The sequence below is a fragment of the Leucopleurus acutus genome, assembly GCF_964270905.1.
Source record: "Leucopleurus acutus genome assembly, chromosome: 10".
NCBI lineage: Eukaryota > Metazoa > Chordata > Mammalia > Artiodactyla > Delphinidae > Leucopleurus > Leucopleurus acutus.
In genome coordinates, this window is record NC_139153.1 from 26,570,196 (window position 1) to 27,057,782 (window position 487,587).

The 487,587-nt window shown below is 41.3% G+C and overlaps 6 protein-coding genes and 1 pseudogene across 10 annotated transcripts in view; 2 read left to right on the forward strand and 5 right to left on the reverse strand.

The window, feature by feature from the left end:
- ATXN7 (ataxin 7) overlaps window positions 1-35,217 on the reverse strand; it is a gene marked incomplete at its 3' end in the record, with an annotated part of 129,206 nt that extends 93,989 nt beyond the window's left edge. For 2 of the 3 annotated variants that reach the window (XM_082848887.1, XM_082848885.1), the window contains exons 1-2: window positions 35,035-35,217; window positions 7,686-7,784 (exon numbers count right to left, since the gene is read on the reverse strand). Of the gene's footprint in view, window positions 1-7,685; window positions 7,785-28,906; window positions 28,990-35,034 lie in introns of those variants that run through there. The other variant, XM_082848886.1, reaches the window with a different exon arrangement.
- Window positions 35,218-35,319: 102 nt separating this feature from the next.
- Window positions 35,320-56,906, forward strand: THOC7 (THO complex subunit 7; the record flags this gene model as incomplete). The annotated part of the gene is given in 9 exon segments (XM_082848888.1): window positions 35,320-35,349; window positions 35,355-35,457; window positions 48,945-49,062; window positions 50,031-50,158; window positions 50,452-50,538; window positions 53,819-53,876; window positions 54,630-54,696; window positions 54,783-54,852; window positions 55,782-56,906. Coding segments are annotated over 9 exon segments (729 nt in total). The 3' UTR covers window positions 55,850-56,906.
- Window positions 56,907-57,340: 434 nt separating this feature from the next.
- Window positions 57,341-67,916, reverse strand: LOC309966955 (uncharacterized protein C3orf49; the record flags this gene model as incomplete). Its single annotated transcript, XM_082847414.1, is given in 7 exon segments — window positions 57,341-57,538; window positions 57,978-58,090; window positions 58,172-58,193; window positions 60,531-60,655; window positions 63,782-63,926; window positions 63,928-64,105; window positions 67,792-67,916. Coding segments are annotated over 7 exon segments (906 nt in total).
- Window positions 67,917-85,216: 17,300 nt separating this feature from the next.
- Window positions 85,217-128,693, forward strand: LOC309966956 (cadherin-related family member 3-like; the record flags this gene model as incomplete). The annotated part of the gene is given in 13 exon segments (XM_082847415.1): window positions 85,217-85,454; window positions 87,164-87,223; window positions 87,226-87,251; window positions 99,107-99,201; window positions 101,703-101,810; window positions 102,831-103,027; window positions 104,923-105,100; window positions 106,943-107,105; window positions 112,122-112,242; window positions 112,908-113,123; window positions 115,408-115,456; window positions 115,458-115,553; window positions 128,561-128,693. Coding segments are annotated over 13 exon segments (1,680 nt in total), but the record flags the coding sequence as incomplete, so codon positions are not given.
- A 28,379-nt stretch (window positions 128,694-157,072) lies between these two features.
- Window positions 157,073-174,267, reverse strand: SNTN (sentan, cilia apical structure protein; the record flags this gene model as incomplete). Its single annotated transcript, XM_082847416.1, has 4 exons — window positions 157,073-157,231; window positions 163,198-163,337; window positions 171,688-171,722; window positions 174,158-174,267. 4 exons carry the CDS (start codon window positions 174,265-174,267, stop codon window positions 157,073-157,075), a joined length of 444 nt encoding a protein of 147 aa, XP_082703542.1.
- Window positions 174,268-197,131: 22,864 nt separating this feature from the next.
- Window positions 197,132-485,165, reverse strand: SYNPR (synaptoporin; the record flags this gene model as incomplete). 2 transcript variants are annotated; one of them, XM_082847366.1, is made up of 6 exons in its annotated part: window positions 197,132-197,389; window positions 201,615-201,806; window positions 237,769-237,967; window positions 311,752-311,876; window positions 484,967-485,032; window positions 485,148-485,165. In XM_082847366.1, the coding sequence occupies 6 exons, from the start codon at window positions 485,163-485,165 to the stop codon at window positions 197,132-197,134; spliced, it is 858 nt and encodes a 285-aa protein (XP_082703492.1). The 2 variants fall into 2 exon arrangements, with proteins under 2 accessions (XP_082703492.1, XP_082703493.1); XM_082847367.1 differs by lacking the exons at window positions 484,967-485,032; window positions 485,148-485,165 and adding an exon at window positions 341,447-341,470.
- On the reverse strand, window positions 268,460-269,103 carry LOC309967533 (TM2 domain-containing protein 2-like; annotated as a pseudogene). Its single transcript has one exon. The product of its transcript is annotated as a TM2 domain-containing protein 2-like (transcript).
- Window positions 485,166-487,587: the final 2,422 nt, after the last annotated feature.

The following is a 487,587-nucleotide window of genomic DNA, read 5'->3' on the forward strand; positions in this document are numbered from 1 at the left end:
AACTCATCAGCTCGGTGGCTAGAATTGCTGACAATCAAATGCGAAATTAGGAATAATAAGGAGAGTTGCAAAAGTGGAGACTAAAAGATGAAGGTAATTATCTTTTTAAAGGCTTAACCTGTATGCATAGTCATTCTATAAACTGTGTCATTTGCCCAAAAGTTCAAAGCTTTGAATTTTTGGTTTGTTTTCTTAATCATATGTGTGTAGCTACAAATTCTCCCAAAGAATCATTCACCAGTAATAGCAAACCGCTTGAAAAGAGAGAAAATTTAACAATACACCTATAAAAAGGTATTAACATGTAACTTTAAACTGAATAAAGGCCCAAATGTTTCTAGGAATTTAATACCGGCCTGTAATTTTGAACGATTGACAAATTTCATTTAAAATCTTCATTTAAAGCCTTCAGGTTAAAGAGTTTTTTTAAAAAGAGAGAGAAAGGATTAAGTTATAGGAAAGGAATGGGAAAAATAGCTAAATGGACTAACATTTAGCTATAAAAAGCGGCTGACTGTATAGTCATAGTTCTAGCGCACTGCCTCAGATGCACTAAAATGCAAAGATTAAACACACTGTTAAAAATAATTCCCTATGTCACCTTTGTACCCATCAGCTTTCACTGAAGTGATGGTAAGTATTACCATCTTATGGGCCCAGCAGTTAAGAACAGGTGTTCTACAGCCAATATGCCCAGGCTGAATCCCAGTTCTACCACTTATTTACTGTATAACTCTGGGGAAATTTTGACTTCTCTGTGCCTGTTTCCTCATTTATAAAATGATGTGGGACTTCCCTGGTGGTGCAGTGGTTAAGAATCCGCCTGCCAATGCAGGGGACACGGGTTCGATCCCTTGTCCAGGAAGATCCCACATGCCACGGAGCAACTAAGCCTGTGCGCCACAACTACTGAGCCTGCACTCCAGAGCCCACGAGCCACAACTACAGAGCCCACGCACTGCTAGTACTGAATCCTGCGAGCTCTAGGGCCCGTGCTCCACAACAAGAGAAGCGACCGCAGTGAGAAGCCCGTGCACCGCAATGAAGAGTAGCCCCTGCTCGCCGCAACTAGAGAAAGCCCGTGCAGCAACAAAGACCCAACAAAGTCCAAATAAATAAATATGATGTAAAATAGGAGTATCTACTTTACGAGGAATATTAAAAAAGTTAATAGTGCAAAAGTACCCTACCCTAGAGCTATCATTACTATCACCATACCTATCACATAAGAAGCCCCAATTCTAATCTAGCCATGATATGCTAGCAGATCATTTTTGCAGGGTAAAGCATGGCATTAGTTTGTCAGTCCTTGCTCTAACACTTTCAGGGGCTCAGCACTGACCACTGAACTCAATAAAAACTTTTCTGCTAGCACTCCAGGCCCTCTCCAGGTGGCCCCAGGCTCAGCTCCACCGCATCTACAGTGTTCCCTCTTGCAGGTACCCTACAGTCCAGCCCAAATGACCAATTCATAGCTTTGAATATGCTCCCCCTCCAGATCCCAGCTCTCAAGCCTTTGTTCATACAGGCCACGCCATCTGTAATGCTTCCCCCCCCACTTGGCTGAAATCCTACTGTTCAGTTACGTTCCCCCTCAAGTTTCATTTCCTTAACAAAATCTTTCCTGATCTCACACTAACTTCATAGGAACTCATCCCCACTTCTACATCTAAATCTAAATTGGACTTCCTGGACTAGGGTTAAGAGTATATGCCCTGAAATCAAGGTGGCAATGAGATATATGCTTAGTCTCCCAAAGATTAACAGTTTGCATTCCAACATAAGGGTGTCATTTGGAACATGGAACCCACCTCCTCACAAACCATAAGATGTGCAGTGTCCAGGTCCCCAAGCTGGTCAGCAAAATGCCTTAGGGTTGAACTCTAGGACTAACAGTATAGGTGTGTTAGTACAAGAAGGAAGGAACAACACAGCTTTTTCTTCCCCCTTTCTGCAGCAAAGTTCCAGTCCTAAGTAAAGACACAGATCTAGCAAACACAATCCACCTAACTTTTCCACATTCTTTGTGTACACCCTGATCCAGGAACCCATCTGGGTTTGTACTGCTTCCCCAAAGGCAGACTGTTCCACAAAGGCTTGCAACCCCTTTCCACCTCTAAAACAAAACCTTCCATCTCTTGGTAAAGATAGATGGCATGCAGATTTTACTACATTTCACTAACATGTGAGTGAATGACTATGAATGAATACAGTTCCCTACCTTCAACCCCCAACCTAAACACATATTTTCTCATACAAAGGGCGAGACCTGAACCCAAATGACTCTCCAGATTTCAGGGTCCCTAAACCTTTCTTCCCAGAAACACACAGTTACTTCTCTCCCCAGGCCTCTCTGATTTTAAATGGCACCACCTATGACTCACAGCAAAGTTTTGACGTTTTATTTTAACCTATTCAAACCTCTCTTTTGACATAAAATCTGCAGGACCCAGAGACCATGATCTTCTCCACTTTCTACTGCATCCTCCTCTCCACCAAACTGCTCCAAGTGAAGGAACTGCAGGAGCCAAAACGGTGAATCAAAACAAAACCACTACTGGTAGGAAATCTATCTTTGCTGCTTTCTAGAGCTTCTTGCCTCCACTTCAGAAAACAGGGATCTTCACAAAACATTAGGATTTTTCCAAATGGTTTCTGGGGGAAGTGGCAGCACAGCAGCAAGCACAAGTGGATGATTAGAAGGCTGGAATCCAACTTACCAAGTATTTCTTACAAAACAGGGCCAAATAGATAAACTGGACTTCATCAAAATCATTAAACTTTTGTGCTTCAAAGGACACCCTGAAGGAAGTGAAAAGAACCCAGAGAATGGAGAAAATTTTTGCAAATCCAATATCTGATAAGGGACTTGTATCTAGAATGTATAAAGAGCTCTGACAACAACAACAACAAAAGACGAAGAATCCAATTTTTGCAATGGGCAAAGGATCTCGACAGACATTTCTCCAAAGGAGATAATACAAATGACCAACAAGCACATGAAAAGATGCTCAACATCATTTGTCATTAGAGAAATACAAATCAAAACCACAATGAGATACCACTCCACACCCACTAGGATGGCTAGTAAGGAAATAAAAACAAACAAAAACAGAAAATGACAAGTGTTGGTAAGGATGTGGAGGAGTAGGAATCCTTCTACATTGTTGATGGGAATGTAAAATGGTGCAGCCCCTGTGGAAAACAGTTTGACAGTCTTTTGAAAGGTTAAACAAACAATTACAATATGATCCAGCAATTCCACTTCTAGGTAGTACACTCAAAGAACTGAAAGCAGGGACTCAAAGAGATACTTGTATACCAATGTTCATAATGGCATTGTTCACAAAGCCAAAAGGTGGAAACAACCCAAGTGTCCATCAACTGAAGAATGGCTAAGTAAAATGTGGTATACCCAGCCACACAATAGAGTATTATTCACCCATTCAAAGGAATGAAGTACTGATACATGCTACAATATGGATGAACCTCAAAAACAAGCTAAGTAAAAGAAGCCAGACACAGAGGCCACATATTATATGATTTCATTTATGTGAAATATCCAAAATAGGCAAATTCACAGAAACAAAGCAGAGCAGCGGCTTCCAGGGTTTGGTGAGAGGGGAGGATGGAAAGTGACTGTTTAATGGAAACGATGTTTCCTTTGGGGGTGATAAAAATGGTTTAGACCTAGATAGACGTGTTGTCTGCACAACATTGTCAATACACTAAAAATGATTAAAGTGGTAAATTTGTGGCATTTAAATTATATCTCAATAAAGCTATTTTTTTAAAAGCCAACATTAAAATCTGGAAAATTTCACACAAAATTCCAGATTGACTTCTCTTGAAAAATCTTTATAATCTCACACCAGTGGCCACAAGCTCCCTCGTAACAACCATCAGTTGGAGCTGAAGCTGGTCCTGGAGCCCATTTCTGCTACTGCCTAACCATGGACCATAACAGGACACATTTTGTCTCTGCCTCAGTTAACTTCTCTGTAAAAGGAGGATCAAAACAGTATCTACCTCATCAGGTTGTTACAAGGAGTGAGTGAATTAATATGCTTAGAAGAGCGCCTGGCAAATAGTTAGGGCCCATTAAGTGTTAGCTACTTTTACATTTTATGATACCTCATTTTCTTCGTAATAGAGGTAAATGGCATTTGCTTTTCAATTTTTTTGCTCGTTTTTACAAATGAAAGTCTAGCATATAATGTAGCAATCCAAAAGAAAGAAGTAGAAAGACAGCCAAGATGTAAGTTTTTTTAAAGTGACATGCAAAATACTATGCATAATATGTGCCTGTTTTTGTGAAAATGTAATAATGATGATGACGATGAGTCTATTCACAGACAACAGTCTAGATAGCTTTGGACTTATGGGTACTAGGGAGGGAAGGAATGTAATTATTATGCTTTTTATTAGGGTTTATATAATGTTTAAATTTTTTTCCAGTTTTACTGAAATATAATTGACACATAAGATTGTGAATGTTTACGGTATACAATGTGATGATTTGAGATACTTGAGATAGATATACAGATATGGATATATATATATCTCAAAACAATTACCACGATAAGGTTAGTTGACATATCAATCACCTCACATAGTTATCTAATTTTTTTTAATAACACACACTTATAATCAGGAACTATAATAAGCATATTCTTTAAAAGATGAAGAAACTCTAAATTCATTTTGTTTGCGACTTCCATGAGGTTATCATAAAATTCCACGAGGTGAGCAGCAATAGCACAGATTGATAAAGCCAGAGGCCGCTTGCTTTGCTTGGAATCCCAGAGGCTGCGATTCCCAGAGCACCAACCTCTCTTCAGTTTCCTTCTTACTTAGGGAGTACACACTGCTATGTTTTACAGCTGCTAACAGAAGAGAGTCTAAACTGCTTGCCTGGCAGCCAACAACTTTCACTATCTGACTCAACATCCTTTTTTTCCAGTTTTATCATCCATCACGCCCCCTTACAAAGACTCCACTCCAGCTAAACAAGACATAAAATACACATCCTTCAAATACTTTTCCACATGCCATCCTTTTTTAAAAAAAAATTGAGGTAAAATTCACATAACATAGAATTCACCATTTTAAAGTATACAACTTAGTGACATTTAGTACACTACAATGTGGTGCAATCATCATCACTATTTTGTTCCAGAACATTTCATCACCCCGAAAGGAAACCCTGTACCTGTTAAGCAGTCACTCCCCATCTCCCATCCCTCTCACAGCCCCTAGAAACCACATCTGTTTTCTTTCTCAATAGATTTGCCTATTTTGGATATTTCACAATGTTGAAACCGTACAGTATGTGACCTCTTGCGTCTGGCTTCTTTCAGTTAGCCAGGTTTTCGAGGTTCACCCTTGTTGGAGCATATATCTGTAATTTTTTCTACTTTATGGCTGAATAAAATTTCACTGTGTGGATATGCCAGTTTGTTTATCCATTCATCAGGTGATGGACGTTTGGGTTCCTTCCACCTTTTTGCTACTGTGACTAGTTACATGCCATTATCTTTTCCCTTCCTTCAGCTTCATGTGCTAATCAAAATCAAGCTTTCGTGTGAGTTTCAAGTCAACACTGACCTTCCCCAACTTAGCCTGGCCCAAAGTCCTCACCTTTTTCTGACTTCCTTTATCACTTCTATACCCAAGGTAGCAAACTGTCACCACGTGGCAGAATCCCACCGACTTATTTAGGTGGACTCAAACTTTTCTTAAATTGCTAACTTTGAAAAAAATCAAGAAAAGTCATTAAAGTTACAATTTCAGTTCCCTTAAAATTCTGAAAGGTCTGGGTTATTTCAATAACCATAGTTTAACTGCTTTCACTGCTTTTACCCTTGCCCTCTATATCCTATCTCAATATAGTGGCCAGAGTGGTTTTATTAAAACAGAAGTCAAATCAATGTATTTACTTATTACATTTGCTACATCTATTTCTTCTTATTAAAAGGTAAGTGCCACAATGGCAGGGACTTTGATTTACTAATTAATTCCCAGTGCCTGGAAGAGCACAGCATATAAGTAGGCACTCCATTAATATCTGTTGAATGGATTTTGGGACTAGGATCAGCTGGCATTGAAAAGGTAAAAGCCCTTTGAGATTAGTCATGAATTTAACAGCTTCTCATAGTTCCACCTGGTCCACTTCATTCCTCCACGTGTCTAATCCCTGCAGTCTTGAGAGTTGCGATACTTCTTTACCCCCCTTGTCACTGGCTTCCTGGTATCCTACTATACTTGACTTTTCATCGGAACGGTATTCAAAAAGGGTAAGTCATAATTATAGTCTGTGAAAATCACCTCCTATTCTTCTCTTTTCCTCCTCAAGGATAATCCTTCTGCACGTAGCAGAAGCTCAGTAAACAGTTATGGACTAAAGAGGTCCTTTGGCATATTTCTGTCAAATGTTTCCTCTCTACCTTCACCTCCCACTCCCTCATATCCCACCACTGCCAGTTGCTGACCACCATCTAGGAAAGCCCTGCTTCTTGCTTCTCTGGCACTTTCCAGACATTCCACAGTGAATGCCATCCTTTGTGATGACTTTGATGATCACTGAAAGATACCTCTGCACTGCTGGCCTTTCAGCTTTGGGCTGGAAAATTTTAAGGGCCTATTTTGAAGGTGGAGACTTCAGAGCTGCCCAGTCCTGTTCTTCTAAACACCTTAACAAAACTGCTACATCCTTCTACAAGCTCCTGTTTCTGTTTGGTCACAGTCAAAATGTTATCTTTGCAGATGCATGTTCATGTTGTCCAAAATGTTTCCATCTTTGCTACAGATGCCTAAAACATGACTGAGGCATTGCATTTGTTGCCTAAATTTGTAAGTTGATCAATTTCAGAGGCTGAAACTCCTTTGGTCTTTCCTGTTTGGGTTCTGTTCAGTTTTATCCTTCAATGACTCATCTTAAACTGCATCTTAACTTGGAAGCCCCCCTCATTCCTTTCAAGAGTAGATGGGAGGATGCATCATTTTTTTTTTTTAATAAAAACACCTTCAGAAATTTTTCTTCTTTTTCACATTATATGAAACTTACCACCCTCCTCCCCAAATAGTAAATGAAAATAGTGAGTATGCAGCGAGGAACTCAATCAATGGTGACTGCTATTTTTGTAATGATCTGGGACTGCTCACGAGCAGAGCCAGCAGGCTGGGCAAAGGCACTGGGCACAGAAAGTGCACCTGAAGTTCTCCGGTCGGTTTTACAATTTCCTTACAATCTCCCCTGCCCTCAGCAGCTGGGTCTACATTGCTTGTAGAGAGAAGAAAACAGGAGCTTGGGAAAGTGGAACAGGACAAAAATGCAAGAGCACATCTTTAGACGACTTCACAGGAAAAGGTGAATATGGATTGGTGCGGGGGGTGGGTGGTGCAGGTTCCTATCTCCAAAGTATTCCAAAAATTTTAATGAATTTGGGGGAGGGAAGGTTATTTAGCAGATTTTATTTTGACAAACATCTAAAAATATTGTACTCTAAAATTCACTGTCATTTCATGTTAATAAGCTATTCAATGATCCAATGCTTAAAATTGGAGACCTTACTCAGATACCTTAAATTTAAAAAATTATCATCCTTTGGTAAAACTCAAACTCCATTATAATCAGAGGCACTGCAGCATTTACTCAGCTGTGCTATGTTGAAAGAACCAGTTACCTTTTCTTTGGAGGGCAGGCCAAAAATCCGGATCGATTTACCAGTGGATCTTCATCTGCTGTGATTGTAGAAGCTCCTTCTTCTTAATTTTGTTCAGACCTACAAAAAAAGGGGCAAAGCGATGAAACAATGTATAAAATTAATCAGAAATCTACAATCTCATTAGTTGCCAGGTGTCCCAAAATTATATGTGTTTAAAATGTCGAAGTGTTAAAATTCGAGTCACTTTACCAATTTTATAACAAATGCAATTCAATTTTTTTTACAATGAACTTAATTGGCTATATTTATACAATAAACTAGGAACAAACAACTATTCAATATGTACATAGAGTCAGCCTCCTGGGGCTTAAAATCATTGTGTGTAATTTGCCACTAGTGAGTTTTCACTTAATTTTTTAAATGGCTATTCAGAAAGCCTGCTCCTATGAAACCTGTCAGATTTTAACCCACACATAACACACTGAGTGAGAATATTATTTGGAAAGCTCTCTCTGTCCTTTAACATTCAGCAGTTTATAAAAACAATTCATAATAGTATAAACAGGAAACAAAAACTCAATTAAACCATCTTCCTAAAAAAACACAAAGAAATTACCTGTTGCCTTATCTGCATATTTTTGTACATGTGCACTCATACATATTTCAAGTAGAATGTGGGTACTACTCAAATTAATTTGGGGAAGAGCATTAAGTTATGGAATCAAGGGACTGGAGATTAACAAACCAGAGTTAGAAATTAAGCTGGTTTTCAAGTTTGACATGCAGCAGGAGGGAAAAAAACAGCAAATGTGGGCAATGACACAGCTATGGAACAGATGCTGTCCAAGTAGATAAAGCACAAGGCAGGCTGATTTCATATGAAAAATTCACTGGTAATACACTTCTCTTCCTATAATCCTCACTGGCTATACACCAAGGCTTTGCTCAACTTTTATTTATTATCACGTACTCTAAGACGGCAAATATTTCTATGGTTTGAGGTGCCAATAAAGCATCTTCCAAAGTCAGTGGCTGAAATTCTATGCCATGTTTGAACATTTTTTCATAATTACCTTTATTGGCTTTTAAGTTATTCCTGGATCATATCCTTCCCCTCTCCCTTTTTTAAACAGTTTTATTCATCCACAAAATGTTACTCAGCAGTGTAATCATTCAGTAAAGTAATCATTCCTACAATCTTTATAAGCCAGCTGTTTCTCTTTCTCAGATTTCTAATTGCTTCCCAGTCTCCTATCTTTTAAAAATTTTCTCTGATTTCCATTTCAGTGTTCCTTTTCTGCCTTATTTCCAATAAAAGCCACTATCTTGTTTAACATGTCTGTCCTGAGCCAAAACTCATTTCTTTGCATTCTAAACATTTTACGGCTATGCAAAATCACTCAAAGGAAGCTACAAATTCCCAGGATACAGGCAGCCAATAAAGATGTTACGTTACAGATAACCACCTCTTTGAAGGTGATTCCTTCAAGGTAGGCTGGAGATGCAGATACAACACCGGCATCATGTGTGCTTGACCCTACTTCTCTAAGTCAAGCTGGTTTTCAGTTTTCCATCAGAACACTTCAGCTATATCTCCAAAGTATCCAAGGAAGTCATCAGAGTGCTATGAAATCTCCCCCAAGATAGTGTTTGCCTTAGTAAAAAGAATTCACCGTTTACTAGCCTGAATACTGTAAAAATGCTTTAAGAGAAACCCTGTTCTTAGAGAAAAATGGTAGTGGCAGTTACTAAAAATAAGCATTTAAAAATAGTAACTTTTCTACTTAGAGTAGGGGTCAGAAATCTTTCTTTAGTAGGAAAAAAGCAACTATCACATATTTGTATATATTCTTTCATTTTATCTTCACAATAACACTGTGCTCAAAAGAGCTGTTATTTATGATCTCCATTTTACTAGTGAGGAAACAAACTGAGAGAAGGTCATAATTTGCTCAAGATAACCCAGAAAATAAATGGTTTGAAACTGGAACCAGAATGGAGACCTTTGGTGCTATTTAGTTCCCTTTCCAGTATACCAAACTGCCTAAACAGCAACTTAATTTTGTTTTGCGAAGAGACAGAAATAATTTAAAAGGAAGACTGGAGAACATTTTCTAACAATAGAAACATAAAACGTGATAGCTTTTACTCATTCACCACCTACTATGTAACAAGCATTCAAAAAATACGATTTTTTAAAAGATTTTTTAAATGGCAACCCATTAGAGGTGGGAGAGGAGATGGAAACAAGAAGAAAGAAAAGACCTAATCTGAGTGTTCTCCAAAGTCCTGACAGGCATAAATTTAATTTACTTACTCTTTTTTTAAATTTTTGGTTGGGGGGTGGAAGATGGAGCTTGTAAAAGATGGCTTTCTCCTAGAGTAGCTGCCTAGCCCATGGTGACCCTTTTTGTAAGCACCATATAACCCAATGCCAAGTAATGCTTGTACTATGAAACTCCAAACTCCTCTCTTGTTTTGGTGAAAGCTGGACACATGACCCAAACTGAGACATTCAACTGGTTCTCCTGAGCACTAGAAATTGGGACGAAGAGGGTCTATTCTGGTCTACGCTGCAAGCTCCCCCATGTGCCCTCAGTCTCTAGAAAAAAGCCAGTCAGCAAAGACTGACGAATGAACATGCTGCTCAGAGTACATCAGCCCCAGGAGGCCCTGAAGCCCCACAGGACAGAAAGGGAAACAGTTTCTGCCCAGGGGTTTCTAGGGCTTTCCTGTCCCACGTATAGTCTCCCAGAGGACCCAAGCACATCCTTCTGTAGGGTTTTAAGAATCCCCTGGACCTGAAGGGTAAATGGCCCCCCCTAATCAGAGCTTGAATTTTTAGGAATTGATTTCTGATAACCGCAACAAAAATAATCTTGCTCAAGACAGTAAAACTTCTGTACTAAAAATAAATAAATAAATAAAAGGGCAGATATCAGCAGAATTTGATATAAAAGAAGATCCTGTGGAATGCCCAAGGGTTCAGAAAAATCCTCTCATTAACTTTAAACAGCAAAAAGCCCACACTGTTACATGGGCACTGTTATATCAACTTTAACAAAGAAAATGACTTATTTTCCAGGAGTAACATTTCTACGTCCTTTTAAGACTCTGAGACCCTTGTTGCAATTTATGGCATAATCTGGATCACTTCTTCTTATACAATTGAGTCTATCAAAATTAAGCACTAACCATGATACAGGAAAGAAAATACAGGCTACACTGAGTTGGTCCTGTTTTTAAGCATAGCAGTATACACTTTCTTTTTATTTCCTAAACTTCCTTAAATTCTAGGCAAACCATGGAGCTGCAGTGTGAGAATGCACCTCAGGTGCTTGCAGAGGCTGTGAAAGGGAAGAGAAAGGGCTAGAAGGGTGGGCCCAACAAGGAGGGCAACACAGGTTTTGACTTGATTCTATCTTCTAAGCTGGAGGTGAGGGAAGGCGGACGCCTCTCTCCATCTCTCTAGAGAGGTTTACCCCAGCCGGTTTATTTATTCAATGAAAACGTGTGAAGCACGTGCCCCATGCCAGGTTCTGTGCCTTGCGGGCACCAGAACCAGGAGTGTATTCATTTGAGCTGCCTAACTCCCAGGTTACACATTTTTCTCTCCACTCTTTGACTCTCACTGCAAACAAAGAACATGGGCCTAAAATAGTTCACTTTTTTGTCTGTTTGCTTGGTGATCTTAGGGGGAGAAAAAGGGAATTTGTTGCTAATATTTAAAAGTTAGAAGGATTCACTTAAAATTCCGTATTTCCACTTTCTCTTTGAAGGTCCAAAAATCTGGCCACTGAGGCCAGCTTTCCCACATGGGGATAACTGGCTGATGCTGCGTCGTGGGCTACTCTTGTCAGTGGGCATGTACTTCCCAAAGTACGCAGCTTGGCCACATCACTTATTTTCCTTCCAGGCCTGTCTCCTGTAGGCAGCCAAGCTTGTGACACTGAGCCTTTGTCATTTTCCTAAGTCTCTTCTCCCAAATGAAAAACCACAAACCAAAATTTTTAAAACAGGTTACATTGTCAACTGTAGGCATATTCTCCAAAAATATGATTTGACAGTGTCCCTAGTTTATTCACTCTCTTCCCACCCAAGTTCCACCTTGCTTTCACCCTAACCGGTTTTCTCCCTGGCAAAGCAAATTTAATAATGAAACTCTATACAGTTGGCCCTCCTATCCACAGGTTCCACATTTGTGGATTCAACCATCACTCATCTGGTCGGGCACTATGTTTACAGTCTGCAGTTGGTTGAAACCGTGGATGCGGAACCCATGGATACCATGGGACTGGAGGGTCCACAGTGCAGTATTGGAATAAATCTCCCACAGATACCGTCAAGTTTTTGCACCTACTGCTCTAAGGGTCACTCCACTGAACACAAAAAAGAGTTTGAAAACATAACCTGTAAAGAGAGAGCTGAAGCCAGTTACTAGGAAGGACTCCAGCACCTCTGGCCTAGGTTTCAGGGATACGTTTTAGTACCTGCAGTCAGTCGTGGGCTTTCCTGACCCTCCATAAAACTCCTCACGCGAAGTCTTAACATTTTAAAAGGAGCCTCCAGGGCTTCCCTGGTGGCACAGTGGTTAAGAATCCGCCTGCCCATGCAGGGGACACGGATTGGAGCCCTGGTCCGGGAAGATCCCACATGCTGCGGAGCAACTAAGCCTGTGAGCCACAACTACTGAGCCTGCACTCTAGAGCCCATGAGTCACAAATACTGAGCCCGTGCACCACACCTACTGAAGCACATGCGCCTAGAGCCCGTACTCTGCAACAAGAGAAGCCACCGCAATGAGAAGCCCGCGCACGGCAACAAAGAGTAGCCCCTGCTCACCGCAACTAGAGAAGAACCGCATGCAGCAACGAAGACCCAAAGCAGCCAAAAATAAATAAATAAAATAAAATAAACATTAAAAAAAAAAAAGAAAAGAAAGGAGGCTCCATTTTCTGACAACTTCTACATATCCACACACATTGAGCCCCTCTTCTCTCCAAAGGGTTCAACATAGCCATCCCTCCCTCCCTTTGCTATTTAAGTCTCACGGCTCTCCCATCTCTAACTCTCCCAGATTTCACTGAGATTAACTGGGCTCTCTATCCTTTTAGCTCAGGGGTCAGCAGGCCATTTTTCCATTAGTTGTGACTACAGTATACTCTTTCACCAGTAGCCTTAAGAGAGAACCAAAAATATAATAAAATTCCCAGTAGTTCTCTAATTTGCCTGCACAAAATCCTTGGTCAAGGCAGTGGGTTTACAAGTCGATTTACAGAAGCACACAAAAACAATAACAATAGTAGCAGCTGACATGTACTAAGCACTTACTATGTACCCAGTACTATTAACACATAGTAAACCCTTTACATATATCATCTCACTTAATCGTCCCAGGTCTATGATGTCAGAACTTTTACTCCACTCCTTTAAAAGAGAGAAAACTGAGGCTTGCGAGGAGAGGCCGATTAGGGGCAGACCTGAGGCAGCTGCATACCGGAGCTGAGCTTGTGCCATTCCTTCCGCTGCCGCCCACAGCAATTCCTACCTCTATTCCTCCACACCTGCTCTTCTCACCACCTTGAATTCCTTTCTTCCTACCTTCCAAGAAACTCACCCTTCCTAAGTCGGTTTCTTAGAGGCAGGGTCTGCAACATTTCAACCTTGTACCCCAGGGCTGTTAATAAATGTTTGCTGAACAGAATTAAGTTAAAGGAACCACAGGCTCTGACAGCTACCCATCCACTCAAGTTAACATGGGCCTGGGTGGGATGTTCTTGCCTTGCTAAGAACTTGCAATTAGGCCTGAGCAAAAAGTAGCTGTTCTGACATTTACCCTCACTCTTCCCTGACAAACTCACAGAGAGAGTTCAACACTGAGAAAGTTCTGGGAAGAAGGGAGTAGACGTAAATCACAGCCCAATACTACTGTTGTCCTCTTCATAGAAGAATAAAAAGTCTGTGGAGTTAAATGCGAGGATGCCAGCCTTGGGGGACAGAGAGGGTTTCTCCCCCAATATTCTGCCAGGGGAACACTAATCTCTTATTACTGAACTGGGGTTATGGAATTCTAAAATTCATAGAAATATACTCAGTCAAGTCATTGCTACTCTAAGTAGTCCTTTAGGAAAGATGACAAATAAATGAACAGCTAGCAAGTATTTAGCTCTGGGGCCATACGTATTAACATTATCAGTAATAATAACTCTTACTGAATGTTTACTCTGGGCCAGACCCTGTGCTAAGCACTTTGTATGCCCAGTCTTGTTTAAACTTCACCACATCCCTATGAAGAATATTTATAAGTGAGGAAATGGAGGTCTATAGTAGTTAGATGGCATGCCCAAGGTCATTACCAAATGGCTTACAGTAAAGGCAGTGGCTAGTGGGACAAATGTGTAATTTTTATTAACAATGCTTGCAGGCTTTTTAAGTTCTTCTATCCTTCCCCTTGAAATAATGCCACCTAAAGCCAGGCTGAGTAACCTATTACAAATCTCACTTTCTTCTCTAAAAGATCCAGGAAAAATCCCTCCTCTTCTATTAAGCCTTTCTAATTATTGTTTGTATAGACTGCCAATGCTCACCTATATCCACATTCTCCTCTTCCTGAGCACACAATTAGACTAAATTTCCCAGTATTTGTTCTAGTAAGGTGTAACCATATGACTGAGTCCTAAAACATGAACAGAAATGTTTGGGGCCACTTCTAGGTTTGGCCCAGACAAACCTCCTTGTCTTGATCCTCAATCTCTCATACCCTCTACTGGTCAAATGGAGAAGGCTCCAAGCACCTAGAGGTGATGAGCAAAGTCACAAAATTTCACCCTTGAATGACGGGGTGAAGCAAGAGCCTCCTTGCCAACCCACACTGAGCTGTGACTTGAGTGACACGTAAACATGTATTGTGTTAAGCTACTGAGGTTTTGGGTAGTGACAGCAGTCAACGTACACTAATACAGTATTATTGTTGTTACTATATCATCATAATTTTCATTATCAATGGCACAGCTATAATTGATTGAAAGTGTACTAATAGGAAATACATACCTATTTTATTCATTTCTCATTATGAGGTAGGTATTATCTGCATGTTACAGGTGACAAAAATTAAGGGTAAGAGATCAATAATCATTTCCTCCTCTGAATATTTATAGCATTTACAATCTGATTTACTTAGTAATTAATTATGGATTGCCTTATACACATTGCATTGACAGGTTAAGTAGTTCACTCCCGTAGTTAGTTGCTTTTTCTTGTACCTATAAATTATTTTCCTCATCTGGATAGAAAGCTGCTAAAAGGAGGGGTAGATCTTATATCTTTAAATCCTGTATCACTTCACACATTGTATAAATATACAAGTTAATTAATTGATATATATTCTTTAAATTATCTCTATATAATGTGTGTGTGTGTGTATATACTATATAGATATAGATAGATAGTGTTTTGGGCCACAGGACTCTTAGGTATACCTTACCAAGAAAAATGGCTTATTTGCTATGAAGAGTTACTTAGTATGCTATTTATTTCAGACCCATCACTTAATGAATATCATTAATGCAATTTTTCAATACTATAATTACATGTGTAAATGTACATACTCAGTACAGTGGCTGGCATACATTCAATGATCGATAAATGATTGTTTCCCTTCTCCATACCAATAGCTACTTTAAGTAGGGTCAAATGCTACTTGAAGAAAAAAAAAAGTAAAATGTTGTCAGTAAATAGAGGCTGATTTTAATTACAAAGAATATTTTCCTGTCTGGGAGGAAGACTGTCTAAAACGTCAGGAGCTAGAGTCAAATGGAGATCAAACACCAGTTACAAGAGTATCCCATTTGTAAAAATCTGTGCAGGAACAGGAACTCTGGGCAAGCCGAGGAGCAGGGCTCACTCCTTCACCTTCACCACCAGTGAGCACAGAATGGTGCCTTGGGACCCACCTTCTATTTGCTCAATTACAATTCTGTAGGTCTGGCCACATGGGATTCCCTAGAGCCATGGTATCATTATTTGTAGCCAAACACTAAGGCGCCCTCCTACAGCTCGCAGAGTATTTTTAATATTTTGTTCAAAAACAACACACCGGATTCTGAGGAAGATTTGTTCCTTTGGAGGCTGTTTGTTCCCAGCCTTCATTTACACACAGGACTCCATTTCCAAAGAATCTCATTAACACGATAAAGATACTGGCTTTCTTATGGTGATATTTCACAATAACCACATATAGCAATTCTGTGACACGATCTTTACATTAGCTAATTAATGTAAATATTTCAATTGTTGTTCATTTAAATATCCTGTTCCAAAAAGTCTCTCTTCTTTAAAGAGTTCTTTCAGGATGAAATGGAACACGAATGTGGGTCAGTTACTGTATTTGGTACAATTAAAGTATATATTTGGACTTCTTACTCCTGCTCAGTAATCAATTGTAATATTTACTTTGTTGATGAAATTGGCTTCTCCCGGGGTAATTTTCCCTTTAACTTCTCTGTATCATCCTTAACGGCAGGCAATAAGGTTAATGCTATGATCAGCTATTACGTCGGCACATACGACTTCTGCTGCTGTTCAAATATAGCAACACAGAGTATACAACACCCAAGCTAGAAAAATACAGGTTTGAAAATTCGTGAATCAAACTCTGGATGATAACTTCTTTTAAAAATAAATATTCCTTAAAAATGTTTAACATAAATATTATTTTTAAAATAAAAGTCTTTTAAAAATACTCAGTGAAAAAAGCCAATCTCAAAAGATCACATTTATGTAACATTCCCAAAACGACAAAATTATAGAGTTGGAGAACAGATTAGTGGTTGCCAGGAGTTAGAGACTGTGAGGGTAACAGGAATGACTGTGCCTCGGAAGAAGCAGCACAGGGAAGATTTTTGCAGCGATGGAATAGTTCTGCACCTTGATTACTGTAGTGGTGACATGCATCGACAGATGAGATAAACTAACACAGAACCATACCCATACCTTATATACCAATGTCAATTTTCTGGCTTTGCTACTGTGCTATAGTTAGGTAAGATGTAATCAATGGGAGAAACTAGGTGAAAAGCAACCAGGACCTCTCTGTACTACCTTCACAATTTCCTGTGAATCTTGAATTATTTCAAAGTTAAAGAAACAGCTAAATGTTGGATTATAAATATATTTCACAGAATAATTTATTCATCCTATAAGATTATAAATAATACCCAAGCCTATGCAAATATATTTTATCATCTGATTTTCCATTTTGTATACAAATGAACTACCAATTATCTTGACAGAGGCAAGGAGAGAGTGAAAATGGAGTAGGTTTTAGAATTGGTTTTGCTGTCAGGATACATACTGTTCAGGACAATGTAACATGGACCACTCTGGCAGCCAACATCTGGATGTCTTACAAAGGGCAGGAAGTATACAATATGTAAAAACTAAGAGCATGTATTTAAAGACTTATTTTAAAATCTGCAAGATTCTGCCATTAAAAAAATAGAGAGCCATGAAATAGTATACTTTAAATATAACAACCTATTTGTGATATCAAGATCCCAATGAGCATATGATTATATGCAATTTGCAAAATGCATTAGACTTATGTGATTATCAAATATGAGATTTATTTTCTTATGTACACATGGCAATCATTTCTACAATTCAAACATCTCTCTGGCTAAATTAATATAAATTGCTGCAATGTGCCAATAATAAATGAGACAAAAAGAATTCCAGAAGCTGGGAGATGCAAATTAAAGCCAGTGTAAGTTATTTTCACTAGGGCTTTAGACAGAGATCTTTTTATCACTGACTAAAATGTAACATTCTGGGACTACATCAAAAACATGACTCCCCGATTCCCTGTATCTCACACCTAAGCTGGCTCAACACTGGTTCATCATGACTCGGAATCTAAAGAGAGGCTGGCAGCACTTCATAAGTACCTTCCTTACAGTGATGCAATTTGACCTACATTTCCAGTGCCCATTGAAACTTCGTAGGAGGGGGAAGAGGAGAGTTTTTCATTTCTCCTACCCTCTGATTAACTAGGACAGCAAATGCCACTCAAGGGACTGCTACTGGGCAGAAGCAAAGGGGGAAGAAAGTCATGCCAGTAGGAAATTCCACAAGAGAACATTTAGAAATACTGCATTCTCTGATTCTGCAAACAAACTGTCATGGCTTTACAAGACAACAGCAAGGAAGTTGCCCCACTTTACACCATTATCAGCCTAGAACACCATGGGCTGTTTTATTTACTTCAGGCTCCCAGCATGATGAAAATTAAACTTGAACTATAGATTAATCTTTGCCACAGTCTTTTTTTTTTAAATAAACTTTTAATTTTAGAATGATTTTAAGTTTACAGAGAAGTTGTAAAGATTAAACAGAGTCCCTATACACCCCACCCCATTTCCCCTATGGTTCACCTCTTAGTGTGCCATATTTGTCATAACTAATGAACCAATACTGACATATTACTATTAACTGAAGTCCATACTTTATTCAGATTTCCTTAGTTCTTGCCTAATGTCCTTTTTCCACTCCAGGATCCCATCCATATCACATTACATTTAGTTGTCATGTCTCCCTTCTCCTCCTCTAGAACGTGACAGTTTCTCAGACTTTCCTTTTTTGATAACCTTGACAACAGTTTTGAGGAGTACTGTTGAGAAAGTGTTGAATTGTTTGTCCAATGTTTTTCTCAGGATTAAAATGAGATTCTTGGATTGGGGGAGGAAGACCACAAAGCTCAAGTGCCACCCTTGTTATGTCTTGTCAAGTGTACATTTGTCACGGTTGTTAACTTGATCAACTGGTTGAGGTAGTGTCTGTCAGGTTTCTCCCCTGTAAAGGTTCTCCCTCCTCTTTCCATACTGTACTCTGGGGAAGGAAGTGACTGTGCAAGGCCCACATTTAAGGGATGGGCAGTTATGTTACACTTCCTTTCAGGGGATTATCGACAAAAATCGTTTGGAATTCTTCCACACAGAAAATGTATCTATTCTCTCTAATTTGCTTTACTTATTCAATCATTTATTTGTATCAGTATGGACTCAGGGGTATGTGCTTTACATTATTATTTTGCTATATATATATTACATATTAGTTATATATATTTTATTAGTATTTATTATAGGTACATTATATATTTTATTTATATTTATTTTATATCTTGGGTTATAATTTAAAACTACATTATTTAGTTAAATCATCCCAGCTGTGACCACTGGGCACTCTTTCAGGCTCCTGTGTCCCTTTGACTACCTCATCATTCATTGTGTGTTGTGTATGTGTGTTTTGTTTCATCACTTTCTTGCTTTCTGGCATCAGAATACCCTCCAGGCTCATCTTGCTTATTCCCTGCCCCAGCCATAGAATTAAGTCACGTGCCGTTGTTCCTTTTATTGGAAATGGTATTAGAAACCAAGATCTGGGAATTGGGGCTTATCAAAGTCTTTTAATGTTTGACACTTTTAAATTTCTGTATGAACTACTTGCATAGTAAATCAACACAATTATCCCATTAAGTATCTTCACTTTGTGGTATAACATGCTAAATCATGAAGAGGATGCTTAGTAATCAAACTACCATCTGACTGGCCAAACTTTCAGGTTTGATATGACAATAAATGCCTTATTGCAAAGAAAGTTCCGGGGCGGGGCTGGGCTGCGGGGGGGGGGGGGGGGGGGGCGGGGGCGGTGGAGAAACAGAATGAACTTTTTTTTTTTAAATGCAAGAAGGTCTCCTCTTTTCTCTCCCTCCCCCCCATTACCATTATATGGTACTTCCTTTATGTCAGCTCTTAATTACCTGAGTTAAAGGAAAATAGAAATATCAGTCAGATCTATCTATGAAATACATTGATGATGACCAATGACAGCAGCTACACCTTCCTATTTATGGTCTGAATATTTTAAGGTTACACATAGTTTATCTTAACTGAGACTAAACTAATCAGCCCAACACAAGGACAGAGCTAGGAGCTTCCTGGGCATCAGGGGTTTCCTAATGGGAAACAAACAGATTTCCACAGATAACTGAACAGCACAGAATGGAGTCAAGCACATGCAACACACACAGGAAAATTCTTCACCTCAGACTCCAGCCATTAGTCTGTGTAAACAGACTATGCTAGTAAAATAGTTAGTGACCTCACCCCCCGCCTTTTTTTAAATAGAAAATAGGCTGGAGCCAGCACCTAATACTGATTTTCTGTCATCTTTTTCTCACTCAATCTGATTAAGATTTATATTCAGTAAACATTTCTTGAGCCTCTTCTGTGCACTAGACAGCACACTATGCCTAGTGCTTCCAATTAATCCTATAGATTCAAAAGAAATTAGCTCTGTTCCCATTTTGCCCTCCCAGCAGAGCTGTTGAAGTTGTTGGAAGATAAGTCAGGCCTTGACAATGCTGAAGGCACAAAACGGTTTGGAGAAGCACATGGTTTAGCGTCTACTTCCACAGTTGTCTTATAACATCTTAGAAAAGATTGTAACTTCCTATCTGTAAAATAGATATAATCAAACCTACTTCTCAGGGAGAATGCATGGAAAGCAAAGCTCCAGCCCACACTATGGATTCTGTAAGAATTAGCCTGTGTTCACGCTTTACGTTTCATCATAATCACATCTAGGAAACACTAGGACTGTCCAACTAGGGTGTGCCATTGCCTTTTTTTCATTGCGACTTTTACTATCTTTGTAAACCCTAAAATCATGATCTTTAAAAAAAAAAGTCAATTCCTATGCCCCAGTCAACCTGTCTTTGATAAGTAAACGATGCCCATTCATTCAAGAGGCACGGACCAGAATGGACAGGAAATATTAACAACGATAACAGCTAACAATGCCTGAAAGCTTACTTTGTGCCGCCAGACACTATGTGGATGCAGCACGCCAGGCCTATGAAATAGATATTTTAATTGTCCCTAATTTCCAAATGAGAAACTGAGGCTAGAGAGGTGAAGTAACTTGTGCACAGGTGCCACCCATCTGGGCTAGGCATACTCTTACAGAAAAACCATAAGCAACAATAACAGAATTATATCAAACAACTGAACATAAACATCCGTCCCTTACCTCACACTGGTGCTTCCTTTTCAAACACTGTTGCACTGGGTGCTACAGTGGAATGAAAGAATCAGCTAAAATGTATCCTTTGCTACAGAGATGCAAACTGAGAGGGCTTTGGACACTTCTGCCCCCAAAGGGACTCCAAACTGAGACTTCCTACTTCCAAAATATTTTCAATAAATAAAACCCATTGAGGTCTCCCCTACAGCATTTTACAGAAAGTAGCAACTCCCTGGCTCAGTTTGCAAGGCGCTTTACTCTTTGGCCCCAGTGATTGCCTCAGGGCGTTCACACTACAGGCCACTTCTAGATGCAGCTAGCTTCTTCAGGGCTCAAGTCATTACCTCTCCATCTAAATGGAGTTAATCACACACTGATTCCCTAAAACTGGTTTAAGAGATCTCCAGCTGGCTTCCTCATTCATGATAACATTCCCAACCTGGGCATCCATACTACCCCGTATCAAGGACCTTCTCCCCTCCTGGATTTACCCCCAGGACAATCACAGGCCTGGAGAAGAGCAATCAGTTTTTGGAATTAGATCAGGATTTAAATCCTGTTTTCTACTTAACAAACTATGTGACCTCAAGCAAATCAGTTCACCTCTCCCGATGAGAATTAATGGAGGAGATAAGACCAATAAAGCACAGTGCCTAGCACATACTAAGTGCCATTATCACCATTATCCCCATTCTACAGATAAGAAATTGAGTCTCCAAGTGGTGAAATAACAAAGGTCGCAGAGCTGGTGAGTGGTAGGGGCCAGGGCTTGAAACCAGTTTTTTCCTTCCTTCTACAACTCTTTATTGAGCACCATGCTTGGCACTTAAGGACATAACTGTGAAACAGACAGACAGGTACCTTGCTCTCATGCTGCTTACATTCTGCTAAGGAAGACAGCCATCGAAACTTTACACAAATAAGTGGAAAGGTGCTTGAAGGAGTAAAAGCAGGGTACCTGAATACATATGGGTTTGACAGAAAGTAACAAGATCCCTGGAATTTGTCTGGAAGGTCGGGAAGGCTTCTATGAAGAGGTGGCATTTAAACTGGGACCAGGAGGGTCCAGGAGACAGAAGAGGTGTTCAGAGATGAGGGTGGCAGCAGGCTCTCCAGGCAAGGGAAACTCAAGTGAAGAGACTCTGAGAAAGCATGTCATATTCGAGGAACTAAGAAGCCAGAGCACCTGAGGAGGCTGGACAGGTAGGTGGGGCCAGATCAGAGGACCACGGTAGAACATGGTAAGGATTCTCGATGTCATCCATCACTGAGGCAATGGTAAGGCATCAAATGATTGGCTGCCCTTGATGAAACAGTAGTAAAATGCTTATTCTGACCCCAGCTCCCTGAGGTCAGGGCCATTTGGTATCTTTTTATCGTCTGTACTTCTAGGACACAGCAAGTATACTTTTGATAAATATTTATGAGCCATATGAAAGAATCTTTGGGAAAGACAAACCACTTCTCCCTCTTTCTAAGTCCACAGCTGATGCTTCTATTAAAGTTCCTATTGCTGATTATTATAGATGGGTGTGAACCTCTTTTCACTGTTTGGTCATAAGTTTCTGGAAAGCAGAGTAAATATCTTATTTATTTTTCTATCTCTCAAAGCCAAATACTCAATAGTTATGGACTGAAACATATCCTCTTTTAACAGCTAAAAATCTCTTCTTCTATTTCTAGATTGCCTGAGTAAGAATCTTCACCCTACCTTAGTGAAATAGATCTGAAGGGATAATTGGCAAGGATTAAAAAAAAAAAAAGTTCTGCTTTCCTTTTGCAGCTTAATTTTAACAACAAAAACCCATCTCACCAATGTGTGACTGAAATTACAATTTTTATATTTTAGGATAAATCACTTGTACAGTTCGCATGCATTTTTTCTAATCTTAGTTTAATTTTAACCAACAACAAAATGCCCCAACAGAAGGTCTTTCAGTGATTTTCCAATTCTTCTGAGAATTGTTCAGATTCTCTCTTTGAATATTTAATAACTCTGATAAGGGTAGGGTAACTGTTTAGGCTACTTATATTAAAAGACAGAACTGAGTCATAACCAATAGCTCATATACTTGAGGGTTTATTCTGGGATTTCAGGAGATGAGGATGATAAGATAAAATGATGAAACTGGGATTATGAATATGCTACTAGGGTGTGCTAGTAATTTTCTGTTTGATTCTTTTTCCATCCCCAGACCAATTTTCCACCATTCTGGCCCTGCTCTGTGCCCCAGAGGCTGACCTCTATGGGTAGCATCACTAGGTTCATGCAGTCAGGCTTCCAGGTGGGTTTGGCCAATAGAAGGCACTGGAAGGAGATCAAAGAGGGAGGAAAGAAAGTGGAGGAGGGGAGTATTGCTTCTTTATTCTCTCCCCGGTCTGGGCTGCATTTTCTGGCAGTGGCTGAATCCCTCCAGGGCTATTGCGCCTGTCAGACAGCCCCTCCTCTTTGGCTCTAGCTCTCTCTTTGGACTCCAGGAATGAATGCTATTTCTTCTCTTTGCTCCTTTGGACCTAGCAGTGATAACAGCTTCCCATTGCTGTTAGTTTCTGGGTGACAGGAACCCCATGTCACCCTTAACTCTGCCCACTCTCTGAAAATAACCCCTTCATTAAAGTCCTGAACCATCAGAGTTGGACTCTGTTTCCAGCCAGAACTAAGAATTCAAACCACAGACTTGTAAAACCAGCAGTCTCCCTCCTTTGCATGTGAGCAGTTATCACAAAGGTTATTCATTTTCCAGAGCAATTCCTTCACACCAAGCACTGCATGTAAGCTCTTAGGTTTCTCAGGCAGAAGTGACACCTTTTAAACTGGTCAGTTCAAGAGAACATGAGAGGGCGCTCTTGAAAAGCAGCTGGCAGAATGGAGGGGCTGACACTTAACAATTCTCTAGGCAGGAGTCTGCTACATGTGAAAAATAAAATGTTTACAAAGAGATGCCACCTCCTCCTATTTCTCCCTGGGTTTCCTCTCCCTGAGAGCTTTGGAATCAAAGTCAGCACTGTATTTTCACACTGAATACCCAGAAGTTGTATCACTGCCTGGGGAAGTTGTCCTGTGTGTCACTTCACTTTGCTATTTTCTCAGACCTGAGGATCTGCTTACCACTAGCCAAGGCACACAGAAAGAAAAGCCAACCATCTTGTATTACTAGCCACCTGCCTGTGACCTTTCCTTCTTTCTCTCTTTCACAGGGTACGTCTGCACTAGGCAAAAGATGAACAGGATGAGAAATTCTGCTTCGTTCAGCCTCGCTTGTCTCTTTAACACAGCTGACCAGATTAGCACTTTTCCAATGGCAAGGACTGGCATATGCTTATACCATAATCTGCTCTGAGCTCCTTCAGATTTTTTTTACCAAGGCGACTGGATTTGAGGTTAGATGTTAATTGAAATCACCTGGGAGCCTCTAAACACTCCACCTTGCTTTCACTTGGCACGACTACCCTGGAGGTTACTATATTTCTGAATATTGGGGCATTCTTCTGATCAATCAAGAGCTGATTGAAAGAATCCTTCTAGGAGGTTGATAAGAATCCATGGGGCTTATGTCAACAAGCCACTCCAACAAAGACTCCAAATGTCTCCCTCTGCAACCGGCAGGCATTCAGAGCTGACAGCAAGAGTTGCTAAGATAAAGACAGGCAGATACACTACAGTCTGCAGAAAAGATGCTCTGCTACACTTCAGCGAAAGCTGGCCAAAGAGCGAGATAGCTCTCATGTCCCACCCCAGGGGGGGAGGCCTCTCTCTTCAGCCTGAAGGAAACATTGAGAAGCAGTGGGATTAACAAAACTTGGTTCTCACTGTAGTGTATCCATTTCTAACACTTGTTACCCTTAAGTGTTCATTTCAAAGGATATTTTATTGGCAAACTCTATAAGCAGCTAGGTGGACATACATGAAATGTTAATAGTGGTATCTCTAGGTAGTAGAAGTATGAGTAACTTTTATTTCCTTCTGTGTATTTGTGAAATTCTCCAAATTTTCTACAAACACCTCTGACTTATGCAAATCAGGGAAAAATTATTAAACAAAAACCCTATAAGCATTCTGGAATTTCAGCTTTCTGTAAGAACCAAGTTTATGTAATTCTTGAAACTCAAAATCCAAGTTACATTTCTTAGCTTTTGTGTATTTTAAGATTTTCAATACTACTTTTTATGGACTATGTTTTCAATTTAAGAAACTACTCTAAATGTAAAAAACAAGAATGATGAACTGGGTTTAATGTGTAAATTTTTTCTGGGACACATCACAACCTTAACTGAGATAATTTAGACTCTTCAAGGTCAAAATTCACTATTTTCATACTCTGAAGCACTCCTAATACAGACGAAAAATGGAACTGTTTCTTTTTGTAAGAATACCACTCAATATCATATGCATGATATCATATGCAATGATATGTCTAAGAGACTACAGATAAAACACAGACTGGTGTTTCTTGCACCACAAATGTTAGCCAGTAAAAACTTTCCAGTCTATAGCTGATTAACACTTGACACCAGCTCTCTGGAAAAGAAAGCTAATCGTTGCTGGCAGTCAGCTAAAGCAACAGACACACTCAGAAACCTGCCTACTACGACATCATCACTGCTGTTTACTATGACAACTGATTTTTCAATTCAGTGCCATTTATAGTTCTAAACAGAAAGCTGGAATATGTACTAGCTTTCTAGGAGCTACCTTTCTCGTTATCTATAATAGCTAAACATGTATTATTCACTGTCTTGTGTTGAAATAAATTAACAAGGAATCTTAGAAACCATAAACATCTTTACTAGCTTCAGGAAGCTAGTAAATTTGAACAAGTGACTCCATTTAAACTGTCCTAATGTAATGGCAAATGGTCTCTTTTCCAACTTCGATTTATAGTTATAACTACCAGAACAATAATAATCAACAGGGTGAGGAGTACAGGGAGCAGAGACTAGAGTCTTAAATATCTCCTCTTAAGAGCAGCTAAGAGGAGATATTTAATCTCCTTTTGTGTTCAGTACTTTAAAACTTAAGGATAAAAAAGTGAATAAAATACAAAGCAATGAAAAGTATGCATTTTTCAATACAGAACTGTGTTAGCACTCTTCACGATTAAGTTCAAGGATCCTAAAGGTTCAAAATGTCTGCAAAAATGAGACCATAATACAAATTAGAAATGCAAGAGACCATGAGAAAATTAGATTTTTGACTACTGTTGTTAACAGAACATGTTTAAAAGCTGTAGAAATCAGTGCCTGAAACAAATTAGAGAAAGAGAGATAATTTAAAAACTAGTGTTAAATGCTAAAATGAGGTTCTAAAGCTACAGAAAAGTCTTGTGACATCTCTATGGCCAAACAAGAACCACCATATTGCCATTATGATCATGTTGATGGTTCAGACGACAATGAAACTTTAAAACTGAGGCGGAAAAGGCCTAACATACAACCCTATTGTTAACAGAACACTGTCTGGAGACTTAATTAAACAAAAGCGTCAAGTGCTCCTCTCAAAATCTCTTGTAGTGATGGACCTGAAGAGCAGAAAACAGGGCAGACCATTTAAAAGAAGAGTCCAGGGGTTGGGAGGACAAGTGACTACACCAAAGGTGGTAATTACATCCTGGGGAAGTAAAAAAGGCCAGACTAAAGGGCTCCAAGAGGTACTTCAAAACCAGCTAATCATGGGAAGACGAGGTGGGGTAAATCAGCGGCTTCTCAACTGGTTATCTGTGGGGAAATAAAAAGACGCTGGGACTCCAAAGCAACAGTAAACAAAAGCGGCTGCAAATGACCAAGGAAACCATTAGATACCTCCATTACACACCAATGTGCCCACAGTAAGAGGTTAATCGTAGGTTCACGCATCTCTAATTCAGTGTGGGACCTTGAGTAACCGGATAAGGGGCTTCTGCAATTGGTAAACCACCATTCTAGAACTGCCCTCAGCAAAGACATGGGTAGTCAAAGTACCCAGGGGTTCTCCTGCCAACAGTCATATGCTGCAAGGGTAACTGCTTACCTTTTCTAAACCATATTCTCAGCTAAAAAACAGGGGGAAATATGCTCTTCTCTGACTTCAAAAGATGAGAGTATAAAACAGGAAAATATGTGAAAATGCTCTGAATAAAATCACATTGTATTTGCACATTTTACTGATTGAAGCATGGTTTAACTTATACTCTAAAGGCTATATAAACATAGATTGTCCCTTCAGCTTATAAGCTAGAAGGTCTAAAATGTTTATTTTAAGGTATTAGCAAGAATACAATGAAAGCAGCTAGACATTTCAAGAGACAGAAACAAACGCAGGGCAGTTTGGGACATTTAGTGCAGAGGCCAATAACAGTATTTATCTCACCGTGTCCTGAAGGGATCACTGTGCATTGGGTAAAAATGTTCTTCACAGGGACTCTGTTACCAAAAAATGGTTAAATTACAGTCCATGTGCTTTTCTTCTAAAATATCAGGGAAATGCATACTGTTTTATAAAAGATTACCACATAAGAAATGGATAAATATGTTACTGCACTTACAGTGGTAAGATTAGCTGAAATGGAAATAGGTGGTGTGGAACCACAAGATTGTGTCTCAAACTGGGGTTTAAGAGGCATGTAGGATTGGGAGGGAAAGAAGTGTTGCAAGTATTAAATGTGATAGATAATGCACAAAGTAACGCACACACAGAGGCCCACAAATGTTTAGACCGTGGACGTCTGTGGTTTTACCAGCCCTGCGTCCACTCCCCCCTGCTGAGGAATGATAAATGCCCCAAAAGGTACTTTCTTGGTGAGGCAGGAACCAAGGCACCTGCCAGCACGCAGTCTGAGCCTGAGAGAGACACACTCAGTAGAGAGAGGGGTTAAAAACAATTGGAGAAATTATGAAGTCCGGCACGCCGAGGACACTCTCCACCGAGTCCCGCTACGTGGATCCCTGAAGCTGCTCTGGATCTGATCCATTCTGAGGTCTGGTTCTTCAGCTCTATTGTCAATGCTGAGAGCTACACCACATCCTTCCAGCAACCTCTTCTTTCACTTAAAGTGGCCAGATTTAGTTTCTGTTGCTTACAACCGAAGACCTTTAGCTGATTAGTCATTATTTTGAGTCTAGAAGATGCAATTTTCTCAGAGATTTGGGAGATAAAATGTAATTTGATTGGCAAGTAATTTAGACTTAATTTTATGGTAAAACAAAGGCATGCATCATGGAGTAGAATACAAAATTCATGTCGAATTTTAAGATAATGGATTGTTCTTTCGAGATTGTTAAAGATCTGCTTCCTCCCACTTCTCACTCTCTCTCCCTGCCCCATGCAACTGTCTTTAGCAAGGGGTTTAAGAAGCACTGGTATAGAGATTAACTTTCCTTAACTTTTAGAATTTGATCTCAAGACCTGTGGAAGAACTGCCCTGCCCTAACTGTAAGCAAAAAAATGATCACTGTTTTAAGCCACAAAATTTTGGAGAGGGTTATTATTACTCAGCAATAGATAACTGATAGATGTGCTTCATGAATTATCATAATATGTCTACATTCTTTTATTCCATGCATTTCCTAAAGTTTCCTAGGAAGGAACTCAACACTCCAGTGTTTCCAAATAACTGTCACAGGCAGATGTGGTTACACTTCTCATTCTTTACAGCCAGGTCAATGCTTCTAATTCCACAGAAACAATGAAATGTACCTCAGTCAGAACACAGAGGTTTAGGCAGGAGGTAGAACATACTCCAAAGCCCAGCTAACTTAGGTGAAAATAAAGTGAAAATTTTCTCCAGTTATCATAGTTATACCACAAGGATGCAGGTACAAACAGGGTTGAACTGGAATTGAAGGTAACTGGCTAAGAGAAGAAAAATGAAGCAAAATTGCTTTGTCTAAAAACTTAGTTTATAAACTAGAGAACTCAAAACAGATTCTCCCTTTAACAGTTTCTCTGCCTGGAACCGCCTTCCATATAAACTTGAAAAATGAGAAAAACCCTCTTTTAAAAGCTCACCACATACTATCTAGAGAAAATGCTTGCTTTAGGTTACCATCCATTCAACAACTATTTACGGAGCACCAACTCTATGCCTGTGAGCCCCTGAGCACTCCTTTTTCTTCTTCTTCTTTTTTTTTGATAGTGATACCAGGGTAAAGGGAGCATGACTGGGTGAAACTAGACCACACACCTGTCTTGGTCAAGGTAACTGGTCTGGTTAGAGGGTTTAGGCTGATGAATGCAGCAAACAAGGCTCTGCCCTCATGCAAACCTATATCTAGAAGGGGGGAAATATTAGTAGCTAATATTATCATTATCAGCACTATTATCACTATCATTGCTCTTATTATTATGCCCTCACCCCTCCCACCACTTCTTCCTCCTTGGATACTGCTAAGTATCTGGCACTCTGCTAAGCACTTATCATTTAATCTTCACAACAGCTTAGCATGGTATTATCCACATTTTACAGATGAGGCGACTGAGTTCTAACTGGACAAGAGCAACACAGGAAGTGCTGGAGCTCATGCTTTTAACCACTAGCCTGGACTCCCTCCATACATATGAATTCCTTACAGTTTTATAAGAATTTCAACAGGGGGAAAAGAATCCTTCACAACAAGAAATGAGGCACAGCATACTCTCTTTATCAATGCCTATGCGTCTGTGTTTTCAGTGAGTTTCTTCTAAAAACTGATATTTATTTAGTCCTGTATGGAATTTTTTCTTTCCTGTTGGAAGAGTCTGGAAAATATTCTTGCTTATTAGTAATATAGAAAACATTTTAAAAGGCATTTGAGAAAGCATATTTCACTTCTCATTCAATACAACACAGACCATAAGGGAAATTGGTCATCTCGGGGAATGAGGCCTCATTTAGCCACATATAGGAGATGTTTTCCATTAGTATATTTATTCTTTAATAACTTTATCATTTTTTCCTCATTATAAAAGCAGCATATGCTACCTAAAACAAATAAACAAACAAAAAAAAGCATAAAGAGAAAAGATCATCCACAATATTATTACCTAGAGGTAACAAGCTCCTATTAGTATTTGCTGTACGTCCTTCCAGATACTTGCTTTTAGGTTTCTATACACAGGGCTTTCATCCACCTTAAAAATCACACATTAAACATATTCTCTGTTCTCCTAAACATCATTCCCATGTCAATAAATATCAACTTGCATCATCCTGTTTAAAGATTGCACAGTATTTTATTTCACTGTATGGATAGGCTCTAATTGACTTAATCAACCCTTTATTAATAGGCATTCAGATTACTTTCTGTGTTTTGCTATTACAAAATCCAGGGTAGTGAGGAGTCTGGCACACACATCTATGCACCCTTGACTGACTGGTTCTTTAAGATAAATTCCTAGATGTTGGCTTCGCATTTTATTTCATGACTTTGTTGGATTCATATTGCCCCACGTGTCATCCAGAAAATATGTACCAAATTTACCTTTTACAAAAGAAGGAAATCCTTAAATATTAAGCGTAATAACATACTTTACATTTCTAACATTTAGATTAAATGGCCAAGAACTTTAAAACTGCAATTTATCACTAAGTATCTAAAGTATCAATTCAGGCCTCTGATATTGCATTAGGTTTATATTTGGAGGAGGGAAATTCTAAAACACCCAATTAGTGGGTTTTATTTCCAGCATAATGTGGTTTTGAAAAGTTAAACTCCAAAAAGAACATATTTGCTGCAAAACAAGCAATTAGTAGAGAATTCTAAAAGGCAGGAAGAGAAGTAAAAAATAATCAATTATAGCAACCACTAGGTCACCAAATCTGCATCCTATACAATGGCCAAGAGAAAAGGGTCAAGAGAGAGAAAAGGTGAAAAGAAGAAGAAGCGACTCTCAGAGCTTCAGTGACAGCCGGATGAAATTACACACAGACATATACATCTACATGCTCTGTACACACCAATCCTGGAGCTAATCTCCAGGGGTTAGAACACAAGAGGAATCTTTGTGTGCTTTATTTGAGCAAACATCATGCAGAGGGGGGTGGAGGAGGCTGCATACAGGTAAGAGCGGCTCCTTAGCAGCTTGAGGCCTAGTATCAATTACTTCCCTTCCAGGGCACAGGGAGGGTAACAGGAACTTGAGGCGTAAGACAGCTCCAAAGGCACTGATTCCCTTCAAAACCATCACACAGGACAGGGCTCACTCATCAAGCTCTACAGAAAACTGGGCAAAGTGAGAACATTTTTAGCAATAAATAATTTACTGGTGACTACAATGTGTGTGCTAAGAAGGGAAGGCCACACACCAAAACTAGTAACAACTAACTGTACTGGAGTCTCATGCTAATGGGGACGATGGGGGCATTAGATAAAGTCTGCATACCTAAAGCACTGAATACTTGAGATGGCAAATGGCTGCGGGGAGTGCTGCTTGGTGACTTCATAAACCTATAGGATTTCCGGGTCTTCTCGGCAAGGGGGTCAGCAAACTATGGCCCATGTATGGGTCAAATCCAGCCTCAGCCTGTACACACCATGAGCTGCTGCCTGTACACAACATTTTTAAATGGTTGAAAAAAAAATTTTAATATTTCATGGCATATAAAAATTATATGAAATTCAAGCATCAGTGTCCACAAAGTTTTACTGGAATGCAGCCATGCCAGCTCACTTTTGTCTATGGCTGCTTTCTCCATGCACTGACAGAGGTGGAAGGTGTGACGGGGACCTGGGTGGCCAGCAAAGTTGAAAACATTTACTACCTCATCCTTTACAGAAAGTTTGCTGATCTCTGTTCTAGGCCATCAAAATCAAGTCATTTTTGAATAGTTCACAGCTCTCAACCTTGGTGCATGCTTATTAGTTTGGCTCTGACATACCCAGGATTTAGACATAGCCTGCCAGCCTAACAGAGAATGCAACCCCATTGTTAAGAACAGTAGACAGGTCTAATAGGACCTATAGATGCTGGGGTACCTACCCATGATAACCAGAAAGATGTGAAAGGCTTTTCTGAATTGAAAGCAGGATGATCCCAGAAGGTTTATGTGGGAATGAGTATGATTAAAGGTTTTCTCTTTGAAAGAACGTATGAGCTATCTCCTTCTACAGACGAGGATAAAACCATCCTCAAAAGGGCTACCACCTTTGAGCACTTACTAGGGGCCTATGACTGAGCAAAGCCTTTTGCTTTTCTTATCTCATTTAATGGTCATCTTTTCTAGACTCTGAGAGGCTGGCTGGCTGGCTCAGGAAATGGGAATCAAATCCAGGTTCGAGTCTAAAGCCTGTGTTCCTAACCACTCTCTAACTTGAAAGCAAAGGGCAAGAATGCTCACCAGGAATAAATGAGAGGGAAAGGGAAAGACCACAGGAATACCGGAAGCAAGTTTATTTTTATGGCCATGAGCATTTTATTCATCTCTCTCTTCACTCATAATATCCTCTCTTCCTTCAATGTTCAAAGAAAGGAAAATACAATTCACTTCTTCCAGAATCTTTGCTGGAGAGCAGTAGAGAGTGGAACTGAATGAACCATTCACTCCAAGAACTGGTTGTCAAGCTCAAGCCTCTGCCTATCGACCATCAATGTATTCGGTCTAAATTTTTAAGTATAATTGAGAAACAGCCACAATGCACCTAGGGCCAGCATGTCAAGCCCTTTATGTGTATGCATGGCTTATCAACTGACAGACAACAGTTTGCTGTGGGAACAAAATGGCAGTGCTTTTGCACACTTAAGACCACATGACAAGGTTAAGACAACTTTAAAAGGCAAGTACTGAGCACAAAGATATACTTTTTCTTATTTTTTTTTCTCTTAAGAATTATTCTAACTCCCATTTTATTTAATAAAAACATATATCTCTTATTAGGGGGGCCCAGGACCTCTCCTATAAAACTATAGACCCCTCCCCAGAAAAATACACATACACAAAAAAGATTAGGTCACAACCATAGGGAGTGCAGGAATCTCCTGAAGCCCACTCATGACTCCTTGAGGTCCACAGACCGCCAAAATAATCCTAGCTCTAAAAGCATATTACGAAATGCCTGTTTTACAGGACCAAGGTAAAGACCATAGAGCTAGCTCTCATCTTTTATAGTTTCAGAGGCTAATATTATATAAATACTCAAAGAAACTTCCTTAACTAGACTCTCATACTCTCAGAGAACAAATATAATGACTTGAGTAAATCACCAAACCTAAAGTCATACATGTGCAAAGTCCAAATCAGTTTTTTTAGAGTTTAAAATCTGCTACTTCTTTCTGCTCACAGAGATTTCCCTAGGAAAGGAAGAAATGTTAGTATGGCATAGAGCTTGAGTCTCTTCTACTTTAACATTCATGAACATGTGAATATATAATAAACTGTATAAAAGAAAACCACTTGTAAGATTTATTAAAAGATGTTCTCTCACTATATATGAGATGGAGAAAAGTCAATTAAAAGAGTGCTTAAATGTTCAGATGTTCAGTACAAAAGATCTGTGTCAATGCAATTGCCAGTTATGCGGCTGACAAAGCAGATTTTTTCAAGTTCAGAAAGGCTCAAATTTTGCTGTGTTTCCCACCACTTGAGGTAAGAATGTTCAGAAATGTTTATTTTCAGGTATACCTCAAACTTTAAAGTCTTTTTAATCTGTCTTGGTCTTATTACTTCAGAAAATTCCTGGCACTGCCCAACAAAATACAAAATGAACTTATTAAGTGTTTCGCCAGGACTCCATCTACGAATGACGGATAGCCTGCCTCATGAAAATTTAAGTTACAGGGAGCAGTGATACTTTCCCATCAACAACATTAAAGATTATTTTAAGTCACTAGATACTGTTTCCAAATCAGTATTATGATGATACAGCCAAGTAACAAGTAACTTAAAAAGAACACCCTTTCACCACTTGACTATTACTTTTTTTTTTTTGACTATTATCTTTTAAGCAACAATGATCCCCTCCAAAATGCCACTTGGGATAGACAGTCAACTGACACTTCAACTTACAATATGTAGTACTTAAGATTTAAAGTAATTCATCTTTTGGTTAGAGTGTCTTCTCTGCCTCTAAAGCAAGAAAATGCACAGGATCCCAAACCCATGCACAGGCAGCATTTAGGCCAATATTTTTTCAAAACCAGGAGAGATTTCCCACGGTGGGGGAGGGCAAGTTATACCTCAAAATATTCACTCAAGGTAAAATTTTTTTTTTTTGCCTTTGTGCTAAAAGTCAAAGGTGCTAACTCTTTAGAGAACTGTTGAAGAGCATTACTGAAGTTTAGACTTCATATATACGAATAAAATTCCATGCATACTGATTTCTCACTAGAGGTGATACACCCTTCACTGTCATACATTTGCATATACAGCTCTTCCTCTACAACTAAGAGAAAACCGGGAGAATGAACCCAATTTGCTTAAGGAAACCGAAACAACCAAATCCATACTCGATAAATGCTTCATCCCTAATATGAAGAAGCGAGGTACCTGGGGGGCAGAAATATTGGAAAGTAACTCAACAGAATATCAAACCTGGGTTGAAAACTCAGACCCGCTTCTTGCAGCTCACTGAATCGATCCCACTGGAGATCAAATCAGCCGGACTGCTGCGGCTCTTTTCCTCTCGCCCCTCACCATCGAAATGTTGCCATTTGCGAGAAACCCATCGAAGTTGAATCAAAGTGACTTTTGGGAAAAGACACCAGTATCACCAGCAGTGTGCTCCAGAAATGTGTAACTCTACACACTAAGCATCGTTTCTCATCGAGCACCTCCCTCTCCCTTCACTTGCGACTTCCCCTTAAGATGGGGGCAGTTTTTGAAAATCACAGAGAAAAATAAATAAGAGCACCCCATCCCGGTCATCGACGGGGATTCCAGCGCCCAGGGAGGACGCCCGGCAGCCGGCTCCCAGTAGCTGCGCGAACTCCGCCCGCAGCTCGCTAAATGTCTCGGGCCCCCTTTCCCAGCACCCGCCCGAGCCCCGAGGGGAAGGGGGCGGCCGCCGGGGCCGGAACCGCGCCACCTGGAACCCGGGGCCTTTTTCGCTCGCCGGCCGCGCCCCGCGCAAGTGTCCGCGGGCGAGACCCGCCCAGGCGCGCGTGGGCGCCAAGTTCGCGGGGACCCTCACGCCGCGCCCCCTCTGTGCCCTGGCTCCCCCGACTCCCGTGCTCAGGCGGGCCGGGCGCCCCCTCCGCCCCCCCCAGGAGAGCGAGCCCACCACTAGCAGCGGTAGCGGGAATGGGGCGGCGGGGCCGCGGTGGCCGTCCGCCGGGAGGCGCGGGGGGCTTGGACCCCGCGTGGCCCCCGCCGCCCCGGCGGCGCCCAGGCGAGCTCACCTGGCGTTTGGCGGAGGCCTCCGGGGCGGCCTCTGGGCGTGGGCCGGACGGGGCAGCGGGGGGCGGGGGGGGGGCGGCAGAGGCCGGGGCTGCACCGGGGCCGCCGCCACCGCCCGCCTGGCTTCGCCCCACACGCGCCGGCCGCGGCCGCCCCCGGGGAGTTCGGGGAGCGCGCAGAGCGCAGGTCCCGCGGCGGCGGCGGCGGCGGCGGCGGCGGCGGCGGCGCGGCGCGGCGCGGCTCAGGCGGCGGAGCGGGCGGCCGCGGGCGCCGCCGCCTCCTCCTCCATGGCTGTTTACCCGGCTGCATTGTGGGAGTTTGACCTCCGCCGCCGCCAACCGCCGCCTCAGCTTGCGCCGCCGCCGCCGCCGCCGCCGCCGCCGCCGCCGCCGCCGCCGCGCACGCCATGGGAGCCGTGACTGACGGTGAGGCCCGCTCGCTGCCGCTCCGGCCCAATCCCCGGGGCCGCGCGGCCTCCCCGGCCCCCGCCGCCGCCTCCCCCGAGACCCCCGGCCTCCCCTGCCGCTTTCGGGAGCCCCTTGGCCTCCCCGATCGGGCCCCTCGGAGACCCGGCCTTTCCCGGCCGCTTCCCCCGAGCCTTTGGGCCTCTCCTCGGAGCCCCGCGAACTCCGAGGCCCGCTCTCCCGAGGCCGTGCGGGGCGTGGGGAGGGTACGCTGGGAGGATCGTCGAGGGGCCGGGAGCACACGTGGGGGCCCGGGGAGGCCGGCAGCTATGCGCTGGCGGATGGTACCCGGAAGGGGTCCAGGCTGTTGGAGGATGTGGTGCGGGAGCACTGAGTGGGGGTGATGGGGCCCGAGGAGCGGCGAAGGGGAGGAAGGGGTGGAGGCCTTGCAGCCGGGGGTCCGGAGGACCTTTGGAGAGCTGAAAGGGAGTGGGAACTCCGGGGATGGGCCGAGAGTTTCGGGCCAAGTCGGAAAGAAGGGAGTCCCGGGACAATAGTACCAGGGGTGTCAGCGCACAGAGGGTGACACCTGGAGGAGTCCTCTGGACGGATTGGGAAGGTCCCCCAGACCATGGGGTGGATTGCACTGAGGCCTGAGAACTAGTCCTGGCTTGGGGGTAGCGAGAGAGAGCTGGGGACAGTATCTAAAAAGAGTACATGTGGACGGGGTGTCCGGAGGACAGCCAGGGACTGTGCCTGGGGTATTAAGAGGAGGCAGTATAGGGATGGGGCCACCTAGGGTAGATCAGGACACTAGAAGATTCCTTTGTATGTCTTGGGGAGGGTAGTTTGTCTGCTGGAATGGAGTCGGGGGAGAGGCAGGGGCTGGGTTTCGGGAAAGTTGTGAGGACAGTTTAGGAGGTCCCTCCATGTAAGGAGGGGCCCAGGGGGTGGTCTACAGATTGAGAGCAGAAATAGAGTGACACCTTGGGGAAGGTGGACAAGCATGATGGGCAACTGGAGGGAGAATCTAAGAAGGTATCCAGTTAAGGAGTAAGGAAGTCCTTTGACATTTGGGAAGGGGGACCTAGGGGTGCAGGGTCTATTTGAAGAAAGAGTGGCCAGTAACCTTAGATGCCTATAGAGAGGCCATTTCTGAAGAGTGGGAGGTAGACAGAGTTTCCACCTTGAAGGACCAGGCCACTGGGGGGAAGAGTAATAGGCCCAAATTTGTGATCATGATGAGTAATGAAGTGAAGTCTCTTCAAGGTCCAGTTAAAACTTCGCTTCATTCCAGTTTCATTTATTCAGTAGATATTTATCCCACCTAGGCCTGGCCTTGGGCTTAACAGCCCAGAACCAACAGGCAAGACCTTTTCCTCCTCTGAGGTCACAGTCTGGTGGGAAAAACACATGAGATAATTAGTTTTCACGGTGGCAAACGTTACTACAGAGGAAGTTCAAGGTTCGGAACCATAGAAGCATGTAACAAAGATTGCTTATCCATTCTCAGAGATCAGAAAGCCTCCCTGAAAAAGTTACTCTTAATCCCGTTTTTTGAAGGATAACTAGATGTAGTTGGATTGGTATGCCAGGTGGAGAACTACTTATGCAAAGGCCACAAAGCATTGGAAGAACTCAAAGATAGTAAGTATTGGCTAGAAGTTAGAAAGTTATGAGCCAGAAATTTTTGAGGGGAGTGGGAAACCATTAAAAGTTTTTTTAGCATTGGTGGGATGTTATCAGATTTGCATCAAAAACAACCACCACACTCTACTATGTGATGAGGGGAAGGGAAAGTGAGGAGTTAAGTGGCCTCTCTCCTTTTTAACATCTATATAGTACGTTAGTATGTCAAGCATGTTCTAATTATTATCCCCACTTTACAGATGACACTGGGACACAACGAGGTGAAGTAACTTGCCCCAGGTTGCACAGGTAGTAAGTTATAGAGCCTGAGCTCCACATCAAGCAATCTGGCTCAGAGTTCTTCCTCTTCCCCCTTGTGCATCCTGTCTCTCAGCTACAGCTGCCCTGGTCCTAGTGAGAGATGATAGAGGCTGGGACCAAGAGGGACTGCAGAGAAGTAGACAGGTGGGAGAGAAATTTATGAGGTCAAATGTCAGGAGAGCGAATGGATATGAGGGGAAGGGCCGAGGACTATCCCTGGTTTCTGATTGGAAACTTCTCTATTCATTGAAGTAGACAACGGCAGGGGAGAGAGAGGTTTTGTCAGAAGGGAAATGGAGAGGGAAGATTAGTTCTAGTAAATGCACTGATTGCAGTCAAATACTCCCTACATCCAAAGAGGCCATCAGAATCCTCACTCTGCCACTTAAAAGCAGTCTGACCTTGTGCAGGTTAATTAACCTCTTTGAGCCTTACTTTCATTCCTTGTAAATGGGGATAATAATACAGTCTACCTCATAGGCTGGTTTTGAGAATTAGATGCAGTAAAAGTTGTGAAGTGCTTTGCACTGCATCTGATATAGTAATGTTCAGTAAATACTATTAAATGTAAGAGTTGGTTTACTTGCCTCTCCTCCACTTTCCTTTGATGAGGACTGTGCCTTCTTCCTCACTTTTATCTGTGCAGGTTGCCACTCCCTGCCTTTTCTGCCTGGTGACCGCCCATTTATTCTTCAGGACTCACATCAAATATTCTCTGCTCTTAACCAGTTGATCTTTCAGTAGGTTAACCTATTAACCATATTATCTTATGTATATTTCTGCTCTAGCCCTTAATACTTAATTTACTTATATGGCATATTCCAGAAAATATTTAAAGCAGCTCATTATAATGAGAAAACGTTAAAATAAATGGATGAGGAAACAAGGCCAAAAGAAGATCAAGACTAATAAAAACAAGAGGAAGTTAGAAGTGGGGTGATCCTTGTAATCAGGGGGTCAAATCTGTATGTTAATTAAAGGTGCAAGTGACTTGTTACCCTAGCTGTCCATACCAAGAGGCAGAACCTACGCCATCCTGTGATATAGTGTTCATGAGAGCAGGAAGGCAACATTAGATACCCAGGACAAGCAGTGGGGTTTTTTGTTTGTTTTTTTTTAATTTTTTTTTTTTAATTTAAACACTAAAAAATAAGCTGCTCTTTAGGGTCCTCATAAACAAAAGCCAGTGTCACATCCTTAACCTCTTTTCAGCACTGAGGATCATAAACCTGTTTCTTAGCACATGCCTTACTAGGTCAAAGAAGGCTAAATCACAACTTAGAAAGGCATTCCAAAGCAGATAGACCATGTGGTTTAGGTGAAGAGCTCTGCTGGTCTGCCTTACTTCAGAGCAAGGTTTTGGGGCTTTTTTTGTTTTAAGAATTATCTAGACCATAGAGGAAAGGACAAGCCACAACTTCTTTAGGTAATCTCGGTAAATTTGATTTTCCTCAGCTGAGCTTTTGGTAAGCATCAAGCAGGAGTGCGTGATACATAATGTAAATATCTATTGCATGCCTCCCAAGCACAGTGCTGGTTATAACAGTAGACTGTATAGAGGAAGACCCGACTCTTACTTGGGGGAGGGAAGCAACAGCGTGCAATCAAGTAAGATAATTTCTGAGAAAGAGCATAATTTGGTTCTGAGAATGAACTAGATGGAATAAGAGAGTAATGGGGGAGGGCTGTGGAGAGTTAGGTTAAAATCAGGTGCTCAGGTGTGACCTCTGATAAGCGATGTTTACGCTAAGACCTGAAGGGGTCCACTGCGTGAAGAGCCAAGGAAAGTATTCCAGATAGAAGCAACAACTAGTGCAAAGGCCTGAGGTGCAGACAACCTCTGCGCCGTTTAAGGAAGATGGGGAAGGCCACTGGGGCTGGATCCAGGTGAACCAGGACGGGTGGGATACAAAAGGAGGTCAGAGAAATAAACAGCCTTGCAGGCCATGGAAAGGAGATCAGGTTGTCTTCTGTGGGCACTTGGAAGTGATGGGAGGGTTTCAAGCAGAAGAGTTAGTGGTACAATACATCTTTTGCATCATTCTGGGTTGCTGTGTAGAGAATGGATTCTAGGAAGGCAAGAATGGAAACAGGGAGGCCAACGAGAAGTACTCCAAGGTGGGCTTGGATTAGGATGATGACATGACAGTGGAGAGGACTGAGGAGTGGGTGGCCTCCATATTTCTATCATCCTCCTGAAAAGGTCTTGAAGAAGTTCCAATACCTGTCTCTGGAGACTAGAGGAGGGCTGATGTCCTCTTCCAAGTTTGAGTGCCTGGCAAGGTGCTGTGCCTTTGTGTAGTCCTTACATCTGGGTTTGCGTATCCAATTGGACTAGGAGCCTTTGGAGGAGAACCTCTTTATTTCCTGTACAAGGACACATTGGTTAATTGGAGGAACTGCCCTCCTCAAAGGGAAGGAGAGAGACGCTATCTTGTTACCTATAGATACTGAACTATAAATATTATCACCAATACCGTTGCCTTTAGATGGACAAGTGGAAGTCCTGGGAAGTTAGTGGCTTACTGTCATATAGCTAGTTATTGGCAAAGCCACTCTCCTCTGTTGCCACCCCAGCATTCTGGCTAACTGGAAAACAGTTTAGATGTTGTTTTTGTTAATTTAAACTATGTTCACAGTTTGTATTTTGTATGTGTTAATTTAAAGGGTGTTAAACAGTGTTAGTACTCTGATAGAAAGTGTTTCAGAAGCACTTTTTTCAGTACAGAGAACATTAGGTGTATATCTTGATATGCCAGAGCCACAGATGGGAGATGAGAAGGGGCGTGGGAGCAGCATGTGGCTGTACACTCCATTTCATAGAGCTTGTTGGTTTTGACAGTGTTTTTTTGTTGTTGTTTATTAAATTAGAAAGTGTCATGCATGGATAATATGCTTGTTAAAACTTGAAATAATGGTTTTTAACATGCCCATGAACAATATGACAGAATAATGGAATGGCACTATGGCTTTTCTAATAATGTAATTGTGTATATATTCCTCTGACTCCAGAGGTGACACTACTCATCTGTAAAAGGAAGACAATAATACATACTTTATAGGGTGTTTTCAAGGATGAAGCGTGATTAACATATGTAAAGCACTTCGAAGTTGAGTGACCATTTAATTGATTGTCCAAACGAGGACACTTTTCAGAGTGAAAGGAAACAAACAAGAGTTATGGTCATCAAATAAAGGAGTGTACAAACGCTGTCTGCTGCTGCCGCTATTCCAATCTCAATTGCTGATCGAAAGTTAATTAGACATTTGTGGCCAAGGAGTTTGCTTGGCTTTTTTTTTCACTAGTGCCAATGGATTTGACCACTTTTTGCCCTCGTCTGTGGTCCCAGCACAGGGGTTTCTGAAGCAGTTCAAATATAAAACAATACTTCTTTAGCCAAGATAAAAGGTATCTCAAAGCAAGATTGGAGTTTCAACCTTGACTTTATTAGGGCCATACTCTATAAACATTTAAATAAATCTAGAGAAAAACAAAGGCCTTCAACATTCATTTTTTTGCTTTTCTTTTTTTAATGTTTAATTTAATTTTGGTTTATGTAATTTACTTTGGTATCAGCAATTTATTTAGACTGGGCCTAAGTGTCTCCCGAGAGATCCATATTTACAGGGAAGAATCAAACCATCTTATTTATTCTTTCCACCTGACTTCTTTGTGTCTTAACATTGTTGGCCTTAAAAGTTGTTTTAATGATTTTAAGCTCCTTGAAAGGAGGGGCTAGGTGTTATTTTACCAGGAGGAATCCAACACAATGGAATATATGTAATTCAGCTTAATAACCCATAAGCGATGGTGATCTAGTGATGACTCTTAAGAGGAATCTACACACACGTTGTTTTTACATGGCCTTAGTCTCTCCTCTAGTTAATAGGTCAAGTCAAGCCAGTTTTCTTTTATCTTGTTAACACAGCATAGATTTATTAAAGAACACTGATGAGAATTTTTACTTCAAAAAAAGTGAAGAAAAATACCTCAAAATGACCAATAAGCTCTCTATCCAGATAACAACTGTTGATACTGTGAGGAAGACAAATAATACACGTTAGGAAATTCAAGAAGAAATGCACCAAGCGACAAGTGAAAACCTTCCCCTCTTCACCTTCCACTGCTAATCCCACTTCCCAGAGGTAATTAGTGTAAGGTGTTTTTTTGTGTACCCTTCCAGAATGGTTTTTAAATGCCATAAAAGGCAAAAAACACCTCGGGCGTCAAACTCCTGAGTTTGAGTCCCAGCTTTACTCCTTCAAGTAACTTTCAGTGCCTTCATTGGTAAATAGGGGTAATATCCACTTTATAGGGCTTTTGTGAGGATAACTTAGCATATTATAAGCATTATGTATATGTTAGTTGGTGTGCCGGTATGCATGTATAAAGTTTTACACAAACGTTTATGTGCTCTTTTGAACTATACTTCCATAATCAATGATACATCTTTGAGTTCTTTTGGAGCTTTTTCTACCTTATTTTGTGATATTCTGTTATATATATATTTTAATTAAGCCCCTTGTAAACATTTTTTTTTTATTTTCTGTTTTTTACTCTTACAAATAGTATGACTGGAGATATATGCATAGTTGTCTTTGTACACTTGTGGGAATCATTTCTAGAAGACAGGTCAAGGGTATATGTATTCTTAATTAAAATACATATTGCCTCATTGGTTTCCTAGTAGCTAGCTGTTTTTTCCTGTGTAATCTTATCTCGTTATCCCTTCCTGTGGTTTTCAGTTTGGATCCAGAGTGTTTAGGAACACCAAGAAAAAGCCAGTGGTGTGCTTGTGTGCCTGCAGAATTTCTTGCTAAACTGCCTTCAGAAAGGAAATGCTTATCCTCACTGTTAGATCACAGAATTGCTATTTCTTGAAAGCAGGTGAGATCGGGAGCTGTGCGGTCTAGCAGATCGGCAGGCACGCTTAGCGGTAGCTTAGCCCTAGGAGGAAGTTACATAACAGGCTCTTATCACTGGTTGTCAAGCCTTGACATGTCCCTAAAGTAAGTGTTTTGGAACTTGGCCCACCATTATCTTCCAAATTGTTCTTCTCTTTCCTTTGTTCAGTATTTGCTCCAAGAGGGTATGAAAACTTGTTTTGTAATCAAGGTTTCAATAGCCACTTTGAGGGAATAACAATTAGGGGTTTTGAAAGCCGTGTTAGTCTGGGTTTAGGAGAGATTGTCCTTTCGACACTAAAATGAGAAAATTCCTAAGATGTTTGTGTCATCCATCCAGAGGCTTGGAAATGGAGAGTTGGTTTAGTGACTGTAAAGCAGTCATTTCTTCCAGCCTGTTTATGGAAAATCGGGCATTAAAATCTAACCCTTTAAAAGGACTTCTTGACATACTTCTTCTAGGTAGAAAGTGGCATATAAGACAGGAAAGGGTCTAAAATACATCCCAGTTTTTTGAGTAAATATTTGCTTGTCGCCATGCATGTGTCATAACTGATTTGAAAATGATTTTTGAATGGCAGACATTTTGTAGATATAATTATGGCACACATACAACTGAATCCAGTAGGAAATCTTCCTACGAGCCTAAAATTAGGTGGAAAACCACCACTCTCAGAGCAGATGTTAGGTATTTTGGTTTCAAGGCTTTTCCCACATGGTTTTGATCCTCGTGGTCAGTTAAGAAAGTAATTGGGACAACTGAGGAATGATGTTGATAACATCACTGAAATAGTTTCTAAGCCATCTTCACCATTTTTACAGGTGGGCCAAGGCCCGCCAGGATTAATATTAGCATCCAGATTGCTTACAGAGAGTTTCAGCATGATAACAATTTATGAAGTCAATGTATATAGTAAACAGAACATGTTTAGGTGTGTTCAATCTAGAGCTAATTGAGGAGGTACCATTAAAAATAACAATGCTGGTATCATACACGCTGGGAACTGTCAGCAGCTGGCCATCTTTAAATTTAAAAAGAACAGAGGCTGTTTTCAAACTGGCAACTTACCCTTTGGTTTTACTTTGTTGCTGTTGGAGCTGTGCTCTGTACTTTATGTATGTTATTTCAATCATCCTCATCCCCAGAGAATTTCCTAGGCAGCAACTGCCTATGCAGTTTAAGCTAGAAATATCATGACCTTACAGTACAAAGCTTGAGACAAGCAAATTTGTGAGAAATTATAACTGGACAAAACTTTGTATGCCTAATATATATCTACATGGGTATATAGATGTATCTATAGATGTATCTCCAACATATACTCACTTTTTAACATTAAATTGTGAATTAAATTTAGCATGAAGATAAGAATAACTTTTTTTTCCTTTTTTTCTTTCCTACAATGAACAGGCATCATGCTCCTCTGTACACTTTTATTTCCATAAAGTTTCACAGCAGTCCTATGAAGTGGATAGTTTTATTCCCATTTTTAGAGGTGAAGTTAAAAGTTGGTCACAAACACAAAGTAAACACTGTGGGCTAACCAGAACGTTGGACCCAGGTTTTGACTTCTGGCCCAGGGTCTGGCTGTGAAGAAATGCTCTGTAGACAAAAGAGGGATAGGACTGACGTAGGAGAAAGACCCGTGAATGCCTGGACAGCGAATCCCCCCCCCTCACCAGAACTCATCAGACTGCACTTCTCCTTGTGCTGTGTCGGCCAGTGTTGGCCCTGGCCCCTGCCTTTCGTAATTTGCCTTCCGGGACCTGCGATTCTAATCTCTGCTTTAATTCATGGCATTTTAGCTCCTACTGCCTATGCTTTGGTAGCCTCCTAGGTGCTTCACAGCTGCGTTCCATTTTGTACACTCTGCCCTCAACTTGATCCTCCTAGAAAGTCCAGCCATGAATCTTCAGCAACTCCAACTTGTTGCCTACCAGGAAGGTCCAAGTCTACCAGGATGGCATTTACTAGTGTGGACTCCCATAATCTGACCTCTAACTGCCTTTATGAACTTGGGTCTCGATGATGATACCTGTCTCCACACACATCCAGCCTCCCTATTGTCCTAGAGTACTCACAGCCAGATCCAGCCTTGCATTCCACACCTCTGCCTTAGCTCACAGCTTTCTCCCTGCCTGCTGGGGGTGGGGATGGGGAGTAGGGAAACAACTTTAGCTTGCTTTCTTTGTTTCTAACACTTCTATTGAGGTATAATTGATACACAAAGAACTACGCGTATTGTGTACAATTTGATGCGTTTGGGCATATACAAACACCTATGATACCATCACCACAATTATAGCTTGCTTTCTTTTTCAAACAACAGCTAACAGATTTTGAGTACCTATATGGTTCAAAAATCAAATAATATAAAAAAATATTTCCCCATCTTCCAGCCTGTCCTCCAGCTCCCCAACTGATACTGCCCCAATTCCTTGGTAACCCCTATTATTAGCTTCTTGTATAGCATTCCAGGATATCTATGTGAATATAAACACGTGAATATATATTCTTATTTCCCCCCATTTTTATATGAAAAGAAGCATGCCATAAATATGATTCTTCACCTTACACTTTTAATAAGTTGTATTAAGTGGTCTCTCTCTCTCCCAGTACACAGATGTTTCCTCATTCTTTGTTTTTTATCGCTTCTTAGTATTCCATCATATTCTTATGTCAAAATTTATCTAACCCCCTGTTGATGAACGTGTCATATTGCATATAGGCAAGTATATCTAGGATTTTTGGGTCAAAGAGGCCATATTATTTGAAATTTCGATAGATACTGTTAAAATGCCTTTTGGCTTTTTTGACTGATGGTTTTCAAGTATCAAAAGAGCAGCTCAGGGGCTTCCCTGGTGGCGCAGTGGTTGAGCATCCTACTGCCGATGCAGGGGACACAGGTTCGTGCCCTGGTCTGGGAAGATCCCACATGCCGCGGAGCGGCTGGGCTCGTGAGCCATGGCCGCTGAGCCCGTGCGTCCGGAGCCTGTGCTCCACAACGGGAGAGGCCACAACAATGAGAGGCCCGCGTACCACAAAAAACAAAAAACAAACAAAAAAAAAAAAAAAAAAAAGAGCAGCTCAAAATCCTCTTTCCCTGTTCCCCCCAAGCTAAAGGAAGCTCTCCTCTTAATCTCCTGCTGTGTGTGTCACTCATTTAACAATCCCAGCTTCCTCTGTGTGTGTGTGTGTGTGTGTGTGTGTGTGTGTGTGTGTGTATTCATATGGGTGTTACTTCTCCAACTAGAGTGAAGGAGCTCAGGTCTTTACTTCATGTCCTCAGAACTTAGTCCGGTACCTACGGACACATCTGCTCATTGATCAAATATTTGTGTCTTTTGTACAAGAAGGGAAATCTCTGCTATGGACCTGAAAATAAGATGGTTGCTGCTAGTCCTTGTTAGTGTTTTATTGAGACAAACTCTTTGGAGGGCAGATGGTCCCAGGCAGGCACCACAAATCCAATTTAAAAATCTTTATTGAGCATCAGAAATGTAAAGACACAGTGTGAGAGGCTGGAGAGCAAACAGAATGAACAAGACATAGGGTGGGCCCTGACAAACCTTTTTCCCAAGTTTATTTGGCCTGTACAATGCTTTAAACATTTTTCAAAATTTTCTGTAATTATGGGCTTCCCTGGTGGCGCAGTGGTTGAGAATCCGCCTGCCAATGCAGGGGACGCGGGTTCGTGCCCCGGTCCGGGAAGATCCCACATGCCGCGGAGCGGCTGGGCCCGTGAGCCATGGCCGCTGAGCCTGCGCGTGTGCTCCGCAACGGGAGAGGCCACAACAGTGAGAGGCCCACGTATCGCAACAAAAAAAAAAAAAAAAAAAAATTCTGTAATTAGGATATTACATACATATATAAAAAGTGCTCAGATCTTAAGTATACAGCTGACAAGATCACAAAATGTATTTGAAACATTTTTAGTTAGTCACCGAACTTTACAAATCTCTTGAAGAGCCAGCTCTGGTAATAGCTTACCCCTTTAGGTACTTACTCCTCAATTTCCTTACTCCCTGTTCCCTGAATTCATTTACATTTGAAATCCCTGGTCCTCAATAAAGTAGGGTGCCTGGGTATCTGAGAGGAAGATGGGGTTTCTTGGGGGCTTGGAAGATTAGAGATAAGGAGATCAAAAAGAAACTAAAGAGCCTCAATTGACCACTGGATTGCTCACCCACTGAATGTTTACTTTTAACAAAGTTAAAACATTTGTGATTTTAGAAAATCAATTTCATTTTCTGCATTTTAATCTCTTCAGGGACTGTGTTTTGTCCTTAGTCTCCTCAAATAACATTGTTGGTGGTTAAATACGGAAAGCATTAGTTTATATTTTAAAGTGTAAAATTAAAACACTTGATGAATCTGTAGCTTGAGCCATCTGTCAAAGCCGTGACTCTGAGAACAATACCTAATTCTAAAAATGTTTATCTGATGTCACAGAATAGATTTTAAAACTGGAGCCATCTGCCTTCCAAAGTTTATCTCTGTTGCACCTGCGCTCAGAAATACTTCTGCCTACACACAGGAACTATTGTTTAAAGATTTTTCTGTATTCATCCTGCAGGCTCTCCAGGAATTATTCACACTTTAAAAATTATTTTTTTTAGATTCACGCACATGGTAAGAAAACAAATCCTACAAAGTCATATAAAAATTAAATCCCTTCTCATCCTATATCTGTAATCCCTCTCACCAGAAACAGCCACTGTTACCACCAGTTTCTTGTGGATTCTTCCAAAGATATTCTCTGAATACACAAACATATATGTGATGGGCGCACATATACACACATGGCCTCCTCCTTTTCTACACAAATGGCAGCAAACTGTTTCTCTGCACCTGTTTTGTTTTCATTTTATTTAACATATCTAAGGAGATTTTTTTGATATCAGTATATACATCCACACTATTCTTTTGGCTGCATATTATTACATTTAATGAATGTTTCATAATTTACCCAGTCTCTTACTGGTGAATGTTTAGGTTTGCAATCTTTCTACCACAAGCAGCACTGTTAAGAACGTCCCTTTACATTTATCTTTGTGCATGGGTGCACATGTATCTATAGGATGAATTCCTAGAACTGGAATAATGGGGTCAGAAAGGTATGTGCGTTTTGAATATTGTATTATTGGCCAGCTGCCCTGCAAAGAGTGTACCAGTTTGCATTCCATCAGTGTGCGTAATTGCGATTTCTCAACACCTCTGCCATCACTGATTATCAGGTCTTTGATCTTTGCCAATATGATAGATTAAAGTGATACCTTATTGTGGTTTCAATTTGCGTTTCTCTTGTTATGATCCAGCATTATCTTGTCCAGGAAGAACACTAGGTCAGGGCTGCCAGGCAGACCCTTTGGGGCCCCACCTGTTACTCATCGTTATCATCTGCACTGCTTTTCTATTCCTTTTTCTCTTTTTTCTTTTCCTTGGAACAAAAGTGAGACAGACTTATTAAAAAAAAAAAAGTCCTCATGGGGAAAGAAACATTATAGATATAATAACTAAATTACACTTTTTGGGGGACTTCTCTGGTGGTGCAGTGGTTAAGAATCTGCCTGCCAATGCAGGGGACATGGGTTCAGAGCCCTGGACCGGGAAGATCCCACATGCCACCGAGCACCTAAGCCCGTGCGCAACAACTACTGAGCCTGCGCTCTATAGCCCGTGAGCCACAACTACTGAGCCCGTGTGCCATAAGCACTGAAGCCCGCACGCCTAGAGCCTGTGCTCTGCAGCAAGAGAAGCCACCGCAATGAGAAGCTCGCGCGCCGCAACCAAGAGTAGCCCGCGCTCGCCACAGCTAGAGAAAGCCCTTGGGCAGCAACGAGAAGACCCAACGCAGCCAAAAATGAATAAATAAATTTATTTTTAAAATTACACTTAAAAAAAAAAAACAGGGCTTTCCTGGTGGCGCAGTGGTTGAGAGTCCTTCTGCCGATGCAGGGGACACGGGTTCGTGACCCGGTCCGGGATGATCCCACGTGCCGCGGAGCGGCTGGGCCCATGAGCCATGGCCGCTGAGCCTGCTCGTCCAGAGCCTGTGCTCCGCAACGGGAGAGGCCCCAACACTGAGAGGCCCGCGTACCGCAAAAAAAACAAACAAAAAAAACCTATTCCTTTTTCTCTGACCCATCTCATTCTCTTTTCCTATTCTGCCACTACATCTTTTAAATCTTTTCTCTGTTTTCCTTTTACCATTACCTCACACTAGTCAGAGACATGAATGCTTTAGACTTCCTTCTGTCTGAACAGGATTTTCAAAAAAAAGTTCTCCGAGAATTATTGGTTTATTTCCCTGGTAGTACCCGAAAATTATTTCTACTCAACAATCCGGTAGTAGAATGCCAGTTCTGTGAGGGCAAGGCTTTTTTCTGCTATAATCCTAGCCCCTAAATCAGTGCCTGACACGAACACTTAATAACTTTCCATATATATATATATATATATATATATATATATATATATGATAGTAAAACCTAACAAAATTTAACAATTCTAAATGTACAGTGGCATTAAGTACATTTACATTTCAATAATTTTCTTTTGGATTAATGAATAAGTAATGGTATTGGTTATTTTCCCCGAAAGTTAACAAGAGCCAGACAGTCATTTTAATTCACATTGTTCTTTCCTCCAGACGAAGTCATACGGAAGCGTCTCCTAATTGATGGAGATGGTGCTGGAGATGATCGGAGAATTAATCTGCTAGTGAAAAGTTTCATTAAATGGTGCAACTCTGGATCCCAGGAAGAGGGGTATTTCATTTTGCTGTTGTTTCTATACTAATGTCCGGGTGTGATTTTTTTTTTAGACCATATATACAGTCCTGTTAATATTTCAGATTTTCACTCACCTTAAATGTCCAATGGAGTCAACTCTGTTAATCCAGAGTAGACTTCTCTGGCCTTCTCTTCAGAGGTCTGCTTTATGTTTTATTAAAATGTGCAGAACGGGCTTCCCTGGTGGCGTAGTGGCTGAGAGTCCGCCTGCCGATGCAGGGGACACGGGTTCGTGCCCCAGTCCGGGAAGATCCCACATGCCGCGGAGAGGCTAGGCCCGTGAGCCATGGCTGCTGAGCCTGTGCATCCGGAGCCTGTGCTCCGCAGCGGGAGAGGCCACAACCGTGAGAGGCCCGCGTACTGAAAAAAAAAAAAAAAAAGTGCAGAAGGCATAGTGGTAAGAAATGAAGGTGAAATTCAGACTCATTACTTTGGTCACTTTTAAAAGCAGATGAGTGTTTAGTAAGAAAACATCTAAATGAAATTTTCTTTTTTTAACATACTAATAAAAGTTGCTGCAAGGTTTTATATTTTTGATACTTTTTTAACTTAAATTTTTTTCATCATTTGAACTAGCTTTTCACATAAATAATTGTATAGAGTGAAAAAATTATGAGAACAGAATTGTGAAGATAAAGACCATCTTAAAACATTTTAAAAAGGATTTTAAACAAAATTCAACAAATAGTTGTTTGAATTAAGCTTATATTGCTAAGATCTACAGTCCCGTCTTTGCATTTGTAACTGATACAGTTTATATATTCAACTAAACCACATTTGGAAAAAGAAAACATAAGGGACAGATTTCTAATTTTTTTTTAAATAAAGAAAATTATTCTCTCAGAACTTGGTATAATTTACTTGGCAAATCTATGCCTGCATTATAATACTTCAACTGGAAATCCACAAAAATCTTTTCTCTTTTTCTCTCTTTTTTTTGTTAGATACAGCCAGTACCAACGTATGCTGAGCACACTGTCCCAATGTGAATTTTCAATGGGCAAAACTTTGCTGGTATATGATATGAATCTCAGAGAAATGGAAAATTATGAAAAAATTTACAAAGAAATAGGTAAGGAAGATTAATTGTTTCTATCTGTAATTGTAATTTTTATGGTCTAAGGGAAATAATATCTGCTAACATTTTTCTTTGGTTAGTGGTAAAATAATAACAATAACAACATTAATTGAAAGAATGTTTTCTAAAATGATATGTAATACTTTGAGTTACAGCTATTTTTTAAATGCCAGCATCTATTTTATTAGCAATGAAACTTAATTTAAAAACATATTTTAAAATTGAAAATGGGTGGAGATTATACATGTTGTTATAACTATCTTTAAAAAAAACAACCTTTTATATAGAATGTAGCATTGCTGGAGCACATGAAAAAATTGCTGAGTGCAAAAAGCAAATTCTTCAAGCAAAACGAATACGAAAAAATCGCCAAGGTAAGGGTTTTGTGGGATTTAGTGTGCAAATACTTTCTTACTGACTAGTATTTTCATGCAGTTTTTAACATTGTGAGGGAAAACCTTCAGCTAGAATCAACCTGAATTATAAAAAAGAATTATGAGTCAAACTTAATTCTTTAAAACTATATTATTTTTTAAAATAGCAGAGAAGGAAGGTAATGCTGAAAAAAAATTTTGTTGTTGTTGGACTGTATTGAATAAACAAGTATTTCTTTTATTTGTTTTCTTTTTTTTTTACTGTACTCAGATCCCTTTGCTTAAATAGTGTTACGGTTAATGAGCAAAGGTAATTTATTTAGGGTTTTGTTTGTTGTTATTTTGTTTGTTTAATGGAACTACTTTCAAAAAACAGAAAAGAATTTAAGCCCGTGAATTTTTTTTTATATATAAATTTATTTATGGCTGCATTGGGTCTTTGCTGCTGCGCCTGGGCTTCTCCTTGCGGTGGCTTCTCTTGTTGCGGAGCACGGGCTCTAGGCACACGGGGGTTGTGGTGCACCACGGCATGTGGGATCTTCCCGGACCAGGGCTCGAACCCGTGTCTCCTACATTGGCAGGCGGATTCGTAACCACTGTGCCACTATTAAGCACAATGCAAGCAAACATTAACAAGCTGCCTAAATTTCTAATAAGAGGATAAAGCTAAGCTTTGTTCTGATCTCTTGTTTTTATTTAGCGTCTGTCTTATTTTAGTCTATAACAACTATTTCAAAATAATTTTAATGGCAGGGGCATTGTTCCTCCTATAATGTAAATTGAAAGAAAGATAAAAAATATAATGTGTAGTCACAATTGTGACATATAAATGCAAAACTAGAAGGATATCAGGCTTCCCTCGTGGCGCAGTGGTTGAGAGTCCGCCAGCCGATGCAGGGGACACGGTTTGTGCCCTGGTCCGGGAAGATCCCACATGCCGCGGAGCGGCTAGGCCCGTGGGCCATGGCCTCTGAGCCTGCGCGTCTGGAGCCTATGCTCCGCAACGGGAGAGGCCACAACAGTGAGAGGCCCGCGTACCGCAAAAAAAAAAAAAAACTAGAAGGATATAGAAAATGTTAATGGTTATTTTGGAGTTGTGGGGGTTTTATGACTTAGGGTTCTTTTGTGTTTTTTTTTCTATTTTTTACACTGTAATCCAAAAAATTTTTTATTAAAAATCACACTTATGGACTTCCCTGGTGGCGCAGTGGTTGAGAGTCCGCCTGCCGATGCAGAGGACACGCGTTCGTGCCCGGGTCCGGGAAGATCCCACATGCCGCGGAGCGGCTGGGCCCGTGAGCCATGGCCGCTGAGCCTGCGCGTCCGGAGCCTGTGCCCCGCAAAGGGAGAGGCCACAACAGTGAGAGGCTCGTGTACCGCAAAAAAAAAAAAAAAAAAAAAAAAAAAATCACCAAAACAATTGCCAAAACAATGAATTTTACTTTTTTTTTTTTGCATTTTTTAAGTTTGTTTTTTCTTTAACATCTTTATTGGAGTATAATTGCTTTATAATGGTGTGTTAGTTTCTGCTTTATAACCAAGTGAATCAGCTATACATATACATATATCCCCATATCTCCTCCAACTTGCATCTGCCTCCCGCCCTCCCTATCCCACCCCTCTAGGTGGTCACAAAGCACCGAGCTGATCTCCCTGTGCTATGTGGCTGTTTCCCACTAGCTATATATTTTACATTTGGTAGTGTATATATGTCCATGCCAGTCTCTCACTTCGTCCCAGCTTACCCTTCCCCCTCCCCGTGTCCTTGAATCCATTCTCTACGTCTGCCTCTTTATTCCTGTCCTGACCCTAGGTTTTTCAGAACCTTTTTTTTTTTTAAGATTCCATATATATGTGCTAGCATACGGTATTTGTTTTTCTCTTTCTTACTTCACTCTGTAAGACAGACTCTAGGGCCATCCACCTCACTACACCTCACTACTACTCTAGGGCCATCCACCTCACTACAAATAACTCAATTTTATTTCTTTTTATAGCTGAGTAATATTCCATATGTGCCACATCTTCTTTATCCATTCATCTGTCGATGGACACTTAGGTTGCTTCCATATCCTGGCTACTGTAAATAGAGCTGCAATGAACATTGTGGTACATGACTCTTTTTTTTTTTTTTTGGCTGTGTTGGGTCTTCGTTTCTGTGCGAGGGCTTTCTCTAGTTGCGGCAAGCGGGGGCCACTCTTCATTGCGGTGCGCGGGCCTCTCACTATTGCGGCCTCTCCTGCTGCGGAGCACAGGCTTCCAGACGCGCAGGCTCAGCAGCTGTGGCTCATGGGCCCAGTTGCTCCACGGCACGTGGGATCTTCCCAGACCAGGGCTCGAACCCATGTCCCCTGCATTGGCAGGCAGATTTTCAACCACTGTGCCACCAGGGAAGCCCTGTGGTACATGACTCTTGAATTTTACTTTTTAATGAGCCAATTAAGATATTTAATTCCTAATTCCTTATTTTTATTTATTTATTTTTGCGGTATGCGGGCCATACCCATGTCCCCTGCATCGGCAGACGGACTCTCAACCACTGTGCCACCAGGGAAGCTCCTAATTCCTTATTTTTAAAAGGTGTTTTTTGAATTCAGTCTAAAATGCATGTGGTCAGGTTGCAGTGGCCAATTTAGAGTAGGATATACCAACTTACTTAAGAATTAATGTCAATTTACGGTATTTTTATTGATTAAAGAGGCTTTTAAATAAATGTGCCACATATCATTTCATAGGAAAACTTAACAGGAGATACATGACTTATCTTGGAGTTCTCAGTGGAGCAGAAACAAAGTTCCTGAACTATAAATCATTTCTAAGTTTATGAGATCTTTACCTTTGAAATGAGTGAGAAGTATAATTTTCTGTTGTCTAAGATCTGAAATTAATGGTAGGAGATAGATACATAGATATATACACCTTGCTGATCTTCTATTTGATGGGCAAATAGGGAATAAGATCCTCTTCAGAATCAGTTCACTTGATGATCAATGACTTAAGTTCACTTACGTTTATGCTAGCCTCTTGTATTCTGCCCAGGCATAGGTAAATGGAAAAACAGAGTGGAGGTAAAATCCTTGTTTGGAATACTTCTGAAGTCATGTATCCTTGAAATTATAATTGAATCAAGAGAAACTGACAATACTCTGTCCATCCTTCAGTGTTTCCACTTCTTTATGTACTAAGAGAGTGATTAGGAGAGCTCTGTGGTGTTAGACATTTTGGTTTGATAACAAGGTTCAAAAAACCTTATTTTAGTAAACATTTTTATATCTTTCAGAATATGATGCATTGGCAAAAGTGATCCAGCGTCATCCAGACAGGCATGAGACATTAAAGTAAGTTCAGAGTTTTACTCTGAAAGGAACTAATCTTTATCCATAAATGTTTACATACTAGTCTATGCATTCCATTTTTGTGGGAGTACATCATCAAAAGGAGGAGCCCGATCTTCAATAAAAAGAATTAACTAGATAAACACTTTTTAAACACAGATCTCAAAAACAATTAGTGAAAGAAAAACAGAAGACATATACAATGAATTTTAAATTATTCCTAAGTTTTGGAAATACATACAGAATAATAACCATTTATAAAAGTTAGGGCCCCCCAAGTATTATATACTTATACTGTATGTTATTTAGAGATACAAATATATGTATAAAAAAGGATTAGAATGATATAGTGATTACCTGAATGGGGAGTAGAGGAGGAGAAAAAGGCCTGGTTCAGAGGACTAGGGGTAAAGTTCAAAGGGTATTTCAAGTTAACCTGCAATTTACCAAAAAAAAAAAAAAAAGACTTGAAATAATTATGACAAAATGTTAAAAGTTACCAACTCTTGGGGTTTGATATCCTATTATCAAGTTTTTCTATACTTTAAAAGTTATCTAAAATTTAATTTTAATGAAAATTAGTGCATATTTAGAAGAAATCACCCTTAGTTTTAAAAGTCTCATCATAATGGAGTATTATAACTCCTTATCTTTTATTTTTAAAATAAATACTATTTACTAATTAAAAAGTTAGATATTAATTATGAATTCTCTTCCCCCAATTAGCAAAATATAACACTATTTTATTTTTTTCAGGGAACTAGAGGCTCTGGGAAAAGAATTAGAGCATCTTTCACATATTAAAGAAAGTGTTGAAGATAAGGTACTTGCATGTGATATATGTTAGCCTTTGTGTTCTGTATAGGTTTATAGATCAATGTGTATTAATTTTTTTTCTTATTAACACAGCTAGAATTGAGAAGGAAACAGTTTCACGTTCTTCTTAGTACCATCCACGAACTTCAGCAAACACTGGAAAGTAAGTAACAAGAGTCACAAAATGAATGTCTATGAAGATTTTTAAGTGATCAGAGGCATGTCTTCTAAAATATACATTTTAAAGAGAGTGCACCTTCAGTTTCAGAACAGGAGTGTAGCTGGATGACATTAGAAGGTACTCATGTTGTTCATCTTTCTGATTATATGCAGAAAAGCCTGAATATGTACGATTTGAATACCTGTCTAGTGGTTTGTAAATTAAGAGAAATTTAAGCATGATAGACTTGGAATTGTTCTTGGTTTACTGTAGTATATTGCTATAAAGTAACAATTCAGGACCCAGGCAGGCAATAAGTGAATGAAATAATCAATGCATAAACACATTTGCATTCTCAATGAACTAGGTGCTTTGGGGACCCGGGGACTTGCTCTTTGTATTGACTAAAGCCAAGTTTTATGTAACCTGATCTTCTGATTGTTTGCAAAAAAGCCTAAGACCTAGATTTTTTTTTTTTTAGCTGAAGTCTATCACATAAAATTTGCATTTTTTTTTTTTTTTTGCGGTACGCAGGCCTCTCGCTGCTGTGGCCTCTCCCGCTGCGGAGCACAGGCTCCGGACGCGCAGGCTCAGCGGCCGTGGCTCGCGGGCGCAGCCGCTCCGCGGCATGTGGGATCTTCCCGGACCGGGACACGAACCCGCGTCCCCTGCATGGGCAGGCGGACTCCCAACCACTGCGCCACCAGGGAAGCCCCAAAATTTGCATTTTGATTCAACTAATAACAACAACCAAAACAAGACTTTTAAAACCAAACCCACTTGTGTGGGTCAATTACAGTCATAGGCTGCCATTTTGCCATTTTTGGTTTAAATATATTCGCTAATAAAGGATAAAAGTGTTTTCATGTATTCATTAAACATATAATTTAAGCAAATTTGATTAAAGTTTTATGTTTCTTTCTCAATTGCAGATGATGAAAAGCTCTCAGAGGTAGAAGAAGCTCAAGAAACAAGCATGGAAACTGATCCTAAACCATAGACCAGCTAATCACTCACCATTCCCAAGAATATTGAAGTAGCAACATGATCTTAGTGTGTTCAAAATTGGTTGTGCTCTTGAGACATATAAAGTTTTGGTAGTGAACTACGTTGCTGTTAAATTTCAATTCACAGTTCATTCACATTTCTTCACACAAAGGGAGATGACTTCATTATATATTTGTTTTAATTGAAATGCCTTTTTTTTTTTTTTTTTTTTTTGCGGTACGTGGGCCTCTCACTGTTGTGGCCTCTCCCGTTGCGGAGCACAGGCTCCAGATGCGCAGGCCCAGCGGCCATGGCTCACAGGCCCAGCCGCTCCACGGCATGTGGGATCTTCCTGGACTGGGGCACGAACCCGTGTCCCCTGCATCATCAGGCGGACTCTCAACCACTGCGCCACCAGGAAAGCCCTGAAATGCCTTTCTTATACTTAAAAGATAGGAAGCAACATGCAAAAATGTTCAATGAAATATTTTCAAGCCAGATATGTTAGTGCTCATTGGTATTCTAGGTAGTTTTTAACTGGTAACATTGATTTGCTCACAAAATAAGTGGAAGATAGTGAGAAGGTGGCATTTCTAGGATGTACCTGAGAAAATTAGTTGATTTCTGGAAATCGTTACCACTTTTGAAAATGAAGTCCATAAATAGGCTCTCAGGAGGGCTGTGAACTTGTGAAATTATGTACAAAATGTTTGTGGTGTATGCTTATTGTGGGAGAGGTTCCATGATATTAAGAATCACTGCTATCAGAGGTAATTACAAGATGCAAAGTAAATCAATATGCAAAACTTTCTAGATCTCTGTCCTTAATACTTGAGCAATGTGGTTGTTAAATGTTTTGTTGAAATGTTTTCTCTCTATCGTTTTGTTCTGTAGGAGTCATTTTCAAGAGTCTTGCAAAAAGGATTTCATCTTTTTAAAAAAATTAAGCCAGGTCTGAATCACTTACAATTGTCTTAAGTATTGAATTACATGGCTAATACTTGTTAGGGTCTATCCTTATCCATTTATTTTAGTGCAGAAACATGGCATTTTGCATGAATCATACCTTAATAATGCTACATTTTTGTAATTTTGATACAAACTCGTATCTTTAAAAACGAAAGTTTAAAGTTAGCTCAATAGTAGACACAGTGAAAGTGTCAAAATACTTTTAAGTGCTTCCTCTAATTTCATCTGGCAAATTTCATGGGAGAAATTTCTTTGCAGAATTGCTATGCCCTGATAAATATTTCTATTTTCCATTATTAGTAAGAATTATGAAGCAAAAATTTGCTTATATTGACTCAGAATTAAAAATGAATTTTCCCCAAAGGATCTTTTTTTAAGGACTGCTGGGCAGAATATTTTTACCACCCACCCCACCCCCCTTAACCCCCCCCCCCCCCCACCGCTGCCACCACTGATTAAGAGAAACTTATTCAGGATTATGTACCAAAAGATAAGAACCCCTATGAACATAACTTTTGCGCTGTCAGAAACAAAATCAGAAGCAGCACCAGGTACATGGGAAACACACGTTTTTCACTTTATACTTCCTCATGGTTCTCTTGGATATCCTCTGGAACTGCTTGGAAGACTGAAGGATTTCATCCCCTAGAAACTCACACTGTTGAAGCTCAGCGTGTCTTTGGGCCAATAGCTTCATGGATGTATCTGTCACTGCTTCTATGAGGTCATCCACCTATGACAGCCAGATACAGAGAAATGAAACCATGTGTTAGAAAGCCTTGTCCACACCCAAAGGTGGCCTGTTTTTCCTGAGAGATAAGTTCAGGAATTGTTGGACGTTTACAAGTCCCAAAGTATTAATCTAATTCAAGTTAGCAAACAGAGCTTGAAAACATGCATTTACCACCCAGTGGTAAAGAGGATCTAATTTCTTCTCAAAAGAAGCCCATGTGTGTGCCTTCATTTTAACTGAATTCACTTAATATTTATTAGGCACACAGCACCATCCTCGGTGCCCTCAGCAATCCTGTAGCCACTCTTGAATGCCCCCCACTAACGTTCCTTCATGCTAATCATTAGTTTCATCCCACATCCGCGCTGTCAAGCAGGGCTGTGCATTCAGTTAAGCCTGATGCTTTTGAAACACCAAAGTAAAAGCCTTTGTCCACTACCTGCATTTGAAGCTTTCCTACTGTCAAATCTGATTTTCGGAGGATGTTTTCCGTGCTATGTTTCTTTTTTTTGAATGCTGGAAAGCGTGGTCTCTTTTTTGAGGAATACGGAACTATCATAAAAATGCAAAAATACATCAGATTAAGAAGTGCTAACATGATATCTGTGACGGTGCTTAAATGAACATTCTCACCTTTGGGACATTCTCTTATAAACTGGACATTCGCCACATAACAACGTCGAGTTGGAGGTCGTATTCATATTATTCTCCACCCCCCAGGTATCTCCTTTGTGCCCAGAGCTCGCTTTGAAGAGATCTATAGGGTGCAGAGAAATGAGATTGTCTGGTTCTAAGAGAAAATACAGTGTCAGGAAAAAAGCAGGTCATTTGTAAGGGGAAGAAGAAGAAATTGCTTCTGCAGCCGCTGAGCACAGAGTGTGGGGCTGTTGTAGACCAGTGCCCCAGAAAGCTCATTATCACTGGATCCAGTTGTTAATTTGGTCTCGTTTCTGCAGGTTTCCTTATTTTCATGACAGGCATGTCTCCAAACATAAAAAGAAAGCTCTGGGTTCTTTTCGCTGCATGCCTGATACTCTTCCCCTGGTCCCTGGCTTGCTGGTTACAAGTACCTGTGCTATTGGAAATCATTCCTAGGTCATGGCTCCTGGCTAATATGCCCTTTTTAGTCTTCTTGGGTTCACTCTTCCTTCCCCTTGTGCTTAGTAATTAGCATCAGGACTATTGTGAGGGCTACACAAAGTAGGATGTGGGACCACATCTGGGTCTTGCCCTTTGCCTGAGTTTACAAATGAGTCTGCGGAACCTCCGCTCTGCCCTGCCAGCTCGCCCAGGCTCAAGTGTCACTGGCAGAATCTTCCCCAGTCCGCCCAGAGTACGACCCCTCTTTTTCCTCTCTCGTAAAACCAAGTGTTTGGGGGGCTTTTTTTTTCTATTAAGCACTTGGTAATTACTTAAGTTATTTCTGTGTTTGTTGAATACCACTATTAAAAAGTCAAATGCCTTGAAGGGTCAGGCAGGGTTTGCAAAACAGGCTCACTTGGGGCTGGTGTGAACTGGAGAGAACACGCCCTCCTGCAAAGGGGGCAGGCCTCTGTGCCTGCTGCAGTTGCCCCAGGAATTGTGGGCCCAGTGTTGCCAACTCCTCCTGTTTTCCAAAAGGAAGTTGAAAATCCAGATTTCTGTTTGAATTTTTCTAATTTTGAAATGTGGGCTATTAATTCAAATATACTTTTGAGAACATTCTGAGAGCTAACAGTACCATAGTTTAATGTCCATCTCCTCTATCAAACTATAAGTTCCACACAAACAGGACCATGACCTTGGATCACCTTTATAGCCTCCCCAAACTGCCCAGCACATAATAGGAGTACGGTAAGTGCAAACTTAGCACAAAAGAGGTAAAATTCAAAACTAATATTGGTGCACTCTGGCAGTGACGCTCTAGAGCAGCACTGTTCGACAGAACTGCCCACAAAAATGGAAATGTTCTTATCTCTGCTGTCCAGTACAACAGACACTGGCCATATATGTTTACTGAGCACTTGAAAGGTAGCTACTGCAGCCAAGGGAATGGACTTTAATTTTAATTAATGTAAATAGTCACACGTGGCTATTGGCTACCATATTGGACAGTACAATTAGTACCTAGCATAGTAATTAGGACTAAGCACTCCAGAGCCAGGTCTTCTGCTGTTTGAAGCCTGGCTCTTCCAATTATCTGGGCCAATTACTTAACCTCTTGTTGCCACCCCTAAAATAATATCCTACTTACTGTAGTAACCTATTGCTCTCTACCTTATAGGGCTGTCGTTAAGGATTAACTGAGTTGGTATTTTTAAAGCACTGAGAACAGGGCCTGGAACACAGTCAGCTTTTAGTCAATGCTTATTATATCTAAAGTAATGATAGTATTTCAGGGTTCTATTAAAAAGATAGTCTGGGCAATTTAGGCTAAAGCTTGATAAGTACAGGTAAGTACAAGCTTCGGGTTGGAGAGTCCTGGATCACCTAGTGCTGTACTGTCTGTACTGTACATATGGCTATTTGTATTCTAGTTTCAATTACAATGAAATAAACTTTAAAATTCAGCTCCTCAGTTGCACTGGCCACATTCCAAAGTCTGAAAAGGCCACACGTGCTAATGGCTACTATTTTGGACAAATGTACACTTGCATCCTCGCAGAAATTCTATTGGGTTGATCTAGAGAATTCCTCTCCACGTGTATGCATGATAGGCCAGGTGCTAATATACTAATGAGTCTTGATATCTGAACAGCTGACAAAGTCAATATAAAGCTGTAAACTCCACTGTTGCCCAGATTGTAGCAGAAGCTGGACAGTTTGAGCTCAGAACTAGAGGAATCAGAACTGGAAAGTCTACATTCTGTGCCCTAAATTCTGGGAGTGGAGACACACAAGTAGCAGCTTTAATATGAGGGACTTGCAGTGGCAGAGAACTTGGTTTTTACAACATCCCTAAACACTGACTTACTGATAAGTCTTTAGAGGCGAGTTTGTTTTAGCATTTTACCTTCTGCAGTCCTGAGGGAAGGGATGTCACAGATAACCGCTTGGTGGTTCTCCTGGCTCGGAGGAGTGTATTTCCTTGGGTTATCTCCTCTGTCTCTGCTTCTACAACATCAAGTTGTATAGTTGCTTGGAGGGAAGGGCAAGAAAAAAACAGACAATCTTGAAGGATCACAGTAATAGACACATGCTCCCTATTTGAAAGTCTCCTGAAAAGTCAGCATCACACGCTGTCTCAGTGGCTTTTTTCTTTGGGGTTAAAAATTAAAAATGGATTTGTTTTGCTGAAGCTTACACTTTCTCCTGAACATTTGCCTTTTCTTGTGGTCATGACCTCAGTGGTCGCCGACCCATCTTAACAAGGTGCTTACCTGTCTTTGAGACTTCAGTTTTGACCTCTGTTGCCTTTCCCTGTAACTCTTGTGGAATTCGGAAAAGTAACCCTCTAATGTGTAAGACAATCCCTTGAGTATTTGCTGTTGACAAAAGCCAAGTTTAAATCTACTCTGCAGCAAAGTGGCACAAAGCTCAGTCATTCACATACCATCTTAATAGTTTTTCCCACATTCCAGGAGCCCCGTGAACCCTAGAGCCCTTAATATTTTTCTCTATCAATTCAATTCTTAACACAATAAACGTACTTATAAAGAAAACTTAAAACACTGTCATAAATCAAAAACCAATATCATAAATATAGGCACTGAGACTAGTATGGTAAAACCAAAACCATGTTATTGCCTGGAGGAGGCACTAAACTTGAGGTTACTCTCTTTTTTACTAAAACAGAAAAGGGCAGGAAATGAGGCTTTTTCCTTGCTGTAGTCAAAGGGATCGACAGGGTCATTTGGAAAAAGGGTTTTGCAGCTTGTTCCGTTTCAGCGTCTTCAAGCTGTGCGCAGCACCTAAAATCAACTCAGCTGCTTTAGGTCCATTGATAACCATATCTAGCAGCCGGGGTTCCTCATCTCAGTGACTGGTGGCTCCACCTTCAAAGCAGATGCTCAACCCAGGGACCCTTCCTTCTCCCCTGCCACTGTCCAGCTCACCCCCAAATCTTGCAACTTCTACCTATGAATATTTCTCCCTTGATCTCACCATCCCCACTGCCACGACTCGTCCAAGCTATTACCATCCCTTGCCTGAACGAATGTAAGAGCCTGTGTATTGTTCCTTCTGTATCTCTTCTCGCTCTCCTTCGATCCAGTCTCTACCCTGCAGCCTCAGCTACCTTTAAAAAATGCCAATCAGATTATATAAATCACCAGCTCGAAAATATTTGATGGTTTCTTATCACCCTTAGGAAAAGTTAAAATTTCTTAACATGGCTTACAGACACCCTTACCACCTTATTCACCAGCCTCTCCCTGGCTGGATTACTTTAATTTCTTAATTACGCCCAGTGCTCTCTTGATGTTGGAACCTGAAAGTGTTCTCCCCTCTTCCTGGGAAACTGTTCTCACCACTCTTTCCTTATCTAACTCTAGTTGTCCCTCAGATCTCATCTGAGTTGGTCCTTCCACAGAGAGGCCTTTCCTGAGCCCCCTCCCCTAAATTAGCATCCGTGATGTGTACCCATAGTGCCTTCTGCTGCTACTTTGCATCAGAGGTAATTATCTGCATAATGCTGGAATGTCCCTCTGTGCTGTAACTCCAGGAGGGTAGGGACCATGTGTGTTCTATCTGCTACTCTATCCCTAATAGTGTGGCTGGCATATAATAATTACTTACTAAAGTTTTGTTTAAAAAGTGTAATGAGGGTCAACAGGGATGAGCAACTGTCTTTTGGTCACAGCTGAGGGTCAGAATGTTCGAGTGGAAGCCTAAAGGATGGGCAAGTTTCTTGGGAAGATCTTAGTGCAGAGATTTGTTATTCCAACTAAGATGAAAATAAGCCAATGCACGGGATGAGGGGAAGATTTTGGTCCTCTGTTTTCTGCTGGACTCTCCAACTCCAGCCCCAGCAGTATATAAGCATGTCCTCTTTGCTATTTTTAACAGAAATAGGCAGGTCAATCCATACCAGGTAATTGCTAGATGCTTGGATCCTTCTAATGGTGACTGCTTTTCCCGGAAGAGAGAGTTTGTTTGAAAGGGCAATCAGTCAGCTGGAAGCCATCATTTTTGTTTTTTGGGTTTTTTTTTTTTTTTCTGGAAAAAGTATCCACTAGGCTTGCAGCCTTATAACCATGTGAAATTTGAAGGTATGTTTGAATTTCCTACATATGCATAAGGACTTTATATGTTTCTGGATGCTGTGCTATAAAGGGTATTAGAAACCTACAAAGGATATTCATGGCAGTGAAGCTCTTCTGTATGATATTATAATGAGAGACACATTACATGGTAGGTTTTTCAAACCCATAGAAGTGTGCAGGGCGAAGAGTGAACCCTAATGTAAACTATGGACTCTACTTAATAATAATATATTAATATTGGCTCATCAACTGTAACAAATGTACCATGCTAAGGCAAGATGTTAATAACAGAGGAAACTATGGGGGTAGGGTAAGGAGAGAGAGGTATATGGGAACTAACTTTCTGTATTTTCTGCCCAATTTTCCAGTAAACCTAAAACTGCTCTAAAAAAGAAGGTCTATTAATTTTAAAAAGCTACAGAGGAGAATGCAAATAGTAGTAGTATCATTAGTCATCACTCATTAGGACCCCCCCAAAACAGCATCACCACGTAGCAAAAAAGACAAAGTTAACCGTTCAAATGCTGATTCTTCACAAGGTACATGGGAAGCAGATACAACAAAATAAAACTTCCTTTCTGACTTACCAATCATAGATTTTAAAAATAGAATTCTCAGCACACACTCTTCTGTTAGAAGTAGCCATTTGAAAGTCTGCCTCACTCCTTTCTCCAGAAACAAAACAAAACAAAATCCCACTTTGGTTTGATTTTCTAATATATGTGTATGTGTATATGCATATACACATACATATGCCTATGTGTGCATCTGTATTTAAAATGAAAAGTAGCTTTAGACGGATGAGAACGACTGATTAATTGGACTGGGAGGGACCTCAAAGGTGATCTAATTCAGAGCTTTTCAAAATGCATGTACATATCAGTCACCTGGGGGTCTTTCTAAAATGCAGATTCTGACTCAGTAGACCTGGGTGGGGCCTGAGCTTCTGCATTTCAGACCAGCTCCCAGGAGATGCCATGCTTGGGGTAGCAAGAAAAGCCATCCTAATTTCATTTTTCCTCTTGGACTTGACGCTTAACCATATGTTGCCTTTGATTACCATTCTGTGAGAGCTTTCCCATTCTTGGTTTGGTAAACAACTTGGGCGATGGAAGCTCCTTGACAATTCTAGGAAGAAGGCTCTGCGTATTTGAAAGGAGGGTTTCCTTAGGGTTAGTGGAGCCCTCTCTGCTGACATTTGCTGGCCTTGCTTCTGTACTTGTGTGACAGCATCCTCCCCCCAAAAGTCTTCACTTTCTTGACCAAATCTCTTTTCTGATTTTGCTGGCTTTCATGAAATTCCATGTCACTCTCATTGGATGATTCCTCTTTGGGGACCAACACATTTTGTTTTACTAAGTTGGTAGACACAGCTCTATGCCATCTGAACAAAAGAAAAATAATTTGCATCAAGGAAAGTGAAAAGTTAAAAAAAAGGTATCATTTAAATCATTAAAATCCACTGCAAATGTGAAAAAATTATACAGTTGCAAAAAATAAATTTGAAGACCCAAATCACAGAAGAATAAAGCCAAAGCAACTACTTGGCGTTTTGTTGCCAAACCCTAGAAGTGCATTCCGGACACTATCTCCGGACACTATTTAATCCTCATAGCAGGTAGGTTATATTATTATCTTCATTTTACTAATGAGTAAACTGAGACATAGAGAGATTAACTTAATTGACCAAGCATAGAATGCAGATTTTAATCTTGGTTTGTGGTTGTTAAATTATATTACCTCATATTGGCAAATTGGAGATCTTATTTCAGTAATGGTTTGAGATAGTTTTTGCTGGATTTAGTGCTTCCCAGGCTACAGTGATGAGAGATGAAAGAGTCTGATAGGGTAGTCAATAAAGAATATAGTCTCCAAGGTCCCATAAACACTGCATTTACATAGAATACTCATTTAGAGAGAATAATTCTAAATGCATTATTTCCAAAATTCCAAATAGTCATATAGCATCTTCATCATTTTTGCATATTTTAGTAATTTTTGCATATTTTAGTAATTTTTGCATATTTTAGTAATTTTGCATATTTTAGTAGTTTGCATATTTTAGTAAATAGGTAACACTTCTTAATAGACTTCAATGTGTTAAACACTCATCTAAGTTCTTTCATATGTATTACACAATTTAATCCTCCTACTGTCCTCTCCATTTCACAAATGAGGAAATTAAAAGTTGGAAGGATTAAATAAGATTAAATAACTTATGCCCAGACAATCTGACCCCAAAGTCTGTGTTGTTATCCTCTGTGCTAGGTAAATATCACCCATTCCATGATACCCTGGATTTACCTAATATTCTTCCTCCATTAACTGTTTTTTGTTAGTTTCCTCCAAAGCAACAATATCCATAAAATCCCAGACATTTTAAAAAATTAACCTTTTTATTTCGAGATAATTGTAGTGTCACATGCATTTGTAATAAATAATACAGGGAGATTCTCTGTGTACTCTTTATCCAGTTTCCCCCAATGGCAAACTCCTGCAAAACTAAAATACATTGGCACAACCAGGATATTGACACTGATACTGTCAAGATACCGAACATTTCTATCACCACCAGGATCCTTTGTTTTATAGTCACACCCACTTCCCACTCACCCCTACCTTTTCCTTAAACCCTGGCAATCACTAAGCTGTCCTCCATGTGTATAATCTATGTCCTTTCAAGAAGGTACTATAAATGGAATCATACAGCATATGGTTGACCCTGGAACAACATGGGTCTGAAATGTGCAGTTCTACTTAGATGCAAATTTTTTTCAATCGTAAGTACTACATGATCCAAGGTCAGTTGAGTCTGTGGATGTGGAACCTTAGACACCAAGGAACTGCAGATATGGAGGGCTGACTCTAGGTTATACATGGATTTTTGACTGTGCAGATGGCTGGCATCCCTAACCCCTGCTTTGTTCAAGAGTCAACTGTAAAATCTTTTGGGGTTTCCTTTTTTTATTCAGCATAATTCTCCAGAGATTCATCCAGGTTGTTGTGTTTATCAATATTCTATTCCTCTTTATTGCTGAGTAACATTCCATGATGTGGACGTACCAAACTTTGTCTAACCATTCACTCATTGGAAGACATTTGGGTAGTTTCCAATTTGGGGCCGTTATGAATAAAGCTACTATAAACATGTGTGTACAAGTTTTTGTGTGAGCATAAATCTTCAGTTCTCTGGGTGAAATCCCAGGTTTTATATTATATTATGTTACATTATATTTATAATACATGTAATACATATTTCTAATGAGGATATAAATAAATTCATAACTATTAAAAACATTTTTCATATACTACTTAAACTATGTCAAGTCCCACCAGTAGCAAAATACCAACCTCCAGAAAAACACTATTCTCAATTGAACCTAAATCATTCAGCTTCTCTGTCATTATGCAGGAGAAGTAGTTCAGCCCACTAAATAGTTCAGCCCAAGCACAGGAGTTAAATGGTTTGGTTCAAACCAGCACCATACTTCCTAACTGTGTGATCTTGGTCATGTTATTTAACATCTATAAGCTTCAGTTTTCTCATTTGAAAATAGGTATGTTGTTCTCAAGAATGTACAAATAAAAGAAAACAATTTATGTGCTTGGAACCTGATAATACATTCAATAAATGATAGCTTTTATTACCATGTGGAACAGATCTGTGTGGAAAAAATTTAAAAGGCAAGAAGGGAGTGCAAGCTAAGAGGTCAAAAGAAGGGAGCCCTCATAGGCTAGCAGCCTCCTTTGTGGGACCAAGGATGTAGAGTTATGTTAGTTGTACATATACACACACACACACACTCACAAGGTGGTATTATTCACATTCATTATAGTTGAGCATATAATACAATAACTTTCCAGCAGAGGGCAGTCAAGTGTCCTGAGGAAGGGGTGCCATATTCTAATTTGCCCAAAGGTCATTTACGGGCCAAGACTAATTTCCCATGGACCCTTCTGAGAATCTTTTAATAAAGCCATCTGTTTCTACTACCGTAAATACACATACACATGGAAATACAATTCAGGAGGTTCAGGAACCCCCAAGGCCGTCCATGCAACCCCTCAAATAAAAAGCCCTGCCCTAAGGAGTTTCTGAATCTCTAGAATGCCTCTCCCATTCCCATCCCTCCACCCTTATTCCCAGTCTATTTATAACATAATTAACAAATGTAATTTTGCTCCAGAGCCTAGGATAGAACTGCTGCCATTGCTGTTATGAAAAGAATCCTTTCTTTCCTAAGCTTTTAAGTATCTTGGTTGGTTGTGAATTTATTTGGTTGTATTGCCTCTCTTTTTAACCCCTGTTTCTTACTGAAAGTGGAAATCTCTGCAAAATTTTATTTTGCCTGTGGAAGTTCAGAAGTCTGATCTCTGAGGCTTCAGGTCTCATGAAAACACCTCATTTCTATCTATCTAAGCTACTGCTCATGAACCTGGTAAGAAAGAAGACACCCTGCCCTCAAAATTGGAAAATAATTCATCTCACTGACTTTCCAAATTAAAATGAATTATTTTTGGAGTATTTCATGCTTGTCTTCATGGTTTTGCCATTGGCAAGAAAAATTAGGTATAAGACAGTTTTTAGGTTACATTAAAGAGCGTGCACATGGGTGAAATACAATTAGCATGTATTTCAGCAGCCAAAACTGCTGGAAGAGGGAACAGAAAGAGCATTGCTCATGGACTCATCTTGAAAAATGCACTATTGAATTTTCAAAATAATAGTATTTGCTGTCTAAAATTGTGAGACTGACATATTAACTTACGGTCTGCTTATTTTAGTATAATATGCAACATTAAAACTCAAATTCAGGTAAGAAAGGAAAGGTTTTCCCCATTACAATGAAGACTTTTCTAATCACAAAATGAAGCTTCCGTTGTGGCACTAGGTTCTCTGATCCTGTGTATAAATGCTGTCTCCTCCTCTAATCCATACAGAGCCTTCATTTCTGAATGCAACGCTTAAAAAGAGATGCTACCTTTTCTAATCATCACGGTGAATACTGGTCAATGCAAAATCCAAAGACTCTCACTCAAGAGAGAAGAAAATGAGTCCCAGTTTCCTACCTTTCAATCCCTTTCCTTTTGAATGAGCCATTTCTCTTTTTGGGTTGCTGAAATCTTCGGTACCGGCCAACCCTTCCGTAAGCAACCTTAAAGGGCTCTGGTGTATACAGGTGGGGATGGTCCATTGCTATCAACTGCACCTGTGGTAGCTGTTTTGGATTTCTTTAGCTCTTGAGCTCACAAACTTCAAAACAAAATCATGCAGTGAGTGACTGAGGCGCTTTTAACTTCTGGGCTGTTTGGGGTAAAGTACGTAGGAAAGTTTTGGAATTGCTTCCTTATTCCCTTTAAGGTGTTAGAGACATCATTTGTTGGACCGGCCCTGTTTACCACTTCACAGAGGTCACCAGCGATGCATTTGACAGAGCGGTGGGAAATTCCCTTTTCTGTTGCGAACTTCTGGGCAAGGCAGAGGCAGAACAGGTGACCTGATTGTCTAACCACTGCCATTTGGGTTGGTAATAAAATAATCACACACCAATTGATTATCACAGTCAGGTGTGCATGTTTGAATTCCTAAGAGGGCAGAACCAGAACTAATAGGAATTCCAATGATCCCAGCTTTTGTTAGATTTTTCAAGTAGAGCTGATGAATGCTCTGTCAGGTTTTTATTTGGCCTTCTCACAGCTCACTTCCAAGGGCGATTTTATTATATCTCGTATTTTGTAGTGATCTCTCAACACACGTGGCTGAGAAAGTTGAGTCCACCGCTCCCTTTAACATTTGCTAGTTTATTTCCCGGAGAAGAGCAAATTCTGGCTGGGTTTGAACTTCCCACCACAAGGTGGCAGCAGACACTAGGATTTATTCCCATCCTTCTCTGGTGCTTTGAGTTTTTCAGTCTGAACTTAACTAGAAGCTAAGAAGGAAAACTCTAGAAAAGTGTTGGGAGATACAAGGATTACTCTGTTTGCTGTGTTTGCGCTCATCAGTCATCTGGAGCTGGCTTCTCAGACTTTCGTGTGCACAGAAATTACCTGGGGATCTTATTAAAACGCAGATTTTAATGCAGTAGTTCTGCCTGATAAGATCATTGGGCCAGAGAGCTCAACAAGATAAAAGAGTTACTTGCGAGGATCTGTCTGCTCCAGGCAGATGAATCAGCACGTACCAAAGCCCTGAGGTGGTAGGAGTCTGATGTCTTTGAAAATTTACAAGATAGTCAGGGTGGCTGCAGCAAAGAGATGGATGTATCTGAGGAGCTGGAGAGATAGGCAGGGCCAAACCTGCTGGATCCTACAGAACAATTGAAAGATTTTGGTCTGGCTCTTCAGAATAATGGAAAGTAATTAGAGTTTTTGTTTTGTTTTGTTTTGGCCGTGCAGCGCGGCATGCAGGATCTTAATTCCTCGACCAGGGATCAAACCCATGCCCCCTGCAGGAGCTAGTCAATACGTATTTATTCTGGGCAGTGAGGATCCATTGTTGAGCAAGACAACTGGAATCCCTGTGGAAGCTCCTAGACTTAACCACTGAACTGCCAGGGAAATCCCTATTAGGGTTTTTCAATCATTAAAATTTTAAAAATAGAAAATAAAAAAAAATTTAAATTGTGGTAAAATAGACGTCATATAAAATTTACCATTTTGAAGGGTACAGCTCAGTGGCAGGAAGTATGTTCACACTGTTGTGCAACCATCACCACCACTGTCTCCAGAACTTTTTTTATCTTGCAAAACTGAAACTCTATGCCCACTAAACAGTAACTCCTAATAACATTTCTGTCTCTATGAATTTTTTTTAATTGGAAAAAAAATTACATTTTGGAAGAACTCACCACATAAGGTGATAGAATTCCAAAAATCAAATTACATGAAAATATACATCACAATTTCTTCATACAATTGGTGAGAAAAATCTGCTGTATAGAAGAGAGACAACGAAATAGGAAGGGCTAAGGAGAAGGATATGAGGATAAACAGCGTTTTTATTTTTTAAATTTCTAAAAATAAATAAATTTATTTATTTGTTTGTTTTTGGGTCTTCGTTGCTGTGCACGGGCTTTCTCTAGTTGCGGTGAGAGCTCTGGGGTCAACGTGCTTGTGGGCAGCATACGGTTAATTTCTTCCACCTGGTGGCGGCTTCAGTATCTGCAGAACAGCTCAAAGGACATGGCTCCGAATATTATCTATAGACCCTGGGGAAGAACTAAAGGTCCTTGACTTTGTTTAATGGCCAAAGTATTATTATTTTGTCTTGCTTGACTGTGTTCCTTTCTTTCCCCATTTTCTCACTTCTCAGATTAAATTTATCCTTTGACTAAAGTTTTTCTACAGACAAAAGGCAGGTGGGGTTCTATTCTGGGAAAGCCTCATGGGGTCCCGCTTGGTTACAGGAGCTAGTCAGTACCTATTTGTTCCGGGCAGTGAGGATCCAGCGCTGGACAAAGCAACTGGAATCCCTGTCCAGGACTGACACTCTAGTGGAGGACACAGATACCAAACTTATTAATGAATTGATACAACGTTTCAGACACTGATAAGGAATGCTAGGAAAAAACTAGGAGAACACTGTAGAAAGTGACAGAAAGTGAATGCTTCTGCCAGAGTGATCAAAAAAGCCTCTCCAAGAAGTGACAAGGTAAGTGACAAGGTAAGACATGCTGCATTGAAAAAGGACACAAACTATGGTCAGATCTGTGCTCCAAAGAAAAGTATTCCATAGATGGAAAATTACCAGAGCAAAAGTTCTGAGGTAGGTGGGAACTAGGTCATGTTTGAGGACAGGAAGGAGACCAAGGTAGTGAGAACACAGGTGACAAAGGAAGGCAACGTTAATGTTTGTGTTTTAAAAAAGATTGCTGTGTGCCGCTTGGAAAATGCATTGGAGAGGAAGAAGTATGGTGGCTGAAGAGGTAATCGGTCAAGGATAGAGATGCTGGTGGTTAGGCGTGGAGTGAGATAGACGTTTAGCGAATCTGGAAATATTTAGGAGGTAGCATGCTGAAATGAACTGGGTGTGGGGTGTGGTGAGAAGACAGAGGGAGATACTAGACTGGGAAGTCACCTTGTTCCAGTAGCTCAGGTCTGAGATTGGAGTGGTTTAACTAAATAGTGGGTAGTGGCGCTAGAGAGAAGTGCACTGATTCAAGAGTCCCCCATATGGCTACTTTTCTTTTCCACCGTCCTTCACGGGATATGGCTTGGAGTAAAACCCATACAATCATTCCCTAGACATTTGTAAATGTTCCTTTAAAAAGCCAGAGCAGGGCAGAGCTTGGTCAAAACACAACTCCCTTGTTCTTAACATCATCCTTCTATTGAAAATATCTGAGATCACATAATCCTATTTAGGTAACCATAACAACATGTGACTCCTATTCAGATAGCAATTGATTGAAACCACTGAGTCTGGGATTGCAAACATGAATGCTCATGGGCCGAGACACGGAAATGGGAGAAGCTGCGCGGTGTAACAGGGAGGCGCAGCAACTGTGGTAAACCGTAGGGTGCTGGACCAATCAAACGCTCTTGGAGTTCAAATTGTGAAGGCTCTTCATGCATTTAAAAATGTGGCCCGCATTTAGCCTGTGGGTCACCTATTTGCTGGCCCCAGAGATCTTTTTATGTAAACTCTCCATTCAGTCTTAGGCCAAATTCTGGAGTGATAAACACATAGAACAAGGCAGGACAATGTGTCTTAGTGCAGTCATTTAAAAACTGAATCCTTTTGAAAATGAATGAAGAGTCCTCACTAATTCTGGCCACCCCAGGGTTTGGGAGGCCTTTGTATGTAGGGGAAAATAAATCGGGGACTTTTTCTCTTTGCTCAAGAAAATCTTCTTACTGGAGCTTTTGCCCATTTGAGAGAAGAGGGTGTCACTTTACAGATCACTTAGCAAGAATTGTGCCACGAGGAGGTGTATACTGGGCGCTCAGAGACAGGATGTTTCACCAGAGGACTCCTTACCAAGAGGTGCCACTCCCTAGTGGTCAGTGAAGGTTTGGGCTGAAGCAAGTGGCTTTTCAAGAAATGATGCCTTGTTTTCATTTGCTTTTTGTGTTGGTTGCTGCCCCAGGTTGGTATCTATAACTTTAGACTCATCTCCTATAACTTTTTTTTTTTTATAATTTTAAAAAAGGCATCTATTTATTTATTTATTTTTGGCTGTGTTGGGTCTTCGTTGCTGCGCGCGGGCTTTCTCTAGTTGCGGCGAGTGAGGGCTACTCTTCGTTGCGGTGCGCGGGCTTCTCATTGCGGTGGCTTCTCGTGTTGCAGAGCACGGGCTCTAGGCGCGCAGGTTTCAGTAGTTGTGGCGTTGTTTGATTTTTTTAAAAATGAGTATGTATTACATTAAACTAAAAAAAAAAACCCAAGAATTTAAAAATTAATTATCCAAATTTTGAATGCATAATACCAAGACATTTGTATAAGTGATTTTTTTTCCCTCACTGTTGCATGGGTTGATTCCATAAAAAAAACTCAATTGATGAATTTAGCTATTTGCTTTAGAATCAGTTGCCTCTGGAACAGGATAAAAGCCAAACTGTTATTATTGCCAACAAAAAGTCATGTAAGATATGTTAAAATTCTAAGAATAAATGATGGGTGTCTTAAAACTGAAAAAGTTCTCTAAGATAATTTCCAGCTTCTTAGTTAGCCATGATTAGACTTGATACTTCCAATAAAAATGAATAATAATATTTGGAAAAACAACAATGAACTTCTATAGCTGTGCTGCTCTATATGGTAACCACCATCCACTCATGGTCATTAACCACTTGAATATGGCGAGTCTGAACTGAGATGAAGTTTAAGTGTAAAATACATACTGGATTTTGAAGACTTAAAGTGAATAAAAGAATATAAAATATATTATTAATATTTAAAAATACTGATTATATATTTTAGTGATGATATTTTGAACCCACTGAGTTAAAAAAAATATAGTATTAAAATTAATTTCACCTTAATAAAAAAACTTTTAACAAAGTAGTTACTAGAAAATTTTAAATTACATATTAGACAGGGCTGTTCTGTAGTCCTCGAAATTCTGTAAACGGAATTTTTCTTAAGGTATGGAATACTCTACTTGAATCCACTACTCCTGTCTTATATATGCATCTCTCTTTTTGAAATTGAAATTACAGATGAATTGATCACATCAACTCAGCAGGTGGGACATTTAGTAAAGTCAGGATCTAATGAAGTCTAAGAAAGACTTTATTCATTTGTTCTGTTTTGCTATTTTTGTGTGTTTGGGTGAAGATTTTTATCTTAAATCTGGGGTCACAAACTATAGACTCTCAGATGCATTTGGTGTCCAGCATGTTTTGAATATTAGAAGAGTTTACATAAAAATCTCCATTTTAGGATCCTCACAAAAAATAAGAAGATCTGGCAATTCAGCATACATTCCCATATGAGTTGAGTAGTGACTGCCCTGAAACAAGCTTTCAGTTTCACCACAGTCCCCACTACTCCCTTATGTCCTAGGCCCAGGTGTTGGACATTATATTACAATTTCCACTAAAAGAATTCAACCAGTTGTTTTTCACATCTTCTCTTGTCCTTGGGTACAAATATGTAGGCTCTTCAATCTCCATCATTCTATGAAGTCACATGCCAGGATTTTAAAATAGCTTTCAGTAATTTTTCACAATTTCTTCCTATGATCCAGCTATGGGCCTACCACTATTTTTATACTTTTTATTTCGAGTTACTGATGTAATTTCACAAAATGGAGCATTCATTTTGTAATTATTCTGACTGGAAATGCATAATAAAATGCCAACTCTACTTATTTAAATAACAGTTTGATGGATGCGTTGATATGCTCCTAAAATAATTGTCCTCTTTCCTAGAAATTATTATATATTCAAGGTATTGAGCTGTTTTTCAGAATACATCTTTAGTGGGAAACTTAGTATTCCCAATTTTCTCAGCACATAAAAATATATTGAAGAACCTAAAATCAATTCATTCTTTAATGTGATGGCAAAGAGGCATCGTCAAATGCAGAAATGCACTGTTGACATGGCCCAACCTGTAGAATTGAATAGAAAATCTGAACCAATGAAATGACATGTAATTGTAAATTTTCTAATGCATACAGTGTCACAAAATAATAAGGTCTTGATAAGTAGGTCAGTAGTATCTAACTGAGCTACTTCAGTTAGCAAAAAGGAATCATTTTATTCATTTATTCATTCAACAAATATTTATTAAGGGCCTACTATGGCCAGACACTGTTCTTGGCCCCATCATATCAGAGTCCTAAAGGAAGTGAGTAAACGGGAAATGTGGCTATCCAGGGAAGATGCTTTTGGACAGGGAGTATGGTCAAGGCAAAGGCCCTGAGGCAGGACCTGCTTGATATGTCTAAGGAACAGAAAGGCTTGTGTGGCTTGAGCAGAAGGGAGTGAAGGCAAGCGTAGAGGAATATGAGGCCAGATAATACATGGAGACATCTATCATGTGGGGCTTGGAGGCCAGCATCTGAACTTGGCTTTCACTCTGTGCGAGATGAAAAGCTATTATAGGATTTTGAGAAAAAACATGGTGTTACCTGATTTCAGCTTTAGCACATTGTCACCTCTGCTCCGAGTTGCTCAATCATGTAAAATGTGCGTATCAGTATTTTCTAACATAATCTAAATAGCCCCCGTATTAGTTTTCTTTTGCTGCTGTAACAGATTACCACAAACTTGGTGGTGCCTTAAGACAGCATAGATTTATGACCTCACAGTTCTGCAGTTAGCACTCTGACACAGGTCTCACTGGGCTAACATCAAAGTATTGACATTCATCATACCTCCTTCTGATTCTCTTTTTCTGCCTCCTTCTTCCACTTTTAAGGACCCTTGGGACTATATTGGTCTCATCCAGATAACCCGGGATCATCTCCCCATCTCAAGATCCCTAACTTAATCACTCTGGCAAGGTCCCTTTTGCCATGTAAGGTAACATATTCAGAGGTTCTGGGGAACAGGAAGTGGGCATCTTTGGGTGAGGCCATTATTCTATCGCAGCCCTCAAGCACCATACTTTGCTAAATAACCACAATCCCCCCACCCCAGCATACACATATATCCCTCATGGAGTGCAAATTTCAGCTATGGAGAAAAAAATTCTGAAAAAGACTTCGAAATGCTGTTCCAAAGGAAAAGTGATGAGCAGAAGTTTAAAGTTTTCCATTTACAAATTTCATGCTTCTGAAATTTTCAGATCATTTCTTAAGTGTGACCTAAAGGACACATTTGGAAGCAGAAGATAATTTGTTGATATACGAAAGAGGATGGTGGAGTATCTATGACTGGAGAAAACATTGCCAACATATTTAGAAATAGATTCATGAAATAACTGAGTCAAGAAAGTTTCCTTGGATGGAGACAAAAGAAAAAAAAAAGAAAAAGAGAGAGAGAAGCATTAATTCTCCAGCACTTCAGAGTTAGAGGGCGTCATCAGACAAGGTGCAGGGGCTGGCAGACAGAACTGGGCCTGAGTGCACTGAAGTGGTAAGAGCTGAAGGGAAAAAGGAACATGGCCAAGGTACTGAAACGGCTTCCTTCCTCTTTCTGGAGACATCACACCTGCTATTAGGCTGGGAGTGCCTGGCGTGGGAGAGAAGAAGCAGGTAAAAGGCCCTATTCATCATTGTATGAGAGCATTCATACACATATTCTCTTACTGTGAATGACCACTGCAATGTCTTTTAAGTTTTCTTGTTCATTTCAAAAAAAATAATGATACAACAATACCTGGTCCACCTCCCTAGCACTTGATAATTGCTTGACCAACTAAATTGGAACAGAATTTTAATTTGAGAGTGAAGAGGCAGGAGGACCTGAATTCAGGGCACTGTCTTATTCTTTCCTCTTTCCAAAGAGGTTGTTGAGAGTCTAGCCTTAGTCTACCTTAGCTAAAATCTTCACCGTAAAGAAGAGGCCCAGCTGAAATTCAAGGGCAGCAGACAACAAATAAAAGAGAAGGAAAGAAGGAAAGATAGAAAAACAGAGTTGAAGTGGGCCAGCCCAGTAGGGAGTATAATGGCTTTTGTCTCTGAATGTATTGTGACTTCCAGCACTGAGTAATTTCCTGGCACTGCAGAGCTAGATAGACGTTGTATCGAATAATGTCATTTAGGAAACTATTTTTACTCACATTTCATGCATCCTGTCTAATAAAACTTATAATGAGTTGATGTAAAAAGAAATCCTACGTTTCCCATGAGAGTAAATGGCAAATCTTTGTTAAAATAATGGCCAATAATCTAAATCACTTATCTCTTAAATACAGTGATCTGCTCCTTGGTTTAGTTCAGCCAACGAGGCTTCTAATCAAACAGCAGTTGACTTCCACCTTCAGAGGAGGTGAGTTGCTTGCCCAAGCGGTCACGTGACCAGTAAGAGACAGACCTGGGATGTAAGTCAAGGTCTGCTTGGTTCAAAAGTCCATTTCTGATGTGGTCACTCTCTTTTCTCCCCAGAACTAGTAGTAGTTTGGTGAGGGCCTTCTCAAAAGTTGAAATTCTGAGGACTTTTACCTTTCCCAATTTTTACCCCAAAGGACTTCACTCTGAATCATGAACTCATCTCTATCACTTATTAGCTGTGTAATTTTAGGCCAGTTGGACTTTCTGTGCCTTAGTATTCTTATGTGTGACATGGAAGTGATAATAATACTACCCCTTGCTCCAGAGCTATTGTGAGGATTAAATGAAAAAAAAATTATGTGAAAGCATGTCCTATAAATGGTCATTAATATTATTTATTATTCATTCAACAAATACATATCAGGTACTCTTATTTAGTGTCCAAAATAGACACATTCCTTGCAGTTAAATTTGTGGTTTCCCGGGGAGTCATACAAGTGAAAGGAAATTATAACACAATGTGTCCAATGTCATGATGGCGTGACATGGAAACACTGAGAAGTATCTAATCCAACCTGGGCAGGTCAGGGCAGGCTTTCTGAAGGAAGTGGTATCTAAGAGGGAACAAAAGAATGGGTAGAATTTGGGGAAGCAAAAAGTATTTTAGAAACAATTTATATAATTATCCAGAGATGATCAAGAGAAATGGAAAGCAGGTCAGGATAATTGGAACAAAGAACGTGAAGAGAGTTTCTCAAAGGTGATACAAGACTAGTGTATGCACAGCATCCTCCTGGTCCCCTCCTGTTCTTTTCTTACTGTGGATGGCCACTGCAATAATCTTTATGCTTTGTTGTACATTTTAAAAAACGGTTATATCACATGCTCTTCTGCAAGCAGAACCCAAGAGAAGGGTTCCAGTGCAAGTAGATTTATTTGGAAGGTGATCCCAGAAAGCTCCAGTAGGGGGATAACGAAATGAGAAGTGGAAGGCAGCTAATAAAAAGGCGCGTCATCAAGCATGTAAGCCGTGAGGGCAACCAGAGCTCAGTCCCACTGGGACTCAAGCATCCAATGCAGAAGCACATCTCGAGTTACCAAGGGTGAAGAGGTTGAGCTGTTTAACCACCAGGTCCCTGTTGGCCACCAGTGGAGGGCTACATCCAGGGCCATGAACTCTCTGGCACTCTGGCTCTCCCTGAGCACAGGCCATGCTGCCACCCTGGCAGAGCTGGAAATGCTCTCAGTAAGTAGCCTTCTGCACGTAGAGGTGGGTATAGATGGAATGGGGGCAGGACACTTAGCATCTGTACACATTTATAAACAAGTTTGGAAACCAAAAAAAAAAAAAAGAAAAGGAAAGAAAAAGACCAACCCTGCCTAGGAGATAGTTCTCCAGGGTCCCTTGCATTCCTATACATCTTGTAAGCGAAGGTAACAGCTGCTTTGGGACCCCATTATGTATCAGTTGCTGGAAAAATCCAAGATGCACTTATTTTACAGGTGTCTACTGAGGACATCCTCAGACACAGGGCAAGGCAGCGGGGCTCTCATGGAACATTGTCCTTGCCCTCATGGTGTTTACTGCTTCATAGGGAAATATACTAGTCAAGTAAATACTCACAGAAGTATAACGTTGTAAGTGTAATAGGAGGCATGGAAAAGAGGCCGACGGGTCTGTGAGAGCACTTAAATGGGACATGTGACTTAGTCAGGCTTCCCTGAGGAAGAACTACATGAGAAGCAACCTTCAGAATGAATAGGAATTAAACAGAGAGAGAGAGAGAACTCCAAGTAGCGAGAACAGCAAGTGCCAAGGCCCTGTGGCAAGAAAGAATATAGTGAAGAGAAGGGACTGAGAGGAGGCCCAAATGACAGGGGCTGAAGGGGGAGTAGAAACAGAGGCTAGGAGGGAGGGAGACGCAAGAGGGAGGAGATATGGGAACATACGTATATGTATAACTGATTCACTTTGTTATAAAGCAGAAACTAACATACCATTGTAAAGCAATTATACTCCAATAAAGATGTAAAAATAATAATAATAAATTTTAAAAAATAATAAAATAAAATAAAAGTCCATTCGTGACAAAAAAAAAAGAGAGACTAGACTGTAAAGGAGGTGGCGGTAGCAGTGGGTAGATCCTACAGTGTCTGTGAGCCATGTTAGAAAGTCTTGTTTAGCATCCAGTATAATAAAGCTAATTTACCCCTCTGGAGTAAAGTTCAGGCAGGCTCACTGCTCATTTTACAAGGTTTGGGTTTCCGAAGCTCAAGCTTCCTCAAATATGATGCAAAGTCACTGCACGCATACCATTCACATGGACCCCTCGGCCTCACCCCCCATGGGGCTCAGGAGCAAGGGGAACCATATGAACATGAAGCACATGTTGTTTGCTGTGCTGGGGGGTAATAAAGTCCTAAAGAGAAATGTGTGATTCCCACCAAAGAGCCTTACTTATTATGTAGGGGCATCTGCATTGGCTCCTGGCTTTAAGAGGCTCTGAAACCGAGAGGGTGAACGGATGGCTAAATGACCAGTTGTAGTGAATCAGGAGAGGCAGCAGGAGATAGTGGGTAAGAGTATGGACTGTGGAGCCAAACTGCCTGGGTTCAGATCCTGGTTTTGTACGTATCACTCTGGGCAAAATGAATTAACTTGTCTGTTCTGATTTTTGTCATCTATAAAATATGGATTTGTCATTTATGAAATATGGATGAAAACAACAGGTGCCTCACAGGCACTATTAAATACATAAAGTGCTTTGAATAGTGCTTGGTAGTCAGTCAGGTCTCTATCAGTGTTAGTTATGCTACTATAATGGTGATGTGGGCTAGACAAACGTTGATACAAAGAGCAGTCATAACTCAGGAGAAATCCAAACTGAGAAAGCCTGGGATAACCTTTGTCAAGGAGCTAACATTCCTTCTAGAGGACTCAAGGGAAAGGGCATTACATCAGAGGAAACAGCATTAGCGAAAGCCTAGAAGTATAAAAATACGGCATTTCCTAAAGACCAAGTATTAGTACGGCTCGAAGAGTGTGAGGGAGGAAATGGCCAGAGGTGAGTCATGAAAAGGTAGGTGGAATCACATCCTGAAGGGGTCTGTGCATCTCAAGCCTTACCGCTCAGCAAGCAGTTTCCCTAATACACTGTCTCCTTGGCTTGAATTGTCTTGATCTCCTTTGCCTCCCATAGTTTAAGATTCAACCAGGCTTCCCCTTCTCCAGTTAGCCATCCTTGAAATCCACAGCCAGTGTTAGCTTCTTTTCCTCTGTGCATCAGTTAGCATTTTTTCAGTTGAAAATAACAGGAACCCAACCCAAAATGACTTAAGACAAAAAAGAACTTCTTTAAAATATGAACTCTTTAAGAAAGTAGATCTAATATTACTTTAGGTGCAGCTTGATCCATGATTCAAACAATGTGAAGAGGACTTGGTTTCTCTCTGGTTTTCTCTAGATGGTTCCATTCTCAGGAAGCCTCCCTCCACATGGCTGCAAGATGGCTACCAACAAATCCCAGGGCTACATCTTCCAGGGTCATTTCCCAGCATTCCATTAAAAAGTCCTGAGATTCAATCTGATTGGACTGGTTTGGGTCGCACGTTCACTCTGAACCAACCACTAAGGCCAGTGGAATGAGATGCGATGATTGACTTAAAGTTGGGTTACTGCCTTTCACCTTGGTTGGGAGCACAGCCCCACTAAGACCAGTAGAGGAAGAGGTGGAATTGCAATGCAAATTTGTACTAAAAATGGGACAGTTGAAGCAAGGATGAGATAAGATTAGGTGATAGACAACAAATGTCCACCACAGGTTTTATCACTCCTCTTATTACACGGCATTATCGTTCACTGTGCAGGTATTTATCTCCTCAACTAGATGGTGGGTTTCTTGAGGACAAGTGCCTGGTCTTAATTGATCTTTGTGTGCCCAGTGCCTATCATAGTACCTGACACATAGTAGGTGCTCAGTCAAATTTCAGTGAGTGAATGAAAGCTTTGCTAAGTGGATTAGACTTTCTCCTGTAGAAACTGAAAAAGATCACCGAAAGTTGTAAGTAAATTCAGAATGAATATACACAGTTTTGAGCTTACTAAAGATAGCTTTATGTCTAACAGACTGGCAAAGTCAATAAAGTTTGATAATACCTAGTATTATAAAGATGTGAGGAAATACACACTGTCAGACGGTGTTAAGGGAGATGCTGGTGACCCCCGAGGTTACTGCACAATTAGTTAAGTGGTTGCATCAGTCTCAATTTGTATATGGGGACACAGTGCATCCTCATCTTAATTTTTAAAATTCATTGTTTAGAATATAGTTGTTTACATGCTATTAAAATATCCTAAAAGGAAAATAGATAAAATCCTGTGGGGTAATGCAAAGGCTAGTGGACAGATTGCTGGCCCCAATGCTATCATTAAATAGCTGTAGCACCTTGTGCAAGGTTTGGATCTGCAGTTGTCACATCTGCAAAGTGGGATAATGGTACTGCATTCCTTCATAATTTCATCGGGTTGTTAGGAGGATCAAGTGATATAAAATACTCTGTAAAGCACAGTAAGATGCTTTCAAAAAACAGCAAGCAGTTACTGTGGCCGAGGGGAGTAAGCAACGGGAGTGGTCACATAGGAAGGACTGTAAATCTTATGGGGAATGGCTAGGATTTTAGATGTATTCTCAGTAACGAGGGGCATCATTTAACTACAGCTGCAACAATGCTGTGTAACAAACCACCTCAAAACTCAGTGGCACACAACAGTAAGCATTTGTTTCTGGCTCATGGATCTGTGGGTTGGCCTGTGGTTAGTTGATCTAGCCTGGTTTGTCTCCAGGCTATATGTTGGGTTCAGGCTCTGTTTTTCCTGCCTCTCACCATTCTTTAACACTGAGGACATGCCCAAGCCCAAATGTACATTTCAAGACCTATGTCTGCTCACATCCCATGGGTTAGAGCAAGTCGTATGTCCATGCCATGGTGTGGAGATACAGACACTGCTTCTAATAGAAGGCACTGTAAAATCACATGGCAAAGGACTTGAAGACAGGGAAGGGTAAAGAAGTAGGGACATTAAGTCCACATCCCACATCTAAGAAAACTTTGGGGAATTTTGCAGAAAAGGTATATGACTTGCTTACATTTTAAAAAGACTACTCTAGCTGCTGTAAGAACAGACTAGAGGGAGGCAAAGGATATCCACTAGGTGGCTAATTGAATATCCTTGCCAAACCTTGGTATTGTCAGATGTACATTTGCTTCCAACCTCAGTTAGGTGCAAAATGCTATCTAATGCTTGTCCTTAATTTGATATTTGTTATAAGTCTAAACCTCAAAAGACGCAAAGATTGTTCAGTAGTTTGCTTATTGTTTTGTTTTGTTTTTGGTGAAAAAGTGAATCACAGTTGTTCTAAGCATAGGTTTTGTGGTTCAAGAAACCTAGGTTTGAATCAAAGCCCCTCCAGTTAGTAGCAATGTGACCTTGGGAAAATTACTTTTCTGCACTTTGGTTTTCTTTTCTGTATAAAGAGAGTAATAATAATAATACCACCTCACTCAGGGATTGGTAAGAAGATCCCATGAGATAATGTATGTAAAATGCCATTTAGTGCTTGGCCATAAGAAGCAATTAACACCGTACATGTTACTATAATAAATATATTTATACTTCAATATTCAGTGCTAGTGTAGTTAAATTACAGAGAACAAAGAAAGATTGTCACATTACCATAATTATGTCATACACCAGCTCTAGATAGCTTTAGAAACATTTCAATCATGAAACAGTTTCATAGCATGGAAATAAATCTACAGATAAAGGCACAACTAAATGAGTTAATATGTTTTTACAACATCACTCTATAAAAGGGGATATACTGTTTTATGTGAGGTTTAGCATATCATTATCCTTTGTTGAACTTCCTTCCTTGCAGGATATATGCTTGTTTGGTTTGCAAAAGACTTGGGAGGGGTGACTGGGCAGGCAGTCAAACCAAAAAAAAAAAAAAAAAAAAAAAAAGGAAAAAAAGAAAAGAAAAAAAGAAAGAAAGAAAGAAAAAAAGCCAAAGCCAAACTAGTCTCCTGAAGAAACAATAACAAAGCTTGAAGTGACCTGATTATATAGATACATCAATGAAATGAGACAAGGTACGCTCCAGTTATGTAATCTTCAAATTGCTACCTGTCATTGGGTAATCTTAATGGGGTTGCACAGGCAGTACGGCAAAAGGAATTCAAGTTACCCTTTGGGTGTGCACCTTCTGCTCCTTGGACAGGAGTAATCAACCAGAGGAAGACTTACACCATCTTCCTGTCTTCTTCCATTGTAAAGTGTAACGAATAGCATTTGCATTTTTAAAAATTTAGCAAGTATTTGTTGAAAAGCCTGATACTGTGGAAGGAGCTAGGGAGTAAGAAGGACACAGCTGCTGCCCCCGTGGGCTCCCGAAGCAGAGGGAACCACACCATTAGGGCCGTCCTGAGTTGAGGGCTGTGTTTCTTGGGCAAGAGTCCTTGAGAACAAGACTGGGCCCAATTGCAACTTGAAAATCCTATGTATCTTCAAATCAGGCTAAAGTATTAAATTAACTTATCAGGAAGCATCAGAGTTTGAGAGAAAGAAAACGGGTTGTAGAGTCAGGAAGACTTTTTAAATCTGGCTTTAAATCTTAGCTCTGTCACTTCCTAGCTGTGTTACTTCGGTCATCTAATTTCTGGGCCTCAGTTTCCTCATCGGTAGAATGAGGTCGCTGACAGCATTTGCTCCATGGGATAATTGTGAGAATCTAAGAGATGAAGTGTCCAGCCTGCGATAAGTGTTTGGTAGAGAAGTGCTGTCAAATAGGAATACATTACTGACTTCTCATGGTAGTGGGAGGAGAACACTCAGGGGTAACTGCCAGAGGTGGTGTGGGTCAGTGCAAGAGCCCTGGCATAGACTGGCAGGGGTCAGGTCCAAGTACTGCCTCTTCCAGCAGTGTGACCTTCCTGGCTGTATTATATAGTCCAAACTTCAATTGCCTCTTCTGTGAAATGGGAGTAATAATGTTATCTTCCTTGTGAGTTTGTCTGATGTTTAAATGATGTCAAAAGCTGAGAGCAATGCCTGGCACATAGAAAGTGCTCAATAAATGTTAGCCCTTGTTAGCGCGAGGCTGGCAGGATGGCGTGATGATCCTCTGTACTCAGGGTTGGTGATTCTCTTACTGAGAAGGCAGACACACTGGAAGTGGAACAGCGTGGTTAAGGGCATGGACTTCGGTGCAAAAAGCCTGAATTCACATCTTGCCTCTGTTCTTTGCTTGGTGACCTCTCTAAGCCTCAGTTACTTCATTTGTAAACTGGGCATACTAATAGTACCAATAACATTGGGTCTTGTCTTTTTTTCAGGGTTAAATGAGTCAAATTAAACATTTGCAGTTGGTACATAGTAAGTGCTTAGTACACGTAAGCTATTATTATTGCCTTAGAATCCATCATCATTATGGACAAGGGGTTCATGGTTTGACATAGAACACCCAAAGACAAGTGGCCAAACTTTCGGTGGGTTTTGCTACTCAATAAAATCTTTATTTTCTGTAACTTTACCAGTGAGAAAAGCTTTAGAAACAAGAATTTCCCAACCCACCCATATCAGACCAGACATGGAAAGGACATTAGCAACAGAACATACAAGGCTTTCATGTGAGGGTGAAGAAATCCAAATTAGAGACCTGAAGGGTCATGGCCAAAGTCTTGAAGCCATTTCATAGTGGACGTGGACTTGAACCCAGTTCTCCTGTTGTTCAACCTCAGGGGATCCCTGAAGAGAGCAGTTCAAAAACCAGTGTGAGGGATTTCCCGGGTGGCGCAGTGGTTAAGAATCCTCCTGCCAATGCAGGGAAAACGGGTTCAAGCCTGGTCCGGGAAGATCCCACATGCCGTGAAGCAACTAAGCCCGTGAGCCATAACTATTGAGCCTGTGTGCCACAACTACTGAAGCCCGCGCGCCTAGAGCCCATGCTCCGCAACAAGAGAAGCCACCACAATGAGAAGCCCACGCGCCGCAACGAAGAGTAGCCCCCGCTGGCTGCAGCTAGAGAAAGCCTGCACGCAGCAACGAAGACCCAATGTATCCAAAAATAAATAAATAAATATATTTAAAAAACCCCTGAAAACCAGTGTGAAACAATCATGGAAAACATAGAGTAAGAGATTTGGGGTGACTGAACGGGGAGGAAAAAGACTCTTGTGCTCCCTTTCTATCCAGTTTTGAGGTGCTAGGCAGTTTAGGCTAATGATTAAAAGTAGAAGCATAGGGCTTCCCTGGTGGCGCAGTGGTTGAGAGTCCGCCTGCCGATGCAGGGGACACGGGTTCGTGCCCCGTTCCGGGAGGATCCCACGTGCCGCGGAGCGGCTGGGCCCGTGAGCCATGGCCGCTGAGCCTGAGCGTCCGGAGCCTGTGCTCCGCAACGGGAGAGGCCACAACAGTGAGAGGCCCGCGTACTGCAAAAAAAAAAAAAGAGTAGGAGCATAAGTGTGACGTCAGATGGAGTCCAGAGCTATTGTATTTCTGTCTGCGAAAACTTGGCTGAGTTGCTTAACTTGTACAAGCCTCAATTTCTACATCTGTAAAATGTACCCAATAATAGTACCCATAGCAAGGATAGAATGAGCTATTTGTAAAGTGCTTAGGATAAATTGTGACAAATTAGAGTAGGCGAAGGGATGTGATCAGCTTTGTCATTTGGAAGAATAACGTGGAAAAGTGGGCTGGATGAAGGGGAAACCATTTGATACAACATGCGTGAATTCTCTGTTCATGGAGGTTTTTAAGAAATCAGATCCCCTTGCTTCCATTTTTTATTTATTTTATTTTATTTTTAATATTTATTTATTTGGCTGTGCCGGGTCTTAGCTGCGGCATGGGGGATCTTTAGTTGCAGCATGCAGACATGCGGGATCTAGTTCCCTGACCAGGGATTGAAGCTGGGCTCCCTGCATTGGGAGCACAGAGTCTTAACCACTGGACCACCAGGGAAGTCCCTGCTTCCACTTTTTAAATACAAGGTTTTTATTTCTTTTTTTTAAGTGCTGATTCATAGTGGGAATTATAGATCTAAAATATTCTGTCTACATCTTTAGGAAGCCAGTCATTCATTCCATTATTCTGCATTAAAAAAAAATTTTCGTTATTCACCACTGGAGTACCCAAGCTGGACTTTGAGATGGTGGCTCTCTACTCCCTGATAATTTATGCCAAAGACGATCAAGGGGCAACAGCCTCACAGACCATTTTAATCCAGATTGCAGTTGTGAATGAGACACCCATCTTCATCGGATCCCTTGCTCAAAGAGACCAAGGTGTACAGGGCTCTTCTCTTGAGGAAGGAAGGACACTGTGGACATATGTATGTCGGCATCATGCCCTGTGTCCTCTAATAGTGTCACGGTTATAAGAGTGATAAGGTGAATAATGATAACAAAAATAATGATACACGACTGCCACGTACAGGGTACTATGTAGCAGGCACCAAGCTAAGAGCAACAGATGGATTAGTTTATTTAATGCTGAGAGCACTGGAGGTACGTTCTATTTGCATTCCATTGTATAGATGAGTCACCAGGCTTAGAAAGGTGAAGTAACTTGCTCACTGTTAAGAATTATTCATTTATCTGTTTATTATGTACCAAAATTATTCCTTTATTTGTGTGATGATTTAATGAACGGCATGTCTATGTCATTGAGTTAGATGCTTCATGAAGGCAGGGATCAAGTCCTTTTTTTTTTTGCAGTATGCGGGCCTCTCACCGTTGTGGCCTCTCCCATTGTGGGCCTAGCCGCTCTGCGGCATGTGGGATCCTCCCAGACCGGGGCACGAACCCGTGTCCCTCGCATCGGCAGGCAGACACCCAACCTCCGCGCCACCAGGGAAGCCCAGGGATTAAGTCCTTTTTGTGCTCTCTCTCTCTCTCCCTCTCTCTTTTTCTCTCTCCCCGTCCCTTTGTATTTGATTTTCACCACATATGAATCTCTTTTTCTCACTCTCTTCTCATTTATTCTCAACTCTGCCTTTTGTTAGGTAGTCAAATATTTAACACCTATGTGTGGACGATCCATGTTCTTTATTAAAAGCGTAAGCATTTGAGGCTTAGATGTGGGGATGGTCACTGACTAGGGACAGTTACTCATCATGCCTGAGCCTCAAGTGTCCCCAGTAGTTAAACTGATATATTAGTCCCTTCTTGATGAAAGTCACCTGACAGAGTGTGTTCACAGGCCAACCCTAGTGCCAGGCACACAGGAGGTGCTGAATACGTGTTCGTTTCCTTCTGTTCCCTGTTTCAAGCAGAGGATAAACTCCTCAAGGGCAGATCCAAGGTGAACTCATACTCTTCTGACTTCTGAATCAGTGAGCCTGGTGCCAGGTTGCTGGTGGGCACGCCATGCACCTTTGCTTATGGGATGGCCCAGCCAGTGTGCTGACTAGAGTCCAAGCAGGCTGTGGAGGCCTTTGCTGCACAAATCCTGTCCCCTTGGCAAAACGGTGCAGCAGCCTTCTCCGGGGGTGGATCCTCTCCTCCAGCACTAAGGGGTCTCCCTCTGCCCCAGTGTTCCTGACCCCTGAAGAGTGGTTTGACCAGTAAATATGTAAGTTTATGGTCCCCAATGTTTTAAAAATGGATAGAAAGAGGGCAGACTTAAGGAAAGACATTAATAATCAGACAATAATAGTACCCAATAACGTATTAGCTGTGTAACCTTGAGTTACTTACTCTTTCTAATCCTCAGTAAAATGGAAATAATAGTCACCAATGGTTTTGAGTGCTTAGCAGTTAATAAGCACTCACGAAACGTTCAATATTGTTTTTATTTAAATGTATAGACCTCTTTGCTCTATACCTGATACATGATAGACACTTGATAAACGATGTCTATTATTATGGTGATGATGATTAATGGGAATCACCCTATAAAAACATCTGTACAGAGCAAGCACAAGGCATTGTTTGATCTAAGATCCAGGATTGAATGAGGAGTTTCTGGACATCTATTTTACATTTTCTGGCAGTTACTGAGATTGATGTCCTAGAAGACACTGCCCCTGGCGCAGTCATTTACAGGGCAGCGGCCAAGATCCAGAGGATGCTGTTTTCGAGGTAATTCATGCTTTGGGGCAGAGACTATCAGTGCCTGGTGGTTTTATGAGTGACTGTGTTCACAAGTAGAGTCATGGAGATAACCAGATCAATTATGCCCACACTTCATGTTCCAAACATAACTCTTGCCTCAATTATGAGGACATTTCAGGGGAAAATGAAAGAAGGCTGGGTTGTCGGAGTCATTTCTTCCCTTCTGGTGCGTTTCACTGTGCGCAGACAGGCCCAGCCTGATCCTTAGGTAACTTTTGTCAAAAGATGCCAAGCATTTCATTTCATTCTTGGGGATTTTGGCTACACAGACTGTTGCGAAACAGTACAACTTCCTGGCAGAATTAACTTGTATTTCAAAGCACTAGGTCTGGTCCTCAGGCTTGATAACGCCCCAAGAATGAACTTATTTAGAATAGGTGTCCTCTAGGTACAGATACCACGGGAGGGGGATGAAACTGTGGATTTTGTGCCAAGAGGCTTGGATTTAAGTCCCAACTTTACTGCTCTAAGTCTTTTTTTTTTGTGTGGTACGCGGGCCTCTCACTGATGTGGCCTCTCCCGTTGCGGAGCACAGGCTCCGGACGCGCACGCTCAGCGGCCATGGCTCACGGGCCCAGCCGCTCCGCGGCATGTGGGATCTTCCCGGACCGGGGCACGAACCCGTGTCCCCTGCATCAGCAGGCGGACTCTCAATCACTGCGCCACCAGGGAAGCCCTGCTCTAAGTCTTTTACACGCCTGCTTCTCTGCTTTAGCTGTAAAATTGGGAAAATGATATCTGCTTTGTCTTCTCTCATACTGCTTTCTCTCGTGTTATAATGGACTTAAAAGTAGTTTTTCAATTGTAAAATATCTTGCAAATGACAGGATTTATATTACTGTCTTAATTTTTGATGTCATATGGAATCGTTATGACATTATTAGGCTGTAACATTTTTAGCTAATGGATTGACAGACAAGAATATCACGGCGTTAAATTTTTAATGTTGTACAACTTTTCTAAATTGGTGAAAAATTAGAGAATTGTTCATGCTGATGCTGTACTTTCAACATTTACAATTTACTGGTAATGCTACTGGGTCCTTATCCAAGGCAACTTGTCTTTTACAAAATTTTCTTTAAACAATAGATGGCCACTAATATCTGAGGCATTGTCCGTATGGTTTTATAAGGTATTGAGCACACTCAAGTAATCACACGAATGAACACTGCTGTTGTCAAGTTCCCCCCCCCCACCACACATTTGTCTTATCCTCCTCCCAAGAGCATAATACCACATCCAGGATGGGATTCCTTTACAACATGCAATTAAGCCACCTAATCATGCATATTGCTCCAAACCAACCTATTCAAGATTATAGTGTTGAGTCCAGCACTGAGCAACTCCAGCCACACGGGCACCAGATAACATATTGCAATTGCTTCCCTGGTGTTCTGCATGGCAGGTCACCCACCATGTTGATATTTTAGTGTGGAAAACACATCACAGTCCAATAGGGCTTAGCTGTGACTTTAATATGCAATCACAGTGACTTACCAGCCAGTGAATGCAAGTAATTCATTTCACATGAAAGACTCCCAAATGCTTGGTCGTAGAGATTAAATGCTTTTGGCCCTGACCCTATACTTTTCTCAGAAGAGAATTGGCTGCTGGGCCATATTTGGAAGTCTCATGCAATGTTCCTTGTGAATCTTACAAAACATGGAATGACATTTCAGTGTTGATATAGGCCGTGGAAACTTACAGTTAGATCCACTCCTACACACATCCTTCTAACACAGGAGATCAGACCAGATGTGTTATTCAAGTATTCATGACTGGGCAACAACTTTCATTTGCATTTGACTTCACATCAGTTCAGAGAAAAACTGGTTCTAATCTGGGAAAGAGCTTACCACTCTTTGGAGTCTGGTGTATGATGATAATAATAATGACATTAATAACTGTTAAGTGTTTATCAGGTGATAGGCATATATCTTATATCATTAAATCCCTGTGTTAATCCCTGAAGCAGATACTACTGTCTATTATGATGTTAAGTAACGGATCAATAAGCTAATGTATTATGCCTTTAATTTATAGATGAGCACCATTAGGCTAATAGGATTAAGCAATTGGCCTAAAAAATAGTGTAGTTGAAATTCAAACCCATGTTCCTTTTGCTCTAAAGCCAGTGTGTTTCTTCTCCTACTACCAAAACCATACCAAAGTATATTCCACCAAACACAAGTCCCACCAGATGCTCCAAGAGAAAAATAAAACATCCTATGATCAAATGATTCAGGGAAATGATGTCTACTTATCTCCTCTGAATTCGCAATACCCAGCATATTAAATTCCCTGAGGAGTTCTCTAATAGAGAAATGTTTGTTTAATCTGATTTGTTGTAATTATTAGTCCATAGATAGCACTTTTTTAAATGAAATGTAACACCTGTTAACTTTTCATGTAATGCCTATCGAGCACCCCACAGGGTAGAAAGATTATACTAGATGCTGCTGTAAGATTGATAAAACGAGACATATCTCTGGGGTTGTTATAATGATGAAAGAGGAAATTCTAGATGAAGACCTGGCCCACAATAATTAATGTAACAAGAGTGGATTTTTATATATCTAGACTCACTATGTTCCAGGACTAAGATTTTTCATGCTGTACCACCATTGCTACTGTACATGTTCAAAGATCCCTGAAATTCTGGTTCTTAGAGATAGAAAAAGTAAGACCTCTTATCCTGAACAAGCTGAAAATCAAAGACTTTTCTTGGACCCATCAGGAGGAACCAGCACTCCAAAATGTGGATAGACTGGTGAATCCCAAGAGTCACAGCCAATTTCTGCTTACTTGGAGCAGAAACTGCTAGAGCCATAAGCAGGTATAAAGACTTCTCATGGTAATTCTGATGACTTGCTGGAGGCTGAAGGTAGACTACCATGAGACAAAGTGCTGGGTGCCACAGTCTTAGGCGGACCCCACACTTTCATAGTTTTTACCACCAGGAACTCCATTAATTAGGTTTTCACAGTGAAGATTCAAAAAATATCACCTGTGTCTTGGGGCGAGCGAGAGAGAGAAAAGAATCATTGTGAAATAAACCCAGAGCTTTCTCCTAACAAAGCCTACTCTCTTGGAGAGAAGAATTTTCCTGAACCTTATCTCATCTGGATACACACACATACACACATGCCCTTAGGCAAATCATATTCAAAGTTCAGAAACCCGAAGACAAAGAGAAAATCTTGATAGAAGCCACAGGAAAATGAACACCACACCTGAAGAGGAACAAAGGTAAGAAATACAGCAGACTTCTTGTTAGAAACTATGCAAGCAAAAAGAGAGTGGAGTGAAATATTTTAAATGCTCAAAGGAAAAAAAAAAAGCAACAAGAAGTCTATATCCAGTGAAATTGTCCTTCAAAAGCCAAAGAGGAATAAAGACTTTTTCAGCCAAACACAAACTGAGGAAATTGATTCCAGCATACTTGACCTGCAAGAAATGTCAAAGGAAGTTCATCAGTAAGAAGGAAAATAATGTAGGTAAGAAACTTGGATCTACATAAAGAAAGGAAAAGCATGAGAGAAGGAAGAAATAAAGGTGAAATAATTTTCGATTTTTAGTTCACTAAAAGATAATTTTATTTAATAGTAACAATGTAGTAGAAGATTATAGCATATTGTTAAGTGAAATGAAAGTCAGCAGTATCACAAGCAGCAGGAGAGAGGAATCGGGAATACCCTGGTATAAGCTACCTATACTGTTATTGTTGCAGTTTCTAGAAAGCAATATAGTGTTATGTGAAGCTACGTTTAGGTTAGTTAAAGATGTACATTAGAGGGGATTCCCTGGTGGCGCAGTGGTTGGGAGTCCGCCTGCCAATGCAGGGGACACGGGTTCGTGCCCCAGTCCGGGAGGATCCCACATGCTGCAGAGCGGCTGGGCCAGTGAGCCATGGCCGCTGGGCCTGCGTGTCCGGAGCCTGTGCTCCGCAACGGGACTGCAACGGGAGAGGCCACAACAGTGAGAGGCCCGCGTACCACAAAAAAAAATAAAATAAAATAAATTTAAAAAAATGTACATTAGAAATTGAGGCAATAACAAAAAAATTAAGACGTGAAACTGATATGCTAATAAAGAAGACAAAATGGAATCATATAAAATGTTCAGTTAAAACAAAGAGGGAAACAACAAAGGACAATTGCAATGAATAGAAAACAGTTACAAATGTGGTAGATATGAATTCAACTAATACAAATGGTCCAAATGCATCAATTCAAAGACAGAGATTGTCAGAGTGGATGAAGACAAAAACAAAAACAAAAAAAAGGTCCAACTATATAACGTCTGTAAGAAACATACTTTAAATATAAAAACACCAACAGGCTCAAAGTAAAGGGGTAGAAAAAGAAATATCATGTTAACAGCAATTCCTGGAAAGCTGGAGTAGCTATATTAATTTCAAACAGAAAGTGGGGAGTAGGCAGCTAGGGAATTTCCAGAAAGGGCAAGTCAGCAATATCTGGGGTCCATCTAGGGATGATTAAAAAATGGCTGCAGATAGAAGATCCCCCTTCTTTCCCACCCCATAGTACTGAAATCCCTGGGTGACTTGAAGCTGACCCTACTCCTCCGCACAGAGGTCTTTCCAATGCTTCCCTGGGTCTCCACTGTACCCCAACTCTCCATGTCACACTCCATCCATTTTACCAACCCCTCCCCCCATGTGAGCATCTTAACCTTCCTGGTTCCATGGTGGTGGGAGTAGTGGTGGTAAGGGGGTTGCATGTGGCTTTTTCTATTATCTATTACATAGAGAGGCAGTTTTAGAAACCTATGTACATTGTCTCAATTCAATTTTGCTTTAAGAATCCTACTTCCTGGGGAAGTATAGATGCCTCTGACTGTCATGAACAGGAAGTAGCAGGGAGAGAGCTATCTTGCTCAACATGTATTCTGTCTTTTCCTTTCTTCATGGTGAAATAAACTTATTCCCTCAGAGTTAGTTTTCAGAGTACTATGTTGTGCCTTACTGTGGCTATCAAAACAGTTAATTAGTAGCTTGTAAAAATAAGCCCTGGCTTTGAGGACAAGAAACGGCGGGACAGTGGGAGAGATGAGAGTAGGGTTGAGGGTGAGAAGGATGAAAGTTAGATAAAATGGGACTATTTTCATGAAATAAGATTTAATCACTCTATTTCAAGGTAAAATATCTCATATAAGGTATTCCAAAGTTAGTGACAAATCTTAGAATATAGATCTTGGATATATATCGTCATTTCATTAATAAACTTTTACTTTCTTTTGGGCATTATGTAATAGGATAAGGAAATAATCAGCTAACTAAACCAGCATACTAATAACTTGCTGGAAAGATTTTTTTTTTAATTCCAATAAAGAATAATTTCTGGAAGTTTCACGGTAGCCCTTTAAAGATAAAAGATATACCATTTAGGGGCTTCCCTGGTGGCGCAGTGGTTGAGAGTCCGCCTGCCGATGCAGGGGACACGGGTTCATGCCCTGGTCCGGGAGGATCCCACATGCCGCGGAGCGGCTGGGCCCGGGAGCCATGGCCGCTGAGCCTGTGCGTACGGAGCCGATGCTCCGCAACGGGAGGGGCCACAACAGTGAGAGGCCCACGTACCGCAAAAAAAAAAAAAAAAAGATATACCATTTAATGACAAAAAGAAATCTGTTTCTATGGTTTTATTATTTTTCCCTCTGATATATACAATGAATTATTGCAGCCCACAGATTTTATATGGAAATAAATAATATTTTCTGTTCAGTCAAGTATATTGACTGAAAGCTGACGATGATCAGATTTTTATGGTAAAGTGATATTTGGATCTTCTAAGAGGCATAATTAGTGATGGAATCATCAAAAGACTCAACAGTTATACTGCAGTAGAGCTTATAATTACGGACCTGAGGATTTTAATTATATACTCCTATGGTATAACTCAGCTGTAAAAACAAACATTAAAGGGAGAAAAAGATCAGTCTATTGAGTTAGAAACCAGAATATGTAAATTTTGCTTTATAATTTGGGGTGACAATTCTGGTTTTAATGGCCTGTTTTTAAGTATAATCATTGTAGGGAAAAGGCCCATGTTTCCTTTGGATAGCATCTACACTTTCAATTTTTTAAGTTTCATTTGTGTGTGGGGGGCATTCCTACAACTCAATAGCAAAAAACCCCCTAATGACCCAATTTAAAAATGGGCTGAGGAGTTGAACAGACATTTTTCCAAAGACATACAATGGCCAGAAGTCTATAAAAAATGCTCAATGTCGCTAACCATCAGGAAAATGCAAATCAAAAACACGAGTTATCATCTTATAAGGGTCAGTATGGCTGTTATAAAAGAAAACAACAACAACCAAACAAACAAAAACAAAGACAGCAAGTACTGGCAAGGATGTGGAGAAACTGGAAAGCTTGTACCCTGTTAATGGGGATGCACAATGGTGCAGCCACTATGTAAAACAGTATGGAGGTTCCTCAAAAAATTAAACTACACATGATTTAGCAATCTCACTTCTGGGTATGTATCCAAAAGATTTATTTCTGCGTTGCTCCAATGGCCTGGTCTTCTACCCTAACCTCACCTTAAAATTTCATCTCTTTGTGACACCAAGAGAAAGGGGGGAAAGGGTTAAATCCTACAATATGACATTCTTGTCAAGTTCTGGTATGTGATGAAATACATCGTTTTGGCATATACTAGCTAAATGAATTTGAGAATTGAGATAATTATCTGGGTTATTCAAGCTAAAGAAAAACTTTGCTTAGAATAGTATATAATTGGGGAAAACAGTGATTTTAAGAAAAGCTTTAATTACCTAGAAAAAAAATCTTTAATTCTCCACACGAAAGGCAGATGTCTGGAGAAAACCACAGTCATATTTTTAATAAATATTTTTTTGGAGTATTTACTTTGTAATTACATCACTTGCACCATCCTCCACAAGATGGCATGCAAGTTTGTAACATACTTCAGCCAGTAGTCATGCTCTTGCTAAATGATCTTGTAACAATTACATTGACTCACATCAGACAAGTTAGTTTTTTGCCTTACAATTTGCAAGTATATACATTCAAGCAATGTTTTCAATAGGTAAAGACCATTGCCTTTCAGAGATGCATATCAAAATGTAATTATTTGAAGAATGTGTGAATAGAAATCAGTAATTTAAGTCTATTCATACAAGGCAATTGAAGATTTGGCCATGACTAGCCTATTCAAAGTCCATGTTGTATTGAAGTTTCAAGAAAAGACAAAACAAACAAAAGTGTTCTGCTGTTCATGTTCGAAAAGACATTTTTATGAGACTGAGAAAGGAATTGTAAATAAAATATTTGGGTTTTGGAGGATTTATTTCGTTCTTTTAAATTATGCCTGAAAACATTTCCTGGGACAACTGGGAAGCAGCATGTCGATTTATCTGAATATTACTGTGGTTCTTTACCTTTGCGGCAATAATATAGTCACTTGGGATGCTTTAATAAAACACAGATGCCAGGTTCCCTCCTCAGACTAAATCAGAATCGCTGGAGGTGGGATCCAGGCATCAGTGTTTTTAAAAACTTGCCCAGGCAATCTAGCGCTATCTTAGATATCAAAGTTCTCTGAGAGTACCTACTGTGATTGCCTTCTCATTTGCTTGTGGCAGGCATCACTAATCGAACATGACACTTTTCCAACCGGAGCTCGTGGTCTTTCTCAGTAAAATGCTCTGGGTAGCCCTTACCAATCAATTCAGAGTTGAAATGAATCCTACTTGCTATCAGAATTATCAAAGAATATGGGACAGTGAACTGTTCCGTGGAAGGTGATGGGTTTCTTAATATGGTAACTATCTCTGCTCTCTAGCCTGAGTCAGCCGAACAATTGTTTTCAGCTGCTTGTAACAGAGGACGTTTTAGAGACTGTAGGGGATAATAGCCATACTCTTCCTAGATCTCCTTGGATACCTTTGTATCTTTTCTGTGTGATGCTCCCCGCTTCCTTCCACCAACTTCAATGTGTTTTTGCTTCCTTCAGCAAGAGGAGGACGGTCCTTGGACTTTTCTTGCACTTCCAAGGGCAGGAAGCACCTGGGAATTTCCATCTCTCTGGGGTAGCCCTTAACCACTGAATGAGGGGTGCAAGGGTAGGAAAGCCCCATCTCCTTTTCTTTGAGTGGGGAAAACTCAGGGGCATGAGGTCCCCTCCACAGCTTCCCTGTGGCATCAGGCTGAAACTGCTTCTGTGGGCTTTGGAGGTAGCAATTTGCTTGGCTTCCTCCCCTTCTCTGTCCTGTTTCCCCAACGTCCACTTTAGTCTTCCTGGAGTACTTAATGAATAAATCTCTTGCACAGAAATTTTCACCTGTGGATCAGTTGCTGGGGAATCCCTAAGACAGGGGCTAAAATTTAAGGCCACTGGACTCTAGGAGCATCTATATAAACCATTCTTTAAATCATGCAGAGTTAACCCATCTGGTGGAAACCTGTGAAAGAGTGTGTGTGGTAACTAACTCTGCTTTCTAGTACAAGTTGGCCCAACAATTGTTTTCAGCTGCTGTAACAAAGGAAGTTCTAGAGACAGTATGAGATAATATCCATGCTCTTCCCAGATCCCCTTGGATACCTTTGTACCTTTCAGTGCATGAAAAATGTGGGACCTAAATAGACTATTGATGGGTGAGAAGAGGTAGGATGTGCTGTATCAACAGATCTCAGACGTGACTGCACCGTGAAGATATCCAAAGAGTTTCGAAAAATACTGATGCCCAGATGACCCCCCCCGCCCCCGCCCAGAGATTCTGATTTCATTAATCTGGGATGTGGTCTGAACATTGGCATGTTTAAAGTTCCCCAAGTGAATGTGCTGTACAGCCAAGGTTGACAATCACTCTAAAAGAACCAACTTTAGGGTACCTAGAAGTCACTCTTGTCAGCCTGTTAAAAATTTACATTCCCAGGCTTCCCTGCCCCAGGTATTCTGAATCAAGTAGGTCTGCGTATCTAATAAACACTTATGGAAATTTCGTCCATATATAAAAGTAGAGAGAACAGTGTAACGAATTCCCACTGAATCCCAGCTTTAACGGTTGACTTGCGGATGAAGGTTCTTAATGCGTAGGTGGTCCTTGAGCCACAGGCCGAGAAACATTGCAAGATGGTTTGTAAAGTTAGCTTTTCAGATGCTGTAACTGCTACCAGGTGTATAATAAATACCTGGGCAAGTCCGCTGGGAACATCTGGCTCGGTCCCGGGATGGCAAATCTGTTTCAACTTGCATACCCTCTCCGATGGATAGAGAAGGCTTCTGAGGCAGAGTCTAGGTTCAACCAGCAAAGATACCATGATCAGCACTTCATTAAAGGTCTGTAACTTTAGCTAGCCACTGGGACAATGTGTTAGACATGGTTAATAAGGCTTTGTTCTAGAAAGAATGAGGGCTCTAATATTCCAGTGTAAGTGTAAAGGTAGCAAACTATTCCTATTGTTTATAAAGTGAATGTAACAGAGTGCTCTAATAGGACTGAAATGCAAGGTTATACTAACATAATTAATGTTTAGTCTAGAATCATATCCTTTATAGTTTGAAAATATTTTCTTGAGAATGTATCTCTCTTATAAAAAGGTTTTGTAGGTGATCTGTGATTAGCCAGTATTTGTGCTTTAAAAACATCACAGAATGTCTTGTTATGAAAACATTTAGATCATACTTCTGTACTAATTTCCTTCAAGAAAATATTACCTTGGGACAAACTACTAAGTTCACACAGTATTTCAGCAAACAGTTCAGATTCTAACGTCAGCTAGCCTAGTGGACCAGGGCTCGAACCCGTGTCCTCTGCATTGGCAGATGGATTCTTAACCACTGCGCCACCAGGGAAGCCCCACATTTGTTTTTATTAACACAGAAAAATCCAGAAGAATCCTGTCACTGCTCCTGAAGCACGGAGGCCCTAACTCTCTTTGCTGGGCTTGGCCTGTAGTTTGGGCTCTGACATTTCTAATCCCTGAGCTTCTCTGAGAGCAAATAGTCATGAACAAGCCTTTCAGAGAAGGGAATAAACTGGATTTTGAAGGTAAGTCCATCCAGAAGGACATAAAGCTCCCCTTGCCATACTTCCCCCCCCATGAGATGTTGTCATAATTCTGAACGTGGGATGAGACTGCCATTGTTATTCTTATGGCTGAGATACTTCTGTACCAGTTGATGGGGGTGTTATAGATAAAATGGAGAAAAATGAATCTAAGGTGCCTGGTTCCACAGGGAGTTAATTTCTCATCCCTTGGACTAACTTCCTGTGCTGGGGATCGTTCATTTCGGTGGCTTTCCCAGTGATGGCCCTGGCTGCCTAGCAACCGTCAGCTCCAACCTTCTCCGAACAATGGCAGTTGTTCATAAAAGTGCCATCGATTTTTTTAAAGACCGTTTCATTTTATGAAAAATTAAACCTCATAAAAATACAGCTTCCCGCTATACGTTGTTCCCAAACAACTGTTGACAACCCTGTAATGTAGAAATTGAATTGAGAACTGCCAATTCTTGAGTGGTTACACACATAAATGCGGGTGTCTTTCAAATAATCATGTATTTTTACATATAACCAGTGCTTTTGAGCACTCTCAAGTAATGTAACTACCAGCCATCCTTCGTCCTTCCACCATGAAATGGGCATCATTATTCCTCTGTTTGCCCAAAAGTAAGTATTGATTTCCCTGCAGTTCCTGAATGCTAATTTCTACAACATTGTTCTACAGAAAAAGCAGAACTCAATTCCATCTTATTTTTATGTGTAGAAATGGATGGTATGAATTTAAATTCATCAGAACACTGTGATTCATCAGAAAATCAATAAATTTAAAAGGTCACAAATGTCTCCAAAAGATTTTTAGGCAGCTTTGCAATCCTTCTGGGTTTAGTCTTCTCTATTAAATTATCTCTGGGTCTACACAATTATTAAACCAGTAGTGCTTGGTATAATTAACTACTGATATTAATCCTCCCACGGATTTTTTTTTTTGCCCCAGCTTTTTCTAATCATTTGATTCTTACCTATTCTAGAAACCTTGACCACACCTACCCTCGTTGGCAAAAAACAAAAACAGAACAAAGAAAGCATTTTTCTTGGGGATGCAGTGTGGTGAGCAAAGAGGCATTATGGAAAGCTCAGCTCTCAGACTGGAGGCAAGCCACTTGAATTTTCTAAGCCTCAGAATTCCTATCTGTGAAATGGGGAATACTATCAGTATCTATGGCAGAGTTGTGATCAGTAAAAGACAATGTATTTGCAGCATTTAACAGAAAACTAGAAGATAGTATAAATGAAAGTCAAAGAAAAAAACAACTTAATAAAGGACTGCCTGTACCTACACACATAAAATGAGATGAACAGACATCCCAATATTTCCGTTTTCCCCTTCCACAGCTCTGTCCCCCAAGTCCCCCCACCCCGACAAAAAGTGTACCTTCAGCACCACCAAATGAACACAAAATAATCTCTAAGTTCTCATTAGACAGTCATCATGTTTTTCTAAATCTAACTCCTTTTTAATTTTAGCTTTGGTTGGAGTGTGAAAAATGTTCAGATAACATAGGGAATGTATTGTATTAGGAAAATCTAGTTTTAATATTTAAGGGCAAATGATCTGGCTCGAAGTCAGTTGAATGGAGTACAATTTCATCATCATCATCATCACTGGCAAACATTTAAGGAGGATCTTCTCATGTGGGGTGGGGGGGAGGGAGGGGGGTGGCCCAGAGCGCAAAGAGATTTCAGTCCTGGTTCTTGCAGGTGGGCGTAACCTAGCTATGTCAATGTCTCTGCAATATTTTCCTTTCTCTTTCCTGTCCAATAAACAGTACTTCCTTTCCTCGGAGGGCTCTGGCTTCACAATCGACAGCACTGGAACAATTTCTACATCAGCAGTTTTTGATTTTGAGAGCGAAGCTAGAAGGTAAATACTGCTACTGGCTTTTCATTTACTCAAAATGCCTGCCCTTTGGTTCATATTTCCCTTTTCAAGAGTATTTCACCCCATCTGGCCTTAATGTGCTCCCAAATGAGGATGCTTTTGGCATTGCCTTAGATATGAAATCATCATCTAAACTGTAATTGCACAATTACTGGTTTAGGTATAGATGTGGCTATTCTGGCCCTTCTCTGAATCATCCACTTTCTTCAGCTCTAAGCAACAAGGTGATTTCGGTGATGGCGTTTGTGACCTGCCATAGAAGGCGGTGGGGACTTCCCTCCAGATGGCTGGGACACAGAATCCATTTACGATGTAATCCAGCAGCTTTGAAAAGTTAATGGACTGACAATTTCTCCTTATTTCCTCCATATCTGCCGAAGGGGATTGGTTCATAGTTATTATTTCTACTTTTATAATGTTTTTTATGACCACCCTTTTCAGTCTCATGTTCTGCATCTACGTGCTCTACGGGAAAACAAAATGGACCTTTAAACCATTCCAGTTAGCTTGCTCCTGAATCTCTTAAGGACATTCTTCCTGATTATGAAAATTGAGGATGGGATATATCCTGTTTTAGCATCTTCAGTAAAACAGATTGAGGGTTCAAAAATGGGATGTGACTGAAGTCCGCAGAAGAACACTCCTAAATTTGTATTATCATTATACATTTGGGAGGTAGAAATTGCCAAAATCTTTATCCATTTCCCCTTACGCTCAAAATCCTCTGCCCCCATGTTTATCTGATCACATAAATAGCTCTGGAAATAATGGATAATGTCCGTAACAGTTTTCTTTTTTTCTTTTGTTGGCCTGGCATAATCATGGAAAAATGATTATGTGTATTCAAGATATTTACAAATCTTAAATTTATTAACAAATTGGAGTAAAACTTATTAATGAGAGTTTAAGAAATTAACTTTTTTCCTTGATAAGGGAAAACTAAAGCTTTCCTTTTTTTCAGCATCTTTGAAATCAGAGGAGCTGGCACTGAAAGCCTGAAGCTCTGTTTGAAGAATTTGAATAAATAATTCTTTGGCTAAAATTTTGCAGTGGATTTTCACTAAAACTTTACAGAGAGCACACTACTCCTCAATTTTCCTAACTCCAGAGTTTCCAGGGTCACTGAGAAGACCTATAAATGGGAGGAAAGGAAATTTTGGAATGCCTCATTGGCAAGGGAATCATCAATTCCCTCTCTTTAAAGGAGATCTAGGGGCTGTGAAAGCACTTGTTCAAATCCATATGAAAGAGTTAGCAAGGCTCATGTCTTCCTTATTCCTTTGCAGCCTACTCTTCAGCATCCAGCTAGACCAAATGTACTCCTGCCCACACCTTATTCCTGCTCTTCTTGTGGTTAAGACTTCCCAGAATTATGAAAGAAATGTCTCTATTCTCAAAAGTGGATTGGCTTTATGATTTTTGTCAAGAGTTGTCTTCTAAATAATCATCTTTTTGTAAGAGAGGTTTTAAAATAAGAGGAAAATTGAGAACAGATTTGATTTTTAGGATAAATAGAAGTAAAACATTAATTCTGGTCTCGACTGTCAGTATATTTCAAGTTAAAATAGATTTTTTTTTTTTCTGGAAAGGTGACCAACCATTCTGGTTTGCCTGGGAAGTTTCTCTGATGTGTGTGGGACTTTCAGTGCTAGACTGGATAGTCCCGGGCAAATTGGGACCATTGGTGACTCTAGGACACAGCTTATGGGTGTCAACATTCATCTTTCCATCAGGATATATTCTGTACTTTCATTCTTCAAACCCGTAAATATCTCTGCTGAGATAAAAACCCTTTAATCATCTAACCGGCCTAATATTTCCCCATTGTCATTACGTTACTTTGAAGTGTTTTTAACACCTTCTCCTTTGCATTTGTCAATCAGTTTTCCACATTGAAAAGTCAATGTTTAAAGGTAAGAACCCATACCCATAGCTTTGTTTGCTCTACCACTCTAAGGAATTCCCTTCAATTTTGTATGATTGATGGGGATTAACAGACTTTTCTAAGTTTCTGCCTGTCTTTTCAATGGATTTGACTAATATGGTTCCTAACAAAGTGTTAGCCATTTCCAACTGTTAAAACAACTTGTATGGGCTTCCCTGGTGGCGCAGTGGTTGAGAGTCCGCCTGCTGATGCAGGGGACACGGGTTCGTGCCCCGGTCCGGGAGGATCCCACATGCCGCGGAGAGGCTGGGCCCGTGAGCCATGGCCGCTGAGCCTGCGCGTCTGGAGCCTACGCGTCTGGAGCCTGTGCTCCGCAACGGGAGAGGCCACAGCAGTGAGAGGCCCGCGTACCACAAAAAAACAAACAAACAAACAAAAAAAACACAGAAAAAAAAAAAAACAACTTGTTTGACTGACATTTTAACTAAATGAATCAATTGTTTCCACTGGTCAGTTAAAGTCCAATAGATTCTATTTCTGTGAAAGTCTGTCAGTTATTATAAAATCTTAGCTGTCTTTCCTGTGGCTGCCCTTTCAGTTTCTCACTAGTTATTAAAGTGATTGATCCCGGAGGACTGTTTACTGCTGGGAATCTAAAGATTTTCCTCGTCAATGTCAACAATAAGGACCCCATTCTTACCTGCAGGTAAGGAAATAAAATGTATTCTTCTAATTTGGCCTTGAAAATTGAATATGAAAATGTAGTCTCTGAAATTCATTAGTGAAAATTGAATATGAAAATGTAGTCTCTGAAATTCATTAGTGAAATTTCCATTAGAATGAAATGGTTTCTTTTTTTTTTTTTTTTGCTGAGAAGGAAAATAAGTCAGATGTAAACAATCTCTTAAGATTCCAAAGAAAAGGCTTTCTTAATAACTGAAAGCAAAGTAGTTTTGTTTTTTTGGGGGTTTTTTTGCGGTACGCGGGCCTCTTACTGTTGTGGCCTCTCCCGTTGCGGAGCACAGGCTCCGGACGCGCAGGCTCAGCGGCCATGGCTCACAGGCCCAGCCGCTCCGCAGCATGTGGGATCTTCCCGGACCGGGGCACGAACCCGTGTCCCCTGAATCAGCAGGCGGACTCTCAACCACTGCACCACCAGGGAAGCCCCAAAGTAGTTTTTTAAAGTATAAAATATATTAAAATTGCAACAGAAGTAGGTGTTATTAGTGCAATATGTTCTTAGTATCTGATGGGCTGGATTCTCTTTTACTGCCCTCAAGGAAAATTCTGGTGATAATTATCACCAGGGAGTTTATAACCATATCGAGGGAACAGCATTTTTAAGAAACTGGTTCTTACAATATAGGGCTAAGAGCACAATGGTTAAGCATACAGTCTCTAGAGCCAGATAGGCTAGGGGTCAAATCCTCTCTTAGCCACCTTGGTATTTACTTCTTAGAGTTACTTAATTTCTTAAAATCTCTTTCCACATTTGTAAAATGGTATCAACTTCCTGGGGCGGCTGTGAGGAATAAATGAGAAAACATGAAAAGTGGTTAGCGTTGTGTCTAGACTCTAGGCAAGTGCTCAGCAAATGGGTTAATACCATGGTCCATAGTTTCCACTTTCATCGTTACTACCTCTAGTCCCTACCCCTCCAACACCATAAGAGGTGGAGAACAATACACATCAAACAAATGCCACTCTGTCTTCTCTTTAAAACAAGATTATTCAATATGGAAAATGCTATTTTGAGTGTTACCTCTGTAAACTCAACTCTGCACCATAAAGTCGACATCACACTGGATGAGGAAATTCCAACTGGGGAAACAGTTGGAGTATGCCAGGCAACCGACGAAGCTTACTTCGGAGACTTAACCTTTGAACTAGACCCAAGGAATGCTTACTTTGCAGTTGACAAAGGTAGGTTGAGATTGTTCAAATTCTCTCTCGTTTCCTACTCTTATCATCTATATTACGTCTCCTCTGCAAGACTGAGTTCCTTGAGGGTAGATACCAGATTGTCTTCATTTTCAGAACCCCTACAAGAAGCAAATGGTAGATGCTTAATATGCATCTGGTGCATAACTTTTGGCAAAACCTAGTTTTTTGTCCACTCATGAGCTAACCTGTGCCTCTTCATGGCTGCTACAGAATGAGGACCTTAGCTCTTCCACTCTACTGACCTTCTAGTTCATCTTTTCAGACCTAGATCTACGTTCAAGTTTTTGTGAGAGAGAATCGGTTTGAACTTTCTAGAGTTAGTCATTCACTTCTTGTCCAATCAGCTGTGGGTGAGGCTGGGGTGGGGTGTGGATCAGATTATGTGGAATGTAAGGCTTCTTCCGGGGCCCGAGCAGAGAAGACAGGTGCTCGTCTTTAGCACATCTGTAGGTTTAAGCCATTGTAGCAGGTGCTGTCTGTGTCTTCAGGCCTTAGCATTTTGGTGGCCTGACTTCTAACTGCCAGTAAGTATCTGTGTTTCTTTGCTTGAGCGATGATTTGGGGTCTGACATCTGCCCCGTCCCTTCTCCACAAAGAGCAGGTTAGAAATGTTGGGAAAATACTACCCACCCCCACAAGCTCTCAACCAATCACTGAAGAGAATGGGTGTACGAATACTCCAGCTCCTTGCCCTTGGAGGGACGGTTCTGAGCGCGTGTTTTGTGCTGGCTTCCAGAGTTCCCCAGGGGTATTAAGCTCTAGTTGCTCAGAGCAATAACTTGTCTGATAATGAATGCATTTTTTTTTATCAGCAGGCTTTCCTTTACTATCTCACTTCTCCCGTGCCACAGTGCCCTGGCTCTCCTCCCACATGAACTACTTGCACTCAAATTCTTATCCCAGGTTCTGTTCCAGGGGTGGGGGGAGCATCCCAGTGAAGGCAGCCATCATCCCCTCTAACCTGAATTACTGCATAGATCCCTTAACTGGGCTTCTGCCTTCCCACTTCCCCCCTCCAATACTCTGAGCAGAGCAGCTAAAATGAGTTTGTTTAAAAGCCAGATTGGATCTCTGTAAAATTCTCCTGTAATTTTCTTTGCACTTGGAGTGCAATCCAGACTTCTTACCTCATCCCCAAGACTGTGTTTTCTCTGGCCACTGCCTCTCCCTCCAACCTCATACTGTTCCTTGTCTCCCCTGGTCCATTACATTAGTCGGCAGCCAAATGACTAAGCCGACTGCCTTGAGACCTCTGTCCTTGCATTTTTCAGAACCTCACCCTTAGACATTATTTTTCATCACATCACAGTTTTCATTTCCTTAATAATGTGACTATTTGAATTTCTTTTCTTGTTTACACTTGTTTAGTGCTGGCCTCTCAGCCCAGATTGTTAATTCCATAAAGGCAGGGATTTAATTGTGGCTCATACAGTGCTCAAGACAGTTTCTGACACATAGCTGGCACTCCACAAATGCTTGTTGAAATTGAATGAATGCATGGATCGATTGGGTGGAAGGAAGTCTGATAAGTTATGACCTCATTACTGTGTTTTCATGTATGATGTTCTCTCTGCTGGGAATGATCTCTACTTGCCACTTCCTTATCCTACATATCCTTTAAGGCCTAAAATAAGGACCACCTCTTCTAGAAAGTCTTCCCTGTTCTGCTAAGCTAAAAACCTTTTTTTTGTTTTGCTACTTGCTAATAGAATATGATTAATGAGGGTATTTTGTGTCTACATTTTGAGTCAGATTCTTAATTCTAACGAACAGGGCATAATTCACACTTTATTTTTTCCATCACTATATAATAAAGTAATTTTGAGAGTGGCAGCCTGGGCCAGTTTGCAGCAAGATGTGCTGTTTCGTTACAGAGCGTGGGACCGTGGTTACTGCTTCTTGCCTTGATGTGGAGAGAGCTGGGTTTGCATGTGCTCAGTCCTTCTCCATTAAGGCTTGTGACCATGACCAGTGGTATGCGGCCATTCCAGTGACTGTCTATATCCACGGCATTAATGACAATGCACCTTGCTGTGATCGATATCTGATTAGGTGAGCTGAGATGGGTGGTCAGGGTTAAACATTTTAAGTGAGTGGAAAGCAGAGGCGTTGCTATGTTTATTGGCTCAGCTGGATATGTGGTTGGTGATCGCAGTGACTCTTGTTTAATCTCATATTCTGGTCCTCAGAAATGACCTGTTGAAATCTAGGTTTCCTGGATCTGACAGTAAGTTGTTGATAGCTTAAGTTTTGGAGTCACAGACCTGGCTTGGCATCCTGGTTCTATCACACATGAGCTCTGTGATCTTGGGTAATTTACTGAAACCCTTTGATCTTCAGTTTCTTTCTTTATAAAATGGGATAACAATAATACTTACTCTTTAGGGTGGTTGTGAAGAATAAATGGGATAATTTATAAAAACATTCTCAGCACAGTGCTGAGCATGTGGTGTGAATTTCATAAATGTTATTTATCACAGTTTCACAATCCCTTATTTGGAAACTTTGGCACTGGCTATGTTTCAAGATAAAGATTTTTTTGAATTTTAGAAAGGTAATATGGTGTGTCTATCATATATTTTGCAAGTACCCACTATTCACATCAATGAATAGCACTGCAGTGGTACATAGAAACAGTCACACTAAGTGGGACAAAAAAAGATCTGGCAGGTCAGGTTAGGTCAGGCTTTGATGATCTCAATAAATTATGAGAAAATCCTGAGTTCTGGGCTTTTGGATTTTGGAATCCAGATAAGGGATTATGGGGTTGTATTTCTGTCAGTATGGCTATTTTTATTATTTGAAGCTCAGTCTCCGAACCTACGTTTCTGTCACTTTTCTGTGTCTCCCCTCCCCCCTCCAACCAATCTCTCAACTACACATAGGACAGCTGTCCCACCCCACCTCATGCTCTGTTTCCTAAGCTTTATTCCTGATTATCTAATGAGAACTAAAACCTAGCTTCTGCTAATTACAAGCCATGTGGTTTTGTTTGGGCCCCACTTACTCTGCCTTTGGAATCGAGATGATAACTGCATCTACCTCATAGCATTGGTTTAAGAATCAAATACAATGCTTGGAATCTGTTCTGTATAGGAGTTGGCAGACACTCAGTAAATGATACCTTCCTTTTCCTTTTCTTTCTCCTTCTTCTCCACCCCCACCTTTCCCGGGATTAGAGTTAATTAACCAAACACCTGCTACATGCTGACCCCAGTGCTATAGCCCCTGGAGGTGACAGGAGTATTTGCTATGCTCCTTTGTTGTAAGGAGGTTGTATCTTGTCAGGATGATATGATGAATACATGTAAAAAGACTGTAAAAAATACAAGATGATTTTACATTAAAAGAAGAACACGTGGGACTAGAGTATTCAGGGGAGCTTCCTCAAGGGGTGAGATCTATGTGAGTCTTTGAAGAATGACTAGGATTTAGAGGTTGGAGGCTTAAAAGTGAGCATTTGGGGCAGAGGGATCCCAGTGAAGAAATGGGTGACTATACAGAGATAGAAGTAAGTCCACTACGACCGCTAGGTTAAGATTGTCCCTCTTGAGCACACCATGCAGATGCTGTAGATTGGAACAATCTCTGAGAATTATCTGATTCCAGCCTACGCCTGCTCTATTGAGGTGATGTCCCTGATAGACTTCCAAACAAGTACCCAGCTGGGTGTAGAAAGGAAATACTCCCAGAAAAGGAACAAAGTCAGACCAAATTCATAGCACCCATTGGGAAATGGCTCCCAGATGATGCCTCATAGCTGAACTGTCTGTCCCAGGATAAGTAGGGCTGTCACACATGTGCATTATCCAAACTAGTGGATATTTATGGGAAAAGCATTACCTTTTAAGACTATCCACCTAAAGTGTTTTTCCTCCTTGCAAAATAAAACAGGTACACAGGCAAAGAGATGATTGCAAAAGATACAGTAGTTGCAAAACTCTTGTGTCATGACCTTGATGAACCTCCTGATGTGATCCATTACGCTTCTAGCTTGGGGGCCATTGGTTCTGGGCAACTCTTTGAGCAAGTGCCAACTGCTGGAAATTTCATCCAGGTGAGTACCAGGTGCTGCCTCTCCAGGGAGTTTTCTTCCCCAAGGAGATGGAGTCATTTCATGGCCACCGTGTAGTTAGTGTTGGTAGACTCTGCAAAAGGAGCTGGGACACAGCAGAGGGGAATCTGGCCTTCTCTGCTGTCTTGCTGGAAGGCATTTGGGCAAGTCCTTCATTATTTGTTGCCGGCCATCATTTTCTCCTTCTTGTCACGAGTGCAATATAATTTACTTCCTATTTAGCTGGGGAAATGAATCGGAGGCTAAAAATCACGCTGATTTCCTTAAAGATAAGTCTGCCTACACGTGTGATGATGGCTGATTCTCCTGGCACTGGGAGTGATAGAGCAGCTCCTTCTTTCCCCACCCTCCTGAGATTGTAAACCTTCACCGTTAGCAGAGGATGGACACAGTAAGCTTTTTTTTTTTTTTTTCCCTTCACAAGATGGAATTCTGCTTTGGCAGAATCCTCCTTCTAATTTCCATGGGTCTTTTTTTCAAAGTACCAATCCCTGTTAGGTTGGCTTAATTGTTCCTTAACCAAAACATCACCAGATACTCCCCCTCAGCCAGAAGACATGGCTGAGAAAGCCACTGATGATCTCTCTCTCATTTTTTGGTCCAAACCCTAAATTTTCTGGAAAACTCCACAAGTTACAGGCTGAGCATTTATATATGTTGTGAATTTGGAAGCTTAGGCACTGAGCCAAGAGGTTTCCTGGGTTGATGTTCATTTTGAAATGCGATGGAAAACTGCCATTTGTTTGTTTGTTTTGTTTTGTTTTTTTGCGGTACGCAGGCCTCTCACTGGTGTGGCCTCTCTCGTTGCGGAGCACAGGCTCAGGACGCGCAGGCTCAGCGGCCATGGCTCACGGGCCCAGCCGCTCCGCGGCACGTGGGATCTTCCCGGACCGCGGCACGAACCCGTGTCCCCTGCATCAGCAGGCGGACTCTCAACCACTGTGCCACCAGGGAAGCCCTAGAGCCAGTTTTAATGCAAACTGTGGGACAATGCCAAGTTCCATGGCTCATTCCCTTCATGAAAGAGCAGAGAGTGGTCACCTCTCTCTGCCATGGGGCCTTCTCATAATGCAGCCATTGTATATTTTGTTATTATTTGTAAAATGTATTCTATACATCTTTTATATCAGTAAAATTTTTAATAAACTTATGTATTTATGTGGATATATATTCACATACACACTTACAAACACACACATTCACACACTCTTTTTTTCCCCCCCCCCAGAGAGCTGGTTGTTAAACATTTGCAAGCCTATCACTGGGTGAAACCCACACTCCTTCAAACCAGCTTATTTCCTTGGCAGACAAACACAGTCTTTAGACAGTTGTTTTGAGGCAAGACTAGGAAATAAAAACCCCACGTATTTGGATTTCAGTTCTTTATTTGCCTCACCATGCCGTTCTGGGCAAGTTCTTAACCTCTCTGTAAAATAAATAACTATATCCTAGTTCTAGAACATAACACAGTTGAATCTTACAGTATATGACCAGGCTATTTCAGAAAAATTGCATGTAAATAGAATTATTGTAAACAGGATCCTGGATTTCCCCCCATAGACTTTTGTTATTCTTTCAGAAGTACTCAGAATTGATTTCTGAGTAATGAGGGAGCCCCATTACTGTAATTTCTTTCCTCCCTTTGCACTCTCCCAGTTCTGTGGTGCTCTTCTAGTTCTAGGGGGTTCTAGAGTTAATGGAGCGTTATCTCCTAACTTATAAGTTGTAAATCTGGACCAGAGGGTCTGAGCATTGGCTTTGAGGGTCCCTAAGGGAAACGACCCATAGTCTTCATGAGATTGTCAAAGGGATTCCATGACCCTCCAAAGTTAATGACAATCAATGTAGAATTTAAAAGAGACTTGCATTAAAATAAATAGACTATATTTTAGTGCAGTTTAGGTTTACTGCAAAATTGAGCAGAAGGGAAAGAGATTTCCCACACATGCATGCCTCCTCCATTCTCAGCATCCCCCACCAGAGTGGAACATTTACTACAATTGAGGAACCTGCATTAACACATCCTTATCACCCAAAGTCCAGAGTTTACATGAGAGCTCACTCTTGGTGTTGTACATTCCATGGGTTTGACAAACATATAATGACATGTACCCACCATTACGGTATCATACACAATTGTTTCTCCGCCCCAATGGTCTTCCATGCCCTGCCTATTCACTCTTCCCTTTCCCCTAACCTCTGGAAACCTCTGCTCTTTTTAACATGTCTATAGTTTTACCTTTTAAGACTGACATTTAAAAAAATTAGTGTTTTATGGGAATCAACTGTTTTATGTCGGTTTCTTTTCCAACTATCCAAAGTTGTCCTGAAATGTAGTTTTATATTTTGAAGGCAAAACGTTCTAAATGTGTTGAACACTTCTACGTTTTCTTAAGGAAAATTTAATGCCTTATTGATAGCTGAGGAGAAGGATTTAGAATTTTTAATTACAGCATCACCAATTTGGGAGGGCTGGAAAGATTCAACCTGTTTATTTTACAATGAGAAAATTGGGTCTGGAGAGAGACTTGGGTCACACAGCTAGTGAGTGGCAGAGATGACAGCTAAATGCTATCATTTCTGGTCCAGTTCTCTGTTTAGTATTCCAGGCTGCTTTTTTTGGGATGGATTTGGATGACTGACACCAGAAGTCTGAAAACAAGTGCTGAGAATTCATACAAAGAGATGAGTGAGTCATTCTAATGTGTACTAATCTCCAAATAGCTGGCTACTGACCCGCTGTAGCAGAGAGAAGACGTCTAGGTCTTCATAAGAAAGCGACATGATGTAGCAGAAGTACCGTAACGGTTGGGGTCAAACAGAACTGGAGTCAAAAAGAACTGGATTCCAATTCTATCTCTGCCACTGTCAGTTAAGTGGCCTTAGGCTCTTCCCACAACCTTTGTGTGCCTTCGAGTTCGCATCTGTAGAATGGAGCTTGTAAGAATTATGTCATGGAGTTGTGATGAGGATTAACTGATCATTGTAGGTACTGAAATTACATGATACATACTAACAGTAGCCATGACAGCATTGCCAATAATAATAATAGTAGTAATAACACCAATAACACCAATAATTAAAATAACCACTAACATTCATTGAGTGAATGTTACACTCAACGTTCTACAATGTGCTAGAAACTTTTCCTTGCTTTTTAAAATCATCCCTTGATTTTCCCTACCATAGTAAATAAAATTAGGGAAGGGTTGGTGTTTTGAGGCGATGCCCATCAGAGAAGACAAAATCTTCACAACTGGCAATTTGCTTTAAAGGAGGAAATTGGAAAGTTAATACTACTCGGAAAACAAACTCTCCTCAGAATATCAAACATTTAGCCTATGGACCTTGAGGATATTAAAAATCTATTACCGTGGACGTGTTTTTTCATGCTGTGTTGATTGGAACAGAGGATGTGAGTGTGCCTTGAGGACTACATGAGGTTTTTCATCTTAAAAAAATTATGGGAGTCTATCATCTTTAAAGTAAAAAAAAAAAAAATTTCTGATGGTATGTAATGAATACCTGAATCTCTCATTGACAAAAGGCTTCTGGAGGGAGGGAGGCACAGGCAAAGAAATTCCTTGATCAGAAATGACTGAGGGGGAAACATGAAAATTAAGTCACGCTGGGTTTCAAGTCACAAAGGAAAACATATTTCATTTCCAATGGTTGTTTTGATGAGGAAGTTTGGCAGGCTTACAGTTTCATAATTACTCTATTTTAAACTTAGCTAAAGACGCTCAAGATAGCTTTTAGTTTTATTGAAAGGTTAATTTTACACCTACAGAAAAATAACCTTCCCATTTTACTTTGCCAGGTGTTAAATGTGAAAATGTTACCATCTTTGCTCAGGAATGTATGCTAGAGATGGCAAGTTTACCCTTCATCTATTTTTTCCGGGGTCCTGTATCAGTTATGACACCTTTCTCTTACTAGTGATGCACAACCAATAGGTTGGACTTTTTAGATTCTGGATTTGCCATAACAGAACAGTAAGTCCCTTTTCACAAAGGCGTTTTCTCTGTTCTTAGTATTCTGGGTTGTGTTCATTGCCTGCTTAATGATACATTTTCAGAGACTGATGAATCTTGGTAAAGGAAGAATGCAAACAGAGAAAGAACCCCCGTAGGTTGAAGGGGGTGGGGACAGCACATGAAATGATATCTTCACCCAAACTTTCATTCTTGGTTATCAGACGTCCTAGATCAGGGGTCCCTAACCCCCGGGCCGTGGCCTGTTAGGAACCGGGCCGCACAGCAGGAGGTGAGGGGCTGGTGAGCGAGCGAGGCTTCATTTGCTGCTCCCCATAGCCCCCCATAGCTTGCATTACCGCCTGCACCATCCTCCCCCCCGCCACCGCCTCCCTGCCCCGTTCCCTGGAAAAATTGTCTTCCAACAAAATCGGTCCCTGGTGCCAAAAATGTTGGGAACCGCTGTCCTAGATAATACATGTTGGTGAGCCTAGTCATTGTGTGGTGGAATTCCACTAAATGGAGAAGGTCAGGTATCTTCCCGGGAGTTTATTATCCAGGCAGAAAATGATTGAGGGGTAACTCTGTTGGGTCAGTTATCTATAAGTATGCCATGTAACAAAACCCACAAACAATCAGAGTAACGCAACAGCAAACATTTGTTTAGCCCATGAGTCTGAGAACTGGCTGGACTGTGCTTGCTCGGAATTGGGGGGATTTGCTGGCTTTTTGTGGATCTAGCCTGGCTTCAGTGGGTGCGGCTGGATGATCTGGCTCCTCTCATCCTCCAACAGGCTAGTCTGAGCAGGTCTCAGGGCAGAGGAAGAGGTGCAGGAATGAGGCAAGCCTAGGCACATAAGGACTTTTCATGCCTCTGGGGGCGGCAGGTTTGCTCATGTCCCATTGGTCAAAATAAGCCACGTGGGAGGGCACAATAAGGTTACACAAAGAGCATGAACATGAGAAGGGTAAAGACACTGACCCTATTAATGCAACCTATCTACCACACCTGTGTTTCTTCTAGAAGGTTATTTGGGAGAACTGCACACTGAACTTAGAGCAAGTCATTTTTAAAATGTGGGCTGTAGATTCAGCAAGCACAGATTTGAATCCTGACTCTACCTTTAGTAGCTCCGTGACCTTGGGCAAGTTAGTACCACTGGGCTGTAGTTTCCTTATCTATAAAGTGGGGACAGTGATAGCACATACATCATAAGGCTGTTGAGAAGATTTAATGAGATAATGTGTATAAATAATAGCTAATTCTTAGATAACACTTACTATATACCAGACACTATTCTATGTCTTACGTATTTTAACTCATTTAATCCTCACGGCAACTCTATGTGGTAGATACTGTCATTATTCCTAGTTTGCAGATAAAGAATATGAGGCCCAGAGAGATGATAGAACTTTCTGATGAGTTACAGCTAGTGAGTGGTAGAGCTGAGTTTCAGAACCTAGGCAGTCTGGTTTCAGAATCTGTGCGGTGAGCCATTATCTGATGCTAATCTTAGTATAATGCCTGGGAGAAAACAAATGTGCACTACATGGAAGCCACTTATTATTTTTATAAAGTTAGTGTTAACTCATATCATTTGACCCATGCCATGTGGCTTAAAGTGGACCGTCTATAAATCCACTTTCCATCATGTAGAGCTGTGCTTTTCAGACACACTGCATTGTCTAAAAGGATGCAGGTTGACCCTCTGAGAAACTATGATACTATATGGAAGGCAAAGACATGTTAAGCTTTTTAAAATGGTGTATCTGCATGACAAGAATGAACCTTAATAAACATTACTGGCAGCTTTCTACAAAGTTGGAAGAGTGACAGCCATTGACGAACACAACCCACCAAACTGTGTGACGTACAAGATAACCAACGGTGACATCCAGGTTATACAAAGATTCTGGATTCACCCTCTCTCTAGAATGATTGAGCCCATCACAGAGCCAGACCACGAGACTGTGAAGCAATATAACCTCACTGTGGAGGTGTCATCCTTGTACAGCGACGGCCCTGGTAAGTAGAAAGCCCCAGTTTTTTGGTTTTTTTTAAATTAAAAAAAATTTTTTTTTTTTGCTACACCATGCCCCACGTGGGATCTTAGTTCCCTGACCAGGGATCGAACCTGCGCCTCCTGCAGTGGAAGCACGAAGTCTTAACCACTGGACCACCAGGGAAGTCCCTAGAAAGCTCCAGGTTTTGATGTAATAGAGATGATGTGTTAAGTTCTAACTTATTACAATTGAAATTGTCAAATCATTACAACAATAGTTCTCATGAGATTAAAGAATTATAATAATAGCAAATATACATCTAGCACTTGTGCCGGTTCCTGTTCTAGGTACATTGTATACACTGATGTAGTTAATCTTTACCTTTAGTCTTCAAGGTAGACAACATTATCATCATTTCTACTCTACAGATGAGGAAACTCAGGCACAGAGTTTGGGAAACTTAGGCACAGAGTTTGGGAAACTTATGTGAAGTTATTCAGGGTTTGTAGATCTGGACTCACACCTAGGCTGCCTCTCATTAAGAGGTGATGTTTAGAATGAAGTTAGTTACCGAAGGTGTGTTCTTTGGACATCACAGTAGGAGAAAGTGTGAGGCTCTAAATTATTTTAGCAACAAAGGACTCTTGAAAAACCTCCAGAGTGAATACTACTGTATTGATGACGTGGTATGTGTTTTTAACGACTCTAAGCTTTTGTCATCAGAGAACAGACAGAAGAATATTAAGGTCCTCATTTGGCCTGATGATTCAGTATACATTTCCTCTTCCTGTAAGAGTCCCCAGGCTTGCTGCTTGTGTAGTGATTAGGCTTCCTGAGTGTGTCACTGTGAGGAAAACATCAGGTCCACTCACATCAACCGTCAGAATGACTTTCACAGGGACTGAACTCCAGTCATGTGGACAGGATTAACTGTCAGACTCAGCAATTAGTTTTCAAGTTCCAATGTGCACTGTTGAGTAATGGTATAGAATTTTTTGGCGGAGGGACGGGTCTGTGAGGGAAGTGCATTGTTCACCCTAGCCCAGGGGCCCTGGAAGAAGAATCATCTTTCAATTAATGGATTTTTGAGAGGTGACTCAGCACATTGAAGTGTCACATGACACTTAGAGAAACGTTTTAAAATAAAAATAAGGTTAGCTGTTTGCATTGGGACATTCCATCATTTATCAAATGTTCTGGGGAACCCAGAATATGATGCATAAGGCATTGCTTTATTCATGGAGTCTTTATTCATAGAGTCCAATCGAAGTGAAAGAAGGCATGTCCCCCTACCCTAGGTGGTTAGTGGTTACAGCTCTGTAGCTGGACTTCCTGGGTTCAAATCTAGGTCTGCCACTTACACATGGTGTGGCCTTAGCGAGTTACTTAACGTTTCTGTGCCCCAGTTTCCTTATCTCTAAAGTGTGGCTCATAATATGTATATATCTCACAAGGATGTTGAATGGATTAAATGAATTAATATATAAAAACAGAGTCTAACATATAGTAAATAACAAAGAAGTCAACTACTATTATTGTTATTATTATTTTATTTATTGATTATACCCTAGTCACCTAAGAAACAACAATTGGTTGACTTCCTACTATATCAGACCCTATTTACCCTGTTTATTTGCTCTTGTATTATTCTTATTTCATTATTGTTTCTATGAAGGATTGACTGATTAAACTCAGACACAGTAAAGGGCACACCACTTTAGGGACAATTTAAAAAATAGCTTGGTGTATTCTCTTTTTAAAACTTTTGATTTTACAATAATTATAGGCTTACAAGAAATTGCAAAAAATGGTACAGAGAGGACTGTGTACTCATCACCTAGCTTCCCCCAAAGGCAACATCTTTCATAACCACAGCACCAAAACCTGGACATTGACATTTCTACAATACAGTTAACTAGACTACAGCCTTTGCTCTGACTTGACCAGTTTTTACATGCACTTATTTTTTTTATATTCTCTGTGTTTAGTTCTGTGACATTTAATCACCTATATAGATGTATATAACCACAACCACAGTCAAGAGAAAGAACTGTTCCTTCACCACAAAAGGGCTCTCTCGTGCTAAAGGGGCAATGTTTAATGCATGTGAAATCACATGCTGATTCAAGTTTTGCTTCTAATTTTTCTTTTGGTAACAAAGCAAAACTTGAGAAGATGAACAACTCATCACTAGGCTGGCTATACAGCAAACATTCAGTAAACTCTTTCTGGGACGAAAAAATGCTTTGTAACTTCATTATAACTCACTTTCTCTGTGTTTTGGGTCCTTCTCCCCCTGCTCTCTGGGAACGTGTATGAATATAATAGCAGAACAGATGCAAGAAAGTGGAAAAACCCCCAGGCACCGGGAGGGGTCCTTGGCAAACATATACTTGATCCCAGAGGCCCATCCTTCTGAGGAGTCTGCATCCTTAAAAATTCCTATGCAACGGTAGTGTCTTCCTGGGTCTCTGATTGCTTTTTCAGTGTCTGTCACTATCATCAGGCACTTTACCCTTGGCTACCTAAAATTAAATTGTAGATGTGAGGCCAGCTGCTTTGTGTTTATAGCCTTCTGTAATCTTCCAGTTCAGTGCTGACTGAGGGCAGCAGGTATGGTCAACCTTGAGTCTCTGAATATGTTTTGCTGCAAACTAGCAACTCAGTTGATACATGTTCATTGCCTGACTTTGCCCAGTGGAAGGTATGCTTGTTACGACTGGAGACTTTGTTTTCCTCACTGCTGTAGCCCCAGCATATGCTTGACACCTAGTGGGGACTCCATGAATATTGGGTGAATAAATATCTTTGAATATATGAATTCAGATCTCTTGCCTTTAATTCACATTACTTGTTACTCCTATGACCCATGGAGCAGAAATGGGAATTATCTTTAGAAAAGAACTTTTTTGGTTTTTGGAAGTCATAAAAAAATGCAGGATTTTTCTCAGCATTTTTAAGAAGCACCACTGACCTTCCTTTTTTTTTTTGCGGTACGCGGGCCTCTCACTTTTGTGGCCTCTCCCGTTGCGGAGCACGGGCTCCGGAAGCGCAGGCTCAGCGGCCATGGTTCATGGGCCCAGCCACTCTGCGGCATGTGGGATCCTCCCAGACCGGGGCACGAACCCGCGTCCCCTGCATCGGCAGGTGGACCCTCAACCACTGCGACACGAGGGAAGCCCTGACCTTGCTTTTAATTTTCTTTTTATAGCGCTCTGGAGAATGACCGCCTGAAAACTTTACTTATTAATGACTTGCCAAAGAAAAGTTGGCATCCAGTCTTGAGAGCTATGTACTTAGACAAGTCGTTCTTAAATACCTAGGAGCTCTCTGATAACCATCCTTGGTTGTAAAAGACACAATAGCAGAGACCAGAAGGATTGTTGATGGTAGAGGGTAAACCCACACTTAACCCAAAATAGACTTCAAGCTGGGATAATTTTTTAAAAACAAATTTAACCCAAAATAGAGTTCAAGTTGGGATAATTGTTTTTAAAACAAATCTCATTCAAAGTAAAACTGACCATGAGCAAAGGACTAAAATATATTTGAGTCAGAGGAAAATGGGGACTTGGATGGTCATAAATATGAGCGTTGATATTTATGCCCCTTTGCACGTGTACACACAGATTTCTTTTCAGTCTAGGAACACCTCACTTCCCAACAAGAGAGCACCTGAAAATAAACAGGCTCCTATTTTATGTACGTAGCTCACATGGGTCGGTCCTCAGGAGGTGCTGGTGTGGAGGACATCAGTGGATTTGAAGTTTGGAGCTTGGACAAGTCCTACCGCCTCTCAGAAATTCACTTTTCTTCTTCTGGAAAATGTATCCTGTCATTCCTGCCCCATTTCTATCTCATAGTTGTGTTGTGAGAAACAGCATAAAACGGTTGAGATTCTACACGTGGCAGCACTTTTTGAACTGTAAGCACTATTTAAGAGTAAAGTAAGATTAGTTTCATTAAGTCAAAATTGGCCGCTCACAGAGCAGTGACTTGGAATAGAGACGGTCACTGCCTGTTTCTAAGCCAGTCTATGTTGGAATTGGTTGATAATTAGCTTCTCAACTTCTGTGAAAGGAATATACTGCCTTGTTCCAGAGGGCAGGATAATTCTTCACCAGGGGAGAGACCAAGGATTCTCTGGGAAAATGCTCTTCCCTCTCCAGCAAGGCTCTCACTGGATCAGTTATGCTAAGATGGATGTAGATATGTGAGTCTCCATCTGCCATCACCTGAGCTTTTGAGGAAAAAAAAAAAAAGCAAGCTTTTATAAACTTCCTTTTCAAAGTCTGGATTGGATCAATTAGTACTTAATCTGCCTGTGCCAAATCAAGAAAAATTGGTAAGTGGTACGTTGAGTGTTTACTTTCTTCTGTTGAGCTGTTTTGGGTCTCAGTTTCAGACATGGCCAAGGAAGAAAGTCTGAGCTGGTGACAACAGTAAAGGAGTTGTTTGGGAGGAAGCTAAAGAGGGCTGCTTTCAGGGGCACGGCTCTGGAACCTGACCTCTCTATTGGGTCAGAATCCGTTTGCCTCCAAACTCTAGATGTTCTTCTCTCCTCCAGTTTAATAATGATTATATGAGTTTGCTGAGGCTGCCATAACAAATCGCCAATAAACTGTGGCTTGAAACAATAGAGATTTATTCTCTCACGGTTCTGCAAGCTAAAATTCTACACTTGATCTTAGCCAAAAGGCCGAGAAGTGATGGAAGCTAAAATTCTAAAATTGAAGTGTTGGCAGGGCCACATTCCCTCTGGAGGCTCCAGGGGAACATCCATTCCTTTCCTCTTCCAGCTTCTGGGGCCTGCCGTGGCCTTCCTGGGTTTGTGGCTGCATCCCTCTCCTCTCTGACTTGGCGTTACTTCGCTTTCTCTTCTAGGTGCCTGTCAAATTTCCCTCTACCTCACTCTTATAAAGGACATTGGTTATTGGATACAGGGCCCACCGGATAATCCAGGTTGATCTCCTCATCTCAAGATCCTCAACTTACATCTGGAAAGTCTTTTTCAAATAAGGTCATCTTCAAAGGTTCTGAGGATTAGGACGCGGACAAATCTTTCTGGGGGTTATCACTCAACAAACTATAATAATTTTGGAAGTCTAGGATTTTCCTGGTGGCGCAGTGGTTAAGGATCTCCCTGCCAATGCAGGGGACACGGGTTGGAGCCCTGGTCTGGGAAGATCCCACATGCCGCGCAGCAACTAAGCCCGTGAGCCATGGCCGCTGAGCCTGCGCTCTAGAGCCCGTGAGTCACAACTACTGAGCTTGCGTGTCACAACTATTGAAGCCCACGTGCCTAGAGCCCATGCTCCGCAACAAGAGAAGCCACCACAATGAGAAGCCCGCACACCTCAACGAAGAGTAGGCCCTGCTCACCATGACTAGAGAAAGCCCGCTCGCAGCAATGAAAACCCAATGCAGCCAAAAATAAATGAAATAAATTAAAAAAAAATCTTTAATGAGGTATATAAATGAGGTATATAAATCAATACACTCTTTGAGTGTACAATATGACTATTTTACTTTATTTAAAAAATATTTGAGTACCTACAGTGTGCCGAAATTGTTTTAAGGCCTTTAATCAATAAAAATGCAGATGCCTCTGACCTGGTAGTTTTACTGATTGGAATTTCCCTGTAGATATGCTTACAAAAGATCTACAAAAAGTTTCTTTTTAGATGGTAGCTGATGGTAGCATTGTGTGTAAGAGAAAAACAACTGGAATAATATCAAAGTGTCCATTAATCAGGGATTAGTTGGAAAATCACAGAGTTCATATTCTTATTATGGAATGTACGATGTGGCTATTAAAAAGAATTAGGCATATATTGATATGGAAGATACATTAAGTGATAAAGTTTGGCAAACTACAGAATCCTTATTAATATACATAAATAAAAATCAGCATCTGTATAGATACGTATGTTGGTATATGCATAAACTTTAAGGGGCAGTGAGAAATCACAGGGAACTCTAAATAGTGAATATCTTTTTAGAGAAATTCTGGGGGAGGGAAATGCAGAGGGTGAAGGAAGTATTTTCCTTTTCACAGTTTTATGAACCACTGAATTTTCTAAACTTATACATGTGTTATTTTTATTTTTTAATAATGTAAGTAGAATTTATCTGGTGTTGAGAATTTAGGACATTCATTTCTTTTTTTAATACCTAATTGTGACGTTTTATAAGAGGTCCGACGCTTTTCTTTCAAATCAACTTGAAGCTAGGATCACATCTTTCTACAGCTTGGTATATTTTCTTCCTTGATTTGTATAATTATTGTTGCTCTTCCATCTGCCTTTTTTTCTCCTTGTGACATTGATTATTCTCCTGTTAGGTCTCCAGGGTTTAGCGGCTAAATCTCTATCTTTTCCGCTCGTGATTTCTAACACACTGAATTATTGCTCTGCTGTTTCACAGATTTCTTTCACTTGATGTTCATCACTAATTTGGGTCTCACAGGTGACCACTCATTGTTGAAGTTGTCCATTTTAGTAGAGGTCTGTTCTGAATATTTTATATTTTGTTCCTCAAGGTTCCTGGTTCCCATAGGCTCTTGGGCCCCTTGGGCTTCTTGTCATTTTTGTCTGTCTGCTTTGGGGCTGAGGTCGAGTTGCTATGGACTTTTCTGAGGCAGTGGTGGAGCCACTGCTGTTTCTCCTGGGTGGGCTGATGGTACAGCAGAAGCAGGCATTCAGACCTCTCGTGACAATGGGGCTTCCCTTGGCTTCTCAGTTGCAGGGACAGAGGACCTTCTCCCAGACTCTCTCAGTGCTTCTGCAGGTCTATGGGGGTCAGGGAGACATGACATCTCTATATTGGTTAATGTCCTATTCTCTCTGGTGGGAGAAGGGGGTGTCCAGTGAGTTTGAGCTCCAAAAGTGAGATCTTCCCTTTCAGGTCCATGCAATGAGGCTCTCTCGTGCTGGTCCTGTGGTTCTCTTCTGGTCTGAAGGGGAGAAAATCTTGGCAGACTTTCAATCACTTCCTCCATGCCTTATCTACACACCACCCAGAGCTGCCCCACCCAGTCGAGCCCAGCCTGAAGCAAGAACCCCAGCCAATCTACAGATGCATGAGTCCAGCTCAAGTGAGCAGAAGTGCCCAGCTATGGCCAGCATAGATAACCTAACCTTTAGCTGACCCTCAAGCATGTGAACTACAACAATAAATGACACTTGTTCAAAGCCACTGGTTTGTTACATAGCAACAGCTAACTGATACCAGAAAGGAGGTGGGATGCTGTCTTTTATATTTCTGTTTCAAAGAGTCAACAAGTAAGTGTTGCTAAAAAACAAAAACAAAAAAAACGGAGACCAAAGAAAATATTTAACAGGTGGAAAAAAGAGATCTGATATAACTTGCACTAAGAGAAGTTGTAGAACCTCAGAGTTAAAAATACTGGACTGTATTTTGCTTGAAGATAGGGGGCTGTGTCCTACCCAAAGTTCCATTCCATAGCCCCTGGCCCAAGAGACGGGCCCAACATTTATTAAATAAATAACTTCTGAAATACTCCCAGTCAAATCCTTATCTGAGAGACTAACTGAGAAAAGTTTTCCCTACAGTATTTCCATTCTTGGTCCTGGGTCTGGCTTAACCATCTTCATGACGGGGTACTCACTACCTACCAGACAGCTATTTCCTTTGTGGGATAACAATTATTAGAAATATTTTGTTGAAGCAAACAAGAAATCTAGTTGACAGAGTGAAACCTAAACTCAACAATTCAAAAACATGAGCTCTTCCCTCCTTAAGACACCCCCTTGGATGAAACGGGCATATTTTCACGGGCTGGTAAACAAGCTGCTATGGATTGGAACATCTGCATAATAGTTTCCACTTATCATTGTTACCTTAAATTCTATCCAGCTCCAAAATTACACTCTTCATCTGTAATAAATGATCTACCTTCAGTTGGAAAAAGCAAAACGATCCCTTTTGTATTAAAATTACCTAAGAATGTAATTAACGGCATCTCATTTTGTTAGCTCATCATCTTAACTCTCTGGAAGTCTTTAAATAGGAAAAATTGGCACTTTTATTGTGTTCTTGATGTATTGCAAACATTGCTTACTAGTACACATGGTTACAGGGCCAGTCCAGACTCTCCATTGGATCGAAAACAAATTTGTGTTTATTGTAGTGAAAAATAACGTTAGATTTAAACAGCTCCTATTTAATGTGACGAGGTATCTTAACATTCACCATCCTGCCTGATTGTAGGTAAGGCTCAAGGACAAAGATTATTAGTTGAGTTCTCTCTCTCACTCATCCTTTTAGAATAAGTCAATATGAAAGTCTCTATTCAATTTATATTAAATGATCAATAAAATATCTAATGCACAGTGCTTGAGAAAAGTCCACAATTGTATTTATTATAATAATAATTACTAGCCAGTAGTACTGTGACTGTTCTTAGCTTTGCGAGCTTTCTAGATCATCACACAATATACTGGATCCTCAAACTCTTCCCTAACAGCGCATTCACTCGCTCCTTCCCAGACAAAACTGGGTTGTTTTCATCTAGTCCAAGAACTAACATAACTATGGCAATAAACCTTCTTCTTGGCTGCCTTCGGAGGTCAAAAGCTAGTGGAGGCTTGGTGGAGAGGGTCAGGTAGAATCCCAAAGGCTCTGTCATTATAGTTCTGGGCTCTCCTAGCTCAGGCTGTAGAGACTGAAGAAACCCGTGGGCTGATGGCACAAACAATTAACTGGGTAAAAGCCAAATCCAGCAGGCAAGAAGTGCAAGCCTGATGACGTAGGAGTTAAAATCATCCATTACTTACGGCTTGCTCTCCACTGTTGTGCTCCAGCATCAAGCCCCATGCATGGCACACAGTGGGTACTTAGTAAGTGAATATGGAATAAACGAAGGAAGGTGAGACTGTTTATCAGAAACCAGAGGAATGTTTCCATTTTCAATCTGGGCAAATTGATAGTTAACCACGTGGCAGGCAGGCTGCATTCCCCTTTTGACTGGTATGCTTTTGGGTTTTCTTCCAGATCCAGTCTATTTTGGGCTAACATCATGATATTGCAATTATAGGCCTTACCCATTGCCCCTGTTACTAATGCAGGGTTGCCCAATATCTGGCACAGATGCTGCTGTTCTGCACATGGGCCATGACAGACATTGCTAATGGATTGCAGCACCGCCTTTTTGTTGAGTGTGTACGCACCCTGCGGCAGACACGGAGTTGCGGCATCCAGATGCCCTTTCAAGGAAATATTTGCTGTCCAGCTGCAAGGAGTATGGTCAGCAGACGCTCTAGCTGTTAGCATCTCTGAGGTCAGCTTCAGCTGCAGTGTCCCCTGCCTGGAAGGCTTCCCAGGGCAGCCTTCACCTAGTGACTGAGCCGGGTAGGTGGGTGAGGCGGGGGCGTGGGGTGTGGGGAATGGTGGTCATAAAGGCCCAGCCATTCCAGGGCACTGTTGAACAACTCTAATGGAAAATGCCAGCTCCAGAGCCCTGCTCATCTACAACCTGAAGTTGGCTGATGCTTTGTCAGCCTTGCTTTGTGCTTTGTTTTCTCCCTGTACCCAATACTGCTTCTCTCCCCTTCTCTTTAGGTGTTGATCCTTAATAAACACCTCCTACTCCAGACTCTCAAGGTTTCAGGGTCTGCCTCCGGAGAACCCAACACGGCAGCCCCTGCCACTAGACTGGGGCTGGCATGTGGAATTAAGTCCATTTTCCATGCCTGTCCTTCCTAAGGCCAGTGCTCACTGATAGTGATACAATCAAGATACTCAGAACATTCCAATAATTCCTAAAAATAGACAAGCCCAAATCCTTCTTTGGCCTGCAGGCCACAGAGGATACAGCCAGTTTTGCTGCTTTGACGCATTGCAGCAAAGACTCATGCCTTCCTTCAAACCATGCAAATAATGTCCTTGGTTGTCTAAGAGAGGGTTTCTCAGTTGTGGCACCATTGACATTAGGGGCTGGGTAATTCTTCGTCGTTGGGGGCTTTCCTGTGCATTGTAGGATGTTTAGCAGCATCCCTGGCCTCACCCACTAAATGTCAGCAATACCCACCTCCCACCAGTGGTGGTGACAGCTCAGTGTCTTCAGACATTGTCAAATGGCTCCTAGGGGGCACAATCTACCTGCTTGAGAACCACTGGTCTCAGAGTTCTGTCTGGGGAGGTAGTCTCCAGGTAAGGGACATGAAACCCTGAGCATGTTTCAAAACACTCCTTCTCTGGGCTTCCCTGGTGGCGCAGTGGTTAAAAGTCCGCCTGCCAATGCAGGGTACGTGGATTTGAGCCCTGGTCCAGGAGGCTCCCACATGCCGCGGAGCAACTAAGCCTGTGCACCACAGCTACTGAGCCTGCCCTCTAGAGCCCGTGAGCCACAACTACTGAGCCCGCGTGTCTAGAGTCCGTGCTCTGCAACAAGAGAAGCCACCACAATGAGAAGCCTGTGCACCACAATGAAGAGTAGCCCCCACTCGCCGCAACTAGAGAAAGCCCACGCGCAGCAACGAAGACCCAACACAGCCAAAAATAAATAAATAAATAAATAAATAAACAAACAAAAAACCCCACTCCTTCTCTGTGGGCCTTGATCTCCAACCTGAGCTCTTCTCTCAGCAGAGAGGGGGCAGTGGCTCTTTGAATTAATCATCACCAAATCAGAAGAAAGATGGGAGACTCCCCTGGTTCCTAGCTGACGAGCTTGAATTCCCGACTCGCAGGCTTGCTGATAGCTGTTCCAGATCGCAGAGCCAGCCCACGACCCCCACACCCGGGTCCTCGAAAAGGCCTCTCACCCCCAGGCAGCCCGTAGGTGTGCGCTGGTTTGTCTGCACCCTGAGGGAGGCGACGTTCCTAAGGTCCTGAGAGTTCCTACGCACTGAGAGTTGGCTTTCTGTCTCTAGGCCTAACGTGAGCATGAGAGGGGCAAAGTCGTTCACTTAAAAGCTAAAAACTGGGTTTCATGGGAGCCTTCAAAAATAATTACCACCTAAATATTGTGGGAACATTTGGGATCATAGATGAGTGTATATATGTGTGCATAAACTTATTTACTCTAGATTTTCACTTGTTTCATTCTTACACAAATACATACCCCCTGAAGAAAATTCAAAACGGTAGATCACCCAAGAGTAGAGAAAATAAAAATCATTCATACTTTTACTACCTAACGATAACTATAGTATTTTGAAAAATAATCTTCTGGCGCTCTTTCTTATAACGTAAATAGGTGAAGTGTGAATTTTATAATGAAAATAGGATCATATTGTGATATCATGTAACTCTCTTTGTTCTACTTATATAGGTTGAGCCTGTATTTTCTGCAACTCCACTCTTTGGTGATTACTCTCCCTTCATTTACAATGAACTCTTCTGAGGGAGGGAGATTTGTCTTATGACGACCCTGATTCTGATTTTTGGAGGGGAGAAATAAAGGTTAGGATAAATAAAGGTGAGGTGAGCTATGCTGACCATGTTCTGTGCCATGTCTCACTCACGCCCACAGGTCCTAACCTCCACAACCAGCCTGGGGATGGAGTACTAACTCTGACTCACTTCGCAGCTTTGCCTGGAGAAATTGAAGGCTGAATCCGGAAGGAAACCTCCACTGATCATGTAATAGCTGTACAGAGGACTTCAAAATACCATCTCCAGCAGTCCGTGCCTTGCACGTTAGTTAATGCCGCTTACATAAGACTTATCTGTAGGATTTACAAGGGAATAGAAAGTAAAGTTTTCTCACAAAATGTTTCCTGCCTTTCAAGGTCAAGTTTTAGAGAAAAATGCTTTGGGCTGACCTTGGGGAGCATACATGTACCTAGAGGGGAAGATTGGCCTCAGTGATGCCTACAGTTTCCGGGAGGCACTGAGGCTGTATGGCTTCAGTTGGGGGCTAGCAGTGGTTTGCTATTAATTAATCCTGTGACCTTGGGGCCAATCACTTCCTCCCTCTGGGCTTGCATTTCTTCTTCTGTACAAGTATTCCTTTTTTTTTTTTAAACACCAAATACTTATTTGGCTTTTACTGTGAGCCATGCAGAGTCTGGTGCTGTGGATAGAGCAGTAAAGCTGTTGTGTTCCGTGCCCTCAGGGAGATTACTGCTTCAAGCCGAGCTGTCCAGGGGCTTCCCTGGTGGCGCACTCATTAAGAATCCACCTGCCAATGCAGGGGACAGGGGTTCGAGCCCTGATCTGGAAAGATCCCACATGCCACGGAGCAACTAAGCCCATGCACCATAACTACTGAGCCTGTGCTCTAGAGCCTTCGAGCCACAGCTACTGAAGCCTGCGCGCCTAGAGCCCGTGCTCCGCAACGAGAAGACACCATAATAAGAAGCCCATGCACCGCAACGAAGAGTAGCCCCCGCTCGCCGCAACTAGAGAAAGCCCATGCACTGCAACGAAGACCCAAAGAAGCCAAAAATAAATAAATTAATTAAAAAAAAAAAAAGCTGAGCTGTCCACTGTGATAGCCACGAGACACACGTGGCTATTTAACACTTGATATGTGGCTGGTCCAAATTGGGTTGTGCGCTAGGTATAAAATACACATGTTGGGCTTCCCTGGTGGCGCAGTGGTTGAGAGTCCACCTGCCGACGCAGGGGACACGGGTTCGTGCCCCGGTCCGGGAAGATCCCACATGCCGCGGAGCGGCTGGGCCCGTGAGCCGTGGCCGCTGAGCCTGCGCGTCCGGAGCCTGTGCTCCGCAACAGGAGAGGCCGCAGCAGTGAGAGGCCCGCATACCACACGCACAAAAATAATAATAAAATAAATGTCACGTGAATTACAAGTTATGAATGTCATGCAGCTTAATGAACGCAGGTGTGTGCTTCTTGGCCAGTTTGTTTCCAGTGAACTGTTAGGCTTCTATATAATAGGCTGCTTCCACTAGAAACCTGGGTATTTCCCTCAGCTCCTTACTTTCAGCCACACTCCATATGCACCAGAGTCCAAGAATATCAAGTTGTAACAATGTCACCTCGTGCAAATCACTTGCATCTATCTCTTCTCTCTTCTCCATCACTTACCCTCCCCGGGTGAGGCCCTCGTGATTGCTCACCTGAATCAGTGCAGCGTCTTCTCTCTGACCTTCCAGTCCTGCTCTCCACCAGTCCATCTTCCCTTGCTGCCTGCGGGCAACGCAGACCTGATTTTGTTACCCTTTCCTACAACTCGACAGTCCGTCCCCGGCATTGTACCTGGACAGGTTCTGAATCCCCTAACACAGGGGTCCCCACGCCCTGGGCCTCGGACCGGCTGCACAGCAGGAGGTGAGCGGCCGGCGAGTGAGTGAAGCTTCATCTGCCGCTCTCCATCGCCCCCCATCACTCGTATTACCGCCGGAGCCATTCCGGCCCCGACCCCGGTCTGTGGAAACATCGTCTTCCACGAAACCAGTCCCTGGTGCTGAAAAGGTTGGGGACCGCTGCCCTAACAGGTCCTTGATGATCTGACCCGGATCACTTTCCCCATCTAATGTACCATTTAGCTCGGGAACACATTTCCCACTCCACACCCTTCCTTCCTTCCCGGTCAGGTACTGTATGCGGCTCCATTTCTTGTACTTGGAGCTCCTTCTGCCTCCTTGCCTGTGCTCCCACCGTTTCCTCTAACTTTCTTTGCCAACCTACTCCTATTTTCCTTCCAGACAATGAGTCTGGCTCCTCCAAGAATCAGATGCTAAGATAGAATTAAACACTGAAGAAATTTTTTTTTTAAGGAGAAATACCTGAATGAAAAGAGTTTGGGAGGGAGCTGGAAAAGGCTGGGAAAGCCGTCTGACTGGAAAGCAAGGAGACAAGGAGAGAAGGCTGAATAGAAGCATCTGGACGGCCACTGAGGAGTCCTTGAGCCAAAGTCAGCCCGTGGAGTGTGGCCTTGGTGCTGGGATGGAGTTCAGAGTAGCATCAGCTGCAGCCCTCAGTCAGCTACCCTCCCTGTAGCGGAGGTCTGTCTGCAAGGGTCGTTTGCATGACCACCAGGAAGATCAAGCTTCTGTCACCTCCTTCAGACTGGCTCCTTCTCTCCCACCCCATTTCTTTCTGTTGTTCTCTTAGCCTTAGGCGATCGCCTTTGCTAGAACGCCACTTCCATTGTATTATAATCCCTGGCTTACTTGTCTTCTCTGTTAGATAGTAAGATCTTTGCAAACTAGGGCCTTACCTCCATTATCTTTCAGTTCCTAGCTGTACCACAGGATGTGTGGCACACGTAGGGCCTTATGAAAAAATGCTGCACTCAGAGGGAGGTCCTACTGAACCAGGTTCGTTTATGCCTGACGCTCAGCAAGCCAAAACGCTGAGACGCAGAGGTTTGTAGCAAAGAGAGGTTTTTTGCAAGGCGACCAACTGTGGAGACCACAGAACAAACCTCACCCCCCCCCCCCACCGAAGGCAAGGGGCTAGAGGTGGGGGGAGGGTTGTATTTATAGGATGAGGAACAAAGCAGCAGGGCGGGCTGAGGCGTGGGGAACATGCAGGGCGTGGGGAAAGGTGATTGGAATCAGGTGCAGGAATCTTCCTTCTGCGCAGGTGTAACTAGGCTACAGGGCTCCGCACGGGCAATGGATGGGGCTTAGCACGATCTGAGGGTGGAGCTTTTAGCCCTCTGATGTCAAAAGGTCACGGAGTGGACACAGGTGCATGCCCAGTTGGCGGGTCAGTGCTCCTATTCCGTCTTAACCAGCGCAGCTAGAACTAGACACAGCTGACTCCAAGTTTCTGGAAAACAACTCAGGCAAACATCTTATTGTTTAGGCTCCGTGCAGCTTGGAGGACATGCAAGTCTTAAAATGACCTTGATTAGTCAAGGCAGGTGAAATGGATGAGTAATCATTACCCACAGTTTCAGAGGCAGAAGGTGTGCAGACATCATTACCATTTCACAGATAAGGAAACAGAGGCTTGGTGGGATGTGTGACTAGGCCAGGGTTAGTCTGGGGTGCACTGGGGATTTGAACACAGGTTGCCTGACTTTACCTCGAGGGAAGAACCTAAGGGTGAACTGGAGGCATCACCAGCTTTTCTTCACCAGATCATTCTGCTCTGGGGTCTAGGAAAAGGCCTCCTGATTAAAAATATTCAGCAAGGGAATGTATTGGCTCAAACATGAAACATTGGCTCAAACCCCTAGATAGACTCGGGGTTTATCTAGATATTCTGAACTCCTAATGAAATAAAAGAAAAACCAGTCTCTTCTTTGCTTCTTCCTGTGTATCAGAATCCTGTTCCTTTTTAATTGGAGTCTAGTTGATTTACAGTGTTGCGTTAGTTTCAGGTGTACAGCAAAGTGAATCAGTTCTACATATACATGTTTCCACTCTTTTTTAGATCAGAATCTTGTTCTTCATTCAAAGTTGGAGTGGATGCTCTTGGTACCTGCCCCCCTCCACACTCATCTCTACACACAGAAAGATCCTGACTAGGAGTGTCTGCAGTCTCTGCTTGACGTTTTTTTCCTGGCTGTAGGAGCACGACTGGCCCTGAGCAAGCCAACAGCACCGTCACGCTAATGCTCTCAGGAGCGGTTCTCAATCAGTGCTGGACAGGGAGGCTGTGGGTGAACACTCCAGCTTCCTCACGGCGCAGCTGGGATGACTAAGGCACATGTGACAGTGTCCTGTGGTTCCCCAGCAGCTCTGAGCTCCACTGTCCACAGTGAGATCTGCTTCATAACACACCCCTCACTGGCTGCCTCCCGTTCCCTGTCTCACTTCCCCGACTCCCGCACCCACATTCGTGGGACTACTTCCCGCCTCAACTACTTGCACTCAAATCTCTGTCGCAGGGTCTGTTTCTGGGGCACACAAATCAAGATGAAACTCTAGCTCAAGTCTCACCCTGTTTCATCAACATTTTATCTAAATTACCTTTTGAATCTGAAGGGGAGGTGTGTTGCCAGAGCTGCTCCAGGTCTTGGCTCAAAACCCACCAAACCCCACCTTTAGCAGGAGTTAACATAAATCTTTAAGTTAAAGGGTCCAGAGATAAGAAAGGAAGCTACAAACAAAACACCCAGATGGAACCAGCTGGGACCAAGACGCTCCAACAGTCTCATCTATGCTGATTTTACTATATTAGCATGTTAAATGACACACCTACCGGTGGCCCTGACCAGACATTAAGGATCAAAAGAGGATAAAAAGGGGGTGGCGCCCCACGCCCTAGAGAAAAGCCCCGGCCCTTCTCCAGTAGACTGATGCGTATGTCTCCCCATCGTTAGCCTCACTCCTCCTCCCTTTGTTTTTACTCTTTAAAATTAAATCCCTCTCCCCACGTGGTGAGGAGGTGATCTGTGAACTTAGTTCCCACTTCTCCATTCTTCGGCCACTGAATAAAGCTTGTGCTGTGTCGATCTCAGCTCCGGTTTCATTATTTGCCTCCCTGAACCCAAAGGGAAAAAAGAACCCTCCCCTGCCAAGGCAGACAGCCTCGGCCAGGCTGGGCCCGAACGGGGTCCATTCTTATTTCCATTTACACATAAAGAAGATGAAGCCCTGACACATTAAGTAACTTGCCCGAGATTCCCCCATGCTACGAAAGGGTGGGGCTGGAATTCAATTCCGGTGCCGGCTGCAGACTCTGTGTTCTAACCACTGAGATGTTATCTGGCCGTTGACACTCATCAGACCTGGCCTAAATCATGATGTGACTTTGGACATATTACCCTAAGTGTCCTGGCTTATAAAATGGAGTTATGACATCAACTTCATAGGGTTTCTTTCAAGCCAATGTTTAGAAAATTTTTTAGCATCACTCTTGATATGTAGTAGCAATGCAGTCAATAGACTGTATTCTTATTGTTGCAAAATAAACACAATTAATACAACTTCTCATGAATATTGTAAGTTCCATGGCACTCTGACCCTTTTGTATATGTTATCAGAACCTTGCACCATCATCCAAATATGTTATCTAGAGGTTGGATGATTGCACTTTATGGATGGATCGTCACTGATCACCCCACTTATAATGAAGGGACTCCTGCAGCTGTATTTAATTTTTGGAAAGGAAAGAAGCACCTCACTGACTTGGAAACTTGTTTATAGTCCCCCCTTTTTCTCACTTTTCCTGAGCCAGCACAGTGTGGCCAATTTAGAGGGTCTCCTGAACTGGGATTCATATATAAAAACATTGTTCTGAGAAACCTTGGTGATGCCTCTTAGTGTTCTCCATAAACACCCCTCTTTGCAGTAGACAGTTTCAATGTCCTAGACAATAGGAATTTGTTATCTTTTGGAGGGGGTTGTCCCTAAATCTAGTTGCCGTAATTGTTGATGTAAAGTTGTTCATAATACTCCCTAATTCTGGGTTAGGCTGGGTGGGTCTAAGCTGCAAGTCTGCTGGTCAGTCAGGTAATTCTTCATTATGTGTCTGTCATCATATTAGGACCAGTGGGCCGGCTGGGGCACTTACCTCTCCTGGGTAATGCAGACACACAAGAAAGTAAGCAGAAGTCTGCTATGCCTCTTCACGTCTGGGGTTGGAATTGGCACATTGCCTCTTCCCCCTTCATGCCATTGGGCAAAGCAAGTCATATGGCCAAAGTCAAGGTGTAGGGAAATATACTCAGCTCACAGCGAGGCCACAGAAAAACTGTACATGCAGGGAATCTGGCATTCTTTTTGCTTCATTTATTATGAAGTTCTGGTGTTAACATATTTATGATTATTACGTCTTCCTGACGAATTGAATAAATCAAATTCCTTTGATCATTAGGAAGCATACCTCTTTATCTTTGGTAATATTCTTTATCTTGAAGTCTTTTTCATCGTTTATTAATATGGTTACTCTAGCCTTTTTATGCTATTGTTAGCATGGTATAGATTTTCTCATCTATTTTAACCTATTTGTGTCTTCATATTTAAAGTGCATCTCTTGTAGGCAGCATACAGTTGGATCTTAGGACCAATCAGAGAAAGCCAAATATGCTCCCCTAACAAATCACACAGGACGCCCCGCTCCTAGACAGCCCTTCTCCACCTTCCCCATGCCAACAGCCTCCTATCTGGTCACGCCTGAAGCCTCTCCTTTTTTCTACTGCAAACCTTTTTCATTCCTCTGCCTGTCTTTCAGTCTCTGCCGCATGCAAGTGATGGTGGCCAACTCCCTTGTGTAGCAAGCTCTGAATACACAATCTTTGCCTGCTCTCAGTTGGGTGGTTTTTGGTGATTTCCACAATAGTATTATCCATACTTTTTTCCCTATGGATATTTGTTCATCATGTATATTTTATCATATGGACATGCTATATTGTGTACGTTTGAGAATGTGTCAAGAAGTATCTTCGAAAAGATGATTTTTACATGGCTGCATAATAGTCCATCTTGTCGACCTGTCCTCAGTTAAACATTGCTCTGCTGTTTGGCCCTTTAGCCTCTCTTTACTCATCTGTAAAATGGGAACGCTAATAGCAATCCTATATGATAGCTGTGAGAATGAAATAAAATCTAATCTGTGTAGCTTCTAGCAGAATTTCAGTCACATGATAGACACCCCATAAATGTGAATCTCCCTGTCAGTAAAACAGGAGGCTTCACGGGAAGGCTCCATCCCTCTCACTCTCCCACCCCTCCTTCCCATACTCTGGGTGCCTTTGCAGGACCCCAGTCTTCCCCACTGGGGTCAAAATAATTCCATTGCCTAGGAAAACAGCCTGCGAGTCAGAGATCAGCTTTCTTAGCTTCTCCCATAGCTAGGAGCTACTTAGAGAACTTGGTAATGAGTAAATAAAAACCCCAATAGGCTCTCTTCCTGTTGACATGGCAACCTGACTACCAGCTGTTAGGCAGTGTTGTCAGGCCATGCATTTAGGGGACTTTACCACCCGTACCTGATTAACAATTCTCAGCTGGGGGAGGGGAGTGGCGGATGTATAAAAGCCCTTGTCCTAGGGCCTCCTTTCCCACCTCGCCCCCCACCAAGTTAAAGAAGCCCCCCCCCTTTGAAGCTTAATTTAGGGTGCACTGCTTATTGTCCTCCCCTACACCCAGCAGCTGCTTAACCCAAGACTGCAAATAATATCTGCTTGAAGACCTTTTGTCTTCAAGTTTCCACCTGGCTGGCTTTCAAAGCTTTCCCAGCCCATGATTCAGCCCATCCTTTGCCGGCACATTCTGCAAGTAGAACTACGGGGAGACACAATAGGCAAGAAACAGCCAGTTGTCAAAAACACAAGTGATTGGAAGACAGAAATAACTTCCTTAAGGAGCAAGTTACTGCTCTGGAGTCAGAGACAAGTAGTTTGGATCCCAGTTACCTTGAATGCATGGCACGATGGGGCCGAAGATGTCTGGTGCAACTGATTCACCCTGTCTTTTATCCCTTCAGCTTCAGACAAATGGTCTGATTTCTTTCCTGAAGGGTCAGACAGTTGTCTCAGGGTGGCTTTGTGTGGTAGCACAGGTTGTATATTGCACAAAGCTGCCTGACAAAGGGGGCCCAATAGGGAGATCCAGTGTGTGCAACACTCACCACTCTGGCATGTGGTCCCAGAGTGGGAAAACTTCCTAATTAAATAAAGGCCCTGAACAGCCTCACAGGGGCTCCGGTGAGGCTGTATTACTTTACCAAACCCTATCATGGAGGAAAATGGGTTTGGGGGTGTGGGTGAGGGAGAAGAAGAGAGGTTTTTTGCCTGGACCTCACATTTCCAAAGGGCCTCAAGTTTAGACTTTTCTCATGAAGTCCAACTGAGTGTCTAAATACAGCACAGGGTTGGACCAATAGGATTGAACAAGTAAGATAGCCCACAATTTTTATAATGTGGTTTTGGGATGTTTCCATTTTCCAGTACAAGAGGAGTCTCTAGGTGTGAAAGAGGTTTGAGCCACTCTGGGAGGCCTTGCTTGGCTTCCTAGGCCTAGATGGCCCAACCTGGGTTTCGTCCTGCAACATGGGTAGGGGTGTGGTTAGGTGTTGGTTCACTCACATTGCATTAGAGAGAACTTTCCCCTGTCTACTCTTTCCATTATTTCTTTGAGCCTTGGAACCAACACTACTGTTAAAGACAAGAGGCCCAAAATGGAGTTACTTGTGCTGAGTCCCCACTCACCAAATCAAGACTTAATTCCGTTTCGGCTCTCTCAGAAATGGAATCTTAAACCAGCCAATCAGGAATTGCCCGATCAGCTTCAGTTAGGTCATGTGCCTGATAGACCCCTACCATCCCCTAAGGGAAAATAACCTTGCCATAACCCGTCTACTTTCTGCCTAGTATAACTTCCCTGTTCCCGCTCCCTTCTGCCTGTAAAATCTCTTGCCTTTCTCTCTACTAGATTGGATGCTGCTTGACTTATGAATCACTGAATAAAGTCAACGAGATCCTGAAAATTTACTCAGTTGAATTTTGTTTTTCAACACTATCTACTTCTCTGTGTTTAGGAAAATCTGTTGAATTGATAATTTGGGCTTTTTCCCTAAGCATTTTCCCTTGGTCTCCTTTCACAGGCCTTTTTGCATCCTCTGCCCTGGGATGGGGGACAGTGTGGACACAAAGGCAAGAACAGGAGTTGTGGGCGAAGGCACCTGTCTTCCTGAAGAGCATCCCAACCTCAGAAAGAAAAAGACTTTGTTTTCTGCGCTCTGGAATCGTCACTGCCTGCCATTTAATAGGTTGGGTGATCAACTGTCCTAGTTGGCCCAGAATTTTCCAAGTTGTAGTTCTGAAAATGCCACATCCTGAGAACCTCCTGAGTTCCAGGCAATCTGGGATGGCTGGTCACCCTACAAAGCTTTGCTAAACAAATGAATGAATGAATAAATGCCTTTTGTTTTCCAAAAGTCCACACTCACTGAAGAGATTATGTTAAGTTTCTTTGAGGACAAGAGGCCGGAGCAGGGACTGGCCAGTTACTTGTCGTGTGCCAAAGCTGGCCCCGCTGTTTCTTTTCAGTGTCCTGAACACTAAGAATGGTTTCTCAAAATCCAGTTCTAAAAAGTCAAATGAAGAATAAAGTGTTGTGACATATGAACATTTTGTGAAAATGAAATTTGAGAGTCCATAAGTAAAGGGTCATGGGGCTGAAGGCCCCTTCGTCCATTTATGTCTTGTCTAGAGCTGCTTTAGTGCTACAACAGAGCTGAGTGGCTGTGACCGAGACGGCATGGCCTGTGAAGCCTGAAGTATTTACTATCTGGCCCTTTGCAGAAAATGTTTGCAGAGCCCTGGGATAGGAGAAGCCGTCTGGACTCAAGAAGAGACCAGAGTCGGAGGGTGAGAAACGTCGGGATGCTTACATTGCAGAGTGGCAGTACCTCCCAGGGCAGCCAAACATCCATGGGGTGGCCGGAATGAAGACACCCAGGCTCTCCACTTTCATAGGAGTTGTGTTCCCACAGAAGCTGAGCGCTTTCGAGAGTGGGAGGGACCGCTGCCAGCATGGCCCATGAGGAGGTTGGTGGGGGCCGTGGGGGCCCTATCTCCTGGGTACCACGAAAATCTTCTGGATTCTAAAGTGACTCCCAGAGAGGTAAACGCTCAATGGTGACGGAGATGGAAGTTCTACCCAGCCTGGAGGGGGTCAGGCTTGGAAACTGATTTAAACTGAGTTTGATTAAAACAAAGAAATAGCAGTGTCTTACATCTGAGCATGGGGCTAAGACTGTCACGTTCTAGGGAGGATTCTGCTGTAGGAGTTGAAGTGTTGGAGTCTGTACTGCAGAATCTGAGTGCCTACGTTACCTAAGAAGTGCACCAAGCCAGGAAGGCAGGAAGGATGAGAAGCAGGAGTGAGCCAGGAGAGAGAAGAACACATTCAATGTCCAGAGCCTTTTCTGGCCTCCGTCTCCCAGGACCAGTGCAAACCCAGCACGTAGTTGTTGCTAAAAAAAATGCTTAACGAGTCATTATGTTTTCTGTCTCCCTTCTAGCCCTTCAGAATCTGTCAGACTCTGACATGGATCATTTCTACCTTAGCGTAAATTTAAGTAAATTGCTACCCCTCCTAGATATTTGTGGTTAAGCCTGACCTATGATAGTGGAATAAAAGCCAATTCTCCACCTAAAGGGGTTCAAACATGAGCAAATTAGTTGGGGGAGCAGGTGACCTAGAGACCCTTCCAAGGCTCTTGAAATCAGAATCCCAGGAATTATACAGACAGCTACTGTGTACTCATTAGGTGTCAGGTTCTAATATAAGCACTTTAAATGAATTGTCTGGAGTCCTCACAAAATTACTGCAAGGTAAGTATTCTTACTGGACAGATGAAAATGAACTTCAGAGAGGTCAAGAAACAAGCTCAAAGTCACACAGCTACTGTTTAACATTCTCAGGCTTCTAAGGCCCTAGTGGGAGAAGGGATTTAACTACTTAGAAGGAAATGTTTGACCACCATTTCCCAGAAGAGTAACAGGTTGCCAGGACTAGTTGCCTAGCCTTTTCTTCTATACATTGAATTTCTGAACAGAAGGAGTTACAGAGCCATGACAGACTCAGTGCTGGAGGAAACATATTCAGCTTTTCTCCCAATTGTTTTCCCACTTACTTGCAGCTGATTTGTTCATCAATCATCTTGGAAGAAACACAGATAAACCTCTGCTTCATTAGCTTCATCTGAAGCCTGGGGAAATTTAGCCAGAGAACTGCATTATATTGAATAAATTAGCTTTCTACCTTAGCATTTCCCTGTGTCAGAAAGTACTTGCATTAGATTACTATGTCTGGCCCCCTTACACGAAAGTCTGTCTTACGTGGAGTCCAGTTCGGTGATATTCCCAGCAACGTAATGAGGTGCGAATGAAGGATTAATTCCTACCCCTGTTACTAGACTTATTACAGAACAGACTTCTAGATCCAATGATAAATTATAATGCAATATAACATATTCCCGAATCTCACAACACCTTAAGGACTTGAAGAGATAATTTACCTGGGAGTTATTTACATTTATTGCTTCTTGTTTTCATAATGCCAAATACCTCCTATTTGTTATTTAAGGATTTTTTTTTTAAACTGAATCCTTGCGCCCAAGTTCCCTGTGTTATCAGCTTACGGAAATAAGGAACTTGTTTTCTGCTGGGGGGACAGAGGGTTCTCCCAGTGAGGGTGCATCTCAAAAGGAAGTTTGTAAGGGGTGTACTTTTTTGCTTTCAGAGTATTTCGGCATTCGTGGAATGCTGAAGACCCAGGCTTTTAAAAAAAATTATACGTTTTTTTCTGAGTATAACATGCAAAACAACCAAAGGAAGTCATTGTAGACAATTTGAAAAAAATTAAAATGCATATGATGACACCATGCAGTTATAACAACTATAAACGTAGGATTTGGCATATTTATATGTGCAGTATTTTTTAGGTGCCCAGCACTATGCTAAGTGTTTGCATGGATCAACTTATTTAACCCTTTCAGTCACTTCAAGAGATGAGTAATATTACTACCCACATTTTATAGATGAGAGACGGGGCACAGAGAGGTTAAGTAATTTGCAGGAGGCCACCCAGAGGGAGTAAGAGGTAGATGTGGGATTTAGACCCACCCAGGCAGTCTGAAGCCAGACCTCAGACTCTTCAACAGCATCCAGGGTTATAGCAGTATTTCCATGCAACTGTTCAATACACATTGTATTAATGGTCATATATATATGTTAATGTAGTTACACTGTATATATAGCTTAGTGTTCCTCCTTTTCTTCTACTTAACTTTTTTTTTTTTTTTTTTGCGGTACGCAGGCCTCTCCCGTTACGGAGCACAGGCTCCAGACGTGCAGGCTCAGCGGCCATGGCTCACGGGCCTAGCCGCTCTGCGGCATGTGGGATCTTCCCAGACCGGGGCACGAACCCGTGTCCCCTGCATCGGCAGGCGGACTCTGAACCACTGCGCCACCAGGGAAGCCCTCTTCTACTTAACTTTTGTCATAGCATTTCCTCTTGTCATTAAATTGTTAAACAACGCCCCCCCCCCCCCCCCGCTTATTTTTAAGTTGTGGCAGGGTCAATTGGTTACAATTGTAGAAAATGTATATTTGTACATTTGTAGAAAACAAAATACTGATGTCTCATTTCATGTCATGTTCCAAAATAAATTCCAGAGGGATTAAAGATGTTTCAAAACTCTAAAAAGAAAACTAAGAAAATGTAAGTGAATCAGGCTCACCAGAGCTCAAATCGAAGTCCAGCGGAAGCTCTGTGACCTGGGAAAGTGACTTAGCATCTCTGAGCCTCTGCTTCTTAATCTGTACAAATGGAAATGATATCTAAATTAGAGGGATGTTTTCAAAGGATTAAATAGAGAGCTTAGCACCGTGCCTGGCATATAACATGCTTCCAGTACATGCTAGATATTGTTGTGATATGGAGGGAAAGAAAAAAATTTGTCCAAAATTTCGGGGGATAAACAGCCCCTCCCCTGACCCAAAGATTGACTCCTAATAACCCAGTCTATCTAAATAACCAGACCCCCCGAACCTCCACTCTATCGTGATGAGAGAGGTTTGCTCTAATTGGTAGCTAAGGAGGAATTGCTCTTATTCTTTTCTGTGGCTCAGAGTGAGTTAAGTCAGCTTCAAATTAAGTTCAGAAACGCGAATGTTGTCTTCCTTCCTCTCAGCTTCTTCTCTTTATCATAGAATCACAAATGAGAGGCTTGGAGTATGAGTCTGCATATTTAGAAGAGGCACAAATGTGATTTCCATAACCAGGCTCCAATCTCCAAGGAAAAAAAGCTGGCATAATTGCTAAGCAGAAACGGTGGGTGAATTCTATTTCAAAGCTTCAGGTTCCATTTAGCCCAACCCACTCACCCAAATGAAGCCAGAGTTGTTTGCAATTCAATATCAGGTCGTTGACACTTAAACATTTTTAATTTGTTTGACATCGTGGATGGTAAATCTGTCTGTAAACCCAGCTTTATGCTCTGCGTGTTTAGGTCTGGATGATAAAGTTAGACAGTGGCATTTCATCAGAAAGTGTGAAACAATATGTGGGAGATTAATGAAGCAGTTGGCACTTCCAAGAGATTCTAGAGCAACTATTTCAGCAACTGAAGCACTGTGTCCCAGGGTTAAAAATTACCTTTCAGAAATACACAGTTTGAACAACAGACTGGTCACCAATCTGTTGATATCCTGACCAAGCACTTGAAGAAATAGGAAAGTCACTGTTAAGAACACAGTAATGTGACAACAATCTAAAATTTGTTGAATATTATCAGTGTGACAAGATATATAAGAAACAACCGAAAGCAAATTGGGATGGGTTTTGTTGAAAGCTGTTATTAGTGCAAACATTTATTTGGTTGAGAATACATATATATGGGAAGAAAAAACCGCGGGGGAGTATAAACACACACACCCATATACACACCACACACACATATACATATGCAATATATAAATATATAAATAAGTATAATATATAAAAATATATCCCCCTACCCCCATGTTTTAGTTTTTAGTTTTAAATTGGCATCCTTGGTTAACTAACTCATTTGGGAAGTCGTGTGGGCCATTTAGGAATTTTGTGGTCTTATTTTTCCCTGGCTCAGATTTCTGTACGATCTTCACTCTTACTGAGGTTATTGCTTTCCTATTTGGGAACAATGCAAGTCCTCCCTGTCACCTTTCCCTAAGGAGGTGTATCCCTTAATTATTATGCACTTTGTAGAATTATAAAATGGCACTTGTTGCTTCAGTTACAAACACCAAGTGCAATGGAAGAGTATTAGAAAAACAGTTGGGTGAATACAAAGACGAAAACACTACAAACATCCCCAGAGCAAATATCTAGTTTGCGCATCTGCGGCAGACTCTGTGAGCTGTCTTCCAGCATTCATTCATCCCTTGTACTTCAGTAATAGAACCCCCCCGATTTTTTTTTCACTTCTTTTTAATTTCTATTTTTGCTCTTATGATTACAGGCAGACCTCATTTTATTTCTCTTTGCTTTATTGCACTTTGCAGATACTGCATTTTTAAAAATTTAAGTAAAGTTGACTTACAATGTTGTGTTAGTTTTAGGTGTACAGCAATGTGATTCAGATATATATATATATATTCTTTTTCAGATTCTTTTCCATTATAGGTTATTATAAGGTATTGAATATAGTTCCCTGTGCTATACAGTAGGACCCTGTTGTTTATCTATTTTATATATAGTAGTTTGTATCTGCTAATCCCCAACTCCTAGTTTATCCCTTCCCGCCCCCTTTCCCCTTTGGTAACCATAAGTTTGTTTTCTAGGTCTGTGAGTCTGTTTTGTAAACATGCTCATTTGTATCATTTTTTTTTAGATTCCACATATAAGTGATATCATATGATATTTGTCTTTCTCTGACTTACTTCACTCAGTATGATAATCTCTAAGTCCACCCATTTCGCTGCAAGTGGCATTATTTCATTGCTTTTTATGGCTGAGTAATATTCCATTGTGTATATGTACCACATCTTCTTTATCCATTCAGCAGTTGATGGATATTTAGGTTGCTTCCATGTCTTGGCTCTCATAAATAGTGCTGCAATGAACATTGGGGTGCATAGATATTTTCGAATTAGAGTTTTCTCCAGATATATATATCCAGGAGTGGGATTGCTGGGTCATATGGTAGCTCTGTTTTCAGTTTTTTAAGGAATCTCCATACTGTGTTCCTTAGTGGCTGCACCAATTTACATTCCTACCAACAGTGTAGGAGGAGAACCTGCAGATTTTTAGTTGGGCTCATGGCTTCCTGGAATAAGGATTGCCTTTTTCCATCCTGCTTTTCAATTCAGTGTGGCCGTGTGATAAATCTATCGAAATGGACACTAGGTGTGGCTCATGGGATGTGTTCTTCAAGGCTGGGCACGTCTTCCTCCTTCCTGCTGGCTGGAATTAGTCATTTGAGCTTAAACCATCACGTCCTAATGTGGACCCTGAGAAGAAAACAGCTGGGGCAGATGGCAGATCAACTCCCTGATGACTGGGCAGTGTCATGCTAGCCCTGGACTTCTCAACAGTGTGCTTCTCTAGAAAAAAGAGAAATAAATATCTGTCTTGCTTAAGCCGTCTTTATTTTGGAGTTTCTCTCTCTTGCAGTTGAACTTATTCCTAACTGATATACTCTTCTTCCTGCCCTTCTCCTTTCCCTCCTTTCCCTTTAATTGAACTGGTCCAAGATTTTGGACTAGTTCGGAATTTCTTAATTTCTGCACTATTGACATTTTGGGTTAGGTGATTCTTTGTTGTGTGTCCCGTGCATTGTAGGATGTTTAGAAGCATCCCTGGACTCTACCACTAAATGCCAGTAGCTTCTGCTATCAAAAATGTCTCTGGACGTTGCTGCATGTCCCCTGATGGAGACGGGGTGGAGAATCACCCCCAACTGAGAAACACTGGATTATTTCAAGCAGAGAGTTCTTCTCCTTGAATTTAGGAAAGCTGGTAAAAGCTGAGTGTCTGGTTCCTTGACCTGTACCTCTGAGAAGTTTTGGGAACTCATAAAAGCATGCAGTGAGATGGCTAGAGATTCATTGGGTACCCTAGAGAAGACAGTCTTGCTGTGAACATGTTAAGTCACTGGGCCTCCATTTCTTCCCTTACAATCTGACAGGATTGCTAAAATCTTCAAATCTCTCAGTCAATGAATATGACATTTATTTTGACCACAGCAAATTTCAAGACCATTGCTTTGGATAAGTAATGTACAGAAAATACAAGATTAGGCAAAAGGTGTTACTCTTCCCTGATCCAATCAATTTTTGGATAATTTTCCTTCCTTATCATGAAGTACACTCCTTGAAGGCAGGACTGTGTCTTATTCATGTCTGTAGCACGAGTGCCAGACACTAGGACGTATTCGGTGAATGTTTATGGAATGAATGAATGAATGAATAAAAGAGTGAGTCAGTGAGCTGCCTGTCATTCCTCCTACCACACTGTAGGTCTTTGGTATGTTTCTCAGACTCTTTTAAATGCTTTCAGCTTTTTATTTGGAAATGATTTTAATCTTATAGAAAAAGTTTCAGGAACAGCACAAAGAACTCTTATGCACCCTACACCCCAGATTCACCAGCTATTCACATTTCATTGCAATTGCTTCATTATTTGCTCTATGATTTTTTTCTGAACCATTTGAGAATAAGTTGTATATACCAAGCCCCCTTGTCCATAAATACTTCCACGTATATTTCCTAAAAAGAATATTCTCTTCTAAAAACCCCAGTAAAGTTAAAGTGTTGAGGAATTTGACACTGACAAACTTTTCTTTAACCCATCATCTATTTTCCATTTTTGTCAGTTGACTTATTAATGCCTTTTAAATTAGTTTTCCCTGGTACAGGATCCAGTTTAAGACCAGGTATTACATTTAGTTGTTCTGCAAAATGCCATAAAGATTTTAGGAAAAAACCAATAACACTACCAACCTGGTCACTGCCTAGGTGAAGCTTCCAAATGGTACCATCCTCCCTCTTCTGCTCTCCTTCCCTATTGATTGCACTTTTGAGGACAGGCAGAAATAGCCTTTTTGGCTCACATCAGACCTTTAATCTTGGGAACCTCAGACAGGAGTTTTGCAGGGAGGTTGGGAGTTAACACACTGCAAACGCGAAAACGTGAGGTCTAAAAGTTAAATGAAACGGAGGTGTTTTTCCCTCTCCTCAGAGTTGAACTGGGATGTGGAGCCTTCTTAGTATAGCTGTGCACAGAGACGACCTTCCAGCAGGTGACAGCTTCTCAGCCACTATGAGCTTTGGGTCACTCCCCCTACTGGAATTCGTCAGAACAGAGCACAAAACCTAATCATAGACCCTTATGGTTGAAGTGGTAGGACTTCCAGTACAACTTTGAATAGAAGTGGTAGGAGTGGGCATCCTTGCCTTGCTCTTTTTTAAAAAAAAATTTTTTAAACATCTTTATTGGAGTATAACTGCTTTACATTGCTGTGTGTTAGTTTCTGCTTTATAACAAAGTGAATCAGCTATACATATACATGTATCCCCATATCCCCTCCCTCTTGAGCCTTCCTCCCACCCTCCCTAACCCACCCCTCCAGGTGGTCACAAAACACTGAGCTGATCTCCCTGTGCTATGCTGCTGCTTCCCACTATCTATCTATTTTACATTCGGTAGTGTATATATGTCCATGCCACTCTCTCACTTCGTCCCAGCTTACCCTTCCCCCTCCCCGTGTCAAGTCCATTCTCTACATCTGCGTCTTTATTCCTGTCCTATCCCTAGGTTCTGCAGGACCATTTTTTTTTAGATTCCATATATATGTTTTAGCATAAGGTATTTGTTTTTCTCTTTCTGACTTACTTCACTCTGTATGACAGACTCTAGGTCCATCCACCTCACTACAAATAACTCAATTTCGTTTCTTTTTATGGCTGAGTAATATTCCATTGTATATATGCGCCACATCTTCTTTATTCATTCATCTCTTGATGGACACTTAGGTAGCTTCCATGTCCTGCCTATTGTAAATAGTGCTGCAGTGAACATTGTGGTGCATGACTCTTTGAATTATGGTTTTCTCAGGATATATGCCCAGTAGTGGAATTGCTGGGTCATATTATAATTCTATTTTCAGTTTTTTAAGGAATCCCCATACTGTTCTCTATAGTGGCTGTATCAAGTGACATTCCCACCAACAGTGCAAGAGGGTTCCCTTTTCTCCACACCCTCTCCAGCATTTATTGTTTGTAGATTTTTTGATGATGGCCATTCTGATTGGTGTGAGGTGATACCTCATTGTAGTTTTGATTTGCATTTCTCTGATGATTAGTGATGTTGACATCCTTTCATGTGTTTGTTGGCAATCTGTATATCTTCTTTGGAGAAATGTCTGTTTAGATCTTCTGCCCATTTTTGGATTGGGTTGTTTGTTTTTCTGATATTGGGCTGCATGAGCTGCTTCTATATTTTGGAGATTAATCCTTTGCCAGTTGCTTCCTCCTCGCTGGCTCACCTCACCGAGAGGTAAGGGGGGAGGCTGGCTTCATGGACTGCTGCCCTCCAGCCAGACTGGAGTCGGGGGCTTGCACAAAGTCGTCATGAATCCATCACCGTATCTCTGAGCTCTGGGTCCTTCCGCAGTGCTTTCATTCTCAGGCGGTTCTCTCCAGTTTACATTCCAATGGCTTAGAAACCCTGGCTGAAAGAGAAGTCCTTTTTTCTTTTTTTAAAATTTTAAAATTTTATTTTATTTTAATTAATTTATTTTTGGCTGCATTGGGTCTTCGTTGCTGCGCACGACTTTCTCTAGTTGCAATGAGTGGGGACTACTCTTTGTTGTGGCGCGCCGGCTTCTCATTGCGGTGGTTTCTCTTGTTGCAGAGCAGGGGCTCTAGGCGTGCGGGCTTCAGTAGTTGCAGCATGGGGGCTCAGTAGTTGTGGCACATGGGCTTAGCTACTCCGCGGCATGCGGGATCTTCCTGGACCAGGGCTCGAACCCCTGTCCCCTGCATTGGCAAGTGGATTCTTAACCACTGCGCCACCAGGGAAGTCCAAGAGAAGTCCTTTCGCTAATGAGTAATGACCACATTTTCAGCACTAACTCTCTGAAATGGATGCGTGCCCATCCCTGAACTGATCCTTGTGATTGTGGGCCCACCTAAGGTTCAGGGAAGATGGTAAGCTCTATGGGTGCTGATGGCCCACCCAGTTCATTTTCCAAGAGGAAAGTGAGGTATGGTCATGAGAAGGGGGAATGGACACTAGGTAAGCAAAGACAGCAGATGTGTGCTCCCAAATGGTGGAAAGGTGGCCAGTGAAAGCCTCTAGAATGAAGGGACCCCTGTTTAAAACCACGGAGTGTGTTTTGTTTGAAGAACAACAAACAAAAATCAAGGGGGCAGCACGGACTGGAGGTGGTAGAGGCAAGGAGATGGGAATGATGCAGTAATACATTCAGAGAATTCCAGTTTTCCAAATGCTGTCCCCTATGTTTTCTTCTTTGAGCCTCCCTTGGACCACCTGGGTGGGAGACTCCACTCCAGTTTTCTCACCTGTAAATTGTAGATAGTATGTCTGCTGCAGAAGTGGTACCAGCAGCTCCCACTGTCACTAGGTCCAGGGTGATACATCACCCCTTGTTGGTTTCTCTTACTCTGTGCACACTGCTGTAAATGGTTCCTTTGTTAATGTCTCCTCAACTAGCCTGCTTGGGTGTGTTAGCTGTGCCAGGCAGGGGCCTCGATTGGTACAACAGCGTGTCTGGTTGGGAGTAGTGTGCAGTAGAGCTGGTCCCCCAAACCAGGTGTTTCTCTGGGCAAAGCCCTGCCTCATCTCCTCCCAACATATAGAAAGGGGTTGTCAAATAACAGTTACACGAATCTTGCAGCATGTTGGCCAAAAGTCAGCAGGAGAAAGAAATGAATTGCGGGCTATTTGTCACTAACAGGCAAGCCAATCAAGCCCCTTCATGATCTGTAATGCAAAGTAGGCTTCCACAGGAGACATTTATTTTAGCTTCATCACTCCTTCCTCCTAATGATGTTTACTCTGCAAAATGCTTCTCATTATTTCCTTTTTTATTTTTTCTTCTTGGCAACTGCATCCTCTTGTCGGTGTCCTCTTTTATGCCAAGAGCCTCAGAGATTCCAACCTTTTCAGAACACATATGACTCTATTAATTACTCTCTGAAATGAGACTTCTGAAACTCAGCTGTAGAATGAAAGAAGAACCTAAGAAATATCACAGGAGGATGAATGAATGATTCTATCCAAATAGATACTAGAAAGTCAAGGTGAAGACACTTTTCTAACAGCAACATTCAGAGGCCACTGATTCCATCCATCTTTCCTTCCTTTTGTCCTTCCATCCATTATATATTGATCTGTTGCTAGGGAATTAGACTGGGCTCTAAAGAAACAATAGTGAGCAAGACAGATATGGCCTCTGCCCTCCCGGATCTTATGGTGCAAAGGGGCACTTGGAAAATTAAATAGCCACAGTGTAGTATGATCCGTTTTAAATAGGTACAAGATATTCATTATGTGAGCACATTAACAAGGGCACCTCAGGCAGTCCAGAAGGGAGGGCCAGCACGAGCTTCCTGGGAGAAATAATGTTTAAGCTAAACCTGGAGGTGAGAAGGAATTAGCCAGGTGAGGGAGGAAGCATGTACCAGGCAATAGGAACAGCATGAACAAAGGCTTCAACGTGGGGGTCAGATACAGATGGCTTTCTACATCTCATTACATTTCCAATTGTACCTTGTCCAGCTGGTCTGCCCTTGAATCTGGCTCTGACTACATCACCGTAGTAGGCTCCAGATCCTTCAGCTCTGTTCCAGTTTATCTTCAGTCCATATCCTTCTCACTTTTGTCAGAGCACCTCCCCGCAAGTACATCTGGTCAGACATACTGTGGCCCCAAGTCCCAACTCCTTAGGCTACTGTTCGAGGCTGTTCGCCTTTTGTCTGTAACCATCCTTTGTAGTTTATTTAAATCTCACTATGCTCTCAGCTCACTATTCTCGTCACAGCTTTGAGCCTGCCTTCTGCGCCCTTGGTTGAGCTCTTCCTTTCACCTGCACTGTCCTCATCCTCTTCATATCTGTGTGAGTCAGGCTTCCAGCACATTCCTGCTGGTACCCTCAAATGAGGCAGCTCAGAAGGATTAAAAAAGAGACTGTGTGCTTACATAGATGTTGGCAGGGTTGAGGCAAACCAGCATGAGATGGGACGGTCCCCACAGCTACCCCATGACCACCTCCAGACCAGAAGGGGCAAGAGACGGAACAGTTTCCGGAAACACAAGGAGGGGCTCTATGGAGAAGTCTCACACCCCTCCACCCTCCCAGCACCTCTGAGGTCATTGGCCTAATCCAACAAGAAGCCACAAGGCAAGGTCACCTGTTAACGCCATCCACACAGGTCAGCTGTCCTGGACCCAGGGCAGGGGGGAAACGAGTGCAGAGAAGACCTGGAGAGATAAACAAAGAATAAACAAAAGACCACCCCCCTTCCCAACTGCTTTCACCATTCATCTCAACCTTTTGAAATAACATCCACTAACTGAGACCCAATATGGATGCCAACTCATCCACGATTCCTCCCACCTATGCCCTTCACAGCCCTCCAGCTGGACGCACTTTTCCTCACCTCTGAATGTGCCAAGTGCTTTCTCAGGATCTCTGTCATAGTACTTCTCATTCTGAACCTCACTTCCTCATAACTTACATGCATGGGTCTTAGGTTGGGTTCCCCCAAAGCAGACTCGGACATGAGATTTTTGTGTCAAGGTGATCCATTAGGAAGTGTTCCAGGAGGAACCGGTAGGGAGGCGGGAAGAAGGATGGGAAGGGAACCAAGGTAGGGTATGACTCACCGCTGCAGGGGAGGTTGGTCTGGGGGTCAGTGTACAGCTGGCTTCAGAGTTGACCCCATCAGAGGCAAGGGGCCAATTAGATGGATTTCCACACAAGTCAGTCATTGGCGAAGGACTTCGAGTTCTCTGAGCTCTCAGGCAAAGTGGCTCCAGCAGCCTGTGGTCAGACCTTAACAAAGGGACGGAGGGTCTGGCTGTTGAATATGGTTGCTCACTGGGAGCAGATGTGGACAAAAGTGGTAAAGAAATTGAAAATGATGGGGAGAAGCACTGACAGGTCTTTTATTACACACATCTTCCCTCCCTCCTTGGATACTAACTTCTCTAGGGCGAGCAATGGAGTCTTCTTTGTAACAGCACATATATCTTTATAACATCAAACACCAAGGCTGGCTTCATGGGTGTGACATATGTAATCCCATAGTGCTTAGAAGGAGTCCATGCTTGGTTTAATGCTCTGCTGTCACCACTGAAATTCTTAAAAATTACGGAGAATTCTTAATAATCAATGCACAAATTAGGCATTTAACATGTGTTTATTGAATGAAGGAATGAATGCCTGGCATTCATTAGGTGGTCAGTAAATGCAGGTTAAGTGGGCATATCAGGAAGGACTATTGTCCTAAGTCTTCAACTTCAAAAATAAAGAAGAGGGAGTGGGGTCCTGCCACCTCGCCCCCTCCCCTGCTTCCCCCAGTCTTCACACCTTTCTAGGCCCCTGCTGAAGTGTGGGTAGGACTTGTTTATTTCAAACTGCTATTTATTTTTTTCTCTTCCCATGCCATGGAAAATTCCTGGCATCAGGCAGCCTCAGAGCAACACTATTTTTATTTCCCCAGTGAAATAATTAAATTTAGGCTCAGTTACTTTTCCCTAGTAGAGAGGCTGTGGGCAAAATGGGACGAAGAGGCTGCTGCAGAGGGCTGGTTGCGATGGGTTCCAGAGAGACTAGGCATCATGATCTGAGACACACTTATCATGGAGCCACACGGGAAGGAGGTAGCAAAGGCTTTGTAAAATCACTCAGTCAGACCTTTCTGCTGAGTAGGACAACCACAAACATGTCTTAGAATCTTAGAGCTGGATGGAGCTGTAGGAATGATCTAGACCAGGGGTCAGCAAACTATAGGTCAAGGGCCAAATCTGGCCCTGCTGCCTGATTTTGTAAATAAAGTTTCATTGGACCGTAGCCATGGCCATTCATTTGCGTGTCACCTATGGCTGCTTTCATGATACAGCAGAGTGAAGATGCTGTAACAGAGACCATACGGCCTGCAAGCCCAAACATACTTATTGTCTGGCCCTTTGTAGACAAAATGTATTGACCACTGACCTAGACAAGGAACGCTCACAATGTGTTATGTGGAAACTACTAGTCTTTCAGGATGCTCTATACAAAAGTATGCTGTGGTCAAATATCTTTGGAAAATGCACAAACCTTATCTCTCCTCTTGAAACTTCACAGACCCCATCACCCTACTGCAGCAGCCCCTGTCCATGCTGTGCCCACATGCACTGCACACTCTGCTTACTGTATGCACCTGTGGCTCTTGCCCTAGGTTCTTGTTCTGGTATTTGTTGTCTTTTCCTCCTGACCCAGGGCGCAGGGCAAGCTGGAAGCACTGGACAGTCAATGACCTTGAAAGCAGACATCAGTCAACGATAGACAGTATAAGGGAGAGAATTCCTCAGCTTCCTTGCCTGTTGGTTGGGAAAACTCTGAGGCATGATCTACACTGTCTCCTAGAGCTCACCTGAGGGACCAAGACCCCGCTGTCCACGGGGATCAACCTGCTCATTAACGCACCTTTAGTGACTGTCCTCACTTCCCCTAGTGGGGTTCTTTGAAATCACCTCCCAAACAAACGAATTCTATTCTGATTCTTAGTGTGCTTCTGGTGGAATGCAAACCAAGATACCTACTAATTAAAGGCTCTGAGAAGTCCTGTAGTAAACATATACATATCTTCTTAATTTGGCCCTCAAGGCTTTTTTTTTTTTTTAAATCTGGCTTCTATCCAACTTCCCAGCCTAATTTTCCTCAAATCTCCCCCACTCATCTCAAGCTTTCTTTTTCCTATTTTTCTTCTTTTTATTTCATTTATTTATTGAGCCTATTCCGCTTAAATACATATATACGTTGACAGCAGGAATTTTGTTTATCTTCAATACCTATAATAATACCTGGCACATAATAGATATTCAATAATATATTTTGAAAGAATGAGTAAATGAATGAATATTATAGAATATTCAGCTGAGTTGACATCTAGGTTCTGTGTACAACTATGTGTGGCCAATTTAAGGAAATATTTACTTATAAAAATAAAGTATAATTCCATTTTCATATTTATAATCTTCATAGACTTTTTTAATGTAGTAAACATACAGTGTACATTAAAAAGAATGTAGCTCACAATACTTTTGTTTCCACTATGAATAGGAAAGTCTTCTTTCTTTTTTTAAAAAATTTATTTTTTTATTAGTTTTCTATTTTATACATATTAGTGTATATATGTCACCCATCTCAAGCTTTTTTTCAATTTCTTGAACCCACCATATTCTTAATGATGTTATTCTCTTTCCTCATTGCCTTGCCAACACCTACTCACCTTTAAGGCTTTAAATACAATGTCATGTCATCCTGGAAGTCATCCAAAAAAAAAAAAAACTTAACCAGGACTAGGTGTTCCTGCTGGATATTCCTGGACTTCCCGTATCACGGTGTTTACCAAGCCACGCAATTCCCAGTTTGTGTCTACCTTCCCTCCAAACCATGTAGCTTTATTAGAATAAGGACCATGTCTGTCTTCCTACCCCACTGTATCCCGGAGCCCAGCAGAAGTGCTTCATAAGAATCTGTTGACAGTGTGGATGGACGGTTGAATGCTTCACGTACTCTTTGTGTCGGAGCAGAGGTAGCACACTGGTAGGGTTTGACCAGCTTCTTGGTCAAACTTTAACCTGGTGCCTTTAAGTCCAGCTCTCGACCAGGTCTTTCCTGTGGCCGCCAAGCCCAGGATTAGCAAGTTTAGTAAGAATCCTCCCACTCTTGATATCTAATCAATTTCTTCTTACTAATTTTTCACCTACTCCCTCACTCTGACCATTGCCTCTAAACCCCCGCTTCTCCCTTTTATATTCAGAGTTGAGTTCAATTTCTCTCCCCTATTTGAATAGTTTTGATCAATAGTCTTGATCAAAGGTTAGAGTTGAGCTCAATTCTATATGGAAATCTCCTTTACTGCGGTACCTGGAATAAAATGAGTCAATAAGATGGAGAATTGATAGAAACCTATTTCCTGTCTCCTTCCCCACCATTCATCTACCACCTACCCAAGTCCCAGGCACACAGAACTATAACCTTTCCCTGCAATTACCACACATGTTCCTGCCTTCATATATATGCTGTCCCTCTTCTTCGAAGAAAGAGACTATTTCATCTTCTCTGTCTGATGATCTCCAATTGTGAATCATCTCCCAAAGGACTCTAAGGAATAGCTGGAATTATCATTAGCAAGATTTCCCAAGACATCCACATGTACTTTTTGATTACTTACGATGTACGAAAAACTGTTCTCAGTCTCCCAATTCATCCCACCACCACCCCCTTTCCCCCTTGGTATCCGTAAGTTTGTTCTCTACATCTGTGTCTCTGTTTCTGCTTTGTAAATAAGATTGTCTATACCAATTTTATCAGATTCCACATATATGCGTTAATATACAATATTTGTTTTTCTCTTTCCGACTTCACTCTGCATGACAGTCTCCAGGTTCATCCACGTCATATATACACTATTGATATTATGTATAAAATAGGTAACTAATGAGAACCTACTGTATAGCACAAGGAACTCTACTCAATGTTCTGTGGTGGCCTAGATGGGAAGGAAATCCAAAAAGGAGGGGATATATGTTTATGTATAGCTGATTCACTTTGCTGTACAGCAGAAACTAACATTGTAAAGCAACTATACTCCAATAAGAATTTAAAAAAGAAAAAGAAAAATTGTTCTCAGTATAGGGGTCAGGGGAGGGGTTCTGTCAGTTTGGATTCCACCCTCCCCCGCCCCCCCGCAAAGCAGACCGTGAGACAGGAAATTAGGTGCAGGAAGTTTATAGGAAGGCGAGCCTAGGAAGCAAAAGTAAGGAAACTGGGAAAGTGAATTAAGGAAAGGAGGAAAAATAATAAAAGTATATTAACGGGTAATTTACCACTGGAGGCAACTGGGTCTCAGTCCCCCTGGGGACCTTCTGAGAAGCTGCGAAGGACTTGACTCATAATCAAAGGGTGGGGAGGCTTTGAGGATTTAGTCATTGATTTTCCTCCTCATTGGCTGAGAGTTGCCTCTGGGGGTTTTAACTCTCCACATGCCCATATGTCCCCTGCTGGCTATAGAGCAAGCTCCCAGGGCTCCAGAGAAGAAAGACGTGTGTACCTGAGGTAGGAAGTTGTCAGCGAGCTAGAGATAGTCTCCTGAGGTGACAGGGGGACTCAGAGGTGCTGAGAAGATACGTGCTGGGCATCAGCGTCATCCGCTACATAGTGACATTCAAAATCTATGACTCGTATGACATCAGCCCAGAGCAATGGGCATAGATGCTGATCGTGAATGTGTGCTGTGTACTTGCCAACGAGTACAATCAACCCATCCTCGTAAGGATACAGACACGAGTAAGAGTCTTAGTTCTCAGGCTGAGATGCTCCAGGCACAACTGACATGATTTCTCAGGTCTTCTTTCTCAGGAAGAGTGATGACCTCCTCTTCCTGAGGTTTTGCATCAGCCCCCAAGCAGCTCAGGACAGTTGAAATGAAGATCCGAACTGACATCATAAGCAAGTTGGCTTTGTGTGTGGCCTCAGGGTGCTGACAAAAGCCTCCCATTCCTCTGAGCCCGATCACCTGCCTCGAGCTTAATTTCAAAGCGGTCTCCTGGTCAAGAAACCGCAGTTCATTCCCACATGGTCACCCAGAGATTAGAAGTAATTTCCATTCTTCACCTCTCTTCCCTTTCTGATTTCAGGGAGCGGGTGGGTGGAGGGAATCCAGCGTGGACAGCTCATGAGTCATAAGCCCCGTTGCTCTGCCATTTAATGTCTTCACTATTCCACACATGCCTTGCAGGGGGAATCGAAGCTCTTTCCTTGAAGACCAAAGTGTCAGAGAAATCGAAGTTCTCCTTTTCCCACTTTTAATTTCATCATTGATTTTCATGAAGCCCTTCAGAGGCTCCCAATACCTCCAGCTTTCTTTCCCTCAAAGAGAGAGATTTAGAGAAAGCAGCCAGTTCCCAGCTTTCAGAGGCCACTAGAGATGTGGCTGCCTTGTGACCAGATCAACCCGGTCCTGATCCTGAGGCCTCCGTCTCTCTCCCTGGTGAAGGGGCCAAAGCTTTCCCAGGATTAACCTGTCCCACCGTGGGCTGCAAATCTGCTTGAGGTCAAAGCGTACTCTTAAGGTAAAAAAGGACAAGAAACTATAATGAGAAGCCGATGAGGCCAGTAAAATTTCTTGGAATATAAAGACTAATCATTGCATTTTGAAAAAGCTTCATCTTATAAATAAAAATGTGCCTTTGGACCTGGCTGAGGTTCCATAACAGATAAGACACAGAAGGAGGTGGAAGTGCACTTGAGGCTCTGCCCCCAGATAATCACAGCTGGAGAGCGGGTCTGGGCTCTGAGCTCCACTGTCTTGAGGGATTGTCCACTGTATGGGCTTTATTGGCCCCTAGACAATGGGGATGTTTCACTCTCTGTGTCTTTGATCTTGACAATACACTTTGCACGGCTGATTTGCTGGTTCTGAGCTAAGCTAAAGCGAGAGCAATCTTAAACTGAGTATAAATCTTCATTCTTACCGATTTTTAAAGCTAGCACAGCCTTTGTCATCAGACCCAGTGTGCTCATCTACCATTAAAGCACACCATGTTTTTTTTCAGCAAGACATTAAGCTGTGTCCAAGCAAATAACTTCATGTTCCCGTTTTCCACCTCTTCTGTTTGAGAAGGACTCATTCATTAATTTTTTTTGTTTCACACTCATCAAGCACCCCTTATACTCTAGGTGCTGTTCTAGGTGTTGAGGATACTGTACAAGCCTGGCAGCGCACTTACTTTTAAAGATGTTACTTACAAGCCAGTAAATGGCCACATGAATTGTGTGACTTATGTGGCACCTTCAAAACTTATGTAAAGCATAGTTACATGTTTTTAATCTACAAAGCATTGAGAAATCATCAGCTTTTTTTTTTTTTTAATCTATGTCTTTTTTCTCTGGGACATCTCTTGCTTACGGACGTTTAGCCCTCTGTGTATTGGGCTTATACCACAGACTGCCAAGGTCAAAGATGGGAAAGACAAGTAGAAGAGACAGCTTTTTTTTTTTTTTTTTGCGGTACGCGGGCCTCTCACTGTTGTGGCCTCTCCCGTTGCGGAGCACAGGCTCCGGACGCGCAGGCTCAGCGGCCATCGCTCACGGGCCCAGCTGCTCCGCGGCATGTGGGATCTTCCCGGACCGGGGCACGAACCCGTGTCACCTGCCATCGGCAGGCGGACTCTCAACCACTGCGCCACCAGGGAAGCCCCAGAAACAGCTTTTTAAGTGATTAAAATTTGTCCATATGGTCACTGGCACTTGCTATAATTTTCTTAAAAAAAAAAGTCCTGGTTAATACAAAAGATTATTTCAGAATGGGAAGGGATTTGGGGAACATCCGGTCACAGGGCACCCTTTCACTAAGTGAGGAAGAATCTGAGACCTGGAAGCAGGGGATCAGGCGCAAAGCCGGGAAGAAAAGTCCAGGTTCTGCCCTCCACGTCAGCATCCGCAACGCCCCGCCTAGCAGGTGCATGTCGGGAATCTCTTCCTCTCCCAAGGGCCCTTCTGCCCTTCCTTCCCTTCTTCCATGGCCTCCTTCCTGCCACTTATACTTTCTTCAAGCAAAACCATGGGCTACAGACCACACAGATTTTAAAATCCCATGGCCTTTCCCCAAAGGAAGAATTGCCTTCCTAAATGATATAGAAAGGCAAGGAAAACCAAGTTACACTGTTACTGCTTTTTCCCTTAATGCTTCTTGATTCCCTTTGGGTTCTGGACGCGTGAGATGCTGCTGCTTGCTCTTCCTCTTTCTCTCTTCCTCCTCCTTGTTTTGGAGAACAGCTAATTATAATCAGGTATAAGCTGTAAATCATGGGGATGCTCTCCTTTGGGGAGTTTTGTATCCACACGTGTCCTCACAGAAAGGAGCCAGACTGTGGCACGAGATAGACGTGGGTTGGAACCTGGGTTTTATCTTCCACTTATTGCTCTGTGACCCTGGTAAGTCACGCAACCTCTCTAAATTGCATTCTCTAAATTGAATTCCGCTGAGAACTCTCGTTAGCTTTACCAGTGCCGAAGGTCAGCTGACGTGCAGGACTCCTGTTGGTTTCCTTCCAGCACTTACCCCTTTCTCACAAAGGACTATTTAAAGCACAATTCCTGATCTCATACTTGGACCCATTTTTAGAGGCTAAAATAAAGAAAATTAGGGGTTCCAGGACTGGGTATGTTTCTGTCATGCTCACGAAATTGCAAGGGTGTTCACAGCTCTTGTATAGGAAGATCTTAACTACATTTAATCACAGGAAACCTTCCCAGGGAGGCTCAGGTTTGCTCCTTTTATACAGTGATACAAGAAAGATTTTACCTGGAGTAACAAAGGAGATTATTCCATCAATTCCTATGTTTGCTGAGCCCATGCCTGAGAAGCAAATAACACTGCCCTTCTTATCCAAGTTATGGATTTTGTATTAGAGATTCTTATAATTTTCTGTCAGTCATTTCCTCCCTGGCTCCTCCCTTCCTTCTTTGAGAACCTGTCCATATACTTTGCAGAGTCAGTTCCCACAGGCCCTGCTGAGTGGGCACACGACTTGCATCCCTGAACACAGACAGCTAGATCTGGAATGATCCCTACTTGAATCCAGCCAATCAGGTTCTTGCTCTGGGGGATTGGAACTGGGCTTCTGAGATGCTAGTGAGTGTTGGTTGAGTGTTTAAAGAGAGAAGTGAAGCCAGCAATGGGGACAATGTGTTTGGCTTTTGGGCCTAGAATCAGAAAAAAATAACACAGAAAACCAAAAACCAAAAACCACCAAAAAAAACGACGAGTCAAGAGGTACAGATAAAGAGAGAGGTAGAGATGGAAATGAGGGAGGGGCCACATGCAGACAGAAGCAGAGCCAAGAAACCAATCCATTAAGAGACACTAAGAGCAAAATCTTTCTTTTGCTTTCTATCGCTGTTTCCAGTGTTTCATGGACATTAGTTGCATTCTCTGCCCTTTCATTTTGTTATATGCTGCTGTACTTTGTTGATAAATATGACCTGTGCCTTTTTGCTTCATGTGTGTGTGTGTATGTGTATGTGTGTGTGTGATTCCAGCGTGCTTTGTTCTTTGCGACCAAGGGATACCAGGACAGATTTGCATCCATCACCACCTGTGATGACCAGTAATATTTTCAAGATGGAACCTTTGTTTGAAGAGTAGAGCTCATGGTCCTGGGACCAGAACCAAGAGGTGAGGCTCCTGTGATCTAGGGTCTTAGCACAGTGCTCATCAATTTATCTGTCACTGATGCTCCGAGAGCTTTTGCTGTTTTCATTCTTTGCATCAGGCTAAAATAGATTCTATAATTGATTTCCCCCTCAGAGGAGTGTGGTTTCCCATCTGGGATGGAGAATCATAAATCCTTTGGGAGCCCCAAGGGTTGGAATGGCTCCAGGATTCCTCCTCACACCATTGGCCAGGGTCTCTTTTTTCCTTTTCTGAAAGGTGTGAATCTGACCTTTCGATTGGTCACCAAGGTTGCCATATTCAGCTACTTGTGACTAAAATACAAAGGGCTTGGAGGGAGCACAGCCCACAGATTCTATTTGAGGAATGCCAAATGGTTCTCCAGGACCCAGCTGGTACCACGCTCTCTCTCACACAGTGCCTGAAATGTGCACAGTTATTTTTGTTAAATTATATTATTGCTCATGAAGAAGTCTAATATTAAAACAAAATCAACAATGCCCACAGAGAGGGCAGAGAACTCTGCAACCTGCCAGCTGTGTGACTCTGGGAAAATCAAAATCTCTGTGTTTTGGTTTCCTCATCTGTGAGATGATAATACTAATACCTACCTCAGAGGGTCATGATGGGAGTTAATATTTGTAAAGCCCCTAAAACAGTACCTGGCACATGGGTTGAGTCTTGTTGAACACACATTCCACCTATTAAGATGGTGACAGAGTAAAGTCTGGGGCTTTCCCTGACATGGTACATAAACTCTTGGACTCAGAATGCCTAAGGTTTGGAAAGTAGGGAGGACTAAGGAGTCGGGTCTTGGTGGATTTGGAACACTGCAAGATGAGATAACACTTCTCCAGACCAGGGTCAGAGGTCTCCCTTTGGAAAGGGATCCTTAACGTGTTGGGCTGGGAAGAAAAGAGGAGATGAGGGAGGGAACTCAGGAAGCTACAATGATATTATAATGAGTAAAAGTCTTTGTGCAAGTCTATCTCAAAGATTCAGGCATTGATGGGTGTGTGTGTATAATTTAAACTCAGGAACATAGGTATAGCCATAGGGGCTGTGTGTCTTTAAGACATGCCCACCTTTAGATCATATTCTCAAGGAGTCGTTGGTTAAATCATGGCCAGAAATTACAAAAATATTGGGATTTGGGGGATTTAAGTCATATTTATACTTAGGTAGAATTCACATACAGTAAAATTCACCCTTTTTAGTGTGCAGTTCTAAGAGTTTGACAAACGTGTGCAGTCATGTAACCATCACCGCAGTCAAGCTATAGAACATTCCCATCCCCCCTAAAAGTTCCTTTGTGCCTATTTGTGGACAACTCCGTTTCCCAACTGCAGCCGTGGCAAGCACCGCTCTACCCCGCCCCCCATAGTTTTGCCTTTTGCAGAATGTCAGTAGAGCTCATCTGACTTTGATCCCAGGTCTGGTGATAACAGCTCTTTTAGCATCCTGTAGCCCTTATCACAATTATAATTATACTGCATATGCAATTGATTGATGAATTGTTCATAGCCTATCTCTACTGCTGGACTTCTGCAGGCATGTCTGAAGGCAGAGACTGGCTGGTTAATTACTGTATCCTCAGCAATACCATCAAGTAGAGGTTCAACACACATTGTTTAATGAGTGAATGAATGAGGGACTCAATGATTATAAGGAAAGTGCTCTAAGACACTACTGATACAGCAAAAGCAATGCAATATTCAGTGGTATCAAATCTATCATATTGTAAAGCACCAGAGACTATATTATTTAAACATTTTTGAAGAGTAGGCATAGACTTTTTAGTTACACTGGGTCTGAACATTAGCAATCAGAACCATCCTAGGCTACCCCAGGTGCATGATCAGTACCTTCAATTAATTAAAAATAAAATGAAAAAAATTTCAATAATTTAATACTGTCTTTTGCCATTAATTTGTCTAACTATATATTTAAAGCTGTTTGTTGCATAATTTTTTTTTTTTTTTTTTGCGGTATGCGGGCCTCTCACTGTTGTGGCCTCTCCCGTTGCAGAGCACAGGCTCTGCGCAGGCCCAGCGGCCATGGCTCATGGGCCCAGCCCCTCCGCGGCATGCGGGATCCTCCCAGACCGGGGCACGAACCCATGTCCCCTGCATGGCAGGCGGACTCCCAATCACTGCGCCACCAGGGAAGCCCTATTGCATAATTTTTACACTCCATATATTTTGTAGCAAATCTGACATTACCGTGATGCTTAACAGTAAGATCATGAAATCCTCAAAATCCAGCTTATTTTCTGTATGTTCGTCGAGTTCAGAAAGGAGGTCTCTGCATCTTGGTTTGGTTTCTTGTCCCGTAAGAATAAAGAAGAAAAAGCAAAAAAACCGAATTCATCATGCCACCTCGGTTTTACAGATAATATGCAATAGTAAACATGTTATTAACAACAGGTCAAGTTGCTACCAGTGCTACTAGTTGAGCACTGTATTAAATCTTTTCATGGGTTATCTCACTAAGTGCTCACAGTGACCTTATTGAATATGAACTATTATTTTCCCACCCTACAGAGGCAATGCCAGAGACTCAGTGAGAATGAAGTGATTTGCCCCAAGCTAGGCAGCTGTGAGTGCGGAACCAGGATTCAGCTCATTGGCTACCCGATTCCAGAACCCACACTCAACTGCTACCCTATTTCTCTACAGGTACAGATACTGTTATGGTTTCAGAGTACAATCCCTTTGTTATTGGAGGTATCCACTATGTGCTGCACTGAGCATAAGATTATCCAGAAATATGGAATAAAATATGCTAAAAGAAAATATGTGCTTTGGAAGATTGTTCAGCCCTAAGTTTGATCATGAAACAAACCCAAGTTCATAGTCATCAGCAACAGAGTGAGGGAAAACATGTGAAAACACCTAAATGGAGGGGATTTTCAGTTCCAGCCACAGCTCATGAAATATCTTCCCAAGTGCATCAGAAACGTTAAGGTCATTTGATTCACTGCATTTAGTTTAACCCCAAACACTCATCCATGTGCTGGCTGCAAAAAAAACCATCACAGCAATGACTAAGGCCCTTTAGGAGTGATGATACATTCCTCTTACAGGCTTAGACCTTTCATGTTTCTCTAGGCTGTTCCTCAAGAGGTCACACCTATCAGTGAGGGTGAAAGGACCTGTGTCTGTCTCCCTCCAGGAAGAGCTGGAGATAAGACAGAGAGAGAAGCCCTTTACTAGAGTAAAGCACTCTGTTTGCTCAAAGGTCAGAGATGGCTGGAGGTCTTCCTCCTCTTTTTGCTGCATATTTTAAGACCACGGAGCTGGAGGAGGTCCAGACTTCTTGGGGCCTGACCCACCATCTTGCTTTTTATCTTCTTAGCAGTGCTTTTAGGTGCTCAGTTTTACTATCTCTGACTGGCTATAGAGGGCTAAGTCAGATACCCCAAATTATGTTTAGGTTTATGAGAAAGGTCATATTCCTTTCAGACCCAGGCCTCAGCCAAAAGGTCTGGCTCAGTTTACCAGAGAACCCTGTGTGAGGATTTAGGAGAAAGCCCAGTTAGCGATGGAGACTCTTATGCTGTACCTGCCTGAGGGACTCTCACGGGGCGGAGCTGGGTGGTTGGTCCAAGACAGCATTCTTTTTTAACTAACTAATTAATTAAATTTATTTTTGTTGCACCGGCTCTTAGTTGTGGCAGGAGGGCTTGTTAGTTGTGGCATGCAGACTTAGTTGTAGCACGCATGCGGGATCTAGTTCCCCGATCAGGGATGGAACCCGGGCCCCCTGCATTGGGATCATGGAGTCTTACCCACTGGACCACCAGGGAAGTCCCCCAAGACAGCATTCTGACATGACGCTACATGTCTGCTCAGCGGAGGGAAGTTATCACCACTGAGACTGAGGATGCCAGGGATGAGCAGTCCCCTCAAGTCCCCTGAAATCAGTCTCTGCTCTCATCTGGAGGAGAGGGCGGGATTGCACCGTGGTCTGGCTGAGTCGGCTGCTAGAGATCCCAGAACGGCTGCCTTTCCCGGTTTAGCCTACACTGAGGGACACGAGGCTGAAGGTGTCTTTTCTGGTGACTTCGGTTTTAATTCTTTTCCTCTGACGTTCTCAGAGGGATGGCGAATCACATCAGGATGATCCGTCTACTAGGTCCTCATTTTCATACTTGTTAAAAGCTCACTGAGGTTTTGCCAGCTACACGCAGCATTCTTTTTCTCTCTAGTATCTGTCATTTCTTTCGGCCTCTGATGTAAGCCGGTAATATAGGATTTGTTCTCCCACCCTCTCTGTAAAGACTCCCCAGAACTTTGGATCTCTTGTCTAATTCTGCCTGATGTTTCTGGCTGAAAAAATAGCTTTTCTTAAAAAAATTATTTCAAAAATGATATGTGTTTAATATTGGACATTTAGAAAAAACAGGAGCATGTAAAAATAACCCTTTACCCCATTACCCAAAGATAGCTTACTATTATTAACATTTCTTTCCAGTTATTTTTCTGTGTCTCACACTGTAATACTCTGTCTCTTTCTCTCTCTCTCTCTTTCACACTCACAGACACACACACCCAGGCACACACTCCTTTTTAAAAAAAAATATTTTAATTAATTAATTTTTAAACATCTTTATTGGAGTATAATTGCTTTAAAATGGTGTGTTAGTTTCTGTTGTATAACAAAGTGAATCAGCTATACATATACATATATCCCCATATCTCCTCCCTCTTGCGTCTCCCTCCACCCTCCCTATCTCACCCCTCTAGGTGGTCACAAAGCACCGAGCTGATCTCCCTGTGCTATGTGACTGCTTCCCACTAGCTATTTTACATTTGGTAGTGTATATAAGTCCATGCCACTCTCTCACTTCGTTGCAGCTTACCCTTCCCCCACCCATGTCCTCAAGCCCATTCTCTATGTCTATGTCTTTATTCCTCTCCTGCCCCTATGTTCTTCAGAACCTTTTTTTTTTAAGATTCCATATATATGTGTTAGCATACGGTATTTATTTTTCTCCTTCTGACTTACTTCACTCTGTATGACAGTCTCTAGGTCCATCCACCTCACTACAAATAACTTAATTTCATTTCTTTTTATGGCTGAGTAATATTCCATTGTATATATGTACCACATCTTCTTTATCCATTCATCTGTCGATGGACACTTACGTTGCTTCCATGTCCTGGCTATTGTAAATAGTGCTGCAATGAACATTGTGGTACATGACTCTTTTTGAATTATGGTTTTCTCAGGGTATACGCCCAGTAGAGGGATTGCTGGGTCATATGGTAGTTCTATTTTTAGTTTTTTAAGGAACCACCATACTGTTCTCCATAGTGGCTGCATCAATTTACATTCCCACCAACAGTGCAAGAGGGTTCCCTTTCTCCACACCCTCTCCAGCATTTATTGTTTGTAGATTTTCTTTTTTCTTTTTTTTTTTTTGCGGTACGCGGGCCTCTCACTGTTGTGGCCTCTCCTGTTGCAGAGCTCCTGATGCGCAGGCTCAGCGGTCATGGCTCACAGGCCCAGCGGCTCCGCGGCATGTGGGATCTTCCCGGACCAGGGCACGAACCGCATCGGCAGGCGGACTCTCAACCACTGCGCCACCAGGGAAGCCCTGTTTGTAGATTTTTTGATGATGGCCATTCTGACTGGTGTGAGGTGATACCTCATTGTAGTTTTTTGTTTTTGTTTTTGGGTTTTTTTTCAGTACGCGGGCCTCTCACTGTCGTGGCCTCTCCCATTGCGGAGCACAGGCTCCGGATGCGCAGGCTCACGGGCCCAGCCACTCCGCAGCATGTGGGATCCTCCCGGACTGGGGCATGAACCTGCGTCCCCTACATCAGCAGGCAGACTCTCAACAACTGCGCCACCAGGGAAGCCCCCTCACTGTAGTTTTGATTTGCATTTCTCTGATGATTAGTGATGTTGAGCATCCTTTCATGTGTTTGTTGGCCATCTGTATATCTTCTTTGGAGAAATGTCTATTTAGGTCTTCTGCCCACTTTTGGATTGGGTTGTTTGTTTTTTTGATATTGAGCTGCATGAGCTGCTTATCAATTTTGGAGATTAATCCTTTGTCAGTTGCTACATTTGCAAATATTTTCTCCCATTCTGAGGGTTGTTTTTTGTCTTGTTTATAGTTTCCTTTGCTGTGCAAAAGCTTTTAAGTTTCATTAGGTCCCATTTGTTTATTTTTGTTTTTATTTCCATTTCTCTAGGAGGTGAGTCAAAAAAGATCTTGCTGCACACACTCCTTTTTAACTTTATTACGGAATAATTGACAAATATAATTGTATATATTTAAAGTGTACAGTGTGATGGTTTAATACACATGCGTTGTGGAGTGATTACCAAGATCAAGATAATTAACACATCCATCACCTCACAGAGTTAACTTGTGTGCGTGTGTGCGTGTGTGTGGGGAGAATGCTCAAGATCTACCTCAGTGACCTTCAAGCATGCAGTACCGTATTACTAACTATAGTCACTATGCTGTGCATTAGAGCCTCAGAACTTATTCTTCTTAAAATTGGAAATTTGTACCCTCTGACCTATACCACGCCACTTTCCCCTTCCCCTAGCTCCTGGCAACCACCAATCTATTCACTGTTTCTATGAAACAGGCTATAAAAAAAATCACTTGTGGAATTAAAAAAAAAAAGCCGATTTCACACACACTCTTTTAAAACAATCATAGATTCATGGGAAGTTGTACCCTTGACCCAGCTTCCCCCAGTGGGTGGCACCTTATTTCACTGTGGTATGCTAAAACCATATATATTTATATCTTAAAGGAACTATAATACTTCTCTTTTAAACGTCTCAGAATACACATAGAACCTGAGAGACTGTTTACTTTTAAGTTTTTTCTTGCTCAATCTATCATTAAATGTTGGTGGTTTAGGTTCTGTGTGAGGTCCTCCTTTTTTCTTATGCATTTTCCCTAGGCTACTATTTTCCAAAGTTTGAACATGTACTGCTGGTAGAATGTAACACAGCTTTAGGTGATGCAAGAATAAATATTAAATAAGAATGAACAGTCATCTATATTTTTTTACTACCTTCCACTTTTACCCACTGAATTTACATTTAAAATGGTGATCAAGGCTCCTTATAAAATAATTTCCTTTAAGTAGAGTGTTCTCTTAACAAGTTCTAGGTACATTATAATACAGGCTATAGGCAGATATGGGAAAAATATTGAAGATGGTATTCAGGTGGCTGAGGTTTGAGAAAGATGCCTCTAGATGATTTAGGTCACTTCCTTCTGTTCAGTAACCATTTTCACATTGCCCACTCTCACTGTTATAGATCTCTATTCTGACCTTCCCGCCCACATATCCTGTTGCTGTCCGAGTTTCTCCACTTGACAGTTTCAAGGACATCTTAAACTTGACACGTGCTAACAGATCTCATCACCTGCCCCCACCTCCCTCCCTACCTCAAATCTGCTTATTCTCCAGCCTTCCTCTTCTCTGGAAACGGGACCACCACCCACTTCCTCCCACGGTCAGAACTGAGGTATCATTATTTGTCCCCCTTGCTCTTCAGCCCTCATGGTTATCAGATCCCGCTCATTCCACCTTCCAGATGCCTCCCATATTTGGTGCCTTCGTCCAAACCAACATCTTCTGTTTGGATTCCTTCCCCACGGTTCCTCTTTTCTTCGTTTCACTCCCCATCCCAACCACAGTCTCATCTCCTACTGCAGCTGGTGTAATTTCTTCGACCCGGATTTAGAAACTTCCCTGGCTTCCTCCTGCCCTCACGCTATGCCTCTGTAAGAAGTGGCTTCTCTTCACCCCCCCGGCCTCCTCTTCCACTGCTTCCTACCCCTTCCTCTTCTCACCAATACTTGCCCTCATAGGTCTTTGACATGCTTTATGCCAAATCCTCTGCCGGGCATGCCATCATTCTCATCCTGCATGCACCCCGCCCCCGGTCCCTGCTCAATCTTGATCTCCTTCTTCAGATCTTAGCTATACCTTAATTTCCCAGGAGCTCTTTTTTGACCACCAAGCCCAAGATGATCCCTCTGTTTTATTCTGTCACTGCACGTTCTACTCTTTCACGGTCCTCTGACTATTTCTAATTACTTTTTCAGCACATCTCTCTACTCTGCTGGATTGTTAGCTTGTTCACTGCATTAACCCCAGGGCACAGCTCATTTCCTGGTGTAGGGTAGGTGTCCAATAAACATTTGTGGAATGAAGCAACATAATGGTACCTTCGAGCTGGAGTTGTTGACTCTTTGGGCCAGCCATTATGGCGTGGCCCCCTGTTTCTTGGTACCTATTAGTTCTCTTACCTCTGTGAAATTCCTATATTGGGTTTGCAGTAGATTTTTGGCAGTAGCTTTCCCAAGTTTGCCATCAGGGTCAGAAAAGTTTCTGAAAATCATAGTGGCAGTGGCGATGGCTTTTTCCAGATCTGAACCATTGCGTAGAGCTGTGAAAGAAGAAATGTACAACTGTGTAGCCTAGGTTAGAAATGACCCTTCCCCAGACATGAGGCTCTACCTTCCAGGGGAACTTAGGGAACAGGGATGAAAGGTTTGTGTCAATGTGATCCTGGCCTTGGGCTCTTTGCCACCTATCTGGGAGTGGGACATGGGGGAGTCTGATCCTTGACCTTTAAACCATGGAGAACAAAAGTCCCTCAGTAGCAATTAGAATTAGTAGAATTAGGATGAGATTTATCACCCTCTTCCCCTGTGACCTTGGGAAAACACCTGACCTCTCTAAGCCTTGGTCTTCCGACGTGTAATTTCATTCAGTTATTCAACAAATCTTTATAGAGCATCTACTGTGTGCTTGGCTCAGTCTCTGGCATTAAGGATACCTCATTGAATAAGACAAAGTCCTGCTCTTGTGGAGTTTATATTCTGTGTCAGATAGAGCATCACCACATGCCAGTGTGATAAAGGAGAATGATATCCAGGACAAGTCCTTTGATATCATGATAGACAAGGGATCTCTTTGAATCATGGCCTCAATCACAGTGATCTAGCTGGTTTCTCTGATTTAAATTCCTTGAAAGGATGGTACTAGCTCAGTCCCTTCCAGTGGGTAGCACATAGTGAACTCTGAGAAGTGCACGAAGGACAATGAAGAAAAATCTTATCCTCTCTGTTCTCTCAGTCCCCAATACATCCCCTATTATAGAACTTTTCCTGCTTTACACTTATTGCATGTTTAATCATCTTCCTCTCTAACTAGAATACAAGCTCCATGAGGCCAGAGATCATAGCTTTTTTTATCACTATATTCCCAGTGACCAGCACAAATGCCTGCTATGTAGTAGGCGCCAGTAAATGCTGTTGAATGAATGAATAGGAAGAAGAGAAAACAAAATCCAACAGCTTTCTGCCCAGGTAAAGTGCAACAATCATGGATTCAAAGAAAGATGATCAGTCAGATATTTGTGACTTTTGTATTGAGCACTTACTCTGTTTCTGGTACTTTCTGAGCTGTTCAGCACATAGAAGTGACAGAACCAGATGTGGCCTCTGCCCTCATCTATATTACAATCTAGTGGGGTAATAAATAATAATCAAGAGGATATGTGTGTATACATATATTTGTTTTATACATATTTCACAATTATTTATTTATCCATATACACATATATTATGCATATTTGCAACTTGTATGAGGCAAAGAAGGTAAAGAAACAGAAGAAATAGAAAATTACACAGTAGGTCTCAGAGGAAAAGTACTGAGATAGGTTGTCTTGGAGGCATCTACTGTATAAGTAGATTAATATTTAAGCTAAGACCAATACGGTGGGAAGGACCTGCCATCTAAAGGGTGGGGTGGGTCAGCCTGGGATTAGGGTTGTTTTGAGTGTTCCAGGCTCAAGTAACAGCATATGTGAAGGCTCAGATCAGGAGTCTGGCACATTGGAGGAGCTGAAAGGAGACAGTTGTGGCTGGAGTCTAGAGGCTGAAAGTGTGTTTCATTAGAAAGGTTGGCAGGGGCTAGACCATCCAGGGCTCCTAGGTTCTGGAAAGGAATCAGGATTTTCCATCAGATGTACAGAGAGGGCATTAAAAGATTTTAAGCATTTAGTTTTTTTTTTTTTTTAAATTAAAGTTCAATACACAACATGGTTAATCAACTATACCCCAATATAAAATAAAAATTTTAAAAAAAGTTAGATGGAATGACAAGAGTTAAGAGGAATGGATGAAGGGAAAACAACTGTGGACCTTCTCAGTTTTTACTGTATCTCTGAACAGGACTCCGACTAAACGGTAAAGGGTGTATATAAACATCTGCCAAAGCATTCTAATCAATGTGTTGGCCTCTCTCTCTCTTGCATGAGGAAATGTGTGTCCTCTCCATCCCCCCGTGTCATTTCACCCACAATTAGGCCGAAGCTTGAGGCATTCGGACTTCCTGGTCCCGCAAATGGATAACTCTTTTTTGCCCCCCACTCAAGAGTACCCACTTATTTGCTCCAAGCTAGAGCAAGTCAAGGACATGTGTATAAGCAGCAATCTGGTTGGGATAGGAAGTTGGAGCTGCCATTTATTGTGCATCTATTGTGTGCCAGATACTTTAATGAATTGTATATTTACTTCTCATAACCACCATAGGGATTATTATACCATTTAAATTTTTATGGCATTTTTAACCTTTTTATTTTGATATGATTATAAATTTACAGGAAATTGCCAATGAATATGCAAAAACAATCTCCCGCACCTGTTCCCCCAAGAAACATCTTGCATAATTACAACATCCAAAGCAAGAAACTGACATTGATACAATGCACAGTTTGTTCAGATTTTACCAGTTACATATGCCCTCATCCTGTGTGTGTGTGTGTGTGTGTGTAGTTCTAGGCAATATTACCAAATGTGTACCTTTGTGTAACTATCACCACAATCAATATACAGAACTGTACCACCAACATAAGATTCTCTCATAGTAACCCTTTATAGTAACAGCCAATCTTTCTACCTGCCCCCTCCCCCATCCCTAACCCCTGGCAATCACTAATCTGTTCTCCATCTTCATGTTATGAAACAACACATGTTCTGTGAATGGAATCATACAGAAGTTCTCTGAGAATGGCTTTTTAAACTCAGCATCATTCCTTTGAGGTTTTTTTTTCTGTTTTTATTTTTTTATTGGGGTATAGTTGCTTTACAATGTTGTGATTCCCTTGCGTTTTTTTAAAAAATAAATTTATTTACTTGATTTTTGACTGCGTTGGGTCTCCGTTGCTGCGAGCAGGTTTTCTCTAGTTGCAGCGAGCAGAGCTACCCTTTGTTGCAGTGGGCAGGCTTCTCATTGTTGTGGCTTCTCTTGCTGTGGAACATGGGCTCTAGGCGCACGGGCTTCAGTAGTTCGGCCACACAGGCTCAGTAGTTGGGGCACACAGGCTTTGTTGCTCCACGGCACGTGGGATCTTCCTGGACCAGGGCTCGAACCCATGTCCCCTGCACTGGCAGGCGGATTCTTAACTATTTCGCCACCAGGGAAGCCCCTCCCTTGCATTTTACCCAAGTTGTTGCATGTAGTGATGGTATTTTCCTTTTCATTGAGTAGTATTCCATGATATGTATGTACCACATTCACCACCAAAGGACATTTGAGATGTTTACAGTTTTGACTATTTTAGTCCCCTTCCCACATAAAGTTTAGAATAAGTTTGTCTGTTTTTTTTTTAAAACAACTTGAATGTTGTTATATTTCATTAAACTTAGAGAGCAACTTGGGGAGAACTGATATCTACTATGTTGACTCTTCCAACCCATGAACACTGTATGTCTCTCCATGATTATACCATTGTATAGATGAAGAAAGGACAGGATCTTGCTGAGGACACATTAATACGTGGCAGAGCTTGAATATGAATCCATGTTGAAAACGTAAGCCTTAAGAAGATAGGAATGTTTTGCCTGTCTTCTCTTCTGTGGAAACTTCAGCACTTAGAACAGTGCCTAGGATCTAGGAGGTGCTTCACAAATCTGTTGAATCAATGTCTGCAGAATCTGTGCCCTTAGCTTCTTACTCCTTGATTTCCTCTTTGGTTTCTGATCCTCAGTCCCATCCTGACCTGTGGCTTCTGTCTGCTAGTCCAGTGGCTGGCTCTCCATCTAGACTACTATCCCAGACTCAGAAAGTTCCCTGCTTCTTTGTATTCAATTTTTAGCTCTTTTCTCTATCCTTATCCACCTCTTCCCTTCACTTCTGCCACATCCTGAAACCCACATTTAAAATTGGGATTTTTTGGCTTCCCTGGTGGCACAGTGGTTGGAAGTCCGCCTGCCAGTGCAGGGGACATGAGTTCGAGCCCTGGTCCAGGAAGATCCCACATGCTGTGGAGCAACTGAGCCCATGCACCACAACTACTGAGCCTGCAAGCCACAACTACTGAAGCCCGCACGCCTAGAGTCCATGCTCCGCAACAGGAGAGGCCACTGCAGTGAGAAGCCCGTACACCGCAACGAAGAGTAGCCCCCGCTCACCACAACTAGAGAAAGCCTGCGCGCAGCAACGAAGACCCAACGCAGCCAAAAATAAATAAATTAAATAAATAAATTAAAAAAGTAAAATTGGGATTTTTTTCCTCAATTACCCAAGATTTTCCTGCTCATCAAAAACAAGGAGATGGCATATTTCTTTTAGCTCATGTCTCCCTTCCCTGGAAGGTGGGGTTGAGGTGGTGAGGAGCTGTATGGCGGTAACTTGGCATTTAAGCGGCTAAAGAATAAACTCTGTTTATAAATAGTCTTGCTTTTAAGAAGCAAAGTGCTTAGAAGAAACACCTTAATTCCTTCGGAGGTAAATATCCGTTCTGTAACTTTTACCAGTTGATTTATTTATTCATAACCCAGAATAACTAGACAGGGCTTTAGTATGGGTTGTTTTGCTGGGTCTGAGACTTCTCATGGGGAACAGTAACCTCTTCCTCTCCTGGCTGTGCCCTTCTGGAAAGGAACGGGTGAGCTTCCAAGCTGTGAGTGAGCTTTCAAGTAATGATGGACACCTTTCTTTTTTTTTTTTTTTTTTTTGCGGTACGCGGGCCTCTCACTGTTGTGACCTCTCCCGTTGCGGAGCACAGGCTCTGGATGCGCAGGCTCAGCGGCCATGGCTCACGGGCTCAGCTGCTCCGCGGCACGTGGGATCTTCCCGGACTGGGGCACGAACCCGTGTCCCCTCCATCGGCAGGCGGACTCTCAACCACTGCGCCACCAGGGAAGCCCTAGACACCTTTCTTCCTTACTATGTGCCAGATGCCTTTCAAACATAAGCTTATTTAATGCTTCATAAACCCAGAAGGGTAGGTACTATTTGTGTCTCTATTTTACGTCTTGGAAACTGACACATGGAGAGATTAAGAATCTTAAGGTCACATTGCTCCCGGGTGGCAGAGGAAAGATTCGAAAGTCAGTCTGCCTTCAAAGGCCACGGAAAGATCTGCCACTTTGGAATAACTCCTTCTAAGGGCATCTCCATGGAGGCTGCGGAACCAGACGTTCCCCAGTCCTCTGATGAAGTTCAGGTCTGACGGCTCTCTAAATGGGGACTCCATCTGGACTAGCCCACTTCTCTTCCTTCTCCTCCATTCATTTTAACACAGCATGCATTTTCCCTGACTGTAAAATAACATATGCTCGTGGTAAAAACCGAACTAGAAAAAAATTGAAAATAAAAGATAAAAACGAACTCCGCTTATCCTACCGATACTGATGAGACTCTGTGAGGCGTTGTTTGGTTTCCTCTTTTTATGGTTGGGTTCTTCCCTTAATAAACTCAGTGTGCTGCCTCCTAATTCCTGCCCTGCCTGCCTCAAGGAGCTGTGGGCGAATATGTGAAAGCATATTGTAAAGAGCGAAGCGCCATTAAAAATGCAAAGGATTGATGTTTCTTCTTGGGTCTTTTATTGCCTCTCTTGCCTTTGGAAGGCGGGTGGGGGGTGTGAATCCAGGCACATCACGTCTACATTTCCTGCTAGCTCCTACCTCGCTTTTTATGCTTTAATAATACTAAACTGTCTGCAGCTCCTTACACACTCTGTCCTCCCAGCAAGTACTTATTGCTGGGCCTTGTCCTAGTTCTGGGGACAGAGCAATATTAAAAGAGAGCAACTCCTTGGTTCCTGGAGCTTGCATTGTGATGGACGATTATGGAGCCCACGCTCTGTATGCCAGCCACTTCTTTATGGGGTGTATATGATTCGACTCATTTAATTCTTACATCAGTCCTCCGAGGTGGGTTCAGTATCATCTCCACTTTATAGATGAGGAAACTGAAGCACAGAGAGGTTAAGTAGCTTGCTTAAGGTCACACAGTCTGTTTCCTCACCGTGATGCATGATACCTCTAGATCTCGTTTTGCAGGCAGTGTATCCTGCAGGATTCTTTCCCAAACCCTGGGATAGGGCTACCTGCCCCTCCTTTGTGCTTTTCTACTTCCCTAAACATAAGCTTGTCATAACCTTCAGACTGAAACACTCTTTATCTGTCTCAATTACCTTCTAGATCAGTGCTGTCCAAAAGAAATGTAATACGAGCCCGAATTATAATGAATTTTTTTCTAAGTAGCCACATTAAAAAAGTAAAATGATGCAGATAAAATTATTTTAGAAATATATTATTTAACCCAATTTATCAAAATATCATTTCAGCATGTCATCAACATGAACAAATTACTCAGATATGTTACACTTTTTTCCACTAAGTCTCTTAAATCTGTCATATATTTTAAACTTGCAGCACAATTGGATTCAAACTAGCCACATTTTAAGTGTTCCATATCCACAGGTGGCTAGTGGCTACCATATTGGACAGTGCAGCTCTAGACTGTATGTTCCCTGAGGGCAGTCACTGCATCTTATTTATCATTGCCTTCATTCCCAGGCCCTGGCGTGTTGTAGGCCTTAGCATAGACACGTGCTGAACTGAGCTGACTTGAACTTGAGAACAATCCCTGCCTCTTTCTCCTCACTTGCCCTGGAAAGTGGAACCTAAAATGTGAAACATTTCATCTAGTGAGTTCCTAACACTTTAGTGTAGTAGAAACACAAACCTCAGTACAGCAAAGTGTCAGAATCACCTCATTTTAGAACTTTTCTTAATATTAGTTATTTTTTCAAACAAAGAAATGAAGACCTACAGGAGAAACGTGGTTTTTCCCAGTATGCATCAGTCGTACATGGCAGAACTAAAAATTAGATCTCTTCTGTTTTCTTGCTAGATCGATAGTTTCCCCAATACTCTAGCACTTTTCAAACTTTTCCACGATAAAACTACTTTGGATGCTACAGGCAAATATGTACTCAACACCCATTTCTATCCACCTCCCCCAAGAGATCAAGGGCATAAGCCCAAACAGCCAGAAGTGAAAATGTGGGTTGGTACTGACTTCTATCCCATGATCTAGCCCTGCTTGATTTCAGTGAATAACACTTAAAATTACCATTGAATAAAATACATTCTGGCAAGATGAGCCATATTTATCCTGTGTTTTCTTAAGGCATGGGAATAAATGTGGCCCAGTTGTCTACTGTACGGAGTCTGGTGCCAGGAATGATATGTGTGTGTGTGTGTGTGTGTGTGTGTGTGTGTGTCTGTGTATTGGTGGGCAGTGTGGATGATAGAGAGTTACACTCCCCCCTCAGCCTCTCAGAGGAGGCTGTTATATGAGAAATGTCATGGATATTTATCATGTCATGTACATGATATTTTGTCATTGACATTATCAAAAGTGCCTGAAATTGTGAAACAGAAATCATAGGTCTCTTGTGTTGTGATAGTGTAACAATAATATTCTCACCAAGATGAAGATTTATTTCAATAGAAATATAAAGCATCTCCTCTGGAGACATAGACCAGCCATCTAGGAGGAAAAATAACTGCAATATAATAGAATCCAGCTGTGCTTGTTACTCTATAAAGAAGCCACATGTTTTGGAATAAGATAATGATCCCAGTATATGAGTATATTTTTTCTTATACTGTTATTTCCATGACAGCATTGTTGGCTCTAAAAATATTTTACCTATAAAATGGAATGCTGACGGCAAATGTTTACACCTTGGGAGTTTGCCACACTATGTCTTGATCAATCAACAGAGGCAGTTGGGGACTGATTGCATCCTGAATACCACTGAAGGTTTATGAGTCAGATGCTGACTTGGACACACTGAGGATACTGCCCATGGAGGGCCAACTGGCCATGGTGGGATGAACACTGAATTAGGAGTCAGGGATCCATGCTCCTATTATAGCTGGGCCTTTAAATTTGGGTGAGCTAATTCCTATCACTGGACCTCAATTCCCAAATGTTTAAAAAAGAACATCAGGGACTTCCCTGATGGCGCAGTGGTTAAGAATCCGCCTGCCAATGCAAGGGACATGGGTTCGAGCCCTGGTCTGGGAAGATCCCACATGCCGTGGAGCAACAAAGCCTGTGTGCCACAAGTAGTGAGCCTGCTCTCTACAGCTCGCAAGCCACAACTATTGAAGCCTGCATGCCTAGAGCCCATGCTCCACAACAAAGAGAAGCCACCGCAATGAGAAGCCTGCACACCACAAGGAAGAGTAGCCCCCGCTCGCCACAACTAGAGAAAGCCCGCGCGCAGCAACAAAGACCCAATGCAGCCCAAAATAAATTTATAAAAAAATAAAAACAAGAATAAAAAGAACATCATAAATGCTTGATGATTTATCTACAAGTTCTCTTACATCGTTGGCATTCTTTGGTGTCCTATTATTTTTAACTCTTGGCATGTTCTCATGGTAGAGAAGAAACACATACATCTCTGTCACACCAGGCGTTACCTTTTATTAAAGCCAGTTGTTTGGATATTGAAATGCTGCCAACAAAATGATAGAAACATCATGATTCTGGGAGTTTGGGTATTGATATCAGCATCTAAAGTAGAGCAATATAATGATTTAAAAATTAATTTATTTTCAGTAAATCTGCCCTGAGCATTCTGGTGGAGCTGCCATCTGTCTTTCAAAATCCTTTCTCCCCTTGTCACATGGTAAAGAAGTACAATACTCGGCAATGGCTGGCCCACATATCCTAGCCTTTTGTGCAGCCTTTTGTGACCGTATGACCAAATGCCCTCCAATGGAAAAGGAGCAGAAGAGAAGTGGTTGCCTTCTATGCAGCCTCTTCCCGTGCCCTTTCCTGTTTCCAGCCAATTAACACAGAAATTATCAGGAGTACTTTGCAAGCCACAAGCCCCATCAGCCTGTGTCCCTACATGGTGGCATGGAGTAGGACTGCCACCCACCTGGAACCCTGACTCTGAACTGTCACATGAAAAAGAAAAAAATAACTTCTTGTTCTGTAAAAGACTGAGGATTTGAAGTGTTATTTGTTCCAGCAGCTTAGCCTACCTAAGAATCTACATACTGTGCTAGGGCGTGGGGACGCATCAGTGAATGACTGAGATGTTCCCACACTCTTGGGGCTTAGAGTCTAGCGCAGAAGGCAGATGTTCAACCCGTGATTCAATACAGAGCAATGGCAGAGCGCATGCAGAGGGCCGGGAAGGACTAACCCAGTCTACAGGTCAGGGTAATGGTATTTTATCTCAACCAAATGAATCATTAGGTGAAGAAAGAGGAAGAGTGTTCCAAGCAGAGGGAACAGTGCGTGCTGAGCCCCGGAAGCGGGAGAAAGCATGGCAAGATTGAAGAACCAGAGGAAGAACAGCATGGCTGGAACATGGAGAGGGAAGGAGAGAGTGGTGGAAGAGGAGGCTGCAGTCACGGGTCAGGACCAGAGCACTTGGAGTGAGCCTTAGGATGGACCCAGGTTGTTAGCCTAAGGGTAGTGGGAAGGAAAGGGGTGGCATGATCAGATTTGCATTTGGGGAAGTTATTCCACCTGATATATGGGAAGGAGAGTGGAAAGGGACCAGATGGGAGGCAGGGAGATGGACCTTGCTGCTCCCTTATAAAAAGCAGACAAGGGCTTCCCTGGTGGTGCAGTGGTTGAGAGTCCGCCTGCCGATGCAGGGGACGCGGGTTCGTGTCCCAGTCCGGGAAGATCCCACATGCCGCGGAGCAACTAAGCCTGTGCGCCATGGCCGCTGAGCCTGCGCATCCGGAGCCTGTGCTCCGCAACGGGAGAGGCCACAGCAGTGAGAGGCCGGTGTACAGAAAAAAAAAAAAAAAAAGCAAACAACATTTGCTTGATACTTCAACCCCCAGTGGCTGGAGTGGCTTGGAGAAAGCCAGTAAGAACAGTAGAACTTGGTCATATCTTTGACAGCTCTTTAAAGGGAACTTTTGGATTTGAGATCTGCTTTGGCACTAACTAGTTAAGAGATCGTGACCTTTGGGGACCTCGTTTTTCTTACTTGTAAAGTTAGGAAGCTGGACTCTATGATATCTTGGACTTTTTACGGCCTTCTCCATGAGCTACTCCTAATTTTCAAAAAACTCTGCACCCAGGCTTCCCTGGTGGCGCAGTGGTCGAGAGTCCGCCTGCCGATGAAGGGGACGCGGGTTCGTGCCCCGGTCCGGGAGGGTCCCGCATGCCGCAGAGCGGCTGGGCCCGTGGGCCGTGGCCGCTGGGCCTGCATGTCCGGAGCCTGTGCTCCGCGGCGGGAGGGGCCACAGCGGTGAGAGGCCCTCGTACCGCAAAAAAACAAAACAAACAAACAAAAACACTCTGCACCCTTATCTCTTCATAGGACAATGGATGTGCACTTTATCCTACGTACACTTTACACGACGTACACTTGCAACATGGCTCATGTTATTTTCTTTTGCCACGATCTCCTCCATCAGAGCGTGAGGCCCTTGACAGCAAGAGTTCTGCAGATTCTCCGTAACTCCTACCCCTGGCCCAGCAGAATACCTGGCACCTGTCAAGTGTTCAAAAACTTTTTTGAACTAAAGCAGGTCCCCTAAAGGGAATTACGTAAGGAAGAATATTTTTCATTTATTAGGCATAAATTCACACATTTGCATGATCCGAAACAATTTCCGTCTCATGGATAATTTGAAAGAATATGTCATACCCTTAAAAGCATTACCAATTTTGATTTACAAATGTTTTTCAAGAGGCAATCAAAGACATTTGTGTTAATTGTATCACTTTTTCAGTTTGCAATCAAAGCTGCAAATTTGTTCTCTTTAATTTTCCAACTCAGTTGAAAGCGGGATTGAGGTGGGTAACAGGCACCAAACTGGCACCATTTTGGCTACCAAGTTGTAGCCATGAGCTCTGGAAATAGACCGGCAAGCTTAAATGAAACTCGATAAAGGACAGCCAAGCGCCACTGACCTTCTGGGCACTGTCCTAGGTGCTAAAGTAGATGTTGCGGCTGCAGAAGGGTTGGGCTCCCCTTCCAAGTGGAGTGCTTGGTCCTGGGTACTGTGCATACAGCCACACATACTCTGCTCTCCTGTTGTGTGTTGGCCCTTCCTAAGCGACAGTTACTTGCCCACTGTTACTATTGTCATTCGTTCCATGGCAACTATACAGTGGCCCTTGTAGAAGAGCCTTTCCCTAGTGTTATCTGCAGGCAGACATTAAACTAGTCATGCCATAGTCAACAAATATTTGAGTGTCTGCTGTGGGCCAGACACCGTACAAGGTACTGGGGACGCAACAGTGAGAAAACTCAGCCATGGACTTTGATCCCAGAGAGCTTAGTGGTCAAGACTGATATTAATCACGTAATCACAAAAGAAGTCACCCCTGTGACAATACCGTGCAAGGGGGATGCTATGAGGTTGGTGTCAGTCAGGGAGGTGAGGGAGACATCCCTGGGGAAGTGATGTTTGATGCCGAGTAGGATGGAATGAAGTAGGTGAAAGGGCAAGGGATCCACAGTGTAGGCAGATGGAACAGCCTGTGGTAAACCCAGTGGCAGGAGGGAGTGTGGTGATTGGGAGGGACTGAAAGAAGGCCAGGGTAGCTGGACCAGAGAGGCTGAGGGGGAGGGAGGCTCCAGGTGAGGATGAAGAGGAGGCACGGAGACTAGACGACGCAGGACCTGGGAGGCCACGGTAGGGAATTTTCACTTTATGTCAAGAGAATAGGAAACCATTTGTGAGTTTTAGGCAAGGAGGCTGATAAACTTAGATTTACAGTCTGGAGACGTCACTCAGTCTTCAGTGTGAATAATGGTTTAGAGAAACGAACAGAGTAAATTCAGCAAGACCAGTAGGAAGGCTATTTCTCTTGTGTTTGCTTAGAGCTTGCTCTGTAAAAGCTGGGGGATGTCAGCTCAGTCAAATGAGTCTGGGTCAGGGAAGACATGACCAGCGATTACTTAGATCGCTGGTGAGTTGATGGGTGAGAGGAGATAGATCTCAAGAGAAGCCAGGAATAGTCATTGTTCCGGCTTCCGCTTGGCTCCAGGGACACTGCTGTCATTACTGCATCACTGGTCACTGCTCCAGCATATGGCCACTCCACTTGCTCATTAATGGCCTGCTTCTCTTTATGGTTTTCTTTTCTGTCCTCCCTCTACCTCCCGACTAATTTCCTTAGCATTTTTCATTTAAATACGGGAGGGAGAGAGAGTTTGATTGATCTCACTAATTACTGTTGCCCGTACCGGTCAGAGTTTTAATGCCAGCCCGCCCCATCGGTTGTCAGTTAACCTATGCAATTAGCTCCCTCGGAGCAGGTGATGACACTAAGCCAGCTTCACTGCCCACGTTAAAACCAACAGCTGGTTTCCTCAGCGGAGAGCTCTGAGTAGGTTTCTGAGAATCTGGATTTGTAAGAAACACGCCAGATGATTCTGACATGGACTGTATTGCAGAACTGTTGGCAGTGGTTAAAAAGAGGCTCTGGAGTAGTTTGAATTCTGACTCTGCCATTTACTATCTGTGTTACCTGGGATAAAATCTTTAAAATGGCTAAGTCTACTTTCTCATTTATAAAATAATACTTTCCTCATGGAAATACGTTTCTCATGGAAAGCACAGTGTCTGATACACAGGGAGCAATCAATAATAGACACAGAGAAGATGACAGTAGAGATGACGTGTCATCAGGATCCTGGCAGGACACAGACTCTAACTCGGATGGCATCAGAGACACCCACGAAGGGATCACTCAGCGGTCACGGTTAGGAAAATAAACATGGATGTCGAGGCACCCAGAGACTAGAAGCGATGGAAGACTTATCACTCATGTCCTGAAGGAGCAAGGAGAGGAAATCAGATGATGGAGCCCAGAGAGGGCAGGATTCTTGGAGCAGGGCCACTTGACAGAAGTCGTGGATGAAGGGAGACAGCCACGGCTACAAATGAGGCAAATCAGGGAGGGAGTGGGGAAGAGATACCCCAGGCTCTGATCTCCAGCCTGTGCCTCCCGTTGACCAAACCAATCAGGGAACCAGCAGGAAGGAGGCCTGGGAGGTGGAGGCTGAGAAATCAACCTCTTGGGGCAGAGACTGGAATAGGAGGGTGGGGTAAACAAATGGGCAAGAAGCATGATGATGATGGTGATGATGATGATGATGGTGATGACGATGGTGCTGATGGAAGCAAAATACTGGGAATCAGGTTTATTCATAACCTTCTCCTCAAGACTGAATCAAACTTAGGATCAAAAAGGCGTAGCAGGGCTTCCCTGGTGGCGCAGTGGTTAAGAATCTGCCTGCCAAGGCAGGGGACACGGGTTTGAGCCCTGGTCCGGGAAGATCCCACATGCCGCGGAGCAACTAAGCCCATGCGCCACAACTACTGAGCCCGTGCTCTAGAGCCCGTGAGCCACAACTACTGAACCTGCGTGTCACAACTACTGAAGCCTGCATGCCTAGAGCCCGTGCTCCGCAACAAGAGAAGCCACCGCAATGAGAAGCCCGTGCACCATAATGAAGAGTAGCCCCCGCTCGCCGCAACTAGAGAAAGGCCGCGCAGAGCAATGAAGACCCAATGCAGCCAAAAAAAAAAAAAAAAAAAGGCATAGCAGTATTTACAGACAGTTCAGGTGATAACATATCATTTTCCCCTATACCTGAATTTCACAATATCATGGAACATTTGGACTATTTACACACAGTGTCAAAGCATCTGGAAAAAACATTAAAAAAATGTTTGGGGCTTCCCTGGTGGTGCAGTGGTTGACAGTCCGCCTGCCGATGCAGGGGACATGGGTTCGTGCCCTGGTCCGGGAGGATCCCACATGCCGCGGGGCGGCCTGGGATATATGTTGCAAAAAGAAACCCCAGGGAATCCAGTGCCTTGTGGTTTGAATCCTGGAGTCCCTTAAGTCTGTTTTCTCTCCTCCACCTTTTACACTTGTGTTTGTTTTGCGTATAATGTCCAGGGTTTTTAGCTGTACTTAGTAGGAGGATTAGGGAAAATATGTCTACTCCATCTTCCCAGAAATGGAAGTCCCTGTGTAACTTTAGAAACATTAGCTTATTTAAATACTTGCAGTGTAATAACGAACAAGCTCAGAGAGCTTAAGTAACCTGCCCAAGAGCCTGTTTTCGGACCTGATACCTACAGCTTATATACCCTCACTCACGATGCTTCTTTGCCAGTAACGGTACCCGCCTTTATGGAACTCCGTGCATCCCGGTCAGTGTCCCAGTTGCCTCCACATACTGTGTAGCTGGGTCCTTATTTATTTATTTAGCCTCTATAATAACTTTGGTATCTACATTTTGTTAACCTATTTCTGTATGTCTGTGCTGTTGTGATGCCCTAATGGTCGGCATTGGGATGATCCTGTCTTTATAATGGGACCCTGCTATTAAACCCCTATGGTGACGGCCAGCACACTCCCACAGAAGGGTAGAGATTCAGGCTTTCTGAAAATACAGTTAGTACGTAGCAGAATTTGACCCTCACACGTTACATATTTTACGCGATATCTTTTTCGTCCGTCTGTTTTTAATCAAACAGTTATTTTGGATTTGTTATCCACAAGCCAGCAGGCACTGGGGCCCCAAGCTCGTCAACAATGCAAGGGGCTCCCTTGTCAGACTCTTCTCTTCTCTTTGGTTGGTCATTGTTGGCAAAACCACATGAAAAAAACAAAACAAAAACAAAAACGTGGCTTTGCTATGGGCCGAGCTGGTGAAGTTGCCAGCAGATGGCTTAAAGCATTTAACTACCTGCCCTGATGTAGTGAAAATTGGATTTCTGAATAAGAATGCTCGATGTTTTATTGGTCTGGGCTTTAATTATCTTACCATGTAATGGGAGAAAAAGTGAGAGCCTTTCATTTTCCACTGGTGACTGTCATTTTGCAGACCTTTCTGACGCTTGCTTGAGAGGGAAAACTGCTTCTACTGGTCACTGGAGCAGCCTGCGGCCCCTGCATGAATAAAACATGACGGGTAATTTCTGTGATGCGGCCAACACACATGTATGTAGAATCGATGCTTATTATCCCGTCAATTAACAGAGATAATTAAAAAGATTTTAAGCTTTGTGATTGTCGGGAATCCCCCACTCACGAAGAGGGTCTCTAATTTCTTTGGTTAATCCTTGGGTTCTTAATTTAGGATTTTAATGCCCACAGGGAGAAGGAATCAGACGAAAATGCTCAGCTCCGGAAAATATGCTTAAAGAGGTTTGACGTTCGAAAGACTGAAGGAATTGTTCATCCTGACGATGAAATGCTTACTTGTATTCTCCTGAGATGGTACCTTAGGCGGGGAAAAGACTTGCTTTCAAAGTCATCTGAGAGTGTTTAATGATATACATTCAAACTTTTAATTTATTTTTTGAATAAATATCACATTTTCAGGCTTTAAACCAAACATATAAAAGGCATAGAGTAAAAATTTCCTTGCTATTACTGTGCCTCATTTCTCCAGTTTTTTTCTTTCCCCTTATAACCACCTTCATCTGAATTAGTTAGAAAGTCTGAATTTTTTTTTTTTTTTTCCCCTCAAAAAATCCCGTGCATGGTTCTCATACAGAATCGCGATTGTCTTAACGTCCTTTAGGGGACCAGACACAGAATAAATGAGGACATAAATTCCGAACTATAAAACCAAGGATCCAGGGGAGACATGATAGAGTGATGTTTTCCCCTCTCTCTCCCTTGTGGGCCTTTCAGAGGCTGTGTGCCTGCTGCCTGATTTCTAATAAGCCACTTTCTGTGTTTCCGAGAGCGGGAGAAGTCATGGCACTGCTCAGCTCAATAACTGGGAGTGTTTTGAGCCTTTGCTATTGTCCTGGTGGGGATCTTGGCCGTCCCCTCCCCTGTTTCCTTTACTCATTTTTTTTTTATATTGAAGTATGGTTGATTTACATTGTTGTGTTAATTTCTGCTGTACAGCAAAGCGATTGTTACACAAATATATACATTCTTTTTTTTCATATTCTTTTCCATTATGGTTTATCATGGGATACTGAATATAGTTACCTGTGTTACACAGTAGGACCTTGTTGCTTATCCATTCTATATATGATAGCTTACTTATCCACTCCTGACCTGCCCCAGGGAATTGCAGGGCTCAGCCTTCATTCAGGCCTTTCTTTTTCTCAGTTTATGTCTCCAGCACATGAATTTTCAAACCCAACAGAAGCTTCTTGCTAGGCTGGTGTTAGAGTTTGAGACTAATCTGCACTGAAGAAGTAAAATACAGTATGATATAAATCTCCCCTGGTGCTTCTGTGCTGAAGGGAATGTGGTTTAACCTGGAGAGACTTGCATTCTCAGAATACTCGCAAGATCTATTTTCCTTTAGCACTTTTGTTTTACTCTATTTTGGACCACCTTCTCACCATAGTGTGTATATGGGGTTTAAATAGATGGTGTTGATCAAACTGTCCTTTTAAAACTTGAAACAGCTGGCAATATGTCTTCCTAGTGGTATGTTTGAAATTGGACGGATACAAATAAAGATAAGCAAGTTGTAAACAGAAATGGCCAATGTTGAGCCCAGCAGAGATATTAATACACTGAAGAATCTATTTGGAGGGTTCTAATTTCCCTAACACAGTGTATTTCCTCCTGAGCTCTGACTCTGGGAAGTGGGGCATCAGCAAGTTGCCTTGAACCCCTTAGCGCCTGTCATGGTGATAAATTGTTACACAGCATGTCTGCTTGAGCAAATCCCACTAGCAATTTTAAGTTGTTAAGCCCTTTGTAGGATTCACAGAGCACAGAGTATACCTAAAAATAACACCTAAATAAAAATGAGCTGATACCTCAGTTACCGCCGCCTGACTATCACCGACACCACTTATCAGCAAGAATTCCTATCTATTCGTACACTCTGAGATCACCTCTTTTCAAATATCTAATTTAGAACAAGTGTTACTTTTGGAAGGAACACACTTTGGAATCATTTCTTTATAGCTGCATGAGTTAGAAGAGATTCTTGCTTTATATATATATGTCCATCCATTCATCGATCCATCCATTTACAGAGTCATCCATCATTTGACGTTCATTAACCAACACAGGTTGGGTGCCAATTGTGTACCAGGCACTGTGTCAAGGGCTTAGGGCTATCTAAACGCAATAAAGTTAATTGAGAGTAAAAATTCAGTTCCTTCGTCATATTTTAAGTGATTAATAGCCACATGTGGCTAGAGGCTACCATATTGGACAGTACAGAAGTTGAATGTCTTTATCACTGTAGAAATTGTTATTGGACAGCACTGCACTAGATTTTAAATCCTGTGTCGATGGAGAATGTGTCAACTTTGTTTACTGCTGTATTTTGGGTATCAAGCACATAGTACTTAGCATACGGGTACTCAATAAACATGAATCGATTGATTGTTTAATTGGCCGAGAGGCTGTTTTGTGAGGAGAGTCAGCTCCACTCAGAAAATGAACTGAGGCTGCATAGTTATGTGTAGATAAAAAACATTCAAAACATCTCTCTTATCTGTGTCTTTCTAAAAGCTAATTCTGTACTGTCTGTGCTATTTCAGATGGGAATGATCTGAAACACCTGAACGATTTAATAGCTTTCATGTTTCCTTGGCAGTCCTTTCCCTGAACGGTTTCATGTTCCAGAATTTCCAAACAGTTGTGACCAGGCAAGTCGAGACATGCTCAGGTTTGTATTTTTTCAGCAATGGATGGAGTTGGTCCTTTTCCTAAAGGCCTCTAAGCATCAGAAAAGGCCTAGCTATAAATTCAGTGAATATAAAATGTTTAGTAATCACACACTGTCACTAAAAGAAATAGCTTAAGTGTTTAAGAGCTTCTATTCCAGATCACAGAGATCTGGATTTGAATCGTGGCTTCACCACTTAAAACCAATAGTATAAAAGTCCTAGTTTATTTCCTGACATCACACTATAAGGTGAGTACTACTTAAAGAAGAAGGAAACTGAAGCAGAGAGGGGTTAAATTACTTGCCCAAGGTCACACAACTAATAGTTGTGGTGGAGATGTGGGTGAAACCCAGGTAGTCTGATTCCAAGGTCAGTTTTTTTTTAACTACAGTACTCCCATGTGTCTGATCTTGACTTCTTTGTGCCTCAGTTTCCTCATCTGTAAAATAGGGATAATGCTACCTAGCTCACATGAATTGTTGCAAAGATAAAACTCTTGGACACAGCATCTGCCAGCTACTGTTGGAGTTGTTTTCTCTTAAAGGAAGGTATTCATTAAGAAAAACACTCAGTCTCATCACAAAATAAATATATAAACAACAAGGTTATAACAGTTTTCTTTTACCTATGAGACTGACAAAAACTGAAAATGAGATAACATCCTCATTTGGCTAGAGAGAGGTAAAAAGGGATGCCTGGGAGCTTCTGGGAAGATGGCGGAAGAGTAAGACGCGGAGATCACCTTCCTCCCCACAGATACACCAGAAATACATCTACACGTGGAACAACTCCTACAGAACACCTACTGAATGCTGGCAGAAGACCTCAGACCTCCCAAAAGGCAAGAAACCCCCCACGTACCTGGGTAGGGCAAAAGAAAAATGAAAAAACAGAGACCAAAGGGTAGGGACGGGACCTGCACCAGTGGGAGGGAGCTGTGAAGGAGGAAAAGTTTCCACACACTCAAGCCCCTTCGCGGGCGGAGACTGCGGGTGGCGGAGGGGGGAGCTCCGGAGCCGCGGAGGAGAGCGCAGCAACAGTGGTGCGGAGGGCAAAGCGGAGAGATTCCCGCACAGAGGATCGGGCCGACCAGCACTCACCAGCCCGAGAGGCTTGTCTCCTCACCCGCCGGGGCGGGCGGGGCAGGGAGTTGAGGCTCGGTTTCGGTCCGAGCGGAGCGCCGGGAGAGGACTGGGGTTGGCGTGCACACAGCCTGAAGGGGTTAGTGCGTCACAGCTATCTGGGAGGGAGTCCGGAGAAAAGTCTGGAGCTGCCGAAGAGGCAAGAGACTTTTTCTTACCTCTTTGTTTCCTGGTGCGCGAGGAGAGGGGATTCAGAGCGCTGCTTAAAGGAGCTCCAGAGACGGGCGCGAGCCGCGGCTAAAAGCGTGGACCCCAGAGACGGGCATGAGACGCTAAGGCCGCTGCTGCCGCCACCAAGAAGCCTGTGTGCGAGCACAGGTCACTCTCCCAACCCCCCTTCCAGGGAGCCTGTGCAGCCCGCCACTGCCAGGGTCCCGGGATCCAGGGACAAACTCCCCCGGAAGAACGCACGGCGCGCCTCAGGCTGGTGCAACGTCACGGCGGCAGAGGTCACGCAGGCCTCTGCCGCCGCAGGCCCGCCCCCGCACTCCGTGCCCCTCCCTCCCCCCGGCCTGAGTGAGCCAGAGCCCCCGAATCAGCGGCTCCTTTAACCCTGTCCTGTCTGAGCGAAGAACAGACGCCGTCCTGCGACCTACACGCAGTGGCGGGGCCAAATCCAAAGCTGAGACACGGGAGCTGTGAGAACAAAGAAGAGAAAGGGAAATCGCTCCCAGCAGCCTCAGGAGCAGCGGATTAAAGCTCCACAATCAACTTGATGTACCTGCATCTGTAGAATACCTGAATAGACAACGAATCATCCCAAATTAAGGAGGTGGACTTTGAGAGCAAAATTTATGATTTTTTCCCCTCTTCCTCTTTTTGTAAGTGTGTATGTATATGCCTCTATGTGAGATTTTGTCTGTATAGCTTTGCTTCCACCATTTGTTCTAGGGTTCTATCCGTCCGTTTTTTTTTCGTTTGTCTTGTTTTCTTAATAATTATTTTTTTAATTTTAATAACTTTATTATATTTTATCTTACTTTATTTTATTTTACTTTTCTTCTTTCTTTCTTTCTTTTTTTCCTTCCTTCCCTCCTTCCTTCCTCCCTCCCTCCCTCCCTTCTTCCTTCCTTCCTTCCTTCCTTCCTTCCTTTCTTTCTTTCTTTCTTTCTTCTACTAATTCTTTCTTTCTACTTTTTCTGTGTTTTATTCTGAGCCGTGTGGATGAAAGGCTCCTGGTGCTGCAGTCAGGAGTCAGTGCTGTGCCTCTGATGTGGGAGAGCCAACTTCAGGACACTGGTCCACAAGAGACCTCCCAGCTCCACATAATATCAAATGGCAAAAATCTCCCAGAGATCTCCATCTCAACACCAGCACCCAGCTTCACTCAAAGACCAGCAAGCTACAGTGCTGGACACCCTATGCCAAACAACTAGCAAGACAGGAACACAACCCCACCCATTAGCAGAGAGGCTGCCTAAAATCATAATAAGTCCACAGACACCCCAAAACACACCACCAGATGTGGACCTGCCCACCAGAAAGACAAGATCCAGACTCATCCACCAGAACACAGGCACTAGTCCCCTCCACCGGGAAGCCTACACAACCCACTGAACCAACCTTAGCCACTGGGGACAGACACCAAAAACACCGGGAACTATGAACCTGCAGCCTGCAAAAAGGAGACCCCAAACACAGTAAGATAAGCAAAATGAGAAGACAGAAAAACACACAGCAGTTGAAGGAGCAAGGTAAAAACCCACCAGACCTAACGAATGAAGAGGAAATAGGCAGTCTACCTGAAAAAGAATTCAGAATAATGATAGTAAAGATGATCCAAAATCTTGGAAATACAATGGACAAAATGCAAGAAACATTTAACAAGGACCTAGAAGAATTAAAGGTAAAACAAACAACGATGAACAACACAATAAATGAAACCAAAAATACTCTAGGGCTTCCCTGGTGGCGCAGTGGTTGAGAGTCCGCCTGCCGATGCAGGGGAGACGGGTTTGTGCCCCAGTCTGGGAGGGTCCCACATGCCGCGGAGTGGCTGGACCCATGAGCCATGGCCGCTGGGCCTGCGCGTCCGGAGCCTGTGCTCCGCAATGTGAGAGGCCACGGCAGTAAGAGGCCTGCGTACCGCAAAAAACAAAAAAAACAAAAAAACACAAAACTCTAGATGGGATCAATAGCAGAATAACTGAGACAGAAGAAGGGATAAGTGACCTGGAAGATAAAATAGAGGAAATAACTACTGTAGAGCAGAATAAAGAAAAAAGAATGAAAAGAACTGAGGACAGTCTCAGAGACCTCTGGGACAACATTAAACGCACCAACATTCGAATTATAGGGGTTCCAGAAGAAGAAGAGGAAAAGAAAGGGACTGAGAAAATATTTGAAGAGATTATAGTTGAAAACTTCCCTAATATGGGAAAGGAAATAGTTAACCAAGTCCAGGAAGCACAGAGAGTCCCATACAGGATAAATTCAAGGAGAAATACGCCGAGACACATATTAATCAAACTGTCAAAAATTAAATACAAAGAAAACATATTAAAAGCAGCAAGGGAAAAACAACAAATAACACACAAGGGAATCCCCATAAGGTTAACAGCTGATCTTTCAGCAGAAACTCTGCAAGCCAGAAGGGACTGGCAGGACATATTTAAAGTGATGAAGGAGAAAAACCTGCAACCAAGATTACTCTACCCAGCAAGGATCTCATTCATATTTGATGGAGAAATTAAAATCTTTACAGACAAGCAAAAGCTGAGAGAGTTCAGCACCACCAAACCAGCTTTACAACAACTGCTAAAGGAACTTCTCTAGGCAAGAAACACAAGAGAAGGAAAAGACCTACAACAATGAACCCAAAACAATTAAGAAAATGGGAATAGGAACATACATATCGAAAATTACCTTAAATGTAAATGGAGTAAATGCTCCCACCAAAAGACACAGATTGGCTGAATGGATACAAAAACAAGACCCATATATTTGCTGTCTACAAGAGACCCACTTCAGACCTAGAGACACATACAGACTGAAAGTAAGGGGATGGAAAAAGATATTTCATGCAAATGGAAACCAAAAGAAAGCTGGAGTAGCAATTCTCATATCAGACAAAATAGACTTTAAAATAAAGACTATTAGAAGAGACAAAGAAGAACACTACATAATGATCAAGGGATCGATCCAAGAAGAAGATATAACAATTGTAAATATTTATGCACCCAACATGGGAGCACCTCAATACATAAGGCAAATACTAACAGCCATAAAAGGGGAAATCGACAGTAACACATTCATAGTAGGGGACTTTAACACCCCACTTTCACCAATGGACAGATCATCCAAAATTAAAATAAATAAGGAAACACAGCTTTAAATGATACATTAAACAAGATGGACTTAATTGATATTTATAGGACATTGCATCCAAAAACAACAGAATACACATTTTTCTCAAGTGCTCATGGAACATTCTCCAGGATAGATCATATCTTGGGTCACAAGTCAAGCCTTGGTAAATTTAAGAAAATTGAAATCATATCAAGTATCTTTTCCGACCACAACGCTATGAGACTAGATATCAATTACAGGAAAAGATCTGTAAAAAATACAAACACATGGAGGCTAAACAATACACTACTTAATAACGAAGTGATCACTGAAGAAATCAAAGAGGAAATTAAAAAATACCTAGAAACAAATGACAATGGAGACATGACGACCCAAACTCTATGGGATGCAGCAAAAACAGTTCTAAGAGGGAAGTTTATAGCAATACAATCCTACCTTAAGAAACAGGAAACACCTCAAATAAACAACCTAACCTTGCACCTAAAGCAATTAGAGAAAGAACAACAAAAAAACCCCAGAATTATCAGAAGGAAAGAAATCATAAAAATCAGATAAGAAATAAATGAAAAAGAAATGAAGGAAACGATAGCAAAGATCAATAAAACTAAAAGCTGGTTCTTTGAGAAGATAAACAAAATTGATAAACCATTAGCCAGACTCATCAAGAAAAAGAGGGAGAAGACTCAAATCAATAGAATTAGAAATGAAAAAGGAGAAGTAACAACTGACACTGCAGAAATACAAAAGATCATGAGAGATTACTACAAGCAACTCTATGCCAATAAAATGGACAACCTGGAAGAAATGAACAAATTCTTAGAAAGGCACAACCTGCCAAGACTGAATCAGGAAGAAATAGAAAATATGAACAGACCAATCACAAGCACTGAAATTGAAACTGTGATTAAAAATCTTCCAACAAACAAAAGCCCAGGACCAGATGGCTTCACAAGCGAATTCTATCAAACATTTAGAGAAGAGCTAACACCTATCCTTCTCAAACTCTTCCAAAATATAGCAGAGGGAAGAACACTCCCAAACTCATTCTACGAGGCCACCATCACCTTGATACCAAAACCAGACAAGGATGTCACAAAGAAAAAAAACTACAGGCGAATATCACTGATGAACATAGATGCAAAAATCCTGAACAAAATACTAGCAAACAGAATCCAATAGCACATTAAAAGGATCATACACCATGATCAAGTGGGGTTTATTCCAGGAATGCAAGGATTCTTCAATATATGCCAAACCATCAATGTGATAAACCATATTAACAAACTGAAGGAGAAAAACCATATGATCATCTCAATAGATGCAGAGAAAGCTTTCGACAAAATTCAACACCCATTTATGATAAAAACCCTGCAGAAAGTAGGCATAGAGGGAACTTTCCTCAACATAGTAAAGGCCATATATGACAAACCCACAGCCAACATCGTTCTCAATGGTGAAAAACTGAAAGCATTTCCATTAAGATCAGGAACAAGACAAGGTTGCCCACTCTCACCACTCTTATTCAACATAGTTTTGGAAGTTCTAGCCACAGCAATCAGAGAAGAAAAGGAAGTAAAAGGAATACAAATCGGAAAAGAAGAAGTAAAGCTGTCACTGTTTGCAGAGGACATGATACTATACATAGAGAATCCTAAAAATGCTACCAGAAAACTACTAGAGCTAATCAATGAATTTGGTAAAGTAGCAGGATACAAAATTAATGCACAGAAATCTCTGGCATTCCTATACACTAATGATGAAAGATCTGAAAGAGAAATCATGGAAATACTCCCATTTACCATTGCAACAAAAAGAATAAAATATCTAGGAATAAACCTACCTAAGGAGACAAAAGACCTGTATGCAGAAAACTATAAGACACTGATGAAAGAAATTAAAGAGGATACAAATAGATGGAGAGATATACAATGTTCTTGGATTGGAAGCATCAACATTGTGAAAATGACTCTACTACCCAAAGCAATCTACAGATTCAATGCAATCCCTATCAAACTACCACTGGTATTTTTCACAGAACTAGAACAAAAAATTTCACAATTTGTATGGAAACACAAAAGACCCTGAATAGCCAAAGTAATCTTGAGAACGAAAAACAGAGCTGGAGGAATCAGGCTCCCTGACTTCAGACTATACTGCAAAGCCGTAATCAAGACAGTATGGTACTGGCACAAAAACAGAAAGATAGATCAATGGAACAGGATAGAAAGCCCAGAGATAAACCCATGCACATATGGTCAGCTTATCTTTGATAAAGGAGGCAGGAATGTACAGTGGAGAAAGGACAGCCTCTTCAGTAAATGGTGCTGGGATAACTGGACAGGTACATGTAAAAGTATGAGATTAGATCACTCCCTAACACCATACACAAAAATAAGCTCAAAATGGATTAAAGACCTAAATGTAAGGCCAGACACTGTCAAACTCTTAGAGGAAAACATAGGCAGAACACTCTATGACATAAATCACAGCAAGATCCTTTCTGACCCACCTCCCAGAGAAATGGAAATAAAAACAAAAATAAACAAATGGGACCTAATGAAACTTAAAAGCTTTTGCACAGCAAAGGAAACCATAAACAAGACCAAAAGACAACCCTCAGAATGGGAGAACATATTTGCAAATGAAGCAACTGACAAAGGATTAATCTCCAAAATTTATAAGCAGCTCATGCAGCTCAATAACAACAACAACAAAAAAAAACCCAATGCAAAAATGGGCATAAGACCTAAATAGACATTTCTCCAAACAAGATATACAGACTGCCAACAAACACATGAAAGAATGCTCAACATCATTAATCATTAGAGAAATGCAAATCAAAACTACAATGAGATATCATCTCACACCAGTCAGAATGGCCATCATCAAAAAATCTAGAAACAATAAATGCTGGAGAGGGTGTGGAGAAAAGGGAACCCTCTTGCACTGTTGGTGGGAATGTAAATTGATACAGCCACTGTGGAGAACAGTATGGAGGTTCCTTAAAAAGCTACAAATAGAACTACCATATGACCCAGCAATCCCACTACTGGGCATGTACCCTGAGAAAACCATAATTCAAAAATAGTCATGTACCAAAATGTTCATTGCAGCTCTATTTACAATAGCCCGGAGATGGAAACAACCTAAGTGTCCATCATTGGATGAATGGATAAAGAAGATGTGACATATATACAATGGAATATTACTCAGCCATAAAAAGAAACGAAATTGAGCTATTTGTAATGAGGTGGATAGACCTAGAGTCTGTCATACAGAGTGAAGTAAGTCAGAAAGAGAAACACAAATACCATTTGCTAACACATATATATGGAATTTAAGAAAAATGTCATGAAGAACCTAGGGGTAAGACTGGAATAAAGACAGAGACCTACTAGAGAATGGACTTGAGGGTATGGGGAGGGGGAAGGGTAAGCTGTGACAAAGCGCGAGAGAGGCATGGACATATATACACTACCAAACGTAAGGTAGATAGCTAGTGGGAAGCAGCCGCATAGCACAGGGAGATCAGCTCGGTGCTTTGTGACCGCCTGGAGGGGTGGGATAGGGAGGGTGGGAGGGAGAGAGACGCAAGAGGGAAGAGATATGGGAACATATGTATATGTATAACTGATTCACTTTGTTATAAAGTGGAAACTAACACACCATTGTAAAGCAATTATACTCCAATAAAAATGTTAAAAAAATATTTACCTCTTGTAGTTATCATTATCTGTAAAAAAAAAAAAAAAAAAGGTATGCCTGTACATTGCTGGTGGGAGTATAAATGATGTAACCTCTAGGGAGGTTACATAAATTATAGGGAAGAAATTGGAAATATCTATGAAGATTAAGAATATACATATCTTTTGGCCCAAGAAACCCACTCCCATAAATTTATCTTTTAGATATTGCAAATGTGCTCAAAGATATGTGTTCAAAAATATCAGTTTTTGTGATACTTGATGTAGCAGAAGATTGATCTAATAGTAGAGAATTGATGTGGTAGAGAATAAACCAGGGCTCGGCACACTTTTTCTGTAAAGGGCCAGACAGTAAACGTTTTAGGCTTTGTGGGTCACAAGGTCTCTGTCATAGTGTGAAAGCAGCCATAGACAATGTACAAACGAATGGCCATGGCTGTGTTCCCATAAAACGTGACTTACCAAAACGGGGTTGACTGCATTTGGCTGTGGGCTATCATCTGCTCACTCCTGGTCTGGATAAATCATGGTATGTCCACACAAGGGAATATTATGCAGCCATTAAAAGGAATATAGAGCAACCTCCAAGATATACTATTAAGTGGAAAAATCCTGATTTGGCAAGCATCTACAGAGTAACGACCATGTGCCAGACACTATTCTAAGTGCTTTACATGCATTAACTCATTCATATTCACAGTTACCCTATGAGGTAGGTAGTTACGACTACTATTACCCCTATTTTACAGATGAGAAAACCAAAGCAGGGCACATTAAGAAACTTGGTCAGCTTCCCACAACTAATATGTGTTGGAGTCAGGATTCAAACCACAATTTGAAACCCAAGACCAAGACAGGCTGTCTTCTAGAACAGGACACACCAGGGCAGCATACTGCCTCTCATGTACACAAGAAAGGGGAATTATACCAGCATTTCTTAACCTATTTTTCATAACATCTTCTGTAAGGAACCTTTTAAGATATTTTTTCCTAATGCCCCTCCAAGTGAAAATTTAATATCACAGATATTAGATCTGTTTATGTACTGTATTATCTGCACTTTATACATAAACAGTAAGATATTTCTGCCCTCATGGAAAAAATGTTCACCCCTTTGGGGGCAATACTGCCCCCGTTGAGAATTAATGGATTCTATGTGTACTTACATCTTCATGGACCATCTCTGGAAGGATCCATAAGAAATTGAGAACAGTGGTTGCTTCTGGGGGTGCAGTCTGGGAGGCTCAGAAGGGGAGGACCTCTGATTATATTACTTTCCACACAAAAAAAAAAAATGAGGAGAAAATAAAGGTCTCTGAGTTGCCAAAAGAAGTAACCACGTAGTGAAGGAGGGAGAGGCCCCCCAAGGGAGCGCCTGCTGAGCCCCACCTTTGTCCTGGGCTGGCGGTGCTTCCGGAGCGCTAATGAGACCTCTGAGGTCCTGGGAAGCCCTTGGTTGGAGGAGGGCTGCTACTTCTTACAACTCGGGGGAGGGTTTGTTTGCCCAGCTTCAGTGGTTCAGTTGACAGCCTCTCCTTCCCTTTCCCACACAAGAGGCTTTCAGGATTCTCTGTTCCCCACACAACTCCAAATTGGGAAAAAAGAAATGATTTTTAGTGAGTTTTTTAACCCCTTGTTACAATGTACCTAGCCCTGCCTTCGTCTCTCCTGGACCCCAGAAATCCCCTCATGACAGCAAAGCAACCTCCCCACTTATTCTTTGTTTCCCAACAACTGAAGCCTCTGCTGGATGCAACAGTATATTTGGGGGAAGAAAAGGAGTCGTGGCAAAGAGAACTGCTTAGTACCAGGATAAACATCTTCTTCTAGGTTCTAAGCTTTGCTTTTTGCACTAAACCACACCTCTGATCTGGTGTCAAAACTGTGTGTGTCATGGAGACTCTAATGGCCTGGCTGAACCATTAGGGACCCTTTAGTGCATGTGAGTCAAGTGAGCGAAGAACAGCATTAAAAAACAAACAAAGTACCATGGAGTGGGATGGCATTGAATTTAGTGGAAAACAGAGTGTCTCGTGTGGTAAAGGTAAGATTTGTTTTGTGTAACTTTGAGTTTAGGGCTCTATGTACTGGAACACATTCAAAATGTATTTAATTTTTAAGAGTGCCTGTACCATGGAGAGATGACCCTTGTGCTTTGATGGTCCTTTTGTGATTGCCTGTAGCTTCCATATAAACATCTCACCCCTCCACGAATCCTTTATTCCATCCCTCTTTTTCGTCTCCTCCGTGGCTTATCAATATCTGCAATTTGCTTACTTGCTGCTTATTGGGGGGTGAGTGGTACAGAGGGACAGGAACGATGCCATGGATAGTCCTTAACCTATGGGCTTCAGGTCATTCCTGGCTTGCGATCTAGGGGTGGTGTAGTTTGCAAACAGGGGAATGTGAGTCGGTGAGTCACGAGGGCCAAGAGTTGCGGGCCCCGCTGTGAGCTATCTGTAAACTTCAAAAGAGCATTAAGATTCTTCTTCCTCTCTGGCGAGTCGATCTGTTATATCACCTCTAAGTTTGCATATTCTAATGTATCACATTATAGTTGTTCAACAAATATTTACTGAGTACCTAGTATAGTCTAGGTACTGTTCCAGGTGTTGAGGACACAGGTGTGTCCAGTCTAGTAAATAAAGTCCCAGCCCTTAGTGGAGTTTATATGGGAGCGGGAGAGATCTGAGGCACAAGTAAACGAACGAATACATAATGTAATTTCTGGTCTGTATGTAATCTCTCCCACTGGGCTGTAAGTACGTTGAGGCAAGCATTGTATTTACCCAGCTGTTTCTCCAGCCGTGAGCTGGGCTGAAGGAATGTTTAGTACCTCAAGGATTGCACCTGTAAACAATGCCTTTTAATCTACTCCAGCACCTTAGCAGGGAATGCGATAAACATTGGCTACCTGATGGGAACGCAGGAGTTCCAGGAAGCCTTCTTCTGTTCTCATCTTGGCCTTTTAATGTCCAATGTCCATTATTCATGGAGGCCCAGAGAGGACTGGAGGAGCCAGGGCCGTTCTTGGAAGCACTTGCTGGCAACAGGCTCTGAGGAGCATTTAGCTGAGCCCGAAAACCCAGCAAAGCCTCAGACTCCAAGTCAGGCAGGTTAAGAAATAATTCTTCATTCAGCTGGACCTCTCACACTCTTAATGACTTAATGAACTTAGTGAATTGAGTTTGATTTTATTCACCTTGGCAAATGATTCTGACAAAAGCTATCCTTATATCTATGAGGGACTCAGCATCCCTATGGAAGGTCCAATGAAGCACTTGATGGTCTGGGTTATTGTTGAATGTACCCCAGTTGGACAAAGCACATCTGGCTTAAAATGTAGGAGAACAGTGGGGGGTCGCACTGTTGTGGTTTAACAAGGTTTAGAGCAAGTTGTTTTGGACGCGGAGACCTGGATTTGAATTTGGCGTCTTCCCACTTCCACCTCAGTCATCTTGAGCTAAGAGGTTACTTGATCTTTATGAATCTCAGTTTTCTTATCTGCTCAACTGGTATAAAAATAGTACTTGATCTTGCATTAAATAGGAAAGTGGAGATAAAGCGTGTGGCATTGTTCTCTGTGTAGACTAGATGCTCAGTAGATAGTAGCAATTAAGAATGATTTTTATTAGTGAAGGTACTCACAAGGATTTTGTTGTTATCTAACTTCCCTGACCTCTGGTTTTCTAACCTGATACATGGGAGCACTGCTAGCATCTATCTCATAGCGCTGTTGTGGTTAAATGCAAAATGCTTAGCTCAGTGGCTGGCACACTGTACGTGCTCAATAAATGTTAGCTGTTACTTGGTAGTTGTTATTAAAAATTCTTATCTTTGGACAGCCAGATAAAAATCACGTGGCATATTGAAATTAAAGTCTTATTTATATGCTGGGTAGACTGGGAGTTAATGGGAGAAAAAATCACTTAGGAAAGGGACAAGTTCTAGTATTTTTCCTGGCATTACTTGTCCATTATTTGAGCCTTTCAATCTTGAGTGTGAGCTCCAAGATGCCAGGAGCTGTATTTTGCTCACCTCACTATGATTAGAAGTCTTTGACTTATAAAATCTCAGGCTTACGTAAGTGTGGAGTAGACATTCAATAGACAACTAATATTTGTAGAGTGCTGTACAGTTCATCAACCTTTCCCGCACACCACCAGGTCGGTTCTTGTCATTACCCTATGAAGCAGGATTCTCTGCATTCCCATCTTATATTCTAAGCAATAATAGTAACATTCATCCATCACTGATCACTGTAGTAGGTGATTTTGATGCTCTGTGCTGTTTTCTCTTGGCCAGTCTCTAACTTCTGCCGCAGTTGTGAGGGGTAGTTCCTGCTCACGTTGACAGTGACCTGCACCTTCTGTGGCTCCCGCCTCATCCTTCCTCAAGGCTACTGTCCCTGGGAATGGGGTAAATGGGGAAGGGGAGGGCGGTGATAGCACTCATGTCAGTTCCCCTCCTCCCACAGCCAGCATGCTGCCTAATAGTTGTTAGGACTCAAGGTCACAAGAGCCTGCTCAGTCTATAGGCAAGTGCAACCTGGAAATGTGGGAAAGTTATCAACCCTTTGGACAACTCTCAACCAGTTGAGGGGATGGAGGTTGGGAGATAAATATTCCCACTCTTGTCCCTTGCTTGAAAATTGCTGGAGCCAACTCTGAACACTAGTCAGAGATCCTGACGGAACTGAGCTCCTATTGGTCTTACCAGCAACAACTAACGTGCTCTTTTAACGGATGGATTTTCCTCCTTTCCTGTCTCACTCTCCCCCCTTGTCAGTCCCGCATCATAGAATTACCTAGAACCCGGACTGAGAATGTGCCCACTGTATGCCAGAGGCTGCTATGATGTCTTTACACCGCTTACCTTTTTCATCCTGATACCAACCCTATGAGGCAGAGCTTATCTTCATTGTAGAGACAGGGGATCTGAATGAATGAGTTTAGCATCTTGCAAAGGCATTTACTGACCTGCCCACAGTCCCCAGTGATTGAAGGTGGTCCCTAGGGTGTAAACTCCCCTGCGTTCCAGGGTGCACCTGCCTTCAGGTTGTGGCTCCAGAGAAGTCCCTGGGCTTTGGAGAAGGCACGGAGGAAGACAAAGGACAGGCAAGTAGATGGCAGCACAGGGATTCTAACCCAGGCGGCGGGATCTCAGAGCCCACTCTTTTTATTTGGATGCTTTACCTCCTCCGAGGAAATGAAGGCTCAGGAGGTGAAGTCACATCCTGAAATACAGCTAGTGAGCAGAGAGGCTTCGATGCCAAATGAGGTCTACTGGAAACATAGACCCAAGGTCTCCTACCACATGATTACTCTCCTTTTCAAAAGGCCAGATCTACTGTTTTCTTGGAACCAGAAGGAACAAAACCAGCTTAACGAAATCCCCGTTGGACTACAGCAGCATTTTACTGCAAATCTGCAGTGGACTCTGAAAGCATGTCTCTATCTGGACCAGGGTAGATAGTGCTTTCCATGACAGAGCCCCGATGTATTATGGGACTGTTAAGGTTAGTAAAAAGAACTGCTGATTCTGAGGATTTCTCCACTTTGGAGAATTCATGACAGCATAAGAATCAGAGGCCAGGGCTTCCCTGGTGGCGCAGTGGTTGAGAGTCCGCCTGCCGATCCAGGGAACACGGGTTCGTGCCCCGGTCCGGGAAGATCCCACATGCCGCGGAGCGCCTGGGCCCATGAGCCATGGCCGCTGAGCCTGCGCGTCTGGAGCCTGTGCTCCGCAACGGGAGAGGCCACAACAGTGAGAGGCCCGCGTACCGCAAAAAAAAAAAAAAAAAAAAAAAAATCAGAGGCCACTCTGTGCCCTGGACAGTGCTGAAGAAAGCAGTCCAATCCAGCCGCTATCCCGAGAAATCAGAGGTGGATGTGGGGAGAACTCATGCCTGTTCTCCTTCTCCCACTCCCAGCCCACTGCCTAATGGGCGTTAGGTCAAAGGCCAGGATGTCCTCCACTCTATCCCGCACCCACCAAGATCTTGTCAAAATGCTGATCTCATCACGTCCCTCCTCTGCTTAAATCCTTCAGTGCTTTCCCTTAGCTTGTTTAGGATAAAGACAGAATTCTTGACCGTGGTGCCCAAGCGGGACACCCCCCCCCCCCCCACCGCCGGCTCCAATAAGCAGCGACACCTCTCTCAAAGCCCCCCTCACACATTATGTGCTACATACTCATCCTGTCTCCTGCCATCTGAGAGCTCTGCAAGCTACCTCTCCGCCTGGGATACTCTCCCTTCCACCATGTCCTTGTGAAATTCTGCGCTGTCTTGAGGCAGATTCAAGCTCCTTGACTTTCCCCTAAGCAGCTCGAGTTCCCCTGATAAGCATTCTCATAGAATCCTGTGTCTTTGTTGCACACAGTGTAACTGGGGTATGATTATTTTACTGTCTGTCTCCTCAATAGAATGTAAGCTTCCTGAGGTGGGGTGTGTTTCTGCTTTCGCTATTGTATCCCCAGTGCCTGGCAGAGCAGTGGGTATACAGGAGGTCCTGGAATGACGGAATCAACGAATGAACAGCCCTGGGCTCATAAAGCAAGGTCAGGGTGAGAGACTGGGAAGACTGTGCACTTATCCTTTGTTCTCTCATTGTTCAAGCTCACCAGGTTCTATTGCTGTAATTCTCCATTATCCAGCCAGCACTGTATGCAATAACTTTATTAAGGTCAAAGAGATATCACAATACAGATTTATCCAACAGGATCCAGAAATGGTTTATACATATCATCTAAGACACACAGCCGTTTTGGGCTAAGATATTTCCAACATCACAGATCACACAATGAGTTTATACATCGATAATGACTTTTATCTGGAAATACAGATGCTCAGCTTGCTCTCACTGTTGGGCCCTGGCATTTCAATTGAGTTAAAACAGGCGAAGATTAACATTTTCTTGATAATGAATACATTCTGGGGAATAATTTAATGAGAAATATTTAATATTTAATGACAGAAAGGAAGTCATTTTTAATTTATGGGTAACATTCAAATCAGACTTTGTAAGTTGAGCCGAGACTTGAGAATTTTTAATAATTGGATCTAGGACATATTAGCTTTACAAATAAACAGGATTTAAAAGTTTAGCTAGTAGTGTAGTTTCCACAGACTATCCTTCATAAATTAACATGTTAGCACACTATCTTGACTATGGTGTCTGATACCTACATCTCCATTATTCTAAGGAAACAAAACTCCATCCACACTCATAGTTATTGGGCCCATTGTTCATGGTCCATAGAATAAAAGCCACAAAACACCATAGAAAGTTACAAGAATGTAAATATTTAGCTAACTAAATAGCATAAATATTGGGCAATTTCCATCTACAACACTGAATATCTACTAATCAGGGAAAAACAAAAACCCCAAATCTTAGTTACAATGCATTCAGAATTGGATAAAGCCAGAGAGACAAATTTGCAAGTATACAAAGTAGTGAATATATTTCTTTAAACGTCCATTTAACAAATACGTGGTACAAACTGGAAAATTTTCATAAATACAGTTCAAATGTTCATTTTGTGAGAAAATGCTTATTCATGCACTAAATCATATGAGCACTGATTCATCAAATAAAAAAAAATACAGAGTAATTGTCTGAAAGCAATACTTAGAGACTCACAATTCTACAGGGTCTGCAACTAAAGAATAATAATACATGCACGTTGTGATGCACCAACCAGTATTAGAGAAATCAGTAAAATGCCTTTCGCGTCAAAAATCGTAAGAAAACTCAATGCTGTTTAATTTACTTTATGCATATTACATACCAGAGACTTTAAGACAAAATGCTTCTACTATCTCAACACGCATACAAAACGACCATAAAAGTATCTGTGTATATAACAAGGTACTCTCCAATCAGCCACCTTGATGAATCATGTATCTCCTCATGTCATCTCATCTCTAAGTACCATTCATCACGACCCAGGCCTTGCTGCTTTAATGAGGACTACAGATCTCTTATTTACATTCAACACTCCCTGAATTAATAACTGATTGAAACTCTTAAAAAATTCTCCTGCCACTGACATGGAAGGTGGTGAGGCTGTCTTTGGAAGAATGCCAACACTACCCTGTTAAATCTGATTGGTAAAAGAAGCAGGGCCACCGGGCTGTTGGCCAAACTCATCCGAGGATGGCCCCAAACTCGCCTGCTGGTTGTACCCACTGCTTGATCCATAGCTGTCTTGGTTGTACCCGCCTTGGTTATAGCTACCGGAGTGTCTCTCCACTGGGTCTGAAAGGTATCTCTGGCTCGAGGAATGCCAGCCGGTCTCCTTGAAAACAAACCAGATGTTTCCAGCCCAGAGAATAAAGTTCAAGAATCCAAAGACCTGAAGGAGGATCAAAGCAAGTGAGTTGATAGACTGGACAGAAACCCCAGAAAAATCTCAGTTTCAGAAAAATCCTTCACAACACAAAAGGTCACTTTTCACCTCAATGTGGAGGCCTCTCCCAATTTCACATTTGGAGTCTCTGTTTCATTTAGAATATCTGACTTTTCATGAAGGCTTGCTACAATACATGTTAGGCACTGCATAAAAGGCTGTATGTATATCCATTCATTTAGGCCAAGAAGGTGCTATTATTACACCCATATTAAAGATGTGAAAACTGAGGTTCAGCAAAGATAAGGATCTTATTCAAGGTCACATGGCGTGGTTAGTAGTAGACCTGGGACACGCCCTGTTCATCTAACTCCATAGACAGAGCGCCTACCTAATTGATCACTACCTCCCCAGATGAGGTAATCCTCATGGTGTGTAAGATATCTTCAGGGGACACAGGGTTGAGTATTTTCATTTTAATGATGGTGCATTAATTTATAAGGTTACCTTCACTTTAATGCTAGAGTTACTACTTTTCCATTTATTGAAATGATATAAATAAAATGAGTCAACCTAACAAGTATGGAGTGGGCTTCCCTGGTGGCGCAGTGGTTGAGAGTCCGCCTGCCGATGCAGGGGACGCAGGTTCGTGCCCCGGTCCGGGAAGATCCCACATGCCACGGAGCGGCTGGGCCCATGAGCCATGGCCGCTGGGCCTGCGCGTCCGGAGCCTGTGCTCTGCAACGGCAGAGGCCACAGCAGTGAGAGGCCCGCGTACCGCAAAAAAAAAAAAAAAGTATGGAGTAAGCAATGGTACAGGTGGAATGCAGATAAGCACACGCATGGTAGTGTACACAGAGGTTGTGCTTCTTTGAATAATTGTACTTTCTGTGCCTCTCACAGTCAGAAGTGAATGCCCAAACCACCCTCTGAATAAAGTTAAGGTTGCAGAGAGGTATGGAATGTTTTCTCAAGAACTGAATATGAGACTTTCCTATGGAAATTCCTCTCACTCTCCAGAAGGGTGTCCTTGGTGAGCCAGAGGACCGGGTATCACTTCTCTGGGGCCTGAGTGTTTGACGGAAGCAGAACTGTTTGCTTCTGTAAGAGGCCCAAACAGAACAGTTGTTCCCCAGCCTCTTCCAAGGAGGACTCGTTGACTGGGAATTAAGCAAGGCAGTCAGTTTTAACAGCCCGCTTTTGGAGACAGACAATGATAGTGTGACACAAAGCTGTGATGACATTAAAGTACATTTAATAGCCACTCCAGCACGATGGTGTCCAAACAAAATGGACTTGGGCAGAGGCCATAGCTCTGGAGTAGGCTTCTAGAAGTCCCTTGCAGTGTCAAAATAATTTATCCCTTATTTGTTGGATGGTGGGATGCTTCAGAGTGCCCTGGGGGTGGGAGTGGCAGGCTAGGTAGTCAAGATGAAGGACTTCGGGGGCTTGAAACATGGGCTCCAAACTTCAAAATTTTTGCAGCAAGTGGATCAGGACACACTACCTGAATCTCAGTCTTGGAGCCATCCCCTCTGGCTTTGGAATTCAAGTGGCCTGGGCTCTGCAATTTTTTGCTTTATGATTCTGGACAAGGCAGTTAGCCTCTGAACATCAGCATTTTTTAAATTCTATGAAATGGAGACAATTATTCCTTCCTTGGGGAATAGTTGTGAGGATTAAAGAGGATGTGTGTGAAGCAGCTAGACAGTGCTGGACACGTTAGTAAATGCTTACTGATTGCTAAGCTATGCTATGAATCACTTTCTAAAATATTTCCATGAATTGTATTCAGTTGACTCTTTTGCTGAGGCATAAACTGAAGCAGGGCTTTGCGGCCATATTCTTGAGGTGTCAACAGCCAAAACCGAGCATCTAGGCGGCTAACCAATCGCATTGAAGACTGGGTTATCCAGACATCCCTCCCTCCCTTCCTTCTTCTCTTTCCCCATCCCATCCTTTTGTCTTCCTTTAACCTTAACTGAGATTTATTTAACATAATTTTGTGCCATGTTCTAGGCTCCTTGCTGAGGGAGATACAAAACACAAATAAGGTACTTATAGTATCATAGTTGCATGATCAAAATGAATTAGGTAATCACTGACACAACTCTAATTTACATATAGGACGTTTTAACCATGTGTACAATAACTAGGACACTTTCCATCAAAGGGGAGAGCTTGATTAAATTACACCTCTGTAAGTATAAGTTGATATATGAGTAGAAAAAATGATCTTGGAATCTTTTCAGATATGAAGGGATGGCTCTGCCCAGGACTATAATTTTACCTGTTTTCTATTCCTTGGTCCCTCCCTTTCCCCTGATGCTACTTTGTTTCTAAAAAAGGGATGCTCGAGAAGAGCCTAGAAATTAGGGAAATGCAACTTAAAAGTAAGTACATAAACAAGGCATTGCCATGTGCCTATTTAAGGAGCGGTGATGTCTTTATCGTCATCACAGAGGTATCACAGATCTCTTGCCTGGCACATTTTAGGGGCACATGAGCCATCGAATTTGTTCTTGCCATTTTGTTGCAACTGAAATCAGAGTAGGGATTTTGATTCTAGCCTAGATGTGGGACAACAGAAAGAGAGACTGAAAAAACACAGTACATAACATGAGAAAGAATGGAGAGAAGACATCTAAATTATCTGAGGACATGTACCATCATTGCTTCCGTGAAGCTGGAGGAACAGAAGTAGAAATTATGGATGGTTCGTCCGTTTCTGGTACTTGTGACCCAACCATTATACCCCATATAGGCATTGGTACCAGAAGTGGGATACAAAGAACGGATTTTAGGGATACGAAGACTGTTTTGCTTTAGCCAGTTTAAATGGAGTTTTCTCCCACTAGGAACTGGAGCACACAAACACAGATCCAGAATGATAACAGCACCAGACCTGCCCTTCCACACACGATGTGCTTTGCTTTCCATCCATTCTTCTTTTGATTTTTAAGACATACGTCACATTGTTTCTCATTCAAAATTTGCATCTCCTAGTCTAAACTTATTAGAGACATCAGAAGCAGAATTAAATGGACTGTGCAGGATGTCATAATTTACTAGAAGAACTAACAAACACACTGAACGGTTTTATCTTTCTTCTCTTAAATTCTGAGATCAGGGTTATAATAACTTTTATTAAGCACTGCCTGTAAACAAACTACAGAAGTAGTGGGAAGTATTTTAATGTACACCTCAAACTATTCATCCATAGCTGTGGCCAGAAGTAAATAAAAATTACTGTGAGACCCTAATATATGGTTTATTTCAATGTTTACTATCTTATTACTAAGGCAAGATGCACAGTCAAATCACCAGCAGCTGATTAGCCACACTTTCTCCCTTCTTAAATGCCTTCTCAGATTAAATTCCAGAAAGTTGTAGAAATATAAGTTAACCTTGAAGCAAAGATAATTAATTTTTAAGGGTGGCTAAAGAATGTCGATCCTTTATCAAACACTCTTTTATCAAGCACTGAGCCCTCTATTATTCGGTAACTACTGCTTTTCGCTGCTACTATAGCTTCTGTTTCTCAGATACGGTTTCTTTCTTTGGAGTAACACAAGTTCTTATACTCATAAAATAAGAATCCAATTTAGTGGCCCTGCTATCTGTCAGGTGTTCTGTCTCCCTGTAAGAGCCATACACTTGATGATAATATTTGACTGTTCAACTAATACAGTTCGGCTTTTCCAAAGTTATCAAGCAACTAAATCAGAAGCATGGAGAAGATTAAAAAAATTACCATAACTATTATAGGTATTTTTTATACTTTGCATTTCTATCTGTACCCTACTGGGTCTGCGTATTTTTCTCTAGACAATCAACTGGGTGTATTCTAACTATGTGTGGCTGGAACAGTGTTTTCTTTCCAGGAAACCTCTATGCCATCAAATATTCCTTTCAACTTCCGGCAGACTTCAGACTTAAGGTTTAGATTTTATATCTGCTTCTGGCTTAGAATTCTGACTTGACTGTCATCCAAGCAACAGCTGCCAGTACCTGCTGGGCTCTTATTAAGAACTCTTTAATTGGCAGCATTAAAGTCTATGGGTAGAAAACTGGAAGGCCAAAGGATCGTCTTGCCTGTGGAGTGAACTATCACCTTTTAGACTGGACTCATTTCAGAGGCAAAATTCCCCAGAAGACTCCTGAGATGTTTTTCTGACTCCTGTGACTGGCAAACAAAGATTTGGGAGGTAAAGCATAGAGGGAAACATACCACAGAAGTGTTTAGGCTGGACATCACAGGGCTGTGGACAGCCATGCATTTGTTGGACGGCTGTTTGCAAGCTGACATCAGTAACAATACTTCTTTGGGATCCGTAGCAACCTTGACATCAGACAGCCCTTTTGCCCAAGCTGATGAACCCACCAACCACAAGAAAGAAAAGACTACAGTGACGATGAAGTCCTACAGAGACAAACAGAAAGATAAAACAGGAAGAGAAAAGTGAGTTCTAGAAACAAATTGATTCGTTTATACAACTCTTTGGTTTGCCGTTTGAAAAATTCCAAGACCCCATAGCATTGAAACCATGTTGAGAAACAAATAAAAGAAAGTTTTGTGATACTGTATTTATATTTCTAGAAAATAGACTTATTAAAATCACAATAGTAATAATAACTTTTACTGAGCACTTATTATGTGAAGTATTATTCCAAGTTTACATGTATTAATTCATTTAATCCTAACAACAGCACTATGAAATAGATGCGAATCCTGTCCCCATTTAACAGTTGAGGAAACTGAGGCACAAAGAGGTTAAAAAAGATTCTCAGAGTCATGAGTTAGTAAGTGGGGTGGGGGGGGCAGGATTCTAAGCCTGGCCGTCTGCTTCCAGGACCAGTGAGCTTGACTATTCTATACTGCTTTTCATGTCTGCTTTAAGGAACATTCATGTTTTTATTTAAAACAAGTACCTTAAGTTAAAAACACTGAGGTCCTGCTTAAGTTAAATATGACACAATAGAAATGAATCACTTTCCATAAACAAACTTTATGGCTGAAGTCAGGATCTATGTCCTTGGAGTAAATATGTTATTTTGGGGAGCTAATGCAACCCTTTCCCCCCCAGTACCATTTTATACAGAGGGATGGTATACTGTACTAAGGTATCTCATATGAGTTAAAAGCTCAGTCTATCATCTATAGGCCTGGGGTTGAATCCTGACTTTGCTGCTTACTAGCTGTGTCCTTAGGCACTTTGCTAAACTATTAATACTTGAAGCCTCAATTTAACCCTCTGCCAATTGGGATAATAACAGTACCTGTCTCACTGGATGGTGGTGAAGAGTGAAAATGTGTGTGTTTGCCTCTTTTCCCCAGTGAGAGGTCAGCTCCGTGAGGGCAGGGCCTTTGTCTCTTTTGCTTATTGTTGGGTAATTGGCAGAGGAGGTGCCAGCAACATTTGTTGAGAAAATAAATGAAAGAATAAGTGAATATACAAAATGGTCCCAACTGGGTTCTATAAACTTCTGTATAGGAGCTTACCAGGTGGTAACGGTAGGATTAAAGACGACTTCTGTTTTATATAAACTTGTGTATTTTAAAACATATTTTATAATTAGACCAAATAAAAACAGCATGGCAATGTGATCAAGGCACTGATTGATTATATCAATGGCTTGCCCAGACAGAACTTCAGGTGGCCCTATTTGTCCTTACAGAAGCACCAGGATTTATAATTAGAACACATAATAAATGTCATTAGAATTGAGAGTTTTAGCATCAAAAGTTTCAGAAAGCAGCCTCAAGCCAAGTTTTCTATACCTGAGCAGAGTGTGACGATTTGGCACCTATGTCAAAATTCTAGCTAGAGTATAAATTAGCCTCAACTTTTTTTTTTGGTCTTTTGCTAAGCCTAAGTTTGAAGCTACATTCAGGGAGAGATGTGGGAGCAAAGCTCTGACCCCACTTTCCTCCCATTCTTTAATCTACCAAACCAGGTTCATTTTGCCCCATGCTCAGCAAGCCAAAAGCCCGACAGGCCTAGGACTGCAGCAAAGAAAAGATTTTTTTCCGAGATAGAGCCAAGCGCAGGGATGGGAGAACAAATCTCACACGCACCCCCCAAAAGGCGAGGGGCTGGTGGGTGGTGGGGTATTTATGGGATGAGGAACAAAGCAGCAGGGCGGGCAGAGGCGTGCTGGGCGTGGGGAAAGGTGATTGGAAAAAGGTGCAGGAATCCTCATTCTGCACAGGCGTCACGAGGCTACAGGCCTCTGCACCTGGCGTTTTCGACACTCTGACGCCAAAAGGTCACCTAGAGGACACTGGCGCATGCCCAGTTGAAGGGTTGTTGGTCCCATCCTCTCTTGACCAGCTCATCTGGAACTAGACACAGCTGGCTCCAAGTTCCTTCTGCCTGGAGGACAGGCAAGTGTTAAAACAACCTTGATTAAGGAAGGCAGGTGAAATGGATTTAACCCACGGTTTCCCTCCAATTGGCCAAACCCAATTGGAACCCCATGTGATCCATGCAAGTCACCTCTTGGACATAGAACATGGTGGACAGGGCAGAGCGTCCATCAAAAGCTGTCCCAAACTAGTGGCTGTCTTAGGAAACAGCTGCTGTCACATTAAATGTGCTGTCACATTTAGAGTGCTTCCTATATGCTAGGCACTCTGCTAACCACTTACAGACATCATTAGCCTTACAGCGAGGTACTGAGGTTAGCCCTGCTTTTCTTAGGAGGAAACTGAAACACAGGTCAAATACTTTCCTTATAACTAGTGCCTGGCTTGACAACTGTGCCGTATCATGAGCTCACTCTCACCCTCAGTGTAGCTGGATTCACTTTGCTAAGTCAGCTTTCAGGAATACCAGAATGAAGCTGTGAATCAGGGAACACAGAAATCAAACAGCAAGATAGAAGTTCAGCTCACAGAAGAGCTTTGGATTTTTCGAAGAGAGTATCACTAAGCAGTGGCTGGATGGGATAACTGTCTGGGACCACTCACAGATTTATTTCATTATTTCATTTGGAACACTAATAAAAGTGACACCTGACTTCTAGAGAATGTCTAGTTTTTAACACACTATGGCAGAAGATCATTTGATCTTCACAATAACTGCATGAGGGCGAAGATAATTATACCCATTTTACAGATTCAGGGAAGTTAAATGATGTGTCTGAGTTGTCATAAGTAACAGAGATTTGAATTCAGGACATTGGGCTCCATGTTTAATGAGTGGTTTTCCATTATGCCCAGGTGTTCTGAAATTTGGGCTACCTAATTGTGGAGACACAGACATAGCAGTAAATAACACTGAGGTACAGAGGAAGAAATGCTTTCTCCTTCAGGATTCTCTTGTAATCTGAGTAGTAAAGGAGAAGGTCTCAGCTGGATGTTAATATGTCTCTAACACCTATTTAACAAATATTTAATACCTACCTATCAAAGAAAATTGGCCCCAGGCTCAGAGCCTTCAGGCAAACCATGGTACCTGGCTGGAATACAGTACTCTTTATTTTCTAATGATTCATTTCTATGTTTATCTTCTAATTATGTCAAATAATGCTGGATTTCTGTATCCAGGAGTGGTCCAGGAGTTTCTTAAAGAATAAATTTTACTGAAGTTACCAAATAATTTAAAGAACAACAGTAAATAATTTCTGGCCCACATGACAGAAGCAGGGCAGAGAATGTCTGAGGTTTGGAAAGATCTGCATGGCCACATCCTGGGCTGGGAACACTGAGACTCTAACCCAGTGCTATCTCATAGGCATAGAATGGGAGCCAGAGATGTGAGTCACATATACAATTTTCAGTTTTATAGTAAACACATTAAAAAAAAAGCAAAAAGAGATTGGTGCAATTAATCATATTAATACATCATATGTATTTATATAATACAGTTCAATATATAAAAATATTATCATTTCATACATTATAAAATTATAAATAAGACATTTTGCTTTTTTTGGTATTAAGTCTTTAAAACCTGGTGTAATTTATACCTACAGCACATCTTAATTTGGTATTAGCTACATTTCAAGTGTTCAACAGTCACATGTGCTATGGGACAGCATAACACCAATCCACAATTAACAAGTGGAAGCACTTGTTGAGGGTCCACTGAAAGTGATGCCCTTTGTCTTGTTTTGGGTCACTAATGTCACAATTTTTCTTGGTACTTGAGTCTGAGATGGCCCTGGTAGCCATCTTTCAGCTTAGCTTTTACAAGGCCAGCACGCCTCTTGCATCTGTCCTGGCCTATAGGATTTCTTACGTAGGTTGATAGGATGGCATAATCCATTGCCCCAGTGGTCTGGTGGAGGACTGAAAGCAGATCAATGACCAAAGGGAGGCTTGGGTTTTTGGTACTGGCAGCCAAGGGAAGAGATGGGCCCACAGAAACAGCTCCACTAAGTGGGAGCTACATTTCAGCCTAGATGTAGGGGAAAAGTCTGACTTGACCCCTCTATTCTCAACACATGTGCCAGGATGGGGACTGAGTGAAATGGGATGAAATATGGAGTCCCATTTTACAGATGGGATAAATTACTTAAACCCAGCTTGAAAGATGCAGAGCCAGGATTCGGACCCAGGGAGTTCAGCTCCAGAATCTGTGTTTTTTTTTCTAAAATATTTATTGGAAGACAGTTGATTTACAATGCTGTGTTAGTTTCAGGTGTACAGCAAAGTGAATCAGTTACACATATACATATATCAGAATCTGTGTTCTTAGTCTATTATAAAAGCACTCTGTTGCTTTTAGAGGCCCATGATTTTATTGACTCATAATAAAAATTAAGTTGCAATATTCATACTTATGGCTATCATTTACAGAGCAGTTACTACGTACCAGACACTGTGTATTTCACGTATCACTCATTTAAGTCTCATAATAACACTTTGAAGTGGCTATTGTTGACCCCACTTTACAGATGAGAAAATCAATGTTCAGAAAGATCAAGTCAGTTGCTGGAGGTCTGAGAGTCACTAAGTTGCTGAGCTTTGTTTGCGACCAAGGCTTGCAGGGCTTCAAAGCCTGTGTCTCTCATCAGAAGGTGAACGTCATTATATTCCAAACCAGCTTTGATGGGGGGCGCACCGTGTGTCAGGCCTGAGGTTGATGTGCTTTCCACGTTTAGCCTCAGTTCAGCCTAACCACAACCCTATGGAGTAGTGTTAGTTTTTCTGTTTTACAGATGAAGGAGGAGGGCTTAGAGAAGGTAAGTGATTAGAGGAATTGGGTACCAAACTCAGACCTGACTCCAAATCCCATTGATTCGTTCATTCGTCCATCATTTTACTTGTCCCTTTTCCCAATCATATGTTCAGTATTGATTATTTTCCCACTCTGGGCTGGGTACTGTTCTAAAAATGGAGGAGGGGCTGGCAAACACTGGCCAAAGAACTGTTCCCGGCCCTCAGGTGGTTTCCATTTTTGCCCTTTCTGCACTGTCTGGGTTGTTTTATGTTATTACTGCCAGATACACTATCAGCTAATCAGGATCTTGCAGAAAGAAAGCTGCAGTGGATGGGGTTGTTCTGTTACAGGGGCTGAGTAATAATCAGTCATCTGGTTTCACATGTGAAGAATCTGGCTGACACTGGAGAATCAATGTAGGATTTCATTTCTTTTTCTCTTCAGTTAAATTTGATTATGATCGACACAATGCACTTTTTCAGTCTGTTCCCAGAGAACTTTATCAATTGATTTGTGGTTGTTCAGCTGTGGAACTGAGGCCTCCTGTTTCTTCTTGTTTTCTTTTCTTATGAAAAGAAAAAAAAATTTATGCATCTCTCCCTGTAGCTCAGTGAGAGACAACTGATTTCATAATCTGGGTGCAAGAAGGAGGTGTTCTTGGCTGTTTGGCGATCTTGGAGTAGATGGCAAGGTCTTCAGTAGCTTTCTGCAATGCTGTTGTAAATCACAGGTTAAAAACATTCCTTACAACCTGCTCTGAATTCCAATCGATCCAGCCTAAACCTTTCATTACAAATAGCACAAACATTTCCAAACAAGTCCATAATAATATAAGAAAGTTAATAACTGCTCAAAATAAATGAATAGTAATAATGTTACTAGTAGTAGCTGCTATTGATTCAGTGTTTACTATAAGCCAAGCACTGTTCTAAGAACTTTACATACATTATTCTACTTTCTTCACCAAGAATTTGTGAGGTAGGTCTTATATATAGGTTTTTAGGAAAGAATCACCTAGTAGTTCACTCTACAGTCTTTGGAATCTGGTAGCCCTGGGTTCAAATCTCAACTCTTTCTAAGTAGCTCTGTGACCCTTTAAGCCTCAGTTTTCCAATCTGTAAAAAGGGGCAATAATAATATATTTTCATAGGGTTTTTGCTAAGGATAAATGAGTTAATTCAATAAAATGCTTTGCTCAGTGCTTAACACAGAGTAAGCCCTCAATGAATTCACACACACAAACACATATATAGGCAAATTCTATACATAATAATTAAATATATAACAGTATAGAAAAGTGTATTAGTATTATTCAGTGGGTTTTGATGGTCAAATTAGGTGGTTCATTCATTTATTCAACAAATCTCTAGTAAGAACCAATTAGATGCCAGGTCTTAGGAATACAGTAGTTAATAAAAACAGACATGGCCCCAGTATTCATCCTGTTGGAGGAGAACAACTGACTCACATAACCACAGAAGAATGTGTAATTGCCAATGGTGATAATGGCTTTGCAGGAAAGGGACTTGGTGTTTTTAAAACAAACAAAAAATGCGTGTGGGTCACTGGCCAGTCTAGAGGGATGGGGAAAACTGCACAGATCTGGTTGTATCCAGGATTCTTTTAGGCTTGTCCCTTGGGTGGCTCTCAAAGCAGACTCATGTTGAATAATAAACACACTACCAAATGACTTATCTGGAAGGCCTATGAATTGTCGTGTAGAGGGAGCTTTGGGCTTCTCTTTACTACCTGCTTAATCTATGCCCAAGAAGGATGCATGTTGACACTGGTCAGGACCAAGAGGGAAGTTTGAGTGGGAGGCGGGGAAGCTTGTTTATTGGGAATTTTGGTGGCCCACATGTCTGCTGAGGCTATCAGCTTTCTGCACTTGCTTACCTGTAATTCTCTCCCTCTAAGAAAGCCAAGCAATAAACAGAGTGAGACCCAGGGGTAAAAAGATCTAGGATGGATCTGCTTATGTATCTAAATGTTGGCAGAAGCCTATTCCTGCTTTTCCGGACCCTTGTACTCTACAAGTTTGTAAGCCTAGGAAAACAACCAGGGATGTTACTGTTTCCAGGTGAGTTGCTAGCTTATGTAGAAAATGACACTCTTTCCAAATAGTTGGATACAGGTTTTGACACCTCTACCAGTAAGTACAGAAACAAGTAAGATGCCCAAGTCTTAGACCAGAGGTGAGGCAACTGCTGAAACCAGTTTAGATGTCTTAAAAATAATCGGGAAAAATCATATTTGTAGAGTTAGTCAAGGATCAGTCTGGAGATTTAGAGATGCTTATTGAGCATCTTATCAACCTTTTTTATTTTTATGTATTATTTAGCATTTCTAAAATATATTTGGGCCTGCCATTGAAGCAACTAGATGAAAATACTAAGGTTTAAGCAATTAACCAGCTTTGTCCACTTAACGTGAAACATCTGGGCATAGTAAACATATTTGGAAAACATCACGTCAGGTGGCATACAGATGAAACATCTGGAGGAAATGTAGTATATAGGAGACACGGTGGGAGGCTTGAAGTCAAAAGCAGCCCGATTTGAACTTCATCACTCACATGTACCTTGGACTACAATGTTCTTTCAATGTGTGAGCAGATAGATAGGTCGAGAGATAGATATGACTTGGGAGTCATATGTATGTGATAGCACACACACACTTTTAAAAAAACAGGTGACACACAACTACTTTTTTTCCTCCATACAATGGCAAACAGTAGAGACATGGATAATTAAAATATCAGGCAATCCAAAGTAATTTCTTAAACTGTCTAAAAATTTAAGTTGCCCCACCGCCAACCTATATTTAAGAATGGATACGTTTTATGGGAAATCATTTCAAGTAAGCTACACTGAGAAATTGTGACTCTGAAAATGCTAGCAGACCTTTTAGGGGCCACCTTCTGAAACAAGTCAGCTCCTTTTTGAACCCTGCTCTGTGCTCTCTTGCTATCACCTTCCCTGAAACTGAAAAAAAAAAAAATGCTTCTCTGGAATTACATAATATTAGAGTGGGAAGGAACTGCTGAGGAGATAAATCCAGGCTGTCAAATACTCCTTTGAAAACATAATCCTATTATTAACTTAGTATTCTACACTTACTGAGATATCTCCAGATAGGACATGGAAGAATTGCTATGCACGGCTGGAAATAATACACAGACTTAGAAATTCTCTGGGCTTCAGTGCTGACATCTGTAACATGGAATAGGAGTGCTTACCTTACAGGATTGGTGTGAGGATTAAAATTAAATACAAATGTTAATCATGGAGACTGGAGTATTTTCATTGTTGCATTTATGAAGGTGGTAAAGTTGATGTAACCTTCAATAGACATGGCCTGATTATGTCATGGTCAGTGATATTTGACAATGAATTCAGCTGTAATGACTTGCTTTTCCCCCCCTCCACACTCTGTATTCTGATGTTCTTTCAAAAATAGATTCACTCTGCTGAGGTTAACTTCATATGGCCAAAACTTTGTATTTTCTTAATACAGTCTAAAGCTCGAGTCAGTGGTTCTTTGTGGATAGAGCTTCAAACCTATTTGGCAACGACCAGGAGTGTGCCTGTCTGTGTGCGTGTGCGTGTGTGTGAATATATCATCCGGTTACAATACATGATAGAAAAGAACTGGGATAATTGTGTTAAGACACGAAAGGCCATTTGAAGAAGAAGGTCTGCCTGGGATACGTTGGTCACTGCTACATTCTCAGAAGGCACACAGTATGTGCTATTTAAATTCTGTTCCTATATTGACCTCATTCACTGGAACGTAAGTTCCTTGGGGATGGAACAGTCTTAGCCACCTGTGTCCCTGTGCCTAGCCAAACGTCTGGCGTGACTTCTCATCTATACCCACTGAATGCAAGAAGAAAGGGAAGAGACTTCACATTTGGCAGTCACCCAGAGTGGAAATCATTTGGATTTCAAAAATCTCACGTTTTGTAAATTATTTCAAAGATATAAGAAACTCCTAACACTGGCTGCCTATAAAAAAATTACATGACTGGAAGGAAGGGATGGAAGAAGGGTTTGGGGGGTTTGTTTTTATTATTTTTCTTTATATCTATCCCCCCGTATACCCTTTCAAATAACTGTATTTGAAAACTTTAGTATAATTTTAGAATAGGCATATTTTACTGGATTTGACCTTTGGCAATTGTGAGAAACTCTTCTGTTTAGGGGAATGATTATGATTATATTTCACACTTCCCTCCCACCGACATTTTTTTTTTTGCAAGTGAGCAAGCGGTGTTAGCACAGTTAGGTTCATGAAAAGAGCTGTTATTTTTCAAGCATTGCTTCTGCCTTCCTAGAATTGAAGACCCATTATTCTGTCATATATCAACCCATCTGTCAGCCTGCAACAGATGGTTAAAACGAAGAACTTCTAAAATACCAATGAGGAAATTATCCTGCACTTCACCATCCACAGCTTAAATTCAGCCTGACTTAAGAAAATTCCTTCGCCACTTCCCCGCTCACCATACAAAGTGAAAACGAGGGAAAATACTACATTTGAATTACAAATTAGAAGCCATTTCCCGAGAGGATGGTTATTGGATTCATCGATGCTGGCTTCACTCTGCCAGTTGGGGAGAAGACAGACCCGGGTTCGAGCCTCATTTATGCTGGTTCTCAGCTGTGTAGCCTTTGGTAGTTTATTTGACCTTGTGGGTCCTTATTTCCTCAACTGAAATAGTAGACAGTTAATGGCCTGTCTTAGAGAGTTACTGTGGGAATGAAAAAAGAATGGCTAAACTGTGGGACAATATCTTGCACAACTAGGTACCCAATAAATGATAGGTATTATTATTTTCATCATCAGTTCTTCCTTCTGTTCTTAGCCTATTTCTCATAAGTCTATTCCAGATGGAAGATTCTGTGTCTCTGGCAGGAAAGATTTGAGCAGGTGCCTAAGGACAGAAGGAAGGCAAACATGAAAAAGTGGCAAGGTGTGGATGAATCTGGGTGTGTGTCTGTCTGTAATGTGTGCTGTGTGCATAGTGTAACTCATGGAAACACGGTGTTGTTGTTTGGTGTGTGTTTGAGGTGAATGAACAGGGAGATGCGTGGAATTGAAATGTCATTGCCTTCTGCAGGAATCCGTTTTTTGTAAGCCTGAGGGGACCAGGGACTTCTGCCCAAACACTCCCCCAAAGAGTCATCATATGTTTTCCTGGTTTTCGTTTTCAGTCTGGATGAAATAAATATTTGTGATTTATACCCTGTCGAGGCATAAATATTAACGGAATCATAACTTATGTTTCTTGCTTTATTTAGCTGATTCCACTTATTTTTGTCAGTTCTATCATATTCCCAACATATAACTGTTAGAATGTAACGCTCACAGTTTTTTTGCAGTGGGAGTTTTGGGGAGGATAGCTTCCTTTTCCCCAGTGCTATTCTTTTCTAAGCACCAATGTGTGTGATAAGAGAGAATGGCAGGCCTGAAAGCTCTGAGAAGCAACGTGTGTCCAAGAGCTGTGCTTCTCCACTTTAGGTGCCATGGATCACCTGGGTATCTTGTTGAGATGTGGATTCTGATTCTGGTTTAGTAGGTCTGGAGAAGGTCTGAGAGTTTGTACTTCTAACAAGCTTCCAAGTGATGCCAGGGCTGCTGATCCAGGGACAAACTTTGAGAAGCAGCGTCCTAGCCTATGTGGAAACTTCCTCCCTAAAAGTGACCCAGTCCACACCAGAATCCACTGCTCACCACTCCTGCTCTCAAGGGCTTTCCCGCTATTTGCACACATTGCCACCCTGCCTCACTTTTGTATAGGTAGGTCTCATTTTCCCACTTCAATTTTAAGATAACTTTCTTCTTATTTTCTCTCTTCCAGCATTTATTGAGTAATTTCTATCCACCAGGCACTGTGCTGAGTGTTAACCTCATTTAATTCTCAGTGATAAGGTAGGTACTATTATTACCATCAATTAACAACTGAGAATATAGAGGTACAGTGAGTTGAAATAAATTGCCCAAGGTCACCCACCAAGCAAGTGGTAGGCCCAGGACATATACACAGTTTGACTCCAGAGCCTGGGCCCTCAACCATTATGGCTTTGCTAAGATTATGTCTTATTGAAACTGTGTCAAATATATTTTTATACCTACTGCCACACCTAGTCCAGTATTATTTTTAATAGATATAAGCAGAGAGAGTAAAAATCTGTTATACAAATAAAGAAGAAACATGTATGCTCTTTTTTCCTTTTTTTCCTTTTTGCTTCTCAAACTGATGGCTTAATGAAACCTGTGGAGTTGAGTATCAGGGGGTTAGGACTAACATCATCATACGAAAGTCCAATAATAGGCACTTAGCTAAAAACTGCATATTATTAGAATCTGGTCTCGAGAAGTTATGCTATGTGGACACAATTTGACCTATGGTATATTAAAATCTGCTATAATGAGATCTCATTATATGCCATATTGTGTCCTGTTGATGAGAGGAAGAAATGAGCTGTTAAAAAAGTGAAGGTTCTACATAAGATATTCTTAGTCACAAAGAGGACCCTGATTCCACACAGATTTGCAGAAATTAGTTGAAGATGTAATAATCTCACACCAGTTTGCAGAGCTGTCCCTGCTAAGTGCCGCTCATAATATTCTTTTTTTAAAGAGAAAAAAATCTTTTCCACTATTACAAAAATGAAGCCAAAGAGAAAGTGGGTTTTTATTTTGGAGCACAAAGAAAGCTGCACCCTGTTCTGGAAGTAACTATATAACACCCTGGTTCCAGATTTCAGGAACCACCCTCATTCCATTTACGCACCGTGGCAAACAGTATTGAAACTAGCGGAAAACACCTGGGAAATAAACATTTTGCAAGTACCTTGTTTTGATGATTTGGAGAGAATCTGAAAGCTAAATTATGGTACCTGTTAAAGTAACTGTGTGTAGCGTAAGGTAAAAAGAAATCCACACTTGCAATAATAATAACCTTTTAAAATGTGTTGGAAATATGAGTGAATCATGCACAATTAGAGATGGGGTCTAAGGTTTTTTTGTAATGAGAAAAATCACCAAGAGTGGAAATAATCTTTGATAAACCTTTCAAGTCTCCCACACTGAGGGCTGTCCTAGCTGTTGTGTATGCATAAGGTTGTGGGCTTGTGTTTGGAGGCCATGTATGAAACATACGGAGCTCTGAGCCCTGGAATTGCTTCCATTCAGGGAGATGCTCCCACTGAGATGGACCATGTTGCTGTGTTGATGCTTTTTGGTTGGATGGAAGACCAAGTGCCTACAGGGTGGAAGTGTTTTATGTTTCTATATATCTTTCTTTCTTTTTTTTTCTATATATCTTTCTTATATGTGCGCACATGTTTTGTTAGTTTTTGCCTTTTTTTGTTTTTGAATTGATCATTGAATGATCATATGTCAGATGCACATACAGTGCACTCTGCTATGTTGTGGGCTTGGAATGGCCATCAGGTCTTTTTGTTTGTTTGTTTGGTTTTGTTTTAGTGACAACTCCCTGCCCCTACCTCACCCAAAGGTTTCAAAACAATGGTTCCCCACCTAGGGCTCCCTTGAAGCACTTTGTGAAGCGTCAATTTGGAACTGAGACTGGATGAGTCTTGTTTCTGGTTTAGTATGTAGCTTTTCTGACCATATTCAGGACAGTGGTAGAGACACACCCCTTGGAGGTCACTTCTTTACCATTTTCCCATCTCCTTAGTTTTCATTCTTTAGAGGGTCAGGAGGGCATAGGGATTAATTGCTATAGTTTTAAAGTCAGTGCTGGATTCTTCATGGCTGATTCACCGTGTGACTTTAGCCAAGATCCCTGAACCCTCTCAACCTCAGTTTTCCCATCTGTAAAATGGTGGGACAATACCTACCTCTGAAAACTTTTGTGAGGATTAACTGAGATGTCACACACGAAACACTCATTACAGGATGCCTGACTTTCATTAACTACTCAACAAATGTTGACTGCTAGCATTATTCCTTCCAGGTGAACTAGACACAGGGCAGAATTGTTTTACGAGGAGACATACTTGTCAAGAATGAGTTCCCAGAGCAGATCACTGGTGGCAGAGGTGCAGCCTTTCTGGAAGTGAGACTGTGGATGCTGGATGCCAACCCACTTGACTAGAATGAGAGCCACCCATTGGCTTTCAGGGCCAGAGACTGGCTGAGTGGTAACTAAATCTAACTAGTTTTGACATCACTTTAATGAAAAGACTGACATTGACTTCGGCTTCTTGGATGCTCAGTGGCAGTTGCCCAGCTGAATTCCTCCCTCTGAGGCACCTGTACTGCACTGTGCACCTGGCTTTTGTGGGTATTTCTTTCTACTTATTCTGAGAGCGACACTGCCTTTTAACTCTCCACAGGCCATGCCTGATTTAGGATTTGTATTGCTACGAGCAAAGAATAGTTATTAAAGTATTTTTCTGAGTCACAGTTTCAGTTACCCCAAAGCACTTAATTCCATGAATTTGGGAAAAAAATGCAATCTTTCCCACAGATACTGTTGTGTTTGCTAAACCACCTGCGTTTTATCAGTACACATATTTTCCACAAGCAAGGCAAACTTTCTCACAATGGTGAGTCTGTCCTAAAGAGGTTTTGATTAACTTTGCTCATAAAAAAGTAGTGAAATAGAGAGCTTTCTTTTTCTAGCATTCACCAACGTCTTCGTTTCTAAATACAAAATGGATGCAAAGGCTAATTTCACCTCAGTTATTTGAGAGCACCTACCTCCATTGGGTCATAGAATAGCTATTTATGAATTTAATGAATGGGAAGACCTTGCAAATGAAAATTCCTAATTCGTTTTTCATAATTTTAAATGGAACAGTCCTCTAATCCACACCACCCCTGCCATGCTTGGCATTCAAAACTAAAGAGAAATACCACAGTGTTCTTCCTTAAAATGATAGACAGCAAGTATTCTGTTTGTTTGTTTTTGTAGCTTAATACGAGGAACTAACCTCAAAAAGAATTTGAAATTACTTATTCACTTCAAGTGAGAACTAGAAGAATTATCTAGATAATCCAGGACAATTAAAAAAAACCCAAAAGAAACAAAAAAATCAGTAAACATCATTGATCATTCATTTACTCTTCCACCATGTGTCACGTGGGCTCCTAGACCCTAGAAATATAGGAGCGGACAAAAGCAGACAAAAATCCCTGCCTTGTAGAGTGTACTTTCTTGTGGAGGAGACAAAGAACAAGGTAAATAAGTGAAGTATGTAGTGGTCTGAATAGTGGTGAGTGTTATGGAGAAAAAATAATGCAGGGAAGAAGGAAAGGAAGGGCTGTGATGGGGAGGTGGATGCTGAAATTCTAGCTGGGGTGGCCAGGGAAACCTTATTAAGAAGGGAGGTTTTGAGTAAAGACCTGTAGAAAATAAGGGAACCAGCCACGTGGACATCTGGGTAGAACTTTTCAGGCAGAGAGAAAAGCAGGCACCAAGGGCTCCAAGATGGGAGAGAGCCTGGTGGGTTTATCAATCTAGAAAAATGGAAGCTTGAAGTAATTCATTTTAAATGAACAGTGGTTCTTTACCTTGTTAGGGACAGAGACCCTTTATAAGGATGTGATAACAAATGTACATGTATTGCTCCAGGGAAATTGGATCTGGTGAAGAATGAGGAGGGGAAGTACGAGATTGTGGTCACATTGTCAAAAAGAAGTGACAGGGCTTCCCTGGTGGCGCAGTGGTTGAGAGTCTGCCTGCTGATTCAGGGGACACGGGTTCGTGCCCCGGTCCGGGAGGATCCCGCATGCCACAGAGCGGCTGGGCCCGTGAGCCATGGCCGCTGAGCCTGCGTGTCCGGAGCCTGTGCCCCGCAATGGGAGAGGCCACAACAGTGAGAGGCCCGCGTACAGCAAAGAAAAAAAAAGAAGTGACAGTAGTCTGAATTAGGGAAGTGTCAGTTGGATTCAAGCAAAAGATAATGAGATAGATTTAATGGAGTTTAGTGAGGGATTTGATTTAGAGGTGGAGAGAAGGTGTCATAGTAAGTATCCAGGTTTCTGGCCGGGAAGATGGGAAGTCCATTTACTGGGTACCCAACTGTGAGAATCTATGATTCCAGCATATTTCACAATAGCAAATTCTACCAGCTCAGTATGTTGGCTTGGTAGACCTGCCCTGCTGAACTCAGTAAGTTTTGGGGTATGGGCGGGTCAGGCTCTTGGATGGTCATTTAATCAAGATACAGGTTTGGGATCTGTTTACCCCATTAAAATTACATGAAAAAAAGTACTACCGGGCTTCCCCGGTGGCGCAGTGGTTGAGAGTCCGCCTGCCGATGCAGGGGGTGTGGGTTCATGCCCCGGTCTGGGAGGATCCCACATGCCGCGGAGCAGCTGGGCCTGTGAGCCATGGCCGCTGAGCCTGCGCATCTGGAGCCTGTGCTCCGCAATGGGAGAGGCCACAACATTGAGAGGCCCGTGTGCCGCAAAAAAAAAAAAAGTACTACCATATTTCTAAATGTTCTCTTTGAATAGGGATGATTCAGGAAAACCTCTCATTTATTCATTTTAAAATCTTTTAGATGGGAGGCCTTCTGATGGTCAGTTCTATTACCTTAAGTTCTTAAGAGTTCTCTTTGAGAGCCCTTTTCTTGTTTATCCCTAAAATATGGGAGTCTGTGAGGTCATAACTTCCCTTTTCACTCCCCTCTCTCCACACTCCCATCCACAGTCATGACCTCCTCTGAATTTCAGATCCGCATCCCCTTTCTTTGCTACTAGCCGCATATGGATGTCCTACACTCCTTCAATTTAATTTGTTGGAAAAAGAAGTCCGTCTCTTTCCTGAACCTACTTCTCCATCTGCAGGTATCAGCTGGGGTGAAGGCAAAATCTCCTGTCACACGGGGAAGCCTTCCTAATCTCCTTCCTACCCCTGCCTTCCTGTGGGATAGTGTCGGGTGGTGGCGGCCAGCCCAGGCCCTGGATCAGACAGATGTGGTTTCACTCCTGGCTCAGCCATTCACCAGCCATATTACTGACCCTGGACCTCTCTTGAAATGGGGATTAAAACATTTAGCTCACAGGGTTTCTGTGAGCTTTAAACGAGTCATGCATGGGAAGCCCTTGGTTTCCCGCCTGGTGCTCAAGAAAGAGATGATGTTATGTTTCAGCTCTTATTGCTTCCTCTTCAGACTGCTGCAATTGTCTGCTCTTCAGCCCCCCATCTCTAGTACCAGCATGTTATTTAATTGTTAATATAAACTTTTAAAAAACACAGGTTTGCTAATACCCTTCTCTGGCTGAAAACTTCCAACTGCATAGATAAGTGCATTAGAATTCATCGTGCCTTGGGAGTATTTTTTGGGGGGGCAGGGGAGGAAGAAGGGTCAGAGATCTTTTATAGAATTAAATCTATGCTCCATAATTAGGCTCATCCCACCTCTAATAACCTCAGGTCGTACTAATCCCCCACTTTTAAATACACTCACCGTCACTCACACATACCTACACTCACACATACACACTCCTTTCTGCTCTCTTCTGTCTGGCCCCTCACTCCACTTCTCTCCTCATAGAGGATGCTTCCCACCATATTTACCCATGGAAGCCAACCTATGTTCCCCTCTTTGACCTCTGCTCCTCAAAAAAAACTTCCCAAGTTTTTCCAGTTGAAATAAATCCCTTGTTCGTTCTTTCTTCCTCATTGCTTTTCCCTCATTTGCTTTCCCCTTATTATAGCCCTTGGCAGAGTGAATCAAAGAACTCTAAAGCTAGGACTCTATATTTCAGCTTTCTCAGAACCTAGCACAATGTTTTGCACATAACGATTTCCCAATAACTGTTTGTTGAATTCAATTAGAATGATTTCAGTTTCTGAGAGCTAAATGTAAACATCCAGACAGCATTTAAGCATTGCGTTTCCCCAGCCACCTGCTGCTCCCTGGTTCACAGTTTACCTTACAACTGAGTGTGAGAATCCTATTTGCATAGCCATCTGTCTTACACATTGCCAACAGGCCCGGATTTACCCAGTCTTTGCATCACTACACCTTATGTTTAGTTCTCCCCACCAGTGAGCCTTTTGGGTGAGATTTGCCACCTGACAGTTTAGACCAGAGATCAAAAACCAGTTCATCCAGTTTGACTCTCTAAAAAACGGTATTGATTAGGGGCAGAGTGAATGTGCAAACGGGTCCCGGGTTTCTGAGGCACACCTCTGTCCTGGTCAATATGTTTACCGATGATTGGGAAGAAGACTTAGCTAACATGTTTTCTATGCATGGGATACTGTGGTCTGGCCAGACATACTGTTAAGCAGAATGATAGCACAGTTTTAAGAAAATCAGACAGGTGCTTTTCGAAACCTGGAAAGTCATTCCAACTGAGAATTCCCTTCCTAACTCTGGGTGAGAGATATGGCCAAGAACTTTCCAAAATTAGCACCGATTCCCTTATCTTTATACAAATTACCATCTGGTGTTTGTTTCACGTACTCACAGAAAGCCAACTGGAATAGAGTATATCAACTACCAGTAACATTTTATTCTGAAAGGTCCACCTGATATCAAACTGATGTACAAAGTTGTGAAATCTCTAAATCTATACAAGGGTGATGGCCTCTGTTGATTTTGTGTCAAGGAGAATCTTTTTAATCTAGTGTAGGAAGAGGCAGTGCATTACAGGCTCAGTTGGGGATTTCTCTAATGCAGTAGTGTGTCAGATGGACTACAGAGTAAAGGAAGTCATTTTACCTAAAGTTAAAGATAGTAACTTTATTGTCCCTAATATTTACTCAGATATTATGACACTCTGGATCATAATAAAGTAGGTGTTTATTTTCACAATCACTGTCCTAAAAATTATAAACAATTGGTTCTTATTGAAAAAGAGTTTAGTACAAAAGCAACATAAGAAGTTAACTTGAAGCCTTCTTTCAAAGCCTAGGCTTTGAGAAATCACAAACCAAACTCATCATTTGCCTTTACTCTTTAGCAAGTTTCTACATAAGATCTTCCTGACCCCCCAACAAAGAATGCCTGCGGCTGAAGATAACTTTACCTACCCAGAAAGCAGGAGGCCCAGACCTTCTGTCAGATTTCCATGGGATTGATGATTCAATTTCCTTTGAGTAAACTGACCGCAGAGTCTGTTTGAACATTGTTTCTTCTCTAAAGCTTTTCCCCCGCAATCCTAGCCAAGGTTAACCTTGCCCTTCTGTCTGTAACCACAGTACGGCAGAAACCCCAACTGTAGCTTGGAGCCGTGAAAACCAAATCTGGGAAAGGTTACTTTTTAAATTTTATTTATTTATTTATTTTGCGGTATGCAGTCCTCTCACTGCTGCGGCCTCTCCCGTTGCGGAGCAGAGGCTCCGGACACGCAGGCTCAGCGGCCATGGCTCACGGGCCCAACCGCTCCGCGGCATGTGGGATCTTCCCGGACCGGGGCACGAACCCATGTCCCCTGCATTGGCAGGCGGGCTCCCAACCACTGCGCCACCAGGGAAGCCCAGGTTACTTTAAAAAAAAAAAAATTTATTTTATATTGGAGTATAGTTGATTTACAATGTTGTGTTAGTTTCAGGTGTAGAGCAAAGTGATTCAGTTATACATATACATACATCTTGTTCAGTTTCTTTTCCCATATAGGTTATTACAAACTATTGAGTAGAGTTCCCTGTGCTATACAGTACGTCCTTGTTGATTATCTATTTTATATTTAGTAGTGTGTATCTGCTAATCTCAACCTCCTAAATTATCCCTCCTCCACACCGGGAAAGGTTACTTTTATTTACAATCTCTAACTGGTTCCCATGCAGGGAGGACCCCTTGGTGACTGAGCAAGGCTAATGGGTTTGGGGATGCAAGCTGAGAGAGAGCTGCATGTTGGTGATAAAAAAGGGGAGCAGGGGCATCATGAAAGAAGCACCTTCTGGAAGGCTGGAGAGGCTGGTGGGGGTAAGTTCAAGAAGCGGAAGAGACAGGTGCTGGCCTCAGAGCACCTGCCAGAGGGTTGGCATGAAATGGGGGCCTGGGATGAAGACCCAGCCTCTGACAAAGTTTTACTTATTTATTGACATTAACTTTTTGTTGTGTGACATGCAGTGTAAACTTCTCCAGCAACTCATGCCGTCTTCCATAGTCGAATCCCTCACGAATCCCTCACGAATCCCTCACGTGTGTGGTGGTGGATTCTGTGAAGCATCAGCGCCTGCTTCCTGCTGGGTTCAGTAATGTGTGGGCTGTAGAAGGGTTTCACCTGTCGCCCTGCCTCAGCTATTTGAAAGTGCTCACTTCCATTCTCAAAAGTGTATCTGTTTGGAGGATAACTTACAAGGTCACACAAAATAGCTCTCTTATCTGACCATACTCTGAAGACCAGACACCTTTTATCCCCGAATTGCCTGTTTACTGATCTCCATTTCTGAGATCATGGGCTCTCTCAGGGATAGGATACTGTCTTCATTAATTCATTCAACACTATGTATGGAGTTCTGGGTTACATGTGTCAGGTACTGGGACACAATGAAAGATAAGTGGTTTCTGTACTCAAAAATCTTACAGTATGATGAGGGAGACGGATATATCTGACATATAACCAAACAATTACAAACCAGACAGAGCTCACCACAGGGCTCCTCTACCTCGGCACCACTGACATTTTGGACCAGATAATTCTTTATTGTATTAGGGTGTCCTGTGCACCCTAGGATGTCTACAGCATCCTGGGCCTCTACCACTAGATGCCAGTAGCACGCCCTCCAGTAGTGACAACCAAGAATGTCTCCAAACATTACTGGATTTCATACTCCCTTTAGTCCCCCCACCCCCAGGCCCCGCCATTGAGAACCACTCATTCCATTAAGGTTAGTCCCGAGGCATCCTGGGAGGAGCACCTAACTCAGACTTGAGCACAGTCTTATTAATTCTTCATGTTCAACACCTAGTCAATCCTCAGTAAGTACTTGATAAGCGAATGGAATGCATAATAGCATACTACCCTTCAGGAGTCTTAGAATGAAGTCTAGTAAGTTAGGGGGGTGTTTAAGTATGAGGCCTCAGGCAGAATTTGGCCAATGAATTTCACTCTGAATCATCGGCACCAACATTGTTCCCAGAAACACCCTATGTTGCCCCAGAGGGACTGGATGCCTAAATGTCACAGTGCAGATTTTCTAGCAGTTATTTTTCTGTTAATAAATACTGACTGTCAAGCACATGGGCAAATATCAGCTGCATTAAATGCTAACTAGTCATTATAAAGCCACATAAATATTTTAGATTTCATCAGCCACAGCATGGAAAGAAAAGAACCCAGATTCTAAGAGGGAAAAAAAAAAAAAAAAAGCCCTGACATTCAACTAATGGCTTTACCTACTGATGCAACCCACCTGGTAGCTTGAGACCTAGTGCATCTTGGAAGTAAATGTTCTTTGCAAAATACAGCTAAATCTGTCCCAACTTTGGTTGAGGCATTTGTCCCCAAGTCAGATATTGTTTCAATGTAAATGAGGATAAAAAAAATTCACAGTACAACCCACATATTCCTTTCACACAGCCTCTGCCCTGAACCAGACTGACATGAGGAATGGGACAGCGGGGCTGATTGGCAAGACAAGCTTGATCCACATGTTGGCCTATCCTCATGGATTTGGACGTGCTGAACAATAACGGAGTTTTCCAGAACAAGCTATGTGACTCTGGGCAAGTGACAACTTCTCTGGGTAAGACAGAGGGTGTAGAAAGCAGTGATTTCAAAGCTGCTCACAGCACTCAAGATTATATTTATAGTTTTACATCCTTAAAGATTAATGGAATTGAGGGGTTCACAGCATTAATTTTGACTTTGGGGGTGGGGAAGAAATGTCAAACAAAAGCCAGCCTGTCAATAGTCCTGACATCCCTCCTTAATAATGTAATGTCAAAACTACAATAAGGTATCACCTCACACTGGTCAGAATGGCCATCACCAAAAAGTCTACAAACAATAAATGTGGGAGAGGGCATGGAGAAAAGGGAACCCTCCTACACTGTTGGTGGGAATGTAAATTGGTACAACCACTATGGAGAACAGTATGGATGTTCCTTAAAAAAACTAAACATAGAAGTACCATATGATCCAGCAATCCCACTCCTGGGCATATATCCAGAGAAAACCATACTTTGAAAAATACATGCGCCTCAATGTTCATTGCAGCACTATTTACAACAGCCAAGACATGGAAGCAACCTAAATGTCCATCGACAGAGGCATGGATAAAGAAGATGTGGTACATATTGGCCAACCCTATAATATATATATATATATATATATATATATATATATATATATGTATACACACACACACACACACACACACACATATATACATACATACACACAACGGAGTATTACTCACTCATAAAAAAGAAAGAAATAATGCCATTTGCACTAACATGGATGGACTTAGAGATTATCATACTAAGTGAGGTAAGTTAGACAGAGAAAGACAAATATCATATGATATCACTTATATGTAGAATCTAAAAAAATGATACAAATGAACTTATTTACAAAACAGAAACAGACTCACAGACTTCGAAAACAAATTTATGGTAACCAAAGGGGAAACATGATGGGGGGGAGGGATAAATTAGGAGTTTGGGATTAACATATACACACTACTATATATAAAATAGATAATCCACAAGGACCTATTGTATAGCACAGGGAACTCTACTCAGTATTGTGTAATAACCTATATGGGAAAAGAATCTGGGAACGAATGGATATATGTATATGTATAACTAAATCACTTTGCTGTACATCTGAAACTAACACAATATTGTAAATCAACTCTACTCCAAGATAAAATAAAAATTAAATTTAAAAAAATAGTGTGATGTGACATCTGATGAAACCTCACAGAACAGAGTTCTGAGGTTGGCAGCCACAGAGAATGAATGGGCGTGATGACTTACTTGCTCAGTCTGAGCTAGCTCCCAGCTCTCCCCTAGCTGGTATGGAGTTGACCATTATAGCACCCATGGACCGGAACATGATCCAGCTGGTAGCCCTGGTCTTAAGGTTATTAAATCTCTGGGAATTCTCTGAAACCTCTTCTTTCTCCCAAGATAAATATTCCCAGCGACTGCACGGAGACCCACTGATGTTATTTAGAAGTTGCAATTAATAATATTTCCCCCCTGGAGGAATTAGTTGTCCCCCTGATCGCCAAATCATTTCTTTGCTGACTCCCCAGAGATTCATGTTATTTGTAGCACTGTCAAAGCACACACAAAACTGGGCAGAAGAGCTGCTTCTTTGTTTTAATGTTGCTGCTAAGCTTAAAAAAAAAAAATCTTCTCCCTCCTTTAATTCCTTCAGGAAACATCTCATTCTCAGTATTTATTAAAAATGGGGAAGCAGTCCTAGGAGGCTTTTGGAGGTCTAAGTTCATAAGGTGAATATGCATAAAGGCAGCAGAATATCAAATTTTTATAATTACACCCTTTCATGCACACAGTTCCTGGAGTGAAATTGGCTTTGATTTAGGCTGATTTAATATAGCCTTTCTAATTTAAATCTATCCCTTCACTTCTACTTAGCTGTTCTAGATGGGAAAAATGGGTTCCTATTTCTCACTTTAGCAAACCAATAAGAATTCTGTATGTCTAAACAAGAGTGCTGGGATAGCATTTAATATCTGACCTCTTCCCCTAACTCAAGAGCTACAGGGAAGGAAAGTATTTCTGTTTTGGAGAGATAAACTATTAAATGAGAGGGCAAATGAGGATGGAGAGAGACAGGCTTAGGTGACGGTGCCTCACATAATGCTTTACTCAGAGTCAGCAGGCACTAATCTTTGTTGCAAGAACAATGCCTAAGACAGGAGCAAAGTCTGAATAATCTCAGAGCAATGAGGCAGTTAAGAGCACATACAAAGCATACATAGTTAGAAATGGAATTTTGATGGAAAGGAAGGCCTGTTAGAGTAATTTGGTTCAGTAGGTAGAAAAAAACCGACTGGAAAGACTTTGAGTTGAATTACAATGGAAAAAGCCATCTGTTCTGCTAACCCAGCACCTATGGTAGCATGGAGAACTCTCACATAGATGTATGATTGCCTTAAACAGACAGACAAGTGGATGTAGGGGTCGGAATTCTAGTTAAAGGACCACGTACACACACATTGGAGCTTGGAGTTCATTCTATTAATAAGCGCTTAGTGAATTCCTGCTTTGACCCAGTTAGTGCTGGTTCTTCAGAGATAACAAACTCAGTCCTACCTTCAAGAAGCTCTTTTTCCAGCATAGGAAACTGACACACAAGCAGACAACTGAAAATGTGGCACTGTCCTGGGATCAGAGATGTGGACAGGGTCACCCTGTCCAGCCAGGAAAATTTTTTCTTCCAGGGAATTTCACTTGTTTCAAAGAAATAAGTTGACTTAACTTCCACTCACCCCAGCAATCCATTCATATATATTCTGTCATCAAATTACTTTCTATCAGCAAGAGTATAAAGTCTTGGTGAATTAGCTTTCTTTTATTAGGCATGATAGAAAAGATGTTTCTTTTATTTTACAAGCACTTGGCAAAGAGCTGCATTTTGAAGATAGAATATTACCAGATCTCGACTTCTTTGTGGAGAAAATTCATACCTGAGTCTTTAAGAGAATCGCTCTTATTCAAGAGTAATTCTTTAGTTTTCTGATTACATATTTCCCAAAGAATCTCTCACAAGCACAAAGCAGATAGGCGTCAGTAACCATTGGCTGAAAGGATGCTTCAGGAGTTTATAAATTTGAATTTGCCTCGATGAAGTACAATTATAAATACCTCTTTTAAATGAACAGTATGAATTAAGGCCAAATTTTACATTTCAGAGAGGAACAAAGATGACAGGGATGCTAATGTACTATATTTTGATTCCATTTCCCCCTTACAAAATGCCTAATCAGAACAAAGTACACGACAGAGATACCTTAAGATACCTTGGTTGGGCAGACTCCTTGTACATTGTAGCATGCTTGCTGCAGGCGGAATCTGAGAAGAGCTAGGGCCCAACATTTTGAAACGGCAAGCTCAGTGTCTCCTGAGCTGAGGGACTGTCTTCATAACAATGATGCTTATTTCGATTTCTGGGATTCTGTTGCTTGAGTGCCAATGGATACCTCCAATATCTAGAGACCCAGATCTTGACAGTGCGTATTCTATATTTCTGGCAGTTCTTCCTGTGTCTCTCTTGGAATACACATTGGCTGTGTGCAGCCAGTGCTAACCACAGTTCCTGGCATACAACAGGAACTCTCAACAAATGCGTGCTGAAGGAATGCACACAACAGACCCTATCCTTGATGACCAGCTGGGAAGGTCATTCGTTTCACTTTCATACTGACTTTAGGGAACTATAGCTGTGTTAGAAATAGCCCTTGCCCTTCAGATATTTGATGTTTAGTCATGGAATCTGACAAAACAACATCTAACTCAAGTACAAAGCAGTACTTGTACAAAGAAAGATTTCCACACAGAGGTATGGAAGTTTGAGGAGGGAGAACTCAGATATCTTCTGGAGGAAGGATGTGGACGATGAGGAAATACTGCAGGGAGCAGATAGCGTTTGAGCTGGGTCTTTGAGGATGAGTCAGATTTTGATAGGCTGAGATACGGTAGGAGATGAGAACCTTCCAGGTGGCAAGTGCTCAGTAATTATGCAGAAGTAGGCCTGTAAACAGCATGTTTAGGGAATGGTGAGTCATCCAGTTTGGTGAAAACTTGGGATATAGGGAATGGTAGGACATGGCTTTGAAGAGTAGGTGAAGGGTCATGGCTTAGGAGGGCCTTGAAGGCTGGAGTGAGGAGAGGTGAGCCAGAGATGGACCATGGCATAAACGCAGCTGTGTTTGGACTGATGGCTGGAAGAATGCAAGACAGGAGGTGGGGGACCACTTCATTGAGAGTCTCCACAAATATGACCTAACACGAATCAATTCTCCCCTTTCCAGAGCCCCTCCCCCTGACCGTTCCCTATAAACTTTGCCAATCCTCCAGGCCTGGGGGTTTCATAAAGCTCAGAATGGGGTTTTCAGCAGCCAGATCTTCCAATCAGGGACACGAATCCCATATAGTTTGGTCTTGGTTTTTTCAATCCTGAATCAACAATTTCTAGAACAAGTGAAAAAAAAAAGGGAAGGAAGGCTGTGGGATATAGCTTAATTGGGGGTTTGAAAGAAGCCACCAGATTTATGCAGAAGCTCATGGGAGGCCGATGGCAGCCGGGCAGGGCTGGACACAGATGCCCTGGTCCTGCTGCGCCCCGGCCATCTGAGGGCTTGCCACACACAGAGCTGCAGGCCTGAGAGACACCCCAGCATGAAACTTATAAAGCACTTCCTTATTTTAAAACAGCATCACATGCAACTTCTGTATGTTTGTTTTCTTCTTCTGTTTGTGGCCAGAGGAGGAGTTAATGATCTTGAATTTCACTTACTGAGCCTCAGTGAGAGGGGAGATTGCCAAAGCTAAAGGTATGCAGAGCCCACCTCTGGGGCCAGGTGTACGCTGCCATGCAGGTTAATGCCTGTCTTGAGGATTCTCCCTTGTAATTAAAGCCTGAACTTCTGCATACTTAAACATGGCTTGAATTGAATTTTTGATGTCCCCTTAGTATCCCAAGTTTAAAAGCAAATGTTTCAGTGGAAGCCTCCTTAGAGCAAGTGGTTTTATTTTTTCTCCCTCAGAAGAAAATATTCTCTGTGCAGATCGTTTTTGGAAGAGCTCTTCTCCAACAGTGTAAGACTGAAGGGTCTATGGTAGAATCAAAATCTGGAATCCAAATTTTTCATTCAGATCAGAGGTAATTTGTTAGGGATATATTTTATATGAACTTAAAAAAATAGAAACTTCTATAAAAATCAAGAGAACAATCAATTTCTGAGTTTTTAATCCTAAAGAAATGATTTAAAATATATGTCAAGATTGAAGCACAAGGCTGATCATCACAGCATTGCTGAAGAGAGAGAAAAATTCAAAACCACGCAAAATTCAAAATCCAACAACGAGAGGCTGGTTAAATAGTTCATATTATCTCGTGATAATGGAATATTATGCAGCCATTACAAGTGGAAAGAACTAGAGTTAAATAATAATGAATATTGAAGTACTGCCAGAGTTATTCTATCTTATTCTTTCTTGGTCCTATGAATAAATAAACTGTTTTTAAGCATCTACCATGTGCTTAGCACCTAACCATCATATTAGACATTTGTTATTTAATCCTAGCAAATATCTTTTGACGTATGGGTTCTTATAACGTTTTTTTATAGAGGAGGCAGAAATTATGTATAGGTCAAGATTATTTCATTTGGCAAGTATGAGAAACCCTAAACTAGCAAGCACAAAGGGAAACTCAGTAACTTACAAAAATGGATAGTCTAGAGTGTGTCTGGCTTCAGGTATGGCTAAATCCAGGTGCTCCTTTTTGTTTTTGGTCAAGTCACTCTGTCTCTCTCTACCTTTCTTTCGCTCCATATCTAGGATCTGCTTATCTCTGCTCAGCTTTATTCTTTTCACAGATTCCTTCCACATTGTGGGCAGTGTGACCACTATCAACTAAACTCACATCTTCCTAGCCTCACAATTCCAGAGGAAGAACTTCACTCCATAGATAAATCCCAGAGGAGACTCTGACTGCCTGGCTTGAGTCACCTGACCATTTTATGTTATTGGGTGAGGCACCATGACTGATAGTTCAGCAGGACTATATGAGTCTACGAAGGAAGGTGGCAGGCCAAGAGAAATGTCTACTATTATATTATTTCCCCCTATATTCTTGCTCAAGCCATTCCCCTAGTCAAAAAGCCCTCCCCTCCATCCAGCTGGTCTCTACTCTTTGTCAAGTCTCACAGACTCCATAAACCTTCTTTGACCACTCAAGCCAATAAACGGCACTTGCGGTTTCCCATTGATTCCTACATGATGTCTCTATCACCAGCACTAGTAAAACACACTTCTCTTGTGCTTTTATCATGATGTGTCTTTGTCCTGCCTTATTGACTTGACTGTCAGTTGCAGCACAGTGAGGGTTTGTATATTTCATGCCACTGCAGGCCCCGTATGTCTTGCACATAGGGGATGCTGAATAGGCTGATAGACATTCTTAGATTTCATTTTCATACTTCCAGATAAAAATGGGGTGGCAGCAGAGTACCATGATGAAGAGTGTGTCTCTGAAGCCTCACTCTCTGTGCATCACAGTACAAGTTACTTAACCTCTGTAAATCTGATCCAGCATCTGTAAAATGGGCACAATAATACCCACCTTAAAGATGTTCGGAGAATTAAATGAGGTAACTACTGTCTAATTTAATTTCTGGCTTGTGGAAAGTGCTTGAGAGTAAACGGCAGCTCAAACAGTGGCATTTTAGCCTTCTTTTCCTTAGCCTCAACTGCAATTTTTCTAAGTTCTTTTTCCATTGTAATAATTTCCTTTTTTTTTTTTTTTTTTGGTCTTGTAATTTCTAGGTTGTCAATATCTACATACTTTTCTGCCTACAGGGGTGTGGCTAGTCAGTTCGGTAGTGGGCCCACAAAGCTATAAATAAAAGTCACTGCAATTCAGGCTTAGGTGTTCTTGAGGCAGTATATGAATCAATTAGATCTTTCTTAGACATTTCAGAATAACTTAGAGACAGATTCCAAGTTGCAGGTTTCAGATAACTAGGTGTTTGAGTGAAGGGGAGATCACAGCTTGGCCAAGCTCTCAGGTATTTTCAATTAACCATGTCCCTCATAAGGAATCCAAGCCAGTTTTACCTTGAGTCACATTCTCTTCTGTTCCCTGGGCAAGGTTTGAAGCTCTCCCTTGCATGGCTCTGTGGCTTTGATTAGAGTCCTGCTAATAAGCAATGGAAATGAAGATGCCCAGCTGGGAGAAAGAGCCGCAAAAAATCCAAGCTCTGGACTTCGTGCCAATTATTTGAAAGTTTAATGAACCGTGGGTATTAGCGCAAGACATTACTGAACTGCTGAAAGCCCCAGTGAATCCAAGCTGCATGTGTGAGTGTCTGCTTGTTCTGGAATCAAAGAAATAAACTTAGCAAAGAGTAAGGATATTTTTGCCACCATGGGGGCGGGGTGAGGTGGGCGATACTTCATCACTTTCAAAATATGATAGGAGGAGGGTAAAAGTCTGAATCTAGTTTCTCAGTTGGATGCCCCCAAACAATCACATGTTCCACGTTTCTACCTGTTACACCACTTTGCTCTTCACACTCTGCTATTTTCAGACTTGCCAACTGACAAGGGATTCAAGCTCCTGTTCTCTGGAGCCTAGCTTATTTAATGGAACTGGGTTCTTTCCCCTCTTTCCTAAAGTATGAGATCTGAGTGCCAGGATGGGGGTGGGAGAGCTGAAGGGAGGGGAACTGAGCGATGGGGACAGAGTGACCCCATCTTAGGGCTGACTGCATCTGTCTCTAATGACAACAGCTTATACTGAATTCGGAAGCTCTAAAAAACAACAAAAATCATATATGAGTGTTTGATGTCAACAGTGCAACAAGAAGCCTTCCAAAGCATCTCTCAAGACGAGAGTCAGAGAAGTTAGTATTTATCCACTTTGTTTTTCAGCCAATCAGTCCACTGAAATGTAATAAACTCTAGCTGCATGGACAGCGCAGTATGGACGCCAGACTACGTGATGGAAAATAATGGCTTGCATTCATGAGCACTTGCTCCTGTTCTAATTGCTTTGTGTGCAATAACTCATTTAATCGATCGACGACTTTACGGGTTGGGAACCATCGTTATCTCTATTTCACAGGTGAAGAAACACAAGTACAGAGAGGTTCTATAACCCGTCCAAAGTCACACAGGTGACAGACAGTGGTGCTGAGATTTGGACACAAGCAGTATGGGTACAGAGCCTGAATTCTTAACCACTGTCTTCCCATGACAGATTTAGCCTTCAAGGGTAATAGGAATAAAGCAGGGAACTTGAGGCCAGCAGCTAGGTCTTACTCTGCAGTGTGTCCTTGGTGCCTAGCACAGGGCCTGGGACCCAGCAGGACTTAGACAGCCTTGATCATTACTCTTGAATCCAAGGAAGAGCTTTGTCTTGTAATCAAAAAGGAAACACATTTGGGGCTTTGCCAAATTTCCACTAGGTTCTGGTTTTTCTAATTGAATGATGAGTTCCCTGGAATGAGAGGAAATCTGACAAAAATGGATGGAGTCTGGACAAACACTCTCTGCTAGCCCTCGGAAGGCACTGGCTCCAACACAGGACAGGAAGAGCTCTGGGCCCCTGAAGAATCACACTAATTCCATAAGCAGTTCACTGCTTTTATTAAGGCTACCGGACTACAGCTCATCTCTTTGTTTAACTAGTTAATTGGAGAAATGTGGTACCAAATACGGTGGGGATTAACGCTCCTCTAAACTGTAATTAAGAATCTGCTAATCATACGAAAGCTGGAAAAGAGCTGAGGATGTAAAATCTGATCAAACGTGTAGACGTTGTGCTGTGGGAACATTTAAAGCGGATCAATTTATTTGCCTTCATCTGTGGTGCCGATTCTGGAACGATGTATTTGCTGATGCAAAATATATAGTAGTTTAGATTAACAGTTCATGGTAAGGTTAGGTCCATGCCCTTTTTTTTTTTTAAACATCTTTATTGGAGTATAATTGCTTTACAATGGTGTGCTAGTTGCTGCTGTATAACAAAGTGAATTAGCTATACATATACATATATCCCCATAACCCCTCCCTCTTGCGTCTCCCTCCCACCCTCCCTATCCCACCCCTCTAGGTGGTCACAAAGCACCGAGCTGATCTCCCTGTGCTAAGCGGCTGCTTCCCACTAGCTATCTATTTTACGTTTGGTAGTGTACATATGTCCATGCCACTCTCTCACAGCTTACCCTTCCCCCTCCCCGTGTCCTCAATTCCATTCTCTACATCTGCGTTTTTATTCCTGTCCTGCCACTAGGTTCTTCAGAAACTTTTTTTTTTTTTTAGATTCCATATATATGTGTTAGCATACGGTATTTGTTTTTCTCTTTCTGACTTACTTCACTCTGTATGACAGACTCTAGGTCCATCCACCTCACTACAAAAAACTCAATTTCGTTTCTTTTTAGGTCCATGCCCCCCTTTTGTACTGCCAACACTTCTTGGTTCAAAGAGTGAGGAAGTGGAAACTACAGACACACACACACACGCACGCACACACACACACCCCACAAGCCAGAATGTCAGATTCTGACAGGTGTGCCTACCCCTAACAAGATACACATTTGGGAGGCTTCAAATGATGGTATTCTTTTTTTGCACCAAATACATTATACTTGGGGCAGAATTTCAAAATAATCTCCTCCGTTTAATCTCCTCCGTTTATCCTCTCATCATCCACTACGTGCTGTGGAGTTGTCTTTACTATTAGCCCAGCCCACCTGGGGAGGGAGTGCCTTGGCTTCCGGGTGGAGGTTCACTTCCTCCGCCAGGTAGGTGACCAAAGTCCATCTACATAACCTCTAGCAGGTCATTTGTAGGAGAGTCATAATTACTAAATAATTTTCCTCACCAGGCTGGATGCTTTTAGTTCACCCATATACACACATTGCTTGGCCTGTTGAAGATACAATTTAAGTGAAATACACTTAGACATGAAGTATAACTAACATGAGGAGAGAAGAGAGAAGAAAGAGGGAAGAAAGAGAAGAAAAGAGGGAAAAAGGGTGAAGAAAGGGAGGAGAGAGAAGAGGAGAGGCGAGAGAGGGGCTTCTCAGCAATTTCTGAATAGCTCAGAGACTGCAATTCTGATTTCCATCTCTAATGACAGCCAAGAAAGATGCAGTTGAGAGTAGGAACACGCATTGGATTCTCTGAGCATCCAGCTCTGTGCCTGCCTCCTATTCTCCTCTCCGTGATGGCCTCGGCCCCTATTTGACAATGGGGAGCCTTATTTTGTTAGGGGGTTAAAAATCCACCTTCCAATCACCTCATAGAGCGGGGTTCCAGAAACAGAAAGGTTAACTGGAAGGCTCAACCTAGCAATTGTGATCTTAGAAGGAGTCCTGAGTCGAGCTTGATCGTGTGGGACTTGGCAGCGGGTGGGGGGGCGAGGGAAGAAAGGGCCTGGGCTAAGGGGACTGGAGGAGAGTAGAACTGTGAGGGCTGCAGGCAATGAAAGGAAGGTGCCTGCAATTCCTCTTTAGGGGGCTAAGGTACTACCTAGTAACGGGCAGGAGAAAAATTAACATGAGGATAACGACAGGGCTACAATTAGATACCATTAATCCATCACTGGCTGGCGTGCCTCTCCCTGTGCAAAGCTCTTTGTAGGCATTAACTCTTCCTTTTCTTACAGCAGCCTTGTGACATGTGTATTATTATTAGCTTCATTCTATAGATAAAGTCGTAGGCTTCCAACTGTTAAATAACAGGTCATACAGGGGGATTAAAATCCAGGACCCCAAAGTTTAGCCACTACCCTCAAGACCACTGGCCTAAGAGTCTGAGTCCTTGTTCTGCCATTAACTTCTCTGACCACAGGCAAGGTCCCTAATCTCCCAGGGATTCATTTTCCCATGCCTGGTGCTTGATAAAGAGGAGTCACAGTGAATCTGTAGAATGAGGCTGACTGTAATCGCTCCACGTCTCTCTCAGGATTGTTTTGAGGCTGGATGGGGAATATGAAAATATTAGGAATGCATCGGCATAAAACAAATGTGAGCCATGGTACCACCGCATGACCGCAACGGTTGTAAACACTTCTGGTCCCATAAACTGCCTCTGGTCAACCTGATCTCCTTTACGGGAAAAGGAGAGCTTCAACAACACAGCCCCTTCCTTTCCCACAAAATCTTAAAGTGAATATTGATTCTACTTGACATTTAGAGTAGTTACTTTAAACCAAATCTCTCCTGAGAAGGATTCACCAAAATGTGGGATGGTGTTTATTAGATACTCATTCTGAGAGCACTTTGTCAGCTCTGTAAGATAAGTTATTTTTTTTAAACTACTTTACATTAATATTAAAAAAAAAACACCCTAAAGCCTCACATCGTCACTATTTGACATGAGATCTGAAAATGGTTCAGAACATCCTGTCTCAGAAATCTAGGCAGGAGATTTGGCTTTAAAACTGGACTCTAAGGAACATGACAGAATGATATAACCAGAGGTGACATTTCAATTCCACAATCATGAACCATTCAGGTGGCCAATTCTGCTTTCTGAGAAAGATATTTATTCATCTGTACAAGAAGGCACTCACTGTGGTGACGTACAGTAGCTGGCTGAGTTTTTGGCCTGATTTTCTCACTATTGTGTCATTCAGCATCATTAACAATTATGTTACTTCTAAAGACATGCAGATTCTCATTTTCACTTAAAGGTGGGCAATCTTGTCAAGCATATTCAGTAGAGAAAGATACCTTAAAAAATAGCCATTGATCATAGCCATTGGCTCCAGTCTGCCTGAAATTGCTCACGACTGCTTACAAATACATAGTAATCAGTCCTGGTAATCTCTGATTTATAACAGCCATTGATCTTGGGCACGTTTAAAGCCTGTTTTCTATCACTGACATCCTTTATGTGCAACAGAGATAAACAGCAGAACCCTCTAGTTATCCTAGCATCATAGATTCACGGCAGCCATTCTATAACTCCAAATGGATTCTGAAGGCAAATTTTAAAAAACCCTCTATGACAGTCAAAGAAGCAGAGAAGTCTAGAGGTTCTAGGGTTTGGTTTCTCTAAATCCTGAGCAAGAAAATAACAGGAGCTGTCCAGGTGTATAAACCAATTTGTCCTACCCACCTATGCCCCTCCAAATTTGTAGCACATTGCCTATCAGGATTTTGGACCCTCTTGCATGGTAGTTATGAATTTGGGCCCTGGATTTGGAGAGACCTGGGTTCAAACTCTACCCTCTGACTATTAGTAATGTGACCTGGGAGAGTTAATTGGGTAACTTCGAGCCTCCCTTTCCTCACCTATAAAAGTGTATAACAATACAAGCTACAGTTGTTGTGAGTATTAAATCAACTCTACACAGAGTAAGAAACTCTATCAATACCAGCCGGTATTATTGTTGTTACTATTATCAACACCATCACCATCCTCATCACTTTCCTCCACACTGATCTTATCTGTGCATGATGTATCCTGTCATGTCCTAGAGGATTACAGAGAATCCCGAACTACAGAATAAAGGGGAAAAAAAATCCCTAAACAAACAAAGCAACAATAACAAAAGAATAGTTAGTGACAGGAACAGAGAGAACAAGTAATGATCAGTAGCCATCTTTCTGAATAAATAGGCTTGGCTTTAAAAAAGTACAATTACTGTTAGTTTAGTATTTGAAGGTTTTCTTAGGTATGAACCACATTCTTGAGATCCTGCTCACACTGTGGACTGGCCTTAACCTACTAACTCAGTTAAGGGTGGGTACCATAGCCCACCCCTCCCTCCCCAGTCACGGCCCCACTGTGGTGGGATTAGAACTGGAAAGGCTTGTCATTTGCAGGTGCAATGGCATCATACTGATCCTCTACATTCATTCTGTCTCTGTGACTCTTAGGATTCGGGCTCGCTTTTAAATTAACTTTTATCTGCTAAGTAATGAGCACATCAGTTTTTTAATATCACTGAGGTCTCACCTAGGAGCCTTTCCCTTTTTATTACTAGAATTAACTCCCCGCTCCTCCCCTTCTTCCACGATGTAATAAAACAAAACCTACCCAGTGTAGTAAACAATCCAGGATTTCATTATATCCTGCTTGATGGGGAAGACTATTTATACAGAGATGAAATAGCATGGCCTCACAAGATTACTTCTTATGAGGAGAATGTAGTTTTATATAACAAAATAGAGCTTTTCCCACTTTATAGGCAAACTAACTGAGTCAGTTTCTTCTCTCTGGAAGTCAGAGTATTTCCTCAGACTTTAGAATTCTATGAGAGTGTCTGCATGTATCCAGGAATGCATGCATACATGTCAGTTTTATAGTATACACACACACACACACACACACACACACACACACACACGTATCTCAACCTCTTTGATGTATCTACCTACACGTCATGCGAGGGTTAACCCCAAGGTAGGTGACACTGTTAAAGATCTTTTAAAATCATTAAGACCAGTAGCTCCAATTTGGGAGGGAAAATAAAAAAAAAGACATCTGTCCAAAGGTTCAAGTTCTGCTGATTGACTCTTCTTTTTCCACAATAACCTACTGAAGTGCTATAAAACAGATCTTTCCCCAGTCCCTTCAAACTTAATCATGACGTTTTACAAATAAGGGTTTCTCCCAGCTACCCTTCAAAACATGTTGATTTTAAGTTTCTGGTCTCTATAATATATAGATTAGACTAGAGATCTGTAAAATTTATTTCACTCACGTACTCCCTAAAAGAATTTGTAAAAACTGTGTGCCTATTCGTATAAAGTTGACATATAATTTTGTTTTTATTAAAAGTCTAAACAGTTGCAAGAGTGTAATGTTGGGCATAAGTATTGATATTTAAAAATATATCCCATTGTATCAATTTTTAGATGAATTCAATGGAATTGTTATTTGATACTCTCTATTACCCATTTAAAAATTATTAAACAAATTCCTCATTAACAGTCAGAAACTTTACATGTTCTTTTTGTTCTCCTTGAACTTGTATTTCCATTATACTTCCCCCACCGAATCATAGCCTCATATAACATTTTTTTATACTGGAAAGCATTTTATCGATCACCCTGTTACATTTCTTTGCAACAAAAATATGTATATAAATTAAAATTACTCTTTGATTACCCATGACCCTAATGCTTTAAGTATCAAAAATTTTTCTTTTGAGCTGGGTAATCATTAAAAATGTTATTAATGCACAATTGTCCAAAACAACATAAAGATATTATAAATGTTAATAATTATTAAATTTTAAAAGTAAAATTTTTATTAGAAATGTATGGGACTGTTTTTTCTTCAATTAGCTGATGTACTTTTGAGGGAAAAATATTACTTACTTCTAACATGGGACTTGATTCAGCATAAATTCTATTTCCATTTCTCGTTGTACAGATGTGTTGAGAAGGTTTGCTCACAGAAATGAGTAGATGAGAATGGATGGGGTTTTGTTATAGTGATGCCATTAATTTCTCTGAATTCCTTCTGAGTAATATGTCCCAGACCACAGAGTGATCTGTCATCAAAAGTTACTTTTTAATGATCTATCAGCTGACATAGATTAGGAATTTCTATTTTATTGAAAGGAAAAAATTGGAAACCTCCTTAGATGCAAAAGGATACATTACCCAGCCATTTGAATAACTCACTTTTGTCAATACCAACACCGATATTTCAAATGGTCCTTTTTTTTAGTGCCTCCAAGGCTTCGCAACCTAGCAATATCCCGTGTGTGGGGATGGAAAAGAAGGATGCTTTTAATTTATAAAAGGGGAATAGGTGATTAAGAAAGAAGCATTAACATATTTTCAGAAGCAGGGCATTCTCAGTAAGATAAGTTTTAGGCAAATGTACATGAGAAAGCTGAAAATTTTTAAATGTATTTCGTTAAAGTTATCCACGCTTATGTACCCCTCTGAGAGTTGTGTTCCCCTAGGTGTCTGTGTGTCCCTATTTGGACAGGCTGAGCTAGACTGGTTTCACCCAGGTGAGTCCTTGAATCATTGTGTAAGGAAAAGAAAGTGGGGGCGGGTTGGTGGTGGAAAGAGATAAGATAGAGACAGAGACAGAGACAGAGACATAGACACAGAGAGAGAGAGAGAGAGAGAGAGAGAGAGAAAGGGAGATTCAGAGACAGAGAACTCCATCTTCAAACTAAACCATTCTATGACCAGTCTATCATATACCAAAGGAATAACACATTTCAATAAGTACAAGTCACACTGTCTAAACAACCAGTGAGAAAAAATGGTCGACTAACTCCATAATACTGGAATTATAAATAAATCTGCCGCAAGCCTCACTACTCTTTCCTTGATCTCATGAGATTTCCAAGCATTTATTGCAGAGGAGTTTCTAGCAACTCTTACAATAGGTCTCCAGCGAAGGGGCACAAAAGAATGACAGGCATCATGTTTTCGTTTTAGATCTAAGAGATTTGGATGAAAAAGAATGTGATTGCCTTTCAAATACATGCCCTGAGGGCTCAGGTAACTCCAAAGCCTTTAAGCACTGGAAAAAAGCAATTAGAAAGGACAGAAAAAGTTATTTCATAAAGCAAACCACTTACTATGAGTGGACCCCGGTTGTTTTCTCGATACTTGTTCTGGAAGAAAATGTAAACGACAGTGGCGGCCAAGGAGTAGAGGAAGGCAAAGACAGCCACGGTGACGAAGAACTCTGCCGAAGATGAGGAGTCGCCAATCAGGGCCACCTTCTGCCGTTCCTTCCCCTCACAGGTGGGCACCTCAAACGTCACCTGGTGTAACCTAAAGTACCAGAGATACCAGAGAGGAGAATCGTTAAAATGCTCTGGAGAGAAAACTCGATGCCATAAGTGAGATGTGATTTGAGACCTTCATGGCATGCCTCTGTGACAAATTCATTAGAGAAATTACAGAGACTGTAGCTGGACTCGTGGAAGCAGATACTGCAGTTAAACATCATTCCATTAGGTTTCACAGTAGCTAGTCACTTTAGAGAGCGGGGAGGAGGGAAGGGGAAAGTGATCCTGAAATGATGATGGGTTAGACTATGACATCCTCCCCCTTAAGTTCTCCAGTGGTTTCTCATTATACTTGGACTCACACCCTAAATCCTAAGCGTGACCCACCAGGTTCTGGCTTACGGTCTTTTCACTGACTGTTCCCTTTCCCTCAATCACTCTGTCTCCTGACATTGCCCATGGCTGGTTCCTTCGTGGCATTCAGGTGACAGCTCAAAATGTCATCTCCTGGGAAAGCCTTTTCCTGACTATTAATCTAAAATAGTTCTTTTCCCTTAGACATTTCTATCACATCTCCCTGTTCAATGTCATTCATAGCGCCCATCACCAACCACACTTCCTTGGTAACGTATTTAATTACTTTTTTTTTTTTTTCTTTCTCCACTTGATTTGGGATCTTGACTTTCTTCTTCTCTGTAAATCCTGAATGCCTGGCACTTGTTAGACACTCAGTAAACAGGACTTGGATAAGTGAACAAACATTCTTGATTCTGTAAGATGATTGATACGCCCTAGTTTGAGTGAACTTTGAGAACTTCTATTTTAGAGAATAAGTTCTGTCAGGACAGCATCCAGGCCCAATATATTACTTAATAGAGAAAAACAAGATTTTGGAGGGCAGTACATTCTGCTCAATAAATGACACCTAAGGAAGATGTGTTATATCTAGTACATGGCTCATGCTGTGAACTGGGTGGTGATCTGTAATTCAATGTAGGAGCCAAAATTCTGCTTCTTCAGAAATGACTAAATTATTCCTTGAGTATTAGGGAGGCACTTGGAAATAGACATGAATGAGGCTTAGTGATATCAGTAAAGGAACACCTGGAAAATTATTTACAGAACCAACAATGATGATAAAACCATTGACGAACACGATAAATTCCCAACTTATGCTTAAGAAGTATTTCTCTTACTAAGCAAAACTTGATTCCTTTAAAATATATTTTTTTGTGTACATTCTCTTACAATTCGGATAATGACAAAATGATAAAATAGTAATACTAATAGCAACTAACATACTGGAGCATTTATGTGCTAGATATTTTTTTTTTGTTTGTTTTTGTTTTTTATTTGGTACGCGGGCCTCTCACTGTTGTGGCCTCTCCCGTTGTGGAGCACAGGCTCCAGACACGCAGGCTCAGCGGCCATGGCTCACGGGCCCAGCCGCTCTGCGGCATGTGGGATCTTCCCGGACCGGGGCACGAACCCGTGTCCCCTGCATCGGCAGGTGGACTCTCAACCACTGTGCCACCAGGGAAGCCCTAGATATTGTGTTTTATATGTACTGTTTCATTTAATGCTCACAGCAGCCCTATGATGTAGGCATTTTATTGCCCCTTCCCCCTTTACACATGAAGAAACAGGCTTAGAAAAGATTAATTTGTGCTAAACCACAAAGCTAGTAAATAGGGCCAGGAACTTTTTAACTTCTACGTTAATCTGTTTCTATTAAATAATGAGGATATTAAAACTAGGATGAGTTTTTTAAAAAGTGGAGCCCACGGACAACTAACATCATAACTATGGGTCTTGTTAAAAATGTATATTCCAGGGTCTGCCCCAGACCTACTGAACTGAAATCTCTAGGGGTGTAGCCTACCTGACAACCAAAGAAGAAAACTCCAGTCCCCCTAAGTTCCTTATTTCTCAGAAATCTATTCCTTTTCATTTATTGCTTGACTTGAGAAAACTGTTTACATAGTCAGCTTGATTTTGCTTATTTATACTGAAGATCCTCTTGTTTCTTGTCAACCAGAAAAGTGTACAGCTTCAGTAAAATTCAGGAAAATAGAAGCATTCGTCATGGTTATGCTGTAGAGACCCTTCCTCCCCTTGCCAGAGATACTAACATATTTCTCAATAGCTGAGTCTGTGGGCATGCTGAAAAATGAAATAGATTGAAAAGGTAATCATGCCAATTATTCTGATAGAGGTGATTTTCAAATAATGAACACTTTTTTTCTCACTATCTTGTATACGTCATCCATGCAACATATTTTTTTAAAACATCTTTATTGGAGTATAATTGCTTTACAGTGTTGTGTTAGTTTCTGCTGTATAACAAAGTGAATCAGCTACATGCATACATATATCCCCATATCCCCTCCCTCTTGTGTCTCCCTCCCACCCTCCCTATCCCACTCCTCTAGGTGGTCGCAAAGCACCGAGCTGATCTCCCTGTGCTATGCGGCTGCTCCTCACTAGCTATCTGTTTTATATTTGGTAGTGTGTATATGTCAGTGTTATTCTCTCACTTCGTCCCAGCTTACCCTTCTCCCTCCTTGTGTCCTCAAGTCCGTTCTCTACATCTGTGTCTTTATTCCTGTCCTGCCCCTAGGTTCATCAGAACCATTTTTTTTTTTAGATTCCATATATATATATATGTGTTATCATACAGAGAAAGTTTTTCTCTTTCTGACTTACTTCACTCTGTATGACAGAGGGAACCCTCTTGCACTGTTGGTGGGAATGTAAATTGATACAGCCACTATGGAGAACATTATGGAGGTTCCTTAAAAAACTAAAAGTAAAACTACCATATGACCCAACCATCCCTCTACTGGGCGTATACCCTGAGAAAACCATAATTCAAAAAGAGTCATGTACCACAGTGTTCATTGCAGCACTATTTACAATAGCCAGGACATGGACACAACCTAAATGTCCACTGACAGATGAATGGATAAAGAAGATGTGGCACATTTATACAACGGAATATTACTCAGCCAGAAAAAGAAACACTCAACCTGTATTTTTAACAAGAAGCTCTGTAGTTCACGCAATGTCTAGATTCTGGGGATAACATAGGGAACAAAGATAGATGGGCTGGTCCCTGCTTATGTTGAACTTCAAGTTTAGAGGGAAAAGATAGCTCTTCTGAGAGGAGCCCTAGGCTAGTCTGGGGGTGGGGTGGTCAGGGTAAGATTCCCTGTGGAAGTGATTTTTAAGCTGCAGCTTGAAAAGTGAGTAGAAATTGTCCAGATCAAAAGCTGAGAAAAAAGCACAATGAAATACAACTTCACACCTGCTAGGATGGCTACAATCAAAATGATTATAAAATTGGAATAAGAGTTAGTGAGATTAGATTGGAATAACAAGATAGGATTGGAATAATAAGTTCCAATTAGAAAGCTGAGAACTTTCATACATTGTTGGTGGAGATGTGAACGGTACAGTCACTTTGGAAAAACAGTCTGGCAGTTCTACAGGTGGTTAAACGTAAGAGTTATCACACGGTCTGACAATTCCACTCCTAGATACATATCCAAGAGAAATGATAACATTTGTCTGCACTAAACTTGTACTAGAATGTTCATATCAGCATTATTCATAACAGCCAAAAAGCGGAAACAACCCAAACATCTGTCAGCTGATGAATGGATAAATGAAATGTGGTATAGCCATAGGGTGGAATATTATTTGTCAATACGAAGGAATGAAGTACTGATCCAAGTTACAGCATAGATGATCCTTGAAAACATTATGCTAAGTGAAAGAAGCCCGTCACAAAGGACCACACATTGTATGATTCCATGTATAGGAAATGTTCAGAATAGACAAATTTATGGAGACAAAGAGTAGGTTAGTGTTTGCCTAGGGCTGATGGGGGAGGATTGGGGATGATGGCTTAGTGGTACAGGATTTCTTTTTGGGGTAACGAAAACACTTTAGAATCGATGGTGGTGATGGACACACACTCTGTGAATATATTAAAATCCATCCAATAGTACATTTTAAATGAATGAATTGTATGGTATGTGAATTATATTTCAATAAAGCTGTTAAAAAATAGAGATGAAAGAGCATGTATCAAGATCCTGAAAAGACAAGGAGCACAGCACATGGGATGAAATATGCCTAGGGATCTGGCATATGGCAGGAAAGGGGATGAGTGACGGAGGATGAGATGGAAAAGTAGCCAGAGACTCTCACTGCAGGGTCTTGTGGGTCAGGTTATAGACTTGGGTCTTTATAACTTTAAAAATTTTTCCTAGTGATGACAACTTTTAGGATTTATTCTCTTAACTTCCATATATAACATATAGTATGTTATATTTATTACGATGTACGTTACATCCCTAGTACTTATTTATCTTATAACTGGAAATTTGTACCTTTTGAATGTCTTCATCCAATTCCCCCTCCCCGCAACCTCCACCCCCCAGTACCCACAAATCTGATTTTTTTTTCTGTGAGTTTGATTGTTTTTGAAGTATAATTGACCTACAACACTATGTTAGTTCCTGTTGCACAACACAGTGATTTGATATTTCTATACATTTCAAGATGATCACCACGATAAGTCTAGTTATGATATTACAACACAAAGATATTACATAGTTATTGACTATATTCCCCACACTGTCACTCACTTATTTTGCAACTGGAAGTTTGTACCTCTTAATCTCCCTCAACTATTTCTCTCCTCCCTCCAGTCTCCTCCCTCTGGCAATCACCTATTTGTTCTCTGTATCTATAACTCTGTTTCTGTTTTGTTATGTTTGATCATTTGTTTTGTTTTTTAGATTCCACATGTAAGTGAAATCACACGGTATTTGTCTTTCTCTGTCTGACTTATTCCACGAAGCATAATACCCTTTAGGTTCATCCATGTTGTCGAAAATGGCAAGATTTCATTCTTTTTTATGGCTAATATTCCACTATATATATATATATATATATATATATATATATATATATATATATATATATGTCTTTGTCCTTTCATCTATTAATGGGCACTTAGGTCACTTCCATATCTTGGCTATTGTAAATAATGATGCAGTGAATACAGGGGTGCATATATCCTTTCTACTTAGTGTTTTTGTTTCTTTGGATAAATACCTAGGAGTGGATCTTTATCTGAAGACCAAGATTGGAAAGATTTTCTTATACTAAACGACATGTAAAACAAAAATAGCAGGCAGGACCACATCACCTGTGGCAACTATTTAGAAGCACGCACACTTGCTTTCCAGATGTTAGGATCAGCAACGCTTCCAAACGCCAGTTCCCTCAGCTCACACGTACAGACTGGGTCTGCAATTTTTGTGTACTCTGAGAGCAGCAGGAAGGGGGAGAATAAAATAAGTTTTTTCTGTGCAGTCAGCTGAATATCAACATTTTCCTCGTTGCTAACTTATCACATTGATTTACAGTAAATGTTAATGGTGCTTATGGGCACAAGGCAAAAAAAATAATCACTAACAAATCTGCCATGCTTATTAATACCAGTGATCTATAGCTTGGCATTTAGCTCTCAAGCCACATGGGGTAAAATCAGGAGCAAGAGGGAAAACAGAAGTGAAGCTCTATGCTGGTGTCTGTTCTGTGGAAGGCAATAGGGATCGTTTGTAAAGCAAGAGCACATCAGCTCAAAATGGTCTGAGCATAATAATTCATACCACTGAACATTTTGAATGCTATGGGATGGCATCTATTCCTAAATATATTTTACCAGAAAGGTTCTTTTAGGTAACAGTTACATACATATGCATAAATATATATGCTTTATTTTGGAGGGAGAGATTTTAGAGTCAGCATGTGTTTAGCAGCTATAATAACTTTGGAAGCAAATAACATTCATTTAGAACCTAAACAAGGGAAAAACCGTTCTGTACAGACAGAGCGGGTCGGCTGATGGAATCTGGAAGCTGACGGGGCTACCTCTGATCTTCTGAAGGACTAGTCAGGCAGCAACTGCTGAGCCTCCAGAAGGATGAAATCCAATTTGTTCATTTCAAATGTATAATTCCCTCCTCAGCTGGCCTGACTCAGTCAAGGGGTAATTGAATTTTGTTGGGTTTTACTGCATTGTGTCAATCCACATCCTCCATGTGACAGTAGGTTCTTCTTTTTTCTTTTTAAAATTTTACCGACACTTAAACACAGCCTTTTAAGCATTTCACTCCTGCTTCAATTAAACTAAAGGAACTGCTGGGCACCCATAGTTTTTAGTTCTGTTTGTATGGCTTGAAAGAATATTAAGCAAGTTGGTGTTGCTTTATTAATAAAAATGTTTATGACAACACCACCACCATTTTTCAACCTCCAGGCATTGTGTTAGCTTCTTTACTGGCTCATATCTCAATGCTCATAACAACTATCTTAAGTAGGTACTATCTGTCACCATTATACAGATGAGGAAACTGAGGCTTGAGGTGGGTAGTGAGCTTGCTGTAGGTCACGTGGTAGTGGAGGGCAGAGGTGGGTCTGAATGCAAGCAGATTAGGAGGACCTATACTAGTAACTACGGCACATCCCTGCCTCTATGCTTCTATACACTACCAAACGTAAAATAGATAGCTAGTGGGAAGCAGCTGCATAGCACAGGGAGATCAGCTCGGTGCTTTGTGACTGCCTGGAGGTGTGGGATAGGGAGGGTGGGAGAGAGGGAGATGCAAGAGGGAAGAGATATGGGGACATATGTATATGTATAACCGATTCACTTTGTTATAAAGCAGAAACTGACACACCATTGTAAAGTAATTATACTGCAATAAAGATGTTAAAAAAAAAGTTATAGCATCCTTAGATTTCCAGACAAAGGTCTGTATAAAAATGACTAAGCCAGCTTTCCCATGCCATCTAATCTAATGGTAGACGGATAGTTTACACTGAATAAGATTCTAAACCAACATTCGCTCTGCTTCCACCTCGAAGCACGTGAATTAGGCATCGTACAAGGTACCTAGCAATGATGGAGTTGAATCCCTTTAGGCCAACGAACAGGAAGTCATTAAAAGCTTCCTAGTTTCCAAATTTTGTGCTGGGTTATTCTAACATTTCCTTTAGAAGCAAGTAGAGGGCAAACGAACCTGACTGCTTCACGTACTGAAATTGTGATCATCATAGTGTCCATGGTTCTTTACAGGAGGGGGCTAGAGGCAGCACAAATTCATCTTCAGAGAGCACTGTACCATTAAGGGCATCTGGTAGTAAGACTTTTGAAGTTGTTGACAATATCTTTCACCGGGTGTGGAAAGAAATTGGACTAAAGCTCTTAATAGCACACCTGGGGGTGGTTCAGTGCAAGACAGTAAGGACACATCCCAAGGGTGGTGATCCTACCCAGGAGTTAATGTGGGAAGCATTGGGCTGTTGAGGAGCAAGCTGCTGCCACTGAATTTCTGACGGCCAGGATTCAAGTGGCCAAGGTGGGGACCAGAGGGCAACTGGCCAGTTGTGGTGCTGAGCACGTTTCTCTTCCCCAGATAATTTTCTACAGCCCCTGTTTCAATCCTTTTCGATCCCAGTTGATAAAGACTCTAACCCTCTTGCTCCAGTTCTTTCTCTCTTCCCAGTAGGAAATACTGGCATTTGTCTGGTTTTAGATTGACTTTTCCTTTGCTAGTCATGTGTGTGTGTGTGTGTGTGTGTGTGTGTGTGTGTGTGTGTGTGTGTGTATATAATAAGTGCATTTGCCTGTGCATTTACACACTCACAGACACCCCTACTCACTCAGCCTGTATGATTCACAACAGAAATCACTACAAGATCCTGGAAGTTTACACACACTTTCACACACTACATCTCATTTCCCCCCGCTTCCCAGCAACCTTCTCCATTTGAGAGACGAGGAAGCTGGAGCTCAGACATCTTAAAAGAATCATCAAAGATCACCCAGTCGGCACAGAGAAGGTAAATTCCACTATGCTCAGGTCCTTCATTCATTCAGGAGGAATTTGTTGAGCCCTGCGTGCCAGGCATCAGAGAAGCTAAGATGGGAAGGCAATAGGTTGTGAATGATGCGAGTAGAGATTATGTATAGGACGTTGAAAAGGACAAGTCCCCTCTGACTGTCATTTCCCCTGGTTTTCTTACTGAACCTGAAACATGGCATTTGGTGACACTACTTAGGATAGTGATAGTGAGTCCACCTCTACTACCACTGGGTGCTAATCACCAACTGACAACATTATTGAGCACATACTAGGCCAGGCACCATGCCAAAGGTTTTCACGCATTATCTCACTTAAACCTTCAAACTTGATAAAGTGGGTACTATTTCCCTTCTTTTAGCAGTGAGGAAAGTGAGGAACAGAGTGGTAATACAACTTTTTGAAGCAAGGGCCTTGAAAAGAGTCTATCCAACCCCAAAGTTTTTACTCTTAGCCTCCCACATGAAAAAAATATGCTATTCATTGTTTTTATCACTCACATATTTACTGACTTCCCACACCATGGCTGCCTTTTCTGAGACACTTCTTATAGTTGGCTCTCTCTCTTCATCTCTCCACTTGTTTGTTTCTCAACAGGACAGTGGTCATGGACTGAATGTCTGAATGTCTGGGGTCCATGCTCCCCAGGCTCATGGGCAATTTCAAACTGTTTCTGAAGACTCACATGTTGATTAGAGCAAGGTTTTCCTTTATGCCACCAGCACCTCATAAGGCATATTTATATGCTGTGGTCAAAATCTGGGGAGTGCCTCACTTCACAGAGCCTCAGGTACAGGATCTACTTGGAGTGGACAAGGCAGAAGACGAGGACAAGGTGAGGACTGAGAAGAGTCTTGGGAAATATGCTGGTTGCAGTGAGAGCTGAGAGGAGGCTCCAGCACCTGCCCTCAGGTTGCTAAAGTTGGACACAAGTTTGAAGTCCTCATCTTGCAAAGAAGACTGGAGAGACTTTGTCTGAGATACAGGACTCAATGACCGTAAGGTGATAAGGATCCGTTTACCTGGAATGCCTCTGTTGACAAAAGGGGTCATTACTAGGCTCTAGCCAACGTTAAAGAAACCGCAGAAATAGAAAACAATCCAGTTCACAAATATCCTTCTAGAAGCACCTCAGGGATTTTAATGATGCTGTTTGTTCCCACAAAGGTCAGTGGACCTGGAGGTGGTACCTACACCCCTGTCTGCTAGACCTGAGAGCTGACTTCCAGCTCCCTTATTTTCAGGTAAATGGCATTGTCTAATGCAGTCAGAATCATTTTTCCAGATATTTTTGCCCTAACCTTGGTTGAGTCAAAACCAGCTTCATCTCCAAGACTTGCAACAAAAGCACATCAGGTATTCACTAAAAATATTTTACTAGAAGAAGAAATCAAAACTAAGGGAAAGACAAAATGCTGTATGCATTTCTGTTTTTTTTTTTTTTTTGCGGTACGCGGGCCTCTCACTGTTGTGGCCTCTCCCGTTGTGGAGCACAGGCTCCGGACGCGCAGGCTCAGCGGCCATCGCTCACGGGCCCAGCCGCTCCGCGGCATGTGGGATCTTCCCGGACCGGGGCACGAACCCGCGTCCGCTGCATCGGCAGGCGGACTCTCAACCACTGCGCCACCAGGGAAGCCCCTGCATTTCTGTTCTTAAACACAAGGGCATTTCTCCCTGGTGTGATTATGTATTAAATGTACTAAAGCTTACTGTTTCCATGGGAGGAACTTTCCATTACTTTTTGTGCTCTTCACTTCACTGTTAGGGAAGATAGTTGTTTTCTTAGGGAGAGTAATGATAAATATCAGACAGAGGGAACTGAGCTGGACATTGGAAAATGCAGTCAGGATTACTGCAAACACTACTCTTTTCTACACAATTCACTGTGCTTGTTCATATGAGGACAGGGCTGGAAAGTGACCGGCTCTTCCCTCAGTGTGTGCATGTCATCTCCATGGGCCACAAAGATATTTATCCAATTTACTGAAAGTACGTTATACTAGAAGGATCTTTTCAAATTTCCTCCCTCCTCCCGCAAGTTTGCATTTATATAGATAAACATTTCAAAGTACAAAGGAAGACTCCAAGGTGATAAAAAAGGAATGGATCAGTGGAAGCCAGGGCATGGCCTGGAGCAGGACTGAAAGAAGAAGAACTCTATGAAACCCATGTAATGACTTGCAAAGAGGCACTGCCATTCTCAGTAAGCTGTGATTTATTAATTTTAGTTTCTTCAAATAGAATTTGAGTCATAGGGAACTCAGACTGCCCCTACATTGTCAAATTAAAATAGATAATGAGGTGATTATCTTATATTTCAGGGAAAATCTTTTTTTTTCCCCTCTTGTTGGCCTTCCCTGGACTGTGGTGCTGCACTCAAGTGAGTTATGAAACAAACAAGTCCCAGAGGTTTCTTCTACACTTGAATGTCCAGGCAACTGCCTATCTCTGTCCATTTTATTTTGTTAGTATAGAAATGCTTCACGAATAAACAACTTAAAGGGTGTGACTAAAAGATATTTATGGGGGCTTCCCTGGTGGCGCAGTGGTTGAGAGTCCGCCTGCCAATGCAGGGGACACGGGTTCGTGCCCCGGTCCGGGAGGATCACACATGCCGCGGAGCGGCTGGGCCCGTGAGCCGTGGCCGCTGAGCCTGCGCGTCTGGAGCCTGTGCTCCACAACGGGAGAGGCCACAACAGTGAGGCCCGCGTACCGCAAAAAAAAAAAAAAAAAAAGATATTTATGACATTCAGAACACACACAGGTCGCATGGGAGAGGGCCACAGAAATCTATCTGAGCTGAAGTTTTGTTTAGAATTTAGGTCAAACTGATCTGACTCATTAACAGTCAAAATAGGCTATGTATAAAACGTCAGTCAATACAGAAATGATTAAAGGAGGAAAATGTAAGGTTCCTCATAATTTCATTCAGTATTAACAACTTAAAAAATAGAAATCAAACAGGTTCTTTAATCTGCCGTTTAGTACCTAATAAGATGACCAGTAAATATCTTATTTTTAAGGAAGGTTTAGCTTATTCTTAACAGTCATATAATATACCTACAGGATATATAAATTATATTGTGTAGAATGTTCTGTATTAGCACACGTTGCACAACGGTTTTCTTAATGATCCCCCAGTGGTGGAAATTTTGATTGTTTCTCATTTGTAACCATTAAAACAATGCCTTGAACGTATATTTTTGGATATCTGTATGATTGCTTTCTTTGGATAAATTTCTAGCAGCAGAGCTGCTGGGGAAAGGAGTATATTAGTCCGGGTTCTCCAGGGACTAATAGGATAGATATTTTAAGGGATTTAAGGAATTACTCACATGACTATGGGGGCTGGCAAGTCTGAAATGCACAGGGCAAGCCAGCAGGCTGGCGATCAGGTAAGAGTTGATGCTACCGACGAGAGTCCAAAAGCCTGGACAACTAGAATTTCTGCGTTGCAGTCCGAAGACACAATTCCTCTTTTCACAAGAAACCTCAAGTTTTGCTCAGCAGACCTTCAACTGATTGGATGGGGCCCACTCACATTAGGAGATAATATAATACATTGCATTTATTGTAGTGCTTGCATGCAATGGGCAATTACAGCTACTACTACTAGGTGAACTGCAAACAGTTTCCAATGCTCAAATTTCAAGGTGTTAAGTCTAATTACTAAAGTTGATTTTAAAAATCCAAATGCTTTCAAAAAGCAGAATTCCGAGACCTAGAAATATGACGTGTTCTATTACTATATTGCTCTGTCAAAAAGTCACCCTATCAAAGCAGTTATTTGGTCATTTTCTGCTGCTGCCTGCTGTCATTTCATTCTTCACATAATAATGACCTCATTGAATGTTCAGGATAGGGAAACTAACAACCCTTGCTGGGTAGGAAATTCAATATATCTGCCAGATTATAATAAAATAAGAAGAAATCGTTTATACACATAGAACAAAATGCAATCTCCTTTAAACCACTGAAAAGCTATTGCCCTGTCAAGCGGCTATGGAATTGTAAACTTCCAATTCTTCGGTTGTTAATATTGAATATTACCACAAGTACACAAATGCTTTTTGGAAAAAAAAAAAAAAAGCCTGAGGCACAAGGAAACACTGTTCATCTTAGTTAACTAAACACAGTTTGTTCAATGTATTTATCAGCTCGGCATGGAAAAAGTGCTCTTCGTTGTTAGCAGATATAACGTCACCCATGTTTCCGATGCTTTGCCAGTGTCAGGGGATTAATCATACTTTTTTCAAGTTGCATCTGGAACATGACAGGTAAGAATTCATTTTCTGCACAGCAACCAGAAATCTCTTAGAAACATAAATAGGAGCGTGTCACTCCCCTGCATAAAGCTCTCCTTCAAGCTTCCCCTCCCACTCAGGGCCATATCCAAAGCCCTCATCGTGGCCTACAAGGACCGACATCATCTGGGTCTTGCCCACTTCTTTGCTGTCATCGGGCCCACTTGCCACTTTCTCTTCCTGAACACAACTACCCTCACCCACCGGGGCCTCTGAACTGGCCTCCATGTTGTCCACAGTCAGCTTCATCTCTTCATTCGGGTTTCAGTGCAAATGTCACCACCTCTGAGAGGCCTCCCGTGACCATCCAAAGTGCATGTCCCACCCCTAGTCATTAACTTTCACATTATCCCATTGCATTGCTTAATTTATCTTGTTGTTTGCTCTACTGTCTGTGTGAAATTTCCCTTCTTATTTGTGAAACTGTTTTGCCTGTCTCTCCCGCTAGGCGCTCTAAGTAGCATGAAAGCAGGGATCCTGTTTATTTTTGCTACCTCTCTGTGACTGAGCACCAGGGCAAATCTGGTTCCCAGTAAAGACCCCATACGTATTTGTTAAATTAAGAAGAAAGGAGGGATGCAGGGAAGGGATGCAGGGAAGAAGAAAGAGTAGAAAGAGAAGGGATAGATCTCATTAAATTCCTAAGAAGAGATATTTGTCTGGAAGCTGACCCTGCTTTTACCTTGCAGAAGAGTAGGAAGAGATGTCTCACCTGTTGTGTCAGAGGAAACCAAGACTCAAAGAGGTGCAGGCGCTGGATCAAAGTCATATACAGCAAGAATCACGACGCAAGCTCTCTGCTCCTAGATCGGGGGACCTTCCACTACGGTGAAATTCCTGTGAGGAAGAAACTCTCTGGTGGCCCAGAGAGGCCACACCTGGAGGCTGGAAGAGCCAGAGGACTAGAAGCCCCAAATGGAAGGCAACCTCGGGGGCCTGGGGGCCTGTTGGAGAAGCCCAACAAAGAGCCCGACCATCCAGGCCTTCTCAGGCATTCCCCATCGACCCTGAATGTCTGAGCCACACCTGTGCAGCTGGGTGCTGCCTTTGTCCCAGTCTGTCAGGACCAGGCTGCAGGATCACACACTTCCAGCCTATCCCCCACTCATTCATTTATTCATCCAGCCAAATCCTACATGGAAACACTGTGCCAGAGATTACGGATATCAGAGCAAACAATATGGAGATGGTCTCTGCTCTCAGTCTTTGTTCTAAGAAGAGGCAGACAACTGAACAATCCGTTTCAATAAATGGAGATGAGGGGTTTAAGTCCAGGGGTTTATAGGGGCCCTAAGCTAATCTAGGCAACCAGAGAAGGCTTCCTGGGGGAGGTGATGTTTAAGTGAAGCCTGGAGGGTGAAGAGGGTATAGTGGCTAGAGAGCTGGGGAAGGGTGGGCTCGAAGCCTAGAGGTGAGAAAGTGTGTACTTTGAGGTACTGTTTTCTTTTAGAAAATGGAAACAGGATTGCCATAGTCACTTCTATCATTAATGGTGATAACAGTAACAATAACAGCTAGCAGGTATAGATGCCTGCCTTTGTGCCAGCCACTGCACACTGTGCTTTACATACCATATTTCCTTTACCAGGGACCTGAGAGGTATAATCATTATTATCCCTGTTCTACAGATGAGGAGACTGAGGCCGAGCATAGTCCTAAAAGGAATGAACTGGCTTCCATCCCCACCCGTTCTAGCCTAATACAACTGGTCTGTCCAGAGAGACTCTTCTTGCACAATGGAGCGTTCTTCACCTTGCCTCTCCCAGGCATATGTTATGCTTTCCAGCAGACAGGATGTCTCCTCAGCTATTCCCAGGGGTTCATCTGAGCCAGTTCCCTATTCACCTGTAGTGGGGAGGAGCTGGGTAAAATTGTCAGAATGGTTGATGCACGAGAAACTAGCTTGTTAAAAATTAATTGGCTGTGGGGATGGCGGTGTGATGAATTGGGCGATTGGGATTGACATGTATACACTGATGTGTATAAAATGGATGACTAGTAAGAACCTGCTGTATAAAAAAACAAATAAAATAAAATTCAAAAAAAAATTAATTGGCTGAAAAACCAATCTGCCAAAGAATCAATTAACCTGAAACTGTCAAGGAGACTTTTACCACAGCCGTTTTGCCGCCATGTTTGAGGTTAAAGATGCTCCTCAACTGGAAGGCTGGTAAAGATGTAGGGGTGTGTGTGTGTGTGTGTGCGTGCTGGAGTGTGGTACAGGGCTTGGTCCAGTGCAGCTAATACGTTGGAAATATTTTAGGAGGGAAAAATCTATCTTTCAGCACAATGATTATTTGGGGAATTGGCTCAAGGGAAATGGCTTTCTTGCATATTTGGTTCTGGTGGGAAAGAACAGGGCCCTCAGGGCCACCCCACACCATCCCTGGAAAAGAACTCTTAGGGAATGACTTGGTGCCTTTGAAGCTAACATCAAGAATGAGACTTTGTCCTTCACACTGCCCAGGGGAAGGCATGAGGTGGCTTCCTCCCATCGCCCATCCTAGTCTACATACATGTTTGTGGTCCCAGGCAGTCCTGTTCTATGTCCTGCTTAATCCCATCCTGCTTATCTAAGCCAGCCTCCTGAACTTCTGTCTCCAAATAACTCACCCCAATTTGGAGCAATCTTCCATGAAAGACCATTGTATACAATGTCTAGCAAGGATTCTACCAGAAAGACTTTGAATTTTTCAATGAGGCCAGTGATACCAAGCTATTCATTGAAGGGTCCAAAAAGTCTTCAAAAGGAAAACAGTATTTAGTCATTGGAAAGATTTCAAACAAAACAAAACCAAAAATGCTTCTCCTATGTTTTTTCTTCTTGAGTCATAGAATGTTTAAATGGAAGAGAGCAGAAGCTAAATCCAACTTCTTCCCCTGATAGTTAGAAATCAAGGTCTAAACCATGTGAATATGTGCTGCACATAAGTCTTGCAAGTAATTTCATGTTCAATATTTTTATTTAGCTCCCTGGAAATACTTAATGTTTCTGAAAATTGTAGATCAGAACTCTTCAAACTGTGGTTCAAAGACCCCTGAGGATATCTGAAACCCTTCCAGGGGGTCATGAAATCAAAACTATTTCCACAATAATACTAAGATACTATTTGTCATTTTCAATCTCATTCTCTTGCAGGTATACGGTGGAGTTTTCCAGAAGGAAAACTGTTGTGGGACGTAGCCATTGTTCTGATGGCTAATAAAAACGTGTATTTGCATATTTTTATATTTTATACATTTCTTAGCTTTGATTTCTAATACGGTGATCTTCTAAATATTCATAGACATATTCTACACAAGTGAACAGTTCTTTGTGGTCTTCAATCATTTTTAAGAATGTAGAGGGGTCTTGGGACTTAATGTTTGAGAAGCGCTGCTCTAAATGAAGATTTTTTACTTTCCCCAAATTTTTCATTTTTCTTATGCGCGTTTTTGACATTCAGGTTATATGGGCATGCACGGCCTGATACTGAGTACCTATCATGTGCACGTCATCACACTAAGCAATCGTTTTCATTGTCATCAGCCAACGAGTGTGTAGAGTATGTATTAGCGCCCTGTCCTTGGCAAATACTGAATAAAGGGCTCTTGTATTGGAACTGTAGATGACACTACCTAGACATCCTTTATCCAGCTGACTGTGCATGCCTCACCTAGAGGGCATACACCTTTATCTCAGATTATGAGATGAAGATTTAGATGATAATAAACATAGAATTACATGCAATATTATATGTGCCTTACTCCATAATAAGGACCAGCTCTGTGTACTCTCCAATGAGGATATTTTGCTGAATTCATGCTCCTTATGTTACAGCTCCCTTCCGTCTTCCTCTTCCCCCGTCCTTATCATGCACAGGCTCGTTTCTTTTTCTGCACTTTCCCACTTAAAGTACTACTCAAGTACATTTCCACAATGAAGCCTTTTCTGAGGATTACATGCCTCACTACTTTCCCCATCTTTGCGTTACCCGTGCTTCTGTTTTCTGCACTTAGCCCTTCATGAGTAAAGTGTTGTTTAGACCCCTGGAGTCTGACTACCCACGTTCAAACCTCCACCATTTACTTGCTTTGTCGCCTTAGCAAATTTCTCAATTTCTTTGTCTGCAGAGGATGCTAATCCCCGTATCTACTTCTTAGGGTTGCTGCAAGGATTAAATGACATGATATACATAAAAAGCTTGTTAGCACTGTCCCTGGTACAGAGTAAGTGCTCACTAAATACTATTATTATATCTGATGGAACGAATAGCTGTGTGCCATGTCGCAGACACAGGTGATGCCTTGTACTGTATTTCCTTGGCCTACCTGAGTGCAGGCAGCTGCTGGAGATGTTGATAAAGCTCCCATCTTACGCTCTCTTCTCTGTCTGAGGGCCTCCCTTGGCCCGAGGAAGCCTGTTCTGCTGCAGGGAAGGCCAGTTGGAAGTGTGTGCGGGGTTAACTCTCTTGAATGCAGCCTGTAAACACTTGGGGATAAAGGTCCCAGCCTCCCTGGCCCCTGGTCTTAGGAGTCTTGGGTGTGTTCCACACAGTTTCTCAGAGGATGCCAGCAGGATTGGGTCCCAGTTGCCCGCGGTGGTAACCTGCTCACTAATGCAAATTCTTTTGGCTTTTCTCCCTTCTCTGTCTCACTTGCTTCACTTTTTTGCTTGTGCCTCTTGGGATCACCTCACATAGGAGCTCCCTGTTCCCAAGTCTTTGTCACAAGGTCTGCCTCGTGGGGTACCCGAATTAAGACAGCTCCCAGCAGTTTCAACTGTTAGAGTCATTTCTCAGGGTACATTTACGTAAGGCAGGGATCTCACCCTTTTTCTTTTAATTGAGATGTAATTGACATATAACCTTGTATTATTTTTAGGTATACAACATAATGATTTATGTATATATTGCGAAATTATTACCATAATAAGTTTAGTTAACATCGATGACCACATATAGTCACAATTTTTTTTCTTGTGATGAAAGCTTTTATGATCTTAGCAACTTTCAAATACAGAATACGGTATTGTTAACTACAGTCACCATGCTGTACATCATATCCCCAGGTAATACTTATTCATCTTATAGTTGGAAGTTTGCACCTTTTGACTGCCTTCACCCATTTTCCCCATCCTGAACCCCTTGCCTCTGTATGGCTTGACATGTTTTGCGGACCTACACCCAAGAACTACTTGCTGAGTGACTGATATATTTTGAGAAAATTTTTAGTATTTAGATTCAAGACAAGGAAGTCCTATGATAGTTCTCGTCACAGCTGATGAGCTTAATTTTCTCTTTGTATTCCTGTTAGGTTCAAGTTTGGAATACAAAGTTATGAAAGCTTGACCCCTTTTTGGAAAATTTCACCTAGGAACTGTAAATTCTGAAAATGAGCCATAAACAGCGTATATTTATAAAAATAACTTCACACTTTGTTCGGTGGATTTTAGTTTGTTGAGGAATCGCCCATCTATTGAGTGACTAGTACTAACATACAACGATGCCAAAACATACACTACAAGCTACAGAGTTGTATATTTTTTTAAGTAATGGAAAACCTTCAAACTATGGAACTGAAGAATGGATGTCCTGGTATAGAGGTGGAAACAGAAATGGGGAAAAGAGAAAAGGCCTTTGTTTCCTTCTACTAAACAATGGCTGGAATAAATTAGGAGTCTGGTCAGGTGAGGTTCATTCTTTCCAGTAAGGTAGTTAGGCTCATGTTTGTTTCATTTATGGCTTACAGATGACCTGCCATTTTCAGAAATGTTTTGGTAACTGTAGATTATATAAACAATAAATAATGTTTAAAAAAGTGAAAAATAGAAAGAAAGGTATACTAATAGTGTGTAACATTAGTATTGAAGACTGTATGGGTAAACTATTGCCATGGTAAGTCTGCATAATAAATCATGCCCAAACTCAGAGGCTTATAACAACCTCCTGCCTTTGTGTCCCTAGGTTGGCTGGAGTAGCTCTGCTTGGTGTATTCATGTTAATCCTGGTGCTCAGGATGAAGGGGGCACAACCACCTGGAGGCCTTTTGTTGCTGATGGAAGAGGCACAGGAAGGTAAGCAGCAATACGCCATGCCTGTTAAGGTCTCATCTGGAAAATGACATACCATTCTGCTCACCTTCCATTGGCCAAAGCAAGTCACCTGCCAAACTCAACATCAACGGGTAGGGAAATATAATCTGTCTCTATGTGACCATGGTGACAAAAGGTGGCTTTGCAAAAACTAGTTTGGGGAAGTGGATAAAGAATTGTGACCAATAAGTCTGTCTGCCACAGGGAATAATACTAATGATCACACTGCTTTCTAATGTTCATTATGTCCCAGCCACCCTGTTCTCCTTCAGTTTACCAAACATCTTATCACCTTTACCTTAATTATTCTCTCTGCCTGAAATTATTTCCCCTTACATTTCTTCCACTTCTATAATGTAAACTCCATGAAGGCAATTTTTTGAGGGTCTGTTTTGCTCATGGATGGTGACTTCTCATCTCTCAGACGCCACCAGCTGCTTATATATTGGGATTTGAGTCCAAAAGTCTTATTGATCAAAATTCATTGTGTATTCTTTTTTTTTTTTTTTTTTGCGGTACGCGGGCCTCTCACCAATGTAGCCTCTCCCGCTGCGGAGCACAGGCTCCAGACGCACAGGCTCAGCGGCCATGGCTCACAGGCCCAGCCGCTCCGCGGCATGTGGGATCTTCCCGGAGCGGGGCACAAACCCGTGTCCCCTGCATCGGCAGGCGGACTCTCAACCACTACGCCACCAGGGAAGCCCCATTGTATATTCTTAATCTATTTGTCTATGTGATAACTTTGTTCAGATGTTTCAACCCACAATGTGCTTAAGTAGCAGAGCATCGAGATATTGTTTTAGAAGGACAGTAATCTGGATAAAATTTATTCACCAGAGGCTCTATTTCCCACCACAAGAGACTTAAGATTCAAAGCTTAAAATATCTTGGGCTTATTGACAACCAAGACTAAATTCTCCAGTGAAATGTTTTAGGATCCTACAACATAGCTGGTTGATTGTACAAGAGTATTCCATGAAGTAGAAAAAATTACTTGTTCATCCCAGGGAGCTCAGCTTATCCTGAGACATGTAAGGACTGAGTTAGCGTCTCACATTTAGAAGGCCAATATTTATTTACTGTAGCGTTGATTTCCACAGGTAATCTGAATTTATCACACAAAAGTATTTAAGGTTTAAGTCCAAGACACTTTCTGAGATCAGACAATATCCTGATATCATAGAATCCATCAACGCGGAAACATTAAATTTTCTATCTTTAAGCATTTATTCATTTATTCAATCAGTAAACATTTCTAAGTACCCATCCCATTATGTGCCAGACATCGTACCATACCTCAAAACACAAAGACAATGCCTCAAGGAGCTTATACACTAGTGGGAACACAGACACTTAAACAGATAATTACCATGGAATATGATCTTTGCTGGAAAGAAGACGTGTATAACGTTCACTGGAACCTTCAGATAAAAGCAGCTCAAGGTTGAACTAGGGATTCAGGGAGATTTTCTAGTAGAGATGAAATCTAAGCCAACTCATGAAAGAGAAATAGAACATTTACACGGCAGGAAAGGGGTTAGAATGGGGAAAGGAAAGTGAGAAGAAGTTTGTAGATGAATGGTAAAGTGAGTGGATAGGTATAGAAATGTATGAAAATAGCAAGTCTCGGGAACTACAAGTCACTCCACAAACTTACCATCACACAGGGATGATGACTGACCATGATTTTTAGGGTTAAGCAACAGCTTTATTGAAATATAATTAACCATAATATAATACCACAAAATTCACCTGTTTCAAGTGTGCAATTCAGTGTTTTTTGTATATTTATAGAGTTTAGTACAGTCACAGAGCAACTTACACCGCTGTCTAATTTTGGAACATTTTCATCACCCCCAAAGAAGTCTCCTATCTATTAGTAGTCATACTCCATTCTCCCATTCCTTACCCCTGGAAACTACTAATATACTCTGTTTCCATAAATTTGCATATTCTAGATATTTCATATAAATAGCATCATACAATATGTAGCATTTTGTGACTGGGTTTTTTACTTAGCATATATATATATTTTTTTGGCTGTGCCACGCTGCATGCAGGATCTTACTTTCCCGACCAGGGATCGAACCTGTGCCCCCTGCAGTGGAAGCACAGAGTCTTGATCACTGCACTGCCAGGGAAGTCCCACTTAGCATAATGTTTTCAAAGTTCATCCGTGTTGTTGAACATTCCTTTTATATTGCTGAATAATATTCCATTGTATGGATATACCACATCTTGCTTATCCATTCATTAGCTGATAGACATTTGGGTTGTTTCCACTTTTGGACTGTTAAAAATAATGCTGCTAGGAACATCCTTGTACAGATTTTTGTTTGGATGTATGCTTTCACTTCTCTTAGGTATACACTGAGGAGTGGAATTGTTGGATCATATGATTTTACATAAACATACTCATATGTTTAACATGTAAGTTAAACATATGAGTATGTTTATGTAAAATCATATGATTTAACAACCTTGGGCAAGTTACATAATTTCTCTGACTCATATTTTCCTAATACTGAGAAACTGTCAAACCATTTTCCAAGGTGGCTGTACCATTTACAATCCCACTAGCAATGTAGGAACATCCTATTTTTCCTCATCGTTGTCAATACTTGTTATTATCTGTCTTTTTAATTTTAGACATTTTAGTGGGGTTTGATTTGCATTTCCCTAATGACTAGTGATGTTGAGCATACTTTCATGTGCTTATTGGATATCTGTATGTCTTCTCTGGATAAATGTTTATTCAAATCCTTGCCCATTTAAAAACTGAATTGCCTGTTTATTGCCAAATTGTTAGAGTTATTTATATATTCTGGATTCAAGTCCCTTTTTCAGTTTATGACCTGCAAGATTTTTCTCCCATTCTGTGGGTTGTCTTTTCACTTTCTTGAAGTGTCCTTTGAAGCACAGAGTTGTTTTCTTTCTTTAATCTGATGTAATCCAATTGATTTGTTATTTCTTTTGTTGCTTATGCTTTAGGTGCCGTACCTAAAAAATCACTGCCTAACCCGAGATCATATAGATTTACTCCTATGTTTTCTTCCAAGAGTTTTATAGTTTTTAGCTTTTATAACATCTATGATCCATTTTGATATGGTGTGACGTAGGGGGTCCAACTTCATTCTCTTGCATGTCAGTATTCAGTCGTGCCTATACCATTTGTTGAAAAGACTATTCTTTCTCCATTAACAAGTCTGGAATCCTTGTTGAAAAATCAATTGACTGTAAAAGTAAAGGTTTATTTCTGGACTCAATTCTACGCCATTTTTCTATATGTCTATTCTTATGCCAATACCACATTTTCTTGATTACTCTGATTAAAAAAAAAATGTCAGAGAACTACATTACACCTCTACCTTTAATAAACTATTCAAGAGGCAAACAGAGCCAAGGGTGGAAAAATTAATCAATTAGTGTTTTTAATCTCTATTTAGTTATAATATAACAACTGAAAACCATTTTCAGAGAAAGTAGAAAGAATTACAGGTCATCATGTTCTCTATAAAAAGCTCTTTTATGCTGATGGATCTTTTTCCCTACCCACAAAAATTGCCTGGAAGTCACATTTTTGAATCACATTTTAAATTCCTGCCTTTAATATGCACTTATTGAGAACCTGCTCTTTGCAAGTATATTTCATCTAAATGCTTCAGAAAATAATTTCTGAAGTTAATAACCATGTTTGTAATGGTATGTATTAATGTATGTGTAGTGTATTCATTTTCCACATCAGTATTTTCTGTATTTTATTTTATTATTTTACTTTCTGCCACTTAGCTGTACAACCTTGGGTAAGTTACGTAATTCCTCTGACCCCTATTTTCCTAATACTGAGAGTACCTCCTCTCACTGAGTTCTAATAAATATTAAATAAGAAATGCATATAAAGATCTTAGTAGAGTGTCTGACACACAGAAGCACTTAAAAGGCTTAGACTATTAGCTTTTACTATTAGAGTATTAGTAGGAGATGCACAATGATTATCTGTTGAAAAAATGTAATTTTCATGTGTTAATTAAAGAAACCGGAAATGGACAATAATGCAATTCCTAGAGTTCTATTTCACTAAATAAGCTCAGTTTGTTCATCCTTCCGCCTAGCTGTAACTTGGTCCCATACCCACATGAGAAAGTAGAAAGTGCTGACAGACATTCAGTTACCTTAATGTTTCCACCAACTCTAACTTCTGATTTGGTCTTTATTTGATGACTTCTTCCAAGATTGGTCCTTTTATCTTTCTATAAAAAAGATGGTTTTCTAAGCAATTTAACAGGTAAAAAACTCCTGAAATATGTGGGCAACACAAATGATGAATAAACTATTTGAAAGCACTTGTCCAAATGTACCACACTTGAATTTCAAGTCTAATCTACTTAAAAAATAAAAGTTTGCTAGTATCTCATCTTTCCCATTAGCTATAAGGGAGTTTCATTCCTTTAAATAGTTTTCTGACTTGTATATTTTCCAAGGTAAACGGTAGTGGACATTAGCTGTGCTTTGGTTACCAAGCACTCATTCTCCTTTCTCTTATTAATAGCACCTTGATTTCTTTTGGAGAATCACATCTCTTGGGGGATGGCATCTGTTCTACAAAAGGAACATTCCTGAGCCAAGAGGGGTGGGTGTGTGGCCCAGCTTAGACAACTAGATTATGTTTTTGGATTCTGGACCTTGAGTGGCATTGCGTAAGAATGGGATGAGGGGCTGAGTTGAATCATTCCTGTAGCAATGCACAGATTTGACTATGAAATGAAGCCATTCCTTAGTTTCAACCATATATATGTCCTGAGCTGCCTCGTTTCCTGTATTTTTTGCAGCTCAGTTCCTCAGCATTCCCTTTCATTATGTGAACTTCCCTAAATCCTTCCAAGAAATCACTTCACTTGTTACTCAAAGGCAATTTCTGTTACTTGCAACCTCCCAAACTCTGAGGGATACAAAGTCTGCCTCCATCCCTACCCATTTCCAGACCATCCAAAAGAAGTAGGGCTACTTTTAGCAAGTTTTCTGTATGCATTTGCTTGTTAACTCATTTAAGCTCCCAAAAAAACCATCCATAAACTCCCTTGAAAGTCTCCTATTCCTTTTAAGTTTCAGAATATCTTAAGAGTTCCAGAACTCTCCTCCAAAGTATTTGATTGAAACCATGTGTGATAGGACAAAAGTGATGTTTGATAATGATGGAGAAACCCACAAAATCCTTCTTTCCCCTCCATCCTTCAGTTTTCCAATAAATATCTAATGAGGGCATACTTACCCTGTCCTAGATGCTAGAAATACAAAAATGACTAGGACTGAGTCTTGTCCCTTAGAGAGCCTAGAGTCTAGTAGGGGAGATAAGACACACAGAAATAGTGGTAATGCCAACAGAGACTGTGATAAGAGCTACAACTGACGTACAGATCAAGTGCTAAAAGAGCCCAAAGGAGGGAATATTAATTCAGGCTGGAAGGACTGGGGAAGATTTCGGGGGAGGAGGTGAAACCTCCAGCCGACTAATCCTCCTGTAAGTATCCAGTGGCCAGTTACCTCCAGGAAATGGAGTTTGCAAAATTAAGCCTGGCCTGCAGAAGATCGTTTATTTTCTCTTAGCATGCCATATTACAGTTTCCAAGGTTTATGCCTTCTTGCCCAATGTACTAAATTGCTTAGGACAGGACTGAGAACATAAGGGTGTCAAACCTTGCTGGTCTCTGCCTAATATGTCTGGGGCCTGGTGTTTGCATCATTCTAGTCAGTGGGACCAAGAGACAACTGACCGTGGTCTGAATTGGGGCCAATGTGTTTCTCAGCAGTCTTTAAATATGGTTTAAAATTAACTACCACCTCCAAGTAGCCACGTGGGCTTCTTTTCTTCAAATGGGAACAGCGGCTACACCAAGCCTGCAACTCGTTTTCAGCTGCCTTGAAAACAGATATTCCTTTCACATCCTTTTATTTCCACATCTTCCTTTCTTCTGCCCACATAATATGGCCAACGTTCTTCTTCATTTTAACAGAGAAAGGATGCTCTGAATAAATCTGGGATGGACAATTGGTCTGACAGAACGGGCTTGAAAAACTTATTACTGTTCCTGGTCACACTGGCAGGGGTTTTGTGTGAAATGCTCCTTTCATGCTGCTAACCTTGAAGACATTAGGAGGCAGTGTTATTTGGATGTTGTGTACCTAGGTGACAACGAATTCATCTATCTAGCCAGAGAGTATATAACTGAAAGACAGAAAGCCACTTCTTTTTTTAAAAAGTTCCCATTTTGGGCTTCCCTGGTGGCAGAGCGGTTGAGAGTCCGCCTGCCGATGCAGGGGACGCGGGTTTGTGCCCCGGTCCGGGAAGATCCCACATGCCGCGGAGCGGCTGGGCCCGTGAGCCATGGCCGCTGAGCCTGTGTGTCCAGAGCCTGTGCTCCGCAACGGGAGAGGCCACAACAGTGAGAGGCCCGCATACCCAAAAAAAAAAAAAAAAAAAAAAAAAGTTCCCATTTTTCCAAGATTTAATTTTTAAATTTAATTAAAATTTATTTTAATAAAATAAATAAATAAATAAATATTAAATTTAATTTTCCAATTAAATTTGATAAAATAAGTAGCCCAGTGCCGCCTTTCACCAACCTACAAAATTCACATTGTGGACAGTGTTTACATTAGTCTTCTATTGGACAAGAGCAAAGGGAAAAAATGAAAGGCCACTGCTTCTTACAGAGTTTAGGAAGAAAGACTTTGTACGTCATTATTTTATTGAACTCTGCTGTGTGAACACATTAGGGATGGTGCTTCTGGGTCTCACACTCCCAGAAGCTCCTTGGGAACGACATAACATTCCTATGGAAGTCGGCATAAAAGAGGAAAGAAGGCTTCAGTGGGAATTCTAATGCTACCCTGATTTCCCCAGGCTCAGTGTCCTGAATTTCCAGCTTAGTTCAGTGACCAATGGGATGTCCTGACGATCTTTCACACTTGGGAAGGGGTGTAGACAGAGAAGGCAGAGGTCTTCAGCGCTATGGTCCTTCATTTTTTCCCAGTGGGAAAAAGTCATTTCTGAAGTTTATCCTATAGGGCAGAGGAGATTTCTGGGGCCCAAAGGGGGCATACATATTTGCTGTTATGCGTTGAATTGAGTCCTCCATAAAAGATATGCTGAATTCTTAATTCCCAGTACCTCAGACTGTGACCTTATTTGGAAATAGGGTCACTGCAGATGTGATTAATTAAAATGATGCCATGCTGGAGTAGGATGGGCCCCTGATCCAATATGATTCGTACCCTTACAGGAAGATGGCCTCGTGAAGACAGAGACACAGGGAGAACGCCATGTGACGACTAAGCCAGGAAATGCCAAGGACTGCCAGCAAACCTCCAGGATCCAGGAAGAGGCCAGGAATGGTTCCCCTGCAGGTTTCAGAGGGAGCCTGGCCCTGTTGACACTTTGGTCTCAGACTTCTAGACTTCAGAACTATGAGCTAATAAATATCTGTTGTTTTAAGCCATGCAGTTTGTGGTACTTTGTTACGGCAGCTCTGGGAAACTCATACATTTGCTTAAAACTCTCCTAGATTGTATTTTCTTGATACCTGAGACTCAGACATCCAGGTCAGTGGTCCACTTTATACATACCTCCTCCTCCAAACCGTGTCTTTTGCTCTACGCCCCCGAGCATCTCCTAAGTTTCCCATATGCTTTCCCACTTCTGGGAGTGTGCTGCCTTCCTGGCACAACCAGAACCCAGGACGCCGGGTCTGCTCAAAGTCTACTCATCATTCAAAGTCAGTTCAAAGGGAAAACTCCTCCATCAATCCTGAGTGAGCAAGAGTAACACTGCCCTCCAAAGTGGACTGTTTGTACCAGCACTCTGCTGGCCATTCAGCTAGCTGACTGCATGTCTAGGTTCCCTCCATATATTATAACTCCTTAAAAAGTTGAGACTGTACACTTCCTTTTGTATCTCTGAGATGCTTGCTTCTCAAAGTACAGTCCTCAAACTAGGAGAATAAGTTCAGAGAATCTCGGTCCCCATCCCAGACCCAAATCAGGATGTGCATTGTAACAAGCTGCTGTGAGATTGCATAGATAGTAAAATTTGAGAAGCAGCCCCTAGAGGACCTTGGCATACCAGCGACTATTTACTCAATGTATCCTTTGCATCTGCTACTTAGCTGAGTGTTTTTACTGATATTATTCCAAATTAGACAAGTCTATTAGCAATTCAAGGTACGTATTTATTACCCCATTACACAGATGAGAAGATTGGAGGGAAGCTAGATTGGAAACTGCAGGGAATATTCCCACCTCTCTTCCCAGTTCAACACAACTCCCACGACTTGGCCTACCTAGTGGTTTTTCAGGCAACAATCGTAGCTGTGCAGGGAGTTGGAATCTCAGGGGGAAATCTGAGCATCTGTTGCCGACATAGGCCTCTTTTTGCTAGTTTAACACTTAGCTGATGAACCCATGTCTCTCCAGATACTCCATCAAAAAAGGGTTCCATGGAAACACTCACTTTGGGAAATGCTGCAAATTACACAGCCTTCTTGAAGATTAATAGTGTAGAGCCACCTATTAAAGGCTTCATTCTATGACCTCGGTAAATATACCTACTTAGCTTGGCTTAACTCAGTTTTCCGTAAAGTTTACTTGACTCCAAATTCAGGTTGTGTAACAGCCATTAACATTCTGTGAAGGGCGCTTTGGTTTAAAATGAAATGTTAATGACAAAGGGAGATTAACAGAGAGGTTCAATTCATGGGTTGCTTTTTAATTGAGGAACAGACACACACAGAGAGAAAGACAGAGACAGAGAGAGAAAGGGAGATTTCTCTCCCGTAGTATTCTTCGAAGTGGAAGTTTTCTCAAAATGAGGTATTAGCATGTGGGAAGAGCTAGGAACCAGCAAGAGCTCCTGAACCACTAGGAAGAACGGTTCATTTCTCTATGCATTATTTAATATAACGTCCTCCCTAGAATCTTCTGTTCCATGCTGTAACTCAAGACAAAGGCCTTGGATAAAATTAAGTAGGATGCTAACTCTGAAGCACAATGGGAAGATAAAGTGCCAGATTAAATCATACTAACTTTTAAAAATGATCACCAAGGTCATGGGCTTGACACATGGGGGGCGTGGTATGGCAAAGGAGCAGGAAAAAGCCATGCAAAAGACATTAATTACCCATCAGGGGGTTGCTGGGGAGAGGGAGCAGGAAGCCTTATGCATTTGGCTACCAGAGGACATCTCTTTTCAAGGATTCTTTTCCTCTTGAGAGGAAGGGCTTCATTAAGAGGCTTTTTGCTCGGGGTGGACTCCGGGTAGTTCCAAGGGTAGATTTATCTGTATTCCTGGCACTGATGAAGAGCAGCTCCTGGTCCACAGAGCTTCTCAGGGTTCTGGCAAGTAATGCCCCCATTCTCTGGAGTTTTTTTTTTATCAAGGACAGGCATCTCTTTAATGCAAATCTAGGGCAGTGGTTGATCACTGCCTGTGCAATTACAATGGAAATGACAGGATGGGGTTTCCCAGGTATTTTCTTTTCAGAAATAAAGAGTGGATTTGAGGTTGTTATTTGGAAGTAGAGATGTCTTCCTGAAGCTCCTCTCTGTGAGGACGTGGACACAATCGCCTGAAATGCCTTTTGGGTGATGCATCTGCCATCAGTTATACAAAGAGACACGAAAGCAGGCAGATTGCAAGTGCTACATGGGTTTTCCACTGAAGTCCATAGATATTTTTTTTTTCCCATTTAAAAAAATATTCCTTTATTCAAATAGTTTTTCAGGTTGTATCACATCTGGCCAGGGTTTGTGAATACAGAGGATGGGCATCACCTAGAAGCCACACTGAAACTGAAAAATGGGGATCATCACAGAGAAATATAAAGATTCTCAGGCTGTTGCCTAGCAGTGGAAACAACTCTGATCCCCATCACCTTTTCTGTGAGAAGGGCTTCTTCTATAAAATAGAAAATTTAATAACTTACAGACTTTTACCTCTTTACCCAAGCTCTTCCTCCTGGAAACATTAACAATTAATGATTTTTTATTTTTTACTTTTATTTTTAAAAGAAAATAGCTTTTGATGGGGTTTGTGAATATCCTTAAGGAGTTTTTTTTTTTTTTTTTAACTTGTGAGATGAAGCAGGATTTGTGGTTTTAAAGTAGTATCTTATTTGGGGTAAGATTTCAATTTTAGTTTGTTTTCCAGATTTTTCTTAGAAGTTTTTTTTTTTTTTTTTCTTTTTAAAAAGGGGCATCCTTGAACCCTCTTAAGTTCTATGCAAAATTTTATGTTTCTGTTCATTTTTCTGGGGAGAAGGTCCAGTTTCTTCATGACCCACAACAATTTAAAATATACTGCCTTAGACTGTAGAGATTATAAGTAAGAATCCATCAATTATTACTGTTATAAAGAAGGTTAAGGTCAATGTGGTACAGAACTTTCAGGACAAAATAGAAAAATCTGTTTTAACTTTTACATAATTGCCACCATTTAATACCATAAGAACAGTGGTCATATTAATCAGGGATAATAAAGCTGAAACTCTTAGGAAAACTGCTTCATAATGACAGAGCATATTCAGAGTTATTTTAACTGGGATTCTTGGTCTTTATGTCAATTATTATGAGACTAAACTTTGAGCAGTTCTACTTTGATTGTTTCTAGAATTTATAAGTTGCCCAAATAGCATGCTCTTAGTTTGATTTACCTTCCAAACCCCATTTTTACCTTATATTTAACAGTTCTTTTCAACTCAGATTGCAAGGGATGGGAACTAAGTTTTAAAAACCACTTATAGTGGGGCTTCCCTGGTGGCGCAGTTGTTGAGAATCTGCCTGCTAATGCAGGGGACACGGGTTCGAGCCCTGATCTGGGAGGATCCCACATGCCGCGGAGCAACTAGGCCCGTGAGCCACAACTACTGAACCTGTACGTCTGGAGTCTGTGCTCCGCAACAAGAGAGGACGCGATAGTGAGAGGCCCGCGCACCGCGATGAAGAGTGGTCCCCGTTTGCCACAACTAGAGAAAGCCCTCGCACAGAAACAAAGACCCAACACAGCAAAAATAAATAAATAAATTAATAAACTCCTACCCCCAACATCTTCTTAAAAAAAAAAACACTTATAATTCAGAACATTTTCTTCTATTCCCAGTGATTTGGGAACTCAAAACCTTGGCTGTCTCTTTCCCTATGACTGACTGCTGTAACCCACACTGAGAGATTCTGGTACCATGCTTATTTTGACAGAATGTGTTCAGTTTCTCTTTGCCCTCCGAATCACATCCTAGCTTTACCCAGCAGTAAGTAGTAATATCCTTTAAGGAAGAGTCTGCTTTTCCTTCCAAGGGCACGAGGCCCCTCATATTTTCTTACCCAATCATGAAGAACAGATTTATAGTTACTTGTATGAAATCTTTTTTTCTTTTTCACCAGTCTACAGCATGGACTCTCTAAACTGGTAAATACTACTTTTTTGATAGGAAAAGGCTGCCAAGAGGATAGCTGAACTCAGACATGTTTAGCTATCCAAAACATAATTGGAAAGAGGAAATTACTGTACTGGATATATTCTCTCTCAGACATAATCATGATGAAACAATAGGGGTTATTAACAGGCTCAGTTCAAATGCTTAGCTTTAAGCACAACGAATATAATTTTGAGTTTCACTCTACCTACTGAAAACACCCAAACGAGCATTCCAGGTTGGCAACATTTATTCTGCAATTTAAATTCAGAAAGTCAGAATTTCATTGTGTATTAAAATCCATCGCCGTTTCTACTTCTGCTGAAGATTTTCATTGGTTCAGCTTCCGATCTTCACCTCATGAGGACTCAGTCACAAAAGGCACAAGGCTAAAAATATTCACTTTACTTATCCTGTTGGGTCCACTTGCTCCAAAGGATTGATTATACAGCAGTGCACAGAAATAAAGACTATGGAAACCCTTCTGCAGCTTATAAGTTAATCACTATCCTTTATATTTTTTGTACATGAGGAAAGGTACAAACTTGATACCCACAATACTGTTTGCTTGTCATTTCTAGTCTGCAAAGTAAAGTTTGGGTTGAAAATCCACAGTCCAAAGAAACCTCCCTCGCCAAAGCCATTCCCTCCAAAGAGGAAGGTAGTGGTCAGGTCTGATAACAAGGAAGAGTTCTGAGCCTGTAGAGGTGAATTCAGGAGACTTGCCTCTCTGGGCCACGGCAGCAACTCTTTTTAGTAAACTGTGCACTAATTGCTGCTGTCACTTGGCGTCAGCCCTCCAGTAATAAGCAAAATAAGGTCAATAAACTACCAAATCCCAAGTCCTCCAAGTGTCAAGAGCTTCCCTACTGCTGTGTCAGCGTGTCCCAGACAGAAACGATCTACTCCAAAACACCCCAGGAAGAAGGAGTAGAGCAAAGTGCTTATGAAGTACTGTCCAGTACACTTTATACAAGGTTTATTCTCTCGTAGGAAGGTCCTAGGACTGACACATTCGATTCCGTCCAGGGCGTGGCACTGGACGGAGGTGTGCTCCACACCACTGTAGGCCTGACCACCGAACTTGAGACAGCCATAACCAAGTTCCTGGGATGCCGTTGCATTTCCAACATGGTCCGCTGGGTCTTCACACTCTATAAATTCATCGGGTAGGTAAGAGCAAGGGATGACTGGAGAGTGGGGTCGCCATAGCCCCAGCTCGCAGAGCTGGTGGCGCCCTCCGGGTGGGTAGCGCCAGCGGATGTGGGCTTGGGCTCGGCGGTAGTGTTGTGCCAGTGGCTCCGAGAGACACAGTGTAGCAGAAGGAGATTCCCCATCAGCAAAGCCGCCTGGCCGCAGAGAAGTAACTCACTCACCAGGCAACCACCCAGCACCATCTTCCCAGGCCCAGTGGCGGAGACCTGGCCTCAACAGCAAACCCTGGCCAGCACCGTTGACCCAAGCCCCGCCTGGTCAGGCCTCTCCAAGCAGCCCCCCATAGATATTTTTTTTCACTGTGCCCTGTGAGCTCATTTCCCTATATTATTTGCTGTTATTCTGCCTGGTGTTCCCTCTGTCCAGAATGCCTTGGTTTGGCCCCCATTTCTGCCTATTGAAATCTTACCCGTTCTTCAAGGTCCCATGCAAATTTATCCTCTTCAGAGAAGGGTTTCCTGATTACCTCCAGAGAAACAAATGCTACCCTTCTGTGGTCTCTTTGGACCTTTCGTACAGCATTGATCACATTTTGATTTCTACTGTCATAGTGCCCATGGCTATCTCTGAGGTTCACCTTTGAAAATGGGATTGGATTCTATATCTCACTTACCCCCCAGTCACACTGAGCTCATAGCTGATGTTCAGTAAATGCCAGATGAATTGTACCTCAACACTGCAAGAGACTGCAGTTGCAGGTAGGCCAAGTTTATCATTCCGCATCCTGATTTGGATGACTAGATGATATTCCCCTTACTTCTAGGCTTGTGCTTCTTTGTTTGCTGATCTGCTTCTAGACCAGTGTTTCCCAAATGCCGGTCATTCGCATCACTCTCATGAGTCATATCACGTCTGTGGATCATTTATGCCTCCACTTACTTAATATCTTTCTTTAAATTGATTCCTCTTTTCCTGACACTACCTCATTTAAAAAGTAGACCATCTACCTCGAATTAAAAGTCTAGTATCACTTGCCTTTAATAGAAAATAAATATACGTATGAATACAATGAGAATAAAACCTTATTGAATTCATTCATATGACCAACATTTATTGAGCATTCACTCTGTACTGGGCACTGTGCTAGGAGCTGGGATACAGCAGTGAACAAGTCCCAGCTCTTTGGGCTTACACTCTATCAGGGAAAATGGAAAATGAACCACCAAACAGGAAATATACCACAATAAAAGCTATAAGGCAAATGAAGCAGAGCAAAGAGATGGAGAGGAAGTAGGGTACTATTTAGATAAAGAGGTCAGGAAGGGCCTCTCTGAGGAGGTGATATTTGAGCAGAGACCGGGAAGAGCAAATCAGGCAACTATATGGAAGCAGAGGCTTAAAGAGCCCAGGGAAGAGCAGACATCATGGTCCTGAGAAGGGAATCGCTCTTGGTGGTATCTCAAGGCCTCTGTGGAGGCGGATTTTATCTCAAGTCCTGGAGGAGGGGAGTGCGGCTGCAGGGTACTGAGGGAGGGAAGAGCACCAGGAAATGAGGTCAGAGACAGAAGCAAGAACAACAGCATGTCAAGCCTCACGGACTAAGGCAATGACTGATTCATAAAGGGATGGAGATTCTAGAACATGCCACTGCACTCTGGGAAATAACGCCTTTCGTTCAGTGAAGATCTGAGGGAAGTCTCCTTCGGCCTCCTAACTGGAACATCGTTCTTGGTTCATGACCAAACCCTGCAGTCAGCAGTCTTGTCTCCAAGAGATGGGGGCATTTCCGGGGACCCAAAGGGTTCACTGCCTTCTCTCTGGTTCCCTACACTCTTCATCCCTTTTGGACAGTGCCAGGCGCACAGCAGACACACCTTTATCCTCGGTGGAAGGAAGGAAATGTGTATTGCTTCTGCCTTCCGGATTGTGTCTCTTTGCTATGGATCCTGCTACTGACCCCACCCTGCCAGAGCGAGCAGGGAAGAGACGTATCATCAGGAAAGGCCACTGCCCTTGACTTCTCCTTCTAAAGCAGAGGTTCTCAGTGAGGGCTGTCCACCAAAACCATGTGGAGAGTTTTGTCAAGATACTGATACTGCCTGGGTCTCAGCTGCAGAGGTTCGGGCTTAACTGGTCTGGTGTAAGACCTGGGCATCTGTGGTTTCAAAAGGTCCACGGGTGATTCTAATGTGCTTCAGGTTGAGAACCACTGCTTCAAGGGAAGTAAGCATTTTCACCTCCATTTTCACAGAAGGAGAAGTCAAGAATTTCAATTTTCTAGGCTTGCATAAAAACTAGTATTTTGAAGTGATATAGATACATGGGTGGGCAGGGAATAGGAACACACTAGATGTGAGATTCCCTGTGCCAGGCATAGAATATTAAACAAGACAGTATGTAAAGTGCTTTGAAACAAACATGTATTTTGTTATAGTCAGTGACTGCAAAGATCTGTGAAAAGTGTTTAGATCAGAGGGAACAGCAAGTGCAAAGGCCCTGAGGCAGTATTGTATTGGAGGAATTGTGGAACAGGGGAGAATGGTAAGAAATGAAGTCAGAGATGTTAATTTGATTCATTCCTTATTTATTACCCCAGCAAATGAGGTCTTTTTTCTTTATAAAAATTAACCTCCTGCATAAAGTCTCTTTATCATATGCTACTCTCCAGATACATTCTGCATAGCTGGAATGTCCTTCACCCTTTCTGGTTTACCATATCCTAGTCTAGATTCTCTATGTCCTTCAAAGTTCTATTCAGTTGCCACCACCTTCAGGAAGCCTTCTGTGATCATTCCAGATGGATGCAATCTCTCTCCTCTGTAAAGCACCACAGCCTATTCCTTTACCCTTCTAATGGACAGTAGCTCTCTTTGTCTTATTTATCTCTCCAGCCTGTTATGTACCCCCTACCCCCTGCCCCACTCGGAAGACTAGGTCCAGGTCTGAGCTCTCTGGAAATCCCTTTCTCTTTGCTTAGTGCTAGCCCTGCATTATACACAAAAGTAGGGCTCAAAAACATTTACTGAAGGGTTAGCTATGTGCCTTCAATTCTCTTCAACAAGAACAGCAATCCAAACAACCTAAGCACATCTACACAGTAATTAAAGCAACAAACAAAACCGTACTCGCTTTTGGACTCTGAGCGCATTCTTGACTTTCCGACAATGGTTTCTGATCATTCACCTTTGAAAGAACATATTGCAATTGAAACGAAACATATCAACCCAGACAGTTTCAGAAAAGCCAAGTCATTTGTTCACTAAGAAGGATCACGGTAGCCAGGAATGAAGAACACAAGGAAATGAAATGCTATCAGTTTCATCTATTTGAATAGTCACTTGAGAGTAGTGCAGAAAACAGAAGGTGGCGAGATGAAAAAAAGAGAACAGATAAAAAGCATTGTTGGTATAGACAGTGGGTTGGCTTGCTGTGGTCAGTGGTGTGTGACTTTCTGTGGCCAACCTGATTTCTCCCACGCCTATGGATTCTCCCAGAAGGATTCCCTTTATGGTCAGGGACCCTAGTATTCAACGATTGACAAAACCAGCCTTGTTTAACCCAACCACTACTCTGAAGAATGGTCAGCATCGTCCCTTTATCACAAATGCTGAAATTGACCTGTGGCACTTGGAGGCACCATGGCCTTGGGAGTGAGGGTTCCAGCCTTGGGGCTGAATAGCTTGGGCTCCATTTCCAGCTCTGCCCACTTGCTGTGTGATCCTGAGCAATATTCAATGGTAATAGTAATAATTCCTTCTTCATAGAGTTGTTTTGAGGGTGGGCCGAGTCCACATATGTAAAACACTTAGGACAGGACCACAGATACAGGTGGCATTCAGTACATGTTAACTCAGTATTCAGAGAGGCTAGGTCACTTGTCCGAGGCTGGCAGGTGGTAGGGCTATGATTTGAATTTAGGTGTGTCTAAAGGAAAATACTTAGTAGTGATGGGCTACTGCAAATGGAGTTAGCAATACACTTGAAAGTAGAGAATTGCTCTAATTTTGCTCCCATGCTCACTTGAGCATCACTGAATGGCCAGGGCATTTCCTTAGTATCTTCCTTTTCTTGTTTGTCCATGTTAGAGCCCTTTGCTGAGCAAGCAGGCCTCCAGGCCTGGGACACAGCTAGAGTCCTCCATAAACAAGGTTGTGTGTGCAAGGTGAAGTGGTGTGTCTGTTCCCTCCTCCAGATATTTCGAATGAAGATTCAGGAATTTCAAGGTGTGGGTATTCCAGACATTATAGAATAATATAGGTGAGATAAAACTTATCAATCAAAGATGAAGGTATGTCTCCTGATAAGTTTCCATCCTTCCATATCCCCTGTTCCATTTCTCTCATATAGAGAAGGAGGATGGACTTAGTGGGAGAGGACATGGGTGATTCTTTGAGTTACCTGTAATCTGGGACTTTGATTTTGATGAAATACATGCCACATGGTTCACAGAATCTCTGAAGATTCTGAAAGACCCTGGGACCACTGCTGCACTTGTGAAATCATATTGTTTGCAGCCCTCCCTCCTCAATCTGCATCATGAAATCATTCCTTTCAGTATATGTGCATATTGTCACTCTTGCCACATTGCACTGTGCTCATTCATTTCCCTATTTGTCTTCTTTTCTACATTATGAGTGCTCAAGGGCACAGAATGTATCCAGCATACAGCAATGATTAGAATCTCTGGCTTTGGCGTTGGGTATTCCCAGCTAGAGCCCTCTCCCTTCTGACCGTGTTCAGATAAATGAAAATGTGTCTACAACCTCTATGTTTGGGGGTAATTTTAACCTGGAATAGATTGGTGCCCCCGAAGTTGCAAAATATGATGTGAATGTGCACGTTTCTATGGAGAATTCAAAGCTTCATCAGATTCTCAAATTGGGTGGGGGGAGGAGGGAACAAGGTTCCAAAAGAAGTGAAGAATTTCTCCTGTAATTAAATAAATTAAGTTTATGAAGTAACTCTGGGTTCTTCACAGTACTTCTTTTCTATAATAAAGAAAAAGGGATGCTATATCCTTAATGTCTATATTAGGAGAGGCAGTTTTTACATCCCTTTAATGCTTTTCCAGTACAGATTCACTTAGTGTATGATTTTTTTCTGTTTCTTAAAATATCTTTTCCTCCATGATCATCCACTGAGATCAAACTCAGGTTTGATCTCACTACTAAGCACCTGAAAGCACATGAACTCATTTAACCATTAGGATGATTCTCCAAGTAAACCTTACTATCCCCATGATACGGAAAAGGAAAATGAGACTTAGAGGTAAGATCAGTTCCAAAGCTTTCAATCTGTGCTGATAACCCCTATGCTATACTGTCCTCATCTTTGCTAGAGTCCTCAGTTTATGGATACAAGCTTGTCTAGTTTACTGTTTGGTTCCTAAACCATCTTTGGCTAGAGATGTCAGAATTCTCCTTAAGCATTCAGTCAATACATATGTAGAAAGATCACTCTAAAGCCCACAGTTTATTTTTCCTTTGACTCAGGACGTTAACATCCTCCAACAAGTAGTTCTTGCTTTGATAAACAGACTTTGCAAGGCAGGTTAAATGACATCCCATATATAACACTATTCAAAGCCTTCATGAATTTATATTACATTTTTAGGCAGAGAGAAAAAAGAATAATACATCAAGGATTCTAGTGAAAACATGACCTACAAGTAAAACAAGAGAAATGTTGCTTTCTAACACTTGGAAAGCCAACCAAATTGATATTTAAAGAGAAAGAAAAAATTGACAGAACATAGAGCTAAGTGAGAGGCAGACTCTTCATGGCTTTTGGAACTCTGAGTAGTTAAACTACAAAACTGAGTTATAGAGGCGAGTAAGGACCATGGTCTTTGGCATCAGGTAGAGATGGATTTGAATCTAGTTCAACTACAAAATGAAGGTGAAGCTTCACTATCTTATAAGATTGTTAAGAGAAAACAATGTCAGCACTGTATAGGTGGTCACTAAGCATTAATATTCCTTCTTCCTTTACAATTTCTCTTCTGATTTGGCATAAAACCAGTGTAACTGTTTCCAGTGGGCGGTTCTTTAAACATGAATTTGCCTCTGATACAACTGATGTCCTAGGGATACAGGACCTTGCTGATGAGTCATGAGGAGCCCTGGACCGTTCTTTAGAACCATTCTAAGAATCCAAGTGATATTTCCAAAGCATGTTCATCCAGAAAGAAGACGAATCCAGCGTTAATGTCTAAGCTAAGGAAAGACCAGGAAAGAGACACTCTGACATGGGGTGTCCTTTTCTAACCCACCCAAGATGGGCAGCTTGAGTTAGTACCATTTTCTGGGTGTCTTTCTAAATAGCCAATGCTTACGAAACTTTTATATCCTTTGAACAGCAAATCTAATTTCAGAAATTTTTGTTGAAAAATAATTTAAAAAAAAACTATGCTGGCTATGTATAAAGGATGCTGATTGCAGCATTGTTTATTTTAGTCCAATTAATTGCTGGACTAGTTGTTGACTGGAAACCAACTAATTGTTCACCTGTGGGAACTGGTTAAATAAGTTGTGGTCCATCTGTATAAGAGGGGGGCCTATGATCACGATGATGAGAAGAATATGTAATTTAAATGTTCACAGTGCATTAAGTTTAAGCATAAGTTAGAAAACTTATGCTTATGTTCAGGTTGACCCTATTTTGTGTGTGAAAATAGATTAATACGACTATAGTATATACTATATACACAAAATTTGGAAGATGAAAACACATGTCATATGTCTTCTCATCTGTGTGTTTTTCTGAATTATCCAAATTCTCTACAACAATTTTTTGTTGGTTTGGTAATAAAAACAGAAGTCATTTAAAAAATCTCTAAGACCGTGATCATTCACAATACACATTCTAGTGTCTCCATCTTCCCTTTTCGTTTTCCCAGGCCAAAAGCACATGGATATACCTCCATTTCTGCTAACAGGCAACCTGGGAAAAAGAACTCAACTATATTTCCATTCTTCCATTTAAGGAAACATTGTGTTCATTATTCATACCCAGATGACTAAGAGACAGAAAAGAATGAGAGGGAAGAAGGAGAATACGGTGATGCGAGGCTTCAAGATAATAATTAGAACCATCCCACTTAGCACTGGGACAGCACCTCACATCTTCAAAGCTGTATCAGATGTTATCTAATTAAGCAAAGCGAGGAGGAATGACAAGAGTGGAGGATTTAATCTAAGAAGCACGAGGGGTAGTGTATATATGTCCATGCTACTCTCTCGGGCCTTTGGATACTGAGAGGCAGTAACAAGAGGGGCCAAGTGAGAAATTCAGTGCAAAGTCTGAGATATCAGAAGTTCACAGGGGTTTTGAGGGTTGAAAGCAAAAATCATAAATGGAAAAGACAGACAAGGGGGGAAAAAGGAATGATGAAACTAGTAGAAAGCTGCTGGAAAATTTAACACCACCATATTGTTTCTAGAACCCCACATCATTAATCCATTTAATTATGCCTTGTAAATATTTGAATGCAGAACGATTCCTGCGACCCTGCGACTCAGATAATTCCAAAAGCCTTAAACATTGGGCCTGCCAATCAGAATTACCGACGACATTTATCTCTGTTACAGGGAAAACATTAAACACACATCACAGACCCATGTTCTTGGGGGAAGCTTTAGAGCACTGTTGGCTCCTGCCCCATGACCCAACTTAAATGCACTGAGAAAACAAGCACATCAGAGGCTGTCAAAAGAGCAAGTCATCCTAAAAGCACAAGGTTATTCATCAGGAGTTCTAGGAAATGTTGAAATAGAAAAATCTCATTTGGGACTCTGCAGTTCTTGGTTGGTCCAATTCTTATTTTTTAAAAAATAAATTTATTATATTTATTTTTGGCTGTGTTGGGTCTTCATTGCTGCACGCGGGCATTCTCTAGTTGCTGGAGCAGGGGCTACTCTTTGCTGCGGTGTGCGGGCTTCTCATTGCAGTGCCTTCTCTTGTTGTGGAGCACGGGCTCTAGGCTCACGGGCTTCGGTAGTTGTGGCTTGTGGGCTCAGTAGTTGTGGCTCGCGGGCTCTAGAGCGCAGGCTCAATAGTTGTGGCGCACGGGCTTAGTTGCTCCGCGGCATGTGGGATCTTCCCAGATCAGGGATCAAACCCATGTCCCCTGCATTGGCAGGTGGATTCTTAACCACTCTGCCACCAGGGAAGCCCCCCAATTCTTATTAACACTGGTTTACATTCTCACTCAATTACTGGTCCCCAGTGGCTTTATCCTACAATAAATATCAATTATTCCAATTTAATAAGATCTGTGACCTGTTCCCTCGAAGTTCTATCCAAGGTAGAAAGACGAGAGGTAGATTTTGCAATGGGCCTTGATGAGGGGAGGAAAATCCAGAAGAGGGAGCGGCAGAAGCCAAGGCCATGTGTGTGCTGAAAAGCCGAAAGCCAAAGGCAGGCATTATACTACGGTCCAGCAGTTACCATAAGCAGAGATTTCTTAGAGTTTTGCTCCATCTTCCATGATTTTCCATGACTTACTCTGTCTTCTTCAGCATGTTTAAGGACAGGCAGTGATACACTACACATCCCCAAAACAGGCATCTCAACATCTGCTCTTTTTTTTTTCCCCCAAAACATTCAAGCCTGCAGTTAAAATACAGCTGCCAATTATCAAGTATGAGCTTCCTGGCCCAACGGTAATTCACGTATGTCAGAAGTCGGATGAGAAAAAGTTCAATGCAGTAAATATATGTGTGTACTGTGATTATACCTGTATGCGTTATTGCCTTTTTTTTTTGGTTTTGTTTTTAGTGCTTTACTGATCAAAAAGAATCAGATTCCTAGCTCTCTGCTTGGGATACTGTTCACTGCATTTCAATATTTGACTTGAAACAGTGAGGGTGGTCAGAGTGGAGGCATGGCCAGCTTGTGTCATCGTAGTGGATACCAAGCACGTTCTGAGCATTTTCAGCTGTTTGTGAATTAAATATAAAGGGCTTAATGCCCTACACGGCATTGATCGAAAGGGGGCATTCAAAGGTCTCCACTGGTCATATCATGGTCTACTTTATCTGTCTTTTTTCCTCCTTCCCCCCGCTTCCTCCCTCCCTCCCTCCCTCCCTTCCTTCCTTCCTTCCTTCCCTCCTTCCTTTGTCTATCTATTCATTCCTCTTATGCACAACCACTAAAAATCTATGATGCTATAGATCACCAGAGAGGATTCTGCCTAAGCCTTCCCTTTGCTTTGCCACTCATTTAACACTGGGTCTGCCTCTCTTCCATATATCCACTGGGAGCTGACTCTGAGCTATAAACTAATTTCATCATTTGTTTAAACAAAATGGCACTAGAAGATAAAAATCACAAAGCACATTCACAGAAATGGACACTGAAATGACTCCTGTGTGCTATATGGCTTTTGGGATCTGACCTAACATTCCTCTGTCTTCCCAGATGATTGACAGCTGGCCACTAGCCAAACGAAGGAGGGCAGGAGAACCAGTTGCTTTCACAACCTGTGTTTTAGTTTCCTAGGGCTGCCATAACAAATTGCCATTAACTGGGTGGCTTAAAATAACAGAAATTCATTCTGTCACAATTCTGAGGGCCAGAAATCAGAAGTCAGGTGTCAGCAGGGCTGTTTCCTTCTAGAGGCTCTGGGGGAGAGTCTATACCATGTCTCTCCCCTAGCTTCTGGTGGCTGTTGGTAATTCTTAGCATTCCTTGGCTTATAGAGGCATCATTTCAATCTCAGCCTCCGTCTTCACATGGCCTTCCCCTGTGTCTCTGTGTGCTCTCTTTTTCTGCACTTATAAGGACACTTGTCATTGGATTTAGGGCCCACCCTAAATCTAGAATGATCTCATCTCAAGACCCTTAACTTAATTACATCTGCAACGACCTTGTTTCCAAATAAGGTCACATTCACAAGTACTGAGGGTTCAGACTTGCACATATTTGTGCGGGGGGGGGGGGCCACCATTCAACCCACTACACCTATCCTGGTTCTATTCTCCATTGCACCCTCACATTACCAGTGTTGAGAAAAAAATCAAAAGCAAGTCCTATGACACGCACAGAGATATATCGAAGGACACAACGTTCAGTCTTCTTTGGAAGCAAAGATTGGAAACATCCTAAATGTCCATCAACAGGAAATATGGTTGAATGAGTTTGGTTCATCTACCCAATGGAATACCAGGCAGCTACTAAAAAGAACAAAGTAGGATTTTTATAAATTGAAATGAAAACATCCCCAAAATATGTTGTAAAGAGAATTAAGCAAATTATAGAACAAAATATATGTCACAAACCCATTCTAAAAAGCAAACTATGAACAACAAACCCACACAATCCTCCTTTGGGGGAAATGCTCTGTTCCCATGCCAGTTATGTGATTCTGAGGAGAAGGGCTGCCAATCACACCTCTTGATCCCCTTTCCCTGCCATAAAGAGTAATCAGATCTAGACAATTAGAGTATCTGATGCTGTTGACCATGGTGACAGGGATGGAGGTTGGCTGAAAACCAAGGTAGGCTAGTCAGAAGCCTTCCAAGGATTTTTAAAACTTTTTATTTTGAGGAGAAAAAGTCTCTTGCCTTTTGGGCCCTATATTAGGTCTCTCCAGCTGCTAGAACAAATTAGCACAAACTCGGTGGCTTAAAAGAACACAAATGTATTATCTTATGATTATGTAGATCAGAAATATGACGCAAGTCTCAAAGTGTCAGTAGAGCTGTGCTCCCTTCTGGAGGATCCGAGGCGGGCCGGGGGGGATCCATTTCCTTGCCTTTTCCAGCTTCCAGAGGCATCCACTTCCGTGGCTCACAGCCCCACTCTTCCATCTTCAAAGGTCAGTTGATGAACAACTTTAATTCCATCTGCAGTTTTAATTCTCCTTTGCCATGTTAAGACAACATATTTACAGGTTCTGGGGATTAGGATGTCCACATTTTTGCAGGGAGATGGGGCATCATTTTGTCTTGAATCTAGAGCAAATCTGGGTCTGCAGATAGCTATCCTCCCCAACACCTGGAGAAAGCTAAGTGAGGGGGGAAAATGAGGCAGACGCACAGAAAGAGGACACGCCGAGAGAGAGAGAGAGAGAGAGAGAGAGAGAGAGAGAGAGAGAGAGAGAGAGAGAGAGAGAGATATGAGAGAAAGAAAGACTAGCCTGTTGGACACCCTGGATCTGGCCATTCTTGAAGCTAATTCACCTCAATTAAGTATGATTATGTAAGCCAAGAGATTTCTCCTATTTCTCAAAAATTTTTTGAATTGGGCTGGTCTCATTTACACTTTAAAGAGTCCTAATTACTCTTGTGTGTGTGTGTGTGTGTGTGTTAATCATATATGTTTATATATGTCTAGAAAAATAGCAGAGAATAGAATTGAAGTGGTTGGTATGTGGTAGCTTTTATTTTTTTTGGCCGCGCTGCACGGCATGCAGAATCCTAGTTCCCTGACCAGCGACTGAACCCATGCCCTCTGCAGTGGAAGCGCAGTCTTAACCACTGGACCGCCAGGGAAGTCCCAGGAGCTTTCATTTTTCACTTAATATATCTGTATTATTTGAATATTGTACAATGGGCATCTATTACTTTTGTGATTTTAAAAATGAAGTAAAAATACGAGACTGTAACATAAAAAGTAAGTTCATCCAGGGCTCCAAGGCCTAGTTAAAGAGCAAAATCCTCGTAAGTTTCTCTTTCATCTGGTGCTTTTAAACAGTACCTGAGTCCATTCGAGAGCCCATAATTACAAGTTATTTCTTAGGCCCTGATAATATACTTTATCCTTTAAGAAAAGCTATTTAGATGGGACCACAGATGATAAAAGGGCTATGCTCAGGGCGCAAACAAAGAACTTACTGGCTCACTTTTGGAGGCCTGACGTGTCCCTGCCCAAGTCCACATGGCAGGTCTTGAAAACACAAGTCTGTTCTAGTTCTCTTTCTTGCCTCCTTGGACTATAAATACGTGCATTATATGTAGCCAAGTAAAAAGAAAAGGAGCAGAAACAAATGCCTGCATTCCCCTTAGCAAAACAAAGGGACAAAAGCAGCCTCTATGCCAGCTGCATTAAAAAATGGGAACAGAATAGTTTGTTAAAATGTCACAATTAAGAGATCTGAAGAATTCTCCTGCTGGACGCAGCACAGTGGGAGTTAGTATGCTGGATCCAAATTCCCTGGTCTTCTTGTTACAAAGCCTGATAGACAGAGAACCCTACACGCAAGGGGGCAGTTCAGTGTCCCTTCCTTAGAAGAGACCCTCTGAGCACCCCAGCCAGTGAGCAGAGGCATCAGGATTCAAATCTGGGCCTTCCTGGCACCAGGATCTACGGTTCTCAATACCCAGTGGGCAGAAGAATCACTTAGGAACCTTATGAAACACACAGATTCTCAGGCTCCATCTTCCAAAGATTTGGAATCTAGAGATCTGGGGCTAGGTCCAAGACTCTCCATTCCAACAGGCACCTCACATAACCGGATGCAGGAAAAATACACACACAACATAGGACAAATTCCCTCTCTCTCTCTTTCTTTTTCTTTCTGTTGCACCTCCTTCCTTTTAACTTCTTTAAGGTATCTCAGACTCTGAAAAGCAGAGGTTGCAGGATTCCTTATACACATTTCTGACAGCCACTCTTTTCTCACAGAGCAGAAAGAACTGCGATTGGAAGGTATTTCAATGAGTAACTATCATTGACCAAAAGTTTAAAAAAACAATTAATCTCATACTCCATCACAAGGAGAGTAAACAAAATTCACAAACCTCTAGAGAGAAGAAATCAATTTTTCAAATATGTTAAATTCACCAGGCTGTAGGTAATTATTCAAATTTCAGGGCAAGAAAGAATCAAGCCCCATTGATCAAACCTTTCTGGACTCATGTCAAGAAATTGCAGGGCTCCCCTGGTGGCGCAGTGGTTGAGAGTCCACCTGCCCATGCAGGGGACACGGGTTCGTGCCCCGGTCTGGGAAGATCCCGCATGCCGCGGAGCGGCTAGGCCCGTGAGCCATGGCTACTGAGCCTGCGTGTCCGGAGCCTGTGCTCTGCAACGGGAGAGGCCACAACAGTGACAGACCCGTGTACCACAAACATAAAAAAAAAAAGAAATTGCAGTGGGCTGCATAATTTCAAAACCCTCCGTTTTCTGCTGAGATATCCTAGTTCTTATAAGACAGCTCCTCCATATTTCTGCTTCGGTTAGCTGGAGGGCTGGCTGTTCAGAATGCTATCACCTCCTTTAAACCAGACATTGAAAACTGCAGTCAGGGGCTTCCCTGGTGGCGCAGTGGTTAAGAGTCCGCCTGCCGATTCAGGGGACACGGGTTTGTGCCCCGGTCCGGGAAGATCCCACATGCCGTAGAGAGGCTGGGCCCGTGAGCCACGGCCGCTGAGCCTGCGCGTCCAGAGCCTGTGCTCCGCAACGGGAGAGGCCACAACAGCGGGAGGCCCGCGTACCGCAAAAAAAAAGAAAATGGTAGTTAGGTGTTGCCCTCTATGATGGAGCTGCACTTGACCTTATTAAGTATTAAATAAGTCAAAGCAAAATATTGTTTTTACTTTCGCATTATTCCTTCCATTCAAAATTGTCTGTTGAAATTAAAGAATGGAAAGTACCAGAATGAAGCCATAGGTGATCTGGGTTTGATTTTAGGTCTTGCCTCTTTTAGCTTTCCTACCCCCAGCATATCTGAGTCACCTTACTCAGCTCTGTGCCCCTCACACCCTCACTCCATAGCACTTACTGTCTTCTAATTACTGTATAATTTACTTATTTACTATAGCTACTGTTTATGTCAATCGCTCCCTCAAGAATGGAAGCTCCAGGAAGTTGGAAATTTTTGTCAGTTTTGTGCATAGCATAATGTCTGGAACATATAAATGCTCATAAGTGAGGGAAGGAAGGAGGAGTCTATAGTAGGAAAGAACAAAACACTCATGGGAAGCAGTAGAAATAATAAAAGATGCAAACAGAATGTGTCTTGATGGTGATAGATGTGTGTTGTTCAACATGGTAGCCACTAGCCACGTGAGTCTATTGAGAACTGGAGAGGCAGCTAGTCTGAATTGAGGCTGGCTCTTGAAGACTTAGAGTGAGAAAGAATATAAAAGATCTCAGTAATTTTCTATATTGATTATATGTTGAAATGATAATATTTTTGATATACTGAGTTGACTTACTAAAATTAATCTCACCAATCTTTTTTTTTACTTTCTTTAACTTGATCTAGAAAATTTAAAATGACATGTGACTCATATTCACGGCTCACACTATATTTCTATAGGTTAGTGTGATGTTGGAGTTTCTGAATCCCATCATTTCCTTTTCTTTATTTTTCTGCTATGCTTATTTTTAAAACTAATTTTAGACTGATAGAAAATTTGCAAAAAATAGCATAAAGAGTTCATGTATATCCTTCCTCCACTTTCCCCTAATGTTAATATCTGAATATTTTTAACTAAACTACAGACCTTATTCAAATTGCAACTGTTTTCCTCCTAATGCCCCTTTGCTGTTCCAGGACACGATCCAGGATCCCACATTGCATTTAATTATTATGCCTTTTTAGTCTCCTTCAATTGGTGACAGTTCCTAGTTTCTCCCGGTCTTATGACTGTGGCACTTCTGATAATTACCAGTCAACTATTTCACAGAATCCCTCATTCTGGGTTTGCCTACTTCTTCCTCATGATTAGATTGAAGCTATGCATTTGTACCAAGAAGGCCACAGAAGCGATTTTGTGATCACAGTGCATCTTATCATGGGGTCCATGATGTCAATGCTATCTTATTGCTGGTGATGTTAACCTTGGTTAAGGTGGTGTCTGCTGGGTTGCTCCACTGTGAAGTTTGGTATTTTGTAATTTATAAATGTCTTTTATAAGTATCTTAGGAGAGATATTTGAAATTATGCAAATATCCAGGTCCTCCTCAAACTTTCCTGGACTGTTTTTAGCATCTGTCAGTGAGGATCCCATCATTTCTGAGGTGGTTCTTCTTAGACCTGAGTGACAGTGGCTGTTTCTCCATTCCTCTTGCACTGTGGTGTTTTTATACCCTGTCCACTTCATCATCGATGGCACCTGCCTGGCACTACTGCTATTTCAGCTTGCAGCCTCCTTGAAATGGGCCCATTATCTATGAAGCCAAGGATCTCATAGCCCAGTGCTCGTGAACTGCCAACAGAGTAGCTTCCTTAGAATCTCAGTCATTGCATGTGATTCTCTTAAACATTAAATGGGTTCTACAACAGCAACTCCTAATACAAATCCCAGTCCTCTCTTATTCTTGGGAGATGTTTATTTACTGCCTCAGAAGAGTTCAAGTTCACCCATGTTGTCTTATCCCCCCTATCTTGGTCACTATTTAGATTCTGTACTTTCTCTTCAGAGAGTAGGGGAAGGGAGGAAGCAAAGCTGTAAAGCCTAGTGCTTTTTCACGGGTGAGGTGTTGGGGCATAAGACTGGGACCTTCACTCATTAGTAAATTTTGTCTGGCCATATACTTATGAACTGTCTATTTACAATCAAGGAAAGTGGAGCACGATTAAGACACACCTCTAATTTATAATCTGCTAATTACTTGACCACCAAGATAAAATTACAGGAGACATCCTTGACCCCTTCTTCCCGCTCCATGTGCATTTGACCAGCGCTTCTGTCACATCAGACACTTAATAGTCCTTAGATCTTTATCCACCTCTCTCAGCATCACCACTAAGTCAGGCCAGCAGAGTTAATATAACACACTGATTAAGGAATGGACAACACAGATTTGAGTGTGTTAACCCACAGAACATCATTTCCATCCCCATCAAAGACAGATCCATAAAATGGAAAGTGTATGGGTCTGAGGCAGCATGGAAGCTTTTAATTTTTATTTTTAAATGATCCTTTTAAGAGATATAGCTCTTCTTTTGCAGCTGGAATGAAAATTCACTAATACCTAACTCAAGATTTCCAAAGTATGTTCTGGGGAAGTCTAGTTATGTGATGTTAATAGATGTTATATTTTAAAACAAGGTTCTATGATCAAATGAGTTAGGGAGATGCTGGGTTAACAGAGATAAACAGATGTACACAGTGTACTATTCCAATGTGCACTGTGAAGGCGGCCAGTAAATGGTGTTTCTCAACATTTTAATTTTTTCCCCCAGTCTTTCATTATTATTTATTTATTTTTCTAGCATTATTGAGATATAATTGATACATAACATTGTGTAAATTTAAGATGTACAGCGTGATGATTTGATACAGGTATATACTGCAAAATGATTAGCACAATAACGTTAGTTAACACCTCCATCACCTCACATAATTACCTTTTTGTGTGTGTGTGGTGAGAATATTTAAGATCTTAGCAACTTTGAAGTACAGAATGCAGTACTGTTGACTATAGTCACCATGCTGTCCATTAGATCCCCAAAACCCACTCATCTTACAACTGCAAGTTTGTATCCTTTGACCAGCATCTCCCCATTTACCTGACCCCTCTGCCCAGGCAACCACCCTCCTACTCTCTATTTCTGAGTTGGCTTTTTTAGATTCCACACTTAAGTGAGATCATATAGTATCTTTCTTTCTCTGTCTGATTTATTTCCCTTAGCATAATGCCCTCGAGGTCCACCCATATTGTTGCAAATGGCAAGACTTCTTTCTTTTTTATGGCTGAATAATATTCCATTGCCTATATATTTATACATACATATCAATATATATACGTGATATATAAATATATGTGCATATATATATGAATGTGATATACATATTTTTTTTCTTTATCCATTCATTTGTTGATGTTTCCATGCCTTGGCTATTGTGAGTAATGGGGCAATGAACATGGAAGAACAGCTATTTCTTTGAGACAGTGTGAATCCTTCTTTGAAGAGCATTTCACAGGGCTAATGTTTCTCAAAAATCTGTTTGGGTATCACTGGCCAAACTTATCTACCTAGTGAGGCAAAGAGGTTTTTCTCAAAATATTTCAGAAGGGACATTCGGGGAATTTCGTGGCATGCAATTAGCAAATACTTGCGTTGGGGGCACACTGCTGAGAAGTAGGAATTGCAAACTTGGCAAGATGCATGTCTCCTCCATCAGCCACCTCAGGCCTGACCCACTGCCTCCTCAGGGTACTGGAGCCCACGTCCAGCCAACAATTCCTTTCACAGATTTGCTCTATAAGGCTCAGTCAGGAAGAGGCAAAAACACAGATGGAAGGAGGGAGGGAGGAAAGCAGGAAGCGAGAAAGGAAGGGAGGGAGGAAGGAAGGGAGAGATCAGGGTCTAAGTCTGAGGACACAGTATGCACAGGAATAATCTCTGTGCTGTGTTAATATCCAGAAGGAATGACAAGTTAAGCCCAGAACAACAGAAGGAGGTGCATTTATTGACAGATAGAGGTTTCAGTTCAGGGATGAAATCTTCAGGGATGCGAAAATATAAAAATCAATAGAAAGGTCTACAAAGAAGGTCCCTTACAAGACATTACTGTCATTGATTGAACACCTCTCACTGCTGGAATGCTCTCCACTGAAACTTAGAGCCAAGTGGAGTAGAGTAATTTGCATAAGACGCGAGCTATTGAGAACCCATGAAACCATGCTTTCCTAGTAGGGTGAGGGGAGATTAAAATGTCTGTCTTGTATCTAAACCATGTTACAATGTAAGCATGCTGTTGTAGAAATGGCCTTTACTCTATGGATTAACTTTTTTCTACAGATATAAAGTATTTAATGTAGACATATTTCAAGCTACAAAGCAGACATACAAATTACCTGTGTATTCAAATGACTGGTTCTGCTCTATACCTAACCCTCAACCTTGCTTTGAAAAGCTCCTGGTCATTCCTTCCCCCATGGTGCCACCACCCTCATGGTGAGAAGTGGGTCCTGTCTGATGCAAGATCCCCCCATGACATGTTTTCTCTTCCCTCCAATGTCATTGTGTAGATGTGTGGACGGTGGAGGAAAGATTAAGTGCTTGGGGGCCAGGTAGAGTGGCTTTTGAAACCTCATTCCAAAATCTACTATTCTGTGTCCCTGGGAAAGGTATTAGGCGGAACCATCTGAAATTGCCGTACGCCAAGCAAAATATAGGCAATTTCATATGGTTCAACCTAACACCTAAGCTTCTGAGCCCTGGTTTTCTCATTTATAAAGGGGACTAATACTGCCTTTAATTGTGAAGATTACATGTGTGTCAAACACATGGCACAGTCCTGGAACAGCATGGGAGCTCAGTAAATGAGCTGTTATCACTGATTACTGAGCAAGTCCCACATTCTCTCTTCTTCCTTCCTTCCCAGTTCAGTTACTATCACTCACACTCCATCTCTTTAAATAACTCCCCTCTTCTACATTTCACCTCTTCCTCGATCATCTCAGAAATCTCTCTATGCTGTCCCACTCCTTTTCTGTTCCCTTTCCCCACCTTCTGTCCACCTGCGCCACAAAAGCACCTCAGCACAGTTGAGCCGAAGAGTAATGAGGGGGGCGTACCCCAGTCAGTGAAAAGACAAACATTGAGAAACACTATTCGATGATAACAGAACCTTTGCAGTTAACCTCTGTGGTCCCTGAAAGTTTCTAAAGCAGCTTTAGGATGTCCACAGAAGTCTCTCCTACTCATTTTTCAGTTGCTAATTAAAAACTGCTTCTCATTTATACACATATAGACATTCTTTTTCTTAATATTCTTTTCCATTCTGGCTTATCACAGGATACTGATTATAGTTCCCTGTGCTATACAGTAGGACCTTGTTGTTTATCGATCCTATATATAATAGTTTACATCTGCTAATCTCACTGTAAATCAGCTATACTTCAATTTAAAAAATAAAAAAAATAGCTACCCACACACACAAAAATACCGCTTCTCTTCATACATGGATCTTCAAGACACTTTTTAAAGGTGATCTTCAGTTCTGTAGCAATCTCTTTTAATTAATTTTCTTGCATCTGCGGTGGTCATTGTAAATGCATATACCATTTTAGCTGTTCGTGTGGCTTTACTGGGCTAGCCTTAGAACCTAACACTCACTGCATTCCAAGACGACGACTGACTTGGACATGAACTTTGGAAAAGCAAATCATTTGTAAATTTGGAGACGGGTATATTGTTAAAATCCTGTAGAACAAAGGAGGAAGGTGCAGGGGATGGGATTACAGAATCAGTGATGTTCCATTTTTTTTATTTTGTGAATTATGAATTCTAAGCTAAAGCAAGCTGGTGCTTAATACCTCTTTACAGGAAGTTACTTTGGGTGCTTCAGAACGGTTCTGGAATGTTGTTAAGAAAATCTCCATAAAGCAAAGCAGTTTCTCTCTGCTTTTAGCTGATAAGGGCTCTTCATTTAGAACCTTCTCCAAAGCTCAAATACCCAGACCTACACGTGGCCAAAACATGTGCATCCATGTAAGATTTTAAAAGTTATCAACACATTATTTTATAAAATGTTTTCATTTCAAAAGTGAACTAAACTGACTCATTAAAAGGTCACCCTGGGGCTTCCCTGGTGGTGCAGTGGTTGAGTCCGCCTGCTGATGCAGGGGATACGGGTTCGTGCCCCGGTCCGGGAAGATCCCACATGCCGCGAAGCGGCTGGGCCCGTGAGCCATGGCCGCTGAGCCTGCGTGTCCGGAGCCTGTGCTCCGCAACGGTAGAGGCCACAACAGTGAGAGGCCTGCGTACCGCAAAAAAAAAAAAAAAAGGTCACCTTGTTATATATACTGTCTACTTGATGGAGATTTGGGAGTGTACATGTTATATAAGATTATTTTCAGTAAAAACCCACTGGATTCACAAATTAATACGGTATATTGTGTAGGACATGGTAATCAAGCATAATGGCACTACTGAAAGTATTTCACTGTTATAAATTAATCAAAATACTATTGATATTTAAACAATCCATCACTGTTTTCGGACTCATCACCTAATTTCCGCCACTGACGCCCCCTCAAGATTATTTATAACATTAATTATAACATTAGTCATTTTTGTGTTTGCTATTTTGTTAATTTTAAGGTAAACTGTCACTTTCTCAACTCTTTCATTCAGTGGAAACAACTATGTTAAATTTTATGTTACAAAGTAATGCATTTTAAATACTGTACCCTAAGGTACAAACAAATAACAGAACTAGATGACCAAACTCTACCCACTTAAAATTGTGCTTGCTATAAAACAGTAAGTTTAGAAAGTGGTTTCAACAGATAAAAACTATTACAAAAATAGTTTACATTAAAATTCTGAAAAAACGTTGCTATTGTGAAGATGAGCCATGATACTTTGTCAACATTTGAACTATGAAATGGCTTAGATTAGTGCTGTCTCATAGAAATATAATGCAAACCACAATGGGAGCCACAGGTTTAATTCTAAATTTTCTAGTAGCCCCATTATAAAAGTAAAAAGAAACAGGTAAAATGAGTTGAAATAATCTATTTAAACCAATATACCCCGAATATTACTATGTCAATGTCTAATCAATATAAAACATTATTAATGAAATTAAAAAAATTTTTTTCACACTAAGTCTTTGAAATCTAGTATGCATTTCACACTTTACAGCATATCTCTGTTCAAACTAGCCACATTTCATGGGCTTGTGGCCACACATAGCTAGTGTATAATAGCACAAGTCTAGATTCTTATCAATAAAGAGCTTTAGGTATTCAAATCAAACCAGATGCTAATCTCTCCTGTTTCTCATGCAGTATCTTTTGAACATCTATTATTCTCTAACACTATGCTAAACTCCTATAGTATTTTTTGAACAATGGAACAGAGACAACAACATAGACAATCAATTCCGATTTAACAGAGAATTTTCTACAACTAAGAATCCTGTCATCGAACCCTGCTTTATCCAAAATATGATGTCCTGTAATAAACACTGAGATAACAAAAGCTGATGAGGACAGCAAAGGCTTACATTTATTAAGCACTTATCATGTGCCAGACATTGTTTACATGTGAGAACTTTGATTTATTTCTCACACTGACTCTAAGAGGTGGGTACTATGATACGTGGAATCATAGACTCCTAATAGATGTCACCAATGTGAAGAGCAATTCTCATCCTTCATGCAGTAAAATAATAGTGGCTGATATTTCTTTAGAGCTGTCTATGGCTCAGGCACTATATTAAACAATTAACTGTCATTATTTCACTAAAATTTACAAAACTCTTGCAAAATAGGGATTATTATTTCCATTTTACAAGTTAGGAAATAGATTCAGAGAGCTTTATTATCTCATACAAAGACTGTAGCCAAAAAGGGGCACTAAATCTTTGCTCATGCCACTCTGTACACTATAATGGACAGTCTATTTACAATGAACTCATTTGATAAAAGAAGGTGCCTTCTCTGGGGGCTCCCTCATACCCTTGGGAAGACAAGGCTTGCTTGCTAGAAATAATTGAAAATTATTTTGAGCACAGTCCAAATTTTGTGGTTCTGATAATAGTGAAGACAAGTTTCAAGAGCTGGAGGATTCTGGAGCACAGCTTAGATGAGAAAATATTCGTTTTGGTTTTTAAATGCCAGCATTGCCCCAGTGGCACTTACATTAGGAACCCACAGGTACAATCATTATGGTCCACAACTACATTCTCAATAAGCACTGCAATTTGTTAGGCACTTTGTCTTTTGCAAAGCATCTGAACATACCCTGGGCTTATGTGATCTCTATAATCACTTTTTAAGATGGGCAGGGAAGGTATACAATCATTTTATTGCTGAGGGAGAAAGAGACTGATTTGCCCAGAACTGCACAGTAGCTTCTTGGTTAAGCAGCCAAGTTCAAAGTCAGATCTTGTAAATTTGAGTCTAGTGCTTTCCTCTCTATGTCACTGTTTCCAAAAATCTGGTACTTGTAGCCCTGGTGGTTGTGGTATGATTTTAGCCACATGCAGGTCGGCTTTCTATTTTCATACTCTGTATTTATTTTTATGAATATTAGAACACTATGTAAATAGCAAACAAACCATTATTTCAGGGCTTTATTGCTTAGGATGAGGCAGCAGTATGTATCTAAGTTACAAAAGTGAGTTTAACTACATGCAAACATTAAGTAAATAATAGTCCAGGTGGGATGCACATTTGGTAAAACCCATGATCAAAATATGGGAAACCTTATATAATGCCATATATTTCCTAATAGAAATCATCGTTTGCAGTTTATATTACTTGATGCAGATGCCAACAGACAAGTTGTACATTTAATATTTTGCTTGCTTATAAAAGAACATGTAATACTAAGTGGTAGATAAATAACATTTTAACCCCCTTAGCATTCCATTTGGACTTTACAGAACAGTTCTTTGCATTATTATCTTCTTTACTGGGCTGTGAACTCATTGAGGACAGTGACTTTATATGACTCATCTTTGTGGTCCTCAGTGTGTTGAGTTATTTATTTCAACTATGTTAGTTTATAGGAAAGAAACAGCAACCCACCTAAATTACATCAAGAAAACAGCATATTTTTGGAAGGGTACCTATGGACAGAACTAGAAAGTAAGAAAGTAGAGGCAGGTCTAGGGAGCAACAACTCACCTCACATCTCCCTCTCGGGCCATGCACCCTGACGACTCCTCAAGATGTATTTAACTCTTTTGATCTGATACTTTCCTTCCTCCAGCTGGCTTCCCTTTTGATTCAGTTTCTGCTTCCTTATAATTTTGGCTCAGAGAGAGCTCTGCATGGCCTCTCTGGCTCTGGCTCATCTGCATCTCCCTCCCTCTCTCCAGTTTCTGAGTGCACCTACCACAAACAGGGAATCTGATTGGTCTACCATAGCTTTCTACAACAGGCCATTCATTCGTTTTAAAACAACAACTGTTGAATCTAATAGGCATCTCAACTTTACCTGTCCAAAATGGAACTATTGATCCATGTGCCACCAACCTCCCACTACTATCCTCCCCATTCTTGGACCCCAAGCCTTGAATCCTTCTTTGCCTTGCCTGCTCCCCACATATAGTTTCTAGAAGCCAGTTCTATGCACCATCTCTTTAAATACATCCCAAATCTTTCCAGTTTTCTCCCTCTTAATCACTAAGACCCTATTTAAGACACTATCTTCTCTTGCCTAGATTAACTGAAAAATATATTTTGCACACAACAGCTAAAATAATTCTTAAAATATGTAAATCAGATCATGTCACTCCTTTAGTCTTAAGCGAAGGATTCCCACTGCATCCAGAATAAAATTCAAGTACCTTACATGGCCCGTGAGGCCCTTTCTCTTATTGGCCCCTGTGTGACTCACCGTACCCCACTCTCCCCTTTATCCACTGTGTTCTCCCTGCGCTATTCTTCTATCTGTTCCTCTACTGCACCAGGTTCCCTTCTGCCTTTCCACTTGCTCTTCCAACTTCATGTTCCACCTAGATCTTTCATGGTTCATCCTTCTTGTCATTCTCAGCTTAAATGTCTCCTCATAAGAGAGACCTCCTTGCCTACTCCATTCCTAGTTATTATCCACTGTATCACTCTGTTTAATTTTTGTCATCGTGCCTGTCTGACATGATCTTTGTCTTTGGCTTGTTTGCATGTTTCTTTTCTCTATTCCTTGCCCTCACTACAATGTTAAGCTCCAGGAGAAGACAGACCCAATGTAACTTGCTCTCCACTTGATCTCCATCACCAAGAACAGCTCCTTGCACAGAGTAGGCATTCAAAAAAATGTGCTATATATCTGGAGAAAACCATAATTCAAAAAGATAACATGCACTTCAATGTTCACTGCAGCACAGTCTACAATAGCCAAGACATGGAAGCAACCTAAATGTCCATCAACAGAGGTATGGATAAAGAAGATGTTGGATATACATATACAATGGAATATTACTCAGCCATAAAAAAGAATGAAATAATGCCATTTGCAGCAACATGATGGACCTAGAGATGATCATTCTAAGTGAAGTAAGTCAGACAAAGACAAATATCATATGATACCATTTATATGTGGAATCTAAAAAAATGATACAAATGAACTTATTTACAAAACAGAAACAGACTCACAGACTTCGAAAACAAATTTATGGTTACCAACGGGGAAACGTGGTGGGGGGAGGGATAAATTAGGAGTTTGGGACCAGCAGATACACACTACTATACATAAAATAGATAATCAACAAGGACCTACTGTATAGCACAGGGAACTTTACTCAGTATTCTGTAATAACCTATATGGGAAAAGAATCTGAAAAAGAATGGATATATGTATATGTATAACTGAATTACTTTGCTGTACACCTGAAACTAACACAACATTGTAAATCAACTACACTCCAATATAAAAGAACAATTAAACTTAAAAAATGTGCTAAATGAATGAATGAGTCTCTCTTTGTCCCAGCAACCATGTACAGATTGTTGACCAACTAATAATTTGGTGCCTACCCATCATTCAATTAGCTAAGATGGGTGGGGCCCCTAGGACCCAAATATGGCTGATTATGGGCTGGATCTGCAGCAGAGGGCAAGCACTCTACACTCACCTGGTTCATGCACTGACTGACCAAATGAGTAAATGGACAAGTTCAAAAGTTCAACAAGTCTCTGAGGACTCCTGGTGATGTACAGTGAGACTCTGAAAGAGGAGCTGAGTATGCTTTTCTTTTCTTTTTTTTCATACTGTCTGTATTTCTCTTCCAGAAAGCATTATAAAAAGTGTTAGAGACACACATTGTTTATTTGGCTAGCAGCATTTGGTTGAAAACTGAAGTGATTTTTAAGACTACAGAAACACAGTCATCTGGGCACTAGTGATGAGCCTGAGCTAGAAAGTAATTCACATCACATTTTCATTTAGTCTTGTGCAGTAAGGCATTTACATTCATTTTCTTCTATGGTGCTGTTTGTTCCAATATGGAATACTTGTGCTTTACATTTTTTTTTAATCTGCATAAAGGAAACATTAAACTTTGTCATTTTTTTTCAGAGAACATTCAGTCTGCAGAGAGACTGAATTCCATCTCTAAAGACCATGGTAATCAGAGTAGTAATTTCAGGTTTCGAAATGGTAAAGTTCACGTCAGTCTAAGACGATGACTTAAACTGACAGAAAATCATATTTAATGGGGCACAACTGACAGAATTTATTTTCTCTTAACAATCGCTTACGGTGACTGGTGAAAAGATCAGAGAAACCAGTCCTTTCTCACTTTGACAAGCAAGAAACTAAACACAGAGATAAATAAGACTAAACACTTAAAAATTAACCTCGAAGACAAATTCTTTTATGACATTTTTGTACCTGTAAAGGACCAGGGGTTGGCAAATGAGTTCTCTTTGCAATCACTATTGGGCAGACTCTTTTCAAAGCCAACACTTAATGAGGATTTGTTAAGATGAGCATTAATTTGATATATGAATTCTTAAAAAGTTCTATCACACTGTGTAAATATTGTCAATTTAGGCAATTTGTTCTAGACCCCCGTGTCGCTAGTAAAGATTAATAGGGCCTTAATTCTAATTATGTGCACTGAGACTCTGTATGTTGGTGATATTGGGAAAGGATTTCAGGGACATTAGTGCAAATTCCTGTAAAATTGAGGACTTGCTGTGGGTCCTGACGAGCCACATACGTCTGAATTTCATCCTTGTCGAGTATTCTTTCAAAAGACTAAGCTCCATGGAAAGAGAACCTGTTCTCTTTTCATTTTTAAATTTCCATCATTGCCAGGCACCATGCCTGGCCCATAGTGAATGTTTCATCGATTAGCAAATCTCATCAGAGTGCACTGAGGAATGCTGATTTAATGAGGTAACAGGGGTGGGGGGAAGTGATCAGGTGAACATGTCAGGGATCAGACATAAAGAAAGATGAGTACACTGCTCTTCAAAAATTTTTGCCAGGAATACAAACGTTTAATAATTATATAACAACACACTTATCCTCACTAATAATTAAATATATACCTCTATAGGATTCCATTATTGGGTAGAATGTGAACAACCAGGCACCTTTAAATCCTCCTGGTGGATATCTAATTGCTTTCTGGAGAGGAGTTTGGCAAAATCTCTGAAAATTTAAGGCTTATATACCTTTTGTCTCAGGAACTTACCTTACAAATGAAGTTATAAAACTATGTTAATTGCAGCATTGTTTGTAACAGTGAAAAACGAAAACAACCTAAATATCTATCAAAAATTACGGTACAGCTATGAGGCTAAAGAATGCGGTAGATCCATAAAAGCTGATGTGGGAGGATATTTACAGTTGTTTTTTTTAAAAAATAAGAATTAATTTACAAATGATATTTACACCAAAATCAGTTTGCATAAAAATGAGCACATTCAAAGAAAAAGTCTGAAATGATACACACTGCAACTCTTGATAGTGATTATCTCTGAGAAGTTACATTAAGGATTCTGATATTCTACTTCATTAGTTTTTATACAATGGGGTTTTTATTTTATTTTCTGAAGTTTTGAATTTCATTTTATTTATTTATACAGCAGGTTCTTACTAGTTATCCATTTTATACATATTAGTGTATATATGTCAATCCCAATCAATGGGTTTTTTTAGAACAGAAAAAATGTGTTCCTTTTTCTAATAAAAAAGAGATATTTAAAAATGTGGTTATAAACAACAGAATGTAAGTGTCTTAGACAATGGAATATCAAACGGTGGAAGAAAGGGTGGAAAATGAACCCCCAGTTCACTTATGGAGAGGTTGTTGAGCATAATTCTCAGCTAATTTCTAAAGAACCCTAGAGCTAATCAAGGACATCTCGGAAGTCCGACCTCTGCACTTAAGGAAAAATGGTTCTCTGTACTTTTTCCTTATTTCTGATATTTCAGTGTTAGGCTTAAGGAGTGTTGTAACTAAAGATCCTTCACTGTGATCAAAGATGTTGAAGGTGGGCTCCCCTGGTGGCGCAGTGGATGAGAGTCCGCCTGCCCATGCAGGGGACACGGATTCGTGCCCCGGTCCAGGAAGATCCCACATACCTCGGAGCAGCTGGGTCCATGAGCCATGGCCGCTGAGCCTGTGCGTCCGGAGCCTGTGCTCCGCAACGGGAGAGGCCACAACAGTGAGAGGCCCGCGCAGCGCAAAAAAAAGGTGTTGAAGTCCCTCGATTGGTATCTGGGAAATCTCCATTCCCCAACTCCTGCTTCCCTCCACAATCCATCCCTTTGCTAGGGAAACGAGAATCTGTTGTAGCACTAAACCCTTCGGTGTAACTGCATTCTTAGAAAACCCTGTCATTTATGTGAGTCCTTAACAGTCTCCAAGTGACAGCTGCTACTTTGGCACAGAATCTTTCAAATTAAAGAGTAAAATATTCTGCAAATGGTATGAGCAACAGCTCACTTCTTTCAAATTCTAGCCAGCTGCAAAAGGAAAAAGGGTGGTCATGACAGTCCCAGCCTGGGATTGTTTTGCCTTCAGAGTTTATTCCTGGACCTGGGAAATTAACTGGAAAATAAATGCCTGTAATTCTGAGTCCCAAGGAACACGATGTCCCCAAGAACCATTCCCTACATCCCTCCTGCCTGCCCAGCTTGCCTGCTGGTGGAAGCAGGCTCGAAGTCTAGGAGTGAGGAAAGAATCTCTGCTATTGTGGTGGCTTGTCAACCCAAGGACATCACTGCTACTCCCCTCAGCGTGATGGTGAAGCACATGACCTTTGAGGGAAGCCAAACCCAGCTGTTAAAAGTCTGGTCCTGCCACTTATCAGCTGTGTGGCCTTAGGCAAGTTATTCAACCTCAGTGAGCTTTAGTTTTCTCACCCGTCAGGTGGAGTTCCGAGTAGCTATCCCGCTGGGATGTTGTCAGCACTAAAGCATACATGTGATGGGTTTCATACAGTTCCTCACATATGGTAAAATGACCAATAAATAGTGGCTTTTGTTTGATGATAATGATGTTGATGATGATGATGATCACCTTCATCATCATTCTTTGTTGTTAAAATAGAGGTTGGAGTAGTTGGTAAAAAACTCCATTGAGACACCCATGGAAGTCACAGACTTGGACAGGTTTCCAGGTTTGGCATTTACTAGTTGTGCGACCTTGAGAAAAGTTTTAAGGCTCTGTGTACTATCTGCAAAATGGGGGGAAAGTACTCTAGCTCTGCCTCTGTTACAATGCTGTTGTGACGGTCAAGGGGATAATGACCCTACCAATAACTGTCAATCATTATATATATATGGAAATATATATATATACATGTGTATGCGGGTATATACATATACACACGTATATAAAATACACTACTACTTTTTTTTTTTTTTTTGCGGTACTCGGGCCTCTCACTGCTGTGGCCTCTCCCTTTGCGGAGCACAGGCTCCGGATGCGCAGGCTCAGCGGCCATGGCTCACGGGCCCAGCCGCTCCGTGGCATGCGTGATCCTCCCGGACCGGGGCACGAACCCGTGTTGCCTGCATCGGCAAGCAGACTCTCAACCACTGCGCCACCAGGGAAGTCCCTACTACTACTTTTTGATTTCTGCCCTAACTGCTACTTGGCCTAGGGAGGAAAGGCAACTACCACTTGCCTTTTCAGCCCCTTTTTGGGGGAACAGGCTCAAAAGTACATTATTGGGGGGGGAGGTAGTGAAATTGCTAGTTTGTCCATTACTGCCAAATTTAAATTACCATTTGCTTTTTCGTCACTTATTGCTTTTCATTCTAAGAGAAATACAGATCACAACAGGAAATTTCGGAATAACAGAAAATAGAAACATTCATTTGCTTAGTCACGGTACTTTCCTTTTTCTATTTTATCCTGTTAAGTATGATAAATAAGGCAAGTGTTTGCTTAAACCAAAGTGTAACCCCAAATATTAAAAAAAAAAATCTGTCAGTGTTAAATCACAAAGTATTAGGCAATTGAAAATTGAAGTTCTACCTATTTATTTCTCCTTGAATCAGCAGTTCTCCAATTTCTGTGTGCCTAGGAGTCATTTGGGACTTCCGAAGTGTCAATGCTGGGCCTCAGCAGCAGCAGTCATGCTGATTAGGTAGGTCTGGGCTAGGATCCTGGAATCTGCATTTTAAACAAGCTTTCTACATGGTATGCAGGTTTGGGGTGGGGCGTCCCTGAACCTGACTTTGAGAGACAGTCTAAAGTCCCGACTCAGGTCTAGGCCTCTGAATTCCCACAGCTGGATCCTGAAAGAGGAATTAGGAATGCAAAGCCCAGCCTCACAGATGTTACCGTTTGATGCCCCAGGCCCCCATGCATTTACTTTTCTGTTCTGCCTGCCCAGCATCTGGCCAGCAAGGCAGTTGAGCATTTGTCTCCTTTTTGACCTCATGGTCCCCAGAGAGTTCAATTCCACTCACAGCTCACAAAATGCCATTCTCTCAGGGAAGGGGTGGGGCTGGGGAAGGATGGGGCACACAGGTCTCCACCACTCAACTGACACCAGCTGAACCTCCTAAAGTATACTGTGTGGCTTCTGGCCACCTGCTTGATAGTCCAGGGACTGCGAAGAATGCTCCAATATTCCTCTGGTTCCCAAAGAGAAGGAAGCAGAGACGGAGCTTAACAGCATGGGGCAGGCACCTAGCATTTCCAAGGGACATACACACAGATGTGAGTGGGATGTTTCCTTCTGACATTCCTGGGCTACTGCTATAGCTGAATTCCTTTATCCTTTTCTAGGCAACTCAACCCTCGTCCCCCACCTCCTGCCCCCAATTCTAGGAAAGAAAACAGCTGAAAGGAAGAACTAGAATTTGCTTTTTATAACTTTGAAAAAAGTGATGTTTACATTCTTCTAGGGAGTAGCGCTTCTCCCAGGTAATGAGGCTCTGCCCACCACACTGCCCCACACCTGCTCTGTAAAATGACACACAGGGAGACCGAGAACTACAGAAAAGGCTCACCCAGCATACACTGATTTAATCTCTGCCACTTGTCACCTCCCTATGGGAGCTCAACAGAAACAACAGCCTTGATTATATAACACGCAATTATTTTCAGAAACTGCCCAAATCCCGGTTTTAAAAGCCCTGTTCAGATTTTACCGAAATAGGATAAATATCAGAGGAAGCCCTATGAGGCTGAAAGAAAAAGACATATAGAGTAAGTCTGTTGAATTTTTATATTTTCTTCTGCTCTCTCTGAAGCAGCAGTGGCTGGGGTGCTATCCGGGTTCCCGGCCGAGGTCAAGTGTAACTGTTCCCCCTAAAAGGAAGTTAGGAAAATGTATTTCTGCTTTCATAGAATTAGAGGTCTAATTCTCTTAAGAAAGCATCAATCCAGTTTGTTCATTTTGTAGATGAGGAAACTGATGTTCAGAGAGGAACTCTGTGCTGGCCATTGCCTGTTTGTTCTCAATTCCATGATCTGCTCCTCCCCTGCTCTGCTCTGCATCTCGGGGGCCTGATTTCCTTTCCAACTGGCTTTCAGTTAGGCTGGGCCAATGGGCAGCTCTGGTGGGAGGCTAGAGGGCAGGAGTATGGGAGAAGCCAGAATATCTCTCCCCCTCTTTCTCTTGCTGCTTTGGGTCACATGTCCAGCAGTGGCTGCATCTCTACCTTGGTTCATGCTCCTCTGGACACCTCCTCCATCCATGGTCCCAGCTTCTGTCACACAGGTGCCCCACCTTGTGCTCTAATAAGACCACCTCTCCCTTTACGCCTCTTGCCCAGGGGTCAGTAAACTTCTCTTTTTAAAGGTACAGATAGTAAATACTTCAGGCTTTTCGGGCCAACGGGCAAAACCAAGGATATATTGTAGGTACTTACACAACTATAATGTTTAAAATGTAATCACTAAACAACGTAAAGCCATTCTTAGCTCATGGACTAAGTAAAAGCAGCCTGCAGGCTGGCTGGATTTGGCTCAAGGGCTTGACTTTGCCATCCACGCTCTGGGCTTAGCGGTTGTGGTGGATTCCTAGTCACTAATCTCTGGATTGCCTCCTGATCCAAGCCCTGCCTCCCTAGTTCCCTATATTAACTTTTAAAAATTGAATCACTTGGCATGAGGTCTCCTTTCCTGACTGGACCCTGACTGATAGAGGCAATGAGTTGTTTCAAACCATATTCCATGAAGAGGAATTGTTATCCACTTCATATACTTCTTATTGCTTTCAGAAACGCATTCACAAAAATGTATCGATGGAATCGTGTACGTTTCCTTTCAAGTTAAGTCAGCTGGCTGCCTACTTGTGTTTTGACTGTCCTGGATGACATGCATTGTTGAAAAACTAGTGACCCTTCCCAAGGGGTTGCCCACAGCTAATATTGGGAACAAGAAACTGAAAATATTAAAGCTGATCCCCAGACTGACCAAATGCTACCCAACATCACTGGCAAAAGATGACAAACCGGGCTGGGTTGTAGACGCAAATTGCCATAAGAGGTGAGGCGTGGATGACCATGCAAATCTGACGCGCTACGTACCACACAGTACCCTCCCCACTGCGTCCACATGTGTCTAACCCCCCACTGTCTCTTCCCTGCACAGTTGCAGCTGCCTCCTAACCGGCCTCCCTGACTTCACCCCGCCCCATGCTCCCTTAAGACTATCTTCATAGCTGCAAGCCAGATCTTTTAAAAACATCAATTGCATGGCTCCACTGCACAAAACCTCCAATGACTTCCCACCTCACTCAGTATAAAATCCCAATTCGTCATGTTATCTCACCAGACCCTATGTGATCCAGCTGCTGCCGTCTTCTTCCAGCTCATCTCCTCGCTCCCTCCCTCCTCCTTCCAACCTGCAGTGCTGGTGTCCTCGCTGGTTCCCAGACTCTCCCCAAGCTCAGACATCAGGCCCCGCACTGGCTCTTCCCTCTCCCCGGAATACACCCTCAGGGACCTCTGAGGAGCACAGCTCTCTCTTCTCTCTCCTCTCTCTCTTAATTCTTGCAGGCCTGCACTCCACTGTCACTTCATCAGAGAGATTTTCCCCACCAGCTAACCTAACACAGCACAGTTCCATTCGTCATCTTATCTCCTCGGCATGGCACGCGCCGTTCCCTTGGCTTAGATCATTCTTCCTCTCCTCCTTTGGTTCTTTCTCGTGTGTAAAAAAAATTTTTCTTTATTTAAGAATGTTGTGTTTAATTTCTGCTGTACAGCAAAGTGATTCAGTTATACATATATATATATATATTTCATATTCTTTTCCATTATGGTTTATCACAACAGGATACTGAATATACTTCCCTGTGCTATACAGTAGGACCTTGTTGTTTATCCATCCTATATATACTAGTTTGCCTCTGCTAATCCCCAACTCCCAACCCTTCCCTGCCCACCTCCCTTCTTCTCCTCTTTCAACCGATGTCTTAAATGCCACCTCCTCAGGGAGGCCCTTCTGGATCATCCCGTATGGGTAGGTGTCCTTTAATCCTCTCCATCCCCATTTCACATTTCTGTACAATGTTCACCTTTTCTTATAAACCGCCACTACTGTGTGTGTGTGTATGTGAGTGTGTGTGTGTGTGTGTGTGTGTGTGTTCTTTGTCTAGCTCTTTAATGTCTTCCTCCCATTCCCAAATGATTGTAAATTTCATGAGGGAAGAGGCTGCGTCTACCTTACCAACCAATACATACCAACAGCCTATATAGTTCAGGGCCTTGTACACTGTCAGTGCTCAGTAAATATTTATGGAGAGAAGGAATAAATGATCCAACATGGGATCAGTCACAGATTTGGAGAGATGATTAAAGAGGCTCCCCATTGTATTAGAAGCTATTCGTTGCCCACTCATATCTCTCTGGTACTCATCATTTCTGTATACGATGATGACTTTCTAAAGAAAGCATCATGATCTCTGCCTGAAGGCTTTCACGGGCTGCAAGTGCATGCTTGGTCTGCATGCACTGCCGGGGGGTTAATGCCTGTTGGAGCAGCTTTTGATGACCAACAGGAGTTGGTAGATAATTACCCCAGCTTCATCACTTGCCAGAAGTGAAGTGTGTTATCCACGCTTTCCTGGAAGTCTTAGTTGCCCCAGGGCCCACCGTGGTACCTTGCTCATTAATCCACTCTTCACTGGCTTTTTTCCCTTCTTTGTCTCACTATCCCACACCTTACTGGTATTTCCAGGGATCACCTGCCAAGAAAACTACAAATCCTTGTCTCAGCATGTGCTTTTGGGAGAACCCAAACTAAGACATCCTTCTATGGAATTCCCTACCACTGTCCTTTTGGAGAAGTGCTACAACAAAAATGTTCCCATTCTATCAGTTACTCAGGTTGCCAGGGGAACAGTGCGGTGGGGACGAGGTAAATGAATTGGTCATTCTCTAATTTTTTAATTTAACCCATTCCATGGCAGCAGCCAGTGTGCCACATTTTCTGTGATCTCTGCAGACATTCCCTACAAATGACAGCTCCTCTCTTTATTGTAGATATCTCCAAATAGGACTGTCCTTGGTCTACAGCTGTACTCTGCCAGGTCCTTGCACCAAATTCTATCGATACAATTAACAGCAAGGAAGACACCATTCGGTGAATACTTGATGTGCGCCAGACTCTGTTTCACGAACAACTTGTGTGACCTAATTGAATGCTTACAGCCATCCTATGAGGAAAGTACTCTCATTTCCTTCTTAGAGTAAGGAAACCTAGGCCCAGAGAGATTATAACTTGCCCATCTGCGGGGTGGCAGAGCTTGGATGTGAAGCCAGGGGTGTAGCCAGAGATCCACCATTAATCCTTTGGCTATACTATCTTCCAATCTCCCCACCTGCCTGCCCCAGAGAACCACCAGGTCTCATCACATCCAAAATTTATGTGAAGGCATAACATGAAAATGAGATACTGTAGTTATAAAGTTTCTGAAATTTTAGCCAAAACGAGTGAAACCCTCTGGTAATGAGAAACAATAAACACATGCTCAAATGTAATTGCAAATGCAGCATTTCCTGAACAGAAGATATAAAAAATTGCAGCTCCTAACATTTTTATTTTCCCCAATTTGGCCTTTATGATAAAAAAGAGTTTATCACCATCGCACTAGGGCAAGGATCTTAGGGGAAAAATGTTTTCCCCCATGACAGAGCTAGCATTACCAAATAAAGGCCCAAACTCCACAGCTTTCCTGGCATCAACCTCCACCCGTCCCCACGTTCCAAACAGAAGTGGGCGAATCAGAGCAAGTGGCCAGAGTCATAGAGAGAACAGTGCTTCTGCAGCCAGTGCCCAGCAAGCCGCCCCGGCTCACCTTTCCCTCAAAACAGAAGACCCATCGTAAATTCTGTTTCAAGGATCACAAAGATCAGACTCAGAATCTCATTCTCCCATCCCACTCCCACCAAACAACCCCGGGAAGATCATGCTTGTGCCACTGAGTGTTTCTGTTCTGTACTTTGGGAGCCTTTCATTCTCCCATTAGCTTAATGAGAAAAAAAAAATACAGGCCCGATAAGAATACCTTCCAGGGCAACCCAAATAAGCGTCAAAGAGTTAAAGCAAGTTAATAAACGAGAGATAGTTAAATATGTACACATCTCTTAAAGTTTGCATATTGGGAGAGAGAGGGATAGGGAAGCTCCCATTCTGCGTAAAATATAACATAATAAAGGGGTCATTTTCTTGTCTTGAGGGTCATTTTGCTAATTAACTAGAACATCTTCTTCAGCTCTCTATTTTTAATTACCTTTTCTTGGTAATGAAAGTAAAAACAATATACTAAAAGAGACTTTATTGAGTGCCAGGCCTTGTGTTAACCATTTCCTATACATGATTCACTTAATACAACACAACTATGAAATAGTTAACACTGTCTCTGTTTTCCAGATAAGGAACAGAGGTGGTAAGCAATATTCTCAACAAAACACAACAAGGAAGTTCCAGAGCGGGGATCTGAACCCAGGCGATCCACCTTTAGAGTTGAAGCTACATTATGTTGCTTCAGTAAATTCACAGTGAAAAAGTCATAAAACTTACTGGAGAAAATCTGGAAAATGTGGACAAGTGTACAAAGAATATTTGATGCATTCATAATCTCACCACCTAGAAATAAATTAACATGTTGATGCAGTGATCATGACATAATCTCTATAAATAGGACATGTTTTTTGTTGTTATCCCAAGTGAAAAGCTGTGTGTTAATCACCAAATTTGGAGAATATATTTGCGGTGGACGGACAAACTATGGAGTACGTTTTAGACAAAATTCATTTTGGAGGCCTCATGGATCATCTCCCAAATCTAAGCCATCATCTATTTTTCAGAAACGAAGGTTGAGTACATGCTATTATGACTGTCAATTGGAAAAGACCTACCACATATGCTAAGATACCATGAACAGAGAAAACCAACCGTGGCTTCAAATTTGAAACCTGAATTGAAAACCACTGAAGGAGATTTCTGACCAAGCTGGTTTTCATATGAGCAACAGTGTACAACATCTTTTAGAGTGAGAGAAAATAGGGATCGATCTGTCTATCTATCTTCGATCTATCTATCCATCCATCTATCTACCTATCTGTACCTCTCTCTCTCTTTACCTATCTATCCATCCACCTGTCCATCCATCCATCCACCCACCCACTCACCTACCCTTCCTCCATCCACTTTCTTTAATGTTGGTAATTCACACAATGGTAGTGTCTTAGGCTGGATTACCCAGAAGCAGACCCTGAGATCAAGATTTGAGTGCAGCTTGTTTTTGGAAGATTCATCTCTGGAAACACCAATAGGCCAGTGGAGAATTGAGACAGGAAAGGGAAAGCAGGTAGTAAAAGGTGTGTTAATTAATGACCATGTTTCCACTGTGGGAAGTACCTGCTGGGTATTCTGAGAGATGGTGTGGGACCTGGCTCAGAGCTGTGCCTCAGGAGAGGTGAGGCACTCAGGACATTTATCCTCCATCTCACATTTGTCATTGGATGAAGGCTGCTCCAGGAGATATTAACTCCCCAGCATTTCTGGCCTGCCCTGCATACTGACCAAGGAAGTTCCTGTGGCTTGAGAAAGCCCTTTAACAGCTATATGGGTTTACAATAAAAAGTGTAGGTGTGAATTGTGAGGGACTAACAGGTACGGGCAATGGCAGCATGTGCTACAGCCAGCTAGTATAAAGTAAAACAAAATTGGAATCATTTTATATATATATATATATATATATATATATATATATATATATATATATATATATATATATATATATATATACACATACACATACACCCTTAAATGTTATTTGAGGAAATGACTTTCAGTGTCTGCCTACCACATTTTATTTAACTGATTCCCTATTTTTGGACACATAAGTTATTTCTAATTTTGAGGTACTTAGAATAATTCAACAATAAATACCTTTGTACACACTTCTTTATGTCTCTGGTTATTTCTTTAGGATGAATTAATCAAGGGCAATTTTGTTAATTATCTAAAGCAGGGATTACTAATCCCATATCTAGAAGAGTGCTTGACACTGATAGAAAACTTAATATCTTTTTTATCCTGACAGGCGACTCCAGACATAAAAGTGACTTAACAACTTAATTTACTTTTCATGATGAATCTGCTGTTATTCTCTATACTCAGTTGTTCTCAAATGATGGAAGATTTTTATGCCTTTATTATGGAAACCTTTTTGACTATCTAGCCAAGGTGGCAAGTTTATCACCCATCATCAAATGAGCTGATTACTTTCAAGAAGCCAGAGGTGAACGCCTTTCCTATAAGAAGGTCGTTAACAACCTTGTTCTCTTTCTTCACAAACATCACCTCACACAGGCTTAAGGGAAAATGGTTCGAGCCTTAGCATTTTGCATTTTACTTGTCTGAGGGAAAAACATACCGAATTCTATTTGCCATTCATTGTCCAACAGCCTGGCATGCTTTCCTTCCTACAGAAATATCTCATGAAATTCCTCAATGACCACCATTCATTACCTTCAGTGGCCTTGTAGTTTTCACTTTTCTTTGAAGTGCTGAGTGGTATCACTCATTCACGATGTATCCCTACCTTCTGTGAAGCCTACACTTGCCTGGTTGTCCCATCCCTTTTCCTTCTGCCTCTTCTTGGTCTCGCTCAGTCACTGCTCTCCTTCATTTCTTCAGTCACTGCTCTCCTTCATTTCTTCTAAGTGTGGGCATCTCCCATAGCTTAGCCCTGTGTGCCCACGCTTCCATCTGTCTTGAAGACCTCTCTTCATCTAGGACTTACTTCTCACTCCATGAAGATGACTCTTGGAGCCCCATTTCCAGGCTAACCCTATCTCTTCTTACGTGGGGTTCAAGCATGAAACTTCTTGATAGAAAACACAAACTCAGCATGATCAAATCCAAATTTATCTTCTCCACTTTAAAATGGTTTTCCTTATTATTCTCTCTTTACCTTCTTGGGCTCTTTCCCCATATTCAATCACAAAGGAGTTCAAGGTCTTCTAAAATCTTGTCCAAAGTCATCTTTCCAGCTTTACCGCTTTACTCCATCATTTTTGGCTCTACTCAGCATGTTTCAAACAACCCAAACATTGCTTTCTTCAGTTTTTATTCAAATTAGTAGATCACATTACACAACATATGAAATCCAAAATCTTGAGTTTGATTTTCTATGTGATGCTGAACAAATTTCTCTCAGCTTAGTCTTCTCAAACGGAACCTCAGAACCCCCTTCATAGAGATGGTGCAATAATTATGTAGTATACTCTGACCCTTCAAAACTAACCTTTGCCATGAAAACTTTTATTCCCATAGTCCCTAAGCTCTCCACTCTGATTTCCTCTGTCATGTGACAGGCATCATATATAAATGGAAAGTGTTAGTTGGTATTCCTCAAGTAGGCTTCCTCCAAATGTGTTAAATTTCTTTAAAATAAGAAACTCTACTTCCCATTTTTGTGGATAAATAAACTGCTAAAAATATTGAACACAGAACACAGAACCCCCCCAAATTATCAAATGAGTTTTCTATGAAAGTAGCATATTACAGTAGATGAGGAAAACAGTTAAATGCTGTTTGTTCATTTTAATCACAGACCAAACAGGTCGGGTGACAAATGCTTTATTCCCATAGTAAAAGGACATATTGCTGAATTAAATTGCTTCTGATAGAAGCGTGCATGAAAAATGCATACATGTGGTGGTGTGAAGGAGTTGTAGTTTGGGCATATTTATTGGAAGCAGCACATGAATATTTTGTAAATTATCTATGATTTTGTAAATTGAGGTTATCTCACATTTGATAATCTGATAAGGGAGTTAAGTAGCTTCCTTTGATCTGTCATTTACAAACTAATTGTTTTTGTTCAAATGACTTGGCATTAGAGTTTACTGTCTTCCTTGTGTTTTCAATAAACAGAATAATCGAAACTGCTGAATACTCTCATTTTGTTTCTAAGATTATGATCAAATCATTGACATTGGTTTGTAAAATTTTATTTTTAAAATTATTTATATTATTTTTTTAATAGATCTTTATTGGAGTATAACTGCTTCACAATACTGTGTTAGTTTCTGTTGTACAATAAAGTGAATCAGCCATATGCATACATATGTCCCCATATCCCCTCCCTTTTGAGCCTCCCTCCCACCCTCCCTATCCCACCCCTCTAGGTTGTCGCAAAGCACTGAGCTGAACTCCCTGTGCTTTGCTGCTGCTTCCCACTAGCTATTTATTTTACATTTGGTAGTGTATATATGTCGATGCTACTCTCACTTCGGCCCAGCTTCCCCCTCCCCGCAAGTCCATTCTCTATGTCTATGTCTTCATTCCTGCCCTGCCACTAGGTTCATCAGTACCATTTTTCTTTTTTTTAGATTCCATATATATGTGTTAGCATATGGTATTACTTTTTCTCTTTCTGACTTACTTCACTCTGTATGACAGACTCTAGGTCCAGCCACCTCACTACAAATAACTCAATTTCATTTCTTTTTATGGCTGAGTAATATTCCATTGTATATATGTGCCACATCTTCTTTATCCATTCATCTGTCGATGGACGTTTAGGTTATTTCCATGTCCTGGGTATTGTAAATAGTGCTGCAATGAACATTGTGATACATGTCTCTTTTTGAATTATGGTTTTCTCAGGGTATATAGCCAGTAGTGGGATTGCTGGGTCATATGGTAGTTCTGTTTCTAGTTTTTTAAGGAACCTCCATACTGTTCTCCATAGTGGTTGTATCAATTTACATTCCCACCAACAGTGCAGGAAGGTTCCCTTTTCACCACACCCTTTCCAGCATTTACTGTTTCTAGCTTTTTTGATAATGGCCATTGTGACTGATGTGAGGTGACACCGCATTGTAGTTTTGATTTGCATTTCTCTAATAATTAGTGATGTTGAGCTTCTTTTCATGTGCCTCTTGGCCATCTGTATGTCTTCTTTGGTGAAATGTCTATTTAGGTCTTCTGCCCATTTTTTGATTGGATTGTTTGTTTTTTTGATATTGAGCTCCATGAGCTATTTGTATATTTTGGAGATTAATCTTTTGTCCGTCGTTTCATTTGCAAATATTTTCTCCCATTCTGAGGGTTGTCTTTTCGTCTTGTTTATGGTTTCCTTTGCTGTGCAAAGACATTGGCTTGTAAAATTTTAGAAGAAAGTAACTTTTTGATGATATCCATCACCAGCATCTTGCTAACTCAACTTACTTCTGAAACAAATGACTTCAGAGTAATCTGAATAAATTCTAGATGTGTCTCTTACTACTGAAATCTTCCCCGAAAAGATAGTGGCACAATATTTTAAAGTACCCAAATGCACAACAGAAATTGCAACTCTAGTAAAATAGGGCCTCTTTGGAATGTACATCTCCTACATGGACATTAGTGGGACAAAAAGGTAAGACATTCTGTGGGAGGAGATAGGCTAATCTTGATTTCTTAACAGTATAGACAGTAAATATTGTACAGATGTGATCTGCAGAGTGGCAAAAGCTTTCCTGCTTTTTTCTAGAATGGTGGTCTTTAAAATGCTTCTAGGAGACCTAGGGTCCTGAGGAGATATGACAAGTGCGGTACAGCCGGGGGTGGGCAACGTGTGTGGCAGGGAGAGGGCTCAGGAAGACCAGCTGGATGCTTCAAGTCCCCTTCCTCCCCTTGTTCAACTTTTTCAATGACTCATATCTGTTATATAGAGAGAGCTTCAGAGCAAGATAAGGTATGGAAGAAAAGTTCTTCTATTAAAAAAAAAAAAGGTTCATAATTTTTGTTTCAGAACCCAAGTAAAAATCTTTCAAATGAGTAGGCCACTATACTTACAGATGGTAATAAATGTTTTAATCCAATGTCTCTAGCTGCTTTTAATTGGACCAGTAATATATCTTAGGAAGAAAATGAAGAAGCCCAAGGCTGGAAAATGTTTGCGTGAAAGGCCTTTTCAAATTGTTCACTTAGCTAAGGACTGTGTGAAGTTAAATATCACCCTGCTCTCTACCACCACCCCAACCTAGGCACTGGTTTTCCATCTACACAGGTTTCTTGACTGGTAGATTTTAGTTTGAGGGACAGACAGACCTGTGTTCAATGTTCAGCGACCTGCTGCTCTTTAAATATTAAGGGACTGGGACTTCCCCGGTGGCGCAGTGGTTAAGAATCTTCCTGCCAATGCAGAGGACGCGGGTTCAATTCCCGGTCTGGGAAGATCCCACATGCCGCGGAGCAACTGAGCCCGTGTGCCACAACTACTGAGCCTGCGCTCTACAGCCCGTGAGCCACAGCTACTGAAGCCCGTGCGCCTAGAGCCCGTGCTCCGCAAGAAGAGAAGCCACTGTAATGAGAAGCCCGCGCAATGTAACAAAAACCCAACACAGCCAATAAAGAAATTAATTAATTAATTTATAAAAAAAAAATTAAGGGACTGACCTTCAAGTCATCTGCTTCTACCATATCTCTTGGTGGGAAATCCTGGTAGAAAGCAATGTAGACCTTACAATGTCACAAATAATGTTACTAAGCATCCCACCCCTGTTGCCCAGCCAGTGAAAAGGCTCATCTCCTCTTCTAGATCCCCTGTGTTGATGAGTAAGCATGCATTGGCTTGGCCATTCCACACTAAAGCCAAGGAGTTCCTCCAGAACCTTCAGATGTGTCAAGCACCCCCACTCCCACTTCCACTAGCACAGGAAGCTCTGGTAATTACTAAATTACCAGGCATTCTATAGTTAATATTTCTCTGCTTTGGACTCCCTTATTAGTTAATTAGGAGAGTATCTACTTGAGCAGAGGTGTTTGCAACTTTTATCACTGTACGACTCTTAAAAACCATTTAATACATTGGTATAAATGCCCTGTCTGCGTGATTCATTGGCTGTGAACTGAGGCACTTTTGTTTTGGACTAGGAAAAGTTCACTAGATCAGTATACTAAGGATGCGTTCCATGATATACAAATCTTCTGAGATGCTCAGTGAGAAAGGGTTTCTGTGGCCAAAAATGTTTGGGGAAACACTGTGTTCTTGGTGATTCAAAATGTGTATTAGAATGGCAAAGTGCTAAGAAGTATTTCTTAAACTTATTTTATCATATAATTTAAAAATTCTGGGAATTCCCTGGTGGCACAGTGGTTAAGAATCAGCCTGCCAACGCAGGGGACACGGGTTCGAGCCCTGGTCTGGGAATATCCCATATGCCGCGGAGCAACTAAGCCCGTGCGCCACAACTACTGAGCCCGCGCACCCAGAGCCCATGCTCTGCAACAAGAGAAGCCACTGCAATGAGAAGCCCGCACACCATGATGAAGAGTAGCCCCCGCTCGCCACAATTAGAGAAAGCCCACGCACAGCAACAATGACCCAACACAGCCAAAAATAAATAAATAAATAGATAATAAATAAATAAATTTATAAAAAAATAATTCTGCCTCCCTCCCTCCCTCTCTCCTTCCTTCCCTCTCTCCCTCTTATTCTCTACCTCTTTCTTCTTACTTTCTTCCTCTTTTCTTTTTACAAACATTAAATATGTAGGGCTCCATGGGAAAGATTTTGGAAAACACTGTACTTGCCTATTTAAGCGAAGTTTTTAGGGGCTAATTTCTACTTTTCTCTGTAATTCCAGAGCCAGCACTGTATCTGGCACAAAATGAATATTCGACAAATGTTTGCTAAATTGAAGGGCACACATGAGAGTATATTAATAAGATGTCAAAATATTAGGTTGAAAGTGTTTGACAAAATCACGCCAGTTATTTGGTACCAAGTGTTTGGTACTTTTACAGAAACAAATTATTTAGAAATTGAATTCAATTAATCCACTTTGGGTAGATGGATCAGAATCACAAGATGTCTGATTTGGGACAAGTCCTAGTAGGTATTTAGTCATCATTTTATAGACAGGTCTTATCTTTCATAGTGAATTTATAAAGAGGTTGAAAGAGTTATCTCAAGCAACTGAAGTATAGGAGTAAAGATGTGAGTTCTGGGCTTAACCCGAGTGCGCTCGAACACTGACTCTGCCACCTACTGGCCAAGGGAATGTGGGCAAATATATCTGCGCCTCAGTTTCCTCATTTGAAAATGGCGATGGTACTTGTACTACCCTCAAAAGGTCACTGTGATGACCTAATGAGATTCAAGCTAAGCACAATGGCACATGGAAACAATATTAATATCATTAAATGCATTATCAGACAGGATTGCATAGTCACTATGAAATGAGAGGTGACCACACAACTGCAGAGGAATTTGGGAGACCTTAAAGAATTATGGACGGGAAGGAAGAAATTGTATAACTGAGATCTCCATATTGATGGACCCCAATACTGGGGAATCTGTAGCATTTTTTGGGGGAGGGAGAGTTAATTCTGGTTTGCAAGTACAACTCCCATGGAATAACTCTTCCCAGGGTAGGGTGTTAGGTGGGCATTTTACTTGTTTGGGCATTCTTCAGGCTCAGGAAGAATCCTCTCTTTTTACTCATAAGTCCCTGGGAGATTGCATTTTTTAAAGAAACCACAGAAAGAAGAAAGTGCCCTGCCCCTGCGGGGGGAGACGAGTGAGCACAAGTCACCATTCCCTACCTGAACGGGTAGGCAAATGCTACGTCAATGCTGAGGTTACTTTCCGTCTTGTTGACACAGTCCACACTCAGCCGCAGGCCTCCGGAATAGCCACCGCATGTTGCAAATGCAAAGATTGCAAAAAGCTGTGGAGAACAAAGAAACAAACGAGAAGGCGGCTATTAGGATGGTGCTGATCTCACGAGATCTGTCAACAGGAGCTCAGCGTCTCACACAGAAAGGTTGGAGTTCTTCTAAAGTGCGGCATCTTATTTGGTTCAGGCTGGAATGAAGGCCAGGGTGATGATGGGGAATGGGGTGGTGGGGTCTGAAAAAACTGTCTGGAAAGCTGGAGTCATTTTGTTTGTAGAAAAATTAAACACAAGGACAAAATATCTGTGTTTGAGGCCAAATATCGGTGTAAAGAGCTGTCACACCTCAGAAGGTAGAGAAGGTAATCTCACATCAAAGGCTCTGGAGAGCTACACACCAAGGGATTAATGATGGATACCTTCAGGTGGGAAGAATTTGGTATGTTTCCTTGCTTGCTTCTTTTTGTTTATCTGTATGTTTTGCAATACACATGTTTTGTCTTTTGGAATAATATAGATTTTTAAAAATGCATAGTCAGAGAATTTTAGAGTTGATGGGTAGAGGAAGAGGAGGTGAGTATCTAAAATATGCTATTCCAGAGGACAAGATCTCAGTATATGTCAGCCTCAGTGCCCCTTTGGTGGTTCCAACTCTGTATTCCTTGCTCTTTCTGAGTCAACTACTAAAAGGTTCAGCTGGTTACGAACTAATGTCATAGTCTATCCTAGTGCAGAACATGCATCTATGGGAATTAGGTACTGAAAATTAAGAACAGGAACTCAGAGAAGTCTTCCAGAGAGAAGATACATCTGAGAAGGTGAGAATGGCCTAAGATGGGAAGGAAACAAATGCCAAACTTTGTCCACTTAGTTTGGCGAAATTCAAAAGAACTGCCTGCTCATTTCCAAAGAAAGTCAATCAAGTGCACTTAACACTCACCCATTCTGTAATACTCCCATTTATTTTATTTTAATTTTGGAACTCAGCTTCTTATAGTAGCTTGGAGTCCCCATTAGGAACACCAGATCACTTTGCATAGCGAGAGGAATTCTTGTGTAAGGGTTAAGTGCATGGGCGCTGGAATGTGACCTTGGGAAAGTTGCTTAATTCACCTGTGAAGCCGGCTGGTCCTGAACTTTTGTTTGTTGGGGTTTTTTTGATTACTGATTCAATTTCATTACTAGTGATCAGTTTGTTCAGATTTTCTGTTTCTTCCTGATTCGGTCTTTTTTTGTATTTAATTTTTTTTTTATACAGCAGGTTCTTAGTTATCTATTTTATACATATTAGTGTATATATGTCAATCCCAGTCTCCCAATTCATCCCATCACCACCACATACAACCCCCCGCCCCTGCCCCGTCCCTGATTCAGTCTTGGAAGATTGTATGTTTCCAGGAATTTTTCCATTTCTTTGTGGTTATCTAATTTGTTGGCATATAATTGTTTGTAGTAATCTCTTATGATTTTTTTCTATTTCTGTGGTGTCGGTTGTAACTTCTCTTTCATTTTTGATCTTATTCATTTGGGCCCTTTCTCTTTTTCTTGATGAGTCTAGCTAAAGGTTTATCAATTTTGTTTATCTTCTCAAAGAACCAGCTCTTAGTTTCATTGATCTTTTCTATTGGTTTTTAGTCTCTATTTCATTTATTACCACTTTGATCTCTATTATTTCTTTTTCTTCTACTAACTTTGGGCTTTGTTCTTCTTTTTCTAGTTCCTGTAGGTGTAATGTTAGATTGTTTATTTGAGATTTTTCTTGTTTCCTGATGTAGGCCTGTACTGCTATAAACTTCCCTCTTAGATCTGCCTTTGCTGAGTCCCACAGATTTCGGAATGTTTTGTTTCTATTTTCATTTGTCTCCAGGTATTTTGTGATTTCCTCTTTGATTTCTTCAGTGATCCCATGGACCAGGAGAAGCATATTTGGTAGCATGTTGTTTAGCCTTTGAGTATTTGTGTTTTTCACAGCTTTCTTGTAATTGAGAGTCTAGTCTGATACCACTGTGGTGGGAAAGATGCTTAAAATGATTTCAGTCTTCTTACATTTGAGACTCATTTTTTCATCTAACATGTGATCTATCCTGGAGAATGTTCTAAGTGCATTTCAGAAAAATGCATATCCTGCTCTTTTGGGGTGGAATATTCTGTATTTATATATTAAGTCAATCAGATATAATGTGTCATTTAAGGTCAATGTTTCCTGATTGGTTTTCTGTCTGGATGATCTACCCATTGATATAAGTGGGGTGTTAAAGTCCCCTACTATTATTGTATTGCTGTCAATTTCTCCTTTTACGTCTGTTAATATTTGCTTTACTGTTGGATTAATCTTTTCTATTATTATGTAAGGCCCTTCTTTGTCTCTTTTTACAGTCTTTGCTTTAAAGTCTATTTAATCTGATGTAAATATTGATACCCCAGCTTTCTTTTTGTTTCCATTTGCATAGAATATATTTTTCTACTTCTTCACTGTGTGTCTTTCACTCTGAAGTGGCTCTGAGGCCCGACTGAGACTGTTGTGGGTATGCTGGTATGTGGGGCTGGACCCCTGGAGCAGGAGACACCTGGAGGGGTGCCAGTGCCAGCTGGGGATGCCTGCTGGGTAGAACGCGGCAGCAGCTGCTGTGGAAGAGCCAGGTGGGGCAGGCAGGTTGGGCAGGGTAGGTCCTCAGGGAAATACTTGGTTGGTGCACATGGTGTTAGTTAAGTTGATGGGGAGTGACAGAAATGGTACATGCTCATGCCGGGCCCGCGAGGTGGATGGAGAGTTTAAAAAAAAAAATGGCACCTGCGACTTCTTCTGTCTCTGGAGAAAATTTCACCAGATCTCTGCCCCTCCAGCACATGCCTTAAAATTTAGTCAATTGAATCTCTGTCTTCTAGGACACAGGCACTTCTTAAAAAAATTTTATTTATTTTTGGCTGCGTTGGGTCTTTGTTGCGTGCACAGGCTTTCTCTACTTGTGGTGAGCGGGGGCTGCTCTTCATTGCGGCGCGAGGGCGTCTCATTGCTGTGGCTTCTCTTGTTGCGGAGCACGGGCTCTGGGCATGCGGGCTTCAGTAGTTGTGGTTCGTGGGCTTAGTTGCTCCATGGCATGGGGATCTTCCTGGACCAGGTCTCGAACCCGTGTCCCCTGCACTGGCAGGTGGATTCTTAACCACTGCACCACCAGGGAAGCCTGACACAGGCACTTTTTAAGCTGCTGCTTCTGCACTGGGACTTGGAGAAAGTGAGTATGTATGTATGCTCTTCAAGAACTAAGTCTCAGTTTTCCACAGCCCTCCAGCTTTCCTGGACATAAGCCACTCTGGCTTTCAAAGCCACATGTTATAGGGGCTCATCTTTCTGGTGCAGCTCCCCCAGGCTGGGGAGCCCAATGTGGGGCTCAAACCCCTCGCTCCTCAGGGGAAACCACCATGGCTGTGATACCCCTCCCTCTGTGGGTCAGGGCACCAGGGGTGACAATGAGATCTCCGGAGGATAAAGCTTTGATTTATAGCATTTGCCAATTTCCATGGTGTAAATACTCCCACCATGGCCAATTCCACGCTACCAACATAACACCTCTGAACCTTGACTGGGAAGAGACCTTGGGCTTCTTTCACTGATTTCACTTCAATTATTCATTCATGTATCCATTCAATCACTTATTATTCACTTACTGATTTAGCTACTGTAGGAGAGACCGTTGATGCTCTGCTGAGATCCCCGCAGCCCACCCTACAGGCCACCTGCATTTTCAGGGGGACAGTCCTCATACGCATCAAAGGCTCCTCCCCAAACACTCGAGGCTCTCCGCTGAGGGCTTTCTCAGGCAGCAGGAATGCAGCCTGTGACTGGGGCACGGTGCGAGTCTCTGGGAGTCAATTCCCTGGCAGCTTCCAAACAATGTGGGATGGAAACTGGTGGATAAACCCCCAGTGTCCCTGTCTGTCTGTGGGGAAAGTTTGAGGTGTGTTCAGTATAGTTTCTTCCAATGGGATCAAGCCCCTGTTGCCCACAGCAACATCTGCTCACAAACGACACCCTTGGTGGGCGTTTTCCTTTTTCTGTCTCATTTCTCCACTCATCATTGTGCTTCCTGGCATTACTTCTCAGGTGACCTTGCTGAGTCTAAATTCTTGTATTTTCAAAAAGCAGGTCTCAGGACCTGCTTTTGAGGAATGCAACTGAGACAGTTACCAAACACGGACCCAGCACCGATTACTCTCTAGGCACTGCAGTGGCCCTAGGACTGTATTAATGGAAGGACTGGTACCACTCAGCGCACCTTAGCTCATGCCTCTCAGCTTCTAGCTCGCCACGCTCTCATCTCTGCAGCCCTCTCCAAAGAAGCTGAGCCCCTTTGCAAACAGAAAGTCTTCTTGGACTACGTTGTCCAGAGGAGGGCTCCTGACCCCAGCCCACGCCACCCTGACTCCCATTATTCCCTGCTGCTGTTGTTGTTTACCTGAGCAGACATTTAAAAACCTGTATTTGGTCGGCATAGCGTATTCACCTGTTTATGTTTTGTCTGACCACTTCCCCGAGGAAAGGTGATACCCTTGTCTGTGTTTACTGATGAATCCCAGCCCTTGGCACGAAGTAGGTGCTCCCTAAACACACGTTGACTAAATATAGTCGGCTCCCCTACCTCCAGGGAACTTGCTGTCCCTTTGCGGATGCAGACAAGTGGATGAACAGGTGCAGTGACAGTGCTTTATGGTGGCGGCAGTCACTGGAGCATGCTAGAGAAAAATGTGGTGCATGCTTGCAGAGGAGTGGAGGGGATGTGCGGAGTGGAGTCTGGAGAAATGGACAGCTAAGCAGACAGCAGGCAAGCGTGCCAGGTTTAGCCACGTAAGAGGCAGAAAATGAGTGTTTTAGGCAGAGAGAGCAACAAGTCAAAGATACTCAAGTGAGCAAGCGAGGCACATCTCGGCTGTGCAGTTGGTAGGACAGGAGCAGACATTGTAAGATGGGAAGAAAGTGGTGGCTCCATTCAGGAGGCAAGAGGGATGCGTCAGGTCTGGTCTAGGGAGGATCCAAAAACTGAGGCCCCTGAGCCATGTCCAGCCACACCCATTCACTTGCGTATCGTCTACGGCTGCTTTCAGGTTACAATGATAGAAATGAGTATGGACAGTAAAGATTCTACGGTCCAAAAAGGCAAACCTATTTACTATCTGGTCGTTAACAGAAATCGTCCGTCCGTACGAGGAGACCTGGGTTTTAGGAGGGGGTTGGGTTTTCGGCAGGGGAGGGGCGTGACAAATCTGCATTTCAGAAAAGCCACACTGGCAACAGTGGAGAGTGCGGATGGAGAGAGGGCAGGACCTGATGCTGGAGGATGAGCAAGTGTCTCACTTCCCCAGACAGTCTGCAGACGCTTTGCCAGCAGGACCGCACCTCAGTTCTCTTTGTATCCTTGCTGTGCCAAAACATGGGAGGCGGCTCATGAATGTTGTCAAGTGAATGAAAATATGAATGAATGAGCAAGACAAGATGAGAGGATGAAGGGCTTGAAAACGTGAACCCTGGCACCGAAGCCCAGAATAATAAACACTGTGAAGGCGACGATGACGGCGATGATAACGATGATGATAGCACTAAAAAAATCAACCACATTTGATTCTCGGGGCCAGTCTCTTCAGTAAATACATTATTTATATGAGCCCATTTCATCCTCTCAACAACCCTCTGAAGTGGAAACATAACCCCTCATTTTTCACATGAAGAAAATGGGTCAAACTGCACGCCAAGATCACATGGGTTATTGGTATGTTAAGTAGTCATGGTTTGAACTCGGATCTGCCTTTCTCTAAAGTTTATCTTCCCTCTTCCCAACTCTCCCAGGGCTGTGAAGGGCATCTCACTTGGCTGGAGCAGACCATGGAAAGACTAATATCAATTATGGGCTAGTTAAGGCTTTCTCTGTCACATCAATGCTCAGGAAGCCAAGTGAGGACTAAATGAAGCACCCGTAAGACAAAGTCCTGACCATCCACGTGGATGCCAGTGGCAGCTCGTGGATCTTGCCTCAGCCTCACAAGCCTTCGCTCTGCAGTATCACAGGACATGAGGGGGGAGGAACTTAGAATCTGCTATGATAAAGACACTGGAGAAGCCTGCCAGGAGTAGTTCTGCCAATTACATTTAACAAGCCCCTCTTCCTAATTCTCAGCCACCCATGGTGGGTCGGGGGGCGGGGGGGGGGGGTTCCTCACTTTCACTCCCGTCCATCATTCAACAGCTTATAGGTGAAAGAGACCCAGTTCCTGCCTCTGATGAACCCCTCTGGTGTCTTCTCCTTTTATGATTTGTCTTGGGCTGATGAGTCATTGGTCCTTAGCACCCCTGAGGAGCATTTCTGGGAACACAGCTGTTTAAAAGAGCTGATTACTCACTAGTAGCCCTGGAAAAGTGAGGAATACACACTGTCAGGATATTTTCTGGTGCAGAAACAGTGTCTGATTAACTGTGGCTTCCCTCATATCCCAGAGGCTGCCCAGGAGGCCCTCAGCTGACTGATGAATGCCTCTAAAACTTAATGTTCCAATTTTACTCATTTTGGTCCAATTCTTCTTTCTTCTAGTGTTTCTTCTCTTATTGATAATTGGATTTTTCCAAAGAAATTGACAAAGCACCTATTCTGGCCATCAGTTTATGGTTACTGCAACACTCTGACCCTGAAAGTTTTTGTGAACAACCCTGTAAAATCTCAGATGAGACCTTCCTGTGAAGATAAAAACTGCAGGTCATCCCTGGAAGACAATATAATTCTATCTTATTTGGAGGCACTGAAAACCACGGTCGAAAAGCTCTCCCCCATAGAGCTGTATGTTTTTTCTTGTAGTTGTATATAACTATCTGTGTTCTTAACCAGCTCCAATATCTTCCACGCTGCTTTCCATTTCAGGCTACCTGTCAAGAATTGTATACTGTGCCCTTCTAGCTGCTTTGTGATTTATATGAAATCTTCCCAAGCAAAGGCAGCCTCCTAAAATTGGTACTTCATAGTAGCACCTGAGGAATTCTGACCAGGCCCTGCAGAAGGAGAACCCCAAAATACTTATATAGCATAAGAAGTTTCTGTTTTCATTTTCTTAAACCTGTAGCCTGGAGATGGATCACTTAATAACGTATTTGGGCACCGGTAACAGAAAGCTTGATAAATAGTGGCTTAAACAAAGAGGACTTTGTTTTTCATATGTATTGAGAAGTCCAGAACTAAGTGGCTGCTGGTATGATGATGTCTGAGCCAACATCTCTTTGTTTCCTGTGGTCTCTGCCTCATCACCAAAAAATGGTTGCTGCATTTCCATGGATATCCTTAGCTGCACGGGAGCCTAAGAAGTGAATATCTGGCTTGCCTGGGCTGCAGAGGGGAGGTAGGCAATGGTACAAGGGCTGGGAATGGTTATTCAGTCAGCCAGTTGCCACTGTCTGCCCCAGAAATTTATGGGAGATGAAGAAGTAAAACAAGCATTTATGGCATTTTATAAAGGCAAGATAGCATAGTCAAGCCCATTCAGCATCTAGTCATTTCCTCTTCCCTGGACAGTACCTAGAAAGTCCTGTGCCTTATATGCTAAATTTAACACTTGCCCATGAAGAGAAATGTAAATTTCTGCTTGAATTTTATTTTCCAACATAAAGCCTGACATAAATTTTTAAAGTAAAATGCATGACTGAAATAGTAAAAATAAATTGCAAACTTCATGCCTATTAAAAAATAATCAAATAAATTTTGAAGTAGTAAATCAAAGAACTATTATGCGATACTTAAAAAGTATGAAAAGCAGTATAGAAAGTTATAGGTGATCTTATGTAAAGCAAAAAAAAAAAAAAAAAGCAAATTGCCAAGTATGACATATGTGCATTACATTTTTGTAAAAGGAAGTATTTATACATGTATACGTTTTTAATGGACTTGAAAAGATCTAGAAAGGTTGTACTGAAGTATTATCAGTTTTTAACATTAAGGAGTAAATTTTGGAAGCAGAATCTTATTTTTAAATTATTTTTGTATTGTTTCAACTTCTTCCAATAAGCATGCATAACTTTCGCAACTAAAAAAAAGATATTATTAAAGCAAATTTACCGTTACCAAAGGGGAGAGGGAGGGTGGGAAGGACAAATTAGGCATATGGGATTAACAGATACAAACTACTATACATAAAATAGATAAGCAATAGGATTTACTGTATAGCACAGGGAATTATATTCAATATCTTGTAATAACCTACAATGGAAAATAGTCTGAAAAAATATATAACTGAATCACTTTGCTGTACACCTGAAACAAACCCAATATTGTAAATCAACTATACTTCAATTTTAAAAAAAGATCTTATTACAATTGCAAATTTAGACAACCTCTGGGTAACTTGAACAAAGTAAATTCAGGCCTGTCATTAGACAGCTATGCTATTTTTAACCTCCATTTTGATGAAAAAAATGTAAAATCAAAGAAAACCCACTCCCTTTCAGAATTATCTTCATAATACCTTCAGATTATTTACATTTGGGGGAGGGACAATATAAGAATGGGGGGAAAAGGGTTATTATGGGATTATATGAAATCATGTGTGTGAAACTTCTGAAAATTGTAAAGCACTATAGAATTCAAAGAATCTTTCATTCAATAAAAAAAATTAAAAAATTATTTACATTTATAGAGAGTGTAAATGGAATCACATTTTTGACTTGCTCATTTATTAAGATACTTTGGCAAAGTCACTGTTTACAATCAAGGTAAGACTATTTCAAAATATACCATGGGAATATATGCCTAAGAATGTGTCAATCTTTAGTTGAGTAAAAGTGTAACTTACCTTTTGTCAGATTCAGTGACGGTCATTGTTTTTAAAGGACTCCACTCCCATTCTCTCATATCCATCATAACGGAGTAACAAGAAAAAATAAAAATTCCACAGAACTTCTCACTGAGAACTGAAACCATTTCTCTGACACCTGACTTAAAAGTCTTATGAATTAATTTCTTGCCTATTGTAGTGGTTTTGAACTTGACATTTTTCTGGAGAAATTTGATCTTAGATCACTGAAGAAAATCATTGATAGATATCTTAACTGCACACTTTTGCTTGACAGGAAAATTAGAGTAAGATAAACGCATGGAACACAGCCACTGTTCTATAATTTAATAACATGTATAGAATATGCTGGCATGAACTATTCCTTGCCAGAAGCCATGTTTTCATGATAATGTAGCATGTTTAGAATTTTTTTAAAACTAAAGTCACAATCCTTTAACCCCATTTTTTTTTTTTATAAAGAGCAGGCTTTAGTTACCATGTCTCTCAATAGAAAGTAAAAGTCAGGTTGGGATTCTATTCTGGATGAATTCGGTGTATTTCATGTGTCTTCTTTAAAATTCGAACATTTCATGAAACAGAGTTATATTTATATCCATAAAGCAAATTAGAATAACATAGGACTACCTGGGGGAAAAATGCTGATCCATAACCAACTGGCCACATTCAATTAATTCTTTTCATTAGACTGTATGGCTCATTAAACAGAGAAGTTTCTCTCATTCACTCTCCTTTAAAAAAAAAATTAAAACAAAAAAATTTTGTCTTAAATGCAGCTTCACTTTAGTGAAAGACAAGCACAGGGTCCCATGAAAAGAACAGAAGGAACTGATTTTTTCTGCTTGTTTAGCCATTTTTATGCTTGTGGCTATATTATAAATAAATAAAATCCAGGGCTTATCAACTATAAGCCAGGAATATGAACAGGCATCATATTTAAGCTCATGAACTAAGAGGCAGAAACCCAGAATGAGTCATAAAACCATTTACTGTCAAAAGAATTTTTAAAACATGCAAATAACTATGTAGAGAGATTCAAAGGCCTTTCTACATTCTACTTGCTTTGCACACACCTCACTGGCAAGTTGCATTTCTCTACTGTTCATACTTCAAGATATTTGTGAAGCTCTGATTGTTCTGATTCTTGACCTGGGAACCTCTGAACCTCTGGGAATGTCTGAACCTCCCAAACATAATGCACAGTCATCAAATCACCTCTGGAATAACAGGGCACTTGCTACCATGTATTATTTTGATTATGTAATGGAAAAGAAGCAAGCCTGACATAGGCAGTTAAAATGTAGCATTTATTCATTTGAAAAATACCCAAAATACTAGAGTAGAAGTTCTGGAGGAACAGTTTGAAGTATATTCTAAAGTAATATTTTCTAATTATAATTCTAATCATAACAACACAACTGCTGCTACCATTTAGGGAGCTTCTACTTGTGTCCGGCAATACACTTGTCTTTAATGACTGTAATGTGCTTTACAGACATTATCTCATTAAAATCTCATACCTCTGTGAGGTAGGTATCATCATCACCCCCATTTCAGAGCTGGGTAAACCATGGCATTGAGGGGTTAAGTGACTCATCCAAGACCACACAGATAGAGAATGACAGTTTGAATCCAGGAGGTCATAACTATACTAAAAGGAACAATTAATCATAAAAATCGAATTGGTCACTGCTAGAGGATACTAGTGAACTAAAAAACTCGTAAATGAAAGGGAAGCATCAATCCTTTATCTTGCCTTTTCTTTAAGAATGCTACTAGTAAGTGGCCTAACAGTAGAGAAGAAGTTTGCCTTCATAGAACTATTCACCTAATAATGACAAAGAATTAGAATATCACCATTTTGCAACCTGTTATGGACTGAATATTTGTGCCTCTACCCTAATGCATATGTTGAATCCCTAACCCCCACTGTGGCTGTATTTGGGGATGATGCCTCTAAGGAAGTAATTCAGGTTAAATGAAGTTAAGGGTGGGGCCCCGATCCCATAGGATTAGTGTTCTTTTATTATTATTATTTTAATTAACGTATAGTTGATTTGCAATGTGTCTGCTGTGCAGCAAAGTGACTCAGTTATACACATATAGACATTCTTTTTTTTATATTCTTTTGCATTACAGTTTATAACAGGATATTGAACATAGTTCCCCATGCTATACATTAGGACCTTGTTGTCTGTCCATTCTAAATGTAATACTTTGCATCTAGCAACCCCAAACTCCCAGTCCATCCCTCCCCCTCCCGCCCTCCCTTACGGCAACCAAAAGTCTGATCTCTATGTCTGTGAGCATGTTTCTGTTTTGTAGATAGGTTCATCTGTGCCATATTTTAGATTCCACGTATAAGTGATCTCATACGGTATTTGTCTGCAACTAGAGATTATCATACTAAGTAAAGTAAGTCAGAAAGAGAAAGGATTAGTGTTCTTAAAAGAAGAAACACCAGGGCTTGCTCCCTTTCTCTGTATCTCTCCCTGTGTTTACTGACCAAGGAAAGGAGCACACAGCAAGGTGGCAGCCACTTACAAGCCAAGAGGAGAGGCCTCAGAATGAAATCTACCTTGCAAGCATGTTAATCTTGGACTTGTCAGCCTCCAGAACTGTGAGAAATAAATTTCTAATTTTTAAGCCACCCAGTCGTTGGTACTTTGTTATGGCAGCCCAAACTAAGACACAACCCTTAACAAATTAATCTAAACACTGATGACTGATAACACAAAAAGAGAGACAGCCAGATATCATGTGCCTCTAATGGAAGAAGATCTTACCAATTTTGAGGTATTCTTTGCAAAAAAACCCCCCAAACCTGAATTTGATCAAGTCTCTATGTCCAACTGCCAATTTACAAAAAAATGCAGGAGAGAGAGAGAGACATGTGTAAAATGACATCACAAGGGTGAAATCAGCAAAATCCAGATGCTGAGAAACTCTCCAGGTGTAAATACCTTGTTTGTTTAAGAATAACAACAATAAATTATTAAACTGTATGAATGACACAGAAGAGGAGACTGAGAGAGAAGAGCTTATGCATGAAAAGGTCTAAAAGATATATCAAAAATCCAGATTTCAGAAAACTAAGAAAAAAAGTCATGAGATTAATAGAGATATTTGGAAATTAATAGATATTTGATGACAACTGAATTATTGCTCATTTTTAAGACATGTGAAGTGGTATTGTAGCGTTTTTGTTTTCAGTACCTTTGAGAGATACACACCAATTTATTACAGAAGAAATGATCTAATGCTTGGGGAGTATAAAAGGAATAATGTTACCTATGAGTTGATTATTGCTGGAATGATGAGGAAACAGAGGCTCATTATATTATTCTGTGTTTTTTATATGCTTGAAATTTTCCATTATTAAAAGTATTTTACAAATTTGAGATCATATTATAAACCAATCTAGATATACATGTCCATGTGTAGTCAAAATTCAATAGTTTTTAAAATTTAATATGTATGTGAACAGTTTTCAAGATATTTTATTTAAGGATATTCAAGAATAATCTTAAAATTTCTGAGAGGATCACTTAAAAAAGTTTTTTTATTGGAGTATAGTTGTTTCATAATGTTGTGTTAGTTTCTACTGTATAGCAAAGTGAATCAGCTATACGTATATATATATCCCCTCTTTTTTGGATTTCCTTCCCAATTAGGTCACCACAGAGCACTGAGTAGAGTTTCCTGTGCTATATAGTAGGTTCTCATTAGTTATCTATTTTATACATGGTATCAATAGTGTATATATGTCAATCCTAATCTCCCAATTCATCCCACCCCGTTTCCCCCTTGGTATCCGTACGTTTGTTCTCTACGTCTGTGTCTCTATTTCTGCTTTGTAAATAAGATCGTCTATACCAATTTTTTCAGATTCCACATATATGCATTAATGTACGATATTGTTTTTCTCTTTCTGACTTACTTCACTCTGTATGACAGTCTCTAGGTCCATCCACATACTAAGAGGATCACTTTTTAAAGTAAGGAAGTCTCATTCTGTTTTATTATTATAATACTGCAGGACTTAGAGGAAAATATATTCTCTTTAACACAAATTTTTTCTTTTTTTTTTTTTGTGGTACGCGGGCCTCTCACTGTTGTGGCCTCTCCCGTTAAGGAGCACAGGCTCCGGACGCGCAGGCTCAGCGGCCATGGCCACGGGCCCAGCCTCTCCGCGGCATGTGGTATCTTCCTGGACCGAGGCACGAACTCGTGTCCCCTGCATCGGCAGACGGAATCTCAACCACTGCGCCACCAGGGAAGCCCAAATTTTCTTTCTTAATAATCTTTTATTGATTGTTCCAAGAACCCATTTAGTTCTGCCTCATTATGAGAGAGCAGCCTTTTCTCACTATGTTTTAATGAGATGAAAGATCACCATAGCCTAAAGGACTATACATTCTATGTAAAGGACATTATTTCTTAGATAATAAGACAAAAATTCCCATCATCATTCAGTAATGTCTTTCTATTGATTAAATTCAAGAGATAAAAATATATATCAACTTACTTAATATTTAACAGATTGGCTTTAGTTTTTGAGTACTAATGTTGTTAAGTGGAGTTCATATAGACCATACCCATAAGCACAGACATAAATACTATCCCAACTCCAGCACTGCAGAAGAGCCTGCAAATATGTAGCCATCTAGTGACTATGGACAGAGTGACCTTTTCTAAACAGCTTAGCTTCTGGATCCCAAGTTAAACTTAAACCACTTTTTAACACATCTAGCAAGGTTAAAATACCATCAGAGAATCATTTTATTTGTTCATGGGACTCAAAGACGATTCTGCCAAACAAAACAACAAAAAAAGTGACACAATTCTAAAAGAAGGGATTTGCATGGGCTAGAGAAAACTGGAAGATGTGGGAACAGAAATGTAAGTGGGAACTGTCTTGCAAATAGTTGATGTCCAATAAAAATGCACTTAATGAATGTGAGGGATAATTCTTCCTCTAAAGAACAAGAAGTAGTCACTGGATGGGGCTCCAGGGAATCATGTTGGGTTGGAAAGGAGGGAAATTGAGGAGTCCTATGTGAAAGGATCTTAATTTTCTTAGCGGATGGATAAGTGAAATCAAATAATGAATGGAAGTGAAGGAGGAGATTAGGAATTTGAGGAACTAGGAAAAAAAAGCTCAAATACCTACTGAAGAGGTGGAAAAAAATGAACTAAAAATGAAACAAGAATTACAAAAGGGCATGATGTCATTATGCTATCTGCCTTGCTTGGTTGGAAGCCCTCTGAGGGCAGGGACCATCTCTTGGTTATCTTCACATCCCCCATATTGCAGAAGTACTCTCATCATGTCTGTAAATTAAATAATCTCCTCAATTTGTGCAAGTACACCCAGAGCACGCCTCCAGGACCTGTCAGATACACACAGAAGTAAGCTAAAAAGTAGGATACAATAGTAGAGCCAAAGTTCTTTGATGAAGGTAAATAAAGAACAGCATGTCAGAACTGTCATCAGGGTAAAAATACTTAGTTCATAGCAGGCATTTCATAGTAATTTTTTGAACTAATGGAAATACATCCCTTATCTCCCTCCAAACAGGGCGGGACCCACAAGTTTATATCAAAGTACTTGGTGCAAGGGTGGGTAGGGGGTCCACCAGAAGTGGTTAAAGTAAAAGAGTCTGGAAAGAAATAAGTAGAACTAGAAGAGGGGCTCTCTTTTGATCTCACTGAGCCTTACCACTGCATCTGGCAGATGATGGGATGGAATCCAGAATCCTAAGAGAGCCAGTGGTCTGTGGGGAGAAGATTAGAAGCGATATTTTGACACAAGCCCAGGAAAAGGCCAGAACAAAGATGCAAGAAGGTGTCAGACTTGCTCAAGTAAAGGAAGGAAGCTGCTGCATTTGGCTTTTATCGGTTGATGTGTTTATATTCCCTGGGAAGAAATGGTTGACAAACGCCAGAGGGAAGTAGAAAGAGCTGGGTAACGTAGAGCTTGCTTCGTAGGAAGCTGATCTCTTTAATGGTTATGATTATCACAGTGTTCTCATTTCTTAATGCTACAAGTTCAATGAAACATTGGAAATGAAATAACAAACCCATTTACCTGGTATGGCATAAAGACTCTGGGCTTAATGAGCATTTAAAGGCTGTGTTCCCTTGAACGTGGCTCCTAGAACCCATGAGAACAGCCTCCTTTGAGATATGCTCCATCTAAGCCCATGGTACCTCCTTCTGTCCCATCATCAAAGTCAAAAACCTGAGAGTCCTCCTTCACCTCATTCATTCAAACAGTCCCCTGGCTTTGTTGGTTCTGCATTCTTAACATTGATCAGAGCTTCTCTATTCACTTGCTACTTCTTTGACCCAGGCCACCATCACCACTGGCCCAGAGTAACGGTGTGGTCTCCTCTCAGCTGTACCTGCCTTCAACCTTGCCCTAGGACATCCAGGCTCCATTCTGCCGCAAGGGCCACCTTTCCAGAATCCAAGTTTAACTACCTTGCTTCCCTTTTCCACTTATCACCATTGAATGGCCCTCCACTGCCTACCAGATCAAGTGTGGCTTCCTTAGCATGGCACGCAAGGCCTTCTGTCTTCGGGTCCCTCCCTCCTGCCCTCTCTGGCCTCACCTCTCATTATTTTCTGTGAACAACAAATTACTTACGACCCACCCTGCCAGATTATTAGCGATTCTTTGCATAAGCCCTCACCTATGTGAGTGTCTTCATCATCTTTGTGTTTTAAGACTCAGTCCAAGTGCCACTTTCTCCATGAAGCTCTCCTTATATCACTTCTTTATAACTTGGTGGTAGACAGAATAATGAACCCCCCCAAGGATATCCACGTACTATCTCCTAACATGTAATTATCTTACACAGTAAAAGGGACTTGGCAAATGTAATTAAATTAAGGACACTGAGATGGGGAGATTATGCTGGATTATCTGGGTGGGCTCAAGGCAAGCACAAGGGTCCTTATAAGAGGGAGACAGGTCAGAGTCAGAGAAGATGTCATGACAGAAGGGGAGGTGAGGGAGGGAGAGAGAGAGCGAATTTCAAGGTGGCTGACCCAGGCTACCAGTTTTGAAGTTAGAAGAAGGGGCCACAAGGAATGCAGGAGGCTTCAAGAAGTTGGAAAAAAGCGAAGAGAAATAATTCTCCCCTAGAGCCTCCAGAAGGAATGCAGCCCCAATGACAAAACAAACAAACAAACCCCCCCACAAAAACAAACAAACAGAAATCGGCTGGCCGGAGAGTGGGTTCACCTGAGGAGTCTTAAAGGTACTGATGCAACGGAATGTTCCTGCTGAAAGAGCAAATTCTACATGGTTGTCAGTTATTCACTCGACAAACATTTACCGAGGGCCTCCTCTCTGCCAAGCACCACGACTCAGAGACGGTGGAATGACAGCAAAAAGAACAGGGCCTTGATATTTGAGGTTTATTTCAGAGTAAACAATTTAATGGGAACAGGATAAAACACTTGACGTTTAGCATTGAGATTACTGAAGATACACACACACACACACACACACACACACACACACACACACGACTATACACAAAGCAAAATGAGAGGAAAAATGGGGGCATGTTTTTTGAGGTTTAGTACAACTAAATTACTGTGTGAATAAATATACAAATCAGTTGGTGGATTCAGCAGAGTGTGGCTATTACCAACTTTCCATAAGAATTCAACATGCTGCAGGAATTAACAATTTTTTTAAAGAGGGAATAAGAACAGTGGTTAATCCAACAAGTACAATGAGTAGGGTTTTTTTTTAAAGAGCTTCTACTGTGTTTGCAAATAACAAAATATTATTATTTTCTAACACCATCAGGTCCCTCTACTCTTTTTATTTTAACTGTGGAAAATGCACTTAATATGAGATCTACCCTCTTAAAAAATTTTTCAGTGTACAATATATTATAGTTGACTAAGGTACAATGTCGTACGGCAGCTCTATAGAGCTTATTCCTCTAACTTGACTGAAACCTTATGCCCAGGTCCCTCTACTCTTGATATGTTCTGATTTCTAGCTCCAACCCATCTGCACATGGCAGACACCAAAGCTAACCTTGATGAACTATAGCTCTTAGCTTTGAGGACCTAGAAGAATGGGGCTAAAGAAAGATGCTTTCAGAACATTACTGTCTTTAAAATTATGATTACAGGGAAAATTGTCCTTCAATCATGCTGCATTATTTATGAACCAATTTCTTTTAAACTGACAATCATAACTTATACTTAAAGTTGACACATTTCTGGATACATATCTGCCTTGTCAGAACTTTGGGGCCACATATATTTGAAAACCATGTGCACTATGTCTTTAGCTGTTTGTACTGCCATCAAGGATGGCTGCATATACTGGATGTTTCCTATTGTTTCCTGAATTTTATGTTCCATATGTAGCTGGGGGGAAAAATGTAGCATTGTGTGCATGACTAACAAAGACATGACCAATTATGACAGTAGAAAATTTCATTATTTCATTAGAGAAATAATTGCAAGTGGAGTTTGAACAGTGTAATGTGAATTTTAACCTCAATGTAATAAGATGAGAAAATTAATGAGGCTGTTCTAGAGTCCAGAGGTAGCCATGGCTCCAATGGAGCCCAGTTGTGTTCTAATCGTGCTGGAAGAGTTAACATAATAGTTAGATCCACTTCTAATATTTTTCTCTTTTAACATATTCTGTCTAGTATTGTCATTATTAGAGTGTAGCATTGTCTGTGGACTAGTGAGAGAATAAGAAGTAGAAATGTTACAGCCTCAAGGTACATTTGGATGTTTAGCTGGTAGAATTCACTAGGATATAATTCCAATTCTGAGTCAGTAAGAATAAACTATTCCTAAATTTTAATCAGAAGGTGTTAAAAGAGCAGTATTAGGAATAAAATGCTTAAAAATACCATTCTAAAACCTAAGTAAAGTTGCTTTGGAAAATTCCGTATGTTCCAAACTGTTCTGAAGCTGATGTTCCTTGCCATTATATTATTTAATTCCATTTTCATTCTCAGCACCATCATATTTAGACAATGGTAAGAGTTTAAACCTAAAATAACCTCAACAAGTCCCCACATTGCAGACCAATATTCTAGAGCCCTGACCTTTATTTTACAAGGCTTTGTAGAGATTGTCAAATAAGGAGAGATTCTGCGGTAGAGTCCATTGTTGAATTTGAGGGGAGAGGATCTTTGCATCATCATTGACCAGTGGTAAACCTCTGGTCAATTGAAAATGTTTTTTTCTGAGCCATAGTTTTGCTCCCTTGACAGAAAACTCAATAAACAACTAATCTGTTTGTTTCCTGGGGTTACTGTTAGTATCACATGGAATGATGCACGACGTTGTCAACTTTAAGGGAGGTGGAAAGGTGGTACCATTCATTGGTCACTAAGTCTTGAATCAAGTTAAGTTTTTCCAACAGGCTGATTCTTCATTTTAAAGAAAACCTGGGGCTTCCCTGGTGGCGCAGTGGTTGAGAGTCCGCCTGCCGATGCAGGGGTCACGGGTTCGTGCCCCGGTCCGGGAAGATCCCATATGCCGGGGAGTGGCTGGGCCCGTGAGCCATGGCCGCTGAGCCTGCGCGTCCGGAGACTGTGCTTAGCAACGGGAGAGGCCACAATCGTGAGAGGTCCGCGTACCGCAAAAAAAAATAAAAAAATAAAGAATAAAGAAAACCTAAAGATGAAATCCTAAAATTCATGAATGTGAAAAATAGTTATGTACACTTCTACAACTTCTCTGGAAGTTTCCCTTGATAAATTTACTGTTTAATTCAATTTATAAAAATATGGGTTTGAAAGAACAGCCCATTCCCTCTACCTGATTTATCTAACAGCTCTGCCCACTATCTAACATTTTCTTTTCTTTGTTTATTATTGCCCATCTCCACCCTGCTGAGTAACATATAACACTGCTGCATCTCCAGTGCCTGGGAAAGTCCCTTGCACTTAGTAGAATCTTAATAAATGTTTGTTGAATGAATAAATGAATGAATGAATGAAATGATAAGATATATATGCTAAATTAAGTTAAACATCACTTCTAAAGTATTTCAAGTAGGTTTTTCTTTATAGCAACTAATCTATAATTTCATAATTATGTCATGATAATATAGACAATTTGAGAGTAGTGACTTTATAAAATTTCATTCAACAACCAATGATAATAATTACAATCTATTTAGTGTAGTACTCCATGCCACATACTTATATACACTATTGAGAACCTCACAACAGCATCTCCCTCCTCCCGACGGTGAGAATCCTTTCCTCATTTCACAGATGTTAAGTCACTTCATTAAAAATCACACAGCTGATGGGGAATGGGAACCAGAATCTGAAACCAAGGTCTGGATGGATCATTCCACAGAGATAGTTCCTCCCAAAAGAGGATTAATTAAATGTAAAAATTAAATGTGATTTAATGTAATCCGATAATGTCTTTACTGCATCCTTGTTCTGGATAAAAACCTTAGGAAGGATATTCAATGCTAATCTGACAGTCATTTTCTCCTGGTGTTTGAAGACACCGTTACACTATGTATTTTGGCATTTACTGCTGTTCTAAGAATTCTGCTTTTAATCTAAGCATCATTTTAAATGAATTCCCCAGGTGATTCTGATATAGGTGGTCCACAGACCACAGTAGCAAAAACAATTCTGGAGATAAAAGAGAGACTCAGAGCTTCTACAGAACCTTCCTCCCCAACAGCTCCAGGCTCCTCCATGGGATGACCTGTGATCCCATCCACGAGGAGGGTTAAAGTCATCTCCACTGAAGACACAGAGCAAAGAAAATCGGGGGAGATCAAACAACTGGTCAGTTAGCATCACAACCAGAGCTGAAAGCTGAAAGCCCAGTCTCTTAACTTGTTCTAGAGCTGAGCTTGTGAAACTTAACTGTGCATGTGAACCATATGGAGATCACCTAAATGTGGATTTCAGTACTCAGTAGGTCTGGGGTGTAACTGGAGAGTCTGCATTTCCAGCAAGCTCCCAGGCGATGTCAGTGCTGCTGGTCCTTGGTCCATGCTTTGAATTGGAAGTTGTAGAAGCGGCTGGTGGTCCCCCTTGGAATATGCTTAAGGATTAAGCATATGTAAGGACACGACGCTCCTGGTCCCACAAGCTCCGATTTACTCCAGGAAGGATCATTGTATTTCTTACTCAGATGCACATTAACATAACCCTCTCTGTCCCCATTCTAGAGTATTTTCCAGAATATGAACCAAATGAGGAATGTCCTAATCAGCCTTTCACAGGTTATCATTGTGTTTAAGTGCCCAGGCTTGGGGTCAAACACACCTAAGCTATAGTCTCAGAATCACCACTCATAAAATGTGTGACCTTGTGACCTTGGACAAGCGGCACAGGCTCTCTACATCTCCTTTTCCCCACCTTGGAAATACTAATAGCAATCCCTCAGGATGCTGTTGGGAAGGTTCAGACTGTGTGAGATGCAGAGCACAGTGCCTGGTAAACAGTAAGTGCTGTCTAAACGTCAGCTACGTGAACTCTTAGCATCATGTTGTGTGACCCTCATTCCAATATTCCTAGACTTATGAAAGGAGTCCAAGCCTTTCAGGATTTTATGAGCTCTAATCCTTCCCTCTTCAAACCCCCTCAAAGAGTTATTATGAGGATTAAATGAATTAATATGCATGAAACACTTGGGGCTGTGCCTGTCACATAATTAGTACCCAAGATGGCTTAGCTTTTATTTTTAGCCCTTACTACAATGATAATTAAGTCACTTTTGAGGGATTTTTAAATTGCCTCTTCCCTCATTAGACTGCAACTCTTAGCAGAGTAGGGACTACATCTGTTTTAGTCACTTCTGTATCCTACATCTTAACACTGTGCCTAGCACACAGTTGCTGCTCAATAAATATACAGTAGAAACACAAATGAATGTGTGAACAAATGAATGAGTGAATGATTGAGAAAACATGCTTGCCTTCCTGAAGAGATCCACAGGGGAAAAAAAAAGCCTTGAGAAACACTCTCCTACAGTGTAGAGGCAGTGGGAGAGAGAGAAGGCAAGCATATTGGGAAACTGGTCTGGGGGAGGGTTGGAGGAGATGTCTTCCAAACTCCTCAGAGGATGAGGAATTTATAAATACCACTCAGAGGAAAGAGGTGAGTTGAGGGAAGGAGACTGGGAGAGGGCTGCCAGCAGATAATGCTCCTGGAAAAAATACCAGCTAACCAAGTTTTCGGATCAAATGTGTCAGGAGATGCTTTGAGGCAAATAAAATATGAGAAATGAGAAACCTTTGAATTTCCTACACCAGGGGCTAATGAGAAACTCAGGGTGGGCAGCAGGAGGCTTTCCCTGAGCTTTGATCCTTAGGGAGGAAAAAATTGGGATTTGTCAATTCACCTGAGGAGCTCTCTCAGGTGGAGAGAGAAGAGGGTTAAGGTCACAGAATATCAGGTCAGAGATCATGTCAACGCCCCTCTTCCCATCCCCTCATAACGAACGGATTATGCCTGGACAGATGGCAGGGAAAGGCTTCCGAGGAAGTTGAAAGGGAAGCACAGAAGCATTCCCTGAGCTGAGCTGATTACAGGGAATTGCTTTATCCATATTGCATTTGGTTTTATTATAGTTATTCTTCAGTGAAGATACTCTGTCTCTGCAATTTATAATATGAACATAAATCTCTGCTTGAGATAGAATTACCCATCAAACCACTGATAGACTACTTTAGACCCATCCCACAACTGCAGTCATTTTCTTGGTAGACTGGGGAAACGTTCCCCCTCACCTCATGCACACATCAAGGGCACCGAGTGAAAACTGACAGCAGAATGAACTTTGATTACAGAGGGAAGGACATAATGATACAATTGTCTAGGCCCACGTGGTCTCCAAAGGGTTTTCGCATATCATTTATGAGAGCGATCCTCTCCAGAACTCTGGGGAGGGGACCCATTATTTCCATTTTACAGATGTAGAGACTGAGGCCCAGAGAAGACTAATGAATTGTCTAAGACCATGAGTGGCAGAGGCAGGATCTGGATCTATCTCCTCTCATTCTAAGTTCAGTTCTTTAAGACAATGCAGGCAGAAGATAGCTTTCTTGATGGGCATTTTGCCACAGCAATATGCTTGGAATGACTCTTATCTTGGCAAAAGCCACGAGGGTCTCAATAGTGACAGATACCTTTTAAAAGTTCATCAGATGATGAAGGATGTGGGCCCAGGTACAGCTGGAGGCCTTCTCCTGGGAAAGCCCTGCATCTATCCAAGCTCAGGAGTACATGTGATGAGCACCACTGCAAATTACTGCCTGTCTTTAATGTGTTCCAGATTCGTGTCCACAACTCTTTTAAGATCCATCCAGGAGCTCAATGTCTCCTGCAGCCTCTAATGAGGCTGAAATATGGTTAAACTAACCCCAAAGATTCTTGGGTGTACCCAGTTCAAAATGTAGGGTCCGATCTCAGGCACTCAGACTTCTGGTGATAACCCAGAACACATACATTGCTGGTATGTGCCCGATCCATGAACTGGCCTTTCTCCATCTGAAATGATTCTTCAGCTCACTGGGCTGGAAGTACACTGAGCTCTGCTTTTATCATCCTTCTGTACTGATGTCACCATAAGGCCTGGAGAAACACAACTCACCTTTCAGGGCTTCAATTTTCTGACTTAAATTAAGGTTTAATGTTGTACTGTCACTGGCAAGAGGTCAGATGGTTTGAGGATGTCATCTCTTCCTGCTGGGATGCTGACTCATTCAGTAGGTACATCTGACTTCAAAGCCCGTGCCCCATCCACTCTGCTGGACTGATCCCTAGAGCTTCCTGTGGTGTTTGTGATGTGTCACTCCACATTCCTTGAACTACTGAGGATGGGAATGAAGAAGCGATGCTGCTATTTGCTATTTGCACTAAGAGTGCAAAACCACCCAGTTAACAAATACTTAGTAAGGAGCCAAGCCTGTGGACCTCCATCCACAGCTACATTGCTATTATTTCCAGTACAGCCTCAAAGAGAGAGTGTGCTTTAAAAATACTTACCTTGGTTTTCTCATTAAATTTTATAACTCTGTAGAAAAACACTGGATTTTTGTGTCAGGACATCTGAGTATGAATCTAAGCTCTATCCACTATTAGTTGCAAGAATTTGGGCATACAACAATTCTAAATGTCCATTTATTCATCTGTTAAAAGGTTATAATATTTTCCTATTGCCTCATTTGTTGATTGCTGGAATCAAATGAGACAAAATGTAAGGCAAATGAACATGGTAAAGTGTTATACAGAAGGGATATAATAGTAAAAAAAAAAAAAGACTTAGAGATGCCTTACTTGTCTTTGTTAGACACGTTGTACAGAATATTTGGGGCAAACCACTGAAAAATCCTGGAGTTAACCATGCAGCAGTGTATCTGAAAGTCAGAGAAGTAGAAATGCTAAGGGAAGATTCGGTCAAAGCTGTTGGTTATTACTCAGTTTCTTGCAAGGTTTTAACTAGGGATTATTTGGCATTGTCTGGAGATAATTTTGGTTCTTACAACTTGGTGGGCTGGGGGGGCATTTGGCTACTGACATCTAGTGGGTAGAGGCAAGGGATGCTGCAAAACACCCTGAAATGCTTATAACAGCCCCACATCAACGAATTATCTGGGCCAAAATGTTAATAGTGTTGAAGTTGAGAAATCCTGGCCTACTAGAAGCTGCTTGAGTTCAGAAACTAGTATACTGTATTTATTCCTGTGTTCTAGCACCTAGCGTTGCACTTGGCACAAAGTGGACACTATATATATATATATATATATATATATATATATATATATATATATATTCTGAATAAATGAACACCCACGGAGAACCCGATAATGTCAGTTAGAACTAATCATACTGCCACTGCAAGTCTTATCTCCTCTAGGCACCCTCTCTGTCTACTCTTCTAGCTTCTTTACTTTTCTGTCCTGTTGTAGCTTCATCCCTCTTTCCTCCTCCCAACATCGGGCAAGAGTGAGAATAGCGTATCAAATCTGAGGATGCCTTGTAACGATAAATAATGCTTAGAAGGCACAACTACAAGACTTCCCCCGGCTCCCCACCTTCAGACCACTCCATTTCAGCCAGACGAATAATCACATCAGTAAAAAAATGGATTCACTCTCTGAAGGAAATGGATTCCTTCACTGAGCATAAACAGACAGGACCAAAAGCACATATTTCCTGCAAATGTCTTACTAGAACAGTTCAGTTATGCTTTTAAAAAGACACATCCTGGGCTTCCCTGGTGGCGCAGTGGTTGAGAGTCCGCCTGCCGATGCAGGGGACACGGGTTCGTGCCCTGGTCCAGGAAGATCCCACATGCCGCGGAGCGCCTGGGCCCGTGAGCCACGGCTGCTGAGCCTGCGCGTCCGGATGCTTTTAAAAAGACACATCCTGAGCCATGAAAAAGAAACTAGATTTAGATGAGAAAAAGGAAAATGAAGGCATTTAGTTCTGGGAGCACAGATATTATGTCTATCTGTTCATCACGGCATCTCTGAAGCCTAGTGTGGTACCTGGCACTTGGTAAGCATCCTTAAATATTTGCGGAATGCAAGAATAGCCTGGTGAAGTCAACACTCCAAGCCTTCCCTCAAATCTGCCCCCAGTTAAAAAAACATATTTTTTGGTCTCAACCATTCAATTTCATAGGAAGGCAAATTGAATGTCATAGGCTTTGAAAAATTATATCCCGTTTCTTCCCTCATCCAAAGCTAGATAAACATATATGGGTTCAGCATTGAGAGGTAGATGTCACTATGGTGACTTGAAAAGTCCTCAAGTAATAATCTATATTGGGCACAAATGTTCTTAAAGCCATTTTTTTACCAGAAATAAAACAAGTCTAAAATATTTGTCATATCTTTGCCAGAAAGCCTACTCAGAGACAATGTGTGGTAATTTGGGAGGATTTAAAGATTCTGTAAGCAGGGCTAAAGAAGTCACATGGGGATTATCAATAGAAGCATTTTACCCCCAACCTACCAGTCCCCCCCCCCCAAACTCTAATGAAATGATTACCCCCTTACATTTGGCCAACCCAAAGCTCCACAGTGAACTGATTGCCCCGTGTCGGGAATAAGCTTTCCAGAAACCGTAGTGGAATGCGTTTGAAGTTGCCCAGGAACCATTTTCCATTAAGACTTTTGGCTAGAATCTGTTCAAAAATGATCACTGTAAAATATATTAATTATGCAGATCCATCAGTCTGCAGAGTAGAGTGACTGAGGTGCTTCCATTCTCAACTCATCCCTAAACTTTAAACATTTAAAGGCACACCAGTGACCAGGAGCCTCTTCTAGAGGACTGAATGCCTCATGTGTTCTTTTCAGGCTCAAAATCCTCCCTGATTCCATCTTCTTAGACAAGGATGGAACAGGCCCACCAGCTCTGTTTGTACACCAGCTTAGAATGTTTGATGACAAATTCAAGCCTCGTCCCACGCTCATTATGTCTTAACACCAGATGCTATTCCTGCATACTCAATAGATCATTCTTAAGCTCTTAAGGATCAACTTGATTAAGTACACACATCCACAGCCAAAGAAAAGGCAGAAGGAAATGTAGGTAAGATGAAAGAGTCTCTGCTGTGATTTATTTTGGATTTGGTCTCCTCTCGGAAGAAAGCTCTATCTTGGAGATGGAGACTGGCATATGATGTGCTTTATAAAATTGTCTCTAAGCTTAGTTTTAAGGGATAAGCCTATATTTCATGAACACTGTGGATGAGTACAACCTATTTCTTTAAAGTAAAAGTGCTCATTTGATGACTGTTAATATATTTAAAACTCTCATAGATGCTGGTGGAAAACGCAGATTGATTTAAATTTCTTTATCCTGACTGGCTCTAATACCACACTCTCTGATTAAACCATCCAATTATTATTATTTATTTATTTATTTATTTTTTGCGGTACGCGGGCCTCTCACTGTTGTGGCTTCTCCCGTTGAGGAGCACAGGCTCCGGACACGCAGGCAGGCTCAGCGGCCATGGCTCACGGGCCCAGCCGCTCCGCGGCATGTGGGATCTTCCCGGACCGGGGCACGAACCTGTGTCCCCTGCATCGGCAGGTGGACTCTCAACCACTGTGCCACAAGGGGAGCCCCCAGTTATTATTTTTTAAGAGCAAGAAAAAGAGGTCAATAAGTTTTACCTCTGACAAAAATGACTATCGTTTTGGAAACACATCTTACTGAGTACTGCACTCTGATCTCTTTAACTTACTCGACACCAGGAGTAATTCAAAAGCTATCACTATTAGATGCAGCAGACCACACCAAGAAGTCAATATTGTGTCAACACTTCAAAACTGGACCCTTAATCCTCCCAAGTTGGGATGGGTTGTTTTTGTTGGTTTGTTTGTTCATCTGTGTTTTTAGATCCCTCTGGTTTGGGGTGAAATAGAGCAAAAGTGTCCTAAGCTAGGTTCTCCCTTCTAGCAACATTTTCATCACTCACAATCCTTTCTCTCTCACTGAGGGAAGAAAATGCAGCATTTCACAGGCTCATCTCATGACGGGTGTGCCCTGCTTCTAGTCTGAAAACTGCCAGTGGAGGAGAAATTTCAAACGTATTGATTCTACTCAGTTGCATTTTCCTCCTAAAAGATCCAGTTGAATTCTATTGGCTTAAATGGATTTCAAATGGAGAGTTCTGTGCTCAGGTGCAAAAGAATGCATCTGGGGCCTCTGAGTTTCAACTTTGTCACACTTCTCAGCATGCTTATTGGCAGCTGTTTTCATTTTTTCATTACCCAGGTGGTAGAGGCGCTTTGCAATATTCTACCTGAAGGGCCACGTCAGTGCTTTCCAGCTGGCCACAAAGTGCGAGAAACTCATGCTGGGGGTGAGTAAGAAAAAAAAGGTGAGAATTTCACAAAGTCTCCACAAATACATCAATTCAGTAGCAACTGCTTTTTATATTTTGCATCAGTGATAAACCAGATACCTTGAGGTATTGATATGTGTGTTATCATCACATCTTAATTTTGACTCTATGTTCGAAAGATTGAAAACCAAAGGGATGGATTTCTTGTGATCAATTAAAAAAAGCTACCTTAATTCAGCCACTTCTGCATATAGCTCTCCCTAGACTGGCTCCCTCTTGTGAGATCCACATCTTTATAGTTGAGTGGAAATACAATGCACACTCGCTAGTTACAAACACATAATTAGCCTGGAGTCACAAAGGCAGAGCCTGAGAAGAAGGAGGCTATGTAGCTTCAGAGGGGGGGAAAAGCACTAATGAAAATATGGTGTAAAAAAAAATATGGTGTGTTATGGTACACCCTGCAAGTCACTGCAGGCTAGGAGTCGGCTGTAGATTGTACTGATGAAGTGAAACCCTGGCTGAGGGGAGAGATGAAGAGCCTGACTCTGGAATGAGCCTGTCTGGCTCTGAGTTTCATCATTATCACCGTGTTGCCACAAACGAATGGCACACTTGCCCTCTGTCTCCGTTTTCTTATCTGTAAAACGGGGACTTATCTGTAAATCTCCCTCCTGGGATAGCTGTGAAGATTCAAGGAAACAAGCCATGTAAAATGCTTAGCACAGTGCCAGGCATACAGTAGGTACTTACTAAATGGAAACGACGACTGCATTCCTCATCTTGCTAAAAAGAATAAGTGGTCTCATCGTGAAATCAAAATTCCCTTTGTTATTCTCCCCTACATGGCACAGATTTTTATTCCTTTGAAGAGACTACAACAGTTTTGGGGGTAATAGCATTCTGGACTTTTCCAAAGGGATGCTTTCAAGACCAGGCACGTTCATCCTAAATCACACAAAAGGTCTTGACCTCTCCAAATTACAGATGCCCCACTGTCCTTCCTATATCAGTGGGTGCGAGCCTGCTGGGAGCCCTAACAGTTTTGTAAACTGGCAACCCGCAGGACAAGACAGATGCTTTCACCTGCAGGGTGACCCCCACCTTCCACCACCCAGATCTGCATTCACTTCTGTTACTGAACAGCTTCAGAGGATGATCAACTCCGTTTACAGCTAGCGACTTTGTACATAACCTGTTAATGACGGCCATGTAAAGAGAAAGATAACAAAAATATTAAGGGATGTTGGGGGAGTGGGTGTTTGGGGAGACAAAGACAGATGTTCAGTGCTGTTGAGTTTCCTTAGCGGTAAATGCCAACAGCCCAAGGACAGATGTTTTCTTTTTCAACAAACTACCAACTAAGGAACACTTGGTGCTCGTGAGGGTTTATGGCATCTAAGGCTGTTATAAGGAACATGCTTCTTGTGACCAGTAAGGGGCAATGTAAGTTCATATGGGTTTAGAAGATTTTTAAAAAATGTATAATAGTTTATTACTATACATTCAAATGAATACTTTAAATGTAGTCTTATTTCTTTTAAATTTTTACTGGAGGATTTTTGAGGCTGAACTCAATTAACCAAAATTCAAAATTCTGTTTGTCAGAATGAGTAGTTCCATTCCAGCTTGCAAAGGGTGTGTGAGGGGCAGAATGCCCAAAAGAAGCAGACGTGAGGACCACATTCCTAGATTCCCAGACACTAGTGTTCCCATGAGCTGCCCCTAGATTACTTCAGGATCTGAATCATTGCTCTTCCGAAAAAGAATTCTATGCCTAAGAGGTCTAGGCACACATGACGTTCCTAACTTTACTTTCAAAATCTCTGAAGGATAGATAGTCAGACCCCCTCTTGCTTCTTATTCAGTGGTGCCTTTAACTTTCATTATAAATATATTCTCTAATCCATTTCACCATGAAAAAGACTATGCAGATTTGTTGATTGTGTAACAGAAAGAGAAGATGAGAACCTCAGTTTATTTCCATTAGAGCAATTATTTAATCATCCAATCATCTCTGTCTAGGATAATTATATTGACAGACTTTCTCTCAGAGTTCTGAATTAACAACAAAGAACTCAGATCCTCTAACACTCTCTAGAAAAACAGATGATAGAAAAAAAGCAGTTAACCAGGTAACGCCTTTAAAAATCATAACTAGCAGTGGCGAGCAGATCACGGTACGGCACTAGTTTGAATTGAATAACAGCAACTTTTCTCTTGATCGGCGTCAGATACAGAAACATGAGAGCCAGGACTGGGCATCTGACAGACAGTGGCACAAACACACAGTGCAAAGACAGAAGAGAGGCAACAGCCACTTGTGACTAGATCTTTTCAAGGAATTCTAGAGATGTACTTTAATGATCTGAACACTTTTCATACATTCAGGTCTTTTAAAGGTGCACGTACCTCATCTTAGAGGAAACTCATCTCATCCATTCTACCCTGGCTTAAGGCCTCATGGAATTAGCACACCCCTTCTTGGCACAGCACAAAATATTTGGTAACTATTTATGGAGTTTACAAAATTCTTGCTCTGACATTGAGGAAGAAACTTTAATTAAAATGATATGCAGATTATGGCACAACGAACATACTTAAGACATTAAACACTCCCGGTGGGAGGCAGAATGACGTTACATTTTTATGAAGCCAAATGTAAGTTTGCTTAAATAGTTTCCTTACTATGTTCAGAGAAACCCAGCGCATCCTTCAACAACTAAGGTAAGCATCACACTCTTATACAACAGAGCTCTCTGGCTTAGACAGAGGAATATGAGCAAGCAAAGTAAGAAAAAAAAAGACATTGTCCCTAAAGATTTCAGAAAATGATATTTGGAAAGATACGTGACTGTACAGTCTAAATCTATGCAAACACACACACGCACACGCGCACACACACACACACACACACCCCACCCCAGCCAGCTGTAAACCAAGAGAGATATAAAACTTACCGGAGCAAATATCACCATACACATTTACAAAAGAATTGATCATCCAACTTCCCTCTCCTGAAAGAAAATAGAGGCTCTCTCATACTAAAAATCAAGCTTCTCTGTCCACAGCACGAGCCACTGGTCCCTCTTTTTATGAAGCAAAGGAGGAGAACAAGAAAATCAATGAGGAGGGTAAGTGAGATGTTATACCAATCAGGTAGCAGCTTCTGCCTTATTTGCAGAGAGATGGCAAAACGGTCATATTATTAGACAGTGACAACCCACAGCCGAAGTACAGGAACCTGATACTTCCCTCTGGTGAAAGGCTGCCTGGCTTTTTGGGAGGTGGTTACCATCCCACACTTGGCTCTTTGCTCCCAACTGCAAGGGCAGGACCGGCTGCTTTGAGCAAGCCAGCTGCATCACCCAGGGAGCACCATCTCCCCCTTGAATCTGCGAGCCCCCTCCTCCCTCCACCCAGTGCTTAAAAACAAACTGGGAAATCAAAAGGAGCTGGGAATTTGTGTGTCCAGGGTGCGTGGGGGAAGTGGTGGTTTTAGAAAATCCTTATGAATAGATTTGCATAGATTAAGGAGATGTGTATACGTTTGCTTAGAAAAAATTGCCCTCGTTTTTATGGAAATGCCTGGATGCGATGCCTGATGCCCATTTGGGAAATTCATACACGACCCATAAATAATCACTAAGGTGATGGTACCTGAAGACAGGCTTTCCGGGCTCTGGCAACTGGGGAAGGGACGAATTATGACTCGGTTGCTTACTCGTCCCAGGAGTGTGACTTAAAGTCTCCCCAGCCAAATTTGAAAAGCGAAAAGGTTTCAGTGTGACCTGGGTCTGCTTTGTCTACAAATGGGCCTCTCTAGAGGGAGATGAGCTTGACAAATTCAAGGGGCTGAAAGCATGGCATCCTGAGGCAGCACGATTTGGAGGGACTGACAATGAATTCACGGACAGGGTGCCCACAGGTGAGACACTCTCCACACGCTGGCTTCCTGAGGACTCCTTCTCTCTGAGGTCTACACCACAGCAAAGGAGGAAGAAACCCGCATGCCTCTTCCCTTCACATTCCCCATCAGGAGCCCACTCGGGACAGGAATAGTGTTAGGATGGCCCAGGCATCTCTGCTTTATCTTTTGTGTGGTCGGTGGTGGCCCGACGGAAACTCACCTCAGCTGGCCAGGCTTTTTATTGGTGGTTGTTAATTTGGACTCTGTCCTGAGTGTTTCTTTGGGTCCCCCTCTCTGTCTCTGTTTCACATACACACCAGTACGGCAACAGCAGTCATTACCATCACAGCTCCCTCCTCCCTCTCCCCCTCCAAACACACGGTAACAACTCAAGGACGTCGGGAACCAAACAAACAAACCAAACCTGATGAGGAGTCAGGCCACCCGGGGTCCAGCCCCAGCCTTCCACTGACTCGTCATGTGACTTGGGAAGTACCTTAAGGTCTCCTAGCCTCAGTTTGTCTTCTGTGAAATGGGTACACTAACACCTCATAGAGCTGCTGGTGGAGGGGAGGGGAACAGATGAAAAATGGCTAAGGCTCTCAATGCACGTACAACCTGGGCTCAGCATCCTGCAGCCGTCTGTTTCCTCCTCCTCCTCCTGTGATGTGCCTGTTCCTCACACATCACCCTCCAGGAGGCTCTTGAAAGTTTCAACCTGTACGTGGTCCCTTTGCAATTCTGATTGGAGTCTCATTCCCCCCACACTCTCCCCTCCACTCTCCCCACTGCCACTCTTCACCTGCCAGTTGAAAGATCACTGCATTTCAAGGAGAGAAGTTACTCAGGGGAGTAAATTAAGCAAATGAACCCAGCTGAAGCAAGGGAAAAAAAAAAAAAAAAGGCTGAGAACCACCAGGCAGTTCCATTAGCTCTCAGTAGGCATTTGTGGAATAAATGAATGAAAGACTGACTGAAGGAATCGGGTCCCTGTGCTAAAGGCCACAGTTCCTGCCAGGCGGCTGGTGACCCGCAGCGTTAGAGCCGAGTTAAAGCGATGCAGTTCCAGCCACACACCTGCAGGGCAGAAGCACTCTTAACAGTTTCGGGTGGAGAGTGAGTCACTTTTATCAGGGTTTTGAATATTAAGAGCCCCATTTCCACTAAAAGAAGTTTTGAATTCCATATAATGATGCCAAACATTTCTTGAATATTTGTCTGTGTCAGGTACTAGTCTAAGTTTTTTGTTTGTTTGTTTGTACAAGTGTGTTATCCTATGTGGGCCTCACAGAACCAAGAAAAGTTATGATTTTCATTCCGGTTTACTGAAGAGGAAACCCAAGACCCAAAGAGTTAAGTAACTTATCCAAAGGCACACAGTCAACAATGGGTAAAGCCAAGATTGGAACTCAGTTGGATGCCAGGCGCCCAGCCATGAACCTCTCTGTTCTAGATGTCACATTGCGGCATTTACCTTTTTATTTACTCAGCCTCCAGGGTGGGCATGATCCACATATGGCTCCACGGACCCTGGCATAACTCCACAGCTCTTGCCACTGCTTGGATTCACACCACAGAGACTGGGAGGCCCAACTGGAGAAAGGGGGCCTACCAAGCTGCCACAGCCCCCGCCCGGGGTCTGCTGCATTCTGTGTGGACTTGACCTTATTTAAGCCCCTGGAAGACGGGAGGTGTGAGGCTCAGTCTCGGGATTGCCAGTGGCCTGCTCAGGGACCCTGGGCGTGTCCCTTCATTTGTCCACCTTTCAGGTTTTCTCATGTTAAATGGAAGGGTTTCCACTGAGTGATCCCTAAAGGGCTTGTGGGCTCAACTTTGACCAGATAAGGTTCTAAGACTAATGGTAGGATTCTATTCTGCTGCTGGGGTCTGCTCTCCCTGCCTCCTATTTTGTCCCAGATAAAGCGTCCACATTCTCTCCGGCTCCCCAACACCCCCTGCCTTCCTTCACCTCTCACCTGGGCCACTGTGATAGACCCCCTGCAGACCTCCCTGCCTTCACTCTTATCCCGATAAAGCATTCTCTATATGTTTTCCAGATTGAGCTATTTAGAATATAAATTAGTTCATATCACTCGTCTGAGAAAAATAATTTCCGTCATCGTCCAGTAGGTTGCATGTAAAACTCAAACTCTTTACTGTGTCTCCAAAGCCTTATGCGATGCGGCTCTCATCTGCCTTTTTGTTTTTAATCTAATTCCAACCCTCTGCCTCCCTACTCTTCAGCCACACTAGTCTTTTATACCTTTGCACTCGCTATTTCTTCTGCCTGGAACATTCTTTCCTCAGATCTTTGCCTGCTCTCTTCCTTTGTCACTGGATCCTTAGTTCTATTGTCCACTCTTTAGAGGGTCCTTCTTCCCTGATCACCAGACCTAAAAACACCCTCTCTCTCCCCAGTCACTCTCTTTCATGTTACCTTGTATTTTGTTGTTGTGGTCGCAGTGCTGCTGGTGGTGGTGGTGATGGTGTGCGTGTGTGTGTGTGTGTGTGTGTGTGTGTGTGTGTGTGTGTGTGTGTGTGTGTGTGTGTGTGTGTGTGTGTGTGATGTGGGTTTTTTGTACCTCTTCTTGCCTTTTTGTTCTTGTTTACTTGTCTGTTTAATTATCTTCTTTCACTAGGAGATAACTTCAGGGAAAGTAGGAAGTCTGTTTGTTTTGCATAACACTGTATCCTCAGTGTCTAAGAGAATGTTTGGCACTTAGTAGATGCCTAATAACATCTCATGAATGAATCAATCAATCAACATGAGAACAAGTTAGGCTTGAGACAGAGGAAAAGAAACCTGCTTCTCAAAAGACCTTAGACTTGAAATGCAGCACAGGTGAACAAAGGTGATTGACTGACTCATACTGATGGACACAGACTGTACTTCCTCATTCAGGGAACCTTCTTGAAAGGTTGCAGATTTCTGTATCATGTTGATTTAAGTGGAGGCCGTGTCAAAGACAGTGGAGAGCTCCTTTTGTAAACCATATGGATCAGGTGTTCTATAGAAGCTTGGGTGCCCAGGGTTCAGTTTATCTAGGCCCACACAGATATTTGGATATTTGAATACTTGACTGTAAGTTTGTCATCAGAGAGCAAATAGTCTTGTCAGTCAGTCACTGATACCGTCCTGACTTCCATTCTAGCGGACAGTTCAGAAAGTCGGCTACCACTGTGCAACATGCCATCAGAACTGACATGAATAAAGCAATATGCCATTGTTTGATGGTTCTTGTTTGGAAAAAATGATACTAGCATTGTCACTACTGCCTTCAAAATAACATTTACCCATTATTAGACTATTAAAAATAGTACAGTGTTCTCTGAGTTGGGTATTTATAGAGAAGGTTAAATAGATGTAAATAATCTGTGATTCTCTGAAAACATCATCAGCAATGCTAATTTCCAATATGGTCAGATCTTCAACTCTGATCTTTCAACTGAGCGTGGCTTTCAGACAACTTCAAATGAATTTTTTTTCTAAACCGAAATGCCTGTCTCCCCTTTGGTGGACACACCACCTGGTAAATGCAACAGCTCCTTTCCCTTACAGCTTCTGTTTCCAAACATCTGGCTTCTCACAAGGGGTCCTTTCAGGCCTGTCTGCTTCAGGTTGGGATGGTGGGAGGCCTAGCTTTCTAAGCATTTAGCAAACACTGAAAGGAAAATTGCAGCGCCATGAGGACCTCTCCCTCCATTGCTGCAGGGAGAGGAAGGTAATCCAAGACAAGAAGATTACTCTGGCCACACTAATAAATGACTGAGGGCATTAGCTAAGTTTCTTCCATTTTGCTCCCCAAACAATTTCAACTCTTTCAAGCTATAGGAATGAGAGCACTTATATTTTATCTACTTATGGAACCACCTTGAAATCTTTAATGGTGCCTTCCTTACTCTGACTGCAAACAGCTCCTGGCAGGAATGAAAGGCCATTTATTCTGACGTGGACAGGTAAATAGGGTCAGGGCAGAACTTTCTAGACCTCTTGTTATTTATTTCTCTGGAGGGAGAAAGAGTGTTTTCCTCCAACTCTGTCTCTTTTCTTTTTCAAAGACCTAATGAGATAAAGTAATATCAAGAACATTTGAACATTTATTAGGTTATTAGCTTTTCTCAGGAGAGTTCAAGGCTGGCAAACAGAAGCTGAACACAGAGAAGAAGTTTGTGGAAACAAGAGAAACTAAGAAATATAGTGGAACAAGGTTTGAGGAGTGTTTGGGTATTGGGGTGGAAACACAGCCCTGCCTAGGAGGACAAGGGAGACAAATGATAACGGACATAGCAAATGAAGCAGACAGAGAAAACAAACTGCTTACCAAAGGAGAAAGGCGGGGGAGGGATGAATTAGGAGTTTGGGATGAACAGATACAACTATATACAAACTAGATAACCAACAAGGACCTACTGTAGAGCACAGGGAGCTACAGTCAATATCTTATAATAACCTATAATGGAAAAGAATCTGCATAAGAACATATATATAACTGAATCACTTTACTGTAGACCTTAAACATTGTAAATCAACTATACTTCAATAAAAAATGATAAAAGTTAAAACAAAAACCAAAAAAAAAACCCCAGCAAGTGAAAAATGTTTGACAAATTCTCTGAAAACTGTGAGTCCAAGCAGGATCATACCGTATCCATCTCCGTACCCTCCAAAGCCAAGTGCCTGACACAGAGCAGCCAAGCAAAGATGATTTGCTGAATGCAGGAGGACAGAAGGATTGCGGGGTAAGATACGTATGGTGAAGTGCACGACGGCCTTTCGGGCAGACACTGTGCTGCACAGCTCCCCTTCCCCCCACTACTCTGTGTCCCAGGCTGACCTAACTGGACCACATGAATGAGCTCCCATCTCCTGAGGCATCCCAGTGGAGGCACAGCCAATGGGAAGTAATGCCAGGAGGTCTGAGGCCAAGAGGAGACTGAAGCCTGGGTACTTATTCTCTCGGTCCCTCCTGATGGGTTTCTAAGTGGGGTCCGTCCCTCTAGCAAAGACTACAGGTGCCGTAAAGTTGCCTTCTCCACACACTTTGTCTCTCTTTCGGTCTCTCTGTCCTCCCCCGCTCCACTTGACCCTTTGGGCTTGGGGGGGTAACAGCTCGTCTCAGTTGCTATCCTTAAGGTGCTGCATGGGCACCATCCCTTTTTGCTTTACTTAAGTCTTCCCTACTCCTTTTTAATAAGTCCCCTCCCCTTAAAAAAAAAAAAAAACTCCCCTTAATCACCCAGTTTGAGTGTGCCAGCTCTTTCCTACCTGGAGCCTGACTACACAAACAGGTGGACCTGAGTTCCAGTTCTGTCCCTTACTCCATGTAGAGTCTTCTCACTCGCCATCACCTATAAGATCGAGTACTTGTAAACTACTGCATGCAGAGTGTAAGTACAGAGCAAACGCACAGCATCTAACAAGGTGGGGACAGTTATACTCCTGATAGTGATACTCTCTGCCAGGTTCTGTTTGCTTTATAGAGATGATGCCTGGCTGTTTCATTTCTCCTTTAGAGGGAAGAGATTGTCAGGGTTTGGAAAGAAAAGGACAGCCCATGCCTTGTTCAGAAAGACTTAACATATTTTCCTCAACTATGAGGGAGTTATACGAATGACACTGAGGCATAAGGCTTAAGTAAGTAAGTATTTGTTGAAAATGGTTTTGAATGTTGACATTTCTGAATATTCATAGTATACACATGGGTCCATCTACTCGGTCTACAGAGCAGGTCTTTGGAGAGTTGCTTCCTTCTGACACTCCATGGACGGCAGTCTAGGGATTCCCCAATATCCATCCATGATCTCCTGGACTGCAGGCAATAACTCCAGAACTATTATAAGCTGGGTAATTTCTGCTTTCATCCCTGCTCTAATTAAATATTTCAAGCCAATAGAGGGATTGAGTACCTTTAGGAACGCTCTAGAGATCTCAGAAAAACCAACTCTGGAGAGAAGGGGACTCAGGTTTTATATATCACAGCTAAAGCCTACTCGGGGCTCATGTTTTCAATAGGGAAGAACAATCCTCAAATCCACGAGAACTTTGTTATTCTCCCACAATGAAAGGACAGTCATTCATTAGTCTAAAATTTCAGTTCAGCAATTGTTCATGGAATGAGTGCTATATGTCAGGCATGTGCTAAGTTCGGTGGATTCAGTGGTGAAAAAGATAAATAATAGTCTCTGCCTGATAGATTCTTACTGATTTATCTGCATAAGTCAGGAACCTACCGGGGCTTGGTGCATAAATAGCGCTCAAAACATATTTGTTTAATGATTGAATAGTGCTGAATTACTCTGATGTACTTCTTAATTATAGAGGCAAACACGTGAACATGTCGGCCTACCCTCACATGTAAAATATAACCATAAAATAAATATTGTTGTTAAATTCTTGTATGTACCAGAATATAGATAGTACATCCAAACGACCAGATCATCTCAGCTCACAGTATAATTATAAGGATAATCTTTAATATCATAGCTTTCAAGCTGAATGCTAGAAATTCCATGGAACTGCTCCTTGGCACACAATGGAGGTGGGAAGATGGCGCAGGCGGCTCCACACCCTTCTTTGCTCCAACCCCTCCACTCCACTCCACTGGTTGCTATTCTATATCCCAGGCTTCTATATACGGTGGTATAAGAAGAGAATGTTCTATGTCTTAAGCAAAAAAGCATGGAGAACCACTGATGCAATGGAGGAATCTGGCAATTGTCATTTTATTTTTTAGCTGTAATAAAATCTCTAAATCTAAATTATGACTTAAAAAATTTTTTTATCGGCATATAATTGACTTACAAGGTTGTGTTAGTTTCAGGTGTACAGCAAAGTGAATCAGTTATACATATACATATATCCAATATTCTTTTTTTTTTTAGATTCTTTTCCCATAAAGGCCATTACAGAGTATTGAGTAGAGTTCCCTGTGTTATGCAGCAGGTTCTTATTAGTTATCTATTTTACATATAGTAGTGTGTATGTGTCAATCCCAATATTCCAATTTATCCCTCCCCCACCTTATTCCCTGGTAACCGTAAGTTTGTTTTCTACATCTGTGACTCTACTTCTGTTTTGTACATAAGTTCATTTGTACCCTTATTTTTGGATTCCACATATAAGCAGTATCATATGATATTTGTCTTTCTGTGTCCGACTTAACTTCACTCAGTATGACTATCTCTAAGCCCATCCATATTGCTGCAAATGGCATTATTTCATTCTTTTTTATGGCTGAGTAATATTACACTGTATATATGCACCACATCTTCTTTATCCATTCCTCTGTTTGGCAATTGTCATTTCTTGCAGTGGGTCTTTGTGATACAAATAACAATGCTAATGTTTATTCCTGGGTATTAGCCTAAGCTCTGTTCATGCACTATCTCATCTGATTATCATTCAACCCTGTGATCTAGAAGCTATTGTTATTTTCATTTTACCAATGAGGAACCTAATGTTTACTGCAATTCAGAACTTGGCCCAAATCTGCACAGATAAACAGTGTTAGAGCTAGGGTTTGAACCTAGGTTGTCTGACTCAAAAGTCCTGGTTGTAAATCTCATTACCAGCCTTGCTAATGTGTGCAATTTTGGCATGTACTGTATATACAAGGTGGGCAGCTGACCGTCACTTCTCTGACTGAGCTTATACTTACTGGAAAACAAAAATGATGATGTATTTCAATGGCATAATTTCTGATGATAATATCTGCTGTTCTGCTGTAGAGGGTTAAAAGTGGTCTCACCAGAAACCCCTAGACAATAGACTCATTCTTCCCACTAATCTTGCACAGCACCCAGTTACTGCGCTGCATATAGTAGGTACTAAATACGTCTTTGTTAAATCAGGAAGAGAAAATGAATGAACTTTCTTAAGCCCACATTCATAACTCTAATCAGAAAGAGCAAAGATACAGCTCTCTGTTTTCATATCATTTTTTTTATAATAGAGAGAGCTCCATCAGCTTACAAGTTTGGCTGTTCCTGACACATATTTCTTAAAGCCTGGTGCAGAACCACAAGATGAATAGGGGTTGCTATGATAAGGATTAAGACTTTATATCAGAAAGAATCCCTGAGGTCCATTTTTTACATGAATCTTGCCGGTAATACAATAAGAGGGAGGGAAGAAAAACATGGAGACTATTTTCAATAATCTTGCTCAGTACACTGAGAAACGAATAGTAAATCAGATCATGAGCTATGTGACTTCACTGATGGGCTCCCCATGAAGAGAGGGGTCATGGCCAAGTGTGTACACTTGTGGGCCCCTTTCTAAACTTCAATTTCTTCACCTGTAAAATGAGAATAATGCTGATGCTAACGTGTTATAAATAACACAGGGAAGGAAGCCTGATGGTAATTATAACAACACAAGTGTCTTGTACTGTCTCTCCCTGCTAACGCTTAAGGCCAGATAGATTTAAGAATCAAATCCGTGCAAAATGGCTTTCAGGTTTTCCTTTCCTTCCCAACAAACATGCCTCCAAAACCCACACTAAATTACAGCTCTTAATAAAATAGGGCGTCTGTAGGAAAGAGAATGAGGTCTGTGTCCACCCCACGTAGTTTACAAAATGTAGAATTTGAAAAATGAGAGCCGTGGAGCTCCAAGCATACTAGCCATGGCCAATTTGGTTGATTCCATCTGAAACTATTCCCAGTCCATCCCACCTTCCCACCGCAGCCCAGCTTAGGGATGTGATTTGTTATGATGGGGTGCAGCAAGAGAATGGGGTCCGTCAAAGAGACCTGGAGCATTATTTTAACTTAAGGGCTTATGAATCTTTGAAAAACCTCTCTTTTTGGCCTGAGTATGTCCTACCCAGAGGTGTCTCTGGATTCCTATGATATGGGATTTGGCCATTTGGCTTAAAGCAAATTAAGTCTCTGTTGGCCAATTCATCTGGCCAATAAAATCTCTCATAATTTTACAAACCCAAAAGATCCCTCCTATCTGGGGATGCTTCCTGCATTCTTAATTTATATTTTTCCCAAATCCTTGGATTCAGGACTACCAAGAAAGATGCTGCAGCCTTGGCTATCTCACAGGGCAGCTGTGATGCCAACACAAGACATCTTTGGTGAAAATACTCTGAGAATTGAAATTTACAGTTCTAAAGAGAGCTCCTGTTCATGTCTGTGCTCAGTGTCTGCCTCCATAAACATACCATGCAACCATTCCCACTGTATTACTTGATTATTTATTATTGCAGGCCAGCTTAGAATGGTTCAACGTGCCATGTGCACTCACACAGAGGGAGTTTTCTTTTTCAGCTGTGCATCTATTTTTAAAACAGACTGTTTTACCAATGTCTCCCTTAAAATGTTAGCTCCTTCATAAACCATCCCCGAGTTGTTAAATGATACAAATTAAGAGAGTGAAGCTGAAGAACAGGACATTCTGATATTTCCAGAATGTCACTTATCTCAACGCTAAGAGCAGCCCTTTTCCTCCCATCTCTAGGGAACTGTGGGCACAGAAACTCCCTGTAAGGGACGAGAAACACAACTTGTTCTGACATTAGCTGTAGTAGTCTAAGGGAAGTCAGCCTTGCGTTCTGTTCAGAAAAAGAAGAAGAGTCCACCCTTTCTGTTCGGATACCACGTTGCTCTGGGACGTGGATCCTGGGGATCAAAGCCACTGAGAAGTACGGTTCTCAAACCTGGCTGCACATCTGGATCACCTGAGCAGCTCAGACGAGTCAGGAATTACCAGTTCCAAACTCAGACCTCCTGAATCATAAGCCAGAAGGGTCCCCACCTCGTTCTCCCCGGTGAGAATTGGATAGGACACAGGTGTTAGTGACCCCCTGCACAGTGGATGAGGTCAGTGCTTGGATTAAATTATAGTCAACACAGCCACGATGTTTGTCACACACGGTGAGATCCATATTCACCCAAGGCTCTGAGTAGGAAGAAGAGTCTCACCTCCAGAAAGGAAGGCTGCCTTCCAGAATCTGTGCCATGGGGATGGGAGTGAGATTTCAGTGAGCACGCTCTCACACACACAGACAAGAGGGGAGACCAACACAAAGATAATGACGGCAATGACCATGACGGGTATTTATGTGCCAGGCCCCGGCCTGAACACTTCATATGAATTAACTCATTTCATCCTTCTGAAAATATGACCAACTAAAAAAATCCAAGTCCCCCAACCAACAAAAATGCTCCTTGAGCCGTTTGCCAGAATCAGCCTGGATCCTGCCCTCTCCCATGAAACCAGCCCCAACCCTTTCCAGGAGCCAGGAGCAGGCTGTCTTCAGTTGTCTTCTCCAGCAAGCTTCCTCCTGAGACAATACTCTAAGGGCAAGTAGTTTATTCGGAAGGTGATTCGAGGAAAGGCAGGGAGGGATTGAGTCGGGGAAGGGAAGGGAGCTAGCAAAGGATGCATTAATGGGTAGGTCACCATGAGGTGCAGGAAACTGGCCCAGTTATTTTCCAATCCTTTTTCGGCTCCCGCAAGCATTAAACACCCTGCCGATCCCGCTTGCGGGGTTAAAGCCCTCAGGCTGAGAGGCCGGGTCCCTGGAGAATGATACCAAGGGCCTATGTTGGTGCAGTGAGTGCTCAGGATAAGGTATGGCCTTGGCACTGACTGCTGCACAGCTTACAGGTACCTTTGAAAGGTCTAAGTCATCAGCAGGAAAGGAAAAAAAAGGGAAGGAGGAAACCATGACTCTTTTTTACGAGGGCAGCAAGGAAAGACTACGTTGGTTGTTGCTCTATTTCTCTCGTGTGACTTTTTTCTTTGTGTTTGTTTGGTTTTTAAGGGGCTTGGTGATTTTTGGAACAGACCAAGCTTCTCTTTTCACCTGTTTGCTTTAATGTTTCTGCCCCTTTGCTTGTGCTGTTCCTGCCAATAAAATGCCTTTACTTTTCCTCTTGGGTAACTACGTCCCTACTGGCCCTTCAAAGACCAATGCAATTGCCTCTGCTATCCATTCTAGTTTGTTTTTTTCATTTATAGTCCCTATTTCCTTTGGTCTGACTCACAGTTAACCACCTTGATGTTTGTCTCTCCCTTTTAATCCAATTTTTTGCAAGTGATAGGTGCTCAATAAATGCGTATTAAATAGATGGACAGACCACTTCTAAATAAAGAGATTTCAAGCTTCTTCCCTATGATTTATCTTCAGACCCTAGGCATATGGTGGCGGAAGGGATATCTTGTCCCTCTTTGTACAATTTCAAAATTCTGTTAGTTCATGCAGTGTTACGGATTTCTAGCATTTTCCTCCCCTTCCTTCATAAAGGCCCAATACTGTCTGATTGCAATGAGGGCTCAAATAACGTTTTAGTAGTGAGGTGGTGCAGGTGAGTTGACAAATCACACTAGTCAGTGAACTAGCTTTCCTGAAGACAGTGAAAGAAATAGAGAAGCATGGTTGACTCTGCTGAGAAGCATTGTTGACTCTGCTGAGAAGGGCAACAGCCTCACAAATCACCCTCCACTTTCAAAAGCAAATCTCCACATGTTTTTTGTTGAAAAGCGTCTTTCCCTGTTGGGGATTTGTTATTTGGTTTGATTTGTGAACTCCTACTCATCCTTCGAAACCCAGCTCATTTGTCACCCCTCTGGTGAAGAGGAAAAGGAGAAAGGAGCTGTGGAGCACTTATTCTTTTCCAGGCACTGTGTGGGGCACTTATGTTCTTTTATTTTATTCTCCCAACAACACTGCAAGGCAGGCATTAGTCCCATTCTCCAGAAAAGAAAAGTGGGGCTAAAAAAAACCTAGCTAATATGTGATGAAATCAAGATTTGAATCCAAGTCTTGCCTTATATATAATACTGTATATAATAAGCTTTGAGTTTACATGTCCTTACTCAGGGTTATAATTAAATCCTCACAATAAAGCTGTTAGTTGGATATTATCAACCACACTTCACAGGGACAGAGGACCTAGGGGGTCTTTTCTTGTCTCCATTTTCTCTTCTTCCATAGTGGCTGACATGTTTCAGTTACAGTATTTGTTTTAATATTTCACAATTATGTGCTTATATTTCTATTTTCCAAACGACAATATAGTTTCCACAGGGTTTCTCTCACTGTGTGTGTGTATGCACACACATGTGCACACACACACATCTTCAGAGTAGAAGTAAATAAATGAATGTGTGGAATAAATGAACAAACTCACTCTGCACCCTAAATTATCACGTAAAAATAAGTCAATGCTTTGGAAAAGTCCGTAATTTATGTGACAAACTAACCTTTGGCAAAACAGGGTTATGGAATGTTTAACGTCCTTAGCACAGTGAGTCCACCTAGAATGTATTTCATTTATTCATTCCGGTCACTAATATCTTTACCTCTTTGACACCTGATAATGTGCTTTGGATTTAATGTGTTTTGGATTCCCAGATCTGGCTCTTGTCTTTCCTTGGATAGAGGCAAGACCAGGAAAATAAGCAGGCAAAGGACATGTTACCAAGCTTCTGTACACTAAAGGTCATGCACCTTACTCAGATTAGAGGCTTCCTGGTCCTTACTCAGAGCGTAATTACTCTTATCCTACAAATAATCTTAATAAAGTGGGTTTTTCTAAGATGACAGCTTATTAGAAGAGGCCAAGCAAAATGGAACAAACTGTCAGAGGCAGGCACTCTTAAAGCCCATGGGAGCAAGAGAGAGCACGGAAACAATAAAAAGGGGATAAGTGAGAACTTGAAAGCATAACATTCTCAGAATATTTTATGTAAGGGTGAAGAAACCCTACTTTGCTCCACAAAGATCTGAAGATGTCATTGCATTAGGGCAAAGAACAATATTGTCAAAAACTATGTTATGTTCAAACGGTTTTTATCAACTCTATTTTAAAACACAAGGACATGAACAACTTACACTTTTAAAGAATGACTTCCGTTCAAAATAGTTACAATCTTTTTTTAAAAAGGAACTAAAATTTTGGTTCTTAAATGGGCAAAACTTCAATTATCAGAAATCATGGCAATTAAAGAACGAATTGTTCCCTGGGGGTTCCAGAGATTGCTAAAGCGTTACATATCTGAGACGGTGCCAGCTCTGGTAATATGCAGAGTGCCCAGAGGGCTAAGAATAATTGTACATCTCATGGCTAAATTCCACTTGAGATCCAAGGCCACTGGATGTATCTTAGAGAACTACTTTGCTTTGGCAATTTCAGGATCTTTCCATTGTTACCCACTTGCATGCACTGCAGAACAGAAGGCTATATTGATTGGTTTATGATATGCAAATTATGGATCCAATTCTCTCAGTATAGTGAGTAATGAAGTGGTTGATCTTATTCTCACTGTGGTTCCTCTTACTGTGTTTTTCCTTTCAATCACTGTTTATTGCACCAACAAAGTTATAGCTACCTACATGAAGTAACAAAGTCACAAAGGAAAAAAAGCCCACAGCCCTAACTTATGAACATATCAGTTCTTTGCTTTTTTAAAATATGTCGTCCAGTTCTTGTTCGTATATGTGGTTTATTGATGCAAAAAAGTGATGCTCTGATTCCTTTCACCCACGCTCATTCAGTGACACTCTGTAACTCTTCTTATGTAAGAAATAGAGTCCACTTCTGCCCTGCTTGAATCTGGACTCACTGATTACTTCCTTTGGTCAATAGAATGTGGCAGAAGTGAAGTTGTGCCTGTTCTCAGCCTAGGTCTCAACTTATCTTGCAGCTTCCACTCTCTTTCTTGGAAGTTTTCCAAGCAAGCATGTGAATAATGCTGGGATAGCCTGATGAATGATTTGGAAAAGACCCATGGTCTAGTCACTACCTTGCCCAGCCAACAGCCAGCTGACCGCTTAAATATGGCCATGAGGTTGTTCCAGACTAGTGAGTCTCTGGCTGACTTGACAGCTGACTATAGACACAAGAGCAAGCCCAGCTCATCACCAGCAAGACTGTTTATCCATAGATCGATGAGAAATAATAAATGCCTACTGTTAGGTGGTTTGTTATGTAGCAATAGCTGACAAAATATGCATGCTTATAGTTGACCTAGTGGTAATCCTGTTATAAGTCATGCTTTTTAATGGCTCTCTGACATGTCATACAATGGATATACAAAAATTTATTTAAATATTCCCTCTATTGCTGGATATTTAAATTGTCTACAGTTCCTTAGGAGAGGCAATGATGCAGTGCAATGAGCATGTTATTGGTCTTCTAATTTGCTGCACTGGCTCACAGAACTCAGGGAAACGCTTCACTTGCTATTACTGGTTTATTATAAAGGATATTATCAAGGATGCAAATGAACAGCCAGATGAAGAGGTACATAGGGCAAGGTCTGCGAGGATCCTGAGCACAGGAGTTTCTATTCCTGCGGAGCTGGAGTTATGCTACCCTTCTAGCACGTGGATGCAGTCACGAACCCGGCAGTTCTTTTTTTTTTTTTAAATTAATTAATTTTTGGCTGCGTTGGGTCTTGGTTGCTGCGCACAGGCTTTCTCTAGTTGCAGCGAGTGGGGGCTACTCTTCGTTATGGTGTGTGGGCTTCTCACTGCAGTGGCTTCTCTTATTGCGGAGCACGGGCTCTAGGAGCGCGGGCTTCAGTAGTTGTGGCTCGTGGGGTCAGTAGTTGTGGCTCATGGGCTTAGTTGCTACGCAGCATCTGGACCAGGGCTCAAACCCATGTCCCCTGCATTGGCAGGCAGATTTTTAACCACTGAGCCACCAGGGAAGTCCCCCCAGGAGTTCTTTAAACCCCATCATTTAGGGGGTTTTATGAAGGTTTCATCACACAGGCGTGATGGATTATTAACTCAATCTTTAGCCCTTTTCCAGTCCTTGGAGGCTGGAGAGTGGGGCTGAAAGTTTTAAGCTTCTCATGAAGATTTGGTCTTTCTGGTGACCAGCCCCCATCTTGATGCTATCTTGGGGCCTGCCTCATGAGAACAAAATACGTTCCTATCAGTCAGGAAATTGCAAGGGACTTAGGAGCTCTGTGTAAGACAGTCCTATCAGCCCCATCACTCAGAAATTTACAAGGTTTTAGGATCTCGGTGCAAAAAACTGGGGATGAAGATCAAAATATATATTTCTTGTGATATCGTAATATCACACGTTAAATATAAATAAGCAGATAGACGACAATGCATCTGAGGAAACCAGTGCTTAGAGGGAATTATGGGTTTACTCAGCTTCCATTTCATCTATTCAGTTTTTATTGAGACGAGAAGCACTGCAAGCATCAATGTCCAACAACAGCACAACTGTCCTCAACCTTGTAAATCAGAAATCAGCAGTCTGGTGGTTTCCAAACACCAACGCCTGGCAAGAACTAAGTGGGTATACAAGTCTGAGCCAATGAACTTATTTAACGTACAGATTCTTGAGAGGCACAAAGCCAAAGATTCTGAGGCAACAGGTCTGGAGTTGGGTCCGAGAATCTGTATGTTTTAAGATTTTGCCCATGTGATTCTGCTATACAGCCAGTTTGGCGAATCACTGCCTCATTAACCACCCCCTCCTCGTTTTTCAGGTGGAAGATCAAGACCGGGAAAGATGAAATAAGAAGCTCAAATCTCCTTAGGGAGTCAAGCAATGGCTGAGCTGGGATTGGAACCTACGCTTTGGGACTTCTGAGCCACTGTTCCCATATGGCTTACAACTGGGAGAGTAATCCTGAGTTCATCAAAGGACAGAAATCTGCTGACACCCTTGTTCCAAGCACTTAACTTTTCTTCCCAAGGCCAGCCTTTACCTCATCTTCACTGATACATACGTTATACACTGGGAAAATGATTAATGTGAATATCTTTTTTTCTTCACTGAGAACATGTCCTCTGAACTGTAACCAAAGTAACTGACTTTCAGACAAGTTGAAATATACCAAGAACTAGTTTATCTTGTATATCAATATAGAGCTCAGTGTTAGCTTTCAAAAAAAGAAAGCAGTAAATAAAATCAAGACAACAGATTCTTCTAAATTTTATTGTCTCCATGAAGCTTTGTAATACTTTTTTTTAAGATAAAGAGCTTACCGTTGCATATAACTCATCCTTTCAAACAAATAGCACAAGATTTGTTTTGTCTTCCACATTCGAGGTTTGGGAAGACATTCTTTTGTCATGTTATTTCTTTAAGAAATGGAGCTGTCAAGATAGGTATCACAACAAGAGTATTTATTTTGGTAGACCTGGAAGGATTGATAGGGTTTTAGAGTTATTTAAAAATTATTTTAAATTAATTTGGAAGTTGAATTCCAGCTCAAAGCAAGTCAAACTATTTACAGAGACAAAAAGAAAAATTCCAGCCCAACTTAATTATCTGTAAAGTCTTAAGCTCCATGTGGTTTAGCAATGAAAGTAATTCCTAGTATAAAGATTAAAAGCTTGACACTTGAGAAGACAAGTGTTTGAATGCTTCTCTACTTAGAGACAAGTGACCTTGGAAAATAACTCAGCTTCTCTGAGCCTTAACATCTCCATCCATATAATGGGGATAATTATAGCATACTTTTTTTGAATGCTCAACATTTACCGCATATCATTATTTCATCTATTACTTATAAGAACTCTGATGTAGGTGCTACTGTTACCCCCATTTTATAGATGCAGAGACTGAGGCTCAGAGGGGTTAACTCGTCTAGGTCACATAGGCAGTGAGGGATAAATTTGAAACTAGGCAGGCTGATTCTGGAACCTAAGCTTGTAGCAACTAGGCCACAGTGAATCGGTCTTTATGAAGTGCTACAAGGAATAAATAAGATGTTCTCTACCAAGTGCTTGGAAATAGTGAGAGCTCAAAAACGGCGGTTCTAATACCATTACTGGCAGAGGAGTACCTTGAGATGGATTACTTACACGGGGAACCCTCTGCTAGAGCTGTAAGCTACCTTCATGTGTGCCTTTAATGATCCCTAGTGCATATACCTATAATAATAAATTAACTTACACCTGCATCTTTTCCTTCTCTTTCAAATTATGTCTATTATGGTCAGAAATATGCAGAAAAGTATTCACTGAATCCCACCATTCAGATAAATACTTTTAGTGAAGAGGAGATCTTTCCAGTCTCTTCTCTATGCAAATGAATATTCATTTTTTTTTTAACCAAAATATGGATTACTCTACACATAGGATTTAATCTTGCCTTCCCTTCCTGATGATTATATTCTAACTACTTCCCCCATTCCACATACTAGTCTGTGAAAACAGGATTTTTCAATGGCACATCATTTCATTTTATAAACAAGCGAGGTAGGCAGACTCTGCCCTTTCCCTCTCCTGCCTCCTTAGAGGATGGGGCTAATGTGACTGGGATCCTGCACACGCCCTAGTAAGAAAGATCACTGTGTTAAATATTCACACCCAGAGCTCTTGCTTTCCCCTTGTCTCCCTCTCTTAATTTGGCTGAAGGAGGAAGATAACCGTCATTTGCACTTTTTCCTTTGTTCTCTCTGCTCTCTGGATAGAGCGTGGTGTAATGAGATTTGGCTTTGGATTTATGAAGAGTGGGAGAGAAAATTCTCCTGCGTAAACATAACGTCTAGTATACCTTACGGATATGCCTCCACTCTCCAAAGTGTCCCATATTGTCAAAGGGACTGTTAACATTGTGTACGTTTTACACACATTTACAAACATTATGTGTTTGTTAATAAAGGGATTAGAAACCTGTCCTGGGGCATTGGTATATTAAACTCAGACAATTCAAGCTTGCTTTTTTTTAAAAAAAAAAATTAATTATTTATTTATTTTTGTCTGCGTTGGGTGTTTGTTGCTGCACGTGGGCTTTCTCTAGTTGCGGCGAGTGGGGGCTACTCTTCGTTGCGGTGTGCGGGCTTCTCGTTGCAGTGGCTTCTCTTGTTGCGGAGCACAGGCTCTCGGCGCGCGGGCTTCAGTAGTTGTGGCTCGCAGGCTCTAGAGCCCATGCTCAGTAGTTGTGGTGCACGGGCTTAGTTGCTCCGCAGCATGTGGGATCTTCCTGGACCAGGGCTCGAACCCGTGTCCCCTGCATTGGCAGGTGGATTTTTTTTTTTTTTTTTTTGCGGTACGCGGGCCTGTCACGGTTGTGGCCTCTCCCGTTGCAGAGCACAGGCTCCAGACGCGCAGGCTCAGTGGCCACGGCCCACAGGCCCAGCCGCTCTGCGGCATGTGGGATCTTCCCGGACCGGGGCACGAACCCGTGTCCCCTGCATCGGCAGGCGAACTCTCAACCACTGCGCCACCAGGGAAGCCCTGGCAGGTGGATTCTTAACCACTGCGCCACCAGTGAAGTCCCAAGCTTGCTTTTTTAAAAAAAAACAAATATGGATTCTGGATACTATGGTTTTCTTACCTGATACAAAACACATCTGAGGTAATAATAATTATAATAAAATTGGAGTGATAAGTACCTCTCTGCATCTCTCTCAACTTCTGACCCTGGTATGATAAACAAAATTCTAAGACGGCTCTCAAGTTTCCCCACAGGTATACATATCCTATGTAATCCTCTCACCTTGAACGTGAATGAGACCTGTACAGAGGATAGAACAGCACTCCAGTGATTACGTTACATATGTGGCAAAGGTGAAGAAATTTTGCAAATATAATTAAGGTTCCCAATCAGGCTGATTAACTTGATTAAGTTAATCAAAAGGAAGGTCATCCCAGATGGGTCTGATCTAATCATGTGAGCCCTTTAAAAGAGGTTCTAAAGGTCAGAGAAAGAAGCCACAAAGATTTGAGAAAGCAGACAAGAAGAACCAAGCTGCAGTGTTGTAGAGACAGCCACATAACAAAGACAGCTGCCTGCAGAGTTTAGGGTCTCAATCCTACAGCTGCAAGGAACTGAATTCTGCCAACAACCAGAGATCTTGAAAGAGGACCCAGAGCCTCAGAAGAGTTTGCAGCCCTGATTTCAGCCTGAGCAGATAACCCAGCTAACTGCTGTCCTGTGGGAACTGTGAGATAATAAATGTGTTGCTTTAGGTCTGTAAGTAAGTTTGTCATAATTATCATGCAGTAATGGAAAATGAATACACCAGGTAACAAATGATCTGCTTTCTTTCACCAAAGATCTGTTTGCATTTTCTAGATTTTTTAAATTAATGGAATCATTCAGCATATACTTTTTTTCCCCTTCGGTCTGGATTTTCACTCAGCATAATAATTTTTCAGATTCACCCATTTTGTTGTATACCGGTACTTAGTTTCTATTCAGTGTATGGATACACCACATTTTGTGTATACATTCACGGACATTTAGGGAGTTTCCAGTTTTTTGGAAATTACAAATAAAACCACAAGTCTTATGTGGACATATGTTTTCATTTCTCTTATTTTAATTTGAATTTTCTTGATTGGTGCCACTGATTAATTTTTCCTATTTTATTGCCTCCTTGAGTGTCCTCTCCTGTGAATGGCCTCTTACTATCTTCTGCAATTTTTCTGTTGGGTTATTTTGTGGATTCTTCCTCACTGATTCGTAAGAGTTCTTCATGTATTAAAAATGCAAGTGCTTTGTTTATCCTTATACATGTTGAAAATGTCTTTTCCAAGTTGACTACTGTCTTTTAACTTTAAGATATCCTTTGTCATATAAAATTTTAATTTTAATAAAGTCTAAGTAATTTATCTTAAAAATGTTTGTTTTTATTACTTGTTTTAAGAACCCCCTCCCAGACCTGTAATAAAGATGTTTTCTTAATTTTTTTTTTTTATCATAGTTTTAGAGTTTTGTTTTTCCCATTAACATCTTTAATCCTTCTGGAGTTTATTTTTGTATGAAGGGAGGTAGGGGCACAATTATTTTTTTTTCTATAAGGAAAGCCAATTTTCTTAACTCTACTTATCAAATAGTTCATTCTTAGTCCACTGATTTTCAATGTCTGATATAACAATTCTTATATGTGCATGGATCTATTTTTCAGCTTTCTATTCTGCTGCACTGGTGTACTTGATTATTAATGAACTAATATGACACTGTTTTAAATATAATATCGTTGCAATCAGCTTCATATGACATTCGCTTCTCTTTCATCTTTTTTTTTTAATTTGTAACTTTAAAATTTTTTTTTTATTTTTAACATTTTTATTGGAGTATAATTGCTTTACAATGGTGTGTTAGTTTCTGCTGTATAACAAAGTGAATCAGCTATACATATACATATATCCCCATATATCCTCCCTCTTCCGTCTCCCTCCCACCCTCCCTATCCCACCCCTCTAGGTGGTCACAAAGCACCAAGCTGATCTCCCTGTGCTATGTGGCTGCTTCCCACTAGCTATCTATTATACATTTAGTAGTATAAATAAGTCCATGCCACTCTCTCACTTTCTCCCAGCTTACCCTTCCCCCTCCCCATGTCCTCAAATCCATTCTCTCTGTTTGTGTCTTTATTCCTGTCCTGCCCCTAGGTTCTTCAGAACCTTTTTTTTTTTAGATTCCATATATATGTGTTAGCATACAGTATTCTTTTTTCTCTTTCTGACTTACTTCACTCTGTATGAGTCTCTAGGTCCATCCACCTCACTACAAATAACTCAATTTCGTTTCTTTTTATGGCTGAGTAATATTCCATTGCATATATGTGTCACATCTTCTTTTTCCATTCATCTGTTGATGAACACTTAGGTTGCTTCCATGTCCTGGCTATTGCAAATAGAGCTGCAATGAATATTGTGGTGCATTAATCTTTTTGAATTACGGTTTTCTCAGGGTATATGCCCAGTAGTGGGATTGCTGGGTCGTATGGTAGTTCTATTTTTAGTTTTTTAAGGAACCTTCATACTGTTCTCCATAGTGGCTGTATCAGTTTACCTCCCCACCAACAGTGCAAGAGGGTTCCCTTTTCTCCATATCCTCTCCAGCATTTATTGTTTCTAGATTTTTTTGAGGATGGCCATTCTGACTGGTGTGAGGTGATACCTCATTGTAGTTTTGATTTGCATTTCTCTAATGATTAGTGATGTTGAGCATCCTTTCATGTGTTTGTTGGCAATCTGTATATCTTCTTCGGAGAAATGTCTATTTAGGTCTTCTGCTCAATTTTGGATTGGGTTGTTTGTTTTTTTGATATTGAACTGCATGAGTTGCTTGTATATTTTGGAGATTAATCCTTTGTCAGTTGCTTCGTTTGCAAATGTTTTCTCCCATTCTGAGGGTTGTCTTTTCATCTTCTTTATGGTTTCCTTTGCTGTGCAAAAGCTTTTAAGTTTCATTAGGTCCCATTTGTTTATTTTTGTTTTTATTTCCATTTCTCTAGGAGATGGGTCAAAAAGGATCTTGCTGTGATTTATGTCATAGAGTGTTCTGTCTATGTTTTCCTCTAAGAGTTTGATAGTGTCTGGCCTTACATTTAGGTCTTTAATCTATTTTGAGTTTATTTTTGTGTATGGTGTTAGGGAATGTTCTAATTTCATTCTTTTACATGTAGCTGTCCAGTTTTCCCAGCACCACTTATTGAAGAGGCTGTCCTTTCTCCACTGTATATTCTTGCTCCTTTATCAAAAATAAGGTGACCATATGTGCATGGGTTTATCTATGGGCTTTCTATTCTGTTCCATTGATCTCTATTTCTTTTTTTGTGCCAGTACCATACTGTCTTGATTACTGTAGGTTTGTAGTATAGTCTGAAGTCCAGGAGCCTGATTCCTCCAGCTCCGTTTTTATTTCTCAAGCTTGCTTTGGCTATTTGGGTCTTTTGTGTTTCCGTACAAATCGTGAAATTTTTTGTTCTACTTCTGTGAAAAATGTCATTGGTAGTTTGATAGGGATTGCATTGAATCTGTAGATTGCTTTGGGTAGTATAGTCATTTTCACAATGTTGATTCTTCCAATCCAAGAACATGGTATATCTCTCCATCTGTTTGTATCATCTTTAATTTCTTTCAATGGTGTCTTATAGTTTTCTGCATACAGGTCTTCTGTCTCCTTAGGTAGGTTTATTCCTAGGTATTTTATTATTTTTGTTGCAGTGGTAAATGGGAGTGTTTCCTTAATTTCTCTTTCAGATTTTTCATCATTAGGGTATAGGAATGCAAGAGATTTCTGTGCATTAATTTTGTATTCTGCTACTTTACTAGATTCATTGATTAGCTCTAGTAGTTTTCTGGTAGCATCTTTAGGATTCTCTATGTATAGTATCATGTCATCTGCAAACAATGACAGCTTTACTTCTTCTTTTCCGATTTGGATTCTTTTTTTTCTTTTTATTCTCTGATTGCTGTGGCTAAAACTTCCAAAACTATGTTGAATAAGAGTGGTGAGAGTGGACAACCTTGTCTTGTTCCTGATCTTAGAGGAAGTGGTTTCAGTTTTTCACCACTGAGAATGACGTTGGCTGTGGGTTTGTCATATATGGCCTTTATTATTTTGAGGTAAGTTCCCTCTATGCCTACTTTCTGGAGGGTTTTATCATAAATGGGTGTTGAATTTTGTCAAAAACTTTTTCTGCATCTATTGAGATGATCATATGGTTTTTCTCCTTCAATGTTAATATGGTTTATCACATTGATTGATTTGCATATATTAAAGAATCCTTGCATTCCTGTGATAAACCCCACTTGATCGTGGTGTATGATCCTTTTAATGTGCTGTTGGATTCTGTTTGCTAGTATATCGATGAGGATTTTTGCATCTATGTTCCTCAGTGATATTGGCCTGTAGTTTTCTTAGTGACATCTTTGTCTGGTTTTGGTATCAGGGTGATGGTGGCCTCGTAGAATGAGTTTGGGAGAGTTCCTCCCTCTGCTCTATTTTGGAAGAGTTTGAGAAGGATAGGTGTTAGCTATTCTCTAAATGTTTGATAGAATTTGCCTATGAAGCTATCTGTTCCTGGGCTTTTGTTTGTTGGAAGACTTTTAATCACAGTTTCAATTTCAGTGTTTGTGATTGGTCTGTTTATATTTTCTGTTTCTTCCTGGTTCAGTCTTGGAAGGTTGTGCTTTTCTAAGAATTTCCATTTCTTCCAGATTGTCCATTTTATTGGCATAGAATTGCTTGTAGCAATCTCTCATGATCCTTTGTATTTCTGCAGTGTCCGCTGTTCCTTCTCCTTTTTCATTTCTATGATTTGAGTCTTCTTCCTTCTTTTCTTCATGAGTCTGGCTAAAGGTTTATCAATTTTATTTATCTTCTCAATGGACCAGCTTTTAGTTTCATTGATCTCTGCTACTGTTTCCTTTATTTCTTTTTCATTTATTTCTGATCTGATCTTTATGATTTATTTCCTTCTGCTAGCTTTGGGTTTTTTTTGTTCTCTCTAATTGCTCTAGGTATAAGGTTAGGTTATTTGAGATTTTTATTGTTTCTTGAGGTAGGACTGTAGTGTTATAAACTTCCTTCTTAGAACTGCTTTTGCTGCATCTCATAGGTTTGGGGCCATTGTGTTTTCATTGTCATTTGTTTCTAGGTATTTTTTTATTTCCTCTTTGATTTCTTCAGTGATCTCTTGCCTATTTAGTAGCGTACTGTTTAGCCTCCATGTGTTTGTATTTTTTACAGTTTTTTGCTGTAACTGGTATCCAGTCTCAAATCCTTGTGGTCGGAAAACATACTTGATATGATTTCAATTTTCTTAAATTTACCAAGGCTTGATTTGTGACCCAAGATATGATCTATCCCATAAATGTTCCATGAGCACTTGAGAAGAAAGTGTATTCTGTTCTTTTTGGATGGAATGTCCTATAAATATCAATTAAGTCCATCTTGTTTAATGTATCATTTAAATCTTGCGTTTCCTTATTTATTTTCATCTTCGATGATCTGTCCATTGGTGAAAGTGGGGTGTTAAAGTCCCCTACTATGAATGTGTTACTGTTGGTCTCCCCTTTCATGGCTGTTAGTATTTGCCTTATGTACTGAGGTGCTCCTATGTTGGGTGCATAAATATTTACCATTGTTTTTTCTTCTTCTTGGATTGATCCCTTGATCATTATGTAGTGTCCTTCTTTGACTCTTGTAATAGTCTTTATTTTAAAGTCTATTTTGTCTGATATGAGAATTGCTACTCCAGCTTTCTTTTGATTTCCGTTTGCATGGAATATCTTTTTCCACCCCCTCACTTTCAGTCTGTATGTGTCCCTAGGTCTGAAATGGGTCTCTTGTAGACAGTGTATATATGGGTCTTGTTGTTATATCCATTCAGCCAGTCTGTGTCTTTTGGTTGGAGCATTTAATCCATTTGCAGTTAAGGTAATTATCAATATGTATGTTCCTATTACCATTTTCTTAACTGTTTTGGATTTATTATTGTAGGTCTTTTCGTTGTCTTGTGCTTCCTGCCTAGAGAAGTTCCTTTAGCATTTTGTTGTAAAGCTGGTTTGGTGGTGCTGAATTCTCTTAGCTTTTGCTTGTGTGTAACGGTTTTAATTTCTCCATCAAATCTACCTTGCTGGGTAGAGTCATCTTGGTTGTAGGTTTTTCCCTTTCATCACTTTAAATATGTCCTGTCACTCTCTTCTGGCTTGCAGTTTCTGCGGAAAGATCTGCTGTTAACCTTGTGGGGATTCCCTTGTGTGTTATTTGTTGCTTTTCCCTTGCTGCCTTTAATATTTTTTCTTTGTACTTAATTTTTGATAGTTTGATTAATATGTGTCTTGGCATGTTTCTCCTTGGATTTACCCTGTATGGGACTCTCTGTGCTTCCTGGACTTGACTGACTATTTCCTTTCCCATATTAGGGAAGTTTTCAACTATAATCTCTCCAAATATTTTCTCAGTCCCTTTCTTTTTCTCTTCTTCTTCTGGGACCCCTATAATTTGAATGTTGGTGTGTTTAATGTTGTCCCAGAGGTCTCTAAGACTGTCCTCAATTCTTTTAATTCTTTTTTCTTTATTCTGCTCTGCAGTATTTATTTCCACTATTCTATCTTCCAGGTCACTTATCCGTTCTTCTGCCTCAGTTATTCTGCTATTGATTCCTTCTAGAGAATTTTTAATTTCATTTATTGTTCTGGTCATCATTGTTTGTTTGCTCTTTAGTTTTTCTAAGTCCTTGTGAAACGTTTCTTTTATTTTCTCCATTCTATTTCCAAGATTTTGGATCATCTTCACTATCATTACTCTGAATTCTTTTTCAGGTAGACTGCCTATTTCCTCTTAGTTTGCTTGGCCTGGTGGGTTTTTACCTTGCTCCTTCATCTGCTGCGTATTTCTCTGTCTTCTCATTTTGCTTAACTTACTGTGTTTGGCGTCTCCTTTTTGCAGACTGCAGTTTTGTAGTTCCCGTTGTTTTTGGTGTCTGTCCCCAGTGGGCAAGGTTGGTTCAGTGGGTTGTGTAGGCTTCCTGGTGGAGGTGACTGGTGCCTGTGTTCTGGTGGATGAGGCTGGACCTTGTCTTTCTGGTGGGCAGGACCGCATCCGGCGGTGTGTTTTGGGGTGTCTGTGAACTTAGTATGATTTTAGGCAGCCACTCCGCTAATCGGTGGGGTGGTGTTCCTGTCTTGCTAGTTGTTTGGCATGGGGTGTCAAGCACTGGAGCTTGCTGGTCATTGAGTCAAGCTGGGTCTTAGCGTTGAGATGGAGATCTCTGGGATAGCTTTTGCCGACTGATATTATGTGGGTCCAGGAGGTCTCTGGTGGCCCAATGTCCTTAACTTAGCTCTCCCACCTCAGAGGCTCAGGCCTGACACCCGGCCAGGTACGTGGGGAGTTTCTTGTCTTTTGGGAAGTCTGAGGTCTTCTGCCAGTGTTCAATAGGTGTTCTGTAGGAGTTGTTCCACATGTAGATGTATTTTTGATATATTTGTGCAGAGGGAGGTGATCTCCATATCTTACTCCTCAGCCATCTTGAAGGTCCCTATCTCTTTCATCTTCTCTTTCAGAATTATCTTGGCCTTTCCTGGATTTTACTTCTTCAGATAAAGTGGAAAATAAATTTATCTAAAAACATTTGATGCATTTTAAAAAATTTGAATTGCACTGAATTTACAGACCAGTTTGGAGAAATTTGCATCGTTACAATACTGAGTCTTCTCACCATGGGCATTTTTTGTATCTAACCAATTTTTCTTGTCTTCTTTTAGCTGTCTTAATAAAATTTTGCATTTTTCCCCATAAGATCTTACACTTCCTTTGTTAGATTTATTCCTATGTAGATACAGTCTTAAAATTTTATGCAAATAGCTATTTCCCTAGGAAGGCTTTACTGTGAAGAAACTGGAATTTCACCAAGTGGACTACTTTCAACAAAGAAAATGAACCTACTCCTGGTATTGTTTATAAGCTGATGTCTACAATGATATTTTCTCTATCTTATGTTTAGAAGGAAGAGTGTTGTGATGCCTCATGTGAGAGTTCCATATGCCTTTCCTGGAAAATCATCTCCTGTAGTCAGGATTCAAGGTATGATTATCCTACAACGTCCCTGACCCACTTAATTGAGGCAGCAGCTACTAGGCCCCAGATCCCACTGCAATCAGGAAATGTGAGAACCAAGGTTGCTAGACCTCAATTTTTCAAGAAAAGCTGGCAACCCAATATGAAATTTTGACTTTTAGACACTGGCAAATAATTTTTAAGAAACACTAAACGTTACATGGGACAAATTATCAGGCTTGAGACCTGATATGACACAAGAGCTGCCAGTTTGCAACCCTAGGGGTAGCTCTGTCACCACAAGATTCTCAGTTTAGCCCCCCTCCTCCCCTTGCACCACTTTCCTTGAGCCCAGGAGGGTGGGCAAGTCAGTAATAACGTGCCTGGGAAACATTTTGTAGTTCTAAGTATCTGATATCTGTGATATCTGACATCACATCTAAGGGATATTAGACTAGACTTTGTCTAGTCCTACTTCCATTTTGGTGGTTATAGCAATTTTGAGGCTAAGGCAGGGAAACACCTAGTCCAGTTCAACCCAGTGACCTAGAGGCAAGGCCAGACCTAGAACTCAGGTGGGCTGAATCCACATCGAGTAGGCGTACCATTACTCACACCGTCTGATTATTTAGAGAGCCTTCGAGGGCCAGGCTGTGGCCCTTCCCACAAGCCCTCAAATAAATAAGTTTGTTTAACAGGTGAGATACTACAAAGGCACAGTTCCTTGTCAGCATGCCTGTGGAGAAACCCTAGACAAAGTGGGAAGAACGCACAGGTACATAAATGTTGCCCTTCAAGACGAAATTAAAAATGCATACAAACTATGAAGGCTCTATTAAGCCAAATATTCCATTAAATCTTAGCGGCTCATGGGCCTAAAATCTGGGCGGTTGTAATGCGACTTTCCAGATTATTGGGTGGAAAGACTGAGAACAGTGAGAATGTTCAGACCTTAGGCATGTTTGATACATATCCTGTGTATGAGTGTATCTATGTAGCTACACATAAACACACTCATATAAAATAGAATGAAATACAATACAACGCCAAGCTTCTTACTACATATAGCCATGTGAACTGAAATGGAATAATACAACACACGTGAATCACCCTAAGAGCACAGATTACAGTAAGAGGTAGTGAAATAATTAGAAAATGGTGACTTTTAAGTGTTTATTCTTTTTTTAATATAACCTATTCAGTTCTAAGTCTAAATGATTTAATTTTTAAAAATGACCATGTTTAACAACCAGCTCACAGAGTCCTTGAAAACTGGACCATTGGCTCTTGGGAGCCAGGACAAGCCTCCTGCACACATCACTGAGTTTAGGAAATATTCACTGCTGAGAGAGAGAAAAAGAAAGCACTTTACTACCTTACTATAAGTTAGAAAGTGGTAAATTTCAAAATATACACATACACTTAAGGGGAAGACTTAAGCACGAACATGTTTGCTAAAGAACGTCATCTCATGTGCAAATGATTTGGTTGAATTACTATATATCTAACCTGAAAAGCTGCCGTTTATACAGTCAGTCAACAATCAGACTCTCATACTCTCCATCCCAAATACATTCTCTTTTAACAACAACAACAACAACAAAACACCTCAGTAGCAGGCGGATTTCATCTTGATTGTTTCAAAATATTCAGTGGATAAAGTTTCCAGTTTTTCATTAGTGATGGGTGGTTTTGAAAGTTATTGTAATCACCTTGAATATTGACAATATTTATAAATTGCAAAAATGAAGAGACAGGGGTAGGGTTTTTTTTGCCCCAACATTGCTGACATCTTACTATCATTGTTCCCTTGATGAAGGCACTTGGCGGATTTGCTGTGTAAAATCTCTTTTTACACTTCTTCCAATTCAATAGACTTAGAACCTAGGCTCAGGGGAAACGTTCACAGCTTAATAAAACTCCAAAGAGTAAGGAGTTCATCAGATGGGTTTCTATTGTGTGTGTGTTTTTTAAAAAAGATATTGGATGTTCAATGTTGTTAAGAAAAAAGAAACACAAAACTAATTACTGTCAACTATATTTTAAGTTTTCAACTACCCAGCCAGCAGAAAGCCGTTATTAAACCACTGTAAGCCTCCTTTGTTTTTCTTCCCACATAAGAATCATTTTTTATTCACAATATTGGCTTCATAACAGAGGCTGTCAATCAAGATACTCAAGTTACCACCTGAAAAACAACCATGGGTCTTTGTTTCTATTTCAGAGAGATATATATATGTTTTTTCTTCTTGGAGTTTCTTATTCTCACCTCCAATTGTCACTAAAGAAATAAACGGAGAAGTTTCCTTATTTGATGATACTGCAGCTCCTTGCTTTTAAAAGATCATTTCTTTTGTTAATGTTCAACTCCCCCATAATTTCCATAGCACCAGAACCTTTTAGCATCTGGGCAGCGTGGAAAACACATTTGGTGGCGATGTTTTTCCCCAGTCCCTTATTTCCTCTTTCTCAAGCAGCAATCACCTTGAGCAGCAGCTGCCAGCAACTTACATGTAACAACATACAGAACGACCAGCACTCACAGTGATTTGAATAGGCTAAGCCAGAAGCATCTATAGTAGTGCTAGCTGAAGTCCTAGCTTAGCATAGCTGTTCTCTGTTGAAGTGGTACTTGGGGCTCTATTTGTTCCAAGTATTTTGTCTTAATTTTTGTCCTCATCACCTACGTCAGCGAAGAAACATAAAATGGCTTTAGCCTAACTAGCAAAACTTAATTTTCTGTCTTGCTTCATTGGTGGACCAAATAAATCATTACATAAGCCTGCAGGGACTCCTTCTTAGAATTTGTTCTCAATTATTTACTCATTTAAATTCAGACCAAACAAACCCAAACTTTTACCTCCGATAGCTACCTTCTGAGCCTTTGGCAAATTGTGGCAGAATGATGTAAGAGGACTTCATAGTTCAAGTCACCTATAGTCAAGACATGGCGAGTCATGGAACATGAAAGGAGGTAATCTACATCGATTAAAGAGAGATTAAAGACACACTGTACCTTGTTCCAAATTTGCTCTGTGATGAGAATACGGCTACTTAATGAGGAAGGTTATTTTACGGCTTCTAACAAGGGAGCAAGCCAATGACATTTTGTGATCGTTATCTAATTTAACCGTGGAAAGGATGAAGTATGCATTTTCTAACTGCAATGCTTCACATGAGATAAGATAATGACATGGACACTTGGAACCCTAAAGGTACTAATAAATATAAAATCCTCTACCGAAAAGATGCAGAGAGCAAGTTTGGATACTGGAGATTGATCTCTTGTTAAAGCCATCCACCCATCTATGCAAGACACAAATCTGATTCCATTCTCCCATTCTTGAAATGCTTCTGTGACACCTGGCAATCTTTAGGTTAAAGTTAAAAATGTTTATAGGATTGCTGATACCAGGATTCTGCCTAAATCTCTAGCCTCACCTTCTACTACTGCCCAGCCCCCAATTCCCTTGCTTCAGCCTTACTTAATAATATTGGTGATTCCTTAAGAACAATGTACTGACCGATGTCTCCAAGCCTTTGTAGCACTGTCCCCCATTCCCAGAACAAAACTCATACCTGTACCTCAACCCTAAAATACGCCCTCCAAAATGCGCCTTTTTAAAGACTTCTGTCCATACCTCCACTACTCACATTTTATTATGCTCGTGTCTTGACTCTTCTACTTGACAACTATACTATATGCTCCTCTAAGTCCGTGTCCCCTTCTTGTCTCTGTATGCCCACACTTGGTGCAAAGTCTATGCTCGATAAAACTGAATTGAATAAGTGGGTGAATGTACCAAACTTGGGTTTTTCAGTCTGGATTTAGTCAGATTGTAGTTTCAGAAGATTCTGTTTTTTTCCCCCCAGTTTTGTGGGGGTTTTTTGATTTTACTTATTTTTAATTGAAGTATAGCTGATTACAATATTGTGTTAGTTTCAGGTATACTGCATAGTCATTCAGTATTTTTGCAGATTATATTCCATTATAGGTTATTACAAGATAATGGGTATAATTCCCTGTGCTATACAGTATATCCTCGTTGCTTATCTATTTTATATAGATATATTTTATATAGTATTAATAAAATGTGGTATATATACACAATGGAATATTAAAAAAATTACTCAGCTGTAAAAAGGAATGAAACACTGCCATTTGCAGCAATGTGGATGGACCTAGAGAATATTCTGCTTAGTGAGATAAGTCAGACAGAGAAAGACAAATACTACATGATATCACTTATTTGCAGGATCTAAAAATTAATACAAATGAATGTATATGCAAAACAGAAACAGACTTACTGACACAGAAAGCAAAGTTGTGGTTACCAAAGGGGAGAGGGGAGGGGGAAGGGACAAATTAGGGGTATGGGATTAACAGAAGATTCTGCCTTTGAGATCAATAGAGAGATATCTCCAGGGCAAAACTCTCTATGGAGCTTCAGATCTTCATATTCAGCTACCTCTGTACTTATTTCCTCCCTTGAATGTTACAAAGACACCCCAGTCTCAGCATGTACTGTCCCTGCTCTTTTGTTGCTCAAACTGTTGCTATTCCAATGGTCCTTATGTAAGTTGCCCAAGTCATAAAAGCTGGGGCCCACAAATCACATATCTAACTCATCGTGAAGTTCATTGATTTTCCTCCTCTCCATCTCTCCAATCCCTCTACCCTTCTCCATCTCTCTTGCCAATGCCCTAGCCTGATCTAGCAACCCACTCATGCCTAGACTATTGCAATAGGCTCCTAATTCACTTTCTTGTATTCATTCCACTCGTGGACCACATACTCTGTCCCCACTATAATCAGCATGGCATTTCAGAATGCAAATCTGGCAGTGTTAGTGCATGACTTAATTCAAGAGCCTCCTGTGGATTTTCGGAAAAAGATCAAAATCCTTAATAGAGCTTCTGGACTCTACATGGTTTTCCCTGACTCTGCTGTGTCACTACAGCCTTAACCTCACTCCATTATCACCTTTTCTGTTCCCCTCAATCTCATCAGCTTTATAGTTCTTCAAATAGACCACATTCACTCTGTCTCTGGCATCTGTGCACATGCTGCTCATATCTACTGGAATGTTCTTCTGCTGTGTCCCACCCCCGGCTTGTCCTTACTCTTCTGATCTCAGCTCCAAAATCACCTCCTCAGGAAGGTTTCACTGCTCTCCCACACTTGGTCATGTCATCCTATTATATGCACTTAGAACATCACTTTCTTTTATTATTCGTTTGTAATTGTGTATTTGTTCATTACTGCAATCATTTGATTATGACCAGCCTTCCCATTACATAAAACTATTGGGATTATGTCTGGTTTATCCACCATTATATCCCCCGGTGCCCAGCGTGGAGCCAGGCCCACAGTCTATGCTCTCTAAATATTTGTTGAATGACTAAATGAATGGATCTAAGAGTCATGGGCCTGCAGAAGGATGCTGTTCACCCCAATGTGTTCATGGGGAACCCGAGGCTTGCCTCCTTTTCAACCCTTCCCACCTTTGATCTCAGATTTCCTAGACTTTAATTCTCCACCTTCACACCCATGCACCTTTAGATTAGCCATTTGCTGCTCTCTTTCCCCAGGATCTGGCTGGAAACTTTGCTGACGCAGCTTCCACACTGCATCAGCTGGGGCTCTTCCTTACAAGCAGCAGAAGCTGACTGTGGCTGATTAAGCAGAAAACAAGTTCATTAAAGGATAGTGGGTAGCTCACAGAATTATTGGGAGGTTTAGAGAACTGGGCTTAATGCCAAATTTCCAGGAATAATGTCCCAAATCATGTTCTAGAACTAGCCTGATGAGAAGAACGCTGCTCCCCCCAGCAGTGGTACTATTGAATGAGCTACTTTCAACACTGCAGCCTCATTGCAGATGCAACACACATGCCAGGCACTCACCCCTGCCAGCACTGCTCTCAACACCGGGACCTCTCTGTTGCCCCTCCCCAGCTAAACGGATTCCACAGTAAGCCTTTTCCCTCTGATTGCTCATTTCTGAATTAAAGTCTAGAGGGGGTGAGTCTGCTTGGTAGAGAATTGTTATATGGCTCTGTGTTCTAGCTGCAAAGGAAGCTGTAAGTGAGTTTTCGGGCTCCCACACTGGGGAGGTGGGAACCATCAAGTGGGAAAATCCTGTGAACATTAACAGGATTTAAAAGTTGCTAGGCAGCCAGAAAACATGACTGATGCCTTCCCCGTAAAACATGGCCAAGTTCTGGCATCTTGTTCAGCCTCTCTTTGGTGGTGAGTCTAAGTTATTTTACTTTGTCCATTACAACTGAACCGACAACACATAAGGAATTTAGCCTGCTATGCTAAGACAGATGAGACCCAGCCCCTGAAAGATTTAAAAAACCATTTGTAAACTATTCTAGAAATCTCTGTTTGAGACAGTAGAATGCAGCATTTCAGAGCACAAACTCTGGAATCCAATGGTTTAAGTATGAAACCTAACTTAATCATTTCATGACTTTGGTGGATAAGTTGTCAGAGGCTATAACAATAAGTATCATGCTTTGTTTTTGCAGTACCTAGCCTATATCTGGCACAGAGTAGATATTCGCTAATCATCTACTGAATGAGTAAATGGATAAATAACTGCATGAATGAGTGACTTCTGTATTAATCAGGATGATCAAGGTCAAGTTAGGCTTACAAACAACCTCCAAAACCCAGTGGCTTAAAACAACAAAGTTATCTTTCTTGTGTGTTATTACCTGTCCACTAAGGGTTAGACAGGGCTCTGCTCTATGTCATCCTTATTCCAGGATGTAAGTGAATTGAGTTTCCACCACCTGGAACGCACTGTTGAGACACAGAGAAAGAGAGTATGGTGAATTGTGCATTGACTCTCAGAGTTTCACCCATAAGTAACATGCATCACTTCTACTCATATTTACCAAATAAATTATATAGGTATACTTAATACCAAGGGGGTAGAACAGCACTTAAAAAGGGGAGCTGAAAATGTGATGAACAGCAAAAATGAAGGCCTCAACTTTTCTGAATCTCAGTTTCCTCATCTGTAAGATAAGGATGAAAGATGTCGTGATGAATGAGTGTGAACTTCAGGAAACCCACATCACCCTAGTACTCGTATTATATCTTCACGAGGGTATGACAGCAGAGCCCAGGGATCAGTGTCAGCATGGAGTCAAAGACAGGCGGCAACTTGCTGAAACCCGAAAATGGGACTCAGAATGAGCGGATGTAATGTAGCACGATAGGATCTTAAAACATCAATCATTGTACTTTTCTTCCTTTCCTTGATTATGACCCTTCATCCTATCAGTCAGAAGCACCACATTGCCTCAAGGAGAACTGGTGTGGTTACAGCAGAAATGTAAAAGGAACAAAAGAAACTGATGTTCAGTGTTTCTGAATTCCAAACTATGTTCTTGAAGCCCACATCAGAAACAACAGCTTTGAAACCATGGCTTTTGATATATAAGGAATGCTGTTGAGAGAAGAAAGGGCTTTTGAGAATCAAAATGGAAGCCTCTGAGGAATGAAGGAAGGAGATCAGGTTTATGCTCTGATCTTATCAGAACGAGAAGAAAGAAAGCTGCAGATTGATCCATCTGTAGGGAGACAAGACAAGGGTTCCTCATCCCCGGAGGGCAGAGAAGACAGGAAGAGAGGAGTGGGGCTCAAAATCCCGAGGGACAGTGGTGGAGTCACAGAGGAGAGACTTCATGAAGAGTAGAGGGTAGAGTGAGTAGGGAGACTGCAGAGGCTCTCTGTGGGCGGCCATGGGGAAGCCAAGCCAAAGCCTATGAACTTCCACGGGTGAGCACTCCGTGTCCCAGAGCTTTCTCAGAAGCCCAGTCGGCCGGTGTGCTAAAGATGCCTGTGAATCATTCAACAGAAAGATGCCCTTAGTAGGTCCGGCGTCTTTGCTGACCCCAATCCAAGGGGACAGTTTCAGCCCCTTCAAATGGACCTGGGTAGTCTAACCTTCTGAAAGACAGGCCATCAATATCAACATGGTGTTACTGCCGGGAGAGCCCAAGCATCTGTACTTGGGTGGGAAAATGGAGACACCCGCTCTGCGTTATAGCCTAACATCCAATTACCCTTCCTATTCACCCCGTTTGTTTTGCTCCCCAACAAAATTAGACTGCACCTCTGGATCCACCTCTCAAAAGAATGATTTCTGCATGTGTATTTCTTTTTTTTCTCTTGAGCAAAGGTATCTTTGGGCAATGATATAAGATGATATATAAATAAGGCATTTCACTTGTAAGTTATTAAAACTGACGAATAAGTAGCAGCTAACACATGGAGCACTTACTATATATACATCAGGTCTTACTCAGCACTTTAAGTGGAGTTATATTACCACAGTATTATTTCCATTTTACAGGGGAGAAAACTGAGGGCAAGAGAGCTAAATGTCAAACACGTAGCTAGGATGATCTGAACCTAGACAATCTGATCTCAGCATCCAGAGGCTTGACCACTAAACTACACTGCCTCACTATACAGGAATAAGTTGCTCATCATTCCTGCTACTCTTCATTCATTCAAGCATTTTTTGAGAGCTTGCTGTAAATTAGACCCTCTATTAATCACAGGGATAAAGAAGCCACCTGGACAGAGCATTACTACTCTTGAACCACTCCTGGTCTGTGCTGCAATGGGTTATTGCTGCTGCAGCCATGTACGGGTCAGGTGACTGCTCCATGGAAAGCCAAGATGCAATGGAAATAACTTTGTGTAAGCTTTACCACCAGGGACATGTGTGACTTTCAATAGGTAAATAAGTTATTTAAACTGCCAGTGCTTCAGTCCTCCAATTTTAAGATCCTGGGGAAGGACAGACAGACTGAGTCGAGGTATCATCTACTCCAAGGAAACTCAGAGGTGAGCTAACATTCCTTGGACTCTCAATTATTCAACAAGGAATGATCTTTAACAATCCAAAGGGCACCAAACCACTTCTACCAGCAGTAAAAATATCTAGACTGGAACTTATGTTCTGGTCCTGACTTCTAATTGTTGTGGAGTTCAAAGTGGGGCACTAAAGCTAATAGAACACACTCCCGCTATCAAGGAACTTGGCACCAATGCAAAGAGAGGAGAATCCTGTTATTCTAATGAGACCTGCGGTGGGATTGCCCAGCTCCAAACTGTACACTCATTAAAGCTTTCCTTTTTCTTCTCTACTTTTTGCATCCTTGTTTCTTTCTGCCCCACGGTCTACCTGCCTTGCACATCTCTGTCCTACTTTTCTCTTCGAGAGGCAGCGGTGTGCTCTGCAAAGAGAACAAGAGCCTGGCTGGGCTCTGCCCTGTCCTAGAGGAATGACCTTGGACATAAAGCTAAACCACTGTCAATCTTGGGTTCTGAATCCATCAAATGGAACCACACCTCCTGCCACCTAGAGTTTCTTAGAAGATTAAAAATAATACATCCCCTGCACCTGGCAGAGTGAGAAATAAAAATGAAGCACCTAGAAAAGTACCTGGTATAGGTAAAGTACTGGATACCTAATCCATGCTTAGACTGTTAAATATTTGATTTCTTCCTTCTTTTTCTCTTTCCCACCCCAAACCTACGTTTTCTCCATAGCAAAAGGAGTAAATCTCATTGAAAACCCAAGGATATTGGTCCTGACAAGTAAACAGAGTATTGGTAGTAAAAAACAAACAAACTACACTCTTAGCCTACATACCTCAAGACTCAGATGTTATATGAATCCCATTATTGGTCTCCAACATTTATTTCCAGCAAGGACATGGGCTCTGGAGTCAGACTGCCAGCACTCAAATCACGGCTCTGCCACCTACTCGTAGTGTGACCCTGGGCAAGAGATTCAACTTCCCTGGTCCCTAGTTTTCTCTCTCTGTCCCTGACAATGCCTAATTCATGGTGGTGGTGTGAAGATTAAATAAGAAGTGTTAATCAAAAGTGCTCTTCATGGGGTATACACCCAGTAAGTGCTATTATTATGATCGCTGTTATTATTTTGGTGTTATGGTTGAACCCAGCACATCGAAATGTTCTCCAGTAACACAGTATTGTTGAACCCAGCACATCGAAATGTTCTCCAGTAACACAGAAGTCAGTACAGTAAACCAAGTTCTGTGGATTCTGTTACTTAATGCTCTCTTCAAATCCATTTACTCTTTTTTACCCTTTAGCTCCAGCCACCACCATCTCCTACCCAGGATCTCACAGGAAGGAGCCTCCAAACCACTCTCCCTGATGACAGCCTTGGTCTTTCCAAACCACTCAGCACATGGCAGCCTGGAGGAGCCTCCTCAAAGGTTAATCTGATCTGTTCGCTCTCTTGCTCAACACTTTTTATCTGCTTCTGATTGCCCTTAAGATAAAGTCCTGGCTGTCACAGGGTCCTAAACTTAGCTGAACTCAACACTAAACATAGCCTCCTCCATCTTTCACAATCTGGCCTTACAGAACTATTTTCACTTCCTTGTGGGGGTCCCACACTCTTGCTTTCAGTGCTCTGCATCTGATGTTCACTCTTGCCCTACCTCTGCAGTTGGTACCACCTTCTATCAGCTGATAGGCCATTTCTGCTGGGAAGGTTTCTTTAACCCTTGTTGTATACCACCCATGTGATCCACAGTTTCAGGTATTTCTTCTGTTAGACTATTGATCACACCTATTGCATTCTGGAGACCTCCCACAGATGGTTATGGACAGGGACTGAGCCTCTCTTGTTCATCACTGTATGTGGACCACGTTTCTCAACTGGGATAGGAGAGGGACAGCCATCACCTGGGCTGCAGTAGCTGTCGTAGGGAGCCACTAATACCAATGGCAATATGTCCTTTTCCTTAGGAATGTCACCAAATAATGGTGTGGATTACTGCCCACTCCTCTTCCATGACACGTGACACTGGTAGGTCTGCAACAAATATTTTTGAATGAATGACTAAATAAATGCTAGGATGTTCGTCGACACTGCCTACTGGTAATTTGTGATTACAAAGAATTAGAGCAATGCCTCTCCCTTCTGTAGATTTTTAAATTCCAGCTTGAGAGGGTAGATTAAGCTTGCCTTACCTTCAAGGTTCATATGAAATGTGTTAAATACATGAAGCAGGTGCTCTATTTAAAAGAATCAAGTGACTTGATTCTTTTAAATAGAGCATCCTTTAAATAAATAAATAAGGAGGGCTCCTTCAATATTAAAAAAAGAATAAATATCTGCCTTAAATATTGATACTCCAAATTGTGATTTAAAAAAACACTAAAAATAAATTAAATAAAAATGTCTTATGAAGTGGATGATCATAGAAGTTATTGCAGAACCAGAGTCCCTGTAGTAGATAAAAAGCATGTAATTAAAATATCATTAAAATGATAGGCTAATAAAATCTGTGATATGACCCAGTTCTAAGGAAAATCAGAAGGATACAGCCTAAAATATTCCAATGAAACCTTGAGGCAGAGATTTAAGATAATTGGTTTTCTTTTAAATAAGGGATCCTGTCTCAAAACCTTTTTTTTATGATTTTCCTCAATATATCTTATATACTTCACGTGTGACTATTATCATTGTTACAGTCCTTTGTTAAGAAACCTATTTTACTCTAATTCTATTCACTGTAATTTTCTTAGTAACAGGCTGCTCTCTTTTTCTCTTAAAAACTATTAAAATGTCATTCACATCACATTCTAGATGTGGATCCAGCTATTCCCAATAACTATTCAAAAAACATAATCACCATAATTACTGTTGACATCTAATTAACATTCAGCTTCCTTTCTACAGCATCTACAACTGGACAAACCATCTATTCCAGGATAAAAACTAATGCTGTTGCCTCTTCTTGAAAAAAATAAACCCAACCAGGATGCTATGCATCTCGGCTCAGTGTTTTTGTTCTCCCTGTAAATGGTGGTTGGGGGCTTCTCAGGTGGCACAGTGGTTGATAATCTGCCTGCCAATGCAGGGGACACGGGTTCAAGCCCTGGTCTGGGAAGATCCCACATGCCGCGGAGCAACTAGGCCCGTGAGCCACAACTACTGAGCCTGCGCGTCTGGAGCCTGTGCTCCGCAACAAGAGAGGCCGCGATAGTGAGGGGCCCGTGCACCGCGGTGAAGAGTGGCCCCCGCTTGCCGCAACTAGAGAAGCCCTCGCACAGGAACGAAGACCACACACAGCAAAAATAAATAAATAAATTAATTTAAAAAAATGGTGGTTGAAGGTAGGACAGCTACCATGAATACCGTTCTAAATATTACCAACTGGTAAATTAGACCTGGTCATAAGAAATTAAATCCATCCAATGGCTTATGGGATGGCTGATGTTAAGGTGCAATGTGAGAGTTGTGCTCCATTAAGGATGACTCCCAGAGTTTGCTAATGATGGTCTTTTGATGAGGTCTTCCTTGATCATCTTCCTTTCTATCTGGCTTACTTCATTCCTTGCCACCCGCTTCTTTGTTCTCTCCACATAATCCATCTGGACTCCTTCCAGCTTCCTACATCATGTTCTCTCTCACCTCTGTGACATCAACCATGCTACTCCTCTGTCTTCCTCCATTAGTGCGATGGTTCAGGGTGCGGCTCTAATATGAGAACATTCAGGTTCATATCTCAGCTCTCCATACCACGAGCAGTATGACCTTGAGCAAGTTAGCTTAGCCTCTGGGTACCCATTTGATTTTCTCATTTGCTAAACAGCGATGGTGTCCAACAAAGGTACCCACTTCGTGGGGTTACTGCGAGGATTAAATGGGTTAATATATATATTCTAGAATATATATATAGCTGTTTACTGTTTTAGTCTTTACTCCTGGCCAAAGCCTTCTGGTCTCATATTATATTATGAGACAGTTTAGATCTCCAAGCTCTGTGCTCATTCCCACGGCCCCCTGTATTTCCACATTTGCAATACCATCACACTTGTAATGACCATGTCAAGCATAGTATGCTGTACTCATTTGTACAACACAGATTGTTTGAGCTGCCACTCAGTGCCAGGCACAAGGAATACAGCAATGAATGAAAAAGATAAGATCCTTGCCCCAGTGGGGCTCACACTCCAGTGAGTGTTTGGAAATAGGAAATAAGTACCTGCTCAAACTAAGAAAACAAATTTGGTAAAAAAACAAAAAAAGCAACAGTATAATGAGATAAGGCATGATTGAGGGGATGCACTATTTTTGGTTGGGTGGTCTCTGAAAAAGTGACATTTGAACTGAGCCCTGTTTGATCAAAAAGAACTAGCCATATGCAGATCTGTGAGAAGAGAGCTCCAGGCAGAGGGACTGACTTTAGACTTGTGGCCCTACTTGCTGCCCTCTCCTTCAGTGAAGGCACAGTCCACACCCCATCCACTTCCTCCATCTTGGAGTTATCAGAATGGGAGGGAGCCTCCCCAGCTCTGCCCACAAACAGACTGGCCCTTTCTCCTGTTAGGGGGAAGCTGCCAGAGGGGTTAATGCAGAAAAAAATGGGGAAAGGGCAGAGTTTCTAGAATCCTTCAGTGCTCTGATCATCATGGACAGACATGTTACAAAATACTTTTTCATTTTTGAGATGGGAACTGGGATTCATGTTGGAATTCAATCCTGTGATTTTTATCATCTAGAGCAGTGGTTTTCAACTGAGGGAGATTCTGCACCCTTTAAACACCCCAGGAAACTTGACAATATGCGAAGACATGTTTGATTGTCACAGCTTAGTGGGGAGCGCTACTGGTGTCCAGAGGATAAGTTGCTAAGCATCTGATAATGCACAGGATGGACCCCACAACAAAGAATTATCTGGCCTCAAATGCCAATGTTACCTGATCTAGAAACTGGTCTTCTTCAAACCCCTTTTGCTACTTCCACCTGCATCTTTAACTAGAACAGCAGGGGCTCCTTCTTCTGCAATAGTCCTCTTTCTTCATGAGTAGACAGGCTTGAATATATGAAATTAAGGATGAACAGCAGGGGCCTCTTTGGAATCTGGAATCTCTTCTTCATCAGCATTATAATTAAACCTTCTGTGTGTATTACATCTAGTTCTTGTGCCCTGACCTTACCTCTGCCACTGGTCACTCTACTGCCAATTTTGCTTTCTTCTGGACAACCTCAGAGGATCTTCCATCACAGTATATCACGCCACTCTGTCTTGCTGGAGCTCTTACACACATTACCCTATTCCTTTTCCTCAGGGCATATCAAGGGAGTCTAAGCCTACTTTATATGACATTTCCTCCTTTTGTGTTTATTTTTTGATTTCTCTGCTTCCACTTCCCCTTCCTTTAGCATTTTATTTTGAGAAATAACTCAAATATTTTTGGGGGGGGGAACTACCTTATTTTATTTTGGGGACCTACCTCTCCTGCATTTTGTTCGATTCAATGATCTCTTAACCTAGTACCTGCCTGTGGGGCTTTAAAATATGTCCAGATTCTTTGACACACCTACTTTTGAATGGTGGAGTGGAATTCTCCTCCCCTTAAGTGGGGCCTAAACTTAGAGACTCTTTTCAAAGGAACAGAATGTTGCAACAGTCATGGTGGGTGACTTCCCAATCCATCACCAAGAAGGAATTGGGGCCCCCTCTTTGAACTCTCTCTTGGGGAACTTCTTGCTGTGGGGAAGGCCAGCTGCCAGGGTTGTGAGGACACATGAGCAGGAAAGTCCGTGTGACAAGGAAATGAGGTGTTCTGCCAACAGACAGCTCCAGCTCACCATCCATGTGAGTAAGCTATCTTGGAAGGAAACCACCCAGCCCTTCAGGTAGTTGTAGCCCTGGCTGACATCTTAACTGTGGCTTCATGTAAAACCCCAAGTCAGATCCTTTCAACTAAACTGCTTCTGGATGCCTGACCCACAGAAATTATTTGGAATAATAAAAACTTACTATTATTTTGAGCCTTTAAGTTTGGGCTAATTTGCTATGCAGTGACAGATAACTAATACACTGTATCTCATTGAGAAAACAAGCTATTGCTGTGTAAGAGCCCCCAGATCTTGTTTGCATATAAATATCATCATTCTTTTCCTCACACATCTACAGGTCAGGTGGGATGGCTTGGTTGATCTTGGCTGAGCTCACTCATTTCTCTATAGAATTTGCTGGGGGTTGGCTCAGCTATATGGCTCTGCTTCCAGTGACTCTCATGTCCATTGAACAATAAAGGCATTGCCTTCTCACAGAAGTAGCAGAGGCACAAAAGAACAAGCAGAAATATGGGAAACCTTTCAAGGCACAGACTAGGAATTGACATGTCACTTCTACCTCTTTCGATTGGACAAAGCAACCTACATAGCTGAATACAAAGTCAAGACACAAACAATAAATAATTTAGTGAAACGAACTACAAAGACATGTGGCAATGACTGTGGATGTATAATTCTGTTACGTGGGAGGAGGTAAAGTGTTGGCGTGATAACCTAGTCTACCACAGCCAGATCCTCAATGCACTAGGCATTGTGACCTAAGCTGATCTAATCAGACACTTTCCACATGGGTTCTGTGTCTCAGACTGAATGGTTCAAGGTTGGAGAAACTTGCTCCAACATCTTGCATCTCATTTGTTCTAGCTGTAGGTCCTCGTGAGCTTTTCCTACCATAAAAGCAGTCATGTGTTCCTGCTTCCTCGCCCAAGAAATGTCTTCGTTTCTGCCTATTTCCCAGCCTGGGTCTCGTTCAAACATTCCTCATGGGATGTGTTCTTTTTATTTATTTGTTTGTTTATTTATTTTATTTTATTTTTGGCTGCGTTGGGTCTTCATTGCTGCCCGCGGGCCTTCTCTAGTTGTGATGAGCGGGGGCTATTTTTCATTGTGGTGTGCGGGCTTCTCACTGTGGTGGCTTCTCTTGTTGCGGAGCATGGGCTCCAGGCACGTAGGCCTTAGTAGTTCTGGCTCGCGGGCTCTAGAGCGCAGGCTCAGTAGTTGTGGTGCATGGGCTTAGTTGCTCCGCAGCATGTGGGCTCTTCCCGGACCAGGGCTTGAACCCATGTCCCCTGCATTGGCAGGTGGATTCTTAACCACTGCACCACCAGGGAAGCCCCATGGGATGTGTTCTTCATTCCTGCCTCATTTAGTTGTCATCACCTGATAGATCCCTCTGAAAGAATACTCTCAAGTGGTCAGATTCAAATACAGTTCTTCGTGCATGTTTGAAGCAGCAGAGAGTAAAAAGAGCATATCTCTTTGTCATAGAGACCCGGCTTTTGTTAACAGAGCCCAAGATGCCATTTGCTTTTACTGATCACTCAAAATCTTTTTATAAGGCACTGCTCCTAAGACACTTCCCCCATACTCTATTTACGCAGTCAAATTTGTCACCACTTGAAATGAAGACTCCTCCCTTCCTTTGGCAACTGACTTCACTTACAGACGGTGAAGAACAATCAAACTTGGGCTAAGTCACGCTCCCAAGAGCCAAATTGGTTACTTGATCATTTTGTATCCTAGGTTCTTCTTCTTTTTTTTTTTCTATTTTTTTCTTTTTTTTCTAGGTTCTTCTAAGAAAGCTTTCATCCTCCTCTTCATAAAACTCTCTTGGAACAGTGAAAAGCTTCTCCCTCCTCTGTCCATCTCCAAGGATAACTGGAAATTCTGTTTTCCATATGTTATGGGTATGTTACATACCCCCAGATGATTTCTTTGCCAAAGCTACTGGAATGCCTATCTCAATGTCACTTTTTACTTACTCCAAAGACAATTCTTGGGACACAGGAAAGAAGAGAATTAATATCTCTCGAACATTGGTCATGGGCTTTATTACTGTTCATTTTTTTGAGGAAGCACTCATCTTCCTCAGAAGAGAAAAGCGTTTTTGTAAAGAAGATAACTGACTTGTCCAACGTTCTGTGGCTAGCCCATGGCAGAGCATGGATTGAAACCCAAGTCTGCCTAATTCCCAAGTTGACAGTCTTTTTTCTACACCATGCTCAATGGCCTAATATTGACCTGGCTTCTGACATCAAAAATCTTCAGAACTAGTAAGACCTTAGGATTTGCTGAAAGCCATGATTTCCTAACTGTGACAATCTGGGTCCAAGAGTTCCTCAAAGGTACCTCAGAAGCTGCCAGAAGAGGAGAATGGGGGAGAAATCGGAGGAGGGGAAAGAAAAGGAAGAAATAAGTGAAATGAAGGCCCAAGCACTTCGGGCCCCTCAGTTCTACTTCAACCAGAGTTGAAGTAGATTTCTGTCTGTTTCATACATCAGAGTTCCAAGTAAGAGTTTGTTAAAGGGTTCCACTGCATTAAAAAGTTTAAAAACTACCAATTTGAATCAACTTTCTCATTTTCTAGATCCATGACTGGAGAGAGGTTAAGTGGTGGGCTCCAGGCCTCAGTAAACGCAGTGCCAAGATACCTTGTCACCCAACAAAACACTTCCTCTTGTCTCCCTTCTTTAAAGCCTCTTAGAGCTAACTTACTCCACCATATTTTCATGTCAATGCCCTTAAGGCTTCAGACCGCTCCCTTATTCTATTACTAGAGAATCATAAGCAGAGAGTTCTCACAGAAAACAAAATAAAACACAGGTATGAAATAGTTAACTTTTACTATTTGCCTCTTTGTCAGATTTTGAGTACTGGTGGTCCCTGAGCTGGAGGGAGAACTCAGCCCCCCATCACACATCTTTTCAAACCAAAGACCTGACAGCCCAGAGAATTAATCAGGAGTGTTCTTGATGGGTTAAGATGTTGTCAATCTGGGAATTGAAGATGTTGGTTGGAAAGAGACGGTACCTGAACTAATACTGTTTCTGAATGGGAAGTTGATTTAAGGATGTCTCAGGAAGGAGTGATTGAAAACTTCTCCCGCACCCTCTCCCTCTAGACGTGGGATATTGACTAGCCCACAGAGTTGGTTTTATAATTTTCTTCCTCGGGTTTCTATAAAACCTGTTTTGTCAGAAAGGGAGCTCTCAAAGTTTCATTTTTAGACTAATAGCTTTTCTTGGAAGAAAGATCTTGAGGAGTCTTGTGATATGATGAATCACTGAACTGAAGGGCAGAGAGTCCTTTCATGGAGAGGGCATGCCAGCCTCAGAATTAATTAATTGTGGAGCTGACGTCATACAAGGGACTGTCCAATGTGCGGGTATAGTCACCCCAAGGGGGTAAATACGCAGCCAGCAACAGCTGGTCTCTGTCTGGGCAGGAGTTCAACTATAGATGGCTGGTTATGCTTGAGTGGTTATTATTAGGTTATTCTTAAGTAATAGCTAACTTTATTAGGCTGCTTACTATGGGCTGGGAATGCTCTCAATGCTTTCCATGTTTTCACTCATTAAATCCTTAAAAAGGATGAGGAAATTGGATATTGAATAGGAGAGATGCTCACCTTTACAATTAAGAAACATTCTTTTTAACCCCAAGGGATGATTTTGTACCCACTAAATAAGAAAAAGAGAAGAAGATAGAAAGAAAATTTGAAGTACAATATCCAATGCAGATAAAGTTATAGTGATAAAGTTAAATACATTAAAAAGATGATGTACAGATAATATATATATAAAATATATGATGTCTATACATGCAATACTTGGTATATATTAAACATTCAATACTTGTTATCTGTTATTGCTAGTTAATACTACTATTACTTCACATGTAATGCAGAGACAACACTTACGAGCTGTGTGACCTTAGGGAACTTGATTAGTCTCTCTGATTCTCTGAATCTCATCACCTCCATCTGGAAACAGGCATAATTATAGTACCTATGACACAGGGCTGTTGGGAGGTTCAGAAAAGATAATGTGTGTGTAAAGTGCTTAGCACAGTGCCTAACACACAACAACCACTCAACAAATAGAAGCTAGTCATTTTGTTACGGTTATTATTATTATTGCAGATATTTTGCCAGCAGCACTGAAAATGTGTGCCACCCTTCTGGAAAAACACTAGGATAAATTCACATACTAAGAGTCATAAAGAGGCTATTTCTACTTCTGGAAATTTATTATAAGGAAATAATTTAACAGAGTAAAGAAGCAACATGCAAGTTGCCTTTGGTAGCATTATCTTCAATAATCTTGTGGTTCAGGCAAAGAAGGATGGACATCCAACACAACTCTCTGAATAACATGGAAACTGGGGCCAGAAACCAGCAACCAGTATGATTTTCCCTTCAAGCATCAAAACTGTTTAATAATCCGTAGTCAAGCCCTGAAGCAAGTCTGATTTAAACCTAGTATTACCCACCATGTGTGGGTTATAACAGCACACTGCTTTTCATATGGTGGTATAAACTAGTAGATTCATATCCTGATGAATGTGCCTATTTAAACTGAAGATTTTGTCAAATAAACTTTGCCCCATAAATATGAGATAATTGTAAACTTTATCTGATGCTAAAGCTCAGAATTGCTTTAGTGGTTAATATTGGCTTTTGGCTAAAGCACTGTTTAAAGCATGATTACTTAAGACATTTTTATTTCTTTGAACATATTTCTATTCTCTCAGAGGTAAAATCCTGGAGAAGCGATTCTGAACAGAATAAGACTTGGTATTTCAGCTTTCTTTGGTTAGATATTGGCAGTGTGGCCTATAGCAATTCAACATGCTTACCGCCCACGGAAATCTGGGGAGCATTTCCTCTTTAGAAGAAAGCTGAATGGCTCCTTTGATCCAAAAATGTTGCAAATGGTTTGCTTTAAAGGTAAGAGATTTCACCATGATTAAAAACAAAATGTGGATGCAATTGCCCAATTTTTAAGAAAGCAAGAACAAAAAGTTAAGTACACTTAGAATCTCATTCAATATTGTCCTCAGGGACCAAACCAGGAGATCCTCAATGTGAATGTAGTTTTCCATTTTTTCTAGTAATAATCCCTTGGACAGAGTCAAAACAAGATTTAATTTAGACCAAATTCTGGGTTAGAATGAGTAGAGTTAAAAACTAGACTCCAACATCAAATTAAACAAAAAGGAAGAACAAGCAGAAAACAGAATTACAAAATGTGTTACAGGTAAGGAAAAAGGCTAAGAGAGCTTTAAAAGACTTGTTCAAGGTCACTTCAGACTTGTTCCAAAGCTCATATGATCACCAAGCATATATTTATTTTTTACCTACTATGTGATAGTGCTGTGATCTGGGGAAAAGTATTGGCTAAGATGAAACACAATCCTGACCTTGGGGAGATTACATTCTGACAGGAGAAACAGATATAAAAAATAATGATTAGTCAAATAATTAATTAGCATTATGCCAGATGCAACGAAGGAAAAGCACATGGTGTCTTGAAGGAGTATACCAAGAGACCTGATCTGATCTGGGAGGTCAAAAAAGATTTCCCTGAGGAGGAGACATTTATGTAAGGACATGAAGTATGAAAAGGAAAATTTTATTTATATACACTTTTAGATAGGTGTTAAAATTTTGCCTACTTAGAAAGTATTTATAATATGTATATAACAGACCAAAAATAGGAGCCATAATATGTAAAGAACTTTCACAAATCAATGAAAAAAGAAAATGTTCTGTAGACAAATAAACAAAGGCTATGAAATAAAAAGCTCTCCATCAACAAGGAGATAGCAATGACATACCATTTATTATTCATTAAATTAGCAAACATAAAGAAATACGCCAATATTTCCATGAAAATGTGGGGGAATAGCCACTCTCTAACACTGATGAAAGGAGTAAATATAAAATGTGCAGCCACTTCGGAGACCTGTATACTCTGTGACCCAATAACTGTACTTAGTATTTATCTTAGGAAAACACTCACATAACATGCAGAAGGAAACATGCATGAGACTATTTATTGTAGCCTTATCTATGTTACAGAGAAAGAAAGAAAGAAGGAAGGAAAGAAAGAAAGAAAGAAAGGAAGGAAGGAAGGAAGGAAGGAAGAAAAGATAAAGAAAGAAAAAAAAGAAAGAAAGGGAGAGAGAGAGGAAGGAAGGGAGGAAGGAAGGAAGGGAGGAAGCGAGGGAGGAAGGAAGCTATTTAACAGTAAGAAGAGGGATAACATAAATGTTGGTATATTTGATCCTGTTCAAAATCACACAGCTTTTCCAATGAACGGTTTATGTCTCTATGTAACAAAATAATAAATGTCCAAGCATATTTCCAGTGATTTATAGTTGAGTCCAGCTGCAGAACAATGCATACAGAATGATATCATTTATGCTAAAGATTCCCACCCATACCATTTAGTTTTCCAGGGCCATATACATATAGAAAAGCATAAAGAATATCTAGAAGAATCAAAATAGACTCACTATAGTGCTTGCCTCTGAGGAAGGAGGCCAGATGGGAAGTAGGATGTGAATCAAGAAAAACTGGAGATTTACCTATGCAATTTTAATATAGTTTTTTTCCCAAGAATAATTCATTCATACATTACTTGTGTTAAGAAAAGCTAATAAAAAGAAAATGTTGCTTACTGAGTGACAGCATTAAGAAAATGGAGGCCTCCTCGTTCAGTATCACTTTACAGAAAAAGCAGAGTTTTCACTTGGGCGGGATATTATGGCTGAACCATCAGGCACCTGAGGTATAACTGAATTCCCGGGATGATGATGAATAATACCACTTTCCATTTGTTCAGCACTTTGCAGTTTTCAAAGTTCTTCCCCCATACATTATCTCCCCAGATTCTCACAGCAGCCTTATAAGGATGCAGTTCTATTCCCCAGATGATGCTCAAGACCACAGGGAAGACAACAGATTTCCAAGATTCCATAAACAGACACACACAGACACACAATGCCATTTCTTCAAGGATCACGAAGAGCCTTATTTTAGGGGTCCTTCTGTGTATATGGTCATCCCTCTGGTTGGGCAAATGTGGGATGGAAACCAGTAATTTGGAGAGTTTGTGTACAATAGTGTAACCTGAGAATCTATTTGATTTTTGCCTCTGAAACCAAAGAGCAGTATCATTTCTGAGAACTTGACTCTTACTGCCTGGAATTAGGCAATCTAATATTCCACTCTGAGTATACTAATGCGAGACCTTGAAGGAGGGATGTGCGGTGCCATTACTGGGCTGATCCTTGTGTCTTCTCTTCTCCATGATAAATGTATCATTACACAAATAGTAATCATTGATAGGCCATTTTAGTTAGGCAATAGAGTTGCTAGTCCTAATGGAGGTGGAGATGACTGGTAACATAAGCACACACTTAGAAGGTTCTGCTCATCCCTCACGTCTGATAAGAGGCAGCACAGCTTAGGGAAGAGCAGTAGACATGGTCATCAAGGACCACCAAAGTTGGGCATACTTGAATTATTATTTCGCCTCTGTTATTTTTTAGCCATGAGACTCTGGGTACATAAAATTACTTTTATAAGTTACAGTCTCCTCATCTGTCAAATGGGGTTAGCAGAGGAGTTCAAGCAGACTCTGAACCCATTCATCTGGGTTCACACCTCAGCTCTGCCACTATCTTCCTGTGATCTCCAACGAGCTACTTAATATATTTTTTGCCTCATTTTTCTCATCTTTAGGAGAGGTAATAATTGTACCCACCTCATAAGGTTGTTGTGAGAATTAAGCCAGTATGTATTTATATACACACCCACAAACACACAGACATACCTAATGTGTGTGTGGCACATAAATGATCATAGGTATTAGCAATTATTATGATTGCCCTAATATAGTATACAGCACATAGTAAGTCCTCAGCTAATGGTAGTGGGTGCTAATGGTGCTATTGATACTACAGACCCTCAGAAAGAGAATTCTTCAAATTCAGATAAACATGAGGCCGGATTCCTCCAGCCAGGTAGAGGTGCAAAGTGGTACTCAGTAGATTCCTGTTACCTGAATGACTAACAGATACAAATGTCCTCAGGAAGCCAAAATAAACGCCTATATGAAATGGAGAGTCACAAAGACACACTGGTGCCAGTTTTACGGACTTGCCATGTCACAATGAGGCAGAGTCTGCAGTGGCCTAGGGCAGGCCCCAGGGAGGGACTGGAAAGATGGGTGGCAGGTAGGAGTCCACCAGCCCATTTTCAAGCCTGGCTAGAATGCTCAGTAGAGATGGAGAGGATTCTAGGAAGATCCATCCCCGATGTTTCCCCCCATAAATAGGCCAAAAGCTTATTATTAGAAGTGGCTGGGTTGTGATGAAATTCAGTATATCTAATTTTAATGATCATTAATCCATTCAAAAAATACTGAGGACTTACTATGGCCCAGCACTATCCTTGGCATTGAGCATACACCTGGGAGCACAGCAGATATGATCCTGAGCTTCATGGGCTCACAGTCTACGGGGAAACACAAGAAAGAGGGCAGAGGGTTCTGGACCAGCACAGTGAACTGTGGAGGCATCAGGAAACCCAGGGAGCACAGAGAACTTCCAAGAAGGAGGAGGGCTTGGGTGAGTAGCTGGGAGAAGTTAGAGATGAGCATTCCAGGCAGAGCAAATGCTGTGAGAGAAGGCACTGGGGAAAGGTGCGTTTTTAAGAGAATTAAAGAAAAAAATCTGGCTGGAGCCAGAGGATCACTAGGAATGTGTGAAAGGATGAAGACTCCGAGGTCTAGGGCATTAAAACATTTTGCCCAAGTTCACACAAGAGGATGCTTGCCCACGACTGTCCGACCACAACACTGCTCTATTTCCTCTTACATGGTGCTGCTGGCATTATATTCCCACGATGGCAAAGGAGATACATGTCCTCAGAAAGCAATCATCAATGACACTGTATCCTCTTTCAGAGATCAGCCCAGATCCCCTTCTTTCAGGTGTAAAGTCTCATTCATCTCTAACCTTTCAGTCACTCACATCAAAACCCATCACACGTGAATTTCATAGTCATTCATCCCTTTCTGGGTTTCCTGCCTTTGAGGTATTTAACAGCCACCTGGGTAGCATTTGGAGAACGTATTCTTGCTACTCTGATTTGTTAAATGCACCATCAAGAGAAAGGCCTGACTGAAATTCTATCTACTTCTGTTCACTCTTTTGACTAAGATTCAAAATTGGGCTGCAAAACATATTTGTTGATCATGATCTTTAGAGAGAGAACTATTTCCCTGTTGCCAATCTGTGTGCAGGGTGGAAAATGCTGAGATATCACATGTTTTTTCTCTTCATGGTGCTAGGACAACGTTAACTATCCTATGAAAAGATGGATGTCATTAGTGATTGGTCCAATTTAAAGGCTTTTCATAGGTTCCTAATGGAAAGTGAGATAATACTGTGGAAACAGAATAGAACCCAGAGCGTGCTTGCTATTAACTGTAATGATAGTTCTTAATTAGTGAGCACCCCCTATGTTTCAAAGAGCTTTTATGTACACATCAACAACTATCATAACACCAATCCTGCCAAATCAGAATTATCAGCCCCATTTTATATATGAGAACAGTGAGGGGAAAAGAATGGAAGTAATTTGCCAAATAAAAGTGGCAGAGGTGTAATTTTCACTTTGGTATGAAAGGATGGTAGATGTTAGGTGTTTTATCTGACTGGCATTCATATACCCCATATATCACAGCCAAAGCGCATCAGTCCCACAGAGTTGGCTGGAACCATCGATAGGGGAGACACTCTTTCTGTTCCGTACTTAAACTGGGATGATGTAAGCCCACGATCATCAACAGCCATCTTAGGGGGAGCCTGCCTGAGAAAGGAGCCAACCTGATAACATCATTTGCACTGGGCCCCAGTCATGATGAGACTCACAGTTTTCTCTTTCCTCTCTTTTTTATGCGTAAGATACGCTTTGTTTATTTGGAGCCCCCCAAAAAATTTTGTCTGGAGTCCAAACTCACACTCCATCCATTTAACGCCATGTTTCTCCATGTGCTATGCACAAGGGGAGCTTAATGAAACATATTCTTTTATTCCTAATTTCTCTCACAGCAGTTCCAAAGATACCACCACTCTTACTCTTGCTGATCATAATTTGATAAAAATAAAAGCCCAGTTGTAGCCAAAATTCTAAATCTCCTCATACAAAGGCTAAAAAGATCTAATTTCAGAGATAAGGACCACTGTTCTGTTAAAATATAATAAAAACCATTTCTCCCTACCCCTTTTTTTCTACTGACGGAAATTTGTGTTGTGTGAGCAGGTATCAATTAATGGCTTTGGGAATCTAATATTAAATTCCTGGGTATAAATCTAATAACTCCCTGGACCTCACGGGGCTCAGTCTCTGCACAGCCAGTGCTTAAATGTACCATTAAAAAAAAAAAATATATATATATATATATATATATAGCTTGAAAAGTAACTCCAGATTTTACTTGAATATTAAATGGCATCCAGTTCATAATGCACAGTATGGTGGATGCTGTGATATGCCACCCAGATAGCCCTTCAGGAAGAAGGGACCTATCAACCCAAGCTGTGGGTCATGCCGCCAGCAGACAGCACCCACCTGGCAGCCCCTTCAGGGATGGCTTCAGATGAAGAGGGCCGCCTTGCCCAGAGTCCTCTCCCCCTTTCCTGGGACAACCCACACTCAAGGGCTGACTGATGCGGGGACAGCTCTGAAGGGTCATCCTGCCTTCAGAACTCCTGCAGGCTCAGCTGACGTCTTTCTCTGACTATGCTGCGGCTCATCTTCTTCCTCTGCCCGATCCTGCTTCCTCTCCCCAGGTGTTGACTCAAGCCCTTGCTGATAAATGTCCTGAGTACTCATCTCTGACTCAGGGTCAACTTCCTGGGAAACTCAACCTTTCACACACAGCGATATACCCATCCCCAAGATGTTTCCCTCCCCTCGAGCTCTCACACCCACAGCGGCTTCGGCTTCGTACCTCTCATTTCAAACCCCCAGCTCCCTCCATAGCCTCCACCCCCTTTTTCCTGTTTCCCCAGCTCCCCCTTCTGGCCCAGCTCTTTGATAAACTGGGCCTCTTTGACTATGATTGTGTTCCTATATTCCTTCCCACTCTGTCTTTCTCTACCCACACTCCAAATTCTGAAGCTAGGTTAGTGCAGAGGAGTCTTTGGCTGGATGAGAAAGATTTAGGAGAATACATTCAAAGTTGTTCTAATCACATAGGATCACAGCAGTGCTAAAGTTCTCTTAACATAGTGGTAAACTTAAGTATGGAAAGAGGCAGGGGCTGCAGTGACATTTAGAGATCATTACGATGAACTTGCCAGTGGAAAATTCTAAAGGTTAAGAGAAGTAAAGCCCATCTATGAGAAAATCACAGATTTGTACCCCTCCTTCCGAATATTTTGGCGCTTTACATTTTTACATTTATTTAAAAAGTAGTGATTGAAAAAAAAATACCATTGTCTACTTGGATACAAGGTAGTACATGGATGTAATAAAAATTGCAGAGGTGGTATGCAAATAACTAAATGAGAGGAAACCCTCTCTTGTGGGGCTGTTGTGGGGATCAGGTCAAATCATTACATGAGCATAACGCTGTGTGTGAGTGCCAGACATTTGCTTTGCTCTATGAAACATTGCATGATCTGTTAAAGGATGGTCCCGATTTAGAGAGATGGCAGTTCTTCTAAGAGGACTACCAGGCCAGATACCACCTCACCCCAGAGACATGGGATTCTTGAGGGGCAAGACCATTTGTTCTGAAAAATCCTAATTATCTGGAAAGAAGAGCCGAGGCCAGTTGGCAGGGTCCCCGCTGTCTTGTCGAGGTTCTCCTATGGCCCGAGGCTCACCATGAGCCGCGGATGTCCGGCACAGCCTGATGTGCTGACCTTGGGCAGCCCCACGCTGCGTTCCGCAGGACCAGCCCCCTGCGTCCAGCAGCTCGACCCTGGCTGGCTGTACAGCTACATCCCTTAAGGGTAAGCCCAGGTCAGTCACCCGCAACGGAACACAGTGAGTCACAGTTAGATTTGCATGTTAAGAAAAAGAAACAAAAGAAAAAGAAAAAAGGAAGTAAATATAATCCAACTCTGCTCTTACTCTCATAGAAGGTAATTACAGCCAAACAAGAAAATTAAATATCAAAGTGCCAGACTATATTATAATTAAACAAACACAAAGCAGGTTTCAGGAACATTAAGAATGCCATCGAAAAGATTCAAACAAAGCCTGCTAACGAGAAAGGCAGACACCTTGTCATTACTCCAGAACTCAGTACTTCCCCGTGCCATCTAAGATGGCAGGCGGCAAAGGAACATGTGGACTCCTACAGGGGAGAAGTTTATTTCTTTACTTTGGGGGTGAGACAATCAGGCTCAACAGCCAAGGCAGAAGCTACGGGCTCAATTAAAACAGGGTTCAAATGCCACTCAGCATAAGCACACTCTGTGCCTCCTTTTTTTTCTTTTTTTTTTTTTTTCGGTACTCGGGCCTCTCACCGCCATGGCCTCTCCCGTCACGGAGCACATGCTCCGGACGCGCAGGCCCAGCGGCCATGGCTCACGGGCCCAGCCGCTCCACGGCACGTGGGATCCTCCCGGACCGGGGCACAAACCCGCGTCCTCCGCATCGGCAGGCGGACTCTCAACCACTGCGCCACCAGGGAAGCCCTGTGTCTCCATTTCTTATCCGTAAAATAACAGGCGGTTATGAGAAATGTGGGAAGCCATCCACCACGGAGCTTCATCTGTAACAAGTACTCTGCACATGTTAGCTGTGTGCTACCACAATAATTAGTACGGACCATAGACCTGATGCATTACAGGGAGCCAGGAGATGTTGAACAAGATGAAATTAAGGTTAATGACCTTCTAGCTAGTTATGATTCCCAAGATATAATTCAGCATTCATCGGGTATGCTCTATGATAGGGCGAACGTTTGGTCTTGAGTCTCTCAGCTTTGATAGTCTATGCAAGACTTTTAGTTCTGAGAGGTTAAGAACCATATTTGTTTTTTTCTCCATAGAGTGACTTACATATAGCATGTGCTTCAAAAGAGTTGTTGACTGACTCCATCATTAAAAGAGCATTAAACAGCATATCATGTATGTTTTCCCAAACTTGCAATAGAGGGTTTTCTCTTGGCCTCATAGAAAGTCTAAGCACATACTCCCAGTCCTCAGCCACTACCTCATTTGAAAACATTTTCTAGATAATTTTTGGAAAAAATATAAATTAGTGGTAGCAGAGAGGAGAGCTAGAGGTGCTATTAATGTTACAGCCAAATTATGAGTTTATGTTTCTTCAGTGTGAAGGGAAGTTCTAAAGGAAATTTCCAGTTTACTGAGTGATTTCATTTCCATGCTTCCATTTGATTTTGATGAACATTCTCAAAGAGTTTAAGCCAATGATCTTCAAATTGTGGGGCACGTTCTTAGAATGAGAGGTAATATTGTGATATAGGTGATACACTATATCACATATATAGGTGATACACTAAACTAATGACATCGAACCACATTATCAAAAATTACTCCCTTTTACATTATTTTTCAGTATTTCTTATTACACCCAGGAGAAAGTCTCAGTTTGGTGCTAGCACATCTTTAACACCTCCATAATTTCTAAATAACCTTCAAGAAAGAAAGGGAAGGAGAGAAGAAGGGAGAGAAGGCAATGGAAGGATGGGGGGAACATATGATTGTCACCTTCAAAGCAGTGAGTAGTATTTAGGAAGATATTAATAATACTTTCTTCTTCATTGTAGTTACCTTCAGAGTTATCTACTCAAAGAAGGATATCTGGTACATACTGAGTAAATAATAATACTGGAGGTATCAGTATAATGCAAAAATCGAGGAAGTGGTTTTAGGTGAGTAAAGTTCATATTTGCATCAAGTCATAAAGCTGTAAGTATGAAAGCTGGGGCCAGGGGGTCCTCTCAAATCTAAATCTTATGCTCTTCCCCATTTGCAGCAACATGGATGCAACTAGAGATTATCACACTAAGTGAAGTAAGTCAGAAAGAGAAAGACACATACCATATGATATCACTTATAAGTGGAATCTAAAATATCACACAAGTAAACCTATCTATGAAACAGAAACAGACTCACAGACATAGAGAACAGACTTGTGGTTGCCAAGGGGGAGGGGGTTTGGGGAGGAATAGAGTGGGAGACTGGGGTTAGCAGATGTAAGCTATTATGCACAGAATGGATAAACAACAAGGTCCTACTGTACAGCACAGGGAAATATATTCAGTATCCTATGATAAACCATGATGGAAAAGAATATTAAAAAAGGATGTGTATATATATATATATATGTATATATATATATGTATAAATGAATCACTTTATTGTACAGCAGAAATTAACACAACATTGTAAACCAACTCTACTTCAACTAAAATTTTTTTTTTAAATCTTGTGCTCTTTCCACCTCAAGAATGCCTTCTAAATTATTAAGTCATTTCAAGGACAAGTGTGAAGAGAGGTTAAGAGTTCTCCTCTCTAGTTAGAAAGATCTGAAATTGGATCCAGTTTCAAAGCCAGTAGCTATGCTTCACTGGACAGGTTACTTAACATCTCTAACCTTCGGTCTCTATTTTTTAGTAAAGGAGGTAGTAATAGCACCTAACTCACAGGGTTGTTATGGTGTCTGAAAGAGAAAAATCAATATCAAGCATTTGGCACAGTCCACACACATAGGAACTCCATAAATTTCTACTAAAAAATACTGATTACATAGCTGGAGGCATCACACTTCCTTCTTCATACTATATTACAAACTGTGTTACAAAGCTACAGTCATTAAAACAGTATGGTGCAGGCATAAAAACAGACACATATACCAATGGAACAGAATCAAGAACCCAGAAATAAATCCATGCATATACAGTCAACAAATCTTTGACAAGGGCACCAAGAACACACAATGAGGAAAGGATAGTCTCTTCAATAAGTGGTTTTAGGGAAACTGGATATCCACATGCAAAGGAATGAAACTGGATTCCTATCTTCATATTCAAAAAACTTAACTCAAAATGGATTAAAAACTTAAATGTAAGAACTGAAATGGTAAAAATCCTAAAAGAAAACATAGGGAAAAATCAGCTTGACATTGGTCTTGGCAGTGATTTTTTTAGATATGATACCCAAAGCACAGGAAACAAAAACAAAAATAAACGAGTGGGATCACATCAAACTGAAAAGCATCTGCACAGCATAGGAAATAACTAACCAAACGAAAAAGCAACCTAAGGAATGGGAGAAAATATTTGCAAACCATAAATATGATAAGGCATTAACATTCAAAATATATAAGGAATTCCTACAACTCAACAGCAAAAAAACAAACAACCCAATTAAAAAATGGGCAAAGGACCTGAACACACATTTTCCAAAGAAGACATGCAAACGGCCAACAGGTACATGAAAGGGTGCTCTACATCACTAATCACCAGGGAAATGCAGATCAAAACCACAATGACATGTCACCTCACATGTGTTAGGATGGATATTACCAAAAAAGACAAGAGATAACAGGTTGGGTAGGATGCAGGGAAAAGAAAACCTTTGTACAGTATGGATGGGAATGTAAATTGGTGCAGCCATTATGGAAAACAGTATGGAGGCTCCTCAAGAAATTAAACATAGAGCTACCATATGATCCAGCAGTCTCTCTTCTGGATGTATATCCAAAGAAAATGAAATTTCTATCTCGAAGAGATATCTACACTCCAGTGTTCACTGTTCCATTATTATGGAACCAACCAAAGTATCCATCAACATATGAAGAAAATGTGATATATTCAAATACATATATATATATTTCACTTCTATCTATAAAAGACATATAATGAAATATTATTTATCTATATCAGAGAAGGAAATCCTGCCATTTGCATGAACCTGGAGGACATTATGCTAAGTAAAATGAGCGAGACACAAATAGGTAAATGCTGTGTGATTTCACTTACATATGGAATCAGAAAAAGTTGAACTCATAAAACCAGAGAGTAGAACGGTGGTTTCCAGAGGCTCGGACGTGGGCAAAATGGGGAGATGCTGGTCAAAGGGTACAAACTTCCAGTTATAAGATGAATGAGTTCTGGGGATCTAACGTACAGCATGGTGACTATAGTTAATACTATATTGTATACTTGAAATTCACTAAGAAAAGCTAACTGTGTGAGGTAATGGATGTGTTCATTAACTTGATTGTAGTAATCATTTCACAATACATACGTATATTAAATCATCATGTATGACACTTTAAAAAATCACGTGTACAACCTAAATACATACAATTTTTATTTGTCATTCATACCTCAATAAACTGGAAAAAATACTGACTGAAAGGCTTAACATCAGAACTTTGCCAAATGCTTGAACATTCTAGCATTATAATGGGTGGTTATTTTTACCACCATGAACCGGTCTACCTTAGGACATACTGTTAATTTCCTTTCTAGGACAAACTCTAACCATGGTTAAGGAATTTTAAGGCTTTTTCCTGAGACTGACTAGTTGAGATATAGGAAACTTGAAAACACATTTTGGTCAGGCAAAGATAATGTCATAAACAGACTCTGGGGAAGAAAGGGAGGTGAGAAATTGACCTTAATTGAATCTCAACAAAGGATGCTCTATTTAGAAGTAAAAGATACTATTTTGCAGGATGTAGATTAGCATCCAACAAATTTTAGGAATGCTTAAGAAGCACTCACTCTGGGCTGCACTCTCCACTAGGTGCTGCGGATACAGCAATAAATAAGAGAGACCCGGGCCCTGCCTTCACAGTGCTGCAATGAAATGTTCTCAGACTCTAGCCCTGAGGTCACACAATCTCCCTAGCACTATTCGGGAAAAAGCATAGCCAGAAAGGAGCAACCGAATAGGCATTAGGTAACTGAAGTTCAGATCCAGCACTGATTGCCTTCAAATCATGTGATGCTTTGGACAAGGCGTTTTTCCTCTCTGGGTGTCCACATCGATACAACAATGTCATTAGGTGTTTAATCTGAGTATTACAAATATTAAGCATTTACCTAATGCTTAGTTATTATACAATTATTGTCATAGCTATATTTCACCATACCGTTCTTTACCTTTACATTCTTTATATTACTTCATGTTTTTATTTTAATCATTTATTTTTCAAAAGAAAGCCTCTATCACTATCATAATTAAAAACTGGTATCTTATGACATAAACAGAAGTCATCTGTAAAAAACAAACATTTTACTAAACTTTAGTAAAATTGTATTGACAGCTCTCCATTAAACTGTTGTAGAGGAGAAAGACAGGAAGCCAAGACGTGCTTCTTGGGATTGCAAGGAGGAGAGCTGTCACTACATACAGGCAGGAGTCCTACTAGGGTAACTAATGGCCTCTTCCATCCCTTTGCTCATGCTGCTCCAGGAGAGCTAGACTGACTTATCTGCCTAATGAATGTGGGAAGGATAAAGCAAAATCTTGGTTCAGATCCACTTCTTTCTCTTGGGAGCTAATAAGTCTCATGCTAAGTTGTTTTCCCAAATTAACACTTCAATGGCTGCCATGTACTTGCTACTCCTCGATTTTATGATCAATTTCGTTCAGAATGCCACTGGGTAAAAGGTGGGCTATTTTATCAGCACCAAAAGAGAATTGAATGTGAAAGTCATCAGGGAAAGTGGATAGGAAACTATATAATGGATGAGTAAAGCCAACAACTCCTTAGCTCTCTGATAAATCTGTACTTCCCTGAAAGTAAGAGATCCAGATGTTTAGCATCTCCTAGTGTGACGGTCACAGCACCATCTACAAAATATCTGTCTAAAGAATTAAACCCAGAACTAATCAAGTCTCTGGTTCTGTCAGCCTATGGAAATACAGGAAATAGAAGAACCTACTAAATGATACATAAAAATGCAATCAGCAATCCAGAATGTTGGAAATTCTTCAAAACAAACAAAAAAATAAAAACGCTCCTTTTTCCAATAAATAAATGGCAGGAGAAGGGGATGAGGTGAGAACATAAAAACCAGCCGAGGGGAAAGATGGGAGTAGGCGTCGTTTTCATTATTCCTCACGCAAAGTACAACCACAAATTGTAGTTTGTAGTTTGGAAATTATATGGAAAACAGACATAAGAAGACTCTGAAAGGGAGAAAGGAAAAGGCAGGCTGCTAGGGAGCTCGCAACTGAAGAAACAACATGGCGGTGAGTTCCTTGGGTTTGCTTTTTGCCTATTTTATCCCAGACACAGAGATGAAGAAACCAGCACCCTGAAAACACCACGGGGTGCAGACCAAAACGTCCCTACTCTGTTTAGACAAAGGGCCAGGAAAAGAGCAGAGTCTCTCTCGTCTGATGATACTCCAAATCTCTGCTTTAACTGGCTTCCTCTGATACCACCCTAGGAGGGGTGGGGGAGGAGAATGCTGCCTCATTATTGCCAGATGGGAGGAGAAGTCCAAGTTCCCCACTGGGCCTCCAATGACACCTAAGAAGCAGAGGGTTACTTGTTAGTGTTGGTGGGAGCGGGAAATCCAGCCTCCGCCTAGGTCTCTGATGATCCTCCCTGGCTTGGAGCAGTACAAGTGTCTGGTTACTGCTCTCTCCACTGACAACAGGGGAGTGCGGCACAGGTGCATCTCTACTAAGCTTCTTCTGATCCACTTCAGCAGGGATGGAAATCCAGGCTCCTTAGGTGGTTTTCTGGACCCTGCAGGGGGTGATGGGGCTTTGTTACTGCCCAGCAGGCAGGAAAGTCCTGGCTACCTACACAGCCTTCTCCCGTCACCCTGGTTGGGAGTGAGGAGTAGGTGGTTAGCGTTCCTCATTACAGCCTGGAGAATTTGGAAGTCTAGCCTTCCCACGTGACCTTTGCTGGCTCGGGGGAAAGTGGGGTCCACAGCTGTTTTCAGTGGTGTTTGGTATAGAATAGCTAGCGTCTAAAAGTTTTCTGTCTTGCTGATTGAACAGAGACTCAAGGATTTGTGGAACTAAAACAAAAGATCTAACGCTCATGTCATTGGAGTCCCAGAAGGAGAGAAGAAGAGGATAGAGCTGAAAAAGTGCTCCAGAGAATTATGGCTGAAAATTTCTAAAATTTAGCAAGAGACATAAACTTGGGTGATCAGTGTATGAACATACTATTCTCTTTTGTTTGTGCTTGCAAAATTCCATAATAGTTTTAAAGAGAGAAAGAATTTGACAGTGAATACCTTTTCCAGTCTATGATTTAATGTTATTTAATGCTATGACTTTGGGCAATGTAAAGTCACATAATGAAATATTGTATTAGATATCCAGTTATAATACTAATATTATAAATATCTGTAATTTTATCTAAATACACATATGGAGTTATTCCTTGTTGAAAATAGTCTACTAGATTGTATCATTTTTCTTTATAAAATGTTTGATTTTATGCTTATAGTAAATGTTATATGGATCCATAGATCAACTCTAAAGAATCATAACTTGAACTTTTTATTCTTTACTTTCTGAACCAATACTAATGAGACTTCCTAGTGAACCTGATCTGTTTAATATTTTGTGCCTATTTATTCTAACAGTCCAAGTTTCTTATTTTCCTCCAGTTTCCATTCTATTTGTTTATTAAAGATTCAACTTGGCAGTAAGGGTAAAAAAATCACAAAACACTGAACATTCTGTATAATAACTCTACAGTGCTCTGCTTAGTATAAAACCATATAATTAATGTTTTTGTTTAATAACATAGATTCCAATTTTCTGGAGCATTGTGACTTCATGAAGCAGGTTTTTTAAAGCATCTAAAATGTATCTCACTTGGTATGCTTCACCCTTGCTGTTTGATTCTTTAAAATTTTTTTTCATCTTTTATTTTTTTAGTACACTAAAACAAAGACTTTAACTCAAAGTATGTGATTTCATTAAAGATGATATGTTGGCATTACCTTACCGAAATCTGCTATTGTCCTGAAGCTATTTTACTGTACCTTTCCAGGCTGTCAGTTTCACTTAAACCTGATAATTATACTTATAAAATAAGACTTCTTTTCTTACCTGAAAGTGACTTCTAACACGGAGCACATTGCCCTTTAAACCTACAATTGTTAAATTTGTCTGTTTAAGCTTCAGGAAACTAGAGAACCACTGGCTAAAAAGCTGGAAGTAAAATGTCACATTGTGTAGAGAGATCTCAGTAAGAAAACATTTTTCTGGTGCTTAAATATTTATTTTTCATGTGCTCTTTGCTAAATAAATGTTTAAATCATTGACCAGCAGATGCTTTTCAAAAATGTCATCTCTATTATATAGCATCAGAATCTATAAACTCTATCAACATATATTAATCCTGGTTTTTCTCTAACCTTTTTACGGATGATTTAGAAATGAACTATCACCTCAACTCATACAGAGCTAAGTAAGCTGAAGTTGGTAAAAGGGGATATTTAAGAGGGAATGGTAAGGAGGGAAATTAGTCTAAGGCATGACTTTCTGGAAACCACTAAAATGAGCATACAACACTGACATGACTCTGCATCTAAGCATTTATTATGTGCCAGGAGCTGTGTTAGGCACTAGGAATATAATAGCAAATAAGACAAGTAGGGTCTTTGTTTTTGTAAAGCTTACATTGTAGTGGAGGAAAGAGTCAATAAACAAAGAAAGAAAAAGAATTTTTAGATGGTAACTAGTTGCATGAATCAAATATAAGGGAAGTGATAGAAAGAGAAGGGAGATGTATGTAGCTACTTTAGGTGAGATGATCAAGAAAGGTCACTCCCATAACTTGGTACCTGAGCTAAAGCCTGAATGAGGAGAAAGACCTCATCAAGGGAAGACATGAAAGAGAAGGGGAGTGGTAGGCAGGGCATTGTTTGGGGCTGAAATTCAGCAAGTGCAAAGGCACTGGGGTGGGAAGTTTTATGTATTTACAGAAATAGAAAGAGGTTCAGGGTGAAGGGAGAAGAGTGACTAAGGTAGAGAGAGGTGTATAGTGAGGTAGAGAGGTGGGCAAGAGGTCATATCATGTAGGACCATGTTACAGAGTCTGTATTTTACCCTAAGTATAAGGAGAAACCATAAGAGGTTTCACAGGGAAGTGATGTGAACTGATTCACACTACAACTAGATCATTCCTGAAGCTGTTAAGGGAAATGGATTTGAAGGGGCAAGAGTAGAAGAAGGTTCAGGTTAGAAGACTAATACAGGGGAGGGGCAAGATAGGAGTAGGGGATTAGGACGTACCAAATACTCTGTATAAAATAAATAAGCTACAAGGATATATTGTATAGCACAGAGAACATAGCCAATATTTTACAGTAACAATAAATGGTGTATAATCTATAAAAATTTTGAATCACAAAAAAATAAAAAAGAAGAGGATTGCAGGAGCCCTTTTGAAAGATGGTGATGGCTTGGACTAGGGTAGGAGTAGTGAAGATGGACAGGAGCAGATGGATTTGAGATATGTCCAAAAAGTGCTAGTGACAGCACTTGCAGATGAATTTGAAAGGGAAGGGAGAGAAAAGGAAAGAAACCAAGGTTGACTCTTAGGTTTGGGGCTGTTTAGTTGGGTGGCTGGTGGTGCTATGTCCTGATAGAAGAATTCTGGAGGAGCAGGTTTTAAGGTGGAAACCAAGAATTCCTTTTCTGGACATGTTAATTTTTAGATGCCTTAAGACATCCAAGTAGACATGTCTGGTGGGCCATTACATATTCAAGTCTGGAATTTCAAGGGCAGGTCAGGGCTGGCGATAGGAGTTTTGGACACACTGGCATCTAGATAATATTTCTTTTAAAGTAGTACCCAATGAAATCACTATACTGACATTAAATATCATGTAGGGCGACTGTGTAGAATACAATTTAATTGTAAACCTAAGTCTTCAGCAAAAACTGATGGTAGGCACTTCCATTTATACCAACTATAATCAAAATATCATATAAGTGTAACTGGAAACCCTGCAGGACTTGGAGACTCAGGGTCTAAAAGTGCTTTAATTATACAATCAAAAATGAGATTATTTAAATTTTCATTCACTGATGTGGCTTGGAGGATATTTTCTGAGCTTCTGAATGTACTCTATTTATACAGGATTCTTCAGCTCAGCACTAAATTTTTGCAAGGTTCTCACTCATGAATTCAGAGCTCAACCTGATAGTATAAAATATAAAATTTGAAAAACTTCCCTTATTTTGAAACCCAAAATGTGCCAAAAGATCCATCCTGCAGTTTTGCCTCTGACCTAGAAATTTCCAACTATGCACACAAATCATATAGAAAAAGCCATGTGGCATCGGTCCGCTTTCAACCCAGCATGAAATGGGCACATTTAAGTTCCAGGATAATATTTGGGATAAGCACAAATTTTGTTTTCAGATCTCTACAGAAGATTATGAAGTTCTATTAAAAGACAGTGTCCAACAGATTCTTTATTGGTGCACTAGACAGCTTGTTAATATGTTTTTTTTTTTGCTTTTGTTTTTGTTTTTTTTTTTTGCGGTACGCGGGCCTCTCACTGCTGTGGCTTCTCCCGTTGCGGAGCACAGGCTGCGGACGCGCAGGCCCAGCGGCCAAGGCTCACGGGCCCAGCCGCTCCGCGGCATGTGGGACCCTCCCGGACCACTTTTGAATTTTATTCTCTGCTTCAGATAGGAAGATTCAAATAAGCTAATGTGAAGGAGTTCATCCATGACAAATCTCATGGGATAAGAAAAGGACTTGGACAAGCTCTGAGGTTCTGAATCTTTGGATACTGTGGGTGGGGAAGGAAAATCTGCTTAGTCTTCACTGGCCTGAATCAATCTCAGAATTTCATACAATGATGAAGAAACAAGAGGGAGTCTAAAAAATGCTTTAAAGTGGTAAGTAAAATATAGTACTAGAGGACCGAGAAACATCCCAATTATGAGCAAATTAAGAAAAGGACATAGAAGGCCTTGAGAGCAATACCTCTCTCATTCACCTTCACACCAACAGATAGCAATTTATTAAATAACAACAGCCACAAAAAGGCAGCAGAATGGAAAAAGAGATCAGACCTTAGGGAGTCTGAACACCTGGCTCCAAATTTCAAAGGAAGGGATGGGTGTGTTCAGTGGAAAAAGACAAGAATTGAAATGTTTTAAGAAAAGTAAATGATCAAGAAATATCACATAGGTCAGGTTATTTGGCAATAAGCACTTAATTGTTTTAATTTCTCAACTGACTTTATACTGCTTCTGCATGTACAGTGTTCTTTTCCAGGCTGTCCCTCTTTGCACATTTACCTTTGTCCCCGCCTTGCAGACTGCCTTAGTCAGCTCTGGCTGCCAGAGTACCACACACTGGGGGTTTACACAACACAAATTTACTTTCTCACAATTCTAGAGGCTCGACGTCCAAGAGAATGTGTGAGGAGTGTTGGTTTCTCCTGAGGCCTCTCCCTGTGGCTTGCATATGACTGTTCTCTTGCTGCCTCATCACGTGCTCACCCACTGTGCACACACACCCTTGGCATCTTTCTCTTCTTGTAAGGACACTGGTCATATTGGGTTTGGACCCCATCCTAATGGCTCATTTTAATTCAATCAACTCTTTGAAGACCTTGCTTCCAAATACAGTTAAATTCTGAGTTACTAGGGGTTGGGACATCAACACGTGAATTTGGGGGAACAAAATTCAGCCCACAACACAGACCATAAGCACAGATGCTTTATTTCTTCCTAATCTTGAAAATAACGGCATCCTCACATAAAACTTGCTTCTCAACTCTAATAAACCCCCCGGCTCAGGTCTGCTTTGAGTATCTATCGACGAGAGGCCATCATTTTCACACTACAATCCCCACAGCAAGTCTTTGCAATCTACTTGAAACAACACCATATAAATAAAATAGCTCTTTCCAAAGCTACCGATAAAGTTCTTTGGCCACATTCAAGGACCATTTCTCCATCCTACTTCTCCTGGTTCATTCTGTAGCACTGGACACTGTTCGCTGCCTTCTTTTGGAAATACATTGCTTCCTTTGGGACCGTAACTTTCCGCACCGAAGGGCTCCTCACTCTTCCGGGTCTTCTCTGTTCTCACTTTCCTTACGAAAACTCTGCCCTTTTCACTTCAACCATCACCTTCTACACAGGTGGCCCTGAAGTGGTATCTCCAGACCTGAACTGCCTCTGAACTTGAGTCTCTTACATTCAATGCTAGGCTCTGCATCCACAATTGTTTGAACACACACACACTAGTATATATAAAATAGATAACCAACAAAGACCTGCTGTATAGCACAGGGGACTCTACTCAATATTCTGTGACAACCTATATGGGTAAAGAATCGGAAAAAGAATGAATATACATATATGTATAACTGAGTCACTTTGCTGTACACCTGAAAGTAACACAACATTGTAAATCAACTATACTCCAATAAAATTAAAATAAAAAAAAAGAATCTGCAAAATCACATTCCTCTTTCCTTCAAACCAGCACCCTTGCCAGCACTCTCTTTGTTTCTGTGCAGGATACTCAGGCTGGAAGCTTGGCATTGTCTTGGACATTCATGAATGTTTCCTACAAGTGTTTGGAGAGCCCTGCTGGGACATACACACCGTGCTAAGCAATGCAGATACCAGTTGAATGAAAGAGACACAGTCCTTAGCCTTGCACCTGCTCTTGGTCTAGCCAACCCTCCTTTTCATACCCCACAGCCTGACATTAATTTCCATAGAGCCTTCCTTCTACACATCACTCAGGTGCATCTCCTCTTTTTTTTTTTTTTACCATTCCTTACTGTCAAAACCCACATCTCGTTTCTCATTACATCATTTTTATCCCACTTGATGGATGTGATCATCTCCAAACTGATCCTAGGCCTCTTACCTGACTTGACCTTCACCAGCCAGTCTCTCCAAAATATCACTACAATGCCAGCTTTTAACCACCAGTGTTGTCACCGTCATCCCCTGCAGAAATTTTTCAGTGAGTATACCAGCCCTCTGAAAAACAAAATCCAAACTCCAGAGCTAGGAAGCCTGGACAAAAAGGACAGATTTGAGTTCCCGCTTTGCCATTTCAATGTCTGGTGTCCCCAAGCAAGTCATTTACCCTCGCTGGGCCTGTTTCTCAACTGAAATATTAGGATCAAAACTGCTAAGGAGCTCATGGGGTTGATATGAAGGACACTGGCATGTGGTATTACTACTGCCACTGCCACCACCTGCTGTATAAGCTGACGCTCCAGAAGCACATCGTGTACCAGGCACTGTGATTACTGCTTACTATTTAGTATCTCATTTAATCCTCACTCTGTACACTTGCTGTGTGATACTGGGCAAGTTTCTTAACCACTCTTGGGTGCTTTTTATTTTCAAAATGGGACATTGTAAGGAGCAAATGTGATAATATATGCAAGTGACAGTGCCTGGCACAGAGTAAGTTCTCACTAATGGTCCTATGACTCTTACTCAGCAACACTTATTGTAACTCCAGCATAGAGACTGTAAAACTACGTGTGTTCCAAGTGTATCCCTCTCCTATATCCTAGCCTAGACTGATGAGCTGCCAGCAAGAAGGAACTGTGTCTTCTATGTACCCTGTTTTCTGAACAGGAGCAAACAGCATATAGAAAGTATAATAAACCCTTGCTCAGTGAATGACAATGAATGATTTACCAGATGACAATGTTATCTTTAAAGGTGTACATTCTTTACTTGAAGATGTGATCCAGAAGTTTCTGAGAGTGACCTTTTTTTGGTTTATATCATATTTGGCTTTTTTCCTTTCATAGCATAGTGAAGTTACTCTCTTCTAGCCCTATAATTGTAGTGATATAGATTGTCTAAATTTATCCAAGACAATAAATATTCCTCTCCTCATCCCACCCCCAGATAAAATTAGCATTTTAGAAGAAAAAGAAACCTATAGGGAAAAAGTAAACCCTCAATTTTATCCCAGGGAAGTCTTGAAAAGATTTAAATTCTAATTGAATTCAGTACACAATCAGAGAATATATATGGGTTAATGAGTGCCAGGAGTAAAACTAAATAAGATTCTGCCTCTTTTGCAGAAAATAAAATAGGTTCAGCGTAATTGTCTCCCAAATCTTTTATCGATGTAATCACTAAATGCAAATATTAATGAATTATACAGACAATGTTCAGTATCATTTAAAATAGCAAAGAGCTGCTGCTGCAACAAAGGAAATCAGGGAAGAGAACATCAAAAGCTGCACACAGATCATTTGCTCACCACGTTTATGTGAGAAATAATCAGAAGATGAGGCATGTCCTTATTTTAGACTCATCATGCTGAAGTGGTACCAAAGGTCAAAACATCTGCATTGCTTTTCAGGTAAATAGAAAGTGTAATAAAAGAACAATTTCATTCAGAAGATAGATAGATAGATAGATAGATAGATAGATAGAGGCTTTTTTTTTTTGCCCTGGGTTACAGTTTTTCCCCAAATTAATGGGAAGAGTGCTGTATATGTTTCCTTCCTCTTTTAGCATCCTTTGGAGAAAATACACCCTGATGATATTTTTGACAGCAAATTGTAAGGCTGACAGACTTTTCAGGAATTCTTCAGCTTTATTTCCCCACGTTAAATTTTAATCAACCAGATTTAAAATTAAATTTCCCATACAAGCCTCTATGTGGACACCTAAAGTGTAAACGAGATATCAGCAGAGCTGCTAGGGTTGAAGCTCCCTTGGGGGCAGGAATGCTGAGCACCATCAACTGCCTCCCCGACACAACCCCGAGTCAGGAAGCCTCCCTGTGGAACCCTGAGATCCACGCAACTCTGTTTGAGTACCTCTGGACTAGACTGCTGTAGATCATTGGAACTCCGAATTTTATTCTTCTAGAAGGACATTCTGGTTGTTGAACACACAGGGTGTCACACGGTGGAATCTGCGGGGTGAGTTATAAGCTGTACAGTTGAACTCTCGTCCCTTGGCAAATCGCCTGTGCGTCAGCTCACATTTGCTGGGCTGGAAGCCACAGCCCTCTGCTGGCATGGTTTTACTTTGCAGTCAGCCAACCTCTACATATTGCTTGTAATCACTGATCTTAAGCTATCACTCCCCCTTCATGTACTAGTGCCGATGGCTTTCCAGACCTTCCAAAGTAAACCTCTGCATTTACCCCTATGTTTCTGATGTCATTTCATTAAACTTGGCCCTTGTTTCAGTTTATCCAGGTCACTTGAGATTATAATTCAGCCACCTAATGTATTCATTTATCCTCCAAGCTAATGTCATGTACAAGACTGATGACAGTAACTTTTTTAAAGTAGAACACCCCAGGTCCCATCTCACGCCCACAGAATCGTAATCTCCAACATTAGATCTAAGTAGTTTTATCTCCCCCATGTGCCCCTGGTAATTCAAATGTTTGGGAACCACTCCTTGAGGTCTTAATACAAGTTGTTGGTGGCAGTGCATGGATCAGGACCAAGGACAGAGACCATCTGAACTCTGGTGGCTTTTAATTTATAGTTTATGTTTGACAGCTCAACCAATTTAGAATTCACTGACTCTGTTATCCAAGCTGACAACAAGAATTTCTTGAGTGATTTTTCCAAATACCTTACTTACAGCCAGACATATCCATTCAAAATTTCTTTTGATCTAACCTTATTTTTTTAAAGAGGCAGTGAAGTTTATACTTCTAGTTTACCTTCTTCCTTCTCTATGTGCTCATAAGCCATCTAGCTATTGGATTATCTAAAATTTGCCACTGGATTGACATTAAGCTCCTGAATCTATAGGTCGTACTATCTACTTACCTCTCCCACCCCTTTTTAAAAAGCATCACCAATATCCAAACAAACTGAGAAGCTCGCTTATTACCTTGTACAAAAGTACAGTTCATCTAGAATAGACAAATGGACTCATCCAGGTGTCTGCCACTTCACATCAGTGTAGATGCAATATCCTTAGCAGTGACGTGTTTTACATTTCTAGACTGATGGTCCCTCTTTTTGTCAGAGAAAATGGGAAAAAGAACAGGAGCTGAGTATGGGAAAGCTTTTGCAGATGGTAACTTCAATATTATTATTACTCAGTGGTATTTGTTAACATTTTATCATCCTTCCAAATCCAGGAACCTGCTTCTTTGGGGATAATAGTGCCAACAATAGTAATAAGGTAGTGGTGATAAATTTCCTTTCATACTTAATGCTCTTCCTCATTATCATACACAATTTTCATAACTGGTGCAGGCAATGATTCTACAGAGGAGGTTATAAAAAAAGAGCAGAAGGAAAAACTATTACGTGAGCCTTAAAGCGCTTTCACTGTTACTTACTAGTCTGGATGTTACATAAAAGCAAAGACTGTCTTACTGAGGGCTGTATTCTGAGTATCTAGACATTACCTGAAACTGCGTGGGGTTCAAATAATACTTCAATGAATAAGTAAATAAATGATTACATGAGTACAAAGCAGCTCATCTTGTTTAATCCCTACAATAGCCCCAGGAGTTCACTATCATTTTCTACGTTCTAGATGAGGAAAACGAGGCTCAGAAAGGTTAAGTGACTTGCCTAAGATCACAGAATCAGTGTAAGAGCAACAACACAAGCCCATGGATTTCGGCTGCCAGATTTTGAATACACCTCATCTGTCTCTAAGCCATGGTTTCAAGACAATTGAATTTGCTTTGCTCTTCAGTCACCTACCAGCTACAGTCCCTGGGAAAGTCTCAGAAACTTCTAGAGTCTTGGTATTCATACACAAAAGAAAGGAGAAAATGTTGCTGGCTCTGCTTATCTAATTTTTTAACACTCAAAGGAGAAGATGTGAAGTTAAACATGAGAAATTATTATTATTATTACTATTTCTCTTATCTTCCTTAGAAGAAAATAGCTAAATAGCTAAACATCAAAGAGCTGATATTTCCTCCTATAACACAGATGGTGTGCATGGAGAATTTTTTAAATTGCAGCACCAGATAGCAATAAAACAACTAATAATTATGAGAAATGATGCTGGCTTCCAATATTTTAAGTACACAAGAACATTACTCTGGATGGTATAAAAACCTAAAGCTGTATTTGCTACTATGAAGATTAGTTGCACATAAATACTGTAGAAATTTTTGCGTCATACTCACTACTACCCAGTCTCCATATTCAGGAAACTGTTTGGAATTCAGGTAATTCTATTGGTGCCAACAGTCACTTTCCTCAGGAATCGTTCAGATAATGGCTTTGGCTCTCCATGAAATTTTGTCTTATTACTTGTCTATCAAGAGGCTGAAGGTATAGAGCAAGTTGTAGAAAGAAAGGACTGAAAGGAACAGATTTCAGAAAGTAGAATCAATATATAGTCATCCCTCCATACCCATGAGGGACTGATTCCAAGATACCTTCCTCCAGGCTCCCATACCAAAATCCATGGATGTTCACGTCCCTTACATAAAATGGTGTAGTATTTGCATACAACCTATGCTCCTGTTTACTTCAAATCATCTCAACATTATTTATAATACCTATCACAATGTAAATACTATGTAAGTAGTTGTAAATGCAGTGTAAATATTATTTAAATAGTTACCTGCCCATGGCAAACTCACGTTTTGATTATTGGAACTTTCTGGAGTTCTTTTTCAAATATATTGACCCAAGGTTGGTTGAATCTATAGTCTATTCAATGACTATGGAGGAGGCTCAAGTGCCAAGTAAGGGGGAGAGAGCTACACAGCGCGTTTGGAGATGTAGCCAGTGTCTGGATAATGTTGGGTCCTGTAGGCCAAACTCAAGATGTTGGATTTTATTTTTAATGAAATGGAAAGTCATTAGAGGGTTCAAGGATAAGTGATATGTTTTAGTTTTGTTTTAAAAATAATTAATCTGACTTCTTTGCATAGAATAGAATTGGGACAGGGGCAAGAAGTGAAGCTGGGAGAAGAGATAAGAGGTGATTGCAATGGTCCAGTTAGGAGGGCTTCTGTGTGGTTGACGTGTGGGAGGTGAGACGTGGTGAGAATCAGGTATAGGTTGAAGGCACGACTGAAGAATTTGCTGATGGACTGGATGTGAGGTGTGAGTAGAAGACAATGAAGCTGTCTATAAGATTTTTGGCTAAAGTAACTGGATGAAAGGGGATATGATTACAAAAATAGGGATGGCCAGGATTTGGAGGAAGAAGCAAATTTTATTTTATAAATATTAATTTTAAGGTGCCTATTATAACTCTAGGTGGAGATTTCACATGGCAGTTGGATATTAAGTCTGGATTTCAGAAGAGGGGTACAAACTGGGATGTATATTTGACAATCTGATGAGACTAGCTTTTAATTCCTAATTCATGAATCCCCAGGACTGCTTAATTGTCATTCTTTGAGTAGGCTTCTTTGTATTTTCACTAAATCTACCCATCAATTATGGGTAGATAACCTATGGGATCCCATAGATTATGGGATAACCCAAGTTATCCCATAATCTTCAAATAAATTCTCCACCTTGTGTCCCCTTACATTTACAAAAATAAGTTTCTGTTGTTTGCAACCGGAAACTGAGGCATATATTATTATCCCCATTCTGTAAATACGCATATAATTATTATTATCCCCATTCTGTAAATATGAATACTGAAGTCCAGAGACGTTAAGAAACTTGACTAAAATCACACAGGTAGTCACAAAGAGCTGGGACTTGAAGCCAGATGTGTTTGTAAGATAACCACCTCTCTCTAAAGCCAGAATATTACACAGCTGCCGCCTGGTCTCCTTAGCAAGAAGTTTTCAAAGGCCTGGAGCCAACAGTGCAGTTCAAAGTGACTTCCTGGTGGCGAGGAGGGGCTGGAGAGAGGCACAACTTCAAACAGAAAAGAGCCTCTCTCTGGGAGAGCCAGCAGTCGCCAACCTGAAATTTCAGGAGACGTCTCAAAGCCACAGGGAGTTTGCTTTTTCTCCTTTGGTAGCACACTGTGGTTTTACACTGAGCCTCCGTCACAAAGTGCAAACAATCCAACTTTGAGGTGAATTTTCCTAACAGTAGAGCTATTCTGAGGGTGGAAAGCTATTATTCTGTGCCCAGGTATAGACATTCAATTCACATTCAAACACTTAGAGGTGGGTATACTCTCTTGCTGGGAGAATCTGATAAAGTTCTTCTACATGAAGTACAAGGTGAGGTCCTATGGAGATCTTATTGAAGGCCAGCCTCTCATTAGGTTACTACCTAGAAGAAGAAGGGTGTTTCTCTTGTTCACTCATGTGCTCCTCGGAGCCCCGCACAGTGCCTGGTATTCAGCATTTTTCTGTGTATATGTTGAAGAAAAACATGGAAAATATTTGCATTTCTTAATATCAAATAGAAGGCTTTTTACAAATTCTTAGTATCATAAAAAAATAATGGAAAGACATTAAATTTTATGTGAGACTCTTGAGGAAGGAGAGGTAGATCATAAAGTGCTTACCTTCAGTGGTTCTAATGTCAAACTGCCTGGGCCACTATCCTAGCTCAGCCAGAAACTAGCTAGGCCAGGCTCCAAGCTACGAGTGGAGATTCCAGAGAGGTTGGTAAGAGGCAGCCTAAAGTGGGAGGGATCTTTGGGTCTCAGATGGGAAAGCATACCGTGGGACTAGGGAACAGGGAGGGGGTGAGAGCCTTAGGGCGGCAGTAGAGCTAAGGGCTGTTCACCCCCCAGGCACAACCAGGGACAGAGCTAGGACACAGGATCCAAACCCTGCCAAAGCCAAGAAAGCCCATTCCAATTCCAGAGAAGTGAGAAACAGGTCTCTGATGTCTGGGCCAAGTCACAAAGATTTGTATAATGATAGTTACTATTTGCAGGGCATTTTTCACGTGAAAAGCACTGTTTTAAGCATTTTTTACATGTTAAATCATTTCGGTCTTACAACAAGTCAATGAGGGTATAGATTTTATTATTACTTCTGCTTTGCTTACCTCTACTGATTTCCTTGCTTAGTTTCGTTTGCCTTCATCTATTGGGAAAATCCTTCTTTTTCCATTTCTGAAGCTGCTTATGGGTTTGTATTGGGACAAATATATTTCATATTCAGTGAACATTAATTGGGTACTTGATATGTAGACATGGGGACTAGAAAGATGAGTGAGACCATTGGCTCTCACAGTCTCATGAGGAGAGGGGCAGTAATGACAATGACACATGTCCTGAGTCCTTTGGGAGCACAGCAAAATGAGGAGGGCACTGACCCAGTCTTGGGGATTCAGGGAAGACACCATTGCCTATTGACCTTGAACAAATTGTTTTACCTGTCTCTCTCAGTTTTATTCCCCCATCAGCAATAGAGAGAATGATAACAGAACCCTAAGAGCGTTATTCTGAGGTTTAAATGAGATAATGTTTGTAAAGCATTTAGAATAGTGTCTAACACATAGTAAGTGTTTAATGAATGCCATGCAATTGTTGTATTCCTTGAACAAAGTTCCAAAGAACCCCACAGAAGTTAGCCAAACACTCTTGATGAAACACTCCTGATGCCTTGTGATTCCAATGTTGTTTAGTGAAACAACTCTAACCAAGCTTCTTCACCAGCCCCTGTGCTGGCTGCTAGCAATACAATGAGCACGGCAGTCATTGCTAAGTTCATGGAGCTTACCGATTTGTACAAAAGGCAGATAATGAATAAAAAATTACAACTGTGGAAAGTACTACAGAAGAGAAGGATGAGGCAAGACAAGACTAACAATGCCATGTCCTGCTCCTTAAGGAGACAGGCTTGAGCTGAGACCAAGGATGAGTAGGAGGGAATTTGGAGTCCCAAGGCTGGGTGGCATGTAGAGAAGGTCACAGGCTGAAGAGCCACATCCTACCTGTGGCGACATCATACCCAACAGAGGGTCACAGCTTTGACAAGTGCTATTAATGCAGGTGAACAGCCCTGAGAGAATGCAGGCAAGAAGGAACTGACCTTCGGGGAGGACAGGGCACCTTCCTTGAGGAAGTGGTCTTCCAGGTTACAACATGGTACGTGAGTCCAACAACCAGGTGGAGAGCCAGGGAGAGGGGGAGAGAGGCCCAGGCATGAGGAAGAACATTTGCAAAGGTCTCATGCTAAGGAAGGGGCCTGAGCAAGGGCTGGGGAAGTCAGAGCACCCAGAGGCAAGGGAGAATGGGAGGGGATGGAGGATGCAAAGCAAAGTAGGACCTGGAACATCAGGGTCTTGGAGGAGATGTTAAGAATCTTAAGATTTCTGAAAGAGTGACTTGTTCAAGATTTTATGCAGGTGAGTAGCATGCTCAAAATTGCATTTTGAAAGAATCACCCTGGCTGATGAGTGTAGAATGGATTGGGAAGTGGGACCAGTGAAGATCTGGGACAACCAGTGGGAAAACTATTATCAATGGCCATTACCTTAGCCCTGGAAATCTGAATGATCTGGGAGGCGGGGGCTTAGGGCCTGCAGCAGATGCTGGTCTCACTGCCACAGGCTTTGAAGCCAGACACCTTGGGTGAAATCCTAAGATCTCTTGTCCTGTAAGTCTGCATCTGTGAGCTTCTGCCTCCTTACTTGCAAAAGGCAAAGTCATTCGCACTCCCCAGCTTTACTGTGAAGGTCACATTACATAATGGATATGAAAACACACTCAACAAATATTGATGATGCTTATTATAAACATGCATGTCCCTAGCTTATAAAGCAGGCTTCATTCTGTCTCAAGATGCTAATGATCATTCCTGCAAAATTTTCTAGACCAAGACGACATTAGAAAAAGAATGGTGATAAAAAACAAGTACTGATATAGTATTTACTATGTATCAGGCACCTTTCGAAGCACTTAAGACATATTCATATATTTAATTCCCACAATAACATTATGTGTTGTGTGCATTATTTGTCTCCATTCTTCACTCCCCGTAGCCACTCCCTTTGCCATATGACTTTGCAGTTCCTTTCACTGTAGGGGCAGAGTATATAACTCTGCCCTTTGAGTTTGGACTTGGCCATGTGCTTTGGTCAACAGGACAAGGCAGAAGTAATGGTGTGCCAATTCCAAGTCTACCTCTTAACAGACCTTATGTGCTTTTATCGTATGACTTTGCTATCATCATAAGAAGTGCCAGTCTGCTGGTCCAGGGAGTAGCAAACCCTAACTTGCAGTTTGGAGCGGAACCAGCCGAGGTGATCTCAGCTCAGCATAATCCACTAACCTCCAACTGACTCTTATTTGTACAACTCAACCTCTGAGTTATAGGGTAGCCTGTTACGCAGCACTTTTATGGCAACTGCTAACTGATGCACTCTATAAGATGGTTATTATCATCAGAGCTCCTACAGAGAGGAAACTGAAGCACAGAGAAGTTCAGCAACTTGCCTAAGTTCTTGTAACGAGGAAGTGCCAGAGCTGAGATTTGAACACAGGCAGCGTGACCTCAGAATCTGTGTTCTTACCTTTCCTACATACAGCCTCATAAGAAAGCCAAAGCCTTCAAATTTAAAGTGTCAGTTGGTCTTTCTAAACATAACACAAAAAATAGATAATCAATAAGGACCTACTGTATAGCACAGGGAACTCTACTCAATATTCTGTAATAACTTATATGGGAAAGGAATCTAAAAAATAACAGATATATGTATATGTATAACTAAATCACTTTGCTTTATGTCAGAAACTAACAACATTGTAAATCAACTATACCCCCATATAAAATAAAAATTAAAAAAATAAATAAATGTAACATAAAGAATGAAAAGCAAGTAAGTGAAAAACAAGGAGCTGACAGCACTCTACTTTTGTGTATTAAAATTCACACAAAAAATTAGATCTCTCCATGCTAAGACAATGCCTCTTCATGGATTCCTATCATATCACCACCCCCAGCATTAAGAAGCCCGCCTCAGTCACCTAGCTGGATGCATTCACAGCTTAGAGTGATGTAAAACGTTTTTAAGTGGAGGGGATGGTTTGTTTCGAGTGGAGCTGAGATGAGGAGGGTTGGAGTCACCAGTGAGTCAGGCAGGAGTGTGACTACGGAGGGCCGGAATCATCCAACTGACCTGTCCTCACTGTGATCCAACTCCTGGCTAATCCCCAAAGCTCCACTCCAGTGCTGCATGACCGAGGACTCTATAACCCATCATGAATGTTACATAAGCCCAGAATGTGCAGCTTAAACCACAGGAGGCTCAAGGCCAAAGTCAGAGGTTCCATTTTAGAAGGTAACCCATGGCACGCCTAACTATACACAGCCTCGTGAAGTCTCCCTCACTGTCAAGGAGGATGAATAATGATGATCCAGCTTATTCCTGGGAGGACATCTCAACTCCTGTGGGTTGATAGCAATCTCTTTTTCCTCTGAATTCCCCTAACAAACTAGTTGTGCCTATCTTCCCTGATTATATGTTTCCTTAAGATGAAGACTCTTTGGTGGATTTCTATTTCACCCCCAGCACCTTGTATACAGTAGGTGTTAATAAATGTTTGCTCAATTAACAAATAAATGTACACGGAGAAAGGAAGACATGGATTTAGAAGGACTCACTTGTTTATCACTGTATCACCAGTGCCTAGCACAATGCCTGGCCCTTGGTTGATGCTTAATAACTAGGTGGTAATGAAAGGGTAAATAGCACTGGAAGGCAGAGTACCTGGCTTGGACTTGATCTCTACACTGCAGTGTCTGGAAAAGATGCCCCATTGTTTCTGCAAATCTAGCTGCCCAGAACATCTTTGGGTCTTGTTAATCAACTTCCCCTTGTTCCATTAGCTCCCCAGCTGCCTTCCATAAATTCTCTGTTTACTTCACTTAGCTGGAGTTGAAATCTATTGCTTGCAACCACAGAACCCTAACTGATAAACCAGCATTTTCTCAAAATGTGGTCCACGGACCCCTTGCAAAGGGAAGCCATGGAGCTTAAAGAGAAGGAGCCATAGGCCTCAACTTAGACCTGCGAATCAGAACTTCCAGCAGACTCTGCCTATCTGACAAGCTCCTTGGGAGATTCTTTTGCGAGCTTCGAGAACAACGGGGGGATGACACTAAAACTACAATTTTACGAGGCAAACAGCAGCTCCTTGCCAACACCTGCACGTCTTGATGCAAGGTTCCTCACCACCTCTTTCAGTGTATTTTCACGCCCTCTCCTCCCAGCTCTCCCCACTCCAGCTTCACTGGCATCGTTCCCACCCCAGGACCATCATACTTGCTGTCCCCTCTGTCTGGAACCCCTCCTCCAAGTCTTTGCCTGGCTGGCTCCTGCCTTTCATTCAGGTCAGCTCTAATGCCACCTCCTCAGAGAGCACGTTTCATATCACCTGAACCACACTGCCCCTCAAACTCCACACTGTCTATCATAGCATCTTAGCAGTTATAACTACCCGAATCGGTCATCATTCATTTGTTCACTTGTTTTACTTCACCCTTACTTAGAATGTAAGTTGCATGACCACACGGATGAGCTTTTTCTTGTCTCTGCAGTATGCCCAGTGCCTAGAACTTTACTTATCATATAGCAAGTTCTTAGTTGGGGTTCAAATTAGTTGAATTAGTTGAATAAAGGAAACCATGAATATTAGATAATCTTTGAACACTATGTTACATAGGACATTACTCTAAAACTAGCCAGGATATCCTCAAGTCCACGCTCTAGTAGGTCTGTGTCTTTATTCCCGTCTTACCCCTAAGTACATCATGACCTTTTTTTTTTTTCTTAGATTCCATAGATATGTGTTAGCATACGGTATTTGTTTTTCTCTTTCTGACTTACTTCACTCTGTATGACAGACTATGGGGAGGGGGAAGGGTAAGCTGAGACAAAGCGAGAGAGGGGCATGGACATATATACACTACCAAACGTAAAATAGATAGCTAGTGGGAAGCAGCCACATAGCACAGGGAGATCAGCTCGGTGCTTTGTGACCACCTAGAGGGGTGGGATAGGGAGGGTGGGAGGGAGGGAGACGCAAGAGGGAAGAGATATGGGAACATATGTATATGTATAACTGATTCACTTTGTTATAAAGCAGAAACTAACACACCATTGTAAAGAAATTATACTCCAATAAAGATGTTTAAAAAAAAAACAAACTAGCTTGGGATTAACAAAACCAAATGTCACATTAACCTTTAGAAATTTGTCGTCTCGGTTTAATATTTCTCAGTATATCATCCACTGCTCCCAAATTTGATCCCTATTGCCTAAAAGTGCGAAAAAACCACTGCTTCTACTTTATCAGCTAGGACGAACCTGGCCTACATTTCCTTAAAGCAACAAATAACCAAGAATTCTTGCTTCTTGGAGCATTAGAGGAAAGCCAGCTGAAATGATTTCCCCACTACTGCACACTCACACACTTGTTTTGAAAAGCACACCTGCCCTCTACTGGATGTATATCATATTGCAGCTTGAACTCAAACTGTCAAACCCATTAGGCACAGAGTATCCTCTTATCCCTGAAACCAGATGAAGTAAGCAGATGAAAAGAGCAAGACCTGCAACAAATAAACGAGCAGTAATTCACGGTGCCTATCTGTTCTGAGGGTTAAATTCACCAAGACCAAGTGAGTGGATCACTCAGAATTCTGACCTATGAGACACTGAGCATATGTCTGCCTGCAAAACCAACAAAGATGAGAGATAACTGGTCACTTTAGGACAATCTAAGAAACAATTAGGATTAAGTACTAGAGGGAAAAATATGCAAGAGGGAAGCAAAGTGTCTCAGAAAAGGCACATAGTCAAGAAAGTGAGGATTTGGCCTCAGGTAACCCCAGTGGGGGTCAAATTCCTCACTGGTGAAACAAGGAGGGATCAAGAGGTGCCCACGAGTAGCTGTGCCTTGATAAGAGGTCAAGAAATCACTCACTGATGGGCTCTGGGGCAGCTCCAGGCTACAGACATGGTTCAGCTCACACAATGCTGGTTAAACTATTAACCACGAGAGGCAAGGGCTCTCCAAGTCACCCCAGTGTGTCTGTCTCTCATGTGCACACATGCACACTTCTGTGATGTCACTACTGAGTGCAAGAGTCATTTCTATTTCACACATTGATGGTTTTCTAACAGCCAGCCTGCTTCCTGCATCATGTGACCTGCCTGGCCCCTGAGGCACCTGACTTTACACTTTTGCCTGATACCTTTGGGATGTTCTGCATAATGGTGAAACATCTCTGTCCTCTTCACTACAAAGCACACACTCACTCACAAACACACGACTTTAGCAATATGCATTTTCTTTCTCCCTCTATCATGGTATGCTCTGACGTCCTCATTTGCCAAAAAAAAAAAAAAAAAAAAAATGAACGAGACAGAACTCCCCTATTCCTTGTCTCTCATCCCCAGCAAAGACCTTGTAGGCAATTTAGCAAGCATGAGAAGCTAGGATGATACAGGTCCTTATTGTAAGGAAAAATCTCCCTGTCCACTGAGAAGTTAATAAGTGTGTGTGTGTGTGTGTGTGTGTGTGTGTGTGTGTGTGTGTAGGGGGGGATTAACCTACATGTTTTCCCTTCTCGTTAGTATTTGGAGTACTAATTATAATTGTAAATGTGATAATTAAGATTCCTTTCCTACAATGCTGTAGAAGGGATACTGAAATGGAAAATCATGACATGTTACCTCTTCTTACCAGTTTCTGCATGAAGGGACTACAGAAAGACCTGCCTTTTAGAAATATAATGCCAGGGTATTAAGAACAGCTTACAGTTTAAGCTTTCATTAGCTTAAATATAATTGGACAAACTCAATGGCTTATTCCTATTTTTTGCATTTTACCTTTAAGAGAAAGACAAGAAAAAGAACCAGAATGGAACTAAAAGACAAATATGGAAAGCAAGGCAAAACAGCATCATTTGGTACCTGAGGCAGGTACAGCTGATTCACCCATGCTCTGCCACCTACTGGGCAAAGAGAACTGTTTAAAATGAGGCAGAAGGTCCTTCAGTTCTCAAACCAACAGAAAGAGGTCCGAGTAGATTCAGCAATAGTTTACTTACAGGAAGGAATCTGGTAGGTGTGGAATTCAGGCAGAAGATAAATAGGTCTTCATAAACCATCTCTAATCGTCCAGAAACTAGCCTGCCTCCTGCCGAAATTCAAACTAGAAATGCTGGAATTTATCCACAGCAACCAGATGAAAATGTTTTTCAACCACACATTTGCATTTCATTATTGCTGAATCATGCCTTTAATCTTACTACCTACTAGTCTGACTTTGAGTAATCGTCAGTTAAGATAGCTCTTTAGGGACTTCCCTGGTGGTCCAATGGCTAAGACTCTGCACTGCCTATGCAGAACCCTCCCAATGCAGGGCTCCATCCCTGGTCAGAGAACTAGATCCCATACGTCAGAACTAAGAGTCCACATGCCACAACTAAAAAGATCCTGCATGCCGCAACTAAGACACGGTGCAGCCAAATAAATTCTTTTTTAAAGATAGTTCTTTAAAGAAATGGATTATTTAGGGCCATTGAGAAACCTTATAAATAATTAACATGAACCAAATGACATTAGGTACTTAGAATGTCCTCAATTTTGTGTTACCTTCTCTCAATTTTTCTCAGTAATTCTCTGAAGTAAGTACAAGTATTATTCTTATTCTACAGATGAAGAAACTGAGATCTAGATAGTTTTAGCATCATATGTCTGAACAAGAGAATGTTTCCCTCACAAAATTATTCCTGAAGTAAAAAGGAACAGCCTTACATGTATATCATTACAAAATCTCTCAAATTATACAGTATTCCAACACCAAGTGCCACTTGGGGAAGGCACAACAGTTCTGAAGTGACCTCAGTCAATCCTACTTTTGTACACTTATTAAGGCAAGCTGATAGAATTGGTCAAAAGAGAAGCAAAGAAATTTAATACATATTTTATACTTTCTATTAGTATGACCTTTCAAGTAGAAGGAACAAATACCATTAAAAATAACCGCTTAAAATCATTTTTAGAAGTAAAACAGTAAGTAGTTACATAGCAAAGTATATAAACATAATTTATCTATAAGAAGAATGAAAAAATAATAATATGTGAAAGTCTGTTTGTGACTTGGGTAAAAAATTCCAGTAATAGGATCATAGAAAGATTTAGAAGTTCTATTATTTAAAAAGTGAAGATCTCATAAAACCATATTAGGTGACTCAGAGATGGCTCTAGTGATGAAAACAAAATTGAGGCATGAATAGAGTTCAAATATAATAGTTTCAGTAAATGATGAAATTGACACAGGCAATATTTCAAAATTAATATTTTAGGATAGAAATCTTTTAAAAACATATGAATTTGTCTCTTCAGATCCACTTCCCAGCTTTCTCTCCCCTATCTTCTCCCCAGGAGATAACCTAGGTAGACCACACCCATGGGCTCCCTTGGGCTCTGTTATGGGTTGGATTCAGCCAACGGGAGCCCAGCCAGAGATCAGAGGATGGGGAAGAGGGGGAGAGTGATTGATTCCTCAGCCTTGTTCCCTGCAAGGGCCCCTCGACCAGGCTATGCCCCTCACTGGAGGTCACCACTCTCTCATGACAGCTCCCTTTTTGCAGATTCCACAGGTGCTTCTTCCTGCATCCCTCTGGGCTTATGATGAGAACCTCTCTGCTGCTACAAACCCCAGGCAAATGCCCTGCCCCATGTGGTCCCCCTAAACCAACTACACTCTTATTAATACTCCCTTTGTAGTGAACCATCTTCTTTGACTCTACACCTGTTTCCCACTGGGATCTGAATACATTAAAGAAGGAATTAATCTATATATTAATATGGTAAGATTTAATATTATAATTACATATTAACTATTGCCTCTATATTTCAAAAAGTTTATGCATTGAAGTTGACCAAAAGAAATTTTGGGGGGACTTTCATATTAGGAAAAAAAGCAGAGCTTCTAAAATGAGGATCCAGGGCTTTCTGACTTGTGAGGTCAAGTGTCTGCCTCCTTATGAATCATAAAATAGGTAAGGAAAAGGGAGAGGTTGCAGACAATTGGACAATTGCGTCAAGTGGAAAATGGTGTATTCCATTATCTAAAGGGCTGTTGATACTTCGGATCTTTTTTTTTTCATGCCCAGTTTGTTATTATAAGCAAATTCTGTCGAACACAAGAAGTTTGGTCATTACCTTTTATCAAAGTGTCAGGAGGGCAGATTTCAAAGGGAGCTAGACAATATGAGAGAACTTTCTTCCCGTCCACAGAATCTTTGAAATTGATTGCAAATGAATCGCTTCTGAACAGCATAGGAGCGAGGCTGAGAGCTTTCCTAATGATGTACATCTGTGAGGCTTCACTTGGGGTTTGGCTGCATTTCTATCACTATAAACTCTGCAATTACAGCTCGAGCCGTTTCCGGCACTGACACGAAGAATACGAATTGCAACAGCAGGTTTCCTGACTTGGATTTCTGCCAGGAGCCTGAGTCACCGTCCCAGACATCTGTAGCACATTAAACTGTACTCTTGTTATCTCTCAAAACTGAACAATGGCCTAAAGCTCTGAGAAAACAAACGGCTGAAGCCTTTTTGAGAAACCCTCTAACATGAGGCTGGGAATTATGAGCCTGTACAAAAATTTTAGGCTCGTTAACGCTGTAGAAGAAAAGCCAAAATAGTGTTGCTCTGATTTTTGACTGTCTGATCTTTATTTAAACTTCAGGGATTTAGATGGTCTGAACTGCAGACTGAATGTCTGTGTCCCCCCAAAACTCACGTTAAATCCTCATTTCCAGTGTGATAGTATTTGGAAGTGGGGTCTTTGGGAGGTGATGAGGTTATAAATGGGATTAATACCCTTAAAAAGAGACCCCAGAAAGCTTCCCCACCTCTTCTGCCACGTGAGGACTGGGCAAGAAGATGGTCCTCTATCAGCCAGGAAACAGACCCCAAACCTGCCCCAACCTTGATCTTGGACTTCCCAGACGCCAGAACTATGAGGAATAAATTTCTGTTGTTTATAAGCCACCCAGTCTATGGTCTTTCTGGACAGAAGGAAAGAAAAAATATAGCTGAAATGATTTTTGATGGTCTGAACTTTATTTCAACTTTGCAAATTTAGATGGTCTGAAAAAAAAAGTAACTGTGCTGAAAGAGCAACCAAAAAGTATGGCTAATCCTCGTCCTCAAGAGAAGAAGTTCAGGCCAGCTGGGCAAAGAGGGATAGAAACAGTATCTTCAAACCATGTTCCCACTCTGGCTCCAACTCTCCATCTTCCCAGCTACCCCTTAGAGCCAAGCCACCATCCTTTTGGAGAGAAAACTGCCAACTCTTCATCACTTGTCTTCTGATTCGTGGCTCTCCTAGCATCCATTCCCACATAGCAGCCATAACGATCTTTTATCAACATAAATTCAGGCATGGTTCCTCCTGCTTTAAACCATGAAACTATGCCCCACTTCTACAATAACATCTAAGGTCCTTCCCATGGCCCAAAGCCACCACATTCACTAACCCCAGTCCTCCTCTCTCTTATAGCTTTTCCTACTCCAGCTGTTTTTCTCTTCCTTAAACATGCCAAGCTTGTCCCCTCCTCTGGGCCTTTGCACTGACGTCTCTCTCTGCCAGTAATGCTTTCTCCAGTTATCCACGGCTGGCTCCTTCAGATCTTAACTCACTTATCGCCTCCTTGGAGAGGCCTTTCCTTATCATCCTTGTTTTCTGTACTCATAACACTTATTATTTAAAAGCATGTGCAAAAGAATAATAAGGGAATATGACAAATAACTTTATACTCATAAATTCTACAGCTTAGAAGAAATGGACCAATTCTCCAAAACAATAAACTACCAAAACTCAATCAACGTGAAATAAACAATCTGGATAATGCTATAGCCATTAAAGAAATTGAATTTATAATTAAAGAACTTCCAATAAAGAAATCCTCATCCCAGAAGGTTTCACTAGAAATTCTACCAAACATTTAAAAAATAATTAACACCAATTTTACACCATCTCTTCCAGAAAACAGAAGAGAAAGGAACACTTTTCAACTCATTTTATGAGGCCAGCATCACCCTGACAAAGACATCACAGAATTAAAAACTGCAGACCAGTATCTCTCATGAATTTATACATAAAATCTTCAACAGAACATTAGCAAACTTTGTCCAACAATGTAGATAAATAATTATATACCATGACTAAGTGTATACCTGGTCACTGGTCATGATCAAGTATGTACCTAAAATTTACCCTAGGTATGCAAATTTGACTCATCACTCATCAATGTGACTCACCACATCAACAAACTAAACAAATAAAATTGTCCAATCATATCAGTCATTTGACAAAATCCAACAGCCATTCATGATTAAAAACTCCAGGCAAACTAGGACTAAAGAGGAACTTCTTCAGGTTGGTAAAGAACATCTACAATAATCAATACAATGCAGTATAGGAGAAACAATAGATGACTAGACCAATGGAACTGATCAGAGAGCCCAGAAATAGACCTGCATCAATAGAGTCAACTGATTTTGACAAAGGAACAAAGGCTATTCAATGAAGAAAGAACAGCGTTTTCAACAAATGGTGCTGGAGCAAGTACTTATTCCCACACACACACACAAAAAAAAATCTACACATGGACCTTACAACTTTCACAAAATTAACTTCAGTGAATAATACATCTCAATATAAAATGCAAAACCATAATATTTCTAGAAGATGACAAGAGAAGATCTAGTTATTTGGATTTGCTAAAAACTTCTTAGATACAACACTAAAAACACAATGCAAGAAAGAAAATAATTGATAAATTGGGCTTCATTAAAAGTTAAAAACTTTTGCTCTGTAAAAGACACTGTTAATAAAACGAAGAGGCAGGCCACAGAATAGGAGAACATATTTGCAAAACCCTGTCTGATAAAGAACTTGTATCCAAGATATGTAAAGAACTCTGAAAACTCAACAATAAAAAAACCAAACAACCCAATTAAAACTGGGTAAAAGGTCTGCACAGATATCTCACAGACAGCAAAAAAAAAAAAAAGCATATGAAAAGATGCTCAACATGAAATGTCATTAGGGAATTGCAAATTAAAGCCGTGAGATACCACAGCAACGAGTGGTTAAAATGCAAACACTCCCAACACCAAATGCTGATGAGGATGTGTAGCAACAGGAACTCTCGTTCATTGATGGTGGGAATGCAAAATGGTACAATCATTCTAGAACACAGTTGGGCAGTTTCTCACAAAGCTGAACCTGGTCTACCATCCAATCCAGAAATTGTGTCCCCAGTACTCACTCCAATGAGTTGAAGCATACATTCACACAAAAACTGCCCACAGATGTTTATAGCAGTCTTATTGATAATTGCCAGAAACTGAAAGCAACCAGGATATCCTTCAATAGTTGAACGGATAAACAAACTGGGTTACCGCCAACAATGGAATACTATTCAGCAATAAAAAGAAAGGAGCTCTCAAGCCATGAAAGACATGGAAGAACCTTAAATGTACATTGGGAAGTGAAAGAAGCCAGCCTGAGAGGCCACATATTGTATAATTTCAGAGACAGTAAAAAGATCAGCGGTTGTCAGGGACCCCAGCAGAGATGAAGGGAGGGATGAATTGGCAGAGCGCAGAGGATTTTTAGGGTGCTGAAACTATTTTGTATGATACAGTAAAGGTGTATACATGACACTGTGCGTTTGACAAAACTCGTAAGACTATGATACAGAGTGAATACCTAATGTAAACTATGGACTTTAGTTAATAATAATCTATCAATATTGGTTTATTAATTGTAACAAATATACCACATGAATGCAAGATTATAAATAATAGGGGAACTGTATACAGAGGAGGACGGGTATATGGAAACCCTCTACACTATCTGGTCAACCCTTCTGTAAACCAAGTACTGCTTTAAAAATAAAGCCTATTAATTAAAAAACTAATGATAGAATCTGGGTAGTGGGCATATAGGTGTTCACTGAAATTATTTCAACCTTGCCTTATGTTTGAAACATTTTATAATAAAATATGGAGAAGAAAAAAACTTACAGTCACACAAAACCTATACACAAATGTGCATTCCTAACAGCCATGAACCAAAACCAGCCTAGATATTCTTCAGTGAGTGAATTCTTAGACAAACTGGGTTCCACCTATACCATGGACTACTACTCAGCAATTAAAAGGACTAAATATTGATACACAGAACAACCTGGATCAATCTAAGGGGAATTACCCTTACTGAAGAAAGCCAGACCCCAAAGGTTACATACTGAAAGAGTCCATTTATATAACATTCTTAAAAAAGAAAAAATTACAGAAAAAGAGAACAGATCACTGGTTGCCAGGGGTTCAGGACAAGATGGGAAAGGGAGGTGAACATGGTTATAAAGGCAACACAAGAGATCCTTGATCCTTTTCTGTCTTGACTGTGGTGGAGGATACATGAGCCTGCACATGATAAAATCATATAGATGTGTAGACACACACACACACAAGTACAAGTAAAACTGAGGAAGTCTTAAAAAGAAGGTGGACTGTATCAATGTCACTATCCTGGTTGTGATTTTGTACTATGATGTTGCTGTTGGAAGACAGTTTAATTCTGGAACAGGAATTGAGCCCCCAATATGGGTCCTGCACTGTCACATGTGGGATATATATTTCTTACACTTGCTTGTGAATCTACAATTATCTCAACAAAAATTCAATTAAAAAATTAAATGCACTACAAAATTTGTTAATTTGCTTACTCTCTGTCTCTTCCCAGCAGAAAACAAGCACCACGTGAGCAGGGACATTGCCTGTCGTGTTCACTGCTGTATCCCCATCATGGCTCCCTGGAATTTAGTAGGTGCTTCATAAAAATGTGCTTAATAAATGACAATGACACCATGTCAGCATGAAATGACTGTTATGATAGAGGTATTATTCCATTCATTCACTTATTCATCCGACAGAAGTTTATTGAGTGCTACCCAAGCACGTGACAGTGTACCAGACAACAGAGATGAAGCCAAGAAAAAGTCATCGTCTTCAGGGAATTAAAAGCCAAAGCATGAGGCAAGGATTCTAGAAAAGGGACTGTCTGCCTGACCTTAAATCATCAGTAGTGTCTCGACTGATGGGAGAAGGGAGGGTACCCTAACGTTCACTGGCGTGGTCACCCCACTTTGGACAGTGATGGAACTGCAATGCAAAGTAAGAGTTGAAGGAGGCAAGCAAAGCTAGAAAACGAGTTGGCATGTGCTGGGACTGCTGGATTCTGAGATGTCCCTGCCTCTGGGAAGCCCGTCTGAACAGAGCAGAGACGATGATCACTGGTCCCTGCAGTGTCACTATGTGTGTTCACCAGCTATGTGCCCTTTTGAGCAAGCTACTCAGACTCCTTGAGCTGCAATTTTTCTCAGGTATAAATGGAATTAATAACCCTACTCCTGTGTGTATGTAACTCTTAGATTAGGATCTGGGCCATGGTTCTCTAATGGTTCTTACACATCAGGCTGTTGACAGAGATAAGTTTGAATTTGGAGCCTCTGAAAAACATTCAGAAGGCATCTGAGAAGGCTTTTCAGACAGATCTCCTACCGGGAGGTTTACTCTACTGTCATCAACTTGATTCGTTGTTTGAAGATGTTCAAAACAGAAGAAAAGGGATGACCAAGAAAGCCAGATGCCCCCACCCCCAGGTGCTTTCTTTGGTATTTTGAGGGAATTAGACATCTAGACTTCCTCCCGCTTATGACTTGTCGTCTCATGAATGTGAGTGGGTGAGAAGCCAGACTGGTATGCCACAGGGCCAAATGTCAGAAGAGAGTTTTCGAAGGGTTTATTGGAGGCCAGATTTCTTTCTAAAACAATGAATAGAGTTTTATTTCTCAGAGCAGTTTTAGGTTTACATAAAAATTGAACAGATAATTCTCATACATTCCCTCTCTCCACTGCCCCCCTCCACCATAAAACACATTTCCCCTATTATTAACATCTTGCATCGGTGTGGACATGTTACAACTGGGAAACCAATACTGATACAATATTATTAACTAAAGTCCATACTTCACACTAGGGCTCACTCTTTGTGATATATATTCTATGGGTTTTGTCAGATGCGTGATGTCATGTATACACCATTATGGTATCACACAGAATAGTTTCACTGCCCTAAACACCCCTTAAGCTTCATCTATTCATCCCTCCCGAAGCCCTGGCAACCACTGATCATATCTCTACAGTTTTGCCTTCCCTAAAATGTCATATAATTGGAATCACACAGTATGTAGCCTCTTCAGACCAGCTTCTTTCACTTACTAATATATGTTTAAGGTTCTTCCATGTCTTTGTGGCTTGATAGCTCATTTCTTTTTATTGCTGAATAATATTTCAGTGTTCAGAGGTACCACAGTTTGTTTATCCATCCAACTATTGAAGGATATCTTGGTTGCTTCCAGTATTTGGCAGTTGTGAATAAGGCTGCTATAAACATTTGTGGGCCATGCTTTGTGTATGCATACGTTTTCAACTCATGTGGGTAAATATCTAGGGCACACTTGCTTCATCATATAGTGGGCTAGGTTTAATTGTGTAAGAAACTGACAAACTGCCTTCCAGAGTAGAGACTATAAGTAGAGACTGCCTTCCACAGTGGCTGTAGAATTTTGCATTCCTACCATCAATGAATGAGTTCCTGTTGCTCCACATCCTCACCAGCATTTGGTGGTGTCATTGTTTTGCATTTTAGCCAACCTAACAGATATGTAGTGGTATCTCATTGTTGTTTTAATTTGCAATTCTCTAATGACATCTGATGTTGAGCATCTTTTCATATGAGCATTTTCCATTTACAATCTTCCTAAGCTAGGTGTCTATACAGTCTTTCATTGTTCTGTTATTGTTGTTTCAAGATTTAAAATATAGATATGTATCTTGGTTAGTAGACCTTTATCAGATATGTGTTCCACAATTTTTTTCTCCCAGTCTGTGACTTCATTTTCTTAACAGTACCCTTCCCAGAGGAGAAGTTTTTTAAATTAATAAAGTTGAATTTTCAATTTTTTTTCTTTCATAGATCATATTTCTGGTGTTGTATCTAAAAAGTTATCACTAAACCCAGGGTCATCTAGACTTCCTCCTATGTCCTCTTTTAGAAGTTATATAATTTTGATCTTACATTTAGGTCTCTGATCCATTTTGACTTGAATTTTGCAAAAGCCATAAGTCAGTGTCTAGTTTTATTTTTTTTTATAATGTCCAGTTGTTCCAGCACTATTTGTTAAAAGACTATCCTTTCTCCATTGGATTGCTTTGAGGCTAGATTTTAAAATAAAATTTTTAGGTTATAAAAAATTAAATGTTTATGAATACCCAGAGGTGATCACTGTTAACACTTTGGTGAATATTTCATCAGTCTTTTACTCCATGTAGTGTGTGTATATGTGTATTTTACACATTTGGAATCCTGTTATGTATGATCTCTACCCTCCACCCCCTGTCCTCACTCAGTACTTTCTTGGGACGATTGCTAGTTTCATCCTAAAGCAGCAATTTGTGGCAGTGGCCACTGGAATATGTTACACATACTCTTTTATAATCTAATTTTTTGCTTAACTAAATATTATGAATATACTTTTAAGCAATTTTATATGTCATCACTTTTTGCTGTTGCCTATCATCCCATGATATATTTAACCAAATTCTAATGGTCAGACATTTAGGTTGTTTCCAATATTTCTATTTGTTGATAAATGAGACATAAGAAAGGAAGCTACTGTGAACTTGAGTGCAGCCAGGAAAGTGGTCTTTAAAAAAGATAGGAGACAGGCAAGCAGAAGAGTCTGCAGAGAACAATGGCCCAGACAGAACGTACAAGGCCAGGAGGGTGAGAGAGTTTTGTTAATCAAGAGAACACGTGAGTTAAGGCTACTGAGCTCAGAAGAAGCCCTCAGATGAACAGTTTTCCAAAGGCATGACTACTCCTAGGGCACTGGGTCAACCAAACTCAAGGAAGGTGGAAAGCTCGTGGACTTCCAGATCTGGTGGGTTCTACTGGCCCAGCCCTCCTTCATGCCCACTTGCACTTGGTGCTCTGTCTACATAGCACCAAACCCAACACTGTCGTGACCACTGTTTCCCCTGGACTTTGTACCCCCGAGTACAGGCCTATTTCTCAGTCGGCTTTATACTCCAGATGTTAGTGCAGGGCCCATTTTGGGGGCTCAGTCCCTGTTCCAGAATTAAACTGTCTTCCAGGAGCATGATTTCTAGGCATCTCCTAATGGAACTAATTTCAGCGGCTACAAGGAAGCAAAGGAAACACTCATTAGCAAGAGGCTGGGTCAGGAGTGACTGCAGGGAAATAGCAATTATGAATCAGCCCAGGATTCAAAATCTGCACAATGGGTTTGTAAAAGCAAGAGAAGCATTTTCCTCTGAGGCACCCAGCTTTCACTCTGAGTGCCTGTGACTAGTGAAGGGGCCTCTAAACACCATCATCTGCCTAGACACACACACACACACACACACACACACACACACACACACTCTCTCTCTCTCTCTCTCTCTCTCTCTCTCTCTCTCTCTCCACTGAGACAACTCAGTCCAAACTTTAGCAGAGGAGCTAATGAAAGGTAGCCATGACAATGGCTGTTACGTGTACCTACCTGGTGTCTCTTGACTATATCCTTTGCCACACCAGGCAAACAGCAGTTATCTCCCATCTCACCAGACTCTCCCTTGTAGCAACCTCGTCCAAGCCATACCCTTTCCAGGTGGGCCACATTTTACAGTCACCCAAGGTTAACTTTCTGATTGTAAGAGTCAAAGCCAATTCCTGATGGAGGTCTTATAAGCATATGGATTGCCTCTGACCCCGTTCCGCCTGCACGAGGCTCTTACATGCCAGAAGAAAAGATGTATTAGCTATTCTGAATTCCACTGCTAAACATTTGTAATTATATACTCCTGCCCTGCTCATTAAAACAGCTGTGAGCCAAAAATACTTTATAGTACGTGACTGAAATAGCACAGATTATTCTCTTTTAAAAAAATAATAGTAACCCGGTTTAAACTCTAAGAAGCTTTAATAGGGTCTACCACCAGGTGTCACCAATTTCTCTATTAATACAAACCATTGCTTCATTCTTTAAATAGAGTTTGTTTAGAAAATCTTTCAGTGAAACATTTCAGCTCTTAAAACAATTCCCCTTTGCACTGAATGTGAATAAACATATAAAAATGAGTTAGCTGGAAAAGACAAAATGTAGTTGCAGATTAAATTTTATAATTGTCTTTGGACTAGTGACTGCCATGAACGAAAAAGAGGTAATCTGATAGCAAATCAGAAATTCCCCCTTCAGTCTGAGCCATTACTTTAGTGCTTGGCTTCCCTTGAAATTGAGGCTATTGTCTTTGCTGTTCCCATTCAAAGATGACACCAGGCTGAGCTGAGGACAGCAGGAACTTTCTACTTGTCAAGTTTCTGAAAAGTCCAAAGAGAGAGTGTAACCAATGAAGAGTTCACCAGATTTGAAAGTTTCCTTAATTTGAATTCAGCAAAGGAAGGTTAAGATAAACATAAGGATGAAGAAAAAGCCTGTTCTTGAGAAAGTATGAATTTCAATCTGCTGTTTTTAGGAAGTGGCTTATTACTCTACGACAGTGGTTCTCAGCCAGGGATGATTTTGTCTCCCAGGGGACATTGGCCCTGTCTGGAAACATTTTTGGAAATGGTAGTAGGGGAAGGTGCAACTGGCATCTATGAGTCGAGGCCAGGGATGCTGCCAAACATCCTACAGGGCACAAGGGAGTCCCAACAATAAAGGATTATGCGGCCCCAAATGTCAATAGAGCCAACGTTAAGAAACTCTCCTCTTGAATGATATAGACTCCAGGAAGAACCTTGGAGTCAGACAGAGGGGATACATCCTCCATGCATCACCTGATAGCAGAGTGATTTTAGGTGAGTTATGAAACCTTTCTGGGCTTTGAGCTTTTATTTATAAAATAGGAATGATGAAACCTACATCTGAGGGAAATGAGAGAAGCAGCCTGGGACATCATAAGAGATCAATAAATGTCAGTCTCATTTTCATAATTATTATTAAGGTTAAGACTGTAAGTTGTATACTCTTCTTTTCTCTTGCATCCTCCTTCCCTTCTTTCTTCCTCCAATAAATATATTGAAGGGGTACTCTGAGCAAAGTACTGAACTAAGTCCTGGGGATCCAACAGGAGAAGGGACAGACATATTTTGACCCTCGTGGAGTTTACACTCCAGGGTGAGAAACAATCATTAAATGATCAGTTACTTTATGAGCCTAACACAGGTGAGCTGCCCAGAGCCACACAGGCAATAAAGGAGACCAAATGTGAGGGCAGGAGTGGGAGGTGGCCATCAGGGAACACCTTCCTGCAGAAGGGAGGTTGGAGCTTCATGTAAAGGATGAGTCAGAGACATGAGCAAAGAGAAAGCCATGCCCTGGGAACCACAAGCCTCAAGTTTCCAAGGCAAGGAGGCATGAGACTCCAGGAAGTCCAATTAGAAGACTCAGCCATCTTATTCCCTTCCTCACTTGCTTGGTTTGGAACTTTTTATTCTAGATCTATATGGTAGATATCATTTGAAAGAGAACACAGTCCGGAGAGGATGAAAGCACAGCCCTCAAGATTGCCCACAAGCTAAAGGTAACTTCAGGATTCATAGAGCACCTACTTGTTACCTCATCAGTGTTTTTTATTCGTCCTGTCTCGCCAATTAGAAAGTACATGCCAGATAGAAACACTGGCTTAAGCCTCTTTCAAACCCTCAGCTTCTAGGTTTGAACACGCAACCTGGACTGGAAAAGCTCAGTATATATTTGTAGATGTGTTGCTAGAAGCCTGAGATCCAGGACCCAATTCTGTTACTTCCAGCTGTGTAACTTTAGAAAAGTCTCTTGAACTCTCTGAGTTTCCATTTTCTCATAAAGGAAGTGGGAGAGTGTACTACCCAGAGCTTCTGAGAACAGGTTCAGGCCCTGTAAAGAATCTATTTCAAGCTCCCCGGGTAAAAATATGTACCTGGGTTTGTAATGGAGCCCTAGACCCCTTCGAGACTTCTGGCTTGTCTCAGGAGTCCTAATGGAATGCACTTCAGAGAGTGGGTGCAAACGTACATGAACATGTAAGAAGAGGGATTTATGGTATGTGATCACTATTTCTGTTCTTATTAGAAGAGGAGGAAAAAGGATGGAACAAACCAAACAGTTTGGCAGGATGAACTGGAGAATTGGTTAGAGAAGTCTTGAAGGATTCTTAGAACTACACTTGCTCATAGCAACTAATAAACTCTTGTGATTATGCTTTGTAATTATGCTTTCTGACTGCCTCAGCTGCCTCAGAAGAATTCTGAAACATTAGCCTTGGAAATGTCTTCAGCAATCTTTTAATCCTAGAATGGCAACAGGTTTCATTTTCACTTGTAAACTCGGTCCAATTAGCAAGGCTCCCTGGATTAGTGTGTGGAGAAGGATCCTGAGGCTGCATCCAGATTTAAGGGACAAATAATGTGATGATAGATTAGCAATGTCTGCCAGGGGAATAGAACGGGCATAATGGTGGTTGTGGTATGTGTGTTGTATATTTCAGATCCTCATCTAGACCCATACTTTCCTTATAATGAGGATGAAGAATTGGAGGGTTCAGTGACCTGTACACGTATGATTTAGGTCTATTGGACAATGTTAGTGACCTCTGTTATTGTTAGATTTTTGTCTGAACAGAAAGTTTTATTTTAGAAAACTGTTTCTTCCTCATCTGGTGGAGCTATCCATTATTTGCCTCTATGGTACAGTGGGATATCCATAGTTAGACTCCCTGGGTTCAAATATCAGCTCACCTAAAGAAGATGTGGTACATATATACAATGGAATACTACCCAGCCATCAAAAAGAATGAAATAATGCCATTTACAGCAACATGGATGGACCTAGAGATTATCATACTAAGCGAAGTATTAATAAGTCAGAAAGAGAAAGACAAATATCATATGATATCACTTATATGTGGAATCTAAAATACAGTACAAATCAACATATGTATGAAACAAAAACAGATTCACAGACATAAAGAACAGATTTCTGGTTGCCACCAGGGAGGGAGGGGAGGGGAGGGAAGGAACGGGAGTTTGGGATTAGCAGAAGCAAACTATTATATATAGGATGGATAAAAAACAAGGTTCTACTGTATAGCACAGGGAACTATATTCAATATCCTGTGACAAACCATAATGGAAAAGAATATGAAAAAGAATATATATATGTATAACTGAGTCACTTTGCTGTACAGAAGAAATTAACACACTGTAAATCAACTATACTTCACTAAATTTTTTTAAAAATCAGCTCACCAATTACAAGCTATATGACCTTGAACAAATTAATCTGTTTGTACCTCAGTTTCCTTATCTGTAAAATAGAGATAGTAATACTACTAATAATTTTTCTTTCATACAGCTCACGGAGAGATTAAGTGAACTAATACATGTGAATAAAGTATTAAACTGTGCCTAGCATATAAAAACACTTTTTTAAGTGTTCACCATCTCCTCTTTTATCTCTTGTTTGGTTAGAGCATTTATCTAAGGGCTGAAACGCACACAGAGAGCAGTGGTCTCTTTTTCTGAGGTCTCAAGCATGAAGAACTACGGACGCTTGGACCTGGTTGTGATCATTGTGGCTGCGTGTAATGAGACTGTCTACAAATACAGGGAAGAACAGCCAAGAGATGGAGAAAGACAGATCCCAAAGACATCATTTGAAATCCTGGAACTGGCCATATCTCATGCAGGAATCTGAACCCAGATTTTAAAGGACTTTTTATTTGTCTGTTTGTTTGTTTTGCCTAAGCCAGTTGAGGAATGTTTTTAACGCTCACAATTAGAAGAGTCCTCACTATTCCCATGAGGGGCATTTAACTCTTATGTAGAGGTCTGTTCCTGAAGTCCTGTGTTTCAGAAGAATGCACGCAAAGGACCTGGAGGAGACTGACCAGTCCCACCACCAAGGACTGACAGGGCCCCAGGACTGCTTTTCTGTAGGGTACATGGGCTGGATAAAAAGCTCCTGAGGGCTGAGAAGCACTTTAAAGGCCAGAAAGGGTCATTGAGCTTCCTGACAACACCAGGCACAGCTGAGCTGACACGTGTCAGATCACAGGATTCTCAGCTCAGCCAGCCCAAATTGATGCTAAAATCTCTGCCCAGATGCCCGTAGCCCTGGGAATAAGGTGTTACATGGCCCCCTGCAGGCCATCTGATTTCAAGGCTGTGCTGTTACTTCCCTGCTCTAATAAGGGGAAGGTAAGAGAGGGGGTTGCTTGGCCAACCAAGGATCCCCTTTATGGGTAAAGCCCAGAGGTGCCTGGACAGCTTGTTTCTAGTCAAGCCGCAGCCTGGTCTTAATCCTGAAATCCCCGGGTCAGATGAAAAAATTGGTCTCATCCTTGATAGATTCTAGACACCTGAGCTTTAATTGAGAAGTCTGGACATCTTTGGCAAAGACAAATATGTTCATAGGGTAACCATATAGTTTATTGTCCCGAGACACTTTAGTGAGTGAAAAGGAATACTGTGAACTGTTCCAGGCCCCAGGTGTAAACCAAGATGGTCTTAAACTTGTAATCCACCTTACTAGTCACTAGGAAGTACAGTCCTCTCCTCAAGAAATCTGTTGCATTACATTTGGAGATTTGGTCTGATTCAAGAAATAATTTGTATTAAGAACAAATTCATTCATTTTCTTCCAAATTACAACATCATGATGACTTGGTTAGCAGGTTAGTGAACTACAACATCATGATGACTTCCTAAAGGTTAGCAGAGCAGGTTGGTTAAAGGATTCGACTATTTTAGATATATTTATCTATTTTAGATCCTGGGTTCAAATACTGACTTGACCACTAAATGGCTGTGCCATTTTAGGCAAGTTACCTCTCTGTGCCTCAGTTGTCTCACCTGTAAAATAGGCCTAAGAAGAGTAGTTACCTCTTTGGGTTATTGTGAAAATTAAATTATAATGTAGGTTAAATGGTTAGTGGCTGATACATAGTGAGCTTTCAATTATTATTAGCTATTTTTTTAATATTTAAAAAACCCTCGACTATGAATTGAGAGCTCTGGAGCCAGGTTGCTGAATAGTCCAAGTCTTTCATTTATTTGCTTGAACAGGCAGTGTATTTTTCTAGGCTCATTGATAATAATTATTACTTTTGCACTAAGGACCTTGAGGACTGGCCCTAGTTTCCAGAACTGGGATAGCTGAGATCATCAGAAGGTTGGATTTGACTTACAGATTGTATTCAAATCATTCAAATAGGAAATATAATGTGCAGTTACTATAGCGCATCTTATTTGATAACTGTTGGAGATATGACAGTAAATTTGGAAAAACAGGTCCTGGACTCTCCTGGACATTATAATAAGTAAAAGGCAGAAAAAAAGTAAAGCCATCCAATACTCGTGTCTACACACAAGCCACTAACAAACGTGGCAGGTTTATTTAATCATAGTGGATTCAGACACCAGCTCTCAGGAATTCAGTTCTTCAGAGGTCAGGTCCATCCTCCGGTCATATGCTGGTTTGCATGACCACAGTGCACAAGCCTCCACAGTTTTCCTGCTCAGCCCTAGAGCATTTCATTCTTCCCAGGACTGCTGGCTACTATTCTTAGTCACCAGCAATTTTGCTTTTATGCTCATCCTCTTGTCCATTTAAAAAACACATGATTGTGAGTCAAAGCCAGAGAGAACAGGCATGTTAGGGGAACTGGGGCCGGGAGCTCTCAACCCAGTGATTAAGTTTTTAGATCACGCTGGTACATTATGAATTCCTCCTTTTAAATATAGACCAGTTTCATTTGATATGAAATGGGCTGACTCAGGCTAGGAATGCTAAACGGGTCACCTAATTGTAGTGAAATGTGCTGCCTGAATAAAAGAATCTGGACAGACCCAAAGAGGGAGAGGACGGCTCTGAGCTTCTAGAGCCTGGGGATAAAGGGAAGAGTGAGAAGGATCTCTCTGCTTCTATCACAGTTTTTCTGAGGGTATGTATATATTTTATGGCTTAGTATTGAACATCTTGAATGATATATCTGGTCTTATGACAGATATGAAATTTGTAGACTTTCGTAAAAGTAATGCTAACACCTAGTGATGGGCCCATGAAAATCTATTTTAGATTCAGCATACGTGACAGTCTATGTTTGAATAAAATTTCACAATTTATATCTTATTCATTTGTTAACAATATTTAGTTTGCCCTGCTTTTTCCACCTGGGCCTCTTCTGGTCCTTTTCACACAGTGCCCTTTGCAAAGCAAATTTCTTGACCTATCACATACAGAAAAGTGCAAAAGAGCTCAATGAATTTTTACAGAGTGAACACATCTATCGACTCAGTTCCTAGATCAACAAAAAGAATATTATCAGAACCCCAGAAGTCCCATCCTACCCTCTTCCCAGCAAAGTTAGCTATTGTCTTGACTTCCAAGACCGTAGATCATTTTAAAAATTGAATTACCTACTATATTCTCTTCTGTATCTAGTTTCTTTTTATTTTTTGTGTGAAATTCATCCATGGTGTGTGAACTCAGTCTGATCATTCTTCTTGCTGTAAGTAGTTCAGTGTATAAATTCACCACAATGGATGTGCCTATCATGCTACAGATGAACATGTGTGGTTTTACAAATAGTCTGTTATGAACATATTTATTTGTATCTTTTGGGGAACACAACCTTAAGAACTGCTTGGCCATGTAAGTTACATTACATATAATAATATATAATATTACTGTATATAATATATATTATATACAATTACATACTGCATATATATGATATACCTACATATATTCCACATGAACCTACATATATATTTACTTTAGTAGGTACTACTAAATAGTTATCCAAAGTCACATCCACTGACATCCCCAACCAGCAGTGTAAGAAAGCTTCCATTCTTCTCTAACCTTGTTATCACGTAGTATTGTTTTGTTCATTTTAGTCATTTTGGTGGAGGCATATTTCCTTTTATAGTGTGTATATTCATCTCAATTCGTCACAGTCAGTGGCTATTTTCCTCCTCCCAATTTGCACAAATGACTGCAACTTTAACATAGCTAGTAATTAATATATATCAAGTCACTGAAAAAGAAAACAAAATGCTAAAAATAAAATGTCAGTGGTTCATTTTATTTCTAGAAGGGATTTAGTCTTCTAATGGATTGAGAAAACATCACTACTAATTTTGGGAAAAGTTAGGAGTGGGGAAATGGATCTGATGGTCATTTAAATCCAAGATATTTCCATATTACACATCCTAAAACCAGCCCAATGTAAACTTAATTAGCAAGAGTACAGGCACAACCCTTCAATTAACTTCCATGAGTTACTGAGTCCAATTCTTGCCATGGACTTCTGCTTTCTTCTGAAGATCTCCAAGTTATTAACAACCACAACTCCCTTTCTTGGTGCTATTTAACAGAGAGACACCAATGGGGGATGAAGAAGACATGGGTATTGGGGCATCACTGTGGGAAGGTGAAGACCAAGGACCAGAATCTAGGCTTCCAGGCTTTCAGTTTCATCATGACAGGATATCACCTTTGGGACAAGACTGGCCACTCGGTGATCTGGAGTAAACAAAGCAAAATCCCAACCAGTGACCTTCTGAAGTTCCTTTTAATCCACAAGAAATGGTGATGTCCTTTGGAACCCCAGCATAATCCCATTTGTATGAAGGAGACTTTCACTACACTGACATGGCTTAACTGTGGCTCCTGATAGCTGATAATGGAAAAATAAAGTCGTTCCATCACAAGGTAATTTGGTTCATACAACAGTCCCAAATACATACCCTGAGAAATAAGTTCTACGTGATTAACATAAGCCAGCCTCTGCCTCTACTACCTGGAGAGTGATGTTTGCAGTCAAACAGCTCTGTCCAAACTCCTGCACCGCTGCTGGCTTTAGTGGGACCTCTAACATGTTCCTTAACTTTTCAAGGCCTCATTTTTCTCATTAAAGTCATTGTTTCCATGACCAAGAGGTGTTGTGGAGATTAGAGATCACCCATGTGTGGCCGAATCATAATTTGAGGTCTTTACCAATCTCTTCTTTTACTCTCCCTGCCTCAGCCCCATTCAGATGGGGAGACATGGGTCACCATTTGTCCTGGGGCTGGAGTCCTCAGAAGTGGACCAATGAATAAAAATGACAATTTCTCAGCTTCTGGTTCCATCTCAGACACACAGGGGTATGGAGACGAAATGAATCTCCTCTTACAGTCCCAAGACCTCCAGAGCCCTAAAGTGTTGTGAGGATGGGACCTGCAAAATTTCCCCTGGGTCTTAAGGGGGAAGTGAAAGTTGGCTGAAGAGGAGAGGTAAAATGGACTGGTACCAGGTCCTGTTACAGGCACAAGGAGCTAAGTGTGAGACACCCACTGTGTAGATAGTTTCCACTGGGAATAACGGGAGGATTGAGCTTCACCTCACCAGGTTATCTGAGCCAGGAGTCTAATGGGGGCAAGTCAGAACTAGCAGATTAACTGGTCTCTATTTGCAGGTTTATAAAGATCTGATTAAATGACTTTACATTGAGTGTAGGAGGCTAGCAGAGGGCCTGCCAGGTCCAGACAGAGAAGTGGACACCCAGTCCCTACTGTCAGCAGGTTGGCACTTTAGTAAGCTCTCCTGGGCTTAGTACCCTCCCCGGGTCAAAGGGAGGAATACACTGGAGGAAGCGTGATTCTGAACATGATTGAATTCCAAACCTGGCTTGACTAACACATTTCGGAATCACACCTTCCTTCAAAGTATGTGGATGATGTTCTGATCACTAGGTAGATTGCGGGCTCAAATTATTTTATTAAAGAAACTGTTAAGTTATGTTTCTTGTATACCCCAAGTGAGTCATGCTGAGAATTCATACCTTTTACATGTGAAAAAAATGCCTGGTACTAGTCAGTGGTCATTACTATTATCTGAGAGGTCTAATTAACATCCTGTCTCTCGTCACCGCAGAATTAAGTTGTAATTGCAGTGGCTGTTCTGCCATGCTATAAATAGTTTTTACTAATACTGTACAAGCAGAGAATTTTTCGGCTTCTTACCTGCTGGGAGGACTTTTTGGCTATCAGGATATACAAATCCAGACAACCTACCAGATGGCCTCATTAAAAGAATATCTGATTTGTATAAAGCATTCTTCACCATTATCAATCTGAATTCATATAACTGAGATAAAATGGGAAGAAAATACCTTGAGAGAATCAGAAACACACAACGCAAGTTTCCTGAGTCCATGGGAAGCCATGCGCCTCTTACTTGTGATATTTGTTGTGTTCTCTCTCAAGGTCCGTGGAGAACAGCCAGTTACCCATCACCATCTGGCCAGGCTAATTCTGGGTGGCTGCAGCTGCAACCCAGTGTCTGGTAATCACAGCTCCAGGTTCTCTCCATACTAAATAGCTCCTAGCTCAAGGGCCAGCAGATTCACTAAAGGCAGCCTCTCTCTCTAGCAAGTAATCCAGATTTCAAGGCACCAAAGAGCCACCCTTATCATTCATAGACCCAATACTTTATGCTTCCTGTCTCTCCTCCCAGGGGTCTCTATTGCACTTTCAGCTTTCAGGACCAAACATTTCACCTGGATAGGACCTCTTACATGGACTCTTGCAGTAGGTCCTAAAACTGCTCTCTCTCTCTTCTGATTTTCCATTCTATCAATATAATCTATCCAATGCCAGTTCCAGGTTAATCATCCAAAAGCCCAGATCAAGCCATAGCATCTCCCAGCTCACAAACCTTCATATTTCCATGTTAGCTACAGGAGTCATCTGGTCCCAGTCTTACGAAGCAATACAATGTAATGGCTGAGGTCACTGATACTGATTCAGATCTGCTGCTCCCTTAACATCCTTTCATCAAGTTAGTTACTCTCTCAGTTTACTCATCTTAAAATGAAATTAATGATACTTACACAACTGTGGTGCGGATCAAGTCAAATCAAAGTGATTTGCCTAGTACCTTTACACTGAAAATACTCCCTGGGGGCAGGTGATAGTTATAATATTAAATTTTCAGTAGTATTACTTCTTGCTATTGGCCAATATTCCAGCCACAAAGGACTATCTATTGAGGCAGTATATTGTCCGTGGCTAAACATTAGGATTTTGCAATCAGACTGGGGTTAAATGACGAGTCTGCTATCTACTGTGTGACTTGAGCAAGTTACTTAACCTTTCTGGACGTCACTGTCCTTGTCAGTAAAATGCAAATAATAATACCTATCTCGTGGAGAGGTTCTGAGTATTAAATGAGAGAATGCATGTGAAAAACTTAACATAATTCTTGGAACAAAGTAAGGGCTGAAGGAAAGTCAAGCATTACTTCCTGTCCTATTTTGAGCTTACTTTAATGTAATCTCTTTGAATGTACCTTCTTTCATTTGCGTCTTTAGCTTTTGCTTTCCCCCCCTATTCTAGAACCACCATTCTATTTATAACTCACCAGGTCCTATACTCTTTAAATCCAGAACAACTACTCAAATGTTTCCTCCTCCAAGAAGCCTTTCCTGATGTCTTAGCAGGAAATCACCTCTCAGGAATAAATTACTCTGTGAGTATAAAGGAGTACTTTCCAACATAACTGAGGCATTCTGGTGTGGACAAAGAATGTTGCCTGCCATTCCGCGCAACAAGCCACCAGTCACTGGAGCCACCTTAATGGTGCACCCTGGGGGGAATTCAGGATGGAGAAAAACAGGATACTGGCCCGAGACAGCTGAAATGCAAATCAAAGAAATAATTTCAGTGAGCCCAGACTCACTGAGATCATTAACTTGAGATGTCTGTTTTTTTGTGATTAGCAGTAATCTTTTGATGTTTGACTACAAGTCTTTTTTTTTTTTTTCTCCCTGAGCAAAAACTCCTATATATCCTGGTTCCTCCCTTACCTCTTGGGAACAGTTCCTCAGAGCTATCTGGGAGGTTGTCTCCTGGGCCATAGTCCTAAGTAAGGTCCAGGAATAAAACATAACTGTCAGCTTGTAGGCTGTGCCTTTTTTTAGTTGACAATGAACTGTGTATAATTTTTTTGAATTTTATTTTATTTTTTTATATAGCAGGTTCTTATTAGTTACCTATTTTATACATATTAGTGTATATATGTCAATCCAATCTCCCAATTCATCCCACCACCACCAATCCCCTCCCCGCTTTCCCCCCTTGGTGTCCATATGTTTCTTCTCTACATCTGTGTCTCTATTTCTGCCTTGCAAACCAGTTCATCTCTACCATTTTTCTAGATTCCACATATATGCGATAATATATGATATTTGTTGTTCTCTTTTTGACTTACTTCACTCTGTATGACAGTCTCTAGGTCCATCCATGTCTCTACAAATGACCTAATTTCGTTCCTTTTTATGGCTAATATTCCATTGTGTATATGTACCACATCTTCTTTATCCATTCGTCTGTCGATGGGCATTTAGGTTGCTTCTGTGATCTGGCTATTGTAAATAGTGCTGCAATGAACATTTGGGCACATGTGTCTTTTTGAATTATGTTTTTCTCTGTGTACATGCCCAGTACTGGGATTGCTGGGTCATATGGTAATTTTATTTTTAGTTTTTCAAGGAAGCTCCATACGTTTTCTATAGTGGTTGTATCAATTTACATTCCCACCGACAGTTCAAGAGGGTTCTCTTTTCTCCACACCCTCTCCAGCATTTGTTGTTTGTAGATTTTCTGATGATGCCCATTCTAACTGGTGTGAGGTGATACCTCACTGTAGTTTTGATTTGCATTTCTCTAATAATTAGTGATGTTGAGAAGCTTTTCATGTGCCTCTTGGCCATCTGTAGGTCTTTGGAGAAATGTCTATTTAGGTCTTCTGCCCATTTTTGGATTGGGTTGTTTGTTTTTTTAATATTGAGCTGCATGAGGTATTTATATATTTTGGAGATTAATCCTTTGTCCATTGATTCGTTTGCAAATATTTTCTCCCATTCTGAGGGTTGTCTTATCGTCTTGTTTATGGTTTCCTTTGCTGTGCAAAAGCTTTTAAGTTTCATTAGGTCCTATGTGTTTATTTTTGTTTTTATTTCCATTATTGTAGGAGGTGTGTCAAAAAAGATCTTGCTGTGATTTATGTCAAAGAGTGTTCTTCCTATGTTTTCCTCTAAGAGTTTTATAGTGTCTGGTCTTACATTTAGGTCTTTAATCCATTTTATTTTTGTGTATGGTGTTAGGGAGTGTTCTAATTTCATGATTTTACATGTAGCTGTCCAGTTTTCCCAGCACCACTTACTGAAGAGACTGTCTTTTCTCCATTGTATATCCTTGCCTCCTTTGTCACAGATTAGTTGACCATAGGTGTGTGGGTTTAACTCTGGGCTTTCTATGCTGTTCCATTGATCTATATTTCTGTTTTTGTGCCAGTACCATATTGTCTTGATTACTGTAGCTTTGTAGTACAGTCTGAAGTCAGGGAGTCTGATTTCCTCCAGCTCCGTTTTTTTCCCCTCAAAATGGCTTTGGTTATTCGGGGTCTTTTGTGTCCCATACAAATTGTGAAATTTTTTTGTTCTACTTCTGTAAAAAATGCCATTGGTAATTTGAAAGGGATTGCATTGAATCTGCAGATTGCTTTGCATAGTATAGTCATTTTCACAATGTTGATTCTTCCAATCCAAGAACATGGTATATCTCTCCATCTGTTTGTGTCATCTTTGATTTCTTTAATCAGTGTCTTATAGTTTTCTGAGTACAAGTATTTTACCTCCTTAGGTAGGTTTACTACTAGGCATTTTATTCTTTTCTCGCAATGGTGAATGGGATTGTTTCCTTAATTTCTCTTTCTGATCTTTTGTTAGTATATAGGAATGCAAGAGATTTCTGTGTATTAATTTTGTATCCTGCTACTTTACCAAATTCATTGATTAGCTCTAGTGGTTTTCTGGTGGCATCTTTAGGATTTTCTACGTATAGTATCATGTATCTGCAAACAGTGACAGTTTTACTTCTTTTTTTCCAATTTGTATTCCTTTTATTTCTTTTTCTTCTCTGATTGCTGTGGCTAAGACTTCCAAAACTACGTTGAATAATAGTGGCAGAAGTGGACATCCTTGTCTTGTTCCTGATCTTAGAGGAAATGCTTTCAGTTTTTCACCACTGAATATGATGTTTCCTGTGGGTTTGTCATATATGGCCTTTATTATGTTGAGGTAGATTCTCTCTATGCCCACTTTCTGGAGGGTTTTTATCATAAATGGGTGTTGAATTTTGTCAAAAGCTTTTTCTACAACTATTGAGATGATCATATGGTTTTTATTCTTCAATTTGTTAATATGGTATATCACATTGATTGATTTGCGTATATTGAAGAATCCTTGCATCCCTGGGATAAATCCCACTTGATAATGATGTATGATCCTTTAAATGTGTTGTTGGATTCTGTTTGCTAGTATTTTGTTGAGGATTTCTGCATCCATATTCTTCAGTGATATTGGTCTCTAATTTTCTTTTCTTGTTGTATCTTTGTCTGGTTTTGGTATCAGGGTGATGGTGGCCCCATAAAATGAGTTTGGGAGTGTTCCTTCCTCTGCAATTTTTTGGAAGAGTTTGAGAAGGATGGGTGTTAGCTCTTCTCTAAATGTTTGACAGAATTCACCTGTGAAGCCATCTGGTCCTGGACTTTGGTTTGTTGGAAGATTTTTAATCACAGTTTCAATTTCATTACTTGTGATTGGTCTGTTCATATTTTCTATTTCTTCCTGGTTCAGTCTTGGAGGGCTATACCTTTCTAAGAATCTGTCCATTTCTTCCAGGTTGTCCATTTTATTGGCATAGAGTAGTAGTCTCTTATGATGCTTTGCATTTCTGCGGTGTCCATTGTAACTTCTCCTTTTTCATTTCTAATTTTATTGAGTCCCCTCCCTCTTTTTCTTGATGAGTCTGGCTAAAGGTTTATCAATTTTGTTTATCTTCGCAAAGCACCAGCTTTTAGTTTTACTGATCTTTGCTATTGTTTTCTTTTTTCCTATTTCATTTATTTCTGCTCTGATCTTTATGATTTCTTTCCTTCTACTAACTTTGGGTTTTGTTTGTTCTTCTTTCTCTAGTTCTTTTAGGTGTAAGGTTAGATTGTTTACTTGAGAGTTTTGTTTCTTGAGGTAGGATTTTATTGCTATAAGCTTCCCTCTTAGAACTGCTTTTGCTGCACCCCACGGATTTCGGATCGTCGTGTTTTTGTTGTCATTTGTCTCTAGGTATTTTTTGACTTCCTCTTTGATTTCTTCAGTGATCTCTTGCTTATTTAGTAATGTATTCTTTAGCCTCCATGTATTTGTGTTTTTTACGTTTTTTTCCCTGTAATTGCTTTCTAATCTCACAGCATTGTGGTCAGAAAAGATGCTTGATATGATTTCAATTTTCTTAAATTTACCAAGGCTTGATTTGTGACCCAAGCTGTGATCTATCCTGGAGAATGTTCCGTGTGCACTTGAAAAGAAAGTGTAATCTGCTATTTTTGGATGGAATGTCCTATAAATATCAATTAAATATATCTGGTCTACTGTGTCATTTAAATCTCGTGTTTCCTTATTAATTTTCTGTCTGGATGATCTGTCCATTGGTGTAAGTGAGGTGTTAAAGTCCCCCACTGTTATTGCGTTATTGTCAATTTTCTCCTTTATAGCTGTTAGCATTTACCTTACATACTGAGGTGCTCCTATGTTGGGTGCATATATATTTATAATTTTTATATCTTCTTCTTGGATTGATCCCTTGATCATTATGTAGTGTCTTTCCTTGTCTCTTATAACATTCTTTATTTTATTTATTTATTTTTTTATTAAACCTTTTTTAAAAAAAATTATATATTTATTTATTTTTGGCTGTGTTGGGTCTTCATGGCTGCATGTGGGCTTCCTCTACTTGCGGTGAGTGGGGGCTACTCTTCGTTGTGGTGCGCGGTCTTCTCATTGTGGTGGCTTTTCTTCTTGAGGAGCACATGTTCTAGGTGTGCAAGCTTCAGTAGTTGTGGTACATGGGCTCAGTAGTTGTGGCTTGCAGGCTCTAGAGCGCAGGCTCTGTAGTTGTGGTGCACGGGCTTAGTTGCTCCGCAGCACGTGGGATCTTCCCAGACCAGGGATTGAACCCGTGTCCCCTGCATTGGCAGGCGGATTCTTAACCACTGCACCACCAGAGAAGTCCCAACACTCTTTACTTTAAGTCTATTTTATCTGATATGAGTATTGCTACTCCAGCTTTCTTTTGATTTCCACTTGCATGGAATATCTTTTTCCATCCCCTCACTTTCAGTCTGTATGTATTCCTCGGTCTGAAGTGGGTCTCTTGAAGACAGCTTTTTGTATCCATTCAGTAAGCTTGTGTCTTTTGTTTGCGGCATTTAATCCATTCACATTTAAGGTAATTATCAATATGTATGTTCCTATCACCATTTTCTTAATTGTTTTGGGTTTGTTTTTGTAGGTCCTTTTCTTCTCTTGTGTTTCCTACTTAAAGAAGTTCCTTTAGCATTTGTTGTGAAGCTGGTTTGGTGATGCTGAATTCTCTTAGCTTTTGCTTGTCTGTAAAGCTTTTGATTTCTCCATCGAATCTGAATGAGATCCTTGCTGGGTAGAGTAATCTTGGTCGTAGGCTTTTCCCTTTCATCCCTTTAAATATATCATGCCACTCCCTTCTGGCTTGGCTTGTAGAGTTTCTGCTGAGAAATCAGCTGTTAACCTTATGGGAGTTCCCTGGTATATTATTTTGTTTGTTGTTTTTCCCTTGTTGCTTTTTTTTTTTTTTTTTTGTGGTACGCAGGCCTCTCACTGTTGTGGCCTCTCCCGTTGCGGAGCACAGGCTCCGGATGCACAGGCTCAGCGGCCATGGCTCACGGGCCCAGCTGCTCTGCGGCATGTGGGATCTTCCCGGACCGGGGCATGAACCTGTGTCCCCTGCATTGGCAGGCGGACTCGCAACCACTGTGCCACAAGGGAAGCCCTCTCTTGTTGCTTTTAATAATTTTTCTTTGTCTTTAATTTTCTGTAGTTTGATTACTATGTGTCTTGGAACGTTTATCCTAGGGTTTATCCTGCCTGGGACTCTCTGTGCTTCCTGGACCTGGGTGGCTATTTCTTTTCCCATATTAGGGAAGTTTTCGACTATAATCTCTTCAAATATTTTCTTAGGTCCTTTCTCTCTCTCTTCTCCTTTTGGGACCCCTATAATGCAAATGTTGTTGCATTTAATGTTGTCCCAGAGGTCTCTTAGGCTGTCTTCATTTCTTTTCATTCTTTTTTCTTTATTCTGTTCCATGGCAGTGAATTCCACCATTCTGTCTTCCAGGTCACTTATCCATTCTTTTGCCTCAGTTATTCTGCTATTGATTCCTTCTAGTGTATTTTTCATTTCAGTTATTGTATTGTTCATCTCTCTTTGTTTGTTCTTTAATTCTTCTAGGTCTTCGTTAAACATTTTTTGCATCTTCTCGATCTTTGCCTCCATTCTTTTTCCGAGGTCCTGGATCATCTTCACTATCATTATTCTGAATTCTTTTTCTGTAAGGTTGCCTATCTCTACTTCATTTAGTTGTTTCTCTGGGGTTTTATCTTGTTCCTTCATCTAGTACATAGTCCTCTGCCTTTTCATTTTGTCTATCTTTCTTTGAATGTGGTTTTTGTTCCACAGGCTGCAGGACTGCAGTTCTTCTTGCATCTGCTGTCTGCCCTCTGGTGGATGAGGCTATCTAAGAGGCTTGTGCAAGTTTCTTGATGGGAGGGACTGGTGGTGGATAGAGCTGGGTGTTGCTCTGGTGGGCAGAGCTCAGAAAAACTTTAATCTGCTTTGCTGCTGATGGGGGGTGCTGAGTTCCCTCCCTGTTGTTTGTTTGGCCTGAGGCAACCCAGCACTGGAGACTACCTGGCTCTTTGGTGGGGCTAATGGTGGACTCTGGAAGGGCTCACGCCAAGGATTACTTCCCAGGACTTCTGCTGCCAGTGTTGTCCCCACGGTGAGCCACAGCCACCCCCCGCCTCTGCAGGAGACCCTCCAACACTAGCAGGTAGGTCTGGCTCAGTCTCTGGGGTCACTGCTCCTGCCTCCTGGGTGCTGATGCGCACACTACTTTGCGTGTGCCCTCCAAGAGTGGAGTTTCTGTTTCCCCCAGACGTGTCAAAGACCTGCAATCAAATCCCGCTAGCCTTCAAAGTCTGATTCTCTGGGAATTCCTCCTCCCATTGCCAGACCCCCAGGTTGGGAATCCCAACGTGGGGCTCAGAACCTTCACTTCAGTGGGTGGACTTCTGTGGTATAATTGTTCTCCAGTTTGTGACTCACCCATCCAGCAGTTATGGGATTTGATTTTATTGTGATTGCGTCCCTCCTACCATGTCATTGCAGCTTCTCCTGTGTCTTTGGATGTGGGTTATCTTTTTTGGTGAGTTCCAGTGTCTTCCCGTTGATGACTGTTCAGCAGTTGGTTGTGATTCTGGTGCTCTTTCAAAAGGGAGTGAGCGCACATCCTTCCACTCAGCCATCTTAACTGAATCACTGAACTGTGTATATTTTATCTCAACAATTATCAAGTTCAAGGATAGAGACTTAATTTCATCTTTCTATCATAGTAGGAGTTCAGTGAATGCTCATGGAACTGACTATGTTTCATCCAGTTCCCAGCTGTTTTGCCAAAGGACCCAGAAGTTTAGAAACTGAAACCACATAATGAAGAGAAAAATGGTGGACTGTTCATTGCAAAGTGAGCATCGCTAATCCTTGAGTCAATGTATATTATTCCGTTAGCCCTTTCTTATTTCCTCTGGAGCCAGCTTTTGTCCTTGAGAGAAAGCTTGCTGAGGATTCAAAAGCTCTGCTGTTGTTTCAAAAGGAATCAATGTCAAAAGATCTGCCCTGACAAATGGCACAGTGGCTCTGCAGCTAGAGTCCTGCTACTTGAATTCTATTGATGTGCTTAAACTACTCTTTCTGTCTGAGCCTTTCCTGGATCTTGAAAAAGAGGTCTCTTTGAGGTTTAAGGTCTTATCTTCCGGTCTTTTCTTTTCAGTGTCTACCTGAGCAAGCTCTTACTGGATCATGCCCAGTGGATGGCCTCGCCCCGTTCCTTAAGGGGATGATTATGCAGGAGAAATGCCCCATGGACAGGTGGCTCTTACCGTGACTTTGCAGCCTCTTCCAGAAAAGATCACTCCTAAGGAGCAAGTAAGTCTTCGATGGGGACTTGTAAATCTCTTTACATCTGTGTCTATTCGTCTCCGTGAGGAGCTTCTCAAGGGCAGGGGAGACACTGGGATTGAGTGAAAAGGGCTTGGCCTTTGACCCCACACAGATCTAAGCTGTAACACCGAAAGGCTGAGTGTCATGGGCAAATGACTTGGCTCTTAGCACTTTAGTTTTTCCTTTGTAAGATGGGGACGGAGTCACCTAACTCACAGAGTCATTGTGGGGATTAAAGACGTACATAAAAAAAGCCTTTATATGATCAGTAATGTAACACTTCTAAATACATTTATATTTGTGGAGGCGGTACAGACCAGTGGTCAAGCATGCAGATTTTTGGGGTATCAGGTGGATGTGGATCCAAGCTCTCTTTTATCCTCTTCAAATTATATGACCTCAGAAGAGTGCTTCTCCTCTCTGACTTTGTTTCCTCATCTGGAAAGTGGAAATACTACCACTTACTTGAAAATCTATAGGAAATCAATGAGTTAGAGAAAGTAAAGTGCCTACCACAGTAACCAGTCCATATGTGGCTCTCAAAAGTGTGTGTCCGGGCTTCCCTGGTGGCGCAGTGGTTGAGAGTCCGCCTGCCGATGCGGGGGACACGGGTTCGTGCCCCGGTCCGGGAGGATCGCACATGCTGTGGAGCAGCTGGGCCCATGAGCCATGGCCGCTAAGCCTGCGCGTCCTGAGCCTGTGCTCCGCAACGGGAGAGGCCATGGCAGTGAGAGGCCCGCATATCGCAAAAAAAAAAAAAAAAAGTGTGTGTCCATCTCCTCTGTTACATGTGCTCATATCTTCAGCATCTATACAAATGTTTGTGGGTGATATCATGGGAACCCTATATTCCTCTAAGCCCTGAATGCAAAGGATTGCTGTGAACGTCTCCAACTGGTGTCGGTTCTCCTACTATTCCTCCATTAGGAATAATTTCCTAGCGTTCTGGCCAAGCAGGGACACTGCAAGGCAACATCTCTCCCCACTGACTGTTGTCACAGATCTCACTGGGTGAGTAACAAGGGTGGACTGCCTTGGTGAAAAGAACAGCCACAACGTCAACCTCCTTAGAGCTGAGAACTGCAAATTCCCCGGCAGCCAGCATGACATGGCTGCTTTTTAGCTGCCCCCTTCAAGGGAAACTTCAGAGGGCCCACCGGGAGCTTCTAACGTTAGGGCACAAGGAAACCTTCAGCTGATTTTATTCAAGGGGTGTTTTCTTTGTGTTCAGACTGGCTACCCACATGGAGACATGTGTGTACACACACAGAGAACTTCCATGCATATACAGAGGGCTAGAAATTTAAACTCTTCTCCCTAAAAGGGAAGCAGAGAGAGTTTCTCCCGCTCTAGATGATAAAGCGTAAGCACCTACCATGTGCTAAGCAATGAACTGGGTATTCGAATGACAGACAAAATAAAGCACAATCCATATTTTTAAGAAACCAGCAAACTCACAGGAGATTTGGACACACATACCACTCATCCTTCAGGGGCTCAAAATTAATTGCTCCTTTCTCTGTGCCCATAACTTGACTTTCATAATCTTTATAACAGTAATCACATTAATCTATTCCAGAAATAGAAATGGATTCTTACTGAAATATGTGACCCTCACAATTGTCAACAAAGCAAGATTAGAGAGAGAATAAAGCACACTTTCCTCTTTGATCTTTTCCCCAGGAGCCTCATTTTCCTACAGTAAAATAAGTTTTACTTACATACTAAGATGATAAAGAAAAGTGTTACTGTATTTATAGGTCAGAATTGGACTAAGCCCCCGAAGGCATATTTTGACAAAATGAAAAGGCTATAAAATGTTGATATTTAAAAAAAAATAAGTCCAAAATATGTAAAATCTTTTCTATAATTGAAAGAAATTTCTGACGGGCATGCAGTCAGAAATTCCAAACTTCCAAATGCAGTCTAAGTAATTAGGTTATTTTGAGTTAAGAATCCAATCCACATCCAGCATGCTTATCCAAGCAATGCCCTTTGTTCTCCCGACTTCTCCATAATACATGTTTTCTAGCACTGTTACTGCTCCTGGCTTTTGGATTACAATTTCTTTGAAATGGTAGGGATTTCTGTAAAACCAAGTACTGCCTCTTCATTTTACAGAGGGGGAAACAGAGAACAACAAGGTCACAGAGTAAAGCACAAAACTACGATTAAAAATTTCTGTCTCTCCAAGTGATGCCATTTCCATGCAGAAAGTCAGTAAAAAAAATTAGTAATTACAATCCCTGAAATGTACGGATGAGTTATTAGGGTCTAAAAGTTCTGTTACACCAATCAGCTAATAATGGTTCATTCACTCACTCAGTCATTCACTAGACATCTCCTAACTTACTGGACTCAAAGTAGAGTGACAAAAATAACATGACCTTACAGAATTAAGTAGTTTTTCTAAATCCCAAATTCACATGTCTGTGAAAATGTGTTACTTCAAACCTCTTGAATAGGCTACAACAAGTTTTGACTCAGCAGAACGTTGTCAGAACTCTCCAGTGTTATATCCACGAAGTAAGGGCAATTTCAAATGGAAATTCTTCCATATTAGCTTCTTACCATACAAGTAAGGAAAAGGGTTAAATTCATATAACATATTAAAATGTCTATTCATATCTTACTTCTCAGGTGAACTTGTATGTGACATTCAGTTGGTTCTGAGAAGACAGTGCAAACTTTTCAAGAAGACCTGGATTAGAATCATGAAGACTATGGGGTAATACCACAAAATTTAATCTCTAAATGTTTACGAGTCTGGCCTAGATAAAACATTAGGTCAACTTTTCTTCAGATGAAATGTTTCCCAAGTTAGGAAGATATTTGTTCACTCATTCATTCATTCGATCAACACATGATAACAGTATTTGGTACTCTGCTTGGCCCTGAGTATACCTTAGTCGTTAAAACAGAGTTGCTGCCATTATGAAGTTTCTAACTCTGTGAGAGAGACAATGAACAAAGGAACAACCCAAGAATCCTACAATGTCTACTGTGATCACTGCTGTGAAAGAAACAAGTGTGGTACTAATATAGAATCTATCAAGGTGAAGAGACATCTCCTGAGACTGTTACAGAAGCACTTGCAAAGGAAATGGAAATGTGAAAGATGGAATGTGGCCAGCCCTGGGGAGAGTGGAGGAAAGACCATTTCAGAAACAGGGACAAGAACGAGTCCTAAGACAGGAAAGAAGTTGCCCTTTTCAAGGAACTGAGATGGGGCTTGTGGCCAGGGAGTGGAGACCTTTGGGGAGCTCAGTACTGCAGACTTGGATGGAGCAAGGCCACTCCGGGAGAGGCAGGGATCCAGGACACAGGTGGACAGAACAGCAATGAGCAGGCCTGGAACCTCTTTCACGAAGGAAGGAGAAAAGGATGTGCGTGAACACGGGTAAGTTATGTAAGTGGGTTTTATAGCAGGAAGTTGAAAGAAACGGGTTCTGTCTTCTCTGGAAGTAGGAAATGAGTGCGTCTGCTGGCAGGGAAGGGAGAGATGGAGATGGCTGAAGTTTAAGATGTGGCCTAGTTTGCAACAGTCCCCCTAAACAGCAGAGAGAGCTGACTAAGGAAACAGAGAGAGTGCTGGGCAGCACCTAGATCCCAGCTGGTAAAAGGTCGTGAATTTATAGTTTTAGTAAGAGCAAATTAAGTCTTTGACCATCAGGTTACAGAACAGCAAGTACAGTCAATGTTAACATATGTAAAATCATATGCATGTATCTTTGGGCACAGAGGCAAAGAAAATCCTAGATGAAATTTCATCAACATGTCCAACACTATCCACTTACAGGGTGAGTGACTTTGATGTACACATTATTCTTTGCTGTTTGAATTATTCTATATGACTCACTTCAATGTTAGATTTATTTCCTAGTTGCACAGCATTGGACTTTATGATATTCCCAATGGGAGGGTCTAGAGAACCATGGAATTCTAGATCTGAAAAGAACCATCTTGTCTGCCTTTTCCTTTTAAAAATGAGGAAAGTGAGGCCCAGAAAGAGGAAGGTTTTTTTTTGTTTTGTTTTTTTTAAGTCTTACAAGGATTGAACTGCAGAGATAAATGTGTCCCAGGCCTCCTAACTGCCACACAAGAGTCTTTCCTATGCTAAGTTTAGATAGAGTATTAAATTGAAAATAATGCATAGAAAACTGGCTTTAACATGGGTGTTGAAGGTATTTTTTAGATAAAGACATATCCTGTGTAATATTTCAAAGTATGCATAGATGGATATGAATACGTGTATATATTTGTACATATATATGTTCATACATACATACACACAACTTTAGATTTGGATTGCATTATGTACATCATCTATTTTACCTTTGAGATCACCTATTTCTACAGATGCCACACTGGGCACGTCCATGGAAAAGTCTATCAGATTTCCTTCACCATCATTTTCCCTACTGTCAGCCAGTGGTTGTCAGAGGCACAGATGAAATTTCTCAAACCAACAACTGAGATTCTCTTATGAATGTAATTACATCTCATTTCTTCTTAGAGTAAGATGTTAAGGGGAAAGCCAGGTTAATTAAAAACACAAAGAAAGCAAAAAGATTTTTAAATGAAACTAAGCAACAAAACAACAAAAATACTACCACTGTCTCTTGCCTTCTGTTCACACGTGCACACTCAACTTTACACATCTGATTTTTGGCAGAATGTGGGAAGGACAACTGCATTAAATGATGTGTGTGTGTATTCTGGATGGCCTTGAGTTAGCTAGGCAAGAGAGTGCAGGGAACAGCCCACCAGCAGCCCCTCTAACACACTGGTCTGCACGTGTTTACCTCAGGCATCTGAAGCAAGACATTCTCATGGTCTGAGCTGGTCCCATGTGCCCCTTTCCTAATTTTATCAGGAAAACAAGCCCTCCCAACATTCATGCTGCGGTTCAGGTAGGACTCCCCTGCTGGTTCTAAGGCCTAAGCCAGCCAGTGCCCCATAGCAGCCTCAGGACTGGCTCAGTGTTGGGCACGTGAGTCCATCAGAGCCAGTGGGGCAGCATGAACCTTTTGTTAAGACCTTAGAGAACAAGAGTAGACCTTTTTTCCAGTGGACTTGGACCTGAGAAGGCATAGGCTGGGGCTGCCATAGCCATCTTGACAACACGAGGTAGAACCTGTCTGACACAGAAAGCAAACTTATAGTTACCAAAGGGGAAAAGGCCGGGGCGGGGGGAATAATTAGGAGTTTGGGATTAGCAGGTACAAACTACTGTATATGAAATAGATAAAGAACAAGGTCCTACTGTATAGCACCGGGAACTATATTCAATATCCTGCGATAAACTATAATGGAAAATAATATAAAAAAGAATGTATACATATGTATAACTGAAAGCTTTATATGCTGAGAACTATAAAACATTAATAAAGGAAATTGAAGATGATTCAAAGAAATGGAAAGATAGCCCATGCTCCTGGATTGGAAGAATTAACCTTCTTAAAATGGCCATATTACGCAAGCAATCTACAGATTTAATGTGATCCCTGTCAAATTACCCATACTTTTTTCACAGAATTAGAACAAATAATCCTAAAATTTATATGGAACCACAAAACACCCAGAATTGCCAAAGCAACCCTGAGGAAAAGGAACAAAGCAGGAGGCATAATTCTCCCAGACTTCAGACAATATTACAAAGCTACAGTAATCAAAACAGTGTATTGGCACAAAAGCATTGGCACAAAAGCAGACATATGGATCAATGGAACAGAATAGAGAACCTAAAATAAACCCACACACTTACAGTTGATTAATGTTCAACAAAGGAAGCAATAATATACAATGGAAAAAAGACTGTCTCTTCAGCAAGTGGTGTTGGGAAAGTTGGACAGCACGTAAATCAATGAAGTAAGAACACCCTCACACCATACATAAAAATGAACTCAAAATGCCTTAAAGACTTAAGTATAAGACATGACACCATAAAACTCCTAGAAGAGAACACAGGCAAAACATTCTCTGACATAAATCGTACCAATGTTTTCTTAGTTCTATTATTTCTTATATTTAATGGATACTTAGGCCCTCAGTCTTCCTCTTCCTTAATATTTTCTAATATTATTAAAGATAATCTTCCTTTACTCTTTGTCCTTCAAAGTCCTTAACTTTGGTAAAAATCCTTATTCATTATTTTTCCCTAATGTGAGCCATGAACTATGTCCTTCCCAAGTCTGATATCAGATCTCTATTAGCCCCTTAATACCAACTGCAATTAGACTAGAGTCTAGCTTTTTCTTGAAAGAGAACTTTTTAAATAGACTCCCCCTAGGAATCTTATCAACACAGGATGTCTCACTTCATCTCATTGTGTGACCTCTGTTAAGACAATTTAATATAAGAAAATCGAAATTTATAGAACTTGTAAATTGAGGGCTGATTATCTGCACGAGAAAGGATTTTCATGAAGAAATTTCTTCAACTTAAAATTGTTTGGCAGAGGTGAGATGACAGGGAAAGGAAAGACCACAAAACTGCCAGCTAGAAGCCAAGGAAGCTGCTAATTAAAGGGCAAAGAGAAAGGAGGATGAAACATTTCTGAAATTATATGTCGGTCAATAAGAAAATATGAATAATGAGTATACAACTTCTGGGAAAACAAACATATTAAGGAATAAAGGAATTAAAGTGAACTTGATACTCTATCAATGTGTTAGTAACCGTTTTTTAAATGACGTATCTAGAAGCAAATTGATTTCAATAGAAACCTCTTGTTTAAGAAGGTGGTGAGGGTGGTGGAGTAATGCAGTAGCTATGACCTTGGGTTTGGAAGTCGGACTGCCTGGGTTTGAATCCTGGATGATTCTTGTAGCTTGTGTGTGACCCCTGGGTGAGTCACTTCATCTCAGAGTCTCTATCTCCTCACTTGTAAAATGGAGACAGTAACTCCTCCTTTGTCTTACTGGGAAACCTAAGTTGAATAAAGCACTATCCGATATTGGATAAAGCACAAGACTACTTTAAATTCACAAAGGGATCATAGTGAGAAACTTCACCCAAAAGAGATGCATTCACTTAGCACAGATCCTAGAACACACTAAGTATTCAATACATGACAACTAGTATTATTATTATTGTCCAGAAATGTCCTCCAGTTATTCTGCCTTCACCAGGGAGACTGTACATTTTATATTTTAGGAGAGCAAGCACAATAAAAATGAAGACAGTTGACTGGGCCCATACCCAGAGAAAACCATAATTCAAAAAACACATGCACCCCAATGTTAACTGCAGCACTATTTACAATAGCCAGGTCATGGAAGCAAGCTAAATGTCCATCGACAGATGAATGGATAAAGAAGATGTGGTACATATATACAATGGAGTATTACTCCGCCATAAAAAAGGAACAAAACTGGGTCATTTGTAGAGATGTGGATGGACCTAGAGACTGTCATATAGAGTGAAGAAAGTCAGAAAGAGAAAAACAAATATCGTATGTTAATGCGTATATGCGGAATCTAGAAAAACGGTACAGATGAACCGGTTCGCAAGGCAGAAACAGAGACACGGATGTTAGAGAACAAACGTATGGACACCAAGTGGGGAAGCAGGGGTGGGGGGCGATGAATTGGGAGATTGGGATTGACACATATACACCAATATGTATAAAATAGATAACTAATAAGAACCTGCTGTATAGCACAGGGAACTCCACTTTGCTGTACAGTAGAAACTAACACAGCATTGTAAAACAACTATATCCCAATTAAAAAAAAAAATGAAGACAGTTGAAAAGAAAAGCCTCCCTCCCCTCCCTAGATCAACTGAATGAATTTGCCTTCCTCCAGTCGAAACCGAGTTGACGTCAAACCCATGATTAAAATTACCTGTCCCCCAAGGGCAGTCTTCTTTTTGTATAGAATCCATCTGAAGCTGGGCATAGAGAACTTCATCCTTTTCAAGGATGAGAGAGTGCTTTGATGGATTTCTTTGCATTTTGAAGTCGTAATTAAGCATATTGAGTTCCCTGCTTCTTTGATCTTTATCATTATAATGAACTCCTTGGCAAATTTTAATGGGCCATCTACAAATTAATTTTATATTGTTTTTCATCATGGGTAAATCTGACAGACACAGGTCGGGTATAAATGGCAGTCCCTAGGAAAATGTCAGTTCACTCTGCCCGTGAGGAACTGTCAGGTGTCAGGAAAGAAGTCACCTGCTTCTGTGCAGCGTCCTATTCATAACGGCAGCCTATTTACTGTTTCCAGAGTGAGGAATACAGGATTGCTTTAAATTCAAACATACTGAAAGGGAGCGTATTAAGAAACCTCACTAAAGAGAGAGGCTTTCTTTCCTGCCCCAAAGGTTTGCTCCTTGGGGCTGCAGCAAGCTGGCACCTGATCTTGAATCCACACTTCAAATCAAGGAGCCTGACATTATGAGATGAATAAGACAGCAGTCCTTGCCTCCAGGAGTTTACAAAGGATAAAGAAGGTACAAATGTTACTTTTATAAGTTGCTGGAAAAGGAAACATGCTCTGAGGATCTAAAGGCTCTCAGGATTTTCAGAGGAACCCGAAAAGCTGTCTGGAATGGAGACGTGGCATCTGAACTGGGCCTTGAAGGTTGGGTGAGACGCTGACAGGTAGAGATGCAGAAACTGGGGTGAAGAGGGCATTCTGGTTGCAGAGGCTGGTATGGGAAGTTGCGAAAATGACCAATCCTCCTAGTGAGCCCACAACTGAGGGATTTCCTGGGACATAGGATTAGACCTGGGAAAAGTCCATAGCAAACCAGGATGGACTGTCATTCTAAGATATATAAGGACTGGAGTTGGTTCTGAGAGAAACAGCTCAGTTGGACAAGGGCAGAGTTTCTGTGAGCTGGTGTGTGGGTGCTTGTTAAAAAGAAAGATGCCTAAGCCCTGGCCTTGATTTATTAAGTCAGAATTTCTGGTGGTGGGGCCCAGGTATACTGTTTTTAAGCAAGTTCCCCAGGTGATTATTAATCACAATATAGTTTGAGAACTGACAAAAAACATAGGGTTTAGGTAAGGAAGAAAATCTAAGACACAAATCTCATATACTCCCTACTTAAATATTCAACAAGTTTTCAAATGTGTAGAGTATAAGAAATACTCTTCTTCCTGTCGTCATGCATGTTGGTTATCAACTACTACGTAGCAAATTAGCTCAAAAATTAGCCACTTAAAATAACAAACATTTACTATTTCACATACTTTCTGGGCCGGGAACCCAGGAATGCTGAGCTGGATGATTCTGGCTCAGGGTGTGTCAGGAGACTCAGTCAAACTGTCCACTTGGGCTAGAGGCATCTCAAGGCTCAACTCAGGGCTGGAGAATACACTTTCAAGGTCACTCATGTGATTTTTTGGCAGGCCTCCTTTCCCCTCTGGCTGTTGGCTGGAGGTTTCAGTTTTCTGCCTCCCGGGCCGGGCCTCTCCACCGGACAGACCAATTCGGCGGAGTGTGGGAGGGGACCACACCAAGATGTGAACACCAGGAGGGAGGGTCATTGGGGACCATCCTGGAGACCAGCTAGTACATAATGTCATTCCAAAACCAGACCCATTATATACCTCTGGAAACTGAGGCTCAGAGAGAATATAAAACTTTCCCCATTGTTCTATAGGTAACGTGGCAGGATCAGGACCGAAATCAAGATCTATCTTAACCTTAAACTTTTTTTTTTTTTGGCCGCACCGCATGGCTCGTGGGATTTTAGTTCCCCGACCAGGTATTGAACCTGGGCCCTCTCGGCAGTGAGAGCGAGGAGTCCTAACCACCAGACCGCCAGGGAATTCCCTTTTTTTTTTTAACTCTTTTTTCCCCCTGATCCTTAACTTGTGTAAAATCTTGTAATCACTATCGTAGTCTTCTTCACAAGAAGGATTTAATAAAAATTATCATATGAAATCATATTTACTAAGACACTAATTTGTCTTATCACTAAACAATGCAATTATCCATTTTATATTAAACAACTTAATTAATAAAATTAAGTAACATAAATTTAACTTCCAGAAAGGCCAACCCTTCATTACCAATCCTCTCCTTCCAGTGAGACATAAATGATGTTTTAAAAGAGTGGGGGAGATTGTGATACTTCTAGTCCCAAGAGGAAGAAAATGTTGAGTATTTTTTCATGAGTCATTCATACAATTCTCACTAGTCATTTTTTAAATCAGAGAACTCCAACTGGGAGGCTCTGAGAGGGACAAAATCTTTTAAGAAATGAACGGTTGTAGCAAGCCCTGCGACCTGAAGGATCAATTGCCTTGTACGTTATGCCATTTCTCTGGCCTGGTCTTTCCTTTGCTCTTAGCAATTCTGACATTGTTTAAAGAGACAAACTACATCCAAATGACCAGTAATTTAAAATTTCTTTGACACCCACACTTTTCTTACTCAAGGTGAGTGATTCTCAAGGTGACTGAAGGCCTTACAGTTGTTTGGCAAGCTGGGCTGGCATTGGTGATACCTTTCTCTCTCCCCTTAGTTCCCAAATGCTTTCTCCTATAACAGAACCCACTTGCAGAAAAGGATCTGCTAGCAGCCATTTACAATGCAATATAAAATGAACCCAGCTGTTACTTGTTTGAAGAAAATTTGCCATTCAAATGCTATCACTGACTGTGGAATGAACGGCTTTTTTGAACAGTCCTAGAATAAGAAAAGAAGCAAAGAAACACCAAAAGCACTCATTGGAGAATTCATGTGATGTTTCAAGGTAAAGTTGGTTGGTGCAGCTTTTTATGCTGGATCAGTTCTACAGCCCTTGGTAACAGCAGACTTTTGCTCCTCAGCTCCCCAGAATTACCCACTGAGAGGGTTTCATTAACTACAGAGGATCTCATTGGGCCATGAACCCTTCAGCCCTTAACCCCACAGAAGATGATGATGGCCAATGTCTGCAGATAACTCAGCTCTCTCTTGGTAAAACTCAAAAGGACCATTCAGCTCTATAGGAGATGACCAGGTAACACCAAACAATGATGTAGCTTTTTTCAAAACCTCACCCAAAATTGCTGGCAGAGTCTAACATGTCTGTAAAGTGAAAATGGATTTTTTTAAAAGGAGAAATAGAAGAAACTAAAGTCCTCATTCTTCATAACTCTTTATAGTAGCTAGCCTTTGCCGAGTACTTATCCTAAGTATTTTACATGCATTTAAAAATTTCATGGTCACAATAAATGTATGAGGTAGGTATATTAATCCCAGTTTTACAGATAAGATGAAAAACTTTCCCACACGTGGAAGTAACTGAGTTCAAACTTGAACATGAATCTGTCGGACTCCACAGGATAAATTACCTTCTGTGCACACAGAGTTTAGGAGGCATGATCACACACATGCCTCATATACTATTTGATCTCCAAAATCTGGGAAATAAGCTAAGCAGGTACCACTCACAGAGAGAAGTGCTTTGCCCAGAATCTCAACAGCTAGTACATGACAGAGTCAGGACCAGAATCAAAGTCTTTTGATGAACAAACTCAGGCCTCCCTCCCTCCATGTCACCCTGCTTCAAAGGGAAACTTGCACATAGGGCACCATGAAAATAGCAGTGATGTTTATAAGGTAAGATCATACAGAGCATTTTATTCTCAGATTTTTTTTCTGAGTTCTGAATTACAGGGTAGAATATTTCTAAAGCCAGTATTTCTATATGAATGTTTTGCAACTTTTTATACCTGATGATCTTCACCTCTGAAAATATACGTTTCTAAAAGTGAATTCTTTACTGTACTCACTGCTCATTTCTAAATTTAGGATGATGACCATCTATTACATTTATATTTAGAAAAAATTATTTTTAAATGAATAGGATAAATTATGCACATTTATTCAACGTGGCTGTTGAATAGTATCAATGCTTTATTTCAAAAATGAAAACCAATACATTAAAATTTTTGGTAAAAATTTATCTTTTACCGAAGAATGTAATATATGCCTAGATAATCTGAAGACTATTGAAATAAAGTGCCACAGAGGATTGCATAATAAACTTGGGATCAGGCCCAATAAGATTTAATTCTGTTCCAATGACGTATAGTCCTGTGGCTTTGGACATAATGTTCATTATGTTTGAATAATAACAGGAAGAGATTCCTGCTGCAAAGCCTAGTTTATGTTGGGAAACACCAGCCTAACTCATTAGGGCAGACAGTGAAACCGTGAGTCTCCCAAAACTGGGTAAGAAATTTCTTTCATGAAAGTTCAAGTAAGTAAAAGGAACAATCTGAGAATCTGACATGGTTCTAGAAGAATGGGTAGAATTTCAACAGGGGAAAAAAATGATCAAACAAGGGATGCTGATGAGGAATGGCATTCCAGGTGGGAAAAGGACTAATTCATTTATTCATACATCCATTCACTTGGGAAATATCTGAGTGCCTGCAATGAAACAGGCACAGCTCTAGGTAATGGAATTGTAGAGGTGAAGTTCACAGATAGGCTTATCCTCATGAAGCATACGTTCCAGTGAAGCTTGTGGTAACATTCAATATTAGAGTGAAATTAATTCATTAGACAGACAACAGGTGAGCAGCTGCTGCAGAAGATAAGATGGGAACTTGACAAAATCCAAAGGCATCAGAAAGTTACACAAATTCATGTCATAAGCATCCATTTGCTAGTTACTGCTAAGCTTCTATGGAGAATTTTCTAAAATAGTTCAACTCTCCTCCTTAAATCATATGTATTTAAGCAGAAGCCTGCAGCAATATATGTGGAAGAGTTGTACATATTGCAACATGTCATTTCCAGAAGATTCATATCACAGCCCCAGGACAGAAGGTCTTTTACTCTGGTGAAGGAATACTGTAGGAAATTTTAATTGTTGATACACTTCAGAACAAAAATAAATTTATCAAACTAGTGAATGTTGGTATATGCATGAAACCCAGTATGAGACAGTAAACCACGTCCTCCACCCATTTCTTCCCTACCAGTCCAACTTAAAAAAAAAAAAAGCTAAATCCTTGTAATGGAACCTTTTCTAGATTTTGTTCTATGGCTTGAGCTGTCTCTTAAGTAAGCCAATAGTTACAAACGTATGCCTTTTTAAGTATAAATATTTTTGAAGAATTGCTCAAAATTCACAACACTTTTAAGGGCCCACTCTACATTAGGTATAATAAGCACATCTTATGCTAAAGGTCATTCAAAACATTATATAAATATCCAGATCTATTTCTCCAACTTGTCACAGTAACACTACTAAAAAAAAGGATATGTCTACAAAACACCAGATTCGCAAGAGATGATGAAGGAAAAATCAGTACATACTCCTATTTTCCCAACGAGGGAGCGGAGGCTCAGAAAGTGACTTGTTTAAGGTCATGTGGGGGAACAGAGATTCAAGCCTGGATTTTCAAATCCAGTTCTCTTTTCACTAAATCTTATTTCACTGCATGTAACAGAACTACTTCCAACCCTCCACAGCTTCCTTCGCCAATACGCTTTTTAAAAAGTTGGGTCTAACGGCAGTAAAATCCCTATCTTTGAACAGGTTCACTAGAGGCAGAGCCTGAGACAGAGATTGGAGTGCTCTTGATTTACTAGGGAAGTGCTCTCCAGGGAACAGCAGAGAGCTGTCTCCTGGAGAGCTCAAGGAAGGGGATGCTCAAGGATGTGGCGTCAGCCAGAGGCCAGCTTCAGTCTGACCCCGCCAGCTGCTCTCAAGTGTGAATTGTACCAGACATGGTCCCACCCTGAGGCAAGGGACCCAGTCTTTTGTGTACTCCAGTATTAGACAGTTACCAGCTGTAGGTTTCCCCTGGGGCAGAGAATAAGTTCCTAGTTTTGGTGGCTTTCATTCAGCCAAAGGCAATTTTCTGGGTAGGGGACAGCTGTGATCTGTTAGCAATCAACATTCACAATAGCTGAAGTTGGAAGTACACGAACCCAGCACGATTATTTTATCCTTAAAGCATACCTGAAGGCTGGCATCAAGCTAGTGAATACCAACACCATGCCACATTTTTTTAAACCAAAGCATTTGAGTCAGCAGATCCATGCTGACATTACCTTAGAATGAAGATGGATGGATGGATGAATGGATGGAGAGAGAGAGAATGTACCCTCTAGAATTCACACTCAGAACTCAGAACACAAGTAACATTTTTAAAGGGGGTTCTGGGTAACACATTTTATAAAATATCACTTGCCAAAGTACAATTTGCAAGGCATCACTTGGAGGTGAGTCATATTCCCGCCTTCTTCCACTCCCCATTTCTGTACCCCAACCAGCTCTTCTGTGAAGAGTTCTTCTGAAACTGGCAGGGAAACTTGGAACAGTTATCAAAAATATATCCCAATCACTCTGGAGCACCAGAGAAAAACATATTCCAATTCTGCAATCAAGGACACTCATCATCTGCTGCTAATTTTAATACCAAGCACCTCTAATGATTAATGAATTCAACAATGCCACGTTCAAAACATGCAAGAGCCTCTTCCTGCTGCACAGGAGATGGTCTGAAAAGGAGTGTCCCCACCATCTAAGTGGCGGTCACCACCCACAGAGACACCTCATTTGTGCTCATTTCTCAATTATTGTGGAACTACTACCACCATTCTCCTGGGAGTTTGTGATTCAGCAATGATTACCAACTGCCTTGGGATTCTGCTTTCTTATAAATGTTGCAATTTCTCATACTTGAAGAAAGTCACTCTCAGTGAAGTAGAGATAGCAACCCTTTTCTCCCCACTCATTGCCCCTTCTAGAAGAATCTCCTTCCCTCCAACACTGGCTAGCCTCTGTATACTGTGTGGTCCTACTCCTTTGCCCAGATCTGGGGATAGAACCTTACCTGAACCACACCAAAGGTGAGTCTGAGTCAGCCATTCTCCGTCTCTGGAGAATTTGTGCCAAGAGCAACAGTGCTGGATGCTCCTACTGTGTGGTTAGAATCAGGCAGCGGGCAGATGGTGCCTTCCTTGAATACAAAAAGCAGAGCAAGACACTGACAGTAAAAGTCAGAGAAATGGAGCCAAGATACAAAGAGGAGCGAAGAGCAAATGAAACAAGAGCGCGGCAAGACGATGGAGGGATTTTTCACCTCCCAGCTCTCCCTTTCCTCTTCCTCTCTCTCGTGAAGCCTGACTAATCTTGTTTTTTGATAACCCTGATTCCTTCCAATATATCCTATTTTTCCCCTAAGCCAGTTTGAATGGGTTCCTGTTCCTTGCAACCAAATGATTCCTGCTTAATGATCTCTGATAAGGATCAGAAAAGATTTTTGTTTTAAAATATATATTCAGCCAAAGCAAAGTGGAGAATTCAGCAACTATTTGAAAAATATCTGTTGAGGAGCTGTGTCAGAAACTGGTAACTCCCCAAGATCCAGTCTCTTCCTCTTCTTTAGTAACAGTTCTGTTGGAGGTATCAACACACCTAGCTACAAACTACATTTTCCAGCCTCTTCAGAAATAGCAAGGTGACACAATCATAGCCAATGAGTGTTCTACGCTGGCCTCCAGTATCTCCCACTGGGATTAACCTTCAATTGCCAATGGTGGTAACATTTTAAATAATGTGTTCTCTATTGCCTCCCATTCCCTGTCCCATTTCTCCACCCCCTTACCAGTGTTTGCAGGAATTACCTGCCAAAGAAACTACTGTCATCCTTACCTCAGAGTGTGCTTTTGGGAAACTAAAACTAAGACACGAGTTACTTTCCATGAGGCCACTCCTGAGTAACAGGGGTGGGAGCCAAAAGGTTACTATTTCCCCCTTTTGTCCCCAAGGTACTTAGTTCTGAGATGCATTGCACGAAGCTCTCTCAGGAAGCCCTATGAGTTATTGGTTATGCCTCCTTCCCATCCCCATTTCACTTCCCTGGTGCCTCATTCCTATTCCCTGGGATCACTTCCCAGTAAATTACCCTCATAGATGCTGCTTTTGACTTAGGTGTTGCTCTCAAGGGAACCCAAACAAAGACACTGCAAAACTAGGACACTAGGGCCAACTTGAAAATTCTATACTATCTATGGGTGACTGAAACAGCGGGCAAGCAGGGTGTGAGACATGCAGACTTGCTCACTTTCAGGTCTTGCTCATATGGTTGACACCACAATAGTGATGCATCTGTACCACTGTTGCTCTCTTGATCTGATTACCATGCTCTTATTCCTCTTAAGTGTATACTTGCATGCTAATTATACTGCTCAAATGGCCACTGTCAAAACATTACCAGACTACCTTGCTTATCATGGAATAAATAAATGTCTCAACATGATTTCTTGATAACTAAACCTTAAAGAAATTAATTTTTCTGCATAACATGATACTGAGCAATCTGTGTAACTTTTAGCCTGCTTCCCAAATAAAATGCATATCCTCATTAAAAAATAGTAACTATCATTATGAGATATTCTTGTGCTAACAAATTAGTACAAATTTTAACAACTGTCATCTTGCTTCATATCAGGGGCAAATGGAAAAGGTTATTAGTTTGTTTTATCTTTTTATTTCAATCTATAAAATTGATGTATAAATGTATAAAGTTCACAAATATATGGAAGTACATAAAATGCATAAAAAGCATAAAGGGCTGGTAAAGCTTGGAAAATTCAGGCAGGGTCTGATAAATTTCTAGAAGTTGGCTTGAAAAACTCCCTGCCACCAACTGTGTGATGTGTGTTGAAAAATAAATGTAAAATTGAATGTTTTAAAGAACAGAGCCAGTCCGTATTAAGTTTTTTGCTGAAGTTTAGCACATCACCCTTGCAAAACAGATAGATGGTCTGATTCTCTGCACACGGGCTGTCCAATATGGTAAACACTAGCTATTTAAATTTAAATTAATTATAAATAAATTGAATTAAAAATTTGGTGGCTCAGTTTCAAGTGACCCATAGCCACACATGGCTAGTGACTGCTACGCTGGACAGTGAAGAATAGAACATTTCCATCATTGCAGAATGTTCTATTGGACAGTCTACTCTAGATATACAGACTTCTCCCCCATTAGTCACTGATTCCTTAAACTATAAACAATTAAACTGCACTTTTTATGAACAGAATTCTTTGAGATTACACTGATTGACTGAGAAATTCAGTTCTTCTCAATGCACTGTCTGGGACCCAGGGCTGTATTACTAACCTATCCTACATTGCTACTAGGAGCCATGGCCTCCATTCCCATTACGGTTTTGGTCCAAGACATAGACCTTATGTTTTTATGCTTCCTAGATATTTAGTGAAAATAAATTTTTATTTTATCTGACAAAAGGCAAAAGGGATCCTTGAAGTCACTAATTCCATCATTTCAAAAACCAAGCTAGGGTTAATTTCTGAACACCAAAGTTCCCATTCATCCATCAGTCAAATGGTTCCTGAGAACTTTCTGTGCAAGAGGAACTGGGCCAGGTCCTTGGGGGCACAGAGACAAAGCCTCCAGGTGCCAGGATTCTGGGGTTCAGTGGGAACAAGCTGGAGACTGTGGGCTACATCCAGAAGTCAGCCATGCTTTGTGTATTCTGCAAAGTATGGGCCTCCTGGTGTTTGAAAAATAGAAGACAGTTCCAACATTAAGACCTCCCAAGGAGAGGCTTCCCTGGTAGCACGCCTGCCAATGCAGGGGACATGGGTTTGAGCCCTGGGTCCAGGAAGATCCCACATGCCGCCGAGCAACTAAGCCCATGCACCACAACTACTGAGCCTGCGCTCTAGAGCCCATGAGCCACAACTACTGAAGCCCGCGCTCCACGACAAGAGAAGTCACCACATTGAGAAGCCCACGCGCTGTGAAGAGTAGCCCCTGCTCACCGCAACTAGAGAAAGCCCGCCAGCAGCAGCAAAGACCCAGCGCAGCCAAAAATAAATAAATTAAATAAATAAATTTTTTTAAAAAAACAAAAAACCTCCCAAGGATAGCACCAGAATTCTTATTGCCGTTTTCTTAAGAAAACTGGAAATTTCTAGACACTTTAGGCCTATGCTCTTGCTCAGCAACAGCTGGCTAGAGTGGAAGCAGCTGCATCTATAGGCAGAAATGCCATCACCTCTGGTCAGCAGCGTTGCCTCTTACGGCAGCCTGCTTCCTGCTTCCTCACACATTAGCTGCCTGGCCCCCAGCAAACCTGGTTTGCATTCTGGCCCCCAACATTGACCAGCCAGATGGCCATGGGCATGTTCCCCAGGTTCTTCCAAGGCAGGCTAACCAGTATGGGAGAGGAAACTGAGTGTCGCCCCAAACAAGGCAATAAAACAAAAGGTTTACAAGCTCAAGGATCTTTGCATTTTTACAAGCAGATGGGGGTCAGTTAAGGGGTGGCGGAGACCTTCCCGACAAACTGAAAAGGCAGGGAGCAACCAGTCCCTGGCTCTTTTTGAGTATTTTCCATCCTTTGCCTAGGCCACTGTGGTACTGATTTCTACAAATCAGAATTGCTTTTACAATTCAAAGCAAATAAAAACCATGCTTTCTTTCATTTATTGTTTTATCAAGTGAATTCATTAGACATGCTTTTTTATTTTTACATCTTTATTGGAGTATAATTGTTTTACAATGGTGTGTTAGTTTCTGCTTTATAACAAAGTGAATCAGTTATACATATACATATGTTCCCATACCTCCTCCCTCTTGCGTCTCCCTCCCTCCCACCCTCCCTATCCCACCCCTCTAGGTCATCACAAAGCACCGAGCTGATCTCCCTGTGCTATGTGGCTGCTTCCCCCTAGCTATCTATTTTACGTTTGGTAGTGTATATATGTCCATGCCACTCTTTCGCTTTTAGACATGCTTTTTTAAAAAAAAGTACTTGCCTTTGAACTGCAAAGCTGCAAAGAGAACTCAAGAATTTTGCTCTGCCGGCCCACAAGAGAATTCCCCACCTAACTGAGACAAATAAGTAGGTTCAGTCAAACCACCACCTTGGTGGATTTTGCCCTGACAGGTACCATCGGTCTGGCTAAATGGTTGGGACTGTCCCTCAGTTGGGTTCACTGAGGGCTACAGACAGCAGCCCTGTTGGCTGGGATGGTTCTTCCCATAGGGATCTGGTCTCTGGGAGAGAATGGGAACTCTTCTTCCTCTACAACTGCTAGGTGAAGCACACAGTAACTTTCTGAAGTACTGAAGACCTGGGTTCAAATCTCAGCTCTTTTGTTATCAACTACACACACTTAAACCATACACAACTAAACTTGTTTTTCTAATCTTCAGATTTCTTGCCTAAAGAAGGGGAAATAATGATGTATGCCTTGTAATAGAGTCACTAGAATTAAATGGCATACTTGTTGAAAGCATTTTGCACAGGGCCTGGAGCTCAGTAAGTATACAGTGAATGTTAACAACCGTTATTTTAATTCAGAGAGGCCAAGGTGGCCCAAAATAGCCCTGCGTGAGGCAGAGGCAGAGTGCAACCATAATGTTATCATTGTTAATAGCAAGTGTGGTCAGGAATGTGATCCGAGAGAGAGGAAATGCCCTTGGCATCAGGCAGCTGCTGAATTCATTTTATTTTATCGAAAGGGCATTCTACAATCATGAGCCAGATACACCCCACGATTCCTCAGATGATGCGATAGCACCCCATCCACTCTGCCTTTCCCTTAAAAGAGTTATTAAAGTTCCAGGTGCCTCAAACCCGAAGAAGGTATGTATAAATCTGTATGCCTAAGTCACTACATACCTATGCGTGAGCTTCACATTTCAGAAAGGTACTGAGTATGGACCAACACTTATGAGTATCATTTAAGGTAAAGTAAGTTACTGATGATAAATAAGTTTAATATTAAAAATATAAATAAATGCAAATTGGATGATAAATTTAGATTATAAAATTATATTATTAAAGATTCATAACACAGAAGTTAACTTTGGTATGCTAAATATTACATAAATCTATTCTTATATAATGATTCAGAGAAAGGAAGGCTCAGTATTTGCCTCTCTACCCAAGTCAGAGTACAGCAATCTAAGTAATTTCCAAATGGTGGAGTAGTACAATGACCAAGAAAGATTAAGGCAGCAGCTTAAAAGCCCACGTGAACAGCATCATGAATTTGGCAGCCTCAGCTACTGCTTTACAAATCCATTCTGTCCATTAAAATGTTTCCAAATGAAAATGAGAAGATGAACAATCTTATAAAAAAATGTGCAATCTCACTGCAAATTAAAGAAGTACAAATTTAATCAAGATTACATTTTTGTCTATGAAATTAGGAAGCCTTTTAACTGGTAATGCCCACAGTGGAAGCACCTCATTGGAGGGCAATCCGGCATTTGTTTCAAATACTTAAAAATGCATAACCTGGGACTTCCCTGGTGGTCCAGTGGTTAAGACAATGCACTTCCAATGCAGGGGGTGCATGTTCGATCCCTGCTCAGGGAACTAAGATCCCATATGCCACGTGGTGTGGCAAAAAAAAAAAAAAAAAATGCATAACCTTTTGAACAAGAAATTCTACATGTGGAAACTAAGTAAATAATAACAGAGGTACAGTAAACATTTATCTTTAAGAAGGGATTGTTTGCAGGTTTTAAAAATAATATCCATTTAAAAACTATTAAAAGTAGAGACTAGTTAAATAATTTCTAGTATAGGCATACAGTGTAATAATACACAGCCATTAAAATTGTGAAGAAAGATATTTTATCTAGTGGCAAAGCAGATGACAAAGTAGTATCTATTCTAAGAACCCATCTGTTATGGGTTGAAGCGTGTCCTTCCAAGATTCATATGTTGAAATCCTTACTTTTAGTACCTAAGAATGTGACCTTATTTGGGAATAGGGTCATTGCAGATGTAATTAGTGAAGATGAAGTCACACTGGCATTGGGTGGGCCCTAATCCAATATGACTTGTGTTATATAAAGAGGGAAATGTGGACACAGATACACACACAGGGAGAACACCATGTGAAGACAAAGGCAGAAATTCAGGCAATACATCATCTACAAGTTAAGGAACACCAAAGATTGACAGCAAACCACCAGAAACTAGGAGAAAGGTAAAGAACAGTTTTCTCCCACGTGGTCTTCAGAAGGAACCAACTCTACCCACACCTTGATCTCAGATCTCTGGTCTCCAGAACTATGAGACAATAAATTTCTGTTGTTAAAACCCACCCAGTTTGTGGTACTATGTTATGGCAGCCCTAGCAATCTAACGCATCATTTTTTTTTCAGGGAAAAAAGGTACATCAACATGTCTGAAAGAATATTTTTCCAAATATTAGCCTTAGTTGTCTCTCAGTAGAAGGACATTGAGTAATTTTGCTTTACTAACTTTTGCTTATAGTTTTGTGATTTTAAATTACTAAACAAATAACTTATGCATAAAAATGGCTGTAAATAGCAAGTCAAAAGAAATCCACTCCCCAATACCCATATACGTAGTATGTTTAGATCACAGCAGCGTGAGAGAGGCAGGAGGTCAAACACACGTGGCTTGAAATCCTGCCTTGGTCATCTATCAGCTCAGTAGCTTTGGGCAAGTGGACCTTGTGAGGTCAATGTAAGAGTTGAATGAAATTGTAAATTGTATATATAATGTACATAGCACTGATTTAGGACAGCCTGGCACATAACAAGAGTGCATTTATTTACAGCCATTTAGTGAACTCCCACTGTTTATGGGGGCTTTTTCTTTAAAATAAAAAAGTATGTTATTCCTTTCAGAAAAGCAAATTCATGGTCATCTAGCCAAAGCCTGCAGACAGCCTGGGGCTCCAATGTGTCTGGGACACTGATCTAGGACTTGATGGTCTACTCTAATCATTCTCCTTGACGACCACACCTGCCAGATCATACTGTCCCATTTGAATTCATTTGGCTTAGGTACCTGCTCTTTATGGCCTTTAATACAAAGAATGCGTGTGTGTGCATGTGTGTGTGTATGAAAGAGAGAGAGAGAGAGAGAGAGAGAAAGAGAGAACGTGAGAACACCAAGGAACACCTAGAGAAACAAAAAGACTTGTGAAATTTTCCAGAATTTCACAAATTCTTTAGAAATTTACATTGGCAGTAGAACACATTCTGAGGGAAAGAAGGAAAGGAAATAAAAATGTACTGAGTGCTTGCTATGAGCCATCACTCTTTGCAAGTGTCATCTCATTTAACCAACACGATAATTCTTCCTGCTAATTATTATTATTTCTACTCTTATGTATATGAAAGGCCCAAAGGGGTTAAGTAAGGTGCCCAAGGTTACCTAGCTTGTCAGAGGTGGAGCTGACAGTCAAGCCCAGTCATTCTTTCTGTTACCAAATGAGGGAAATGTAATGAATAAAGCCAGGCATTAAAAAGAAAACAAAAAGGGCCAGCAATTTAAAATAGTAATAAAAAGTATAAATAATATATATACTTCAAATTTATCATTCTTGCTAATAAGCATAGTCTTTGCCCCAGAAAGACTATACTTTTCCCTCTAAACTCTAGGTTAGAGTTTAATGCCACAAACAATTTCATATATATTCTTTGTTTTTTTAACCAATGAAGCACGTCATCTAAAATAGATTTCAAATACATATATTCATGTTTTGCTTTCAGTTCCTTCATAAATAGAATCTGTGATGCGATTCTGATGACAAAAGTTCTTCTACACAGTCTAGTCAACGATTATGAAACATGAACATATGCCTTCTCCCTTTCCTCAGATAACTGCAACTGTAGATGAAAAGTAAAAGTAACACATCAGGCATTGCTCCTATAGTAAAGAGTCCCCAGACACCTGAGCTTGAGTTTTCTAGATCTGGGAACATTCAATATTTATTGAGCCCTCTTATGGGAACTTCCATACATGTTGGCTCAGCTTATTTCACAAGTCTGTGTTCTAGATTTTATCCTCATTTTACAGTTCAAGAAGTTGAGAGTCAGGGACAGAAAGGCAGTCTCATGGTAGACAAGATGGATGTGTGAGTGCTTCTTGTTAAAGCCATAGGGGGTATGTCTTCTTATTTGGCACACAAATCCTTCAAAGTAACAAATCCAAAGGATGGCAGCTCACACACACACATACGCACACGCACACACACACACACACACACACACACACACACACACAATGGGCAGACAGTTCATTTGCTCTTCCTGCATCCATGATGGAATCTGTTTGACTCAAGTAATTTATCAGGCATCCAAAGAAAATTTAAGTGTTCATCATCTTGCTAAATATCTGGATCCTTTCTGACTTCTACAAAACTCTTTACAGGCATGTTTCAACAACACATTTCTAAACCTGAATTTCTTTATGCAATGGATCAGTGAATAAAGATTTTGTTAGAAAAGATACACAGACCACTAAAATTTTCTCAGGGGTTAGGAGTATTTTTGAGAAGGAAAAAGGTCCCTGAGAAGGTCTGGACATCCTTAGTCTTTATTGGGATGAGCATTTATATTTTTCTTTGTGCTCTGACAACATGAGATAGCAGAAAGGGACCTGAATGAGGAATAAGAAGACATGACTTTAAGAAGCAATTATATATATTGTCCTGGCTGTTTTCATTGGGGAAATCATTTAACTTCAAGATTCAGAGGTAATGAGTGATCACTACTAATGGGTGGTGATATGGAAAAATGATTAAGATCAAGGGGCCTGGCATCTAGATGCCTGGGTTCAAGTCCTAGCTCTCTCACATGCTCGCTATATGATTTTAAGCAAGTTGTTTGCCCTCTCTAGGCCTCAGTTCCTTCACATATAAAAAGAGTTATTATTTGGTCCTTCAAAAGTAAAGTGAGATCAAGTGAAATAACACATGTAGGGCACTTAGGTTAAGTCCTTGTCTCTATGTATTAGTGTTACTACTATTTGTGTATATTTTATGACTATCTCACAATGAAGAGAGAATAGAAATAAAAACAATATGATGATAATATATTGACCAAACTTTATGTTTATACTCTCCTGAAAAATTCTGGAATGCTTAATTTTCTTTACAGATAACATATCATTGTCTTTAACAACCTCTTCCTTAGTTGCAGTTAGGGAGCCTCAATATAAACCAGATGCTCTGATGGGGGTTTTATAAACACTGTCTTACTGAACCCTCACGGTAACCCAAAGATGTGACTTTCATGACCTTCATTTGACGGCCTCGGACCTGAGAACAAGCACAATCACGTAATCTGCTCAGTGTCCCATGTCTGGAGAGAAGAGCCAGGCTTCCAGCAAAAAGCTCATTCCAAAGCCCAGGCTCCTTCAAGCCCCATATTACCTTCCAGGTTTTTCATAGGATTCTTGCTTGTCAACCAATTCCTCCCCCATACCCTCCTGAAACAAACAGGACCCATCACACCAGGCAAGCCAATGACTCTCCCATGAGTAAACATTCAGGATAAAAAATTTTATTTGCATAGGGATATTAAATTAACCCCCCCATCCATTCATGTTTTTCTACCATGTTAATAAACACAAGCAGATAACTGAGGTACTCATTAATGTAGTCTTCTAATGTTAAGGGCCAGTGTTGAATTAACCTACCAATTTATGAACAAAGATGAAATATGTGTGGTTTGGGGTTATACGTTTTCCTTCACGAATAGGCTATCTCATGACTAAGGAAAAACCCCGTCGTTATTCTCAGAAAGAGGCTTTTCAACTGATGAACAAGCGGCACCAGCTGGCAGAGCCCACGTGTTGAAAGGGCAAAGGCACAGCCCCTCCAGATCACATTATCAGTGTGGATCCCCCCAATGGCCCCTCGTCAGAGCGAATTCCAGGAAGCCTGCTCCCCAAATCTCAAAGAGGCAATGTCTTCTCCTTAAGAAAATTACCAGTTCCGCCTTCTTCGTCCACAAGACACATACACCTCTCCCTGTGCCTAAAGTGCCCGGGACTTAAAGAACAGTCTAGGGTACATGTTTTGAATCTCATGACACTTTGTATTCAGGCCACAAGTGACAGGGACTCGCAGTGAACCTCTGGCCCAGGGCAGCCAATCCATAGCCTGATATGGCCTGGGGCCGACGGTTGTGTCCCCTGAACAAATTATCCACTGAGCCAATCGTATTCCTTCTCTTAGGACGTGAGATGAGAATCACAGAAAGAATGAGCTCAACGAGCAGGAGAAAGGGAACACACCAAGAAGGCAGTGGGATGGCGGCCAAGGCACGATACCGGCAACACTCTTGCCAAGGCGTTGCCTTGAACCCAAGACCTGCAGCCTGCGCCTGTGCCACTCCTCGCGCGATTATTTTCCCTAAGAGTTCTTTCTCCTTCCGCGCTGTGCAGTGGGCATGCCTGCAGCTGCCCTCTTTCCTTGACAGTTGAGTCAGGAGTTACTTTCCTCCACAACCAAGACTGACAGCTAAACCTTTGTTTCTATGGGAGTCCCTACAATTCCTCTTCACAATGGAGATCATGAAAGGTACTTGACACTCCACCCAATGTGTTCTCAAGGATTCATTTATTCATTCTCTATTCTCTTTCCTCCCTCCTTTCTTCCCTCACTTTCTTCAACCAGTACTTACTAAGCACCTACTGCCTGGATGTTTTAGGTTTTTTATTGAAGTACAGTTGATCTATAGTGTTGTGTTAATTTCTGCCGTACAGCAAAGTGATTCAGTTATACATATATATATACACACATATATATATACATTCTTTTATTTATTTATTTATTTTTTTGCGGTACGCGGGCCTCTCACTGCTGTGGCCTCTCCCGTTGCAGAGCACAGGCTCCGGACACGCAGGCCCAGCGGCCATGGCCCACGGGCCCAGCCACCCCGCGGCATATGGGATCCTCCCAGACTGGGGCACGAACCCATGTCCCCTGCATCGGCAGGCGGACTGTCAACCACTGAGCCACCAGGGAAGCCCTATACATTCTTTTTTATATTCTTTTCCATTATGGTTTATCTCAGGATATTGAATATTGTCAATTGCCTGGTTCCTATGTTCAATTGCCTGGGTGTTTTGGTGGGACTTATGAATGCCCCTGGAGGTGTTCCTACCATGTGGCAAGCACTGTGTTAGATACTTAGAATGTACTGATGAACAAGACAAACAAGATCCTTGTTTTCACAGAGCCTTTAGTCTGTTTGAGGAGCTAAAATGTAAAAAAAAAAAGTCACTAAACAGTGTGCTCTGGGAGCCATCAGGAGACTGACTTCATCTGGAGGGACCTCCCTACTCAGAGAGGCCCTCCCAAAATAAGTGATGTTGGACTTCCCTGGTGGTGCAGTGGTTAAGAATCCACCTGCCGGGCTTCCCTGGTGGCGCAGTGGTTGAGAGTCCGCCTGCTGATGCAGTGGACGCGGGTTCGTGCCCCGGTCTGGGAAGAACCCACATGCCGCGGAGAGGCTGGGCCCGTGAGCCATGGCCGCTGAGCCTGCGCATCCGGAGCCTGTGCTCCGCAACGGGAGAGGCCACAACAGTGAGAGGCCCAAGTACCGCAAAAAAAAAAAAAAAAAAGAATCCACCTGCCAATGCAGGGGGCATGGGTTCGATCCCTGGTCCGGGAAGATCCCACATGCCACAGAGCAACTAAGCCCGCGTGCCACAACTACTGAGGCTGTGCTCTAGAGCCCGCAAGCCACAACTACTGAAGCCCACGCACCTAAGGCCCGTACTCCTCAGCAAGAGAAGCCACCGCAGTGAGAAGCCCGCGCACCGCAATGAAGAGTAGTCCCCGCTCACCACAACTAGAGAAAGCCCACGTGCAACAAAGACCCAACGCAGCCAAAAATAAATAAATTTAAAAAAAAAGTCCAAAAGAAGTGATGTCTAAATTGACACCTGAAAAGAGAAGAGGAATTTGCCAGACAAAGGGGGGGTGGTGAAAAGAGAGAGTGTGTGTTCTAAGCACAGGAAGGGGCATGTGCAAAAGTCCATCAGCCAAGCAAGAGACCATCACCAGGCCCCCGAAATATCTAATAAAGGTGAAAAGTGTACAGAGCAAGAAACAGGCTTTTAGTGTGAGAGCGAAAAGGGTTGAGGGTGGATTTCCTCCAAGTTTTGATGATGCATCAGTTTCAACAGACAGCAGGTTCCAAAGAGATCAAAAAGACTGGGGCAAAAGCTAGAGGATGGAGAGTGGTTGAGAAGGGCTCAGCCCCGCAGGGAGCAGAGATACTTCACACCCCAGTCTTCATCAATTATCCCATGATATCCAGAGTCTCCTAGATTGGAGAAAATTGCCTCTTATCATCACCATCATCATGATCACAACTATCTTTTACTTTTGGAGGACATTTAGTAGTTTACACAGTGTTTTACTTGCTTGTTCTTACTTAAAATTTCCAAAACTATGAGAAGGTAGGCAAGGGGTATTGTCCCCAAAATTCAGTGAGGAAGTGAGGTTCTCACAGGATGGCTAAGCTAATAGAATGAACGAGAATAATTACAAATACAGCCAAGGTCAAAGACAGAAGGAGAAGACTCAAAGGAAAGTCACTGTTTTGTAGATGTATTCCTTAGAGGCTTTTTATTATTTTTTTATATTAACATAAAACTATTTTTCTTACTTGAATCAGGAAGAAATGTGAATCCTCTGGGGAACAGAGAACTAAGGGTGATGTTTCTACTTGAGCATGAGAGCAGGGTTCTTCTCCTATTTTTATCTGGGTGATTCCCAAGAGCCAGGTGTACCTGGGTATTAGGGTGTGGTTAGTAAGTGCCTTATAGTGGTTGATGCTATAAGAACCTTTGTCTACACCCTGGAGAATTCAGTTGGATACATGTAACTCTTTCAAGAATAAGCAATGTCTATGGATTATGATTTCAGAAAGATCAGAAAAACTGTCTCCCCACATCTCAGCAAAAAATTCCTTAGAACTAAGTTCCTGCAATTCTTCTTTTCCTTTAGGTCCAACACTGGCCTCTCTGGAATGTTCCTTGAATGCAATTATTCCAAGGAGCAATTCCCTAGAGAGTCACACATGCTATGGTTAAAAAAAAAAATCCCTGGCAGCAAGGTATAAGTGGTGAGGGGCTCAAAAGAGGCACACACATAACTGTGAATATAGATTTTCTACGTCAGAACTTTGCCAAGGCTCTAACTTGCAAGAAGTTGCCATAATGTTATAAATTACTCTCTGGTAGATTTCTACTTCTTCCTTTTTCATCATTCCCAGAATCACTCAAATTGTTATCATCATTATCACCATCAGCATCATCATGTCATCATCATCACCTTCACAATCATTTGCTGAGCACTTTTTATAGCCCAGGCACTATGCAAGGTGGTTTATGTGAATTAAGTCATTTATAGCAATCCTTTGAAGTAGCAACTATTGATGTTATCAGTCCCATTTTACAGATGAGAAAAAAATGATACCTAATAAAGTTAAATAACTTGCCCAAGGTCACCAAGCTAGTGGAAGAATAAAATTGGGATTCAAATCCATACGCAGTATTTTAATCTTTTTTTCTGTATTCGTGGCGCAAAATACCAATGTCTTAATGAAACTCAGAAAAGCATGAAGGGACAAATCCATTAGCCCACTGGGGAGCTGCTCTTTTATGAAAAGTGTATTTATTGATTCATATTTCATTTATACATGATTTTTGTCACTTGAGAAGCTAGAAGTTATAATTAAATCAAAATTAATGTAGCTTTGAAATTACATCCCACCCTCAGTGGCAGATTGCAGCTCATAATTTAAACAAGTTGTATGTTAGAATTCCTGTGTTATTTATGCTTAGAAAAGAAGAGTTGTCTGACTCATGCACAGGTATTTTTTAAAAAATAGAAAAAAAAGACCCATAAAATAAGGTTAAATTATTGGCTTTATAATCAAAATCTTTTTCTATGTATTTTAAATGAAAAGATACTGATTTTTAATTAGAACCTACTCTACCTTGGTTAATTAATAACCAACAGAAAATAAAACAATATCAAAGACAATTGTCATCTCTTGAGTTAGTCTCTAAATATAAGCACTCCTTGGCATTTTCAGAAAACGCCTGAAATACGTATCAGAGTGGGTCAGATAAACACTGCAAAATCGGATAGCACCTGCCTTTTAACGTTTCTGAGGATTAGGGATAAGTTACAGCAGGTGCCTGTCGCACTGAAGGAAGCAGAAGAGTGTAGCATTTAGGAGAACACAGTTTGGAGTGAGAATGTCAAATCTTGGCTTTGCCATTTCCTACAATTTTGTCCCTGATGAGTTATAAACATCCCCTGAATTCCGTGGTGAAATGGGAATGTAAGCCATACAGATTCAATACGATGATGTATGGAAAACACTGGAATATAGTGCCTCACATGAAGGCTGCATGACAGAGGTAGCTACTGTTACTTCTCTCCTTAAGAGTTTAAAATGATAACTATATTATATTATATCAAACATGCTTACTGTGTTATTATCAATAACATGATCAGAAATACTATTCATATCAAGCAAGCAATATGACGTTTGAAAAACATAGATCAGAATTCAGATTCAGGAATGAAGATTAGAGAAGCAGGTACCTCCATTTAAATCAAGGAGCTCTATGCCTCGTACATCAGACATGCTGCTTCTCTGGATAAGCTGGCCTCCTTTGGAAAGGCAGAAAGGAAAGGCAGAATGGAGATATGGAGCGCAGGGGTTGTAGCAGAAATGGTAGCAAAATGGGGGATGGAGGTCAGAGAATAAGAATTAGAGGAATCAAGCAAGTTGCCCCAGCAGTTAATTTTAGAGGGACGGAGTCTGGACCTGCCAGCCAAGCAAATATCATTTGGGGGAGCTGAAGTCCCTTTGATGCCCTTACATGTGCACCAACTCAAGTCCTGGACAATTTGGAACTGTTGGGGTCTCTACATTCCATTACACATAAATCCACAGGTGCAAATCCAGAGCCTTGTAAATAGTAGACAGAAAAAAGAATGTATTAAGAAAAATGCTTTAAAAGGAAAAAAAAAAAGCAGGCCAAAATTCTACTGGGAAAGAATTGAAGTAGCAAAATAAGAATGATCAGTGGAAGGCAGGATTCTACACCAATTTAGTAAGTCTGAGAAATAAGGTAAGTTCAATTAAAAAAATTTTTTTTACCATCTCCAAATGATGGTTTAAGACATTTTTCTGGACCTATTTTATCATCAGGGAATAAACAAAACAGACCACCAGAGTCAGTGCTGTGTCCTGAATTTTGGTTTTGACCCAAAAGATGGCGGAAAGTCCCCTGATCTCATTTAAGTAGAGATTAAGGATTTGGAAGTTTTGCCTCAAGGTCTTTGAAATTGGCTAAAGCTTTTTCCCTGAAGACTTGACTTTTATATGTTTTTTAAACTTTAAATGTACTGTATACATGAGCCTTTCCTAAGCAAAGAACACATCAATAAAGTGCATTTTCCCCCCAAGGCAATAAATCTCAAAGTGGAGGATGTATTTAGAAGTAATGCTGCTTCAAATGGTCAATCCATAGAAGATCATTTAAAATATGTTATTTTTTTTAATTACTCATGCGCACAACTGTGGACAAGTGATACGCCTGTGATTCTTCCTGAAGACCACAGCTTTCCTTCACCCTCTTCTCTCCCCACTGAATCTCAAATTACACCCTTTGGGAAAAACATCAGTTTTAACAGTTCAGAGGTATACATCTATGGTTATACAAATTACAAACACACGTGCCCACATTCACATACATAACTATATTTTCTTTTTTTATTTTTACAAAAATATTATATGCTATACATCAGTCTGAAATCTGACTGAATACATTTCCCATGTGTTGATTAAAAGAAGGAAAACCAAAAACCACTTTTTTCCACATAACAATTTCATCAAATACTAAGAATGAAACTCATTTTTCTGCACTTAATAATTTTATCAAACACAGTTACCTATGCTGACTGCCAGCACAATGCATATTAATTTAACCCATCTTTTTAACGACAGTGTAATATTTCACAGCATGCATGAATCATACATTAACGATTTTCCTATTAACGGACTTACTAATTGTTTCTAGTTCTTTCTTCTACAAAGGATGTTGCAGTAAATAGCCTTGAGCATAGATCTTTACATACACTTTTACTTCTACAGAATAAATACTGAAAAAGAAAAAGGATTGTAGATCAAAGTCTTTCAAGACTACCAACTTTGAAGCTGTCGCCCCACAGAACAGGAGAAACCAGGTGTTTTAGTGCTCTGTCACGGTCAATTTACACTTTTTGCTGATCACTACTGTTTACGGAGCACCATGAAAGGCACCTGTGGGGAACACAGAAGCAAGCAGAACAAATTTCCTGCCATCCAAGAGCTAGAACTCTCTCCTCACTCTCTCCCACAGAAAACAAAGACCTCAGAGTGACTCTTCACCCATGGCATGCACAGAAGAGATATTTTCCTTTCTCCATTTTGATAAACTTTCTCAAAGCTTCTATGTCCCTGCTCTCATCTCTTGACCTTAGCTCTTTCAAAAGGTAGTGATCAACTAACTTATCTGACCTTTTAAGGTTTCACTGGTCCCTTATTCAGCTTCTCTCCCACAAATGAGAGGCTAATCGCTGATTTACAAGCAAAATACCTTCTTCCTTAGAGCCTTAGAGGCCCAGAAGAGAGAGAGGAAACCAACTATACATAAATCAAAAAAATATTTTAAATGTAATAAGTTCTCTCTCCCTCTCGCTCTCTCTCACACACACACACCAAGAAAAGACTATAAGGCAGTGTGATAAATTCTCATGAATAAATGAATGGATAAGATGTCATGGAAGCCCAAAGAGTGGGGTGAATCATTCAGTTTGGGGTAGAGGAAAGGGGAAGAACCAAATATGAGAGAAATCTTCACTGAGGAGGTAATCTTTAAGCTGAGGTTAAAAGACAAACATTTGTTCTCAGCTTGGGCTGTGAGGGCATTCCATATAGTATTAATAAGAATAACAAGAGCCTTAAGGTAAAAAGCGCTTTGGAGTTTGGGGGGCTCCTTGTATAGCTTAGGGTGGTAGTCCTCTAACTTTAATGTGCATAAGAATTATCCGGGGAGTTTGTTTAAAATCCAGATTCCTGGGCACCCACATTCCCAATATTTTTATTTCGTGTCCAGAAATCTGCATGGAAAAAAAAATTCATCCAGGTTTACCACACTCTGAAAGATACTCATAGAGGCTGTGTGTGGGGAGTGACATGAAATAACGTTGCAACTGAAGGGGATACAAACTAATGTTTCAGGTGAGTGACAGTGACAGTGTGAAACAATAAGAGATTCTGTCAGAAATGATGTCAGGCCTTTGAATTTTGTTTTGAGAGACAATGGCTTGACAATGGAGACTTTACACTGAGCAAAAAAATCACTCTTCCACAGAGAATGTTTGTTGAATGGCTGAATGATCAAATGTGGACAGAACTCTGAGAAAGTCAACTGAAAGCTGCCCAGACTGTGACTCCTGCTTGCTTTAACCGGTGGCTGTGAGGAAAACAGTTTTAGAATAGCTATCCCCAAACCAATAGTTCAAGCCTTCCAAATGCTGTCCTGATGTTATGTGTGGTTGATATATTCGTGCATTTTTATGCAGGTTTACAAACAAGGCAAATGTGATTACCCTGTAGATCATCCACGTAAGCATGTACCACAGTTTGTGTTGCCAAAGCTGGATACTGGGCCTTGGAGCTAAGATCTGGGAGGACAGAACACGCTCTTACATAACTTCCCAGCTAGTCGGTGGTAGGGCCTGTGATTAATGCTACATGACGGGCTCTGAACTTTCTGTTCAGATAGGTTCGCTTGCCTTTCAGAGCTCCTAGCAAGAGAATGTGTGACCCGCAGATTTCACTCTGAATAACCATCATGCAAGCATTGACACTAACATGGCTCTGTGGCCCCCTGGGTAACTGTTTCTGCGCCTCACTCCTCTGCCAACAGATAAGTTGCCCTAGGACTATCAAGTTGTTTGTTAAGGGGACAGAAGAGAAGAGTACTATAACTTCCTAAAGCCCCGTCGCTGAAGCAAGCTCCACAGAGAAGGCTGGGAGGTTCTAAAGAAATCAGAAAAGCCCTCGAGAGCAGCCAGGGTAGAGAAACTCTGAGATGGGAAGAAGGAGTCCCGCTCTCGACGGCAGTATTTTTCACAGCCTCGAAGCTTCTCTCTCCCTGGAGCTCCGGCTGCGGAGCGCGGATCACAGAGCTTCCAAGCATCCCGGGCGGGGCGGAGAGCTGCCCAGTGCTCACCAACTTTCCCAGCTTGGCAAAGCCCTCCCCGCTCGCTACTCCGCTCAGCCCCGGTCCCTCCTCTCACGCCCTCACCCCCGCAATAATCCAGGTGAGCAGCCAGAGCCCAGCGGCAGCTCCCCCATCTGTTCCCCTCCCGGTCTCCCCAGGAGGCTTCTTTCCCCAGCCCCTGAGCGTGTGCAAGCGCCTCGGTGACATGAGACATGACACCTCGTCTAAGCGCCTGCAAAAACTCGTCCACGTTCCCGCCTCCAAGCCGGGACCCTACATCCTGTCCCCGCCATCCCGGAATGGCACCTGGGGAGTGGGGAGGATTGAAGGAAGTGGCTTTTGCATCCCAGGCTTGGAGCAGAACCGAGCAGACAGCACCGCACCCGACCTCTCCTCACCTACTGGTTCGCCGCCTCGGTCCCCTCCCCGCACACACACCGCTACTCACCAATTCCAGGGCTCGCAGGAAGGCAAGGGGCTCCTTCAGCACCCGGAAGGTGCCTGCCGAGGCCAGCTGTGGACCAAGGAGGCAAGAGAGAGAAAGAGACAGCGTGAGGAAGGGTCTGGAGACGCAGCAATCGGAGCCCGGGGGTCCCGCGGCATCACCCGCGCTGCCCAGTCGGTCTTACCTGGCTCACGGGGTCCATAGCTCGCCTCGCTCGGTCTTCTCAACCAGCGGTGCCTTTGAAAATGAAGTTTGAGGGCCACTACCGTCCTCGTCCTCAGAGCCAGAAGCCCCCTTTCCGAAAGAGCCGGAGGAGCTAGGCCGGGCAGTGCTGGGTGCCGGGCGCGAGCTCGCGGACGCTGGGTTCTCGAAGCCTGTGCGCGGGTGAGGTGAGCACAGGCGGCGAGAGTGGGAGGGGCGGGTGGGGAGGCGGAGCTGCGGTGGAGGCGGGAGACCGGGACGGCGCTGGAGCCCGCCCAGCGGCCCGGGGGAGGCTGCAATTGGCCAGCTGCGAGGTCCGGAAGGGAGGACGAGGAGGTGGGCGAGGCCCAACTGCGACCTTGGGAGCGGCGCAGTCGCCGCTCGCCGCTCGCGCCCGGTTCCGTGAGGCTCCAGGGCAACTTTGGGGCTGTAGGTTTGGGGAAAGCAGGCTGGCACCCTCAGGAAGACGGTCCCCTGCCTGAGGACGGGGTTTCCAGGTAAGAGAGAGAGGCAGCCCACACCTTACGTGGGGAGGTGTGTGCGTTCTGGTGACTTCTGAACACCAAAGAAAGACTGCTGACTCGGTCATTCCTCTGAGCCTTCATGGAACGTTCTCCATGTGACCAAGCAGTGCCAGGTGCTGGGATACATCAAGGAACAGGCTAAACACTGCCCGTTACCTCAGGGGTAAGCAGAGGGTCAGGCCAGGGGGAAGGGAGCTAGAAGGGGGAGAGGGGAAACGAATAAATCATGAAAATATGGGACAGTGTGCCAGGCAGGTAATCCCATGGCCACTGTGTGAGGTCGGGAGAGAATTATAATGTCCATTTTTTAAAGTAGGAAAAAAAAAATAGACTTCGCGAGGCTGAATTAGCCGAGCTAACATAGCTCATGAGGGGCTAAACAGGGATTGGAATTCAAGTTCCTTCAAAACTCATGCTGTTTCTACTGGGAAACTTTGCCTAGGATACAACCCTCGAATGAAGCTCCCCCAGTCCGTCATAAATAGGCCTGAGTGCATCCCCACCTCAACTCGTACTCTTTCTCCCTTAGTCTGCTAAGCTTGCCAAAACTAGTAAACAACAACAAGACAATTGAGTTCTTTCTATGAATCAGAAATTGTGTTAAGGGCTTTATAAACATTACTTCATTAAATATTCACAAAACCCCCATGGGTTAGTAGTAGTGTTATTCTCATTTTAGGGATGACGGAATTGAGGGCCATGGAAGGGGAGTGCAGAGAATGAAGCCAGAGTTGAATTCAAAATAATCAGAAAAGAAGGAGGAGTCGTCTTCAGCACGCTTAGCCATTCCACCTTGTAGCTGATATGTCCCCTTCCTTCTCACTCCCTTTGGACTGGACCCCATGTATGAAGTGGTCTCCCAGCAACACAGATAGCCCATCTGTTTACTAATAAGATTTGCCAAAAAGGTCTGGAGTTGGGGGATGGGGGGAAGAGGAGGAGGGAGAGTAATTAATATTCAGGAGTTGGGGAGAAAGATGCAAATGAATAGTTTAGAGTCTGAGAAGGGGAGGCAGCGGGCCAAAACTGGGTAAGAAAGAGTGTCCCAATGTAGATGCCCCCTGCCCGTGGGTTTTGTTGGAGAAAAACTAGAAAGTTAGTGAGTCAGAACTCCAGAGGGCTAGTTGCACCATCTGCAGCCAGCCAGTTTTGTTCCTACTGCTCTTCCTACATGCAGATAGAGTCTAAAACAATTAGAAACAAGTTGTTTCAAAAATAAGCCATTATGCAACTACAAATACTTACTGTGTGTCCTGCAATTTTTGTATATGATTTTGTGTGTGAGGTTATCTAACGTCCTAAAGACCTCATGTTTTTAAAAATCTGTCAAAGGGAGCCAACAACATTAATTTAGCTGGTTGTTATGAGGACTCGAGGTTTTGTAGATAACGTATCTTGGGCAGAGTCTGGTACATCATAATCTCTCCGTGTGTATTAGTTGAATTTCTGACTGCTAACACTTCTACAGAAGCAAAGGTGAAGGCTCAGAGGCCCACATTAGAGGCGTGGTCGATTGTGGCACCGTCTTGTCACTCTCTGCAGTGCCCCTCCGCTATATATCCTTGCCCCTTTGAACTCAGGAGTTGCAGTGTTACTTGCTTTGGTCAGTGGTTGTGGGCAGAAGTGATGAATGCATTTCTGAGCGGAAGTTTTAAGAACTTCTTCATGATTTGCCATCTTGTTAATTTCCTTCTGCTATGATGAATACAATGTACAATATTACACAGAGGCTACACTCACAGCCTGGGTCTTGGCATAAGACTGATGTAGTGTAGAGCTGCAACTGGACCTTGATGGATGTGGAGCTGAGCAAGAAATTAATTTGTAGCTGTAAGCAACTGAGATGTTAAAGTCTTTTTTTACTACAATGCAGCATAACCTAGGCTGATTGATACAAGT